At 49.4% G+C, this 573,720-nt stretch overlaps 9 protein-coding genes and 1 non-coding gene across 22 annotated transcripts in view; 5 read left to right on the top strand and 5 right to left on the bottom strand.

The window, feature by feature from the left end:
- Positions 1-13,138, bottom strand: part of Agpat3 (1-acylglycerol-3-phosphate O-acyltransferase 3) — a 23,994-nt gene extending 10,856 nt beyond the window's left edge. Inside the window, exons 1-5 of the mRNA XM_027394352.2 lie at positions 12,897-13,138; positions 4,800-5,026; positions 1,891-2,060; positions 1,030-1,191; positions 1-12 (exon numbers count right to left, since the gene is read on the bottom strand). The exon at positions 1-12 is cut by the window's left edge and continues 142 nt beyond it. Coding sequence (XP_027250153.1) covers positions 1-12; positions 1,030-1,191; positions 1,891-2,060; positions 4,800-4,977 — 522 coding nt within the window. The 5' untranslated portion in view covers positions 4,978-5,026; positions 12,897-13,138. The remainder of the gene's footprint in view (positions 13-1,029; positions 1,192-1,890; positions 2,061-4,799; positions 5,027-12,896) is intronic.
- Positions 13,139-130,646: 117,508 nt separating this feature from the next.
- Positions 130,647-143,624, bottom strand: Rrp1 (ribosomal RNA processing 1). 2 transcript variants are annotated; one of them, XM_027394354.1, is made up of 13 exons: positions 143,432-143,624; positions 142,535-142,617; positions 141,330-141,387; positions 139,660-139,745; positions 139,210-139,271; positions 135,828-135,957; positions 135,678-135,742; positions 135,338-135,531; positions 134,019-134,095; positions 133,116-133,213; positions 132,868-132,887; positions 131,954-132,073; positions 130,647-131,243 (listed from the first exon to the last, which is right to left on the bottom strand). In XM_027394354.1, the coding sequence occupies exons 1-13, from the start codon at positions 143,562-143,564 to the stop codon at positions 131,050-131,052; spliced, it is 1,320 nt and encodes a 439-aa protein (XP_027250155.1). In that variant the 5' UTR covers positions 143,565-143,624; the 3' UTR covers positions 130,647-131,049. The 2 variants fall into 2 exon arrangements, with proteins under 2 accessions (XP_027250155.1, XP_027250156.1); XM_027394355.2 differs by having other exon boundaries at positions 135,828-135,953; positions 143,432-143,569.
- Positions 143,625-152,211: 8,587 nt separating this feature from the next.
- On the top strand, positions 152,212-154,491 carry Cstb (cystatin B). The gene is made up of 3 exons (XM_027394356.2): positions 152,212-152,382; positions 153,608-153,709; positions 154,157-154,491. The coding sequence occupies exons 1-3, from the start codon at positions 152,317-152,319 to the stop codon at positions 154,283-154,285; spliced, it is 297 nt and encodes a 98-aa protein (XP_027250157.1). The 5' UTR covers positions 152,212-152,316; the 3' UTR covers positions 154,286-154,491.
- Positions 154,492-161,502: 7,011 nt separating this feature from the next.
- On the bottom strand, positions 161,503-186,952 carry Pdxk (pyridoxal kinase). The gene is made up of 11 exons (XM_027394357.2): positions 186,720-186,952; positions 177,803-177,857; positions 176,999-177,103; positions 175,731-175,814; positions 174,320-174,366; positions 171,837-171,922; positions 170,859-170,904; positions 168,763-168,874; positions 167,679-167,815; positions 166,721-166,787; positions 161,503-166,502 (listed from the first exon to the last, which is right to left on the bottom strand). Exons 1-11 carry the CDS (start codon positions 186,804-186,806, stop codon positions 166,390-166,392), a joined length of 939 nt encoding a protein of 312 aa, XP_027250158.1. The 5' UTR covers positions 186,807-186,952; the 3' UTR covers positions 161,503-166,389.
- Positions 186,953-196,469: 9,517 nt separating this feature from the next.
- LOC103164565 lies at positions 196,470-217,653 on the bottom strand. Of its 2 annotated transcripts, XM_035451812.1 has the most exons (5): positions 216,254-217,653; positions 215,987-216,095; positions 213,408-213,463; positions 199,108-199,483; positions 196,470-197,779 (listed from the first exon to the last, which is right to left on the bottom strand). In XM_035451812.1, the coding sequence occupies exons 4-5, from the start codon at positions 199,208-199,210 to the stop codon at positions 197,016-197,018; spliced, it is 867 nt and encodes a 288-aa protein (XP_035307703.1). In that variant the 5' UTR covers positions 199,211-199,483; positions 213,408-213,463; positions 215,987-216,095; positions 216,254-217,653; the 3' UTR covers positions 196,470-197,015. The 2 variants fall into 2 exon arrangements, with proteins under 2 accessions (XP_035307703.1, XP_035307704.1); XM_035451813.1 differs by lacking the exons at positions 215,987-216,095; positions 216,254-217,653 and having other exon boundaries at positions 213,408-214,148.
- LOC100751202 (pyridoxal kinase) lies at positions 207,162-214,292 on the top strand. Its single transcript, XM_035451472.1, has 7 exons — positions 207,162-207,194; positions 209,429-209,514; positions 210,332-210,377; positions 211,629-211,740; positions 212,828-212,964; positions 213,857-213,923; positions 214,144-214,292. Exons 1-7 carry the CDS (start codon positions 207,162-207,164, stop codon positions 214,254-214,256), a joined length of 594 nt encoding a protein of 197 aa, XP_035307363.1. The 3' UTR covers positions 214,257-214,292.
- A 10,756-nt stretch (positions 217,654-228,409) lies between the features above and the next one.
- On the bottom strand, positions 228,410-257,719 carry Rrp1b (ribosomal RNA processing 1B). 5 transcript variants are annotated; one of them, XR_004772080.1, is made up of 18 exons: positions 257,526-257,719; positions 247,322-247,404; positions 245,795-245,852; positions 244,603-244,688; positions 243,844-243,905; positions 243,273-243,402; positions 241,974-242,038; positions 241,372-241,553; positions 240,412-240,500; positions 239,264-239,361; positions 238,297-238,316; positions 237,293-237,421; positions 234,675-235,381; positions 233,149-233,289; positions 232,125-232,188; positions 230,423-230,811; positions 229,029-229,146; positions 228,410-228,689 (listed from the first exon to the last, which is right to left on the bottom strand). XR_004772080.1 is itself a non-coding variant. In XM_035451809.1 (17 exons), exons 2-17 carry the CDS (start codon positions 254,936-254,938, stop codon positions 230,618-230,620), a joined length of 2,130 nt encoding a protein of 709 aa, XP_035307700.1. In that variant the 5' UTR covers positions 254,939-255,062; positions 255,853-255,985; the 3' UTR covers positions 228,410-230,617. The 5 variants fall into 5 exon arrangements, 2 of the variants coding, with proteins under 2 accessions (XP_035307700.1, XP_027250159.1); XR_003481005.2 differs by having other exon boundaries at positions 229,029-230,811; XR_003481004.2 differs by having other exon boundaries at positions 228,410-229,146.
- An 11-nt stretch (positions 257,720-257,730) lies between these two features.
- Positions 257,731-403,540, top strand: Hsf2bp (heat shock transcription factor 2 binding protein). Of its 6 annotated transcripts, XR_003481006.2 has the most exons (10): positions 257,731-257,841; positions 259,774-260,050; positions 261,071-261,221; positions 270,952-271,055; positions 281,733-281,882; positions 283,730-283,862; positions 285,856-285,973; positions 299,742-299,845; positions 313,234-313,376; positions 328,561-328,692. XR_003481006.2 is itself a non-coding variant. In XM_035451811.1 (9 exons), the coding sequence occupies exons 2-9, from the start codon at positions 259,985-259,987 to the stop codon at positions 402,280-402,282; spliced, it is 831 nt and encodes a 276-aa protein (XP_035307702.1). In that variant the 5' UTR covers positions 257,731-257,841; positions 259,774-259,984; the 3' UTR covers positions 402,283-403,540. The 6 variants fall into 6 exon arrangements, 5 of the variants coding, with proteins under 5 accessions (XP_035307702.1, XP_027250162.1, XP_027250164.1 ...); XM_035451811.1 differs by lacking the exons at positions 313,234-313,376; positions 328,561-328,692 and adding an exon at positions 402,278-403,540; XM_027394361.2 differs by lacking the exon at positions 313,234-313,376 and having other exon boundaries at positions 328,561-329,488.
- On the top strand, positions 374,983-375,055 carry Trnak-cuu. Its single transcript has one exon. It is a non-coding gene; the product is annotated as a tRNA-Lys (tRNA).
- Positions 403,541-414,827: 11,287 nt separating the features above from the next.
- Sik1 (salt inducible kinase 1) lies at positions 414,828-426,207 on the top strand. Of its 2 annotated transcripts, none has more exons than XM_027394366.2 (14): positions 414,828-414,963; positions 415,603-415,773; positions 416,322-416,438; positions 419,032-419,095; positions 419,241-419,402; positions 419,505-419,629; positions 419,718-419,841; positions 420,450-420,673; positions 420,926-421,081; positions 421,493-421,615; positions 421,714-421,930; positions 422,374-422,628; positions 423,261-423,489; positions 423,922-426,207. In XM_027394366.2, the coding sequence occupies exons 1-14, from the start codon at positions 414,832-414,834 to the stop codon at positions 424,271-424,273; spliced, it is 2,451 nt and encodes an 816-aa protein (XP_027250167.2). In that variant the 5' UTR covers positions 414,828-414,831; the 3' UTR covers positions 424,274-426,207. The 2 variants fall into 2 exon arrangements, with proteins under 2 accessions (XP_027250167.2, XP_027250165.2); XM_027394364.2 differs by having other exon boundaries at positions 422,347-422,628.
- The last annotated feature ends 147,513 nt before the right edge of the window (positions 426,208-573,720 follow it).

The following is a 573,720-nucleotide window of genomic DNA, read 5'->3' as shown; positions in this document are numbered from 1 at the left end:
GTACAGGAGAAACTATGTGCAGGAGGAGCGCAGGGTAGGGAGAGGCAAGGGGGTTATTCCTGGGCAGCTGGGATGGAACCAGAGCCCCTAACTCAAGCCCCTAACAATCTAGGTCTTACACGCCACACCAGCACCCGCGCGCGCGTGCGCAAGCGCGTGCGCGCGCGCAGCTGGATGCACAGAGAGGCAGACGTGCAGAATCATCCAGCAACAACCACGTGGTGTCATCAAAATGGCGTTTTATTTTAGGGCTGCAATCTGCACTCCAGTCACATAAATGAATGCATACAGAATGGTTTTCCTGAAAGAACTCTCCAGAAGAAGAGAAACCTCAAAGGTGTCTCTGGGCAGCAGCCTTTGATCAGAAAAGGGAGCATCTGTTGTCCCCAAGCACAGTGTGAGAAATGTGAACTAAGAAGCCAGGCTTCCAAGAGTAGACAAGAAAGATGAGATATGCTATGCTATGCTATGCAGTGCAGGGGTGGCTCTCCCACCTCCCTGAGCCCTAGGAGGTGGAGCCCTGTGCCAAAGCAGGGCTTGCCGCAGAGGGAACAGCGGAAGCTGTGTCCAATGGAAGAGGACAAGTCTCAAAGATTAAGTGGGATGGTCTCATGGGCGTGTGTGTGTGTGTGTGTGTGTGTGTGTGTGTGTGTGTGTGCGCGCACAGGCTAGAGGTCAACCTTGGAGTGTGGCTCCTCAGGCACTGTCACCTTGGTTTTTGAGACAGGGTGTCTCAATGGCCTGGAGCTTGCCAAGTATGTTAGGCTGGCTGGCCAGTGAACCTCAGAGACCCACTCATCTCCACCTCCCCAGTGCTGGGATTAATTGTATGTTCACCACAGCCTGGCTTTTCTATTTGGGTTCTGGGGCTCAAACTCGGGTTCTTACACTTTTGTGGCAAGTATTTTACCGAATGAGCCATTTCCCCAGGCAGAGATTTTACAATGTATAACTTGGGCCATGGCACACAGGAGGACTGCGTTGCATCCACAAGCCACTGCCATCTCTCGGTATATGCAGCAAACTCACCCACATGTATTCTGGGTAGTCTGACAAGCACTGCAGCCCCTCCTTGACAATGTCCCGGTCTTCTTCCCACTTCCTTTTGCAGAAGACGATCTCTAGGAAGTACCACGTCCAGCCGATGAGAGGCACGCACAGCAGCTCCCTCTTAGCCAGCACCTTGGAGCTCTGCAGGGAGCAGGGAGGCCAGTGGCACCTGTCAGAGGTGGAAAGGGCCTGGCCAGAAGCCCCACAGCCACCCCAGGGTCTCGGGTCTTGATTTCCCTGGGTCAAAGCATTTGCTATAAATGAGACCCTGGCTTATGAGTGTATGATCCTTGGACCAGCACCCCTCAAGCACACATGGGGAGGGGCAACCCCAGGAACTATTCAAGAACCAAATCTTGTGGGGAGGGCATGGTAGATAGCACCTCAGTTCCAGGGCCCTTCCTGACTTCCAATTTCCTGCCATGGCTTAGGGGCTTTGGCTACACTGAAACCCCTGGCTCCTTTAGTATGGTTTAAATTCATCTGAGGCCACTCAGCTAACTGTAATTATTCAGTTGGTCTTGAGTGGGATCCTCTGGAAGGTGAAAGGTAGTGACAAGAAATGAAGTCACAGGTAATCCCAAGGATAGGAAGGAAATTACAGAGGGTACCACACAGGGAAAACATTCCCCCTCCCATCTACCAGATTGCTCACTTTTAAGGGGGCAAGCCAAGAAACCTCCAATGGACAAGCCTCTAGAGCCTTGGGGACCTCAGATCCCAGAGGTCTCCTCCTGGGGCCCCATTCCACAATTACTCACCCAGCCCCTCCCTGAACTCCCTGTGAGTCATCACCAGACCCCATCACTCACCCAGCCCCTCCCTGACCCCATCGCTCACCCCCAGCACGCCAAACCGCTCACACATGGTCCACCCACAAAGGAAGTCGATCTCAAAGTTGTGGTTAAGGATGATAACTGCGTGCTCCTTCCCAAAGTGGTCCACGGTGGCCTGGTCGGTGAAGAGAGTGCACTCCGTGCAGGACCACCACTCCAGGAGCATGACCAGCTCTGCGGGAGGGTGGGGTCAGCACTGCAAGATGCTTGCCCGTGCCCACCCCTCAGTTCTCACAGGCTCTGGGAGTGCAGGCTTAGACCCACTTCCATCTTCATCTACAGTTCCCATGTTTGCAAGCTTTTCCAAATCACAGCTACGTTGTCTAATGGGAGCTGGGTGGTGACAAATGGGAGAAGCAGGGCCCTGTAGACCTCAGTGGATCCCACTGCCCCAGTGCACAGCCACCATGCCACTTTGATGGGCACAATGCACCATCACACGTCACGTGACCACTAGCTTGCTTGTGTGGAGGATGGGAGAACCCTGCAGGCCATTGAATTAACAGCTGGAAAGTGACGATATGGTGGACATGGCGACGCTTTTGCCTACAACTTTCTCTGGTGTAAGCTGTGGTCCATATTCAGTCTTGTCCACCCCAGACTGATGGAAGAGCTCATATGAGATCCATTGCTGCCCATGAGGCTGTAGGATGCCAAAAGGCACTAAGAGGTGCCGTGGCCAGGAGCTGGGAGTACACTCAGCAGCTGACCCCAACATCTCCACAAGAATGAGGAAGGCCACCAGAACTCAGAACTCAGCCTCCCCCGCCTACAACTGCCAGTGGCAGATTCACGATGGACCAGGACAGTGGCATCACTTGTCTCCTTTGGAAGGTTTAAGGAAAACATATGTTCACCTTCATAAGAAGGTCAGGGTCAGAAGGATCCATGGAAAGAGCTTTGCATGTGTTTGTTCAGCAAAGAATCTGAACATAAATGTGTTCTGGTGGGAAGCCCAAGAAGACAGGCATCCCATATTCACCCATGGTCTCTAGTGAGCCACACCCATCATGGCCAGGTCAAGGAGGGTGGACCAAGATGTAATTGCCACATGTAGGATGGACATAGGAAGCTCCAGTCTTCTGGCTCTGGCCACTGCTCTATGAGAGAAATCCAGAGTCCCCTGCAAAGAACAGTCTCCTGGGGATGGAGCTAGGGAACACTGCCTGACTCAAATGTGGAGCCCACAAGCAGGGTGAGGACTTGGGGGCACAGGAGCTCTCACGTAGTCCCAGAGGAGTGTCAAATGGTGTAGCTGCTTTAGAACATGGCAGAGGTGGGGTCCTTAATGTTTTCCTAACACATTAGCACAGGGCCAGGGGCATCCCATGCTTGTGCCTGAGAGCCACACATGTGTCCACACAAGAGCACACACAGGGGTGGCTCTGCTGCTAGAGGGTGGTGACAGTCATCGCCCTCCAGTCCAGCACAGGCTATCACCCAGTCACAACACAGAATGAAGCTCTGAGGCATGAGCATCTCGAGAGCCCCAAGGACATGCTCTCTGGTCACCATGCACCCTCCATCTCTACTTGAGGCCAGGACCCTGCTAACTGGCTTCTCTGCCCTTCCCAGGGATTGCAGTCAGGGAGTCTCATGGGGACATATCTGACTTTCTAGCTTGCTTCCCATGTTTTTCTGAGAGATCATTTGTTTTCTTTTCTTGAAGGGTTTGGTGGGTGTGCTGTTCTGGCTTCAGAGTACTGGTAGAATTGGGAGGCTATAATTTAGTGTTTCTTTGTAAACATTTGTGTGGTCTCGTCACCAAGTCATAAGCATAACTCAGTATTATGCTGTAGACATAGGATTTCCAATTTGCCCTCTGCACAACAGCTGTCACATTGTGAGTCAAACTGAGGAGGGGAATCAGGCAGACTGTTGCCACAGCTTCTGAGCAGAGATGCAGATAAAGACACACTTCCCTGTGAGATGGAACATGAACTTTCCTGTAGCTATGGCACACACTATACACCATCCTACGGTCATTCCCTGGGGCACTGCTATCCCCTTCCACCTCTGTCCCTGTTGTCCATGTCCCTGCTGTGACAGCCAGACATAAACAGTGGTATACTGCATACTTTTTTGTGTATCTGCTTTTTTTAAACATAGAAATGCATTTGGAAAAGGGTTCTCTGTACAGAAAGCTTGGTGTCTGTGTGGAGAGATATGGCCAGGACTGGCCTCTACAGACTGCCTGGTTAGCTTTGGGCCCATATAAACAAGATGGGGATGCCTGTGGGGAATGGCCATCTACAGAGCTCACAAAGCTGCATTCTTACTCTGTGGAGCAACTGGGTCAGACTGGCATCAAGTAAACTGCAGGCAGCCACACTCCGCATCCAGGTCAGCGCCACTCCAGCGCCATGGTGCACAGGGTGGGAGTTAGTGGCTGTCTGTCCAGCCACTAATAAATGTACTCAATAATGTTCTCAAATAAATGTACTCTCATACACCAGTACATTCTGACAGACAGGCAGCACCCACACACTTGTGACTAAGGGGCACCCTTGTTTTTCTCTGTGCACTGTGATGTGAACAGGCAGGGGCATTGCGATACTGTGTGCTGGAGGCTGGGCTCAGGGCACTGACCAATTTCTTCCTTGCCTTTTGTTGGTTTGAAAGCACACACAGTGCTGTTAAACCCTCTAAAGTCTCCTTGTCTGTGAGTTGCACAGCCTGCTATGGAAACATCACATGGTTTTAGACTAGGAAAGTTACTCTGGACACCTGTTTTCAGGGCCCCTGGGAGTGTATGACCTCCGGGAGGCTTGAGCTTCACCTAGCTCTATTCTGGGATGGTGTGTAGGGTGTGGCCCCGTCCTTATTGCCCCTTGAGAACCCTGACAGGAGAAGCTTCCCCTTCCCCCTGGAGAGGAACCCTTACACAATGCCCGTATGGGCAGAGACACTTACGGCTCCAGAGCGAGTAGGCCAGGCGGCAGTTGATGCGACGGTAGAGCTGCTTGCTGATGGGCCAGAGGGCCAGTGTGCACAGCTGGGTGAAGTTGATAACCAACCCGCTCACCACAAAGACAAAGCCAATGAGCAGGTGCACCACGAACTGGGTCTTCAGGTAGGCAAGCAGGCCCATGGTCGCTGCTCAGGGGCGGGCACACGGTCCTTCACTGAGAACAGCCGTCCTGCAAGTACAGGGTACAGTGGTCAGAATGTGCAGGGACTCAGAATAGGCTGTGGCCTGGACAGAACTGTCCTCATTCAGGGCCCTGAGAAAGAGATGCCCGGCTCCTAGCTCAGAGATAGGCTCCCTCTGGAAAGCTGAGGAACAAACATGATGCCTATGTGCGTCTCACACAAACTTCACACACACACACACACACACACACACACACACACACACACACACACACACAGAGGCTTTCTGATGCTGGACTATTAGGACAGCCAGCTACCATGCTACATACACATAGCAGGTCTCACTCTCGTCTCTCATGATAGAAACTAGACCTCATGCTGCCTAGAGGGCCAGATCTCCAGGTGACCAAAGCCTGTGGCAGCTTAACTGTGACTGCAAGAGCATGCCAAACCACTTGGCTAGGTCACTGAGTTCTGGAGTAATTTGTTAAACCAGAAGTAGATGAGTGTACTATCAGAAAGAACAAAAACAAAACAAAGACAACAGGAACAAATCTCAGGCACAATGTTTCCTCAACTGCTTTTTTGTCTTCAGTGCTAAATACAAGAACACCACTCAGCCTTCACGCCAGATCCTGCTCTGCTCTGCTTGTGGCTGCAAACTCTCTGCCCATCAGAGCAAGTATGGGGAGGGGCCTGACTCTGTGACTAGGGTGTTGGCCCAAGTGCCTTCAAAACAAGTTTGTTTTTTTGTTTGTTTGTTTTTAAGGCAGAGTCTCACTATGTAGCCCTAGCTAACCTAGAACACAGAGATCTGCCTGCCTTTGCCTCCAGTGTTGGGGCTTAAGGCGTGCACCACCACGCCCAGCACAAAGCAAGTTTCTGAAAGTTATGTGTCCTCAGACCATTTCAAGCTGACACCTACATTTCAAACCCACTTTTAAATATGCAGAGTGTACAGAATCTGCCTTGCTATAAAATATGGCCTTTCAAAGTAACTTTTAATCTTCTGAATGAAACCATAGACACTGACAGCCTGGAGATCTGGCGTCCCTGTGGCTGCTTCATGGCCTCCCTAGGCAGACACTGCCCTGCTTGCTCTCTGCTATGTATTTCCACCTTTTTTTTGCTGCAGGACCTTATCACCACATGGCATACCAAGAGTCTCTTTGGCTTGAAATTCTGCTTGAGATCTTTTTATTGATTACTGTGACCTACTGTCCCATGTCCCAGCCAAACTGAACCTCTTCAGTCTCATTTGACACTTCTGGCACACGGGCTCAGAGGTGAGGCATCTCAGAACTCCACACTGGTACTGTCATGTGAGCTGGGATCACCTACTTGCGAAGCCATGATTCCAACCCAAGCTTGAACCCTCTGTCAGCAGCACAGGCTAGCCCTCTGCACCTGGGGTCACCTCACAGCACTTCTCACCAGCAGCAGCACAGGCTAGCCCTCTGCGCCCTGAGGACACCTCACAGCACTTCTCACCAGCAGCAGCACAGGCTAGCCCTCTGCGCCCTGGGGACACCTCTCAGCACTTCTCAGGTTATACCTTCACTTTTCACCATGATCTTGATCTTGAGAGCTCTGAGGTTTATGCAGCCATCTGAAGGGACTACCTCTTCTTGGTCACGTTAGGTTCAACATTTTTGGTCAAGAAACACCACAGGGCTGATAGGCAGCTCACTCACAGGGGACACCTAACACTCTGCCACCAGGGAAGGGATGTCACTAGAGATCCCTGGCATAAGAGCATGGTATCAGCTAACTACCACAATCCCTACAGGGACTGCCTGAGAGTGGACTAACCCTGGCCATGAGATGGGTCGTCCTGCGGTGGACGGCACTGCCAGACTCACAACCTCTTTCTCCCACACCCCTCTCCATTTCATGATTCCTGCCCTGGTGTCTGGCACCTGTTGTGACCTCTGGGCACTGATGTGACTTGGGATGTCCATGTGACTGGATGTCACTAAGACTTAGACATGGTTTCCAAAGCCAAAAGCTGGGAGACAGAGTGGTCCCTACAGCTCACAGGGTGGTTTCCTGGGCTTTTCCATAACCCTCGTTAAATAATGGGTCTAGTGTGCTCCCGAAGCCAGCCTAGCAATAGAGCATCTTGTCCCTGAAGGAGACCGTCACTTTCAAGGTTTCATCATGGCACTTGAACAGGCTGCTGGAACTCTGGCCTTCCTGGATCACAGGATGATGGCAAGTCAGGGACAAGCCAGCCTTGGTTTCCAAGGAACAGGTGGACTGCTTGCCAGTTGGGGAGGAGGGAGCAAACCTGTGCTGATTACAGGGTTAGTCACACGGAACCCTCTATGTGGCATCAGCATCACTCTATGTGTGCCCTTGTAGGGATCTGACTCAAACCTTCAAATGCCACCACAGCTGGAAATCAGAAGCTACAGAGAGGCTGCCCCCAAAAGATGTGCCTGGGAGGAGAATGGGGGCCCTCTCTTTCCATATATACCAGTCACCGAGAAATAGGACCCTTTCTTGGTTAACTGTGACCTAAAGGAGCCCTTGGTCTTTGCCTGAGATATGTGGGCCTCAGGGAATCAGCAGGACACTGAACCAGCCCACCACACACAAGGAAGGCCTTCCCTAATCCTCTCCCTTAGGACCTCAGGATATGATGGTACTTAGAGACGAGGGCTCACAAAGTGATGAAGGCTGTTGTTTCTGAACTGATCGACAGCATATGTGCTCAGTGGAGAAGAATGAAGGCACAAGTCAGAGGCACCAGCTCTGCCAGCAACTGAACCAAACTACAGGGATTATCTCCAGAGTTCTGAGCCCCGAAATCCCACAACACAGCCTGAAACCTGTGTGCTTACACATCTCTCACAGATATACAGGCTTTTTGGCTCTCTGACCCGATATCTGAGAAACCTTCAGATCCCTTCCCACAGCCAACTTCCTGGTCACAGTTAGTCTCCACCCTCCCATTCCCTGGAGCCTCTCCGTCATCCTTGGTCCCTTTACCCTGATTCCCTAGGGACCACCTCCCAGAATGCCCTCTTATCTGTCAGAGCACTGTCTCTCCAGGGATCCCACACACACTGCCTGGCTGAGGGGTAAGAGTCTTTCAGAGAGGGAAGCTGCAGGGAACCTCTCTGACATGCTCCGAGTCAGTCCAAACTGCTGCTTCTCAGATGTGGGCTGACCCCTGGCCCATGACCTGGGCTGGCTGCCTGGGTAGCAATGGCATTTATAACTTCCAGGATTGCCTTCAGAGACCTTGCAGCCTGCTGTAATCTTTGGTCATTAGTGAGGATGCTCTGGTCAGTCTACTGGACAATGAGCTCAACCCAGCCCAGGTTACCAGAACACAACCTTAGGGTAAACAGGAACGATTCCAGGGGAACCAGAAGTACCTAGATAATCCCAGATGAAACCGCTGACCCACATAACCACGGTGAAGTGTGTGTGGTCATAGACTGCTTAGGTACACCATAAGCCATTTCAATACATAAGCTGTTTATAAATACTACTGAAAGCTAATTACAATAGCCAAAGCTCCCCTACCACCTTGGAACAAACTGAATCCACAGCTCATAGGAAACACAACTAGGAAAGAGAACCAAACAACTGAAGAGGAGTGGGAACAACCGTCCAAGTGCCACAGCTACAAAGCCTGTCACCACCAGCTGGACCACAGCATACACACACCAAGAGCATAGACCCTCCCTCCAGTTGAGGCTTCAGGAACAAGGAGCAATCTTACTCCCTTGTACTGAGTGGGCAACCCACAGCCATGGTCTGCAGCCTTGGGTGTCCACGCTGCAGCATAGTCATAGGCCATGAGGGTCAGGTCTCTCACACAGCATCTCACATGGTCCTTCTGGGCTCCAGTGGACTTGTGTTTCTACTTGTGTTTCTACAAGTTTAAAAAGTAGCAAAAATTACCTTTAAACCATGGCTGACTTCATGGGGATTGTGTAGCATTACATTTCCTTGACTAATGAATTAAAAGGTATAATTAGATGTCACGCCCCAGCCCCTCTGATCCCTGACAGAATTCTGCTCTGTGACACCAAGATGACCCAAGGTTAGCTGACGGCCCCTGGAGCTGGGGACAGCACAGCCATTATAGCAGCATATACATCTGGATTCCGAGAATGGAACCCCAGCCCAATACCAAACTACAAGGCTGCACCCCTCTCCTCCTAGAACAGGTGCCCGGGAGGACATGTGACCCACTTCTAGCTAGTAAAGGGGGGTGGGGTGGGGGAGTAGGGCCTCTAGATGAGGTTTTTGCTGTCCCAGAGAAGGTGATAAACACTTCTCTTAAAACCTCTTCCCCTCTGATCTAGGAAGGGACATGCAAGGCATAGCAGTCATTTGGGATAGTGAAATGACGTGTATAGATACAAGGCCAATGATGATGTTTCTGAGGGGGGATAAGCCAAGGTCTGCTCGCACGCACGGCTGTACACCCTGAGGTCACACCAGCAGCTGCCCACTCAGGAGGCAAGGGCACATATGAGACTCCAGCTCTGTAACCTTGCACCATCATTACTCTGAATCTACCATTCACATAGGTAAAGCACACAACACACAGGATGGTGCCATGGCTACTAAGCGTGTGACTCCAGTCTGCTGTAAGCATACAAACAGCACCAACACTTCCCTGTCTTACATGCCTCACTGATCTGGTTCCCTGTTGTGGAACATTGTTGTAAGATGTGTTATATTTGTTATACTGTGGAACATTTTGTCTAATGATACAAAGATGTGTTGCATTTTTTAGGTTACATTTGTTTAACTCTGTGAAGCTGTGTCACTTTGCCTGCCTAAAACACCTGCTTGATCTAATAAAGAGCTGAATGGCTAATAGCAAGGCAGGACAAAGGATAGGTGGGGCTGGTAGGCTGAGAAAATAAATAGAAAGAAAAATCCAGGGAGAGAAGATCAAGAAGCAAGAAAAGGAGGAGAGGACGACTCCTGGGGCCACCCAGCCACCCAGCCATCCAGGTACACAGCCAGCCATGGAGTAAGAGGTAAATAAATATATACAGAAACAGAAAAAGGTAAAAGCCCAGAGGCAAAAGGTACATGGGATAATTTAAGAAAAGCTGGCTAGAAACAAGCCAGACTAAGGCTAGACGCTCGTAAGAAAGAATAAGACTCTGTGTGTATTTATTTGGGAGCTAGATGGCGGGTCCCCCAAAGAGTCAAAAAAGTAAAAAACAACTACTACTACAATTTCCTGAAAGAACTACTTGGCAGAGGACTCCTCAGAGCAGAAGCCTGAAGTCTCAGAGACTCAAAGCCCACCCCACACCCACTCCTTTGCCAGGGATGCCAGCTGGGATAGCTTTGAACCAGAGAAAAAGAACGCATCACCACTGGAGCTGCAGGCATGTCATCCCAGAATGCAAGCAGAAGCCAAGCAAATTGTGTCTGGCCTCTTTGGCCATTGCACAGGGGCTATGAAGCCATTCATGAGAGCCCAGCATGGCCTAGAACCTCTCTCAACACCTTTGGAGGAATCAGAGGACAAGAGGGAAGTGACAATGTCCCTTGAGTGCTTTTAGTGTTGGACGAGTGACTGAGGCTGAGTGCTAATGGCTCCTGGGCTGTTTCTATAGAATGAGGCAGGGAAGTGGACAGTAGGGGCAGTAGACACAATTCTAATGACAGATCAGGCCCCAGTGCCACCAAGCAAAAAAGCAAGTGAAGAACCCCAGGTCCCTCACTTACCCCAAGTCCCCAGCTCCAGAATCTTTGAGGCCTCCAGGGTGTTTCTGATGGCTGCCCTGGCCCGAGCAGTGGTGATGGTGGTTAGGGAAGCAGAGGGAGGTACAAAGCTCCCAGGCCTGATGACTACACAATGGGCCTGTGACAGGCCTCTGGGCTCACAGGCGTGGCTGTGTTTCTTACACCAGGACACCACTCTAGGCCACGGCAGAATACCACGCTCCAAAGTAGGCATGTACATAGTATAGGTGCACTTACACACACAAGCACACACTCACAAATGGCATACAAGTGAGCAGTAGTCATACATGCATAATACATGCAGGTGCACCACACATGCACATACGTATGTACACTCACATAGGTGAACATGTGAACAGAGTGAACAGCCACATTCGTGAATAGCTACACAATGCATAATGCCCACATGTACACCCCACACATACGACAAGTCAGTCATCTTACACGCGCTGCACGGTATCATGACAGATTGCTCTTAGAGAAGTGGGTGGGTTACTTCCTGCACAATAACCATTACATTACGGTGGTCATTCTTAGTCACACACTTTACTACACACGCTGCAGCTCGCAATGTAAAAAAACTGGTGGAGGTGAATTCTAGCTTTTCCCAGGCATGGAGAGAGCTTGTGTTCCTTCCCTCAGGCCAAGCCCAGCCCCTGTAAATGTGCAGCCTTTCTTCATCCTGTCTGAAGTCTGAGGTCCCAGGACTGCCAACCGGAAGAATCAGATGAGAGGTAACATCTGCCCAGGGGAGAGGTGGGGGCCACAGGAGGTTTGGGAAGAGAAGCTCAGTTGCGGAGTGGGGCATGACGGCACCCCCAGTGCCTGCATGCACTCTGTCTACTACTTTTCTTCTGGATGTCCCACGATGTCCCTGCCCTGCTCCACACTCTCCAGGTGTCACAGGAACACTGAGGAGTCTCCCTGAGAGCGCCTCTCGGGGCAAACCCAGAGGTGCAGGCTGTCTGCAGGCCTTTCATAGGCCTTGGTTCAGCACAAGGGCATTGTCACATTCACATTAGATAGGCACCATACTCTACACATCTAAGCTAGATTTTCAGGAAGGTGGAGATTCAAACAGAACAAACTAAGTTGGTCTCAGAACAACCACCTTAGCCTCCACAGGGTACATGGCAGTGGACTGTTACCACTTGGGACCTGTAGCTACCAAGAAGATTGGCCTGAAAGGTGACCATGGAAGGCTAGAAGAAAGTCCCACTTCCTCTCATGAACTAGGATCATCTTCTACTCCACAGTCAAGTATTTGAGCTCCACATCTGATTATAAACTCAGAAAACCTCAGTAGATGTGTTTTGAGTAAGAAAGCTTCTGAAGTGCTAACCCAGCCAGTGGTAAATAAGAATGATACATGCAGAGAAATACACGAAGAATAGCAAAGGCCACGACGGCTCTCTGTGCTGAGACTGCAGTTGCTAGAAGCATATGCAGTAGCCTGTGGCCGTCCCGATACTCACTGAACCCCAGCATGACTGTGGGCTGCATTCATTCCCACTTCACCCCACAAAGAGACCTGTACTGAGGCAGTGGTCACTCCCAATGGCCACCTTGACACCCCTCCTCAGTTATCCTTAAGGCACCAAACACTACCACAGGAGTTGGGCTACCAGGGCTAAATGTGATAAGGAAACCTGGCCTTCTGCCCCTGAGGCCCCCTGGGAGGGGCCTGACTCAGATCTTGTTAAAGAGGCAGACCCTTCAGGAGGATGGCCTGGTCTGAGAGCTCACCAATGAGAAAAATATGTAAATCCATACCTAAATTCTTCTAACTCGATGTCCTACAACAATTATCTTCTTATGTGTGTCTTTCTCTCTGTGGTCCCCAAACTTTATGCCAAATTCAAGTTTTGTTCTATAATTTATCCTAGTAACTCCACCCTACAGTGGCCAAGGCCACAGTCCCCAAGGTCGAGGTGTCCTGACTGCTGCTGGGAACCGGCATGACCTTCTTGTTGGAAGGATGAGCCTGGCTTTCTATGTTTGGGGATACAACACTCTTTCTGCTCAGAGAGTGACCAGGGAATCTAGGTCAGTAGGGTCAGTACCCTCAAAGCCACTCTGAGGCTGTCCCTGCTCTTCACTTCCTGACAGGAAGCAGGACCTCCATCAGGGCTGCCTTCTGTTCTTCCCACCCAGGCAGGGACTTGGGACACCCTGGCTCCTTACCTGCCCTTCCACTTCCCTCTCCCTGGGCTCTGGATTTCCGATGGCTGGGGAAGTCTGCAGCCTCTTCCCACAGCAGGGCAACAGGATTCAGCTGGCAGGAGTTGGGATAGCACAGTGACCACTCAGCTATGTCCCAGAGCATAAAAATAGCCATTCTGCCAAGTGGGTGAAACGTCAGGGCTGGCTGTGTGGCCAGCTCATGTTCACACTTGGCACATGAGATGGGCAGGGCTTGTGGAGCAGGGCAGAAAAACAGTGTGCAAGAAAGCAAGCCTGCAGGAGCAGAGATGCCCAACCCAGACTGCCCACTCAGCAGCCTTACCACCTCATTGCTCCTCAGGGCCAGCCTCATGTGGTGCTCTACTCCCCAGCCACAGGAAACTGGTGGGTGGAACAGTGGCACACACATGGTCTCACACAGGAAGGCTGTGCTCTCATGGCCTCCTTACTCTAAACACAACTCAGTGTTCTGATCTGTGCACTTTCTGCCTGACTTCATCAACCACAGGAAGCAGCTGCATCTGGGCCATACCATCTCTTGCCAGGCCAGCGGTGTAGGGTCTTTCCCACAGTCACTTCCCCCCAGCCCTCATCTATACTGGGCGGGGACAACAGTCCCTTCCTCTGTGGAGTAAGGGCCACAGGCTAGAGACTCAGTCTAGGATTTAACTAGCGATAACCAAATGTCCCAGGGTCAGCTGACAGAGTGGCGAGGAGAGAGACCACTGAATACAGCAAGGCAAAGCAACAGGTAGAAAGAAAGGATGACCCTCGGCTCTGTCTGATGAGGGGGAGAGAGATGAAAATTGAGCAAAAACTACAATCCAGAAGAGAATGAAATGGACCTCCATGCTGGCCACCCATCGGCAAGGCTAGGGACAGGGGCATGCCGAGCTGAGGTGAGGACTGGCTCCTTCCCTCAGGGGGAAACTATTTTCTTTCTAATGCACCCAAGCTTACTTGGTGCTAGTCATACAGGTGTGATCAACGGCAGCTTGTGGGAATGGGGAGACAATTCTGGTTGACACATGGAGTAGCAAGGAACACCTAGAGTTAGGGCCTCCTGGTGTCACATGGTCTGGCTTGAGAGCTGCCAGGAAGGCAGTGTGGCAGACCAGCTTGAAGAAAGTGTCTTAACACTTAAACCCACAATCCACTGCTCCTCTGACATTCATGCAGCAGACAGGTCCACACATGTACCCATAGCCTTCTCTATGGGGGAACCAGCCAAGGCCAGCCTGGAGCTAAGGGGCTGACAGACTCAGGCTCTTCTCAACTCTGGGTCCAGCATGCAACTCAGGCTCAGCTTCTATGCCACCAAGTGGGCACATCTTGGTCTATGCAACCAAGCCACCAACGCGGCCCTCCAGGTCAAAATGGAACAATAACGACCCACAGGTCCACAGCCTCCAGAAGCTACCAGGATGTTTACAGTCCTAATTCTGAAGACACCTCATGTAGGAAGCTGGTTCCTGCATTATCCATTACAATAATAGGTGCCTGAAGACACCAAGATGTAAATTACTTCACAGGCGCTGGGTAATTTCCATTCCTTTGATCTCTGCCTATCCCGTGGCTCATTTTGGCCTGAGGAGCTGAAGCCATTCATAGGGTAACACGTCCCAGGCGGCTGGTCAGCCTTTATAAGGGATGGTTTTCTTGGTTTAGTGTCTCCGCTCAGTCTCCGCTCTGGAAAGCTTATGCTCTCCCCTCACAAGATGCATTAAAGCTTGTCTGCAGAAGGATCCGAGTGTCCCGTGTATGATTTCTTGCTGGCGAGAAATACAGAGCGCGCGGGACATATGGTGCCGAAACCCGGGAACATATGAACATCTCCGGCACCGCGGAGACCCCTTGGCTACAAGGCGGATTCAGAACTGCAGGGTGGTAAATTCGGAGAGGTATGTTTTTTCTGGACTTTGGCTTGGGAATGTTGCTATTGTGGGAGGTTAATATAGAGGCTTCTATGCTTTTACTAGGAGCTATTTTGACTTTTCTCACTGTTGTAGCAATCTTAAAGAAGTCCAGAATTACATATCAGAAACCGAATGTGGTGAGAGATGGGGCGCGCCTAACAATAAAATATAAGAAAAAAGGACCTCCCGGGATGTCTAGTGACAAGGGAGTGAATAAGAAAAAAGGACCTCCTGGGATGGCTACTGACAAGGGAGTGAATAATTTGTTAGATGATTCTGTAAATAAGTTTAAAGCTTTAAATCTTGATAGCTCTGATGACTCTAAAAGCTCAAGAGATAAAGTTTTAGAGGAAACAGCTCAGCTAGGTGAAAAAGAAACAAAAATGGAGGGAAAGAAAATAGGAGATAACCGGTCACACCCCGGTAAATTTAGGAGAGATGAGGACTCAAAACCTAGCCTCTGCCCTGCAACGAAACTGGAGGCCTTGGAGCTGAACAGCTCAGACTCTGAGATTTTAGACTCTAACAAGGAAGCAGAGCTAGAGGAGGAGCTGCCAAAAGTAAAAACAAATATGAGGCCATCGCCTATTAATCCAGCGGGTGTGCTTCCATCAGCACCCCCATTATATGAGTTACAACAAAAATTTGGTACCGACTCCTTCTTACCATCAGAGGAGCAGAGAAAATTACAGATGGCTTTCCCAGTCTTTGATAGGGGAAAAGGCCATGCCTACTATTCAACACTTCTTAAAGGCCTGGAATGCCTGGGGCTTTAAAGCCTCATAAACATTGACGCTCGGGCCAAGCGTCTCACCTCAAAACCTAAAAGGCCAAAAGGAAATGGTAAAATGGAAAGATATCTTAACTGATCTTTGGAAAGGCCCGGATCCTATTCTCATAAGATCCAGGGGAGCGATATTGTGTTTTCCCACAGGATGAAGAGAATCCCCTGTGGATCCCAGAAAGACTCAACCTGAAGAGCCTCTTCGGACCTTCAAAAGTCGGAACTCCACCCTCTCCCCCGGGAGTTGAGAGCCGCTATTGTTATCCAGATTAACTCCTGTCCTTGGCGGAGAGATTGTCACTGCTTAAGGGGTGGGGGTGGGATTGTTTGATACAGCCGTTTGCGGATTGCTGTTATTTTTGGCTGGTCTGTGAGAAAAGGGGTGGGGGTGAAATTGTTTGATGCAGCCGCTTGAGGATTGCTGTTACTTTTGGCTGGCATGTAAGCTCCAGGGCTCAAACCAAGAGACCGCCCAAGCGCTTATATTTTGGCTAACTATGCTTAAGCAATAGGCCGCCGGCCAGACAGCTCTTGCACACCCGGAGCCTAGGCTCATTGCACAGGGTAGAGTGTCTGGTCTGGGCAGCCCAATGAGGGATGCTGAGCAAAGGCATCGCACAGAGTTGCCTATTATGCAGGCTTCTCTGGGAGGTACGTTGACCTGCATAAGGGTTACCTGCCCCGAGTCTCCCTTTCCCAGAAAAACGGCAGAGGACAGGTCGAGAGTGCTTCGGGTCAAGCTAACAGCCTGATGGCGACTCTTGTACACAGTCTTAATGTTTGATTTTGGGAAGGTTCAACCTCTGCCTCTATCCCTCAACATATGGGTGACCTATTTGCTTGTAATAATATAAAGCCTTTTCATTAATTAATAAAAAAGGGGGATATGTAGGAAGCCGGTTCCTGCATTATCCATTACAATAATAGGTGCCTGAAGACACCAAGATGTAAATTACTTCACAGGCGCTGGGTAATTTCCATTCCTTTGATCTCTGCCTATCCCGTGGCTCATTTTGGCCTGAGGAGCTGAAGCCATTCATAGGGTAACACGTCCCAGGTGGCTGGCCAGCCTTTATAAGGGATGGTTTTCTTGGTTCAATGTCTCCGCTCTGGAAAGCTTATGCTCTCCCCTCTCAAGATGCATTAAAAGCTTGTCTGCAGAAGGATCCGAGTGTCCTGCGTGTATTTCTTGCCGGCCGAGAAATACAGAGCACGCGGGACAACCTCATATAACCCTAAAGTCTAAAATAATTTCCTTTTTGAAGATTTGATTTTAAAAGGGGGAAAACTCACTCTTGCCGTCACCCAAAGGATGCAGTGACGTGACTACAGAGACAGTACCACTGCAGGCTCTTGGACCCCGGAGGAGGGTGCTGAGTGCTTAAGGTACAGTCACTGTATCCCACATCAGGTCAGCCCTGTAGCCACAGCACACCATGTCCTGGGACGAGCAGCAGCCAAACCCTCTCTGCTGACTCCTTAGTGGTTGGTCTGAGACACTGAGGGCACTACATGATGAAACACAGATGATCCTCCCCTGAGACACGTTAGCTGCATGTCCTGAAGGTAATCTCCAGCTTATGGAGCAATGGGGTTTAGGACACTTTCCTGTTCTTCATATTTTTTGGCACAAAGTAGTTAACTTACACAATTATGAAATATTGAGAACTGAAAGACAGCCAGGTGTGGTAGCACACACCTTTAATCCCAGGACTCTGAAAACAAAAGCAGATGGATCTCTTTGAGTTCAAGGCCAGCTGGGCCTACATAGTGAGTTCTAGAACAGCCAGGGCTATGTAGAGAGACCCTGTCTCAAAAACATAAATAAAAAAGAAAACTGAAAGCTAGTATTGAAGCTGGTAGCTCAACGAGCCATTTTGGCAGAGGAGGGTGGGGCTGTGTCATTGACCACATTTTTGTTTTTTCTTTGTAATGCTGAGGAAGGAATCCAGGACCTTGCACACATTTGGCAAAGGTGCTGCCTCTGACCTCTGACCTCTGCCCCCAGCCTGACTCTCTTCAAGATAACCAGCTGAGTAGAACTTCCCAGGGAAGCTCTGAATCTCGTAGTGGGCACAAACACCTGATGTGGTCATTCAGGAATAGTGACTGACACCAACTTCTGTTACTCCTGGCGTTTGTCTCTTGCTACAGCAGCCAGCACTTCCCCAGCACAGCTCAGTGTGCATGGCAGTGACACCCATTCCCATGCCCGAAGAGCCATTTCTGTGAACCAGCATTCCCCAGAAAAAGAGTACAGGCCATGCTAGTGATTCCAGACGTAACCTCTCACACACAACAGCTTCTGGGGTTTCCTTGTTTCTTGCATTTCCATGATTATGGTGAGGTGGGATGTAACAAGGCCAGAGCCAAATTACTCTGTGCTATCTTCAGCCCCCTTAAGAGCCATTCACAGCCCACTTCTGTTTGATGTAATGTTTTTATGATTGAAGCAAATCCCTTCAGAACCTACTGAGTCCCCCAGCTGCCACTAATCAAGGGCTAAGAATGTCATCAGATGTCATCAGAGACCTACATCAGAGACTTCCCACTCGGCAGTAACAACCTACCAGATGCCTCTGCCAGTGTTTTGCTGTTTGTTCTTTGAGGCAGGGTTTCTCTGTGTAGCCCTGCCTGTCCTAGAACTCGCTCTGTTCAGACAAGACTGACCTAGAACTCACAGAGATCCACCTGCCTCTGCCTCCCAAATGCTGGGATTAAAGGTGAGCACCAACACTGCCTGGCTTTAGGATGACTTTTGACATCCATTAGCCCTCATAAAACAGTGTTTTCAAGGCTCTTGAACAAACCTTGATAAGATATAAAACTAAGGGGAAAACAGTCATTTTAAAACTTGCTGAGCTCAAAAGCTTCCTGAGGCATTTTATTGTTGTTTTGTTTTTTTTCAAGACAGGGTTTCTCTGTGTAACCCTGCTGTCCTGGAACTCACTCTGTAGATCAGGCTATCCTGGAACTCACTTTATACACCACGCTGTCAGAAATCCTCCTGGGGAGTACCCGGGATCAAAGGTGTGCCTCCACTGCCTGTCTCCCAGAGGCATCTCTAGGTTTACAGATGATGCTGATGTGTTTCATCTCATCACACACAGAATTTAGACTCAGTTCCTCTTTTGCAATGGATTTAGAAGTACTCTATCCACTGTGCCATCTTGCCATCCTAGGCTTCCTCAAATGTTGACCTGCTCTCCGTAACATTTACAGAAAGTCTGGTTTCTGGAACAAGGATTTTTTTTTTTTTTTGCTCTTTTACTAATACAGTCATTTACAACTTTGTGACAAATTTTATCCAAATGTCCATATGTTTACCCATTGGGCAAGGGCTTCACTTGCTGGATGGCCACTACCTTAGCAGTGGGAAGATCTACTGTAAGGAATGTTTGGTGCTGGGAGATGGTTCAGGGGGTCAAAGTACCTGCCATGCAAACCTAAGCACCTCAGTTTGAGCCCTGGAACCCACGAAGAAAGCGTATGTGTGAGCTCAGTACTCTGACTGTGAGATGGGAGACAGAGATGAGAGAACCACCCAGAAGCTCATGGACTTGGTAGCCTGGCATACACTGCACAGTGACAGCCAGGAGTGACCCTGTCTCAACAACATGAAAGGTGAGAACCAGCTTCCAGTTGTTCCCTGACTTCCACACACATGCACCACGGCACCAAATAACAGCTCCCACATGCAAAATAAATAGTCTACTACTTGGAGGCTGTGCTAGCTAGATTTATGTCAGCTTGACACAAGCTATAGTCATCAGAGAAGGAAGAAGCCTTGATTGAGAAAACACCTTCCTAAGATTGGGCTTCAGGCAAGCCTGTAGAGGATTTTCTTAATTACTAGTTGAAGGGGAAGCATCCAGGTTGAACAAGCCATGAGGAGCAGGCCAGTAAGCAGCACCCTCCATGGCCTCTGCATCAGCTCCAGCCTGCAGGCTCCTGCCCTGTTTGAGTTCCTGTCCTGACTTCCTTCAATGATGATGCACTTAGATGTGGAAGTGTAAGCCAAATAAGCCCTTTCCTAACTAACTTGCTTTTGGCCATGGCGTTTCATTGCAGTAATAGAAACCCTAACTAGGACAGGGGTATTCCTGCTAATTTACATAGTTGTGAAACTTACTTAAGTGGGGAAATATTTAAACCTATTTGTAAGATTTGACCTATTACACAAAGCTGTCATTGTACTTATGATCTGGGGATTGACGGTTAAATAAAAACAGTACTAATTGTCAAAACTGACTGATGCCTTAGCCCACGCCATGCCGTTAGCTCCTCTGACTCTGAGGTCGACCCTGCTTCTGAAATAAGCATTGGGAGTCCTGTAAAAACAGTGAGGGTTGGACGAGCCATCTCTACCAATGAAGATATTGGACACTACAGGGTCCTTTTGAACCTAATCACTAACATTTCAGAGCTGGTCACAAAATCTTCCCACAGTCAGCTCTGGGGAGAGGAGGAACTGAAGAGAATCAGAAAACACTGTGGCTGTTCCCGTCAGCTGGGGAAGACAGACTCCTTCAGCTGGGAGGGAGGGGTTGTGCTGAGGCCACTAACAGCACCTGTGCAGCAAAACCAGGACATGAACTCCCAAGATTCATATCTCACCTCAGCCTGTGCCTGCTTCTCAGTCCACGGACACAGACACCATGTGCTGAGAGCGTCTCACCTTCCTACACCAACCACGGAGGCTCCCGAGTCTGAGCATGTCCATTAGCTCTCACCAGGTATAGTCCATAAGCCATTTCATATTTAGATAGTTTTTAAAGTTTCCAGGTGGTGAGACGGAAAAGGCACACTTATCATGCAAGACTGATGACCTGAATTCAGTCCTTGAAGACCACATAAAGGTGAGAAAGAGCCTCGGACCTCTGCATGCATTCCATGGCAGGTGCCCACACAGGCGCACACACACACACACACACACACACACATTTATACATACACATACCCCCCACAGGCACATATATAGATACTCATACACATGCACACACTAAGATATTGCCAGATGGTAGTGGCAACACACGCCTTTAGTCCCAGCACTCGGGAAGCAGAGGCAGGCAGATCTCCACGAGATCGAGCCTCTCTACAGAGAGAGTTCCAGAGCAGCCAGGCTACACAGAGAAACCCTGTCTTGAAACTCCCCCCGAACAAAAAGATATTTTACTTGGTATATTCATAAACTATAGAAACAACACAAATCCTGGTTTTGGTAAAAACACAATGAGGATGCTGTTACATCCTCACGGCCATTATGCACTCCTGCCTTCTTATCCAGACCTCCCACCTCACCTGGACCAAGTCATCATGTTTAAGAAAATTCAGGGACTTTCATTATTTATAAAAGAATCCTCTCGTCGTTCAGTATAATTTAGATTTTTTTAAAGTCTGGCTTTTAAGTCTCATCAGAGGAATTTCATTCTGGGATACTTCCACTTTAAATCCAAAATCTTAGAGCCCAAGACAAACAAACTACTAAGGGAAAGAATGGTAATCAGGTCCAACCAACTGGATTACTACGTTTCTACCAATACTGAAAACTTTAAGATACAACAAATTAAAGGGTCTAAAAAACCCTATGACACACTCAGACTTCTGCCTACCCTAACAAACTTTAGCTCCAAAGATCTGAGCTGATTCTTATCCAAATTTAAAATATAAACACCTGTCTCTCGCTGCTATCAGGACCACGGGTGGCTCTGAGGACAAACGGGGTGAGTGTGAGGAAGGAGCCCAGCCCATCTCCAACACACTGGAGTCTCGAAAATCCCCTAAGCCCGAGCAGCAAACAACAGTGCCATTTTCCAAAATCACAAATGACCACTTTAGTCATTTAAGCCCATGTGATCAACCCACTAATCTCAAGAGAGGGGTCAGAACAGGGGCTTGCTGAAGCTTGAGGTCAGGAAGCTTGTGTCCCGCCCCATTCTGAAGACAACCAATCGCCTGCCTACAAGGTTCTGACCAGCTGCTTCATCAAATCACTCAAGGAATTTATATCTCCTGCTATGTGAGTGTCACCAAGCCAAGCTCCTTTATGACATCTTACCCGAAAGTGCTTATGGAGAGAGGATGCTCCAGCATCTCCAAGGACTCTGAAAGCCCCTCTCCCTGCAAGTGTTCTACAAGAAAGCCTAGCCAGGGTCTCCTCTTGGTGCAGAAGGATGGAGACCCTAATCACCAGGGAACTCAGTGTCCATCGCAGAGGGCCAGGGTGTGGTTGGGAGCAAGAGTGCTGAAAAGTTCAGACTGTCTGCAGCAGTAGCAGAAGAGCCATCTGCAGAAGCAGAGAATGGAATCGTGTATTTTCTCTCCTGGGGCTGAGCTCTAGGGAGAAGGAGGGGATTGGGGGTGTGGTCATAGTGGCCCTCCTTTGGGCAAATCCTAGCAAGTTTCAAGATTTTTTTTTTTTAAGGCAGGGTTTCTCTATATAACCATGGCTGTCCTGGAACTCAGCAGGCTAGCCCTAAACTCACAGAGATCCACCTGCCTCTGCCTCGTGAGATCTGGGATTAAAAATGTGCACCACCAGTCCTAGCTAGAATGTATTCTTAGGGGATGGACAGATCACTCAGCAGCTAAGACCTGGGTGTGGCTCCAGTTCTATATTCTTAACTCCAGTTCAAGAGGATCTGATGCCCTCCTCTGACCCCCACAGGCACGAGGCACTCACACAGTGCACATACACACATGCAGGCAAAATACACACATAAATATTTTTTAAAAAAGAATTTGGGGAGGCGGGGTGGGGGGGCTGGAGATGTAGCTTAATGGTTGGTAGAGCACTTGCCCACATTCCCTGGGTTCAACACAGAGTGTCCTTTTAGCCAGTTCTATCCATTAGTTTAGTCAGCTGCAACACATGTCCAAAGTAGAGAGGTCAGAGGTCATGCAGAAAAGGAACCAGTATACCTCTGCCAAAGTAGGGCAAGGGCCCAGCTCTGGCCCTGCAGAACAACTGCCATGCTCTACACTTCCTCAGCTGACTCCTCTAGAGCTGCAGGTGGTATGGCCCGCCCATGTCACTCAGTGCCCTGTGAGATGCTGCTGTGTCCTCATCACCTGCTGCCTAACCAAGGCCCAAGGCAGCACCCCAAGCCCTGAGACAATGATGACACGCATGGTCGCTTCCTGGGTCTGGGAATTCCTCACCAACAACTGTCCCTGCTTCAAACAGTGCCCTAAATTCCTTAGTAAGAAACAAAAGCATGGGTGGGGGGGTGTACGCCTTTAATCCCAGCACTTGGGAGGCAGAGGCAGGCCGATCCCAGTGAGTTCAGGGCCAGCCTGGTCTACAGAGAGAGTTCTACAACAGCCAGGACTGTTACACAGAAAGAAATGAAAGAGGGAGGGAGGGAGGGAAGGAAGCATCTTCCTTCACCAGGGCTTGTATTCCTCCCTGAGTGTCCACATTGTTTTTCTCCATAGGGTCCATGTGGGCCTCTGTAAATAGCATCAGCTGTCTTTACTATAAGCCAAAGGTCCTAGGTCAGGTTTGATAGCCTCTGTGCACTGCTCCATCTATGCATCCTGTTGTCATTAGAAAGAGGCACAGTGTCATCAGATCCACAGGAGAGTACTTCAGAACAGGGTGACTTGTGCCCAACCAAGCATTACTAAGGCATAGGACCTTTGGAGGGCTGATGCCAACTCACAGGAAACTACACTGTTCTCTCACTCCCAAAATGGGGACACTGGCACTGCCAGATGGCTGCCCCATCACCCCGTCTCCTTTGATCTTCTACAGAGCACAGTAGTATCATATCCCTACCTTACTGAGGAATACTGAAGACCTGAGGCTCAAACCTTCGTGTGGCCTGAGGCAGTCAGATCTGTGGTGTCCCATGCACGGTCTGGCATAGTCCAGCTCCTGGGCTGAGAGTCCCTGTGATGGGAACTATTCACTCTCTGCTGCCTTCAAAAGTCCCATAAACACTTGGTCCCTCACAGGAGAACAGTGAAGTACAGAGTGTGGAGATGGCGGGAGAGTGTGAAGAAAACACCTGATTGGCTTGGTCAAGCATCCCAGCCTGAAGGAACCCAGCACCTATGCCCCCATAGGACACAGGTGAACAATTTTCAAAAATGATTTAGGACCTGGCAGGTCAGATGACCTCCAGTCCCATGGCCCCTTTCCAGCTCTTAAGGTGGAAGCCAAGTGGTAGAGCAGACCCTTAGGAGAGCAGAGGCAGAAATAGCCCCCCAGAGCCCCAACCCTGCTCCATCTGCACCCACAATGCTCAGACCTGCACTGTGCATTCTATACCATCGGTACCCACAGTGTCAATACCCATACTGCCCAACATCCCCTGCACTCACACAGCCCATACCTGCACCCTCCCAGCTTACAGCCCCATCACGCCCGCAGCACTCACACCACAATGCCCAAACTCACACTGCCAACCCCAGACCTCCCTCACCAGTAGAAGTAATAGGCCAGGGCCACAGCCAGCAGCGCCACGCAGACCCCGGAGAAGAGGCAGGTTGAGGAGCTGGTCAGCATCGCTACCCTTTCTCGTAAACTTCTCAGAGGTGGTGAGGAGGAGCCTGGCCGTGAGCACAGGGCTCCAGCAGACGAGGGCGCAGGGCAAGGAAAGAGGTTATGACTGGGGTCTGAACTGCCAGAGTCAGGTAGACACAGTGATTACTAGAAAGAGGGAAGTAGACTGTCCCAAGGGCTGCCTCCTGCAGCACACTCACAGCCAGAGAGGACACAGGGAAGTCTGTTCTCTGGGCTACTGCTGCAGGCTCTGCTGTTGGGCACACACTAATCCAATAAGCAGCTTTGACCAGGAGCCACTGAAAGCATGACGTAGGTCACTGGGCCCTGACCAGTGCTGGTCCCATGGCTGGGCCCTAAGAGTACTATAGGTTCCTTACCCACCGGTTAGAGGCTCCAGGTCCAAATAGGAGGCTGGCCGAGTCCCAGAGTCCCCAATTCTGTGCCCCAGACACTGTCCTTGCGTTCCTGTGCCTGATGCACTGTAAGAAGAACCATCCCACAGCCCATACACAGTGCATGGAATCTGCAATTGCTCAGTGCTCTGTGCTCTGTGCCTTCCAGACCAAGACTTTACCCATGCAACTGCAGAGACCAGCCCCACCCCACTAAGAGTCCCTGTGTCCCTTACCCTTAAGGGACACTAGGTAACAGACATTTGTCACTTTGACTGCAGAGTGATCTATAAGGACAAGCGCCATCAGCCACCTGGAAGATCAATACTGGGTGCCCCCTTACCCACATCCCTCATGACTATTTATAGAACTGGAGCTGATATGTGGAGCAAAACAGCATTTAAAAACTCAGGGGTCCCGTCGAGCTGCCTGGGGAGTTTCTTTCCCAAGAGGCATGACAAGGAGCCCCTCCCTGGTGAGACAGGCACACTGTGGAATGAAGGAACGGTTCACTGAATCATGTGAGGGGCCTGGACACCAGGCAGGGGGCGGAGCCAAGCTTTCCCACCTGGCAGTAGCGAAGCTGCCACCAGTGTAGCTCCCACTGGGAGGACCCTACACCTTCTCCAGACTGGCGTGTTTACACAACCTCAGGAGGGCCACTTTTGCATCAACTCAGGGCAGAAGTGACTGGCTGCTTGTACAACACTGACCTCACACTTCCTTTCAGCAAGGCCCGGCTAAGCATGGCATCACCCATAGAGCAAGGAGGTCCAGCTCTGGGAACCCGGGACTGCTCTACGCTGGCTACTAGGTAGTTCATAAGATGCCCAGTGCTTCTGCCCCAGTGGCAGGGTGCAGAAAGATACTCCCATGTCTGCATCACGGTGGGATTGCCAACGCAGGGGATGTGTCAGCAACAAGGGGCCAGGCCTGCAGTGAGAAACACGAGTGAGCTCAGATGGACCCACAGCATCCAGCAGAAGGGCAGATTCTACTTTTCCAGCAGAAACTGCACCATCCTATCCAGTGGACCTCTTGACTCAAAGGATGGGAGTCACCTACAGACTACATCGGGAGAAACACAAGTCAACAGGGCCCACACCTGTCCTTGGGTTTGGGCGGGGGGTGGGGGGTTGGGGGGGCTCTTAAAGCAAGCACAGTATGTAAACAAAACATTTACTCTAAATAAGCCCAAAGACTGCCCTTGGAGGAAGCACTTGGGGACAGGCAACCCACGGCCTGCTGTGGTCCACCCATTTTCCTTAAGGTAGAAGACACCACTCCCATCAGGACCGACAAGGTTTTGATGAAGCCCCTGACTCCACTGCAGGCGCTTCCTAGCAATGGTGTTTCTTCCTTATGCCCTCAGAACCTGAAGAAATGGATCCCCTTAAACATAGTCTTGGCTGTCCTGGAACTCACTACGTAGGCTATGCTGGCCTCAAACTGCTCACAGAGATCTGCCTTCCTCTTTGCTGGGATTAAAATGTATACACCACCAACACCAGGCTAAGACTAGAACTTTTTAAATTGGGCCAGGACCAGGAAGATGGTTCAGCAGGTTAAGGCACTTGCCACCAAGCCTGACAACCTGAGTTCAATTCCCAGAACCCACATGAGAGAACCAGCTCCTGAAAGTTACCCTCCGACTTCCACATTTTTATCATGGCTACAGTAAGTAAATACAGGTTATAAATAAACAAATAAATGTAGGGAGTGGGCTAGTCTCCTGTCCACAGTGTCCCCTTTGCTGCCGCCTGCACAAATGCGACTTTCTAAGCTGGTCTTAGGAGTATATGCCACTCAGGGGACCTGCAGGAATTCCATGATGCTGTCACCTCATCCCTTTGTCCTCTGTCATACCCTTTCCAGTGCATCTGGCCTGGCCTTTGGCTGCCCCTCAGGGTGGAGAAAGAACTGTGTGTGACCAAAGCGTGGCCCAGGTATCCCACTTGTTCATTTCTTCTGGTGGAGTGTCAGCACACGGCCTCTTATCAGGGTTTGGCTCTATTCTAAGCTCCCTGACCTGTGCTCCATGGTATAACTTGTCTGAACACTCCTGGGAGATGTGCCCCCCACAGCCAATGCCAGCTCCATCCAGCAGGTACAGGTGCCCTCTCCACTGCAGGACAATGATGCTCCCAGGTCCTCCCCATGCAGAGTGCTCCATCTGTGGGCTCTCCAGCTCACTTCTTGGTGCTGTGCTTATCTGTTAGCCTGGGGCTCTGGGGACCTGGCCTTTCCCTTCTCTCTACTCAGGGCTAGGTTGTAAAGACACTGGGAAGAATGGGGAAAAAAGCAAACCAACACCTAGCATTTGCTGGACATGACAAATGCCACAATGGCTAGCTGTTGTGAGGATTCCATCACTGGCTAAACCTTCTCTGTGGAGGAAAAGGCCGAGACTCAAAAGAATACATGGAAAAAGCAAAAGCAGACAAAAAGGACTGTATCAAACTAAGAGGCTTCTGCAGAGCAAAGGATGCAGAAACAGCATAAGGAGGAGACGGTAGACTTGGTGAAGCCTGCCAGTCAAATAGCTGTTCATGCCTGTGATGGTTAATACTGTCAGTTTGACAGGATCTGCAATCACCGAAAAGACCAGTCTCTCTAGGCTTGCCTGGGAGAGTGGGGCTGGGGTGGCTCAGTGGGCAAAGCACTTGCTTTATGAGGACCTGAGTTAAAATCCCAAGAACCACATAAGGCTAGATATGGTGGCTGGCAGCTGTAGTCACAGTGTTCCTTCTGGGAGATGGGTAGGTGTGTGTGTGTGTGTGTGTGTGTGTGTGTGTGTGTGTGTGTGTGTGTGTGTGTGTGTGTGTGTGTAGACAGGAGCCTCTCAGAAGTGTGTCAGTTAGCCTGGAATACACAGCAATGTGTATATATACCCTGCCTCAAACAAGGTGGAAGGTGAAAACTGATAGCCGAGGTTGCCGAGGTTGCCTCGAACACACCTACTTTCTCTTACACACACACACACACACACACACACACACACACACACACACACACACACCACAGACAGACAGACAGACAGACAGGGATGGGGAGGAGGAGGATTTAAAAAGATTAGGTTAGCCTCTGGACTTGCCCCTTAGGGATTACATAAATTAGGTTAATCAAGATAGAAAGCCTGATCCTAAATGTGGGCTGGGATCCCATCCTAAGTGAGCAGGGAAGGGAGACCTGAGCACCAGCATTCAACTGTCTGCTCCTGACCTGGGACACACTGAGACCGGCTGCCTCCTCACTCCTGCACCATGGCTTCACCGCTGAGGTGGGCGATGCCTACAACTGTGAACCCAAGCAAAGTCCTCTGCTGTTCTCAAGTATTCTGTCACAGCAACAGGACAAATGTCTAACACAGAGACCAGTGTCCAACAAGAGGCTTAGTTCACCATCAAGCCACAGATAACAGAATTTTCTCTAAAGACAATGTGCCAAGAGGTGCTGTCAGGAGCATTCAGTGGCATGGTGCAAATCAAAACCTATAGGACAAGTGTTGGCGAGGGCGTGGAGAGCCAGAGGGGGCCATTGCACATCAGTACAGCCGTTATGGTACAAAACTTTGGAAGTTAAGAAACTAGAGATAGCCGGGCATTGGTGGCACACGCCTGTAATCCCAGCACTCGGGAGGCAGAGGCAGGCGGATCTCTGTGAGTTCCAGGCCAGCCTGGTCTCCAGAGCGAGTGCCAGGATAGGCTCCAAAGCTACACAGAGAAACCCTGTCTCGAAAAACCAAAATGAAAGAAAAAAGAAAAAAAAAGAAAGAAACTAGAGATATCTTATCACCTAAGTGTCCATCAGTGGATGAATGGGCAGCGAAATTTGCTCATGCACACAGTGGGATGTTATCCAGCCATAAAAATAAATAAAAGTCTTGACATCTACATCAGTGTGAATGAAACAGCACTACATTAAGGAAAGTCAGGCAGAGAGGACATCCTTATAGATGGGATCTAAGAGTCCATCTCATAGACACAGTTTAGAACTGCTGGGGGCAGTGGCCATGCAGTTCAAAGATTCAGACAGACTGGAGAAGTGGTGGGGTTGAGTGGCACTGTGTGACAACCACAGTGACCGACAGCACTGCCCTGGTGCCTCTGTCCCAGATGCTGTTACTAACATTCTATCTCCTCTCCGTCCCAGAAGTGTCCTCAGCACAGGACACCCCAGGGCTGGCCCTAGCACCCTCATGGCTCAGACGCCTGTAAAAAGATGATTTGTTTTGGCCTCCTTGGACATCCTGCCCTCTCTCCATGCTAGGCTCTGAGCACTGGGGAAACACATTTTCCAGGCACCTCTGCCTGCCACCTGGCTATGCTTACTAGGTTAATGAGCTCAGGTCACCATTTCACCAGCTTACCAACCAGTGAGGCATCAGGACCACTCAAAGAGGAAGCTGCCTGGTGCTTACCAGACTGGCTCATGTTTCCCTGGCTCTCACCACACCCATCTCTCCAGCTCTGCCTCTGGACTGACAGCTGTTTCCTGCAGTTCCAGGAAGGAGCCAGAGTTGCTACTGGTGCTGAATGGAGTCCCCTCCTGACCCTCACATGCCCAAAGGGTGGAGGGCTCTGTGTCGCACTCTCAGCCTGGCTCTATGGGGACCCATTCATTGGACAGACCTGTAGGAAGTGACTACTGTCCAGCTCTCAACCCAGTCTACCCTCCCATCTTTACATAAGCAAGCACATGCAGAATAAAAGCAGAGTCCCACCCGTGGTCAGGCTCCGTGCTGCACCGATGGTAGAGAATCCAGGAGCAAAGCAGCTGGGGATCTCAGGGATCTGGCTGGTAAAACACCCTTCCAACAACATGGGGACACGTGGGGAATGGAGTTACTATGTAGACCAAACAAAGAGTAAACAGGCCGTGGCGTGAGCCCAGGAGTCTGGGGCCCTGTCTCCAGGGTGCTGAACGTATTTGGAAATGTTCTCTCCAGGTGCCGTCTGGGCAGCACGTAATCACCCCAAGACATTTTTAAAGGCAAGCACAAAGGAGAAAAGAGACACCCTGGATTGTATCTGTGAGTCAAGAGCATGGACCAGCCTGGCTCCTGCACCTGGATACTGGATGGTGGACACTGGATGATGGGGATGCACTCACAGTCACAGAACAGTGGGGCCAGCAGGGAGATGGATGCAGAGCCTCAGGGAGCTTGCGGAGCCACCTCAGGTATAAGGAAGACACCAGCAGGCAGAACAAGGGCTGAAGTGTGGCTCAGTGGCAGAGGATGACCCTGATATGTGCAGAATCCCAGTTCCATCTCCACCTTCCCTTCCCTGTCATGTGTCCACTGTGGCATGGAGACATGGGGACACATGTGTGTGGCTGACAGACAGAAACTTGCCCCTCCTGGAACATCTGACACCAAGACTGTGCTACCAGCTTGAACTGACCGTAGAGTGGAACTCAAGGAAAAGCAGTTCTTTCGGACAAAACAGTCTGCCTTCGACAACCCACGGGAAGCAGCCTGCTTCACTCCAGCCTACACTACAACTGAATTTCTGTCACCTCCAAGGTGTGTGTCTCGCCACGGGAATGTCATAACCTATGGAACAGGAAGGAAGCTTCTGTTCCAGGAGGTGCCCTCCACAATCAGTCCAGAGGACTGTCCATCCTGTTTCTAGAGAACCTCAAAGGGAGTCTCCCTAACTCAGAACAACATAGTTAGAGCTGTGTGATATGGCTCCTGGCCACAAGCATGCATGTAGCTAGGCTTGGGTCTAAACCCAAGCTCTCAGCTCTAAACCCTGCTGGTGGCTCTGGTTGAGGAGTGATGCCCATACAGGCACCAACTACTGCCTCCACCCACACCCACGGCCAAGGTTCCTGTGCTAAGACTCCAGTGCTAACCATCTCTCTGTAAATGACATACCCATTTTCAGCTTGCCCCTGCAGATAGGCTCATGGCAAGCATCCCTGAGAATCACTGCCTGAACTACCCACATGTCCTGGCAGAGTGGGTACCTCTGCCTTCCACAGTTAAAACTGCATGCAGATGTCTTCCTGCTGGCACAGATGTAATGATAGAGCAATTGGCCAAGGCAAGAGCACCATGGTGCACGTCTCCGAAGGGCAGTGTGGTGTGAGCAGGAAGGATCATTTGGCTACCTCTAAGGTCACTGCCTTGCCCAATACATAAGAACTCTGCCCTCCTTTCCCTTTCTGAGTCTATCTAATCTTCATACTCTGGACTCTCTTGCCTAGACTCCTGCATGCTGAGATTACAGGTAAGTACTATAATACCTACCTGGAAAGTCAAACCTTCATTACGCCACCTTGGCAGAGCCACACAGGGACAGTCCAGGGAAAGTGATACTGAAGCCAGAACCATGCCTGTCTGCCTCTCCACCTGCCAGTGCTTACCTTCAAAGGTACCACAGTACCCCCACTGCCACTAACCTTCTCACCAGCAGGACAAAAAGACCTGACGGAGAAGATGTGTCCCCAGCTAGCCAGCACCATAGCTCAACCTAGATTCACCTGCTAATTCTGGCTTCTTGGTGAAGCCAGAGCAGGAAGGCCCTCCTTGGTCAAGGAGGGACTATTTTTAAAATATATTTACAAAAGTGTAATTTCTAAAGGGACCCATCTCCTCACAGGATGGGCCATTCAAAGGTGCCAGGCCAGGCCCTGTCAGACTGCCAGCTTCACCTCTGGAGGCTGGTTGATAACTGGTATTTCTAGAAAGATTTCTTAGACTTCAAAATAAAAAGTTCCAAAGGCAAGATGAGGGAGACATATGCTGATTTCCTCCTAAGCTATGAGCCAACAAGCAAGGAGATGGGGCCCCATGTCTCAACATGGCACAGAGCCTCAGGACAAACCTGTGCCCTATCTAGCATCACTCCACCCTGGACAGACCAGTAGTTTACATGGTGTTAGCCAGCAGGGCTGAAAGGGCACTGCCTGGGATGCCTGGTCACCTATAACACAGGAGGGAAGCAAAAGAGCCCCCAACAAGTACTCCGGGGACAGGAAAGTCTGGAGCTCAGAGCGCTGACATTCTGTGTTCGGAGCCAGTGCAGAGAAAGGCTAATGTATTCATTGCTATAATCTTTAGATCAGAGAACAAGACAGAAAGTCTCCAGGACCTTCACAGCGGCTGCTCTGTGGTGCTCACCATTCCAGCTCTACAGCTGTGGAAACCTGCCCAAGGAGGAGCAAGGAGGAAAAGAGCTCAGTGGCCTCGAGCTACAGCCCTGTTCCTGATCACCAGGTGCACTCTGGACCTGTCCCAGTAGCTGTCTGACCTTGGGCACCACACTGAGGGGTCTTGGGCCCTTCTCAGTTTAGACATCCTGTGGCTCAAAACTTCAAAATACTGCTTAGGAAGCCTAGAAAGGAAGCTTGAAACCAGTATCTCCCCCCCCTCTCTCTCTCCCCTCTCTCTCTCTCTCTCTCTCTCTCTCTGTGTGTGTGTGTGTATGTGTGTGTGCACGTGTGTGTGTGTGTGTGTGTGTGTGTGTGTGTGTGTGTGTGTGTGTGTGTTAAGTGAGAAGTGTTCAATGGGCATAGAAACAATTTCCGTTAAAGGCTGCTGAGGGCTGGCAAGATGGCTCAGCAGGGTAAAGGAGCTTGGCATGTGGGCTTGGGGACCTGAGTTCTATTCCTGGAATCCACATGGCAGGAGAGAACTGGCTCTCAAAAGTTGTCCTCTGACCTCCTCACACATACCCTGGCACATGGGTGCCCATACTCTCATATACACACACATCATACATACAATAATTTTAAAAAAGAAAAGAAAAAGTCGAAGAGCTGGAAGGAAGGGTGAGGAAGTAAGTCACCCTGCTTGAGGAATGCCACCCTCTCTACTAAAGCCAGTGTGTGCATCAGGGTCCCCGAAGAGTCACAGCCACGATCAATGGCACCACCTGAGAACGCCTCCCTTCAGCAATGGACTCTCAACATGGAGCTGGGAGTAGATGAGGGAAGAATCTAGAAGGGACACTGGAAACCAAGTGCTGAAATAAACACACCACCCTCTGGAAAAGTACACTGAGCTTTAAAGAATCTGGACAGACAGACGGCACTGCCACAGAAGGGAGCAGACTGGGCACGAAGGGTGACCTTGGCAGAGGCCACCGCCTCTCGTCACCACCCCCTCCTGTCCAGTTAGACCAACAGTCTTAATGCGCTTGGTGCCTCCCTGAAGGTGCCGGGTCACCTACTTCCACAAAGTCACCTACTAAAAATACAGAGCTTATGGGGAAGGGAGGGCCAGCAAGGTGGCACTGTCCCAGCACAGCTACTGGCCAGAGGCCACCGTTCACAGGGCCTCTCACCCAGGGCCTGGGTGAACAGATGGCTTTGGGTTCTTCAAATTCAGGCCCAGTTGCTCTGTAGAGGAAAAGTGCAAGGCTGCCATGCTCTGATGAAGAGATCCACAGAGGGGAGGGAACAGCTCCCTGTGTCCCCAAGTCAGCCTGGTCACAGATGAGCCACAAAACAGATTGGCCCCCAGCTGCTGTGGGCCCCTTGAGGTTGGTCACACTTATCTACAGAGCATGCAGCAGCCACAGGCCCCCAACTCTAGGCCACTGGCACCTCTCATATTTCTGAGTAGGCAGTGTGGAACCAGGGCTAGAGCCTGGGCCTTCTGCTCCTTGCAAAAACATTTTCATCTACTCTCCTGCACATAGTCCCCAGGCCGAGCACATGGAAAAGGAGATCCACTAGCCTGGCTGTTGGCTGTTGGCTGTTAACTTTTGGCACTGCTCTTCCCACTTGGCAGAGGGAGGAAAGCTTCCCCCTACTGCCCCATCTTATCAATAAAAAGGTACAGCACAACTATCTTAGGTAGAGGCAGCCACCGCCTGGGTACAACACCCAGTTCCTAGCCACAGGGGTTCTGATGATGCCTGCTGGGCATCTAGAAAATCCATTTGGCCATTCTGCCTGTTGCCTGTGTCCCTGTTCTGTCCAGCCTGGTCCAGCCCTGGGATCTACTGGCCTCCAAACAGCCCCACAGCTATGTCCCTGCTCATGCCACATACTTGAACACAAACTATCCATCCCCCACAAGTCCCTCAAGATGAACTGCATCCTGAGTAGATCAAATACAGGTAAGAAAGGGTCCTGAGAGTCACGTGCCACTCAGAGCAGCCACAGGCCTGTCCCCAATCCCAGAAGTAGCATGCGTCATTAGTCGGCATTAAACACTCTCTCCAGAGCCACAGGCTCTGACGCCTCTTCCACTTTCCCAGGACAGTAGGCAACAGGAAGCCCTCTTGGGGCTGACCCATCTGACCCATCTGTTTCAAACCAAGTCTGAACAGCCCCATGCAGACTGCGGTCCAGCTCCAGAGTCACCACCCCTCCCAGCAGCCGTGTGTGTACTCCCAAGATGCCTCTGCCTATCTTTGGATGCTTACTAGTCTACAGCAGGGTTGCAACAGCTCCCCGCAACTGGGTACATTGATTTTCTGATGATCACATTTCAAGCTGCACACTGGTCCTTCATCAGTCCCTGTGGGCCCCTGCGCACCTTCACTGTCCCCTCAGCATACAGCAAGCAGGCAGACCAGGGACACAGGGGAGGTGCTGTCCTGAAGAGCATAGCCTCTAATCCTCCTGCCTGAGCACCCCATGGGTCAGCCCACCCTGTAAGGCAGCATCCTCCCGGTACAGGCTTTAGCCGGGAAGCCATCTTGCTGGACACAAGCCGTATTCTTCCCCAGTCAAGGGCAAACACTGATGCTCTTAAGCTGAGCCAGCCTGGCACTGTGCTCACCCCACTCCTCACTCAAAACCAGGAGAGAAAGGAGGCATCTAAGGAGGTCGACAGCCACTTCTACCTCACAGGCTCCTGCTTCAGCAGAGATCAAACCATTCATTCATTACCTTGCTCTCTAGCACCTGAGCCTGCACGCCCATGGGCTGTATGAACTTCAGGAAATCACCCTTCCCGGACGGAACGACTCCAGTGGTGGGTTCTAGTCACCTTATCCAGCACTGAATCCTAACAATGACCCTGCAAGCATAGCTTGGGCGTGGCCCCTGTGAAAGTCCACAGCTGCTTCCTCTGTTTCCCTCAGCATCCGAGGCCCTGCCTCCATCAGCCCCAGGCCAGAGGTAGCCTAGAACTCACAGAACCACGCTCTTTGGTCCCCTCTGTTCCTAACTAACTTCCTGTAGCCCAGAGGCCACAGCCACTTGCTTTCCTCCTAACATGGTTCTCCTTGCTAACAGAGCTCACTTTGGCCAGCCAGTGTGTCCTTGTCTGTGGCTGAACAGTGGGCCCCCACCCTGAGGCACCATGATTCTGCACTGGCCCATGGGTACATTTACTGTTCTGCAACACCTTCTGTTGCTTTGTGGTAGCTCTGCCACTGCTCCTGCCTGGCTGACAATAATAACAGGCCTTATACGTCATCTCCATACTGTGTATACTCCTATGACTTGCCCAGCCAGAAACACCACATTGCAATCAATGAGTTAATCAAGGAGGCAAAGCTACTGCGGCAGGGTCCAACAGATGCCAGCAAAGGTACTCAATAGAAACATTTGACAACACTTGGCAGAGTGAGCAGAGGGTGGGAGGGAGAAAAGCAAGTTATGCTGAGAAACAAAATAAAACATTACCACCAAATCAGGAGGATGCTACACCCAGCTCCAGGAACTATGAACTCAAGCTGCTCTTTAAAACACACCTTTAATCCCGGTACTCCTGAGGTAGGGACCAGCAGATCTGTGAGTTTGAGGCCAGCCCTGGTCTTCAGAGAGGAGTTCCAGGACAGCCAGGGCTATACAGAGAAACACCCCCCCCCAAAAAAAAAGAACCAAAGTCATAGCCAATTGTAATGGTGCACTCTTTTAATTCCAGCATTCAGGAAGCAGAGGCAGGAAGATCTCTCAGTGAGTTTGAGGGTAGCCAGAGATATGTAGAGAGACCCTGCCTCAAACACACACACACACACACACACACACACACACACACACACACACACACACACACACACACAACCAAAATCATGGCTCTGGGCCAACCTCAGCATGACAGATGGAGACTGTTTTTCTACAGAGTTATGTAGAAGATGGCAGTGAGGTTTCCCAACCTGCACACTGGCCACTGGATGTATGCTCCAGTCTGCTGAGATGGCTGTGTAGCTTTAAGAACCTAGGAACACTCTGTTCTTGTTCCCTTCTGCCACGGCTTTACTGACTCCTTCCAGCACCCTGTGCTCTCAGGAGCTGAGGTACAGCTCTGCCTTCTGAACCCAAGCCAGGCCTCGTCACTCCTGCTCCACGGGGGACAGGACATGTCTGTCACACCCATTCCCACCATTACTTCTGGCATGACAATCATCATCACCTAGTACCTGATTGTGAAATGATTGGGTCATGGATGACTCTGGGAAAGACTGCCTAGTGGAATTTCTAACACACACACACACACACACACACACACACACACACACACACACACACGAGCATCTCATTCCCATAGTTTGGCTTCCACATTTCAAAACAGCAATGCAAAGCCCCAGGTATAAACAATGTATGTTTTAAATTATTTTTAATATAGCATGCTGTTGTCCCTGTCCTAATTTCTTAGTGATTGTGTTAGCTACTGTTTGTCTGTCTCTTTGTACACATAATCTTTGAATTCGAGTGCACCATGGACATGCTAGTACCATGTCCATAGGGTTGGCGGCATCTGTGGCTTGGGTATCCATTGGGATGGATCCCTGAGGATAAGGGAGCTGAGCCTGTGCAGAAGAGAATCTTAACTTTCCCTTCACACCAATCTGCAGCTAGCTTGCTGGCTGACTGCCTGTGGCCTTCTAAGTGGAGCTAGCACCTGACTAGCTAAGGGACCTGCATTCACACTCCACTCCTAGGACAAGCCTGCACATGAGAGAGCTATGGTCAGGTGTAAAACAACTCACCTGCAGTCCTGACAACCCCTTAGCACCCAGGGTCCCCGTCCCCCGTCCCCCCCCCCCCCCCCCGCAACTCCCAACCTGGCCATGCAAGGACAGACAGAATCCAAGGGCTTCTCCACTCCATGCAGTAGGAGCTTGTCTTGTTAGGACTACACCACCCCACATCATAGCTCAAAGTTCTTTCTCTCCTAAAGATCTGTGTAATTCTGCAGTATAAAAACATAACCTAGCCGTGTGGTAGTGGCACACGCCTTTAATCCCAGCACTCGGGAGGTAGAGGCAGGCACATCTCTTCAAGTTTGAGGCCAGCCTGGTCTACAAAGCTAAATAGAGAAACCCTGTCTCGAAAAAAATCAACAACAGCAGCAAACAAACAACAATTAAAAAGAAACCCATACCCTACTGGGGACTGGAGAGATGGCTCAGCAGTTAAGAGCACTGGCTGTTCTTCCAGAGGACCCGGGTTCAATTCCCAGCACCCACATGGCAGCTCACAACTGTCTGTAACTCCAGTTCCACGGGATCTGACACTTTTACACTGATGCACAAAAAATAAATTAAAAAAAAATATCCTACGGAATGACCAAGTTTATTCCAACTCATGGGCCCTGTGCAGGCGTCTAAGGAGGAAGTGGGTACCAGGTCTAAGATCATAGCCCTGATCAGCCACAGTGAATGGACACCCTTCCCTCAAGCCCACGCCAGCTGATGGTGGTCCAAGAGAAACACTGGCTTACCACAAGACAGCAAGTGACACCCCTACCAGTGTGCTTCTGCAAGCCTGAGACTGGTTACCCAAGAGGTCATTTCATAGCTGTGGTAACCCAGCTGAGAGAGAGTGGTACAAGCAGGCATCAGCTCCTCAGGATTAATAATATCAGCAACACACAGCACCAGTCCAAACCACGGCAGCAACACTGTAAGCTTAAGCATCATTCTCTGTAAGCAGGGCAAAGACACAGGAGGAGGACACTAATCTAAAGGCGTTTCATCCACCCAATACACTCAGAACACCAGTTCAGCTATGGGAGTATTAGAAAGACGCAGGGAGCTGCCATGCTGCTTCCCACCCACCCTGTGCAGTCCAGGGACAGTCAAACTCAGAGCCTTAGTTAGCCTTGCTGCCTTCCACGGTGCCGCAGCTATGCAATGCTGGAAGCCGCCATGCTGAGAGCCAGGCTCTGTTGCCTTCTTTACTCAATGACATCTGTCTGCACAGAAGAGATGGGACACTCAGGGACATCCTGCTGCCATGGGAGCAGTGGTAGTGGCTTCAGCGGCAGCAGTAGGCATCCTAAACGATGCACCTGAAGGAAGCTTCCACCTGAAGGAAGCTTAGTAGGTCATCAGAGACAAGGCTACTCACCCAAGTTTTCAAGGGAACTTGGTCCCCTTGGGACTGCTTTGGGACTTGGTCCAGGAGGAAACACAAGCCTAGAAACCAGAGAGGAGGAAGACACTCATCTAGTAGGCAGGATGGAGGAAGGGGATTTGGGGAGGGCCACCCACCAAGGACTCCCCTTCATACCATGTGGGTACACCAACCTCAACAAGGTGGAGGTGGAGCACAGTCACTCTTACTTGTACGGGCAGGCAGATCCCCAGCACAGCTGTAGGTGGCTCCAGAGGTATCAGGAGGCAGACTGGGCTGGCTTTTATCCCCGTTCAGCTCTCCCACACTGGGAGGAGCAGGACCCAGGTCCTGACACCTGATCACTCCAGACCAGTCTCTGGATCAGAGACAGAGCAGGGGTGTGGCCTGGAATAAGGGCCCAGCCAGCCTTCTGCCCACACCCACCAATTACCCACATGTGTCCCTACTCCAGGGCCCAACATGGGCCCCATGGAAAAGGTCCTTATCTAACTGCCCAGATTAAAACCTGGGCTGGGCCTGGCTCTCCACTCAATCAGAAGCATAGAAACAGCTAGAGAAGCCCAAAGATGGGGCCCCAGAGGGAAGGTAGAGGAGTCTCTTTCTCCACAAACTAGTGAAGGACAGGGGCTCCTCACAGGCCTTCTCTCTGCTCCCTGGCCATTAGCCTGGGAGCCATGTCTAGAAAAGCCATTGCTCAACAGCACTGAACAGCCTGGCCTCTGGAGGCTGGGCAGCCACTAAAAGGCTTTGCAGTGAACATGGCAAAAGGCCAAAGCCAAGTGCCCCTGGACCACAGGTGAACGAACCAGCAGGGGGACGGGTGTAGCTATCCTGGGGCTTGAAGACCACAGGGAGAGACAGAAATGGAAGCAAGCAGTCCTCAGGACGGAGTCCCTTCAGTACAGAGAACAGCTGCCCACTCCCCCTATCCCCACCTACTCTGCCACATGGAGCACTCCTGGGAGGGAATCCTGCTCTTCAAGGCACAGACACTGGGCTGTGAGATGAGAAACAAGCACTTTTTGGTCGTGGTCCCCAGTTTTTCATGACGCTTGACAGTACAGCACCTTATAGCACTTGATTCCTGGTTTAGAAAGAAGTTCCTAACTGGTTCCTTCAGTCATGCTATGACATGATAATGAGTGCTCTAGTGAGCCATCACTATAGCCTTGGGCTTGGGCTGGTGACCAGAGAGACCATGTGATCAGAGGGCTGATAAATTACACTGAACATGATAGAAGAGAAAGTGGGGAATACCCATGAAGGCATTGGCACAGGAGACAACTTCCTGAACAGAGTACCAATAGCATAGACACTGAGATCAACAACTAATAAATGGAACCTCATGAAATTGAAAAGCTTCTGTAAGGCAAAGCATACCATCAATAGGACAACATGGCAGCCCACAGAATGGGAAAAGATTTTTACCAACTCCACAGATGATAGATGGCTAATATCCAAAATATATAAAGAACTCAAGGAAATAGATATCAACAAACCAAATAATCCAATTGAAGAACGAAGTACAGAACTAAACAGAGAATTCTCAACAGAGGAATCACAAATGGCTGGGAAACACTTAAATGTTCAACACCCTTAACCGATCAGGGAAATATAGATCAAAACTACTTTGAGATTCTATCTTACACCTGTCAGAATGGCTAAGATCAATAACACCAGTAACAGCTCAAGTTGGAGAGGATGTAGAGTAAGGGGAACACTCCTCCATGGCTGGTGGGGGTGCAAACTTGTGGAAATCAATATGGCGGTTCCTCAGGAAATTGGGGATTGATCTACCTCAAGATCCAGCTATGCCACTCTTGGTCATCTACCCAAAGGATGCTCTGTCCTTCCACAGGACACTTGTTCAACTGTGTTCATAGTGGCTTTATTCCTAATAGACAGAAACTTAAAACAGCCTAGATGTCCCTCAACCAAAGAATGGATAAAGAAAATGTGATACATTTACACAATGGGATATTACTTGGCTGTTAAAAAAAAAAAAATGACATCATGAAATTCCCAGGCAAATGGATGGAACTAGAAAAAAAATCATCCCAAGTGAAGTAACCCAGACCCAGAAAGACAAACATGGTGTGTACTCACTCATAAGTGGATATCGATATTAGCTGCTAAGTAAAGGATAATCACACTACAATCCATAGACCCAGAGAGGCTATGTAACAAAAAGGGCTCTAGGGGTGATGCATGGATCTCCCCAAGAAGGGGAAACAGAGTAGATTTTGTGAATGGACTGGTGGCGAGTAATAGGAAGGATCAGGTAGGGGGAGCAGAGGGAGAGTACAAGAGGAGATGAGTGGAATTGGAGGGCATTTGGGGGGGGGGGTGATGCAGAAACCTAGTGCAGTGGAAACTCCCTGGAACCTACAAGAGTCATCCTAGAGAGGTCGCCTAGTAATGGAGGGTACAGCGCCTGAACCATCCACTTTCTGTAACCAGGCAAGGCTTCCAGTAGTGGGACAGGGTCACCAACCCAGCCACAAAATCTTCCACCCATGTTCTGTCCTCCCTGCAAGATAAGCTGAGGCAAAGGTGATACAGATGTTGAGTGATCTAATTTGAGGCCCATGCCACAAGAGGGAGCCCATGCCCAACACTGCCTGGATGACCAGGACCTGGAGGCTGAATAGCCTAGAGACCTATAGTAGAACCAGACACATCCGGGGGGGAAAAAAAACAATGAAATGATTTCTAATGATGCTCTGCTATACTCATAGGTGAGTGCCTAAACCAGTCATCATCAGAGAGGCAGCCTCTGGCAGCTGATGGGAATAGATTCGGAGACCCCATAGCCCAACATTAGGCAAAGAATTGTGGGGATCAGAGGGGTCGAGGACACTGGGAGAGCATGGCCCGTGGAATCAATTAAGCAGGCCTCATGGGAGCTCACAGAGCTGAAGCGGCAACCATGGAGCCTGCACGGGTCTACCCTAGAGCCTCTACATATGTGCTGTGGTTGTTGGCTTGGTGTTTGGGGTTCTCCTGACAGGGTGAATGGGGTGTCTCTGACTCTTTTGCCTGCTCCTGGGGCCCTTTTCTGGGGAGGAGATTCGTGGGGTAGGGGAGAGAGGAGGAGTGCAGGGACTGGGAGGGGGGAAGCTGCAGTTGGGATGCACTGTATAGAGAAGAATAAAAATCTTAAAGGGTTTATTAACTTTTATTTTATGTGTGTTTCCATGTGTCTATATGTGCTCACCATGTGCGTGCAGTGCCCACAGAGGCCAGAAGAGAGTGTCAGGTCCCCTGGTACTGGAGTTACTGTGAGCCACGTGGGGGCTGGGAACTGAACCCAGGTCCTCTGCAAGAGCAGCAAGGGCTCTTAACCACTGAGCCATCCCTCCAGCTCCCTAGACTTCTTTTACTAGAACAAAAATGTCTGCAAGAGGTCCCAATAGCAGAGATTACGAGACAGGTGATTTCCCATAAGTCCACCAGTATATCCAAACACCATTTCCTAGAGGCAGAAAAAGACATTCCCCAGAGCCTCTAGGTACATGGGACCTGAATGGGAGCACACCACTGTTCTGGGGCAGTGGCAGGGTTCAGTAGGCCCTGCCCTGCCCCCCCCTCCCCGGCTGAGAGGCCTATCTCAAGTCCACAGTTGTGGGGGCCTACCTTCCTCATTCATTGAATTACATCAGCAGCAGAGCAATGGTCAGGGCAAAGGCAGAGACAGTAGCAGTGTCATTAGCACAAACATTGAAGGGACAGCTCAGAAAACAGTTTCTCTTTAAAAACATATAGTTGGCACCTTCTCTCCTTTTCCTGTCTGCTCTGGTGGAACTGTCCTGGGCCCCAGGGGGCCAAGCGCTCAGCTCCAACCCTAGCCCCAGCCCTGTTACTAGACTTTGAAATGAATGCTTGAATCCATGTCTGTAAGAGTCCTCTGCTAGCTCCCATGAGACAGCTTCAGTAACAGGGTTCCCAGCATAGCACTCCAACCTTCTGGAGGGGTCAGCCCCCATGGCAAGCTTGGTTGTACGTGTGTTATATAGGAGGTTAGCTGCATCCTTGCATCCTTGGCTCCACCCATAGGGTGCCAGTGTCCTGGTACCGCCCTCCTACAGTGCCAAATAAAACCACCTCCTAACACTGCCAAATGGACTTAGCCTGGCTGAGAAGAACGATAGATCTAACCCGCCCCCCCCCCCCCAACTAAAGCTCTTCCGTCAAGAGACAAGGGCCTGAGCACTCAGGAATATGAAAGCCAAGTCCCTTTCAGGAGTTTGGCCAGCAGAGCCATCGGCACCCCAAGGCAACAGCCCATAATGCTTAGCTATGAGGCAATCTAATGGACTGTCAGCATGTCTTCAGTGTGAACACCAGACTGCTGCCTAACAAAGTTCAAACCTACTTCCTGATTAGACAGTAAGCAGGATCAATTTACAATATTTCATACACGCACTATGATAAGTCACCTGAGCTGACACTCTGCTCTGCCATCTGCCAGGGGCATCTGTGCTGCAGTCAGCAAGTTACTAAGAGATGGAGAAGCAGGAGGTGCCAGGAACAAGAGAGGCTCTTTGAGAAGCCCCACCTCACCCACGAGTAGGTAAGACAGTCTACAGATTAGCCTCAGCCTTAGGCGACAAACCAAATGCCATCAAAGCTGCTCTGTCCAGGACACGGGAAGGTGAATCTCAGGAAGTCAATCAATGTGACCCCTGACAATTCGAGATAAAGGGGAGGGAACAACATCCGAAGTCCAAACCCCAAGAGTGTTGAAGGCCACCTGTCACCATGGCTTAAGTTCTGGAGCCCATCCACAGCCATTGTGTGAGGAAGGATGGGTGATTAGAACAGGTCAGGCTACACATGCCTGTAGCCTCAGCACCCAGGACGCTGAGGCAGGGGGATTGCTAGAGCTCACCTTAAACAGAGATCAGAGGAAGAAAATGAAGGGAGGAGTTTTTAGTGACAGACAGGACTGTCTCAGAAAATCTGAGACGTTCTCAAGGCCAGTGTAAGAAACAATGCATTCCATGAGGCACAGGTGTGGAGTGCTATGCTCTCCATGTACACAACCTGTCTCCTCTGGGCTCCACACAGCACCCAAACCTCTCCTGGGGTCTACACAGCAGCTAGCATTCCTCAGAAGGGAAAATTATCTTCCCACCAGACAGACAAGGAAGACAATGAGGGCAGAAATGCAGTGTGGACTCACAAGCTAGCCTCTGCCCTCTGTGGCCGTGTGCCCAGTCTCACTTCTCCATGCCCAGTGTTCCTGTGAACTCTCCTGATTCCAGCCCACACTGCATGATCAGGGGAAAGGCAAGGCCCACGCCAGGAAGGATGACCAGGATACATGGCAGCTGTCACTTCCCATAGTTTACCCAGAGCCCCCACTGTAGTGATATATTTGCCTGTGTACCTGTAACAGAGACCACGACTTTTGGGTATGGTTACAGGTGCAGATGTGACTGGTTAAAGGAAGAGGATGGGAAATTGGGGTCCCCTTTGGGTCACAAAAAGCATCAAGGAGGCAGGGCCTGCATCCTTGAAGCAGGAATGCCCGGACAGTCACTTATTGTTTTCTGTGTATCCCCAATAAAACTCCACTTATCATTTATACTGGGTCTGGTGAATACATAATTTCCACACCTTCACCCCACTCCATACAAAGCTGGCCCAGCCCAGCTTGATGTGTAGCACTGTAGAGCCCAGGTTCAGATGTGGCATCTTCTTACTGACTCACTCACTCTATTACGTGACTGGGCAGAGCCTAGCAGATGGTGGCCATGAGACAAGATCCAGGATACTCAATCAGAGCAACCATGTGGCCAAACATGGCAGATGGAGGCTGGATACATCTGGCCTGGCCTGCAGGAGGAGATTTTGCTGACAGACACCATCCACACAGGTCATAAATGCCAGAAAGGTGTATACATGCAGTTCTTTACCTGTATTCCACCCTCGGGAGCGCAGTACAGGTAACAGAAGTCCTCAATGGGAAGCAGTCCACAGCCAGACCACTCTCCTCCTGGAGTCACTTGTCATCCTAAAACTTACAAACAGTACCAGCTGGCAGCACAGATGCAGAGAGACAGAGCTACACTATGGGGAAGGCAAAGTTCACATCCACGGAGACAGCCTCCTGGGGCAGCCCGCAGGGCTGTGAGGCCAGGTCTGCCACGTTATCTGGACAGGTGGCTTCTGGCCCCAGCTGGCCTTCATGGGACGATAAGTACACCAGCTGTACACGGCTTTCTAAACACAGGCATGGTCAAGAGCCCATTCCAGTTAACTACCCCAAGTCATCACAGAGGCATGCCTGTAGCACACAGGTGTGGGCATGAGTGTGCTCACAGGAACATGTGTGAGGGAAGGCATGCACTTTAAGACATTAGTGAAACAAGAGGGGCTTTTTTAAAGGAGGCAGGTCTGTGCAAACTGAAAGTTACAATTCAGTTGTGGTAGCACTCCCACATACCTTCAGTGGGAAGCTTTCCTGGTTTGTTTGAATTTTGTTTGCTTGTTTGAAACAAAGTACAACCTAGTCCAAGTCCAGGCTGCTCTCAAACTTGATATGTAACAGAGGAAGACCTTGTACGCCTGACCCCTGCCTCTGCTGTGATCACAGGCTTTATGCCGTGTTGGGGATCAAACCCAGGGCTTCGTACATGCTGGGTGAGTGCTCCATCAGCATAGTCCTAGCCCGTTTGAATTTCTTAGAGCTTTTTATGAGTTCTGGAATATTAATTACAAACCACTCTGGGTTTGTGGATCATCCCAAAAGAGTGAGACTCTAGATGGAGTAAGGAACATAGCTTTATTTATTATATTTGGTTCTGGTTCAAGTTTTACAAGCATATGCTACTTCTATAATTAAAATGCACACGTTGAGAAGGAAGTTAACTCGCTTACACAGGGCTCCTACCTTTGTGTCTGCATGGCGTCAGTCTACCCACCCACCCAGCCCTGAGAAGACTCTTCTCTTCTTTCAGGAAAAGTGCTTCCCTTTGCAGGATGTCTGCCATTACTAGACAGCCTGGCAGGGCATCTGTGCCCTTTGCTCTCCCCTCACACAACACTCTGGAACCCAAAGATAATCTCTGCCTAGCACAGCAAGACGCAGGCACTGCACAGCAGGTGGGTGTCTCAACCTCCACTGAATTCCCCTTTTCTGCCTCTGGAGGGAACACTAGGCTCCAGCATCACCCAGCACCTGCTAGCTTCCTGCAACCTTTGTCACCAGGGCAACACACCTGGACTACAGCACTTAAATGTGCTGAATGAGGATTGTCCTCTATTGCACCAAGTGACACAATGAAGAGCCCCTCTGGAAAGCTCCACTCCTCTGGAGATTTCTGCTCCCTTCCCAACCTGGCCAGAAACGTTTAACCTGAGCTTGTTATTTAGGACTTGCTGGGAAGTAGCCCTTCCTGGTATAGACTCAGATGGGCTCTGCTCAGGACAGGCTGCATTCCTGGAGTGCTCCACGTCCCTGGGTGACCAAACACATACCACCTCCTGGCCCCCACCCCCTCCCTACTGCTAATTCCCCTGGCAGCAAATCCCCTCTGGCAATTGCTTAGTGCTGTTAGGTAAGGGCTTCTGCAGTCCCTGTCGAGTCCCACTGATGCCCAGACCCTCTTCACACAACTTCTTCCCGCCCCAAGGCTCTCCAAATGTTGGGTTGGAAGCACGTGCCTTTTTGGGTGCTTACTAGCTGTTTGAACAGCTTTATCTATTCATTTATTTATCTTACATTTATTTATTTGGGGATGTTGCATGCCACATCAGGCATGTGGAGGTCAAAGGACAATGTTCAGGGGACAGTTCTTTCCTGCCACTGTGTAGTTTCCAGTGATCAAACCTGGGTAGTCAGGGCTTCACAGGAAGTGCCCTGACTCACTGACCAGATGTCCCTGGCCCTGAACAGCTTTCAAGATGCCAGTTGTTGTAGGAAACAAATGTTGCCACACATTCAGTATTTGGGATGGATAATGGGGACAGACTATTCCAGGGCCCTCTGTGAGCTGTTCCTGTCCTGTTTCTTACTGAGAGTTGGGGGTCAGTGCAATGTGGTCACCAAGTTCCCAGATACTGTGTTATAGATCCAACTTGGAAGCACTCCTACCTTTCCCAGAGCCAGCAACGTTCCAGCCTGAGGCTCTTCTCCCAACTCATTTCCCAGTCCTCAGATGTGACAACCAGAGTGCCTGTCCCTATAGTGAGGTGCACTTGGTGCCTTTCACAACTTACTTTCTACACCACTCTGCCACACAATGCCCCTGCCCCTAGACTCAGAAGGGTCACAGCTCCAGCACTGTCCCATCTGGGCAGTGTACGATCCCACACACAACTGGCCTGGGTTGGACCTGACTAGGGTGTCTATATGTTTTTGTTGAGAAAAACTGGTACACAACAATGAAGCTCTGCATAAGTGTTTACTTTGCAGAAATAGCAAGAGAGAGAGAGAGAGAGAAAGAGAGAGAGAGAGAGAGAGAGAGAGAGAGAGAGAGAGAGAGAGTGTGTGTGTGTGTGTGTGTGTGTGTGTGTGTGTGTGTGTGTGTGTGTGAACCTGGAGGGGGTCTGCCCAGAGCACCAGTCAGTCAAAGCTACCATGGGCACCTATCTGACCAGCCATTCAATTTTGAGACAAAGGAGAGGTTAGAGATAATTTTCAGGAAATCATAGCTATAAACAGAAAAGGCATGAGACTAGAATTTGGTTGCAATAATCCTAATTATATTTTGGGGGAAGGGAGCTTAAGCTAGGGTCTCACTCTATAGCCCACACAGGCCATGAATGCATGATGTTCCTGCCAGTCTCCCAAGTACTGGGATAACAGGTATGCATTATCACAAAGACCCAGCTCCTACTTAATCAAATGTGTTTGTTGTTGTTGCAAATAAAAAAGTGAGTTTCAGTATACTCTTGGCCACAATCTGGCCTAGAAAGTTAAACTACGTGCCCAATGCCTGTAAAGAGCTGGGACTCTGACCTAAACCATGAACTTGCAGTCTGAACCAAGGGATCCGCTGCAGACAGCACCCACTCTGCAGGGATCCACTGCAGACAGCACCCACTCTGCAGAGATCTTCTGGGTCATGGAGGAAAAGCAGGAGGCCACCTGATCCAGGTTGACCATTGAGGATGAGTCTATGGTTCAAGCTCCTTCATTAAGAGGCCCTGGGGATGACATGAAGTTCCAAAGGAAGAAGGAGAAGGGAGAGATGTTCCCCAGTCACACAGAGTGCTGGGCTCTGTTCTCAGGCCTGGTGACACAGAACCCACTGGCAGACTGACACAGCTAATGAGTTCAGTTTTCCACCAACACAAGCCCCTGTGGCCTCCGGGAAGAGATGCACCTGTCCTGTTTCTGCCAGAAAGCAACTCTGACCCTAGGGCCATATGCTTTCAGGTCCTGGCTAGGTAGCTGCCAGTGGGTCTCGGGAGCCATTTTGCAGAGGGGAATGCCATGCAAGAGCTGAGTCTTGGCAGCTACCTCAGCCCAGCATCCTCGCTCTGCTTCATCCTCAGACAAGTGATACACAGATGTAGACAGCCTTCTGACCATAGAGAGCATTAAAGTGCGTGCCCTTGAAGAAAACCAGCAGGCATATTAAGTAAGACCTGGCCATGCCCAGGGCTCTGGTGGTCCTACTAGCCCTCTCTAAACTGGGTGGACACTGTGAGGTCAAAGACTGATAGTCTTCTGCTAACTGGAGCGGGCCATGTCACCCAAAGGACCCACACCCAGGCTGTACCCAGGACACAGAGATAGACAGACATGCAGGCACAAACCCACCACACTCTCTTCACTTACCAAGGCACAGGGTAGCAGGGCCAGGTGATGGCTGTCCTCAAGGGTGTCCAACCTGCAGGGCCTAGAAGAGAAAGACATGGTCATGCATGTGGCATACAAGGCTTAGGAGATGCAATTTCCCTCGAAACAGGAAAACTGAGAGCTATGCAGAAACTTCCCCCAGGAATTCAAGCCAATTCCAGGACCATGGCCCCTGGAAAGGGGGAAGTTGAGTCACTAATTCCCATTGCACAGCAGGAGGCTAGCAGATACTCACACATGAACAAACCCAGAGACAGCCAGCAGGTACATTCCAGAACACTAAGGACCACTGCAGAGACCTGCAGACCCCTAAGCAGTAGAGGTGGGCTGCATCTGCCCCAAACAACAGAACGGCCTCTCTCTGCCCCGAAGGCTGTCCTACCTGGAGCCACTGGCCACCTCTTATGCATGATGACCCTTCCCACCCACTGCACTAAAGGAGGGTTCAAATGAGTCCACCAGATCCAGATAAATGATTAACAGGTGTTTATTAGGGAAGCACTTACACAATCAATGGTAAATAACCGCCTTGGGTCTTCCTGCCCCCCAAGATGCAGTCTTTGCCCTTCCAGGTCTCCAACTACCACCCTAAAGCACGAGCCAGCCCCTCCTCTTCCTTATAAGGGGTCACATCTGCACACCTGAAGCCACGCCCCTAGGATGCAGCCACCACTGCAAGTCCATTGGTGAAACAAGATCCATTCCACAGCATCAGGGTCCTCCAGCTCCCAGCAGCCCTGCAGTACCATACACCAGCCTTCAGGGACCAGCACTCCAAAACCTTCCTTTTAAACTGTGACAAAATCTGGGTAACGCAAGGCTGACCATCTTGATCATGTTTGGGGCATGTTAAGCACACGTGCACGGCTGTGCAGCTACTGGCATTGTCCACCACAGAGACTTCTCATCTTCCCGAAAGGATATTCTGAGCCCACCTCAAACTAGCATCCCAGCCCTCGGCACCCATGCTGTTTTCTGTCTTTGCAAATTGGAAACTCTGGCAACTTCGTGTAAGCGGCATCACGTAATGTCTGTCCTTTTGTGATAGGTTCTTCTCCTGTCACTCATTGCAACCTCATTAACTTTGAAGGCTGAAGGCCATTCTGCTGGGCGGGTGCTGCAGAGTGGATGTCAAAGTCAGTGCCTCCCACATGACAGTGTAGACAGCAGTGCAAAGCTTTGAGAGTGATAGGGGCTCAAGTCAAACTCATGATCCCCCAGCCTCAGCCTCTCCGGTGCTGGGATTCGAGGTGAGTGTCGCCCTGCCTGGCTGTCTTCCAGTATTTCAAGCTGCCTCTGTAATGTCTTTGATCCACATACTCCTGAGAAGAAGTCCATTCCACTACAAGCTCTTCACCTTTGCAGTCTGACCTCTGGCTGCTGCACAGCTCCAGCGGCTCACTGGAGAAGTGGCACGGGATATCCGCACTTCTTCGGAGTAGGGTTTGCTGTGCTTCTTGGATTTAAATTTTCATCAAATTTGGAAAGATTCAAGGCCTTACTTTTTCTTTCCCAACACAAGAGACCTTCCCATGCAAATCAATTCCACGCTCTTTTCCACTTGATACCGTCCCACTGGTGTTCTGCTCTTCGCCTGTTTAACTTTTATGAAGCATCGTGTCTTTGAATGCACACACACTGACCTCTTCTGCACAGTTCAATCCAAACATCCACACGGCAGCTCACACTCATATGTAAACTCCACTTCTGAGGGGTCTAGCACCCTCTTTCAGCCCCTGTAGGCACTAGGCATGTGATATACAAACATGCATGCAGGCAGAACACTCAACACACACACACAGCCCAAAATAAACTTGAAACAGCTGATGGTAATGGGTGCCTTTAATATCACTACTTGGGAGGCAGAGGTAGGTGAATCTATTTGTTCAAGACCAGTCTGGTCTACAGAGCAAGGTTCAGGCCAGCCAAGGCTACATAGTGACACCCTGTCTCAGAAAACAAACAGAAAAAAAGAAAAAAAAAAGAAATGCCACCCACCTCCTTTGAGACACGGTGTCTCCCTGATTTGGAAACTCACTGGTCAAGCCAGTCTGACTGCCAGAGAGTGTCAGGATCTTCTTACTTCTGCCCCGAGCTTTCCTTCTAGCTATGTCACCATGCCCAGCCATCCTATGTGGGTTCCAGGGACGCAAGTTCTGGTCCTTACATACAAGCCCAGGCAAATGCAGTTCACTCCCCAGCTCCATAAAACAAACCAAAAACTAAACTAAAATACAGAGTGCATAAAAAGAAAAGGGGAAAGCTGAGCACAGGGCCAGCCAGAGCAACACAGCGGAGAGCTGGTCTCCTGACAAAATTCGAATGACAAAAGAATGACCGTAATAAAAATAAAGAAGCATGAGCTGCACGGCAACGTGTGAATTAGAAGAGGGAACTGACTATGGGAAGGGGCTCTCAGACCCCTGCATCATCCCAAACAATGAAGCCATGGCCATATTTTGCCTCTTTGACAAGTAAGACTGCCATCATTGCAGAGGAAAGAGTATAAACTACAAACAGGAAAAGAAACTGACAGTCACTCAAAAACTATGTAAAAGGGCTAGTGTGTAGCTCAGGGGAGAGCTCTGTAGGACATGGGGCCTGGGTTTGTGTCCCTGGTACCACAAGAAGAAGGGAGAGGGAAGGGAAGCGAAAAATTAGCACACACATACCCCATCTACCTGTAGCTCTGGTTAAATTATTTTTGTCAAGTCATGCATTGTAGCACATACCTTGAATCCCAGCAGAGGCAGAGGCAGGTGGTTCTCTGTGAGGTCAGCCTGGTCTACATAGTGAATTCCAGGATAGTCAGGGTTACTGACTATCAAAGAAAGAAAGAAAGAAAGAAAGAAAGAAAGAAAGAAAGAAAGAAAGAAAGAAAGAAAGAAAGAAAGAAAGGAAGGAAGGAAGATAGATTTCAACTGGAAAACCTCTCTCCCCATGTGCTGTGTGACTCCACACTGGTCCCCAAGCTGTCCCTGGTCTAGGAGATGTCATTTCACAGGTAGCTTTGATTCCACTTTGAGGGAGGATGACACCGAAGCCCCTGGGTGGACACAGAAACTGCACCCAGGTACCATGCATCCAGTAGACTGAAAAATCACTTATTTCTAAGAATAGAAAGAGTGTCACCCTGTAAGTTACTGAGGTGAACAGAAACTGTAGGAGCACAAGGATATATTACAATCATATCAGGAAACCAGGCCCAAGAACTTATTACTAGACATATCAGACTAAGGAGAGGGTGTCACTCCCTTACCTGGACTCCATAAAATGACTGACACCTAACCTAATGGACCCTCACCAAGTTGTCATCTGGTACCTTATATGTGCACCAAGGACCAAGGACTGGTATATCTGGATATGATGGAACATAGGCCAGCCTGAGTTATATAGGGAGTTCTAGGCCAGCCTAAGCTACTTAGAAATACTCTACTCCACCTTCTTCCACACCCCCCACACCCACCAAAAAAACAAAAACAAAAAGCAAAAAAAAACCTCATAAAAGAAGTTGGCTGGCAGGGCATTGGTGGTGCACGCCTTTAATCCCAGCACTCAGGAGGCAGAGGCAGGCAGATTTCTGTGAGTTTGAGACCAGCCTGGTCTACAAGAGCTAGTTCCAGAACAGCCTCCAAAGCCACAGAGAAACCCTGTCTCGAAAACAACAACAAAAAAAAAAAAAAAAAAAAAAAAAAAAAAAGTGGGCTGGAGAGATGGCTCAATGGTTAAGAGCACTTCTGTTCTTGCAGAGGACCCATACTCAGTTCCCAGCACCAACTTGGTGGCTCACAACCATCTACAGGCACCCACAAGGTGCACATACATACATGCAAGCAAAACACTCACACACCTAAAATAAATAAAATACATCTAATGAAAAAATTTAAGGCTCAAAATGAAATCATAGTAGCAGATAATAATCTACTTAAGAACTAGAAAACCAAGTAAGTGGAAGTCAAATACCCAACACGCAAAGGAGAAAGTCACCTAAGCTCAGAGAGCCTCCAAGGAGACCCTGCAAAGATCCAGAGCACAATTCCAGCTCTCTCAAGACATGAAGAGAAAAAAAATAACTCAAGTAGGAGACAACTGCTCCCCGCATCTGAGGCTAGTTTAATCTTCTCATTATTTAAAAAGAAAAAAAGGGACAGAGAGTCACTACTGGACAACCTCTCATATGTCACGTGTGCTCATACACAGAGCCCCAGGAAGAATCAGTGAGTGACTCATCAGAGAGCATGACTCAGCTGGGTCTCCACGGGAAAGCTGAGAGCCTAACATTAATCAATAAGTCAAAGGGAAGCAGCCTGATTGGTTAAGTTGGTAACATCTGTTTACAAGCATGGTTTAAAAACCAAAACGAGTGCCGACTTTAGCACATCTCTGCACTAAAGTTAGAAATGCATGAAGACTAGCAAGGCCACTGTGCAAGGACAGTATGCAAGTTTGTGGTGTCCCATCCTGAAAGTCATCACCACCATCACTATCCTCACCACCACCACCACCACCACCACCACCACCACCATCACCACAAGTTAAAACCTTTTAGACAAAGGAGGGATAGAAGATAACTTCCTGAACTTAGTAAAGAACTATACACAACACAAACTGACCCAGGTGTGATGGTGCACACCTGTATGTACCCCAAGCACTCAGGAGAGTGAGACGGGGGATTGAAATAGCATACAAATGGATCTGCAAGTCAGTAAGATGCTAGATGAATAGCAAGCAGCAGGCATGCTGCAGTTCACAGAGCTGAGTCAGCTCAACAAAGACAGAGCATGCTCAAGAAAACACACCCTACAGAAAAGCCTCCTCAGGAAGGTTAAAGTGTTGCATACTTTCTTCTCCAAGTGTGTGTGTGTGTGTGTGTAAATGTGCCATCCGCCTCCTTTGAGACAGTCTCTCGCTGACAGGAAGCTCACTGCTAAGTTAGATGGGCTGGTCAGTGGGCCCAGGGATCCTCCTGTCTCTGCCACCCTATCCCCCCAGTACTGGGGTCACAGGCATACACCTCCACATCTGTTTTTCTAAGTGGGTGCTGGAGATAAAATCAGGTCTTCATGCTTGCAAGGCTGAGTCATCCTGGCAGCCCCTGGTCTCCTGAGAGAGTCTCTTTCAGGTATCCTAGGATGACCTCTCATAATGTTGGCATCATCATCTTCCTGGTTCAGCCTCCTAAATCCTGGGATTACAGGTGTAAGCCAGCTTACCTGGCTCTCCAACTTTGTTAACAAAAACTCTGAAGAGAGTTGAAGCTATAGTACTAGACATCTGGATAGGAATGTCTAGATTAAATTTGGCATTTTGCCAAATGTCCTGTGTGTGTCCGTGCGTGCGTGTCCGTGTGTGTGTGTGTGCGCGCACGCGCGCGCGCATGCGCGCGCGCACACACACACACACACACACACACACACACACACACACACACACACAAGTGCTCTTTCCTGAGCCCTCTGAGGGCTCCTTTCAGACCCTGTGCTACTTGTCACCCATACTTGGCTCTCCTAACAGCACACTGCTCACAACCACAGCACAGTGAGCACGAGGAGGATGAAACGGCTCACCCCACAACCCACCAAGCAGCCAATCCACATTTAATCTTCTCCAAATGTCACAGGAACACTCTCAGGACTGTTTTTTTAGTGTCTCTATCAAGGATCAATCTTGTCACCTGGCTGTTTTGCCAGGTCCCTTCTGTCTGGAGCTAAGACTGGCAGCTATACAGGAAAGACAGTCGGAACCTCCAGCTCCCGAGACATAGTGTGCTATAATTCCTCCAGAGCCATGGGCAGTAAGAATCAAGCAAGCAGGCTGTGCTAGCAAAACTTACCTGAGCATTTTCTGGGAAAGGAGGGCTCTGTTTTGGAGGGAAAGATAACACATGACTATTAATTCTGAAATATCTATAGTGATGGAGGGCAAGGAGAGCTGGGAAAAAACAAATTACAAATTATCCAGATCCCCGACTCAAGGACAAACATAGTCCTCTGAGACCAGCACAAGGCCTCCCTGCACCACTGGGAAAATAGGCTGTGCCAAGAAAAAGTCCCCAAGCAATAAGCCAGGAAAGCTAGGCCCCGGCAGGCCAGAAGCTAATGGCCACAGCTTGCTGCAATTAGAAGGACATGCTCCACTGAGCAGAAAGTGACGTTTAGTGTCCTTTCTAATACCCTGATACAGGGTTGGTCACCAGAAGCCTTTTCAGTGACAAGCAGTAACCAGTGCCTCACCACCAGATCTCTTTAGGACATGGGAAGTAGGGAGGGGTTACACTGAGGGAGCCAGGCCAGAGGAGCCAAGGGAAAGTGCAAGAAGCCTGGGATGGACATGTGACTTGGCCCCAGCTCTGTGGTTGTTTGGGACTGCCAAACTCAACTGGGTTGAAAACAAGAACAAGCCCATGCCTGCTGGCACAGATCCTGCCACGGGGTCTAGTCACTAAAGTTACACAGGGTACCCACTTTTCAGCAGCACAGGCAGGAGGACCCCCTACCCAGGGCTCAGCCACATGATGCCTGGCTGCCAGGGATCCCAGGGCTGTGGAAGAAGCTGGGGCTCTGGGCTGAGGCTGCTTACTGTATGCCTCAGAGGACCTAGACCACAACTGCCCTTGAGAGTTCAGAGCACAGCTCCGAGGTGGACATCACAGCTAGGAGGGAACAAGGAACACACCACTGATGTCACAGCCACACAGTCCAGGCTTATTTCCTGCCTTCATGTGTCTGTGTTATGACAGGGATGTCCCAGTTCAGGGCCTCACACAGAAGACACGCAGCACCCTCTCGGCTGTGGGCAGACATGGACTGGAGAAACTGGGCAGGGTGATGGCTGCCTGGCATTCATCCTGATCTGCATGCCAGGAACCTGGGCATCGCATGAGGACATTGCTAGTCAGCCACTTTAGGGTCCCAAGAGCAGTGCAGAGCTGGCAGATGGAGCTGGGCAGCTGCCTCCTGTAATCCATCCAGATGTGCAGACCACCAAATGTAACCTAGGGATCATGTCCCACTGCTGGCTCCTGATACATTAGTGATGTTCACAGAAGGGACACCTGTTGTCACAGTGGAGTGACACACTGCTCCTCTTGAGTGGGCTTCACCAGACACCAATTCTTGGAGCTCAGAACCTCACTCCCACATGGGTAGAGATGTCCAATGCCTGGCTTCTCAGGCACTGCATCTCCAGGAATGCCTGCCACCCACTACTCAGAAGGCAGGAGATAAATTCTGCCCTGACCGCCTAGCCAGGGATGCAACCACGCTGTCCTCTACCCTCCCTGAGCATCGAGCTGGAAGGGACCACTCTGTAGCCAGCACAGATGTGCCCACGGATTCTCACATGGAGGTAGGGGCCATTTTTAAGTCCTCAGTACAGCCTACAAAATCCATTTCCGTACACATGAGGGACAGCACACACAAAAAAACTTATTGTAACAATAGTCACCAAGTGTCTGTTGACACCATGCTAGTGACCAGAGGCAGCAGCTAAACCTTCTACTTGGGTAGATGTATGTGGAGGAAGACAGCAACTGATGGAATCACTACTAATAAACATGTTCTGTTTGAGTGCAATTGTATGCATCCGTTTTACTTCACAAGGCAACAGGTGTGTATGTGGCCCACCTCCACCCATCGACTGACCTGGGAATTTCTCATCTCAGGCCATTAGTCCTTCCCCTGATAAGAACCTGGACACTGAGCTTGAGCACTGGACTTGTACCCAAGGTCCTACCTCACAGCACTCCTGGGTCAGCACTCACGCACCATCCTGGGTCAACAAGTGAAGAGCAGAAAGGGACAGGACAGACACACAGGGACCCCCACCTGAGCCCTTGAGCAGACAGCCACAGAGTCAACCATGGCTGCTGGCCCCACAGGCCCCAGGGTGCTACTCTCAGACTCGCTGAGCCATGTGTGACACAGCAACAAGGAAAAGGACTGGTGCTCCACTGGTGTGCTGGGGCAAACACCCAAGGAGGCAAAGGGCAACGCTGCCACGGCAGAACTATGTCCACATGCCGAGTTCCTGCAGTGGGGTAAGTACCCTGAACCGGTGTTGCATGCCCTGCTGCTAGGAGGACAGAAACAGGGAACCACCGGTGGAAGGAGCAGTAAGGAACAGGCCAGAGGGGGAAGGTTCTGGGACCCCCTGGAAAGCATGGCCAGTTAAGACAGACTCAGTCCTGAGCTACTGCTGCTCGGCCTTCTCAGCATGGCAGCCATTGCCAAGATCACTGCTTCCACAGGGTGCTAGGCTGGGAAGCAAGCGAGAACTCATACAGCATATACAACATGCACATGGTTCCCTGTGTGTGTGTGTGTGTGTGTGTGTGTGTGTGTGTGTGTGTGTGTGTACATACACCACCTTCATACACGTGATGAATACACATTTATTGACAATACAGGGGGTCAGGACGGAGGTCGTGTCCTGGGGCACACTACCCATGACCCAGCTTCAAGTCTGGGTTCATGCCAACATGGCCCCAAGGGGAGGCCTGGGATAAACATCCTGCATAGCCAGCCAGTCACCTGCCACCATCCTCACTGCAGAGTTTAACAAACGGGGCTTGCACAATGCTGTTGAGGTATTTCACCATGAGATAGAGCCACACAAAACCTTACAGTGCCAGTTCTCACAGCTAGAAAATGAGTGAAGGTGGAAAACCACAGCTGCACACATGACAGTGTGGTTCCTTTACATGCCAGTGTGATGGACAGCAGCTGCGGTGGTCTGTGTGGTCTGTGCAGAAAGTGTGGAGTCTTCACTTGTAGTGTGTTTGGGTCTTCACTCCCAAACAGAACTGAGTGACCGTCACACTAACAGGGAGAGTGCAGACAGCATCTGTGCTCGCCCACTGATCATGCCACAGGGTCTAATGCAGGCCTCGTGGTCTAACATGAGAGAGTGAACGGTGGGAAGAAGGCTGCAGAGACAGCGCTCAGCTGTGATGGCATGCTTGCTTGGTGTGTGCATGTGTGCACACCAGAGCATCCTAAAACAGATAGAGATAAAGGAGGTATGGCAGGGACAGCCAGAGGAGAAGACAGAGGATGTCACAAGTGAGGCAAAGGGGGACAGCAGGACCCAGCAAATCCTACATGGAAAATAAGAGGCAAGGCACAGTGGCAAAGGAAGCAACATCTCAGGAGCTGTCATGGGGGAATCCAGCCACTAAACTGTGATTTCCAACTCACCAGAATGGACTTGGTGAGCACTGCCCTGGAGTATGACAGGCTAGGGACTTCAGGGGATGGTGAGCCCCATCCAAACATGGGATGTCAAGTCGGCAAGGCTCACAGATCAGGAGAAAGATGAAAAGGGGGATCTAGAGCCCTGGTAGAAGCAATAAGGATGGCAGGAACAGGCTTATGTGCCCTGAAGAATGGAAGGAATTGCCTCCAAAGAGCAGTCCTCCATCAGGGCCAGGAAGTACAGCATGTTAGGCACCCAAGAGTTTTCTTTCACTTAAATTCTACTTCCCAAGGAAACCCCTTCTTCTTTAGCTTGTGCCCATGTGGAGGTCAGAGGACACTGTCAGATGTTCTTCCGGAACAATTCGTGTGTGTGTGTGTGTGTGTGTGTGTGTGTGTGTGTGTGTGTGTGTGTGTGTGTGTGTGTGTGTTTATGCGCACCTGACTGTCATATCTGTGCATCACATTCATGGAGGAACCCACAGAGTTCAAAAAGAGGGGTCAGATCCCCTGGAATTAAAGCTATAGATGGTTAAGCAGTCATATGGGTGCTGGGAACTGAACCCTAGTCTTCTGCAGAAGCAACAAATGTTCGTAACCACTGAGTATCCCTCTAGCCCTGCCCTCTTTTCCCCCACTAACCCAGAGCTTGTAAAGTAGGTAGACCAGCTGTCCAGTGATCCCAGGGATCCCCCTGTTTCTGCTTCCCCAGTGCTGGGAGTACAAGTACGTGTCACTGTGCCTGGCTTCCTTCCATGGGTTCTAGAATTATCAACTGAGCCAACCCCTCATACTCATCTTTTTAGAACTGTATTTGATTCACTATTTGTCACCTTACAGAGCCATGGTCACAGACGGACATGGTGGCACACACTTTAAATCTCAGCATTCGGGAGGCAGGTGGATCTGTGAGTTCAAGGCCAGTCTTGTCTATAGAGCAAATTCCAGGACAGCCAGAGCTGCACAGGGAAACCTTGTCTCAAAAAATAAAATAAAATAAAATAAAATAAAATAAAATAAAATAAAATAAAATCCATGATCACAAGGCTGATTAAGAATACCTGAATTCAGTTCCCAGCATCCACATCAGGTAGCTCACAGCCAGGTAATGGCAGCTCCCGGGGAGGGGATCCAATACCTTCTTCTGGCCCCTTTGGACACACACACACACACACACACTCTCTCTCTCTCTCTCTCTCCCTCTCTCTCTCTCTCTCTCTCTCTCTCTCTCTTTTTAATGCTAACAGCAAAAAACAAAAAACAAAAAAACAAAAAAACTAATACCTGTAATCCCAGCTCTTAGATGCCTGAGGCAGGAGGAAATCACAACATCAAGATCAACCTTGACCTCATCTAAAATAAAACAAACAACAATAGTATTTAACTATCACTGGTGTGTGCTGATTGTGGTTTGTGTGTCGTTCTTCAGCTGCCAAAAACTCAGTTGAAAACACACACACACACACACACACACACACACACAACTGAAACGGTAACCTTGCTCGCTGAAAATCAAGGCGTAAGACAAATCAGAGGTGCTCTGTAGCTGCATCCCCTGCAGGGTTAGAAGAGCTTGATAATGACAAGGGAAGGCTTTTCTTCCTAACCCAAACTCCCTAGATGTGTGCTGTGACTTCCACGGGCAGTTTGACACTAGGATGGAACTCCTCCAAGACAGATGACTCATTTGGCACACCTTCAGGGGCTCCTCGCTGTTCAGTTGCTCTGGCTTATATAGGTTCACCCTCCACCATTAGTAGTTTCTTTACTCTCCGTGTTCCTCCTTGCTAATCTCATGTCCACTGCCAGCCTTTGTGGAACGGCTGTGGCTCGGTTCCACCCCTAGCTCTAGTCAGGAGCATGGGGAGATCATTATACACAAACCATGCAGGGATCTGCAGACATACTCACTCAAAATGTGTGCACAGCAGCCTGAGAGGCAGATCAATGGAAAAGCGCTTGCCTTTCAAGAGTGAGGGCCTGAGTTCAGACCTCCAGGACCCACAGAAGAAAGTGGGTGAAGGAAACATGTCTATAATCCTAGAGATAGTGGGATGAAAGGTGGGGACAGGCAGTCCCCTCAAGGGCCAGCTAGCACTTGTGACCTGAGAGTCACAAGTGCATAAAGAGGCCCTGTCTAAAAAGAAGAACGGATGGATGGATAGATAGATAGATAGATAGATAGATAGATAGATAGATAGATAGATAGATAGATAAGGAAAGGAAGAAATCTTACAATGCTTAGGAAGTAAGAAAAACCCCACAACCCAAAATATACAAGGTAGAGCAGAGCAGATAAGGAGAGTACAGCTTCTGTGGGAAGAAGCCAGGGCATCGAGAGACTGCTCAGAAAACACTCAACGTTACCTTGGGGACTTGGTCAGTAAAGTGCTTGTCATGAAAACATGGGGACCTGAGTTTGGTCCCCAGAAACCACATAAAAAATAAAAAATTAACTGTGGTAGCATGCACTTGAAATCCCAACACCGTGAAGGTAGAATCAGGAGGATCCTGTCTTGGGGGCTTGGTGTGCTCCAGGTTCAGTGAGAGACCCTGCCTCAAAAACAGGTGGGTGGCTCCTGAGGAATATTACTCAGGGTTCATAGTTTTTTCCTCTGTCTCTCTGTCTCTCTGTCTCTGTCTCTCTGTCTCTGTCTCTGTCTCTCTCTCTCTCTGTCTGTCTCTGTCTCTCTCTCACACAAGACTGTTTGTTTCATTTTTTGTTTTAGAGACAGGGTTTCTCTGTGTAGCTCTAGCTGTCCTAGAACTCACTGTGTAGACCAGGCTGGCCCTGAACCCAGATATCTGCTTGCCTCTGCCTCCCAGGTGCTGGGAATAAGGGTGTGTCACCATTCCTGTCTGAAGCTCCGCATTATAAAGTAAGGAGATGGAACAGCTTGAACTAAGAACCTGATGACGAGAGAGAAAGAGGGAGGTGGCACTGCCAGACCCTGGCACAGGGACACACTCGATCCTGCATCCCCCTCCTCTACAGAGCACAAGGCTGGTGCTCTTCTCCCTCATGCACAATGTAGCATCCTCACAGGGAGAAGATGAAGGACCACTCGGTCTGGGTTGTTGTTAAGTACCAGGATGTAATAACCCCAAGATGACATCATGGCGACTTCTGTCTTCTAAGTACTGGCTGATCCCCCTTCTTTCCTACACCCATCTCTCTCTGCCTTCTTCCCCCTCTTCCTCAGACCCTTGTCCCCCTCATGTGCTGGCTGAAATGAGCAAGGTACCCCGGTTGGCACAAACTGGAAAGGCCCTGACTCCTGGTGATATACAGGGATCCGGAGCTGGTTCCTCCCTGGAGGGCTTTGAGAGAAGACTGCACACCTGGTGCCACACTGCTCACAGTGAGAAGAAATGAGTCTGAGTAACCCCAAGTGACACCCCAACCTCTGGTCCACAGGAAAGGTGACACACTACAGAGCCCAACAGGTAAGGTGCCCGGTTCTGTAGGCTGAGATAATGGACACACAGGAAAATGATGCCTTCTTCAATCGGGCAAAGCGGTGGGGACAGCACAGTGCTTACACAGATATGGAACTGGTCCTTTAAAATGTATCTTCCAAAAAGAAAAATCCAAGGGCAGGGAGGATGGCTCAGCTGGTAAAGTATTTGCCTTGCAAATAAAAAGGCCTGGATTTGATCCACGGAGCCCATGTAAGAAGCCAGGATTAGGGACCTTAGCTGCAACCCTAGCACTGGGAGGCAAAGCACTTAGGAGAGGCCTAAGTCTTGATGGACAACCAGCCTAGCAAATTAGTGAGCTGAGTTCAGTGAAAGACCTTGTCTGAAAAATGTAAGGTGGAGAGTAAAAGAGTAAGTCAGCTGACATCAACATCTGGCTTCCACACACATGCACACCTGTGTGCACACACATAAAATGTACACCCACGCAAAATTTAAAACCAGGCCCAGACTAAGAGCCTCCTTAAGAAACACATTCTTCCAACATCACCCCAACTCTCTGTCTTAGCCACTTTTCTATTACTATGATAAAACACCATGACAACTTGTAGACAGGAGGGTTGATTTGGGGTTTACAGTTCCAGAATCCATCACCATCATGGCGGGGAGCACAGCAGCAGCCAAGAGCCACATCCAATCCACAAACAGGAAGCAAAGAGCACACTGGGGATGTCACAAGGCCTTTGAACCCTAAAGCCCATTGCTGGCTATAGACCTTCTATAAGGCCACCACCTAGTCCTTCCCAAATAGCCACCAACTGGGGACCAAGTTTTCAAATACTGAAGACTTATGGGGAATGTTGCCTTCAAGCTACCACTTTTCTATACATAGAGAGAGGCTGTCACCTGCTTCAGGCCTGTAATTAGCACAACCCCGATTCTGGAGCCCAAGGAAGATATGGGCAATGGTGGGCAAGCCAGACCCGCTTCCAAACAGACACAAGGAGTCCCAAACAAATCTTAACAAATCTAGAGGGAACTGCTCAACATATCATAGCTATCATGCCTCCTGGCCAACTAGAAAAGTTAGATAGGACCAGTAAAGAAAAAAAAAAAAATCCAGCATGCAGTTTACCCAGAGAACAAGGTGAAGGAGGTCCTGTGTCCAGTTCAACACATGTAGAGAAGGCCTCTGCCAAATCAGTAAGGTAGTCTCAGAACAAGAGGAAAAGGGGGAAAAAATTGAGATAGGGTCATGCTATGTACCTCAGGCTGACCTAGAACTCACCATTCTGTAGGGGAAATCCTGGCCACACCACACCCACTTGGGGCTAGAGACAGGTGTCGCTGACTACACCACTTGGGCATGGTCAGAGTGACATGGGAAAGGTTTAAGAGTTGGGGTGCACACCGGGGCCCCTTCTTCCCTTGCCCCCTGCTGCTTGGCCAGGTGGATCTGCAAGTATTTTCTTAATAAAATATCTTTTATCTGCCTGATCTGACTCCACGTTTTATCCCCCAAGAACATCCTCCTGCCTGGACCTCCCAAATGCTACCAGGCATGTACCACCAGGCCAGCTTGACAAGAAAACTGTCCTTTGCATGAAGCGGGCCTTCTCTTTCTCATGGTGCTGTGGTTAAACAGGCACCACAGTGCTACCTATGGTAAGCGGGCACCACAGTCCAGGGAGCCACCTCCTTATGGAAATGTGTTCTTCCTTCCCATCCCATCCCAACCTCATCCTGACCGTCCCAGCTGGACCTGGGAGCTCCTCTTCGGCAACCATTTGTTCCTCAGCGAAACAGTGGCCCCCATGGACAGGCCGAAGAGTCACCATGTGGCCATCCACTCCTCCCCATGGCCTCCTCAGTTGAAGGTGTCCAGTTTAGGGATGTGAAATCTGTCCTAAGGTGGTTTCCAATCCATGTGACTTTAGTCACTGCATCTGACATGTCACAGTTCCCATGCTATCCGTATCCAGAGAGGGCTTCCATGGCTTCATCTGCACGGCCCTACACAGTCTACCATTTTCCCAGCACAGGAAGTCCCAGGGATTTGAATGAGTACCACTGAGCTGTACCCAAGCCAATCTGTCACCGTGACACATACCTGGCCACACAGCCAGGGAACAGGCTCCTATCCATTGTCAGTGCAGTGTCCCACCTCTGTACACAGCTGTCCCAGTAACGAGCCAGTTCCCCTCTGCCTATCCTGACTGTGTCTTAGACCCACAGTAAACTGTGACAATGTCAGCTCCAGCACTCTGACACAATGTGACCTCATGTAAAGCCTCAGCCATAAACCACCTTCCCAAGGAAAGTGTGTGACAGCATCCTAAGCTCCTGGTGTAAGCCTTTTCTCTTAAAGGATGGCCTGCCCCACACACGTTCTCTTTCCAAGCCCAGGCCTGGGGAGTAATGGCATGCAGCCTGCTTTCTGTCCCTCCTGGTCAAGTATCTCTCCACTGCCGTCTTTGAGCTTCCATCCCTAGGGAGCCCAGGGAGGCCCCTCAATGCAGCCCACTCCCACTCCAGCAGAGTGTACTGACCGAGTCAAGAGAGCATGGCTAGACAGGTCTGGCTTTCTGACTATATGTTTTATGGCCTCTGTCTTCTACAATGAATGCTAACTTCTTTAACTCTTCTGCCACTCCATAGGTGACATATCTTAAGTGTGCAACTCACAAACTAAACCCATGGTGCAGCTGGCACTGAGGTCATGAGCTAAGGCTGCTTGTCTACCTGAGGCTCCTTCCTGAGGCTCCTTGAGCATCCTGCTGGGCTTTGAGTGGAATCAAGCAGCATATACATGTCTCCTGTTCCCTTTTCCACGTGTGTGTGTGTGTGTGTGTGTGTGTGTGTGTGTGAGAGAGAGAGAGAGAGAGAGAGAGAGAGAGAGAGAGAGAGAGAGAGACCCATGTGCCACAGCACACACATGGGAGATCAGAGGGCAACTTGTAAGAATCAGATCTCTCCTTCCACATGTGGGCCCTGAGGATCAAACTCAGGTCATCGGGCTTGGCAGCCTGGATCTGTGGGCAGTGTGGTATCCTGTGCAGTTTTTTTCTTGCAGGCTCTGAAACACTGCAGTGAGCATCAGTCTGTCCCTCTCCTCTGTTTCACACCCTACCGCCCTCCCCCCTTAGAGTCATTATTAAGCAAAGTAAGGTACTTAACACAAATCACCCTTACATTATTTCTTTGTCTGCAACAATGAAACCACTGAGAGGAAGACAGACATTTTGGCTCAGGGTTTCAGGGACTCCATGGCTTGGCCATATGTCCTTCGGCAGAGTGTCATGGCGATAGACACACAGGAAGGAAAGCTGTTCCTCACTTCTTGAGATACAGGAAGCAAAGAAAGAGGAGTACAAGAGGACCTGGGGAAGACACAACTCCAGGGACCTGTTTCCTCTAGCCAGGTACTACTCCCAACAATGCCATTGTATTATAAATCCACAAGGGGCTGATCTTCACAGATGAAATTCACAGACACACCCAGAGCTGGGCTTTTCTAATAGTGTGTGTGATTATTGGTTCAATCAAGTTGACAGTCAGAGTTAACTGTCACTACTACGATACCATGACAGTGACCTGACCTCAGAAAGGGTTTCTCCACAATTAAGGAGGAGGTAGAACACACAGTGTGGCTACAGTGAGGTGGATCAAAATGGTGCAATTTCAGAACAGTACAGGACTTCAAACTAATAAATTGTTTATTTACGGGGGTTTCCATTTAATACCTTGGACAACAACAACTGACTACAGATAGCCAAAACCACAAAAGCACGCTACATTATTTGTGTGTGTGTGTATATATATATATACATATCACAAGCGACTCTCTCTCTCGCTTTCATTGGAAACAGGAATTTAGAGAGAACTAGACAGTTGACCTTAATAAACAGGTTTTGAACACTTCAGCCTGTGTCTCCTAAAGGGAACACAGTAGGTGCACACCTAGCTAAAATAGCCTCCCCACGGTGTCTGCAAGTCCCAAGGGAGCTGTGCCAGACACAATGACTGCACACTAGCATTCCCTTTGTCCCATGGCAGGGCCAACACTCACCCCAGGTGGCCTTGCTATGGGTTAGCCATCATGGCAGGGTCAGCAGCCTGGTCCCTGGATTCACTTCTGCATCTCACAAAGGTAGACTCCCTTCTGATCTCCTTAGTGACATTCCACTATCACCTCCTCTGTTCTGAGGAGCAGCAATAGGAAAATTGGAGTTTAAGCAGCCATGTTTGAATCAACAGCACAGAGGGAAATTAGGATTACTTCCTAAACTCAGGCACTAGACAAGGATGGCCCTTACTGTCCATTCAGCACCACTCCAAGGCCCTGAGCCAGGCAGGAAGGCAGGGAGGGGACTATTAATGGCACGAGGAAGAAACAAAGCCAGTGTCATCCCAGATGTCATGGATGAGTGTGCAGAACACTACAACTCAACAAACAAACTATGAGGAACAGCTAGGTGACCAGCCATGACATCAATACCCAGTGGTCGACTGCACCTCAGTATAATGCCAGCAAGGGGCTAGTAATATAAAGAGTGCATTTTTAAAGTGCTGTTTTCCAAAACAACAAAGATAATAAGGGCACCTGGGAATAATGGAACATGGCATGGACCATTATAGCATTCATCAGAAGGATCCTCGGCAGAGACTAAGAACAGAAGAAGGAAACTGGACTTTAAAACCTCTACAAGAACATGAAGAGTGAGTGCACTGTGCCTCGGCTTATACATTGTGCAGTTCTCAAAAGGCACTGCCTAGAAAAGAAAATCGCATTCTACTAAATTTAAAATACTTGGGAGGCTGAGGCAGGCACATCTCTGTCAGTTTGAGCCAGCCTGCTCTACAGAGTGAGTTTCAGAACAGCCAGGGCTACACAGAGAAACCCTGTCTCAAGAAACCAAAAATAAATAAATAAATCTGCTCCTTAAAATAAAATGAAGTAAAAAGATAAACCCAAGCAGGAAAGGGACAGTGAGCCAGGAAAGGCATCCTAAGGACCCAAGAAAGTTCACTCCATAGAGCCAGGTAAGGTCACACCCGCAGACGGCAAAGCAGGAACAGCAAAGCCATAGAGGAGAAAGCATGACCAGCCAAGGAGCACACAGGGAGAGCACATGGGGCAGGGAGCACTGAGTGAGCACACGGAGATTGGAACAGCACACAGGGAGTGGGGTGGGGAGCACGTGGGCGAGAACACATGGACAAACACAGAACACACAGGAGAGACACAGGGCAACCACACAGACATGTAGGAGAAGACATGGGGTAACATATAGGGGTTATACACAGGGCCTCTAGACAGAGAATCCATATCACCAGCGAAGCATCCCATAACATTCTATTTGCAAAGGTCAACAGGGAAAAGCGTGTGCCCAAGAGCATACAGTCAGCCTCGAGCTCACTGACTCCTCAGAGGCATATACTTACACTGGTTGTTGAGGACCACCATATAACTATGCACAGGACTCGTGGATACAGCTGGCTTAGGGGAGGAGACCTAGCCGAGGGCCCTTATGCAAACTGGGGGTCCTGTCAGGAAAACCTTATATTTACATGGACCACAGGCAGGGGAGTCACTGACGCTCACCTGGCACTCATGCTCGCTCTCTTCCTCTGCCTGGAACCCTCACAGGGAACCCTGTGCTGTTCTCAGAGGAGGGACACTCCTTTGGCTTGTGTCTACATAGAAACTCTCAGGGTCACTGGCTGCTTCCCTTGTGTGTGGATTCTAGAAGGATCACTCAGTGCATTTCACTGATTCAGTTACTTGATCTCAAGAAATGAAGAAGGGAAGTTGAAGGCTCATGGGTGGCAGGTGCTGAGTATGGGCAACAGCAGCACTGATACGGCACAGCCCACGCTGAAATAGAAACTTGCAAAAAGTCCAGACTTCAGGCTTTTTCTTGGAGGAACAAAGACTAGTAACTTGGGTCTCCCCGGCAATGCTTCAATGTGTCCAGCAGCTGGAAGTGAGGTGAGCCAGGCCATCATCAACACAGCCTACCCCTCTCACATCTCACACCCACACCCTGCTTCCTCCCCTTGCTGCCTGACCCTTGCTGGAATCTGTCCTTAAAATCTCCATCCATGACCTTACTCATAAAAAAGGAAAACTCAAGCCAGCAGTTCACCAACACAGACTATGATGCAGTTGGGGATCCAGGAGAACAAGTGCCAGGCTGGATTAGAATTAAAATGGTGGCTACAATGCTATTTCCTAACAAGCACCTAGAAGCCAGGTTGTAGTCCCCCAAGCATGGATGGAGAGCGGCCAACACCCTCTAGGGGTCTGCAGCTCTGACCCTCAGCTTCTCCAGTGTGCATGCTCCTGACTCCACGTCAGAACACAACTGTGGAGTCTTTCTCTGGATGAGCACTTTCTCCTCTGATGCCAGCTTCCTGCCAGACCACACAGAACTACAGAGGCCTGTGGGGTCACAGAGCATCCCCTAAAACCCCAAAGCTGCCTGCATCACTGCATCACACACTGGGGATGGCTTCGGCTGTGCCCTGATTTACTTTCTGTTTTTCTTTAGTTTTTCTTTTTCTGAGTATCTAAAGTTACCAGCATTCAGGAGGGAGAGGCAAGCAGATCTCTGTGATTTCAAAACCAGCCTGGTCAACATAGTAAACTCCAAGACACCCAGCATTGTGTTAAGAGACCCTCTCTCTCTCTCTCTCTCTCTCTATATATATATATATATATATAGAGAGAGAGAGAGAGAGTTTAATAAATATATTTTAAACTTAACATTGGAGAGATGGCTCATCACTGGCTGCTCTTCCACAGAACCTGGGTTCAGTTCCCAGCATCCACACGGCAGCTCACAACTGTCCTGACTCCAGTTCCAGCGGATCCTATGTCCTCTTCTGACTTTTTTGGGCACCAGACACTCATATGGTGCACAGACATGTATGCAGGCAAACACTCAAAACACATCAGGTTACTAGACTTTTGTGCTGGTAGAATGCTTGCCTAGCATGCATGCACAAGACAAGAGACCCACCTGCCCCAGCATTTCCTCCAAGAAATGCCCAAACTGGAAAAACAAAGTGGCCTCTTTGTCATCTGCAGTAACAGATGAGGCTACATGACCAGGGAGCTTTCAGGTGAGGTAGGAGCCTGCTGCACCCACAGGCAGCTACAAGGGACACACACTAGGAGCCTGTGGGGCACAGGCCCTGGTACATCATCCTGATTTGAGGCTCTCTGCACAGAGCCCACTGAGTCTTTCACTGAACCTTCCTCAGGGCTGAGATTCTTCCTCCACAGGCCTGCCTCCTTCCATTTCCTCCCACAGACCTGTCTGAGCACTCACCCCAATGCTGCCACCCACAGCATTTGTCCCAGGAGACCTCTTGTACTTTGAACTTCATCACGGCACCCATTTCCCACGTAACTCTAGCTGATGTGGTCTTCATTTAATGACCTGACTTCTGCCTTGCTCCAGCAAAAAGCCCAGCTATCCTAGCACATTTTTCTAGGTACCACAACTGCTTCTTGCCTGGGTCTCTAATAAAAAGCACACTGGTTCACTCAGCCAATCACTCCAATTACATGGGACAATGACCTAAATCAGAAATCAATCAATAGGAAGCCTGGCTGGATCATCAGCAGACGCTGGGTGTTAACGGTCAACACACAGCCTTTCACACCCAGACAGAAGAAAAACCCAGTGAGCATACTTTCTCCCCAATCCAACGCCACTCCTAGCACACAGCTGTGGCTCCGATTTCACATGAGGATTTTGAGCCCTATATAGCAAGAACAGGCTCTACCGGTGACCTGAGTCTTAACACAAATGTGCATGTAAAGCTAGTCACTTAATTTGTCTTAGAAATGTGAATTTTCATGTATCAGATGTTCTGAGCATCATGTGGTCTGGTGGACAGAACAACATCTGCAGATTCAGTGGTACCTGCATTTGAAATCCAGACCTGCCAAGCCAAGCTGCTCATCTCATTCTCCTCATCCATGTTCTGGAGAGACATTCCTCTATTCAGTGTTGCTCTGAGATTTAAACTAGATGTTTAAATCTTAGTGTTAGGTGAGAACACTAAGAAACAGTAGCCACCTTAGAAACAGGCATGGTGGCTACATTATCAACTGTAAAGGGATAAGCAATGTATATATCATGAAGTAGAGGCAGGGACTGGGGGCTGTCACACAGAATGAGGACCACAAATCCCCACACCTATGTTAACAGCTCAGTGCAGCAGCTCAGACTGTAATCCTGACTCTGGGGGCGGGGATGAAGGGGGGGACGGGAGAATACCTGATGCTGGTTGGCCAGATAGCCAAGTCTGGCCAAATCAGTGAGTTTCAGGTACAGTGAGAGACCCTATCTTAAAATAAGGTAGATGAGCCCAGAGAGGAGCTCCGAAGTTAAGAGTGCTGACTGTGGGTCCAAGACCTAACACTAATGCACAAACTGACTCAGCGGAGCCCATTCTGTATGGTATGATGGGGGGGGTGGGGGGTGGAGAGATACCACGCCCAGCCTAGACACAGGGTGGGGGTGGTGGAGAGGTGCCTTGGGACACACTTAGTAGACTTCTTAGGGGAGGCCTTGCCCTCTCTGTGGAGCAGATGGGAGGAGGGGGGTGAGAGGAGTGGGAAGAAAAGAGGGAGGGGGAACTCGGATTGGAATGTAAAAAATAAATTAATAAAAAAAAAAAGTGCTGGCTGCTCCTACAGAGGGGAGGGCCCAAATTCAGTTCCCAGCAGCCACGGGTGACTAACAACCACCTGTAACTCCAGCTCCCAGGGAGAGGCCATCACACACACACACACACACACACACACACACACACACACACACACTGGGGGGGGTGTTAAGCAGGAGATGGAGGAAGGAAGGACGGAAGGAAGGGCAGAGGAAGAAATAAAAATAAATCTTTAAAAAAGTAAGTTGGAGGCTGGAGGGGTAATTGGGTGGTTAAGAAGGAGCACTGGCTGCTCTTCTAGAGGTCCCTGGTTTGATTCCCAGCACCCACATGGTGGCTCCCAACCATCTTGCAACTCCAGTTTCAGGGGATCCAGCGCCCTCTGCTGACCTCCTCTTACATCAGGACAAGCATGCAGTGTCATTACACACATGCAGGTAAAACACTCATCCACATAAAATAAAACAACTTTTCCTAACTAAAAAATAAATAAATAAATAAATAAATAAATCAAGTGGAGAGCAATTGAGGAAGATAACCAATGCTGACCTCTGAACTCCACATGCACCCACCCACACGGCATGACCACACATACACACTAAATAAATAAATAAATAAATAAATTTGTTTTTGAAGTAGGGGCAAATGTAATATCAGCATATACCTATTGAATGTTCCCGTCAGCAAATTACCAAAGGAACAGCACCCCTGGCCAGCCAGCAGTGACGGTGAGACAGAGCCAAAGCCCTGGCAAGCTCCAGGTTGAGGAGAGGCTGTGCCCTGCAGCAGCTTTCTGACACTACTCTATACTCACTGCCATTTATTATGGATCTCACCCCCCCACACACACCTTCCCAAAAGGAATGGAGACACTGCCCATTAATGATGCATGGCTCCTGGGTCATTGAGGGACAGGCCTTTGGGCCGCTGGCACCTTGTTCCCATCAAAAGGACCTAGCTTCAGCTTTTAGTTCTAAGTGGCATGAAGCACTCCATCCAGGAGGGAAGCTTCTGTCTGTCACATCCTGAATGGCACGCCTGTGCTGCCCTCCACTCACACCGATATCTCAAACATAGGCTGCCTATGTTCCTTCCATCCACATGTGAGAGAGAAGTGGCCACTGGGCACAACAACCACCTACTCCAGCAAGAACCACGGGCCCGTCAGCCTGCCGCTCCATCCCTTACAACTAAACACAGCTGTGCCCCAGTGACAAGCGTGCACCCCTGGACTTTGCCTGACAAACAAGATCAGGACATGTTGGACTCTAAACAAAGCAGTAAAACTGTTCAAAGAGGACCCACTATTGCATTGCCCCCAGACAAAGCACTTTGAGGTTAGTAAGCCCAAATTAACCCTGCAGTTACTAAGTGCATCTACAAATGATGCACTCACTGTTCAGTTGCTCACATTTCGACTTGGGAAAATTCATTTAAGATCCCAAAGTTCTTCAATTGACTGAAGAAAAACCCCCATGAAGTCCCTGAGCAACTGTTTTACAAAATTCAGTTTCTCCAGCAGCAGAAACTTCTCAGTGAGAAGACTGAGCAGCTACAGGGCTCGTGTCAGACAAGTCAGCAAGATGCCAATGGCTCAATGTGGCCAGTCACGCCCAGAGACAAGCTGTTCAAACCTCACCACCAAGCATGTGGCGGGAAAAATCACGGAGGTGCACACAAGGCCAGGATGGGGAGAAGCATGTGAGAGAAGGGAGAAATGTGTAGTAGGGGGAGAGGAGTGGAGAAGTGCTGGTTGCTTTGGCAAGAGAGGGAGTGGGGGATATCAAGAGTCCACTGCTGGATCTGAAAAGCTGTGACACTGGGTCACACTGCAGGACCTAAGTAAAGCCACAAGTCAAAGAAGGGGACAGACACCAGCTCCATCTTGGGAGGGGTAAATGGAACTGGGCCAGTTAACCAGTGTCAACTTGTCAGGAGTGAGATTGGATCAATGATGCCATCTGACCCCTGAAACACAGTAAATTTCCATCTTTGCTTTTCCCCAATTATAAAAGGACCTTAGCACACCCTGCCTACCTCCAACTGGGCCAGAGACGAAGTTTACAGACTTACTCCCCTGCCAGGTCTGAGAAGATGGGAATCCCTTTGTTCTTAATTTCAATTCTGGCTGTGGCAATTTGTGACATAATCCAGGGCAAGCAGCTAGCCCTGCTCCTCACACCCGAGTATGGCTCAGAGTGTGTCAGTACAGGGTGGAACCCACAAGCCCCAGAGTGAAGCAAACAAGGACTGCTGCGACAGATGCTCTTTTCTAGCTTCCAAAGATCTGTTACTTTCTGTTCAAGTTTCCCCAGCCCTATGTGGCACACAGATACTGTCCTTCCCAGGTGCTGGGCCTTTATCTGGGAGCAGTCTAGCGTGGGACAGAGACCTCCCTTCAACTCCAGCATCCCTTCCCTGTTCCTACCGTAGGAACCACGGTTTAACCCTCTTCCCAACTGTCCTGGAGGCACCTTCCAAAACCTAGACCTTCTGCCGTGGTGCTGTACAGATAAGCCTAGGTGGGGTCACACAAGGCCTCCAGCAGGTCCACGCTGAGCTAAGTCAGCCACCCAGATGACATCCACCTGCTGATCATAGCCACTCCAAGGAGCACACACCACCAAGACCAGAGAGAGGCTGGGAACCCCATCACTTGTAACTGCTTTTGGAAACAAAGTAACCCCAGAGTACAGGGAGAGATACTAGCAATCAGCTTTATAGGCTAACTCCCAAAGTGGGCAGGGGTCCTGCTCATCTAATAAGGGAACAGTAAGGAAGTGATCAAATGAGACAAAGTGCACACAGCCCACCGAGACCCCTTCAAAGGGGTACAGTCCGTTTCCATATGTCATCGCAGCAGAAAGGGCTGCTTCCACTCAGTTCCAACAGACACAAACCCAGCCCCCCCAACCGGCACTATATGGCCAATCCCAGAATCCAGATCTTGGCTCTGGACAAGTCATTCCAGTCTGTCTCAAATCCAAGTAGCCTCCTAGTTTCCCAGGGAAAAGAGCCCAGCCTCTTAAGTATTCTCTTAGACACGACTTTCCACACTGCTTTAAAAGTTAGGTCTGGAAGGCCATTTCTAAAACCATTTCCCTGTGCCACCAAACTTCTCTCAAAGTTAAAAAGGAAACCTGCATATATTGCACGTAAGTACTACAATCCTCCTGTCATGGGTACCTGGGGTCAACTGCTCCAGGGCTCCTGGTGGCCCACCGTGGACAAGTGTTTTCCTCCAGAAGCTCTGGTTACTGAATGACCCCAGCGCCTGAGTGAAACGTGGAAATTCACTGTCGGCCTTTGGTCTCAACGCCAAAGTCAAAGCAAGCCCTCGCACCTTCCTGCAGGGCGTCCCACCTGCAGCCAGCCCTCCCTCTGTTGAGCAAGCAAAAAGTGAAACTAGCCCACAGGGCCCCGAAATCAGGCTTGGGGCTCCCCAATCCGAGGAGCCAGGAGCAGAGCAAGGTCCCCCAGAGAGGGGCCAGAGGCCGCCCAGGCCCTCTCTCTCCCCGGCCCCGCACCCCCATCTCTCCCGATCGCCCCTCCGCAGGCCGCCGAGCACCCCGCACGGCACCGGCGAGCCCGGCAGGCCGCATAGGGGCCGGGCGGACCCGGAGCCTCCAGCGCCGCGTTCCCAGGCGCGCGCCAGCGGAGCGCAGCCGGCCACTGCGGCGGGCCCGGCGACCGCGGCGGGGGCGACCTCGGGCGGGCTCGCGGCGCGCGCGCGGCTCACCTGCACTCCACCTGCTGGTCGCGATCCTCGCGTCGGCGCGTGCGGCCGCTGCGCTCGGCCTGGGCCCGGCCCGGCCCTGCGTCGGGCCTCAGCGAGTGCGGCGCCCGCCGCCCCGGGCCCCCATCGCCGCCCTCCGCCTCGGCGCCGCCGCCACTTCCTGTGCGCGGCGATCCCACAGTTCCGCCGGCGCGGGACGGCGGGCGCGGGGACGCGGGACACGCGCGGACGGACGCGCGGGGAGGAGTCGGGCCCGCGGCGCAGCGGCGGGCGCCGTGGCCAACGGACAGCGGGCGGGGGAGGGGACGGGAGGGGCGCCCCGCGGGACCAGCCTCGACCCTCCCTGTCCCTCCCGTGGCACTGGCGTGTTCCTAGACCCAGCCTGGACCCCCTTCAGCCCCCTGGAGTCCTACCGGGGACCCACCGGGGTGTGTTCCTGGACCCAGCTTAGACCCCGTTTCAGCCCCCCTGGAGCCCTTTTGGGGTGCGCGGTGTTGCTGGGCTCAACGTGGACCCCCTCATCCCCCTGAAGTTCTTCGGGGTGTTCCTGGGCCAAAGCTGGACCCCGGTTGGTTCCCTGGAGTCTCCTGGGGTACCCCGCCCCCCCCAACGGGGTGTTTCTGGGCCCAGCCTGGAATTCAGTCTCCTAGAATCCTCCTGACCCCCAGCCTAGGCCCCCTTCCCAGCTCTCGAGGTCCCTTTGAGCCCCAGGATGTTTTGATGACTCAGGTTAGACCACCTTCCCTCTGGGTTCTCTTGGGAGGCCCGGATATTTCTGGATCTCTGGCCAATTCCTTGGACCCCACTCCCAACCCTCCCTGCACCCCACCCCTGGATCAGGATCTCATCCAGGAATTCTGGGGACTGTCCTCAGTGTCTATTGCGGCACCCGGATCGCTTGTCACTTCCACGTGCTCTGGCCTTTGACTTATTTATAGTTGGCAACTGGCTGGCAACATTGTATCCACATCCGACCCCGGAGGAAGCCTCTATCAATCTCGTCTAGGGTCGGCTTTGCGTTCCCTTTAGCCCCAAACAGCCTGTTGATGACCACGGATCCCCTCCTGACCACAGTGAGTCATTTGAGCTGAGGACCAACAGCCACCTGAGCCTCCCTCCCCCCACCAAGCAGGTGGCTGGCTGATCCTAAAACAGGCCAGGAAGGACTGCGCAGGCTCAGGTTCTGCATCAGGACAGGGCCATCTGCACACCACTTGAAACCTGTGTGGCCTCTTGCCTACTCAGTCCCTTGGATCCAAGCCTTACTTTTTGAGCTCACTTGAAAACTACTTAGGTCCTAGGACAAATTCTACAGGCACCACTACCTGCGTTTAAAAGCCTCTGGGGCAGGATCGCCAGTAGATGGGCGAAATCAATCGTGCCTTCTCATAACGTCAGAACGGGTTGAGTAACAAATACACAAGTCTCTTCAACTGTGATATCTCTGCTGTGACCACAGACAAACATGTTTTTCACCCCAACCCAATCTTCATCACTCACTGTAATAACTCATCACACCACACCACTGAACCGCTTTAACAGGTTACAGAACAGCTTCCAAAGGGTTGAGTGTTCATGACTCATCTGGGCTGTCTGGAAGGCAGGGGCTGAGCTGACAGAGATAGGAGAGAAATAGGGAAAGTTTAAGGATGGGAGGGAGGAGAGCAACTAGCCCAGAGTGAGGTTGAAATCTCCCAGCTGGGAAGCTGCATTTCAACACTTTGCTGTGTAGATGGCTGGGGGCTCCTTTTTCACATTTCAAATGAGGATGTTAAAATAACACTTAAGGCAGAAGTTTGTTTGACCTTTGAGTTTAATCAGACTCCTTCCCCAATGTAATAATTTAGTGAATTTCACAACTGAGATTATGGATTTTGTTTACATTCAACACACATGCCTTCACTCCCCTTTGTTCTGGCTCAGTAAGGAGTTATTTAGCCTTTTGGCCTAGTTTTTGATCTGGCTCTCCTCGGGAACTGCCCCCATGGTCTCATTAAGAGGGGAAAATAGGCCGGGTGGTGGTGGCACACGCCTTTAATCCCAGCACTCGGGAGGCAGAGGCAGGCGGATCTCTTGAGTTCGAGGCCAGCCTGGTCTCCAGAGCGAGTGCCAGGATAGGCTCCAAAAAAAAGAGGGGGCGGGGAAGGGATAAAGTTTCCCTGGAACCCCTTTAAATAAGTCGAGCACCAAGGTGGCTCAGGCCTTTAAGCCCAGCAGCCTAAAGTATGAAGCAGGAGGCTTGCTGCAAGTTTGAGATATCTGAACTACAGAGTGAGAACCAATAGAAAGGAAGAGGGAAGGGAGGGACAAAAAGAGAAAAAAGAGAGAGAAGGAAAAGAAGAAAGGGAGAAAGGCACTTTCAAATAATGTGAGGTGGGAAGACAGCTCAGGTGAGGTCACATCCAGATAACCTCATGTGCCTGGCATTTCTGGAAAGTTGATGTAGTCACAGACATCATTTATTGGTACAAATCAATTACTTTTCAGTTTGTGTCTCCTGGTGTGTTGGCAAATGGTTACTTATACGAACAGACATAGAGACATTCTGTCTTGGTTACTGGTCTCAAAATGGAGAAACTCAGATCAGCACTATTGCTGTAGAAGATGGAGAAACTCTGGTCACCTCAGAGCCAGGCATGACAAAGTTTCTTGAGCCGAGAACCATTGACTCCCTCCCCTTCAACTATCACTTTCAAATTTACTGTTTTTTTTTTTTTTAATGGGGTTTATCAGGAGTATGGACCCTGACACTAATTTCCAAAGACACAGAAACCAAAGGGATGGGTCACAGAGAAATCTGGCAGGCCTAGAATGTGCAGGAATCTCACAAACCCAATTCCTTTCTCTTTCAAAACAGGGGCTCTGTTCAGACACCCGTTTCTCTATTCCTGGACTTGAAAACTGAAAACAGTCTTGGGCAGGCAGCCTTCCCCTAGGAAAAGACAATTATCCCTCCTCACGTTAGGTTTACATGTGGTCTGGTGAGCTTCTTAGAAACTGTAAGATGGAGGCTGGCAATGGCTCCACAGGTAAAACTGAGGACCTGAGTTCAAATCCTGAAATCCAAGTAAAGGTGGAAGGGGAGTAGTGGAAGGCACCCTCTGGCCTCCACATACTCACCACTCACCATGACAACATGAGCCCCCCACATACTAAAAATAATAAAAATTTGTAAAAGGGTTAAATTGTAAGATGGCCACAGACAAAACAGGGGGAACTTGGTTATGTGTCCTCCTACTCCAGTGTTTCAAAGTACAAACAAATCCATTTTCTTTTTTATCGGTGTCTTTTTTTTTTCATTTCTGTGTGTGTGTGTGTGGTATGTTGCGTGTTGTGCTTTTGTGTGGGGCTTGCCTGTGGATGGGTACATTTGTGTGCATTGGCATAGAGGAGTCCCAAGGCTGACGTCAGAGATCAGCTTTTCCACCTTGTTAACTGAGGCTGGATCTCACAGTCAAACCCAGAGCTCATAAATAGGGCTATGACTAGCCAGCTCCATCTGCGGCTCCAAGGCTGGAATCACAGGTGAGTTGCCATGGCTACCAGGCATTTACGTGGGATCTGAACACGGGTCCTCTTTTATAGCAAATACTTCACCCACTGAGCCATCTCCCTGGCCCATTTCTTTTCATTTTGTATCTATTTTGTGTGTATGTGTGCACATGTCAGGGACAATTGGAGGAGTTAGTACCACCATGTGGGCCTGGGGATCAAACTCACATCCCCAGGCTTGGCCACAGATACTGTAAGGCCTCCCCGAAAGGGAAGATCCTCAAGTCTCAGGATGACGCGACCCCCCCTCCCAAGAACTCACGAGAGACTGTCCTTGCTGCAATCGCACGAGGTTTATTGACTGGAGCCAGCGAGCTAGGGCTGAGACTCATATCCCACGCAGGGGTAGAGGAGTCTCGACCCCGAATGGCTGGGAATAGGGGTTTTTAAAGGAAGAAACCCCAACCCAAAATACCAAGAATACCAGTGAAGGGAAGAAACCCCAACCCCAAATACCAAGAATACCAGTGAAGGGTCCCGAAGGAAATCACAAAGGGAAACTCCCTATTCCTTAAGATTGTAAGATTCTAATCTAACTTTTTATGGCTAGCCTTTTCCTGGAACAGAGTTGCTGAACCAGCTAGCCACCCTATATCCTAGGCCTTATTTTGTCTGCTGAGGGGGTTTTCTTTATCCTGGCCTTTCAATACCTTACCCACTGAACCATCTCAAGCTGTCCCCTAATGGGGGAAGTCCTTCTTTGTATATGTTTCTCTTATTGGTAAATGAATAAAACACTAATTGGCTGATTGGCCAGGCAGGAAGTAACATAGATGGCAGAATCAGAATATAAGCAGGGACAAACAGAAAGTTGCTTTCTTTTCTGCGGACACGCTGTGTCAGCCACCATGTAGGATGTGAGGTCGGGACCCTTTCTCCGATAAGACCACGTGGAAATATTTACATTACTAGTTATGGGTTAATAAGAAGCCCAAGTCACCAGTCAACAGCTTTATACTAATATAGTGTCCGTGTGTTTTCTTTAGGGCTGAGAAGGGTGGCAGGACCCAGTCAGGACTAGAAAGTTCACGTTACAAAATGGCACCCAACATGAGGCATGAACCCACTACCCTAAGATTAAGAGTCTCATGCTCTATGAACTGAGCTAGCTGAGCTGGCTCCCCATCAGGGAATCGAATCCCTGTCTCCCGTGTGACAGGTGGGGATACCACTACGGGGAGGCGGGTCCTAGCCAGGCCAAGAAAACTCACATTACAAAACAGGGCTAGAGCGATAGTTCTGCGGTTAAGAACATCTTAAAGAGCTTGCAGAGGATGGAAGTTCAGTTCCCACCACCCACATCAGGTGGCTCACAACCCCCTGCCACTCCAATTCCAGGAGAGGACACCCTCTAACCTCTTCAGGCATCTTGCATGAGTGCTGACACACATACACATACATAAATCTTAATAATGTAAGTAGATGTAATGAATCCAAGTACTTAATAACTTTTGTGAGTCAGCCCGGAGGCAAGCCTGTGGCTGATTAATTTCCAGAGCTGTTGGGATATTCCTTTGTTCCTGACCCTTAGGTGCCACACGATAATGAAATTGCAATGGAAAGGGAGGGGAGATTGTCAGTTTTGTTTTAATTTACTTTTATTTATTTTAATAATTTAATAATTTACTTTTATTTCATTTATATTGGTATTTCGCTGCATGTGAGGGTGTCAGATCTTGGAGTTAGACAGGTATGAGCTGCTATGTGGGTGCTGGGAATTGAACACAGTTTCTAAGGAAGAACAGCCAGTGCTCTTAATCCCTGAGCCATTTCTTTTTTTTAAATTTTATTTATTATGTATACAGTCTTCTGTCCACATGCCAGCAGAGGCACCAGATCTCATTCAAGGTGGTTGTGAGCCACCATGTGGTTACCGGGAATTGAACTCAGGACCTCTGGAAGAACAGTCAGTGCTCTTAACCGCTGAGCCATCTCTCCAGCCCATCCCTGAGCCATTTCTACAGCCCCAGATGGTCAGTTTTATTTATGTGCAGCTCTATTGTTTAGGGTTTTGTTTTGATTTTTTGGTTGGTTTCAAGACAGGTTTTCTCTGTATAGCCCCAGGTGTCCTGCAACTTGCTCTGTAGATCAGGCTGGCCTCTAACTCAGAGATCTGCTGCTTGCCTCCCCATCCCAAGTGCTGGGATTAAAGGCATGGGCCACCACTGCCCAGATCACTAATTATTTAGTTTTAAGATCTGGAAAGTTCCTTGTAACCTTGCCATGTGGACCTTTTTTTCATTTGTGGTCTTGGTGACAATTTGTAAAGAGGACATGTTTGAAATACATGTCACTTTGAAAGCTCAGTACAGCTACTTCCTGCATGGTTGTTTGGTTAGTGTCCTGGCTGGTTTTATGTCAACTTGATACAAGCTAGAGTCATCTAAAACGACAGAACCATAACTGAGGAAATGCTTCCAAAAGATCCAGCTCTTTGGCATTTTCTTAATTAGTGTTTGATGTGGGAGGGCCCAGTGCATGTTGGGTGGGGCCATCCCTGGGTTGCTGGGCCTAGGTTCTATAAGAAAGCAGGCTGAGCAAGCCAGTAATAAGGATTCTTCCATGGCCTCTGCATCAGTTCTTGCATCCAGGTTCCTGCCCTGTTTGAGTTCCTGTCCTGGCGTCCTTCAATGATGGACTATGATGTGTAACTGTGAGCAAAATAAACCCTCTCCTCCCCAACTTGTGTTTCTGGTCAAGGTGTTTCATCACAGCAATAGACCTCAACTAAGGCAATTAAGGAACACTCTGATTTTGCTTCCTTTGGTGGCAGAGTGCTTCTCTGGTGTCCTGACTTGGCTTCCTCTTCAGATTTTGGTGTACAGTTCATCTCCACACGCATGGCAGGAAGGCCATTAGAGTCATCTTCAGTCACTCAGCAGCATTAGCCACTATGGAATGGATTATCCACACCACCCAGTGGAATTTCCCTGGAACCCCACAAACCACAGTGGAGTTCACTCAAAAAATATCACCCAGATTCAAATTTCCCAAAGACTGGAGATGTAGCTCAGTTGGTGGAGTATTTACGTAAAATGCCTGGAACCCTGACTTCAATCCCCAGACCTGCATAAACCAGTCATGGCAATCTTGGGTCTGAGCATTCCTCCATCTCAAAGGAGTTGGGGTGTAGTTTTGTAGTTCTCTAGGAATAAACTAGTATACCAGAAGAGCACAATTTGTTTTAAGGTGGGAAAGTAGGTGACTATAAAACAGAAACCCAGAAGCCGAAGTCAGGAGACTCGGTTAGGTTACCCCCACCCCCACCCCCAAGTCTTCCTGCCAAGCAGCTCTGTGAGGAGCAGCTACCACGAAGAAATCTAGTGAAAGGGCAGGAGTGTCAGACAACCATGTCTAAGAACCACTTGTTCTCGGCTCTGATTACTTCAAGAAAGGTCACGTGGGTTTAAAAAGTCCTATGCTGGGTCGCCCAGTTGTCAATTCATGTTTTAACTGTAACCAAGTTTATAAAGTTGTTTGTAAGGATAATCAGATGTTACAGGTTTACAGCTGGGAACCCAGCAAAGTTAGGCTCAAAGGTCACTACGACCTATTTTTAGACTTTTCATTTGAAATCTCTCTCTCTCTAATTGTTTTGTTTTGTTTTGTTTTGTTTTTGAGACAGTTTCTCTGTGTAGCCTTAGCTTTCCTGGTACTTGCTCTGTAGACCAGCCTGACTGAAACTCCCAGAGATCCACCTGCTTTTGCCTCCCAAGTGCTGGGAATAAACGTGTGCACCACCACTGCCCAGCTTAAATAACTCTCTAGAAAAAAATTAAAAAATTAAGGTCAGGAAGTAGTGGCATAACCCTTTAACCCCAGCACTCAGGAGGCAGAGACAGGCAAATCTCTGAGGTCTACAAAGTGAGTTCTAGAACAGCCAGGTCTATACAGAGAAACTCTGTCTTGAAAAAAACAAACAAAAACCAAAAAAAATAAAATATATACACACACACTAATAATCCAAAGGAAAAAAGAAAGAGTTTTTTGTTGATTTTTTTTTTTCTTTTCTAGACAGGTCTCATGTAGCCCAGGCTGACTGAAATCTGAACTTCCCAGTCCTCCTGCCTCCTCTGTCTCCTGAGTGCTGGGACTGCAGCATGGATGATGAAGCTACTTTTGCTGAGAAGTATGGACTCCACACTTGAGCCCCTCCCTCAATGGCCAGATCATTGCCCACTTTTGTTTTATTTCTATTGGGGCAGGGCCTCCTGTTGAGCAGGCTGGCCTTGAACTCAAGGCTCAAGAATAACCTTGAGCTAGGCGTTGGTGGCACACGCCTTTAGTCCCAGCACTCGGGAGGCAGAGGCAGGCGGATCTCTGAGTTCGAGGCCAGCCTGGTCTCTAGAGCGAGTGCCAGGATAGGCTCCAAAGCTACACAGAGAAAATCTGTCTCAAAAAAAAAAAAACCAAAAAGAATAATCTTGAATCTCCAATGCTCCTGCTCCTACCTCCACAATGCTGGGATTGCAGGCTAGTGTCACCCCAACAGGTCGGATAGTTGAAAGTCAGGGATCCTGACCTCCCTTAAGTCCAGATCCTGAGGCTGATGACAATAACAAGCTTACCCGAATACTCACTTACCAAAAGAACAAAGTTACAGACTCCGCAGGATTGGTTTGGGTGGGAATCCCACTTTCCACAAACTCAATTCTTTTTTTTTTTTTTTAAATAGGGGCTCATTCAAACCCCATTTTCTACTTGAACTTACATTAAAAACTACGGGGAGATAAACTGAGTCCCAAGTTTCCTCCCCACACCCCCCACTTCCAGGAAAGGACTGTTTGCCTCTTGTCTCAGTTAGGGCTTCTATTGCTGTGAAGAGATACCATGACCACAGCCACGTTTATAAAGGAAAACATTTAGAGCTGGCTTACAGTTTTAGAGGTTTAGTCCATTATCTTCATGGCAGGTAGCAAGACAACATGCAGGCAGACATGTTGCTGAAGAGGTAGCCCAGAGTTCTACATCTTGACCCACAGGAGGAGACACAAGTCCCATACTGGGTGTGGCTTGAACATCTGAGACCTCAAAGCCACATCCACAGTGACACACCACCTAAGAGTGCCACCCTCTATAGGCCAAGCACTCAAACACATGAGTTTATGGGAGCCATACCTATTCAAACCACCACACCTACCTTTTGTGGGGGAGGGATTAGACTGGCCCCTCCACCACCTCCTCAATTTGGCCAAACTGATAATAAATCCATTGTCCGTTACCAATGGTGGGTGGGGATGAGACAGGCTTTCTCTGTACAGCCCTAGCTGTTTTGGCACTTCCTTTGTAAACCAGGCTGGCCTTGAACTTAGAGATCTGCCTGCCTCTGCCTCCAAGTGCTGGAATTAAAGGCATGCACCACCGCCACCCTGGCCTGAGCCCAGCCATTACCAATTTTTGTTTCCTAGTTTCTTTTAAAATGTAAGAGAAAACCATGTGGCAATTTTGATGACTCTTCAAACCAGTAACAACATTGTTGCTTTCCACAATGGAGATGCTAGGGCCACAAAAGCCCAGGGGGTAGCCCAGACCTGGAGGGTTACAGTAGCCTCACATTATATGAAAATACACACCCTGGCCCTATAGGCTTGGCACCCCTCACACCTGACAAACAAGAAGATTTGCACTCTTACTGGAAACTCAGCGTTTCTAAAGCTTTAGCCTATGTGGCCGTTCTTCATAATCCAAACTCAAAAGATAAATTCCCACAGGTACCTGCCTGCAGGTGTGTTGGCTTAGAGCCTCACCTGTAAATTTAGAAACCAAACACCCTCTGAAGGCCCAAGGCCACCTGATTAAACTGCAAAATATTTGTTTAAAATATTCCGAACTTAAATCACTTTTCAGTTTTAATGCACTGGTTCTGCGTGCATCAATCAGTACAGCATAAGGATGTAGACGGATTTTCTTTGGCCCCCAGTTCACAAATAATGACATGGAGACTTATTAACTACGGCTGCTTGGCTTTAGGTTAGGCTTGTCTCACTAGCTCTTACAGCTTAAATTAACCCATTTGTATTAACCTACATTTTGCCTCATGGCTCTTTACCTTTCTTTCATTATTTATGTCTGAACTCCCTCGGTGTCTCCTTGGCGTTTCTCTGTACCTCAATTATCTCCTCCTCTTCCTCTCTCTGTCCCTGGAAGTCATGCATATCTCACAACATAAAGTTGATTAATTTAAAATAAAAACTCGACAGTCAATTATAGAGCGGCCAGGTAGTGGCAAGGTAGCTGCCCACTTTTCTGAGTCTCTCAGAAAAACACAGCTTTCCTGTCCTTCATTGTCTCTCTTCAGCAAATTCCCCTGACGCTTTGGGCCTCCTTGTCTCTGTGGCTCACTCATTCACAGGCTCCACTATGTGGCTACTTACTTACCAGTCAGCCTGGCTGGGAACCCAGCTTGGCCATAACACAGTGGCTTCCTTTGGCATAAATCAGTACTGTACATCTGTTGCTTTCCTATTAGAGAAACCAAGGTTCCCACCTCTACTGCCAAGTGGGAAAAGAAGAATTTTGTTCAGAGTGGAGTTCAATGACATGTAAAGTCTTCAGGAAGTAGGAGTTGGCTCTGAGGCACCTACAGGGCTAACCCCAGGAAGCTCCCTCCTCTTCTGAGTAGCTCCAATTATCAGAGGGAATTCCTGGTAACCTATTCCACAGATTCAGAAACTGAGTGTGAGAGTGGACCCCAAGACCAAAGTGGCAGAGGGCTGCCTGCCTCTAACCCAGGTGGTTTCACCACAAAAATGACATGTAGGCTGCCTGCCTCTAACCCAGGTGGCTTCACCACAAAAATGACATGTCTCAATCTCCTTAACTCAGGACCTGGACAGGCATTGGCCAGCCACAGGCCATATTCCTGGAGCTGCTTGGCTGGGACATCAGCTCATCTGGCTGCCAGGAGATTACAGGCCAAGGCTCAGTGCCAGCCTGGCCCCTGGACAAGGACAGTTCAACGTGGGTCCTAGTTTCCTTTACTATAAAACAAGGCAGTTTGTGCTCCAAGAGTAACGAGACAGTCCGGGGCTCTGGGTAGATCGGCTTCCTTAAAAGTTTGTTTTTATCATGTGTATATGTGTGAGCCCTCAGAGGCCAGAGGTTTTGCATTGCCTGCAGCTGGAGTTGCAGGCAGTTGTGAGTCACCCCACGTGAGTGCTGGCAACCAAACTTGAATCCTCTTTGAGAGCAATATGCACGGTTAACCACTGCACCATCTTCTCAGCCCCCAGATGAGGTATTTTAAAGCTGGAAACTGTACACAGATGTCAACATTTACCCAGACTGACGGTAACTGCTGGAAATGCATAGACGCTCACCAAAAAGGTGGAGGTGTTAGATGGCTTCTGCTGGCTCGTAATATTCAATAGGAAAGTGGGATGACAAATACAACTTTTTCAGGAAACTAATTATGGTAAAAACAACCTTCTGCGGAGGCAAAAATTGTAACAGAAGGTCTTCTCAGTAGAGATCGGAACCCCAGGACGTGCTGAGACATGGCTTATAGGAGTGATAGGATGGCAGATATCCTTGGCAAGGAACGCCACATTGGGCAAGACTGACATTGCTCTTCATGCTTTCCCACAGCTGGCTGAAAGCGTGAAAGTGACTTACAAAATGTGGGGCAGCCTTGCCCAACCAGCATAGAGGTCAGGTCACAAGATCTAGAAGCCTGATCTTGATGGCAGCAGACACTGTTGTAGTGCCCAAGCCCTGGTGAAGCTGTTTTTGCAGTCACAAAGGCCCTAGGTTTGAGGCTAGGCTCCTCTTCTCAGTGTGAGTCCCAGGGTCCTGTGGAGACAGTGGCTTGGGCACCCCCTACACAGAGCCCGAATGGGTGATACCCAGAGCTGTCATCAGACAAGATCGGGCACATTCAGGGTGGTATGGCCGTAGACCAGAGCTGTCATCAACATGACCTCAGTGACCAGCTACAGGAGGAGAGACAGGGAGGCCAGAGCGAGCCTCCCGGAGCCTAGAGCAAGAGAGAGAGAGAGAGAGAGACAGACAGACAGACAGACAGACAGACACACACACACACACACACACACACACACACACACACACACCTTGCAGAAGCCCAACCAGCTGGGTACCTGACTTGACAGCATGGCAGAATGCTCTTGGAGAATTCTCTCTAACCCTGGGTCTGAGGTGCCACCTGTCCAGTCCTTATCTTCTACAGGCCTAGCACGGCCTTCTATTCCCTGGCAAGCCTTGAGTGCCTTAAACCCACTCTGAGTATGGAGCATGGACATCCTACCCAATGCAGGGTCTCTGTTCTAGTTTACTTAATATTGCTGTGATAAAATACCCTGGCAAAAAGCAACTTAGGGGAGAAAGGGCTTAGTTTAGATCACAGTTCTATGCTACAGTTGTTTACTGTAGGGAAGTCTCAGGAACAGGAGCTTGAGAAAGCTGGTCACATCACATCCACAATCAAGAACATAGAGAATGAATGCATGCGTGCTTACTGGGACCTCTTGCCTAGGGAATGGTGCCACCCACGGTGGCTTGAGTCTTCCTACATGAATTAAGTTAAGGTAATCTCCCACAGATATGCCCGAAGGCCAACTCAAGGTAGACAGTCCCTCATTGAGACTCTCTTCCCAGGTGATTCTAGATTGTGTCAAATTGACAATTAAAGCTAACCACCACAACTCCTTTAGCTTAGTTAGTGTAGCTGAGAAGCTAGGCAGTGTACACCTCTGATCCCAGTATTGGGGAGGCAGAGACAAGTGGATTTCTGTCAGTTCAAAGACAGCCTGGTCTACATAGCAAGTTCCAGGCCAGCTAGGGCTACATAGTGAGACAAGGAGGAGGAGGAAGAGGAGGAGGGAGAGAGGAGCAAAGAAAGCAATGGTTAGCACAGAACATCAGCCTAGCATGCTCAGGCCCTAAATTCAATCCTGGGAACTGGGGCAAACAAATGTAGCTGGAAGGTGGGGTGGGGTCTGTACAATTTCAAGTTCTACAGGCTCCTGAAGTCAGTGAAGGAGACGGAAGCTCCTCCCAGGATTTCCTGGGAAGCAAATCTGTCCCTCCTCCCTCCCAGCCTCATCCCCTCCGGGACAAGGACATACCCTCAAGCAAAAAGCTTCATAATAGTATTTTGCACATTTTTTTCTCAACCTGATATCTGGAATTGAAAAGTTCACATAAAGCTGGGCATGTAGTACCACCTGGAGACCAGCAGCTCAGCTGTGTAGAGCCAGGAGTTCCAAGCAAGCCTGGAGAACATAGACAAACTCTGGTCAAAACAACAAGCATCTGGCCCGGAGTGGTGGTGTGTGCAGGAGGCAAGAGGCAGCTGAGGCTCTGTGAGTTCGAGGCCAACCTGAACTACACAGCAAGTTTCAGGCCAGCCAGGGAGAGCCTGTCTTAAGATAAATAAATAAATAAATAAATAAATAAATAAGCAGCTGCTTTCAAGGCTGGGGATGCAGCTCAGCAGTAGAGAATCTGCCTGACATGTGTGAAACCCTGCACACCTTCTCAGGCACACACGTCCCAGCTAAGGAGATATACTAGGCCTTTCTTTCCTTTTGTCCACATCTGGTTACTTCCTCCTGTTATCCCTCTAGAGCTCAACTCTAAGTGCAGAGGTATCACTGGAAAGCTGCACAATTAATCTGTTTATGCTCCCTTTTTTTTCTGGCTCACGCTGCTGAAGTCAGAACTGGTAGGAGGGAGGTTATGATATGAGGAAGCCCTCTCTCTTGGTCACTCAGGGGGCTCTGCTGGTGACAGGGCTCACACCACCAGCTAGAAGTCTGGAGCAGCCTACATCTCAGCTTCTGGTTTGGTCATGAAAGGGGAAAATTAATAAAAGTCTAAACCCCAGACTCCAAAGCCCAAAAAGAAAACTCCGAGTTCCCAAAAGGCAACCTTGCAGACAAGGTTAAACAAAGGACCACAGGACTCAAGCCCTTAGACCAGATATCACACCCTAGAATGGTATCCACATTCCTCTGGTCCAAAGAGGATCAGATAGTTATCAATTGTAGAAGTCCCCAGCCCAGGAGATAATTAACAAACTCATTTCCTCTGCAGCATCTTGCTTAATTGTACCTTGCCTGAAGCATACAACCATTGCCCTGTCCTTGTAACCACGGAAGTTCTGTAATCTTGGGGCTTCCAGCCCTACAATTTTCCCATATAAAATCACCTCTCAGTCGAAAGTGGATATTCCATTTGTTCCTGAACCAATGGGGTCCTTGCTGCAGCTCGTATCCTCGAGTCAATAAAGAAACCTTTGTCCTTGCATTCGGTGAGTCATCTCCTTGTAGGTGGGTTCTTTTGGGATTCCAAATTCTGGGCACAACAGTCAAAAGGGGGACCTGTAGCCACTGACTTAGTATTTCAAAGGCTTCTAAGATGAACAATCATGTTCATACTGTCTTCAGAGCTTTCTCTGAAACTCTGTTCCCCATCTGTCATCTACAAACCACCTCTCAGTGTAGACTGTATCCTACCCTTCTCCTAAGGCTGCCCCCTAGTCCTCTTGTCCCTCCTTCCACAGTAAAGTGGTGGGTCCTGTAACCCACTGCAATCCCAGCTCAGAGCTCTCCCTGGCCTGAAACTACAGCACGCCACCCCCTAGGTAGCCCCAGAAGGTTCCATTCACTCTGCACTGTCTGCAGATGGTTACTTTGTGGACATCTCTGGACAACGCAACCCTGGGACCATATACCTTTTCTTGTTTATGTTCTTCTTGTAGGGCTGCTGCAGCCATGTGTATGTGGGCAGACAAACCAAGTCACAGGCCCTGAGACTGAAGACCAAGATGAACAGGGCTGGTACCTTCCAGTCTCTCCTCAGCTTGAGCACATTCCCAATGTCCCCAAAGCCATTCTCCTCCTTCCCTCCTTCCTTCCTTCCTTCCTTCCTTCCTTCCTTCCTTCCTTTCTTTCTTCCTTCCTATTTATTTTGTATAGTATTCTGCCTGCATGCATGCCTGCTGGCCAAAAGAGGGTACCAGATCTCATTACAGATGGTTGTGAGCCTCCACGTGGTTGCTAGGAATTGAACTCAGGACCTCTGGAAGAGCAGCCAGCGCTCTTAACCACTGAGCCATTTCTCCAGCCCTCTTTTTTTCTTTCTTCCTTTCTTTCTTCCTTTTTAAAAAATCCAATCATTTGTGGATTTTAAAAATCCACATATGTGAGACATAAGTGGTTGATTTCTGAGAACAGTCATTGAAAAGCAAGTTCTTTTAAATAAAGGAATAGTTTTTTAAAAAAAAAAACAAACAAGTTTTTTAGTTAGTAACAGCAGCATAATAGCTTGGGTTTGTTTTTACAATGAAACCTGTTTTGTGAGTTTATCTTTTTCAATATGAAGCCTTCTGCAATGTAAACTTGCCAATGAGTCTGCCTTTCTCACCAGGAAACCTAGTAGCTCTAGAAAATGTGTATTTACATATGAAATGAACTGACCACCAAGCTGCAGCTTTGGAGGAGGAGCTGGCTAAGGTCTGCTTGCTGCTGCTAAACTGATAAAGCTTTCATCCCCACAACTCACCATCAGCACCATCACAGAGATATAAGAAGGATAAATCTGAGCCAGAGGTATAGTCCAAATAGCCTCTCTACCAATGAAAATGACAGAGATTTACCCACTACCTGAACAGCCAACCTGGGACCCTCCATGATGATCTCAATGGCTTTGTTGGGGGTAGAGGCCATTAGTCTTCAGTTGTCCTCACAGGACAGCATCAGCCTTCAGCTGTCAGACATAGAAGGTTTGAGAGATTTTCCTGTGGAGGAGGAACTTGAGAAAACTGACCTATCTAGGTGAGGCAGAGTAGGGCAGTCAACCCAACAGTGTCCTTAGTTTGCACAGGCTCCTGGTGGCGGGTAAGGCATGGTGCAGTTCTTTGCCCAGCAGTCAGCATTACTACACTTGAAGCAAGCTCCCGGTGGAGTCTGTTGCTGCCCATCTTCTTTGGTGACAGCCTCAGCTGCTGCTACCAGAGCTGGTGTTTTTGTCTATCTCGGGAGGCCTTTTTCATTAAACACCTTGAACGCCACATTCAGCAGATTTCTCTGAGGCTTGGTTATGTTAGATAGGGCTGAGCCCCTGGGAGAGGGTTCCATGGTATAAGAGTGAGATATGAGGAAGAGAGAGAGAGAGAGAGAGAGAGAGATAGAGAGAGAGAGAGAAAGCCAGAGACATCTGGAAGATTCCAGAGCAGAGAGAAAGAGGTAGACTGAATGTGGCCAGCAGACTGGGCATGGCCAGGGCTGTCGGTGAGAGAGGGGAGGATGGCAGAGGGTAGAGAACAAAGTGAAAGAAGCAGAAACAGAGTACAGCAAGAACAGCAGGGTTATAAGGAGAATGGGGGAGGGGAGCTTGTGATCTGGAGGGAGTTTAGGGTAGGGGAGGAGGTGAGAGGGGCTAGGATGCTAGCATGGATTTTGAGATTTGTAACGGGTTATTGTGATACCAGCATGACCTCTGATATGCTGATAGGCATTACAGGTAGCCAAATGTCCCTTCTGCCAAAGGTAAGGGGAATGACTCCTGCAGATGGGAACAGTTTCACAAATTCCCAGAACGCTGGCTTTTATCTAACCACCAGAAATCCTCCTCTAGTCCAGGCTGAGCTCATTCCAGGGTATTTGGATTGCCTTTTGGGGTGTAGGGAATTGGAGTTTCCTTTGGACATAATAAGGACAACCAGCCAGTTGGATCAGGGCCACCCTGGTGACCTCATTTTCACTTAATTACTTTTGAAAAGACTCTTTCTCCAAAGACAGACCCACTTTGAGGTCTTGGGGGGGTCCACATGAGCATGGAGAGAGGCATGGCATCCAAAGCAACAGCCTAGAGCATTCCTGTCTCAAACGTGACATGTTGCTGTGATTCTAAGAGGTATCTGCACATAATTGGCATCTTAAATGGAAAAGTGCTTAAGAGGGGGCTGGCTGTGAGCAGAAGCACACAGGAGCCAGCAACTGCCCTGGTCAGCTGGAGCCCCCGTGGTGCCCTTCTTCCTTGCCACTGCCAATTCCGTGAGACTCGGAATTGGGGACCTGGAAGCAAAGAGAAAACAGGAATACTAACAGCAACAATGGCAGACAAAGGAGTGTCCCACCACCCCACCCCACTCCACTCCACCCCACCCCCACCCCCATCCCCACCCAGGGAGAGCCCGGCCCCTCCAGCCCAGGGAGTCAGGATGGGGTAGACACTAGTGATAACATGACAACATTTAATGGAGGCTCTCAATGCAGCCCTGAGAGAGGGTCTGTGAGTGTCCCAGATAAGGGTTCTCAGGTTTCACAGCGGGAGACTGTCTTATAGAGCTTGTTTGCTCAGCTGTCCCATCGTCCATAAACAATTGGAATAAAAGTTAAGAGTAAGAAGAAGGGTCTCCCACCTGCTACCTCCTTACCTCCAGTATTTTGTCTAGAGAGGCTACTAGTTGAATGGGATGTTCTGGGGCAGAAGCCCCCACAGGGCAAGGTTGGCCTGGACCACCCCCAAACACTGGACCTAGTGGGTGAGCAGACAGCCAGTGTGGGCATAGTGCCCTTTCCTGTCTCTTCCATCCCAGGGTCTGTATGTGCTCTCTTGACTTTGAGTGCAAAATGGCCAGATTCCTACACAGCCTCCCTCCCTACTTCCTGGCCTTTAACTGTGGCCTGCTGTTTGAACTCTGCAGAGACCAAGATCTGAATTCCTACCCTGCAGCCCTTCAGAATTGGGAGACCACGTGAGAAGGGGAAAGAGGGCCCCCCCAACTCTGCCCCTGCCAAGAGAACTGAGTACACAGCGTGCTTCCTCATTCCAGCTTTCTTAGCACACTGTGGCAGGAAGGTGGCAGAGGAAGGCCCTCCCTGGGGCCCAGCAGGATGAAGTGAGCATGCTGGGAGCCCCACAAAGTCAGGTGCTATAATTAAGGTCTCATTAATAACACAGCAGGCGACCTGTAGAGAGCCGTGCTTGCTCGAAGTGACGGGCAAGCGTTTATTTTTGAACCCAAGAAACCAAGAGGTCATGGTCCCAGTGAAATCTCTAAATGCTTGCCACGGCAGAGTTTGGATTCAAAGGTTCCTGAAGACCAATGGCTTGCACAGCTACTGGCATGCCTTTGCCTCTCCAGATACCAAACACCTGGGCTTGTCTGGCTTCCACTGCTTCCGTCGATGGAGCTCAGGCAAGCTCAGGCTTGTGTGCCCCGCTGAAGATCAAGTCTCCCAAGTACCTGGATTTGTGCCTCAGCCCATGCTTGTAGTCACTGAGCTGGCCCTGGAGCCAGAGCACTCCCAGCATGGCTCAATTACCTTAGGGGACCCCCACACCTCTGACAGTCTGACAAGCAGAGAGACAGGTCATGGCCTGCACATTCCCATTGTCCTGGGGTTGGTAAATGTCACCCTGAGCAAATGGTTAGTTCTGGAGTGCTCTACACCCACGTGCATCCTTCCCTCTACGCACGGTCACAGTTAGCCATCACTGGGATGTTAAATGTCTCCAGGCACCAATGCCAGGCTATAATTTATGTACACGTTTAAAAACATTTTTGGATGGTGTTACAATTTACTACAAATTAGTTGGAAATTAAACTTATTCAGGGTATGTTCAAAACACTTGGAGACTATTTTGAAGCAATTTAAAAACAATCTCCTGGCACTGTGATGCTAATTATCAATAATTATCCACCAAGAGACTCCACACTGTTCTGCTGGTTTGAATTTCTGTGGGTGCCCACAATTAGAAGTTGTCATCTCCAGATGTTTGCTAACAGGGTGCCAGCCAGCCTCAGTCTCCCCACTGGTCCCCAAGGTGATAAAAACTTACAACTCCATCCTTCTTGTTGCCTCAGCAAATTCCTTGCCATCTCCACCTCTGCCACCCCCATTCCCACCCCTGAATTGTCTGTTTCCTTTGTCTATCTAAAAAACAGTGGACACTGTCCTTAGATCTGTAGATCTAAGGACACCAAACTAGACTATAATTTACATCCGGATCCCCCAGCTGACAGCTAATTGTGTGTCTACTGGCAGGTTTTTTTTTTTTTCCCCCTCTCTGGCCCTCAGTTTGCTCACTTCCGATGGAGAAAATCATAGTGTCTACATCTTAGCTGTGTACTAAAGTGGGGTTTGAGCACATGACAGGCTCATGCCGGAAGCATGGTGTGTTGGAATCTCTTGGGATAACTACCAATGATAGCCAAGCCTGGGCTGGGCTGGCCTTGGGCTCCACCTGTGTAGTCAGCGGTTTCTCTGTGATTTAAATGACTTTTTACTCACTCAGCTCTGAAGGGGAGGTCCTAAAGAGTGGTGTCCAACAGCTAGACGACAGAGAAGCCATGCGCAACTGACCAGTATGAGGAGGGACAGTGTCCTCTGTGTAGTGCAGGTATTCGAGCCACTATGACAAAGGATTCACTTTAAAGAACAAATGAAAATAACTGGGCATTGGTGGTACTCACTTTTAATCCCACCACTTGGGAGGCAGAGGCAGGTAAATCTCAGGGAGTTCAAGGCCAGCTTGGTCTACAAAGGGAGTTCCAGGACAGCCACAGCAGTTACACAGAGAAAACCTGTCTCATAAAACTAAAATAAATAAATAAATAAACAAACAAACAAACTGAGGGACCCTGTTACGGTGAAATGAGAAAAACATTTTTGCTGACCCTACCTTAGGCTAAACTTGAGGTCAACCTAACCCTCAGACATGCCTAGTACAGTTACAGGAACCATACATAACTCATTTACCATTGTCCTCTGCAACCACCAGGTTGTCCGTTCCCCTCCCTGATCAAACAGTGAAAGCCAAGGCATCTTTGTCAGCGCAAAGTGCCCAGCTTGAAGTTTTTGCCTTTATAAGCCCCTTGCTCACTTGTTGTAGGAGTGCATGCCCCCAGTCAAGTCTGTGTGGTCAATAAAAACTTCAAACTCATAAAGAGCTCACTCTGGTGTCCTCTTGAGTAAGAACACCTGTCATGAGCCAGCCCTGGTCAGATATAAGTCTCCTTTACCAGAGGCTTGGCCACCTCCATGTTAAACCGCCAATTTAGTCAAGCACCCCACCCCTTAGGTTAGTGTTCCGAGATAAACCACAAGAAAGTTCCCAGACACCTGCCCAGGCCTGAGGGCATTTAACACCCACTCCTCCCCCTCCCTTACTTACTCTTTCTTTACTTCCTCCTTTCTCTTTAAAAACTCCTTGCTTAAGTTCAATAAACAGACCTTGACAACCATTGCTTGGTCTCGCTCTTTCTTTCTTGCCCATTTATTTTCAGGCTTAGTCCCCCTTGCGACCCACGAATTACCAGAACCCCGAGGGCCGGGGCAAACACCCAGGTTATAACACTGGGTTGTGTAAGAAGAAAAGCAAACTGAAGAGTCTGCCTGTCTCCTCCAAATCGATCAGGAGGGTGCAAAGCCTCTTCACGGTCTACAATTTTTTTGTTGTTTTGTTTTGCTGTTGCCATGATTTGGGGTGGCATCTCGTGTATCCCAGGCTGACCTGGAATTATGTAGCCAAGGCTGGATTTGAGCTCTGCATCCCCTCACCTTTGCCTCCCATGTGCTAGGATTACAGGCATGTACCACTATACCGGCTTTATTCCATGCTGATGGTAGAACCCAGGTTCACTCTAAAACCCAGCCCTATCACCAGCCCCCTGCTGCAGCTGCTGCTGCTTCAGGTCACTTGGTTTTAGCTTACCAGAAAATCAGCACAGCTTCCTACAAGAAGCTCAACACTGTAATCATAATATCAGGACTCAGAGAATGTCTCCAGTCAGAATGAAAATCATGACAAAAACAGGCTGGGTGGTGGTAGCACACTACTTTAATCCCAGCACTTGGGAGGCAGAGGCAGGTGGATCTCTGTGAGTTCCAGGCCAGGCTTGTCTCCAGATCGAGTGCCAGGATAGGCTCCAAAGCTACACAGAGAAACCCTGTCTCAAAAAACCAAAAAAGAAAAAAAAAATTGCAGTATTGGGGGGACTAGACAGATAACTCAGTGGTTAAGAGCACTTATTTTTCTTGCAGAGGACAAGAGTTTGATTCCCAGCACCCACATGGAAGCTCACAAATGTCTATAACTCTAGTTCCAGGGTACCAGATACCCTCATATAGACATATATGCAGGCAAAGCAATATACATAAATGAAAAATAAATTAATTGGTTAATTAGTTTAAAAAAATTGGAGATTATGAGACCTCATGCATGCCAGGCAATGCTCTACCATGGATCTACATCCATCCCCATCCCCAAATTTTTTCATTTTGGGACAGTCCCAGTAAGCTACCTAGGCTGGCCTTGAATACAATCTGTAGGCCAGGGAGGCTCTATGAGATCCAAACAGGAACAATCTAATATGAGACCAAAACAGGAAAAATAGACCTTGCAGGTTAAGGGTTGTTTGCAGTTAAGACAGTTAAGAGTAAGTTCCTGAGCTAGTAAACAAGGAGGACCCTAAGAGAGACATCCCTGGAGAAGGGGAAAGGGTCAAGATCCCCTGAGGAAATTGAGAGCACTGGAAGAGGGAGGAGGGAGCTATGAGAATGAGAAGGGAGGAAGAGGAAGGATGCAGAGGTCATGAGGGAGCAGAAAGGTTGAGTCAGGTGTAGATTAGAAGAAAGGATATGTGATAGATAGGGTTTTAGTTGAGGGGGGCGGTAGGGGAGGAAGGAAGGGAGAAGGGAACTGGGATTGGCATGTAAGACAATCTTGTTTCTAATTCAAATAGAAAAATGATTTAAAAGTATAAGAGTAAGTTCCTGTTTGTCTGGCAAGTTAAGGTTTCTATTTGTAATTAAAAGTTCCTGTTTCTCAGATCTGCTGCAAACTACCGGCAGCTCCATTCACATGAGGTGTACCCTCGCCCCTGCTCCCACCCTTTCATTGTATCTTTCTAACAATGAACAACAGCCAACTCTCTCCACCCTGTGAGCATCTTCTCTCTCCTATAAAAGGGCCAAGAGGCCAGCAGGAGCTGCTCTCTCAAATCCCAACCTAGGGTGAGACAGCCGGCAGGCCAGTTCCAGGCACACCCCAAAACACGGCAGCTTGCTTTAATTGGACAAGAGTGATTGCTTTGGTCTTTTCTCCTCCAGTTCTCAGCTCCAGAGTAGGGATTCCAGGCCTGACCACTAGGCCTGGGAAACCTGGATTGTTTGGGATGGGATGGGATTGAACTGAGGGCTCTGCCACGAACCAGGTACTGGAGTCACTGTGAATAGAGATGCCGCTCCCCGGCCATGGTGGCTCTGCTGGTGCCAGTGGAGGAAAAGGTTCTAATGTCCCTGCCTGCGTTTTTTGCCAGTGCCTGTGAGGAGGTCAGCTGTGTCTGGGGTTGGCCAGCAGGCAGAAGCACATCCCAACACCTCCCTAAAAGGCTCCGTATCAGTGGGGACCTGGTTTCAGACTGCGGAGCCCCTCCTCCTTGCTTCAAGTTGAGCCCCCGCCCTAGTTCCAAGGCCTATTTGCAGATCCAGCCACACAGGCAGGTACTGAGGGGAGTCCCGCCATGCATTCCACAGCAGCTGACACACAGGATTGGGCCTTCCTGGGGCTGGGCCTGCCTTCACTAGGCACAAGCAACATCGGTGCTCTGTGGAAAGGCAAACACATGAGGGTCAAAAATCCCAAGGATGGGCTAAGAGTAAAGGGGACTAGTTGGTTTTTTATTCTTTGCTCTTACTCTTTTGGTCTTTGGTCTTTGGGGTGGGGTGGGGGGGCAGTCACCCACTCAGAGTCTTATTCTTTCTTATAAATGCCCAGCTTTGGTTGGCTTTTTTCTAGCCAGCTTTTCTTAACTTAAATTACCCCGACTACCTTTTGCCTCTGGGCTTTTTCCTTCTCTTCTTCGTATCTTGCTTTCACTCTTACTCCATGGCTGGCTGGGTAGCTGGATGACACCTCTCCTTATTCTCTAATTTTTTGTTCCTCCTCCTCCTTGTTTCTCCTCCTATTTATTCTCTCTGCCTGACAGCCCCTCCTGTCCTTTCTCCTGCCTCGCTATTGGCCGTTCAGCTCTTTATTAGACTATCAGGTGTATTAGACAGGTAAAGAACCACAGCTTCACAGAGTTAAACAATGTCGAGGGCCAAAAGGGGCCTCATACTGAGTCAAGAGTTAATCATTGTTAGATGACCAGAATCGCTGCGACTACAAGATGTTTTTTCCGGATAAGCTGCACAATACATGTTGCAAAATGTTCTCCCTTTTCTCAGAAATAGCTGCGGTTCGCTAACAATGGGACCATGGGCTAAGATTTACCTTGCCTCTATTTCCTCTTGAAAATTTTCCATTCCTCCTGCTCCCTTACCCCGCCCTCCTGCTCCCTTACCCCGCCCTGAGTAAAAATCCCCTGCATATAAGCAAGCTTTACCTTTCAATAAACGAGACCTTGACATTGCACAGACGGACTCTTGTCCTTTCTTGCGCCGCAAGGTCTCCCTCCTCTCTCGCCCTCATGACCCCTTTAGGTGACAACCCCCTCGAGACCCGCGAATAACCTGGCCTGCTGGACGGGTCAAAACAAAGGCAGCACACACACAAAAAACAACACATCTGGAGCAATGGTGGTGCACGCCTTTAGTCCCAGCACTCAGGAGGCAGAGACGGATGGATCTCTGTGAGTTCGAAGCCAGTCTGGTCTACAGAGTGAGTGTCAGGACAGGCTCCAAAGCTATACAGAGAAACCCTGTCTTGGGGAAAAAAAAAAAAAAAAAAAGCAACACATATTTACATCGTTAAACAAATGTTGCAGGGCATAAACATATGTAACACACCTGAAAATAATATTCTACAACAGGGACTGACTCTCGCCCTCTGCTCTTGGCTATTAGCCAAGCATCTTTGTGCTAGTTCCATGATTCTCTGAGTGCCTGAGGATCTTCACTCATGGTTCTAGGCAGACAGCCCAAGAACATCGCCCCACCAACAGCACAAGCCACCAGCCACCAGCAGCTGCTCAGCACAGACCCTCCTCATGGCTTCCAGGCTCTTCTTCCACCTCTCTGCCTTACCCTACCAGGACCTGTCTTACCACGCCCATGCGGAGGGGGCTTCCTGCCTCCACCACATCTTGGCTCCCCTGTCTCCTTGCTACCTACTTGTGGCCTCATCAGTCTGATCTCTTGCCCTCTGCCTTTTGGCTCTCTCTTGGTAGGTGCTCTCTGGGCCCCGCCCACCTGTGTTTGGGTCTCTGTCAGTGTAAAACCCCATGACAGGACACACAGCACTCATGTCTGCAATGAAGAATTCCAAGACCCTGGTAGGGCCATTCTCTGGGAGTAGGCCAGGAGGCTACACCTTGGGAACCCAGACAGGCCCTGGGAGAGCAGTGTATGTTGGCACCCAAAATCTGGCTACAACCAACGGTGATGGGGGGAAGTCCTTCTGTATGTATGTTTCTCTTATTGGTTGATGAATAAAACACTGTTGGCCAATAAGGCAAGAAGATAGGTGGGACTAGGAGAAGAGGAGAATTCTGGGAAAGGTAGGCAGACACAGTCGTCATGTAGCCGGCAAAGGCAGGTCCAGACCCTTCTCTGGTAAGATAAGACTATGTGGAAATACTTAGATTAATAGAAATGGGTTAATAATTAAGACAGAGCTAGCCAGTAAGAAACCCTAGTCATCAGCCAACAGTTTTATAACTAATATAACATCTGTGTGTTTATTTGTGGCTGAAGGGCAGCGGGACCTGGCAGGACAAAGAACCTCTCATTACACAAGGGCTTCTTGCAGAGTCAAGGATGCCTGTGAGACTTGGGTACCACTTGTAGTCCTTGGAGGAACTGACCTCAAAGTAAAGCATGGAGTAACTGACCCAGCAGGTACTTGAAGCCAGGGCCTCACACTTCTAGGTTCCATCCATTCCCAACAACAACAGTGTGGAGGTGTAGAGATGGCCATCAGATGATGGGGCGGGAACTTCAGACAGATGAACACTCCTCTCAGTGCTCTCGGGATAGGACCAGTCACTGTCTGGCAGCATCTCACAAAGTCTGGTACTTCCCCTCCCTCTATAGAGAGCAGATAAGGCCCTGAGTGAGTGAAGTCTTGAGTGAATGTATATTTAGGCATGGACACAGTCATGCCAAGTACTCCAAGACCTTGGACTCATGGAACAATTGTCAAAGTTATTACCCAAATGGCCCAGGCTCAAGAGAAATGGCAAGGCTATTTTCAAGAGTCTGTCTTGAGTCTGCATGTTTATGGGCAATTGGTCAATGTATGCAAAGACTATCAACTGGCTTCTACCTTTGCAGCCTGAGACTGCTGGCCTACAGAGATCTCCAACAGAGACCAGCTAATGCCTTCTGTGCTGTACCTAATAAACACATTGAGGCTCTGGTTGTGGCAGTAGTGTTAGTATTAGTGAACCCGACCTGATGCCAGCTTCACTGTACTTGTGTCTATGTGTCTGTCCTTTCTTCATTCCATCACTGCCCCTAGTCAGGGTTCCAGGACCCAAGCTTCACAGAACATGGATACTGCTCACCACAGTCATCCTCCCACCATTGATGGCGATGGTCATCTTACGATGCAGCCAGAGAACCCATGTTAGGCACTGGTCATTCTGCATGGACTTTGCAACAGCCAAAGTCATGAGCCAAATAAACCTCTTTTCTTTATGAATGACCCAGATAATGACGGCTAATATTGATTTATCTATCTAGTAGGACCCAGAATCACTTGGGAGACAGGCTTCTAGATGTGCCAATGTGGGAGAATCAAGACTAAGTTAATTGAGGTGCTAGCCATGGGTGACACTATCCCATGGGCTGACTTCCAGGACTAAATAAAAACAGAGAAAGCAAGCTGAGCACCAACATTCATCTCTCTCCCTCCCCCTCTCCCTCTCTTCTCCCTCTACCTCTCCCCCTCCCCTTCCCTTCCCCCTCTCTCTGCTTCCCGACTGTTCCCACCACCATGCCTTCCCCACCATGACGGACTAGAGCCTCAAGTTGTGAGCCAAAAATAAACCTTTCTTCCTTCAATTTCTTTTGTAAGGGTTCTTTGTCACAGCAACAGAAAAGTAACTACTACACCCTGGTGCTGGGTATTTTCTTAAAGGACATACCACAGACCGAGACTTGCAATGTCACGCTTCCGATGGTGGACCGTGAGGCACCTCCCACCTTGAGCAGTTGTGCAGACCCAGCAGGAACATGGGTGTGTGCATGCCCACTGTTCAGTGCTCTGAGCTGTCCCTTCCGCTGTAGATGCCTGCGTGGGATTGCTCTGGAGAGTCTAAGTGGCTGTTTTGAGAAACTGCCACACTTTTCCCACAGTGGCTGCGATTCAGTTTTGATAACATTTGCAAAAGATCTTTAAAAAGGAAAAGCAGTGGGGAAAGCAGGGACATTCGTTTAGCCGGAAGAGTGTGGACGGGCTTGTCCTTTCTGACCCCATGGCTAGCTATGGTCACTAGCTTCACCATTATTCCAGCACTCTCAGCCTTGGCACTGACATGAGGGTTCAACCATGCAAAGCCCGGCCATGGGAAGGAGCCTGTTCCTAGCCCCCCACCCAACCTGGCTCCTTCTGCTCTAAATTCTTTCTAAGGGTGGTGACTGAATCATTAATGGGCTCCAGCAGCAATGCTTGGAAAAAGCCAGTCACTATTATTGTAAGTACCAGTAACACTGACCAGTGAGGGGCCAGAGTCCCCCTGGGAGTTTCCATACAACTCATAATGAGGGCTGGGGTGACCATCCATGAAGGCAACAATGGGATCTATACTCAGAAACATCATGAAGACCTCAGTCCTCCGGGCTTTGCCTCTCCAAGGCTCACTCAGGCATGGCTCTGCCAACCACCCAGCTATGTTCCATGAGTTACAATACTGCCCGTTGGTCCATCTTTGTCTCAGCCTGCACCCTTGGCCACGGGGTCAGGCTCCCAGCATGGACTCACTTCTCTGTCCCAAAAGACACTGACCTCTCCTACACTTAAGACAGACTGGAAACGAACAGAAGCCTCTATGGCTGCTGTAAGCCAGAATTTCCAGTTTTATTCCACCCCTTAGTATAGGGTAGGTAGGCTTTGGACATCAGGTTTCAGGGACACGGGTGTGCTTCTGACCTATTCCCCAAATTCCAGGGTGGTTGAAGAACCCTGACTAGATTAGCAAGCTTCCCTGGATCCTCGGAGGGAACTGGGTCTATTTAAATCCAAGGTTGAGTTTTTGTCCTTAACTGGAGAGAGGAGATGGGAGAGCGCCTGCTTCCAGGGAGTCTGAACCCTGGCCAGGCCCACAGGCTGAGGCAGAGATGGGATGCTTTCCAAGCATGAGGAGCCTTGGTTTTATGGACAGCTTAGATCATTAAAATGTGCCCCTGTGGAGCCCCTTTTGAGAGCCTTACCCTGCCTGGGGAGTGGAGGGGGGATGGCTAGGGGCAGGTGGGATGCTGTGGGGGAGGGGAGGGAGAGGGAGAAGGGATTGATATCTGAAGCAAGTTTGTTCCTAATTTGAACTAACAAAATAAAATAAAATAAAATAAAAAAATGTGCCCCTGCTTTAAAACTAGCTTCATTTTGAGATGTAATTGTTTAAGTTCCCTGTGGCGCACGTGATGTGGTGCCAGTGCTGGACTGTTGTCAGAAACCTAGAAATGAGATTCCCTCACCAAAAGCTCTATGTGCTCATCCCCTGGGTGTGTTGTGTTGCTGAGCCAATCCTAGGCAGACTTGGCACCCCTAGCCAGCCACTACAGCTAGTGGTGCTGTTTAGGAAGGTTGGGGACACTTTAGGAGATGGAGTCTCACTGAAGGAAGTGGGTCACTGGAGGCAGGCCATCAGACCTTATAGCCCAACCCACTTCCTGTTCACTTCCTGCTTCCTGAGTGAAATAGGAGGAGGCAAGTCAAGGATGGCCCAAGAAGGTACCACGCCCTCAGCAGAGCTGGCTGTTTGAACTGCATTTTCACCTTGAACCAGAGACCCCCCCCCCAACACACACACACACACTGGCACAGAGGACTCTGAAGACATCGAGCTCTGGGGCTGCCTCAATCTTCTAGAAGGCCTCAGGAGCCATGATGGAACTGGCCTGTCCCCAGAGCTCTGTGAATGGGTTTCCATGCTCTGTGGCTCAGGAAGCCATCTACAGCAGGTCTGTGGAGAATGTTCTAAGACCCACACTCTAGCTCATGACACTAACTACTTCTTGACTTGACTTGTTTGGGCTCTTTCTCCCACTTTGTCTTCTCAACTTGGGGTGTACTGGGTGCATTGCTCCTGAGTGGGGGTGTTTTTCCTATTGGCTCCTTCCTTGGGACACTTTACATTTTCTATTTGTATTTTTGTCCATAATAAATTTTTCAAATATCCCTATTGCTGCCATGAAACACTGGGACCAAAGGAAGCTAGGAGGAAAGGGTTTATTCAGCTTACACTTTCACGGTACTGTTCATCACTGAAGGAAGTCAAAACAGGAAATCAAGCAGGGCAGGAACCTGAAGGCAGAAGTTGATACAGAGGCCATGGAGAGGTGCTGCTTACTGGTTTGTTCCCCATGGCTTGCTCAGCCTGCTTTTTTTTTTTTTTTTTTTATAGAATCCAGAACCACCAGCCCAGGGATGTACCCACCCACAGTGGGCTGGGCCCTCCCCCACTGATCACTAATTGAGAAAATGCCTTACAGCCGGATCTCATGGAGGCATTTCCTCAACCAAAGATCCTCCTCCTTCTCTGCTGACTCTAGCGGGGTCAGGTTGACATAAAACCAGCCAGTACAGTCTGTGTCTAGACCTCAAAATGCTCAGTATGACCCAGGGAGCCTATCTGTGGCTCCCCAAAGGTGAGAACTCTACACACCCCAGAATTTGGTACACAAAGAGTACGTGTGGAAAGCGGCTGTGCACAGACTGGAGTGGACAGGAATATAATAAACTGGATGAACTCCGACACAGCCATCAAAATTACCAGCACTACATCTCCTTGACACAAAATCTTCCCTGATAAGACGGTGTTAAAATGTAGGCTCTAATGCTCAACCCTAGACAAAGAACTAAGGAATGCTGAGAGAAGGAGACACAGTCTTCCCCAGAAAAGAGAACACCAAATGGTTATCCAATATCAAATGGGCAGTCTTGAAAACATACTCATATAACATTATACACACTACACAGATTAAATTTATGAGTTTAGGAATACGTGTGTGCGCACATGTGTACATGCATGTATAACCACAATTAAAGCAAAAGAAGCCATGAATTTGAAAGAGAGAAAGGGGAGGGCTTGAAGGGAGGAGAGGCAATGTGGAAATAAATAATTATTTTAAAATAAATAAAGAGGTGAAGAGGCCACGCTCAGTGGTTGACTTAAACTCCTCTGCATCTGTAAGTGCATGACATGATGCTTGAGACCAAATCACCACAGGAGCTCATTTCTCAGAGTGCATTCTGGGTGTTAAGTGCCTGTTGTTTCTGCCCATTCTGAACATACAATCTAGTCACAATTCTAGAGATTTTATTTTATATTTATTTACTTTTTTAAATTTTATTTTTGGGTTTTATGAAACAGGGTTTCTCTGTGTAATTGTCCTGGCTATCCTGTCTGTCCGGGAACTTACTCTAGACCAGGCCGGCTTCGAACTCACTGAGATCTGCCTGCCTCTGCCTCTAGGGCGCTGGGATAGAAAGTGTGCGCCACCACTGCCTGGCCCAACTTTAGAGATTTTAAAAAAGGAATGCAGGAATGAGGAAGATGATCAGTCAGTCAAGCGCTTGCTGCACCAACATGAGGACCTGAGTTTGAGCCCTAGAACCCACATAGAAGCTGGGTGTGGCAGGCCACAGCGTATGCTTGCAATCCGAGACTAGGGAGGCAGAAACAGGAGCTCACTGGCCAGCTGGTGAGCTCCAGGTACTATGGGAGATCTGTCTCAAAAGGTAAGGAGGAGGGCCTGGAGAGATGGCTTGGTGTTTAAGAGCACAGGCCGCTCTTCCAGAGGACCCAGGCTCAATTCCCAGCACCCACATGGCAGCTCACAACTGTCTGTAACTCTAATTTCAGGGGATCTGACACCCTCTTCTGGTCTCTACTGGCAACAGGTACATGTGGGGTACACAGACATACATGTAATCAAAACCCCCATACATACAACATAAAAGTAAATTAAAATTTAAAAAGGTGGAGGGCCGGCAACATGGCTCAATAGGTAAAGAAAGGTGTCTGGTGTCAAGCCTGACAACCAGAGTTCAACCCCTGGAAGCCACATGATGGAAGACGGAACCTACCTTAGCATGCTGTCCTCTGACTGCCACTGGCACATTGTGTCCCTTTACCCCACCCCCAAATAAATAAGTATACTAGAATTTTTTTTAAAAAAAATAAGGTGGAAAGCAACCGAGGAAGACACCTCATGTCAACCTCAGGCTTCCACATGCATGCATGCTAAAATTTGTAATCATTTGTTACATCAATATAAAAATATCACAAGTATTGGGTGGAAAGCACAGGGGATATCAGTCAAAACTATCAGTTGTATTCATGTAGTAAGACTAGTATAGGCTTCCTTATAAGGTAGTTTTCTGAATTCTTCTAATTTTATTTAATTTAAAAAACGGCTTCCCCAAAGCTGGCATCCCAGTTATCTTGTGAGAGTCAGCTCCTGACATGCAGCCTTTGTACCCTGCACAGCTATGCCACATGTACAGGATGACTCTGCTCCCCAGTGACAGGGTGGTAATTAGCACCCAGAAGGTAATAAATGGCAGTTACTAATCCTGGCCCCAGCATTCAGCTCCCACCCACCTTGCAGTCAAGTTGAGCATCAGGCAGGAGATGAGAAGGCTTGTGGGGACTGGAGGCCAGATTAAAAACCAGGACTCACAGAGAACAGCCCAGCTTCAGAGAGCCAATTTTAAACTCTGAACACCAGTACAGGTTCTTAACACACATCCACATGAGTTTGGATCTATGGCAAAGCTTTCTCTGAAGAATGAGATGGGGGCTGGAGAGACAGCTGGGCAGTTAAGAGCACTCCCTTCTCTTGCAGAGGACCTAGGTTCCCAGCATCCTCATCAGGCAGCTCACAACTTCCTGTAACTCCAGCTCCATGGGAGCTGATGCCCTCTTCTGGACTCTATGGGCACTGCACTTATATGGTGCACATACTCAAACACAGACACACACAAACTATTAAAATCTTGTTTAGGGGCTGGGCGTTGGTGGCATACGCCTTTAATCCCAGCACTTGGGAGGCAGAGGCAGGCAGATCTCTGTGTCAAGGCCAGCCTCGTCTCCAGAGCGAGTGCCAGGATAGGCTCCAAAGCTACACAGAGAAACCCTGTCTCGAAAAAACCAAAAAAAAAAAAAAAAAAAAAAAAAAAAAAAAAAAAAAATCTCGTTTAGGGGACTGGAGAGATGGCTCAGTGGTTAAGAGCCCTGGCTGCTCTTCGAAAGGATCTGGGTTCAATTCCCAGCACCCACATGGCAGTCCACAACTGTTTGTAACTCCAGTTCCAGGGAATCTGACACACTCATACAGACACATATGCAGGCAAAACCCCAATGTACATTAAATAAATCAATAAATATTTTAAAAACTAAAAATAAAATCTTGTTTTGAAATAATAAAATTAACTCCTTAAAAAAACACAAAACATCATTCATTTTTTAGAGCTGGGGAGATAGTTTGGTAGTAGAACACTTGCCTAACACATACAAAGCACTGGATTCCACTCCCAATATCACACACAGAGAACTAGCTGGTACCTCATCTGTCTCTAGTCTGCCTGAGAGAGCCTGGGAGTTCAAGGTCACCCTAGGGGTCTTAGTTAAGGTATCTATTGCTGTGACAAACATCATGGCCAAAAAAACTTGGGGAGGGAAGGGTTAATTTCATCTTATACCTTTCAGCTCACAGTCCATTTCAGGATAGCCACCGCAGTAACTGAAACAGGAACCATGGAGGAACACTGCTCCCTGGCTTGCTCCCTATGACTTGTTCAGCCTGCCTTTTATACAACCAATGACCACCTGCCCAGTGGTGATACCACCCACAGTGATCTAGGCTCTCAAGCATCCATCATTAATCTAGAAAATGCTCCCACAGACTAACTATAGGTTAACATGATGGAGACATTTTCTCATTGAGCTTCTCTTTCCGGATAACTCTTAATGTGTCAAGTTGACAAGGCAACCAAAACAAAACATTGCCTTTGTGTTGTTTGGAACAAATATAAAAAGTGTACCAAATGCATAATTGATAAATAGTATTTTAGGGAGTAAAACTAATACTTTCAAGCACTTACTAACATAAATAAAAAAAAATAAGAATATATATAATACGCGGATACAAAAATGATAAAGAAGGCTTGTGGCTGAGCATGGTGGCACATACCTTTGATCTCAGCACTCAGGAGGCAGAGGCTGGTAAATATTGAGGCCACCCTGGTCTACATAGTGAGACTTGTCTCAAAACAATAAAACAAAACCAAACAACCAACCAAAACAAAACAACAACAAAAAATAACCCAGTTTTTATAGGAGAAAGGACAGGGGCTGTCTACACCCCAGGTCTGTCCTTCCTAAGTCTGCCAGTTGTCCTCAGCCATTTATAAGAACACATATAGGTTTGTTGGGTGTGATCCCAACTCATCTCCTCGGAGACATCTGTGTACCTCAGTTGGGGATGCACAGGGAGAAAAGGGAATTCAGCCATCACTTGGCCACCACCCTGTGGGTGCCAGCAGGGTTCTCTCACACCAGGGCCCCTACTCAGGCTAATGCCCTCATAACAGCCTGTTTCCTCCTGCCACCCATGGTGGAAGCCACAGCCAGGTGGGAGCTGTCAGATGCAACTGCCTGACCAGCAACACCTGATCTTTAACAGTGGCTGCAACTGATGGTGGAAAGCCAGGTGAAGGGAGAAGGGTCAGGCTTTGGGAAGGGCAGGCTAGTCTGTGACACCACCCCCCAGGCTGCTGGCAAGGTAACTGTGTTTCCTGGGATTTCCAAGGTATCTGGAATCAGCCCATCTTAGTTTGCTACCTGTGCTGTCTTTTTGTCTCTTCCCTTCCCTCCCTCCCTCCCTTCCTCCCTCCCTTCCTCCCTTCCCTTCCTCCCACATCCATTTCTACTACCTTATTGTGTTCCCTACAAAACAGAAGGTTTACTCTGCAGTCCAGGTTACTCAGCATCTCCATGGCCCCTGCTTGTTCACCCACCAGTGCCCACCCACACATTCATCTTAGGTACAAGGAGGGCTCCCAAACAATTTGTCTTCCAGCAACCATGGTGTTCTGCAAAAGTCTGCATTTATTTATTTATTTATTTAGTTAGTTAGTTAGTTAGTTAGTTCTGGTTTTATTGTGTTTGAGATAGTATCTCACGGTTGCTCTCACTGGCCTGGAACTGACCATGTCGACCAGGTTGGCCTTGAACTCAGAGATCTGCCTGCCTCTGCCTCCCAAGTGCTGGGATTAACAGCGTGCACCACCACCGCTGGGCTTGTCTACACTTCTTAAAGGCCTCTGTACCCCTTTGTCCCCTTTGGGCAGTACTTCAGATTCCCTCTGTGAAGCATTGGATCCAGATCAATATCTCTGGCTCTGGCTCAGGAACTCAGGGCCCCCCACACCAGATCATCCTTGCACCACCAAGCAATACTGATTTCAAAGACCAAACCACTACACCTCATTCAAGTGGAAGGCATGGATGACATCCCCAAATGGCCATGCAATTACCAGCTTATGTTAGCATTTCATTACTCCTTCTCTTTATGTTGATTTTTTTTTTTGAGACAGGTCTCATGTAGCCTGTATCAGCCTCAACTTGCTATGTGAACAAGAGTTATGATAAATCCTCCTGTCTCCACCCCCCAAGTGCATTATGGGTGTGTGCCGCTGTGTGCTCCCATTCTACAGTGCTGGAACTCAAACCCAGGGCTTCAGGCATGCTAAAGAGGCACCCTACCAACTGAGCCCCATCCCCAGGCACCAGTCAGTCATTTCTGCAAACAGAACTGCATTGTGGAAAGCAAGTGTTTCAGGGAATCTTTTTGGAATAAGCACCAATAAGAGTGGAAGGGAGAGTTCTCCATTGGACCCAAGCCCACAGAGCTCCTGAAATGCTTTGGTCCCAGGTCTAGTTTGCTAGTTCTCATTTCATACTCTAAAACCACAAGGTGGGGCAGGCAAGCAAGCGAGACTTTAACAGAAGTGTGTGTAGAACTCAGCCTTTTGTTTCCAAAGACACATGTCATAATTAGTTGACAGGTGTAAGCTTTTGTGGTCAGGTTAAGGACAATTAGCCATTGTTTCATCCATTTCTCTAGGTTCCTGTGCTAGGTATCAAGCGATGTCATGCTTGGAAATGAGCTATCGAAGCAGCACCGCTCTAAGTAAATCAATAAATAAATCAATAAATTGTTACGTCCAGTTCCAGGGGCCCCAAGAAGACCCACCACCTAGGAGGCAACTCGCCCAATGCAAGAGCAAAGGTCTCTTTATTGGCAAGCTTCAGCAAGGATTCTGTCTGCTCAGGAGCAAGCAGAATTTGACTTACAGCTAATGGGGGCTTTTAAAGGGAAGTCCACAAGACTGAAAGTTACAAGATTACAAAGCTTCCAAGGTTACATAGGACAAAACAATAACTGTCTGTTTAGGCAGGATACAATTAAGCAGGATATTTAGGGGAAATAAGTTTGTTAATTATCTCCTGTGCCAGAGATTTTTGCAACTGTGAGTTGATGGCTATCTGGTCTTCTTTAGGTCAGAGAGATATTGACACAGCTGGGGAGTGTTATCTGGTCTCAGGCCTCTAGTCACGAACCCAGTCCTTTGTTTAGCCTTATCTGTCAGGCTGCCTTTAGGAACTCAGAGGAGCTGAAAGTTTTCTTTTTTCTATATGGGCTTTGAAGTCTAAGTTTTTAGATTTTTATTAATTTTTCTTATTTCAAAATAACTAACAATTGGTCTTTTTTACCTTCTTCTGCTACTTCAAGTAGGTAAGGAAATAGAGAGTGGTGTGCAGGGGCCACTGGCCTTGGTGACTTGTTTGTGAGCGGGAAAAGGAGCTGAATGTTGAAGTGAGGTCTTGGTATGCCAAGGAGCTAGGATACTGGGAGCAAGGTGTGTCAGCAGTGAGCTCATGCCCCAAGACAAGCTGTCTTCCAGCCTGGGTTCACAAGGCAAGTGTTGATCTTCAGGTTGCCATCCCAGACAGTGACATTTGCTCTCAGAGGCCTTTCTGGGGGCAGGGAGCAGCATGTGACAATGGTAATATTCCACCAATGGCAGCTGGGAGACTTCCTGAAAAGTCACGTTTTCTCTGAGGTAAGAAATGAGGAGCCCCATGCTCCACTACTAGGCTTCTGGGTATGGGCTGCCACGAAGCAACTTGAGTGTTTGGTGGAACCCCTTGAAGGACACTCAAGGAAGTTGAGACCAGCCAGCCACTCACTGTTTGGCAGTGGCCTGATCCTAATGTCATGCCCAAATATTGAGCTTTTGTCCTCTCAGGCGAAGGCTCTGGGCTCACCAGGAACCTGTGTCCAAAGTAGCCCAAAGCAGTAGACCCTTACCGGAGCAGGGGCCACAGATCCAGGATTCCTCCCCTCCCTCCTGAGCTCCAGGTGTGATGAATGGCTTAGGCTCAACCCAAGCCTTCCCTTGTCTGTGGGCAGGGGAAACAGCTGCAATGGTGTTCTCTGAAAAGGTAATCCAATGGTGCCTATGAGCGTCCCAGGGCTCCCAGAATGTTTCACATGAAAGGAAACCTCTGGAAACTTTTGCAACAAGATGTGGGTTCATGGAGAAGCAAGCTACAACCCCCTCCCCTGACACAAGTGGAGAGGGGGTGCCTCACCTGAAGAACTGCCTCCATCAGGCTGGCCTGTGGGCAAGTCAAGGGTGAATTGTTTTAATTGCTAATTGATGTCAAAGAGCCCAGCCTGCCCATCTCTAGGAAGGTGGCCTGGGCTGTTCGAGAAAGGCAGTTGAATGGAGGCTGAGAGCAAGTAGGCAGCCTTCCTCTGTGGCTCCTGTTTCAGTTCCTGCCCTGATTACCTCACTGATGGACCGTGACCCGGAAGAGCCAGCCAAATAAACCCTTCCCTTCCCCCAATATACTCAAGACAGACAGACAGTCCCTCTACCACCTTCTGCGCCGCCCCCCCCCCCCCCCCCCCCCCCTTGTAAGAACAATACACCTAGATGACCCTGACCCTGCCCCCTAACAACAGGGCACTCACCCACCATGCATTGCAACCTGTGAGATGCAAAACCCCAGTGTGCATATGCAACATTCCCTTTAAAAGGTCCTGCCACCCATCCCTTGCTCTCTTCCTTTTGGCTCCTCTTGGGTTGGCTGACTACCCATCCCCCTCTCCCCCCCTTTTCTGGTAAATAAACTCCACGTGGGTTGTTCATCCGTTGTTCCTTTCTTTTCTTTTTCTTTTTCTTTAAAGAAGATTTTATTTATTTATTATGTATACAACATTCTGCTTCCATGTATATCTGTACACCAGAAGAGGGCACCAGATCTCATAACAGATGGTTGTGAACCACCATGTGGTTGCTGGGAATTGAACTCAAGACCTCTGGAAGAGTAGCCAGTGCTCTTAACCTCTGAGCCATCTCTCCAGCCCCCGTTGTTCCTTTCTTTATATCAGCAGCTGCAGCTTAAACAAAAGAATAACATTTTGGCTCCCGGGACGTGGAAAGACTCTGCCCTTATACCTTCTCCCGAGACCCGCTGGCGGGCGCGTGTTAGATCAAGGGTACCCTTAACACACGGATAGACAATCCACGTTCCATCTCACTGGTTTGCTGGGACTCTGCATACAACACCGGACCCGATTCCATAAGGCTACCCCTTTCAGTCAGCGTAAACGTCTCCCTGAATCCAAGGGACTGACCATCGATCGTCCGGCACCCCCCTGGTGTTCTTGGAGGTGGGGGAGCACCTGGCCACGACTTTCACGGTTACGGTCGACCCCCTTCGCCGACAATCGCTCTTGGCTTACTTCCTACGGGTGGTCCCATCAGTAGCTACTTGCTCCCTCGGTGGTTGGTCGCTGCGGGACTGTTGGGTTCTTCTGTTTTCTTTTTGTTCTTTGGGACAGTTGAGTCCCTATTCAGACCCAGGGTCTATCGGGCTAAGGCCCCTCGGTACCCCCCCCCCCGGCTGACGAGCATTCGGAGAGGGGCTTTTACCGGTTTTTAACTTGTTCACACATGGGAAATAAGCCAACTAAGGAAATAAGCCCATCCATACTGCTGGGATGTCTTTTACAGAACTTAAAACCCTTGCACCTCATGCCGTTCGTTAAGGCATCCAGACTCGCCTATCTCAGTACTAAAAAATGGCCTAGGTATTCCTTAGAGAACCAGTCTCACTGTCCCCCAAACGGGACACTAGACCCCGAGATTTTGCGGAATTAAATCTTATAGACTTGGATCCAGCTGATGATCCTCCACCGGTTCGCCTTCACCCTCCAACTGAGCCTTCTAAAGCTTCTACTAAGATCCTTGAACCTTCTGTCTCTTCTGTCTCAACCGTCCCTGCTCCAGCTTCCTCTGACTCAGCCCCTTCCAAACACCCACCCCTGGCTCCCACCTTCACCCCCCCACTACTCGTTCTCGAACGGGATCTCCATCTACCAAAGCTGATCAGGCCACTACCCTCCCCTTGCGTGAGGTAGCCAGCCGGTGTGGACGGCGTGGTTAGAGTTCACGTTCCCTTCCCACTATCAGAGCTCTCTCAGATTCAACACAGATTAGGATCCTATACCTCTAACCCCACTGCCTTTATAAAGGAATTTCAGTACATTGCACAGTCTTATAGTCTTACTTTCCATGATGTCTTCATGATTTTAAGTAACAACTTACTACATGAGGAGTGCGAGCGAGTTTGGAATTATGCGAGGGCATGTGCAGATGAGATACATCAAACTCAGCCAACTCAGCCTACTGGGAATGATGCTGTCCCGCAGAAGGAACCACATTGGGATTATAACAACCCGGGTGGTATTTTGGCTAGAGATCAGTTTGTAACTTGCCTCATGTCTGGTCTCCGTAAGGCTGCCCTAAAGCCCATAAATTATGATAAGCTCCTAAATATAGTTCAGGACAAATCAGAAAATCCCTCCCAATTCCTACAGCGTCTTAAACAGGCCTTTTTACAGTATACTAACTTAGACCCTGAGATGCTAGAGGGAAGACAACTTCTCATGACATATTTTTTCGCTCAGAGCTGCCCCGACATTAGGGCTAAACTTAAAAATTTGGAGAAAGGACCCCTGACTCCACAGGATGAGGCCCTAAGAGTGGCGTTTAAGGTGTACCATGGGAGAGATAGCCAGACCCTTAAGCACAGATACCAGATGCTAGCTGAAGCCGTCCGACTGGCTTCAGCATCTGCCCGGGATCCCTTGCACTCTGGGGCCAGAGTACTGCAGCATCCATGCTTCAAGTGTGGTCAGAAAGGGCACTGGGCCCAGGGTTGCCCGAACCCCCGCGCACCACGCAAGCCATGTCCTAGATGCCAGGAAGTGGACTGTCAGTGGACTGTCCCCATGTCCCATGTGACAAGAGGACATCAAACACAGACGGCCTTCCACTTGATCTCTTAGCCCTGGCTATGGATGAGGACTATGAATGACGGGGCCCAGGCTCTCTTGACCCGACCACCATCATCTCTGAAAGGGAGCCCTGTCTCCTAAGTGGAAGGGCCCTTTCAAAGTAATTCTTGTCACTCCAACAGCAGCTAAGCTTGAGGGCCTTCCCCACTGGATTCACTTATCCCACTTCAAGCCCTTTACTTCTCCACCTGAGACTCACCCTTCATACACAGTTTCTGCAACAGGACCCAGTTCCCTTAGGTTTCAGAGGACACTGAAATCATCTACTTTGCCTCCTATTTCAGAAGAATAAGGCTCAATTTCTACAAGGCTGATTTAAACTTTCCTGCTTCTAATTACACTCTGCTCATCAATTTCCAAAGTATCCCACAATAACTTACTTAAAACTCTTAATCTAACCAATTAGCTGTTGTTACAGGAATGCCAGCCTAAAAGCCATGGATCTAAAGATACAAGGACCACCAAGTGTTTGTGCCTTCTGGTTAAAGGTAACCAGAGAGATTTCATACCACCTAGATATGATCTAATATGTCTAATCTTTATGTTTTCACAAACTTTAAGGACTCTTATAAGTTCAAGGGAGCCGAATCAGATCCAAACAGGTCAGATTCACTCCAGGTAATATCCAACCTTTCCCCAGTCCCAATTTCCCTTCCCTCATCTTGGGACACCTTGGGAACCCCTCCCTCATCTTACAATCTTCCCCTCAAGTGACAGGACCTAAGAAAAAAATTTTTCTAAATTTAACCTTGTCCTCTGTTCTGCGAACATCTTGCCAGGTCTAAAAGGCACCAGAGAGTACCATATGGCCCGGACTACAATGAAACAACAATCAACCCCAGGACGTGGCAGCACCCCAACCCCCCAAAGACGGTCAATGCCCCAGTCCAGCAGGAAGCAGCCTTGAGATATCTTTGCCCCTACTTCCCTAACCTGCCACGCCCAATTCTCCAACTTTTATAATAAACAACAGCTGGGATTGTAAGAACAATACACCTGGATGACCCTGACCCCGCCCCCTAACAACAGGGCACTCACCCACCATGCATTGCAACCTGTGAGGTACAAAACCCCAGTGCACATATGCAACATTCCCTTTAAAAGGTCCTGCCACCCATCCCTCCCTCTCTTCTTTTGGCTCCTCTTGGGTTGGCTGACTACCCATCCCCTTCTCCCCCCCCTTTCTGGTAAATAAACTCCACGTGGATTGTTCATCGTAGTTCCTTTCTTTATATCAGCAGCTGCAGCTTAAACAAAAGAATAACAGGCCTCACCTGCAGCTGTACTGGACAAGCATCATGAGTCAGACACAGAGGGCTAGGCTACTGCAGGCATGAGGTGAGAGGCAGAGTTTAATGTTGTGTTGGATATTTCAAAGGCCAAGCATCAGAGGCTGGAGAGATGCTCAGAAGTTAAAAACACTGGCTGCTCTTCCAGAGGACGCGGGTTCAATGACCAGCACCCACATGGCAGCTCACAACCATCTGTAACTCCAGTTCCAGGGAAACCAATGCCCTCCTCTTGCCTCAGATGGGCACTGGGTATGCATATAGAGTACAGACAAACACGCAGGCAGAACACTCATACACATGAAACAAAATAATCAGTAAAAAAGTATTTTAAAAAGCCAGTCATGAGGGCTGAGGGGGGCATAGGGCACAGCTGATAGTGTACTCATAGCAGTCACAAAGCCTAGGTTCAACCCTCTACACCACGCACACCAGGCCTAGCAATGCCTGCCTGTAATCAAGGCAGAAGGATAAAGGTTGAGGTCCTCCTTGGCTACGTAGCAAGTTAAGAGAAAGCCTGGGATACATGAAACCTTGATTCAAAAACAAAGCCACCCAGGTGTTGTGGGCCACCTTGATCAGATCAGCAGGGCAGCATCTTCATACATCAGGCCCCATGAAACTGTAAGAGCACTGGAAAAATGATCAAAGTCAGCGTTTTCAGAATTCCGGAAGCTAACCAAAGACTTGCAAACATGAGATGAATGAGTTCAAGAAACACAGCTAACACTGGGTATGGTGGCTCATGCCTTTAATCCCAGCATTTGGGAGGCAGAGGCAGGAGGATCTCTGTGAGTTCAAGGCCAGCCTGAGCTAAATAATGAGGCCTGCTGTCTTAGGTTTCTACAAGCAACCATGGCCATAGCAACCTTTATAAAGGAAAAACATTTAATTTGGGGTGGTGCCTTACAATTTCAGAGGTTTAGTCCATTATCATCATGGTTCTACACGGCAGTGTGCAGGCAGACCTGATGCTGAAGAAGAAGAGTGTACTACATCTTAACTTGCAGGCAACAGGAAGTGGTCTGTCTCACTGGGTGTGACTTGAGCATAGGAGACCTCAAAGCCCACCTCCAGGTGACACACTTCCACCAACAAGGCCACACCCACTCCAACAAAGCCACACCTCTTAATAGTGCTACTTCCTTTGGAGCCATTTTCTTTCAAACCACCACACCTTGTCAAACAAACAAACAAACAAAAAACAGCTAAAGAAAAGAATTCTTAGTGTTGGCAGCATTTTGGCTTACTCTATTCCTATTCCCAATCCAACCTCTTGGACAGTCGAACAAACTCATTGCTACCCAGAGGCCTCATCCTCAATGGGTAAGTGGTCGTCAAAGTGGTCAGCATTGGCAGAGTCCCGCAGCTCCACAGCAGGGCTTCACTTAGACCTTGTTACTGAGAACAGCTTTTCCCTGGGGACCACTGAAGATGTACAGCAGCAGCTGTTTAATGTCACAGATGCCTGAGGCAGTGTTCCTGCTCAAGACTGAGACCTTCAAAGGGAAAGCTGGCAACAGGGTGTCCATAGGGAGTTGGGAAAGGCCCCAACAGAGCCCCAGAATGCATAAGCTCGGAATCACTCTAAGAGGACATTCAGAAACACCCCCAAACAGCCAGGCCCTGAACCAACAGACTGGAGAGTAATGATATCAATTAGAAGATCAATTAAGTTGGCTATAAACAAACACCAAACAGCTAGGCAGTGGTGGCACATGCGTTTACTCCCAGCATTAGAGAGGCAGATGGATCTCTGTGAGTCTGAGGCCAGCCTGGCCTACAAAATGAGTTCCAGGTCAGCCTATTACACAGAGAAACCCTATCTCAAACAACAACAACAACAACAACAACAAAACATCAAAGTTTACAGCATACAAGAAATGGGGATGGGAGGAAAATTCATAGCTCTAGATACCACCATGGAGAAATACGAGAGAAAAGGAAGGAGCCAGGAGAGGACTCCCAGGTAAGGTGCTGACCGTGAGCAATTAGGACCTGGTTCAATCTCTAGAACCCACATGAAAAGACTCCATGTGTTTCTGCAGTTCCAGGGTTGGGGAGGCAGACTCAGGAAGTTCCCTGGGGCCTAGCACACTTGGTGAGTTCCAGGCCAAGCCAGAGGCCCCATCTTGAAGGAAAATCAAAGCTGAGCTAGGGATACACCACCTTTAGTCCCACCAGGAGACAGAGGCAAGCAGATCTCTGTGAAGTCAAGGCCAGCTTGGTCTACATAGACTAGTGTGGTTCTCAACCTCTCTAATGCTGCCACCCTTTAATACAGCTCCTCACACTGTGGCGATCCCCAAGCATAAATTTATTTTTGTTGCTACTACATAGCTGTGATTTTGCTACTCTTGTGAATTGTAATGTAAATGTGTGTTTTTCGATGGTCTTAGGTGACCCCCCGTGATAGGGTTGAGAATCACTGATGTAAAGAGTTCCAGGACAGCTAGGGATTCATAGAAAGATGCCATCGTCTTCATCTTTCCTTTTCTTTGTTTTTTTTTAAATGGTGGAACATGTGTGTGAGGTTGGAGGACAACCTCAGACATCGGCTTTGGTCTTCCCTCTTGTTTTGAGATGAGGTCTTTAGCTGTTTGCGGTGAGCTTTCCGGGGACTCTCCCTTCTCTAGCTCTCATTTCACCACAGGTGTGTGCTATCACACCCAGCTTTATGTAGGTTCTGGGGCTCTAAACTCAGGCCCTCATGTTTGTGACAAGCAGTTAGCCCAGGGAACTCTCCCCAGTGCTTTCTTTTCCGTTGCAAAAAAGGCAATGGGGAGACAGAGGCAGGTGCATCTCTGAATTCCAGATAAGCCTGGTCTACAGAGTCCCAGGACAGCCAGGGCTACATAGTGAAACCCTGTCTCAAAAAAAAAAAACAAAAAAACAAAGATTTAGTCAAGAGACAGCAAAATAACAAATTTACTAACTCCTTAAAAGACTTGAATCTAAATTACACTCATGACACAATGTAACAGTCTGATGTTGTCATCCACTCAGAGTTAAACTATACAGTTTCTGTCTTCCGTGGAACTTACACAGGTTTTACTGCCATCTATTAGAAAAGCTTTCACACTTATTTCTGTTGGCTTCCCATGAGTTACAGAATGTTACATTCCAGCAAGGACTGGATAGCTTTTCAGGGCCTTGAATAGGGAACTTATAGGGCAGATAATACACAGAAAAACAAAAAAAAAAGCCCCATAACTTTGTTAACCCTGTAATTGCCATTTTGGATACAAAGATATTTGGTCTCTTGGGTGGGGGGAGCAAACAAATGATTACTTTTTCCTAAAAGGCCAAAGAGAAAGGAAGAGTCCAAAGGCTGAGTAGGAAGGAGGCTCACTGGTGAACCTGGTGGTGCAGGCTGAACCCAGAACATCTATTTTGTCTGTTTTTGAGACAGAGTCTCACTGTGTAACTCTGGCTAGCCTCAAACTTTGCTACAACTTTGCTCTCAAACTCATAGAAATCCACCTGCCTTTGCCTCCCAAGCACTGGGATTAAAGACTTGTACCACCACATCTGTTTTTTTTTTGGTTTTTCCAGACAGGGTTTCCCTGTGGCTTTGGAGGCTGTCCTGGAACTAGCTCTTGTAGACTAGAACATAGGTTTTTATTTTTTTATTATATGTGTGTGCCTTGCCCACATGCAAGTCTGTGCACCAACAAAGGCCGGAGGAGTTACAGGTGTTGTGAGACATTATGTGGGTGCTGGGATTTGAACCCAGGTGCTCTGGAAGATCAGCCAGTGCTCTTAACTACTGTGCCTCTCCAGGACCCCAGAATATATGTTTTTGTTTGTTTGTTTGGTTGGGTTGTTTTGTTTTGGTTTGGTTTTGGTTTTTTTGAGACAGGGTTTCTCTGTGTCAGAATATGTTTTTAAAACTCACATGAATGCACACACACACACACACACACACACACACACACACACACACACACACACACACACACACACTTTTTTTTTTTTTTTTTTTTTTTTAACCAATGCCTAGCTAAGGACAACTGGGACAATTGTAACATGTGAACTTCCCAGTCTTTCCCTTCTTCCTGGCAGTGGCAGCCCTGGAAATAGACCTTCCCTAGAATTTTAAAAGCCTGGATTACAGCTGCTAGACTTGTCTCTTCAGTTGTATTTTCCCTCTGAGTAACTAGATTCTTCAGCCAGAAGGAAGGAAAGGCTGGGGAGAAGGAGGCCAGGGCTTGAAGGCCACTCTCCAAGGAGCCATAGGGAAGTGAGAGACAGGACTGGGTCTCCTTTGGTCTCTCCAGGAACTTGCTCAGCAGGACTGAGTTTCTGGGAGAGGCAGCAGAGAGAGAGACTTATTATTGCATTTCATTTACTTACTGACTGTATATGTGCACACATGGGTGCGTGCATGCCTCTGTGTGTGTGTGTGTGTGTGTGTGTGTGTGTGTGTAAGGACAACCTGATGAAGTCAGTTTTCTCCTTCCATGTGGGTCCTGGTATCAAACTCAGGTTCCTAGGGTTGGCAGCAAATGCTGCCAAGTTTAACATGATAAAGTATTAGGTATCTGAGTCAATGGAATTGTTTGGTGTCCTTGGCTTGTTGCAGGAACAAGCTGGTATCTTATCTACTCATGTGGCAAACAACACACAATATCAGAAGTTTTTACAAGAGGTGTTAACAAAATAGCCTAACGGTTTGTGAGTTCTCTCCACTCCCAGCCTGCTGAGTAGATACGAATTACAAACAGGGGCAGAGGAGGAGGGGTAGAGAAAGAGCCTGGGCCAGAGAAGAGGAAAATAGGGGTCTCCCAGAGGTCTTTCTGGCAGAGGAAGTAGCCAGAAGGAAATGTACCCCAGGAAGTGTTGAGGGAACAGAAGTGTCAGGCCCAGCATAGGTCCTACCAAGATGTAACGTCAGCCCAAAAGATGCTCCTAGAGGGAGACCTGTCTCTTGCATGTCCACAGAGGACCCAATGCAATGCTCCAAGCTGGGATGTTCCCTGAGAAAAGGGGGGGGGGCACTAGCCATGAAAGTTAAACCCTAGACCTTTCCACGGCCATGAACCCAGAGGGTCAGTTTGGTCAGGCCAGACCAGTATTGGATGGAGACTCAGGCACAAGGGGAAGGGAGTCAGCATCCTGCAGAAGCAAACATTGCTCATCTGTATTAGAAATAGGGCGCCAGGCCATAGAGGTACTCAGGAAGCAGAGGCAGACAAATCTCTGTGAGTTCAAGGCCACCCTGGTCTATAGAGAGAGTTCCAGGACAGCCTCCAAAGCCACAGAGTAACCCTGTCTCAAAAAACAAAGAAACAAAACCCAGTACATTTCAGTTACAGTTTCCAGCAGGGGTGTAAATGATAGACACACATGCTCTATTCCCTTCCTCTCCAGGACACTTAGACAAGGAAGGAAGGAAGGAAGGAAGGAAGGAAGGAAGGAAGGAAGGAAGGAAAAAGAGAAGGAAGGAAGGAGAGGAGAGAAGGAGAGAAGGAAGGAAGGAGAGAAGGAAGGAAGGAGAGGAGAGAAGGAGAGAAGGAAGGAAGGAAGGAAGGAAGGAAGGAAGGAAGGAAGGAAGGAAGAGCAGCGAGTTCCCAGAGAAGGAAGGGTCACAGACAGTCCTCACAAAATGTGTGCATGAACCCTAGACAAACTGCCACTGTCAACCACGCCACAAGAGGAAGGACATAACACTTTATCTTTGCAGAGTGCAGTAGTTGCCCTCTTTCCTACTGCCTTCTGATCCCTGGAAAGCAGCCCTGGCCAGGGCCTAATAGTTTCAACCATGAAGCAAGGCTTTCTGAAAAGGGATCAGTCATGGCCTGGAGGCCTGTGTACAACAGTCACAGGACCTTCAGCTGCCATGGGGTGATCAGCCAACCGCGCAGGCACTGGGGAGAAGAAAGGCCAGAGAGGCAGGGGAAGTCCCGTGTGCGTCTGGGAAAGTGTCAGGCATGGCACTGCTGCAGTAGGTAAAACCCTTTACAGAGAGAGAAGAGAGAGAGAGAGAGAGAGAGAGAGAGAGAGAGAGAGAGAGAGAGAGCAGCGAGTTCCCAGAGAGGGGACTGTGCTGCTGTTGGGGTGGGCGTTCTTTTACTGCAGTAGAAGGGGGAGGTGTTTGATCTTTTCTGGGACTCCTGTGTGGGTTCCTGTCTGAGGGGGCAGGTGAGCCTCTCATTATCTTGCTGAGTAGTAAATTTTACAGTGTGTTTTTCTAGAGACTGGCCATTTGTGTAATGCACCATGGGTCATCAACTGTCAGGTGCCAGGTGTCCACGACACCGCGGGTCCCTGAGGGTCAGACTCTGAATAGCCTGATTCTCAAAGTGTAGGATTTTTGCTTTGCCTTTGGGTCTTTTGTCCCTGCAGGGAGGATCCCTGGCAGTGACCTCAGTCAGTTCCAAGTCTGTTTCAAGTGTCCTTGGGACTTAGCAGTCCCTGGGATATTTAAGGAGGAGAGGAAGCAGCTCTTGAAGCAGTTCTTTCCTCAAAGGGGCAGGGTTTGGTGCAGGCTGCCTGCCATTCATTATCCTTCTTCAAACTTCCTCATTCTGGCATCACTGCAGGGCTGCTGCCCATCCCCCAACCACTGAGGGGCTCAGCCAAGCTGGCTCCTGCTGCTTAGTCTGGCCTGGAGCCAAGGGGGAGCAGGGCTGTACCCTCCCCTGATACCAGTCGCAGCTTCCCTATCTAACAGGCTCTTGCCCTGTGACTCATGATTGCCTTCCCATGGGCCACATGGGAGGACCCCAAGCTGTCCAAATCACCTCCTGCATACACAGCAACTTCATATAGAAATAATTGCCCTCCTTGGGACCAGCTTCATCACCCACGCCCCACACAGCTCCATGGCCATTGACCATTAGCCAATGCCCATCACTCCTGATGCCCCAGAAGACCTCCAGCAACCAAGCGTCTACTAAAGTCTAAACATTCTGCATGTTAGTAGAGGACCAACAAATGTGCAATTCAGCACGGGCCTCACCTGCAGGCAACCTGGTGCACAGTTGGCTGGTGAGCACCCCCCCCATCTAATATCGCTACCCCTACAGCAGTGGGCACACTGGGGTCACTGTACCTCTTCAGTGAACGGTTCAGAAGCAGACAAGCATAACGCCTGGCTTTCTATAAATGTCCCCTGGGACTTCAGCAGAAATCTGCCACATTTGCTTTGACATGACCCGACAGACCCCACTGTCTGCCTCTCCTTTCCCCATTCCCTCATTAGCCTTAGCACGCTACAAAACTGATTTCCACACTGGCCTAAGTCACTCAGATCCTCCAGAGCCTCCCCAAACTCAGAAAGATGAAATCTCACTCACGATGAAGCTCAGATGGAGCTGAAGTGCCATCCCAGTGAACTAACCTTTTTCTTTGTTTGCTTGCTTGCTTGAGACAGGTCTCACTACACAGCCCTGGCTGATCTGGAACTCTGTGTAGACCAAGCTGACCTCGAGGTCACAGATATCCACCTGCCTCTACCTCTGAGTACTGAGATTGAAGGTGTGTACCACAGGGCTGGAGAGACGGCTCAGCAGTTAAGAGTACTGGCTGTCAAGAGATGATGAGACAAACTTAGTAGATTTCCTAGGGGAGGCCTTACCCTCCCCAGAAGCAGATGGAAGGTGGGAAGAATGGGAGGAGAAGAGGAAGGGGGGAACTGGGTTTGGAATGTAAAAATAAATTAATAAAAAATGTTTTAAAAAAATTGTAATGACTGCTCTTTCAGAGGTCCCAAGTTCAATTCCCAGCAACCACATGGTGGCTCACAACTATATGTAATGAGTTCTGGTGCCCTCTTTTGGCCTGCAGGCATACATGCAGGTAGAATACTGTATTTATAGTAAATAAATAAATCTTAAATATAAAGGTGTGTACCACCCTTCCTGACTCTGCTGACCATGTCAGGGACACTCAGGCCAGGAGGACTGGCCCAAGGAGGACTGACTCTGTCTCCTACGCTCTGATGTAATTGCCTGCCCCCCTCCAGGGACAACCATCAGTGTGGCCAGTGGCAGACACATGCCATGCTGAACACTAACCATAGAGACCAAAGAAAGGGAAAACCCTTCCTCACTGAGTTTACAGCCAGTGATCTCTGTTTGAGCACCAGGTTGCTGTCCTATGGTTACAGGGAGCAGAAACAAGAGGCCATGTGACCTTGAGTTACAGAACTGGAGAGGGAAAAGGCTGAAGGAACAGGGCTGGTCTTCAGTTGCCTCACCCTATCCCACCACCCAGCTCCAAGCTCAGTCATCACCTACAGGCACATGGCCCCTATGCAGGGCCAGAGTCTGAGCAGATCCAAGGTAGACACCGAGCCGACTGTCACAGGCCCTGAGTCCTCATGAGCTGGCCATGCTACTGAAAGCCTATGAGGAGGCCTATGCTCCTCAGGTCCTGGAGGCAGAGGAATCTCAACCTGTCCCTCCCAGGGGTATGAATCTTTAATCCCAGCACAGAGGCAACAGGTCTCTGTGAGTTGGAGGCCAGCCTGATCTACACAGCCAGTGTGAGGACAGGCTCCAAAGCTACAGAGAAACCCTGTCTTGAAAAACCAAAACAGAGGCTGGAGAGATGGCTCAGAGGTTAAGAGCACTGGCTGCTCTTCCAGAGGAGCCGGGTTCAATTCCCAGCACCCACATGGTGGCTCACAACTGTCTGTAACTCCAGTTCCAGAGGATCTGACACCTTCACACCAATGCATATAAAATAAGTTAAATAAATTTAAATTAAAAAAGAAAAACAAAGATGAAAACTAAAACAAAGACCTGCCCCTGACAACCATGCTGTGAATGTTGAGGTTGCCCCATGGTTGGGGACATTAGGGTGGTCCACGGTGGCCTCCCATAAAGGGTTGGGGCTCCCTGTAGGGATTAGGGATTCCATGGAGGGTTAGGGCTTCCTGTAGGGATTAGGGATTCCATGGAGGGTTGGGGAACCCTGTGGGAGTTGTGCTGCTAAAGCCCAGGGCCTTGAGGGTCGCTGGGATTCTGGCCTTTGGCAGTCTGCCTGCTCTGGACATGGTTCTGGAAGCAATGTCTGACCACCCACAGCTTCCCTCTTGCATTAACTCCCCATCTGAACTAACCTCTGCAGGTGGAGCCCACCTGAGCTGTCCACAGGCCAGGAGCTGGCTCCTGAGGACATGGATATCTTTTTTGGGGGTGGGGGAGGTCGAGACAGGGTTTCTTTGTGTAACAGCTATGGCTGTCCTGGAACTTGATTTATAGACCAGGCTGGCCTCAAACTCACTGAGATCCACCTGCCTCAGCCTTCCAAGTGCTAAGATTAAAGGCGTGTGCCACCACTCCTGGTGACATGGATATCTTAAAGGAAGGAGGGAGAGAGGCCAGAAGTTGAGTGGAGACTTGCCCTCAGCTTGTGGGGGCTGGTGCTTTTCTGTGCCACCATCTTTGTGCCCTGGCCGTTTGGGGCAGGACTGTCTATGCCAAATGACACAAGGCCACATGGTTACCATTCAGCTCCTTAGGACCAGACAAGACAGGATGATCCAGGGCAAACTTGTACCACTCCACACTGACCCAAGAGTGGGTGCCTGTGTCTGGTAGGTGGAGAGGTTTCTGGGGCACAGCTGCTCCATTTGCCAGCCTGGCTGGGACACTGCAGGCACCACAAGGCTTGAGAGGGCTCCTCCTCTAGGTCCTCTCTGTGCAGCCACTTGGCTCTAACGAACTTGCTTTCCCTGCACCTTCCACGCTCCTTGCAGCTCGCAGCTCTGTTTGCCCCACTATTTATGGTCAACTATTGGAGAGACACAGATTACTATTGCAACACAGCCTTTAGGCTCCAGGAGAACACTGAAGACAGCAATTAGCTGACCTGTTTGCTAATGAACTTCTCTCCTGCGACTTAACAGTAACTCTGCCTCCCTTTCCTACACGATGACTGTACTTTCCTGTTCCAAGAGGCCGTTCCAAAAATATAACCTCCTTTAAATAAACTGTGCGATTGCACTTGCCTCAGGGAAGACACATTCCTCCTCCCCCTGATCTGCTTGTCACCCACGAAAGCAAGGTCGCTTCTCCACCAGTCTTAGAAAGCGAGCTGGGACTTCTGGGATGGCTTTGTGTTTGCTGATGCCATGTTAACCGTCTGATGTCCCCTCAAGGCCTGAGGCTGCTCCATGCTGCATGCATGAGCAGAAAGAGAAAAGGACACACAGAAATCATGGGGAGGGGCGCTTGCTCACAGGGCTCTGTGCCAGGGAGCTTCTGTTCACGTTTGATTCACAAAGTGAGCCACAGAGGAGACAGCCTGTGCAGGGAAACTGAGTGAGGCTCTGGGCTCCACACTGCCCATCTGAGGGTGTCCTACAGTCCAAAACCTCAGAAACCCTGTATTGAAAGAGATGGAGAGGGAGGGAGGGAGAGAGAAGGAGAGGGAAACAGAGAGAGGGAGGGAGAGATTGGGAGGGAGGAGGGTTCTGTCACTTATCTGCCACAGATAAGTGAAGAGTGATTAAGGAAGACACCAGATGTCACCTCTGGCCTCCACACACACACACATGCACTTGCACACATGTGTACCACACATGCCCTGTGCCTAAGAAAAGATGTGTTTATGATATCCCTCCAGGAAGCAGGACCCTGGGGCACCAATAGTTAGAGAGAAAAAAAAAAATAGTTCCTCTGAAATGGCCTCTCTGACCTTTGGCAGAATGACCTAACTCCACCTGCCCTCAGCACGCACCCTACCACAGGGGATGGCATCTCCCAGAGGCAGGAGCATTGTCTTCAGAGTCCCCTCCATACCCCACACTCCTGCCTACCACAGACTCCTAGCCACATAAAAACACACGAGGACCGGCTCAGTGGGTGAAGGTACTTGCCACACGAGCCTGACAACCTACATGTGATGCCCAGAACCCATGGCAAAAGAGAACTGACTTCTGAAAGTTGTTGTCTGACCGCCATAGATAACAGATATAATTAAGACACAGAGACACAGGCAAGTTGTTGTTTCCCAAAGAAGCCAGCAGTCCATTCCGGCACAGACCTGTAGCAATGGACGTCAAGGGTTGAGCAACAGCCTTCACACCCATTCACGCCCGTCCACAGCAACACTATTCAGAACCACAAAGATGAATGGAAAACAATCCATGGTGTTGTAGCAGGCCACTTAACCACGGTTACACCATCTCATAAAGTAATCTTAAGAATACTTTAAGTGTGCCAGGTGGTGGTAGTGCATGCCTTTAATCCCAGCACTCGGGAGGCAGAGGCAGGAGGAGTTTGAGACAAGTCTGGTCTACAGAGTGAGTTCCAGGACAGCCAGAACTACACAGAGAAACCCTGTCTGGAAAAACCAAACCAAACCAAAGCAAACATAAACTTCGAACAAATTGGGGGTTGAGGCTGCTTCTTGCTATTCTGACTAGGATAGCCCCTTGTGTGGTGAATAGACTCCATATGACTTATTTAGGATTCTCAGCAGTTTTTATCTTCAGGTACCCCCTAACAGTAGATTCACCCCAGAGAATATTATACAACATTTAAAAAGGAATGGGGTTTGATGCATGTCAACCTGGGTGAACCTTAAAGAACTTGTATTCAAGCAAAGAAGCAAAGGACCTGAGTTCATTCCCAGAAACCACATGGTGGCTCACAACCATCTGTAATGAGATCTGGTGCCCTCTTCTGACATATAGGCATACATGCAGATAGAACACTAAATCCTTAAAAAAAAAAATTGTCCAGAAGAGGGACCAGCCACAGAGATGGAAAGCAAGTGTGTGGTTTCAGGGGCAGAGGAGAGGGGGAATGAGCATCAGCTGCCGATGGGCGTGGTTCTTTGGTGAGAATGTCATGGCTATGCGACACTGAAACTGTGCTAACTGCCCTGAAACACCATGTGGCTGTCCACTTGGAAAGCTCAGGTGAGAGCGAGTCCTTAGCACTCTTCCAGGCAGTCTCCGTCTACTGCCGAGTTAGTGTGTGCAACTAACTCCCTGCTGCAGCTGCACTGCAGTGTGTGCAACTAACTCCCTCCCTCCTCCTGCCTGTGTCTTGTGAGCTCTTCCACTGCCCTTGCCACAGCCCTGTCACAGCTGTCTTGCAGGGCAGCGACTCCTGGTGAATTCCGCATTTGTGTGTCCCCACAACAAAACCGTTAAAACGTAATAAGTGGACGCTGTTGTTCTTAGACCATGCCTTCCCAGTGAGAAATCACCCATCACACTTGGAGATTAAGAAAGAAAAAAATCAGCTGGCGTTGGTGGTGCACACCTTTAATCCCAGCACTCGGGAGGCAGAGGCAGGTGGATCTCTATGAATTCGAGGCCAACCTGCTCTACAGAGTGAGTTCCAGGACAACCTCCAAAGCAATACAGAAAAACCCTGTCTCGAAAAACCAAAAAAAAAAAAAAAAAAATTGCTCTTTTATAAAATGGTGCATGGCTGACTCTGGCTAACACCCAAAGAGAAGTCGGACTCAAATAAGGTTTTGCTAACTTATATACACCTGAGGTTTACGCATTGTTGTAATTTATTTAAAAATGCCACGAAGAGAAGTCACGACATGCAACAAGGCTCACATAAGTTTATTTGAAGAAGAGAGAGAAGAAGCAGAGAAGGGGGCAGAGACTGGTCCCTGCAGACAAGAATGGTAGAACAGAGAGGAAGGGAGAGAGAGGAGACAGAGGGGGAGAGGGGGAGCGAGGGGGAGAGAGAGAGAGAGAAAGAGAGGAGACAGGAGGTGGGCAAGACCCACCTTTTAAAAGCACAGGCAGTGCTCTCAATGGCTATAGCTGAGGACATATCCTGTCAGGACCCCAAGGGCAGGCCAGTACAGATGCCTGAATACTAACACGCATTCCACAAATACAGTCATCTTTAAATCATTTTCAGGTCATGACCCCAGGTTACACTTTGAACAATTTAAACAGGGACAGGAGATTGCAAGTCTGGCCACTTAGGCAGACGGAAGAATGACACAGCAAAGGTGTTCTTTTCCAACAGTACACGGTGTTCTTTTCCAACAGTTGTCACCAGGAGTCATCTTGCCCCCCCCCCCCATGACGCTTTTCTTGAGAGGAACACAGGGGACTTAAGGGCAGACTAGGGGTTACAGATGGCCCTACACTGTCCCCTTGAGCTGCTTGCATGTTCTTTGATACAGGATGGCGCTGATGGCTGGCTGTAATTCAGTGTTGTCTTTCATTATGAGAATGGGGCTCCAATGGAGGTCAATCTTGATGAATAAACACTGGTAGAAACTTTCTCAGCAACTTCAGTTATGGTACAGAATTTTCTTTCTCAGTGTTTCTAGCAAACCCGGTTAGCTCACTACCTTCTAGTCATATATATGGGAGGCAGCTCTTCTTTACCCGGACTCTACTTGTGTAACTTAGCATCTCCCAAGTAAGTTCCTTAGAAAATTATTTCCCTTTTCTTTCCTTGTCTTGTTTTTCGAGAAAGGGTTTCTCTGTGTAGCCTTGACTGTCCTGGAACTTGCTCTGTAGACCAGGCTGGCCTCAAACTCACAGAGATCCACCTGCCTCTGCTGTGATTAAAGGGTTTTCTCGGTGTTAACAGTCCCAGCTGTCTTGAAACTCACTTGGTAGAACAGGCTTGCCCCAAATCAGAGATCTGCCTGTGTCTGCCTCCTAAGTGCTGGGGTTAAAGGTGTGTGATCCCAGGTGCTGAGACTGATTCAGTCCTAAAGAGAAACAGCTCACACAAAGACGGTATGCACCACTGCCCCCTGGTCATTAGTAAATTCTTTATGGTATCAGTTTTACTACAAGTTTCTCCTGCATCACTGTCATTTGAATGCTGCCTGCTCCCCAGAGACTGGCCCCCAGCTTGGCTGGATTGAGAAATGGTGGGACCTTTTAGAGGAGGGGCCTTGTGGGAACTCCTCAGTTCACAGGAGGGACATCCCTGAAGGGGACTGTGGGGCCTCAGCCATGTCATTCTCTCGGCTTGTTTTTACATTCCGGTCACCAGATAGATGATCAGCCTCGCTGTATCACAGGCTCCTGTTAGACTCAGACTCATCAGAGACCACAGAGTAATGGAGCGAACTGACTACTGGCTAAACTTTCAAAACTGTGATCCAAAACACCCTTTCTTCTTTGTAGGTTTGCTATCTTCCACACATGTTCAAGTGACAAGTGTGGAATCAATGGGCTGGAGTGAACCAGAGTAGGGATAACCCTCTCCAAACACATATGTGTGCACACGTGATCCACACCCAGGCTTTGTGTGAGTGTCCGGACCTGGTTTCGTGTGCCTGAAGTTGCACAGGGCCTGTGTCTGTCCTGTTGTGTATTCTGAACCTGCTCTCTGTCCACATGGAGCGCTTCAGCAGCGCCCCCTTCTGGGCACAGGTGGACTTTCCCACTGCGGCTGCTGTCTCCGGACAATTGCTTCCACCTGGTTTCCAAGCACCAGATGGCTGCTGAAGGTTGAGCTGCAACTGTTTGCAGTGATGCAGAGACACCCATGGGAAGGAAGAGGAAGGACCAAGTCCCCGACTCCCCCCCTCTCCTCTCTGTCCTTTGCTGTGAGCAAAACCTAAGAAGCCAGTGGGTGGGGATGCTGGGCTGTGCACAGCACGTTTGCTGCGACACCTAGGGCAGTACTGGCCTGGAGGAGCAGCTCAGCCAACATCAGGCTTTCTAGAGTGTCCAGCTAGCCCCAGAGCCCACCTTTCACTCATAGCCAGGGATCTAGGCCCTCACCCAGCCACTACACAGGGTTTCTCTATGTTGTTCTGGCTGTCTTGGAACTCATTCTGGAGACCAGGCTGGCCTCGAACTCAGGGATCCGCCTGCCTCTGCCTCTTGAGTGCTGGGATTAAAGGGTTGTGCCACCACCACCAGCAACCCAAGGAGAGCTATTCTAACTTCTCAGAGTAAAGTAACCAGCGCACACCCACCTCCCTCTCCTGTACTTACGTGGCTTTCTGAACACCTCCAGAGACCAAAAAGGCTTCAACAGAATGGAAACTATAAAGATGTAGGAAGGTGGGGGGAGGGGTGTTGCAGACAGGGCAGCAGGCATGCTGGGAAAGTCACAGGTCACCCCTCTGTGCTCACGGGTGGGCACTGTGTGTTCACTTAGATCAGGGCACTGATGTGGTGCAAACCTGGATTTCCCGCCTTGACTGCACCTGGTAGAGCCCCCAGAAACACCTCTCAACCTAGTGGGCTCCCAGAGGCTCCAGGCACCACTGTGACAGGGCAGGGCGATGGCTTCCTGTCACACACTCTTGCTGGGGTCTGGGCTACAGGAACCAGGAACCAATCAGAGTGGTCACCACTTTAGTGCAGGTGTCCAGCTGGCAATTCCCTTTCCTGTTTAAGCCAGGAGAAGCCTGGCTCGGCCCCTGAAGCTGAGTGACACCTCCCCTGTTTTGTACTCAGGCACCCCTTCAGTTCCTGTCAAGTCAGAACCTGGTAAAACAGTGACTGAAAATACTGGTCCAGAGAGCCCATAGTTAGGAGCAGAGGTGGGAAGGATGATAGCTAGAACATGGTAACAGGCAGCACTTCAGCTGTTGAGAGGCACCGAGAGGAAAGTTCCTCCCTGCCAGCCCAGAATCCCGTTTCCTTGGAAACCACACCTGCATTCAAAAAACTAGAGATGCTGGCACTGCCAGGTCCAGAGCATGAACCAGAACCCAGGCTGCCCCTAGAGGCAAATGCTAGAACTCCACCTAGGAACTTCAGAGGTGACACACGGGAGAGACCCAGTGCTCATTGGCTTCCCCTCTACCCTGTCCCTCCCCAAGGGGGCAGGCCAAGGCTCCCTGCCAACAAGGGGTTCATGAGTGATTTCAGCTTTGAGGGAAATGCCATCAAGGGTGAGATGACACCATGTGGAGATGTCACAGTGGGTGTCACCTTTGGAAGAGCTTTATAACCCTGGAAGAATGGTTACTTTGCATGCAAAATCGTGATAATCACTTGTCCTCTTAAGACATAGATGAACAGATGGACCGGACAGCAAACAGAGGGATAAAAAACAGGGGACAGAGGAATTGTAGGAGGGCAGATGAGTGGTGGTGGGTGACAGGAGATACACACTAGATGATAGGAAAGGTAGGTCTCTCAACTTGTATCCCTGTCCTGGGGACACTGCTGACATGGGATGGGGGTGAAGACAGAAGGGAAAGAAAGGTACCCAGGAGGCCCCTGGACCCGGTGCCCCAATTTCTCTGATGGAGCCTCAAGGGACAACTACACTGTGTGGGCCAGGTCTCCACAGCCTAGGCTGGTCAGGAGTCCCCATGTAAGATGGCACTGTGTGGGTGCCCAAGTCTGTCATTTAGCATGAGAGTCAAGACAGGTGTGCTGGCCTCCAACCCATGGTCCTCCAGCTGCTGCCTCTTCAGCATATCCTACTGGCACCCATAGTTGAGAGGCTTTCAACTTTTAAAGAGATTTTGGAGTTTGACAATCTTTGAATCTTTCTTTCTTTCTTTCTTTCTTTCTTTCTTTCTTTCTTTCTTTCTTTCTTTCTTTCTTTCTTTCTTTCCCAAGATAGCGTTTCTCTGAGCAGTAGTCCTGGAACTCACTTGTAGCCCAGGCTGGCCTTGAACTCACAGAGATCCACCTGCTTCTGCTTCCCAAGTGCTGGGATTAAAGGTGTGCACCACCATCCCCTGGCCAGTAGGCTCTAAATAAACAGGCAGTCCACGTGTGTGTGTGTGGTGGATGGTGTCCTTGTCTCCTCTCATCAGCTGAAGACCTTAAGAGAAAAATCAGAGGCCCCAGGACAGCCTTCAGGTACAATCCAAGCCATAATGCCCCCTTCTTCCTGCCCTGCAGCCTTCACACATCAAACTTTGTTATCAAAGAACTTGGGTTGCACTGAACTCGCCTCTCTTCCATGTCCTTCCCCACTTCATCAGGACCGTGTGGCAGTCTGTAGAATTTTGCCTTGTAGCAGGTGTGAGCACACAGAATATAGGAAGGTGTGCACGGGTTCTGTGCAGCTTTTGAAGAGGGTTTGGGGAGGGGCCTGTTTTCTGGCTGAGGTACACACTCAAGAGAGTCTGAGCCAAATCTACTGGTCCCTCACCTCCTGAGATCAACCAGCCCGGCCAGAGAGACAAGGCAGAACAAGTGAGCCCCCACATGAGCCGCCCCTCCCCCACCCACAGGGCATGGCACTGCCCCACGCTGCCAACAGAGGTACTGCTGGGCTACCCAGTCCACTCCCACAGCCCAGGGCTGTGTGGAGGTGGCCAACCGTGGACTGACAGGTGAGCTGACAGCCTTCCTTGAAGCTGCACCCCTATGCTGTGTCACACAGGGCACAGGGGCTACCACCCCCAAGGCCTCAATGGGGCAAGCTGCTACAGAAGAGCCTGTTGGCTCTCCAAACTGCCCTGTCCACTCCACTCCTGGGCGTCTCCCCCGGAGACACATGCGCACAATCAACTGTGTGCACCCCAGCGGCATGACTCCCTCACAGCCCAAGTGTTCATGGGCATAAATGAAACACTCTACACCGGGCTATCTACCTTAGGAAGCTCCAGCACATGCTACAGGCATGAGCTCCGAGAACAGCTGAGTGAAACCTACCAGATGCAGAGACAAGTACCGCACAGTCCCAAGCATACGCCACGTGCACAGCAGGGAAGCTGGCAGCCGTGACACAGACCAGAGGCTGCCAGCCCGGGAGGGCTGCACGCCACAGCACGCCAAGGCATAGCTGAGGCGGGAACTGAGAGCAGTCGCCCAGTCCTGAGAATATCCTAATAACTCATGAATGAGAGAGTGGGTGGATGGTGTGGACGGCGAGTGCTCTCAAAGCCATTCACACAGGCAGAGAATTAAAGATGACCACTTTCACAGATGATGCCATCCTCAGGTGTGCATGACACTGCCTGATCTCCATCAATGAGGAGTCAGAATCAACAGCAGGAGACATGCTGATTCATGTCTGGAGTCAGGCAGTTACTAGAGGGAACCTGCAGGCACAGGAGTGCTTCGCTGGTGGTGCTGGCTGCACGCCTTCCTTAGGACACAGGCCCGGGACCCAGGGCCTTACTCCATAGCAGGAGCTCTACTACTGAGCACTGACTTTAGCACCAAAGAAACCACACTTCCAGAGTGTCACCATACCCAGTGAATGCCCTAAGCATGGCAGCTCCTCTCTTAGAATGGCGAGCCACACTGCTCAGTGCTGACTCCAGTGCAATCTGGAACACATGCTTAAGCCACCACAACTCAAGGAGCAGACAGATAGCTTTGGTATTGTCCTTCCTCCCGTGGCCCCTCACCCTGTAACCCCAGACTAGCCTATAACAGCAGGCCTGAGTCTACTCTAAGTAGAGGTGAGTCGTGTCCAGGCCCCCTGCTGGGGTTTCAATACATGCTGTGGCCACAGATACATTACAGTGTCCCAGAGAGAGGTGTTGGCAGCAACCATGCCTCTCTGCCATGGCCCTGTCACCTCAATCAAAGGAACCCCCCCAAAACCCTCAACAATGCAAGTTCACAAGGTGGGAATGCACAGCCCCAACCCACAGCTGCCTAAGGCTTTTGCAAGGGTTCTCAGATGCACATAAACACAAAAGTAGGCAAAATACACACATCGCCCCCTTCCAACCCCACACCGATGTCCATACAAAGGGCAGACAGAAGCAGCTGTGTGCTGTGAGGACCCATAGTTTATTGTGGGCAAGCCCAGGGCAGAGGTGACGGTACCCACACAGGTGGAGTTATTTGGTTTCATTTTTCTTATTTTGGGGGAGGGAGGACTCTTGGGGCCCAGGCTGGACTCAAACTCTAAATCCTCTGGCCTCTGGCTACAATCAGGCGAGGCCTCCACTGCACACAGTACAGGTGAGATTTTGACTCTCAGGAGTGACTGGTATGCAGGCAGTGGCTCTGAGGCAGAAGCGTTCTTGAAGGCCAGCACTAGACAGAGAGTCTGCTTCTTCATCCTGCTCCTGGCCCTCCCCTATAGGAAGCCGGGAGCCTTGGCATTCAGAGGTTACAGGCGCATGCCCGGTATCCTGTCTACAAGGATGGCTGGCTTGGGCCATGCACCTCACTTCTCAGTCGGCAATGGCCGTTTCCTCTTCCCTGCCAGCTGCTGGACACCAGCCCCCTTTGCTCTAGCACCAGGCTTCCTCCGCTTCCCAAGAGGCCCTCTTTGACCAGCCTTCTCATTCCTCCTCCTGCTCCTCTTCCTCTTTATCCCTGGGCTCGGGTCTGCACTTGAGGCTTCTGTCTCGCTTCCCCCTGAGGACACAGTGAAGTTAGTGAACAAGCGGCTTTGTCAACTCAGTGTGTTTCATTCACCTGACTCTTTAACTGCAATGCCAGCACCAGGGACAGCACCAGCTTTGGCTGCTGACCAGGGAGCACCCATGTTGTGTGGACAGTGAGCTTAATCCTGAGTGTCAGGATACTAAGGAGGGTTGGGCTCAGGAAATAATCCCCAGAAAGACTAGCCAGAGGACAGGATGAAGTCTAGACATGGAGCAGAGTGTGAGGAGGATGCAAAGAGAGAGGTAGAGATGGGCCAGGGTTTGTGCCCCAAGGCCAGCAAACATAACTCAACCCACTGTGTCAGAGCTGACAGTGTCCCGCCTGCATCTGGAGCCAGGCCCAGGGCAGGCTAATGGAAGACACTGCCCAGCTGGGAACAATATGGATGGGCCTCAATGTGGAAATAGCTGGGTGGGAGAGAGGGTGGATCCAGTGACTCTTCACAGGGCAGGTCCGAGGTGAGCACATGACCAGGTTAGCACATGAAAAGACTGTCAGCTCAGGGTAGGGCCACCAAGCAGAAAAGGGAAGAGTGTCATGGTCCCCAGACCAGGCGGACTGCAGGACTTGTGCATGCAAGGAAGCCTTAAGCAAAGGCAGGACCACAGCAGGGGTTACAGAGCGGGTGGGGGAGACAGAGGGGTGAGGCAGTTCATGTTACTCACTGCCCAGGGTCCTACCTTTCTTATTCTGTGGCTGCAATGTGGGCAAACATTTCTTTTTCTTCTTTTTCCGCTCCCGCCTCCCTTCCAGCAGCTTCTTGCAGGCTTTTTCAGGGACATCATCATCAGGGAAAGTGCCTAAGAACCAGGGTGACAGTCAGGGTGCTGAGGGCATGCACCACCTCCACTCAGCAAGGCTTGCTCTCACACCAGACTAGATGTGTTTGGCAACGACCAAGCTCCTGAGACCCAAACTCCAGGTCCACAAGGACCAGCTCAGAAGCAGGGAAATCCAGAAAGGCCATCTGTGGCACATGCACAGAGCCATGGTCTAGTCCTCAAACATGCTTATGGTGTGTAGTGGTGTCTGACGAAACATGCTTATGGTGTGTAGTGGTGACTGCTGTTCGGTACTGCAGGGCCTCCTGGGCACTGGGAAAAACCCATCACACACTATACACACACTCTACAGTGTGAACTTCATCCAGAAATACTGGACACAAGTTCAAGGCCTGCACGAAGCACCAAGGTACATTCTGGTGAATGAAGAGAAGCTGGCACCACAAGCAAGACCGAACAGGACAGTTAAAGGCTGCAAGGCCTCCAGGGGCCAGGAATGGCAATGACATCTGAGCTGCACTCACAAGCACAGAGGAACAACTAAGTGTGGTGGAGCGTGGGAGCCTAACCCTTCTCCCACCAGAACAAACCTCTGCAGAGACCTCTCATGCCTAAGGGATCACTGGAACTACTCCACCCCACAGGCACAAGCCTTTCCTAAGGGGGTGGGGTGGGGTGGGTGGAGTGGTGGCTATGTGTTTGAGACCATCTCAGTGCCCACCAGATCCTCACCTCCAGTGTGTGTGTGTGTGTGTGTGTGTGTGTGTGTGTGTGTGTGTGTCTGTCCATCTCAGTGCCCACCAGATCCTCACCTTCAGCCAGGTCCCGCAACCTGAAAGAGAAGACAATGTCACCATGTAGCCGTAGTTCTGCCAGACCACATCAGTCCTGCCTACAGTCCTCATGGGGGACCATCTCAGTGAGACACCTTCCCACCTGGCTCAGGCCACTTCACAAGACAACACACGGCAAAGGCAGCGGGGATGGGGCCGTGTGGAAAGGAAGAGGCTGACCACCATGACGGACAGCAGCAAGAGTGAGGCCAGGCCTCTTGACTCACTTCTGGATCACTTTGTAGAGGCGCTTCCTGTTCTCAGAAGGGGTGCTCTGTCTACTGGCTAGCTTGAACAGTCTGTTAGCCACCGCCTCATAGTCGAACTGTTCCAAAAAGATGCAAGAGATACAAGCGTTAGTCAGTGTCCAAGCACCTGAACAGACAACCCACCTTCCCAGGCTGAGGAGACACTTGGTCAAAGCAGCATTCTCTGCTCAGCCACCAGAACAGAGCCGACCCACTCGGCACTCTTCCAGCAAGGCCTGCAGACAGACTGCACCACCCCTGCTCCAGAGCTGCACAGTCAAAAGCTGCACCATAGTTCAGAAGGCAGCCTGCTCTCCAACTTTATTTTCTTTTTGAGACAGGGTCTTACTATGTGGCTGGCCTACAGCCCACCTCTGGAGTGCAGAGACAAAAGTCCTCTCTAAGTTCCCTACTAGCCACAGCAGACAGGTAGGAAGAAAACAAGTGAAAATAGCCCAACACATCTTATTTAACCCAAAACACTTCAAACTTTCTCATGTGACGGGCCCAGTATGAAAGCCTTACTGAGAGTTGACCTTTCCAAACCACCTGACTCATTTCCTGAGCTGATTCAGAGCTCCGACCCAAATGGGTACCACTAAGCCTGTGGCACCCTGTTCAAAGTCAGCACCCCAATGATAGGGTCAGACCTGGGGGTGTAGCCCACCTGCTCAAAGCAAAAGGAATGCCACGGGATGCAACAGGGATTGCTTAGCCCTTGCATCAACCTCTCAGCACCTACCAAGAGCTGCCCAATTGCCCATCACCCACCCTTCCCCCAAAGCCTCCATGAAGGCTATTTGATATCTGTTACTGTCTTCTCTGCCAGCAGTGAGGCCTGAGGGTAAAGGTCAACCTTATACCCCAGTCATGGATGCCTACCTGGAGGACAGGGCCAGTGTTTTCTTCATCATCCCACATCTGCTCCTTGTCTGCCTCAGGGTCAGCCCTATGGGAGCCTGAAAACAAAATGGAGCCTGAATTCTAGGTACCAAACCTGGTGTAGGGGTGTCCCAACACCAACACCAAGGCACTGAGGACCCTCTTGGTCATGCCCTGGCACAGGATAGAGAGGGCACAAGCAGCTGGTGTCCAGGAAGTGCAGAGATGAGGAACGACATCCCAGGAGAGGGGGGCAAAGATGAGGAACAGAATCCCAGGAGAGAGGGGTAGATATGAGGAACAGCATCTCAGTAGACACCCTGGGCAGCAATGGCAGACTCAGGTGTCCCAGCAGTAGGGTAGGCCACAGACACTGGAGCCATGCTTAGCCCAGCTCAGGACACCGAGCTGGGTTGTATGCCAAGAAATTTGACTGCACTGCCTTTGGTAGGGAACAAGGTTAAGACAGGGCCTTGTTTAGCTCTGGCTGGCCTGGCACTCCCTTTAAGGTACAACCCTTCAAGGGTTGGCCTTGAACTTGGGCATTCCTCCTGCCTCAGCCTCCCAAGTACTGAGATTATAGGCACACGCTCCCACAGCACATTCAGCAGCGTCTTTAGGTGAAGGACTTCTGGACAGTGGTGCTGAGGGACACTTTGACAAGAAGGACAACAGCTGCAGGATGGTTTGCTGAGTCACAAGCAAGCACCAACGGGAGGCACCAGGAAACTTTTAGGATGACTGGGCTACCAAGAAGGACAGGACAGGCAGTGTTTCTGCTGACCCACAACAAAGGGGCTGCCAGCACTGACACCAAAGCTGAGAGAGGACATCAGCAGTTCAGAGTCCATGACCACAGCATCAAGACAAAGGAAGCTGGGCTCCAGTCATGGCTACAAGCATGGCCCAAACCCAAAGCCCTTCAGGGGCCATTTGCAAACAGAATGTGCAGTGTAGTCAGACACAGACTGACTGGACGTAGAGAATCCCAGGTGAGAACAGGATGACGGCTTGGGCATGACTCAAGGTTAGAACAGCTGCCTAGTGCATGAGGCCCGGAATTCCAGCCCTAACCCCACCCAGACCAGAAACAAAACTAGAGTAGATGCTGCCTGGTGAACAGGGAGGTCAGGGTGCCACACAGGACCCGGGGAGCATTATAGCCTTAGATAGGAGCACTCCAGGAACTGAGCTGGTAGCCGGGAGTCAAGCACTAAGACAGACTTAAGAGATAAACATGTATTTATGCCATGCTCCAAGGGACTCTGGAGAGGACAGCAGGAGACAGAACAATCCAGCAAGATTCCTGGGCTCCTCACCTGCAGGCAGTCTCCTGGGTGGTGTGTCTTGCAGATCCTGCTCATCCTCTGAGGACTCCTCATCACCATCTGACGCTGCTTCCCCCTCCTCACTCTGTGAGTCCAGTTCATTCATGAGGTCTTCAATGGCCAAGGGAGCCTGCTCCACAATCGTCTCAAAGATGCTCCGAGTGATCTTATGCAAAACTAGGGAGCTGAGGGTGAAGTAGAGACCAGAGATGCTATTGGGCTGGGCTCTCACACACCATGCCAACTCTCATGGCATGGAGGGCCAAAGGCCACTGGAGCCTGAGAGGGAGAGAGGGAGAGAGGTCAGACCCCAGGAGTGCCCACTACTCACTCCTTAGTGCGGGCTGCTATCTGGCAGAAGGGGTCGATGAACTGCATATTCTGGTCTGCTGTGAGCTGTGGGAAAATGGAGAGGTGGGAAGTGTATTTGGTGCTGGGCATATGCACCACACCCCACAGCCCTCACCTGAGCCCACCTTACCTCTGCAGCGCCCACTTTGGTCAGCTCCTCTAGGAAGATCTCAAGGAAGTGGCTCTTCACCCCATTGGGGGCCTGACTGTCGGGGTTCAGTATCTCTGTGGTGAGCAGCTCCAGCAGCTGCTCAATCTGTCTGGGGAAGAGAGGAAAAAAGCAGTGGTAGCCACGTGGTCACAGGTCAGCAGTGTCCCTGCTCCCTCCACAAGGATTCTGGAGGAGCCACCACCCACAAGCACACCTGACCACACACCAATGGCAGAGACCAGTCTGGGTCTGAGCAGCACAATGGAGTTCTCCTGGCCCGTGTTTGTGTGGCTACAGTTAGCACCAGAAAACATGACAGGAGTCTGGCTCTTGGCCACACATGGCCTTTCCTATCTTCAAGAAACAAATGGAAATATGGCCCGAGATGCTCTGCAGGCTGTTCCTTGCTACTTGGGAAAATGTGTCAGAGCAGAACAAACCAGAAGCCAAGAGGAAGGTGCACCGACAAGGGCCGGGGGCCACAGGTCATCCACAGGCTTCAAAGGCCCTGTCATATGGTCAGTTGGTTGGCAACATGAGGAATTTGTGTGGCTGTCACTCTCCCTGGCACACAGGTTAGACCAGTGATTCTCAACATGTGGGTCATGACCACCTTGCGGGTTGACCACCCTTTCACGGGTGTCACATAAGACCATTGGAAAACACAGATTCATAACACTAGCAAAATCAAAGTTATGGAGCAGCAATAAAAATAATCTTATGGGGGGCTGGAGAGATGGCTCAGAGGTTGAGAGCACTGACTGCTCTTCCAGAGGTCCTGAGTTCAATTCCCAGCAACCACATGGTGGCTCACAACCATCCATTATGAGGTCTGGTGCCCTCTTCTGGTGTGCAGATATACATAGAAGCAGAATGTTGTATACATAATAAATAAATAAAATCTTTAAAAAAAAATAATCTTATGGTTGGGGGAGGGACATAAGGAAGTGCATTAAAGGGTCGCAGCACTGAGCTAGACTGTCTCAGAGCCCTGGACCTGGTACCAGAGAATGAGCAGTCTTCGGCAGCCTGGGTGCACATGAAACTCCTGGGCTGCTGAAGATGTAGACCCTCCTCCAGCAGCCTAAAAAAGTACTGCATGCTATCTAAGGGCCACCTGGACGGCTTCACACTGACCACAGAAGGAAAAGTGATACTTTACCAGGCTCAGGGGGAAAGAAAGAAAAGATGTGTTACATTTGTTTATGCTGAAGAACATTGCTTTAACAAAGTAGAGATGTGCAGGGAGGTGGTGGTACACGCCTTTAACCCAGCACTTGGGAGGCAGAGGCAGGAGGATCTCTGTGAGTTCAAGTCCAGCCTGGTCTACAGGTCTGGCTCCAAAGCTACAGAAAGAAACCCTGTCTCGACAAACCAAAAAAAAAAAAAAAAAAAAAAAGTAAAAAAAAAAAAAAATAAAACGATGTAAAGATGTGTTACATTTGTTTCTGCTGCACTTGTTTAATTATGTAAAGATGTGTTGTTTCACCTTGCCTGCCTAAGGCACCTGATTGATCTAATAAAAAGCTGAACCACCAATAGCTAGGCAGGAGAGGGATAGGCAGGGCTGGCAGACAGAGAAAATAAGTAGGAGGAGAAATCTAGGCTCAAGAGAAGAGAAGAACAAAGAGAACAAGAGAGAAAGAGAGGACACAGCCGCCAGTCAGCCAGCCATGAAGACGGCAGGAAAGTAAGATACAGAAAAAGGGAAAGGGAAAGGGAAAGGGAAGGTAAAAAGCCCAAGGGAAAACAGACAAACAGAGGTTAAGCTTTAAGAGCTAGCAAGAAATGAGCCTAAGCTAAGGCTGAGCACTCATAACTAATAAGTGTCTGTGTTGTGATTTGGGAGCTGGTTGGTGGCCTAAAAGAAAGCCTGATACAGCCAATGGCAAGATGAATCACAAAACCAAGTGAAAGACCAGAGACAGGCAAGCTCCATGAGACACTATCCCATGTGGCAAACACCAGAGACACCTAAGCCAGGCTGTGCCACACCAAACACACAGCAGGGGCTCCTGCCAGGCCAGGGAGGCAGCAGGGCCCTTCAGGGTGCTCTCCAAAAACGGCAGTGTTATCATGAGGAAATTGCAACAGCAAATCAAAGAACATCAACTAAAACAAAATGCTGTAATGAGCACTGTGTAAGTCACTAGTAACCCACAACTGAGCCCTAGAATGACTAAGAGCCACAGGTCTTGAAGGACTCGATAAGGATTAAAAAAGAAACAAGAGCCCTGTGGGCTGGGGAGAGTGGCTCTAGCCCTCACAGCAGATGTCCAGTCTCGCATGGTGCTCCACTCCAAGCCCAGCTCCCTGCTTGCAGCTGCTGACAACGGGTGTTACTTTGGGTACTGGAGCATTCGAAGTCAACTTCTCTAATGTAGACTTTTACAATCCACGTAAGTTTTTGCTCTAGGCCTTTCTCCTCTTGCTGCCCTCACCACAACAAAACAGAAGAAAAAGGAAGAACCAGGTGCAGCACCATGTAGACACACCTGCAGTGTTCTGCAGAGCCAAAGCAACTACATGCTGGAGTTAAAATTTCTCTTCAGGTCAATAGGCATGGTGACACACCTTTAATCCCAGCATTCAGGAGACCAGGCAGATCTCTGTGAGCTCAAGACCAGCCTGGTCTACATAGTAAGTTACAAGCCAACCACAGCTATATAGAGACACTGTCTAAAAAAAAAAAAAAAAAAACAAAGCAACAACAAAAAACTGGAGTTTTTGATGATGGGTAAGAGTTAGGAAAAAGAGTAGAAACATTTATTTCTTTAGAAAATGTTAAATGGTTGGACAGTGGTGTCACATGCCTTTAATCCCAGCACTTGGAGGGCAGAGGCCAGCCTGGTCTACAGAGTAAGTTCCAGGACAGCCAAGGCTACACAGAGAAACCCTGTCTCGAAAAACAAAAAAATAAAAATAAAAATATAAATAATGTTAAGTAAAGCCAGGCAATGGTGGCACACACCTTTAATCCTAGCCCTCAGGAGGCAGAGGCAGGCAGATCTCTGAGGACAGCCAGGGCTATACAGAAAAATCCTATCTCTAAAAAAAAAACCCAAAAAACAAAACAAGAAGAGAGGCCTTTAGCTGTATGCCTGTTATGACCAGTGCACACAATTCTGCCTGACTACAGACATACACGACTGGGATAGCACAGTTCAGAGAAGACAGAATCATCTGAACCATTTTACTTTATAAAATGGCTCAATTCAGCACCATTGTGGCACAGTGCCACAAAGGCCACCTCCCTAAAACAAAGAATCACAAGAGAAACTCAGGATTCCTGAGATGAGCCAGAGGCTACAGGTGCCCTCCCTAACCGGCCCGTGAGATCCGACTCTCAATGTGGACCCACCTTTCTTCCCATCCGTGGGTTTTCACGACCTTCAGTGACTCTCGCAGCACCAACCTCATGAGCTTGGACACAAAAGAAATTCATGTTAGTGAGAGGTCAGTCAACAGGTCACCCAGCTTCCCCATGTCCTAGAAGCCTCCTGTCCCAAGCTGCTTGCCTGGGTGGAGTGCCTTGGACAGGATGGATATTGGTGGACATGACACTGCACCCTCAGGACCCCGAGCCAGAAAAGGATCTTCACAGACAGGGGGACTCGGTTCCCTTCCTGCCATGTGCTAGGACCAGGGTTTACTGGCAGTCACAATGGCTGACTCCTTTAGGAGGACTGAAGCAAATCCTTCTTTGAACTCCTATTGACCCTCAAGATGGGGACTTCAAGCTATAGCAGCACTGCAGCCCTTGCTGACCCCTTCACCCCTGAGCTTTGGGGTCGCCGGCTTTGTGTCTCACCATATAGAACTTGTCCAGGCGCAGTCGGTCGATGCCCACCCACTCTCGGATCATGGTCTGCCAGAATGCCCGATGGAACAGGTGCTCTAGAGGGAAGAGAGCACACACATGAACACCAGAGCCGTGGGGGAGGGGCAGCACACCTGCAGAAGCCCCTTGTGGGCAGCCCTGCAACTCCCTGCCTGTGTATTCATTCACAGGGCTCAGAACGAAGAGTTTCAGGCTCCACAGAGTTCAGACCAAGCTGTCACTGTTACCTGAACAAATGCACAAAGAGGAAGCAAGGTACAGGCAAAAGCAGTGTCTACTGGGAACATATCCTCCGGGGCCTCTTTGTCTCTGCCTTGACTTGGACTGAGGACCTCCTGACACCCAAGCTAGACTTCAGCAAGAAGTCACCAAAGCAAAACTGTAGGCAGAGGCCTGGCACTGCCCAACTAGATCCATTAGCCCTGCAGGTAACAGATGAGCCAAGTACAAGGCGCAAAGACTGAACTGTGCCCCCAAAATCCCAGGGTAAGCTCTAAACCCTAGGTACTTCAAAACGTAACCAGAGTAAACAGAGGGGCTGTGCTGGAGCACTAACACAGGTCCTGAGGGTGGGCGCTGCCTAATCTCACTCAACCAAAGAAAGGCACCATCTGTAGAATGAAGAGGAAATAGCCTTGGGAAGCTTTGGTACTAGAATACAAGGAAGGCAACTCCTCTTTACAAAATTCTATGCCAACATAGAGATTCTCCCAACTGAGACAATGTATAACACACATCCCCATAATTTGCCAACGTTGGTCTAATACAACCAAAGCCCAGCTCACTGAGGACATGAGCACAAGCCTCCAGCTTCTCTGTCAGGACTGCCCTCAGGCAGCACCAAAGCCAGGGCCAGGCTATGCCCCAGGGCTGGGCTGGCCTGGGCCAGGTTCTAGATCTCAGGATTTTCAAAAGCTGCCTAGGTGATTTGGTAGGCAGGATATGGGACATGCATGAAAACGGAAGAGCTAGAAAATACACTAAGACAGTGGTTCTCAACTCTGGGGTTGAATTACCCTTTCACAGGGGTCACCTGGGACCATCAGAAAACACAGGTATTTACATTATGATTCATTAACAGTAGCAAAACTACAGTTAGGAAGTAGCAATGCAAATAATTTATGGTTGGGGTCACATGACAGAGGAACTGTACTGAAGAGCTACAGCATTAGCAAGGTTGAGAACCACTGCACTAAGAAAATGAGTTGGCTCAGTGGTTTAAGAGCACTGGCTGCTCTTCCAGAGGACCCATGTTCAATTCCCAGCACCCACATAGCAGCTCACAACTGTCTGTAACTCCAAGATCTGATACCCTCACATAGCCATACACACAGGCAAAATACCAACACACATAAAGTATAAATAAAGAAATAAACGATTATTGGATGAATAAGTGAATGAATTAAATGAATGGAGTGGGCGTGGTAGCTATCAGGTGGAATCCAGCCTTTCACTCCTGAGCCGTGTCTGGTTGGTAACCTGGGTGAGTACAGACTGAGTACTGGACCATGTTCCCCAGCACAAGCTTCCACACAGCCAGCCACCTCTCTGTAGCTTGAGGTCTGAGAACACATTGGTAGCTCTGCATCTCAGCGACTCTGGTGTGACAGGAACAGGCCTGGCTTCTGTGATGTACTCACGTGTCTCTGTAGTCTGAAAAGCATGGATGAGCTGGGAAATGGTCCTTCCTAGATCTTCCTGTGAGGGAAACAGGAGGCACACCCTCAGGCCCTGAAGCACCACCGTACAAACACTACCAATGACCACTCACACCACACAAAGAACAAGCTGCCAGCTGGCTTCCATCCAGCGGCCTCCAAATTCTGTATGTCTCCTTGCTGCGAAAGGCCTACTCTGTGGAAGTCATCAGACTCTCCCTATAAACCACAAGAATCCGTGCTGGCCTCACTAAGGGTAGTGGCCCTGCACAAGAGGACGACAGCCCCAGACATCATGGCAAGACAGAAAGGAGCCTTGAGACACAGCTGTCTCTCTAGCAGGAAATGAGGCCAAGCAGACACATGAATCACTTGCTATCTTTCTGTCCCTTGCTGTTGAGCATTACCCAGTACACTGGCTAAGATTCCAGAACCTCCCCCTGAAGAGATGGTTGTTTTAGCAGGTACAAGAATCTGAGTCAGGAAAGTGCATGTAAGATCCCTCCAGCCGGGCATTGGTGGCACACGCCTTTAATCCCAGCACTCGGGAGGCAGAGGCAGACAGATCTCTGTGAGTTCGAGGCTAGTCTGGTCTCCAGAGCGAGTGCCAGGATAGGCTCCAAAGCTACACAGAGAAACCCTGTCTCGAAAAACCAAAAAAAAATTTAGTTGGGGGAGGGTGGTAGGGGAGGACGGGTGGGTGAAGGGAACTGGGATTGTCATATAAAACAATCCTGTTTCTAATTCAAATAAAAAAAGTTTGAAAAAAAATTTAAAAAGAAAGAAAAACAAAAAAAAAAAAAAAGAAGACCCCCTCCAACTGTGTAAACAATTCACAAACTTCGAACAGCTGTTCTAAAAGGCCTGCAGGCGAAATGCCCTCCCTGGAGACCTGGATTCTGCCCTTACTTTCCACCGTATCAGCACTGGGTTTCCAACAATTTCAGCCCACCCTGGCTTACGCTGTTTGCCACCATGTCACTAAGATGCTCTGGTCAGCCAACCATTCCCATCCTTCCCAAGTGCTGGGACTGTCCTACCACAGGCCCCAGCCCTGCCAGCCACACATAACAAGGGATAGAAGCTGGGTGACTCTACCCAAGTCCCTGGCCATGTTAAAGAAGGACAAACGTGTGTCCGTCCATCCATTCCTGTCCAGTTTCTTCTGCTATCTGCCATTCACTCACCTGCTGTAGGGGCTTGTCCTGCATCCACATGCAGTAAAACAGCCCTTTCCATATCTTCAGCAGCTCATCCGGAGTAAAACCACCTAGATCACAAGAGCAGCAGTCAGTGGACTCACTGATACACTCAGTGGACCCTGGAGTCTGCCTTGCAGAGCCAGAAGGAAGCATGACTGACTGCCCGAATTACTCCAGAATCTTAAAATGTGCAGGAATTGGGCAGCCAGCCCCTCCCCAAAACATCCTCCAACAGAACTGCTATACCTGTGATTACAGGAGCTCCCCCAGTAGCTTCACGCACCAGCTACGTGACAAGTATTAGTCCCACAGGTTAAAGCTCAACATATACCGGCCTGGATGGTGCGCATAGTTAATGCAGTGATAATTAAGCCACTGTTAGACCAAGGAGTTGTAGCTTTTCTGTTACATCTCAGAGACTAAACGGTGAAAATTACTCCTTCAGGCTGGCAAAGGACACAACCATCATTCAGGGAGGCTCATCTCCCAAGTTGCGGTTCTCTGGTCGCAGCATGGGAAACTGCCCTGTGTCGCTTCCTAAAGCATAGGGACGCGACCTCAGCCAAAGCACTGGTCAGGTACTCTAGAGTTTGCATCCGTGAAGGGATTGCCAAGAAAAAGCCGAGGCTGCAGGCAGGGGGTCGCTGTTCGATGACCAGAGCATAGAGACGACCTAGCAATTCATGTTATGGGAAGGCCGAGGCCACTCCGTTAAGTACACAGAACGCTGGTAAGGGCCAAAGACCACGAGCAAAAAACTACGGAGGAAGAAAAGCGTGCATCAGCCAGGGACGGCCTGAGCCAGGAGAACCACCGGCGAGCCGGGCCCGTGGGACCCACGCGACGGAGGTTCCGAGCCCGCCCACGCGCCCGCCCGCGTACCTGCGGCCCGCTGCGTCCTGGCCATGATGTACTTCCGCAGCTTGCGCACCGCGCGGTCCCGCGTCACCTGCTCATTGCCCGCCAGGCGCTGCGCCAGCTGGATCTCCGGCGGGAGCGGCACCCCAGGAGCCATGATGAGAACCCCGGGACCACGCACTCGGCGCTTCCCGCTAGGGCGCTCCAGTGACGACAAGCGTTGCGTCACATCTGCGCGACAGCGCTATGTCGTCCGTCACTGTACGGCGACACAACACTGCTAAACGTCAAACGTCCTGGACGACGCCGACGCACGCTGCTGCCCCTCAGTGTCCGGAAGGCGCAATAGCAGCCTGCAGGGTGGATGGAAGCCTGGTGTCTTGGTGGCTGGAGCAGCTCTGATTCTTGGAAAACCCGCATAGTGCTCAGCAGGAGCGGCTCCATTACAAGAAGGCCTTGATTTGGCCCTGCCTGCCCTTAACTGCAACGCCCATCCCTGGAGGGCTGCGTGGAGCCGCCCCTTGCTCAGCATCCTGTCCCTGCACCACTGAGAACTGTGGGCCTTACCCAGAGCCCAGATATGTCCGGATCCCCAGGGAAGTCCACCCCGCCAAGCCTCTTAAAGAGCATACTCTTCCCAACAACCGAGAGGAAAGCAAGAAAGCTATCATGGCACAGGTTTTGGAACAAGGTGCAGAAGAACAACTATCTTAAAGGTGGGCAGGTGAATACATACACTAGAGAGGGCAAAACCTGAGTGTGCCCTGGTTCAGGAAGTGCGTGATGACAGCCATTTGGGACACAATTGCAAAAGCTTCCATATAGCCCAACGCCTGAAATGCCAGATTAGAATACAGAACAATTGCGGATTTCTTTAGTGTGACCATGGTGTTTTCCCAAGAACAGCACAAGTCTGAGGACTTGTTGGGAAGATTCATGAGACCAGCATTCCTAGTTGGTTGCCATACCACAGACCAGCTAAGCCTGGGATCAGAGTGACAAGCAAGGAAGGTGGCTTTATTTGTAAAAAGTTAGATGTTGGAGAAGAAGGAAGAACTCTTGTCCAAGTCTAATGTCATCTGAAGAGGAATTGGAGCAACAGGAGGGGGAGAGGGCATATCTAAACACTATGATGGGAACATAGACTCTGTACTTTCCACAGCATCAGAATTTATGGAATTGTTAAACCACATCAGTGTCAATGGGACAATTGTCCCTAGTCTCCCCAGTTTTCTTACTAGCAGCTTCAGGCAAGCAATCTTAAATTCCTAATATTAACGGTCAGATCATGCATTATATATCACACAGTAAATATATCTTCCTATACATATACACATATGCCAAGTCCTGATTGGTTTGGGTCCTGAAACCTAACTAGGGGTGTTGCAACCTGAAACCTTAGCTTGTTTATTGTATACAACACAGCGAGAGGAGGTAGCTAGTCTCCATAGGAGGTCTCTGTAAATAAGCAGTCTCAGACTGCAAATATCTGAGAGAGGGAAGCTGGAGTTGCTAGTTTTTGTACACACCAGTCAATCATTCGCACATGGACCCCCAACGAAAGTTTTGCCTTCTAGAAGAAACTCCCCTGGGAAAGGGTTGCCACTCCCAACAGGGCCACAGCTCCTAATAGTGCCACTCCCTATGGGCCAAGCATTCAAACACATCTCTATGGGAGCCGTACCTATTCAAACCACCACCACAAACATGGTCCTGTTAAGTTGCAAGATGCTTGTTAAGTTTACAAATCTCAAGAACAAAGATGGTTGTTAGTCATTGTTTTCCAACAGAGCAAATCTCAAGAACAAAGGTCAGTATTTACCCAGGCCAGACTTGTCCAGAATCAGCTACCCAAATACAATGCTTGAATGTTCAACAATGGATAGGTAGGAGGGGGCAACTGCTCCCAAGGTCTTGCTATCCTCCAAACTCCAGGTAATAGAAGAAACTGTATTTGTCCGATTCTTGCAGATGCCAGGGTTGGGTGATGTCAAACAGGGAGTCAGCCAAGATCCTGGCTGGCTGCTCAGTTTCTGTGCGGTCTACTACAGGGGAGGATCTTATTTGTTGTTGTTGTTTTGTTTTGTTTTTCAAGACAGGGTTTCTCTGTGGCTTTGGAGGCTGTCCTGGAACTAGCTCTTGTAGACCAGGCTGGTCTCTCGAAATCACAGAGATCCACCTGCCTCTGCCTCCCGAGTGCTGGGATTAAAGGCATGCGCCACCACTGCCCGGCTTTAGGGGGGAGTCTCAGAAGCAGAGGACACCATCTGGACTCATGCATGAGGACAGAGTAAGGAGTGAATTGGGTTAACATGTAGACTGGAGGAGTGCCTACAGATCAAACAGTCCCACCCAGTGGAGGCAGATGGATCCCTGTGAATTCCAGGCCAGCCTGGTCTGCATAGTGAGTTCCAGGCCAACCAGAGTTATGAAGTGAGATCTTGTCTCAACAAGCCAACAAACCCTCACTTATTGAAGTAATAATCACAGGTATACGTCAGGAGGTGTAGGAAAGTGTAACCGGACTTTTCTCTCCCGCCCACCAGTTCCCAAATAACCACTTAGCATCTTCATATCAATCATAATTGCTTGGCCAATGGCTCAGGTGTATTACTGACTAGCTCTCACAATTAAATTAACTCATTTCTACTAATCTGTGTATCACCACATGGCCACGGCTTGTCGGTAGTGTTCTGACATCTTACTCCTCTGGCAGCTACATGGCATTTCCCTGACTCTGCCTTCTTTCTCTCTACCTGGCTCTATTCTGCCTGGCCTTTGGCCAAATCAGCTTCTGTATTAACCAGTGGCAATAAAACATATTCACAGCATACAGAGGGGCACCCCACATCAGGAAGGCTCCCCAGAATTTCTGGTAAGCAAATTTTGAATGAAATGTGTTAAGAAGAGGGTTGAGGACAATAGGAGGCACTCTGAAAGATCTTGGGGTTTTATTATTATTATTATTTAAGGTAGGTTAGGGGAGGTTGTGAGGGCATCAGAGAAAAGAGAGGTTAGTGGAGTTGGATTTGTATAAATGTCCTGATAGTTACCTTTGTTTTTTCCGATGTATACCAGAAGAGGACACCCGATCTCATTACAGATGGTTGTGAGCCACTATGTAGTTGCTGGGAATTAACTCAGGACTTCTAGAAGAGCAGCCAGTGCTCTTAACCTGTGAGCCATCTCTCCAGCCTGGTTCTGCCTTCTTTAGGGCTGTATCTGACAGTTCCTCTGCAGCCACATGTCACGTTCTGTGTGTGGAAATACCACCTCATGTCCCATGTGGCTAGGTGCTCTCTCCTAAGTCTGATGAAAATAAGGCTGAATAGTCAGGGCCACCGGTCTTCAGGAGAGATGGAAGCCATTATGAAAGACACTAAAGAAGTTCCTGGATCCTGACACACACACCCACCACCCTGACCCACCTGCCATCTCCCACCTCCCATCTCCATGGACTCAATCCTCTGTTTGTTTATTATGCAAATGAAAGGCTCAAAAAGTTAGAGGCCAATTCTAGCTGCCTCCTTCTCCCCTAAGAAATCAGGTCTCACCTCTCCTGCACCCTACTCTTTACCTCCTACGGAGGCCACGGGGACTTGTAGATAAGTGTCCTTCCTTACCTCTGCCACTCTGAGCAACAACTCTACTGCCTAGCCCAAAGCTGGCTTTGAGTTCTGGCTGGGCTCCTCACCTGCTGGGGAAGTTATGAGAGATTTCTCTGAGGTGTTCTCTCTCTCTCTCTCTCTCTCTCTCTCTCTCTCTCTCTCTCTCTCTCTGTCTCTCCCTCAGACCTCCTCCTCACACTGTCTAATGCAGGTGCCTCTTATTCCTCTCTCTCCCTCTTCCCTTCTCTTCCCTCTCCTCCCTTCCCCTCCCTTCTCTTCTCCTTTCTCACTCCCCCATAGTTTCATTACGTAACCCTGGCTGGCCCGGAGATCCACTTGCCTCTGCTTCCCCAGGGCTAGTGGTGTGTGCCCACCACATGGCCTACTCTCAATGTAAGCAAGAGGAGGTCCCTACCTAAAGGGGCTTCACATTTTGGTGGCAGGGCCAGCAATAAAATGGCAAACCCGTGTGCCAGAGCAGGCATTGTCACAACAGTGAGAAACAAGACAGCCTAGGCAAGAATTTTAGAAGGACTCTCTGACATGAAAGTTCGTCAATACAGCAATGCAATACATAGAAATAGACCTCAGAATACACGTTACAGGACTGAGGTGGAAGCTCCATTGGCAGTGTGCTTGCTTTGCAAGCATGAGAACCTAAGTTAGATCCCCAGTGCCATGAAAGAAGCCAGGCGTGAGGACAGGAGCTTCTAACTCCAGCAATGTGGAGGTGAAGAGAGGAGGATTCCTAGGGTGCAGGCTAGCCAGTCAAGTTTGATCTGTAGGAATTTGGGTCATAAAACTATTTCCCCAACAATATAGACACCATGCACTCCCAAAGCAGGGATTCATTATTTTTAGATAGTCCAGGCTAGCCCAAATTTCCTCATCTTGCTTTAACCATGTAAGTGCTGGGATGACAGGCCTGTGCTTCCATGCTGGTTTCTGAAGGGTTTGGGAGGGGTCTTTCCTGTTTTGTTGTCAAACAGCATTGAGGACACAACCTTTGGGGCTGTAGGAGGCTCACTAGGGCCAAGTCAGCCACAGAGAGGCTTTTCTACACCACCAACCTCTTCTGCCCATGATCTCATGCTGACACACTTCCTATCTTGCAGAATTGAGCAATTGGGCTTGTTTGTCCCGAGTTTAGGAAGCTTTGGTCTTTCAACTCTAGGCTCAACTCTCAGAAAACAGATGGGGCCAAAGGGATAACTGTTAAGTTATCCCTGGGGCAGGACCATAATTACAACTACTCAGAAAGTTGAGTCCGGAGAATCTAAAATCCAAGGATGACATGGGTAACTATGTTCAATTTCACTCAGTCCACATGGGTGAATGGGTTCAAGGCCAGCCTGGGCAACTTAGACCCTATGTCAAAATGAAAAAAAATTAAAGAGCCTGGGGCACAGCGCACTAGTAGAGTTTTTGCCTAGTGAAATAAGCAAGGAATCCAACTTTTTAGGGCCAGTTCTAGTCATGACACCTTCCCCTCTCCTGCCTGCCTCCATCTCTGCCCACACGAATGATGCACTGACCGAGCCCTGGATAAACAGCCTTGCTTGTTTTCACTGGGGCTGGCCTGCCTGTTTCCACAGGTGTTCACCTCCTACTGGGAAAGTGTGGGCACCTGCAAGGCGGTGCCAACAAAGAGCTGTCTGTCTGCTAGGGAACTCCCAAAGGCACAGGACACCAGGTCACTCTATGGCCTAAGTCTGTCAGTATCGGCCAGCAGCTGTAGGCAGGAAGGCAACTCACCCACTGTATTCCATATCTCCTCTCCTGGCTCCTTCCACTCCTTCCATGTTTCTAGGCTTAAAAAAAAAAAAAAACCAAAACTTGAATATCTGCTTATCTCAAACTCATAGCTGTAATCAATCTCTCTCTCTCTCTCTCTCTCTCTTCTCTCTCTCTCTCTCTCTCTGTGTGTGTGTGTGTGTGTGTCTATCTCTCTCTCAAATTTTTCAAGACCGGGTCTCTGTGTAACAACCTTGGCTGTCCTGGAACTTGCTATGTAGACCAGACTAGCCTCTAACTCACAGAGATTGGTCTGCCTCTGCCTCCCAAGTGTTGGGATTAAAAGCATGTACTACCACCACCTGGCAACTGTGGTCTCTTAAAACTTCTCGATGGTCCACACCTGGAGTCCTGGGATTCAGGCTGCTAAGGCAGAAGCAGCTTGAGTTCAAGGCCAGCCTGGGCTACACAGTGAGATCAGGCATCAAATGTATTTAAAAATCCAAAGTTCAAAGTCTCTTCTGAGATTGACACAATCTCATTACTATAATCCCCTGTAAAATCAAAATCAAAAAGCAGATCACATACTTCCAACATATAATGGAACAGTATATAGATTATTGTTCCAAAACATTGAAGGGAGCATAGTGAGGAAATACTGGACCAAAACAAGACCAAAAACCAGCTGGGCAAACTCTAAACTCTGCATCTCCATGTCAGATGTCAAAGCCCTCTTCAGATCTCCAACTCCTTTCAGCTTTGCTGACTACAACACACCTCTTTCTTTTGGGCTGGTTCCACTCCCTGTTAGCAGCTCTCCTCAACAGGTATTCCATGACTCTGGAATCTCTAACATCTCAGAGTCTCCAAGGTAACCCAGGCTTCACCTTCACAGCTTCACACAATGGCCTCTCTAGGTCTCCATTCAGGGCCACCCCTGACACATGGCTGACCTCAGTGGCTTTTCTTAGTCTCAAAGGGAGACTCCATAAGCCCTTCTATCCTTGACTCTAAAGCCAGAACCATGTGACTAAAGCTGCCAAGTTCTGTTTCTTGCTGGGGCTCGAACATGGCCCCCTTGTTCAATCACATCTTCACAGCTTTCTGTTTTTGATGGTGTCCTTCACTGCCTACATTTAGCTGTCCTGAAACTCCATCTGTAGACCAGGCTGGGCTCAGACTAGTGCTGGGATTAAAGGCGTGCACCACCATACCTGGCCCTAAACTTTTCATTCCTTTTCACACACTGGAAGCTTAGCTAGGTAGGATCTTGCCCTGAGGTCACCACTCCCTTTATTCCATTTAACATCAGGAGTCTGTTTAAACTGTTTATTTTCTTGAACACAGGATTTGGCCCCATTCTACTTCCTGGCACCCCTTTTCTTATTGAACATTTTCTATTTGTATAATACATTTGTAATATAAATAACATTTGTATTTCTCCTTGTACATTTTGTTTTTTCCTTCTTCGGCTTGCTTCTTTTCATTATAGATCTTCATAAGAGATAACCACAGGACAGAGTCAATACTAGGCTATTTTGAAATTTCCTCTGCCAATGCAATTAATCCGAAACTCTTCACTTTAGCCTTAGGTAGCCTTTTCTGACAAGGGCAAAAGGCAGCCACATTCTTAGCCAAAATATTACAAGAATGGTCTCTAGGCTACACACAAATACTCTTCTCTGAAACCTCTAGAGCCAGGCCCCCATGGTTCAAATCATGCTCAGCATGGTCTTCCTTGCTCCTACTAGTATGGCCATTAAGTCCCACTTAAAGTGTTCAATTGCTTTTCTTTTCTTTCTTTCTTTCTCTCCCCCCCCCCTTTTTTTTTGAGACAGGGTTTCTCTGTATTGCTTTGGAGCCTGTCTGTCCTGGAACTTGCTCTGTAGACCAGGCTGGCCTTGAACTCACAGAGATCCACCTTCCTCTGCTTTCTGAGTGCTGGGATTAAAGGTATGTGCCACTAACACCCAGCCTCAATTGCTTTTCTAATCCAAAGTCCACATTCCTTCAAACAAAATCATAATCAGGCCTATCGAAACAATACCCTAGTCTCTGGTACCAACTTCTCTCTTAGTTTGGGTTTTATTACCACCACCACAGCCTGCATGTATGTTTGGGCATCATTTGCATGCCTGGTGCCCACAGAGGCCAGAGGTGGGCATTGGATCCCCTGGAAAGAGTTACAGATGGTTGTGAGCTACTATGTGGGTTCTGGGAACTGAACGACACCTAGAAGAGCAGCCAGTGTTCCTTACTCCAGTCTCCCATTCAACTCTTTAACTGGGTTCTGAGGATCAAATTCAGGTTGTGACACTTGCATGGCAGGCACTTTACAATGAGCTATCAATGCAGCCCCAAATTCTTAATTTTTTAAGACAAGGGCTCACTAGGCCAGCTTGCTTAGCCTCTCAAGAGCTGGGATAGAAAGTGTGCACTGTCACATCCAGCTATCAAATTCTGGTATTTTGGTCGATGGAAAAACAAACACTAGAGGGATTGGGACTGAAGGTCATGTTAGACCCTAAGTTAACCTGTAAACCCCACCTGCCCAAGAACCAGTTAACTTCCCGGAATGCTTCCTGGAATAACTTCCTGGAGTTGTAGTTCTTGAAAACAAAGTCTCATGGCAAAGTACCGTGGCCTTTGAGTTTTGTCTTTATAAGCTCTGTCAATGTCAACATGTGTCTTCAGGTGGTGGTCCCGAACAAATTCCATCTTGGTCAGTATTAACCCTTTAATAAAAGCTTGCTTTAGTTCGGTCAAAATGGTGTAACTGTTTTTTCTCTGGTGTGAATCTCAGGATTAACAGTCACTCAAACAAGACCACTGACAGAGGGCATGCATATCGGGGGTCCTCACGGTTCCCAGCCTGTACTGGGTATGAGAGAGTGGGGTCCGGACCTCCCCATTATGTGCCCGATGGTGGGACTGGGATACCCAAGCCCTTACAGCCCAACAAACCTAAGTATGTCCACACCCATTTCATTCAGGAAGAATGGATTTCCCAGATCAGATCATGGGGGATCCCCATAGGCTCTTATTTTATGGGGTTACCAGGACCCACAAACTCAGGACACCAGGGGAGAACTGGGACTTTAAGTCATCGTTCATCTCTATTTTTGTGCCCACCCCATGGAAGGGGGGCTAGGGACCCACCCAGCCCCCTCTTTATGTCCACAGGGCAAGGGGGAATTGAGATGGCCATGGAAAGAATGAGGGTTCGGATGCTCCAGTCACTCCGCACTACTGAGGGGCGATCACCACTCCCAGCCTTCTACCCCCACTTAGTGCCCATCCGGGGAAGGGGCCTGAGGTATCCACTGGGCTGCACTCTCCGCCCACGCCCAGCCTGGATCTCAAGACTGCCTAAGATGTAGGAGTGAGGACATTGGAGAGAGGGAGGGAGGGTGCGGCGCCCCGCCCCGCCCCGTCCCGTCGCTTTGTCACGTGCCACGCGCCCGGGGGCGGAGCCGAGTCAGGTTCTTCTAGGGTCCCGGCACAGAAGCCTCCCCGCTGTTTCCGTCCTTATCTCCTGTCCGTGCCCCCAGGTCCACCGCAGCCAAGATGATGTGTGGAGCGCCGTCCGCCACGCAGCCGGCCACGGCCGAGACGCAGGAGATCTCCGACACGGTGAGCTAGGCCCAGGACAAGAGCCAGCAAGAGCCAGGCCCTCGGGGACCCGGCGGCCTAAGGGTCCGGCATGCCCAAACCCGCCCGGGTCCTGTAGCAGGATGCGGGCGCGGTCCCATTTGCGCCTGGGAGCTGGGACTCTGGGCCTGGTTGGAGGATTCAGAAACCGGGACTGGGTCGTGTCTGCGAGAGGACCGCCCACCTCCTAGGAAACTAGGAAATCGAGGTCGGCGGAGGGGTGAGACGTCCCATAAGAGTTCAGGAAGGAGGCTCACACTGCTAGAGCCCAGGGGTAAAATCAGGCTAGCCCGAAGGTGAGGCACCCTCTGACTTCAACCCAGGCCTAAACAAGAGACTCGATGAAGGCCAGCCTGGGCTACAGTGGGAGTCTCTTTCTCAAAATAAAGACTTAGGAATGTATAGCTCAGTGGCAGGACACACCTTACCCCACTCCCTCCGGGAGAAAGAAAAGTTGAAACCAAAAGTTGCAGAACTTGCTAGTTAGTGCCTAGATTTCCTAGTCTGCAGCCAGAGGATGGACCTGGGTGGGAGTTCCTGGTGCATGATTTCTGAGTCCCGCAGCCCGTCCTGTGGCTGTCTGCAGAGCAGACATGTGCAGGCCAGAGAGGTTCAGGGTGTTAACAAGAGAGGAAAAGTTAAACATGTCCACCCTTCAGCATTCCAGCCACCTCCCAAGTCCAGGGTCCTGTCCACCAAGCTGAGCTGTCCTTGGAATGTTTGTGATCTGACCAAAGTGGCCAGGAAGGAGTGAGTCAGCTCCATGAGACCCTGAAAATGAGGAATTGGTACAGACACAGTTGCCCAGCCCTCCCCTGACAGGCCCAAGCAACCCTTGCCTGTCATCATTCTTACTCAGCCTGGGCAGATTTACACCCCTGACACCGAGCTATGTACACTTAAAGGGAACCCTGGCCAGGTGTAGTGTCTTACACCAGCACTCCAGAGGCAGAGATACGCAAATCTCTCAGAGTTTGAAGCCAGCCTGGTCTACATAATTCCAGGCCAGCCATAGCTGCACAGTGAGACCGTGTCTCAAAAGAGGAGCTGTGATCCCCTTTGTCAGTGCACCCAACAGCTTACCATGTCCCCCACTGTGAGGAACACTAGTGTTGATGGCTGGCGGGGGGTGGGGGGGGGATCCTAAGAGAGGCAGGAAAGCACTTGCCATTGAATCTGAGTCATTCTCTTATCACCCACCATCCAGGTGAAATCCCAGCTTGAAGAGAAAGAGAATCAGAAGTTCACCGTCTTTAAAGCCGTATCCTTCAGGCAACAGGTGGTGGCTGGCATCAACTTCTTTATCAAGGTAGGTATGAGTGTGACCTGGGAAAAACTGAGGAAGGACAGTCTCAGAGGATAGCCAAGTGTTCTGCAACTTCTTCCTTTAGAGGGAACACCCTTTAAGAAGACACATATAGCCGGGCGTTGGTGGCGCATGCCTTTAATCCCAGCACTCGGGAGGCAGAGGCAGGCAGATATCTGTGAGTTTGAGGCCAGCCTGGTTTCCAGAGCGAGGGCCAGGAGAGGCTCCAAAGCTACACAGAGAAACCCTGTGTAGCAAAAAAAAAAAAAAAAAAAGACACATATAGGTTCTGAGACGATGAATTTTGGGTCCTGGAGTTCCTGGTCTTGAAGGAAGAGACAAGCATTTTACTGGCCCAGTTGCTGGTACCCTGAGCTTCTCTAAGGCCAGGCTGAGTCTGGAGCTGGGCACTCACCTTTTGCTACTGGGCCCCTCTTTCTCTCCCTCCAGGTTGATGTTGGTGACGAAAAATTTGTGCACTTGAGGGTGTTCAAGCCCCTTCCCCATGAAAACAAGCCCTTGACCCTGTCTTCCTACCAGATCAACAAAAATCGACATGACGATCTGACCTTCTTCTGATTCTGCAGCCCCTTTGCCAAAAACTTCATCTCTTTATTGTCCTTGGGACCAGGAAGTGAATACCCCTCTGTGATGGAGGGGACAGAATCAGGCACCTTCATTTGTGATTCCCAAACTGCATTGTGTTTGCTTTCTTCCAAATAATTATTTTCAGAAAGCTACATCTGATCTCTCTCTAAATATATATATTTTAAAGTCTATACAAACTGTCTCCTTTGTTTAGAATTTTTCCCTTTATTTAAAAATCATAGTCACCACCAGGCAGTGGTGGCACCTGCCTTTAGTCCCTATACTCAGGAGGCAGAGGCAGGTGGATCTCTGTGAGTTTGAGACCAGCCTGGTCTCCAGAGCAAGTTTCAGGACAGCCAAGGCTACACAGAGAAACCCCGTCTTGAAAAACAAAAACAAAAATTAGAGTCACAACATAGATATTCCAATAAAAGGTAATTGTTTACTTGCTATTTAAATTTTTCTACATTTACTTACCATATATGAATATTTACATACATGCCATGGTGTGCATATGGAGGTCAGAGGACAGTTTGGTGAGTATTGTTTCTACCATATGAATCCCTGGGATTGAACTCAGCTCATCAGGGATGGCAGCCAGTGTCTTTAGCCACTGAACCATTCATAAACTTTTACCAGGCTCTGATTTAATTCCCAACATTGTAAAAACAGTTATTTACAGCTGAAATGACCCAGCTGGTAGAGTCCCTTCTGTGACAGGCATGACCTGACCTAGCCTAGGACAATTTTTCTGGCCTAGGGCACTGGAGTGACCAGGTTCACTAAATCACAGCACCTAGGTGGGAGAGCCAGGTCTCACATATGGCATCCAACCTTCTACGTAGCTGAGTGACAGCTCACCCATGTCTCAGTCTCCTATGAAAAAAGGCCGAGTCCACCAGTGCTAAAGTGTCAGCACCAGGCAGGTAAGACTCAGTCACATGCTGCATTACTCACCACGCCTCAGCTCAGAGCACAACCTGGGCCTGTGTGTGTTCCAAGCGGAGGCACCCTGGCCAGTCTGGCTTTCAGACTGCCTCCACTTAGAAGGCCAGTGGTCTCCCCAGGGGGTCAGTGTCATCCGTTAGAAAAATGAAGATGGGTGGCAATTCTTGAGTTCAGAGTCATGCTATAAACACATTACTGAGGACGGCTGAGCTTCGGCCACCTCCAAGGTGCGTCAAGACTGTGGAGAGTGCAGACAGACTTATAAACCCTGGTGATAGGGCCGGGGAGGGACCAGTGAGTGCACAGCTGGGGAGGAGGTGGTGAAGATGAATAATGCCACATATGACCTCAAAAATAACCCTGTAACTCAGAGGCAGGATGCCCCTGGTTAGATCCCCAGTGGCACAAAAGACAGTAGACAGAACATGAAATCCAAAACCCGCTTTGCACCAGAGACCTGACGTGTTCCTGGTCAGGAGGCTCAGTGCAAGGCAGGTAGGGCAGATGCCACTGAGTGTAAGAAGGGGCCGGTGTGTCATCCAGCAGGGAGGGAGGGAAGCAGCAGCTGTGAATGGAAACCCTCTCCACCCCACAGTGAGCAACCAGTGCAGGCAGAAGCTGGGTTTAGGACAGACAGAGGTCACTGTAGAACATGCACACAGGCTTTAACTGGCACAGGGCCTGGTGTGAACCCTGGTGGCTAAAGTGATTTCTACAAGGTGCTCGGTTTCATCAAATGCTTCCCTCAAAGATCATGGAGGGAGAAGCAGAGTAGAGGCTTCTGGGGTTCTCTGCTGCCAGGATGGGAGTCACGGGGCTTGCACGCTGCCGCTCTAACACCTGGAGGCCTGGTGGACTCCTGGAGGAAGTTCGCAGAGGAACAGTGTCACCTCAGGCCGCCCTAGTGCTCCCAGCATGCTGGAAGCTGTTACATAGAAAAGGGGGGGCTCTGAGTTCTGTGATCTCTCACCCCATAACTTGGAGCATATGATTGGGCAGGGTGGCTCACCTACCTCATGGTGACTATTAAAGCAGATGGAGCCAGGAAGGGACCAAGGAGGTCAAGTTATATACTTCAAAGGCCATTCAGCTATGAACTCATCACTGGATTAAGCCATTGATGACGTCACCCTCACATGCCGGTCACCTCAGAACATGCTGTGGGACCAAGCCTCCCGTGCAAGAGCCTGTGGGGAAAACCACAACAAACAAGTCTGGGTGGGGGGTGTAAATGAGAGGTGGGGGCCTGATGGGTGTGTGAAGGGAACCGAGGGTCTCCCACTGCCCAGGCGGTAGTAGAGTGAGAGAGCACTCAAGGAGAGAGCCTGAATGTGGCTGGAGGACCCCGAAGATCCCTTTAGAGCAATGCTGAGATATTCTACTTAGATGATATGTGTGCCCAGCACAGCCACAGCTGAGGACTTGGGGGCCTAGTAACCCCTAGTAAGGAGGCCTGAGCTTCTCACCCAATCAGGATGCTGGGTCCCTAGCCTCACCACATCTTCATTCTGGATTAGTGGGGCAGGCAACAAAGTCACTTGCAATGGGCTACATACCTTTTAGAGCCTGGAATCTGACCTTACTCCGGATTCTGATGGACCTGCCTTCTCCCAGATTGTCCTGCCTGGGCAATGTGAACAAATGACTCAAGAGATCAGCAAAGGGCTGGAGAGATGGCTCAGTGGTTAAGAGCACTGACTGTTCTTCCAAGAGGTCCTGAGTTCAATTCCCAGCAACCACCTGCTGGCATGCAGGCAGAAGACATAATAAATAAATAATATCCTTAAAAAAAAAAGAGATCAGCAAAGCCATTGCTTGTGGCTGGGCTACCTTAGCTTGGGCTTCTCCCTGTGCCTCAGGGTCGAGCCCTGCTCCAGAGTCTGTGTGATGTCTCACCATCTCTGCCCCTTGGAAAGAGGATCACTGGCATGCTTGGGTGCTGGGCAATCTGGCAGCTTCACCATGTGCTGGCACTAGACATCTCTAGCACCTGTGCCACGCTCAAGTCCAGATGGGAAAGACGGGTGAAGGGTGGTGTGAGCTACCCAGCATCTGCAAGATGGGCTCTTCTGAGGGGGTGCCTGTGTGGTGAGACCAGTTTGAGAATGCTTTCTGTCTCCACACACCAAGCCAGCCCCTTTACAGTGTTCCTCACACTGCCCTGGAGGAGAGGCAATTGAGAAGGTGCTAATTAGAGCATACTCCATCCCAAGAGCCTCGGGTCTTTACATCTGGAGTTCTCGGTTACTGTTTTGAAGTCTGAGACCTTTGCACCCCATGCCTCTCCTCTAGGCGACCAGAGTAGCCATGTACTGGGCTGGTTGAAGTCTGCGAGAGCCCTAGCAGGACAGCTTGGAATGTTGGGAGAGAAGTCAGGTGGTGCCACCACACCCTGCACTGTCAGCCTGCAGTGGGGAAAGGTACTGTTAGGTGCACTGAAGGGACGAGATTAGATCCTTATTAAGGCAGTGATAACAATGCATGTAATCATAATTGGACACATGTTGTGCAAGGGGAAGAATTGCAGACCTGAGGGGTGGAATCGCTCCACTCCCAGCATGTCCAGAATTTTAATGGACTGCTTGGAGGCAGTATAAATGTTTTTGCCTGGATGTCATCAGAGTCACTGGAGAAGAGGAAGAGACTGTGGGTTCTGGGGGACTGAGGCTGGGAGCTTCCATGCATAGAGCTCAGTGGTGTTCCTACTGTGAGGGTTACGGGGAGCCTTGAGAGCTGTGGGAGGCCTCAGAGCAGGGAGGGAGCTCTGCCTCCTGGAGAGACACGTCCAGCAGCCCACATGGGTGCCAGAAGCTGGAGCCAGGAGAAGCTGTTTGCACTGGGCCTCAGTTAAGTCCACACTTTAAGAATAGCTGAGTTGTGCTGGAGAGATGGCTCAGGGGTTAAGAGCACTGACTGTTCTTCCAGAGGTCCTGAGTTCAATTCCCAGTAGCCACATGGTGGCTCACAACCATCTGTAATGGGATCTGGTGCCCTCTTCTGGCATGCACATAAATAAATAAATAAATCTTACCCCCCCCCCAAAAAAACCCACCGGGCGTTGGTGGCACACGCCTTTAGTCCCAGCACTCAGGAGGCAGAGGCAGGCGGATCTCTGTGATTTCGAGAGACCAGCCTGGTCTACAAGAGCTAGTTCCAGGAGAGCCTCCAAAGCTACAGAGAAACTCTGTCTCAAAAAACCAAAAATAAATAAATAAATAAATAAATAAATAAATAAATAAATAAATAAAAAATAGCTGGGTTGTGACCTCGTGGTGCAGTGGTAACATGTCCAACTCCAAGAATTGCTGGGTCCAGGGCTGGAGAAATGACTCAGAGGTTAAGAGGACTGGCTGTTTTTCCAGAGGACCCTAGTTCAACTCCTAGCATCCACATGTTCCAGAGCATAAACAAATGTAACACACTTTTTTTGTTTGTTTGTTTGGTGTTTTTTTTGAGACAGGGTTTCTCTGTATTGCTTTGGAGGTTGTCCTGAAACTCGCTCTGTAGACCAAAGGAGCAAAATGAATTCTAGAAAGCTGTTTTCCATCCCACAATGGTGTTTCTGAATGTCGGGTTGTCAGTGTTTTTTGTTTGTTTGTATTCATGTCTTTCCAAGCATCACAGTTAAGTAAGATGAGGACAGGCAGGGTTAGGACTCTGCTTCATGTCTGGTGTCCTAATAAGAAGGACTATGGGCTTTCTAGAATTCATTTTGCTCCTCTGGTTCCATCTGTAGCCAGATCTGGACTGCACATTTGGAATGGATGAACAGTGTGATGTCATATTGCAATGAGACAGATGTGGTGCCAGCCACGTCTGCCTCTCCTGCTTCCCTGACTGGAGTCTGGACATGGCAGGGAGACATCTGGGGTGTGGATAAGGCTATGCCATAGGAATACAGGGGGCCACTGGAGAGGATCACTGTCAGTGACCAGCTTAGCCTGCACCTATTGGTTCCCTGCTGTAGAACATTATTTAAAAGTGTGTTACATAGGGCTGGAGAGATGGCTCAGCGGTTAAGAGCACTGACTTCTTCCAGAGGTCTTGAGTTCAATTCCCAGCAACCACATGGTGGTGGCTCATAACCATCTGTAATGAGATCTGGTGCCCTCTTCTGGCCTGTAGGCATACATACAGGAAGAACACTGTATACATAATAAATAAAGAAAATCTTTTAAAAAAATGTGTTACATAAACCAGGCGTTGGTGGCTCACACCTTTAATCCCAGCACTCAGGAGGCAGAACAGGTGGATCTCTGTGAGTTTGAGGCCAACCTGCTCTACAAAGCTAGTTTCAGGACAATCTCCAAAGCAATACAGTGAAACCCTGTCTCAAAAAAAACCAAACCAAACCAAACCAAGGTGTGTTGCATTTGTTTATGCTCTGGAACATTTGTTTTATGCTGCATTTGTTTAACTTTGTGAAGCTGTGATTCTTTTCCTGTCTAAAACACCTGGTGGTCTAATAGAGCTGAACGACCAAATGGAGGCAGGAGGAAGGATAGGCAGGGCTGGCAGGCAGAGAGAAAAAATAGGAGGAGAAATCTAGAAGGAAAGGGAGAAAGAGCAAGAAAAGGAGAAGAGAGTTCTAGGGGCCAGCCACCCAGTCAGCCACAGAGTAAGAGTGAAAGTAAGATATACAGAAATGAGAAAAGGAAGAGGGATAATTTAAGACAAGCTGGCAAAAAATAAGCCAAGATATGGCTGGGCATTATAAGAAAGTATAAGGCTCTATGTGACTTATTTAGAAGCTTGGTGGTAGGGTCCCCAAAAACAAAAGAACAAAGAGCAAAGAACCCCAAAGAGAAAAATAAAAGTAACAAACAAACAACTACAGTTCCCTAAAGCAATGTAGGTGGGAATCCAGGAAGGGCTAGACCCTGGAGGTTTCTGGAAAGTCTAACTTAGCAGATACTGGCTAGTCTTTAGGCTCCCTGACTTCATCCAGAGCAGACGAGAACTGTCTCGGACAAGACACCAGCAGAGGCACTGGCAAGGGCACACTGAGAAGTCAGGATTGGGCTCAGCAAGGGCCACAAGTGCTCAGAGAGACAAAATGCACAAAGGGCCCAGTATACAGCCAGACCTTGCTGGCAGTCTCACGATACCTAGCAATCCACAAGTCTGGCTGGCTTATTACAAAGCCTGGGGACCTCTTCTCCAACCTCCCTTCCCGTTCTGTCTTTGCTCTAGCAGCTTGGACAGCATCTCCCTCATTACAGGCAGGACTACATGTACTGGCCCAGAACTCCCTAAAGGTAGAGAGCTTGAAGCCAGCCTCCCTTCCTCACTAGGGGAGACAGTGTATGGGGTGAGATTGACTTTGAGCCTATGTCTGAGGAGGGGAGAGATGACCAAGTCAAGAATCCACCGTGTCCCACCTTGTAGCCCACTGAGGAATGGCCTCCAAAGATGCCCATATCCTGAACCTGCAGAGATAGAACCTGGCATGGCCAACAGGCTCTAATGATGAGATCAAACTGAACATCTCAAGAGCTAGGTGATCCTGGGTTGCTGAGTGGTCCAGTGTCATACATTAGGAGGAGGCAGGAAGGTCAGGGTCATGAGAGGTGGAAGATGCCGTTTCTGTCCTCAAACATGGAGGAAGACCCCCAAGCCAAGGATGCCTCAGCCTTACACATGGAAAAGGTAGCACTCTCTTGTGCCTTCAGAAGCCAGCGCTGACATCCCATTTGTATACACCTGGCCTCCACGGCTTTACATAAACAGAGGTGGCCTTTCATGGGAAGCAGGGCAGTGGTCACAGGACACTTGTCACCAGTTTATGTCACTGCTCTGTCCCTGTCAGCTTCCTGCATGGGCCCGTGTTCTCTCTGACAGTGATTGACCAAATGGGAACTCAGGGACCTAAACCCAGCCCCCCACCCCTTGCCTTCAGGGCAACTGCTGAACTGCTCCACAATTTACACCTAAGTGCACAGGTGAGCTATGGTCATGGTCCCAAGCTTCAGCACTCAGTGTCACTGTCAAGTGTCAAGGTGCCAGGTGGCACCAGAGCTCACTAACAACTGAGATGTTGGATACTGACCAATGAGCGATCTTCAGAATCCTGCTGGAAGCCTCAGGACTGGCACTAAAACACCAGACAGTCCCCCAAGACAGGAGAGAGTGAAGGGTGAGCTGGGCGTCACCATAGGTGGGAGCAAGAACACACTTTCCTTTGATGGGTGTTTTAGTTGCCACCTATTTAATCAGGAACCCCAAGGGGCAGGCTAGGAAGAAATAATCACAAACACATCTGCAATGAAAATATTTATTTGTGGATAATCATAGAGGTTGACAGACCAGCACAAAACAGACACAGCTACACCGTGCTGACAGGTGCTCCTGTCTATAGACGCACTGACAAGGGACAGTACACAGGGCTGGAGGACTTGGACCAGAGACCACCTAAGCCCAGAGCCTCCGCCTCCTGTACAGCAGGGGCTGGGGGCCAGCTGTGCTTTACTCTAACAGTTAGGACCTCCAAAGAGTTGAGGTCTCTGGGAAGGAATAGTAGGGTCAGGCTGGCCCCAGAGGTGCAGTCTGTTTTCAGATTGGTCCAGGTTTGCAACACATAGGTGAAATTCTGACAAGGTCTATATCAGGAATTAGGCAGCTATGAAGCTAAGAGCACTCAAGAGGTCACCCATGTCTCATCCTTCAAGAGCTGTGTTGAATTCAACTCCATTTACAAAAATATTGACATCCATGCCTACCAAAATCCAAGGGGTCTTAGGTGTTTTATGGTAATTGGCCCGGTCTGAGCTTTGAGGGGATTTGGCTTCTGCCTTTCTGCTCTGTGGGACACTACAAGGATGTACTAAATAAGCCTCTGGGTCTTCTATTTGTCCAGTCACCCCCAGAGCATACCCTCCTCATGTCAGGCATGAACCAGGTCCTCATGAGCATATAGCTTGGAGACTTCCATGGCACCAAACCAGGTTACACTAAGGATGATGGCTCCTCCTTAGTGTGGGGACCGCCAGACCCTGCAAGGCAGGCAGTGAAGTGTGGCCATGGCTTACCCAACATCTCAGCCTGCCTTGGTGGGTCTGCAAACTCTATTGGATAGGCATTGAGGCATGGCAATGGTTACACCCCAAGGCCTTCTGGGAGCTTCCAAGATGGAGGGCTGAGTGGCAGACTCTGCCCTGTTTCCACCTACATAGGTGTAGGGCGGGAGCAGCCCTAACTGTCTATTTAGAGAGCTGATGGAGCACGGAGAGGTCCCCATGGCTTAGGGAGACCTTTACACCTGGAATGTGTATCCTGTCACAGAAAGACCAGAAAGTGCCCACAGGGAGCCGTTGGCATGGGTGAGCTAAGTTCACCTGAAGTGGGTGTTTTCCAGGGCTCAGCCTAAGGTACAGTGGGTAAGCGACAAGAGATGGGAGACTCCTCCTGGGGATATGCTCCTGCCTGACTCACATAGCAAGGAACCCTTTAAATAGGAAAAAAGAAAATCCAGGAATAACCCTGTGAGTTTAAAGATACTGTCTTACTACATCCTGCCTCAGCCTCTAGGGCTCCAGATCACAGCTCTGCACCTCCATGCCAGGCAAGAATTGTCCCTTAATACGATCCAAAATTAAATACTGAAAGTGTGCAAAAGGAGTTAGAAATCTCCTGACTCTGGTTCCACAGGACTGGAACCTGCAAATGCTCATCCAGCCACACCTGAAGCTGTCACAGGACGTGTAGGAAATGAACAGATTGGCACATGCATGTCCAGCTGTGCCTCCTCTCTGGGGCGCTCCTCTGTCATTCAAGCCATCAGAGAGCAGCATCCACTCAGACTGCTGGGACCAGGTTCAAGCCATCCCTACAGAGCCCACAGTTCTATGAAGAAACTTAAAGTGAACCACAACTGACCCTCAGGGGACACATTTTCTAGGCATCCACATGTGGGCTAAGGTCAGCCAGTGGTCACTGGGTATCTCAGAACTGCATAAGTATAGACCAGATACATAACCAAGTCAGTGATCACTCAGAGGGCAGGAAGGAAGCAAAGAGTTCCAAAATACATTCACTTCTTTCATCTATACTTTTCAGCTAGACAATATAAGGTTTGAATCAATGGGAGCTGGACACTGGACAATGGGGTCAGGAGGTGGCCAGGGGCACAGCAAGGACTCAGTGCTGCACCGGCCAACCTGCCTCCCTCCTTCAGGAGGACTCTGTATTCCTCAACAGGGACAGCAGAGGTTCTGACCTAACACCCAGTGATATTCTCTCACCCCAGATGGTGGTGACGACATCATATTGGGGACACAGCTAGCCTATGTGGCACACAGTCCCCTCCTTTCAGTACCCCTCTTAGGCACAGTGAAGCTGTCCCTGGCCACTCCCAATGAATAATCAAGCAGCCTTTAAAAACTGGGTTCTACCAACAGGAAGAAAAGCACAGTGTTATTTTTTACAATCACTAAAATATTGCAAAAGTAAGATAGAGTCACATGGTTGTCTAACAGGGCCAGGCAACGATTTCAAAAGAATGAGATGTCAGAATTTCCTCTTAGTCACCCAGGAGGTTGAAGGAGATGGACTAAGACAGTATCAAAGGGCGTCCCCGGGAGGAAGCAGGCAACACTGAGCTAACACAGCTTCATTTCCAAGTACATCATTTCATAACCAAACTGAGGAGAGTGAGAGTAAGGCAATTCTGATTTGGATACACAGGCAGCAGACCCTGTGCTTGCCGGCAGGCAGGCTGCAGACGTTTCTGTGGTGAGCATTGCTTCAGCCCAGGCCCCAAGATCAAAGCACTAATTGTTCCTTAGTCACATGCCTGACCCACAGCCTGTGCCCTCTGTCCCCTGGGCTCCAAGGCTGTGACACAGGAGGACAATTCAGAACACACCAAGTTCAGGACTTTAGGGGAAGTCCTCATGAGAGGAGAGCACTCACATGCTGTGTAAGCAAGAAAGGGTTTTCCCCAGCCCACTAGCTCTGGGCTACAGTGAAGGGCTAAGGCTCTCCTGGTGTGTTTGCAGAGTGTGGTCGTGAAGACCCAGCACACAGAAAACCTCCACACGCAGTACTGCTCTGCTAGGGAGGTCTTCACATCTCATCCCCCACACACAGGCTTTCCTCAGCCCTAGGCCAGAACTTATCCTTCATTGTGAGCATAACTGTGTGAAGCCAGAGGTCAGCATCTGGGGCCTTCCTTTACTACTCTCTGCTTGTTCTTTTTAGACAGGGTCTCTCCTACTGAACCTGGAGATTACCAGGGGAACACTGTCAGCAGAGCCCCAGGCATCTTCCTGTTTCTGCTTCCCTGCTTCTGAGGTTATGGATGCACACTGCAGGACCACACTGAGGCGCTGGGGACTGAACTCGGGTCCTCATGTTTGCATGGTGAGTACTTCACCAACAGTACCAGCTCCAGTGCAGTCTCAACACTCCAAGTGGGAAAGGAAGTTTTCCTCATTGCTGGCAATGTGGTGTTCCTGCTCTCTGGGGGACAGTGATGGGCTTTTCCATTGACTTAGGGAATGTTGTTCCTCCCTTCCAGGCTGCTGGCCATGGCTTTCCCTCTTCTGGTCAGCAATCAGGAGACACATGCCAGAGAGCTAGCTATCCTGGCCTGGGGTAATGATGGACAAGGTAATTTTTAAAAATTACTTCTGTTTTTTGGGCTTCTCAAGTTGCCAGGCTTAACAACAGAAAGGTGAGAATCTCAGGATACGGGCTGCTGAGAAAGTGGAGCTGGACTGGGGGAGTCCATGTGACCAGTGTCTCCTTCATCTAGGGCACTTTAACTGGGAAAGGGGAACACTGGGCCATGTTAAGGTAGGCTGTGGCTATCAAAGGCCTGCCTGCAGGGGGCAGCCAGGCAACCTTGGAGAACCTGTGCCCCTATGAGGCCACAATGTGGTCCCCACTTCTTCAGTCTCAGGAAACTGGCTTCTCAGAAGAGGTGAATCTCAGGAACGAAGGTTCAAGGAAACTGACATGCATACTGAGATTCGGGAAAATCATATGAAGACAGCCCCTTACAGCTATGACTTAGGATCTAAAGTGTAGGATGTACAGCCAGGAAAGCCACACTTGACCATGGAAATGAACATGTCCCAGTCTCCTGCAGGGGTCTAATGGATGCCCTGGCACACACAGTGCCAACATACTCTCTATAGGACCAGGACTGCCAAGGGAGCAGAGAGCTAGCCAGCTTCACATAAGGGTCTCTTGATCCTCCGCATGTGGTGCGCACAGAACAGAATTGGGGAGAGGACCCAGGATTAAGTATGCCACCAGGGAGCAGGAGCCACCTCTGCCTCTCCTTCCCTGTCTGTCCAAACATGTCTGCAGCAATGTACTGTCCCCAGCAGTACTTCAAAAGTACAGTACCACCTCACAGTACAGAGTGTGTCCCCAGCAAGAGCCCAGTGTGAACTTCCCAAGCCACCTTAGCCTCAGCAGCTGACCCCTATGTTGGTCAGTTTCTCAGAAGTTGGTCCCAAGTTATAGGAGATCCTGCTGATACCCAAGAGGCTTGAAGATCCTCTGCAATGTTGAGGGCCTTTACAAGGTCCCTGTCACAGTGACAACATGCTTGTGTGCCTACCGAAGCATGAGGATATATACCTTCTTCCCATACAGTACAACAGTTGCATAAGTCCAACGTCCTGGGAGACACTAAGAGCAGCAGAGACACACAGAAACTAATGCAGGGACAAGGATAAGACCAGAATGGCAACGAAGACATTTGGCATAATTATTCCAGATGCCAATGATTAGGACCTAACCCAATTTTAAAGACAGTGTGCCTGCAGGCCCGGTCCCAGCACAGTCAGGGAACTGGAGGCAATGGCAGCCAACAGAAGCGTCCACAGGCCACAGGCTTGCCTCCTCCACCTACCTTCCACATACCTGTGAGTCTACATGAGGCAGTCAGGAGGCCCACGGCCTTCGGGGGGAAGGGGTCATGTTTCTGAGTCACATATTTCTGTGACAGCTTTGTTATTATTTTAAAAAGCCATGATGGCACATTGTCAGGATTGAGACAGGCTGAGGCACGACCCTCAGGAGGGAACACAATGTTGAGTTTCAGTCATGGCTCTAAGGCAGACTTCACAGCTCTCACAGGGATGGAAAAGGAGACCCCAGCCAGCACGCTGCTGTGTCAGGCGAGTCCACGGCCCTCACAGCACGGTGGCCTGCACGATGATCTCAGGGTCCTCGATGTCCTTTTTGCTCTGGACCATCCTCAGCTCCAGCTGAGCCGGGCTGGGCTTCTGTCCCTCTCCTGCCTGAGCTGAGGGACACAGGCAAGATTAGAGAAGGTGGGATGCAGCCTGAGGCCCCCCCTCCTGCCCACAGGGGAGCCCCTGCTTCAGAAGGGGCTCCACACTGACACCTGCACCCTCATTCTAACAGACAGCAGGATGCAGAGCTGAAGGGAGAGCTCCCCCCCTCCTGCCCAGCCCCACACAGGGAAGACCTCCAATGAAGGCAGAGCAGGAGGGTAGGTACCTTTTGCACACCGGATGGTCCTGTCCAGCACGTGTTGCATGGCAGACACAGTTTTCTCACAGGCCACCTGTGGAGAGGACAGAGACATTGCTTGCCTTGGTCTACGTGGGTGAGCATCACTGTCCAGAGGATACCCCACAGGCACCAGCTGCCTTAGTCACCAGGAAGCTGGCTCCACTGTCACTTTCCCCACTACTACTGTGAATGTCCCCATTCACAGTGGACACAGATGGGCCCATGGGGCTGACTGCACAACTGTCCCCAAAGAGAGGTCTCTGCATTAGCCTGTATCTGGAATGTCCCCCAAAGCCCACTCCAGAGGCTCAGCCTTCTGCCTGGGTGCTACTGAGGGGATGACAGCTTCTGGGAGTGAGGCCTGGTGCAAGGTCTGGAGGTTTGGGAGTGGATGGTGTAATGTTATCTCCTTCCTCTTTGATTGCTGGATCCCACCATGATGCAGAGCAACAGGTCTTAAAGCAATGAGGCCGTCTCACATGGACAGACACCCCTGAAACCGTGAGTAGAAAGAATCCTTTCTTCTTAATTCTCTCAGGTATTTGTTATAGTAGTGGGGAAAGGGTCAAGCAGACACCACCTATTAAATTAATCCCCAGTGTGGATGGAGATGTCTCATGGTAGGGACAGCAGCTTTGGGCTTGTCTATATTGTGCATTTTCGGCACACAGCAAGTGTGTAACAAGACTTCCTGGGAGCAATGAGTTTTATAGACTCCATAAGGGAAAGCACTGCTGCTCACCTCTCTCAAGACCAGAGGCCTGGGGGACTCAGCAAGTACCCAGACCCTCAATTCCCTACATGGGATGGTTGAACCGGGTTTGCCCAGATAACCAAGCTAGGCCTTTCTCTTTCTTCCCTTCTTCCCTCCCTCCCATTTTAACCTATATTCCCACTGAAAGTACAGAGGTAGTTATGGAGAGGAGCAACTCGTACAACTGACCTTCAGATTGTCTGGGTGCTTGTGTGTCCACGCCAGAAGCATGGCAGCAAACAAGTCCCCAGTGCCCACGAAGACGGCATCCACCTTGCGCATCTCCATCCGGATGCGTTGGGTCACCGTGGAGCCATCAGGCTTCCCTAGGGAGGACATAAGCCAGGTCACTGGGTCTGAGACTTCTCAGCTAGACAAGGGCCGCCCCTGCAGTGGGAACCTGTCAGCCTGACTCATCCCTACTTCTCCTGAAGTGATAGAAAGGTTAGCACTGTCCAGCCTTAGGAGTGGCCACACAGATGTGTGTGCATCCTTCAGGAGCTCTGGGTCTCCATGTGGGCTGTCATAACTGTCCCCCATTGCCACCAATGTCCCAAAGGGGAATGAAACACTGGACCCTTAGAAGCTGAAACTAGCATGGCCTTACACAGTCAGAGTGCCAGGAACAGCCTGGGTGCACTGCTTGTGTGTGAGTGTGAGTGTGTGTGTGTGTGTGTGTGTGTGTGTGTGTGTGTACAAGTGTGTCTGTGTGCCACAGGAGGATTCAGATGCCTTCCCTATATCCTTGTGCATCCAGAACACTCAGTAGAGACAGTGCGTGTGAACTTGGGGTTCCTGTCAGCCTGTGGACCAGCTCTGTGCTGGGACATTATTCAAGCATAATTAACTCATGTGCTGTTTGTATAACCAGTCACTGAATTCAGCAGAAACCTACTCCCTGGAAACTCCTGAGCCACAGAAGCCAGACTCAGCTGGCCTCTGGCATAAGTCACTGATGTACAGTAGTTCACCAGAAAGGAGAGCCTGGTGGTCCCAGCACAGCACGGATAGTTGAGCATCTGGCCAGTTGGAGTGGGTGAGCCTTGCATGCCCCCAGTACCTCATCTAGCCTCCACCCCCTGGCTCCACACAGCCCTCTCCTGAACCTTCCTTCTGTCTGACTCTACTGAAAGGCAAGAGGTACCTTCCACTTGCTAACTGAGTCACAGTCTCCCTCCTTGAGCCCCACATACTCTCTGGGGCCTGAAAGCCATGGGCGAAGGAAGCAGATGGACCCGAGGGGCATGCAAGGGCAGGTAGAGCAGGCACTTACGCATCCTCTGGCTGCCCAGTGCGATCAGGTAGTCAGTGCCCTGTGGGGAGGGCAGGTCAGAGCTGGTGATGACCACGGTGTCAGGACCCATGCAATGCAGCATGTCCATCACCTGCCAGCAGCAAAGGAGAGTGTCAGCACATCCAGCCACGGTGGTTCTTCCTGACAGACAAGCATCTCAAGGGGACAAATCCTGGTGGGACACTGTCCTCTGCCACCAGAGCTCAAGCAGCCAGGAGTGACTAGCATGCTACAGGCTTCTAGAAAACCTGGGACATTGTACACACACATGGCCAAGCCTGTGTCTGCCACCTGTCAGGGCCATTGAGAGTTCAAGGACTGGAAATAAGTGGATGCCTGGAAGTCCCAGCCTGACTCCTTAGGGACTGGGAAGCTAGTCATGATAGCAAGCTTCTCTCCAAGATGGCTTGTCTTTATTTTTGCTGTTTGTTTATTTATTTCAGGCAGCATCATACTATATAGCCTTGGCTGATCTGAAATTGTTATGTAGACCAGACTGTTCTTGAACTTAGAGATTCACTTGTCTCTGTCTCTCAAACGCAGTGAGCACTGACACCTGGCTCAAGATGGCAAAATTCCTGTAAACCTGATGGCTGCTCTGGAGAGTCTGCACTGCAGTGCTCACAGAGCACTTTCATTGGTGCCTAATGCAAGGGGCTCAAGAGGTGAACCTAGTCACCACTCCGCGCTCACAGTGGGAGACAACATGCATGGAGTTACAGTCTATATACATTCTGAGGTCTCTAAGGCCACTTAAGGTGGATAGGATGGTGACCCTGGTGTCTGGGACTGCTTGAGTGGGGCACAGAAGACGTATTTCATGGGGCTGGAGAGATGCCCAGCGGTTAAGAGCACTCAGGGTTGGATACCAGCACTAACATGCCGCTTCTCAACTGTCCTTAACTCCAGTTCCAAGGGATGTGACGCCCTCTTTTGGCTCTGAGGACTCCAGGGATAGACATGGTAGACACATGTGCATACAGGAAAACACTCACATAAGATACAAAGAAATAAATCTCTTAGGATAAAAGATGCCTACCAACACAGGGCCAGGGAGGAGCTGCCACACTACTACTGTGAATGTCCCCATTCACAGTGGACACAGATGGGCCCATGGGGCTGACTGCACAACTGTCCCCAAAGAGAGGTCTCTGCATTAGCCTGTATCTGGAATGTCCCCCAAAGCCCACTCCAGAGGCTCAGCCTTCTGCCTGGGTGCTACTGAGGGGATGACAGCTTCTGGGAGTGAGGCCTGGTGCAAGGTCTGGAGGTTTGGGAGTGGATGGTGTAATGGAGGATGACACATGAGGCTGGCACACTGTGGGCTATGGGGCTCAATAGGTAAGATTGTGCCCAGTGCTTACACAGGGCCTGGCACACACTACGTGTGGTGACTGTTCTGGGCTAAAATGTGAAAAGATATATTGATGTCCTTACCCCCAATTTCTCAGAATGGGATTCTACTTGGCAATAATCTGAGGTCACAGTTGAGTGAATGGTACCACATTGTCATAAAAAGATATGATTGTGGGCTGGAGAGATGGCTCAGCTGTTAAGAGCACTGCCCATTGTTACAAAGGTCCTGAGTTCAATTCTCAGCAACCACAGGGTGGCTCACAACCATCTATAGTGAGATCTGGTGCCCTCTTCTGGCCTTCAGACATACATACAGGAGAACACAGTAGACATAATAAATAAATCTTAAAAAAAAAAAAAAATATATGACTGCAGTTCTATAAAGGATGGTGACAGAGAACCCAGCTGTGTCATGGAACAGCTAGGCCATGAGCTAATATTTTACACCCACAGTAAAAGGAGCTGGAGGTGGCAGGAAGGACTCCCAGGGGCCTCAGAGGGAGTGCGCCCTATTCCGCAACTGAATTTGGGGCTTTCAGACTCCAGCGCTGTGAGAGGATGCTTTGGTATGGCAGCTCCTGGTCACAGAGAAGGACACATGGTGGACTGAGTATAGAAGGGACAAAGGTACCCATCAATGACAAAGACTGGGTACTTGCCATATCTGAGGTCAATGCTCAGTGTCTTTTGAACAGGGCTATGTGTGAAGGTCTCCTTACCTCCAGGGCTTCTTCCTCGCTGTGGATTTTTCTGCCACTCAGCAACCTGGAAGACAGATGGGAGTGGTGAGCCAGTGTCTACAGTACAGCCATCCTGGCAACTGACCTACATCCCAAAAGAGACCATTGCTGCTTCTACTGGCCACAGGAACTGGGGAGGGAAGCGATACTCACGGAAGAGTGGGGAAGGGCAAGAGTGAAATGTGCTATCAGGGAACTCACATACACGGTGAGGTTCCAAACTGTAGTGAATACCTTTAGTGACAACAGTGAGAAACCACCACCTACAACCCCAGTGTCTCTCACCACAGGCAGGTAACCAGTGTTCATGAACTCTGATGGCCACATGACCAGCACAACCCAAACACCTGCTTCAGCCTGCTGACAGCACAGGCCCTCAAAGAAATGACATCCCTTACTTGGGAAATACTCAGGGCTGGGGCCCTCAGTCTAAAATCGCCCACCAGTGGGTGCATCCAAGGCTTGCAGGTTCCCTGCTCATAGGACAGAGAGGCCTATGCCTGCAAGTCTGGGTAACTGGAAGGTTTCTTAGAAGCTGCCTTGAGCTAATCAGGGGCCATGTGCTCTGAGCTCTGACAGACATCTGTGCCCTGCAGTTCCACCCAGGGGTGTTCCCAGCCACATGAGCCCTCAGATGGACAGGTATCACCTCCTCTTTCTCTTCTTGGAGCATCTTCCCAGCAGAGAGAGACTGTGAACCAACATGATCATGACAAATGACCAGCGAGAAAGAGCACTTGTCATTGCCTTAGAGGTGATGGGAACAACTGCAGGGGTTAGGGACACATGTTTATAGGGACAAGGGTGACATGACCAGTCTAGTGCAGGCCAGGCTTTCTAAGGGCCACCTAGGGACCCCAGCCAGCAGATGTGGGGCTGCTAGGGCACAGTGAAGATGGTGCAAGGCTCTGCAGGGCTCACAGGGCAGCAGGCCCTTCCGGCTATGCAGTTACTTACTCAGCTTCAAACTGGTTAGGAGTGATGATGTCTGCCACAGGCACCACTTTGTCCCTGTACACAGGAAGGAGGTCCTGAGGAACGTACTGCAGAGCACAGGAGACAAAGGAGGAGACTCACTCACAGAGAAACAGAGCCCAGTGGAGGAACCCTCCCAAAGCCTAAATCCTGCAGGGAGATCTGGCATTGCCACCACAGCTGAGGCCCCAAAGGGACAGGGACAGAGAAGGGTGTCACCAAGGAAGAGAAGGGCCTGGAGCAGGAGGTGAAGGCCTCATTTCACCAGAACCAGAAGGGAGGACGGAAGTAGGGAGCTAAGACATAGAATCCCATGGGATGTCTGTCTAAAGACAGCCTGGGGTCCTCAGGTCCTGCCAGATGGGGCTGGGCCCTCCTGGTTCTGGTAACCTGAGTCCAGAGGAACCTCATCTCCTAAGACATACTTGGGAGCCAGTATGCTCTGATCATCTCAATTTTGTATAACTCAACAGAACAGTGCTCGCCCCACCCCCGTTTTTTCCTGAGATGGGTTCCCAGAGCAACCTATCTTCCTTTTCCTTCCAAGGAACTTCCCATTTCCTTCCAAGTCCTGAGATTACCGGTGTTGAGTATCCAAGGCTAGCTTAGAACAATCTTTAGCATTTTTTAAAAAAATTATTTCCTGTTGGGGATGGACTCAGGGCCTGAGCAAGAATAATCTACACTTTCAATCTCCTTTTTTTTTTTTTAAAAAAAAATAAATGAATCTATATTGGTGTTTTGCTTGCGTGCATGTCTGTGTGACAATGTCAGATCCCCTGGAACTGGCAGTTGTAAGCTGCCACGTGGGTGCTGGGAATCGAACCTGGGTCCTCTGGAAGAGTAGCCAATGCTCTTAACCACTGAGCCATTTCTCCAGCTCCCCAAGCTCCTTTTTAAAAACTTTTGATTGAGGCTAGCCTCAAAATCACAATCATCCACCTCAGCTGCCCACATAACTAGGATTACAGACACCCACTACCATGTCTGGTTCCTGACATGTGCAAGTCTCACATGAGGCTCTGTAGTAACTGTCTCTTCCCATGATGCTTTGTGGCACTGGAGAGAGGTTCAGGGTTCCAATCTCTCCCCATCCAGTGGCTGAGGAATTTCCCTCAAGGTCTAAGGTGCTACAAAGATGGACTCCCAAACGGATGGGACCGCTTGCACAGCCCAACCCATAGATTCAGATCTGACCATGCCATAAAAAAAGACCCTTATACAACTGAGTTTGATGAATGGCACCCATATCAGTCAGTGGTAGTGCCTGTGGCTTGCACGTGAGAGGCCCTGGGTTTGAACCTAACTTACTGTCTTGAATGTAGGCAGTGGTTCTCAACCTTAACACTGCAACCCTTTACAATAGTTCCTCATGTTGCGGTGACCCCAGCCATAAAAATATTTTTGTTGCTACTTCATAACTGTAATTTTGCTACTAAGTACCTGACATGTGGGATATATGATCTAGGTCCTCCAGGGAAGTCATTTAATCAAAACCAGTATACAGTACAGTGACACTGAGCCTGGAGGAGAGCTCTTTAGGACCCAAACACCAGCATCTCCTAGATTGGCTGGGGACACTGAGCAAGCAGCATCAGGAGGAAAGGGGGAAACCTGGCCCAGACACTGCCCTGGCCTCCACTGACACAGCAGGGCAGTAAGACACTGGTCCAGGTGAGTCCTGCGCTGGTGTAGACTGTGTGTGGCAGGATTTCACAAAGAGTAATGGATGAATCAGAAGCCAACAAAGAAGGCAAATGTCAGGGTGGTCTGTAAGTTAAACGCTGACTTTGAAGCCTTGGGCCTCAGAGTTGCAGCCTCCCATCTCCAATCTGAGGTTTATGTGACAGCCAAGGGTTACTCTGACCTACCCACTGCATGGATTTGAACAGCTAAAGAGCTCAGAGTGACTTCCTCGTTGTTAAATAGAAGGGGAAAATGGCAGAAGAAAAGACATTTGCATGAGAAGGTGCTCTGGCTCTGACATCCATCACCACATTGATCTCCAGTGTGGACAGGCTGAAGTAGCCTGCTAGATGTCCCTTTGTCGCCTTCCTCCCTGACTGCTTCATATGTACCCCTCCTGAAACTGCACAGAGAGGACGCCTCCCCTGGATGGAGGACTGCTGTCATGCAGTCAAGGGTAAATGGCCAGCCTTCTCTAGGGCAAGCTTTCAAGAAGAAACAAACAAACAAAAAACCAAAAAAACATTTGCAACAAGAGAAACTCATAGTAAATTCTTCCTTGGTGCCACACCTGGACCTTTATTAGACAGCTAGCTCACTGCTGACAGACTGTCTATGGAACACACCCCAATGCCTGTCCTCTATTTGACCAACTTCCTAACAGGCACGCGTCTCAGCCTTGTATGGTGGCCATACCAGTTTACCCGAGAAGGGGACCTTCTCTTGGCTCAAAGCACAGGCACAGACCAGTTGTTTAATAGCAGAGTGAGTGTACTCACCATGGAGCCTTCGCCATTCCACTTGTCGCCCATCACGGGATCACACACTGTGGAGACACAGCATCTGGTCAGCAACTGCTATAGCCTCCTATGACAGACCTCCACTGTGTTTGCTTTTCCTTCTGTTTTGCTTTTTGAGATGGGGGAGCTGCGGGGGTCACTGTGTAGCCCAGGCTAGCCCTGGACTCACAATCTTCCTGCCTCAGCCTCCCATGTAGCTGAGAATGCAGGCATGCACACCACAACTGCCTCCATATATAACCCTTGCTCTGACAGTGGGTGTGCCTGCATGTACACACATGTGCCATGTGTGCAGGTGTCCAGTTCAGAAAAGGGCATGGGATCCCCTGTTATGGAATTTACGGGCGGCTAGGAGCCATCAGAGTGGGTGCTTGGAACTGAACTCGGGGCTTCTGCAAGAGGACAGCTGATGACAGCTGCTCAACTTTGCCCTGCCTGACTTTGAACTCATCACTTTGTAGCTGGGATGACCCTGAGCTTCTGAGCCTCTGAGTACTGGGATCACAGGTGTATATAAACCCTCACATTCTGTCTATGTGGTGCGGGGGATCAGGCCTGGGGTTTCATGTATGCTAGACAAGCACTCTACCACCTGGGACACACCCCTAGTCTCTCATATTTTAACAGCACATCTATAACAATCGTGTGCCCCAGCACCTTGCACTTCTCTGTTTGAAGACAACTAGGTCCTCCTTGGGATAATTTCACATGTAACTTACCATCATTCCTGCCTTTTTCTCAAGAACACATTACCTCAGGTCACCTGGACTGGCACAGTGCCCTCCCCTGGCCTGGCTGAGAGAATGCTAAACCAGGTTTCACAAATCTTCCCAGGTTCAAGCACATTCCCTTGGACACAGTTCACTGCATCGACAAAGCAATGTGCTATTGGCCTTCAGGGCAGGGCACACTGTGCATACCTGGGAAACTGGTAATTAGGATCCAACCTCAGTCTCCATAGTTGGTTAACACTGTCAATACTCTTGGTGGCCCATGGACATAGTGTTGTTGCCTGGAAACTAGTGCCACTCTCCATGCAGACAAACTAGATACGGTGTGTCCTCCCCATCACCCATCCCCTAGTTTGGCCCTGCCTGGGATACCAACCCAAGGTACATCTTTAGGGTCAGATCGCACACATTGGGCACCCCAGGCCTTCACACATTTTTAACCCTTCCTTTATATGAACCCATGTGAAAAACTTCCCAATCCTCCTGCTGAGCCAGCCCACAAGCCTTCTCCTTAGAGGCCCCATGGATTAAATAACTGACCAATAAAGACCAAGCAGGAAGTGAGTTACTAGAAGACAGTAGGCTGAGCTGTCCCTTCCCTGAGGGTAAGAGCAGCAAGGGACACAGAGTGGGAAGAGGCACCATGGCCCAGCTCTCACCGTACACGAGCTGGGAGTTCTGCTGCTTCAGCTCCTGCACGATGTCCACCACCATGGCCAGGAAGGACTTGTCTCTCGTGTAACCTTGGGAGGGAAAACCCAGATTTATTCTCTCATAACAGGGCACACTGACCACCAGGGCATCTGCCCGTAACAAGAGCCATCAAATCAAGCATGCATGAGAGTGGGGGCAGGCCAGGGAATACGCAAGGTCTCCAAAAGTCTGTGCTCATAGAGGGGGACCCAGGAAGATCCCAGGTACATGAGTTTTGAGTGACTACAGATAATCTGCAAATCTTCCACTTTCAACAAAACACATGACTTTAAAAAATATATTTTTATGTGTGTGCCTGAGTGTATGTCTGTGTACCACAAGTGTGCATGAGAGCTTAGAGTTCAGAAGACAGTGTCAGATCTCCTGAAGCTAGAGTTACAGGCAGTTGTGAGCTACCATGTGTGAACTGGGAAATGACCCTGGAACCTCTGCAAAAGTGCTAAGTGCTCTTAACCAATGAGCCATCTTTGCAGCTCCTGTGTCTCTTTAATTTGTTTTTAACTCAGGGGCTAGAGAGGTGGCTCAGCAATTAAGAGCGCTGGCCATTAGTCCAGAGGTCCTGGGTTCAATTCCCAGGACCCACATGGTAGCTCACAATTGTCTCTAACTGTAGTCTAGGGGATCCAGTGCCCCTTTTGGGGGTGCAGATGCACATGCAGACAAAACACCTATATACATAAAAACACATAAATACATTTTCATTTATTTGTGGAGGCAGGGCCTCACTATGAAGCCTTGGCCAATACTATGTAGACTAGGTTTGGCCTACAAAGCAAGTTCCAGAATAGCCAGGGTTGTTACACAGAGAAACCTGTCTCAAAAACAAAACAAAACAAACAGAAAACTAAATTGGGGCCCTGTGATGGCTGACTGAATAGGGATGCTTGCTGTTATATATGAAAACCTAAGTTCACTCTCTGGGACCCACATGGTGGCAAGTCCTCTGTACCCATGCTGTGACACCATATATGTAGTAAGTAGGCTCAATACGTAGAAAATACAACCAGAAACACAACAGATGAACTCATGTGGCATTTCACCTTCAACCGGGGTGGCAGAACTCTAAGGGTCTCCAGAAAGTGTTGGTGCCTAGTGCACAACATGACCTTCGAGGAAGGAGGCAGAGACCAGGCCTGAGCCTGGGGAGAGGATCTGTGCTTGACCTGTCACCATCAGGCTGGGGACCTTGCACCAGGACCCTGGGGACCCTCACCAGTGAGTACGTAGTCATATTTATTCACGCTGTTCATCTTGAGACCTTCATACAGTTCATGCAGCTCCTGTGAATTCAGCACTTGGCCCTTCCAATGGGCATAGCCTGCAGGAAGAAAACAGGCTAAACTGTGGGTGTGGGAGCCCCAGGTTTCCCTGGTGACCATCTCAGCCGATGACAACAACTACCCTCCTTGAGGAGACCCAGTGAGCAGTTCTTCTGAGGGCTGGCCTTAGGCCCAGACTGGATGCTCTGGGCCCAGTGCCTCAGTGGCAGCCGATACCCTGGAAGCACCCAGTTCCTACACCTTGGGAGCGAAACAGTGGTCTCCACCCTATCGAATCGATCCAGGGCAGCAGACACTCAGTGCCCTAGGTAGCCCTGTGGAACTGTGTCCCAGAAGATGTGGACAGGGACAGGAGGGCACACAGCTGTTTACTTCTGCATTCAACAGAAGAATATTAAAGCAGACCACCCAACCCCTCTTGTTAGGTGTTGCCAGAGTGGAAAAGCACAGACTTGCAGGTCACCAGTTGTCTGCAGGAGGACACAGCAGCACTCCTACAACAGTAGATGCTATATGACTGTTGGCTTAACAGAGAAGGAAACTGAAGCATGGAGGTTTTCCCACCAGTCAGCTCCAGAACAGTGGTCACACACATTAGCCATGGTGTGGGGTAGGCCCTACACAGAGTGGCCCTTCTGGGTTCCATCCCCTGGACACAAGAGGTGGCACCTACTTCCCTCAGGGCCAGGTCACATGCCATGCTCACATTCACCATGACTACAACCTTGTACTCCTACCTGTGTGATTGGAAAACTGCACAGAGTTCACCGCATCAACCTCAAATCCCAAAACCTGCAGGACAAAGAGAAGAGGTGGGTGAGTGCCTGTCTGTGACCCTAAGAACCTAGGGCAGGGGTCCCAACCATGGCTAGAGTCTTGACTTGAGGAGGCTGACAGATGAGACCCCACTGTGTCCACCTCCGACCCCTAATTCAGGTCCCAGGCTGACTATGTCTGCACTCCTGCTCTGTCTCCTCCTCCTGTGTGCTAGCCCACCATTTTCCAGCATCTTTCAGAAGGTTGGCATCTCAATAGCAGCATCCATGCAGCGCCCCTTTCCTTTCAGGGTGGTCTGCCTGGCAGAAGGATCGATCTCCTTTGTTTGCTCAACTCCCCAGGTATGTCATTCCCCATTTAGCAGATGGCTATCCCTAGAAACAGAGTTCCCCTTAGCTAAGCCTTCCACCCTCCCAGCCAAGTCTCACCTCATGCCCACTTCTATAGCAATACCAGGCAAGGGCCACTGAACAAAACCCTGTGTAAACACATTCCACAATGCAGAAGCCACCAGTATAAGGGCCAGAAAGAGGGCCTGCCAGGATATGAAAGTCAAGGGTCCAGGACTTAGGAGGAATTGGCCTAATGGCCATGACTTTGTCTACCACTGATATACACAGGTCATGACCCACTGGAGACTTAAGCAGTGGTTCTCATCCTGAGGGTCCAGACCCCCAAATGGGTTTCATATCCAAGACCCAGACAGGGGTCTTATATTAGATACCCTGTGTATAAGTCAGATAGTTACACCATGAATCAGTAGAAAAATTACAGTTCTGAAGTAGCAACAAAATAATTTTATGGTTGGGGGTCCCCACAATATGAGGAACTGTATTAAAGGGTCGCAGTATTAGGAAGGTTGAGAACCACTCTAGACTCTGGTGTGACAGAGATCAGGTGTATGAATGCTTCATAACACCTTTGCCAGAGCCTCAAGGTAAAACAGAGTGCTGAGGACTCCCTCCACTAGAACTTCTGAACAAAAGGAGCCCTGGGAATCTGACCCACGCACAACAGAGGGCAGAGACGACAGTGACCAGTGTGGAGTGGCAGAAAATGGACCTTTTACAGCATCGCTCCTTTAAAACCTTAGGTGCTTCTGATGGGGCAGACAAGTGGGCTGCCTCACCTACAGAACCTCCTGGGTGATGCGAGGCAGCCTTCAAGGCAGCAAAACAGGGTGAGAGCAGGGAGAGAAACAGATGCTAGAGACAAGCCTCGGGTAGCATCAGGAGAGTGACTGCCCTGGGGGAAAGGGATAGAGGCTCTGGGTGTTGGCCACATGCCACACAGTTTGTGTGACGGTGTTTGCTTTGTGATAAGCCATTGAGCTCAAGTGCTTATGGTTTGCATTCATTGGCTCATCCCCCAAAATTTAAGCCAGTATTATCGCTGAAGCAATGCAACAAAAATTAGCAGTCGTATTAATCCAGAAAAGTAAGAGCAGCACTTTGCAGATTTGCTCACCTATTCCAGACTTCTGTGCACCAATATAGCTTCCAGCATCTCAAATCCCTTAAAATTCTGATCAACCGTGATGAGCCAGGCTGGAAGCGATGATGACACACGTCCTGGAAACCCTGCCAAGCTGTCCTACCCCCGCTGCCTCTGCGTGCGCAGATAATTAATCCTTCGGAGCTGGCGCACACATCTGAGAAAGGAATCGCTATTTTCTGCTTCTAAATGATGGCGCTGAGCCCCTGGACTAGCATTTCCATTTCAAACATTACTGTCAAAAGTGCTGTATTAATCAGTGTCACATGTGAGTGTCAGCATTTCCAGAATCCACATATACAAAGCTCAGCCATCCTCAGCTGGGAAGGCAAGGAGTCTGCAGTCACTTAACACCTCTTCTCAGCTCAAATCCATCCTTCTGGAAGGCTATGACTGTGACTCTGGAGATCACATCCCTGTAAAGTAGTGCTTCCTGGTCAGGTACTTCCAACATGGATAGAGTGAGACTGGACAGTGGAAGACAATGTGCCCACTCCCACTGGTTGACTCTACCCATCAGCACTCTTAGTCCCCTGGATGGACAAGCCCCATTCCCCACAGCTGCCTGCACTCCTTGCTAAGGCAGCCTTTAAAGGCCTATATGAGGTCAGTCCATTCTCACCCCTTCAATGGTCTAAACTGACTACTGTGTCTCCACTGTGCATTCTACCTCAACTCCAGATGGACCCCACTATGCCTCTCTTTAAGTTGTAGAGTTTAGGGGTTTCTGTAGTTCTTGGTTGAAGTCAAGACCCTTGACCACATGCAAAGAGCAGAGCCCAGCACCCCAGGCAGTAGGCTCATCCCCTGCAGTCCTGTGAATGCACACCAAGCTCATAGAGCCACTGGTCACTTTCTGCACTCCAAAAAGTTCTGAACACTCCACGCCATTGTCAACTCTCCTTCCTTTTGCTGTCTTGGAACTCGCTCTGTAGACCAAGCTGAACCTGCACTCAGAGATCTACCTGCTGCTGCCTCCCCAGGTGCTAGGATTAAAGGTAAGCACAACCGCCTCCACCAAACAAGCTTGTTTCTTAACCTGGAGGGCAGCAGCTCCCTATGATCCACACCGCGGCATCCATGGTTTCATTTATCCACGGCCAATGAGGTCCCCAAATATTGAACTCTGTTTGTGGAACCGGGAAGATGGCTCAGAGACAAAACACTCACCACACAAACAGGAGTCAATGTGAGGATTAGGTTTTGGATCCCCAGAACCCTGTAACTGTGGATGTGAGAGCCCTCAGGCCTCCACATGCACATACCAACACATGCATGTCCACACATGTACCACATATTTGTCAACATGCATCTCACACCACACACATGCCAAAGAATAATCTGTCTTGATGTGAGGTAGATAGGTGAGAGTGAGCACATATTCACTAACAGATTTTTTTAAAAGAGTATATTTTGTCTGCATGTATGCATGTGCCCGCAGTGCCTATGCAGGCCAGGAGATGGCATCAAATCCCTAGAAATGAAGTTACAGACCTTTGTGAGCCACTTTGGGTGCTGGAGTGGAACCTGGTCTTCTGCAAAGTGCTCCTAACCACTGAGCCATGTCTCCAGCCCTGCACTCACTAACGTATTTCAGCAGATAGGTAATGGCTACTACTACTACTCTCCTTTGCTACTGTTGTTAAGCCCAATCATAGATCTGTGAGCACAGGACAAAACACTTGGAGGGATTTCTTTTACCATTTATTATTATAAAACCTGGGGACAAATAAGATAAGAATCGGAAACAGCGACCACACACATGCCACCAGTTCACCTTCCAGCTCCAAAAAGGCCAAGCAATCTTCTTATGTCCTGACTCCACTAAGGACTCTGATCCATCTTGGCCAGCTGAATGTGAACTCTTTCTCCAACCAAATGCTCTATTCAACTGAACAACAGACCACAACATAAACAAAATTCCTGTAACACACACTCTATATACAGTGCTATCTTCATTTTCAGGTGTCTACCACGGACCTTTATTTGTTTGTTTTTCAAGACAGGGTTTCTCTGTGTAAAAATCCTAGCAGGGCGGTGGTAGCCCACACCTTTAATCCCAGCACTCAGGGAGGCAGAGGCAGGTGGATGAATAGTTCCAGGACAGTCTCCAAAGCCACAGAGAAACCCTGTCTCGAAAAACCAAAATAAATAAAAAAGAATTCTAGCTGTCCTGAAACTTACTTTCTAGACCAGGCTGGCCTTGAATTCACTGAGATCCACCTGCTTCTGCCTCCCCAATGCTAGGATTAAGGCTGGGATTAAAGGTGTGGGCCACCACCACCCGGCTAACCTTGGATTTTAGAACAAATTCCCTACAGATAAAGGGGACACTGCATCCTTTTAGCCCCAAGCCCTGCTTGTAATCTCAGTACTCAGGAGGCTGAAAAGGCAGAAGAATCCAGAGTTCAGAGTTCAGGGGAAGCCTGGGTTACACAGTAAAATGAAAGGAGGGAGGAGGGTAAAAAAAAAAAAAAAAAAAAAAAAAAAAAAAAAAAAAAAAAAAAAAAAAAAAGCCTTGCCTTCTGGCCTCTGCTACTCCAAACCTGCATGGGATTCTTAATCCCTATATTCCCATGGGTTCTGAATGAATGCTGAGCCAGCCAGATCACATGCTTGAGCTTACGGTGGTAAACTCACATCCACTACAGAAGTCACCAAATCTCAGCTGAGATGCATGCTAGAAAAGGCTTTTAGGCCAGGCGGTGGTGGCACATGGCTTTAATCCCAGCACTCGGGAGGCAGAGGCTGGTGGATCTCTGTGAGTAAGACCCGCCTGGTCTACAAGAGTTAGTTCCAGGACAGCCTCCAAAGCCAGAGAAACCCTGTCTCGAAAATCAAAAAAAAAGAAAAAGAAAGAAAGAAAGAAAAAGCTTTTAGTACAAAAGTCAGTGGAGACCCAGCTCTAGCAGATGTAGGAGATCTGGCTAACTGACTAGATGACTGTGTGAGCTGGGAACTAATGCTGGAGACCCAGTTGCACTGAGAGACAACAGTGTTGAGAACCACAGCTGGCAAAGGCACAGTTAGGGTTTGTCTCTCAGCACTAGACAGGGCTGCCTGACCTGCTCATGTGTGAGACTGGGGGCTGAGCAAAAGGGACAGCACCATCCTGTGGGGAAGCCTCTGGCTGTCCCCTGGGGTAGATAAAACATCCCAGACATAGCCTGTTATACTTCCTCCCTCCCACTGTTGGGCACAACAACACCTCCAGATGAGTGCAAGTGGCACCCAGGAAAAGGAAAGCCAAACAGGAGCAAGAAGCTTGCCTTTCCTGCTTCCTGCTGCCATGGCTGCCAGACACAGGCTCCTCTTCCTGCCCCTCATGCAACCTCAGAACACCCCCATCCCCAGCAGTGATGGGTACTATGCTGGGGTGGTTGTGTGGGCAGGTGCTGTACATCCCAGGGACCCCATACCCGCCTCCCCTGCTGCATCATCAAGCCTCCAGCAAAGAGGCACACACAGCCTGAAGCCACACAGCCAGAAGAGGCCTGTTTAGAACAATAGCAGAGCAACTCAGCACAGCAGGAGTGAGGTGAGCTCTGGAATATTCCAGTGTGGTTCTTCCACAGGCATCTAGAGACAGACAGGAGGGACAGGCCCAGAATCACTGGTGTTTCCAGCCCTGGAGAACCAGTCCCTGGCTGATGCTTGAGTCTCTTTCACAGATGGCAATCAGCAACCAGGCTGGACAAGCATCTTGTGACCATTGTCACCCCGAGCCACCTGACAGCCAAAGGCCCCACATCCCTCCCACCACTGGTCACTGCTCAGCCTTACAATCCAGCCAAACCACACCCTTTGATCTCCATGGTGAAATGCTACTAGACAGCCTGCTTCCCAAAAAGCATCTCTCTCCCTACCCTGTGGCCACCCCAGCCTGGCTCACAGCACTCCCTCCAGGATTACAGTGCTAGGCAGGCATAGCCAGGGGCCATGTCTAGCTGTTGGGGTCTGCCTTGTTGGGCACAGGAAGCCCTAAGGAGAGGGGCCTGTGCTGAGCCTACTGTGGCAGTCATTGGCTGACCTTGACAGCACTTATTGCTGCCAGGTCACTCTGAGACTCAGTGACCCAGATACAGGTTCACCTAGGTTCCAGGTGGTCACTGAGATGCAAGCTGGTCAAGAACTGTTCCATGACTCCCTTGTCTATCAGCTGGCCAGCTGCTCACATCTCACTCAGACAGCTGGGAGTGGCTGAGCTTCCAGGGGTTGCCAAAACAGCATTCCTGACCCCAAATAAGTTTCACAATGTGGCCTTAGTTCACCCCTACAGGCCACTATACCAGAGCTGCTCTTACTTACTCTGTGCTGTGGTCTCTCCCTCTACCAGAGGGCCTCTTGCATACTGCTCCAGGATGAACTCCCCTTCGTGCCCCAGAGGGGGTGGGGGTGACAGGCTGTCACCCACAGGACTTTACAACGACTCACAGCAACTGTCCCCTGGGTGGGCCATGCCTTGTCTACCTCAAGAAGAGTCCTCAGTTTAGCTACTCAAGGGACTGCTTTTCCAGCAGACAGTGACAGGTAAAGGGGCAAGCAGACAATGACAGGTAAGGGGACAGGGCAGGAGGTGTCTCTCCCTTCCACACATTGGCTCCTCCATCACAGCCAGGTGGCTGCCACCCTCAGAAGACCCAGCTTGAAGCCACAACTGTATGCAGAGCTTGGAGACCCCAGTCCCTGCTGCTCTGTTCCCTTTCCTAAGAGACAACTTGATATTACCAACCTTGCTCCCTTTCACTAGACCCTAAACTTGGACATTTTCAGATTCCTCTGAAAACAAGTGGGATAGGGACGTTATAACCCCTGACACACACAAAGAACATACATGTACACATACCCACACAGGGATGGATTCGCACTCACACACCCTTAAGATATTGATTCTTCCTTCCCCCAGCCTTTTTTTTTTTTTTGAGGCTGTCTTGGAACTAGCTCTTGTAGACCAAGCTGGTCTCGAACTCAGAGATCCGCCTGCCTCTTCCTCCCGAATGCTGGCATTAAAGGACTGTATCACCACTGCCTAGCCCCTCCTGCCTCTTGTGGGAGGATGTGGGCTGGAGGTGTAGCTGGCTCAAGTATTTTACTCAGCACGTGTGTGAAAGACCCTAGGCTCTGTCCCCAGCAGCATTTAACAAGGGGATTGGGAAGCCAAGCATGGTGGCATACCTCTTTAATTCCCATACTGGAGATGATCAGTGAGTTTGAGGCCAGCCAGGCCTACATAGTGCCTGGGCCACAGCTCAGTGGAGGAGCACTTGTTAAATATGCACAAGGCCCTGGGTTGGGTCCTTAGCACCACAGAAAACAAGAAGGGAAGACATGGTGCTGTCTAGTAGATGAGAAAGAGGCAACAAGGCACACTGGCCTTCACCCTGTTCTTCCCTGCAAAACAGCAGGAAACCCCCAGCTTCCTAGAGGCCCCCCACCCACACTCTCCCTTTACCCTCTTTCTGCTCTGCAAACCTTAAAAGTATTTTACTTGGTACCCCACTTCCTAATGGCTCAGCTCACGTGAAACCTTTGGCTACTACACCTTGGCCTGGGGCCAGCAGCAAAATCTGAAAACAGTAAGGGCTCTGCTGCCTCTTTCTATGATCTCCCAGGTGCCTGTGGGAGACTGGGGAGGCAGGAGCTCAGAAGACATTGCAGAGAAGACTGGGGAGGCAGAGCTGATGGTCCAGGTGTGTGGGTTTGTGCCAGGCCAAGCACAAGTTACCATCTCATCAACAGCTTGGTGTCAGGTCTACAGGGGAGGCCCAGATACTTCCCCAGCCAGCTGGGTGGTGGTGGCGCACGCCTTTAATCCCAGCACTTGGGAGGTAGAGACAAGCGGATCTCTCTGGGTTTGAGGTCAGCCTGGCCTACAAGAGCTAGTTCCAGGACAGCCTCCAAAGCCACAGAGAAACCCTGCCTCGAAAAACAGAAAGAAGCCGGGCGTTGGTGGTGCACGCCTTTAATCCCAGCACTCTGGAGGCAGAGGCAAGCGGATCTCTGTGAGTTCGAGGCCAGCCTGGTCTCCAGAGTGAGTGCCAGGATAGGCTCCAAAGCTACACAGAGAAACCCTGTCTTGAAAAAACAAAACAAAACAAAAACCCGAAAGAAAAAGAAAGCTAAATTTAGATGTTAAATCCAGACAGTGGCATGCCTTTCCATTTCTTTCCAGGACAGCCTCCAAAACAATACAGAGAAACCCAGACCAGTGCAACTGGGGTAGAATAAGAATAGGTGTGGGGGTGGGTGAAGAATTGCTTATCAACCAATAGGAGTTCAAGTCTCAGCAACCACCCTGTGCCTATGGACTTGAACCCCTGTACTGTACACCCATAATCATTTGCCCTATTTTGTCTGCCAAGCATGACAGCCTCAGGACAGCCCTAAGATTGTTCCTAGAGCTCTGGGCCAACTGTCTTCCTTCCAGGTCCTCCCTGCAGGTCCGCGGTAGCCAGGTGCTCCTTCCTAATGTCCCCCAGGGGTCAGTACAGCGGTTGAGCATGAGCAGAAGGGGTACAGGAACCTATCGCCTGGCTCAGTGACCAGCCAAAGAGGTACAGTGAAGAAGGCAAGGCCACCACCTGGCTGGCCAGGTCAGGCCAATCTTCCTGCTGGACCAGCTAGGCAAGGAAGTGCCAATCACCCTGACATTGCTTCTAGTCTCCGTTCTAATACCCACTGCACCCTGGTTCCCTCCTAGGGCCACCAGGTCACAAGCAGGAAGCACCGCGGATCAGAAACGATCACAGACAGCTTCTAGGGAAAGAGGCTCTGGGAAGACGATAAGGCTACAAGTCCTTCTAACAGGTTGCTTCCAAATCGAAACTCAACAAAATAAGCTGTCTCAAGATATAGGCAGGCCTCCAGATGGTGCAGGGCGGTTCCAGCCCTCTCCCGGCGGCTGAAAGACCACCCCAGGAGTAGTCAAACCCAAAGTGTGGTCCAGCCTCCTCCTGGTCTAAGCTCACAGAGTAGGCAGAGACAGAACCTGGATTTCAGCAGGAAAAGAGCAATCACCCGCCCATGAGTCTACCAAAAAGCTGTCTGCGCTTTCGCAGGGCAGGATCCTCCCAGCTCCGCATTTCATCGCCTCGGGGATCCCCCGCCCACCGCTGGCCAGTCAGCCGGAAGCAGCAGGGACCCAGGGCGCCACAGTCGGGCAGGGGACTTCGTGCCACCTGCACCACCCTACTTGTAGGCTCCCCAGGATACTCCACGCCCCCGCCTGCGTGCGCCAGGCTCTGTCCGCAGCGCGCCCAGTTCGCAACGGGGACCCGAGGGTGGCCGCAGTAGGGAGCAAGGTCATCTGTCCGGGGAGGCTACGCTGCGATCCAGCAGAACCTCCAGCAGCAGCACGATTTACATAAGCGGTGGAGCGCTTACCTGCAGCGGGAACATGGCCGCCCGGTTGCCCACGTAGCCCCGGACGACATGGCTCTGGATGGAGAGCACCCGGCACTCGCCCTCCATGCCGGGCAGATCGTGGTTGCGCGTTGCTCAAGCGGTGTCACGGAATCCGGCTACCCAGGCCGCACGTTCGGTCTCTTCTCCCGGTTGCCTTCAGCTCGCGCAGGCGCTGGTCTTGGACGCGCAGCCCGCCTCCTCTGACCTCAACAGGCCGGCTGCTAACTCGCGAGTCCCGCGCGGCGAGGGGCGGGCTGGAGGCGGTGCCACACGCAGGCCACGCCCCTCCGGGAAAAGGGACTTGTGGAATTGAGCTGGATGGGCTCCTCTGTGCTGCGGCACGTGAGCTTTCGTCTCTTCTGCAGACCTGAGTCTGCACCAGCCGGCACACCTGGGACACTCTCAGTATGGTACATCCATTCCTCACCATTGCGCCTCATTAGCCTGTGGCGCTGATCACCCTATGGGAACTGATGTCCAAAGGGCTCCCACGGAGCTCTAGGGCCATAAGACTTACAGATCCGAAGGATCCCTCCTGTCACGTGGCCTGTGTGGACTCCCAGACCCAATAAGGCTGTCTGATTTAAGTCGTCCTGGAGTTAAGCCACGTGTCCCTTCTCAATATCCCAGCTAGCCTCAGACTCAAGTCTACCTTCTCAGAGTCACTCATGGGGATAGACTTGTTCTGCTGAACTGGCTCTCCTCTTTTCAGCCCCTACACACTCAGTCCTGGGGAAAATGAATCTCTCTCTCTCTCTCTCTCTCTCTCTCTCTCTCTCTCTCTCTCTCTCTCTCTCTCTCTCTCTCTCTCTCTTCTCTGTGTGTGTGTGTGTGTGTGTGTGTATGCGCGCGCGCGTGCGCGTGTGTTTGTGTGTGTCTCATGTCCCATCTCTAGATCCAGCACTTTGGAGCTCCAGTGGTCATGGATTCCAGGTTCACAGATTGGAGGCAGAGGCCAGCATGTCAAGTTTGCAGTATCTTGGTGAGAGTCCTGGGTTGGGGGCGGCAGGTCAGCTCTTAAGAGAAGAAGGATCATGGGCTGGAGAGATGACTCAGAGGTTAAGAGCACTGCCTGCTCTTCCAAAGGTCCTGAGTTCAATTCCCGGCAACCACATGGTGGTTTACAACCATCTGTAATGAGATTTGGTGCCGAACACTGTACACATAATAAATAAATCTTTAAAAGAGAGAGAGAGAGAGAGAGAGAGAGAGAGAGAGAGAGAGAGAGAGAAGGATCCGCATTCCTTAAGGTACAGATCAGAAAGAGGAAGTGGGGATTGAGGCTCAGTTGGTGGAGTGCATGCCAAGACCTTAGCTTTAATGCCAGCACCAGAAAAAAGTGAACAGAAAGAGGAAACACATTGTAAAGAATGCTTGACTGGGCTGGAATAATGGAGTACATTGTAGGAATAATCAATTGCTTGCTGATAAAAGCAATTTTTTTGGGGGGGGGTTGAGGCAGGGTTTCTCCTTGGCGTTGGAGGCTGTCCTAGAACTCTTGTAGACCAGGCTGGTCTCGAACTCACAGAGAGATCTGTCTGCCTCTGCCTCCCGAGTGCTGGGATTAAAGGTGTGGGCCACCACCGCCCAACTGATAATATCATTTTGTGCACATTTGGTGTGCACTAAACATACTTCATGCAACACACTGAATCTTGCCAGGAGCAATGGGTGCACCACTAATCTTAGCATTTGTGTGTGTGTGTCTGTTTGCTTTTTTGAGACAGGGTTTCATCATGTCTCCTGCCTGGCTCAGAACTCACAGAGATCCAGCTGCCTTTGAGTGCTGGGATTAAAGGTGTGCACCACCACACCTGGATCTGCCTTAGTTTACATATGCATGCATGAATGTTGTTATTCTACTGGACCTGGAAATTAGGCAATCTGGCTATGCATCCCCAGGGACCTGCCTGTTTCTACTTCCTCGGTGCTATGATTACAAATTCTAATTTCTTTTCTTTTCTTTTTTGTTTTTTGTTTTTCATTTTTTTTGAGACAGGGTTTCTCTGTGTAGCTTTGGAGCCTATCCTGGCACTTGCTCTGGAGACCAGGCTGGCCTTGAACTCACAGAGATCCGCCTGCCTCTGCCTCCCCTGGGATTAAGTGCTGGGATTAAGGACGTGTGCCACCACACCTGGCTGATTATAAGATTTTAAACCTTGAATCAACCACATGTCCCAGATTTTTAACCCTTAACATCTGAACAATTTGGGTTTGTCTTTTTGTTTACAATGCTGGGCTAAAGGATGGTTAGCAAAAGAAACTCAAGGACAGCTTTTAAATGGTGGCTATTGTCACTGTTAACTTAGAGCTCATATGTCTTTGTGTCCCCAGCCTAGGGAACTGGGGGATCGTATCTATGTAGCTGAGACTCTGGTCTGCAGGACACCTTCAGAAAGTCAAGTGTGGAGTTCAGAGCTGAGCCTTACTCAGTTTACCTGCACAAGCTGTCTCCTCTGCGGATCACTTGAGGATTTGGAAACCAACTGTGAACAGAAGCTCTCTGGCACAGAGCCCTTCGAGCAAGCACCCCTACCCATGGTTTCTGTCTGTCCTTTTCTCTTTCTGCTCATGCAGCAAGGAACAGCCTCAGGCTTTTACCACACTGTGTTGACCTTTCTCTAGAGTGACAGGAACTTGAGTGTGCCCAGACTAAAGTATGACTCTTGGAGACCACAGACCAAATAGTGTATCCCTCTTAGTTCCAAAGCAAGTTCTCTTTAGCCAGGAAGTAGTACCTGGCTCAACCACTGCTTTGCCTTAGGACATCCCTGGTGGGTTGGGTTGGTTTTGGCAGAACTCCCATCTAATCCAGGCAGGCTTCAAACTCAGATCCTTGCCTCAGCCTCCAAAGTTTGGCAATTATAGTCATGGATCAAGACACCTAGATGTAACCTTTTGATGAGTCTAACTGACTTTATAGCCCACTGGGTGGACTCTGGCCGCCCTGGGAAGGGTCCAGCAGGGTCCATGACCTTTCTGTGGCAAATTCCTTGCCAATGGGCTGGTTATCATGATGCCTCCAGTCTTGGCCTTCCAGCTTTCTCGGGAAGCTAGTCTAGAAAAGGCCTTTACTTTCAACCTTGGGGAAGGGAAGCTCCCTGCCCCCCAGCACACACACACACACACACACACACACGCACGCACGCACGCACGCACGCACGCACGCACGCACACACGCACGCACGCACAGCACATCCCAACAAGGCATCATTCCCACCCAGGTCCTGCAGCTTGTCAAGCACAGTCTGGCCAGCTAGCTGACTTCTCTCTCTCTGAAGCTGTGGATCCAGCTAGGACCTCAGAGGACAGGATAGCTTGAGATTGCAGCCTTGAGACTAGTTTGCACAGCTGATGGACAGAACCTTAAAAGGAATTTTCTCATTTTACCAACTCCCCAACTAAATACTGTGTCTCCATAAACGGACCCCAAGCCAAGCCAAAGTTTTTTTTAAAAGCACAATACAGCTGAGTCTGTGGTCCCAGCACTAGGGAGGCTAAAACTGTAGTATCTCAAGTTCAGGCCAGTCCAGGCTGCCTCACTTGTTTCCATAAACAAAACAGAGAAAAACAAACTTAAAGCCCTGGGAAGAAAAGTAACCAGTTATTTGAATTGACTATTCTGAGCCTGCAAAAGTTGCCAGAACCACGGGGCAGGCATTGGTGGTGCACGCCTTTAATCCCAGCACCCGGGAGGCAGAGACAAGCTGAGAGTTCGAGACCAGCCTGGCCTCCAGAGCGAGTGCCAGGATAGGCTTCAAAGCTACACAGAGAAACACTGTCTCGAAAAACCAAAACAAACAAACAAAAAAACAAAACAAAAAAGTTGCCAGAACCTATGCCTGTAAGAGCAAGGTAAACCAAAGAGGATGGTGTTAACTCCATCCTTAGAAAAAGCCATCTTGAGAAATTGCCTGTGTGGCACAAGGCTGATTCAGCTCCAACCAAGGAGCCATAAACAGTTCCAAGGAGCACCTAAACTGTGCCTACCCCAGTCAAAATGACCCCATCTGGGCAGTTAGGCAATGGCTAATTTTGATAAATAACATCTTCACCTCACAACTGTCCTTGTGGGCTACTGTTAGTAACAATTTTGAAATCTCCCTAGCCCCCACGTCAGTGAATCCAAAGGTTACCTACTCTTACTCAATCCTAAACAGCTAAGGCAATACCACCCTGCTTGTGATTCTTTCCTTTAAAAACCCCTTTCAACTGAGGCCAGGCACTCTTTTCCTGAGCTGCTGTGCCAATTTCCTGGACCGGGTCCTTGCCGAAGCTTGTAACTTAACATTAAACCTTAATGCGTTTGCATCAGTGAGTTGGCTCCTTGGTGGTATTTTTGGGGTCTCATGAACTTGGCATAATAATGCCACAATCTCCTGTGTCTATTAGACATCCTTGGGGCTGGGCAGAACCTATGCCATGATCTCATGTATCTACTAGACATCCTTGGGACTGGGCAAAACCTATGCTATGATCTCCTGTATCTACTAGACATCTTGGGACAGGACAGAACCCATGCCATGATCTCCTGTATCTACTAGACATCCTTGGAACAGGGAAGGGCACCTCTGAGGCAGGACAACACCCAATCCAACCAAGCTTTTGGCTAGCAGGCATGGTGACATGTCACAGCTGCATTCCTTCCTGAAGGTAAGTTCGGACAGGCCCCATGGGGCTCTCCTGTGGCAAACACCCAGTGTTAGGTACCAACCAAGAAACAGGAAAGACTTTGACTTTCAGGGTCTGAGGGGCAGAGGCACACCAGGATGAAGGAAGTACCCCCAGGGCCACATGAGTCACAGACTCCAGTCTTTGCCACTGCTGGCCCTCCCAGCTTCCTGATAGGTCCTTGCCTTTTTCCTCCCCCCCTTTCCCCACTTTTTTTGTTTTGTTTTGTTTTTTGTTTTTTTGAGACAGGGTTTCTCTATGTAGCATTGGAGCCTGCTCTGGAACTTGCTCCATAGAGCAGGCTGGCCTCAAACTCACAAAGATCCGCCTGCCTCTGCCTCCCAAGTGTGGGATTAAAGGAGTGTACCACCTCCTCACAGCTCTGTCTTTCATTTTTTAAGCAGAATCTGACCATGTAGTTTGGCTTTCTTGGAAAAGGCTATATAGACCAAGCCTTCCCAGAACTCACAGTGATCTGCCTCCTGAGTGCTGGGATTAAAGGTGTGTCCCACCACAGGTTTTTTCTTTTAATGACAGGATCTCACTATATAGCTCTGGTTAGCTAGATACTTGCTGTGTAGCCTAAGCTGATTGAAACTTGTGGCAATCCTCCTGCCTTATCTTCCCAAGTCCTGGGATTACAGGCATGAACCACTTGACTTGTGGACACATTTTATAAATGAACAACCCGGTACAGTGACATCGACTGATAGATTGATCAGGCATAGATCGATACAATCTGGGCAGCCAATTGGGATGCCAGTGGCAGTGGGAAGGGTGGCCAAGGTCCTGGAGCCAGACTGAGGTAAGAAAGTTGGCCTCAGTCTGTGTCTGGTGGCAGGAGTGGGGAGACTGTCCCAGAAGTCAGCTGTACCCACCTCTCTACAGTGACAAGTTTCCCTTGAGGAAGCCAATCATGCTGGGTCCCTGACTTCTGCAGGAGGGAGAATGAAGCAGGTGCTGGTCCACCTGCTTTTTGATGGACATAGCGCTGGCGTTCCTCCCAGGCTCAGAACACACCTTTTATTCTTAGGCCTCCCTGCCTTTCTGAACCCAGGCTAAAAATTGCTTCAGTTCTTCCTGGAGTTACTCATCGCCTGGTGACTAATGGTTCAGTCCATCCATCTTTAAATCCTTTTGTTGATTCTCAGCCTAGGGTCTTAGGAACAAAAGTTGAAGAGATATTCAACCGGAAGTAACCAGATGGCCTTCCTGCTTAAGCTGTACTTTCTAGAGGGTGGGCAGTATGGATTGCACCACAGTCAAGTGGCCATGGTAACTTAGGAAACACAGTGGTCTATCACTTACCTGTCTCCCAGCATGTAATTTACTCTGTAAGGCACTTACACATGACGGCTTTATCTCAAATTATTATGTGCTGAAATCTGCTGAGAAACAGGCTGCAAAGTGGGGCCTGAAATGGGGCAGGATTCAGGTGTGTTTTGAAAGGTTGTTTTCTCTCAACAAGCTGTCAAGGCCAAATTCTTTGCCTCAGTGCTGCCCTTACCCTCTCCAGTCTTGACACCTCTCACACCTGTTCAAATACATGTCTCCCCCAGCTCTCCAGACACCCTACTCACTCTGTAAACATAGCTGGCTTTGAACTCACAGGGATCTTCCTGCCTCTGCTTCCCAAGTGCTGGGATTAAAGGTGTGTGCCACCACCACCTGGTGAGAAACCCTTTCTTGAATAACTTGTACAGGCTGGTTTTGTGTGTCAACTTACACAATCAGTCATCAGAGAAGAAGGAGCCTCAGTTGAGGAAATACCTCCTTGAGATTAATTAATTAGTGATCAATGGGGGGGGGCCCAGCGGTGGTGCCATCACTGGTTTGGTAGTCCTGGGTTCTATAAGTGAAAGACCCCTGAAGAGGTACTTTCGTAGGAGGAGACCCGTACCCAGGAATCAGCGAGACCACGAACTTGGATGCAAACTGCAAGAGGCTTTATTAGCGGCACGGGTACCCGGGGAGGCTTAGCTTCTGTTGGGCCAAGCGCGCCGAGCCAAGGGAGAGGGGTCCTTATATAGCAGAAAGTGCAATACAGAAGCAAGAAGCAGAGATTCTATTGGATAATTCAAATGAGGCGCAGTACAGTGTTATTCCTATTGGTCAATTTAAATGAGGCGCTATATAGGGTTATTCAAATGAGGTGAAGTATAGAGTTATTCAAATGAGGCAAAGTACAGAGTCATTTCTATTGGATGGTTCAAATGAGGCACAGAGCCATTCCAGACCAGCATATTCTCAAGGTCTGGTGTCTGGTACAACAGACTCAATTCCCCCCTCCGCGTCCAGATGGCTGACCTTGGGGGCGGAGACCTTGGGACGGAGTGTTCCCCATCGGGCGGGGGCGCGGGGGCAGGGCCCCGGGCCGGCCCACCTGGTGCTCGCCCTCGGGCCGGGCGTGCGGCGCGGGGGGAAGTGGAGGCCGGCGGGGGTGGGGATCGGGGAAGCCGCCGACCGGAGGAGGAGGCAAACTTGAGAAAGAAAGGGCTAAGGGGCAGGGGTCTTTCACAAGAAAGCAGGTTGAGCAAGCCATGGGAAGCAAGTCAGTAAGCAGCTCCCCTCCATGGCCTTTGCCTCCAGTTTCCTGCCCTGTGTGAGTTCCTACCCTGACTTCCTTCAGTGATGAAATATGATGTGGAAATATAAGCCAAATAAACCCTTTCCTGCCCAACTTGCTTTTTTTGTCATGGTATTTCATCATAGCAATAGAACTCCTAATTAAGCCTTAACCTAAACGGGGAAGCGGGGGGATGACTCGAACCTTTAATCCTAATCCCAGCACTCGGGAGGCAGAGGCAGGTGGATCTCTGTGAGTTTGAGACCAGCCTGGTCTATGAGAGCTAGTTCCAGGACAACTTCCAAAGCCACAGAGAAACCCTGCCTCAATACCCCCTTTCCCCCCAAAAAAGACTTAACCTAAAAATAAAAATAATAAAAAAAAATAACAATAACTGTGAACTGGGTGGTTTGTAACAGCTTTCATTCTCACCATACTTGAAGGCTGGAGATCCAAGATCAAGGTGCCCAGAGATCCAGCATGTGAAGAGGAACTGCTATTTGGCTAAGAGCTGGTGACTTACATATGGTTAAAAGCCCATTATTAAAAATTGTGTATTTGTAGCCGGGCGTTGGTGGTGCATGCCTTTAATCCCTGAACTCGGGAGGCAGAGGCAGGCAGATCTCTGTGAGTTCCAGGCCAGCCTGGTCTCCAGAGCGAGTGCCAGGATAGGCTCCAAAGCTACACAGAGAAACCCTGTCTTGAAAAACCAAAAAAATAAAAATAAAAATAAAAAATCATGTATTTGCCAGGTATACACACCTGTAATCCCAGTACTTAGGAGGTAAAGGCAGGAAGGCAGATCTCTGTGACTTTGAGAGCAGCCTGGTCTACCTACGAAGTTCCAAGCCAGTCAGGGATTCATAGTGAATCTATGTCTCAAAATCACAATAATCAAAATAATAATATTAATGTCTTTGTTGATCATGCTAGCACATGCCTACAATCCCAGCACTCATGAAGCTCAGGCAGGAGAATCATTCATTGGAGACCAGCATTGGCTACATAAGGAGATCCCAACTCACAAAACAAGGCCAGGAGGGTGGCTCAGTGGGTCAAGGCACTTGCAACTAAGCCTGATGACCTGAGTTCAATCCCCAGAACCCACCTGGGGGAAGGAGAGAATCAGTTCCCACAAACTGTCCTCTGACCTCCATGATGTTCACAGTTTTAGCTCTGATATGTAAGCCCTCCTTGACTGAGAACCCCCTCATCCCACCCCTGGAATCTGTCCATCCAGGGAACAGCCATGTAAGTGATACCCAGGACACACTTCTGCCTTCATTGTGCCAAGATATGGTTATGGTATCTCTTCACAGCAATAAAACCCTAACTAAGACATCATCCCAAGGTAGAAGGCAGAGAAACACTAGACACCTCAAAGCCCACCCTCAGTGACACACCTCCTCCAACAAGGCCACACCTCCTGGTCCTTGCAAACAGTCCACCAACAGGGAGCCACACATTTGAATATACACAGCTATGGGAACTGTGCTCATTCAAACCATCCCAGACTCCTTAGGTGTGGCTCAGCTGAGATCCCTGGACTCTTGGGGTCTATCCTAGATCAAGAAATAGGGATCCGATCCCTTAGGAGCCAAGAAACTGAGAGCAAAGTGGCCCCCGACTCCCAGTCTAGCTGTGTTTACAGCAGGGTTTGTGCTTCTGGGAACCTGAGTCCTCTGTTGAGGAGTGTCCTGGAGTGTACAGGCCTGGTGGTTGGATCCCTCTAGTCCTCACCACTTTTTTCTCTTTATGCTTTTGGTTTGCCTGGACTAAAGGGGCGAAGGCAGTTGGAGGAAGAGGCTGCTTCTGAAGTTTGCCCAGGAAAAAGAAAAGGCACAAGTGACAGATTGAGGTACCGAGGGAATGAGGTCATTTGCAGTGAGGATTCCTTAGACCCGAAAGAGCCAAGGGGACAACCTCAAAGGCAGTGGTTGGTGCTCCGGGCACTGTGGATGCTTTTCACCCAGTAATCCTTGTCAATGATTTGTAAGCTCTGGCCTCTTTTCTTGGTCATTAGTGGCCACAGACACAAGGTCATGAAACGACTTTACTGGGTTTTGCAAAGATTTGGTGCCCTCCCACCTTTCCAAGTCTATTTTGTTTTATTTTGTTTTTCAAGACAGGTTTTTCTGGTGGCTTTGTGGAGGCTGTCCTGGAACTAGCTCTTGTAAACCAGGCTGGTCTCGAACTCACAGAGATCTGCCTGCCTCTGCCTCCCGAGTGCTGGGATTAAAGGCATTCACCACCAACGCCCAACTCCTTTCCAGGTCTTATGTCTCTTGTAGCCCAGATTGTCCCCTGGTTTGCTATGTAGCCGAGGATGACCTTAAACTCCTAATCCTCCGGCCTCTTCCTCCCAAATGCTGGGATTATAGGTGTGCACCATCACTCTAGGCAAGTTTCAGAGAGTTACATGAAATATGCTAGGGCATACCAAGTGTGCAGTAAAAGCTATTATCATCAAGCAATTAATTATTCCTAAAATGTACTCCACAATGTACTCCATTTAATTAATCCAATCAAGTATTCCTTACAATGTGATTCCTCTTTCTGTTCACTTTTTCTGGTGCTGGGATTAAAGCTAGGGCCTTCGCACCTACTTCAACTGAGCATCAATCCCTACTTCCCTAAGCAATTCGGATCCTTCTCCTCTCTTTAGAGCTGACCTGGTCCCCAGGACTCTCTCCAAGATACTGCAAACTTGACATGCTGGCCTCTGCCACCAATCTGTGAACCTGGAATCTATGACCACTGGAGTTCCAAATTGCTGATCTGGAGATGGGAAGCGGAAGAAGTTCACTTTCCCCAGGACTGTGAGAGGGGGCTGGGTGGGGGCTGAAAAGAGGAGAGCCAGTGCAGCAGAATCAAGCCAGTCCCCATGAGTGGCTCTGAGAAGGTGGACTTGAGCCTGGAGATAACTGGGACATTGAGAAGGGACGTGTGGCTCAGACAGATCAGACAGCCGGGCTCCCAGCTGCCTGTGTTCCAGCTTCTGTGCACAGGCCTTGTGGCTGGAGGGGTCCTTTTAATCTCTAAGGGCTATAAAGCCCTGGAGTTCGGTGGGAGCTCCTTGGACAGCGGCTCCTAGGAGTGTCACCCTGGAGGGTGCCAAGGCCAAGAACCCGTGAGGAATGAATGAATGAACCACAATGGGGAGTGTATCCCAGATGAGATGGCCTAGTGCTGACCCGGGTATGCAGAGAAGCTGGGCGCCCTTGTGCTGCCGAAAACACAGAGGATCTGTCCGGGTCATTTCTGTCGGCCCCTTTCCCGGAGGGGCGTGGCCTGCGCTTGACACGTTTTTCAGCCCGCCCCTCGACGCAGCAGAGGGACTGGCTGAGCCCTAGCCAGCGGCCTGGGCAGCTAGGGCCCCCCAACACCACGCTCTGCCCGGCATGGAGGGCGAGTGCCGGGTGCTCTCCATCCAGAGCCATGTAGTCCGCGGCTACGTGGGCAATCGGGCGGCCATGTTCCCGCTGCAGGTACATGCTCTGCCGCTTACATAACTCGGTGGAGCAGCTCGGGTGTGGGGCTGCGGGTTCGCAGCGTGGCTTCCTCCTGTCCCTCACCCCACTCGGGACCGATGACCTTGGTCCCTTGCAGCCACCTTCGGGTCTCCGTCTGGAGCTGGACACGCTGCGGTCACAGAGCCTGGCGCACGCAGGCCGGGGGCGTGGAGCATACAGTAGGGTCGTGAAGGTGACACGAAGCCCCGTGCCAGGCTGTGCCCACTCAGTAGTCCGGTGGGTCAGTGCTGCTGCTTCCTGTTGCTTGGCCAGCCGTGGATAGGAGGCTCCTGCAAACGATGAAATGCTGAGCTGCAAAGACCCTGCCCGGCGGCCAGAGCTTTGGCAGCCTCTTGGTAGTAGACACATTGGAGGGTGATTGCTCATTCCCTGTTGAAATCCAGGGTCTGTTTCTGCCCACCATGTGATCCTGGACCAAGGAAGCTGAGTAAGGTCAAAGAAAGGTCCGTGCCCTGGACGCTGAGCCCCACTTTGGGTCTGATCACTCCTGGGGTGATCTGTCATCCACTGGGATGGGACTGGAAAAGCCCTGCACCTCGCACAGGTCTGTTTCTATCTTAAGAGACAGCACAATTTGCTGAGTTTGGCTTTGGAAGCAACCTGTTAGAAAGGCTGTAGCCTTGTCATCTTCCCAGAGCCATTTCTGACCCGTGGTGCTTCCTGCTTGTGATCTGGTGGCCCTAGGAGGGAACCAGGGTGCAGTGGGTATTAGAACGGAGACTAGAGGCAATGTCAGAGTGATTGACACTTCCTTGCCTGGCTGGTCCAGCAGGAAGATTGGCCTGACCTGGCCAGCCAAGAGGTGGCCTTGCCTTCTTCACTGTACCTCTTTGGCTGGTCACTGAGCAAAGCGATAGGCTCCTGTACCCCTTCTGCTCATGCCCAGCCGCTGTACTGACGCCTGGTGGGGGGGCATTAGGAAGGAGCACCTGGCTATCACGGCCCTGCAGGGAGGACCTGGAAGGAAGACAGCTGGCCCAGAGCACTAAGAAAAGTCCTGAGGCTGTCATGCTTGGCAGACAAAATAGGGCAAATGATTATGGGTGTACAGTACAGGGGTTCAAGTCCATAGGCACAGGGTGGTTGCTGAGACTTGAGCGCCTATTGGTTGATAAACAATTCTTTACCCACTCCATCACCTACTCTTAGTTTACTCTAGATGCACTGGTCTGGTGCTTCATGCTCTTAACCATTGCTCTCTAGCTTTTGTGGCCAGGGGTGGGTAGCAAGGTGACTGAGATGAGACTGTACTTAGGAGCAAGGGGGGTAGCGTCTCTGAAGCAGGGACAGCCAGGGAGGGTGGGGTCAGGCTGAGCTCCAAGCAGTCACCTCACCTTGGGCAGAGGTGTGCAGGGCTCCTGAGGTCCTGTGTCCTGCATCCCTCGCCTCTTCCCCTTGCTGCTGCTCTCCCTTCACCGAGTCCTCTGTCCCTGGCTCTCCTGGCCTTCTGTCCTCTAGACTGCACCAAGGGCTCAGTTTCCTCACTTAGTGTTCCACCTGCTCAAGGGAGGAGGGTCCTCTTAGCGTCTTTCCTCCAGAGAGGCACCTAAGGACCTGGGGGCTCCTTCAAGGTCCTTGCTGGCATTTTGCTACTCACCATAGCTCTGTGGAGTCCTGGATAGGGAGCAGCAATGGCCTGGGTAGAGAAGGACATCTCCACCATGGAGAGCCTTAGTGAGCACACGTGGGGCTGTCACCATCAGAGTTTGTGGTGGCCTGGGGCCAGCACTATAGTCTTTGAGCAGTTGTTCCAAGAGGAACAGGCCTGAGGTCTAGAGCTGTTCTCAGTAGAGGTGGGGCTGGGCGTGTGTGTTCTCACTGTACAGTCTGGAGTACAAAGTCTCATTCCCATTGCTGAATATGGGAAGAAAAGCTAGCAAGGGGGAGAATGGAGTCTTGGGCTGGGTCCCAAGATTTGTCCCAGAGCTGCTCCAAGATGGCCACAGCCAGCCACATCTCCAACCCACTTCTTCCTGCAAGAGGAAAGAGTCAATATCTCAAGGGTGTGTGTCTGCATACACACCTGTCCATGTGAGCACCTACTGGCACACAATAAGTGTTTTCTGTGGACTTCCCGAACCTTGTGTGTCTGCAGAGGACTCAGTGAGCTTTTCGTTAGATACAGGAAAAGGAAGGGTTGAAGAAGGGTCCAATTATGACTTCTGGTGGCTGAGGAGGTGACACTTCCCAGAGAAGCTACCCAGCTCCTATCAGTGTCCAGGGCTCCTTGTGGGGTCACTAGTTTAGGCATAAGTCAGTCAGCTCTCCTGGGGCCTTTAAGACCCCTTTATGCCCTCCTGCCCTGTTACCTTACACATGGTTGTCTCCTGGAAAAGCAGCCCCTTAAATAGCTAAACTGAGGACTCTTCTTGAGGTGGACAAGGCATGGTCCACCCAGGGGACAGTTGCTGTGAGTGGTTGTGAGGTTCTGTGGGTGACAGCCTGCCACCCCACCCCCTCTGGAGCATGAAGGGGAGTTCATCCTGGGGCAGTATGCAAGAGGCCCTCTGGTAGAGAGATCATAGCACAGAATAAGTAAGAACAGCTCTGGTGGCCTGTAGGGGTGAAGTAAGGCCACATTGTGCAACTCATTTGGGGTCAGGAACCCCCTGGAAGCTCAGCTACTCCAAGCTGTCTGAACCAGATGTGAGCATCTGGCCAGCTGATAGACAGGGGGGTCATGGAACAGTTCCTGACCAGCTTGCATCTCAGTGACCACCTGGAACCTAGGTGAACCTGTATCTGGGTCACTTAGTCTCAGAGTGACCTGGCAGCAATAAGTGCTGTCAAGGTCAGCCAATGACTGCCACAGTAGGCTCAGCACAGGCCCCTCTCCTTAGGGCTTCCTGTGCCCAACAAGGCAGACCCCAACAGCTAGACATGGCCCCTGGCTATGCCTGCCTAGCACTGTAATCCTGGAGGGAGTGCTGTGAGCCAGGCTGGGGTGGCCACAGGACCTGGAGCTACAGGATAGGGAGAGAGATACTTTTTGGGAACCAGGCTGTCTAATAGCATTTCACCATGGAGATCAAAGGGTGTGGTTTGGCTGGATTGTAAGTGGTGGGAGGGATGTGGGGCCTTTGGCTGTCAGGTGGCTTGGGGTGACAATGGTCACAAGATGCTTGTCCAGCCTGGTTGCTGATTGCCATCTGTGAAAGAGGCTCAAGCATCAGCCAGGGACTGGTTCTCCAGGGCTGGAAACACCAGTGATTCTGGGCCTGTCCCTCCTGTCTGTCCCTAGATGCCTGTGGAAGAACCACACTGGAATATTCCAGAGCTCACCTCACTCCTGCTGTGCTGAGTTGCTCTGCTATTGTTCTAAACAGGCCTCTTCTGGCTGTGTGGCTTCAGGCTGTGTGTGCCTCTTTGCTGGAGGCTTGATGATGCAGCAGGGGAGGCGGGTATGGGGTCCCTGGGATGTACAGCACCTGCCCACACAACCACCCCAGCATAGTACCCATCACTGCTGGGGATGGGGGTGTTCTGAGGTTGCATGAGGGGCAGGAAGAGGAGCCTGTGTCTGGCAGCCATGGCAGCAGGAAGCAGGAAAGGCAAGCTTCTTGCTCCTGTTTGGCTTTCCTTTTCCTGGGTGCCACTTGCACTCATCTGGAGGTGTTGTTGTGCCCAACAGTGGGAGGGAGGAAGTATAACAGGCTATGTCTGGGATGTTTTATCTACCCCAGGGGACAGCCAGAGGCTTCCCCACAGGATGGTGCTGTCCCTTTTGCTCAGCCCCCAGTCTCACACATGAGCAGGTCAGGCAGCCCTGTCTAGTGCTGGACACTCAGCTGAGAGGCAAGCCTAATACCACCAGGTCTCTAACTGGCCTGAAATTCACCAATTATGCTAGGCTGGCTGGCCCATGAAGCTCCAGAATCATGAGCAGCACTGGAATTGCAGGCAAACAATGCCACACTAGGCGTTTTTATGTCGGACAGAACTCAAGTCTGCCCTCAAACTTGCAAGATAAGCACTTTACCAACTGCATAACCTTCAGAGCTTAGAGTCTCTTACTTTAAAATAAAAGGCCTTTATACTCAGTAATAGCTTTAAGTTGGCTCCGAGACCCATAGCTTTAATTTGGCTTAGTGAGCTTCTTTGTGTGCTGAGATGAACAGCTCCCCACACGGAGGCTCAGTCTCTGTCCAGTGAATCTCAGGAGGCCCATTTGTCCTATCTGGATGACTCCCAGGGCTATGAGAGGCCATTCAGAGGGGCAAGCTGCTCAATGGATGGATGCGGTTGTTCAGGGGACCTCAGCCCTGGTGTGGGACCATCTTTCTTTCTCTCCTTGACATGGGGAAGGGGTGGAGAGCTTCCTAGCTGGCATGGTAGAGGCTGGCTGAGGTGAGCTGCCCAGCTGGTTTTGGGTCTCTCTTCCTCAGGGATGGGTTAGGAGGCCTATGGGGCTGTGCTCCCTATCTATCTGCATGGACAGCTGTTTGCAGCGCTTTCTTTGACAACTTTCACCACCCCTCTGGGGTGCTTAATGAACCATTCAGTGCGTGCCAGCAAGGGAGAGGGGTGTTGCCACCCTGGCCCTTGGGCAATTTTCCTGAGTGAAGGAACAAAGGAATCCCACAATCAGGCTTGTGTGGCCCTGAAATGCAAACCTCTGGCTGGCTTGCACAGGTCCTTCTGTTCTCTTTGACAGTCCTGCCCAAGGTTCTATACCAACTGGATGGTCTCATCTATCACCCTCCTCAAGTCAAGACTCTAGCCATGGCTGGTACCCCTGCCCTAGGTTCTTGGGGTCACAAAACAGGCACTCACCCACCTCTTCTCTTTGTCCTGCAGGTTTTGGGATTTGAGGTTGATGCGGTGAACTCTGTGCAGTTTTCCAACCATGCAGGTAGGAGTACCAGGTTGTAGTCATGGTGGATGTGAGCATGGCATGTGACCTGGCCCTGAGGGAAGTAGGTGCCACCTCTTGTGTCCAGGGGATGGAACCCAGAAGGGCCACTCTGTGTAGGGCCTACCCCCCACCATGGCTAATGTGTATGACCACTGTTCTGGAGCTGACTGGTGGGAAAACCTCCGTGCCTCAGTTTCCTTCTCTGTTAAGCTAACAGTCATAGCATCTATGTTGTAGAGAGCTGAACAGTGCTGCTGTGTCCTCCTGCCGACAACTGTTGACCTGCAAGTCTGTGTGCTTTTCCACGCTGGTAATCCCTTGGGCTAAGGAGAGCTCCATGTGGTTCAAGGCTCAGCACTGTGCCATGGGGAAGGGCATGTGTATATCTGCCTTGTCCTGGAGACGCCAAAGACATCACTGCTTATTGCTGAAAGGAACTGTCCTTGGAAGTCCCTTGAATTGTTTGGGACAAATGTGTATTCCCCCTAGACCTGACCTGTGGCCTCTGTAGTCCATGGTGAGTGGATTCCTTCCTATTTTCTGTACTGGCAAGAGAACAAAGCCATTCGGGTGTTTGAAATGCCTCCAAGTGCCTGTCCGGATATTGTTCTGAACACAAAGGGGACTCCAGGAGCTCAAAGTGTTCCAGAGTAGCCCAGCTGGTCACCAGCAGGATTTAAGGCCTCAGAGGATTTGAAACACTTCTTAAGTGTAATGGATTTTAAACCAGGAGGGTAGAATTATTAGCAGCCTCAGATAGGCACTGACGGTGGATCACTGTCATTGATGGCTGCTCAGGAGCAGTGCCCTGGCATTTGAAGTTCCGGGTGGTCCAGGGCCTCCAGTGAACTGCATGGACCCTGTTGACTCTTACTGATGCCTAGATACCATTTCTTATTTGTTTTTAAAGGAGATGGCTTGGATGTTGCTCAGTGGGATTGAGTTTAGTTCTGAGGACCACGTTGTGCAGGGTCACCATCATTCTGTGTTTCACCTGCTGCTTGATTGATAGGCATTGAAAACACCTGGGTAACTTAGAGGGGCTGTGCGTGTATACCTGGAAGGCCCAAGTTGCTAAACTGAGAAAGTTTTCATTGGTGAAATTCAGGATATCAGTGATTGGCCCCACTTAGTGTTAGTGGGTGCCCAGGTGTCCTGCATGTCAGATGGTATCCCAAAGGCCCGGGGCCCTGGCCATAGCAGGCAAAGGGGGCAGGTTGTATATCTGAGCTAGACCTGTTTCTCATTCATGCTTGTTTCTTGCTAGGATCTGACCCGTGACTTGTGTTGGCAGAGTTTTAATTTGCTTGTGGGCGAGAGAGTGGGTGGGGACAGCATGAGCTCAGAGTGTCAGGTGGCAGTGACCAACCAAGCAACTTGGCTTTGATGGCTAGGAACACATAGAGGAGATTGGAAACCAGGCTGAAAAAGGGTTGGATGGACTGCCCTGAGCTGGAGTGTGGTGGACTTCCCTGAACTGCTTCCTTTGAATGCAGAAGTAAACAGCTGGGTGCCCTGCTGTCCCTGTCCACATCTTCTGGGACACAGTTCCACAGGGCTACCTAGGGCACTGAGTGTCTGCTGCCCTGGATCGATTCGATAGGGTGGAGACCACTGTTTCGCTCCCAAGGTGTAGGAACTGGGTGCTTCCAGGGTATCGGCTGCCACTGAGGCACTGGGCCCAGAGCATCCAGTCTGGGCCTAAGGCCAGCCCTCAGAAGAACTGCTCACTGGGTCTCCTCAAGGAGGGTAGTTGTTGTCATCGGCTGAGATGGTCACCAGGGAAACCTGGGGCTCCCACACCCACAGTTTAGCCTGTTTTCTTCCTGCAGGCTATGCCCATTGGAAGGGCCAAGTGCTGAATTCACAGGAGCTGCATGAACTGTATGAAGGTCTCAAGATGAACAGCATGAATAATTATGACTACGTACTCACTGGTGAGGGTCCCCAGGGTCCTGGTGCAAGGTCCCCAGCCTGATGGTGACAGGTCAAGCACAGATCCTCTCCCCAGGCTCAGGCTTGGTCCCTGCCTCCTTCCCCTAAGGTCATGTTGTGCACTAGGCACCAACACTTTCTGGAGACCCTTAGAGTTCTGCCACCCCGGTTGAAAGTGAAATGCCACATGAGTTCATCTGTTGTGTTTCTGGTTGTATTTTCTACGTATTGAGCCTACTTACTACATATATGGTGTCATGGCATGTGTACAGAGGACTTGCCACCATGTGGGTCCCAGAGAGTGAACTTAGGTTTTCATATATAACAGCAAGCATCCCTATTCAGTCAGCCATCACACAGGCCCCAATTTAGTTTTCTGTTTGTTTTGTTTTGTTTTTGAGACAGGTTTCTCTGTGTAACAACCCTGGCTATTCTGGAACTTGCTTTGTAGGCCAAGCCTAGTCTACATAGTGTTGACCAAGGCTTCATAGTGAGGCCCTGCCTCCACAAATGAATGAAAATGTATTTATGTATTTTTATGTATATAGGTGTTTTGTCTGCATGTGCATCTGCACCCCCAAAAGGGGCACTGGATCCCCTGGACTACAGTTAGAGACAATTGTGAGCTACCATGTAGGTCCCCATTGAACCCAGGACCTCTGGACTAATGGCCAGCGCTCTTAATTGCTGAGCCACCTCTCTAGCCCCTGAGTTAAAAACAAATTAAAGAGACACAGGAGCTGCAAAGATGGCTCATTGGTTAAGAGCACTTAGCACTTTTGCAGAGGCTCCAGGGTCATTTCCCAGTTCACACATGGTAGCTCACAACTGCCTGTAACTCTAGCTTCAGGAAATCTGACACTGTCTTCTGAACTCTAAGCTCTCATGCACACTTGTGGTACACAGACATACACTCAGGCACACACATAAAAATATATTTTTTAAAGTCATGTGTTTTGTTGAAAGTGGAAGATTTGCAGATTATCTGTAGTCACTCAAAACTCATGTACCTGGGATCTTCCTGGGTCCCCCTCTATGAGCACAGACTTTTGGAGACCTTGCGTATTCCCTGGCCTGCCCCCACTCTCATGCATGCTTGATTTGATGGCTCTTGTTACGGGCAGATGCCCTGGTGGTCAGTGTGACCTGTTATGAGAGGATAAATCTGGATTTTCCCTCCCAAGGTTACACGAGAGACAAGTCCTTCCTGGCCATGGTGGTGGACATCGTGCAGGAGCTGAAGCAGCAGAACTCCCAGCTTGTGTACGGTGAGAGCTGGGCCATGGTGCCTCTTCCTACTCTTCCCTTGCTGCTCTTACCCTCAGGGAAGGGACAGCTCAGCCAACTGTCTTGTGGTTCCTTGCTTCCTGTTTAGCCTTTAATAGTTAGTTATTGGATGCCTGGGACCTCCAAGGAGTAGTGAGTGGTGAGGGCTGGCTCAGCAGGGGAACTGAGAAGTTTTTCAGGGTAACCATGGGGTTTCTTATGGGATACATAAGAAGGGAGGGCTAAATATGTGTGAAGGCCTGGGGTGCCCAAGATGTGTGAGGTCTGACCCTAAAGAAGATGTGGGTTGGATAGAAGATGTGGGTTGGGTTGATATCCCAGGCAGGTCCAAACTAGGGGGATGGTTGATGGACACACACACACACACACACAGACACACAGACACACAGACACACACACAGACACACACACAGACACACACACAGACACACACACAGACACACACACAGACACACACACAGACACACACACACAGACACACACACACAGACACACACACACACACACACACACACACACACACACACACACACACACACACACACACACACACACACACACACACACACACACACACACACACACCCCTACATGGAAAGTGGCACTGTACCTCCCAGCCAGCCTTGGGTCCATGTGCCATTTGGAACATTCTAATTACCAGTTTCCCAGGAATGCACAGTGTGCTCTGCCCTGAAGGCCAATAGCACATTGCTTTGTCCATGCAGTGAACTGTGTCCAAGGGAATGTGCTTGAACCTGGGAAGATTTGTGAAACCTGGTTTAGCATTCTCTCAGCCAGGCCAGGGGAGGGCACTGTGCCAGTCCAGGTGACTTGAGGTAATGTGTTCTTGAGAAAAAGGCAGGAATGATGGTAAGTTATGTGTGAAATTATCCCAAGGAGGACCTAGTTGTCTCAGACAGAGAAGTGCAAGGTGCTGGGGCACACGATTGTTATAGATGTGCTGTTAAAATATGAGAGACTAGGGGTGTGTCCCAGGTGGTAGAGTGCTTGTCTAGCATACATGAAACCCCAGGCCTGATCCCCCGCACCACATAGACAGAATGTGAGGGTTTATATACACCTGTGATCCCAGTACTCAGAGGCTCAGAAGCTCAGGGTCATCCCAGCTACAAAGTGATGAGTTCAAAGTCAGGCAGGGCAAAGTTGAGCAGCTGTCATCAGCTGTCCTCTTGCAGAAGCCCCGAGTTCAGTTCCAAGCACCCACTCTGATGGCTCCCAGCAGCCCGAAAATTCCATTACAGGGGATCCCATGCCCTTTTCTGAACTGGACACCTGCACACATGGCACATGTACGTACATGCAGGCACACACACTGTCAGAGCAAGAGTTAGATATGGAGGCAGTTGTGGTGTGCATGCCTGCATTCTCAGCTACATGGGAGGCTGAGGCAGGAAGATTGTGAGTCCAGGGCTAGCCTGGGCTACACAGTGACCCCCGTGGCCCCCATCTCAAAAAGCAAAACAGAAGGAAAAGCAAACACAGTGGAGGTCTGTCATAGGAGGCTATAGCAGTTGCTGACCAGATGCTGTGTCTCCACAGTGTGTGATCCCGTGATGGGTGACAAGTGGGATGGCAAAGGCTCCATGGTGAGTACACTCACTCTGCTGTACTGGTCTGTGCCTGTGCTTTCAGCCAAGAGAAGGTCACCTTCTTGGGTAAACTGGTATGGCCACCATAAAGGCTGAGACGTGTGCCTGTTAGGAAGTTGGTCAAATAGAGGACAGGCATTGGGGTGTGTTCCACTGTCAGCAGTGGGCTAGCTGTCTAATAAAGGTCCAGTAGTAGGCACTGAAAGTGAAGTCCTATGAATATCTCCCATTGCAAATGGTTTTCTCCAAAGTTTGTTTGGAGGCTCTTGCCAGGGAGAAGGCTGGCCATTTACCCTTGACTGCATGACAGCAGTCCTCCATCCTAGGGAGGCATCCTCTCTGTGTGGTTTCAGGAGGGTTGAAGCAGTCAGGGAGGGAGGAAGGGGACACCTCACCATCCATGTCACCCTGTCATTACCGCAGATCAATGGGGTGACAAACGTCATAGCCAGATCACTTTCTCATGCAAATATTTGTTCTGCTAGTTTCCCTTATCTACTTTCTCTCAGTCAACTCCCTAATTATTGGGCAGTTGAAGAATTCTTTTTGTTGTCTGATCTTTAGAGGTAGCCTTCTAAAACTAAACTACTAAGGACAGTAAAGAAATAAGGAAATTATGTGCTATATCCTTCTAAGTATATAAACATTTTTTATTTTTATTTTTTTGGTTTTTTCGAGACAGTGTTTCTCTGTGTAGCTTTGGAGCCTATCCTGTCACTCGCTCAGGAGACCAGGCTGGCCTCGAACTCACAGAGATCCGCCTCCCTCTGCCTCCCGAGTGCTGGGATTAAAAGCATGTGCCACCAACGCCTGGCTGTACATAAACATTTTAAACTAACATTTTGTGATTAGCGGTTGTAAAAGCTGGCCGATGTGTTGGCACAGCTCTGAGCACCCCTCCCCCCCCAAGAGCTTAAGCAGTAGGGCAGGTGAACCAGTACAGATAAGCTTACTTGGCACTGTCCAAGTCACAGTGACATTAAAAGCATTTTAAATCTTAAAATATATTTTTCTGTCCTGGGTGTAACCCTTGACCATAAAAAGGGAAACATGTAACTTTCTCTTGGGGCTGTGAAGTCAATTTAGATTTTGTAGCCCTGGCCAGTTAGAGAAATTTTTTTTTGGGGGGGGCTGTACCTGAACAAAGGCCATAAATCTAAGGTTATGAATTGTGCAAAGAGTTAATCATTGTCCTCGATTATCAGTCAGACCTGGCACAGCAATTAAGTTGCTTGGAACTTTTTACCTTGGTTCAACAGATCAGACTGTTTGTTATATGTCCTTCTAAATAGTATTGTTTTCTTCTGGGAATAGTTTACCTTGGAAACCATTAGCAAGGCACCTGAACTAATCCAAAGCTAAGTTGAAGTTTTGTATCAGTTGATAGGATTGGAATATCTCGGAAGCTGGAGAAAATACAGCTGTTTTCTAAAGCTGTGTTCCAAGACAGCTCTCAGGGGGAGCTTATAACCCCTGACTTGAGTAGCATCTCTTTGTATTCATCAAAACTCTGTATAGGTTAACATTCTTAATATCAGTTGGATAATACAGCTAAAGAGGAGTCACTTTCTTGACAATCCACAGATAGAAATGCCCAGTAAATGGGATTGTATTCAGGAGATAAACACCTACTAGATACAGGCAGTGGGGGATTCCCTATAGCCACTAGGTAAAGATTGCAATAGCATATGTGAAGTTACATTCAGAAGCAGATATTCCCGATTCTGTATTCTTATAGCCTTGCTTAAAGGAGATTTCTCCATTAGAGAGTTTGTTTCTGGTGGGTTGGCACCTTGAGTATTAATTGCCATCTACTGTATTAAATGATAATGGCCTGCAGCAACTGATAACTTAACAATGAGATGATCAGAGCGTACTGGCTCCCAAGTATGTCTTAGGTGAAGATGAGGTTCCCCAGGACTCAAATTACCAGAACCAGGACGGCCCAGCCCCATCTGGCAGGACCTGAGGATCCCAGGCTGTCTTTAGACATCCCATGGGGTTCTGTATCTTGGCTCCCTACTTCCGTCCTCCCTTCTGGTTCTGGTGAAATGAGGCCTTCACCTCCTGCTCCAGGCCCTTCTCTTCCTTGGTGACACCCTTCTCTGTCCCTGTCCCTTTGGGGCCTCAGCTGTGGTGGCAATACCAGGATATAGGCTTTGGGAGGGTTCCTCCACTGGGCTCTGTTTCTCTGTGAGTGAGTCTCCTCCTTTGTCTCCTGTGCTCTGCAGTATGTTCCTCAGGACCTCCTTCCTGTGTACAGGGACAAAGTGGTGCCCGTGGCAGACATCATCACTCCCAACCAGTTTGAGGCTGAGTAAGTAACTGCATAACCAGAAGGGCCAGCTGCCCTGTGAGCCCTGCAGAACCTTGCACCATCTTCACTGTGCCCTAGCAGCCCCACATCTGCTTGCTGGGGTCCCTAGGTGGCCCTTAGAAAGCCTGGCCTGCACTAGACTGGTCATGTCACCCTTGTCCCTATAAACATGTGTCCCTTACCCCTGCAGTGATTCCCATCACCTCTAAGGCAATGACAAGTGCTCTTTAGCTCTGGTCATTTGTCATGATCATGTCGGCTCACAGTCTCTCTCTGCTGGGAAGATGCTCCAAGAAGAGAAAGAGGAGGTGATACCTGTCCATCTGAGGGCTCATGTGGCTGGGAACACCCCTGGGTGGAACTGCAGGGCACAGATGTCTGTCAGAGCTCAGAGCACATGGCCCCTGATTAGCTCAAGAGTCAGCTTCTAAGAAACCTTCCAGTTACCAGACTTACAGGGCATAGGCCTCTCTGTCCTATGAGCAGGGAACCTGCAAGCCTTGGATGCACCCACTGGTGGGCGTTTTTAGACTCAATAGCTGAGGGCCCTGTACCAGGCTTTCTCTTTTGGGCTACAAACCAGCTCCCAAATCATGACACGTAGGCATTCACCACAGTTTGGAACCTCACCATGTATGTGAGTTTCCTTATTTTCCTTACATTTCACTCTTGCCCTTTCCCACTGTTCCGTGAGTGTCACTGCCTCCCCTGGTTCCTTTGGCCAGTAGAAGCGGCAATGGCCTCTTTTGGGATGTAGGTCAGTTGCCAGGATGGCTGTACTGTAGGGACTGGCTCACCACTCCCATCTGTGTTACAGGTTGCTGAGTGGTAGAAAAATCGACAGTGAGGAAGAAGCCCTGGAGGTAAGGAGACCTTCACACACAGCCCTGTTCACAGGGAGGGAGACCTTCACACACAGCCTTGTTCATGGGGAAGGAAACCTTCACACAGCCCTGTTCACAGGGAAGGAGACCTTCACACACAGCCCTGTTCATGGCAAAGGAGACCTTCACACACGGTCCTGTTCATGGGGAGGGAGACCTTCACACACGGTCCTGTTCATGGCGAAGGAGACCTTCACACATGTCATAGCTTGTCTATGTATAAGGCTGTCTTTGTGACTGGGAATCTTGCGTCCAACTTCCTGGCCATCCACAGCTCCATCCATATGTGCCCAGCAAGTATAAAATTCCACCAAAGGGCTATGGAAGGAGCCCCACAGCTGCTTTTTTTAGGCAGGCACATTAGTGGTACCCGAGAAAGTTACAGGAACAATAAGCATCCAGTAAATAACCCCAAGATTTTTCCATGTAAGGCTCCCCAATAACACCTGGTGAGTCAGCTTTGCCATGTTGGACTCTCCAACAATGTCTAGTGGGTCGACTTGTTAAATACTAGTTGTTACTGCTGTACAGTGCCACAGCCCTTTGCACTTTGTCCCTTCTATACTCAGTCCACCCTGTGTCCTTCTCTGTGACCTGTAACTGCCATACCAAAGCATCCTGTCAGAGCGCTGGAGTCTGAAAGCCCCAGATTCAGGTGTGAAATAGGGTGCAGTCTCTCCAAGTCCCCCAGGAGTCCTTCCTGCCATCTCTAGCTCCTTTTGCTGTGGGTGTAAGGAATTGACTCATGACCTGACTGCCTCATGACACAGTCATGCTCCTCTGTTACTGTTCTTATAGGACAGGAGTCATCTTTTTAAGACAGTGAGGTACAGTCCTCTCATCTGTGACCTCTGCTTATTATTATTAAAAAAACAAACAAACAGCAAAAAGAAAGACAAGCCAGTTTGGTGAGAAGCCTGCTTCTCACAGGTGGATATGATAAGCTTCCCATTCCCTAAGAAGTTGGAGCGGGTCCCCCAGGCAACCCCAAATTTCCAGACTCTGAACTCACAATGGCCCTAACAGGTGGCAGAGCACAAGCTTGGCCATGTGTGTGTGCAATGTCCCAGGTTCTCTAGAAGCCTGTCAAGCATGCTAGTCACTCCTGACTGCTTCAGCTCTGGAGGCAGAGGACAGTGTCCCACCAGGATCTGTCCCCATGAGATGCTTGTCTGTCAGGAAGAACCACCGTGGCTGGATGTGCTGACACTCTCCCCTTGCTGCTGGCAGGTGATGGACATGCTGCATTGCATGGGTCCTGACACCGTGGTCATCACCAGCTCTGACCTGCCCTCCCCACAGGGCACTGACTACCTGATCGCACTGGGCAGCCAGAGGATGCGTAAGTGCCTGCTCTACCTGCCCTTGCATGCCCCTTGGCTCCATCTGCTTCCGTCGCCCATGGCTTTCAGGCCCCAGAGAGTAGGTGGGGCTCAAGGAGGGAGACTGTTACTTGGTCAGCAAGTGGAAGGTACCTCTTGCCCTTCAGTAGAGTCAGACAGAAGGAAGGTTCAGGGGAGGGCTGTGTGGAACTAGGGGGTGGAGGCTAGATGAGGTACTGGGGACATGCACAGGCTCACGCACTCCAACTGGCCAGATGCTCAGCTATCCATGCTGTGCTGGGACCACCAGGCTCTCCTTTCTGGTGAACTACTGTACAATCAGTGACTTATGCCAGAGGCCAGCTGAGTCTGGCTTCTGTGGCTCAGGAGTTTCCAGGGAGTAGGTAACTGCTGAATTCAGTGACTGGTTATATAAACAGCACATGAGTTAATTATGCTTGAATAATGTCCCAGTACAGAGCTGGTCACGGGCTGACAGGAACCCCAAGTTCACATGCACTGTCTCTACTGAGTGTTCTGGATACACAAGGATAAAGGGAAGGCATCTGACTGAATCCACCTGTGGGGCACACACACACACACACACACACACACACACACACACACACACACACACACACAGGTGTACACACACGTACACACACGTACACACATACACCCACATGTACACACTCACACATTTACACACACGTATGTACACACACACACACACACACACACACACACACACACACACACACACACATATACACACACACACACACACAAGCAGTGCACCCAGGATGTTCCTGGCACTCTGACTGTGTAAGGCCATGCTAGTTTCAGCTTCTAAGGGTCCAGTGTTTCATTCCCGTTTGGGACATTGGTGGCAATGGGGGACAGTTATGACAGCCCACATGGAGACCCAGAGCTCCTGAAGGATGCACACCACATATGTGTGGCCACTCCTAAGGCTGGACAGTGCTAACCTTTCTATCACTTCAGGAGAAGTAGGGACGAGTTAGGCTGACAGGTTCCCACTGCAGGGGCGGCCCTTGTCTAGCTGAGAAGTCTCAGACCCAGTGACCTGGCTTATGTCCTCCCTAGGGAAGCCTGATGGCTCCACGGTGACCCAACGCATCCGGATGGAGATGCGCAAGGTGAATGCCGTCTTCGTGGGCACTGGGGACTTGTTTGCTGCCATGCTTCTGGCGTGGACACACAAGCACCCAGACAATCTGAAGGTCAGTTGTACGAGTTGCTCCTCTCCATAACTACCTCTGTACTTTCAGTGGGAATATAGGTTAAAATGGGAAGGAGGGAAGAAGGGAAGAAAGAGAAAGGCCTAGCTTGGTTATCTGGGCAAACCCTGGTTCAACCATCCCATGTAGGGAATTGAGGGTCTGAGTACCTGCTGAGTCCCCCAGGCCTCTGGTCTTGAGAGAGGTGAGCAACAGTACTTTCCCTTATGGAGTCTATAAAACTAATTGCTCCCAGGAAGTCTTGTTACACACTTGCTGTGTGCCGAAAATGCACAATATAGACAAGCCCAAAGCTGCTGTCCCTACCATGAGGCATCTCCATCCACACCGGGGATTAATTTAATAGGTGGTGTCTGCTTGACCCTTTCCCCACTACTATAACAAATACCTGAGAGAATTAAGAAGAAAGGATTCTTTCTACTCACAGTTTCAGGGGTGTCTGTCCATGTGAGACGACCTCGTTGCTTTAAGACCTGTTGCTCTGCATCATGGTGGGATCCAGCAATCAAAGAGGAAGGAGATAACATTACACCATCCACTCCCAAACCTCCAGACCTTGCACCAGGCCTCACTCCCAGAAGCTGTCATCCCCTCAGTAGCACCCAGGCAGAAGGCTGAGCCTCTGGAGTGGGCTTTGGGGGACATTCCAGATACAGGCTAATGCAGAGACCTCTCTTTGGGGACAGTTGTGCAATCAGCCCCATGGGCCCATCTGTGTCCACTGTGAATGGGGACATTCAGAGTAGTAGTGGGGAAAGTGACAGTGGAGCCAGCTTCCTGGTGACTAAGGCAGCTGGTGCCTGTGGGGTGTCCTCTGGACAGTGATGCTTACCCACGTAGACCAAGGCAAGCAATGTCTCTGTCCTCTCCACAGGTGGCCTGTGAGAAAACTGTGTCTGCCATGCAACACGTGTTGGACAGGACCATCCGGTGTGCAAAAGGTACCTACTCTCCTGCTCTGCCTTCATTGGAGGTTGTCCCTGTGTGGGGCTGGGCAGGAGGGAGGGGGAGCTCTCCCTTCAGCTCTGCATCCTGCTGTCTGTTAGAGTGAGGGTGCAGGTGTCAGTGTGGAGCCCCTTCTGAAGCAGGGGCTCCCCTGTGGGCAGGAGGGGGGGCCTCAGGCTGCATCCCACCTTCTCTAATCTTGCCTGTGTCCCTTAGCTCAGGCAGGAGAGGGACAGAAGCCCAGCCCGGCTCAGCTGGAGCTGAGGATGGTCCAGAGCAAAAAGGACATCGAGGACCCTGAGATCATCGTGCAGGCCACCGTGCTGTGAGGGCCGTGGACTCCGCCCTGACACAGCAGCGTGCTGGCTGGGGTCTCCTTTTCCATCCCTGTGAGAGCTGTGAAGTCTGCCTTAGAGCCATGACTGAAACTTAACATTGTGTTCCCTCCTGAGGGTCGTGCCTCAGCCTGTCTCAATCCTGACAATGTGCCATCATTGCCTTTTAATATAATAACAAAGCTGTCACAGAAAGATGTGACTCAGAAACATGGCCCCTTCCCCCTCTCCCAAGGCCGTGGGCCTCCTGACTGCCTCATGTAGACTCACAGGTATGTGGAAGGTAGGTGGAGGAGGCAAGCCTGCGGCCGTGGACGCTTCTGTTGGCTGCCATTGCCCCTAGTTCCCTGACTGTGCTGGGACCGGGCCTGCAGGCACACTGTCTTTAAAATTGGGTTAGGTCTTAACCATTGGCATCTGGAAGAATTATGCCAAATGTCTTCATTGCCATTCTGGTCTTACCCTTGTCCCTGCATTAGTTTCTGTGTGTCTCTGCTGCTCTTAGTGTCTCCCAGGACGTTGGACTTATGCGACTGTTGTACTGTGTGGGAAGAAGGTATATATCCTCATGCTTCGGTAGGCACACAAGCATGTTGTCACTGTGACAGGGACCTTGTAAAGGCCCTCAACATTGCAGAGGATCTTCAAGCCTCTTGGGTATCAGCAGGATCTCCTATAACTTGGGACCAACTTCTGAGAAACTGACCAACATAGGGGTCAGCTGCTGAGGCTAAGGTGGCTTGGGAAGTTCAGGAAAGTTGCCACACTGGGCTCTTGCTGGAGACACACCCTGTACTGTGAGGTGGTACTGCACTTGAGAAGTACTGCTGGGGACAGTACATTGCTGCAGACATGTTTGGACAGACAGGGAAGGAGAGGCAGAGGTGGCTCCTGCTCCCTGGTGGCATACTTAATCCTGGGTCCTCTCCCCAATTCTGTATTCTGTGCGCACCACATGCCGAGGAGCAAGAGGCCCTTATGTGAAGCTGGCTAGCTCTCTGCTCCCTTGGCAGTCCTGGTCCTATAGAGAGTATGTTGGCACTGCGGGTGCAGGGGCAGCCCTTAGACCCCTGCAGAAGACTGGGACATTTTTCTTTCCATTGCTCAAGTGTGGCTTTCCTGGCTGTACATCCTAGAGTTTAGATCCTAAGTCATAGCTGTGAGGGGCTGTCCTCATATGATTTTCCCGAATCTCAGTATGCATGTCTGTTTCCCTGAGAATTGCCTCTTCTGAGAAGCCACAGCCTAAGGAGAAATGGAGAGTGAAGAGGTGGGGACCCCTTTGTGTCCTCATAGGGGCACCGATTCCCGTGGGTGCCTGGTTGCAGCCTGCAGGCAGGCCTCTGAGAGCCACACCCTACCTTAACATGGTCCAGTGTTCCCCTTTCCCAGTTTAAGTACCCTAGATGGAGGAGACACTGGTCAAATGGACTCCCCCACTCCAGCTCCACTTCCTCAGCAGCCTGTATCCTGAGCTTCTCACCTTTCTGGTTACAGGCTGCAGGATGGCTCAGCAGGTACAGCTGCCAAGTCTGACAACCTAAGGGCCCCACATGGTGAGAACAGAAAACTGATTGCTGTACATTGTTCTCTCTCTCTCTCTCTCTCTCTCTCTCTCTCTCTCTCTCTCTCTCTCTCTCTCTCTCTCTCTTGTGTGTGTGTCACACACACACACACACACACACACACACACACACTAAAATAAATGTAATTTTAAAAATTACCTTGTCCTTCATTACCCCAGGCCAGGATAGCTAGCTCTCTGGTATGTGTCTTCTGGTTTCTGAGCCCCAATTATTGCTGACCAGAAGAAGGAAAGCCATGGCCAGCAGCCTGGAAGAGAGGAACAACATTCCCTAAGTCAATGGAAAAGCCCATCACTGTCCCCCAGAGAGCAGGAACACCACAATGCCAGCAATGAGGAAAACTTCCTTTTCCCACTTGGAGTGTTGAGACTGCACTGGAGCTGGTACTGTTGGTGAAGTACTCACCATGCAAACACGAGGACCCGAGTTCAGTCCCCAGCGCCTCAGTGTGGTCCTGCAGTGTGCATCCATAAACTCAGAAGCAGGGAAGCAGAAACAGGAAGATGCCTGGGGCTCTGCTGACAGTGTTCCCCTGGTAATCTCCAGGTTCAGTAGGAGAGACCCTGTCTAAAAAGAACAAGCAGAGAGCAGTAAAGGAAGACCCCAGATGCTGACCTCTGGCTTCACACAGTTATGCTCACAATGAAGGATAAGTTCTGGCCTAGGGCTGAGGAAAGCCTGTGTGTGGGGGATGAGATGTGAAGACCTCCCTAGCAGAGCAGTACTGCATGTGGAGGTTTTCTGTGTGCTGGGTCTTCACGACCACACTCTGCAAACACACCAGGAGAGCCTTAGCCCTTCACTGTAGCCCAGAGCTAGTGGGCTGGGGAAAACCCTTTCTTGCTTACACAGCATGTGAGTGCTCTCCTCTCATGAGGACTTCCCCTAAAGTCCTGAACTTGGTGTGTTCTGAATTGTCCTCCTGTGTCACAGCCTTGGAGCCCAGGGGACAGGGGGCACAGGCTGTGGGTCAGGCATGTGACTAAGGAACAATTAGTGCTTTGATCTTGGGGCCTGGGCTGAAGCAATGCTCACCACAGAAACGTCTGCAGCCTGCCTGCCGGCAAGCACAGGGTCTGGTGCCTGAGTATCCAAATCAGAATTGCCTTACTCTCACTCTCCTCAGTTTGGTTATGAAATGATGTACTTGGAAATGAAGCTGTGTTAGCTCAGTGTTGCCTGCTTCCTCCCGGGGACGCCCTTTGATACTGTCTTAGTCCATCTCCTTCAACCTCCTGGGTGACTAAGAGGAAATTCTGACATCTCATTCTTTTGAAATCGTTGCCTGGCCCTGTTAGACAACCATGTGCCTCTATCTTACTTTTGCATTATTTTAGTGATTGTAAAAATGACACCGTGCTTTTCTTCCAGTTGGGAGAACCCAGTTTTTAAAGGCTGCTTGATTGTTCATTGGGAGTGGCCAGGGACAGCTTCACTGTGCTGAAGAGAGGTATTGAAAGGAGGGGACTGTGTGCCACATAGGTGTGTCCCCAATATGATGTCGTCACCACCATCTGGGGTAAAAGAATAGCACTGGGTGTTAGAGTTAAGGTCCTCTGCTATCCCTGTTGAGTAATTTAGGGTCCTCCTGAAGGAGGGAGGCAGGTTGGCCGGTGCAGCACTGAGTCCTTGCTGTGCCCCTGGCCACCTCCTGACCCCATTGTCCAGTGTCCAGCTCCCATTGATTCAAACCTTACATTGTCTAGCTGAAAAGTATAGACAAAAGAAGTGAATGTATTTTGGAACTCTTTGCTTCCTTCCTGCCCTCTGAGTGATCACTTGACTTGGTCATGCATCTGGTCTATACTCACTCAGTTCTCAGAAGCCCAGTGACCCAGAGAGGGGACAGGCAGGGCCACAGGCTTTGGTGGTTGCATTAAGATTCCATGTGTCCTCTAGAGGGTGCTGCAGTCCAGAGACAGCTTTTATTGCTGTCCCTCTGCCAGTTGGGGTGCTTCTCTTCCAGTCATCCATGTGGCTGCTTGTAGTGAGAGGTTCTTGAAAGCCAGGTCTGTGCAAGTGACAGATGGATGATGACCTCAGGGCCCTAGTGGATGCCTAGAAAAGTAGTGGTGGGTTCACTTTAAGTTTCTTCATAGAACTGTGGGTTCTGTAGGGTAGGCTTGAACCTGGTCCCAGCAGTCTGAGTGGATGCTGCTCTCTGATGGCTTGAATGACAAAGGAGCGCCCTGGAGAGGAGGCACAGCTGGACATGCATGTGCCAGTCTGTTCATTTCCTACACTTCCTGTGACAGCTTCAGGTGGTGCCTGGCCAGGCATTTGCAGGTTCCAGTCCTGTGGAATCAAGAAGGGGAGATTTCTGCCTTCTGTTGCACTTTCAGCCTCCACCAGTAGGGGGTGCAGTGGGGACATCGCCGTGTCACCTGTGCAGCAGATGCTGGTACCAGCAGGTCAAACAGCAGTCCCCAAGCTGGGAGAGTTGGTAAGAGTGTGTGTGTGTGTGTGTGTGTGTGTGTGTGTGTGTGTGTGTTTAGATCTTTGTGTTAGGATCCAGACTTTGGTGCTGTTTGACACCCTACAGTTAAGTAGAGGCTCAGTGTGTCCCCAATCCTTGCAGGACATCCCAGGAAGCCATGGCTCAGTCAGCAAGGTCAGACTGACAGTTCCTGAATTTGGGTGCATTCTGTAAAATGTGAGTCTCCTTGTTGACTTTTATTTATTCTTGTTGCAGTGGTTTACCATGCAAAAATTAATTTAAAATAATGTCTTATATGCCATATTCTCCCTTCATGGTACCCTAGGGTGTTTATTTGCTTAAAACCAGATTTTTTTTTTTAAGATTTATTTATTCATTATGTATACAGTATTTGGTCTGCATGTATGCCTCCAGGCCAGAAGAGGGCACCAGATCTCATTACGGATGGTTGTGAGCCATCATGTGGACGCTGGGAATTGAACTCAGGACCTCTGGAAGAGCAGTTCAGTACTCTTAACCTCTGAGCCATCTCTCCAGCCCCCTTAAAACCAGAATTTAACGAGTAACTTTAACACTATGGAATATTTTTATAATAATGGAAAATTTTTGCCTGGCATGGTGTTGCACACCTATAATCTTGAACCCTAGGGGCTGAGACAGGAGGATAGCTATGAAGGAATATTGTGTCTTTAAACACACACACACACACACACACACACACACACACACACACACACACACACAGTTTTTTTCCTGGTAAACACAATTTAAAGCTTCCACAGTATTTGAGTCAGGCAGGTGCATGTGCTCAAATCAGGAGGTCCCCCCCCTTTTTTTTTGACAGTGTTTCTCTGGTTAGCTTTAACTTTCATAAAATTCACTCTGCACTGTAGACCAGGCTGACCTTGAACTCATAGAGATCCACCTGTTCTGTCTCCTGAGTGCTGGCATTAAAGGTGTGTGCCATGACCACCAGGCTCATTTCCTATGTCTTAGCCACCCCACCTGGGGCTGAGCCCTGGGAAACGCCCACTTCAGGGTGGTGATGGTGAGCTGGTCTTCCTTGTGCCAGCATCTGCTCTTTTTTCTTCCTAGCTCACTGTAGGCACTTTCTGGTGTTTCTGTGACAAGATACACATTCCAGGTGTAAAGGTCTCCCTAAGACATGCTCCCTCAGCTCTCAAATAGAGAGCTAGGGCTGCTTTCTCCCTTTGGCTATATGGGTGGAAACAGGGGAGAGCCTGCCACTCAGCCCTCCAAGATTGGAAGCTCCCAGAAGGCCTTGGGGTGTAGCCATGGCCATGCCTCACCCATTCTATAGAGCCAGCAGAGCCCAAGAAAGGCAGGCTGAGATGTTGGGAAAACCATGGCCGCACCTCACTGCCTGCCTTGCAGGGTCTGGCGGTCCCCCATGAAGGCAAGTGGAGGAGCCATCATCTTTAGTGTGACCTGGTTTGTTGCCATGGAAGTCTCCGAGCTATATGCTCATGAGGACCTGGTTCATGCCTGACATGAGGAGGGTATGCTCTGGGGGTGACTGGACAAATAGAAGACCCAGAGGCTTAGCACATCCTTGTAGTGTCCCACAGAGCAGAAAGGCAGAAGCCAAATCCCCTCAAAGCTCAGACCGGGCCGATTACCACAAAACACCTAAGACCCCTTGGATTTTGGTAGGCATGGGTGTCAATATTTTTGTAAATGGAGTTGAATTCAACACAGCTCTTGAAGGATAAGACATGGGTGACCTCTTGAGTGCTCTTAGCTTCATAGCTGCCTAATTCCTGATATAGACCTTGTCAGAATTTCACCTATGTGTTGCAAACCTGGACCAATCTGAAAACAGACTGCACCTCTGGGGCCAGCCTGACACTACTATTCCTTCCCAGAGACCTCAACTCTTTGGAGGTCCTAACTGTTAGAGTAAAGCACAGCTGGCCCCCAAGCCCCTGCTGTACAGGAGGCGGAGGCTCTGGGCTTAGGTGGTCTCTGGTCCAAGTCCTCCAGCCCTGTGTACTGTCCCTTGTCAGTGCGTCTGTAGACAGGAGCACCTGTCAGCATGGTGTAGCTGTGTCTGTTTTGTGCTGGTCTGTCGACCTCTATGATTATCCACAAATAAATATTTTCATTGCAGATGTGTTTGTGATTATTTCTTCCTAGCCTGCCCCCTGGGGTTCCTGATTAAATAGGTGGCAACTAAAACACCCATCAAAGGAAAGTGTGTTCTTGTTCCCACCTATGGTGGCGCCCAGCTCACCCTTCACTCTCTCCTGTCTGGTGTTTTAGGGCCAGTCCTGAGTCTTCCAGCAGGATTCTGGGGTGGGAGCTTAGAGACAGAAGACCCGTCCTGTTGCTCCTTGCAAGATTCTGAAGATCGGTCATTGGCTAAATGTCCAACATCCCAGTTGTTAGTGAGCTCTGGTGCCACCTGGCACCTTGACACTTGACAGTGACACTGAGTGCTGAAGCTTGGGAACATGACCATAGCTCACCTGTGCACTTAGGTGTAAATTGTGGAGCAGTTCAGCAGTTGCCCTGAAGGCAAGGGGTGGGGGGCTGGGTTTAGATCCCTGAGTCCCATTTGGTCAATCACTGTCAGAGAGAACACGGGCCCATGCAGGAAGCTGACAGGGACAGAGCAGTGACATAAACTGGTGACAAGTGTCCTGTGACCACTGCCCTGCTTCCCATGAAAGGCCACCTCTGTTTATGTAAAGCCGTGGAGGCCAGGTGTATACAAATGGGATGTCAGCGCTGGCTTCTTCTGAAGGCACAAGAGAGTGCCACCTTTTCTATGTATAAGGCTGAAGCATCCTTGGCTTGGGGCCCTTCCTCCATGTTTGAGGACAGAAACGGCATCTTCCATCTCTCATGACTCTGACCTTCCTGTCTCCTCCTAATGTATGACACTGGACCACTCAGCAACCCAGGATCACCTAGCTCTTGAGATCTTCAGTTTGATCTCATCATTAGAGCCTGTTGGCCATGCCAGGTACCCTCTCTGCAGGTTCAGGATATGGGGCATCTTTGGAGGACATTCCTCAGTGGGCTACAATCTGAGACAAGGTGGGACACGGTGGAGTCTTGACTTGGTCATCTCTCCTCTCCTGGGTCCTGAATCATACATCCCACAGAGGCTCAAAGGCAATCTCACCCAACTCAAGGTCTCCCCTAGTTAGGAAGAGAGGCTGGCTTCAAGCTTCAGGGAGTTCAAGTTGGTGCCTGGACCTGTACATGTAGTCCAAAGTGTCCAATCAGTAATGAGGGAGATGCTGTCCCTGGATGCTGTGCCCAGGGGCAGTATATGGCTAGACCTTATAGGCTAGGCTTGATAGTCTCATGATACCTAGTAATTCACAAGTCTGGCTGGCTTATTATAAAGTCTGGGGACCTCTTTTCCCACCTTTCTTCCCCTTCTGTCCTGTGCCATTATATGTTAGATGAATGTGATCTGCTTTTTGATTTTGATTTTCAGGGGATTACAGTTAAGAGATTGTATGAATCTCAGAACAGACTTTGAAATTTAGATTTTTAAATGAGTTTGAGACTTACCGACTATGGGGCCTTTTAAGCTGGACTGAATTGATTTTTTCATTATGATATGGCTACAAGCCTATGGGGTCAGAGAGATGGTCAATGCTCTCAAGGAAGACATCCAAAGCTGTCCTCTGGCTTTTATATGCATGTACACAGGTGCACAAATACCCTCTGCACACACTTAGGTTGTGAATAAAAGAGGCAGGCTGGGTGTGGTGGCACATGCCTTTGATCCAAGCACTCAGGAGGCAGAGGCAGGTTAATCTCTGTGAGTTTGAGACTAGCCTGGTCTACCTAATGCGTTCTAGGATAGCCAGAGCTGTGTAGAGACCCCATCTCAAAAAAAAAAGAACAAACAAACAAACAAACAACAAACAGATAAATGAATAAGTGAGGCATACAATTGTTTACGGAGTCTCTACCATGTGGTCTGTCAACTTTTACAAGTTAGAACTTTCCCCTTTTCTCTTTAGTTTGGATTCCTGTTGTTGTGCAAAGACACAATGACCAAAAGTAGCTCGGGGAGGGAAGGGTTTAATTTAGCTTACAGCTCCACATCAAAGTTCATCATTGAGGGAGGTCAGGGCAGGGTCCTGGAGGGAGGGGCTGATGTTGAGGCACTGGAGGGATGCTGCTTACTGGTTTGCTCCCCATGGCTTGCTCAGCCTGCTTTCTTAGAGCATCCAGGACCACCTGTCCAGGGATGGCTATACCCACAATGGGCTTGCCCACATCAATCACTAATTAAGAAAATGCATTACAGACTTGCTTATAGATCAATCTTTTTGTTTGTGTTTTTCAAACTATAATAAAATTGTCCCTGAGCTTCAAAAAGAAAAGGAAAAAGGGAAATAGTTTATTGTGAACCAAATATGAACGCTCATGGCCCAGGATCATGATTCAAGTTACTCTTAATGACATGTTTGCCCTCCGTGGACAAAGATCCATGAACCTTGATAGTCACAGATAAGGAAGTCATGAACCTGCTAGTGGTGGCACATTTGAGAGGCAGAGGCAGAAGGATCACTACAAGTTCCAACCTGGGCTAAATAGCAAAATCCTGTTTAAAAACAATTAAAAACCTGGTCTAGGGGGCTGGAGAGACGGCTCAGAGGTTAAGAGCACCGACTGCTCTTTCAGAGGTCCTGAGTTCAATTCCCAGCAACCACATGGTGGCTCACAACCATCCATTATGAGATCTGGTACCCTCTTCTGGTGTGCAGATATACATGGAAGCAGAATGTTGTATACATAATAAATAAATAAAATCTAAAAAAAAAAAAAAAAAAAAAAAAAAAAAAAAAAAAACCTGGTCTATGGAGAGATTTCCAGGACAAGCCTCCAAAGCAATACAGACAGCAATACCCTGTCTTGAAAAACAAAAAAAAAAAACCAACAAAAAAACCAACCAACCAAACCCCAAAACAAAACAAAAAAAATTAAAAGCAGGACAGGATGGATGGCATATGTGAGCCCTAGAGTCAATCCCACCACCACCAAAACCGAAAACAAACTTTTAGTCAGGCATTATGGGGCAAGCCTGTATTACTAATTGTGAGATAGACACGGGAGGGGTCACCTCAAGATGGAGACTAGCCTGGTCTGCCCCTGAAGCTGCCAGCCAGCACCCAAATAAATCACATACAGAGTCTTATTATTAGTTATGAACATCCTGTCTTAGCTTGGCTTGTTTCTAGCCAACTTTACCTGTTTTAGATTATCCCGACTACCTTTCCTTCTGGGCTTTTTTTGTCTGTCTCTTCTGTAGATTTTTACTTTCCTTCTTACTTCATGGCTAGATGGGTGGCTAACCCCGGAAGTCCTCTCCTTGTTCTCTTGCTGCGCCTGCTTCCTTGTTTCTTCTGCCTGCTTGCCAGCCTCACCAATCCTTGCTCCTGCCTTGTTACCGGCCGTTCAGCTCTTTATTAGGACCACCAGGTGTTTTGGACAGGCGAAGAATCACAGCTTCACAGAGTTAAAGTTAAAAGTCACACACCTGAAAATAATATTCCCCAACACTGACGCTTTCTTCCTTTTCCCTCACCTTCTCTGTTCAGCACTTCCTTCCTTTCTCTTATGCTTGAATTAGACCACCCCCCAAACTTCTCATGAGGTCTGGTTCTGCAAGCCACTGGGCACAGGACACTGGCACGATGAAGGCAGAAGTGTGTCCTGGGCAGGGCATCCACACTGACAGGGGACAGAATGAATGAGACAAGAGGAAAGCTCTGTGTCACTTACATGGCTGTTCCCTGGATGGACAGATTCCAGGGGTGGGATGAGGGGGTTCTCAGTCAAGGAGGGCTTGCATATCAGAGCTAAAATGAACGTCATGGAGGTCGGAGGACAGTGTGTGGGAACTGATTCTCTCCTCCCCCCAAGTGGGTTCTGGGGATGGACTCAGGTCATCAGGCTTAGTTGCAAGTGCCTTGACTCACTGAGCCACCCTCCTGGCCCTGTTTTGTGAGTTGGGATCTCCTTATGTAGCCAATGCTGGTCTCCAATGAATGATTCTCAGCTTGGCAGTGGTGATGCATGCCTTTGATCCCAGCATTTGGAAGGCAGAAGCAGGGAGATCTCTGAGTTCCAGGCCAGCCTGATCTACAGAGTGATTTCCAGGACAGCCAAGGCTACACAGAGAAACCCAGTCTTGAAAAACAACAACAACAACAACAACAACAACAACAACAACAACAACAACAAAAGATCCTCCTGCCTCAGCATCATGAGTGCTGGGAATTATAGGTGTGTGCTTGCATGACCAGAAAATACATATTATTATTAGTTATTATTATTTTGAAAAAAGGTCTTAAAGTATATCCCTGGCTGGCTTGGAACTTACTTGTTAGACAAGGCTGGCCTCAAACCCAGAGATCTGCCTACCTTTGTCTCCTAGGTACTGGGATTAAAGATGTGCATACCTGGCAAATAGGTAACTTTTCAATAACGGGCTTTGAATTACATACAAGGTGCGAACTATCAACCAGAAAGCAGTTCCTCCTCAGACTCTTCTTGTGCAACTACCTTAGAGAGTAATTGCTTTCTGGGAAGACAGAAGAATGACAATCACTTCTTTCTTAAGTTTCATGGCCCATTGGCTTCGGTGCAATCCATACTGCCCACCCTCTGGAAGGTACAGCTTAAGCAGGAAGGCCATCTGGTTACTTCCGGTTGAATACCTCTTCAACTTTTGTTCCTAAGACCCTAGGCTGAGAATCAACAAAAGGATTTAAAGATGGATGGACTGAACCATTAGTCACCGGGCGATGAGTAACTCCAGGAAGAACTGAAGCAATTTTTAGCCTGGGTTCAGAAAGGCAGGGAGGCCTAAGAATAAAAGGCGTGTTCTGAGCCTGGGAGGAACGCCAGCGCTATGTCCATCAAAAAGCAGGTGGACCAGCACCTGCTTCATTCTCCCTCCTGCAGAAGTCAGGGACCCAGCACGATTGGCTTCCTCAAGGGAAACTTGTCACTGTGGAGAGGTGGGTACAGCTGACTTCTGGGACAGTCCCCCCACTCCTGCCACCAGACACAGACTGAGGCCAACTTTCTTACCTCAGTCTGGTTCCAGGACCTTGGCTACCCTTCCCACTGCCACTGGCATCCCAATTGGCTGCCCAGATTGTATCGATCTATGCCTGATCAATCTATCAGTCGATGTCACTGTACCGGGTTGTTCATTTATAAAATGTGTCCACAAGTCAAGTGGTTCATGCCTGTAATCCCAGGACTTGGGAAGATAAGGCAGGAGGATTGCCACAAGTTTCAATCAGCTTTAGGCTACATAGCCAAGTATCTAGCTAACCAGAGCTATATAGTGAGATCCTGTCATTAAAAGAAAAAACCTGTGGTGGGACACACCTTTAATCCCAGCACTCAGGAGGCAGAGGCAGGCAGATCACTGTGAGTTCTGGGCAGGCTTGGTCTACAGGGTTAGTTTCAGGACAGGCAGGGTTACATAGACCCTGTTAAAAGAAAGGAAGAAAGGAAAAGGAGAAGAAATGGAAAGGAAAAGGGAAGGGAAAAGGAAAAAGGCAAGGACCTATCAGGAAGCTGGGAGGGCCAGCAGTGGCAAAGACTGGAGTCTGTGACTCATGTGGCCCTGGGGGGTGCTTCCTTCATCCTGGTCTGCCCCTCAGACCCTGAAAGTCAAAGTCTTTCCTGTGTTTCTTGGTTGGTACCTGACACTGGGTGTTTGCCACAGGAGAGTCCCATGGGGCCTGTCTGTACTCACATTCAGGAAGGAATGCAGCTGTGACATGTCACCATGCCTGCTGGCCTAAAGCTTGGTGGAACTGGGTGTTGTCCTGCCTCAGAGGTGCCCTTCCCTGTTCCAAGGATGTCTAATAGATACAGTTGACCAGGGTGTAGGTGCCCTGCCCCAAGGATGTCTAGTAGATACAGGAGATCATGGCATGGGTTCTGCCCAGTCCCAAGGATGTCTAGTAGATACAGGAGATCATAGCATAGGTTCTGCCAACTTTTGGAGGCTCAGAATAGTCAAGCCCAGTTACTTTTCTTCCTCCAGCTTTGAGACTGTTTTTCATTTTGTTTATGGATACAAGTTCTCCTGAGTGAGGCAGTCTGGGTTGGCCTGAACTTGAGCTCCTCCAGCTTTAGCCTCCCTAGTGCTAGGACCAATCTTCAGTTGCATTGTACTTTTAAACAAAACTTTGGCTTGGCTCAGAGCTCATTTATGGAAACACAATATTTAGTTGGGGAGTCGGTAAAATAATAAAATTCCCTCCAAGGCTCTGTCCATCAGCGGTGCAAACCAGTCTGATGGCTGTAACCCTATCTGATGTCCTAGCTGCATCCACAGCTTCAGAGAGAGAGAGAAGTCAGCCTGCCAGACTGTGCTTAACAAGCTGCAGGACCTGGGTGGGAATGATGCCTTGTTGGGTTGGGTTGTGTTGTATCTCCATAGCACCTGACTTGGTGAGGATAGGCTCCTTGGTGTATTCTTGGAGAACTTGCTGGCCTGTGTTACTGAGAGCTGCTGTGAACTGTCTGGGCTGCCTCTCCAGCTCTCTGGAGTAACATCCTGATTGTGTGTGTGTGTGTGTGTGGGGGGGGGACAGGGAGATTTCCTTACCCAGTGAAGGTCTTTTCTAGGCTAGCTTCCTGAGAAAACTTGTAGGCCAAGACTGGAGACACCATGGTAACCAGCCCATTGGCAAGGCATTTGCCACAGAAAGGTCATGACCCTGCTGGACCCTCCCCAGGGCTGCCAGAGTCAACCCAGTGGGCTATATAAAGTCAGTTAGACTCAGCAAAAGGTTACATCTAGGTGTCTTGATCCATGACTATCATTGCCAAACTTTGGAGGCTGAGGCAGGGATCTGAATTTAAAGCCTGCCTGGATTTTAAGAGGAATTCTGCCAAAACCAACCCAACCTAACAGGGATGTCCTAAGACAAAGCAGTGGTTGAGCCAGGTACTACTACTTCCTGCCTGGCTAAAGAGACCCTGCTTTGGGACTGGGAGGGATACACTATTTGGTCTGTGGTTTCCAGGAGTCACACTGCAGTCTGGGCACACTCAAGTCCCTGTCACTCTAGAGGAGGGTCAACACAGAGCATGGCAAAATGTGTGCCCTATCTTATTCCCCTGAGGGTCCTTCTTAACTGATCCTCCCTGAATACAGATAAGGCTGAGTCTGACTAAGGGAGCGTCTCACGCTCCCACCTCAAGGTACACAATCACAAAACCCTGAGGAATCTGTGTGTTTGTGGGCAGGGGTGTCTGGGAATTGAACTCATGCCTACAGCCTAGTCCTCCATCACTGAGCTACAACCTAGCCAAGAACTTAGGATTTTTTTTTTTAATTAATGTTTTTGGTTTTTCAAGACAGGGAGGATTTCTCTGTGTAACAGTTCTGGCACTTGCTTTGTAGATCAGCTTTGTAGACCTCTAACTCAGGTCTGCATTTGTCTCCTAAGCTCTGGGAACAAAGTCAGGTACTACCATGCCAAGTCTAAATGGCTGTTGTCATACGAATGGTTCCTGGTTTTCTGAGTACTTTGTCTTATGGAGGAGTCTTCCAATCTCCATTTCCCCCCAGTCCTTCCGGAGGTTGGCTGATAATATTTCTGGACCCCTGCCCCCCAAGACAGGGGTTCTCTGTGTAGCTTTGGAGCCTGTCCTGGAACTTCTCTGTAGACCAGGCTGGCCTCGACTTCATATACACCTGCCTCTGCCTCCTGAGTGCTGGGATTAAAGGCGTGTGCCACCAACGCCCGGCCAAATGTCACTTTTGTCTGGCTGATTTTTAGTTGAGTTTCGATATTACTACATTCACTACATCTAGACTGTGGCTGGGTATATGAATTTTCTTCCTGTGGTGGAGTTGTACTCGGGCCACAGGTCCTCTGGCTTAGCCACAGTGAATGGCAGTCAGCTGTCACAGGACTGCAGCAACCCTTGGTGTACCTGAGCAAGCCCACCAGCTCTGGGGGAGAAGGGACAGGTACCTGACATGTTCTCTTTTCCAACTCGAAGGGAGCCTGGAATTTCCAGACCCTGGCATCGCTGTGGTTTCCAGAGAGGTCTATTTTTACAGACACCATGTCAAACATCAAAGACAAATCTGAGGATAAAAACATATTTCTTTTAATTGGTCTTGGCTTTGATTTTTTGTACCAACAAGCCCCAGGGACACCAATAATACAATTTGATTATAAACAAACAACACTTTGGGCAGTTGCGAAATCCAGAGAAAACATAGACCCACTTCTCAGGGAGGCAACTGCTCCCCAACCCGCTCATGCTCCTTCTTGTGCTTCAGTTTAGAAAGGAGATTGTGTCCCAGCACTTAGGGAGGCTGAGGATGACCACCAGTGTGGGGCCTTATTGGATACGTAATGAGACCTTGGGGGGCGGGGGAGAGAGAAAAGTTAAGTTTGAAACTAACCTGCAAGAATGAGCACATCCACGTTACTAAGACTAGCATCTTTGCAAGTGCCACTTAGGCTCGCAGCTCTAAGATTGGCTTCTCTGGACTTCCAAGTCTACCAGCAATTTCTCTTGAGAAAACAACATGCATCAAGGACAGAGATGCTTTCTGTATGTATTCCTCCACATGGTAGAGCCTTCCTATGCTGTGTACATAAAGCCAAACATCTTGGCCTAGCATGGCAGTGCTCGCTGGTAAACCCAGCACTCAGAAGTTGCCCTCCGCCCTGTGAAGTGTGCTTCCAGGATACTCACTGGTCTCTGAGGATGGGTAAGCTGGCATGAAAACACCGTGAGGGAGTTTCTACCGCTGCTACCTGGGGTCTTGTCCCACACCACTGCACCATATGACCCACTTGGCCGTATAACCTATCTTTAAAACAGAAAAGAAAACTGTTGGACATGTTGGAATTCTTAAATGGAAAGCTAACAGCATTTGCTGCCTTAACCTTTTCTGCAAAGGTTTCAGTTTTGAATATGACTGTCAAACCCAGCACACTGTAACCATGCAACCACAAGTTACACTGCACATGACCTATTGTGAAAATAGCAAAATATCTCCCACTTTATCATTGAGCAGGCAAAAGACAAAGTCACTCCATTCCTATCAGGAATGTCATCCATGAGTCAGTTGGTCAAATGGTAGGAAGTGGACCTCTTGGCTGTGAAGATGGAGGCAGATGTACCAACTCTACAGTCCCCATGGTAGCTAGTGCCCTGCAGTCCTCTACTGGGAAGCAGCAGTGCGAAAACTGGGGTTTCTGCACCAGGGTGCATGGAGGAGGAGGTCCCTGGGGATACCCTGAGCACAGGAGGCAAACTGACATGGCTTTGAGTGCCTGAGAGCCAAGGCCTAAGCCCAGCCAGTCAAGCCTGCAAAACCAGGAGGATCTGGGCCTCCTGTTGTGCTCCTTCCTGAGGTCACTCCACCCCTCAGACCCAAGGCAGTTTCCTTAAATAAGGCCAGTTGCCGAGCAGGCTTTGCTCTGAAAAAGAAGTCAGATTTGTTTCACTGAAGTCTGAGTGTCTCCCTGGGTTTTGCACTACAGCCAGCTTGGACAGCTGTAGAAAACCTGTGTGGACGCTCGTGTTCTAGGTGACAATGGCTGTCAGTGCACGCACTCTTGGGAGGCCAACTCCCTGTTCTGCCAAGAGCCTGGAGTCCAGGTAATGCTGGTGCAAGCCCTGATGGGAAAAAGCAGGTGCAGTCAAGAGAGGCCCTGGGCTCACTCACTGAGCTTAAGATCTATCCCAGAGGCCTGGGAAACTGTGCTAATGTGGGCAGCAGCCGGGGGGCACTGGCCCTCCTGAAAAGACACTTTGGGCTTGCTATAGAGGTAGAAAGACAGGGACAGGAACAGGCCAGGCAGAGGAGAGAAAGCCTCAAGGACAGAGTGGCTTTTCTCCACCCCTCACCTGTCCACCCCCCTGCTGGTCACACGTAGAAAAGCTACACTATTGCTCATTCGGTTTCAAGAGTCATCGCTAGGAGAAACAGCCACGTGCCCACAGAATGGGCCTGAGCTGACATGCTTTCACACGGAGCAGACTGAGACCACAAATAGCCAAGAAAGGCAACCGACTGTGGCAGGTGCAGCAACAGGCACCAAGGAGAGGCGCTCCACACACCAACAGCACCCAGTACTTACGGTGAGCGTGTGCATGGACTCAGACAGGAACCATGGCCTGCACCCCCAGCAAGGAGGGGTGCGGGCAGCAGCTCAGGTTCAGGACATTTGCCCCGCCTATGGGGATTTATAAAATAATTAAAAAGCCCACATTCAAAAGTTATAATTTATAGAATATCCAGTATAAAAGCAGTCTTTAAAAAGGGACTCTGGCTCTCAGAAGAAGTCTGCAGCCCTTGGCCTTCTCTTTGGCGTGGTGGCTGGTAGCTTCATAGCTGATACAGGAGTGCTGGCGGGGGAGCTGGTTGGGGTCTTCAGCACGCCGTGGAGTGGCCTCTGCTCAGGGTTAAAGGCCACTCTGGAGAGGCCTGTGGGGCTGACCAGGATACTCTTGTCTGTCTTCCTAAATTCTGTTCCAAAGGAAAGTGAAGGCTATTAGTTAGATGTCACGTCCATTCCTTCCAGCTGAGCAGGGCTCATGGCTCACATTCCCCATGCCCCAGAAATGCAGAAGACACCTAGGTACAGTGAGGGGACCAAGTTTCACCTGAGTGTGCTGTAGGATAAAGGGGATGTGGGGACAGGAGTGACAGCCAGCTGCCTGGGATAGTGTTCCTCGGCAGGACCTGTCTTCACCTCCAGCTCTATAGATCAGGGGGTTTAGCTTAAGGCATGTGGTCCTCACTCCTTCCTGTATTCCCTGCTCACCAAACATGTGCCTGCTCACTTGTGTAAACAAAGGTGTGCACATACACATTTGCTTACTGTCCACACGAATAAGGTCTTAAACTCATTAAACTTAAAACTAGTGGGACATGCTTTTAATCTCAGCACTTGGAGGCAGAGGTGGTGGATCTCTGTGAGTTCCAGGCCAGCTAGAGCCACACAAGACCCTGTCTCAAAAACCAAACCAAACCAAACCAAACCAACCACCACCTCCTTACAAGAGTCCTTTGGTTTCTTTGAATTAAGAGTAGTACTGGATGGTGGTGATGCATGCCTTTAATCCCAGCACTTGGGAGGCAGAGGCAGGCAGATCTCTGTGAGTTTGAGACCAGCCTGGTCTACAAGAGCTAGTTCCAGGACAGCCTCAAAAGCCACAGAGAAACCCTGTCTCGAAAAACAAACAAAACAAAACAAAACAAAGGTAACAATGGACACACTACTTAGTGGGTAGTAAGTACCTCTACTCACTAAGTCAGCAGAGGGCTTCCTTCCTCTCCCTTCTGGTACACCGATGGCCCTGAAGCACAAGCTAGGCAGCTAGAGCTAGGAACCAGGGTTTTTTTTCTTTCTTTTCTTTTTTTTTGGTGTTTTCAAGACAGGGTTTCTCTGTGTAGCTTTGGAGCCTATCCTGGCACTCGCTCTGGAGACCAGGCTGGCCTTGAACTCACAGAGATCTGCCTGCCTCTGCCTCCCGAGTGCTGTGATTAAAGGCGTGCGCCACCAATGCCCGGCCGGAACCAGGGTTTCTTAAGCCTCTGGGACAGAACTAGAGAACACCTGGACAAACAACCTCTCACCTCACCCTTTTCCTGGGGGGGGGGTCTTCTGAGACCCCAAGAAATCTCTATCTTTAATCCCAACACTCGAGAGGCAGAGTCAGAGGGATCTCTGTGAGTTTGAGGCCAGCATAGTCTACATAATGAGCTCCAGGACAGCTAAAACTACCTGCTTCAGCTAGTTGGTCCCAAGGAGGTTTCCCAGAAGCCCACCCACTTACCTGCAGTCATGTTTTTGTTTAATCCAAAGGTGACTTTCTTGGAGCTGGAGGGTGTTATATTCATCTGCAGAACAACAAAGGAGTAAACATGGTAACACAGGTCCTTGTCTGGGATTTTTCTGAAGAACTTACCCAGGGAAAGCCCTTGCAGTCTGTTTCCTGACCTGCACATATACAAAGGCTAATGGGGTGGCATGCTGTGGCCTAAATAGACTCCACTACCAGACTTCTGCCCATGACCTTCACAAACCACTTTTACATAAGCATAGATGTCCCAAACTGGACACTACAGTCCCTAGTCCTGGGGGGTTGGGGGGAGAGAACCATAAGGATGTTTGGAATCCCAAATTTATCACCCAAAATTATAAGGACATGTTAATGATCACTGTTAATTTTGTTGTCCTAGAATTAAAAAAAAAAAAAAAGTTATGTTATATATGTAAGGTGTGTGTGTCTGTCTGTCTGAGGACAATTTTTGGAAGTCAGTCCTCCCCTTGGGTTCTGGGGATTAAACTCAGAGATTAAACTTGGGTGGCAATCCAGCCAAGCCATCCAGCAGGCCGAGAATTTCTAAGCTGTAACTTGTAGTTCACATACAATTGATAGATTAGGTTTAAAATGGGGTCTAATTTCAATGGGTAATGGATATGCATTTAAAATCTTTGCTGGAGATAACACCCAAGGCTGTGACAAGTGCTGAGCTCTACCACTGGGACCCCACCAAAGACCAAAATGTTTTGTACAAAGGACTTTAAATAATCTAGATATCCCAACAATCTACCAGAATTAATGATGAGCCTTTCTGCTTGAGATGTTCCTAGAAGCCAATCCATTTTGTACTGTGAGCTCTGGCTGAGCCCTTCCTAGAACCCCTCTTTCTTGAGTTTGTTGCTACTTTATTCCACCTGTACATCCACGTGCAGGTGGCCAGATGAAACATCTTAACAGGTAGAATTCATCACCTGCACCAGAGCTCAGAATCCCTGTCTGCTGTCCCAGTAGAAGGGTGCTGTGGAGAGCTCACCTGGACAGCAGAACCTTGGGGACTGATGGCAGAGCTGCTCTTTGCTTTTCTGAAGAACAGGGGCTTTGGTAAGAAGTGGGTGTCAAACTTCACAAAGTCATCCTCTGTTGTCAGTGGTTTTTTCAAAGTCCTGTTGCTTCCCTGTGAGGATGAGAAGCCGGGAGGAGAATTGTATCAGAGGCACCTTGCCAGGCTCACACCCACAGGGAGAGAAACCAGGACAGCATAGCAAGGAAATGCTGGAGGCTGACCCACCCTAAGCCCCTTAGCCCACAGTTCCTTATGTCAGCTCTGCCTTCTGCTCAGTGGAGCACAGACTTCACTTCTTGGCACCATGCCAGCAGGGATCACAGTGTCTTCTCAGCACTAAAGCCCACTTTTTTGGTAACTATATTCTAACTCAGGTCCTACATACAGACAGTTTGAATCACTTTCCTTTCAAGGCCCACCTGCTAAGTGAGAACTCATTTTTCTATTTGTGATCAGACACTGTGTGGGCTGCAAGTATGGTGTGGGACAAGGCTGCTACAAGGCTTTGAGGGTCCCCACATCTGGCAAGCTGCGTGTGGAGCCACCATGTCTGTCTGGAGCTCCATGCCTTCCTTGCTAAAGCATAATACTTTTTGGTGTGCCCCAAAGCAACCCTAGCCCAGGAGCAGACAGCAGCGACCTCCCTTGGCCCCAACTAGTTAGCAACATCCCAATTCCCAGGGCATGAGAAACAAGCTATGAAGTAGAGGTGCCTCTGCCAGAGCAAGGTTGGAGGCTGAGATGATGTCCCAAGGCCAGTCCAGTGCTCTGCTCTCCTTCAGTAATTCTTTACTGTCCATGAAAACACCTGGTCACAGATGGACTTCAATGTCATAGGCACTGCAAAGCAGTGGTGCTGAACAAGGGCCACATTTTTCCCTGTAAAGCCAGGGAGTCACTATTTTGGTGGCTTGGTGGCCACAGCAACGAGCACTCGGTGCGGTGTGTTTGCCACACGGGCTGACCCGGGCACAGAGGTAGTGTGCTTCCTTAGACATGATAAAAATGAACAGCTTGGGTCTTCCTTTACAGCTTTAGAAGGAGAGAGGAGAGAGGAGAGGGAAGAGGAAGAGAGGGAGGGGAAAGAGGGAGAGAAAGAGAAAGGGAGGGAAGGAGGGAGGGGGGAGAGTGAGAGAGAGAGAGAGGGAGAGGGAGGGAGGGAGGGAGGGAGAGGGAAGGAAGGAGAGAGGGAGAGGGAGAGAGAGAGAAAGAGAGACCCTGGAAGTGTAAGAGCTCCAAGCTTCCTCTTTGCCACAGGGGCTGGATGAGTAGTGGCAGTGGACAGAGAGAGCAGCTTTGTACAGAGGCCTGACTCCGACATTTTCTTAGCTACGTGCTTACCCTTGCCTTTGTGAGAGCTGTTATAAAGCAGCGTATCCTAAGTGTTCTTCCCCGAGGTCTGGCTGTCCCCATGCCCTAGCCCTAGCAGACAGTCGAGTCCTCTGAGCACGCCTATTCAAGCCCAGCACCCAAGCTCTGGGCTCTTCCCACCTTACCAGAGCTTGGATCTGCCTGGTGCTGGACTCCAAAACTCCGTTGTGTTCTACTAAGTCTGACATCTGCTTCATTTTTTTCCTCTTTTTTAAGATTGCTGTTTTTTGACTAGACAGATCATAGAGGCCAAGACTGCTGGACGCTGTCTTCTTTTGTGGCCTCTTGCACTGGGGCAGGGTGGTCTGGTCATCTTTCTCTTCCTCTGGGCTGGTTGAGGTGCCTGCCTTTTGCACAGTCAAGCCACCACTGTTGACAGGCAGAGCCCCGAGTTTCCGTTTCCTTTTCTGGGCTCGGACACCTTCTGAGGAAGACACTTGGGCATCAGCGCTCTGAGGATGCCCATGGGTAGGGTCATTCTCTGACATATCCTCCTGAGGTAAAGGGGTAGATTTCCAGATCTCTCTGTGGACCTTTAGGTTCTTCTTTCTCAGCCGTTTCCTTTTATTGCATGTGGGTGTGATGGGTGCTGGCTCAGAGCTATTTTCCCTGATGCCAGACACAGCCTCTGTTTCAGGCCCAGTCACACATGCCTGTGGGGTCTGCCTCTGGGCAGCTTCAGGCTTGCCATCAGCACCTTGTGCTGGGGGCATGGTAACAGCGTCTGGGTCCTGAGTCTCAGCCTGGAAGTGGTTCCTCTTCTTCTTTCTCCTTTTTCTCTTGTGAACGTTGCCCCCGCTGTCCTCCTCACCATCAATAGAGACTGCGTTTCCTACAAAGATGCAGACCGATGGTGACTTTCGGGGAAAACCAGCAGCCGGAGTGGTTTTTGCTTTGTTTTTTGAGATAAGGTCTCATGTAGCTCAGACTTGCCTCAAACTTGCTGTATAGCCAAGGTTGCTCTAGGAAACCCTGGTGGTCATGACTACCTCTCATGGAATACAGGCATACTGCATCACAGCAGACTCCTTTATAGACAGGGTCTCACCACTGAGTCTTTAAGGGCTGGAAGTAAAATCCCACTGGCGGGTTAGACAGATGACTCACAGGTAAAGTACTCGCTGTCAAGGTAAGAGGACTTGAGTTTGGACCCACAGCACCCACATAAAAAACTAAGTGTGGTGGCATGCGCCTGTAATCCAAGTGCTAGGGATGGTGTGTGTGTGTCCAGGGCAGGACAGATGGATCCCAGAAACTTGATGGCCAGTCAGCCTAGCCAGGTCTCAGAGTGCCAGGGCATTGAGAGCTTCTGTCACAGTGGAGGAAGACACGTAGTGTCAATCCCTGGCCTGCTCATACATACAAGGCACATGTATTTGGACACTTGGCCCCCTATTTAAGGAGGCTGTAGAAGCTTTGGGAGATAGGCCCAGTTGGAGGAAGTCCTTGAGGTTTACAGCCTGACCCTGTAGTTTCCTGTGTCCCCCCTTTGCTGTTTTATGTGCCTGCTGCCACGCCTTCCCCGCCATGACCATCCGTAGCCTGAACTATGAGCCCACAGAAGCTTTCTCCTTTAGGTTATTTCCTGTCCAGCTGTAGTCACAGCAGCCCGAGCTGGCCTGTCAAATGTGCAGCAGGCCTTAGGTTCCCGAGTGCTGAGATTACACAGCCCAACTGAGACTGACTACTTTCTTATGATGTTGGGGGTGGTACTTAGGGCCTGACACATGCTAAGAAAGGGTTCTGCCACCGAACCCACTTCCAGTCCCTGGATCTTGCAACCTTCACCACCAGACAGTTTTCAACTGGTCCCACTTCTCTCTATGACCAGAGACCTTCCTCAAGTGTATCTCACTACAAATGGATACATGGTGAGAGGTTTTCAGTCATTATTTGTTTTTCTGTATTTCTTAAACTTATTTTTACTTCGCTTCATATGCATGTGTGCTGCATGCAGAGGCCAGGAGAAGGTGTTGGATCCTCTGGAACTAGAGTGACTGATAGTTCTAAGCTGACACGTGGGTGCTGGGAAATCGAATCTGTTTTCTGCAAGAGCTGACAGTGCTTTTAAACCACTGAGTTATCTCCCCAACCCCTAATTATTAAAATAAAAATTATGTTTACTTTGTGTTGTGCATGTGTAGGCACATGTGGAGGTGAGAGTCAGTCATCACCTCCTTCTGCCACGTAGCGCCTGGGGATTGAGCCTAGGGTGGGCAGTGAGTGCCTTCATCTGCTGAGCCTCCTTGCTAGCCCAGGTTTTCAATAATTTTAAAGTCAGAAAATACACACACACACACACACACACACACACACACACACACACACACACACACACACACAATATTTGGAACCCTATTCTTTCTCCATGCTACCTAAAGGCCATCCAATAGCAGAGGCCTCTGCACACACGAGATCAGAACAGTGGCTGCACAAAAATAACAGGACCTAGGAAATCTGAGGGCACAATGCTGCTTGCATAGCACCCCAGCGCTCTGGAGGCAGAGGAAGGAGGAGATCATGAGTTTGAGGCAAACCTGGGCTACATAAGATGGCTCTATTTCAAAGAACAAACCTCCCCTCTCCCATCCACACCAAATTAAATCAAATCCCAAAACACACACTGAAACTTTTTGCTATGCCAATGATTCATGAGAGCACCGGTCCCCAGACCTCAAGGGCCCAGAGCTACTCGGATGTGAGCCTTTCTTTCAGCCCCGAGGCTTATGGCTTCACAGCTTACCTTTCTCCCTGTCCAAGGCAGCTCTTTCTAAAAGCTTCTTTCTTTTTTTCTTGTGCCTTTTTTGACCGATGGCTTGAGCATTTTCATCAACAGTAATGTCCTCACCAAAACTGAGTTGAGCACTATGGCCTGGTAGGTACCAAAGGGACACTGGTCAGCTCCCAAGGCCTGTCTGCATCTGTTGCAGCAGCCCAGGTCCTGGGCTCCTTCCTAATCCTCTAGCTAAGGGCCCCAGAGTTCTGCTTTACCACCTGCACTACCAACTGCTTTTCCAAGTGAACTCACAGGCTCTGGGCCAGAACACACACTGATAATGACTGCCAGACTTCTCAACCGGACTGACTAACTTCAGGTTAGTGGGCTTTCTATTCCCTCTGGCTCTGTGAGCTCACCCAGTGCATGAGACACAGGACAGCTGGCTCACTGGCCAGCCCAGATTTACCAAGCTTACAGCAGCTCACCCTGGGGACATGCGTCCTAAAAGAAATGAAAGTTCCTGAGATACTAGGAGTTTCTTCTTGACAAAGGATTGTAATTTTCCTAGCCCAGTTCAATAAAACAAAACCAACAAAACTAAACCAAAACCCTTGAGTGTTCTGCCTGCATCCCACAGAAGCCAGAAGAGGGCACTGATGGGTTCAGGAATTGAACGTGGGTCCTCGAACAGGTCGGTCAGTGCTCTTAACCACTGAACCACCTCTTCTGCCTTCCCTCTTCCCATTAAAAACTTAACTGTAGAAAATACCAATAAAAACTCAAATAAACACCATACTACCCACACATAGGAGGAACCAGATGGATGAAAAGTGGGTGCAAAGGGTCTTGCACCTGTGGCACATCCCAGGGTGTTCCCTTAGGTATGCCAGGTGAACCTAGCTGAGGGCAGCCACCCCATACGTCACTTTCCCAGGAAGGCTATCCCACTTCCCAGAATCTGGGAGGGATGCTGTTGGTGGGTGTACATTGGGTGTGAACACCCTGACTCACAGTCCAACTCTTCTCACCTTCAGAGAGGTCCTGGAATCTGAAAAGAAAGGAATACACGGAGTTAGGAGCATTAAAGACATAGGTCCTGAACATAAGCAGGAATCTGGATGTGCATTCCTTGTTCTCTCCTCCACGGGGTGGGGTGGGTGGGGGTGGGTGGTGGGGGGTGGGGGGGATGTCAGCGCTGCACTTTATACATGGGAGCTGGGTCTCTCACACCTGAATCTAGAGCTTACCAACTTGGATAGTCTAGCTAGTTTAACTAGCTAGACTCTGCCTCCCAAGCAAACGGGCCACTTTACTGCCTGGAACTTCATTGGTGCTGGGATTTGATGCAGGCCTCCACACCTGCCAAAAACTTCCATGGGTGCTGAGGATCCAAACTCTAGCCCTCATGTTTCCTCACACGTGGCAAGTACGTTACTCACTGAAGGATTTCCCTAGCTCCCTTCTAAAGGCATTCATGACATAAAGGATCAAGTTCAGGCCAGTGATGGTTAACCCAGTCAGAACACACCAACTGGCTTATTGGCCAATCATCTATTACATCACCCTGGTCCTATTGACAGAGATGTTGACTACCAGATTACCTGACCCTTTTGGTACAATCCTACTGGGAGGTGAGGCTGAAGGTGGCTAACTGAACCCCTTGGTATGCCAGCAGGTGACACTGGAGGAGTACACTGACACTACTACCCTACAGTTGTATGAGATGAGCAGGGTTCCCTCTTTCCCTGACTTTAGTTCACGTTTGCTATGCTGCTAATGAGTAAAATTACAAAGGATAATGAGTCTGGTTCCTGTGCCTCACAACTGCCTGCAACTCCAGGCTTCTGCAGGCATCCGAGCACCCATGTAACACACACATGCAAGTGCACACAAAATAAGGAACGAATACATTTTAAAGAAAGAAGGAAAAAAGAGCAGCACAAGGGAGCATGCAGGTCCACGTGCTATGGCCACGAGCTTTCACTCACTGCTTACTTTCTGATCAGTCTGCAGAGCCGCTTCCGGTTGAAGGGAGGGGTGCTCTTCAAGTTGGCTATTTCCAAGAGTCGATCAGCAACAGCCTTATAGTCGAACTGCCAAGAAGAGAGAAGAAATATGAGTGGTGGCGAAACACTCTGGCCCATCTTAGAGTCGCCTTCTAGGCGCTTGTGGGAGCAGTCCTCCTCTCCAGACTGTGGTCTCAGACAGAGCAAAATTTGCCCGATGAGCTTCTTGTGTTCCTCCTGAGTTCCCAATCTTAGCACCTATAATACTCTGACTTTTTGAAAGTACAACTGGGAGCAGGTGTGGTGGCCCATGCCTTTAATCCTAGCATTTCGGAGGCACAGGTAGGTGGCTCTGTGAGTTTGAGGCTACCCAGAAGTTCTAGGACAGCCAGAGTAATGCAATAGAGGGACTCTAACAAACCACCAATCAAGTAACCAAAAACCAAAACTGGAAGCCTGGTATGGTGGTGCATATTCCAGCACTTGGAGGCGGGGAGGCAGAAGGATTGCTATGAACTTCAGCCTAGACTATATAGCAAGACCCTGCTTCAAAAAAAAAAAAAAAAAAAAAAAAAAAAAAAAAAAAAATCAAAAACCCCTGAACAGTATCAGAGGGCTGGTGCTGCCACACAAAACAGACAACTATGATTACAAAATAAGGAGCAGTGCCTTTCAAAATCCCACCTCATGTACTTGTTACTGTCTGTTTTTTGAGATGGGGTCTCTCTACGTAGCTTGGGCTGGCCTGCAACTTGCTTGTTGTATAGATCAGGCTAGCCTTCAAATCAAAGAGATCTGTCTACCTCTGCCTCGTGAGTACTACGATTAAAGGTGTGTACCACCATGCTTGGCTCCTTTTTGTATTTTTGAAACAGGAAGTTAGTGCCAGGCTAGTCTTGAACTTGAGATCCCCCTATGTGCTGAGATTCCATGTGTGCGATACCATGCCAGCCTAAAACCTCATTCTTTTAAATTTGTTCCCAACAAGCTCATTCTAAGAATGGTGATGTTAATTACAGAAGGGATTATAAAGGACTTTACAGTTCAGGCCCTATGGCTTAATGAGCTCTGACCCTAATTCTCCAGCCTAGCACCCCAGTCAACCCACATTCTATAAAAAGCAAAAGCTGCCCCCACCTGGAGAGGTGACCCTGAATCCTTGAAGGCTGCACAGCCGTCTCTTTCTCTGCCGCCAACAACTCCATCTTTGAGGCATTCCCCCAGTCCTGCCAACACACACACAAAGACAAAGACAAAATCTTGACATTCAAGAATAACTGTGGCTCAGTCTCTCCAGGCTCTGGGTTCAATCCCCATTACCCGGGAGAAAAATCTGCCTAGGGAGATACATGGAATTAGTGTCTTCAAAATGCCTGTCTTCTAATATTCTATGTAAAGCTCCAGATTTTATCCCCAGTACTAGCCCTATACTGAACAACTCTACCCCCCCCCCCAAACAAAACTAAAGACTCCTGGAAGGAAGCCGTGTGCCAGAGGGGAGCCACAGGAACAAGTGTGTGACCTTGACTGCAGGGCAGCTCTCACAGGCCTGCACAGACCAAACACCTCAGGAAGAAGGTGAGTTCCTTGGAGGGACAGAATCAGTTGGGCCTAGTGTGAGTGGTGTTGTCCCCACCCCCCCATTACGCACACTTCTCTTTATGTATCCTGCTTCATATTTTGGGAGGGCTATATTCAGTGCGATGCCAATGAAGGCTTAGTCAGGCAAGTGCACATACCACACAAGCACAAGGGTGTGGGTTCAATCATCAGAACCCACATAAAAAAATGCTGGGCATGGTAGCACAGTCTTGTAAGCTCAGCATGGGAAGACAGAAACAGGCGGGTCCCCGGGACTCACTGGCCAGCCACTCTAGCCTAATTAGGCATCTTCCAGGTCGATCGGAACCCCATCTCAAAGTAAGAGGTCACGGAACCTGAGGAATGACTTCCAGTGTTGACATCTGGCCTTCACATGAAAGTGTTCACACATGTACACACCCACAGACAAAACTAATATCCACAAACAAGCAGAACCCAGCCAACCAACTAACCAAGTTCCCAGAAAGGAAAGAACATAAAAGGAGATGCTCTCACCAGGCTTCTTCTCACCGACTGCTTTTCTACAGGCCAGCTTGTTTGCAGAGATCTCTGGGGCAGAGAGACCACCATCACCCACTTTGGTTTTCTGCTCTTCCACAGTCTCTTCAGGCACAAAAGCAGACTGATCTACAATGACTTCAAAAACACCCCTAGCTATAGTCTGTACCAGTGTGTGGCTGAGGATAGAAGCACAGCAGAGAGAAGGTGATTAAAACACTCGGTCTGGAGCCTGTGCAGAAAGAGGTGAAGTGGAGACAGCTCTGGGAAGTGCCTGGGCCTGTGCCTGCCTGGGGCTCTGTGTGCCCACCACTGGTCATCAGAGACTCAGGGACACCCTTGAAGCAGGTCCACTGCAAGTTCAAGGAACCACCACATGCCACATGACAGACAGGAGTTCTTGACTGGCCAGCCAAGCGCTGTAGCAGGGACCAGAACCTCTGCTTGCTTGCTCCCTTCCTTTAGAGCAGGATCTTGTTGTGGAGCCTGGTCTGACCTGGTCTCAGGCACTCCTTACTCTATTGCCTGGCACTGTGCTGCACAACAGAATCCCACCCTTGGGCACCAGCAAAAGCAGTGAGAACATGGGAGCCACTTACTCCTTAGTCTTGGCAGCAATTCTGCAGAATGGATCAATTAACTTGAGGTTCTGATCCGCCAAGAGCTGTAATTTAGACATAAAATTGAGGAAAAATGAGGGAAAGATAGCCTTTTCTCTTTTTGGCCATGTTCTAGAAGAGCAAGTACCTGCCTCTCACAAGTCAGATAAGCTGCATGCATGCCTGTCACAGGCAGTCCCAGACATGCTGCAGGGACTGCCTAGCACCCACGCCAGCCCCTCTCTGGTCTTATGGGTGTCTCAGTGCAGTGACCCAAAGAATCACCAACTGGTCAGGGCTACACTGCAGCACTCACGTCCCCTAAGACAGCTGTGTGTGGCATCTGCCCAGCAGTAGGCCCTGGCTATCTCCAGAACTGCAAGGAAAATATGAATTCTATGTGGATGTCATCTCAGAGCATGAGACAAAGGCATTCTTTAGTTTTAAATTTCATTCATCAATTCAGTGTGTGTGTACATGTGTTGCCCCTCTCCTAAAAATGCATCATTTATAGATAGGCGGTGGTGGCACATGCCTTTAATCCCAGCACTCCGGAGGCGGAGGCAGGTAGATCTCTCTGTGAGTTTGATTCCAGCCTGGTTTACAGAGCAAGTTCTAGAACAGGTTCCAAAGCTACACAGAAAAACCCTGTCTCAAAAAACAAACAACCCCCCCAATATATATTTTCTTTTACTTAATATACATATAAAAGGTTCACTCACTATGGAACATCAAAGAGGATAGCAGAAATTGTTTATATTCCCAAACCATCTTTATTTAAAAGTATACCTTTTCTTTCCAGCTTTTTGTGTATTTACACTGGGTATAATCTGTGTAGTGTTGTCTATTGCCTTTCCCTCACAGCTTCTGAAATACACAATATACCCTGATTTTTTCATACTGGCTCCTATAACGTTTCCGATTCTTTCTGCAGGGGGAGGAGGCAGGGTCTCGCTATGTGGCACAGGTTGCTCTGGAACACGAGATGGACCTGCTTGAATGCTGAAATTACAGATGTACACCACCGTGCCTGAACATGGGGCCTCGTACTCCTGGCTCAAATATTTCTCTTCCTCCAGCTTCTCCAGCAGCCATGTATGGCTCAATCCTACTTTGTAGGTTAAGACTGCCATACATGTACAGCATGCAATTCTGTCTCCAAGTCAACTTTTAGGTGTCTGGGCCAGTCAATGCCAGGAGGGGAGAAGTTACAGAGAGGTTACTCCTTCTGACCGTACCCACGTCAACCCCAGCATGGTGGACCCATCACACTGCTGGCTGGGCAGTGCGGCTTCTCACCTCCCTGCCTCCCACAGCGGAAAGCTCATCCAAATAAATATCTATCAAGTGGGACTTCACTCCATCGGGAGACTGGCTCTCGGGACTCAGGATCTCCTTCATCAGGATGTCCAGAAAAAGCTTGACTTGGCTAAAGAACAACAAAAAACAAACCAACCATACAGTTGCTTTTCTAAGACATTATCACCAATACCCCCCTCTTCTCAAAGAGCAGACAAAAATAATTAATTTTCTGCTCACACTGCATAACAGTCAGTATGAAGCCTAAAGGGAAGACAGGTTACTCTGGTCATATTAACTGATTCTACAGCTCTACTGGGCTTTAAGCTACCTTGGCTCAGGACCTATTTTGCCTCTCATAGCACTACATAGCGGTAGACATAGATCAGCCAATTCATGTTTTTATTACCTGAAATCTTAGAGGACCCTATTACTCTATAAGGACTTTTTGGGGTTGCTAAGGATCAAAACTAGGGCCTCATACCCACTAAGCAAGCGCTCTACCATTGAGTCACCTAGCAACTTTGACATGCTTTTAATGTCACCATGTTAATGTAAACAGTTTACCAACCTGTCTTCCCAGGCATTCCGCTTGAGAACTTCAAAGGACTGCCTCAGGACCAGGCGGATCAGCTAAAGGTTGACATTTTTATAATAAAAGCAAAAAATAGTCATCATCTTGGCAGAATAAGGGGGTCAATGCTGGATCCCCAAAATGAGACAATATCCTTAAGTCTATTTAACCCCTGGATCAAAATCATGAAGTCAGACAGAGGTATGTGCCTATACCCAAGAGCCAGAAACCAGCCCATACAGCATACAGAGGCTCCGCCACACAACCCCCAGAAAACAATAATCAAGGTGCGACCACAGCATCCTGCCACATAGGGCCTGGCTTTCTACTGTTTTCTTGCTGAGGATGGAAGCTAGGTTTCAAGAATGCTGGCAAAGCAGCTCTTGCCTGAGAACCCTACACCCATGTCCTGGGGTGCCTTTTACTTTCTTCCCAACAGCCTCTTTCTCTTAACTCTAACACTTATAAGCTATATTAAAATCATTAGTGGGCCAGGCGGTGAAATGGCGCACGTCATTAATTCCAGAATTCAGGAGGCAGAGGCAGGCGGATCTCTGAGTTCAAGGCCGGCTTGGTCTATATACAGTGAATTCACGACAGCCAGGGTTACACAAATTCTTTGAAGAACAAAAACTGACTAACCAACCCAAAACTACCCCCCAAGCACAAATGCTGCTGAGCTGCACAACCCCCAACCCCAGCTCCCTGCTGGTCTTCCGACAGAACCGTCTGTGTATAGAGGGAGGCACCCCTTACCATGTAGTACTTGTCCAGCCGTAACTTGTCTATCCCTTGCCACTCTCGATTCATGGTTTGCCAGAAGGTCTGAATGAATAGGTGTTCTGCAGCAAAAAGAGGTTCTCAGTGCTCAGCTGCCACATGAACACACAGCAAGAAGGAAGTGACTGAAAACACATTCAGTTCTCTTTAGGTATCTATCTCAAGAATCCTTGGACAGGTAGGGTTTGGCCAATAACTAAATATGCTCCATAATTTCCTTTGTGGCTATACAAAGACATTCTAACATGATACCATCAGCATCTGTTAATCAGAGTGTTCCCGGAAGCACTGTTCTTTATCTGCCTCAAATCAAATCCACCTTTCTATCAGGGACCCCTGAAGGCACCCGCTGGCCTGCTCTACCAATCCATTTGTCTCGATGAGCATTCTTAAAATTCATGGACAGTTTTTTCTTCTTCTGATGTTAGGTGTTGTCTGGGTGAGATACAGCACAAGATACTAGAGCCACAGAACCACCACCTTTACAATCGGAAATTTTTCTTATTTACTGACTTTTGAACATCTCTACTCCCTTCTACATAGGATTTGGCTGTTACCCAGGCTGGCCTGGAGCTTGAAAACCTCCTGGCTCAGCCTTCTGAACGTGCCACCATGCCCAGCACAATTTATTAGGAGATGAAATCTTTACTATACAACAGATGTAGAGTTTACATGTTGCAAGCCAGCTAAAACTGAGAAAAGCAGCCATGGTCATTCAGTGGGGAATGCCAAACACAATGAACTGCTGTCCAACTTCAGAACGCTCATCTTTTCCTTTAGGTAGAGAAGGGTCACTCTATACTTTATTACAGTGATTTATCACCGCGACGGCGCTAAACTTGGTCAGGATGCACCTGCCAGGTTACTGTATGTACTGGCATACGCGTCACAGCTTCTAAGAGTGACAGTAAGTTGAATTTGGAGGCTTTGGAGGAGTGTTGCTCAGTCCTAAGTGATCTCTGTTCACTTAGCAGCTAACATTAAGCGCAGCAGCCTTTAAAACAATAACAGCTTGTGACATCCCTGCAATGGTGTCAGGAAGCTCCCATGTCACCAACACCCAGAAAACTGGAACATCACAGGAGGGAAGCACTGTCTAGGTTCCCCAGGCAAGCTACCAAATGTGCTAATGAGGAAGTCTGAAAGCCAGGAAAAAGGCAGGACTTACGAGCCTCTGAGCTGTTAACAACATGGATGAGTTGGGAAATGATGTTCGCTAGTTCTTCCTGCAAAGGCGGGTCGGGGAGAAACATCAGTTATTAGGTGGTCACGCTGTGATGGCAGTGCTGTGAGCAGTACCCTCCTCCCTCTGTGGCGGGAAAACTGATGCCTCTTGTCCTGGGTCTGTAGCTGACACCCTGGGTTCTAATGTGGAACTCCAAACTTTAGTGAACTATTGAGCTAATGTGATGTTTCTGGAAAAAAAATGCTAAAACTCTGTGTTTAAGAAAGCATCTCTGGTTAAGAGGTTGGATGATTCCAGAAGAAGTAATCTCACTGCCAATTCCTGCCTCCCACCCTCCCCCCTCTTTTGGAGACAGGCTCTCTACATAGCTCTGGCTGGCCGTGAACTCACAGATCTGTTGGTCTCTGCCTGAGTACTGGGATAAAAGGTGTGCAATACCACACCCATCCCTGGCTTTAATATATAAGCTAAACAGAATCTATCATGAATACCAAATGTTGCAAAGCCAGAGGTATAGCAAGTATAGCGCCTTGCTAATGCTTGGAATCCACTCCAGTCTTCTCTAGACCTGGTCAGAGAAGGCCGGAATGTCAACAGGCTCCTCTAGGTTGTGCTCTGGGCAAAGCTGAAGAGCATATGGAGGCAGAGTAGATTCCATTTGGTAGAAGTAAGGGGCTAGGTGTAGGAAGAAGCCTTCCATCTTCCAGAAGATAAGTGTCTTTAATGGCCCTGCTCATATATCCTGTGCCCAGAGTTCCTTACTTGCCTTGAATGAACTCCAAGACTTGAAAGCGATGTTCCTTTTGGTTGGTTCCCTTCCTCCACTAAAGCTGCTTGTTGCTACTTCTGAATATAATCTTACAATATTTTGCTCTGCTATCCCACTCAAAATATGTTCAGTAGAATCAACACAGTGAATCGAGACAAGTCACTGTATGTCCTGAGAAAAGTAGCAAGGCTTCATAAACAAGGTAAGTTTATGGGTAGAGGACTCTACACTGGGGCTTGTGTGTCGTGACCCGTACTCTCCTGCTATTGAGGTGGGTGTAGTTTCAGACATCAGAACAAAACTCTTCTATGTTGTACTGGTGGCAGGCTCAGTGGGCAGGGATAAAAGCTTGACCGTGTATTCTGGTCACCAGCGCAGCCAATGGCACTTTAGCCACGGGGCCTGGCTGATTGCAACTTCACCAGGCCCCTGCTGTGCTTCTGACCCCGCATCAATAGAAGAGAAAGTGGAAACATTAAAAACATTATGTAAAACCTACCACGGAAGCTATGAAATGATGAGAGCAAAAGGGAATCTATGACTTAGTGTGTCCGATATGTCTGAAAGCACAGCCTAAGTGCCTGCTGCCCCCTCCTGAGGGGACAAGCGCTGAGACAATGGCTCCTTGAAGCATTTACTTCCATCTGTTTGGGGATGGCAGCAGACTGGCGGAGCGTAAACGGTCAAGTCTCCTATGCACCGTGGCGAAGTCCCAGGAACAGGATGAGGGACCGTGTTACCTGTAGCAGGGGCTCGTCCTGTACCCACATGCAGTAGAAGAGTCCTTTCCATATTTTTAGGAGTTCTTCCTGACTGAAACCTCCTGCGGAAGAAAATGGCACAACCACCTTAGAGTCTATATCCTTTCCTTAATGTTTACCAATGTTACACCAGCGGCAATACCACATACACCCCCGTCTTCTGCACACCCTTCCCTAAACCTGCAGCACGCCTCATGCTAATGGCTAATAGTATGACAATAAACTAACCCCTATGCCTGGTAGACCAGTTGCCAAGCACATACCAGGCCTTGAACTCACCCCTTCCTAACAAGGAAGAAAGGAAGTTTCCCTGATCTTAATGACGGAAATTACAAGTCCCATAAAAGATGCAAGTCGCTAAATGCCCCTATCAAATGGCAGACCCACTCCCGATCCGCTCCCAAGAACAGAAGAGGCCAGTGAGGATGGTTCTGCCAAGCGAGGGGTACTTTTAAAAGGGTCCACAAAAGGCAAAAGTCAGCCATGTTCCATCTTCTCACTGTGCCAGCCATCATTTCTCGCAGTTCTTAAAACAGCACCGGTCTGTTTTAAGTGGCATGCCCTGGAGCCTACCACTTGTTGCCCTGCTGCCAGGCTCATGGCCAGCAGCTCTTGGGCCTATTCCAGGTGTCAGGAAGCAAAGGTGGCCGTGAATGCTGAGGCAGAGAAGCAGCAGCATTCTGTATTTTTGTGATCGGGAAGCAACATGAAGTCTTTTCAGCAGCACACCGAGATAAACAAGTTCTCTTTCCAGACAGGGTTTCTCTGTGTAACACCTCTGGCTGTCCTGGAACTCACTGTTAGGCCAGGCTGGTCTTGAGCTCACAGTATTCTGCTTGCCTCTGCCTCCCAAGTGCTGGCTGTAAAGGTGTGCGCCACCAGCTGTTTGCTTAGCTTTTTGAGGTCTTGTTACTTAGCTCAGACTGGCCTTGACACCTCTGATCTTCTTGCCTCTGTGTTCCACCTTACACATGTTGTGGAATATCAGTTTAAGATATGTTACATTTGTTTATACTGTGTAATATTTGTTTAATGATGCAAAGACGTGCTGCATTCTCTTACTTTGTACTTGTTTAACTCTGTAAAGCTGTGTTAGTGTGCCTGCCTGAAACACTTGATTGGTCTAATAAGGAGCTCAACAGGCAATAGCTAGGCAGGAGAGAGAAACAGGCAGGGCTGCCAGGCAGAAAGAATAAACAGGAGCAGAAATCTAGGCTGGAGAGAAGAGGATGAAGGAAAAAAGGAGAAGGAAAAGAGGATGCCAGGGGCTAGCCAACCAGCCATCCACAGAATAAGAAGGGAAGAAAGACTATATATAAAGAAAAGTAAAAAGCTCAGAGGCAAAACGTAGAGAAATGGGTCAACTTAAGTTAATTTAGAAAAGCTGGCTAGAAACAAGACAAGCTAAGTAAGGCCAGTCATTCTCATAAGTAAGAATGTTCAAGTCTCCATGCATTTATTTGGAAGCTGGGTGGCAGGCTCCCAAAGAGTAAGAAAAAAACTAACTACACACACAATTCAAGTACGTATTTGAATCCCGTGTGCTATTAACTTTGAGACATTTTAAAAATGGCAAAGAAGCCTTGTAATGGACTAGTGGTTCTATAGTGTACTCAGTAAGCCAACTTGATTCTATGACTGATTTCCAACTTACTGAAGAGACGTCTCTGGGCTGGGGAGATGGTGCAGCAGGTGAGACCCCAGTAGGTGAGACCCCCTGTGAGGCAGGCATGAGAAGCCCAGCCTTCAGCTCCACATAAAGGCTTTGTGCGCCTGTGACTTCCAATGGTCAACCCAGCCTAGCACCAACACCAAGTTCCGGGTTCAGAGAGACCCTGCCTTAAGGGAATTGGGCAGATAGACGGTGGCAGCCAACCAACACCCTCCAACGGCCTTCACAAATGCATGCACGTATGTACACATCCCCAAACTTTTTTTTTTAAAGGCCTGCCTCCTTTCAGTGCCTTTATAATGTTGCATTTTGACTCTTTTGTGATAGTTTTCCACTTAAAACCAAGATGGCAAGTGCGGTAGCACATGCTTTTAGTCCCCGTACAGATGCAGGCAGAGTTGCAGCCAAGGCTATGTAGATAGACTGTCTCACACAAATCAACAATACACAAATTCCAAACACCAGGCTAACAGAAACCATAGTAAAGTTAGCTAATCAAAGCACATTTCCTTAAGGAGCCACACAGGTGATATGCCAGCCAACCTCTCTCTGCTAATGTAAACATGGCACACACCCCCAGCACCTGCCCAACTGCAGTTACAATGGCCAGCTTTTCTTGTTGTGGTAGCCTGCACCTTTGTTTGATCATGCTCTAAGACTGCACATGTTCCTGGAGAACTGGTGGATCTGGGTAAGGACTGATGACTGCAGAAACCACTTTAGACCATTTGGGTCAGATCACACCCAAACCATCAGTTGGAACTTATCACAGGAAAATCACAAACACAGATTTGTCTAAGTAGACTTATAAAATCTGACTTGTACCTCTGATCATTAGTTTATAAAAACCTAGGGGCAGAGATACATGAGACAAAGGTATGGTATTCTAGAAGACAAACGACCCACATTCCATAACAAATAAACAGTTTTGGGGGGAGAGAAGAACTGCTGTTAATTAAGTCTGCAGATAGACCAGTCTTGTTTGAATTGACATAAAAGATGGTGAGAAAAATTCAGCAGAATGAATATTTCATGACATCAAGAGTGTGTGTGTGTGTGTGTGTGTGTGTGTGTGTGTGTGTGTGTGTGTGTGTGTGTGTTTGAAGAGTCTTGCTATGTAGCCCAGGCTGGCCTCAAATGATGACAGGAGCATGGCACTTAGTCTGGCTGAGGCCTTTGTTATGGTGTAAAGGTGATGCTGTGGTTGTCAGAGGGACTGCATGCTGGGTGAAAGGAAGTGGGTTGGAGGCCTAAGATCCCGATGGGGCACATCAAATGAGCAGGTCAAGTGCTGGGAACTACCACAGCAGTGAAACAAGGATACTTTTCAGATATTTGAAATGATCCTCAATACAAGACGGGGGGGGGGGGGGGGGGGGGGGGAGGAGGTGTTACATGAAAGTCCCACACAGGCTATGTGTTTTGATTGGACGTCTGAAGAACCTCCATAAACCCAGCGGAAAGCTATAGGAAGGTTAAAGCTGTGGTTCCACAGAAGAACATGGCCAGGCACTCAGGGTCTGTCTGCCAGCTGCCTGTGGGTCCCTTCAGGACTAACTATAGGATTTCAGGGCAAGGGCTGCAGAGGGAGGCAGTGAGATGAGGACTGTAGCAGTTGACAGTGTAAGCCAAGTCAGAGAAAGGGCAATTAACCTCCTCACAGTTCCTCTGTCCAGCCTCTAGAGATGTCTCTCTGCGGTCAGCCTTGGCACACAAGTGGGGAGTGAAAGAATGGAGACTACACAGCAGTGCAAGCGTCTTCAGAGAAATGAGCTCTGATGTCACTGGCTTCCTGTCTCTCAGGGGCATCTCTCTACCCTTAAAATGTGTGGCATGGAGGCTGAGCAGCCTTACCATCCTAGTGTGTAGTGAACACCCAACCCCACCTGAGGTCAAATACTCGTACAATGAAAATGCATTTTTGCAAAAAAAAAAAAAATTAAATTCACAAAATTCCCAGAGTCATAGTCAAACACATGTCTAATTCACTGGTTCCTCTCCAGAGGACTGGGACCCACCTGATACGTATGTATGTACCCTCGAAGACTTTTCCTATGTGCACAACCACATGTATGTCAGAACAGCATGGCTACGTGTGTTGGATGTGCATTACCATAATCAGTACTTTGGGTATTCACACTTAAAACATCATCGTATGCACTATCTCCAGGGCCTCACACATGCTCAGTAAGTGCTCCACACCGAACTGTGCCCATAAACCTCCAGATGGTTCTTTAAAGAGCACCAATAGGGAAAGCCAGTGGTTAGTGATACTTGAGTGCACTCAGTATCCCTGGACAGCTCACGGCCATCACAGGCAAAGCTTCCACAGGATGTACTAGAGCTTCTAAAATGAAATACAGTCAATTTCAACAGACCTGATGGTGGGCCCGGGGGCAGCAGGCAGAGAAGGAAGTTTGGGTACAGGACATCTTGTCTCATCTGTACTGGAGGGAAGCACACTGTTGGCAAGGGCCCAGTTCCCTCATTATAAAATATGTGCAATATACAGTTTATACAAAATCAAGAGCACACGCAAGCATGAGAAGCACTGTTAGAGCTGAATGCTTTCCCATTGGTGAATGTTATTGGGATTCACTGTCTTTTCTTAACCACTCCCATTTTGAAAATGATTTATTCCCCTAGAACTGGAGTTACAGACATTTGTGAACTGCTAAATGGGTGCTGGGAATCGAACCCGGATCCTCTGGAAGAGCAGCAAATGCTTTTAAGGCCTGAGTGATCTCTCCAGCTCCAGTCCACCCTCATTTATCCCGGTTTCTTTTGTGCGTGCGTGTACACACATGCTGGAGGCCAGAACAACAGCACTGGGTATTCCTCAGGCACCATCCACCTTGCTTTTCTGACAGTCTCTCACTGGCCTGCAGAATTCATTCAGTAGACTAGGCTGACTGGCTAGTGAGCCCCATGGATCTGTCTTGTTTTTGCCACCCCAGAGATGGGATTACAAATGTGTGCCACCATATCTGGCTTTTTTTTTCCTGTGAGTTCTGGAGATCAAACTCAGGTCTGTGTGCTTGCAACTGAACTATCCCCCTAGCCTTCATCTTGCAACTTTTAAGCCATGGGCACTGACCTTACACAGGCTCAAACAAGTGAATGTGGGGGCCATGAAAAAAATTGCCAACAGTAAAAACTTTCTGAACACACACAAAAATTAATTCAAATTAAACACATAACGAATACGAATCCAAGGTACTGTCTGGCCTTGGATGTATGAGGCCTCAGTTATGAACACACATGTCCATTTGCACTCTGCATGCCACCATGACACATAATGCCAGTGAACACTTCCTGTAACCCCGAGCACAGACTTTTGACTACTGTAGGTGACAAACTGCAGCTCTGTACTCTGTCTAAGGCTTTCTGCTCTTAGACAAATGCATTGGTTTAATTACTGAAAACAAAGATTTCACTATTGCTGCATTGTTACTCTGAAGCATGTGTCAAATTAGTGCAATGTTGGATTGGAGTGTTGTCGGAATAGTTCAGTTAAAAATTTAAATTTGTGCAGGCAGTGGTGGTCCATGCCTTTAATCCTAGCACTTTAGAGGAAAAGGCAGACGGATCTCTGTGAGTTTGAGGCCAGTCTGGTCTACAGAGCTAGTTTCAGGACACAGGACAGCCAGGGCTACACAAACCCTGTCTTGGAAAAAAAAAACAAAAACCAAGTAAGTAAATAAGTAAACAAAAAAATGTGTTGCTGTGGTGTGTGTGTGCTATGGTGCGTGTATGTAGGTTAGAGGGTAACTTTGTGCAGTTGGTTCTCTCCATCCAACTTAGGTCCCCAAGCTCATGTGTGTCAAGTATCTTTACCCGCTGAGCCACCTGACAAACATACTACTTGATTTTCAAGACAGTTGTGTGTGACAGCTCATGCTCACATCTTAGCACTTGGGAGGATGAGGCAGGAGAACTGTATGGGGTTCAGGCTGGGCTACACAGTGAATTCAAATTTCATTTGTATACTTAGTTTATATACACCTGGGGTCCTTGAAAGACTTTTCAGGTAAAAGAGGTTGTGAACAGAAAAAGTTTAAGAAGCCCTGGGATGTTCAAGTCCTCCACGCTAAATATCTACTTTCAAAATATGTACAAAACTCCTATTTCTACCTAGGAGTTTAGTTGGTGAAAACAGGTACTTAAAGAGGTATGGAAAAAACAGTGTTTGATTCCTTTTAAAACCCAAAAGATGCAGTAAGTATCTAGGGACTGAAACCAAGGCCCTGGACAGCCACCCAAGCACTCTATTGCTAAAGTAACCATCCTAGGGTCCCTCCTCCTCTGACCCTTTATTTTTGAGACAGGGTCTTTCTATGAGGCCAGGCTGGCCTGGAACTTAACAATCCTGCCTCAGTCTCCCAAATTCTGGAATCACAGGCATCATTACCATACCCGACCATGGAATACATTTTTCTTTTCTTTCTTTTTTTGAGACAGGGTCTCATCATGCATCTCTGGCTGGCCTGAAACTCACTATATAGACCAGGCTGACTTTGAAATCACTGCCTGCCTCTGCTTCCTGAGTTTAGGGATTAAAGGTGAGTGCCAACACCCTTGGCTGGGGACAAACTTTAAATCTTTATATAACATGGTTTCTGACAAGAGTTTAGATTTAGCTATTTTAAAAAGAATGGCATGAATATAAAAAGATGCAAGGACACAGGAACTTCTGCTGTGTTTTGAAATGAGAATGTCAAACAGCAGCTCTCTCCGTGAAATGAATACAGTAGCCATTCTGGATGGGACAGCATCATATTCCAGACCACCCCATAGTCAAAACATATACACCTCCCCTCTCTTATAACTGTCCAGTGGAGAACCCTAACTCCATCAGTAGGAAAGGCACTCACTTCCACAATAGCTACAGTAATTCTAGCCACCACCACCCATAAATCCAGTCATTTTCTATGCCATCAAAAAGGAAGCTGGGGCTGGGGAAATAAATGGCCCTGGCAGGTAAAGGTTCTTCTACACAAACCTCACACCTAGGGTTCCAGCTTTTGAACCTACATAAAAATGGGAGGAGAGAACCGACCCTATATAGTTGTTTTCTGACCTCCAAATGTGTGCAGTAACACATCTATCTCCCTTTTGCGTGTGCCCACGCACACACACCCACACCCCTAATACTAATAAAAAAGAGGAGGCAAAGACACAAATGAAACTGCCACAGGGTTGACTTTAAGATACACCATGGCTTTAGTAAGCATGAAATGTCTAAGGCTGAGAACTGTTAAGACAGACAGGGACTGCCTGCTTGGTTCTCTGCCATAATCCCTATGCCAAGAATAGTTAACCACAGTAACACATGGTGCTTCACAAATGTTTGCGGCATTTATGAGCGACTGCACCAGGACTCATGAACCACCATGAACTACAACACAGTGACCGCTTCATGACAGTAAAGACCACAGAGCTATCTATTTATGCTGCTGATAGAAGGCTATCTGTTTCAGTAAGACTAAAACATCAGATTTCCCAACAAGATGCAAGGCTGCAAAACAAATTGAGTTTGTCAACGAGATGCAAATGTGAGGCAACCCGTGCTTCTATTATGATGGGGCATAGCAGTGCCAGACACTTTGGTTTTCCGGTCCCATGATTATTAAGACACCCATTCTGCCAATTTTTATTTATTTGCAAGCACATATGTATAGGTCAGAAGTCAATCTCGGGTATTTTCCTCAACAGCTCTCTAGCTAATTTTCTGAGACAGGTTATCTCATTGAACCTTGAACTCACCAATTTGGCTAGACTGTCTAGTCATCAAGGCTACACAAGGATTTTACCTGGCTTTTATATGGATGCTCAACACCCGAACTCAAGTGCTCCTAGGCATGTGGCAAGCACATTACTGATGGAGCCATGCTACCATTACCTGCAGTTACTTTTACATGCATCTATGTACACCATGTACATCTGTAGTGACTGCAGAGGTCAGAAGAGGGTGTCGGAAGCCCTGGAACTAAAGCTATGGATGGTTAGGAGTCACCACGTAGATGCTGGGAATAGAACCCTGGTTCTCTGCAAGAAAAAACAAGTATTCAAATTTGCTAAGCCATCTTTCCAGTCCTCCCCCCCCCCCATTTTTTTTTTTCTTGAAGATCTTCTATATTCTACAAACTGGCCATGATGACGATTAGGGTAATAAGATAAGCAAATCTGGTGGGGTGGTGCTAAGCAGGAAGGATCTTGGGGTACTGGTGTGAGCCATCTGGCTTCAGGCCCTTGTGACATCTTAGTATTACTGGGCCTGTCCCCAAAGGGGTCTGAGAAGCATGCTCTTTGGCTGTCTGAGGTCCAGATGGTAGTGTTTGCTTGTCTCCTGAAGGTCCTCCTAAGGCTCCATACCAAAGCTTAAAGTGCTGGGGGAAAACATGATAGAAGCCATCAAATTCAGAAACAAAGTATCCTGTACACAGCTGAGGCAGGACCATGGAGGAGTTCAAGGTCATTCTCAGTTACATAGCTAATAGAGACCAATCCTGGCTACAGGAAATCCTGTCTCAAAACAAATAAATAGCACCCCCACCATGTACCTACTACAAAAGGGACACATATTTCATAACTCTAGAGATAACCAGGAGGCCAGGGAGATACTATTGAAAATTTCTTGGAAATGATACTGCTAGGGGAGAAGGGGTAGAATTCTTTGCTAAACAAGCAAGGGATGCAAAAGCATGGAGGTGAGAGAGAATGCTTGGTATCCTCAGCCTACAGGGTTTTATTGACTGCTAATGACTTAGAAAAGCAGGCAAGGACACCATGACTGACAGACTGTGACCTTCAGGGAGATTTGCTTTAGGAAAATGACCTGGGCTGGTTTGTGGAGAGCAGATTAAAGAAGCACAATGGAAGTCCGGCTTGGTGTCACATGCCCTTAATCCCAGAACTCAAGAGGAAGAGGCCCGCAGATCTCTGGGAGTTCGAAGCCAGCCTGGTTTCCAGGACAGCCAGGGCAGATACACAGAGAAACCCTGTGTTGAAAAACAAACAAAAGGCATAATGGAGTAAAGGAGTCAGCTTAGGGAACAGACAGTACAGAAATCTAGGTAAAGAAACCTCTGGTTAAGGCAGAGTAATCCAGGTTGTTGAGAAGGCAGGACAAACAGACAAAGTGTGTGGGTGGGTGTGGAGGATGAAGAAAAGAGTCCATGGCAATGTGGTGTGTCTGTGTGGTGAAAAAAGTAAGTATGAGCCCTAGGGGAGGATTAGCAGGAAAGAGTAGGTATTTTGGGGGAGCAGGAGTGGATCCCATTTTTGACACTGGGACAGCCAGGTTAGTACCAGGCTAGGAGCACTAATCTGAGGGGAGGGTAGCAAAAGTCCACCTGGGCTACCATGTTAGGTTTAGGAACTACCAGCACAAGTATTAAGGAAACTTGTAAACCTGAGAGTAAACCGAATTTCCTGGGGCAATCCTTAACAGAAACATTATGGGGGTGGGGAGGGATTGCAGCTGCCAAGTCGGCTCAGTAGATAATAGCATTTGGTTCATAAGCCTGTCTACCTGAATCTGACCTCTGGATTCCAGGGTGGAACGGCACACATGTAATAATTAAAAAAAAAATTATTTTAGTTTTTATTCCTCTATCAGACTTCCCACAAAAGGTTCTCTCTTCCTTTTTTAGAGATAAGATCTTACTTGTCCTGTGGCCATGTCTGCCTTCAGCCTCCCAAGTGCAGGAATTAATGGTGTGAGCTACCACATGGGGCAGATTTCAATTAAAGAAAACTTTCTTAGATTTGTTTTAGGTGTATGTGCACCACGTGCATGCCTGGTGTCAGCAGAGGTCAGAAGGGGGCGACTCCTCTCCACTGGTTGTGAGCTGCCATGTGGGTACTGGGACTCAAACCGCTGAGCCATTTTTCCAGTTCCCCATATTTCAATTTTAAGCAGATGTCTGGCTGCAACCTGAAACCTCCACAGCACGCTGCAGTCCAGACTCTGGATCGCTTAAGTAAAAATCTTGCAAAGCACTCCACGGCAGTTTAAAATCCAAAGGAGAAAGCCAGTGATCTGGTCACATTGCCTCCAGGCTCAACTTCATCTCAACACGCCCCGCGCGCCAACTTTTGGGTTTCTCTGGCCTAGGGCACCCTTAGCTCTTTCCTGCGTCTGCCTGGCTGGCTTCCTCCTTTCAAAGCCTCACAGTGCACAAGAGGCTTCCTTTGGAGAGACTTTCTCCTGCACTTTTCCACACTACTGGCATAACACACATCCTCCACCGCCACAGGTCCTGCCACCACACTGCCAGAGTTCCTCCGGGGCTGGAACACAGCCTCAACTCTCTCCCGCACACCAGCGCCTGCAGGCGCTGTGCAAGGGAAGCAAACGAGAAACGCAACCGGGCCTCGGCGAGCTGGGCTAGTGCTGAGCTTGGACCCGGAGCTCCCGCCGCAGCAGCCGCACAGCCCGCGGCAGCCGCACCCGCACCCACAGGCGCGACCCTCGCCGAGCGCAGCGACGCGGACCCCGGCCCGCACCTGTGTCGCTCTGCGTCCTCGCGCTGAGATACTGCCGCAGCTTCCTCACTGCGCGGTCGCGGACACCCTTCTCGCTGGAGGCCAGCCGCTGGGCGAACTGGAGCTCGGCCGACTGCATGGCGGGAGCCATCGCGCCCGCTCCAGCATCCCCGGGGGCCGCGCGCGTGCGGCTCGCCCGCCGAGCAGGCTGTATACTGCGCCTGCGCACGGGCCGCGGCGCGCGGGGTGATGGCGTCAGAGGCGCGCCCGCTGTGCCGCGCCCGGCGAGCCCGCGTGGCCGTGGCGCGAGTAGACGCTGCCGCCGCGTCCTGCCTAAGTACGTCCTGGGGGGGCGGTGGGTGGTCCGAGTTCAGTGCGGTTGGCGTCGGGGTTAGCTGGGGTCGGATTTCCTCCAGGAAGACGCCTACGGCTGGATTGACGCGGTCTCGAGTCTAAGCGCAGCTGACAAGGCTGGGTCCGGGGGGGAAACGGCGCTGCAACGGCCCCCGCTCACCCGGTGTCTGCAGAACTCGGCGGGCTCTCCTGGGTGGAAGTGAGACCCAGAGGAAAGGGCGTCATCCAGGCTGCCCGGGTCTGATGACTACCCGGGGCCGCGCTCCCCCGCCTCCACTTCCCCTCAGCGTAATGCCTGGATGCAGGCGCAGCGTTGGTTAGAGCGAATGGTCGCCTCCCGTCGGTGCCCGCGACAGACAGGGGCAGGGGTGGCGAGGAGACCTTGCCGTGTTCTGGGACAGGTGCGGGGCTTGGCGAGGAAGAACAGCCCATCCCTGCAGCATCAAGGGCACATACAGGGGTGTGGCGTGGAGACAGCGATCCATTCCTGGGACAGTTCAGGGGGTATGGAGTGGCAAGAGAGCAAAGCGTCTTGGGGCAATTGCAGGCTTGTTAAATGGGGAGTTGCCAAAATCCAAAGCCAGAGCGTCTGGGTTAGGTGCAGGGATGTCCCCCCTCGCCCCCCCACACACAATAGAGGGGAATGACCTGTCCTGGCAGCAAGCAGGGGGAAGATTTGGGAATCTAACGGGCCCGGAGGGAACTTGACTCTGTCCTTAAGTCATGCAAAACACACAGTTCTGAGCCGTGGTGTCTTGGGGTCTCTATTGCTACAGTGAAACACCATGACTAAAATGCAAGTTGCAGAGGAAAGGGTTTATTTGGCTTACACTTCCATATTATTGTTCATCGAAGGAAGTCAGGACAAGAACTCAAACAAGGCAGGAAACTGGAGGTAGGAGCTGATGTAGAGGGCATGGAAGGGGTGCTGCGTACTGGATTGCTCACCATGGTTTGGCTAGCCTGCAGGACCACCAGTCCAGGGATAGGACCACCCACAATAGGCTGGGTCCTCCCCCATCAATCACTAATTAAGAAAATGCCTTATAGCCCGCTGGTGATGGCAGATGCAGGAGGATCTCTGTGAGTCCGAGGCCAGCCTGCTCTACAGAGTGAGTTCAAGGAGAGCCAGGGCTACACAGAGAAATCCTGTTTTGAAAACAACAACAACAAAATCCCTTACAGGTCTGCCTACAGCCTGATTTTATGGAGACATTTTCTTAATTTCTTATTATTTTTTTAATTTGTTTTTTCAAGACAGGATCTATCTGTGTAGCCCTGGATGTCCTGGAACTTTCTCTGTAGACCAGGCTGGCCTCGAACCTGGAGACCCACCTGCCTCTGCCTCCCAAGTGCTGGGAGACATATTCTTAATTGAGGGTCCCTCCTCTCAGATGACGTTAGCTTGTGTCAAGTGGACATAAAACCACTCAGCACAAGTGGGAACATACTAATCCCACAAGAAACAAGTCTTAACAATTGTGCTAACTTTAGGGACACCAAAGCCCTAGGTTATCAAACATACTCTGTGGATTCATTAGCACGTTGGGGGAATTATTAGATTAGGATATCCTTCCAAACTTTGGTTATTTAATTTGGATTTCCCTCCATGTAGCCCAGGCTAGACTCTCCCTTGCTATGTAGCAAGGCTGGTCTTGAACTCCTTCCACACCCAAGTGCTGGAATTACAGGCGTGTTCCACTACACCCAGATTCAAACTTTGGTTATTGCATACTTCATTTACCTGGCCTTATGGATACGAAAACGTATCCCTCAACACAGAAGCGCTCTGGGCCAAGGGAGGATGTTCTGCGTCGTTTCTCATAAAGAGGGTGTGGATTTGGCTGTAGCATGCTCCCTTTAAACAGGAAAGGACAGATTCTGCTTATTTTGACACCCTGGCCCCATTTTGCAGGTGACGAAATTAAAACAACTGAAGCAGAAGAGCTGCAGCAGAGTCGGGTCAATCTTATGTTTGGACCCAGAGCTCCGGAGAGTACAGCGCAAGCTTGGCGATATTTGAACCTCGCGGCTTCCCGTCTGGTCCCAGCATCTTCCAGTTCCCGCGCTTTCTGACCACTCAGTGAGCTCCACGCAGGCGCACGAAGCAGCGGCCGGCCGCAACCATGGCCACAACCCGGGGCGAGGCGGCTGCACTAGGCGAGGGATCCGGTACTGAGGAGGCCTTCCGGGTCAGTGAGATGGTCCGGTGTCTTGCACATGGGAGCTGCTGACTCTCGCTCCCCTCAGCGCGGGTCCAGAGCCTGAGGAGACGCCCCCGTGGCTGTGAGGTGGCCCAGGGCGGGAGACTCGAGGCCCCGCGGAGCCTGAGCCCTCTGAAGGCCCTCGGTCAAGTTGAAAAGTGGTGGCCTAGGTCTCAGACAGTGAGGGTTTTGGGGGAACCAGAGCCGTGAGTGAGCTCAGTCATCCGGGTTCTGCCCTTGGGCCTCCTCGAGGCCTACTTCCGGTGTGACGCCATTGGTGAATGTTAGGGGTTGCCCGGAGCCCCCCACAGGGTCTCTTCCTGGAGCCCTTCAGCCTTGGGCACATTAAATTGCAGGCGTTTTCTTTGGCTTTTAGGCTCAGCTGTGCGGCTTTTATTGCCCCTTAAGTATTTACACTCCCTCTAACGCTGGCTGTGTTCCTACCGAGTCAGAGCCTTGGCACGCTGCTCACGGCTGGCTTCCAACTCCTGGGGAAAGTCATCTTTCAGCCTCAGTTTCTTGAAAAGCTAGGAATATAGGTGTGCATTACCACTGGTCTCTCTCTGTATATGTGCTCACACTCACAGACACACACACACACACCCATATACATGCAACAGAAGGTGTCAGGTACCGGGGGTAATGCAATAGGCCTATAACCCCATTACTAGGGAGGCAGGGGCAGGGGCAGACACACAGTTTAAAGTTAAGTCCAGCATAGTCTACATAGTTACAAAATAGCCTGGGCTACATAGACTCTCCCTCTCAAAAACAAAACAAAACACAACAAAAACAAAAAACCAATCCCCCCAAACCCCAAAACCCCAAAACAAAACAAAAATTGAACACACATGCATGCACTCAAAGGTACATATGAAGAAGATATGCTTGTGAGGTAATTATGAATCTAAGAGTCTTGACATAAAAGAAAGCAAGTTGATTTGGGGGTGCTAGTTTTGGCCATCTGAAGAGAAATACTGTAATGTTGAGATCCACTTGCCCTTTTAGCACATAGAATCTAAAGAAGAATTTGTTAAAGTCAGAAAGAAGGACCTGGAACGTCTGACGACTGAAGTAATGCAGTTACGGGACTTCTTACCCAGACTACTAAATGCCGACTTAATGGAAAGTTTCCAGAAATTAAAGACTGTAGAAAAAAGTGAGTCTTAACTCATGTATGTTGCTTTTATTTATTTATTTGTTTATTTATATAAGTAAGTCTCTGAGTCAGTGTCATGATTTGGGGGCCTTTTTTTTTTTTTTAGATTTATTTATTATATACAGTGTTTTACCCACAGGCCAGAAGGGGGCACCAGATCACATTATGGATGGTCAGGAGCCACCATGTGGTTGCTGGGAATTGAACTTAGGTCCTCTGGTAGAGCAGTCAGTGCTCTTAACCACTGAGCCATCTCTCCAGCCCATTGCTTGTCTTTATGTGGGCAGGGGAGTCAGTTTTAAGTGTTGAGCTGAGTCCAGGATTGCCAGGACTTATCCATTCAGATGTTAGACATTCGAACAGTATATCAGTTACTAGTCCAGGACCCTGTTAAATTTTTTGGAGGTATCTGGAAATTGAGTCAGCACTTGTCCAACTGGGACTGAATTGCAACTAAATCTGTCTTTAGGGGTTAAAGCTAATGAGTCACATCACTGCCAGCCCTCATAGTGTGGCTTCACAGTGTATACTCCAAAGGCCTGAGTAATGTTTCTAGCAGTGAGTCCAGATAGAAACTATTTTGACTCAAGAATGCAGGTTTCTGAGCCAGACATGGCAGTGCATACCTGTAATCCAGTACTTGTGTGGTGGAGGCATGAGGTTCAGGAGTTCAAAGTCATTCTCATCTACATATTGAGCTCAACCCTGTAATACATGAAACCAGCAATATGATGACTTCCTTGGAAGTGGGAGACCATCAGATTGCCTAAATTGAGGAGTAATCCAGTAGGGATCAAAATATGGGTTTCTAGTTTGTGCATATGTACCTGGCCAGGGAGCCAGCCTTATCCAGTTAGAAGGGTAAAACGGTCATGAATATGTGGTACCATGCCCTATTCTCTCAGCAGTCTTCACATCAATTAACTTTTCTGCCCTGCACTGTTTTGTGGGAGGTGGGCTCCCTGCTGACTGGAATTGGCAGGGCTGGGCAAAGAAGGCTTCTCTGAGCAAAGAGAGGGGGAGTGGATGGGAGGGAACGCTGAACTACCTGCTCTCTCTGCCTCTGCTTCTTACTCAGGTGATTGCATTCCTCCACAGCAAGTGTTCCCTCCTGGTAGCCTTCTCCACAGTCTACCTCTTAGTGGACTTCAGTAACACCATTCTCCCTCAGAGCTACAGGGCTGTTGCCTTTCCTTGGGTATGTCACCATTCTCTGTGAGGGTCTTACTCCTCCTGTCCCAGGTTATTGACTTCTTAACTGCTGCCTTCTGATCTCATGCTCAGTGGGCAAGTTTTGAGAGTAATTGGTCTTTTTTATGCATTTATTTTTAGGAAAGGAAAGTGCTGCCTGTCAGCACTGTGCGTTATCCTGTTATCCTATTGGTTGATTGTTTCTCTGTAAAGTCATGAACCAGTATTCTGCAAAATTCACTAGGGTCTCATGAAGCTGTTTTGAGGTCAGTCTCCTTCCCAAGTCAGTTTGAGGGCACATAGAATCTGTGGTATCTTGATCAAAGCCAGACTACAGGAGATGTTTGCTTACCTGACCTTCCTGGTCTGTTTGCCACGTTTCCATCTATCTCTGGTGATGTCCTCTTGGTCTCCTCTGCCCATTTACCATTCTCAGGAGTCTTTAGACAGTGCAGGCACTTGAGGCTCACCTTAGTATGCTTTCACGGAACTTCCAAGGCAGTCTCATGCTCACACATAGCTTTAGTTGCTATTGGATGCTGGTGGCTGCTGGATGCATCTGTGTCTCCAGCATCTGCCTTGCCCCTACTCTTACTTGTCCTCTTTTCCTACTCGTTCTGTTCCCATTCAGACTCTAAATGTCTGTCCTGACCTAGTCAGGAACAGATCCATATTTGACAAAGTCAGGTCTATGTCTCATGGAGATATGCATGACCATACACTAGAAGAATTGGGAGGCACCTCATCAGGCCTGGGGGGCACAGTTGGAATTTGGTGGTTTGGAAATGAAACAGTGTTTTCTGTTAGAGATGGCTTCACTACATATCCTGGGCTAACCTTTCATTCTCTGTGGAGCCCAGGGTGGCCTCAAACTGTAGATACTCTGTCTCTGACTCCTAAGTGCTCAAGCCATGTTTTGACAGCTCATGTCAAGGTGGAGCTGTGTGTAAAGAGGCAAGTAGAGTCTGAATGTGAAGCGGACCCAGGTCTTGTTTGCCTGTAAACAGTGAAGTTCAGATAAATGTAGAACCCTGTTTAGACCTTACCCACACCTGAGGCTAGTGGGGAGTCAGGCTGTTTCTCTACATCACTGTAACTCTTCAGGGCAGGTCATGTTTTTTTTTTTCTCCTTCTGAAGTGGGGGATTTTTCAACATAAATTTGATGAATAAGAAGTGAGCAGTTACTCCAAGAAAGGGGCGATGTGACACTTTACAGTTAATGGGAGACATACCGTTTTCGGTTTACTTGGCAGTTGGCTCTGTCTGTGCCCACTGTTCTAGCCTGACAAATGGCAGGGCATATTTTCACTTAGCAAGATCATTTATCCTTTCTTCTGTTTGATTTTGATTCCCTTGTGCTTTTTCTCTCTAAGCTGCCTTGGTCTCCTCAGAAAACAACCCAGATTAGACACCTTGGATTCTCCCTTTCTCCAGTGAGTTGTGTAATTCTTCCTTGGAGATGCATTGTGATGGCAGCAGCCTGTCTTCGTCTCTGCTGCTTTGGTGGAATCCTTATGCTTGCCTCCCTAGGCAGTGCCTACTATTCCCAGCCTGGGCCATTTTTGTCTGATTCTATCATCCCGCTCCTCAGGTTAAACTGTTAAAGTAACTGCTCCTTGCCCTTGCGATAAAGACCAACTGGCAAACTGCTGCTATGCCAGGACCTAAACAGACCTTATGGCTGTGTAGCCTTTGTATCGATGGGTGAGCCTCATTCAGAGTGGCTGTCTGTTCTGACTGCCCAGACATGAGCTTTATGTTAGGCATGGCCCCTGTGCTTTTCCTCCTTGGAGGTCACTGTCAAATTTCAAGGTAGGCTTACCCTGACTGCCTTTGCTTTTCTGACTGAGGCATGTTGAAGAGATGGTCTTCTAGACTTTTTACTTTCTTCTGTTTGACTTTGATTCCCTTGTGCTTTTTTTCTCTGAGCTGCCTTGGTCTCCTCAGGAAACAACCCAGATTAGACACCTTGGATTCTCCCTTTCTCCAGTGAGTTGTGTAATTCTTCCTTGGAGATGCAACCCTTTACCTAGTTTTTGCTCTTGAATTCTCTTCCTTCCTTACATCCTCCCTCCCTCCCTTCCATTTTTTTTTTCTTTTGAGACAGGGTCTTGGGGTAGCCCTGGCTGGCCTGGGATTTTCTGTGTAGATCAGGTTGGCCTTTCACACACAGAGATCCACTTGGCTTCTGAGTGCCTGAGTTGATGAGATGGGTATCAGATAGCATGGGGAACCTGGTCCTGAGCTATCAGTAGTTCCTTTGAGAAGCTGGGTCGTTAAGTAGTGGTTTGGAATAACACTGATCAGTGCCCTGTCTAAGCATCTTTGAGAGTCAACATTGAAGAAAAGGTAGTTTCTTTTTTCAAAAATTATGGTTTTATGTGTATGAGTGTTTTGCCTGCATGCATGTGTGTATATCACATGTGCCATGCCTGAGGAACTTGGAAGAGGGTTTTAGATCCTCTGTTACTAGAGTTACAGACAGTTGTTAATTGCCATAAGGGTGCTGGGAATTGAACCCAGATCCCCCAGGTCCTTCCCTCAAAGCACAGTGTTTGTTTTTTTTTATTTTTTATTTTTTTCTAAGAAGGAAAATAAAAGATGTGTGAAAGTCACAAATGAGAGTAAGGATCAGTTTTTTGATTTATCAGTTGGTTTTCCTGCCTTAAAAGAATAGGGAGCTTGTTTGGCAGTTCTAATGGGGGAGCACAGCTATTTATATGTCCTTAGCTGAAGAATGGTCCTCCTTAATCAGGGAAGGAAGGTTGTCCTCTTCAACTGGATATTCAGTTTAGGAAGGGATGCCCATGGCATGGCAGGGAAGGAGATTCCTGCCTCAACAGCCAGATAACCCTTATGAGAAGGGGGGTGAAATGCCAAAGCCACATTGCCCTTACATCCAAGAGTCTTGCGATTTGAAATGGGACAGTTGATTGGGATTTTTAAATACTACCAGAACAGCTTGTGAGCTTGAGGACCTCAGTTTGTGAGGGCCCCCTACTGGTTATTTGAAAAAATCCACAAGTGCACGATATGGTTGTAATTTTAGGGAACAATAGGGGAAATGAAAAGAAACACAAACAATGACAGTATAAAGGGAAGTATGTCACAGGTGCCATATAACCATAAAGGCCACCAGAGCCCCCGGGGATGGGGTGGGGGATGAAGGAGTGGACTTAGAAGACAGTTAAAGGCATCCTAGAAGGAACTTATTCAAGAGAGATTGGCTGGCATTTGGCATGGTAGGCAAATGGGTTTCAGTTTAGCATGTTGGAAAATGCAGGTCATGCATGTGCAGTCTGCCCACTCTAGCAGTGGATTGGCTAGACTAAAGCAGTGTTCAGCAGGTGAGTTTATATGGTGGACCTTCTGTGGGCCACTGTATTAGTCTTTGAACCTGAGATGTTTAGCAGCTCCTTTTGAATAGGAACCTTTGGTTGGTAGTGGCCCAGATCTGGGTCTTTAGTTTAGGAGCCCTTGAGCCACTGCAACCACTTATTTCTGGGAACCTTGTAGGGTGAAGAATCATTCTGGGGATGGCTGTTTGCTTTGGAAAACCATGTGAGTAAGAGTGCCTCAAAAAGGGCCGGCAGTCTGAAGAAACCCTGGCAAGTTGCAGAAGCATCTGTCAGTATTCCCTGAATTATTTCCCTGAAAAGAGACCTTCAAATCTAGCTCCGAGTTCCTCAGATTGAGACTTTGGTATAAAGGTTTTTCACAGAGGTAAAATGAGGCCTGTTGGGCCCTAATCCAATATGACATTCTTGTCAGGAGAATTTTGAACACAGTGTGGAGTGAGGTCTGTGTGAAATAGAGGGAGGCCAGAAAGGGAAGACAGTGTGAAGAATAGGCCACGTGGAGGTGGAGGTCAGGTCTGCAGAAGTGCTTCAACAATCCAGGGACACAAGGAACAGTCAGTCCTCCCTGTCAAGGGTTCAGAGTGAGCTTGCCCCTGCCAACACCTGGGCTTTAGTTTGGAAGTCCTCAAACTTGTGAGACATATACATTTTGGCTGTTCTAAGCTACCCAGCTCATACTTTGTTCCATGTGCTGGGAAGCGAACACACTACCTTGGAGAGGTGGCTCAATGGTCAAGAGCACTAACTGTTCTCTCAGAGGACCCAGGTTCAATTCCCAGCACCCACATGGCAACTAACAACTGTCTATAACTCCAAGATCAGACAAACATGCAGGCAAAACACCAATGCACATAAAATACAAGTAAATAAATTATAAAAAATGAGAAAAGAGGGCCGGTGATATAGCTTAGCGATAGAGGATTTACCAAGCATTCACAAGACTTTAGGTTCAGTCCACAGCGATACTGTTGCAATTTATTTAAAAACACTGTGAAGAAAATTCATGCCACACAACAAGTCCCACATAGGAGGTATATTTGAAGAGAGAGAAGGGGCAGAGAAGGGGGCAGAGACTGGTCACTGGGGAAAAAAGTGGTGGGGGAGGGAGGGGGAGGGAGAGACAGGAGGTGGTTTTAAAAGGGAACATAGCAAATGTGCACAGGTGGTGCTCTTAGTGGCTGCAGCTGAGGGAGTATCCTGTCAGGACCCTAAGGGCAGGCCAGTACAGATGCCTGAATACTAACAGATACCAAGCAGCTGACTGCCACCATCACCAACAAAAACAAATCCCAAACTCAAACCTATCAGGCTAGGTGTGGTGGTGCATACCTGTCACCCCGGCCCTGGGGAGGCTGAGGCAGCTGGGTAGTTGTTCCAGAAGATGAGGTGCTGCTGAGACAGTATGTGGCACAGATGGCTTTGTGCACTACTAGTTGGTCTAGTGTGCTGCTCTTCATCCAGTTTATGTAGCCAGAGATTCTCCTCTGCTTTCAATGCCAAAAGCAGTGCAAACAGCTGGGTTGGGTGACAGACTCTTCCCTGTTTTCAGTTTGGGTAATACGTCTCTGTTCTGTGTATCAATCATTGTGTATATTATTTCTGTTCCTGGGTTTAGCAGTGTATTTTTTGTTTGTTTTTATGGCTGTTTTAGAGCTGTTCTGTAGGCCAGGCTGCCTCCTGAGTGCTGGGATTAAAAGTGTGTGCTACTACTCCTGACCAAGAATAGTATTATCCCCCCCCCACCAGGGTTTCTCTGTGTATTTCTGGCTGTCCTGGAACTCACTCTGTAGACCAGGCTGGCCTTGAGCTAAGAGATCCACCTGCCTCTACCTCCATAGTACTGTGATTAAAGTTGTGGGCCACCATTATGTGACTTAAAGGCAGTATTATTCTTGTTTGTTTGTTTGCTTTTTGTTTTTTGAGACAAGGTTTCTCTGTGAAGCTTTGGCTATCCTGGAACTTGCTCTGTAGATCAGGCTGGCCTTGAACTCACAGAAATCTTCCTGTTTCTCCCTCTGAGTGTCCTGGGAATAAAGGCATGGACCACCACCACCCAGCTTAAAAGCAGTGTATTCTTAAGGAAGATCTGTCATAACCAAAGCTATTTTTCTATCCAAGGATAAAGGCGAAGAATGTATAAAGAAATGATATTCGTTGTCTGAAAAAATTTAGATAATACCTACAACGGTCCCTACACTTTCCTAGGCACTTGGGGTGCTGCATAAAACAAAAAAGACAATTAAATGTCCTGGTGATGGTAGTAGGTTTCGAGTAATGCTCCCATTTGGCCACAAGGCGGTGATCTGACACAGCTGATACACCTGATACACTAGCTATAGTCTTGTGAACAGTGGCTTGGAATTTTCTGGGGTTCCATATTGTAACAAGGGCCTTGTTAAGCCTGTCGATTTGATATGAAAGCCTGTAGAAATTGCACATAAAACTGCACAGAGAGGACTTAACCATAACAAAAGCATTGGGTAGTTAAAATTAATTCCTATATATTTCTACATGACAAGATTTGTAGAGATTTAATTACTCCATTCCTTTTGACTGTGTTCGAGTAGCATAGTTCAATAATAGAAGCAGACTTTAAGAGTTAGCTGCAAAGAGAAAAATCTAAGCTACTGATAATTTTGGTATTTGGTTTTTGTCTGGTTATGTGGCATGTATTTTATAGTCATATAATGTACATGTGTGCATGTGTAAGTAACATTCAACATGGTTACATATTAAACAGTATTTTTGTTTATTTGTGTTTTTTTCTTGTTTTTCAAGACATGGTTTCTCTGTGTAACAGCCCTGGATGTCCTGGAACTCACTTTGTAGACCAGGCTGGCCTGGAACTCACAGAGACCCAACTGGTTCTACCTCCCGAGGGCTGGGATTAAATGTGTGCACAACCAAGGCCCAGCTCAGCAATATTATTTTTAAGGCATAAAGTTCCACTGCTCATTGGTTTCTTGGGTGGTCATGATCATTGGGACTGAGTAGCGTTCATATAGCACGGCACACTGAAAAGTCAGAGAGGAGAGCTCTGACGAGGGAGAATAAATAGCCCGGCATAGCTTGCATGCTTCTAGGAAATGGGAGTGGGAGCTTGCCAGCCAGTTTCACAATCTCCAACTTGTCTGTTGACCTTTGGGTTCTAATCTTCCTTCTTGGACAGGGTCTCAAGGAAATGTAGACACTCTCCTCGTTTCTTTCTCCAAAACACTCGGGATGCCAAGCAGCTCTAGGCAGTCCCTGGGGTTTTTGTGTAAGTGTCCCCTTGCCTTCTCAGACCTCAGGCATACAAAGCCCTGCCCTTTCGTTGGGCTACACTTCACTGAGCATCAGCCCGTAACTCTTTTCTCCTTGAGGGTGGAGAGTGTATGGTCTTCCATATGTTCTTAGACCACTCTCTCTCACCTGGTCCCACTACCCTCTGTCTGTACTCTCACATTGCTGTAGCTGAGCTCTCTGGTCCCCCGTGTTCCTTTGCTGTTGCTGGTGATGAGAGCTGAGGCTGTTGACTTGAAGCAATTTTTGTTTGTTTGGTTGTTTTTTTTTTAAAGATTTATTTACCTTTTATGTGGATGTGTGAGTACCTGCATGTATGTATGTGTACCATACTCATGCTTGGTACTGAGGAGGCCAGAAGTAGAAGTCAGGGTTACAGGCAGTTGTAAGCTGCCACGTGGGTGCTGGGAACAAAACTGCAAAAGCAGCCAGTGTTCTTAACCACTGAGCCATCTTTCCACTCCCCACATGTAAGTCTTTTTTTAAAAAATTATTTATTTATTATGTATAAATAATAGTGTTCTACCTGCATGTATACCTGCGGGCCAGAAGAGGTCACCAGATCTCATTACAGATGGTTGTGAGCCACCATGTGGTTTCTGGGAGTTGAACTCAGGCCCTCTGGAAGAGCAGCCAGCACTCTTAACCTCTGAACAATTCTCCCCATATATAAATCTTAAAAAAAAAGAAAAGAAAAAGAAAAAAATGTAAATTCTCTTTACCTTTCCCTGAGGAGCTTTTGGCAGTGACTGGTTGCAGGGGGAAGAGGAGTAATTTTCCTCAGTGGTGTTGTCACTGGTAAGTTGCCCATGCTCCATGTTCATGCAACATTAATTAAACGCGAACACACACACACACACACACACACACACACACACACACACACACACACACACACACCAGCAACAAAGAGCATGAGAGCAGGCGGAGACTTCTTGGCAATCAGGTGGTCATCAGGCATTGGATGGGCATGAGGAGGGTAATGGGAGTGGAAATGAGCAAAATATAACCATCTGTTCATACAGTCATTAATAGAGGAGAAATTAACAGAAGAGAAATGCAGTTCCCGAGCCCACCCACGCCACGGAGCCACATGCTCTAAGCACTAGGTCCATGTCTCCTGGGGTCTTGATGCACACTACACTTTAGTCAGCCATCTTGGTGCATGTTGGCCAAGTTCAATTTCTCAGCCTTGAAACAAAACTCTTAAAAATTTGAATTAAGTGTCCAAATTTTTTGAACATCAGTATTTCTGCAGTATTACTGTATTTAAAGTTGATAATGTTTTTCATTGAGTTATTGATGTGGGTGTCTTTTGGTTTTTTTGTTGGCCATTTGACTCATAAGCTAAATAATTATGGTGGAGAGGAAGTGTTACGTAGTTACTACCCCCTCACTGTAACATTTTCTTGTCTTGTTCTCTGTTGCTTCCCGCCTCCATTGACTACTACTGCAGTTGTTCCCATTGAGTCAGTCTGCCAGTTGGTGGGACTTGCTTTGTGAGTCAGCTCCTGCTGGCACCAGCCACTCATGAGATGCCTTCTGCTTTTTATGGCACAGATACACGTTTGTGCCATGAGATAGTCGGGCTTCTCAGCTCTGCCTTCAGTCCTTTAAATAACTCATTTTCTTGAAGCCTTAAGTACTTGTCTGGCAGTAAATGAGGTCTTAAAATCACAAAGTAAGATAACAGCACAACCTTGTTGAGGACTGGAGGCAGTTTAGTGTCATAGTGTGCATGGGCTCCGTGTTCACTCCCCAGCATCTTCCCACCCCACCTCTGCAATTAAAAAACATTTCTGGTATGGCTTGAAAACTGGAAGAGAGCTTAGAAACAGGGCTGTAAGAGTGTTGAATGTGATTTGACATGTCTCGAGTATTTTTCTGTCTCTTCTAGACCTGGAAAGGAAAGAACAAGAATTAGAGCAGCTGAGATTGGACTGTGAACACTTCAAAGCCCGGCTAGAAACTGTACAGGCAGACAGCGGGAGGGAGAAGAAGGTAGGCACTTACACGAGGCTCCTGCAGGTGGCTGGGTCCAGAAGGTACTGTTGGTTTGCTGCCTTTTGCTCATAATGAATAGCTAGTCTCACATTTTCTCTGTTAACCCTCAGGAGATTGTCGTCTCAAATATGTGTATTTTAAGCAGATTGGAAGGTAGGTGAACTATTAACAGAGTTTATAACTATTTAACATGTAGACTATTTGCTTCCTTTTAATTAAATATTTTTTGTACATTTAGAGTGAGTGTATGCGTGAGAGAGAGAGAGAGAGAGAGAGAGAGAGAGAGAGAGAGAGAGAGTATATTCAGGCTTGTGTATGTTTCACTTTGGAGGTCAGAGGACAACTTGTGGGAGTTGGTTCTCTTCTTCCCATGTGGGTTCTGGCATTTATTTATCCATTGAACATCTCACTGGCTTCCTTTTAATTTTTGTATTTAAAAGTCTTCTTCAGCTGGACATGATGGCACATGCCTTTAATCTCAGCACTCAGGAGGCAGAGGGCAGGTGGATCTCTGAGTTTGGGGTCAGTTTGGCCTACATAGTGAGTTCTAGGGCAGCTAGGACTACATAGGAAGACTCTGTCTCAAAAACAAAACAAAACAAAACAAAAAGATCTGCTTTAATGTACATGCTTATAACATAGAATGTGGGAGAAAATATTGCATATATGATGACTTATATATAGATAGATATATTAAGTTAGAAGTATTTCTAATTAATTTAGGTATGATTGATATTTAGGAAAAAACTATTTTATTTTACATTTGGAGAAGACTATTTTTTAAAATTATTTTATGTGTACAAGTGTTTTTGCCTGCATGTATGTCTCTGTAGCATGTGTGGGACTGGTTTTCTGGAGGCTAGAAGAGGGTGCTATATCCTCTGGAACTGGAGTTATTGTAAGCTGTCATGTGGGCGCTGAAACTGAACCCAGGTCCTCTGTGAGAGCAGCAAGTGCTTTTAACTGCCAAGCCACCTCTCTAGCACCTGTAATATTTTTTGAGATATTTTTACAATTGGATGGCATATGTTATTTCATCTCCTATAAAACTAGTTCTATGTTGCCACTTGTAAAATTTTGGGCTTGCATATCTTTGTACTATAAAATAATAAAGCAATGATAGTGCTGCACAATGCCAGCAGTATGTTTTGGATATTTGCTGTCTTCTAGCAGGCACACAGCCATGTGTCCTGTGTGCTTCTCCCATCTCAGGCTCATCAGCAGGTATTACTATTGTGCAAGAGCCTGAATAGCTGGTCCAAGGTCTATAGCCTGTGTGCTAAGGAGTGTTAAGGAATTCAGAATGTAGTAGAGGTTTTTGAAAACTGGGAGAGTTGGCTTGTATTTTAATACTGAGCAACCAGAATGCAGTAGGAAAGAGTTTATTTGTAAGCCTGCATTAGATCCAGCAACACAAAGTTGAAGTTTTAGTTTTGCCAGTCTTTTAAGATCAGGTGATAAATTAATTGCAAGGCAGTCTGGCTAGTGTCAGACTAAACATTTTATGGCCTAGAAGTTGACCAGTAGGCAAGGAGGAGTTGATAGATATTTAAAACACTTTAATCCCAGCACTTGGAAGGCAGGAGCAGGCAGATCTCTTGTGAGTTTGAGGCCAGCCTGGTCCACATAGTGAGTTCCAGGACAGCCATAGTGAGCCAGGTGACCATGTACTGAAGTCTGTAAAATTGTGAGTCAAAATGAATTTTTCCTCCTTTTGATTTTTTTCCTCTCAGGCATTTGTCATAGCAATAGAAATACTGTGCTTTACACAGAATATTGGTGCTGGGAGCAAGGCCAGTGCTGTGATTAGACCTGGGCATGTGGTTTGTAGGCCTTTGGAACTAGTTTGTAGAAGGTATTTGGAAAACTGGACGTACAAGCTAGAAATTCCTTTAAAAAAATACTATGAGTAGAACTTGGTGAGGATTGTGGTGTGAGCTCAGAAGACTAGAAATGAAGAGTAGAGACTGTGCTCATGAGATTTCAGATGGGATCAAGGATTCTACTGGGAATCTAGAGACCTGTTCCATTCATGTTCCATTATGGCAAGAATTTGTCTGCTTGTGTCTGTGCCCTAAGACTTTGTGGGGGCTGAGTTCAATGGTGACTGGCTGAGTAATCTGAAAGAACATTTTATTTTTAATTAAAATATTGCATAATCTCCTTCTCCTTCCTCCTCTTTTTTACTCTTCTCATGTCCCCCACCCCTTCTTCCTCTCAAATTCATGACCCACTTTTAAAATTATCATTGTTATACACACATACACAAACAAATGAATACATATATAAATGCAACTTGCTTAGTCTGTTGAGTGTTACTTATATTATATAATTCTGGGGCTGACTACTTGGTATTGGATAGTGAATTACGGGCCTCTTCCCTCTCTTAGAATCAAAAGTTTTCTTCATCTAGGGCTGGGCCCTGTGAGCTTTTCTCACTCACATTAGTATGCCAAATGGTGTTGGAATTGTTCAGGTCTTGTTCAGACAGCCATATTGTAGACAATTCAATGGTATAGCTTCTCTGTCATATTTAGAAGACAGTTTCACAGTGGACTTTGTGGCCCTGTGGTTCTTACCATCTTTTCAATCCCCTGGAAAAGGAAATTTTAAGGTAGTCCAGAATTTGGGCTATCACAGGGCTTTTTGCTGTGCAAAAAAACCCTTTTAGCCAGACTTACAGTGAATATTTAGAGGGAAAAAAAGGGTAGAAAGAGTTAAAATAAAACTGGTTAAAGTTGGGACTAATAAATAGAATGGATAATCATTAGAGATTAGCACCATTGTATGTACCAGGTCAATAGATAAGATGCCTTGAGGGCAGCTCAGTGATCAGGGAGAGCCTACTCACTCTATAGTCAAGAGTATAACCTGGTGTTAATCCCAGCCCTGGGGAGGCAGAGGCAGGCCAACTCTGTGAATTTGGGGCTGGTCTACATAGTGAGTTCCAGGACAGTTGGAGCTATATAGAGAGACCCTGTCTCAAAAAAAAAAAAAAAAAAAAGAAGTATAAAAGTTTTAAGTTCGCTGAAAAGATAAATTAAAAGATCTACCTGCAGAGGTACCCTTTTGCAAGAGGACCCAGGGAATTGTCCCCCAAGTTTGTTTTGGGCTTGAGATTAGAGATCAAACCTTGGTCTTTGTGCATGTTAGGTAAGAACTGACCTATCAAGATGTAATATAGTCATACCCTTACCTGGATTCCTCCAACTGTGCTCAGTTACCCAGACACTTATAGGCCAGCACAGCTTAACATACTATGAACAGAACTATGGGGTGATTCTGGTGGAGGAGCTAAGAAGACCAGAATGGCTATAGATACACAAAAAGTAAAGACTATGCTCAGGAGTGTTGAAAACTGGACTAGAGAACATTAAGTGAATTTGTCTACACTGGGAACTGGCTATAGCTTAAGCTAGTGGCAGACCTTGCTGTCTTCAATCTGATGTTTTTGCAAGGCAGGTCATAGAGGCTTCTACTCAGATTTCAAAGGAATGTTAGGGAGGCCAGATGATATATGACAGTGGTACGAGTAATTGGATGTTGTAGCCCTTGGGAGAGCAATAGATGAAGTTGTGATGGAATAGAGACCTCAAGAAGCTGAAGATGCTAGGAATGTAGACTGTCTGCCAAGGAAAGCTCTAGACAGTGAGCAGGGTCAGTCTGGAAGAGCCATGCGGCTGCAGCGACATACTGTAGGGGCTGGGCTGCCCCAGCCTTTTGGCATTCAGATCACGGCACTACTTGTCTGGGATGCCAGCCGTTGAGCTACAGGAGCTTATAATTGCCATGTTGATTCCCTTCTTGCTTTGGTATCTGCCCACCTTTCCCTGTGCCCCTTTTGGAATAGAAGTTTTTACTCTGCCTTGTACTTGGGAAATGCAAAACTTCCTTTTTGGTCATACAGGGACTCACAGGTGAGAGCTTGCCTTGAGTCTTAGGAAAGTTTGTACTTGTCAGTTGAGAAATGCTAGAGCTATTGAGACTTTGGGGAAACTAAATAAAGTATTTTGGGGTACATGCAGGATGGTTCTGTCATGTTTTATGAATTATGGATGGCCTTTGGAAATTAGGTATGGTTTTAGGAGATGTGGTTAAGGAGGTGTGTTTGGGTGTCAAGTTGACAGAAGGTGGACTTGTGACAGTTAATCTTGGTTGTCAACTTGGACTGAGAAATATTGAGGACATACATTTGTAAGGTACATTTCTGCTGTGCTTGTGAAAGTATTTCTAGAGATGATTAAGTGGGGAGCAACTACTCTGAATGCTACTTATGTCATACAATAGTCTGAGAACCCAGACGGAATAAAAAGGCAAGGAGAACACACAGATCTGTTCTTTCTCTCTGCTTACTGGTGTCCATGAGGTGAATGGCTTTGCTCTGCTCCCCTGTCCTGTCTGCAGGACTAAGTCATGAAATGGATTGCCTATGGACTGAAACCCTGAAACCCTAATGGAAAGGAAATCTTTATCCTGTCACCTTGTCCTGTCAGGCATTTTTCAGTGATGAAAGGCTAACAAAATACCAGGTCAGCACTGAAGAGGACCTTGGAGCAGACACATTGTGAACAGGCATCAGGAACACTAAACTAACGTGGACTGGGATCTAGGCCTTGATGGTGGAGGACCTAGCATGAGCGAGGCCTTGGGTTTGATCTCTAGTACTGCATAGACTGGGCATGGTGGTATCAGAAGTTCAAGATCATCCTCTGTTACATAGGGAGTGTGAGATCTGCCTGGGCTACAAAAGACATGTTTTAAAAACAAACCTCCAAACAAATACAGCAGCTAGCTAAGTCCTTTTCAGGTGTTCTGTATACCCAACAACTGCCTGTACCAAAAGGCTGAGGCCTTTTGCCATTGCCAAGACTCTTTCTCCTATGCAGCCTCTGTACCCCAAGAGCAGCCATCCAGTCCCAACTCTCTTCTTCCCATGATCCAGCTAAGTTGCTGCATTGAAGAGGAACCTGCTTCAATATAGCTTTAGCAAAGCCCTTATATAGGGACTCCCCCAATTGCTGCTTGCACAACACACTCATGTTTTTGATTCCATAGTTTTATTTTTCTCCTTTTCTTTTCTTTTCTTTTCTTTTCTTTTCTTTTCTTTTCTTTTTTCTTTCTTTCTTTCTGTTTGTCTTTTGAGCCAGGGTTTTTTTGGTGTAGCTTTGTAGACCAAGCTAGCCTCGAACTCACAGAGGTTTGCCTGCCTCTGCCTCCCGAGTTCTGGGATTAAAGGTGTGTGCCACCACCATCCGGCTGATTTCATACTTTTCTTACATGCTTACATGATTCAGTCATTTCTGTCATTTTGTAATGATCTCTACCCTTACCAAAGTACTTACTGGCAGTAATCTAATTCAGTCTTGTAGTGGCTGGATTCTTTCCTGGTTTCTCAGCTCTAAAATAAGCTTCCAGTCCTGCCTCATGATCTGTGCAGGCCTGGGCATGGACCACAGACAGTGCTACAGAAAAGACAGCTGCCAGAGACAAGTGACCTTATTATAGCCAACTTACTTATCCCTGTTCAACCAGTGGACTGTTCAACATGAAACTTGACTGGAAATAGAAAAATAGTCAAAGCTAAAATATTCCCTTATTTCCATGAAGGTCAGAGTCCTAGGACGATGACAATAGTTGAAGTGTTTGAAACCCTGATCATTCTATCATTCAATACAGGCATTTGCTGAAAGGCAGCTGCAGCTGCTGCTCCTCCTCTTTTTTTTTTTTTTTTTCTTTTTTCCTGAGATGGGGTCTTGATAATGAAGCCTGAGCTGCCTTCAACTCTGTGTAGCTTAGGCTGGCATCGCTCTTCCTGTCTCAGCCTTCTGAGTGCTGGAATGAAAGGCATTCACCAGCGTGTTTGGCTCCATGCACTTTTATCCAATAGCATGTGTTGTCATTTAAGAAAAGCAGTGCTCCAGAGAAGGATGCCATTTGACAAGGTTCAAGCAGAGTTTTTTTTTTTTTTTTTTTAAATTAGGGAAAGGGATCATAAAAAGGGGAAAGGGAAGTAGGGAGACCAGCCTCTGGAGCCAGGAGCAGCAGGAGAGAGGAAAGGGGTGGGGAGAGAGAAAGACAGACAGACAGAGGAAGAAAGAGAGGAGGATGGGAGGTGGGCGGGGCCCTTTTAAAAGGGAACATAGTGAATGTGCACAGGTGGTGCTCTTAGTGACTGCAGCTGATGTTGTGTCCTGTCAGAACCTCAAGGACAGGCCAGTACAGATGCCTGAATAATGACAGCATGTACCTTTCTCTATTACCAAACTAGCCAGGACAGAGACGGTCAGTTTTCTGTTAATATTTTGTTTTTTATATTTTTAATTCGTTAAGAAAGAGTTGCTATTTTTAAGATACTAAAAAGGAAAGTTGTTGTAGACATTAACATAGTTTGTTTAATTTTAAATCTATGTGTGTGTGTGCCCGTGTGAGACCATGTGCACCATGTGTGTGCTGCAGGGGCCTGTGGAGGCCAGGAGAGGTTGTCAGATTTCCTGGGACTTGGGTTACAGATGGTTATTGACTACCTGATGTGTATGCTCTTAACTGATGAGCCACCTCTCCAGCCCTTCAAGAAACCTCTTAAAGAAAAATTAGCTGGTAGTGTAATCCTGATAGCTGGTAACTATATAAAGATCTCAGAAGGGTTCTTTATTTGATAATTGCTTTAAAAGTCTAAATACTATTTTATGTAATACTCACCCATGCATATAATGTGTGTGGCTCAAATCCACCACTGTCCCTTCCCTGCAGTTCTCCTATGTGCACCGCTGCCACTCCATTTGCACTTTCAAGCTTGCACATGCTCTTGTGCTCTCACACTGTCCCCACCTCTTATTCAGTGCTGTCCGTGTGCGCTTGGCTGTGAGTCTGTCTACAGGAGCATGAGTAGTCTCTCAGGGGCCGTATCCCTGGGGAGAAGTCATTCTCCTTCCTCCAGCAGCCATCAGTTGCTAAAAGCTCTTCACATAGGGGTAGGATTTTATGAGTTCCTCCCCACCCATGCTTGGATCTTGGCTGACTTGTCCTTGTACATGTAGCCTCAGCTACCATGAGTTTGTGTGTGCAGCTGCACTGTCCTGCCCAGCAGATACAGTTTTTCTACAAACTCTACTCCTTCAGGTTCTTGAAATCTTTCTGCTCCCTCTTCCACGGTGGTCCCTGAGCTAGCTCTCTCTCTCTCTCTCTCTCTCTCTCTCTCTCTCTCTCTCTCTCTCTCTCTCTCTGTGTGTGTGTGTAATATAGATGTTTTATTTAGAGCTGAGCATTCTGCGGTATTCTCCATGTTCACCATTTACAGGTCTCTGTATTAGTTGCCATCTTCTCCAAAAAGAAGTTTGATGAGTGTTGAGAATGAACAAATGTTTAGGTATAAAGGTAAGAACTTAGGGCCATTTAACAGAATAGTAGTACTGTTCTTCCTTAGGGTGGAGGACTTAGCCAGATATGGGTTTTGGGGTCCATTAAACACTACCATGAGAAAAAAACCCCAAAAACAACAACAAAAAACAATACCAAAAACAAACAAACAAACAAAACATAGTACCATGAAATAAATTTCATCTTGTGGCGTGAGATTTAAATCCAGTCAGAAAGTGGTTGGTCACCTCCATGGCATCTGTGCTACTATTGCAGCAGTGTATCTAGCTTGTAGGGTCACAGTTGAGTAAGATCAGTAATGCCCCCTCCCCCTGTAGTGTACATAGAACCTAAATTCCATGATTGATTGGATTATTTGTCTTCTTTCAGATACAGTCATCTCTCAGTATCTGAGGGGAATCAGTCCCAGGACCCCTCGTGGATAGTCTTAGGGTGTTCAGCACCCTACAAGAGCAACTGCAGTATTTCCATATAGCCTACACTTACAGGACTTAATTTATTTATCAGATTACTTATGCTATCTAATTCAATGTACAGGGTATTTAAATTATTACTATACTTGTGCTGGCAAGATGGCTTATTTGGTAACGTGCTTGCTGGGTGACCATAAGGTACTGAGTTTGACTGATAGCACCTACAAAAAAAAAGTCAGATTTGGTAGCTTCAGCCCTCTGTTGGCTGAATCAGTGGATCTGGAACCTGATATATATTAGTTTTTCTCAGCCTGTGGCTTCCCTCCCCCAAATCCTCTTGACAGAATATTTCTTTGTAGTTCATTCTGGCTTTGAACCCCTCAACTCCTGAGTGCTGGGATTACATGTGTTTACTACTATGCCTGGTTGAAATTTGAAATTTACCTTACTGCTTTTTAAAAAATGGATCAGTGTTTTGTTGTGACATATTTTAGAAGTTCTGTACTTGTAGTTTCAAATAAATGAGTTTATTAAGTATGCAGTCAGCAAAAGTAAATGAACTAACATAAAATAACAGGTAACTCCATCAACTGTGGCTGGTGTAGCCTGACTGAGAGCAAACGAAGGTACTGTCTCCCAGTGGAGGTCTGCACCACCTAACAGAGATAGACTGGGGAAGCAGCAGGCCACTGGGGCTCCTGGTTGGAAGGCTCCCCACTTAGTTCCCTCTGCAGGCACATTACACCACAGCTTCAACATGAATAAGCTCTGTATTTTCAGGGACACAGTGTTGTTAATCTCCTGAGGTGCTTGCTGTTTTCCTTCTCCCTGTTACAGAGCTTGGGAGAAAGGGCTGATCCAGCGAGGACACTTGACACAGACATGTTGGAGACTGAGACAAGGGAGGGCCTCCCCTTTCTCAGTATTCTCTTATTAAGTTACAATTATGCTGTTGTAATGTTGTGATACAACCTAGAGTCACCTGGGAAGAGGGTGGCAGCTGTCAAGATCAGTTCATGTCTGTGGAGAGTTGTCTTGGTGGGATGGAAGACTCACCCTTAACATAGATGGTATCGTTCCATGGTCTGGATCCTGAACTCTGTAAGAGCGCAGAAAGCTAGCTGAAAAGAAGCAAGCATGAGTGTGTTTGTGTCCCTCTGCTATTGACAGTGGATGTGATGAGGGGAGAAATGAGAACAAGTGTAGTGATGCCTATAACACACCCTTGACTTTGTCAGTTCAGTTACATATGCGTGAAGGGCAGTCTAGGAATCCAGACTGCAGTATCCTTAAGTCAGACATGAAAAACACATAGTTTACATTTTCATTTTTAGACTTTTATTTATTTTTACTATATATGTGTGGGTGTTTTGTATACATGTATTTATGTGTACCATATGTGAGCCTGGTACTCATGGAGGTCAGAAGAGGGTGTTGGGAATTGGAGTACAGGCATTGTTAGCCACAGTGTGGGTGCTGGGCATTGAACCTTCTTCCTCTGCAAGAGGAATCAGTGCTCTTAACCACTGAGCCATCTATCCATTCCCCTACTCCCCATTCTCTTGAAACCTCAGGCAAAAAGCCCCTTTCTCTTTGTTATTAAATATTGACTTCTTTGGAAGAAAAAAAAACTTCAACTATGTAGTATAATTTAAATTGTAGTTGAGCTAATTGTGTTGGATAGAAATGAATTTACCTAGGTTTTCATATTTTTCAGTTTATTGCTTCCTTCTTGGTGGTGCTGGGGATGGAACCCAGGGCCTCATGTATGGGTAGGCACGTGCTCTGCAACTGAGGGATACCCCTGTCCCAGTTCATCCCTCAGGAAATGCTGTCTCCTTAAAGGGGATTTTAGCACCAGGGAAGCATGGCCACCTGAAGTCAGCTCCTCTGGATGCACTGCAGTGAGGGCCATCGGGAGGATGGTTCTCTACCTCCCTTAATGACCCTGTCAGAGAGTAGCTAGCTTCAGGTGTTCTTAGAAGCTGCTGAAGGGAGGGCAGGAAACCTTCCCTGGCCTCCACGGCCTTGGTATCCATGCACTGGACCTGAGCATGCCTGGGCACCCACCTTTGAAGCTTTCCTGTCTGGTGTTAGGTCTGTTCTTTGATTCTGGTGTCATTTCACAGCTGCAAGTCCTTTTCATGTTTTTCAGCCCTTGGATGACACTCTTCCCGAGGACTTCGTCATAGTTTGTCTACACCAGTGGTTCTCAACCTTCCTAATGCTGCAGCTCTTAAATGCAGTCCTTCATGTCATGGTGACCCCAACCATAAAATTATTTTTATTGCTACTTCATAACTATAATTTTGCTACTGTTATGATCATAATGTGAATATATGTGTTTTCTTATGGTCTTGGGTGCCCCTGTGAAAGGGTGATTTGACCCCAAAGGGGTCCTGACCTATAGGTTGAGAACCACTGGTCTAGATGGAAACTTTCTACAGTTTTTTCCCTAAACTCAGTGTGATATCTGCAGTAGAATGAATGTTTGGCCGTGACAGGCTCCCTGAGTAGAAGTGCTGTGCTGTGTGGGCTGCATGTTAAGTTGATATTTTGCTTCTTAGTCTGGGGGTGCTGCTCTGGCTTTGGTCATGTGGTACACAAGCTGCCTCTAGTTTTCTCTTTACTTGAATGGATGGATATAGCTCTTTGCAGTTATCCCTAAGCTATAAAGCCGCTGTGTATTCTTCTCTAAGCTTGGAGCTTTTCTGTTTAGATGTGGATTGTGGCTCAGTAAGGGCTAGATTCTACTTGCCCTAGTTTTCAGGAGTTCCGAATGCTTGCTCTAATAAGTATCATTGTGAAAGAGAACATGTAATAGAGGTTTTTGAGATTGAATGCTAGTTATCTGTTTTCTTGTTCTATTTTATCGTGAATTTAGGAGAAGTTGGCTCTGCGACAACAACTGAATGAGGCGAAACAGCAGCTCCTCCAACAGGCAGAGTACTGTACACAAATGGGAGCAGTTACCTGTACCCTCCTCTGGGGAGTCTCCCGCAGCGAGGAAGTCGTCAAAGCCATTCTGGGAGGAGTAAGTTGTCTGGCACTGTTGAATGTGCCTTGTGACCCGGAAGAGACAGCATGTCTGCCATGACATTGACTGCTGAGCCCTGCCATGATGTAAATTTGCTTTAGTTCATTCATCAGATGGTTGCCAGATGCCTGCTCTGTTCATTGTGTCACCTGGTGCTCTGGGGATGTGTAAAATGAAGTACCATCCTTCTGTCCTAGCACCCAAGGGGAGTTTTTGATATATTAACCACTTTAACATTTATGCATATAAGAAATTTAACAGCATTCAAAGTGCTCATATGTATTTTACCTCATGGGTAATATATAATAAAAATCTTGACATATATGTGTCTAATACACACTACACACACACACACACACACACACACACACACACACACACACACACACACACACACACACACACACACCTTTGTAAGGAAACTTCCCATAAGGAGAGGAATTTAAAATGGGCCTTGATGAGTAGGTAGAAATGGCAGAGAATATCTGTTAAGGACAGTTGAGGAAGATCGAATCAGTCAAATGGCAGGTACAGGGTGACAGTCTGGCCTGTGTCAGGAGGGGAGGTCACTTGACCGAGTGGAGGGTTCATGCACTGCAGCATGGGAGACAAGGCTTATTGGAATGCCATTTTGTGATTGGAGGTAAGCAGATGCTGGTACTGTGGGTAGAAGGGCTGTAGAGTCTTCCAGTGTTTTTGTGTGAAGTGTGCAGCTCTCTGCAGGGCAGATGGGGACGAAGGAGGCAGGTGAGAGCTGTGTGGTTGAGATAGATGTGTGTCAGGGTGCAGCTGACGGCTGAGGGAGGAAAGCGTCACAGCAGGCTGGGTTTGACTCTGGGAGAGGGGAGACAAGTGGAGAGGTGGATGTTTGGCAGGAAGCCAGAGCTGCAGTGGTTACTGCATAGAGGATGCAATGTTTGGCTTGAGGGAGGACTTAGTGTCCTTAAAAGTTTGTTGAACTTTATTAAAGTGTAATTTCCTGGACTGCATAAGATTTTGTCTTAAAAATAAAGATGATTTCCATGTTGTAATTTACTCACTGGACTTACACAGTTCATTGGTTTCTTTGAAAATTTCTAGAGTTGGGAAACCATCCCCACAGTCTAGTCTTAGAACATTCTGTCACCCAGGAAGTTCCCTTATGCCATCCTCTCAGATTTTGTTTTTTGTCTTCAAATTCTAAAATATGCCTTGGTTTTAAATGGTTCTTGACAATTTTATATACACATACACACACATGCACAGTGTATCTCAGAAGTAGATAACTCAAATCCCCTTCCTGTTTCCTCCTTTGCTTCCCTTTCAATAATTTTAGTTAGTGCTGCTGTTTATGCACGGGTGTGGCCATCCACTAGAACACGGACCTACCAGCGCCCACAGTCCTGAAGAACAGTGGCTCCCCCAGCAGCCATCATTCGTTAGTAGCTCCTCAGTGAGACAAAGTGAGGCTTAGTGCCTCATAAGCCCATCTCCCATCTGTGTGAGGATGTGGACTGGCCTGATTGTACAGCTCTTGTGCAGAGAGCCACAGCTGCTGTGAGTTGACCAGTGTCCAGAAGACAGCATTTCACAGTGCTCTGCTTTATCCTCCAACTCTGACATTCTTTCCACACAGTCTCTGCCATGTTTCCCGAGCCTTGGTGGTGGCTGATAGATGTCCCAGTTGGGGCACTCAAAAGTCACTTATTCTTTCCACTGCTTCCCTTCTGGGAACTCTGGTGGCACAGGTTTTTATGACTGTTTCTGTTTTGCAGCCAGTCTGTCTTCTGTGTGGTTTGCACATTTGTGATGATGTCACAGTGGCTTCTGTGGAACGATGTATTCTTTTATTTTTAAACTTTCAGGACAAAGCATTGAAGTTTTTTAATATCACTGGTCAGACGATGGAGAGCTATGTGAAGTCATTGGATGGGGATGTCAAGGAGGTTGATTCTGATGAAAACCAGTTTGTATTTGCACTGGCTGGAATTGTAACAAGTAGGTAACTTTTCAGACATAGTGTTATGTATCAAGGTTGGTAATTACAGTTAGGGATTTGTGTGTGTGGTGGCAGTGTCTGGAGAACCATGTTCATCCTGGAGTCTACCTCAGTAAGCTGGGAGAGGTGTCAGGTGTTTCCAGTATGGGAAAGAACCTCAAGGGCTTGTGGTCACCATCACTTATTAGAAATAAGCAACCTAAAAGGAACACAGTTTCATTTGATTGCTATTTATCTTTATTTATTTATTTTTGGTTTTTCAAGACAGTTTCTCTGTGTAGCCCTGGCTGCCCTGGAACTCACTCTGTAGACCAGGTTGACTTTGATCTCAGAGATCTGCCTGACTCTGCCTGCTGAGTGCTGGAATTAAAGGCTTCCACCACGACACCCAACTGCTATTTATTTTTTCACATAATAGAAGTAAAAGAATAAAAGCCTCGGAATGTACATTTAACTACTTGTCATTTGGAATCATTGCTGTTTAACTCATGTCTGGCTAAAGCAAAAGCTGTGAGCTAAGCTTAAATTAAACTCCACTTAAAAGATTCTAAAAACTTTTTTTTTTCCAGTAACTTTTCCCTGGAGGCTAATAAATAGAACCTATCATTGAGGAAATGTTATAAAAGATAACTGATACCTAGTGACTTAATATTACTTGTCCAGTCATTTGTTCCTGTCTTAGTCAGTGTTATAGTGCTGTGAAAAGACACCATGACCTTTGCAACTCCTTTTTTTTTTTTTTTTTTTTTTTTTTTTTTGGAGCATGGCAACATGTATGCCACTGGAGCAGTAGCTGGGAGTCACATCCTGATCCACACAGGTGCAGAGAGAGAGAGGGAGAGGGAGAGGGAGAGAGGAGGGAGAGAGGAGAGAGAGGGAGAGAAAGGGAGGGCGGGCGCTCGAGCAAGTGCATTGTATATGGGATTACTCATAAATATTTATAGTTATATGTGGATACTGGTAGGGCTAGTACTGGCTTTACCAGCCCTAGGGCCACTATAATGACTTGGTCTCTGTGCTCATTTGCAGAGCTTGATATATGAAAAAATGCATTTGCTGATCACAATAGGGCAGAGCATTTAAGAAAGATTCAGTTTTTATGCTCTACCTTTGACATCATATGATTCCCATTGCATGTTATAGTTAAAAGTCATTAGTCAATTCTTGAAGGATTTCTCAATGCTTGATCTCAGGTAAGACTAGTCATCGGTTCCACTATTGGTCTGGTGTTCTAGGGCATACGCTGCAGACATGCAGGTCCCAGCCTTCTGTTCCATAGTTTATGACATCACTTCCTGATTTGTAGTAGTTTTTACAATTGTAGAACCTCATCCAGCACCATGCCGGCTCCGTTTTTAAATGCTCATTGATCAGCTGCTTTCCTTGGGTCTGTAAGGACAAAGTCCGAGAATATACTGTCTGCTAAGCAGGGTTCCAGATTGTGGAGCACCTGTGGTCTTTTAGAAAAAAAAAACACCATGTTGTTGTTATGAATTATTGTACTGGCCAGTTTTGTGAGTCACCTTTACACAAACTAGGGTCATCAGAGAGGAAGGAGCTGAGGAAATGCCTCCATGAGATCCAGCTGTAAGGCATTTTCTTAATTAGTGATTGATGTGGGAGGGCCCAGCCTGTGGTGGGTGGTACCATCTCTGAGCTGGTGGTCCTGGGTTCTATAAGAAAACAGGCTGAGAAAGCCAGGGTAACAAGCCAGTAAGCAGCACTCCTCCATGGCCTCTTTATCAGCTCCTGCCTCCAGGTTCCAGCCCTGCCAGAGTTCCTGTTTTGATTTCCTTCAGTGACCTGGAAATTTAAGCCAAATAAACCCTTCTGTCCCCAACTTGCTTTTTGGTCACAGTGTTTTGCTTCAGCAATAGAAACCCTAAGACTATTATTATTATTGAAAACTTTTGTGGAGTTGCTTCTCTCCGTCCACTGCTGTGAGCTCTGTGGGAAAGCTGTGGTCTTGACGCTTTGTTCTGTCTTTTGCAGATGTTGCTGCCATTGCATGTGGCCGTGAATTCTTGGTGAATTCCAGTCGGGTGCTCTTGGACACCATGTTGCAGCTGCTGGGGGACTTAAAGCCTGGCCAGTGCACCAAACTCAAAGTGTATGTAGATAGCAGCTCACAGTTTTTCAAATTGTGCAGTGCCTAGAATATGCCGATGGAACCTTTCTTTAAGTAAACATAGTTGATCTAACAGTATGCTAAAAACTGGAAACAAATAGCTTGAGGATATAAAGGATGTGTTCTATCTTAGGTCATATTTTGTCTAATTTAGTTTGAGATAGGGTTGATGGCCTAAGATAGAACATTTACCCCTTAGAATGGTCAATGGACCCTAAATATTTCAGGGTTGTGTTTCTAGGGGCCTCGGAATGCGCTTCATTAGGTGTTTGCTCTGGCAGTTTCCTACCCAGGTACTGACATTTATAGCTATTTTTTAAATCATTGTAATAAATCATGACAAACTTGCATTTAGTGTCTCACAGTGTTATAGGTCAGGGTCTGAGTTGGCTTGGGTGGGTCCTGTGCTGAGTATCTTGTGAGGTCAACATCAGGGTATTGCTCAGCTGGGCCCCCAGAGGAGGCTCTGGAAGAATCTGCTTCCTTGTATATTCTTTCAGGTACTAGGTAAATCCTGTCCAGGGATAACTGCGTCTTTCCCACATGGCCCCACTGTCATGCCACAGGGTTTTTATACTTGGCATCTGTACTAGTTACCTTTCTGGTTACTGTGACAGCCTCAGTTTGAAGAATGAAGAAATGTCTGTGTTGACAGTTTGAGGGTGCAGTCCCTCATGGCAGGGAAGGAAGACACTGTGGCAAGAATGTGAGGCAACTGGTCACATGGCATCCATAGTCAGGAAGCAGAGGAAGATTCTGGTACTCAGCTCAATTCCTCCTTTTGAAAAGTGTTTTTAACTATTTACTTATTTACATTAGTGCACACGTGTGCTCCTCATTAATTTGTGCACATGGTATAGCATGCATGTGGAGCTTAGAGAACAACTGTTGGGCGTCACTTCTCTCTACTATGTGGGCGCCAAGAATTGAACACAGGCCAGCCAGGCATAGTGGGAAATACCCAGTGAACCACCTCACCAGCCTACTCTATCCTACTTCACCCCCAGACCAGAGGATGGTACCATTTATACTCAGGGTGGGTCTTTCCACTCAATTAAACCTTTCTGGAAACATCCTCAGTGTTGTTTTTCCATGGTGATTATAAATCCAGTTGAGTTGATGATCATCCATCACGGTGTGTATCAGACTTTTTCTGTTGCTCCTAACCAGAGTGTATCTCTGCTTTTTGAGGGCTCATGTGTTTACATTCGGCATATTCGGGGTTGAGGCAGGGCTTCTCTGTAGCTTTGGAGGCTGTCCTGGAACTAGCTCTTGTAGACCCGGCTGGTCTTGAACTCACAGAGATCTGCCTGTCTCTGCCTCCCATGTGTGCCACCACTACCTAGCTAGATAAATCTTTTTAATCACTCAGAGCATCTGCAGAACCTTCTTTGCCAGGTAATTTAACTTTATTAGAATATGATGTATATACAGTCTTGGGGATTAGGCCAGGAAATATTTTTTCTTTTTTGAGGGGAAGGTGCTGAGAATAGAACCTAGTGCTTTCACAAGGCAAGCATTCTTGTGCTGACCTATAGCTTGATGGCAGGGAAATTTGGGGGGCATTAGTATTCTTCCTGTGACACAGTCTTCCAAGTATGTGCCTTATGTATTGCAGGTTTATCTTGTTTAGTTCAATAGCCCCTTTGAAGTCTGTGACAAACACTTCTAGCACCTGCGCCATCTTGGCCTTGGTGTCTCTTATCTTTTCCCAGGTAGCTGAGATTTCTTTTTTCTCTTTGTATGCTGAATACTTTTGGATGCATCCTGGGCATTGGGAACATTATGTTAGAAGCCTCATGTTTAAAGCCTTTGAAAAATGCAACGGTCCACTTGGATTTGAGTTACAAGTGGCAGTGTTATTTATCAGCCCTGTGTCTAGAATGCCTTTACCTGGTGTTTTCCATGCTAGTGGAGCTGCCCTCTGTGTTTCCTAGTGCCACCCAGGCACCCATGGGAGGCCCAGGGAATAATGCTGTCTATGATGAGATATACTCATGCCCCGCTTGAGATGAGGCTGGACTTACAGATAGCTCTATGGGGTTACTTTCCTGAAAAGCTGACTGACTCTCCATGATGCCTATGATGCTCTATTGTTTCCCAGAGCTCCCCTTTCCAGTCCCCATCTAGAATGCTGAGGCCTAAAGTATGACTGTGGCTGCTGCTTAACTCTGCCTGCAGCTGTCAAGATGTTTAAGAGGAGGAAGCATCCCCTTCTACAGCATATGACTTGCCTGGGGCTCCTATATCAATGTGGATGCCAGTAGACCTTTCTTCTCCTTAAGGCTGGGATAGAGCCTTCTGCAGTCTGAGTCCAGGCCAGTGGGAGCTATGGTTTGGTGGTAGGTACTTCATGCTCTGCTCTCATTTCCTCATCTCGTACACTGGTTACCGTCATAGATCTCACATAGCTGCTGCACGCACTCTGTTCATAATTTATAGTTGTATTCCATGGAGGTAAAAGGTACATGTACTGTGACATCCTGTGTGGACCACACTGTACTCTGTCTGCACTAGTGTTTTATGTTGACATGTCTATGATCATGAGCAATGTGTGTTGACATGTAGTTTTCTTTATAATAGTGTTAAAACGACTGTGGATCTGATTTGTTTCTTTGGGGGTCTCAAAAATTTCAGAAGTCCTAATGTTTGGATCACCATTCTCAGCTTAAGGGGACATTTAGGATATTTTTAGTTTCTCTACATATATGCTGCTACAGGGAACACTTGGTAAATATCTTCTTGTGGACCTGTATGTGAGTTCCTCTGAGTTTCCGCAGAAGTGGGACTTTTGAGAAGTGGCGCCCATATGGCTTTGTAAGATGATACCAGTAGACTGTTTCCTGCGTCCTTGTCAGCATTTTGTTATTTGTTTCTATAGAGACTATGTGTATCATCAGTCAATTGGCCAGTCAGTCATCCACCTGCTTCCCTCCCTGGATTTGGAATACCAGCGAGGTGGGCATTTTTTCTGCATGCTTGTGCCATCTCTGTGAATCATCTGTCTACCCATTATCCATTTCCTGCTAAGCCATTTCCACAGTGATGTGCTGATGTCTGTGTGGGTTCTGGCTGCCGATCCATTGCCTCCTTTCCTTTTGTGCCCTCTGTAAGGTCAGCGTTTGGTTGTCTGGCAGCCTCCCTGCCTCCCTTCCTTGGCGTCTGTGCTTGTGGGTCTTGGTAAGCACATGTTGATGGCCGTAATGGTGACGGAACTGTCTACAAAACCATCACATTGGCTTCCCTTCCCAGCGGCCTTCTAGGTCTGTGTACAGTCAGCTTCTAATCCCATGTGAGATACTGGCATGTTCCAGCCTCAGGTGGCTTCCTCACGTGGCTGGCTATCTTCCAGGCAGGCTGCGTGCTGCCGACTCTCTAGGGTTTTTAGGCTCCTCTGCCGAAGTCCCTTTGCTTTTGACAGAAGCCTAAGTCCTTTTGGATAGGGCCTGCACTGTACTGTGCTGAGCTTTTTTTTTTTTTTTTTTTTTTTTTTTTCAATGTCTGACTCACTTCTCCCCTGGGGCTTTTCCTCTTATCACTTTACCATCAAAAGTTACTTACTTTCACAGTTGGTGCCTTGGGCCCAGAGATGGGTTCAGTTTTCTCGAAACTGCTGTTTTTACTCTTAAAACCTAAAAAAAAAAAAAAAAAAAACCTTCTATAAAAGTTTTGGGCTGCAGAGATAGCTCAGTGGTTGTGGTTTTGAATGAAATTGGCCCCATATGGTTGAATATGTGACCCCAGCTAGTGGAACTGTTTGGCCAGGATTAGGAGGTGTGGCCTTACTGGCTGAGATGTGTCCCTAAGGGTGGACTTTGAGGTTTCAAAAGCCTACGGTATTCCCAGGTAGCTTTCTCTTTGCCTCATGTTTGTGGAGATGGTATTTTTCTGTTCTGCTTGCCACTCTAACTGTAGACCTATATAAGAGCTGGGTCAGAAATCGTGTTACAACCTGAATGCATTTGCCTTCACATTCCCTCCACTAAACAATCCCATTGCTTTTGAATCCAGCCTCTCTAAGTTCTCATAATAGGGGCAGAATGCAGCTAGATTCTTTGCCAAAATGTAGCATGGGCCAGGCGTTGGTGGTGCACACCTTTAATCCCAGCACTCAGGAGGCAGAGGCAGGTGGGTCTCTGTGAGTTCGAGGCCAGCCTGGTCTCCAGAGCGAGTGCCAGGATAGGTTCCAAAGCTACACAGAGAAACCCTGTCTCGAAAAACCAAAAAAGAAAAAAAAAAATGTAGCATGGATGGCTTTGTTGTGTTACTTTTTTTTTTTTTGGAGGGGAGGTAGAGGTGAACAAATGCCTACTTACCCCAGATAGGGCACTAACAATAGACAAAATTAATGATTGTATTATTATAGTGAACCAGAGTTTATTGGGATTCTTACTGAAACATGGATGACTCAAAGGCAATTCTATCACTGAAATTCCAACTCCAGCATGAGTAATGACTCATAAATGCTGTGTTCTTCAGTTCCTTGCACAACTTGCGGGCAGCTTGGCTCATCTTCCAGCAGTTGTTATATAACCAGGGGGAGAGGCTTTCCTAAGTTTCAGGAACTTCCCAAGGAGTGTAAGTTTGTTTACTTCCTGAATTTTTCTCCCCCGCTCTCATGTGACACTGTTATTTCCATGTGACTTTTGATGAAAGCAGGCAACCAAAACTCTTGCTTCATATTAGATATGTGAGATTCTTCAGCCTTCTAAAGATGTTATTCAGTTTACAAGCATGGGAAAGAAGTAACACAGTAAGATATGGGCTTTGTCATTTTATCTTTATGCTTGGTTTTCAGATACTGCTCTTTTCTTAAAATACGTTGTGGAAATATTTCTAGAAGCATTTTATTTTATTTTTTTGTCTTTATACAATGTCAAAATTTATTAGCAATAAATTCATGAGGCACAGTGGTTTCACTGTCAGTAATTTGCCAGATAGTCCCACTTCCTTGATAGTCCTGGACAAAGCAAACATGGATTCTTTTATCCTAATCTTTTTTTCTTTTTTTTTTATTAGAAAGAAAATTATTTTACATGTCAATCTAAGGTCCCTCTCCCTCCCATGCCCCCTCCCCCAACTAACGCCCTACCTATCCCATACCCCTTTCTGCTCCCCAGGGAGGGTGAGGCCTTCCATAGAGGGGGGGGTCTTAAAAGTCTGTCATAGCCTTTGGGATAGGGCCTAAAAGCATTTTAAAGTACAGTCCTATGGCTGAGGCAGAGGTTGAGGCTGAGGCTGAGGCTATGCCTAGTTGTTAGAGGACCTTCCTAGTACACAGGAGGCCTACCCCATCACCGTATAAATCAGGCACAGTGATAGTTCACACCCTAGAAATAGAGGCGGGAGAATCAGAACACAAGTTCAAGTTCACAACTATATAGAGAGTTCAAGGCCAGCCAGCATAGGCTACACAAGACCCTGTCTCAAAGCAAGCAGATAACAAAAATAGCAGTCCTCACTCTGACTGTCCCAGAGTTGTTGGCTTTGGCACATAGGAGCTTCAGTGAGAAACAGGTCTTAGAGCAGTCCACATGTGGCTGAGAGACATGTACTGCAGAAAGCAAGACAGATATGATCCAATGGGTTTGCTCACAGAGGTGGGCTGGCTTTCCTGCGTGACACGTAGCTGCCATGAAGGTGGCTGTGAAGGCCCTGAGACTTCACTGACTTCCATCCAGGTGGTAACACTGAGGACACCGTCAGGTGGGGGCAGAGACTAGGTGGAGTGCAGTCCACCATCCCTTGACTAGAAATGGCCTTGGAGAGCCCTGCCCTTCCTCCTGCCTTTACCTGACCTACATGCATGTGTGTTCTGGAACCCTCTCAGCCAAACGTTGTAGCTGCTACTTAGGCTCCATACAGGGCAACTGGGCTTGCAAACCAGCCAGTACCTGGGGTAGAGCCTTCAGCTGAGAACCAAGTTGTCACTTAGGAACAGGTCCTTTCCTGGAGCCCTATTCCATGTCACCTGTCAGGCATCTCTCTGCAGAAGGTGGGGAGCACTTTAAACTCAGCTGTCAGCCACTCCTTTCCTTGACATCCCTATTGATCTCTCCTTTAGGCCGGACCATCCTCTGGAAGTTCCACTACCTCCCAGTACTGCCACAGACTAGCATCCAGGCTTTTTACCACATGGCCTTTGGGCAACACTGGAGGTCCAAACCATAACAACTGCCTTTTGCAAAACCTGATCCTCAAAGCACTGTGTGTGGACTGGTAACCAGCAAGGGCTGTTGTTGGTCTGCTCTCTTTGTGTTACATAGTGGATGAGCCATAGCATACAGATAGTATGTTAGGACCCCATCAGTAGTAAATCATAGTTTTAGGTTCTTTCTTGGCAGGGGTGGGACACCGACTCTAAATAAGTCTGTTAAATAGTTAATTACCAGGGCTGAGGCTGGCTCAGTGGTAGCGCATCTGGCTGCTAAGTATGCACAAGGTCCTGGGACTGGTCCTGTGCAGTAGTAAAATGTGCTCCTTTGTCGTGCTCCTTCTTAAAAATGGTAGAACTCCAACTGTAGGTTTCTGTCACAGATCGTCTGACCAGGCCTAGGTGTGTAGGGTACTGGTAGAACATTGCCTAGCATGTAAGTGCCAGGTCCTATCTCAAGCACCCAGCTAGATTAAACAGTTTGGCCAGTTCTCTCTCACAGTACATGCAGTCATGGAGGAGAAACTTGTTTCTATGCCTTAGATTGTCTGTTGGGTTCAGCTGGCTGATGGTGAGTGAGTCTGTGTCTGTTTCTGTATCCCACTAGTTCCCTTTCTTCTTTCTGTCTTTGGCTGACCTGTTTTCTGGTACTGGGTGGCCACTGTTGCTCCTTGCTCATGGAGCAAGTCTTGCTTTAGGGTGAGAAAGGTGGTTTTGTTGCATCACTTTCTCTTCAGGTGACTCACCTGCAGGTCAGGCTGGAGAAGGGCAAGGGAGTGCTTTCTGTCCTGTTCCAGGCCTCATCCCCTGAAAGGAGACAGCCTTCATTTCAGTAAGCAGAACTGCTTGGGTGGTTTCCCAAGTTCACCCCTCCCATTTGAAACATTTCTTCATCTTTTAGGTTAAGGTGTATCTCAGAACACTTCTGTTACAAAAGATTTGCTCTACTCAGAAATCCAAGCTGATAGCTAAGCACTTTAAGGCCACAGAGTTAACAATAGACAGGTCTTGCAACATGTTTGTTTTCTGTTTTGCCTTCATTCCTTTTGTTCTTAATGTCAGCTGTGTTTATAATAGGGTTGGGAGCAGATACTGGGCCACTTGACAACTGGAAACTTGATACGTCATTCATAAGTAGTTTTTGTTGGAAAGGACATGTCATATGGAGAAAGCACTCGCAGAAGAAACAAGAGTCTTCTAGGTTGGTGTGTTAACTCCTTCATGACCTAGAGGTCTCTGGCTTCTGAGACCTGTACCCTGTACACAGGGCTCAGATGACACCATGTCTGTCATAAGTGCATTGGTTCCATTTTAACTTTTTAGGGACAACTAATCTGAGAACAAGTGTGAAAATTCAAAGACAGTTGCTGATACAAGTAATTTTTGACACTTTAATCTATATGACACATAATCTATATGACAGTGACAAATCAGCAGGACGCATTTGCCCAGGTTTTCCTGAATCATAGTCAGGGAAACCAACCATCACATGGTAGCTTTGCTTTTGAGGTCTAGAGAAGATTGTCTGATTTGTTTTCATGCTATAAGAAAGAAGTTGGCAACTTTCTGTACAAGTGTTTGAGAGATATTTTGAACTTGGTGGGTCACGGTGTGGTTTTTGCTGTTTCTCAGTCCTGCTCTTGTGACCTTTATAAAAGCAGCTGTTGGTAACATAGTTTAAGGTGACTGTGTTTGGATGTGAAATAGAGGCTTTCCTCTTGTTGAGATACTTAGTAGAGATGGTGGGAAAGCTGGTCTCAGGGCTGACTTCTCCAGGAGCATTGCATTTGAGCAGTCCAAAGGCCTACCACATAGTTATTAGGGGGCAACTTTGTAATCATCCTGCTAATGAAACTCAGATGGCCTGCAGCCTGTTGAAAGGTGGGAGGACTCAGAAGCCCTGCTGTGCTTTTAGTCATCTGGGAAGACAGAACCTCAATTGAAAAAATGTTCCCACCAGGTTGGGCAAGCCTATGGTGCATAATTGTGATTGACTGATTGATGGGAGAACCCATCTCTCTGTGGGCAGTGCTCCCACACCCCCAGATCCTGGATACTATAAGAAGGCAAGCTGATCAAGCCAGGAGGAGAAAGTCAGTAAGTAGAATGCTCAGTGGCCTCTACATCAGCTCTTGCCTGTGGGTTCCTGCCTTGTTTGAGTTCCTGTCCTGACTTCCAACACAATGTCATCTGAGAGTTTTAAGCCATTTATCCCCCAAATTACTTTTGGCTATGATATTTTATGACAGCATTGGAAAACCTACCTAAGACACTGCTTTGGAAAGTGCTGGTGTCTTTTGTCTCTCTGACTCCTGTTATTGCTATTGCTTTGAAAATTGTCCAGGGAAATATGGGAAGAAGGGAGACCTTATCTGTGAGCAGTGTGCCCTGTTGAAGTTCTCATTTATTGGTGTGACTCTCTTTTTGTATCCATGTGCTAGTCTGTACTATGGTAAAGACAAGATAAAGAGTCTGCCTTTCTCAGACTGAAGTTCTGGGAATGGGATGAGCCTGACATCCCATCAGAAAAGGGTAGTAGGTGTTGTCTGTGGTGTGTGTGCATGTGCCATCATTTTCTTAATTAGTACCTTTAAATAGACTGCATCAGTGTTCCTGACTTCTTCTTGCTATAGGCTGCAGTACATCCTGGCATGGTGCTGTCTCCCATTCCACCTTAATTTATAAACTCGTAGTCCTTACAGAATTTCTGTATTAATTATTATATGAAAAAATAATGGCTATGGAGCATTTTGGCAGTTCTTTAAATTTGTACCCACAGGAAGTACTTAGCTCTCCACATATTCTCTGTCCCTGTTAGTTAAACATCTGATGGTCTGTCTACTGGTCATTGCAGAGGACTTTCCTGAAGAGAGCTGATGTTTGTCTTAGCAGGCCAGTGTCTGCCTCAGACTGTCATGTGATTCTGGCCAGCGGAGCCCTCAGGACTTGTTATGTGCCCTTGGTGACTATGCCTTGGAGCGTCCTCCTGTGCTTTCTCCTCCTTTGCCTGCTGCACTCAGGGAAACTCTCTCCTTGGAAGGGGGGTGTTGCTCACAGATCCTCTTAAGAGAGGGTTCTTTTATTGTGTCCAGAATTCATAATTACTACAAATGAGAGGGCTGTTGCCATGCACTCAGACTACTGTTACTGTGCTCATAAACTTTGAACTTTCCTCCCCTAAAGCTCTATGTATGTTTTACTAGCTTTATTTTAAAATTTGTATGCTATATATTGTTCAATTCTATTGTCTGATTTTACTCCTAGTAAATTATTTAGCTTATTTTTACAGAGACATTCTTTATAGCTGGGAGGGGAAGATTATTTTTAAACTGTGTGTGTGTGTGGGATGTATACTTGAGTGAGAGTGGTGTCAGATTCCCTGGGGTTCCACATGGTTGTGACTGGCCCAAAGTGGTGCTGCAGACTGAACCCTTCCTCTGGAAGAACAGCAGATGCTCTTAACTGCAGAGTGATCTCTCCAGCCCAGAGATATTATTTTTATTTTCCAAGTATTGTTTGGAGTTTTAAAACTTACTTTAAAAATATTTTTTAAGTCGGTCCAAAAACAGCAGGATGGTAACCCTGACTGTGTAGTCAGATTCTGTCTCAAAGAAATTAAAACAATTTTTAAACTTAATTGCATGGCAAGTCAGAGAATCAGTGTAATGTACTAGGTACTGTGAGAGCCTGCTGCTGTGCACCGGCTGCTTTGTAGTTCTGTTGATATGTTCTTTAATATGGTACATATTTAAAAATTGTAGTTACGTTTAATGTATGTGTACACATGAAGGTCAGAGGACAATTTGTGGGGTCCATTCTCTCCTTCCATAGTATGGGTTCCTGGGATTAAACCCAGGTCATTAGATTTGGCAGCGAGTGCCTTTCCCTGTTAAGCCTTTGCACATTTTTGAGGAGCAAGTCTAGATGCATCCAGGTTAGAATGCCTGCTTCCTGAGGAACTGGGTGTTTGGCATTGTAGTCACCCTCCTTGTCTGGAAAGTGCTCTGTATTGAGCTTATTAATTTTGCTGCCTCAGTCTTTGCTTTCTCTTGGTATATCTTCTGCTATTCCCTTACTTTCACCCTTCGTGTGAACTTTTGTTTTAGATGTGTTATATGGCTATGTGGTGATGTAATCCAGCCTAACAATCTGCCTTTTGGCAAGCTAATCCTGCCTGCTAACATTTCCAACTATTGAAATCCTTGGCTTTATTCCTTCCATCTTGTCTTGTTTTTATTAGGATTATTTGAGTTTTTTCCCTCAATATCTCCATCCCCTCCCTTTTTTCTTTTCTTGTTCCTTCACTGCTTCTCTGATACCTCCCTTTTCTGAGTTTATTTTTCTCTCCAGGGCATTAAAAGTTGACCTCTCCTTGTCTCCCTCAGTGATTAGCGTCCCTTTAAAGCATGCTTGGATGTATTTGATGTGTCCTTGAAAGTAATGAATGCCTTTCTGGTCTGAACTGCAGAAGGACCTCAGAATGATTTAGTTCTTACATCCTGGGCCATGTGTGTTTGTCGACTGAGTCCCTGCTTTGTGGGAAAAAGTTTAGTCACAGCGTTAGACATTGTTACTCCTGCCTTCACCAGCAGCCTTTCCTTCCGTTTGTGTCCCTGTACCATGGCGCCCTTTCCCACTTCTCCTTGTAGCTCAGGACATTTTCTGAGGTTGTTTTCTCTTTTTCTGAAGTTCATCCTTCAAAGTTTTGTAGTTCAGATTTGTTTGAGGGGAAAATCTCTTGAGATTTCTTTTATATTATTTGCTGAAAATATTTTTGGTGAGCTTTTAATTCTGAGGTTACAGTGGTTCCTCTGTTCCCTTGGAAAAGCACACATTGCCTGCCCTCTGGCATCCTGTTTAAAAAAAAAAAACAAACTGTGTACAGCATGCGCGCGCGTGTGTGAGTGTGTGTGTGTGTGTGTGTGTGTGTGTGTGTGTGTGTGTGTGTGTTTTCTTTCTAATGTGTGTGAGGCTGGCCCACTGTTACAGAGATTCTCTGTTCTCTGCCTCCCATCCCTGTACCAATGCTGGGATCACAGGTGTACTGTTGCATGATGGATCTCTCTTGGGAAATAGAATACACACATCTACTCACTCCAGATAGGGAGTCCACAGTGAACCGAACTGCAGATGCCATCAAAGAGCAGCTTGATGAAGCAGTGAGCTTTTTTGAGCTCACTTACAGGAGTATAGGTCACTTACAGGAGTATAGGTCACTTACAGGAATATAGGTGACTTACAGGAGTATAGGTCACTTACAGGAGCAGAAATGCCTCAAAGACATGTGTGTCATCAAAGCCCGCCCCAGCATGGTTTTCATTTTTGTAAGTTTTGTTAAAAAGTGTATGTACCTGTTTGTGTATGTGTATGTTCAGGTGTGTGTACAGGCCAGAAGTTGCTGTGGGTGTCTTGCTCAATTGTTCTTTATGGTCATGTTTTATTTTTATGTGAGTGCTTGGCACTGAGCTCAGACCCTCCAACATATATAACAAGCACTTTACAGACATCTTTCCAACCCAGATTCTATTTTTTTTTTTTTTTTGGTTTTGCCTGGTAGTTCATACCATTAGCCCTAGCTTCTTGGTCATGTTTTAGCTTCTTTTACTTTTTACTGTTGGGCATAGTGGTGCACACCTTTAATCCTAGCACTTGGGGGCAGAGGCAGCTTGGTCTCTGTGAATTCAAGGCCAGCCTGATTTGAGTTTCTAGTTCCAAGCCACCCAGGACTACATAGTGAGACACTGTTTTATAAAACAGAATAAAAGGAACAAAAAACCCAACAATAACAGCAGTTTTTTACTCTGCATATCTGTTTTCTATTCTGACATTGAAACCTCTAATGCTTGAAAACTCTTTGGTTCTGGCACTGCCACTGCCCTTATGCTGGCTCTTATTGATGTTTTCATGCACTACACAGTGCTCTGTGATATGAACCTACATTTGTTAGGACTGTGTCTGTGCTTCTTGGAAGACCAGGTAGATTTTTAGTGTCCAGAAAGACTGGGGAATCTCCCATTCTGGGCCTACTGTATATTTTTTTAGGTTGTTGGTTTGTGAGTGTTTCAGGCTTGCTGACAGCATGAGTTCATGCCAGGCTTGAAAGTTTGTTCTTTTCTGGTTCTCAGCAGGTTGTGTGACTGCATATGTGTCTGCCTGGGGCTTTTCTTTCTGTCTCTCCACACGAATGCCCTGTAATGGAAGCTATCAGCTTCTGGAACCTGTCATGGTTTGTACTCACCTCCCACATTGGACTTGATCAAAGAGACATTCCTTTCATTTCTTGCAAGCTTATTGACAATTTTAAAGTAAAGTCTTGTCATTAAAATTTTTGGGCAAAAGGAAATAGAAGAGGCACTGTAGCTTTTGAGTTCAAATGGATGTGTGTGCTTGTGTCAAATTGTTGTACATACAATTTGTCTAGCCTTTCCCCCCATGCTGGGATGAGACCCAAGGTCTTGGCATGCTGGGTAGTGCTCTGCCACTGAGTTACACCTCCAGCTGTTATCCAGCCTTTCTTCTTTGTGTGTGTATATATAATGTATCTGTGTGAAATGAAGGCATGTGCATGTCACACATGTATGTGAATGTGAGCATGTATGTGCCATGACACACATGTGGAGGTCATGGGATATTTTGAGTTGCTAATAGTGTTCTCCTATGAAACCTCTTGGACTGGTCCTCCATAGTCCTTGTTGCAGTCAGCACCGTCTTCCAAGCTCCTACTAGGACGGCCCATTAAGGTCTGTTTTATGGCATTCAATCATTTTTCTAGCCCAAAGTTTCCAAGCCTCCCCATCCTCCAAACCCAGATGGTCAAATCTGTCACTGCAAATAGTCTACTTCCTGGTATCGACTTTTGTCTTAGTCACTTTTCTGTTGCTGTGATAAAGCACCATGAACAAGGCAGCTTATAAAAGGAATTTGGGTCTTATGGTCCAGGAGGTTTAAGAGTCCATTTACCATCAAGGTGGGGAGCATGGCAGCAGGCAGGTATGACAAAAGAGCACCGCTGAGAGTTCACATCTCAGCCCACAATCGGGAAGTAGAGAGCACACTGGCAATGGCACAAGTCTTTTGAAACCTCAGGGTCTGCTCCCAATTACACATTTCCTCCAACAAGGCCATCCCTCCTAATTCTTTCCAGGTAGTTCTACCAACTAGGGACCAGGTATTCAAATATATGAGCCTATAAACTGTTCCACTTAGATTACCATGCATTAGACTTTAGAGAGCTTCATTGAACCTCGAGAACACAGAACCCTTATAAACTAAGAGTTGCCTGAATATAAATACAGGCTTGGTACTACAAGGGGTAAGACATTGGTAAATAGGAGCATGAGGTTTCTCATGAGACTCTCTGCCTGTGGCTCTATACACAGAAGGTTGTGTCACACTGTCATTGCTAAAGCTTCCCATTATGTTATGGCCGCCTGCAGCTGAAAACCATTAAACATGTCTTCCACTTTGTAATTATTCTACTCAAATGTTATAGTTTGACATCTGAGATGTAAATATGTTTAGAGTAGCCTATGAATTCAAGGTGAAATACAATATGAATAGCCCAGCATGTCAACACTGTATTCTTTTGCATTTCAGTCTAATGCTGATGTCGCTGTACAATGTGAGCATCAATTCAAAAGGCTTGAAGTATATCAGTGAGAGTCCTGGATTTATCCCTTTGCTGTGGTGGCTTTTGAGTGGTAAGGAGTGTTCTGCTATGTTCTTGTATAGTCATATGCTCTATCTCCACAGCTGGAGGAGGTTTTGGTATATTGGAAATCAGGAGCCATTATCTTACAATGTTTACTCTTTAACAATGACTTTCCTCTTTTGTTGGAGTGGCTTCTTTCTTGGTGGCAACTTTCAAATCTTGCTACCCTCAGACACTGGGTTCTCAAAACCTGTCCTTGCTCCTCCTCTGAATGGCTTCCTACTCTAGAAAGCCAACTGGTATGTTAATGGTTTCTGGTTATGTTTCTTAACTATTGATTTTGTTTTAGTTGTGACCTTTGGCACAAAGATCATTTTATGAAACAGCACCAAAGTGCTCCTTCTCAGAAAACAGAATAGTAGGTATGTGATGAAAGGAAAAGTCCGGAAGTCTGGGCAAAATGAAATAGGAGACACCTGAAGTTCATATGGATGTAACTTCAGAGTTGTAAATAACTCTTTCTTGTTTACCTTTACCATTAGTTTAGCCGAGTCTTTTTCCTAATTTCATCATAATTATAAAGTGACAAAAATAGAATTTTCACTTCTTTTACAATTCAGATTAATCTGTTTTTGAACTTTAGTTTCTCTTGATATGAATACTTTTTTCTAACAGTTTTATTGATACTATAATTGCATATATCTCAAATGAAAAACTGATCATTTGAGTATAGATATCTACCTATAAAATCATTACCATAGTCAAATTAAGTAAAGCATCATCCCACAAGGCACTTTCCCTCCCTCCCACCTGCCCCTCACTTTGCAGAGAGCCACTCACCCTTTTTCTACTTTGTAGTTTAATTTCTGTTTTCTGTAGTGATATTGTGTCTTAATAGTTCCCTGCTTCCTGTTACACACTGCTCAGCCATTGAGATGAACCTTTTGGGTTGTTTATACAGCTTTGACAGTTACAGACACAGATGCTGGAGTCTTCGTTGTGCATGGAGGTGGCTGGGTCAGATGGAAGAGGCATACTTATGTTTTTTAAACTGTCAACTGCTCTGCCATTCACACCCTCACCAAAAGATACAGTATCAGCTGTTTGTCCTCACAGCTCTTGGCCTGCTTGTACCATTAGGTTTAGATATGCCAAATAGGGATGTCTTGGTACCACATTGTTTCATTATTACTAATAGTGTTTGAATGAATGAAAGAAATAAAAAAGGACATGACTGCTCCTAGGTATGGTAGAGGTGAAGGTTTATTGTGGATGTGCGGGAGAGCATAGCCAGAGGCAGAGACATCTGAGAGAGCCCAGAATGAACATGAACCTGAGCTGGGCCATGAGGAGAAGCTGAAGGAGAGGGCCAGGAGACCAAGGGGCCAAAGGGCAAAAGGGTGAAAGAAGGAGGAGGAGGAGGAGGAGGAAGAAGAGGAGGAGGAGGAAGAGGAGGAGGAAAGAGAGAAAAGAAAGAAGACTGGCATAACCCAAATTGCTGATTGTATAGGGAAGAGCAGCTAGGGGAAGGGCAGCCCAGCCCAGTCCTTGGACAAGAGAAGATTAGGGTAAGATGCAGCCAGAACCCTGTAGCAGGTAGGGACTAAGGGATGCTGGGAAAACTGATGGCCAGGACCCACTTTGACATGTTAAATAGACACCTTAGCCATTTGTCCCGGGTTTGAGACCTAACAGTGTTGAACATCTTTTCATGTTTTTTGAGTCAATCTTGAAGGTGTTGTCATCTTAAACCAGCACAAGCATGGGTATGCTGGCTGTAGCTATGACTAAGAAGTTCTGTCTCAGAGAGCAGTGTATCTTCTGTCAGCATCCTTGTAGCATACAGCTTATCAACCTACAAGCAGAGTGAGTCACTAGACCTCTACAGCTTAAAAGCTGGCTAAGTGGGCTTTATATCCACACGCCCCAGGCCAGTATACTCAAACAGTTTTTTTTTTTCTCTTGAGAATGTATCATGGAACCAGGTGATTCCTGGACTTAGTGTCTGTGTGCAGGTCCACAGTGCTAGCCTAAAGGACTAGGGGAGATGGTTAGGGGAGAAGATAATTGAAGAGGAAGTCCCAGCTGAGTGACAGCTGCTGCTGCTCTACATGGACCGCATATGTACTTTGAGTTATTGTTGTCAGTCTCCTGTAAGGCAAGACACTACTGCCTGCTTCTCTGATGAAGAGGCCAAGTGGCTTGCTGGAGGTTGGCAGCTGAGTGACAATGGAGCTGGGTTTGAATCCTGATTGCCTGTTGCATGGCCCTGTCCCTTACCCTAGCTGCTCTGCAGGCACTGGCCAGGGCCATAAACCTCTGTTCTGGAGATGTCCTTCTTTAGCAGCCATTGGAACTGACTTTGCTTGATTTTGTAGAGACTTCTGCTCTCAAACAGTATGCCTGGTTCTGTTTAATACAGCTTGCACCCCTGACCCTCCAGCAGCCTTTGTGAGTTGTTTGCTTGTTTATGAAGGAAGAGCTGAGGCTAAGTGTTCTCTGATGCCCTGGCTGTGCTAGTCCAGAGGTGTTTGTGGGGTGAGTGAGAATCTCAGTACTCAGCTGAGTTTATCCTTCTCTCTTGGGTGCTCTTGGATGTCCATAGACTTCCTGCCTTGACTGGGTCACAACACAATGGGGTGTTTCCTAAGGTATCTTAATGTATCACTTTGCTTCTGGGGCTGTTTGACTTTCCAGGATCTCTTGTCTGTGGAGACAGTCCCTGGTTCTTTGACAGAGCAAGCACACGAAAACCCTGGGATCCACAGGAAGCTCATCTCACTTGATGACTCTAGACTCCTTCCTTGTAAAGTCAAACAAAGCCTGCTGGACTCAGGTCCCAGATGCTTGGTCACGGAGTTATGTATGCTCTATTTTATGTTGTGTTATTTTAAATGTTTGAGAATTTAATGTGTGTTTTAAGTTTGTTTTTGTTGCTTCCAGTACTGCAAGCTGGGGCTTCGGGTGTGCTCAGTAAATCTGCTCCCGAGCTGCTTCCCCAGCTTTGCCCTGAAAGCTGAGAATGTGTTTTATCATGAAGCAGGGAAACAGGAGCACACTGGCTGCCTGGGAAACTGCTGCTTGTTCTTGGCAATGGCGCTGTTGCTCTCAGGATCTGACCCTGTGACCCCGAGCCAGGAGAGAATTTGAAGGCTTTTTTGCCATCAGGTAGACCCAATTTGTGAAAATGTGCTCTACTTTGCTTACAATCTAACAACTTTGAAAGTTCTGAGGCAAAGGGCTTGCTAACACTCAGAAATCAGTTTCTGTGTTATCATACAATTCCATTACGGAGCTTGATGTGTTTAACGAGAACAGCTTTAGATTGGCTACACAGAGATGTGAATTGAAGCTTTCATCCTGGTAAACTGATCTAATCTGTTAGAACTTCACTACTCTGATCTGGACAGTGGGAGTCCACCTCAGGGTCTTAACCCCAATACAGCAGGTGTTGGCTCTCTCTTTTATTCCTGATCTAAGTATCCTGTGGACACTTGTTTCCCTTTGCTTTGCTTGCCTGAAGCAAGTTACTTCTGAGCTCTCAGACCCTCTGCTTCAGAGGACAGAGCCAGTTGCTGCCGTGCTTCTGTCTCTGGGAAGCTCATCTCACTCCCTCTAACCTTTGCCGGATTTCATTTTCCTTCATTTGTTCATCTACGTGGCTGCCTTTTTCCCAGGCTGGGTCCAGATTCTTCACATTCCTCTTAAGCCACAGAACTGGCACAGAACTCTAGCAAATAGCTGATGAGGACAATGTGTATTTGGGTGGTGACCACATGTTATGTAACTGCTAATGCAGACTAGTGTTAGAATCCCACTTGAAGCTGTGATGCTGATTCCCTCCCCGCCCAAGGATACAGTGCTGGGCACATGGCATTCACACTCCATCTCACACCTACTTCCTTCCCTGAGTTATCTGAAGCACGACAAGCTTTACAGACTGTGTCTTGAGCTCAGACCTTCTTCCAGAGCTCCAGTTTCAGAGCCAGCTCTGTTTGATGAATCCACAAGTCTTTTCCACACCAGCCCTACCCACAGTCTTCCCTGTCTCAGTGAATTGCACCGTCCCTTCCCAACTTATCAGGCTGCTTAAAACCTCCCAGCAACTCTTGATTTCTTTTTCTCTGTCACACCAAGATCTATTTTGCTTGGAGTCCTGATGACAGTGCTTTCAAATCATACCTGGGATTAGAGTAGCAGCTACCATTTCCTCCCAGTTCCTGAGCCACCATCATCTCATGTGAGAACCTTCTGCAGGTCTCCTTGTGGTCCATCTTCCAGTGCATGAGTTGGGAGCCAGGAATAGGAGGGAACATTGAACCAAGGCCTGAGAGAGAGAGAAAAATACTGTTAAAAGTGCTCCTTTGAACTAGAACAGTGAATTATACCTAAAGAACAAAAACTCAAGCAGGACAGATAATTAACTGAGCACTACTTGTTTTGTAGCCTAGTTTAGCTTCCAACTTGTGATCCTCCTGCCTCAGTTTATATGTGCTGGGATTAGAGGCGTGTCAGTATAATTAAACTTCTTACTCAAACTTGACCTTCAGATTTTGTGGCTCAAGGCTTGGAGGACAGGAGATAAAGCCAAAGTTCAACTCTAGGTGACAGCCTAGTAGAGAACTCCCAAAGGAACTTACTAGAGATGCTCCCTCAACCCTGGTCTTCTAGAAAATACGTTTCTTTGTCCTATGAGTGCAGTAGGTGGAAATCTCTTTCAAGAGTGAATGGCCAGGCTGATTTTCATGCTGGGTTGAAGGCTTGCTTCTAACCACCTGGCTGGATCCTCTGGTGGTTAATATGTCTGTCAACTTGACTAGGCCACTGTATCCATACATTTAGTTAGACATTCTCACATACTTGCCAGAACTTGAGATCAGCAGAGGCCCCTGACTGGTGAGCTTTGCCCAGTCCAATGGAGGCTTGAGTAGGACACAAAGGCTTGCAGTTTGAACTGGAAAAATGGCCCCTTCCCTGCCTCAGCAGAAATGATAGTGCGAGGCTGTGAGTCTGACGGCTTCTGGACTGGAACTGTATGTTGTTGTTTCTGCCAGGTCTTCTCCATTTCCTGCCTGTGGTTTCAGTACTTGCAATCTTCATTACTGTGTGCCAGTCTTTAGAGTTAATTGTGTTATCTCGCTGTCCATCAGCCAGTCTGTCCATTCATCCATCCTCACATCTTTTTGGCTGCATTTCCCAGGAGAACCATTTAGAAAAAAGTTTCTGGAGGAACTTTTGATTTCAGCTAAGTCCTTAATGAATTCTTACAAATAGCATTCCAGGGTTAAACAAATATTTCTTTGATTTTTTGAGAATATAATTTCATCATTTTCCTCTATCTAATCCATCACATTTATCCCTCTTTGCTCTTTTTCAAATTCATGGCCTCTTTTTCATTAATTGTTGTATACATGTATGTATATGCATCAGAATATTCTGAAATACACAAGTATAACCCGCTCAATCTGTAAAATGTTAGCTTGTTTTCTGGACTGACCATTTGGTGCTAGATAAGCAATTGGTGTGCTCTTCCTGGGGAAGACTGTTTTTTCCACTCCCAGCATTCCTTGGTTGGCCTGTAGTTCTTTGTGTAGTGTTGGATCCTCTTTGGCTTTCCCTTATCGACTTTGGTATGTCTATCATGTTTGCTGTTGTTCTTGTTCAGCTCAGTTTTAGGCAGTCATGTTGGTGAGACTTTATGGGTATAGCTCCTGACATTCATAACAGAGACAAACTCACAGCAAACTCCCTAGTCTTCTGGCTCTTAGAATGTTCAACACCCTCTTCTGACATCTGCAGGCAGTGCACATGTGTGATGCACACACATGTATGCAGACATGCATACTTAAATATAATTCTTTAAAAAATTAAACTACCACTAAATATATTAACCTTTGAAGCAGGTGGATAAAAGGTAAAAACCTTAAAAGAAATATGATGGACTGATAGTTGTCTCCCAGAGCAATAATGTGATCTCTTACTTGGAGAAAAAGTAATTGCCAACCATGATCTGTATAGTGTCTCTCTCTTTCGTGTTAATTACCCTTCTCATTGTCACAGAATGCCTGATGTAAACAACTCAAAGTAAAGGAAGGTTTATCTAGCTCATGGTTTCAGAGTTTTTCGTTCTTGACAGGAAAGGGTGGCAGAGTAGCTCCCATAATGACAGACAGGAAATGGGGAGAGGAAGGGACCAGAGTTCGGGCATGACTGCCCACAGTGATCCACTTGCTCCAGCTAGGCCCCAACTCTTAAAATTCTTGCCACACCCCTGTCCTACAAAAAAAAAAAAAACACCAGCTGGGAACACATAAGCCTATAGGGGATTCAGATCTTAACATCCACCAAATATCTTTCAAGAACATTCTAGACAAAAGAAAACAACCTCCAGCCTATTAGTAGCAAGCCATTGGTAGCAGCAGACAGTTCTAAGGGGGTGTGCTTTAGGATGTATGTGGTCTTGGATGAGTGGTATGAGATACACAGGACAGTGATCAGAGACAGATGGAAATGAGAAGCTTGAATGATAATAGTACATAGTCTTAAGAAAAACTATAAAGTGTCAGAAATGACTCCAGTGATGAAGGAGATTTTAGTACTCCATGAGCATCACCAAAAACTCAACAGGGATGTAAAGAATTTGCCTGCTGAAAACATAGAACACTGTGTCCAGCTGGAGAATGTCTGTGTGTTTCCTGCACACATGGTCACCACCAGAATTGGCCAGTTTATGGGCTGCACATCAGGAACATTTCCCAGATGTTAGACATCCAGAATCATATGGAGTGTCTTCTTAGGATAGGGCAGAATGAAGCTGAAAGTCCATAAAATGCCTTAACCAGACACAAAGTAAGAGGGGCAAATCATAATAGAAGCCAGATAGTTTAGGACTAAATGATAAAATAATTACATCAAAATGGATAAGTTGTATTTAATCTCTCTCTCTCTCTTACATATATATATATATGTATATATATATGTATATATGTATATGGTATGTATGTGTGCGTGCATACACACATGGGTGTATACAGTGGTGCATTCATACTACAACATGTCATAGAACAGCTCTCAGGAATCAGTTTTTTCCTTTCACTGTGGGATCTGGGGATGGGACTCAGGTTTTCAGCTCTGAGCTGCAGGCACCTTTACCTTACTATCCAGTGAGATGCATTTAAATCATTACTTAGTGGAAGGTTTAAGTGCTTTAATCAGAAAGGAAGAATGTGGAAATTTAGTGAACTAAACTTTTACTATATGAACTTAAGAAATTGGGTGATGGTAATATGGTTCATTGGACAAAGGTGCTTGCCACCAAGCTTGAGGACCCACGTGGTGAAAGAAAGCCATCCTTTGCAGGTTGTTCTATGATGTCCACATGCATGTTGTGGCATGTACCTTTCCAGTGAATAAATGAATGTAATAGTTTTGAAAAAGAACCTAAAGCCAAAAGAAGCACAAGGAAAAAAGTAAAAGCAGAAGGGAGCAGATGTTTTCAGGTAGGCCCAACAGCAGATCTGAGAGTAGAGAGAATTAGTACATTTACATTTAAAGTTAGTGTTAGACAACAGCAAGAAAAGTTAGGAATTTAGAACCTCACAGCAATCTCTTTTTTCTCTTACTAGAATTGTGTGTATGTGTGATGTTTATATGTATGTGTGATGGGGGGGTGGCAAGGTGAGTGCCCCAGTGCATGTGGAGGCCAGGAGACAGCTGCAGGAATCCGTTCTCCTCTTCTACCTTTCTCTGGGCTACAAGGATCAAACTCAGGTCTCCATGCTAGCCTACTGAGCCATTGCATTGCCCCTTCCCTATCTGTCTTAATGAGCTCATTGATGAGAGGCTGCCTGGAGTCCTTTCACTGCCAGAAATGGTTTGTGGAGCCAGGAGCTAAATACCAGCTTGGCCTTTGAGATGATCAAGGCTGCTAGCTACTGGGCTGCTACTTCCTCTGGAACATGTTAGTCCTGAGGAAATCAGACCACCCATCATTTCATAGTCGCTCTGAGAGGAGAGCATGTGTAGTCAGAGGCAGAGGAGCCCCAAAGTATGGGTTGTCATCCTCAGCACATGCTATCACATGGCCCCTGATACCCTTCCAGCAGTCTTCCCCTAACACAGCTCCTCCTTCTAGTCTGTCTTTCTGTGCTCCCTGCTCCCTACACAGCTGTGTCCCCATTGCCAGGGTTCCATCACTGTTATCAAGCAAATGAACTTCTCAGTCTTTGGAGGTTATACCAAGGCCACTTTGATTAGAGGTTGATGTAGCCTAGCTCTACTTTGTGAGGCCCCTTGAATGTACCTTGTCCAGGATTCACCCTGTTAAGGCAGCATGCTCATAGATTCTTGGAGTGGCGGGGGAGGCTTCTGCTCCTGTGGGACACTCCAGTCCCCAGGAGCCAAAGCTCCACTATGCACTCTACCTCATCAGCCACGGGGTAGAGCGTGGAAGAGAGCACTCAAAGCATGTTTGAGTACACGAGGCCTGTGGCCTGTGAGAGTTTGTGGTCTTCTTAGGTAACCATTTGCATCTGGACAGTCCCTGGAGGAGCCTTGATCTGCAATGAGGCTGACACTGTGAATAATTTATTATACCTGACTAATCAGCATATGTGAATGCATTTATCATAATATGCTCTCTTAGCATACCACAGCAGATATTAGAAATATGTGTATTTCTTAACTATAGCAGAATTAGGACACCATTTATTTGTCTTTGGCTTTTTTTGGCATATATTTTTAATTTAAACTGGCGTCTTTACTTTCCAAATGTTTGGAGGTTTTCATGCTAGCTTCCTGTTACTGATTTCTGATATAAGGCCATAGAGTTTCTGTGCCAAAGAATATGGTTCTAGTCCTTCTAAATCTGTCAAGACTTGTTTTATAGTTCAGAGTATGGTCCATTCTGCAACTGTCCTGAGTACACTTGATGGAGCGGGTATGCTCTGGTGCTGTTGGGTGGGGTTTTTATAAATGTTAATGCTCGTTAGTTGATGATGCTTGTAAATTTTTTTTTTTTTGGTATGTCTTGGCTGGTTTTCTCTCCACTTGCTCTACTGGTGATTGAGAAAGGAGTGTTGAAGTCATTTGACCATTATTTCTGTCCTGCTTTGCCCTGTTCCTCTGAAGCTTGGCTGCTAAAACCCCCTCCTCTCTATCGTGTGCCTTCTTGATGAGCTGACCTGCTATCATTTCTGAATGCCCTTCCTTGCCCCTGATGGTAAGTAAGTCTTGCTCTGAAGACTGATTTGATATCAGGCTTATTGCTAGATATCATACCTGCTTTCCATCTCTTTACTTCCAGCATACCATGTATTTTACTTTTCTGTTGCCATGACAAAACCCCATGACAAAGGCATCTTATATAAGAAGCATTTAATTTGGGGGCTCACAGTTCTGGATGCTTAGAGCCCATGATATCATGACAGGGAACGTGGAAACAGGCAGGGAGGCAGGGAGTAGAGCAGTGGCTATGAGCTTACATCCTGATCTGCAATTCTTCACAAACAGTTCCACCAACTGATGACTCTTCAAATACATGAGCCTATGGGAACCATGATCATTCAAACCACCACACTATGTTTGTTTAAAGTGTCCCCCATTTTTGTAGTTGGGACTTGAATATTTATTTATTTGGTATGGGGGGATTGAACCAGGGCCTTATAGGCAAGCATTGTGCCACTCACTGTACATCCTCAAACCTGTGTGTGTGTGTGTGTGTGTGTGTGTGTGTGTGTGTGTGTGTGTGAAGAGAGAGAGAGAGAGAGAGAGAGAGAGAGAGAGAGAGAGAGAGAGAGGGTTCTTTGTGTAGCCTTGCTCACAGAGATCCACCTGCCTCTGCTTCCCGAGCTATAGACAGACTTTTCAACTTTTCTTTTCCAGTTGCCAGTTCCCAAATAAACTACACGGAGACGCAATATTAATTGTAAATGGCCGATAGCTCAGGCTTATTAATAACTATCTCTTACAACTTAAATTGACTCATTTATATTCTACATCCTGCCATGTTGTCTTACCTCCCTTTCATCTTGCACCTTCTGTTTTCCTCTCATGTCTCCATGACAACTCTTTTGACTCCAATCTTCTTCTTCCCAGTGTTCGTAGTCTGTTTTTCCTGCCTAACCTTATCCGGTCCAGCTATTGGCCAGTCAGCTTCTTTATTAAACCAACCACAGAATAATTTACACAGTGTGCAGAAGGATTATTTCACAACATTTCCCCCTTTTTGTCTAAATAAAAGGGAAGGTTTTAACTTTAATATAGTAAAATTATATACAACAAAACAGTTATCAAGTAAGAATTACAGTTAAAATATCTAGTCCATTTGTATTTGGCAAAATCATAGAAAATATTCTATTATCTATCTTATCTTGGTGAGTCTAAAGTTTCATATTTAATTTACTTTTTTTGTCATAACTAAGGTAAACTTTAACTTTAGGTAAATTTAGCCTTTAACTCCATCCAAGACCCCAGAAGGGTGAAATGTTACCTAACGACAAGGACATCTAGCTGCCTGGACAGTCACCCTATTGTAACACTGGGGAATCCAGCTTTGGCCTACAGGCTTGGTATATCTAAGGAAGGACATTTGAAGGACTGTCCTACCTTGTCTTGACAAAGTTTGGTAGTTGCTTTCTTTTGCATTCTTCTGGTCCAGTTTGGACAGTATACTGTCAACAATTGAGGCACAGACAGTTTTTTTTTTTTTTTTTTTTTTTTTTTTTTTTTGCCCACGTGGCTAGCTTTTGCCACAAAGAAAGCAACCTCCATACAGAGATTCTTCAATGCCCATCATCTTCTTTAGAAGTAAATGGGTGCTATCAGGAGCAGACGTGTCTCACTGTCATGAAAAGCCTAGGGTTATTAAACATATTAAATGCCATATTCTGTAGGTTTTTGAAGTGTTTGAACATCTCTATCTATCTATCTATCTATCTATCTATCTATCTATCTATCTATCTAATCTATCTATATCTGTGTATGACATTGAAAACATACCTAACATGACTATGTTTGACTATTATAGATGACTATTAATCTGTATTTTTAGTTACACATTATGTTTTTAAATAAGCTGGGAATTGTACTCAGGACCACTGGAAAAGCAGCCAGTGCTTTTAGCCACTGAGCCATCTCTCCAGCCTTTGTTTAGCTTTTTTCCCCTATGACCAATAACAACTTGTAACCACCCCTCCTTTAAATGATAAGAAACATCCATAACCCATCTTTTGGGAATGTGGACGTTGTTTTCTCTAGACTACTTCCTGTCGTCTGGGGGCATTGGCATCTTTGGGGGAACCTTGAGAAAATTCAGGATAATGGCTGAGCCTTGGCTGGAGTAGTCTGTGAGGCTGATTCATTTCAGTCAGCAGCCTTGAAGCTGTTCTGGATGTAGAACTCACATGTAACAGAGGCATTCTGGGATGTTGGATCACCTGGACAATCCGCTTTCATTGGTATCTGGTTCCCTTGTTCTGAAAGTACATAAACTTTTAAAGGTAACATACATGTCTGTATTAATACAAGCACAGACTATATGTTGCACACAAGTTAGCCAAAGATGATTTTTTTATTTTATATTTGAGCAAGTAGAATATACATGACCTATTCTATGGTTTTTCTAGGTTTATTTCTTTTTGTTTGTAGTCAGGATTTTCAGGGGGTCTTCCCCAATACAACCTGATCCATAACAACCTGGAATGAATCCACAGCCTCTCATTTCCTGTGGAAATAAAAGCATAACCTTTTCTTCCAACGTAACATATCTTTGATTTCCACTTTGAAGTTAGGATATTTTTTAAAACATGTGGGTTGGTTTAATCTAACATAATCAAATGTCTCTTAGCAGCCAAAAATTTAAAGACAACACAATAACATACAGGATCCATCTCATCTTTATGTAGCTTTTTTCTTTCATATTACTTTACTCCCTTTTAAGGATTTTATTATTTTCAATGAGAGCAATACATATTTGCAGTGTACAAAGATTGTTTCACAGCAGAGTGCTGAGATTTAAGGTGTGAGTCACCACTGCCCAGCTTCTCAAGTATTTAAAACAGTTAATAATTCGAATCAGGATCTCACTAAGTTGTATAGTTGGCCTTGAATTTGTGATCTTCCTGCCTCTCCCTTCTAAATATCCGGGATATAGGCCTGTGTCAGTAGGCTTGGCTTATTTTCTGCTTGTCCTGTTTTTTGTTCCTTATTCCATTAAGTTCCTGTTCTCTTCTGGATTAATTTAGTAGGTAGTGGTTAGTGGTAGCAATTCTTTGTCTCTCCATCATTGGCTTATCAACTTTATTTTTTTTTTCTCTTTGAGTGGTTTAGGAAATAAAGTCTGTCTGTTTAATGTATTCTAGCCACATTCTGATGCTGCTATACCCACAGGAATAGCAAAGTCCTTACAGATGTGGACTTCTGTCCTGCTGCTGCTTCCATCATCCTGTCTTAGCTCTTCCCCTTTTGCTGTGACAAAATGCTCTGACAAAAGCAACTTAAGGGTGAAGGGTTTATTCTGTCTACAGTTGAAGTAGTCTGCTATGGAAGGAAGTCAAAAAGAGCTTCAGGAGCTTGAAGCATCGCCTCTCATTACATCACTGTCAAGAAGCAGGCAGCAATGAAAGCTTGCCCGGTCGCACTCAAATGTCTCCTCCATTTTATAAGGTCCAGGGCCAGGAGCACAGTGGCCAGGAAGTGTGCCAAAGGCCTCTCCCTGCAGAATCCCTGCTGGTGCCTGACACCCTCTCCCCAGCATGACCCATCAGGCTTCTCCTTTTTCCTACTAGGAAGCCGCCTCAGAGAACAGGAACGCTGCTTTCCCTGCTCTGCCCACCCAGGAGGTACTATTCTTGTCCTGGTCTCTCTGCCTGAGCACAAGCATTTGTGTATTTGTGCCAGGCTGAAGCCATTAGTGAACCCTACATCTATTGTGAAACGTGACAATTACGTGCTGCTTTAATAGATGGCACGCCATTCTGAGAGCTCTGTTCCCATGCGTTTCTGCCCACTTCAATGTGCCTTGCATGTATTGGAGTGAGGTGAGGCTCAGGATCAACATGTGCATCAGAGAAGAGCCACCTGCCACGCCAGTGTGTCTGGAAGAGCAGCCTTGTCTCTCTGCCTGGTCCGCTAAGCAGCTCCTCTTCCACCGCCTCCCATGTGATCTGCCAACTGCAGTGTCGCTTGAAAAGTAGGGATTTGCAAGAGGGAAATGAGGAATCTGTTGCTAGAGTGTGATTTAGAAGCAGGCAGCACTGCTTGTAGAGTAAGTCAGGAGGCTACATTCCATCATAAGATGGTTTTAATTTACTCTAAAGTGTGAAGAATAGTGTTGTTTTGGATTTGGGGAAAAACATTAAAAATATAAAGTAGCTGGTGGTGTCGTTTTCCCAGCACAAATCCTGAGTGTCTGAGTGTTTCCCTTTATTATCTTCCCAGAGCTTCACAGTCCTTCTTGAAACCACTCACGAGGAAGCTTTTCCACATTTTATTATTCTGTATGTCGTTGGGAATGGTACTGTTGTGTGGCTGATCTGTCATTTGTGGATTCCTGTGCTGCTACCCTGGAAGTTGCTGGCTTGGTGAGTGAGCTGGCATTCTGAGTCATGTTTCCATGGTCTCCCACAGAATACAGTGACAGAGTCTCCGTTGCTTTACCAGCACGGTGGTGAGTCTTCTGTGGGTGGCTCTTGGCAAGGTGGTACTCGGGCCAGCTCCACCTATGACTGCAGTGTTCTAAGTGAGCAAAACTAAGCTTTTCCCTCCAGAACTCATGTCCAGGTGGGAGTTTGGCAGTAGACAAGCAGAAAACGTTTATGATACTGTGGCAAGTTGAAATGGAAGTGGGCTAGAGAATGGCATGTGAGACTGCTCCTCTTGCTGTTTCAGTGGGGCAAAGAACAAGCCGTGCAGAGAGCTATGAGCTGAGAAATAGGGTGATGCGTGGATATTGGAGTGGGCCTGAGCAGTGGGCATTTTAGGAGTCACTGAAGACCAGTGTAGCTACAGAGGGTAGTGTCAGGAGGGGTGCCCAGAGGGATTGATGGGCCAAGTTGCCTGTGAAGACTCAAGTAATACCCTGAACAGAGGAGGCTGTGGCCAGAGCTGGTTCTGACTCATGTGAGGGAGCTAAGAGGAGTCACAGGGACCTTGTAAGGTGAGAGGGACAGGGTAGTGGTAGTGGTCCCGAAGAACAAAGGATAGTGGGATGCTACCTAGGTTTTCAGTCTGCACACTCGGGCCAGGGAAGACCCAGGAGTTCAGATTGGTTCATTTAAGTTCAAGACATCTGGTAGCTGTTCCCAGGAGGCTTTATGTACTGAAAGGCAGGAAAGCACTGTGCTGCAGAAGATGTAACCTTGGGAATCACTATTATACAGGAAGGACTTATAGCTAGGCAGCTGATCACATGGCAGAGGGGCTAGGAGAGGGCTGGAGACAGAGCCTGGGGCCTCCTGGCATCCTCAGAATGGTTTCTTCTCTCATCAGCTCTCAGCTGAGACAGGGCAAGTTGTTTTGTGACTTGAATATAGACTGTTTCCCACAAGCATTTTCCTGCAAATTTCATTTTTCTTTTTGGACAAATGCAATTTCATTGTATATGTATACCACATTTTTTCTTAATTTTTAAAAAGTTTTTATTGCATTTGTTTATTAATCCACATGTTTGCATGTATACACACGGACATGGTGCATATGAGAAGGCCAGAGGACAATTTATGTGAGTTGTTTCTCTCCTTTTATTACGTGGGTCCCAGGGATCAAATTCAGGTCTTCAGGCTTCAAGGGAAAGTGCCTTTACTCACTGAGCCATATTGCTGGCCTCATATATACCATGTTTCCATCATCTATTCATCAGTTGTTAGACATGTAGCTGGTTCCATTTCTCCATTATGGACAGAGTAGCAACAAACACGTATATGTAAGCATTCCATATATGTAGAAGGCTGTAGAGTCATTTGGATATATGCTAGGTTATATGGACCCCCCTCTTTTTAATATTTTTTATATGCATTGGTAAGTTTGACCCGAATGTCTTCGTGAGGGAGTCAGCTCCACTGGAACTGGAGTTACAGACAGTTGTGAGCTGCCGTGTGGGTGCTGGGAATTGAATTGGGTCCTCTGGAAGAGCAACCAGTGCTCTTAACTGCTGAGCCATCTCTCCAGCCCCACCCCTTCTTTTTAGGAACTTTCACACTGATTTCTATATCAGTTTACACTCCCACCTGTAGATTATTGTGTGCTGCGTGCTCTCAAAGATGATCCGTGGTCTGTAAGGCTAAGATTTCTTTATTTAGATAAACACCAGCCCAAATGCAAGTCAGAGCATGCCAGGGGCAGCAAGGCAGCCAGGCCAGAGAGAAGGGGCTATCCACTTGTGTGAGGTCCCTTAAGAATCGTTCCTAAGCACATGGGGAAGGGCCTAGGCCTGGTCCAGGATGATGTGGTAGATTTTGGGGAGCCCCTTTTGAGGGCCTTACCCTGCCTGGGGAGTGGAGGGGAGATGGCTAGGGGCAGGTGGGATGTTGGGGGGGAGGGGAGGGAGAGGGAGAAGGGATTGACATCTGAAGCAAGCTTGTTCCTAATTTGAACTAATAAAATAAAATAAAATAAAAAAAGAATCATTCCTAAGAATCATCTTAGACCTCCCCTGACCACACCCTCACAGGCGTGTCCTGGCACACCTGTTGGGGCTACTAGGAGGCGGGGCTACAGTGTCTCCCTATACCCACCAACAATGAAAAGGGATTCCTGTTTCCCCCACATTCTCCAGCATTTGTTGTTAATATGTTTGATTAATGATCACTAAAATGATTAGTTTTGGTTGATTTGTGAACATGGGTTTTCTTTTAACAAAGTGGCTCCCATTCAGAGCTGAAGTTTCCAGCTCTTCTGAGCTGCCTGACATGGTGCTGGGAACTGAACTCAGGTCCTCTACAAGAGCATCAAGAGCTCTTAACCACTGAGCCATCTCTCCAGCCAGGGTATAGTCCTTTGTGTTGCTTCTCTCTAGGGTAGCACGTTCCCATTGGCAGCACTTGAGGGCCATCTGAGAGAAATGGAAGATTTGTTTTCCATGGCTTCATGTGCTTGGGCAGAGCAGCACAGAAGTAAGGACATAGCAGTTGAGCTTCTTCACCAGAGTGAGCAGGGAGGCAGAAAGAGGGATGTGAGAATGCGCCAGGACAAGATAAAATCCTTTGTCTTCTAACTGACTTGGCCTTCACTGCTGCTGGTGACAGTAGTGACTGAGACAGCACCATCCTCACCAGAGGTATGTGTGTGTCCTTGTTAGGCACCAGCGTCATTGCTGTGGGCACTTCTGTGTAAGGTGCTGCCTGGTAACCATGCTAAAACCGTTCCACAGTTGTCAGTGCCCCCCTATCGTACATGCCCCAGATTGCTGGCTTGTGTTCTCTGTCCCATACTCTGCCCTCACACCCCCACATGATTTAGTCCCATGTGGGGGGACTCTTGAAAGGACTGTGTGGAGAAAATAGCCCCTCAGATACAGGGGATGGGGTGGGAGGTGATACACATTGAGGAACCAGAGGAAAAACACACAAGCAGAACTTACTTCATACTTTGATTGTTTGAGCTTTTGTAATAAAGCAGCTTGTTTCGTTTTGTGTTCTTTGGGTGTTACCATAGGGACATAAAGTATTTCCCCCTAAGGCTTTTATGTATTAAAGGCTTGGTTCCCAGCTGGTCACACTATTTTGGGAGGTTCTGGAAACTTTAGGAGGTGGGGCACAAATGGAGGAAGTATCTCTAGGGCTGGGTTTCTAGGGACTATATCTTGTTCTGTATCGCACAACCCCCCACATCCAGGGAACTAGGATCCATATGCTCATACTGCCTCACCACAGGCACAGAATCAACCGTGAGCTATGAACTAGAATTGTGAGCAAAAGTCCCTCCTTTAAGTTGTTCTTTCAAGCATTTTAATCACAATGACAGAAAAGTGAAAGTTGGTGCTGGGAGTGGGACCTTTGCTCTGATAAATCTTGTCTATGCTTCTTAGCCTTTGGAGCTGGTACGCAGGAGGGATGAAGGATTTTTGCAGATGAGGCTAGAGAGACACTAGAATGCTGTGAGCAGATCTCAGAGGACCAGCATGTCCACAGGAATGCTGAGCTGCAGAGCCTTGTGTCCCGAGGCTTCCAACAGGAATGAAGACCAGAGGCCATTCATGTTCATTGTGGTATGGAACTTGTCTATGCTTTGTCCATGTGCTAAGACTTAGGGTAAGGTAATTTTACAGGTGACAGACTATAATTAATTTGGTGGATGAGGTTTCAAAGCAGTCAGGTTGTAGCAGAGCTTGGCTGGTTGCTCTTGGGCAGATAGACAGTGAGAATGAGGAGTAAAAGAGAGAGCAGAATGATCTGGAAAGAATTTGGCACATATAAAGTTGGGGCCAAGGTGAGTAAGAGCATTAAAGAGATTATTGCCTTTAGAAAGTCCCTTTTCACAGGGACAATAGGAAAGACGTTGCTCAGAAATTGGCTTAGTCTTAGCTGTGGCAGGCTCAAGGGCATGAAAAAGTGAATTCACTTGAGAGTTTCCTTCCAGGAGACAATGCCTCTGAGACACCTTCTGGAGTACTGTCACTTAGAAAAGGGTTTTCCCTCAGCTCCCCCTCCTCCCAGCTCTCAGAGCCTGCTGCAGCAGCTGTCCTTCAAAGGGGGCATGGTTGCTACTTGAGCCAGTGGCAGACCTTGTTGTTACCCTGATGCTGACTTTGCAGGCATGCAGGATACAAGAGTTATGGGCTCATGGAGGTATCCATCAGATTTCAAAGGAGAACCTGGGAGTCCAGGCAGTGTATGTAGCACAATTGGAATCCTCATGAGAAGCTTATGAGAGGATGGGAGTGAAGCTGACCATGAAAATGGAGACCTTACAAGTTAGGGGTGCCAGGGAAGGAAAACTTTAGGTAATGAGGTGACTCAGCCCTCAGGAGAAGCTGTGTAGGCTGTGAATGGCAAGGCCATAGGGGTGTGGCTCCCCAGGATTTTGGGGGTCTGCATTCCATCATTGTGCTCTAGACATAGATGCTATGATAGACGTAGATGCTACAGGAGTTAACATTTCCTTCCTGATTTCAGTCTTTGGTCAGTCCCTCCTTTCCATACACTCTTCCTCCTCATCTGGAATAGGGTGTTCACTTGGTGCTGTTGCACCTTGGGAGTGTCTTGAGTCTCAGGAGACACTGACCTTAGCCTTCTGAGCAGTATTAGAACTGTTAAGACCATGGTGCTATTTTATGTTGTGATGGCTGGGCATGAGCCTTTAGGGTGCCAAGGGCAGAATCATAACATGTGAAATGCCTTTATGAAGAGCTTAGATGTTGAAAGAACTGTCTCTAGTTGGCAGCACTGTTTTGGGGGCTTCTAGAAGCTTCAGGAGTTAGGGACAGGCTGGAGGAAGTGGAACACTGAGAGTATGTTTTGGGGTGGCATTTTTCATCATTTGCTTTCTGTCTGCTGTGAGTGAGTAATGGCTGCCACATGCTCCTAACACCATGATGCTCTGCCTCAATCAACAGTGCTGAGGATTATGGACTGAAACCTTTGAATCCATCAGCAAACTCAATGATTCTTATCGTTAAATTATTTTCTCAGCCATTCTGTTCATAACTATAGAAACCAATTAACACAGTATGGCTCCATTCACACAATTTTGAAGGGCAGATGAGAACTTCAGTTGCTTACTGGTTGACTGACAGAAGGAAAGAGGGTGAGGGAACTTGATGGCGATGGAAGTGAGGGTCAGAACTTGGTCATCAACTGTAAGTTCTAATCTTGCTTCAGTGAGACCACACAAGAAAACTATTCTTAGTTGCTGAAGTCCACACTGTACACCCACTAATACCTGTCCCTGGGCAGCGACTCTCACCAGCCCCAATAAAGTTTTGCTGGCCTTTCCCTCCTTATTACAGCACAGCTTCTCTTTCTCTTGTCCCAGATTCCTTCTTCTACCCACCACTTCATTCCTGTTTCACTGCTTAGATTTATAGGAAACGTGCAAGACTAGTTTTATTAGTCAGGGCTTGCTAGAGGGGCAGAGCCTATAGAATAAATGTGAGTCTCTGTGTGCCTGTGTGTGTGAAAGAGGGGAGAGAGAGAGAGAGAGAGAGAGAGAGAGAGAGAGAGAGAGAGAGAGAGAGAGAGAGAGAGAGAGAGAGGAGAGGGAGGAGAGGGAGGAGAGAGGAGAGGGAGGAGAGGGAGGAGAGGGAGGAGAGGAGAGACTAAACTGGCTTATAAACTGTGGTCTGAATAGTGCAGCAATGGCTGTTTTATGATGGAGAGAAAGGCCAAGAATCTGGAAGTTGTTCAGTCCAAGAGACTGAATGTCTCTGCAGTCTCAATCTGGTGCTGCTCATTTTCAGTCTAGAGTGGGTTTCTAAAGAAGTTGGAGGTTAGCTCTGGTGGAATTTACTGCCCGCTTAGTTAACCCTCATCAGAATATTTTACCGTTTCCCAGATGTTCTTCCACTGGCACTTCAAAGTTTATCCCTGTTATAATATGGGTCAGTGCTTTATTTTTTATGGCTACATAACATCTAAGGTATGGGTGTCCAGCATTTATCCATTCATTGTTCGATGGGCACTTGGGTCATTGGCTGTGACCCATGCTCTTGGAGCATGCCTACACAAGTTTTTGTGTTATCTAGTCATTCTTTTAGAGTGGGCCTTCAGGTGATGAACCCAATTTTCCCTCACCTGAGCATGACTAGAGCTTCCCTTCATGTTCAAAGACTGTTCCCCTGGAAACAGTTTTCTAGAACTGACAGTTCTCTTTTGTTCAATGTGTGGGAGGTGTGGCATCACTTCCTCTGAGCAGCTCAGTGTCGCTACATAGGGGAGGGGTCATTTCCTTGTTATGTTCCCCATAGACTCCCAAGGTTTGGATATGTATGTATGATGCTGTGTTTCATTGGGTTTTCTGGCAGCTTGTCTTTCACCTGATCACGTTCCCATTCTATTAGTGTTTCTCAGCTGTTTTCAGCCCTCTTAATTTTTCTCTCCTAGCCTACAGTGACGTCAACATTTTGTCTCATCAGTTCCCTTCATGTTTTAATATCATCTTTCTCTTGCTAACTCACATTGGCTCATTTCCATTTTCCTGTCATCGCCCCCCTCCCCACCAATCCTTTTCATTTGTTTTTTTCCTGTGTGTGTGTGCCCCCATGTGCCACCCTGAAGATGTGAGCTACCTGGAAATCAAACTTAGATTGTCAGGCCTGCTTGGCTAGCTAGCTCTCTTCCCCCTGAGTCATACCTGGCCCTTTCATTCTCTCTCCACCAACACCTTTGTTTCAGGAACTATATTTTCACTTCCAGCTTTTCCTTTTGTTACTCTGTCTACCTTCTGGCTTTTTTTGTTTTGTTTTGTTTTGTTTTGAGATTAAAACCTTACACCTTTATACACTGAGGAATTTTTATGGTAGCTGCTTTAGAACATTGTATTGTCTGTCACTATACTTAAATATCTGAGGCAGGCTAATTTGTAAAGAAAAAAGTGCTTATTTTGGTTCATGGGTTTGAAGTTTAATGTCTTAATAGCTCTTAATAGCTTAATAGTACGGTTCTAGTGAGGGACCTCTGAGCTAAATCATGCTGTGGTGGAGACACATTCAGGTCTATGTGTGTCTTTATACCTTCATTTGAAGCTATCAGGGTTCGGTCACTGGACTCCATCCTAATGATTGAATCACTTCCCAAAGGCCTCACCTCTAAAAGCCAACAATAGATTATCTACATTTTAATGCTTTAAACATCTGACTGGTGTTTAGACTCTCACATGAGTTCTGGGAGAGGAGGGGGCAAGGCTTGATTAGACCCTTGTGAAATATTCTTGTCTTCAGTGTCCTCTCTGTGTAAATGACAGGTGGTGATCCTTTATCATTTACATGCCTCACCTGTCTCTAAGCTCCGGGTTTTCATGATTGGTACTGAGTTTTTTTTTATCACTCCCCTAACTACATTCTTTATGATGTTTTCCCTCCATGACCTGTCTCCCCTAAAATATTGTCACAGTGACTGAACTCTTATGGTGCTATCATGAGATCATTATTCCTGTTGGCTGCACCCTTGGCTGCATTTGTCACATTACTTAAGTGGTCTGTTTTACCTTTTTCGGGGTCCACACACACTGTCTCTTTAGCATGCCTAGTGTAAGTGAGGGTGCAGTAAAGCCAACAGCTAGACCATACCATAGGTAGGAAGACAGGCTTACTGGGGAATCCAGCCATCAGGACTATCACAGGGTCAGGGAAGAACAGCAAAAGAGTGGGAGGTGTGTAAACCAGAGCAGCCTGGGAGTTAGAGTAAAGGGAGGTGTGGCATGGGCCAGAACAGCCTGGGGACTGGCTTGGGGACTCTAATCTGTTGCAGGCTTGTTTGAATTAATCAGGAACTAGATGCCCCTGCCAGAGGCAGTTGGCTGGAAGGGTGGATGAGGGAAGTGATGGCTTTTCCTGACAAACAGAAACCCACTTTACAAGGTTTCTGAGGAATGCTGAGTTAGGCTTTTGTTTACCTGATAAGAATCCTTCTGTTTACCTGGTCAGAGTCCAGCCTTAGTTGAGCCCAGACATCACTGAAGACACTGTCAGCAGCACTGCCATTTGGGGTTCTGCTGTGGACCCAACACCTAGTTATTTTGTTCATCCTGTAATTTCTTTAATTTCTGTTATGGTAGCCTTATCCAAGATACACGAGTCTCCCTACTTACAGGGTAAATGAGCCATACTCTGACTATTGCACATACCAAGTACTGGCAAGATGGCTGAAGTCCTGTTTTCAGGAAGCTTCAGTCTGGTGGGAAAAGATAGAAGGTCCTTTGCAGAAGTGGTGTGTACTGAGTATGAATACACCATGGCCAGGTGTGCACTGAGTATGAATGCCCCATGGCCAAGTGTGCATTGAGTATGAATGCCCCATGGCCAGGTGTGCATTGAGTATAAATGCCCCCATGGCCAGGTGTGCTCTGAGCATGAAGGCCCCATGGCCATGTGTTCACTGAGTATGAATGCCTCATGGCCACGTGTACACTGAGTATGAATGCCCCCATGACCCCTGGCTGCTTGTGCTGTTTTAAGAGGGTCTGAGGATTTTGGTAGAGAGGCCTAGCTGGCAGAAGTAGGTCACAAAGAGTCTTTGAGAGTATCTCCTCCCTGGCCCCTTCCCCTCCCTCTGCTCCCTATTCACCATGAGGTAAAAAAACCCTTCCACCATATGCTCTCTTCAACGTGATGCTCTGCCCAAGCACACCATGCAGTGCAACTAGGGGCTAGACTTTCCAAAGCTACAAGTCCAAAGGAGTCTTCCTTCAGTTTGTTTCTGCTAGATATCTTGTCATGGAGATGAGAAAAGTCATATAAATTTTAGGGAATGAAGACTGGTTGGTGAGCAAGTAAGGAGGCAATGTGATATTTGATCCATTCTTGGAGTTTCCATCTCTGTTTAAATCCATTATTTTCAGCTTTTGTTTTGTTTCTCAAGACACAGTTTCTCTGGTGTAACATCCGTGGCTGTCCTGAAACTCACTCCATAGGCCTGCCTGGCCTTGAACTCACAGAGATCCACCTGCCTCTGCCACCTAAATGCTGGTATTAAAGGTGTGCCATCACACCTGGCTCTCAAGTTTTTCTATTAGAATCTGCCATGGTCTGAATTGTGTCCTAGAAGTTTACAAGCTGAAGCCCTGATTGGAAAGGTCACTGTACTTGGAGACAGGGTCTTTCAGAAGTAATTAAGTTAATTCGTTCACTGTGTTAGTCCACTGTCTAGTTTGACTGATGTCCCTATAAGAGAACAGACACAGATACACAGAGGGACAGCTTTATGAGGACACAGGGAAAAAGTGCCGGCTGAACACTAAGGAGAGGCCTAAGGAGGAGCCAGCTGCTGGCACCTGATTGTCTGACTTCCGCCTCCAGGACCGTGATGAACAACTTTCTTTTGTTTACAGTCTTCTCTTTGGTGTTGCTGTGGCAGTGGAACTGCCCTGAGAGTATTAGTCAGCTGTATAAGCTCCCTGTGTTGTGTCTGCATCTGTATCTGATGCTCAGTCTCTCCTCACACCGCCTCAGGGTCTCTTTAAAGACTGATTTGTTAGTATCTTTTTATTCTATTTCAGGAGTGTTTCCTGTATGCATGCCTGTGCACCTCCTGCTCAAAGAAAAGGGCACCTGAGTCTCTGCACCTGGAACTACATGTGGCTGTGAGCTGCCATGTGGGTGCTGGGAACTGAACCCAGGTCCTCTGCAAGAGCAATGAGTACTCTTAATGGCTTAGCCCTATCTCCAGCTCCTCCTTTTTCTTCTTAATAGGCCATGTAAAGTTTTAGTTAAAAACTGGTTAATATGTAACAGAGCAGTGCTCCTGAATAATGACATTTATTTGAGACTAGCAGAGGATTGCAATGGGAACAGGTGTGCCCTATTAAACTATGGCATGCTAAAGAGCTGAGGTGAGGGGAAGTTTTCAAAAGCAAAGTGAAGGTTACATAAGATCTTGTGAAACAATACTCCTTGGCTACAAGGATCAATACAGTGACGACAATCCAAGGTTCAACATACTGCTGGCAGGCTATCCTCCTAAAAGTACTTTCTGGGCAAGGCTACAGTGACCTCAGTGCAAAACTTGTCCCAGCAGTGTGTTGTGAATGGCTCTTGTCATTAGGCACACCATTGTGAGACCCCCCTCCCCTTCATACCACTGAAGCTTTATTGACTACTTTAGTTGGGATTGACAGATCAACACAGTTCTCTGTTTTGATTCTGACAGCTTTTGTATGGGGAATATTTTATTGGTTAACAGGAACTGAGGGAAATAGACCTTTACCACTTGAGATTTTTTGTTAATCTAGCTGGGATTTAAATTGTGGGCTGTGCTGGGAAGAAAAAGAGGCGGGACTTCTAATGGGTGAGATTGTCAGAACCCACATCTCTGTCTGTGGGTCTCTGGGAAGGAGCCCAGGGAACTGTGAGCTGGAATTTGATGTTGTGCGAGCGGATATGGTATCAGGCGCCCAAGGTGAGCTTTCCAGAAGGTTTGTCACTAGGAAATCCAGAATTCAGAGAGAAGAAGGTTAGAGAAACGAAGTTGAGCATCACTGGTGAGCATGTGGGAGTGCCATAGGTGTGGTCACCTAAGGAGAAAAGGGGAGAGGACACCAGGACAGAAGCAAGTGCATGGAAGAGGACCAGTGAGGAAGACTTGCTGCAGAAGCCAGGGCACAGGTCTTCCCAGTCGTCTTCCAGGGATTTGGGGGTTGGGGGTTATGTGTGTCAAAGCACTAAATAAGAACTGAACAGTAACAATGTGGAGATCAGTGGTGATCTTGCAAGGCACCAGCTCAGGGAGTGAAGAGATGGCAGTGTGACTGGAAAGTAAAGGGCAGTGAGAGGCAGAGCAGGAATGATGTAACAGCAGCCAGTCCTAGAATCTTCTGGAAGGAAGCAAAAGGCAGGTGGGATCTGGACATGAACTGCAGCTCTGGAGGATGGGTCTTCACCTTTCCCCATGTTCTCTGAAGTTTGGGAGCACAAGGCTCAGGCTGCTGCTGGACCTAACTGTGTTCTTAGGTGTCCATGGTGATCCCAAGGAGGATGACTGTGCAGGTGTGCCCTGAACATTTGGTCACTGTCTAGAAGTCCTGGTGGGAACAAATATGGTTGCAGTTGAAACACATGGCCTGTCTCAGACAAGGGGAAAGCCTGCTGGATTCCTTCAGGATAGTTTTAATCTTTAAACATGTTGGATGGTTGAAAAGAATAGTAAATATTACTAATATGTGGACAGAAATGATTTTTTTGGTGATTTGAAGAATATATATATAATATATATATATATATATATATATATATTTATTTTAAATTAGAAACAAGCTTGCTTCACATGTCAATCTGTCAATCCCAGCTCTCCCTGCCCTCCTCCCCCCAGCACCCCCTACCCCCCACTCCATCCCCCTCCACTCCCCAGGGAGGGCGAGGCCCTCCATGGGGGATCTCAAAAAACTGTCATCATCCGGGGCAGGGCCAGGCTGATATGTATGTGTCCAGGCTGAGAGAGCGTCCCTCCATGTGGAATGGGCTCCCAAAGTTCATTCTTATGCCAGGGATAAAGACTGATCTACTATCCAAGGCCCCATAGATTGCTGAGGCCTCCTTACTGACATCCACATTCAGGGGGTTTAGATCAGTCCCCTGTTGGCCTCTCAACCATCAGTCTGGGGTCTATGAGCTCCCCCTTGTTCAGGTCAGCTATGATTTGAAGAATTTTTATTATACATTCATTGCATATTCTCAAGTTAATTTGCATGTGATTTGCAATATGAAATCTAATATACAGAATATGTGCATAGAAATAGGATTCTCATTAAATTAATTCATATTGTATTTAAAAGCTTTGTGCAACTTCATTTATTATTTCCATATTAGAGCCCTGCTATCCCCTCTCATATGCCCTGTGGACACTGATGCTTGCTTTTTTACTGGGTACTGGGGCTAGGCTTTTCAGGGTTCCCCCATGACAGCCTTCCTGAGAGACTTTGTATTTCTCACCGTTGCTTGATGATGCCTGGTAACAAAGGAAGAGAGTCTTCCGTCATCCCACCATCCCAGAGTAGTCACAGCCTGAATCAGGTCAACATTCATTGCATTGGCTGGCCACTTCCATGACTTCTGTCCCACCTAATTTACCCCAGCACATCTTGTAGGTACGACAAATTGTAGGTCAAAGGTTATGTGGCTGGGTTGGTGCCCCAGTCCCTCCCCTGGAAATCTTACCTGGTTACAGGAGATGGCCAGTTCAAGCTATGTATCCCCTATTGCTGAGAGTCTCAGCTGGGGTCATCTTTGTAGATTCCTGGAAGTGTCCATTGTACTAGGTTTCTACCTCACCTCAAAATGGTCCCCTTTTCCAGTTGTCTCTTGCAGTATTCTCTCCTTCCATGCCCCAATCCCTCTTGTTCCCACCCCCACCTACCCCCAGTCTACCTTTGAAATCTATTCTGTTTCCTCTTCAAAGAAGAGCTAATACCAGTACTCCTCAAATCATTCTAAAAGATAGAAACAGAAGGAACATTGCCAAATTAATTTTATGAGGTTACAGTTACCCTAATATCCAAATCACACAAAGACTCAACAAAGAGAACTACAGATCAATATTCCTCATGAACATTGATACAGAAATACTCAATAAAATTCTTGAAAACTGAATCCAAGAACACATCAGAAAGATCATCAACCTTTCCAGGCTTCATTCCAGAGCTGTAGGGATAGTTCAGCATATGAAAATTTGTCAGTGTTATCCATTATATAAACAAACTGAAAGAAAAGAACCACTTATCTCATTAGATACTGAAAAAGCCTTTGACAAAACCCATCACCCCTTCATGATCACTTATACACATGATTAAAATTAAATCTTTAAAAATATTGAAACTATCATACTACACAGCAGGCTATGGAACAGGCTGTGGAGTGCCCTTGGTTTTGAACCTGGGCACTCCCTCTGAAGGAGTATGAGAGCAAGATAGAGACCTGGCACTTACACCTGGGGATGCTATGCTTCCTGTTCCCCTGGGGGGCAATTAGGAGTGGTCCTTTGGATTTGTTATCATGTTTGCTATTTATCTTGCTAGCTGGAGTCAAATTCCTCGAGTCCAGTCTTCAGCCCTGAGGGAGGGCTGAGTTGCTAGTCTCCACCTTTAGCTGGGCTTAGGATGGCTCCCTGTCAGGTTTTATTTTAGCCTTCCCTAACTACAGTTCCCCCTTTTGTTCTACAAAAGAAGTCTCTGGTCCAGGCCGAGGAAGTAGTATTCAGTCCCACTGACATCTTGAAGGTCCTTTGGAGAGCGTGTACTGTTAAGAAAGAGGTACTGGTTGTAAGCTTGACTCCTGATACAGTCCTCATCCTACAGGGTATCCACCAGAGAGAAACTGTCTGTAGCTGGAGGCTTTGTGTCCTTTCCGGTCCCACAGTTGCTTATAAACTAATCACAGAGGCTTAATATTAATTATCATTATTTGGCCAATGGCTCAGGCTTATTACTAACTAGCTCTTATATGTTAAATTAACCCATTTCTATTAATCTCTGTATTGCCACATGGTGGAGTATCTCCTCTGACTCCACATTCTTTCTCCTTGTATCCCTGCTTGGATTTTCTGCCTGGCTATATTCTGCCCTGTCATAGGCCAAAGCAGCTTTATTTATCAACCAATAAAAGCAACACATATTCTCAGCATACAAAAGGACATCCCACATCAAAAGTCAGAATCATGGTTTAATATTATAGCTTTGACTTAGGCTATTAATTTGGTTTGTTTTTCAGTGGTTGTTGCAACATAAGCAGGGCTACCAGGTTAACTCCTGTGGGGAATTCAGTTGGAAAGTAATGGAATACATTGTGGATTTTGTAGCCTGTGTGCAGTGGTTTGAATGAGAATGGTCCCCATAGGCTCATTTTATTCCCAGATGGTGGGCTGGGTAGGCTTAGGAGGTATGACGTTGTTGGAGGAGGCCTGTCATTGGTGTTTTTTTGAGGTTTCTAGAGCCCATGCCAGGCTCTGCCTCCATCTTGTGAATAAGATGTGAGCTCTCAGCTATTGCTACAGCACTGTGTCTGCCAAGCTTCCTGTCATGATGATCCTGGAATAACCCTCAGAAAATGTAAGCAAGTTCCCAGTTAAATGCTTTTTTTTTTTTTAAAGTGGCCTTTGTCATGGTGTCTCTTCACAGCAATAGAATAGTAACAAAGACACTGTGATATTGTCCATCTTAAAGGCCCTGAGTAGACTCTGTGTTGTTGCTGAGGGCGTTGCCACAGTTGGAGTGAACATGAGAGGTAGTACCTCCAAAGACAGTTGTAGAAGTAGGCAGTCCAGCAAATAACACAGGAAGCCCATGTTAGTCAGTTCTGTGTAATGTGTTTAGTGTTTTAAAAGGAAGAAAGGTTTATTTTGGCTCCTGGTTTGAGATGCTCTAGTCTTTGGCCAGTTGGCCTGGTTGCTTTAGGCTGTGACAGCAGGATATGTCTGTTTACCACATAGCAGCTCAGAAGCAAAGTGACAAAGAGACTAGGGTCCCAGTATCCCCTTTGAAAGCATGTTCCTTGTGACCTGAACTCTTCCCATTAAGTTCTGCTCCCTAAAGTTGTCACTACTTCCCAAGAGCACCCCAGGCTAACAACCAAATCTTTCAGATCGAACCTTAGGGGACACATCAAACCCTTCAGAAGCCCTGGGATTTCTAGTTTAGTGGGTTTTAAAACTTACTTTATGTGTATGTGTATGAGTGTTATGCATGCATGTATGTATGTATGTATGTATGTATGTATGTATGTATGTATGTATGTATTATGTGTACCACATGTGTGCTTAGTACCCATGGAGGTCAGAGGAAGGTATTGGATTCCTTGGAGCTGCAGTTATGGCTGGTTGTGAACCACCATGTGGGTTCTGGGAATTTAACCCGTGTCCTCTGAAAAAGCAAGTGCTCTTCTTAACTGCTGAGCCATCTCTCTACACGTTAGTTTAGTGTTTTAAATTATATAATCATGACATTTGAAGATGGTTGTTTATTAAAGATGGTGATTGTATTCAGTCATAAACATAGCAAGTGAGACTTTCTGTTTCTGGACTGGCCCATAGCTTTCTCAACTGTCAGACTTGTCATTGAGAAAGAGCCCTTCAGGGGTGGTTTCCTGAAGAGGCTTTGATTTTAACCAGGAGCATCTCCTCTCCCCAGATCCAGATGCAGAAGTGTGCCTTCATGCCTTGCGGCTCATCCAGTCTGTGGTTCTAGAACCAGAGGTCTTCTCCAAGGCGGCCCTGGAGTTCCGGAGCACTTTACCCCTGGAGCGCATCCTGGCCATGTCCAAGAGCCGCAACTCCCACCTGCAGACTGCTGCTCAGGAGCTCCTGGAAGACCTCCGTGCCCTGGACTGCAGTGTTTAAGCGTGCTTGACCACCAGGGGCTTGGGGAAAATGCCAGTGCCCCTTCCCCTCCCCAGGCCCTTTGCCTTTGTGTTCACAACTAGATGTCACTGTATGTCACATGTTAGAGATTGTAGGCCTTGACAAACTAGAGATGGACATGATGGATAAGCATCCTGCATTTCCATCCTGGGAGTCCATACTTGTTAGATTATGTTAATCTTGCTATAGCAGTGACCAAAAAAAGGTCGTATTCTTCAGGAAGTTCCCTCTGAACACCTGGAAACTGTTCCAGAGTTTTCTCAGAGTAGCTTCTTGCTGTCCTAGAGGCTGCCCACACCAATAGGATCACTCTAAGGATGGGAGTTTAGATCACCATCTACCACGGGATTAGTCTTTTCCAGAAGCGTTTCTGTGATGACCCATCCTCTTTCTCTAGAAACTATAACCCCACTACACAGGCTTACTTTTGTAACCTTTTGGTGAACTTATTATTTCACATGACATTGGATATTTGATCTCTGTTTTGGTGCTTTTTGTTTTTTAATAAAGTTGAGTCAATATTAATTATCACATTGTGAAATATAATCTTGGAGTTAAGAAGTTAGTGTCCTTTGTACAATGTCATTTGTGTAGCAAAACACTTTCCTTACTTTGTTCTCGCCCTTTGTGAACTTAAAGCAAGTATGGGAAAATGGCCTCAAGATAAGAAATACGAGAGTAAATTCCATTAAGCCATCCATCTGCCTCTGCTCTCCTGTGGTGTGTGTGTGTGTGTGTGTGTGTGTGTGTGTGGTGTGGGTGGGATGTGTGGTGTGTGTGTATAGTGTGTGTGGTGTGGGTAGTGTGTGTGTGTGTGTAGTGTCTGTGTGGGTGGTGTGTGGTAGTGGGGGGGTGGTGTGTGTGTGTGGCGTGCGTGTGAGGTGGTGTGTGGTGGTGTGTATATGTGGTCGGGGGTGTATGTGTGGGAGGTGTTGTGTGTGTGGTGTATGTGGGTGGTGTGTGTGTGTGTGTGGTGGTGGTGGTGTGGTGTGTCTGTGTGGTGTGTGCATGTGTGTGTGTGTGTGGTGTGTCTGTGTGTGGTGTGTGTGTGTGTGTGTGTGTGTGGTGTGTGTGTGTGTGTGTGTGTGTGTGTGTGTGTGTGTGTGGTGTGTGTGTGTGTGTGTGGTGTGTGTGTGTGTGTGTGTGTGTGGTGTGTGTGTGTGTGTGTGTGTGTGTGTGTGTGTGTGTGTGTGTGTGTGTGTGTGTGTGTGTGTGTGTGTGTGTGTATGTGTGTGTGTGTGTGTGTGTGTGTGTGTGTGTGTGTGTGTGTGTGTGGTGTGTGTGTGTGTGTGGTGTGGTGTGTGTGTGTGTGTGTGTGTGTGTGTGTGTGTGGTGTGTGTGGTGTGTGTGTGAGGTGGTGTGTGGTGGTGTGTATATGTGGTGTGTATGTGGTGGGGGGTGTATGTGTGGGAGGTGTTATGTGTGTGGTGTGTGTGTGGTGTATATGGGTGGTGTCTGTATGGGTGATGTGTGTGGGGTGGTGGTGGTGGTGGTGTGGTGTGTCTGTGTGGGTATCTGTGGTGGTGGTGGGGGGGGATGTGGGTGGTATGGTGTGTGTGTGGGTGATGGGTGGTGGTGGTGGGGTGTGTGTGTGTGTGTGTGTGTGTGTGTGTGTGATGTATGTGGATGGTGTCCATGTGGGTGATGTGTGGTGGTGGTGGGAGTGGTGGTATGGTGTGTGTGTGTGTGTGTGTGGTGTGTGTGGTGGTGGGGGTGGTGTGGTGTGTCTGTGTGCCTATGCAGCTATCACACTGGCTTATGTTCTGAGACACTAGCAGAGGACAAGAAAACATGTGGCACCTGTCACAGATAGTGAAGTGTGCGAGAGAATTCCATTTAAGGCAGCATACACCATTCTTTCTTTGAGTTACTCCCCTCAAGGCAGGGCAAGTTACTGCAGGACATTGAGCTTGGCTGTCCTGTAAGAGATGAAGTAAATATCAGTGTCCCCATGCAGTAGCAGCCTCAGCACACAGGCTGAGCTGTTTCTCTGCATGTGGTGGTGTAGAGTGACTTCATTGTCTTTTAAGAGGATATTTACTTTATGTTGAATGAAGAACTAAAAGGCATGGCTGCTTGGCTCTCATAAGGCAGCCTGTTGTGGAGCACTAACTCAGCAGAGCCAGGGAGATGTAAAGCAGCTTAAGATTCATGAGGCAGATGCCTGTCCATCTGTGCTTGGTGGCTCTGTAGGTCCAGTCCTGAATGAGTACACACTTCAGAATGGCATTCCCTTCTTTCTGCTTGCCACTCGTTTAATATCCTAGCAGGGGAAGCTGTTGTGATTGACTTGTGCTGCTTTTAGGAGTGCTGACATTTCTCTACCAAAAAAGGCCTAGCTGTATGTAGATAAGAAGAAACTGCCAGCCCTGTGAATACCATGTGGTTTGGCAGTTATTAGATGGTCATGAGGTTAAGGACTTGATCATTCCTTCTGTTCTGAGGTACATTCTAGGCAAGTGTTCCCAGGCAGATACTCCTAGATTTGCTATGCACAGGTTTCTTTTGTGAGTACCACAGGGAGTACCAAAGGACCCTGGCCAGTGTAAGAAAGCATGGCTTCCTTAATTTTTTCTGTATCTAATAACTTGAAGAAAATCCACTCAACTAAAAGATAAAAATATACATTGAAGCATATACCTTGCAGGGACTGAACCCTTGCGAGTTTAAAAACCAGAGATAGAGCTATAAAGTAATAAATACATGTACTTTTAATTTAACTGTTTTAAAGAAGCTTCTTGTATTTGTAGAGTTAAAGAGCTCTTCTTCCTTGGCACCATCAGCTTCTATGAGAAGGTGGGAAACCTGGCAGAATAAGAGCCAGGCTGTACCAACTCCAACTCCCCTCACCCCCAGTCTCTCTGGCTCTGTTATCAGCACTAGCCTTGGAATCTGCTATGTCAGGTCTGAAAGCTGATCCTGGGTAATACACAGAGCCATGTGAAGTCTCTGGGGATGGCTTTGGAGACCTGCTTCTCCTCATGGGATGCGACTGGGATAGGTCTGGTATGTAAGAGTTCTAGAGGCGGAGATGTGCAGCCTATGTACCAGAGGTTAAAGCATAAAGTAACAAGTCTATGGCCAGAAGAAAATCACATCGAGGCTACATGTCGGTCCATGGCCAAGGAGCAACGTGAAGAAGGTGGTAGAGCGCCTGCTGCGCCTGTTTCTTGTAGATCTGCTGCTGTGTGTTGTGTGGCATTACGCTAAATGGAAAGGGCTGGCAAGTATCTTTGAAGACTTCTAATTTCCTAAGAAGTCATAATGTTGACATTTGCTTTGTATCTTCCCATGGCATAGCTGCTTAGAGTGTCCCAGAAGGACTTGTCTGACCCACGGATGATCCTGAGTGAAGTGAGCAAATCTGCCAAGAACATGTATATACAAAGGTCTGCTTGAGTCTCTGCTCTTGACTTTTGGCATATATTGAATTACTGGACCATGTGGTAACACTGTGTTTAAAGTTTTTGCTTGCATGTGTGTATGTGGTTGCACATGCATGTGCACATGTGTTTAGGTGCATGTGTGCATGTGTGAGTTTGGAGGCCTAAAGTTGATGTCAGATGTTTCCCTTGGTCTCTACTGTATATATTGAGGTGGATATATATATATATATATATATATATATATATATATATATATATATATATATATAATCACCAAACCTGGGGTTTGCCGATTCCAGCTAGTCTAGCTGGCCAGCCTGCCCTGGGGATCCCCTGAGTAGTAAGAATTACAGGTAGCTGCCACCCCCACCTGGCTTTTATATGGGTTCTAAGGATCCAGGTTCTGGTCCTCACATTTTCATGGCTAATTTTTAATCCCCTGAACCATCTTCCCAGTCCTTGTTTACCTTTTGGATGAATTGCCAAACTTCTGTCCACAGAGCAGCCACACACAATCTCTGTTCTCACCAGCAGAAACGCAGGGAGCTCTCATCTGCCCCCTCCTTGTCAGCATTTGCCCTCTCTGTGTTGCTGATAGACCATGGATGACAGCAGCTGTGACGCGGTCGCCCTGTGGTTTTGTCTTCATCCCTGATGGTGAGCGCTGCCTCTAGTGGCCATTGGTGTGGCTGCTGTGGAGAGAGGTCTGTGGAGATTTTTGAGTTGGGCCTCTGCTTTTTGTTTCAGGGCTGCAGAAGTTTTCATGTGTTCAGGATTTCTTACCAGACTCAGGACTGCAAGTGCTCACTGTCACTTCACGTATGTCTTCACTGTTTATGGTGTCCTGTGACATAGATGGGTTGTTCATTTTCATCACACTCAGCTTATGTTTCTTTCCTCATTTTACTTTCAGTGTCCTAACTAAGAAATCACCAAGTCTGCACTCATGAAGTCATGAAGGCAGCCTTCCTTTGCTTTCATTTGAATTTTATCTCTTTGGTTTAGATCTTTTCATCCCTTTGTGGTTTTTTGTTTTTTGTTTTTTAAGATGAGGGTCTCATTGTCATGTCCAGTGTTGCTTGGAGTTCCTGGACCTATGCAGTTCTCCTGTCTCAACCTCTTGAGTAGCTGAGGAACCTGCCACCACCTCAGCATTTTTACGTATAGTATAAGGCAAAAGGTCTGGGTATGTGGATATCCAGTTTTCCCAATACCATTTGTTCGATTTTATGATTGTCATTTTAACATGACATCACAAATGTGATTTTCCAGAACTTAGAAGCTGATGTATATTTTGCTTTCTGTTTTTTAATTTGGCTTCACGAGTAACCCTTGTTATAACAGTTATTCCCAGAGGGGTTCCCTGACTTGCCTCTTGTTCTTCACAAAGGTGAATCTAAAGTTCCTAGAACACGCCTGACACAGTGACTGGCAGTTGGAAAAAGTGATGCTCACTCACATAGTGTAATGTGGCTTTAAATCGAAGGCATTTTTATAGCTCCATCTTTATGTAGAATATTTCTGTGAGGGTCCATGAAGAACATTCCAGACAGCAGGAAGAGGCAAAAGGCCAGAGAATATTCATCCAGGGCCCACAGGTAGGGCGAGCTTGAGTGCTGCAGTGGGAGTCTTTGTGATGTGATTGTACGATCACTGGGTGTTAGAAGGTGGGGTCAGGGACAACCTTGGATTTACATTTAAATATCAAAAGAGGATCATGTTTTTGAGCATCAAATGGGCACAGTATCTGTCTCTGATCATGCTGCCCTTTCCTACCTCCATGCATGGTCAAAGACCATGAAGTCCAGACCAGCAGTGAGCTGTGATGTCTACAGACACCTCCCCAGGATAAAGGCCTCTTCCTCCTTGGTTCCCAGGGAGCCAAGGCCCTGATGAGTGAAGCTGGACTAGGTAGTGAGGGCAGCCCCCAGAAGGGGGTGAGTCACAGCCACAAGACAGGGCTCTCCAAGGAGCAGGCCTCACAAGTAAGGGCCATGTGCTCCAATGCAGCTGAGTGTGTGGGCTCCTCTCAGACAATGTATTGTGTCCCCACTGCTTTGTGCGTTGTGCATTGTGCTCGGGACATTTCTCTTCCTGTCCTCCCTGCAGACTACACCCAAGGCCCACTCTGTGGGTTCCTGCTGGGTACTGCTTTTGCCCAGCTGCTGTACAAACACATGTGCAGTATAGCATGGGCCAACACAGAGGCAGCATGTTCCTGCCACAGCGGGGGCTGTTGCCCCCACCTGCTCACCCCAAAGGAAAACATCTCAGGCCTGCCCCCCTAGTCACGCTGGCCGCCATGTCTCCCTGGTGCACCTCATGACTGCTCTTTTTTTGTATTATAGACTGTGCCCAGTTTCTGGGTGTGTGTGGGATCCCAGGAACACTAGCCCTCTGGCCAGAGCCCTTTGCTGTGAACTTGAGAGCACATTGGTTGACTGTGGAGCACAGTGTAGTGCTGGGCATATCATGAGGCATGTTAACGGCCTCACCATTTCAGTGAGATGGAAGCTTTCCCTGTCCTTGGTAGCCCAGGAGCTCTGTACAGAATGTTGGCTTTCCGTACTTACTTTGCCTCAGCTTACTGCTCAGAGCCACTCTAGGAGATGGAATTGTCAGCCATGTTCTACTCAAGGGAACAGCAGAGCCCCAGTGGCAGCACTTTAGTGTATATCTGCACTTGCCTATGTGGGCTCAAGGTCACAACTGGTGTCATCTGCCCCTTCCTGGGATGGTGTCCACATCTAGACCCCCATAAACTCCAGAAGGCTCTCTGTGGTTCTGGTGGTTAGGAGCTGAGAGCCTCATCTCCAGCCTCTGGCCAGCATGCTTGCTTTGTTGTTCCCACAGGCCATCAGCGTGAGAGAAGGGAAATAAGAACCGGACAGCGAGTTCCGGTTTAGCTTTCTGCTCCGTGCCCAGGCTAGCACTCAGGCATGTGCTGACCTGTACAAGGCTCCTGGGGCTGCCTGATGTGCTGCCAGTTTAGAAAGAATGGCGAGATCTCGACGCAGACTTACTCATACTAAACCCAGATTGTTAGACCTACTCAGTACCTTCAGATCATCTTGTGAAATTAATGTTTATTCTCACTCACCTGCTCGCTCACTGATGACTGCATCCTGTTTTACCCTTCCTTGCCTGGACTAGCCCGATGAATATGCCTCTTTTTCAGTATTTATTCGCAATTCCATATTTTGTTTTAAATCATGGCCTGGATCAGGACAAATCCAGCCCCCTCTCTCCTAACACACACATCCTGACCTAAGCCAGAAAGCTGGCAGCAGGCTTGTCAGGCCTGGAGATAACAGCTTTTTTCCCCTTGGAGTTGAGTTGCGGCTCTGCCTGCTTAGTAAACCCAGCCGGGGTGATAAGGCCTCATCACCTGAGGGGCAGAGGGAGGAGAACTCCACGATTTACTATGCTTCTGAGGTTTCTTTCCTTTTGTTTTACAACCAGATGCCAGAGAAACAGAGAAACCTCTTCACACAATGCATTGTGCTCAGGACATTTGCTCTTGCCTTCTAGCGCTTGAGAGAGGGAATGAGCATCCTTGCACTTAGAGCAGAGACTTTTTTCCTGGCTCTCCCAGAAGCCTTCAGGGTCTACAGAAGGTAACTTCAAAGCTGCTCAGGAACACGTGACCTTTATTTGTGAGGCCTGTTCCTGGGAGAGCCCTGTCTTGCGGCTGTGACTCACCTTGGAAAGAAGAGCCATCCCTGCCCAGGCTGGCTCAAGCCTTCCCACCCCTCCCTGCACCCTCCTTGGGGGCTGCCCTCACTGCCTAGTCCAGCTTCACTCACCAGGGCCCTGGCTCCCTGGGAACCAAGGAAGATGAAAAGAGGTCTTCCTGGGGTCTCTGATTGCTAAGCTGCCCCACCTCTTTTCTGACCCTTGTTAGTTCTCTTTACAGTCTCTCACCCTGACTCCAAACAGGTTGGCTTTTTTGTTTCTTTTTTCTTTTTGCCTGGATCAAATGTGGACACAGTTCAGGACCCTGTGCTATCTTTGACAAATCAGCAAAGCCAGTCACAGATGTTGCATGTGTCTGCATGCCTGTCTTTATGTGTGTGTGTCCGTGTTCTTAAGTATCTGTGTGTGAAGTCACATCATACGTGAAGTTCTTTCCGTATGTGTCTGTCTCTGTGTGAACGTGTGCATGTTTGTGTGCTTATCTGATTTCATGTGTATGGACGCTTCCATGTGCGTGTGTGCACGTTGAGTGAGTGGTGTGTCATACATGTTAAACGTGCTGTATCTAGGCAGGTTACCCTGTTACATCTGTTCAAGCCCACAAAGTTTTCCTCCAGGAATAGAAGAGAAACACATAGAAGAAGGACCATCTATAGCAGAAGGAGAGCCATCCCTTGAGGGGGGGTGTGTGGCCACCAGTAGGATGCCCATACTCTGGTCCCATAGCCATGCATATATGGGCAGCACTGCTAAGGATTCAATGGGTCATTTAAAAAGGGGGGTATGAATCTGTGAGGGTATGCGTTGGAGGAATCCAGGAGGAATTGGAGGGGAATGATAATGGATACATTGTATGATGATACGGATACATTGTATACATGCATGAATTCTCAAAGAATACATTTTAAAAAGAGTAACAGTTTAGAAGAATCAGTATCCTCAGAGCTTTTCCCTGAGAGAGAAGCCCAGAGTTAAGCATATGGCATGGTCTCGTGGTCCTGGGTGAGAACCGGGCCGTTGGGCATTCATTTGGTCCATAAGGTCTGCCCTCCATACTTGAGTTGTGAGTGGCACGGTCATGAAGGATCCTTCCACGGTGATGTTACTTACAGTTCAACCATCATTTACTGTGGCACTAGGGAACCCCAGGCTAAGCTTTGGGGGTGTGGGGTACTGCCTTGCCCAGAGGCTAGATAGGGTTCAGGAATACTTTACATGTCTCCTCTCATCTCCCTTTACTTACGCCTCCTGCATCTGGTGGGGCCAAAGGGCATCGTGGCTGAACAGTCTGTGGGCCTGATAGTTTTTTTAAAATTATTTATTTTTATTTTGTATACATTGGTGCTTCACCTGCATATCTGTCTGTGTGAGGGTGTTGAATCCCCTGGAACTGGAGTTTCAGATAGTTGTGAGCGGCTATGTGGGTGTTGGGAAATGAACCCAGGTCCTCTAGAAGAGCAGCCAGTGCTTTTAACCACTGAGCCATCTCTCCAGCCTCCAGACAGGTTTTAAAACCCTGTGTATTCTGCAGACAAGGCTTTTACTATCAATGTAACTATTTTTTGGCTGTAGACCATGTATATCTACTCAGACAATTGGTTAGGTCTGCTGAGGTGGTGGCAAGTTATCATTGTCCTGCAGGACTTACCTAAAACCCCTGACTCATAGGAGTCCAGCCAAGTGCCACTCAGATTACCAGTGATTCACTGACCAGGGCCCTGAGCAGAAGGCTGGGCTAAAGCAGAGCGTCACATCCTACTGCTGTCTCCATTTCTGGCTTTCTTGCCACCCAAAGCCTCCCTTTGTATCTTGTTTTCTCTGGTGTTCTAGAAAGAATCCCATTTCTGGGAGTTTCCAAGAGAAAAGCTTTATTCAGGTTATATTAGAATCTCAAAGAAAGCAAATAAACCCTGGGCTTTGGGGCTGAGTAGTGTCTGAGGTCCATGCACCTGCCAACCAGCTAGCTCCAGGGGCCTTGTCTATCCTGTTGACGTCATTAGCACAGGAGACTCCCAGCAAGGAACAAAGCTGCCTGTACTCTTGGGCTCTTGATGCTATCGTCTTGTCTCAGGAAACCCTGACTGAGGTCCAGGCAGGTGAAAAGCCTTCCTGTTTGTCACACTTGACTCTGGGCAAAGCAGTCCACTTTGGCATTAATCCCTGCCCTGGGAGGCATACTGTATAGCCACTATGGCTTGCATAACTCATGCTACAGATTGCGGTGTCTTCTCTTTCCTGTAATTTGTAACCCCTACCCTCACTTAGCACGAAATCTCATGATTTCCCTAATTCTTCTAGAACATTCTGATCTAGGTCATGCCTTCCTTGGACTATAGAGATATAGCCTTCACTTCAGAAAAGGCAAGAACTTTTGTGCTGGGACATCTCAGTGTCCTTCACAGGGACCACTATGCAGGCTTGGAGACCTCCATCTCCCTTCTAAGTATTTGTGGCTGGGAGTGAACTCTGGCCTTGTACGGAACAGGAAACACTGGGTCATATATGCCCAGCTCCTGCTGTGTGAAGTGGCCACATCACCAGTGGAAACAATAAAGGTGGGCAATGTGTACTTCGGGGTGTCCAGGGGCTAAGGAATACGGGCACCAAGAACAACAAACAGAAGTTGAGGTTACCTCGACTCCTTACAAATCTGCCCATGATTGTTTCAGGGCTTCAGTGAGCTACCCATCATCCCAGCCTGAAAACAGTATGCCTTGCAGAAAAGCAGGCCATCTCCTGAGGCTCCTAGACCTGGCCTCTTGTCTATAGCCACTGGCTTCCTAACACTCCATCGACCTGCCTTCTGCCCACAGCCACTGGCTTCTGTACCACAGCTGTCCGAGTGCCCGCCTCCCCCCCCCCAAAAAAAAAAACAGTTTAGAAGAATCAGTATCCTGAGTGATCCTCCAAGAGGGACCTCTAGTGTCGAGAATACAGCATGCTGTCACATTCTCAATTGAGCATCCATCTGGTACACGTGCTCTACCCTTATTACCTGAGTCATGGGTAGCAGAGGAGGTGTGGCCTTCTTGGGGGTAACACTCAACAACCTCACACCATGCTGGTGATGTCTGGAAGCTTTATCTGAAGCAGTCTCTGAAAATGGGGGAATAGGTATGTGCCCGTCATACAAGAGGGAACCTTGTCCCTGGCCAACCAGTGCCTTCAGTTGGCTCAGGCCAACTTGGAGAATACAAAACACTCGGTGTTTTGTACTAAGAGAAGCCAGCAGCTCTCAGAGCAGTAGAATTGAAAAGGCAGTGCAGTGTTCACACTGCCCCACCACCCAGTCACCTTGGAAATCATGTTCTTGTCCATCCATTTTTCCTAGTCGAACTGTTTGGGTGCCTGTTAAACTCTATCCGCATGTCCTTGGCATCGCAAGCACAAGAGAGGTAGGAGCAGGATTCCAGCCAGGGCCAGCACAGTGAAGGAATGTGGTCCAGCTCCCTGCCCAGCCGTGGATCAGGGCGCTGCCCTTTCCTTGGCATATGGACACACCTGAGAGTTCACCTGGCTCCCAGCGTTCTGCAGCCTCTCCCAGGCTGTCGCAGAGGTGGCTCTGTCATCGACCCTCAGTCCCCCAGAGAGTACAACTGGGAGAGTGTCTGGCAAAGTTCTGAAGACTCTGCTTAAGCTCTTCAAAGACTCTATCTACTGAAGAGCTTTTCTCCACAGGCCTCTTGTTCACATCTCCAGCCCCTTCCGTGCCCAGGAGGGCTTGTAACTCTCTTGATCCTCTCCCAGGTATCTCCAATGAGGCAGGGTAGAGGGAGGACCCCTTCCCCACCCCCAGACAGCAGCTTCACAAAGGAGGCTGATATTCGGTGCAGACACAGGAGATTCCCTGAAGCAAGAGCCTCTGCTGTCCACGGCCATGGACAGCTGAAGAACTGACCTTTGAGGCTGGCCTCCCCTTCTCTCTGGTTTCCTGGTCCACTCCTTCCCTGCGATTTCCTAGGTGCAGCCGAGCAGCCTGTGCAGGAGCTCTGCCTCTGGCTCTGCTCTGGGGGAAGCCAGGCCGCCCGAGAGAAAGTTCAATTACATTCCTGCCTGGTGCAGGTCAGGGTGTGTGTTCCTGGCCATCAAGCCCTTGCTACGTAATTTCTACCCGAGGCTGGATAAAGCACCAGTGAGTCAGTGAGTGAGAGTGAGGGAATGAACACAGTCCAGTGAGCAGGTGTGTCCCTGACCCGGCACTCCACTAGGCCAGACGGAAAAGTGAGTGACTCAGAAACCTGAGGGTCAGAGTGTCTCCTAAGAGCCCAGCCTGTGGGCTGGCCAAGCTGCTGTAGTGCCTGACTGGTCTCAGGCAAGTCTCCCCAAACACCTGGGGAATATAAGGATTGATTATAACTGGGGAGGAAGCTGAGGGTTCGAGATCAAGTTTGCAAAGAGTGGGCTGGGATTTGCACCATACCAATACAATCCTTGTCATCAGAGGATACTTTAAGGGTTTGCAAGGTACAGAGACGGGGGTCACAGGAAAGGGGCCTAGAAGCTAGGTCATGCTGTGTGGTGTGATTTGTATGCTGAGGGACACATAGTGTCCTGTCAGGAACTGGGAGAATGGGGTTGGTGGGGAAGGGTATCCTGGGAAGTAATGGGATATGTACCCTCATGGTGTCATAGAGTAGGCCTGGTGGTTCCTGGCTCTTCTGACTGTTGGCTTTGCTGCCCAGCAGGGTCTGGATGCACTAAGTACTATGCCTCTCAGATGTTCCTGAAGTCCAGGGGAGGCATCTGGGTGGAGGTCAGAAGACAGCGTTGGGTATCAGTTCTCTCTTTCCACATTGCTTGTGACTTGGGGCTACTGGATTTCTGCCACTGTGCTGTGCACACCAGGCTACCTAGGATGTAGGGTTCTGGGGACTCTCTTGTTCCCATCTCCCATCCCTCCACTGGAGTCTAGGGCTGTTAGAGGTGAGCTACTATGGGGATTGAACTCAAGTCCTTACGCTTGCACGATAAGTGCTTTACCCTCTGAGCTGTCTCCCCAGCCCATCTATAGTGTAGGGTACGTTTTGTGATCAGTGGGAAGACAGAAGGCTCTGCTGAGGTGGTAGTTTTGGACTCCATTATATACGGAGTCCATCCCTACACCCGCTGCCGAGGACTAACCCTGTGAAAGGATTGTGGATTCTTGGGTCATCAGGTCAGAACAGGGAAAGGAGCAAGGTTACAGAATTACCACAAGTTCAAGGTTTCCTGGGCCCACTTCCCAACTCCTCCTTCTGGGAAGCTTCGGCCAGGACACTTTGACAGGGCTTGCATGGTAGGAGGATACAAGTAAGCCACAGTTGCCTCCTCTCTTGGCAAAAATTACATTAGTGTAAATACCTTTTCTATCAGCAAAGCTGAGTGTAGTGGGGTGTCTGACCCTGACCCCAGGTGAGGATCAGTTGACTGGTGGTTAGGGGTCTTTATTTCAGGAAAAGTGGGTAGAGATAACTAGCTTAATGCCACCAATTCTATCAGCAGCCACGTGGGAGGGGCAGCACCTTGTCTCAGGGAGCATCAGAAAACTCTAACATTGCACCAGGGGTCTTTCTCACTGTCCTTGGACAGTGTCCTTCCTAGAGATTGACCCTCTACATCTGGGGTCCAATTCCCACTCTTCCTAGAAAACTTGCCATTGGAATTTTCTGCAAGTCTAGATCTCTTCTCTGTAAGCAAGAGGGCTGAGTGCCTCTGTCTTGGGTTTAAAGCACCTTGTCTCCAGCTCCAGGATCACAGGCTGATCCAGGTTGGGGATATCCTAAGACACTTGTTTCTCATCCCCCTGTATCCCGATACCCCCTTTTTCTCACACCCACTGGCTCAATGGGCCTTGAGTTGCTGGAAGCTGGGAGAGCCTGATGGAGACCTCCCTGAGGGCCTAGAGTCACACTCAGACATCCTGGGGAGAGGTTGGGGGGACATAGTGTAGAGCTGGAGCCACCTCCAGGAGCCTCTGAAATGTGTGCATGTGTATGTTGTCACACACACACACACACACACACACACCCTTGTACATATAGGAAGGTGTGCACGTGCGCACATGAGAATGTGTATGTCCATGTGCGTTGGCATGTGTAGACAGGGAGTTCACAGGGAGGCTGTCTTTTGACTGGAAAGAGCCCCTTGCCCAGGAGCCAGCTCTTTGCACACACTGAGGTGTGGTCTGAAGCAAGGGCTATGAAGGCACATAATTGAGGCACAGTGATCCTAGGTTACTCGCCCCGTGGCCCTGTACTATCATTTGAATGAAAGTGGCTCAGAGGAAATGCCCACTGCTCTTCCTGTGGCCTCTCTGTGGCTTCAGCTATTGGGTGGTAGTGTCTGGGAGCCCCAGACTGCTGGTAGCCCTTCCACTTAAGCCAGCTCCTGGGCCTGTTGTACCTTTGGAAGCCCTCCTGAGGAGCACATTGCCTGCCATTCCCTGTCTTCTGCTCACTGGCTTTAGCGCCCTCTGGAGCAAGCCGGATGTCAGCTTTGTCTAGCAATATGCCAGGTCCTGGTGTAATATAGCCCGTGACTCTGGTCCGCTCCAAGCAGTGGACTGCAGCTGGGGACTGCTGCTGGAATACGGAAAACGGCCAGCCCCCCAGCACATGCACCCTGTCATCCCCACTCTTTCCCACGTACCGTCATCTCTCCACCTCTCCCGAAACCTCCACCTCATCCTGATGTAGGCACAGACATGATGAAAGTCTCCTCCCGGAGTCCTGGCTCCTGCTCCCTCTCCCCTGACATTCTCTCTGCTCTTTCTACCACACTAACCTGCCGTCTCTCCCTGTGTTTTGAGGACCTACTTCATCCCTGGTTGTCTCAGAATAGACACTGTTCCTGGGCTGGGTCTGTCCTCAGATTTCCCAAATGCATCTCTATGTAAAAAGCCCCCTTTTGCTGAGACTTTTTTTCCAGCATCCTGCGATGCTGAGTGGGGCTGATGCATACCCCATAGGCACTGGCCTCTGCCAGTGTGAGGCTGGCTAGGGAAGGATCTCAGTCTGTAGTAGATAGGATAGCTGGGGGCTGGGGAGCACAGCAGATGCAGAAGCCGAGTGTAAGGGGCTGCCTCCTTCCTCAGGAAAGGCTGGGGGTGCTCAGAGCCTCTGCAGATTTTTGAGGACTTTTCATTTGAAGCTGGGTGATGCCCACATGAACCACTTGCCTTGGAAGGTGAAGACTGAGTAACCAGTTTCTCTAGCCACCATAAATACATCATAACAGCCAGAGAGCCATGTGACTTCCTCCCGTGGAGCCTCTCTTCCCACACTGGCCCCTCCATGCCATCGCTCTCTACTGTGAGGTCAGCTGGTTCTTCAAGGGTGGAAATCAGATTACGTCACATTTCATTGCTTAAGATTCCCTGGGATCTTCCTACGGGCACAGGAGTACAAAGCCTGCTTCTCAAGTCCTAGACCCCTCCCTCTCCTAGGCTCCCACCGGCACTGCTAGCCAGCACAGTCCTTTCTGATTATCTGGGTTTGACCTTTGCCTCTGTTGCAGCCCCTACAGTGGTGCTTGGCATAGGTCAATGGGCAGTGTTGCCAAACCATTGGAGGAACACAAATGCTGCACACTTAACCATGGTTCCTTGATCATCCAAGACCCATAACCCCCAACAACACATTCTCGACCCCCAGCCTGAACCCACCTGGGTCCTGGATGGCAATTGTGTTGGCAGTTGGAGGAGAATTTTCAGTTCTGTTGACCCAGATGTGTGTGGCTGCCAGGCCACAGCCCTTTGGATCTGCACCTCACTTTGATGCCACGGTTTTTACCTGTGTGTTTTTTACTTGCTCTGTGGACCTTTTAGAACTTTTTATACCTGGTAGAGTGTCTCTCTGCCTTTGGACAGCCCTATCCCAGACTCCTCTTCTGAGTTGTTTTCTTGACTGGAACCCAGCAGAGAGGCCAAGGGAGCCTGGAGACTTTCTGTGGTAGCGTCCCTTCCTGTCAGTGTGATCTCATTTTGTTGTCTGATTCTCAGGTGAAGTCAGCCTCTGAGGCTGGCCTGTACCTGGTGAAAACCCTGCCCAGGCATCACGAGCTCAGGGGCTTCCCTCTTGTTTTGTGTCTGATACCAAGGATCGAACCTATGGCCTTATGGATACTAGGTCACTGCTCTGCCAGTGTACCGTATCTTCAGCCCATTTTATAGTTTTCTATTAGGACAGTGCCTTGCTATGTTTCCCAGGCTGGCTTTGAACTAGCTCTGTGGTTTTAGCTATCCTTGAACTTGTGATCCTCCAGCTTCAGCTTCCCCAAGTCAAGCTCTTTTTTCTTGTGGTACAAGTACACTGGGCAGGATGGGGTGGAGTAGAGACCCAGAATTCAGGGCATTTTTTCTGGGGTGAGAAGGAACAGAAGGGAGGCTGAGGAGAGACCTCCCTCCCTCCCCCTCCTTTACTTACATGGGCCTTGATGTTTTCCTAAGATGGGCAAGCCATTTGAAGAGTAAGTGCTTCGATGCTGCAGAGAGAGCCAGGGCATTGATCACTCAGCCTCTCAGGCTGTGAAGGAGGAAGTGAGTCAGTCTGAACAGTTGCCCCAGCAGTCACTCAGCAGGATGGAAAGGAACCATGTCCTCCTTCCTGCTCCTAGCCTGCGTCGGCTCCCTCCCCAGCAGTGGGATGCTGTTGGAGGCTCTGAGCTGTTGGCTGGATTCCAAATGTGGCTAGGAGCAGAAGGCAGTGCCCAGGTGCAGGTGTATCCTGGAAGTCCCTTCTGCTTCTCAGGACCACGAGGACCAGGGCTGAGAATCCCGAGTGTGGGCAGGGCTTCCCCACCAGAGGTTCTAGGCACAGCCCAAGGCCCTGCCCAGGGACTCTGCACTGTAAAAGAGTGACATTTACTCTTCATTAAGGAAATTGCATGGCTCAGCTAGCGGGAGGAGGAGGGCAGGCAGCAAGCCCTTGTGCTCTGGATGGCACAGGGATGTAGAAGGACAATAGGGGTTACCCAACTTTGGGTCCCAGAGATGTGGGTAGACCATGGAATGTCTATTAGAGGAGAGCATGTGTTGTGAATGAACAGCACTACCAGAATGACCTAACTCAGCATTCAGGGTGCAGCTGACATGGGAGAGGCTATCTGGTCTGCCCAGAGGCGCTGGGACGGAGCCCTGGCCACACAAGAACACAGTTCACTGATCTTCCCCAGATGTGTGCTCTGTGAATTCAGGCCCCACTGTCCTTTGCCCCAGCACAGAGTGATGAAGGGTTCCAGCTGGATGAACACAGCCTTCCAGGCCACAGGTGAGGCAGGGCTGCCTTGAGTCACACTGCAGCTCCAGGGTTGTCTCTGTGCCCATCTAGTGTCTGGGCTTCAGTGGGAAGCAGCAGCCCCAGGGAGCCTGGACCTGTGCTCTCGGCTGCTGTGTTCTGATGGCTACCTGTTGTCCACACATTATCTTCCTGCAATGCTGCAGCATGGAGTTGCTCTGAAGGGTGGGTGGGAGCCTGGCCAGGCCACAGCTGCCACAGTGGCTGTCAGTTACCCCGGGAGCTGCTGCAGCTGCTGCCTGGGGCTTCCATGGGAGCTCTTGTGGGAAGTCTGGTGCCTCCCAAGTCTCCAGGCCTGCTGGCCACATGTCTGAGGATAGGCTGGATCTTCCTACCCTGAGGTAACTCCAATCTCTTGGGGCCATCTCAGGCCTGTGTCCTCAGGGCCATACATCTTGCTGGCCCAGCCAGCCAGCCCTGTCCCAGAACTCTCTGTCCTTCCAACCATACCCTGGCCTCCTAGTCTGAGTATTCCTAGATAGTGAGGCCCAGCTCACATGTTTCATTTGCAGGGAATACCTTGAGACCCCTCTACCCTTCAAGAGGTCAGTGTCCTTTCGGATTCTAAACATCATGGGGCAAGAGGGGCCCTCAGAGTTTTTACTTGAAGCCACTAATGATACATTCTATAAGTACACTCTGCTAGTAAAGGGGTGGGGGTAGCCTTTGTGTCCAGTGAGGAGGGGGGCTGCCCACCTACAGTGCCTCACAGAGCCTAGAAGAGCTGCAGGGGAAAGGGTTACTGGAGCACAGCATTTGTTGATGCAGACAGCCGGTTTATCAAAATCACTGCAAGAAGCTGGGCATCGTGGGGGCTGAAGTAAGAGGATCACTATGAGCCAGCCTGCCCTTCCTAGTGATTCCAAAGCCAGTCTAAGCTATAGAATGAGACCCTGTCTCAAAAAGTTGCCACCTCCCTTACCTAAGTTTCAGGGACCATTGTGGAACAGGGGGCAGAAAGATTATAAGAACAAAAGGAATGGAGTTTGCTTCAAGATTGTGTCTCCTAGGAATGCCAGAAACTGCACCCGCCAAGTCTCACCAATATGACTGCTTAAACATGAGCCGAACAAGAACAGCAACAAGACATGCTAATGTGTATGGGGAAAAGCCCATGAGACTTCAACCCTACACAGGACCACAGGCAACTAAGGGATGCTGAGGCTGGGAGAAGCAGTCTTCCCTGAGGAAGAGCACACCAAATGATTATCCAATACCAATGGCCAGCCCTGAAAACATACATATGAGAACATTACTGAGGCTGAGCAGGTGGTACCTATGTATTAGGAACACACACACACACACACACACACACACACACACACACACACACACACACACACACACACACACACACTCACACACAATAACGATATATAAAAGGCATTGAATTTGGAAGTGAGCAAGGAAAGGTATATGGGACAGTTTGGAGGGAGGGAAGGGAAGTGGGAAATGATGTAGTTATAATTTCACCGGCCAGATCTGCAGGAACAAGTGCTCTGTTGGAGCAGAGGGAGGTGACTCCCCTCCCCCTATGCTGGGGAGCAGCAGATTACACGTGAGAAAACAGTGTGCCTTCATGGGACCCCCAAGCGTGCAAATTCACATTATTGGGCAGCTGTCACCCGTATGGCTCCAAAAGCATTTTGCTGTGTAAAATTGAAACTGTGTCCCCGTTGAGCAATAGTGCCCCCCTCCTCAGGTTTGCTTGGAAAGCAGGGCCAAATAAGACAAGCACACAGCCCTTGTCTTAGTTGGGGTTTCTATTGCTGTGATAAAACACCATGACCAAAAGAGGGGGAATGGGTTTATTTTTACAACTTTCGGGTCACACTCCATCATTGGAGGGAGTCAAGGCAGGAACTGAAGCAGAGACCATGGATGGGTGCTGTTTATTGGCTTGTTCTAGGTGGCTTGCTCAGCCTACTCCCTTCTTCCTTCCCTTCCTCCCTCCCTCCCTCCTCCCCTTTCTTCCTTCCCTTCCTCCCTCCGTCCCTCCTCTCCCTCCCTCCCTCCCTCTTTTTCTATCTTTCCTTCTTTTCTTTTTCTTTTTTTGGAGACAGGGTTTCTCTGTGTAGCCTGGCTGTCCTGGAACTCACTCTGTAGACCAGGCTGGTCCCATACTCAGAAATCCCCCTGTCTCTTCGTCCTGAGTGCTGGGATTAAAGGTGTGAGCTACCCTCACTCTGTTTCAGCATGCAGAGAGCAAGATCCAGGAAGACAAGACTTGTCCCTGCCTGTGGTTGGGAAAAGTGAAGTGTATGTAGCAGGGCAAGCTTTAGCTCTGCCCTGAGGCTCGGGCCACTTTCAAGGTCCTTTTTTCTCATCTCCAGTCTGTGTTCCTGTGGCTTGGGAACAATGACGGGAGGCCCTTCTCTAGGGAGGTTTTGCCAGGAATCCTGTGTTCAGGAAACACAGATCCATGCCAGAAGTAAACCCGGAGCAGCTTGGACTGCTCTCCTGGGCTGTGTGTGACCTTGTGGAACAGGAGCAGGCAGCAGGCAAAGGAGCAGAGTGGCCAGCTGAGTCCTGTGCCTCCCTCAGCCCAGGGAGCCACTGCCTGGAGCAGCTTCCCTCAGCACTCAGGACAGTGACTGGGCTTCCTGGATTAGCCCAGGGAGAGACATCCACCCCAGGCCTGGGGCTAGGCCCAGGTTGTGGGTGGAGGGGCCCTGTTGGTCCCTAGGAGAGATACTGAGCCTTCCAGAAAATCTCAGCCACCAGTATTTGCTGAAACCCTGACCTCAAAGGGAAAGATGGAATTCAGGCTCTGGCCGGACAGGGGATGAGTTATTCCCACGTAGGCTTGCTAGCCAGAATCAGCTACACAGATCGATTGGTTCACAGGAAGAACATGTGTGGGGTAGGTGGGGTATGCAGATAGATAGATTCCTGTCCCCATCTAGGCATTGATCCCAGTCTGTGAGATGAGACCATCCCTGGGTCTTTCCCCATGAGTGATGGGAAGCTGAGTCCCCACCCAAGAGTGTGCCCCATCTGGGTTCTGGTGGCCACCTCTGTGCCAGGCAGGAGAGCCTCTAAATGGGTAACCTGGAGCTCTGTCCTCACGGTGCTGCTGGCTCCACTGTCCCCTAGTGGATGCCACTCTGTGGTTAGTGTTGGAGAGGGAAGGCAGGCGAGGCCTGGCCAAGGGACATCTGCCTGCTACAGGTTCTGAGACTGGACCAGGAGGGAGAGCCATGCAGACATCTTCGTGCAAAGCACAGATCACCTAGGAAGGAGAGCGAGCGGAGCTGAGGGATCCCAGAAACAAGCCCCACCCAACCAGACCTTGAAGTGCTTGCACTTCAAGGGCAACTTCCATATGGCCACTGTGCCATTTCTCTGCCTTCTATCCAACATCCAGGATCTGCCTTCCCCCGTCACCTCTCATTCTTAATTGTGCCAGGCACCCATGTAGCCATGGGACAGAGAAAGACAGGCCGAGTCCAGCTGGGATGGAGATGGCAAATGAATCACTCAGCAATACCCTGCTGCCAGGTGAGAGCTATGACAAAAACAGGGACAGGCTAGGAATGGCTGCAAAGGCTCTGGGGCCCTGGAAAGCCAGGTGCCTTGGAGGACTCTGTCAAAGTGGCAGGGAGGGTTCAGGCTGCCTTGTGGGATTTGGAGCCCACTTCTGTCCTCATTGCTTAGCTGACTGACAAGTGGTCAGCAGCAGGCTGGGCCAATGACCTCCCACTCTAGCCTGGTGTGGACTGACCCAGCCCCTCAGCAAGGCATGTGATTGGCAGGTGACTGATGGCCCTAGTCAGTGACCAATGGTAGGTAGAGGTGGCCTCTAAGGAAATTGTTCCAGGAACAAAGACACCGCCCCTCTGCAGTTCCAGGCATAGGAAGCGGTAGGGCAGGGCTCTCTGCTTGCTGTCCAGGGTCTCATGGGAAGGGTTGGAGCAGGGCTATCTGCTTGCTGTCCAGGGTCTCAGAGATCTGAGAGTTATAAAAGGGCCAGAGCAGCTGCTGCCACAGCATCCAGAGTGACAAAGCCAAAAGCCCCAGTGGCCCCACCTGCCCTCCTGGGAGCTAGAGGCTGACTGGCCCTTGCCCTTTTAAGGACATCTCTGGCCAGCCCCTCCATTTCTGTGGCTCCAGCTGCAATGAGATCCTGGCAGGAACCAAAACTCTCCTATTCTGGAAGGAAGCTCTTCCTGGCTGCATTGCACTCCCTGCTAGTTAGCATGAAACTCCAATTTGGGAGTAGGAGACAAAGAGCTCAGAGGACACTGCTCCAGACCTGTTTCTTAAGCATCTGGAGAGTTGGCAGATGCTGTGTGGGCCACAGTGACACTGGTGTTAGAGGCACTGAGCTCTGAGCCCTGGAGAGGGTAGGTGTCTGTCTGGAGCCCTAGGTTGGGGTCCAACACACGCCCCATGTCTCTGTGTGTACTTCTTGCCAGATCAGGGCACCCCATAGCTGCAAATCCATGAGCGCTTACTAATCCTTGCTGGAGGGGAGGCCCGGTAGGAGGCTGTAGCAAAGGCTGCCCTGCCAGAACATGGGTATCTCATGGCACTGCACCAGGTTAGTGTTGACGGAGTTACAGTGAGGATGGAGTTAGTGGGGAAAGATAAGGCTTTAGGAGGCCCAGGAAGAGCACTGTCCACCTACCCCAGCCAAACTTCACTGGGTGCCAGACTCTACCAGAGCTAGGGTAAGAGTGAGGACTTGTGGACATGGCTACGCCACGCAGGCATTGCCCACATCTCAGTTGTCTGCCTGACACAAGAGGAGTTGTTGGAAGGGCTGACTGTGTATCAGGGCCTTCGGCTGTCCTGTTGTCTGCCCCAGCTGGCATGGAGGTGGACCGCATTCTAGTCTAGGACCTTCTCCTTGCATCTCTTGGCCAAGGAGACATGGCAAAAGTGAGCAAACTGCCCAAGACAAGGAGCTCAGAGGGAAGGGTGGCCTCTTCCACTGTGCCTACCATTAAGCTAGGGTAGGGAAGAGCAGTAGCCAATGCAGTGGCCAAGCTCACCTGGCCAGGGTCTGGGGGACTGAGTGCTGTTTCTGTTTTATTGTTTGCAAGCATAAGGATCTCAGCATGTTTAGGGTGACCGAGAGGCACCCACCGCTGATGCCCATGCTGTGTTGATTAAGCTTCCCAGTAAACTTGAACGGATTAACAAAGGCCTAGGACATCAATGGGACATACTTTGGGTGTGTCCGTGAGCACAGTTTCTGGGCAGGATTAGCTGAAGAAGACCTGCCCTGATTTGGGACTGTGCCATCTCATGGGCTGGTGAGTTAGAGAAGCAAAGGGGAAAAAAGAAAGTGAACCGAGCACCCATATCCCATCTCTCTGTGCTTCCTGACTGTGGCCTTAGCCCCCTGTCACCGTGTCTTCCCCTCCACAGTAGACTGCACCTTCAAACCCTGAGCCTCAAGAACCCCTTCCCTCCTTGTTGCTTATGAGATACTTGTGGCAGTGACAAGTTGAAGGGTGGATTCTCGTTCCTCTCTTCATTTGCCCAGCAGTGATCAGACTGGGTCCATTAAACCACAGGAACTTTTCACAGTTCTGGAGCTGTCGGAAATCAAGGCAGGCTGATTCTCTCAGTATGAGGGAGACTGTTGCTGGTGGTCTTTGACATTCTTTAGCTTGCACAAGCGCTGCACCGACGTCTGCCTCCGTTTTCACATGTGATCCATGGGTGTCTGAATCCAAACATCTTCCCATAAAGACTATGTTATCATCAGACCAGGGCCTGATTTGCTCAATATGGCTCCACCTTTGCTAATTACATTTGCAATGGCTTCATCTCCAAATGGGATCCCTCTCACATGTCCTGGGGGTAGATCTACAACAGAAAATTATAGGGGTCAAAGGTCAACCCATAACTCCCGTTAGGAGAAGGAATCACACCTGGTCCTCCACTTTGACCTCCACTCTGGATCCTGCTCTGAGTCACTAGGCAGGAAAGTGGGAGAGGAGGCATTCAGCTGGAAGGGTGGAAGCCAGCTGCGATGCTCAGGTGACATCACCGGTTGCAGATGTACAAAGAAACCCTACTTGGCTCAGTAAACTGTTTAGTTAAGCTGATACAAGATTAATGTGTAGAAATTAATCATATTCTGTTCACTAGTAGCAAATAAGTCAAAATGAAAGCAAAGCTAGCAAATGTGAAATACCTAGGGATGAATCTTACAGAAATTGTGCGGATTGACTGAAAAGTACAAAACATTGTGAGGGAAATAAAGAATGAAATGGAGATGCAGGCCAGTGAAATGGCTCCGCGGGTAAAGGCTCTAGCTGCCAAGTCTTGTGGCCTGAGCTCAAGTCCCAAAACCCACAGGGTGGAAAGAAAGAACTGAGTCCTGCAGGTTGTCCTCTGACCTCTACACATATACTGTGACACACTCAGCCACTCCGTATAGATAAACAGACAGTCTCAGCCACTCCATATAGATAGACAGACCCAGCCACTCCAGATAGATAGATAGATAGATAGATAGATAGATAGATAGATGATAGACTCAGCCACTCCACATAAGTATAGATAGATAGATAGATAGATAGATAGATAGATAGATAGATAGATAGACAGACAGACTCAGCCACTCCAGATAGATGGACAGACAGACAGACAGACTGGTCAATCCAGATAGATAGATAGATAGATAGATAGATAGACAGACAGACAGACAGACAGACAGATAGATAGATAGATAGACTCAGCCATTCCAGATAGGTAGGTAGGTAGATAGATACCACTCCATATATATATATATATATATATATATATTATATATATGATAGATAGACTTAGCCTCTCCAGATAGGCAGATAAGTAGATAGGTGGATAGGTAGATGATAGAACAATCGAGAGAGACAAAGAGTCTGTGGATTTGGAATTACAGTGTTAAAGTAACTATTTTCTGGGTTAATCTGCCCATCTGAAGCAGTCCAGCCAGGATCCTAAGAGTCTTTTGTGGATGAGAGCAACGGTTCTCAACTCCATGGGGAAATACAAGGGGAGTAGAATGATCACACAAACCCTGGTAAATGCCAAGTAGCCAGGCCTGGTGGTGCAGGCCTGTGGCCACAGCTACGCTGAAGGCTCAAGCTGGAAGCCTGGAAGTCCAGGCCTGTGCAACTTAGTGAGAATATGTCTCAAAAAGTCTAAGAACAAAAGGTAGTGGGAGGTGGGAGGAGCCTGCCTAGATGGTTCGAGGTCGTGGGTTCAATCCCCCCTGCTGAAAGGGGAAAAACAGATAAAATTCAATTTTGAGGACACATATGATCTGACTTTGAAACTTAGTATGTAAGGTGAAGGCCTGATATTGGCATGAGGGCAGGCAATCTACTAGTGGAGTAGAATAGACACACAGATGTGTGGGCAGTTTCTGACCAAGGTGCAAAGGCCATTCAGTGGAGAAGGGCTTTAAAATTGATATTGGGCCAGGTGTGGTGGTGCACAACTTTAATCCCAGCTCAGGCATATCCATGAGTTCAAGGCCAACCAAAGGTTTATAATGAGGCCTTATCTCAAAAAAATAAACAAAAACCAAAAGAAAAAGAAGAAGAGGAAGAAGAACTGGAAAGACAACCCCAGATAGGGAGATTTTTGCAAAGAAAAAAATAGGACTTACATCTAGAATTCTGAGTAAACTCCTCAATCCCACAGCACCATAACTGTCCAACATCAAAATGGGTACTGTGAGTGACATTTACTGAGCTGTGGCAAGAGTGGGACCAGTGGTGGGGTGGAGCCTGAGGAGAAGCAGGAGGCTTCCCAGGATCCTCAGATGTGATGGGGAAGCTCACCTTCTTCTTGTTGCTGAGAGTTTCCCCATAGGTTTGTATCAGCATACATCAACCAGTGCATCAGCAACATCAATCAACAGGGATTTGCAGATGAGAGCCACGCCCAGAAGCGTAATTCACAGGAGTGTTCAAAGCTCTGTGCCAGGTGTGTAGCTATGGTGAAGCTGAGAGTCATACCATGCTAGCACAGCTGAAACTTAGTAAAGCCACTCCAGAAATCAGTCTCAGGGTAAGGAGGGAGGCGCTGGGGAAATGACTCTGTCAGCAAAGCACTTGCTGCATAAGCTTGAGGCCCTGGCTTTTGGTCCCTAGCACCCTCATAAGAAGCCAGGTATAGTGACTTGCACTTACAATCCATCACCGAGGAGGTGGAGACAAGAGGATCCCTGGGGCTTGCTGGCTACCCAGCCCAGCTGAATCAGTGAGCTCCAGGCTCAGTGAGAGACGTGGTTGTGGAGGACACTAGACACTGACTGGTCACATCAGTATGCACAGGCACACATACCTACCCCTGACACACACACACACACACACACACACACACACACACACACACACACACACGGTCTGGAAGTTTCTTTGAAAGCTAAGTGTGCGCTGTTAGAGTTTGGATAGGGAGTGGATCCTGGAAGGCTCCTGTTGGCTTGGTTCTGCTACATTGGTGTTCAGAGATGGAACTTTGGCGAAGAGAGTGGATCCAGAGAGCTTGACTTCTTCAGTAGGTTAGTCCATCGGTGTGTTTGTGAAAGGATTGCATTATATAGGAAGGTGGTGGCATCTCGGAAGTGGTACCCAGTTGGAGGAGACCAGTCACTGGGAACATGCCCTAGAAAGACACACTGAGCCCCCAGCTACTTCCTGTCTGAATGCTTGTTTGCTGTAGTGAGGTACACTGCTAACTTCCACACTTCCAGCCACCATGCTCTTTGCCTCATTGATAGCCGAGTAAGAGCACAACCAGCCAGTCTCAGATGGGAGACTCTGAAACCTCCAATACTGTGAGCCAAAACAGTTCTTCACTCATTTAACTTGTTTCTCTCAGGTGTTTGTCACAGCAGGGGGAAATATACATAGCCAGTCTAGTTCTAGAGAAATGAACATATCAGATTATTTAAAGACGTGTCTATGTGATCACAGCATCCTTGTTGAGAATAGCCAGAAGCTGGAAGCACACCCACAAGATAGAAAGTGTGTGGATAAGATGCCATCCTGAGAAAATCGCAGACTCTGAGGTCAGCATCCAGCATAGCTGCTTGGACAGCTGCTAAGCAAGAGGAGCCAGGAAAGTGCCACGGTACACTGGTCTTCAAAAAGAAAAGTGCCGCTGGGAATGTAGCTCGGTTTATAGAGTGCCCAGCTAGTATGCATGAGGCCCTGGGTTCCGTCCCAGCATTACTTGAACTGGGTGTGGTGCACATCTATGAACCTGATATTTGAGAGGAGGTAAGAGCTCAAGATCGCCTTCAACTAACGAGTTTGAGACCAGCCTAGTCTGTAGGTAGTCTCTGTCTGTCTGTCTGTCTGTCTGTCTGTCTGTCTGTGTCTCTCTTTCCTCCTTCCCTTCTACTTCTTCCAATCCCACCACACACAAAAGAGATGGCCATGTCTCCCAGAGAAGACTCCATGCCGGCAGTTGCTAGAAATGAATCATAGAAAGAGCTAGGGTACAGATGGGATGACCGAAGTCCTAGTCCCCGAGAAGAGGCTCAGGGCTCCCAGCAACAGGCCTCCCTCAGCCCAGGACCCTGCAGGCTTGGGGGCCAGACCTGTGATCAAGGGACATCTAGGCAGAAGGGAAGTGGGCAGAGATTCCCCCCCTTCTTTGTACCACAAACCTCAAACTTCTGAATAATTTGAGTGCAGACAAAATGCACTGGACTCTCCCAAATGGCATGTGACTAGGCTAGAAGTGACCAGGAAAAGGCAGCTTTTGTCATCTGTGCTGTTTTCTATGTCTGAATGATCCAGCCTGGCTGCCAAGGTGAATAACAAGCCCCAGCTGCACCCACTGAGTCACTCCGGGCAGGTGGAAGGAGGCAATAGCATTGAGGATGATGGTTGCTGGGGAGGTGGGACTTCTGCCGTCTGGCTTGCTGGGACTGTGTTCCCTAGCAGTCCCTGCAAGACCCAGAAGCAGGACAGATGGCCCCTGCAGCTATGCGTCGGCCACAAGGAATGACATGACATGTCATGTCCCAACAAGATATGCCAAGGGACAGAAGCTAGCCTGGGTGGGGCAGAGAGCAGTCTTCTGGAAATAGCACACACTTCTAATATTTGCAACTTAATCAGGCTGCTGTGGTGAACCTCCAGCCTTTCTCCAAAGCACCTGTTAAGATGCAAAGTTATATATTCACTTGGGAATTTGTCATGGGTTGAATCATATCCCCTCATCAGAGATGCTAGATGTGAACCCCTAGGACTTCAGAAGGACCTTATTCAGAAAGAGACTTTTGACAGATGTGGTCAAGTCAAGACGAAGCTCAGCTACAGTGCATGGGCCAGTAGTGTTCTTTTAAAGAGGGAAACTCAGGGCGGGGGGGGGTTGAGGAGGTGACTCTGTGGGTAAAGTACTTGTTGCCTGATTAGTGTGTATCCCCCAAACCCATGTAACCTGAGATACAGTGTAACAGTATCTATAATCCCAGTGTACCTGCCGGGAATGGGAGGAGGAGGAGAGAGGAGGTTCCAGAAGCTTGGGGCCAGCGAGCCTGGTCAACACAGCACAGATACCCTGTCCCAAGTAAGATGGAAAGGAATACCCAGCATCCAAAGGTCTCCTCTGGCTTCCACACATGCTGTGGCACACACATGCCCTCACTTACATACATGAGCAACACACTCACACACACACACACACACACACACACAGTGTAAGGGTTGGAGAAGATTTGGACACAGGCTTATGCACATGGAGACCATGGTCACATGAAGACAACGGCGGAGAACTGAGGAATCCCTCTAACAGCCACTGATTGCATGAGCTCAGCATTTGGGCAAGGCCCCGGGGAAGACTCCATGAGCCTCAGGAGGAGCCAGCCAGACAGCACTTGGCCCAGACTTTAGCCTCCAGCTCTGGGAGGCAGCTTGTTCTTTATTATGCAGCTAGCTGTGCTCCCAGATGGGGGCTCCACTCAGGCCGCAAGCAGCATGCCACTTTGTCATCTTCATCCCTTCATCCCCTGCCCAGATGGGCCTAAGTGTGCAGACTGAGTATGCTAAAGACCCTCTTCTTGGTCTCAGCACCCTTCATCACTCATGGTCTTGGTGAGGTAGACTTCTGTCTCTGGAGCAGTTGGGAGCCAGCTGTGTCTGGGGTCCCCATCGCTGCATCTGCTGAGTTGGATCTGTTGCTAGTGTTGTTGAGCCAAATGCAGGATCTCCCAGTCAGGCAGACGTCACCAGTCAAGGGTAGAGAACTCCCATCTACTCCTACCTTCAGGTCTGGACCATGGGCCAGCAAGTGGCATCCCCAAAGACTTCTTGGACCTTGTCCTTATGTGTGCACACAAGTAATTGAGTGCTGGGGCGCAGGAGTGCCAGCAGTTTTCAAGAGGGGTGGTCACCTTCTGGAATCTCTGGCAAGTCTCAGGAGAGCATAGACATTTGACCCAATAGCCCACACTGGACGATGGAGCAGCAAGGCCCCTTTAGCTGAGGATCTATGGGTGGGGCTTCTGCTCCTGAGGGGTTCACAGGGAAGAAGAGAGCCTCCCTCCTCCACCAGTATTCAGAGGCCCTGGGTCACTGTGTTTGGAAATAGTACATGTATATGAAAACCTGCTCCAACGAAAGCACAGCCCAACATTTCATAAAGACATGTGGATAGTCACTCTCCACAGCTTCTCTTCTCTCCTCTCCTCCTCTCATCATTCCTTCATCCTCTGGACCAAGGAGGCATTAAGGGAGTGAGTCCATCTCAGCCTGTTGTGAGAGTTGTATGGCAGGGTGGAGGTGTCATTGTCTGTGCAGTCATGAGTGGGGGCTGGGATTGGCTGCCACTTGGCTGTGGTATGTCTAAGGACTTTGATCCTTTCTGAGGCTCTGCCCTTCAGAAAGAGGGCCTGCTGTGAGGTGATGTGAGTTCAGTTCTGTGGCAAGGGCATCTCTGAGGACACCTTCTGTGTGGCACAAAAGTCCAGAGGCTTTGCCTGGTGGAAATGTCAGACAGACAGTCTGCCATCTGCTAAAGGCAGGTGTGAAGTCTCAGGGCTAGCAAGGCAGACAGATCAGCTGGGTACACGTCCTGGAGGCTACAGGTAGACAGTCCTGGGACCAGGTGCCACCCAGAGGCCTTTACAGATCTGTGCCTGGCATCCTCTGAGTTGTCCTCTGTATCCACCATTACTTGACATCCACACAGGCCCCAGGTCAGGAGCAGCCATCTGGCTGCTTCAGCAGAATGCTCACTTCTATCTGGCTGTGTGCAGACCATCGGAATGAGCCGGCTATGCCTTTCTCAGTGATCCAAATGTCAGGCTGGCCATCAGGCTTTGGAAACAGCAGGGAAGCCCCACCTTAGGCTAAGAATTTCCTGCTCTTTGAAAGAAACTTGGTCCCAAGTTCCATGCCTGGAAGGTCTGGGACACCGAGGGAAGGGTGAAGAATGCAAGTTAATGAGCTGGGGTGGGTGAACCGGCTAGAGCACTCTTGAGCACTCTGATCCAGTGCCAGGGACGGCCACACTGTTCCCCACTGAATAAAGAGGAAGCACAGGAGGCCTCCCCACTATGGGTAGCAGGTAATGGAGCTGGCTGAGACTGATGTTGGACTACTCCAAACTGGGTTTGGTTAGTAGGAAAATGGGCAACTGTATGTCAAAGAGCTTAGATTTGTTTACTCTGGTGTTCTAGGCCAGACAGAGCTTTCTAAGTGCCGGGCACTGTGCATATGTGCTCAGAGAGCTACAGGTTTCCAGTATTCTGTTGCTCCCTTTGGAGAGCCTTGTGTGTCTCACTTTCCTTGATAGCACATGGAAATGCTGGCATGCCCTTGCAGGTTCCTAGTAAGCTCATACTCTACTGAACCCTTCACAGCAGCTCCACACCGTCACAACAGCCACCCCAGCTCACTCCAACACCGTCACCATCACAGCACCCACCCCAGCTCGCTCCAACACCGTCACCATCACAACACCCACCCCAGCTCGCTCCAACACCGTCACCATCAGAGCACCCACCCCAGCTCACTCCAACACCGTCAACATCACAACAGCCACCCCAGCTCACTCCAACACCGTCAACATCACAACACCCACCCCAGCTCACTCCAACACCGTCAACATCACAACACCCACCCCAGCTCACTCCAACACCATCACCATCAGAACACCCACCCCAGCTCACTCCAACACCGTCAACATCACAACACCCACCCCAGCTCACTCCAACACCGTCACCATCACAGCACCCACCCCAGCTCACTCCAACACCGTCACCATCACAACACCCACCCCAGCTCACTCCAACACCATCACCATCAGAACACCCACCCCAGCTCACTCCAACACCGTCAACATCAGAACACCCACCCCAGCTCACTCCAACACCGTCAACATCACAACACCCACCCCAGCTCACTCCAACATCGTCACCATCACAACACCCACCCCAGCTCACTCCAACATCGTCACCATCACAACAGCCACCCCAGCTCACTCCAACACCGTCACCATCACAACACCCACCCCAGCTCACTCCAACACCGTCACCATCAGAGCACCCACCCCAGCTCACTCCAACACCGTCACCATCACAACACCCACCCCAGTTCACTCCAACACCGTCACCATCACAACACCCACCCCAGCTCACCCCAACACCATCACCATCAGAGCACCCACCCCAGCTCACCCCAACACCGTCACCATCACAACACCCACCCCAGCTCACTCCAACACCGTCAACATCACAACAGCCACCCCAGCTCACTCCCAACACCGTCACCATCACAACACCCACCCCAGCTCACTCCAACACCGTCAACATCACAACACCCACCCCAGCTCACTCCAACACCATCACCATCAGAACACCCACCCCAGCTCACTCCAACACCGTCAACATCACAACACCCACCCCAGCTCACTCCAACACCATCACCATCACAACACCCACCCCAGCTCACTCCAACACCGTCACCATCAGAGCACCCACCCCAGCTCACTCCAACACCGTCAACATCACAACACCCACCCCAGCTCAGTCCAACACTGTCACCATCAGAACACCCACCCCAGCTCACTCCAACACCGTCACCATCACAACACCCACCCCAGCTCACTCCAACACCGTCACCATCACAACACCCACCCCAGCTCACTCCAACACCGTCACCATCACAACACCCACCCCAGCTCACTCCAACACCGTCACCATCACAACACCCACCCCAGCTCACTCCAACACCGTCACCATCACAACACCCACCCCAGCTCACTCCCATTGTCTTCCAGGGTTCCCAGAAGCGTTTCTTATTCCTAACTTGCCTTTCTCCTATTTTTACTTTATTTTGAGAAGTTTGGAAAGCTATTGCTGAGGAGCTGATGCATCAGACAGCTTTCCAGTCCCACTCAGCCTTCCATCTTGACAGCTGCCCATTTGGGGAAAGAACTAATTTTGGGTGAGACTGCAGGTTGCTTCACAGACTCTAGGGTCCTCAGAAAGTGAGCAGGGCAGGGAGGTAGTATGAGACACTTCCTCCTGATTTTGGACTAGACCTGCCACAGGGAGGATGGTAATTCTGCCAGTGCCTTGGATCACCAGAACATTCCTGTGGTTCAGAGGTACAGCTGCCTGTCCCACAGACTGTCCCGTGTCAGCAGGTCTGTGGCATTCTGTCACAGCTCCTGTGTGCACACCTCACTTCCTTTGCCCCACCTGGTTGTGTCCAGCACTGTCCTCGAGCTCTGCAATCATTAGGAGCAAGTGGCTGCCAAGAACAGATTTCTGAACTCAACACCACCTTTTCAGATCCTCAACGGTGGTTTGGACACTTGTCCCAAGTATTTTTCTGGCTCTTGGGAAGGGCCTTAGTCCTTCTTGTCAGCTGCAGGTTTGAATACTAAGCTTGTTCCGTAGCACCCACCCTGACCCAGAAGACTTTATCTCACAGTACAGAGGCCTGTCCATCTTGGTAGAAAATGTTTGCATTCCCAGAAGGCTATTCATATGTCAAATAAAGGTTTCAGGAAGGCAGGGTTTGTTCTAGCCTCCTGCACAGGGCTTTAGAAGACCAGGCTAAAACTGAAAATTCAAGTTCTACCTCACCAAGCTAAAGCTGGGCTCCTATCTTACCTGAGTAACCAGGATAAGGAGGTGATGGCCACATTTCCCCAGCAGGCCAGCATCACTGGCTTGCCCAGGAAGTTTCCTCTGGCCCAGTCCTGGCCAGGAAAAGCAACATAAGGTACCCAGTACCTCAAATGCCACCTTTTCCCAGTTTCAGTCCTGTGGAGCCTGTAGAGCACTCCTCTGTCACAGCCATGTATGTCCTTAAACGGCATCAATTTTAAAATCGCTGTCGTTTTACTTGTGGTAATTTTGCCCTCTGGCATCTATATGCACCAGCTGGGATATCATTGGCTAATGCCTCAGTGCCCAGTGCACCTAAGAGTGGGGAGCCTGTGGTAGCAGAGGATGTTAATCCTGCACAGTGGTGAACTCACTAACTCCATGGTGACTCCCAGCAGTGGTCTCGCAGACCCCAGTGCTCTGATGGTGGGAATCCCAGCTGCTCCTGGGAGGGCTACAAAAGTCCTTGCCCAGGGGGTTTTGAGCTGTGCTTCCACTGACTCCTGTTCCAATGTCTGAGGAGCTAGTGGTGTGTAGAGGAGGGAGCCTGAGCCGGAGCTGTCCACACCATGTTCCAGAAGGTTCCACCGTTCCTGGCCTGGGTGACTTTTCACAATTCTTTGATGCCAGGGCCTGAGTCCTCAGAGGTCCCAGAAGCACCTGAGTCAGGACCTCAGGAAGTGTCTCCACTGCTGGAGGAGGTGTCTCCAGGGCGTGTGCCCCGATGGTCTGTGTCCCAGAGAGGTGACTATCCCCTGGTGCTCACACTTCTCTCCACTGTATACACCACATCCCTTCTCTGGTCTCTGGGCTGAGCCCCACCTCTGCCAGCAACCAAAGTCCTTTAGTTTGAACCTCTGTGCGATGTCCTTTTAAAATGCTGGTAAAATGGCATGACAGAAAACACGCCACCATCCTTATGAGTTTGCACAGCTCAGTTATGCTGTCTACACCATACAGTCTCTCACACACACACCTCTTGCATCTTCCCAAGCTGGAAGCCTTGTCCTACAATAACTGGCTCGTTCCACTTTGCACAGTGCCTTCAGGGTCCGTCTTTATTGCCGAGTGTGGCGGCACTTCGCACCTTTCTAAGGCTGATTAATACTCTGTTCTATGGAGCTTCCACACCACGGCTTCTCGTTCATGTAACTCTGGCCCCTTAGGTTGCCTCCACCTTTTGACTGTTGTGAACAATGCCTGCTGAGTGTGGAAGTATGGATGGATTTAGGGTGCAGACCCAGAAGTAGAATTGCCAGGCTCCGTGTGATCTGTGTTTTCCCGGCATCCTCACCACTGCTTCTTGCCTTCCATGTCTTTGATCGTAGCCATCCTGTGGGTGTGAGGTGGTTTCTCATGGCTGTGATTTTCACTTCAGTGCAGCTGAACATGTCTTCCCGTGCCTATTGGTTAGTCATATGTCTTTTGTGTTTTTTTGTTTGTTTGTTTGTTTTTTTGGTAGGGGTATTATTCAAGTTGATAGCCCATTTTGTAAAATTCCGTATGAATTTTAGGACTGTTTTTTCCTTTCTTTCAACAGTGCTGTTGAACTTTCAGTAAGTATTCCATTGAAGCCGTATATTGCTTTGGGTAGCATTAACACCTGGACAGGGTTAAGTCTTCCAATGAATGCCTATAATTCTAGTGTTTGGAGGCTGAGGCAGGGGGGTTACAGGTTTGAGGCCAGTCTGGGCTACATAGCAAGATGTTGTCTTGAAAATTTTCCAAGGCACGAATGTAGGGTGTCTTTCCACATCCTGAATTTCTTTAGTCAACATTTTGTAGTTTTTGGTGTAAATCCTCCACCTCCTCTTGAATTCCTAAGTATTTTACTCATTTTGATACAATCACATATGTAATTATTTCTTAGCTTCCCTTTCAGCTTGCTCACTGTGGATGTACAGCAATGCAGCTGGTGTTTGTATGCTGTGTCCTTTCAGCCGCAGCTTCTAATCAGGTGTTTTGGGTCCTGCAGTTTCCTGTATGTAGCTGAGCTGCTTTGCTTTGCAACCGATGTGTTTGTGGGGAGTGTATGTCAGTGACATGGTGTGTGGTAAGGTACAGGAATGCTGATGTGCTGGGTGTGGTGCGCATGCATGGTTATGTGTGACCTGTGAGTGACTACAGGAGATGCATGTATGTGTGTGACACATGTGTGCAGTGGGTACACATTCAGGCACGTGCATGTGTCTGATGGCTGCCTTAGGGCTTTCTGTGGGTTAAGGCAGGGTCCTGGCTGCCCACTGGGCAACACAGCCATTGGAAGTTCCTGCTATACACAAGACAGGGGCATTAGTTGGACTTGGAACCACTAGCCTCATGGCAAGGGTGTTTGTAGATGTGTTTCTTGTGTTCAGCAGCCAACAAGACCAGGGGCATATTTAAGCTGCTGGGCAATTTCTCGGCTTCTCAGCATCTCATCTCCTTTACCCATTAGAGAAACCAGCCTCATCTGCCCCTTCTCCCAGGTGGCAGGTGGGACTATCTGGCCGGACTCTAGCCCAGCTGCTGGTACAGGCACCATTCCGAAGTGAAGCACTGTCCCTTCCTATGCCGTGGAAACCTGAAGCCCATAGAGGGGAGATGGCCTGGAGAGCCAGAGGCTACCAACCCTGTTCTCTGCCTTCTCTGTCACCTTTGGGTGGGAGGAATGCACTATACTCCACAGAGGACCGTCCTGGGCATTTGCAAGTGATGGAGGCCCATAGGGACCTGTTGGTACATGGACCTGTCTCCTGCCTTGTGATAACCCTGTATACCCAGGGGTCAGGTTGTGGGTGGCAAGGGTAACTGCTCAAGCCTCTGGATACAAAGTGTGTCCATAACATACTCACTTCACAGAGCTGTTTCAAGAACACGGATTATTTGCTGCCTAAGGGCTCAGCCCAATGAGACCATGTGTTGCCCGCATGCCCCCTTTCTGGTTCTCATTTTGGAGTCTGGAATGTGTTAAAGGATTCCAGAGTCAAGTCCCTCCCCCCAGAATTCGCACCATCCCCTGTCCTCCCTGCCCCTCCCCGTGAACCCTAGTGGCCTGTGCCCTTCACCCCTCCCCCCACTTTCTAAGAAGTCTGATCTCTGAGAAGCGCTCCACACCCACATGTTTCCACTACAGGCACCTGTCAGGGCAACTCAGGGCACAGTGTTGACATCTGGGTGGAGTCGCCCACGCCGGACATCCCTCAAATAGCTGGGCAGTCATGCCTTTATCCTCTGCGCCAACCTTACCAAACAGCTTAGCACTAACTTAACCAGCCGCTCAGTGGCCATGGGCAGCTGAGTCACAGAGGTGAAACACATACATACCTGTCCTTCCACATGCTCAGGGACTAGGAGTCAAACCATTTTCTCACAGTTTTGCAGAGAGAGAGAGACAGCTCTGCCATAGCAAACCAGCCAGCGTCACCCTTTGCTTGAGGGTCCAGCTTCGCTCATGGCTGCTCCTCACAGCCTGTTTTCAAAATCCTTCTCTGTATGGGCAGTCCACCAGACAGACCTCCACCGTCCAGCCTCTGGCCTCAGTATTTGTGAAATGAGGCGAACAGTGGACCAGGATCCCAGAGGATGGCAGGAGGCTCTCGACAATTGCTGTTGTTGGTTTCAGGATCAATTCAAGGATGATCCATTTAAATGCAAAAGTTGTGTTTAAATTCTGGCTTACCAAAGGGGCTAGAGGAAGCCACCATGGATCACCCTAGGGAGACAGGCTGACAGCCTTGGGAAGCAGCTCTACCACTTTGGGACCATAAAACTAAAGCCTGCTGCCACCATGCTTTATCAGCTTCCCAGGCCCTTAGCTGTCCTGTTGTGTGTGGTGTTGACCCTGTCAGGGCCTCCCCTGTGATCCTCCACCCTAAGCCACAATTGCCCCTTCCCTCCCTGAAGCCCTCTCCCTTGACCCTGTCACTGTCTGTAGCCACTGCCAGCTCTCTGAGTCTTCCCTTCCTATACCTGGTTTAGGGTGCTTGGCCCATTCCAGTTCAGTTCACTGACCCTCAGGTTTTCCTCACACTCCTTCCTTTGTACCTGCCAGGAGACCCCAATGCCAGCCCTCTCAAGACCCCTGAAGAGACATTGGGGCCCAGTATATCCTCTCAGCTACCTTTACCAATCAGTGGATGTGGGCTCCTACTGATGTCCACTCCTGGTCCTCCTCCTTCCCCAGGGCCATCAGTTCCATGCTTCCCCAGTTCTGACCTGCTCTCTGTACTTGGCCAAGCAGTCTGCATTGCAGCCTCCTGCACTCATCCTCCACTCACTTTAACCCCTTCTGGTCCAGGGAGCCCAAGTCTGTCAAGAATGGGTCAGTCCGTAGGAGTGCTAGCTTGAGTGCTAGCTGCAGGGCCAGTCTCCTCCCAGGACACCCACACACCCCTTATTGGCTGTCCCAGCACACCTTCCTACCCAGCTCCATGTGTGAATGGACACTGTGTACCCAGAACTGGCCTCTAATGATCATCTTTCTGCTTTTACCTCTGGGCATCTGTGGTAGTTTGAATGTAATCGGCCCCCATAAGCTCAGAGGGAGTAGAGCACAATTAGGAGGTGTGGCTTTCTTGGGGTAGGTGTGGCCTTGTTGGAGGAAGTGTGTCACTGTGGGTGCGGGCTTTGAGGTCTCCTTTGCTCAAGATTCTGCCCAGGATCACAGTTCACTTCCTTGTGCTTTCTGATCAAGATGTAGCCAGCACCATGTCTGCCTGCGCACCACCATGCTCCCTGCCATGCTGACAATGGCCTGAACCTCTGAAACTGTAAGCTGCCACCTCAGTTAAATGTTTTCCTTTATAAGAGTTGCTGTGGTCATGGCATCTCTTCACAGCAATAGGAACCCTAACTACCATAGCATCAGATGCATGGCTTTCAAGTTCACAGTCTGACCACCAGACCTCCCACCTGTCTGGGGAGTCCAGGGGTTCTCTCCCTTTCCAGCTCTTGCCCCATTCCAAGCCCTACACAGAGTCTCTTGAGCCCCTGCTGCCACCCTGGCTCCAACTTAGCTCTCCATAGCCACCTCAGCCATGCTGTGTTTTGTGTTGATGTGTCAGTGCTGAAAAGCAAGCCTGGCCTCCTGTATCTACACAGCCTTTGCCTCAGAGCTACACCGCCAGTGACCTTTGCTTCAGATACGCTTTTGCGGGGGTGGGGGGGAGTGGGAATGAGACAGGGTTTCTCTGTATAGCCCTGGCTATTCCAGATGCCTTTAAACACTTTTGTTTTGACAAGTTTCAGATTTACAAAATTACTGTGAGGACACTGAGAATTTCCTTATACTCCCACCAGTGTCCCTGTTTTTATACCTGTGTCTACACTGGTGATAATGAAAAGACCAGACCCATAACGCATTGCTATTCTCTGAAGTCTATGCCTTAGTCTAATCCCCTCAGTTGTCCTCCCAGGTCCTCCCCCCACCCAGGATCCCTTTCATGAAGGAAACTGACATTTAGTTCTTCTGTCTCCTCAAACTGAGTCAAACTTTTTTCCCTTTGTTCTTCAGCCAGAGTGTACCTTATGTTTTCTCAGGGGTTGGAGGGGGGGAGCCTAGTTTGCCAGGAAGAAGTTCACACAGCCATCTTCATGACATCATCCAGTCACATACCACATGTCCAACTCATCATTGTAACCCTCTCTTGGACCACCTGGTTGGTTCTTGCAGCATCCAGGACCTCCTCCCCTGTGCCTCTGTGGAGGAAGGGACCCTGCTGCACTACATCAAGGGTGGGGATCCATTCGCCCTCTTCAGGACACGGTCTCTGCAGACTCTGGGGTTCTTTTGGAAAGGGAGCTTTCCCACATTATTTAACAACTACTGATTTATAGCCGTATAGCCTTGTAGGTGTCTGCTTTATGCTTTGGGCCATTGCCCCATATTCCTGTATTTTATTGCTGAAATGGCAGCAGCAGTGGCCACCAGCAGCTCCTCCGGTTTCTCCTGAGCTCCTGGCCCGTCTACCTGCATGGCAGTGAACTTGGCCTTGCGTCACACCAGGCTCAGTCCTAAGGGTGTATACCCTAGTTTGAGTCACTCTAATTTCAGCAAAAGCCACTTGCTATAGGACATGTCTCTCAGCTTGTATACTGGCTCCTCTCTCCGCTGCAGCCAACCCCTCTCCTGCCAGTCTCCTTTCTCTCCCTTTCTAACCACAATTCTTCTGTCTCTGAGCTTGGGACACACCAGGTTTGCTCCTGCCTCAGACCTTTGCTCAGGGTATCTCCTGCTGTGAAGGTTTTCCCACCAGGTTTCTGCAGGGTTCCCATGCAGCAGGTTCCCATCCTGGCTCCCCTGCTCAGGCAGCTCAGCCTGCAGATTCCTTTCCCTTGGCTCATGCCTTTCTGCTTCACAGCTTGTTTCACTCTGAATTTCTCCACTTTTACCAAGTTCCTGACAGATACAGTTTAAAGAAGGGAGGGTTTTGCTTGCCCATACTACAAAGGATTCAGTTCATCATGACCAGAAAGGTATGGCAGATCAAGGCAACTCAAATCAGGGAGGCTAAGGAGGAAGAGGTTAGAAAGCAGGGCTGGGAAGATGGCCCAGTAGGTGAAGTATCTACTGTGTGAGCATAAGGGGCCTGGGTTTAGATACCCGGAGCCCATGTAAAAAGCTGAGCATGGTGGCAGGAGCCTGTAACCCCAGTGCTGGGGGTAGAGGTAGAGACAGGCAGATTCCTGCAGTTCGTTGGCCAGTGAGCCTAGCCAAATAGATGAATTCCAGGTTCAATGAGAACCTGTCTCAAAAAATAGGGTGGGGAACAATCAAGGAAGACATCCAGTAGCTACCTGTAGCCTCCACACACATATACACGTGTATACACCTATATTAAGTACATAACACACACACACACACACACACACACACACACACACACACACACACACACACACCATTATGGCGCAGAGGGATCATGGACAAGAGACAGACCCCAAGGATGTGCCCCAATCAGCTCCTTCCTCCAGCTAGGCCCTACAGTTTGTTGGTACAAAACTGAAGTTTGTACCATCTACCAACTGGGGTCCAAGCAGTCATCATATAGGTATCAGGGCATGGACACACATCTCTTACTCCTCATCATAGTTTAGCTTTGTAACTTTAGTTAGTTAATGCTTTGTCTTTGGAGACAGCTAAGGAACAAACACACCATTCTGTAAACTGATGAAGGGGCAGATTCAGGATTTACCATTTGTGCTGGTGAACCACCATAGAAAGTCAGGTTAGGGGCTGGACAGTGGTGGGGCACGCCTTTAATTCCAGCACTTGGGAGCAAAGGCAGGAGGATCTCTGGGAGTTCAAGACCTCCCTGGTCCACATGACCCCCAAAGAGACACTGTACACCAGCCACTGGTTTTCAGGGGATGGAGTGCCATGCTAAACAGTACTGCAAGCCATGGGCAGACCTGTGAATGAGGATAGTGCTCCAACTTCCTCAACAAACACATGAAAAAAAAAAAAAACAAACAGATGTAGGAGACCTGGTGGTCATGAGCAGCCCTGGGCACAGCCTGGACCCCAAGCTTCTAGTGAAGCCAGACTGCCAATGGGCAAAAGCCGCAGTGGTGACAGCCTGTGTGTGTATGTGTCAAGCTCTAGGGTGGTAAAGAATTATCAGCTCTTCTTCTGGAAGTGATCATGGTATTGGGATTATTCCAGAAGGAATTTACATCAAGAGATGCTTCATCCCAGTGATCATTGAAATGAAGGAACTGTGGGTGTAGAGGGGGCAGTACTATGGGTTATAGAGAAGAGACTGGCCAGTGTTGGAGGCTGCAGGTGAGGCGGGTACAGTGTTGTTGCTATAGACTTGTCTATGTTAATGTGAGACAATTTCCTAATAAAAAGTAAAAAAATCAGGACTGGAGAGATGACTCAGCCAGTAGAACACTTCACTGTGCAAACATGGGGACTTAGACCCTAGCATCCATGTTAAAAGCCATGCACCCCTAGAGCCCCAGTGCTGGGGAGTAGGAGATGGGGATTGCTGAGTTGTTGCCTGGCCTAGTTCCAGGTTCTGAGAGAGCCTGTCTCAAAGGAATAAGGCAGAGAATTACAGCGCAGGATGCCCAAGGGCTCCCTCTGGCCTCTTGCACTTGAACACATATGTGTGCACACACCACACACATGTACGAAAAGGAAAGTTAAGAATCAGTTCCTAAAGACAAAATGAGAACAGGTGGGGTTGGCGTCTCTGATTCTAAGCCCAGGTAGCTCTCAGAATAGAAAGGTTTCCTGCTCTGGCAGGCAACATGCCCTGGAAATACAGCAGGATGGAGGCACAGAGATGGGGCCAGTGCAGGGCAATATGAGATCTGAGGCTGGCTTGAGCCCAGCCTCCACCTGTGATTGATTGGGCCAGCAACCACCAGGTCTGGGCTGGGTGAGCTTTTGTTTCAGAGCTACCTGGCTTAGCTGGGCACATTAGGCTACAAAACCTAACCCAGGTGCCCCTATGGAGGCCTCCTTAGGCCAAATTTAATTTGAGCCAATCCAGTCCATAGGCAGATCACAATCATCTGTCTGTCTGGGAAGATATTTTAAATTTGAGTCATTAAGGACTTCTGTAACTTCAAGAGAGTGCCGGTGCACATCACTTGAGCCCCAGAGGCACCTCAAGAAAGGCAGCCAGGCAGGAAGGCTTAAAAATAAGCGTGGGAATGAACAAGGCACAGCAAACACTGGAGCTTCAAAACCCATGTGAGGGTGACGCAGCTCCGCAGCTTCCTGAGCTAATTACATTTGTGGGTGTTTCTGCCGGTCCAGGCTGTTCCAGACGCTGGAAAGGTTCAGAAGAGCCGCTCACCCGGCAGTGATCATGGTTGATCAGATTTAGTGATAATCAAGCCAATAACCAGCCCAGGCAGCTGTGTGTCTACACCCCCTTTATTCCTACACAAAGCTCAGTAAACCAAGCACTGGAAAGACAAAGGGATGCACCCAGCATCCCCACTCATGTTTCTCCCTAACTTTTCCCAGTGTCATCAATCTATTAATCTTCCTGTTTAAGTCTCCCCTGGGCCCTGTGGCTTGAGGTAGGGTCTTTGTCTCTTTCTACTAAAGGGAGAGCAGGCAGCAGTCAAGAGGAGGAATCCTTGTGGATAGGATGTTGGGCGTTGGGGGGGGGGCAGAGCTTCTCACAGGTGCTTTCTACTCTGGGGGGGGGGACAGTGGCTTGGGTGAAGGGTGTAGCTTAGCACAGTACTGACCATCTGTCAGCTTACCAGCACAATGCCCACAGATGTGCCCCTGAGGTTACAGCCCCCAGAGGGAGGGTTGGACCATAGTGCTAAGACTCCAGGACAGAGATGCCAGCTATGGGCAATGGCGTCAGACAGCTCTCCCTGCACAAACAGAGACCCACAGGGGCTCCAGAAACGGAATGTTCCCACCACAGCCAGGACACTGGGTGCGGCTGCCCTGCTTGGCTGCCTTTTTTGTTTATTTATTTGTTTAAGTTTTTCTTCTTTGGGTACAGAAATGACATTGAGGAAGGAGTGTTCTGTGGCTGCCAGCCACAGCCTAGGTAAATGCTTTGGAGCCTGTTTGCCCTTCCATCTGAAGTCCATTTGGAGTACCATCCGTGTGAGTGTGTGTGTGTGTGTGTGTATGAGAGAGAGAGAGAAAGAGAGAGAGAAAGAGAGAGAGAGAGAGCATGTGTGTGTGTATGATCTTGTGTGTGTGTGAGTGAGCATGTGTGAGAGCATGTGTGTATGCATGTGTGTGTGTATGAGAGAGAGAGCATGTGTGTGTGCATGTGTGTGGGTATGAGAGAGAGAGCATGTGTGTGTGTGTGGTGGTGGTGGGGTGTTTAACCTGTGTGGGTGCATGTGGAGGCCAGAGGCTGATGCCAAGAATGTCTTCCTTGATAGCTTCTCCACACTGGTTTTTTTCAGAGTCTGCACATAGGCCTGCAGCTTGTGGCTTTGGCTGCCACACCAGGCTTTTATGTTGGGTTAGGGATCTGAACTCAGGTCCTCATGCAAGCACTTTACCCACCAAGCCACCTCCTCAGCCCTTGGTTTTGTTTTTAAGTGACTTTACTGAGGTAGAATTTATATGCCATAAAAGTCACCTGTTTTTGGTGTATTGCTTGGTGAATTTTGTAAACAGACTGAGTCACGAAGCCCCACCTAACCTACTTTAGAACAGTCACCCTCCAGAGTGATCCTCTGACTGTCTACAGTTAATCCCCATTCCTGCCCTGCCCCTGGCAACCATCAGTGCTGCTTCCGGCTCCTAAAACTTGCCTGCTCTGAATATTCATGGACAGTGACCTCCATGCCTGCGTTCTTCCATGGAGTGGTACATCCTGGGGGCTTGTCTACCCTGTGCAGGGATCACTGCTTCATTCCCGTGTGGCTAGTATCACCATTGTGTGGGAGAGCCAATGGTGTTTTTCCATTGAGCAGTCAATGGCCACTCAGGTACTCATTCTTTCTGGCCATTGTAAATGAGGCTACTGCACCTTTCTGGGGCATTTTTGAGCTAGTCTTTAAGTGGGCATGCTTTCCTTTCTCTTAGGTAGATATTGGGACCTAATGACTTTAGTTGAAAGGATGTTTTGGTGGTAGATCATGATGACCTTTGCAAGAACATGCTGTAGTTAGTCTGGTCTCTCCTATTAGTGGACATCATTGTTCTGTCTATCTCTTAGTAAGGCTACAGTCATTTACTTTGGAATGTATCAAGTTAGATGGTTGGATGAGTAGAGGGATGGATGGATGGATGGGTGGGTGGATGGATGGATAAGGGTTGCATAGATGGATGGGTATGATGGGTGGGTAGAGGGATGTGTGGATGGAAGCATAGATGGATGGAAGCATAGATGGCTGGAGTTGTGGGTAGACATGTGATGAGTTAGCTGAGTGGTGTGTCTTGGGAGTGGGTATATATTGAGCGATTGTTTAATCAGTGCTCTACACATGAAGAATTTTAAAAGTAAAGTGTGGGTAAAATGCTGCCCTGAATGTCTGTGTGCTAGTGCAGAGTGTCTCATAGGAGATTCTCTGGTCTTGTTCTGCATGTCCTACAGAGGGAGTGCTGAGCCCCGTCACCTGCCACCAGCAGTAAGGAACACAAGGGGGAAGTCTTAATGTGAAAACTGTAAGCCAGGACACAGTGGGGTGTGGTGTCTGCCCGCTCCACCCTCGACAGGTGGGGGTGGGGAGGCTCTAAGTCCCTCTTGGGAGTCCACCTGAGAGGAATCCAGTGGCAAAGGCCTTACAGAGTTGTACAGGGTTCAGGATTGACTGTGCTTGAGAAGACTGGAGTCTTCTTCCAGAAGAAGAAGAAGAAGAGGAAAAGGATGAAGAGGAAGGGGAGGGGGAGGAGAAGGTGGAAGAGGAGGAGGAGCAGCCTTTGGGCCAATGGGTGCCTCAGGGTCCCTGAGCCCATGTGACATCTAGTTCTGAAGCTTGAACCCTGGGTCCTTCCCAGAAGCCATGCCTGCTCTCCCTCTCTGTGCTGCTGCTAGGTGTAAGCGCCTAAATTTAGTGTATGTCAAGGTGCCCTCAACAACGAAACTCATCCGCTCTCCCAACTATGTGGGTTCCATGCACAGGAGTCCTGTGAGCACCCCTGTATACAGGGGAGGGTCTGAAGCCCACGGAGGCTGGAAGATAGGCAGAGAACAGACCTGCCCTCAGATCTACCGTGTACCACACTTGAGTGTGGCCTCCCTTGTGGCTTTGGTGTGCAGCTCTGGAGATGCTCTCCCGGGCTGATGAGCCAGTGGGCTCGTCCAGGTGCACAGGGTTTTGAGGACTGGTAGGAGAGGAGCAGATAGGAAGAGAATAGGATCAGAGGGAAGAAGTGAAGGAATGCACCTAGTGTAGCCATTGGTGTTGCCTGTGGAATGATGGCTTCAGTGGCCCAGGGACAGAAGGGTCCATCTGGCAGAAGCTGCAGTAGCCAGGGCCAGCCTGGCAGGACCTAGCCTGGATAAGGGCAGGGCTCCCTGAAAAACCATGTTGGTCTCGCCAATTCCAAGTTCCATGACCAGGTCTGCTGGGCGTATCCAGGAAGAAGCTGCCTGGAGGTGAGTAGGGCAGCCACCCCAAAGGATAAGACTAGAAGGGGCTCTGCATGTACCAGGGGCAGGTGCAGAGATGAATTCAGCCACGGGCACGGAATGCCAGACAGCCACCGAGTTATGTCGTGTTTCAGGTTTATGGGGACACCTGTTGCTGCTGGCTGTTTTAGTGAAGGACACCTGCTCCCAGCTGGCCCAGGGGATTTGAAGAGCTAAGCTGGACTTGTGAACTGAGCTTCCTTCCAGGGTCTAAATCCTTTTCTGTCCCTGTGAGTAATCAGGCTGGGGACACGTGGTTTGCTGCGACATCATCAGTAGGAACAAATCTGCAATTCTGAATGCCTGTGTACCCCAAATTCATGTTTTGAAATAAACCTTCACCCCAAGTTGAGGGTGGTGGGAGGTGGAGCATGACAAGGTCTTGAGGATGGAGCCCACATAGAAGAGGCCTCGGAGCACCCACAGCTCAGCACCATGTGAGAACATGGAAGATACCATCTGCCACCCAGGGCAGGTCCTCCTGAGTGCCCGAGCCTGCTCTGATGGGGAGAGGTCATTTGGTCAGCTGCCACTTTGAGCTCTTTGGTCCTAGCCTCATTTCTGCTCCTTCTGTCCCTCGGTTTACCTCCCTTAACAACTCTTCTGTGAACATCTGACCCGAACAAGGGTTTGTTCGTGGACCCCAGACTAATAGCTAGGAAACCAGCGTAGGACTGTTCCAGACCCCCTGAATGAGGATGTTAGTTTGGAGGTCTGGTTAATCTATGGGGCCTCTGGTAGTGGATCAGTATTTATCCCTAGTAGATGAATGGACTTTGGGAGCCCACTCCACGTAGAGGGATACTCTCCCAGCCTAGACACATGGGAGTGGGTCTAGGCCCTGCTCCAAATGCTATGACAGACTTTGAAGATCCCCCATGGAAGGCCTCGTCCTCCCTAGGGAGCAGAAAGGGGATGGAATGGGGGTCGGTGGGGGCCAGGGGAAGAGGGGAGGGTGAGGGAACTGGGATTGACATGTAAATGAAGCTTGTTTCTAATTTAAATAAAAAGAAAACAAAAACACAACAATAAACAACTCTTCTGTGAAGTCTTGAAGCTGAGGCAAGAGGGCTTACCTCAGCTGCTACTTCTCCTATCAGCGCAAATGTCACCTATGTCTCCACCATGCTGGCCTGTCCATGCCCCTCTGTGGATCCTCATGCTATGCCTGGTTTGGGCCTGACTGATACCAACCTGCTGGCCCTCCCTTGTTCTTGTGGCATCCTTCATGCAATGAAGACTACTCTGGAAGGAAAGGCTTTGTGAACATTCTCTGCAGGGGGATGGCCACTGGGGCTGATTTGGGGATTGTGGCACTGGCCTTCCTTCTGGCTTGGTAGGGGGCCTTCAATAGGGATCTTCACTTAGGCATGGGTGCTCTGGGGCTAGGCCCAAGATGGCTCTCCTGGGTCCCAAGCAAAGTCTTTGTCAACATGAGGGAGGGACAGGACCACGAGCTTGTCTTGCCAAAGAGTCAGTTAGTTATCCATCATCACAAAGAAACCCCAGCCCCAGGCGCACCCATTCTTTCTGCTCTCTGTGTGCTCTTCTTTGTGAATCACGGGGTTCTCTCTGTGTGCCAGTGCCCTCTCCTCTGTCCTTTCAGAGGGTAGCCCCATCCCAGGTAATGCTACCTCATGTGCATCCAGAGAGGACAGCTCAGGCCTCGCCTCCTCCAGACTGGTTGGCCCCGAAGAAGCACACACCTCCTCCCAAGGGCTGGTGACTCTGGCCTGTGCAGTGCTCCTTACCTAGTCACAGCTGCCCTCACCCGGTTGCCCCCAGCCATGCTCTCCTTTACACAGGCATAGTGAATCAGCGCCTAGAGGCCCATGCTCGGCTGGTACAGAGGGACCAATGTCCTTGCTACAGACTCCCGGTTGCTATAATAGTGTTTGCTTCCCCCAGTTCTTCCAGAAATGAGGGGCCAAGGAGAAGACCCCCCCCCCCCGCCCCGCCGCATGCTTCCACATCCATGTGGGACTGGCCTATCAATCAGCTAGAGAAGCCTCTGTCTCCCAGGTCCCCATGATGACCGTGTTTATTTCTAGAGTTGCTTCTGGCTTCACAGTTTATGTCTCTTGACTCTGCTTCGAGGGCTGTGATACCACACGTGCTGAAAGGGTCTGCAATGAGGTCACTGACCCAGGGCTCCCTGGTGAACAGACACTGGCTTCAGGAGTGCACGGCCAAGAGGCAGGGGCTGCCTCGAAGGTGATTTTCAACAGCAAGCCTGTGTCCCCGGCTTTGTGTAGATAACCTTGCCGGGTTCTCTGTGAGCGTAAGGGCCCTAGGCCCTGGCAGGGACACTATAGACCATTCCTGAGCACAGGATAGCCTCATTGTAGATGGATGCAAAGCTGTGGCCGCTTGTCTTCTCTCCCCTGCAGGGTCGGACATCTAGAATACCTCCAGATACTGGTGGCAAATTAATGTCCCCTTTGATGCCACAATAGTGCTGTGAAAGCCAGCTTTTTAGGTAAACCGTGAAATTTTTAGCTAAGAGCTTCGGGGGAACATGTATATGTGGTGTTGTGTGTATGTTTGAGCATATGGGCACATGTATGTGGGGATGTGTAGGGGGAAATACTGACCACGCCCACTTGGGGCTGGCACAAGCACCGCTTGGGCGTGGTCAGAGTGACGTAGCAAGGGTTTAAATATCAGAGACAGGCACTCGGGCCCCTTTTTCCCTCTCCCACCTGGCTAGCTCAGTCGGTAGAGCATGAGACTCTTAATCTCAAGGTCGTGGGTTCATGCCCCATGTTGGGCATGGTCAGCATTTCCCCCTACAGGGATGGATGTCAGCAGGTATCTAACTCAATCATTCCGCTCTATATACTCATTTGAACCTAGAGCTCAAGTCAGCTGTCCTAGCTAGCTGTCTTGCTCTGGGTACCGCTCCCCCTTCTCTGTCTCCTTAGAGCTAGGAATTACAGGTGGCCACCACACATGTCTAGCTTTTACACGGGTTCTGGAACTATGAACTCTGGTCCTCATACTTCCACAACTTGCACTTTATCCATTAAGCCAGTTCCCTACTCTGACCCCGCCGTCTTCTTGTTAGAACTGTCCCCACTGTGGACATGATGGTGAGCTGCTTGGAGTCCCCTTTCAGAAGGCGAATATGGGCAGTGTATGTGGCTCAGCCCATGTAGGTAAGGGTGCCTGCCACTGTTCCTCCACCTCCCTTAACTCTACATGGCTCCACTGTAGCCTCAGTGACTGCCGTCCTGAGCCCAGTGACACCCCACAGGACATTTGTCCACAGGATGCCTGCGGCTTTCCCACTTTGTGTTCTGGCCTATGTCCCTTCCTCCTGGTCCTTCTGCTTGCTGGTGAGTTCATGTCCACCAGCTCCTAGTATCCTTGACACCAATGTCATTATTGTTGGGATTCTGTCCAACCTGGGAGCAAAGGCCACGTGTCAGGGCCTCGGGGATCACACCAAGAGACTACATAAGTGTGTATTTGTGGGGGGAGGGGAGGGATACTTGTTCTGATCTCTGACCCTTGTAAATTCACAAGCGCGCTCAGGAGCCCGAGGAGGCCAAAAAAGGGACTTCTAAGGGACTGAGGGCTGGGAAGATGCCAGGTCAGGTGGGCTGGTGCTGGGCAGAGGCTGGCTGGCCTCCCTGATGGAGAGGGTGACGTGGCTGTGCTTCCTGCGGGGCCTGTGGGGCCTGTGGGGCCCGTGGAGGCTTCCTCCAGCCTCTTATCTGCTCCTGGGCTCTTAGGTAAGGACGTTTCCCGTGCACTCATCTCAGGCCGTGAAGTCAGCATTTGGCATATCTGGCCAGAGAACAGGGAAGGCTTCCTCTGTGGGGAGTGAAAAGGAACGTGGCCTCCCCAGCTTCAGGAAGGAAAGCCCTGGCTTCCTGGTGAGAGGGAACAAACACGGGCCTTGACTCCAAACCCAGAGGAGCACGTCAGAGCCTGGCCGCCTGGGACACGGACAATTGGCTGGCTGGCCTGGTCCTGCGGCAGTACTCGCCGATGTCCCGACCTTCAAAGACAGGCCAGTGAACCCATGGGGATATGAAAAGCTAAGGTTGAGGGTCACTTGGAAGGCTTGCCCAAGCTGAGGTCCAACCCTCCAGCCCAGATGCCTAGGCTGCTATGCCCAGTAGAGCCTGCTGGAGGCCTGGGCTTCTCCTGCTGATGCCCGGAGACTCATGTGTGAGGACTGTGAGCCATGGGCATCCTCTCCTTGCCTTTCTGGTGTGGCTCTGCAGCTGCCTAGGCCCACTCTGCTATGTCTATCACTGGGCAGAGTCCCAAGAAGCCTCCTGCCACGTTTCCCCGTCTTCAGCAGCTGATTGGCCTTGGGCATGAGCAGCCAGCCTTAGCCTCTGTCCTCTAGCTGTCCTCTTTAGGTCCCTTGGTTTTCACCATTGGGGACATACATGAGAACCTCTTGAATAAGTCAGACACACTGCTTGTTAACGTCCCTTGAAGCTTCTGACAGATGGCAATTGGAGAAGTGGCCCGACTTCTCCTCTGTCCCCACATGGATCGAACCTGAAGTGTGTCTATTTAGTGTCCCTGAGGCTCTGATGGGGGACCTGGTCCCTTCCTGGGGGGCAGGGGCATGGACAGGTGTCTTCTCTATATAATCTTGAACCCCAACCCAGGTCTGTCCCAGGGATTGAGGTCCACTCTAGTAATCATGTGTTGATTGCGCTCCAGCTGTCTGTCAGCTGTCCCTTTGCCCACGAGTCTATGGGCACCTGAGGCCGTTGTCATTCAGAGAGGATGGGGAGGACCTGCTTCTTGCACTGGCCACTGTGTGTCTTTGGCTCCTAGGACTGTGGCCACAGGGCAGGGGAGGTGGAGCGTGGTAGGGGGTCTGTGCTCATGGCACCAAGCCAGGCAAGCACTGGAGACTTTAGGCAATACCTGGCTTCTCCTACCATACCCTCCCCAGCTCTGCTAGTCTGGCGGTTACATAAAACTCCTTATATAACCAGGGCAAAGGCGGAAAGCCCCATGCAAGTCAAAACAACCCTGCATGGGGCAGGAAGCCTAGATGGACAAACACATTCCGGAAAGTGGTAACCCACTGCTAAGGATCGCACGGTCACTGCCAAGAAAGGGACAGGGCAAGCACTGGGAGAGAAAGTGGTTAGACAGGTACACCCATGGAGAGATGGATGCCAGAGACTGGCGGTCGGTGCCGCCTGTAGGGGACAAGTTTGGCATGGTGTGTCCTGGGGCTGAGGGGCTGAGCTGCTAGGATTTGCTGTTCCCTCTGCTTCTATGTTGTTGTCCCACCTCACACCAGGCCCAGTGGCTGAGAAAATCTTGTCCTGCAGCCCTCTGAGAAGACAAGCTGCCCCCTTCCCTTTCTGGCCTTCCTACTGACTTGGTGGCCTTAAAGGAACATCGGGCTGCACAGTAACCTGGCTCCAGGTTCCAGATCCTTTGTCCCAGCCTTCCCACCCCCCAGTCTTTGCCTCTCTTTGCCTTTTTCTTCTAAGAACTTGTCCTTCAATTTTGAATCCAGGGTGTCCCAATATAAAAAGCCTTGGCAGAATCTCACCCATCCACAAAGGTCCCTTTTCCAAATAAGCTCACATTTATGGGTTTTGGAAGACATCAGGAAATGGATAAGGGCTGCTCAGGCCCAGGACATGGCCTGAGCAGAGTCTTAGGCTGCCATCCCTGCCGGGTGGGGATTGGATCCGGGGACATGTGGTCCTCGGAGACAGTAATGATGGGAGTGTGTGGGGACCAAACGGATAAGAAGAGGACTTATGATTTATGAAAACCAAGAGATTTAGTATATCTGTTCCTAGCCTTCTGGTACCTTCAGATACCCTCGCCCCATGCCACAAGGCTCCATTCCCATGGATTCCCCTGAGTAGTTTATAGGACCCCAGACATCAACCTGTCTAGCTACTATCCTGAAGAGGGAGAAACTGGGATCCCGAGGAGGGGTGTGTTGTTTGCCTGTGTTCTGGTAGGCACTGCCCTCAGCCTTAGAGGGTGTCTAAAAGCAGCTATCTCTCTAAACTCATCTCCTAGACACAGGCTTGTCCATCCATCTGGCCCCACCCTGTCATCAGATGCTGTGTGTCCCGCCCCTTCTCTGGGGCCCCAGTGAAGGTGAGGTACATGTCCTCTCAGGGTAGAATTTTAGCTGGAGTGGTGCCCAAAGGTGACTTGGACACTTTCAACTCATCTAGCACACTCACCAAAAGGCCTTGGAGTAACTGCTTCTGGGGAGGGGCTCAGGCTCACAGAAACAGGACCCCAGCAGGGGACTCTCACTCTCCCCCTTCTGTGGCTGGCTGGCTGGGAGCCTGGAAATGGTTATCTCCCACAGGTGGTTATCTGAGGAATGCTCCCAGAAGTCCTGGAAATAACTCAAAAAGCAGGAGTACTCACAGGATCTCCAGGGCCAGCTGAACAGACTCCAAAAGGCACCCCTTATCTCTACCACCATGGAGGGATGTGGGACTCTAGGGTACCAGTCTTGACCAAGGAAATGAGAGGGAGCCTTTGTGTTACAAATGTCCCTGTGGTGCTGGGCCTGCTACTTGCTCTGTCTCCTCCTGCCAGACCCTGCCTGCCTGGGATCTTGTGCATCTTATTCTCTCTGTGTTGATACACAACCATTGGTCAGTGCTTGGGTGTTTTGGCAATAACTTCTGCCAACATTCTGAACTTCTTGTCACTGGGTTTTGACCAATCAGCCCTTATGTAATCGCTGCCCAATGGACTCGGGTCCACTACTTGACCGTTAGCTTTTTTTCCTGTTCCCTTGTTTAAACATTTCCTCATGTTCCCTAATGGCCTTTGCCTAAGTCTCCTTTGTCTTTCGTCTTTTTAGTGGTTTCTCAGAGATTGCAATGCACCAACCTTGACCTTTGTGGTCATCTCAGTGTCTCCTTAAATAAGTAAATAAAACAAGAAAACAAACAAAACAAAACAAAACAAAAAAAGCAACTCACTCAGACCTGTGAGAGTTGGTGCGTGTGTAACTATTGTAGTCTAGATATGGTACATCGTATCTCCACCCACTCCGTCAAAGGCTTGTGTCGAAGGCTTGACTTCTAGCTGACGGGCCGTAGGGAAGCAATTGGATCGTGAGTCCAAGGGGGCCCAAGCTATTGCTCATGTTCATGGCAGAACTTGGTGTTATCCACTGGTGCTGGCTTTGCAAACACCCAGAATGCAAGGAGTTGTGGAGTCACGGAAACTTCCACTTAAACTTCTAAGGAAGGCCTTGGAGGACCTGTGTGTGGCACAGAGTCCCTGTGAGGGTTGGGGTCTCTGAGAGAGTTCTACACTTGGAGCTGTAAGCATGGTTCTGTGCTGAAATGGAAAGTCCAGGGAATTATGGATGCCAGGAGCATGGTTTATCTACTGAGGAAAGTCACGGACGGTAAGCAGAACTGGCCCAGGAGAGAGAACTCATCAGGCAAGGCTGAGGCGATAGACCCAATGCAGTCTTCACTGTAAGATGAGTGTGTGAGCCTTTGGGAGGCAGGGAGGATGTGTCCCTTGAATGTGAAGTGTCCTCAGAAATCACTCCTGTGGTAAGGGCTGCTTGGCAGTGATGGACTTCTAAATGGTAAATGGATCGTGAGAGCTTCAACTGACCAGTGGGTGGATCTACCCATGGATTTATAGTTTATGGCAACACTGGGAGGGGGCCAGACAGTAGATCATTAGGGGTGTCCCCTGGAAGATTCTACCTTGTCTCACTCTCTTTCCTGTCTGCCTTGAGGCGGTTCTCTCTCTCTCCACCATTTGCTCTTTATTGGGATGTCCTGCCACCCCACACACAGGCTTAGAAGTAACAGAGCAGCTGCCCATGGGTAGAAATCTCTGAGACCTTGGGCCCAAACAAACCATTCCTCCATTAGATTATTTCCCAGATACCCCATCATTTCATCAGAAAGTGACAACCATGTCTGCAAACACTGGAAGTCTCACCAGCTTGGTGTGCTTTTTCACCAGTTACGCACATTTTTTAAAAAGAGGTGCACACCTTTAATCCCAGCACTCGGCAGCAGATGTCTGTGAGACCAGCCTGGTCTACAATAGTTCCGGGACAGCCTCCAAAGCCACAGAGAAACCCTGTCTCAAAAAACCAGAGAGAGAGAGAGAGGGGGGGGGGAGAGGAGAGAGAGGGGGAGGGAGGGAGAGAGAGGGGAGGGTGGGAGGGAGAGAGAGAGAGAGAGAGAAAGAGAGAGAGAGAGAGAGAGAGAGATTTTACATCTAGTGTCAGAGAATCCCCAGAGCCATGGGCATATACAGACTCCTCTTTCTCTTCCTCCATCCCTAAAGGTCTCAGATACTCGGGGGTAGTTTTCATCTGTCCTTTGAAAAGTCTCTGGTAGTGAAGTCTCTTTGGGTTCTTTCCTATGAGACTCTCTTCACTTGATATCCCTGGCCACAGACATCTAAAATAACAGTCTTTAAGATTTTGTTCATTAAAGGTGATCACTATTTTCTGACCTCTACATTTGTCTTTAATGCTTTTTTAAAATAATTTATTTAACTTTATTTTATATGTTTTGGTGTGAAGGTGTCAGATCCTCTGGGACTGGAGTTACAGACAGCTATGAGCTGCCATGTGGGTGCTGGGAATTGAACCCGGGTCTTCTGGAACAGCAGCCAGTGCTCTTAACTCCCGAGCCATCTCTCCAGCCCCTAATGCTTTTATTTAATTTTTTTCCGTGTACATTGACTTTGTTCCTGACTTCTCTTTAAGTCAGCAGAGCTGTAAGAATATATTTAGTTTTATAGAAAGATTTAAAAAAAAGGCAAGAGAATTTTCATGTGCCCTGCTCATAGGCCTGTTGGGCTTTGTTTTATGTGGGGCATTTATTTCACTCATGAACCATGATTAACAATGGTTAGGAGCTGCGTCCAGTAGCTTTGGGCCCATTCTTGGTGTTTTACATCCTGTGGGTCTGGACAAAGGTGTAGTGACACCACTGTAGCATCTGACTGTCCTCCATGCCTTGCCCACCCCTCCCTCCTTCCTTAACCCTGACAACCACCATGCCATGTTTCTTTTCCTGTTATATAATAAGAAATACTCTGAGAAAAAGAAAACTTGAGGGAGAAAGGATTTATTTTGGCTCACAGTTTCAGGGTACACAGTCCATCAAGGCAGGGAAGCAGATGGTCATGTGGCATCCACAATGAGTAAACAGTGATGAGAACTGCTGCCACCCAGCTGCCTTTCTCTGTTTATCCAGGCCAGGATCCCAGCCAGGAAGTAGTGTCACCCAGTCTTCCCAACTCCAATAGCATAATCAAGACGGTCCCCCATAGGCAGGCCCAGAGCCCATCTCCTGGGTGGTTCTAGATTCTGTCGAGGTGACAACACTCACTACCATGTGCTGACCTCTCGCTGTCTCTGTTTATCTGTTTCCAGGATGTCATGTAGTGAGAATCATACGGTTGGTGCCATTTGAGCCCAGCTTCTCTTACATACTGACGTGGGTTAGAGTTTCTCCCCTCCCCCCCTTATTTTTCTTTTCTTGTGGTGCCAAGAATTGAATCCAGGGCCTTGGACATGTGAGTCACAACCCCAGCTTTGCTTCATGTCTTTTTGTGGTTCCATGGCTTTTGATGAAAAGCAGGATCCAGAGCAAGAGAGGAAGGACCACATCTAGAAAGCACATATGCCCACAGCATGTGTAGAGTTCATGGAAAGCACAGTGTCTTGTGACAGGCTCATGTGGACCCCTTACAACTACTAAGGTGCCTATGTAACAGCACTGGTGAGGGGGTCTCTAACTGTCTCCTGCTCAGTGATGTTACTCCTAGGTGACTGCCTGGTGCAGGCATCAGCTCTGAGTAGAGCAGTGTTAGTAGGTTCCTATGCAGTTTGTTCCAGGACAGCTGGATGAGGACTTGGGATTGTTGAAGATGTTCTTGTCACCATGGAAACTAAGCAGATGTTGGCAGGTGGTGATGGTTTCTGAAGATGATTATCAGACTGTGGTAGGAATCAACATGGGGTTTATTCAGAACCACATAAACTCACAGAGATGTTCAAAGCCCACCATCCAGAAGGAGGGCATGTACAGCAGCATGCTGTGGGAAAGGCAGTGGCCCCTCAGAAGAACCTGAACATAAATTTGCAAGGAGGTGGGAGGGAGGATGCAGCCATGGCAACAAGGTGAGGAGAACCTGTACTTGCAGCAGGGTAGGGAAGGTTGCATAGGAGTTTGTCTCTGTCTGTGGCCCAGTGGGGGTATGGTCAGATTGTGTGGTGTTGGGCTGAGCCACATGGAAGCCTCCTGATGGAAGGGCTCAGCAGCAGGGCTCACAGGAAGACAGTGTCCCACACCCTCAAGTGCCATGTGTGTTCTGGACCCACTATGCTTTCTGGTCATACCTGGTGACTTTTCTGCCCCCTTTCTAGTGTCAAGTGTAGGCAAGGGGATTCCCAGAGGCAGAGGCACCTGGAGCTGGGCCCTGGAATATGCATTTTGAGAATGAAGAAAAAGTACATTGGGACACCTCAAAGTCTTTAGTTGTGAAGGATTTGGCTAATAAATTCGACCAAGTGCCTTCAAAGAGCCATGCTGAGGTCAGGATGCGGTCAGTGTGTGTTCTGGCCTTGAGCAATCAGGCCTGCTATGCCCAGTACTCTGGAATGTTCTGAGGCCCTGAAGTATGTGTTGGCTGCCTAGTTTCCTCCTGAGCCATGGGAGCAACCTGGCAGCTGCAAGAAAATTTAAGCCAGGGTGGAAACCGAGGGGTGTTCCCAGCTCTGTCTGAGCTAAAGTTTGCTTCTCAGGATCAACAGCCCAGGAGTTGGGGGTCCCTTCACTGGGTGGCCACGACCTTGCCAAGCCACCCAATCTTCCTCAAAACGGAGTCCCTGCAGCTATTGCTCTGATGTCAGCACCAATGCAGTCAGGAGCCCTTTCTCCCAGACTATGTGTGTTCTTGCCTGAGATCAACTAAACCAAACAAGATTAAAACCCTGTAATGCTCAACCAGTGTGGGGGAGACTTTACACATCGGCCCACAATTAATAAAATGCAACCCCACTCTCCCTCTTGGTTCCCCCACATTCAACTCTGTGTCAGGGCTGAACTCATGCTAGAAGAAGCAGCCACACACCTGCCAGGCAGGTAGGAGCAGCCTAGGAATGCTCTCCTGTGTGTCTAGACATTCCAGGCCAACCACAACCTGCCTCTGTGGCTGACAAGCCCACCAGAGCAAGGGTGTGCCTCGTGAGAGCTGCAATGGGGAATGCCGCTAGTGGGTATCGGCTGGGGCAGGACCTTGCTGTGGATAACTGGTGTGTTGGGAGCACTGCAGGAAGAGACTAAAACCTTACTGGCTTTGCTTGGCCAGATGGTTAAAGGGCATTCAGGCCTAATCCCATTGGCTGATGGCACTTACAAGGCGATTCAACTCACAGTATAACCCTGGTGTTTCTGCTTTGTCAGAGGAGCCATGCTCGACTCCAAGGCCCCAGGAAGATGCCACTTTTGTGAGGACATCAGATGATGATGAAGTGTGACAATTGTTCAGCTATCTGCCTACTTTGTGGCCCAGGCACTGTGACTTCAGGCTGGCAAGGGCAGAACTTGGAGTGATATCTGTTGTGGGAGTTCAGTTCTTGAGAAAGGTGGTCCCAGGTGTGTGTGTGTGTGTGTGTGTGTGTGTGTGTGTGTGTGTGTGTGTGTGTGTGTGTGTAAGCAAAAGGACAAGCCTAGGTGTTGTTCCCTAGGCATTAGTCATCTTTTTTTGGGATGGGTCAATGTCTCTCACTGGCCTGAAACACACCAAGTAGGATAGACTAGCTGTTCAGAGAGCCCCAGGGCCCTTTCGTCTCTGCTTTCCCTATGCCCAGCTGTTTTTATACAGGTTCTCTAGAGACTGAATTCAGTTCTTTGAGCTCGTAAGGCAAGTGCTTTACAGACTGAGCCAATTTCTCGGCCTCTGTCCCATCCTTCAGCAACACAGTGTGAAGAACACAGTCCTAATGCGTATGTATGTACCTATTTTTAATGCATGCCACATGAACAAACTCACCAGAATAACACATTCCCTGCCACCCCAACACATTCCTTAAGTAGAGGCTCCTCACCTCCCTGCCGAACCCTCAGCTCTACTTTGGTGATAATAGAGTTGATCTGTGTCACACCGTTCAGGTTCCCTCCTCATAGTTTACATTTCTGGCCATGTATCTGAAGCTTTTCATGATACTTTTTTTTTTTTCAGACATGGAGAACATTAGAGACAGCAGTATCGAAGCCTGTCTCAGTGTGTCTATTTGTGGTGCCTCTATATCCCTCTCCCCAAATCCTTCCTGAGTTCTTTAAAAACAACCTCTGACCCCATTTCATCAGGAAAATGCTCTGTAGAGTAAGAGCTGGTTTTAAAAACATAATCACAGTGCTCTTATCACACCTAATACACTAACGAATTCTCTGATATGGTCTGGTAGTCACTGTTGAAAGTCCTTGGATTGTCTACTGTCTTTTTCAAGTTGCTTTGTTTGCATACAAAGTCCAGAGCTGTAACTCCACAGTTTCCTTTGAGCTCCTCCACTCACCCCCCTCTCAGCCCTTCCATCCCCACTCACCCCTCCCCCAACTCTCCCACCCCTGCCTCTCCTCTCCTCATCCTCCATCTATCAGGCACCATTGAAAAAGCCTGGTCATTGTCCTTTAGAGTCTCCTGTCACGGTGCATTGTCTACCGTGTCCCTCTGTTCCCAATTTGGATTAACCCAGAAGCTTAATTATATTTCAATATGACCATGATATTGATGATGAGAATGATGGTGGTGATGATAGAGACAGTAATGGTGGTGATGGTGATGGTAGTCATGGAGATAGAGATGATGGCAGTGGGGACCATAGAGACAGTAATGGTGGTGATGGTGATGGTAGTCATGGAGATAGAGATGATGGTGGTGATGATAGAGACAGTAATGGTGGTGATGGTGATGGTAGTCATGGAGATAGAGATGATGGCGGTGGGGACCATAGAGACAGTAATGGTGGTGATGGTGATGGTAGTCATGGAGCAGTAATGGTGGTGATGGTGATGGTAGTCATGGAGATAGAGATGATGGTAGTGGCAATTATAGTGATAGTAATAGTGGTAATAGTGATGATGGCCATGGAGATAGAGATGATGGTGGGGATGATAGTGAGATGCCTTCATAGGTGCTGTGCCTTTCATTAGGAACAAATCATATCTGGCCGCTTTGGATAGATAGCTCCCTGTGAGGGTCCAGGATCACCACTGTGGAAGCTGCCATTTCCTTCCTGCTGGCCAGTATAGTTGCTCTTGGGGACAATTGTCTGATTCAGTATTTTATTAATTGTTTATTTGTTTTTGTTTTGTTTTTGAGACAGGGTCTCCCTGTGTAACTCTGGTTGTCCTGGAACTCATTCTGTAGACCAGGCTGGCCTCGAACTCACAGAGATCCGCCTGCCTCTGCCTCCCACTGTGCTTGAATTAAAAGTGTGCCCCCCTATATCTGGCTAATTATTGACTTGTTTTAAAGACGATCTGTGTGTGTATGCTTCTCTCTCTCTCTCTCTCTCTCTCTCTCTCTCTCTCTCTCTCTTCTCTCTCTCTCTCTCTCTCTCTCTGTGTGTGTGTGTGTGTGTGTGTGTGTGTGTGTGATTGCCAGATTTGGAGCTGGCCTGGCAGCAGGTGTTTGTGAGCTACCCAAAGTGGATGCTGGAATTGGAACTCTAGTCTTCATAGTTGAGCAGCAAATGTGGGGACCACTGAGCAATCCCCCCCCAGCCCCTTTTTTGTTTGCTTGCTTAATGGTCAACATAAGGGTTCAGTTCTGCCTAGGTGGTGCAAGAGGTATCCCTGCTGCTGGAGTGCAGGACTCCCCCGAGAAGCAGACTCATAGAAGGCTGACCTTTTGTGGGGGTGCCTTCTAAGGTTACATGCTGCTTCCTATGTCCTGTGTCACCAGGAGATTTTCAAATGGCTAGTTTCGAGGACATCAAGGTATAACGTGAGACTTTGGCAGGGTCTCAGCTGACCCTACCATCAGCAACAGGACCATGACAGGGCCTTCCTGCCACAGGTCAGGCCTGTCTGTAAGGGCCACAAGCAGGGTCATGTCAGTGAATTCAAGAAGAACAGTAACTTTGTCTGGGAGGAGCATGGCTATGACACCTTCCCACCAGTGATCCAGGAAGAAGTGGGTGGGCCTGATGTCCTGAGAAGCCCCTGAGTTTCCTTCTCTTGATTCCTAGAAATGCACCAAATTCCCACTAACTTGGCACATGGAGGACCTGGCTTCTTGAGCATGTCCTGTAAAGTTCATTCTCTTCAAGGCTGGCTGAGAAAAGCTGGTGAAACAAATCATGGGAAATGGGTTTAGGAGTGTGTCTGTCATGAAATGGAGTGATTTTGTTGTTGCCCCAATTACTGCTCTAGAGGGAGCAGCTCATCACTGTTCACTCACTCTGTAGGTATCACAGGCTCTGATTACTGACGTGGTTGCAGAACACAGTGTTGCCCCCATCAACAGGATGTGGGTTTTGCCACCTAGGGCTGGCTGCTGGGCAGGAGCTCTAGTGGGCAGATGGAGTGGATACTGCACCTCAGCCATAGATCTTACAGCCTTAGCCAGCTGGCAATACCCTGCTGCGGCATCCACAGAGAATTCCAGAGCCACAGCATGATGGGAGGGCTGGCCAGGGAGCCTTAGTCATCAGTGCTCCAGTGAATCATGTCCTGGCACCTCCAGGCTAAGTGGTGATTTGTCAAGGCAACTGGAGACAGGCCCCAGCTGGCTGGCTGCCCCAGGCACAGCCTGGAGTCAGGGAGGCGAAGAGGCCCCAGGGGTGTCTCCAGATGAGGCCAGGAGCTAGTCAGGTTACAGGGTCCTCCTGAGAGCCCAGAGCATGGCTGACCACTCACCGAGTCTGTGCTGAAAGGGACACTGCTCACATCTGCAGGGGACATGGGACAGATTCTCCAAAGCTGCCCATGCTCCTGGGAGAGAGGGGGGAAGAGGGGAGAGGAAGAGAAGAGAGAAAGAGAGAGAGAGATAGAGAGAGAGAGAGAGAGAGAGAGAGAGAGAGAGAGAGAGAGAGAGAGAATGGACAGACCCTTGGACTGATGATCCTCCTATTTACTTCATTTACTTTTGTTGGAAATTGAAAGACTTTATTTTCATAGAGCACTTTCAGTTTTACAGAAAAATTGATGAGTGAGTGTACAAAGAGACTCACATAGCCCCTCCCTGTCCTCATATGGGCTCCCTATGACTGGCATCTTGTTTTAGGGAGGGACAGCAACACACTGATGGGTTGGATATTCTAGCATTTAGAGAAATGTATAGCAGCATGTATCCCAAATGACAGTGTTTTGCTGAGTAGCTTCCTTGCTCTTCTCGCTCCACCCAACCCCTCCCCATCTTCCTCCCCTGCCCTGCGTCCCAGACAACCGCCAGCAGTTAACTGTCTGAGTGTTCTGCCTTTTCCAGAGCAGCCTGTGGTTACAGTCTCACAGTGCGCAGCCTGCCTGGTTCTTTTCAAATGGCAGTGTGTGGAATTCTAAAGACATTCAGAGGTGTGGCAGTGTTTTAGCCCCTCTGGAGTTTTATTCTCTAGCATTTGAATATGGACAGCCAGTCTTGTTTTCTCTTTGGCTTCCTTGACTCCATCTGAGAGCATACGGCTGGGCCGCTGTGACTCCTGGGATTGCAAGGAGCCAAAGGAGGTGTCTCAGCAAGCTATTTAGACAGGCCAGGAAAGGGAACAGGGCCTCAGCTCCTCCAGCCCTCAGCTCCTCCTGGGTCTCAGCTCCTCCAGGGCCTCAGCTTCCTAGGCCATGCAGCAGAGGGAACCCCTCCCTTGGACATTTGTGCCAGCCTTGTCTGATCCTGCTTTACCTGAGGCATCACCAGAATATCCAAAGAAAATAAGCTCCCTCCACCGTCATAGAAAGCAGCATAAGCCCAGCTGTGCATGTGTGTGCTGCAGGCGTGTGTACTGGGTGCTGAGCACTTGTGTGCTGTGTAAGTGTGCTCATGAGTGTGTGCAATGCATGTGTGCCAATTGAATGTGTGTTCAGGGTGCTTTAAAGATGAGTGAGGCTATGTCTTAGATGTGTGTTATGAGTGTGTATGTGCTCACAGGTGTGTTATGAATGTGAGTGTGTGTGTGTGTGTGTGTGTGTGTGTGTGTGTGTGTGTGTGTGTACACGCGCTATTGTCTGTGGTGCGGTGGGGATTTCCCAGGTGCTGGGAGGGAAGATCCACTTCCTTGATGGCAAGTGATTGCAAAGTGAAAGGACTCCTTTTCCAGAAGAGTTCCATGGGTGGGAGCATAGATGCAAGTGATAGTAGGGGTTGTTCCCCAGTTTGGGGTCCTAGCTGATGGAAAGAGTGAACCCCTTACCCTCCTTGCCCTCCTTGCCAAGATGTGGTTATTTGGCTTGGGCTGTGGTTTCCTGGATACTGGGGGAGCAGAGGCCATGCTCACCCTGGGTTGGGGTGGTAATGATCCCCACAGTAGAATCACTAAATGCTAACAAGGGTTCTGTTATGGACAGGGGCTGACCCAGGGCATTCTGGAGGCAAAGCCCTCATCCGATACCTGAAGGCAGGGCTGCTAATGCCACCATGGAATGTGGAAGGGTTGGGACCTTCTCCTGTCCCCAGCACCTGTCCTGGCCTCTAGTCCTTAGCATCACTTGCTCACACCCCCATGATGGCATTGGGGCTCTCAGAGCTTCTTCTCAATCTGCTAGTGCACACCAGGACCCCAAGGGCCTGCGAGCTTGGCCGTCATTTCAGGCACAGGCCAATGGACTGCCCTGCTGTGCAGACACACCTTGATTGTGGGAGGGAAAAGCCAGACCTCTGCTGCAGGGCCCCGGGGGCCAGGGAGGTGGTTCATCCCATGGACCTCAGGAACACAAACATCAATAATTCAGTGTTTCAAAACTTCAGAAATCTTTACCGTTCTTTTTTCTTCTTCTTTTGATTCAGGGTCTTAATGAAAGCCCAAGCATTCCAAGGATAGTTTAATATTTAAACAGTTGTCTTCACTCTGAAGGTCAGCCCAGCATGTAGGGTGTGAGACAGGGCCAGGGTTGGAGGAGGTGGGGGCAGGGGGGGGGGGAGACTGGTGGGAGAGGGGTTGGGGCTTAGGCCTCGAGGCTGGAGGAGGGATGGGGGAGGAGTGAGAGAAGGGTGATGAGGGATGTAGGTCTATACTCTGCCCTGACTGGCCCAGGGCCAGAGCCTTTTCTGCCCCAGGTTTCTAGATGTGTCAGGTAGGTGTTTTTGTGAACACTGGGTCCCAGACTCCCACAAGGGAACTGCTTCTACTCCTTAAGCATAGCGCATCCGTGTGTCCTGGCCACACATGGGGCCTGCCTGCTGGGTACAGATTCCTGACTGCTAGGAGTGGTTCCCTGAGGCAGGTTTCTCCCAGTTCAGAGGGTGCTGCCTGCTCGCTCAAGCCTGCAGCTTTGTGATCTGTCCCTCAATGCGGAACCCTTTAAGACAGGTGGGGATCTGTGACAGCCACACCAGGGCAGTCCTGACAGGCCTGGGTGAGTAGGAACAAGGGGCCACCTGCTGCATCTATGGCCCTTGAGTTAAACTGTTCCTTGTCTTTTCCAATTGGGCTTTTCCTCGCCTAAGCAAGGCCTTGCCAGGAACAATGAGCTGATTTTTAAGTGCAAGGGGCTTCTTTTATGTGGCGAAGGGATGCACTCTCGGCCTGGACACATGGGGGAGGGCCTAGGCCTGGCCCAGGATGATGTGGTGGACTTTGGGGAGCCCCAGTCGAGGGCCCTACCCTGCCTGGGGAGTGGAGGGTGGATGGGGTGGGGGTTAGGTCAGGGGTAGGGGGTAGGGGTAGGGGAGGGGAGGGAGAGGGAGAAGGGATTGACATATGAAACAAGCTTGTTCCTAATTTGAACTAATAAAAAAAATTACAAAAAAAAAAGCCACATTTGGCTATAGGCTAAAGCAGAGTGTACTAGGAGGAGAAAGGAACTCCGAAGTACAGCCCAGGCTAGATGGGAAGGAGGGTGTCCACCTTCAGGGTCTCTGGGGACAATGGAATGTGGCAGGCAATGGGACACAGCTGATACTGAGGAGGCTGTGTGATCAGACTGTGTTTGACCATTTATGGTATCCACACTCCAGAGTCCTCAAATAGAAAAGCATCCAGACCCCAAACCACGCTTGCGTGATTAGCCTGGTGCCCTGACCATGAGCCTGTTAGTGTGCCCAGGCCAGAGCACACAGTGCTGTCTCGGTAGGTAGCTAATGTATAAAAAAAGGCTCAGTGGCTTTTCACAGCAGGGTTCACAACCGGCCAGTGTCAGCTGCTGTGTCTCTGGGGCACCTCTGTGGAGATACATACTTCTGAGCACTTGTGTGCCTGCTGGCTCAGAGGAATGTCTGGGAATGGACTCTTCACCCCTGACCCCGGCACCTTCTCATGAATCCTGGAGCTGCCCTGATGCTCCCACCTCATATCACTTGGGAGTGCCCTGTCCCCAGCCCTCCAGATGACTCCTTGCAAGGAGGACCTTTTCCTCCCTCAAGCCCAAGTGTCCACAGGGTCTCAGAGTGCTCTCTGGGCCCGCCACTCCCTCTCTAGCCTGCCTACCTCCTCCTCAGCACCTGAACTGTGCCCCACTGTCCATGAGACCCAGCACTGTAAGACCTCAGGATGCGCTATGCATCCAGACAACACCACTGAGAGGTGGGGTTTTAGTGAGGCAGCTAGTTGCCTCCAGGTTGCAGCATGAGGCATGAAGCCTTCTGTAACTAGCACTTCTCACTCAGCATTGCGTTCCCTAGATGACAGCTGCATCACCCATGTGGCTCTCTTTCTCACTGCCGTACGATTAGCCACAGGGAAGCTTTTACACCGAGCCTGAGATGGTGAGGAAATGGTTGTGTGTACACCCTAGTGTGTGAGTGACTCTGACTGATGCTCACACAGGGCCACACCTACTTCTTCCTCAGTCAGAATAACATTGCTTAGTCAAAATCATTGGTGAGTTCTTTGGGTCATTTCCATGTCTCTTGGGTATCCTAGTTGTGTCCTAAAAACAGCAGACATATGAGGTAGAGTGCACCTATGTTCCACAGCCTTTCCCACAGCAGGGTGGGGCATAGGCGAGCGTGTGTGTGTGTGTGTGTGTGTGTGTGTGTGTGTGTGTGTGCGCGCGCGCGCGCGCGCGCTGTGGGTACTCTTTCTCCAGCATTTGTAAGGTCAATACTGATGCTAGTGAAGCTATAGGCCACCCCACTGATTGGGGAAAAGACCCACCCCATATCTGAAAGGACAACTGGAAAGATAAAAAGTGAGCAAAGAGTGTGCTGATAACTTGTTTGTGCTCTTAACAAATAAAGCTTGCCTGAAGGTGAGAGGGTGGAGCTAGCCACTAGCTAACCATAGAGGTCTGGAGGTCTGAAAAGATATATGGGAAGAGATATGGTTGGGTGGAGAGAAGGATATAAGGTGGGAGGAGATAGGAGCTCACCGTCCCCCCCCCCCGCCGCAAAAGTTCGAAAGGCAAGGTGTGGCTATGGCTTGCTCCTTTGTTTCTCTGATCTTTCGACATTTTCCCTTATTTTTGACTCTGATTTTTTTATTATTATTAAGACCAATTAGAACTCGTGCAACAAAAGACAGAGACCCAAGTCTGGCATCCCCACTGTTCTCTTCATGGCTCATCTCATCCCATGGCTGGCTGGTCTCGCTGCAGAGCAATGGCATTGGTTTGTCCCAGGTGCGGAGTTCCTCGCCACACGTAGCTTTGCTACACAAGACCATACCATGGATATCTGACCCTGTTTTATCTGTAAGGCCTGCCTTGGATTGGGGAGTAGATCGGTGCCATGTACCTCGGCATGCGTCTCTGAGGTTCCAGGCTCCCAGGGGAAGCAGTGCTAGGGGGTGCTGGCTCACCCAGTGTGGCTGTGAATGGACCTCAAGGACTCGATTCCAGGGCTGGGTACATATCCAGGGCTTTGGGTGCATCACTCTGAGAATTTGGTTTTCTTTTTTAAAGATTTTATTTATTTATTATGTATACAATACTCTGCTTCCATGTATATCTGCACACCAGCAGAGGGCACCAGATCTCATTACAGATGGTTGTGAGCCACCATGTGGTTGCTGGGAATTGAACTCAGGACCTCTGGAAGAGCAGTCAGCACTCTCAACCTCTGAGCCATCTCTCCAGCCCGAGAATTTGGTTTTCTTAAAGTACATATTGTCGGGGGCATGATGACCCACAATCCCAACACTTGGGATGGGAAGGCAGGAGTATTCTAAGGTTGACATTATGGACTATATAAGGAGACCCTGTCTTAATAAATAAACAAACCCACACACTGTATAAAGTAACATTTCCTAAAAATTCAGGTCAGATCAGAACCTCATTTTTATTGGGAAATGGGGTCTTTTGGGAAGTGTTGCTTCAGATGAGGTCACACTAGAGTGGGGTGGCCCTCATCCAATGACCATGCTTTTATAAGAAGAGGGACCTTACATTGACAGTCACACATGAAGAAGGAAGGCAGCGTGTGACAAGAGACAGAGGCGGGAGAGACAGGAGGGGCCCTCCCTGGAGCTGTCAGAGGGAGCGTGGTCTTGCTCCTTAACCTCCAGGAGAACAGAGAACGCACTCCTGATGCTAGAGTCCCCCTGATGGTGGCAATTTGGACACTTAGCCATACAAGATATCCTGAAGACTGCTTTTCTACCTGTGCAGGACATCTGAAGTCCTCTTTCCACAGGGTGATGCTAATAGTGGCAGTCACACTCTCAGGGACCTCTATTCTCAAAGGCCCTGCCAATTCCTGTTCTGGCCACTCAGGTGTTCATCCACCCACTTGGTGCAGGGCCAGGGCTCATCGGCCCACACATGTCCCCAGGGACAGGGTTACTATGAGGGCCCAACCCCTGTGAGGGTGGTAGGGAGGAGAGCAGCCTCCATTGGGACTGTACACTTTGTTGCTGTGGTAGTAATTCTACTCCCCAGACCAGCTGTCCAACAGCCATGGAAAGTTCCAGAAAAAAATTGCTTGGCAAATTCTTCCTGTGCCAATGGAGCTGGAGACGACAGTCTCTGACTTCACAGCACTCCCAACAGTGAAATCAAGGAAACGGATGGTACTAGTGGAGTCACAGGATTTGACATCCTGGTGGCATGGGGTGGATCTGGGGGCAGGGTATCTGACACTGTCCTTTAGGAAAAGGCCTGGAATGGTCAGAACCTCTGGGTACAGCCCCTAAGCCCCAGCACCCGACAGCCAGATATACTGCCAACAGCAGCCAGGTGACATCTGCAGAGCAGTCCCAGCCACAGGCACTGGACCCTGAGTCCACCCAAGGACCCTCAAAGAGAATAGGCCACACTAGAGCATGTACTCACTCAGCCTTGATGGTACTCACTCAGTCTTGATGGGCAGCCCCATGCTTTCTGTAGAAAGAACCTTCCCTCTGGGTCCTATAGGGACCAGGTTGGTGCAATCATCTGTCACCCAGGGGCAGGAGTCTCAAACCTCCTCAGACCTGCTCTTTCTCTCCACCTTCTGCAAAGTGACCCCTGAGATCCAACTAGGGGATACACGGGGAGAAGACAAGATTATCCTTTTAGAGGGAGAAAGTGCCAGGGGACTCGTGGAACCAGCGTTTGCCTCTGGCCAAGCTCAGGACCAGGAGGCTGAAGAAGGGGACTGACCTGTCTAAGGGTTAGAACAGCTTAAACAACAAGGCCATGGAAGGTGCAGGCGGGAAGGTGTGGACTGCGGAGACTCAGGGAGAGGACCGGCTGTGAAGATTAATACAGCTGAGACAGTGTGGGCTGCGGGCAGAGTGGGTGGGCAGGATGACAGGTGAGGATGCCTCTGGCCAGCCAGGCTCCATCCTAGGGCCAGCTGAGCAGAGAATGTAGCGAGATTAGCGGCCCCTCGTGAATGCTACCCAGCAGCGAGGGAAGTGCAGTCTTGTGAAGGTCAGTAGCATGGCTACGGGCCTGGTAGAACACTGATGACTACTGGGTTACATTGAGAGCCTGTCTCACCAAGTCCGCAGCCAGTCCTCGGCCCTTTGGCCCTTGTGGCCCCAAATGGGGTCTAGATAGTGACTCAGGACTGTGAGTAGCTCAAATTATACTGGGAAAAGCTCTGAACCATAACCAGAGCCCCTCTGTGCCCCCTCCCCCCACTGCAGTGGATTTCTTGAGCGATGTGGGGGTTTTGCACAGCTGCTCAGCTTGAATGTGGTGAGAAGGTGGGGGACAAGGTGTAGAATCCCTGTGGGGTAATGCTTGCTCGAGCCACAAGCACCCCTGTGTCTACCTGGGCCAGAGATCACAAGATTTTGCTCCTAAACATGGCCATTGGGTTGCTTCTGGGGCAGAAGTTTCTAGACCCTATTTTCTTGGCTTTTATTTTCTCTCTCTCTCTCTCTCTCTCTCTCTCTCTCTCTCTCTCTCTCTCTCTCTCTCTCTCTCTCTCTCTCATGACATAGCTCAGGCTGACCTGAAACAGTCCTTCTGCTGCCTCAGTCTCTCGTGAGCACCACAGGTCAGGTAAAGCATAGCTTTGTCATCATGGACACCAGGAACATGACTGTTTCCAGTGAAGAAACATGCAAGACTCTATGAGGAGCCATCCCCAAGGGAAGCCACACAGGAGAGCCAGGAGTCAGCCAGGAAGCAGAGGGAGCCAGGGAAAGGTGGGCAGGGGCCCAATGTGGTTTCTATGGGAGGGAACTGGTGAGGCCAGACAAGCAAGCACCTGAGGACAGGCCGGTCCAGTGTGGGAGTGAGAACTGTCACAGGTTGTGACGAGTGCAAGGTGATCTGGGTGACTTTGGGGCCAAGGACTGAGGTTGGGTTAGGTAGCAATTGATTGTTTGCTTGTTTGAGACAGGGTTTCCCTGTGTAACAGCCCTGGTGGTGCTGGAACTCACTCTGTAGACCAGGCTGGCCTCGAACTAGTGAGATCTGCCTGCCTCTGCCTCTCAAGTGCAGGGATTAAAGGCGTGCGCACCACCTCCCGACAAGGGTAGGTAGTATTTGAAAGGCATCCTGTAGGAAACTCTTGGATATCTCTAGGAATTGACTTAACTTGCGTCTGACTGTCTCGCCAGGGACAGCAAGGCCATGTCAGGGATTAAGATAAAACGCAGTGGTTCCTCTCCGGGACTGGGAGACTAGAGTGATTGGAAGGGAGGCAACAGTCAGGTGACTGACATAGCCATAATGGGCGTGGCCAGTAGTCAGTGCTATACAATCTTTCACCTGTGTAATCATCCCTTATCCCATTGCTGGCATCCCACCTGGCCTGATCCTCACAGGGACCTGTTGCCCCATGTGGCCCTTGAGCCTGTGTGACTGATTCTCACCCCCAAAATATCTTCTGAGAATCTTGAATGGGGAGAAAAAGTGAGTCTCAGGACTGACCCACTGAGGGCTTGGAGGGCATGGCGGAGACCATCCACAAAGGGTGTTGTAGGGCGGTCGCTGGTGCTTACTGGCACTCCCAGAATAGCATCTTGGTTGCTGAGGTGTCTCCCTGGTTAAACTGGCCTCCTCCTGAAAGATGGCCCAGTCACCACCCTCCCTCTTCTTTTTCCCCAGGCCTGGAGCTAGGCATGATTGGAGTCAAAGGGAACTGTATTACCACAGGTGTGAGGATGCAGCCACCCACCATCAGCCAATGCACAGCCCAGCCTGGAGTCCCCGAAGGCTTCCCCAGGGACAGAACCGAGGATCTCCCTCAGGTTCCTCTCTCTGGGGCACCAGCAGTATTTTGGCTTCCACATAGGTCTATGAGGAACAACCCAAGGCATCTGCCGGATGTGCTGTCAGAGGGTTTCTGGAAGACAGATGGCCAAACGGAAGTTTGGGACGAGGTGCAATGGCGTGGGTGCAGATCCTAACGACGCCTCCTTCAGCTGAGAAGCATTCTTGGTCCTCTCTGAACCTCCATTTCCTCCCCCTGCGAAGTAGAAAGGACAGCAGGCGTTCGTCAGAGAGAGCCGCGGAGATTGAGAGCTGGGGCCAGGCAGGAGGCGCGAGTAAACACCAGCTGCCATGGGTGCAGCAGCACCAGAGGCTCCGGGGGAGCAGGGAGCCGGGAGGGAGATGAGAGAGCTCTGGAGCGTCTCCTCCACCAGGCAGGAACAGGGTACATATCAGAAAGAACACAGGGAACCAGCCTGACCCCAGCTTTACTGGGAAGGCTGGAATCCCAGCACAGCAAAGGCAACAACCAGAATGCAGGATTCAGCAGGCCTAGCTGACAGGGCCCCAACCTCAGATTTTAATAGAGGAAACCAAACAAGCTAGAGAAACCCCCAGGTTCACACATTACCCCTGTATCCAGAAAGAACCTTCTGGAAATGCAGCCCTCCCTTCTTGCCCCACACCCTTCATGCAGGGCCCCTTACAGAAGGACCAGGCAGAGCAGTTTGGGAAGTCAAGGGCATCCAGCCTCTGGCCCCAGAAGCTGTTTTAGGGGCCAGGTTGACAGACTGCCCCACGGAATGCCCTTTTTGCCTATCTGAACTCTAGCCATGGCTTTCTACCCCTGATCCAATGTGGCTGGTCCTTGCACTGTCCTCTGTGGACATGCTGGCTCATTTAAAGCCATTTTGCAAAGAACAGCTTTCAAAAAAGAGTTCGGTATAACCCAACTTTCTGTGGCAACAACCCAGGGATCTTACATAGCTGTCGGGCCCACGTGCCTCATCTGTCTTTGTTGTTGGGCCTGGGGGCTCTGTGAGCCCACTTGGTACCTGCCCATCTGTGGTGCCACCCACATTGGCCTTAATGGAGTTTGTTCTTTTATGTTCTTTTAGGAAAGCTATCCGATGTGGAGAGGAGGCAGGGATATGAAGTGTCTGTTGGCTGGCGGGAGCCACCAACTGTATTTTATGTTAATTTGATGTGAAGTTGAACACTCACAGTTGGCTCTGCCCTGTTAGAGCCCTGCTGGTGTCGCCAGGTCATCAGAGCTTGTGAGCACAAGGAAAGCTGAGCTCTGCAATCATGTCCAGCTTCTCATATCCACCTTCAGCTTGGCCTGGGACATCCAGATTCAGGATTCATGAGATTAGTGAACCTGGTTGGAGCCCTTAGTCGGTGTGCCTTGTTCTGTAGCCTCAAGACATTTACACAAGACTCCCGTGGTGTTAGTGTTTGAAGTGTTCTTTCCCTCCCTCCCATGCTGGTGGAGTGTGGGTTGAGACAGGTGGGCTCTGTAGTCTGCATTGCAGAGGCCTCTGAAGTCCCACGGGTTTTTTCATGGGTGGGTGGGTGGGCTGGGATTACCGGCCTACCCACCACCTGGCTTTGTGGCCATTTGTGCTGCAGCCCTAGGAATTCATCTGCCATCTCAGTCAGGTAATGGTAAGTGCCCAGAGCTTGGCTCCTGACGATGCTGGGACATCTATCCTCTTACTTTCTGTGGAATTCACATTGCTCTCTGTCTAATGTGATCTGCCCTAGAGTGCCCTGCAAGTTCCTGCCTGTCAGGGATAAGCAACGCCAGCAGGGATCAGGCAACAGCATGGCATGGCTGAAATTGGTGGCTTTGTATGTTGAGACAGGCCATCACTGGTCCCTTGAGGCACCCAGTGGGCAAGCCATCTGAGTGTCCCCTTGGGATGCAGAGCTTCTTAGAAGTAACGACTGCCCCATCTCGAGCCCATATGCCCTGGACCCCAGCTGAAGTGACTTGTGGTATACAGAAGAGCATGTCAGACCATACGGGAAGGACCCTTCTTGGCAACCACTATGTAACTTCTCTGTTACTTGCATGTTGTTTAAATTTAGATCTTAACAGATCAGACTTCCTCAGGTGGGTTCCCCAGGAAACTCCAGTGGTCACACTGGAGGAGATGCAGCTGCTGATGGGATTTTCCCAGTGTGCTCTGCTTGGCTGGGCAACTTGAACTCCTCTCAAGACCTCTAAGAGCAGCAAAGAATTACTTTCAGGATGGCTTCATTACCAATGTGAGGTCTAGTACATTGCACAGCCTTAATAAAACACCTTAATTCTAGTTGACATCATTTCCAACTTCAGGAGGGATCATTGGGCTCAGTTTTGGAAAAGAAACAGGTTTTGACAGTGATGGTGCCAAGTCTTGTGTGGGCCTTGAGTGGGCAAACCGGTGGGCTGTCTCTTTGTTTCCATCGCCTTTGCCCACACCGCCCATCTGGTCTTTGGGCCGGCCCTTCCTGCTGGACTTCTGCTGTCTGGATGATCCAACAGGACAGAGGGGAGGCCATTACTCATCCCAGCTCCCTGCCTTGCCCTTGAGGTTCACACAGGCCAGAAACCAGTAGACCAGGTGTATGGCCTTGAAATCTTCTCTTTGCTCTGAGCTTCTGGCTTTGTCCACACAGAATTTGGCTTAGCATGGGTCCCCAAAGGGCAGGCCTGAGCCCGGACATGAATAAAGGAAGTTGTTTTTGGAGTCCATCCCAGGAATCCAATCGATCCCCAATGGGGCCGTGGAGATGGAAGGACAGAGAAGCTTCGAGAACAGCTGACTATTGTGTGCAACAGGGTCTGCCCTCTGGGGCCCCAGGTAGAACAGAGCTCTGTATTAGAGACCACAGTGACGCGAGGCAGCCATGAGCAACTCCTAGTCCTCTTGGCTGACTTTTGCTCTTGGGGTCTCAGACAGGCTGATTACAGATTTTGATCAAGCAGAGATGTACAGACACAGACCAAATAGAAACCACTTTGCTTCACCTCATTAATAACACCTGGGCCCCTCTGTGCTGCTCAGGATCTGTCTGAGCTGAGTAAATTTGCCCAAGGCTGATGGGACAATAGGGGCAGAAGTCAGGCTGCAAAGCATGAGGCAGGCTGGAAGCAGAGAAGACCTTCCCTGGTCAGTGTAGGGGTCACCCTCCCTCAGCCAAAACAGTAGCTGGAGTGTCATGTGTTGCCATAAGGTCTGGTCATTAAGAAGGAGGGACATTTGGCCTAGTTCTCTGGAGCTCTCCTCATACTAGTGCCCTGGGGGTGGGAATCTCCATCACAGTCACTTTCCTGGATCCTATTTTGATATGGAGTTTAAGTACACAGTGCTGACCCTCGCCCTCATGCAGCTTTGTCTCGTCCAGCACGATGATCTCACTCTTTCCTGTTGGTTTCCAATTAAGCTGACTCACCCTGACCTCTCCACGGGTCACCCCAGCAGTTGGGTGCTCTATCCAGGCTCCAGGGTAAATAGAGCGTGCAAGCACACGGGCCAACTCACTCAGTCCACTGTATGCATAGACGCATGTATGTGGGCATAGGTGCTTGCAAGTATAGGTATACAATGGCAAACACACATTCATGACACTGACCTAGGAGCACGAAGCACACACACATAGCCCTGCGCACACCTGTGCACACATGAGCAAGCACACACGCACATTCGTGAGTGCACACAGAAAAACAAACACACAAGCATGCACAGAGGTTCATCTGTGCAGTTGATCATGTACTAGCTTGCCGTCCATTAGACAGTGCCTCGTAAGCCCATTAAGCTGCACTCCAGATACCAAAGCAAGCATAGCGCCATTGTGGACTGACCTCCTCGCAGACCCCCAGGAAGGGAAGCACATAGCTGGCTTTTTCAAACTGGGTTCCAAGGTTTCCCCATAAAAGGAGTCTCCCAGAGTTGGTGAGCACTTCCGCATCCCATCCAGCACTGACTTCCCTTGAGCAGGCTGCTGGGAACAGGGCCTCCTCTTGTTCTGGTGGAGGTACTTGGGGAAGTCATGACCACGAGTGTACTGTGTTTATCCTACTAGGGACTTGTCTCCCCAGTGTCCCAGCCTCCAGCCCTCACCCCAGCCCATGACATCCACTGAGTCTCTTTCTCTCTCCCATTACTCCATCAAAGCATTTGTGGTTTGGTAGCTTTTGGCCTGGCCTGTCTCATCAGGGTCCCTCCCCCCACAGGACATAGGGTGGCCTTATCTGGGCAGAGAGTAGCAGGGGACGTCAGCCCAGGGGACTGAGAGACTACAAGTAAAATGAAGGAGGGGACACTGAGGCTGCACATTGCCAAAGTGCCCTGAGCAAAATGGCAAACACTTTCTGAGTGTGCTTTGCCACGCCCACCTAGGAGTGTGTAACTCCGCATGGGAAGCCAGGTTGTCCCAGCCTCCCTCAGAGGTGACACTGGAACCCACACCCTGGGAGGGCAGGTTGCTTCTTCCCTTCCCTCTATTATTTGTTCAGCACAGGGGACCCGGGCACTGAGTCCTTCAGGCTGCACTAGTGTCCGCCCCTCTAACTTGTCCATCCCTCTGTTGCTCATATCCTCTGTGCCCCCACCCAGGACTAAGTCACTTCCCGGGGGCTGCTGTCATGACATCTTTCCTTCCTGGGTAGTGTCTGTGGGGTGGATAGGTCAGACCCTATAGCCAGAGCCAGCTAGACCCTCAGGGGTGTCTCCCTGCAGGTTGGGGACATGGTTCCAGCATGAATAGGGCCACTTTCCTTGGGGATACTTCTCTGTTGCTCCCCAGCTATGGGAAGCTACAGAGTGAGGAGCAACTCCTTCATCAACACGGCCATCTGCCATCTCCTTCTCCTCCTCCTCTGCCTCCTCCTCCTCTCCTGTGACTCTTGAATTTAAGTCATAAAAAGGAAAAAGCCAGGTGCCAACAAAGATGCTTCAGAATCTATTCTGGCCAGACCTGCGACTGGAGGGTACACCATGCCATCCAGACTTCTCGTCCCTTCCCTGGCCCCACCTGGTTCCTCCCCCACAGGGCAGTGCCAGCTTCTGGGAGAGGTGCACCACCTATTTGCGTTTAATTCACAGCTCAATCAAAAGGCTCACCAGATCAAAGTTACATTTCTTATCGCTTTTTAAGATTGAGTGAGGACTTGTGTACTGGGTGGAGCAGCCCTTGGTGTCTGCTCTTTCTGCACAGTCTTTTACCACCCCCACCGACCTTCATCAGGGACAGCCACGACTTCTTGGCTCTACGTTCACCTGTGACGTCTGTGTGAATGACAATAAGCTTCTCAATGCCAACCACTTGCTGACCACTAGCTGTGTATTCTCTTCTCTTCAGTGGCATTGTTCGTACCCTGAGAACATGGTCTGGTGACAAGCTTCCAAGAAAGGGTACCATGGTCACACTGAGATGCAAAGACAGCCTCTGGACTCAGAGGGACAAAACCCACCAAGGCAAACTAAGAAAACAAAAAACATATATAAGAAAGATGTAAAGGACCAATACCTTTAATATACAAAAAGCTCTCAGGATAAATGAGAAGAATCATTTATTTATTTTGGGCATCTCTTGATTTGGGTCAACCAAAAAAGTCTGACTCCTTTGTTTGGTAATAGCTTCCCGGAGCCAGCTCTTTTACACTGTTTCTGGGGTTTGGGTGGCTGACCTATACCCAACTCCCAGAGTTTAAGTACAACTTTCCCTGGCTGATAAACGACATCTCTGAGACAAACTGGAGCTACAGGAGTAGACATCTTTCTGAGTCCCATATACCTGGAAATGGTGGCACCTCTCTGAGCCCACTGTACACTGCTGCCAACAGACCCCTTCCCCGGAAGCACAAAGCAGACTGTCTCCAGGGAGCAGACACATCCTCTTACTAGTCAGGAGGCTGGAAAGCCCACAGCAGGGGTACATGGTGAGAGCCTACCTCTGTGTCAGCCCACGGTGGCAGACAGAGAGCAAGACAGGACAGTAAAGGGACCCCCTCCTGCTAATAACCTCGATCCGTCTGTGTGGGAGAGCCCATCTGGGACACTTCCCCACACTCAGCCTTGGGATCAGGTTTCAACACATGTATTGTGGGGAAACCCATGAGAGTATGAACTTTCCTACGAAGGTAAGGAGAATGGGAACAAAGCCCACACCGGGGAGTTGAGCTGAGAAACTGGGGGAAAGGAGGCGAGCAGGACAGCATGGTGTAAGGACCCAGGTGGCTCTGTCTGTCTCGCCCTTTGCACCTGCCTGTGCTAACCACCAGTTCTCACTTTTAGGTTAAACAGGTTGAACTGCATTTCAGCGAGAGGCCTTGGATAAGATCCAGAAAGAGAAACCTGGGTAGAAAAGGAGAACTGATCCTTCAGATTAACACAAAGCCAGTGGTGTGAACCCCAGTCATCAGTGTGAACTCTCAGCCAGTGGTGTGAACCCCCAGTCGCCAGTGTGAACTCTCAGCCAGTGGCATGAACTCCCATCATTGGCCACCAGGAAGTTCAAACGGGTGCCAATCAGGCCAAACTGCACCTCCCCAAAGATGTGGTAAGACCCTGGTGTGAAAACAGAGCTGTTGCAGTGTTCTTGGTGAAGATGGGGTCATCCTGGAACAGTGGGGTGTCCTAAATCCAAACTGACCAGGGTCCTCATAAGAAGAAAGAGACCAGCAGGGCAGGGAAGCTGCTGTGGGACAGAGGTGAGGGAGGGATCTGAGGGACCATGGACAGGTCCTTCTGAGGACTCCAGACCCAGCCTGGATCTGCCCTGGAGTTTAGTTGGGGGGGGGGGTGTGCTGTACGGGTGCAGTGATGTCCCCTACTCACTCGGCATCCTGAGGGAACACAGTCCAGTGCTGGTGATCCTTTATCTCAGCCCCGGGAAGTGAGTGCAGACACCATTCTAACATCTGAAGTTTACAGTGTCTCCTTTGAATCACAATTCTTACATGCTGGCACAGCATACTGTCTTCAGCGTGGCCGGCTGCACGGCAGCCTCATCCAAAGGCAGAAGTCATGCAGGAGTTCAGCATGCCGAAAAAGACGCCCGTGGCATCATCACAGAAGCTGTGCGTGCAACGCGGGTCTAAATGCAGGAGGGTGGTGAATAAATGTGAGGCACAATGATGTATAGGGTACTAAACACATGCTTTCAACGTGCGGCATGAAGAACTGTCTTTCCAAAGACAGAATGACAGATAGAAAACTACTCATGGGTAAAGATGCTTGCTGTCAAGCCTGATGATCTGCGTTCAATCCCCGGGACCCGAATAGTGGCAGGAGAGAACCACCTCTCCCACAAGCTGTCCTCTGACTTCCACAAGCTTGCTGGGGCACACAAGGCCCCTGCTCCCACATGTGTGCTCTCACACTCACACGAATCCATAGAAATAAATCAAGGTGTAATAAAAAAATTTAAATTCTTCACATGAGACATAATCTAAATTTCTTTTGCAAGCTCTAAAATGTGTATTTGTGTAATATAAAATGCATCGTGCCTATCACGCATGGAGATCAACAGAACAGTAAAATGTGGCTTGCCCTTACTGTTCATTATTTCTCGTGTATGCTTCTCCTAAGTATATATTCGACTTCTCTTTCGAGGTGGAGTTTCGCTCTCTTCAGGCTGGCTCTGCATTTGTGGGCTTAAGCAAGCCCCCTGCCTCAGGGTGGTTGGAACTGCAGGTGCTGAATCACCATACCCGGGGTACAGACCCCCTTCCCTCCCTGGGGAAGTTCCCATCCTCCATACTGGAGAACGCACACTGATCTTTGAAACTGATATGGGAGATACTAAGCCGGGCTGACCCTGCCTTCCCCAAGCCTGGCAAACTCCCTGCGCATTTGAAGTCATAAAGCAATTTAAATTTGGTAGCAAAGGTCTCATTATGGGTCTGGTGTTCCTAAGTGACATCTGGGAAGCAAAACAAATAGTGGAGGCTTTCTGACCCCTCTGGGTTGTGGCTGCACCCCAGGCTCTGGTGAGTTGTGCCTTCTCTCTGTGGTCCTCTCTGTGCTGCCACCCCCAGCCTTGCCCATTGAGCTTCACCTCTCCCTTATCATTGCATAATCTGTGAATGCTCCAGAAGGAGCCATTACACAGGACAGCACCTAGACCTGACAAGGGGGAGTGGCTTGTCCCAGGCCACGTAGCAGAGTAGCTCAGATTGGCCACCTTCCCCCAAGTAGTTGTCCCTTTCTGGAGGAGCAGCATCACTGTCCAGGGAAATGTCACCAGCCCTCTGACAGGCCCCATCCTCCCCCATCAGAGTTGAGTGACAGGCTCCCCGAGATCTTCCTAAACCCCTCAATGCAGGCGGCTCTCCTTTTCTGAGGAGAGGCTTTTCTGACTGAGGCTGTGGCAGTTATGACCGGGTCACCTGCCGTTGGAAGGGCCACCCTGCTGACTCACTGTCCCCACCTTCTCTGCCAGCGTGAGTGGGTGGGTGGATAGGGCCTGGCAAAGCCTTGGAACCTGTCTGGAAGGAAGGGGGCAGCTTTGCCTTTGGGCCGACTAGCCCTGCCAGGTGTCTCAGCACCCCAGGACCATCTCTGCCCTGAGGCAATAGATGCTGGCCTCTCACTGCAGGCCACACCCAGAGAAGTAATAGATGTTGTCAGGTCCCCTGTAGTTCTGGTTCTCGGTGACCAGCTGTCTCCACTGGCCTGGCGTGGCTGTCTATGGCCTTGCGCCCCCCCCCCGCATAGAGTTTAGAAGACTGCAGGGGTCCAAAACTCTCACCCTAACACTGTGTGGATTTACTGGGTGCAATGTGACCAACCAGGCTGTCGTAGCTGCCATCAACAAAGACACAGTCATGTGTCTTTGCTTTGCCAGTAGTTGTCCTCATGGTGTGAACTTCACTCTTTAAAGGGGATGAAGGTAAAGCAGCTGTTGGGGGAGGGGACTCTCAGATCCCCCAGAACACCTGTGGCTTCCCTGTCCCTGCTCAGAAATCTTCTGACCACCTCCCCAACACCCCTGCCGCTCCTCACAGTGTGAAGAATATGGCAGAATGAGCAGCTGGGGCCCAGACAGGTTCAGCCCACTATCCTGTCTGGTCCTGTGCTCTTCCAAAGAAAAGCTGGCTGAGGAAGCAGATGTTTTAGCCACACACCTTCCCTCCCTCTGGACCCATGGTCAGCAAGTGAGGAGGGGGCCCAGCCTCCCAGAGGGCCCAGAAGCAAAACTGGCCTGTCCACCCCTTGACATCATAAGAACTGCCAAGTGTCCCCCACCCAACCCTTTGCCAGCCTGTTTCTCATGGGGTCTCACACAGGAGCAAGCCTTTGAGGGGCTAGGAACTTCTCCTTGCTCATCTTGCTCTCCTTGCTTACTTAGTTTTGGGGGCAGGGCCAGGAGAGCATCCAGGCCTAAAGGACTCTTAGTGACCTTGGAGGGCTACTATGGATGAGATTGAGGTCCAAGAGGACGGGGTTATAGAGCAGGCCTGGGACCATAGGAGTCACAGAAAAGGGGTGAGAGATGGAGTGGGTATAACAGACCAGTCTCAAGGCTCCCTACCTCCATGGACACTGCACTGGTCCAGTGCCCAGCTCCTGGGCATTCTCTAAGAGTGGAGGAGCCTGAGCAAGGGGGCATGGAGCCTGACAGGAGTAGGGAATAGACATTCTCAGGGCTGTGCCCCTTCCCAAGCCCCACCCCTTTGGTCTCGCCATGATCCCAGCCTCTCTGTCACCCTCCTGGCTCTGCCCTTGCTTCTGCTTTGAGTTTGCCCGTCCAGCACCTTCTACTTTCTATCCCCACTCAATGTCGTGTCTGGTTGAAGAGTTACCTTTGGGAAGCTGTCCCGGAAACACAAGTATGGATTTCAGATTTTGAGGCTGCAGGGGGTACGTCTGTCATGCTAAGCCCAGGCTATGTCCAGCAACCCTATTACATTTTGGTCCAACTGGTTCCAAGAGGCTCAGGTGATCCCAGACTTCTTGATCTAAGCACTGACAAGGAGCCTTGGACCACGTGTGTTTCCTCCATACCTATCCCTTGCCTGTGTTTTCTGCGGCTTCTCTAGACCACAGAGGCAATGACAGCCTGGCTCTGTCTCACACTGTTACACATCTTCAAATGGCTCCTAGCTGTCCCTGTGCAGGGTCTTCAGAGTGTGTGTGGTATGACGATGGCATAGGCCATTTTGACTAGCTGACCCAACGGTGTCCTTGCCATCTCATGGCACAAGTTGGTGCATTTTTCCTTTAAACAAACAGCAACAATTCCTGACGCCATGGAAACCAGGTCAAAGAAAATGAATACCCTTCTACTGGCCAAGAAAAGAATGCCTGTCAAACCCCATAGCCTTCTTCACAGGCAGGGGCCTGCGCATTGCCTTGGCAACCTAGGGACGGGCCTCCACATGTTCCATGGCCTGGCTGTGGTGACAAAAGGTGACTACTCGGCTTCTAGAGCCAGGTTTCTGTAGGTGGTGCTGCCTTTGGCCTCCAGGGCCTCCTTTCTCCATTTCCAGTGTCCCCCACCCAACTCTCTCTTAAGCAATCTACTAAGAGCAGGGGGAGGTGTCAGAGTAGTCCAGGAGCAATGGGGGGGCTGGCAGTGTTCCCCCAGACCACAGGTCTATGCCACAGTATTTGCTCTGCAGGAGTCCAGGATGAGAAGGGTCAGCCTAGCCCCTGCACAGGGAGCAGTTCACTTTCCCATAGTGCAATTTTAGGAGCCGAGTGGAAACCACGATTTTGATGGTGCTTACTGAGGAGGCAAGGTGCCTTCTCCATGGGCCACTGGGAAAGGCAGGCATTAGCCCCACATGGAAGGGGTGGGTGGCACTGTGGCATGATGGGAAACACCGAACACCAACAGCATCTCCTGTGCCTGATTTCGTCTTTATGCATTTCTGTGTCTCCGTTTTCTGCTGCACATCCCCCTTCCTCCCCACCCCACCCCCACTTCACTTCCACGATGTCTGTCTGTTACCTGTGGTCAGCCTTGGCCTGGAAATACCACATTGAAAAAATCCTGGAAATAAGTCATTGCACGACACCTGAAACCTCAGGCCCCCTCGATCCATCCTGCCCAAGATGTCACGAATCATGTCCAGTGTATACGACACCCACCCACCTAGCTCACTGAGTTTCAAAGAGACTGTCTCAGAATTCCAGTGCTTGTTTGTGTCCAGGGAGCCCATGCCAAATCCCACACAGTCACAACGTCTATGTCACTCACCCCATCTCATCTCATTCCATAGGCCCTGGGTCATTGCATGTCACCCTCGTAGGAAAGGTGAGCACTGCCTAGTCATGTTTGGGAGGGGATAGATGCCATTGCTTGTTCTCTTGTAGTATGAGTTGTTGCTGTTAATCACATACTAACCCTAATGTATAAGTCTTACCATAGGCATGTGTACGCAGAGAAATGGGTCTACGTGCTGTGCTGTTATTAAGGCAAGCCTGTATACCTGTCTGCACACCATGATGGTTAATCTTGGCTTCTGGCTCGCTGAGATTTGGAATCACCTAGGAGACACACCTCTGGAGGTGACTGTGAAGGCATTTCCGGAGAACTTGAACTGAGGGGGTAAGAGCCACTCTGAATATGGCAGCACCATCCCATGGGCTGGTGTCCACAACTGAATCCAAAGGCAAGAGGGAAGAAGCCAGCTGAGTACCAATATGTCTGTCTGTGTGTCTGTCTCTGTGTGTGTCTAAGTGTCTCTGTCTCTCCCTCCCTCCCCTCTTCTCCCTTCCTCTCTCCCTCCCTCTCTTCCTCTCTCACCGATTCCAACTGGATACAAGGTAACCAGCTGTCTCACGCTCCTGTCATTGTAGCTAGAGCCTCCACCATGATGAACTATATAGCCTTAAGCTGAGAGCTATGATCAACCCTTCCTTCCTTGCTTTAGTCGGGGATTTTTGTGACAGCAGCAAGGAGAGTAACCAGTGCACACCTGTGGGGGAAATGGAGACACAGCTGTGTACACAGCAGATCTGCGACCTTGCGCTTGGCTTGGTTTCAGGAAAAAGAAAGTCTTAGAACACCCCTTGTGCGTGAAAAGGGACTGCTGTAATTTCATACGAAAGCCCACGGTGCTTAGGGAGCCATCGTCATTTCCCGACCTCAAGCAGCTGAAACTGGAGGAGACCCATCCAGAAACCAGGGGGAAAGCCAGACTCCTGGCCCTTAAGTTTCTGACTATTCCTTCCTGGACCACTGAGGCGCTTACTTCTAGATCATTGTGGGACCTCCCGTTCCCCAGGGTGAGCTGTGAGAAGATTCAGGGAATTGCTTTTACTTCTTGAACCACTGGGCCTCTAGCCCCAGGATTCCCCCTCCCTCTAATGCTCCCCCCACCACCAGCTTACATGGCAAGGTTAAACCTCAGGTTCTTTGTCATTCTGTCCCCAACATCCTTGTCAGCAATGCCCCAAGGCTGGGTAAACCTGAAGTGCCACACCTGCCTTCAAGCACCTCTGGAGAAGCCACACAAACATTTAGGCAACATATTGCAAACAGACACTTGGCCACACTGAAGGTCACCACTAGATTTTCCACCCGGACCTCAGAGCTTGTCCCAGACACCTTATCTTGCTCAGGGAAGGGGCAAATGACTGCCTCCTGTCTCCATCCTCAGGCCCATGCCAATGCCCACACTTCCACTTCACAGACAGTGCCCATTCAAGGCCCTACCCTGTGCCAAGCCCTCTGTCCTGAATCACTGCCCTCTGTAAGTGGCTTGCTTATGGTTTCCTGTCTCAATTGCCCATCTTTCTAGTAATTAAAAATATATTATTTGTTGTGTATGTACGGGTGTTTTGTCTGTGTGCATGTCTGCACCTCATGTGTGCAGAGGTCAGGAAAAGGTTTCCAATTCCCCAGAACTGCCTCAGAAAGAGCAGCCAGTGCTCTTAACCACTGAGCTAGCTCTCCAACCCCTCAATTGTCTGCCTTAGAACCAATGGTCTGGAGAGAAGGTGTTGGTGGCATCCAACCCCAGTGCTCCCAACCCCCAACAGTGCTGGCACACAGCGGGTGCCTCGTGAGACTCTGGGGACCAACTGATACCAGAGTTCCTGGGGCAACTCATACTTGGGTTAACCTGTCCCTTCTCACCTTGATCTTGGCAGGGTATCTTCCTGTCTGTCACCATTTCATGGCAGTCTGGAGCATGCTCACTTACCTTCATGGTCACAGCACCTGGCACAGTTTACAGATTATAGAAATTTGTATGTATGCTTTCCAGATGACTAAAGAAAAAAACCCAGCAGACTGCTGTGTGCATAGCTGGTAGGCCCTGAGACGATGAGAGCCACTGAACATCTGTCATGGGAGCCTCCCAGGCTCTGCCGTGTGGGAAGAGTCAGAACTTTACACCCTGTGCTGGCTGAATGCATCCCCCCACAAAGTTCACCTGTTGGCAATTTATTCCCCAAATTTATATGTTGATGGTTTGTGAGGCTGGGGCTTCTAAGAGGTAATTGGGATGCATTGAGCTCACAGAGGAAGGGCTCCCCGGACGCACGCCTTAGTGGCTATATAGGAAGAGGAAGATGCAGAGGTCTAAGCTGGCACACCTGCTGCCTTCATCAGGTTACAAAGACATTATGATGCAGGAAGAAAGCCCTGGAGGGAAGCCAGCATCCTGCTCTTGGACACCCCAGCCTTGAGAACCATCAGGCATATACACTGTAAACCAGCCTCAGCGATCAAGGAAGCCTGCAGCGACGCTGCTCCCTAGGCTCGGGCATTTTGTTACAGCAACAGAAAATAGTTGACACTTCCAGTTGCTAGGTACCTCAGATCAAATAGTGGAGAGATGAAATCTATGGACACAGCTCCCTTCTTCCTGGGGACCCAGAGGATTTCCTCCAGACATGCCTCGCCAGGGTAGGTAACCAATCCCAAGCAGGGGTCAATACTCCAATTCTCAAACAAGCCCCCCACTATGTTCTCATGTTCCTCTTTCGGCCCTTGCTGACCCCCAGGGATACTGATCTCATGTTGTGTTCCATCTCTAGCTACCTGTGTAGCATCTGTTAAGGGCAACCAAAGGCCTCACAGTCCTCAAGTTTGGAAGAGATTTGCTTGACCACCAAGCAAGGCCATCAGCTACATGTACCCATGGTTTCTCACCAGGGCTGGCAATGTAGCTCAGTGGTAGAGCACTTGCCTGGACATGTGAGGCTCTGAGTTTCCAAAGATTAAGAATAAAAATATAAACCCACAACCTTTAAATGTTGCTGGGTGGGACTACAAAAAGGTGTATCCACTATGAAATTTAGTATGGAGGTGTTCTCTACTTCTGTCATAAACACCTTGACCAAAAGCATCTTGGGGAGGGAAGGGTTTATTTTAATTTAGTTTACAGTTCACTATGCAGGGAAGTCAGGGCAGAACCCAAGGCAAAGGCCATGGAGACTTCTCTGGCTTCCATATACCACCCAGGATACCTTTGCAGGGATTGTATCACCCACAGTGGGCTGGTTCCTGCCACATCGATCATCAGTCAATCTGATGGAGGGACCTTCTCAGTTAAATGTTCCCTCTTCCCAAATGACTTTAGTTTGTGTCAGGTTGGCAAAGACTAACCAGCACAGGAGATTTCTAAAACAAACAACAAACAACAACAATCCTAAAAACGGAATTACTATATGACCCAGACATACCATTCCAAGCCGACCTAACACAGATATTTTTTTTTTTTTATATACATCTATGTTTCCAGCTGCACTGTTCACAACAGCAAGGAAGTGGAAGCAAGCTGGCTGTCCATCAATGGGTGAATGGATAAGGAAAATGTGGTCTATACACACAAAGGAGTTTCATTCAGCTGTAGAGAAAGATGAATTCATGACATTTGCAGCAAAATGAATAGAAGTGGAAATCATCTTAGGGCTCCATGTCCAGAAAGACAGATACCGTGTGTGCATCTAGATTTTAATTTCTCTATGTGTGTGTATACAGGGGGCACAGGTATTCAAACTGGAGTGGGGAAATGAGGTCTTCTGGGAAGGGTGGAGGGGACAGGCGGTAAGAGAACTCCTGAGACTTTCGAGAGGAAGACAGGTGACGGGAAAGGAGTGGGGTGGTGGAGAGGATGAACAAGAGAGTGTCTGAAAGTCTTACAGTGAACCCTCTTTGTGTGCTAATCTAAAAAAATGTAGTAAAAAATAAAATTTAAAAGACCCACAAGTTGGGAAATGAATTAATTAAATTCCTCACTACAAACAGGAAGCCTAGTGTTCTGCAATTAGGGCCAGGTGGTCATGGAAAACCCATTTCTACAGGCAGATGCGGGGATACTGCTTCGGACTGGGGCCACCTCTTCAGAAGCCCAGATACCTCCGGCTCTTGTCCCAGTGTCCCCAGACCCTTGACCTCTCTTCATTGGGAGCTGAGGGGTCTGGCTTGCTTTGCTGTGTGGTGATCTGTTAAGTGGCCCTGCTTGATGATCTGGGCACTGTCTGGAGAGGCAGGGGTCCCTGCCCAGGCATACCCCAACAACAGTGGCATTCCAAGGCAAGTGCCTCTGTGCAGGTCAAGGCCAGGCAGCATTGAGTGGACCTGTTCACTGAGCTCCTGGCCCATCACTGGGGATTACTGGGTCTTAGGCTTGCTTCTGCTGATCCAACCCTGGGGTGTGCTCCTGCCTCCGAAAACACAACTTGTCAAAGTTTGAAGGGAAGGTCGAGCCAAACAAACCAAGGTAAGTGACCAGGCTGGGATAGCCCACTTTTCTTGATCACTCAGAAACCAAACAAAACAAAAACCGTAAAGTCAAGCCCCCAGCCAGAGGCCCTTTGGTACTCAGAGGGGTGCCCCAAGAGAGAAGGGTGCCTTGCCCAACTCTTGGTGATACAGGAAACCACCCCTCACCTCAGAGGGACACCAAGGTCTTCACAGCTCTGGGTAGCAGGCCTGTTCCCATTTAGTCTCAGAGCTACTGCAGAACTCCAGGCTCTGTGTATGATGATTTCGGTTGAGAAGGTAGGACTGTGCCATGGTCAGCACAGTCATGAACACAGAAGGGCCTAGCAAACAGAGCTTCCAGCCTCATGGTCCAAACAAGAAAGCCAACATCCAGGACCATCACACCTCCAGGACAGATGTGGGAGGGAGAGTAGTTTCCATTTGCCTGTCAGAATGCTATTTCCAGAAGGTGCCTCACTGGCACAGCAAGGCGCAGCCCTGGGCTCCCACCCCTGCTCTAGGTGAGGAATCCCTGAGTCATTTGCTCATTCTCTAGAAGCGCATGCCAGGTGTTCTCTTCCTCCTCAAGTGCCAAAGCATACCACAGAACAGACAGAAAATGGTGCTGGAAGGAGAAGCAGTTTCCAGGGAGCAATGACAGAGCCACCTGGGGCAGATGGCATTTTAGGAGGGTACCAGGTACCAGCCTTGGGGGGGGATCACGAGTGTACCTCCCTACACTCTGCCTTTGTGGACACAGCGAGCTCTTCCTCTAGGATCTGGGAGGGACAGAGATTATGGCCTGTGCTGGCACAGGATAGTTATAGGAAGTGGACACTCAGGAGACGCCAGACATCAAATATGCCTGGACCCAGGTTTGCCTTGGGCAGATCCTCCACTGGTTCTGGGCCCCAAGTTTTTCTTTGGTGCTGACTGAATGAAGATGAGGATGTGATCACTTCTAGATATGGTTGAAGAGAAGGTGTTTACTGTGGATATGAGGGAGAGAACAGCCAGAGGCATCTGGAAGAGTCCAGACTGAACATGGCCAGCAGAATAGGTTAGGCCATGAGAGGAAACAGAGGAGAATGAGAGGGAGAAGAGTGAGAGACGGAGGGGGGAGGGGGAGAGAAAGAGGAGGAGGAGGAAGAAAAGAAGAAGAAGAAGAAGAAGAAGAAGAAGAAGAAGAAGAAGAAGAAGAAGAAGACCAAGAGGGCAGCAAAAAGAAGACCAAGAAAACCAAGAAAGGGGCAGGGTAGAGCCAAGGTAATGAGAACCAAGAGAGTGAAGCTGGGACTGAAGAGGTTTAGGATAGGGAACCAGAGAGAAATGCTGAGAGGAGCCAGGACTCTGTAACAGATACTTGCAAAGCAGAGAGCTTGGTGACCAGCTTTGATATGCTAATAGGCATCTCAGTTAGCCATTTGTCCTGAGTTTCTTTGGGACCTAACACTGATGACATGTTTGCAAATACCTCAGACCTTTTGAAAGTTTCCGGCTAGACTGAGGCCAGAGGGTGGACAAGCTGGGAAGGGATGAGGGCTGATGAGGCAAGAACAAGGTGGTTTCTTACCCTCTGCGTAGCTCTCCTAGGAAGGGGGCAGGAAAATACTAAATATATTTAAATACATCCCCAAATCCTTGACTTATGAACCCCAGACAAACCAAGGGAGGCCTCTGGAAGACTTAAAGGGACTCTGAGATGACTAGTGTCCTTGAATGCCCTTTTAAACCACTCTGGCCCCAGAAAGGCAAGGCTGGGAGTGGTGAAATCCTGGCGAGGCTGAGAGGTGTGGCAAGTGCCACATGGTCCGCCCCCTTGTGCCATGTCTCAGGCCAGCCTGTACCACCCTCATCTGCCCACCAACTCTTCCTCCCTTGAGGAGGTCCTAGTTTTGAATCAATTTTGATTAATTCCCTCTCAGGAGATGGTCTGTGAAGTGCTGGTTTTCTCTCACACAAAAAGCCATCTGGAAGGAGACACAAGTTTAGCCTCAAACTGCTGCCTTCCTAGCCTTGGAGAATGGTCTGTCCCCTGTCATGTCTGCGCTTTAGAACACATCTGACTTTCTGATGAGGTGTGAAGGAACACGGCGCAGCCGACACAGACAAAAGGAGTCACACACATGCCATTTCCCCTCTCTCCACACTCCATCTCCGCTTTAATGGGCCCTGCTTCCGGCAGGCACTCTCAGGGTCAGCCCCAAGGTCCCAGCCGCCCTGTGCCCTATCTGCTGTCTGGAAGCAGCTTGGGGACAGACAGGGTGGGCCAACTGGCAGACAGCATTAGCCGCCAAGGGAGTGGGCAGAGTGCCCAGACTTCCAAGGGCCCCACCTATTAGCTTTGAGTGGGGTGGTGGGTGGCAGGGGCTGGGTCCTTCTGTTGCCTGTGTGTCGAGTACCCCCGGGGACACTGCAGGATCAAGGAGGTGGGCTAGGCTTCTTGGGGACCCTTGAAGCAGGAGACTTCTGGACCATGAGATATATGCTTTCTTGCTTTAACTTTCCAACTTGCTGAATACTTTGAGTTTTGTTTTGTTTTTGTTTTTTTCTGTTACAAAAGTAACTGGCGTTCAACTGAACGACAGTCTTGTAAAGCATTTCTGCAGCTGGCCGGCCCTTCCTGGAATGAGATGAGGGTCAAGGGGCAGTCCCTGCTGGCTACATATCGCGTGCCCCGCAGAGCGGAGTGATCAGTCCCGGGCTACCAGCTCCAGAGCCCCATACCGAAAATCCCGCGGCTCTATTCCACCCTGCTGCACCCGAAGGGGGGGGGCCCTGAGTACCCACAGAGTGTCGTTCCCACCACGAGTCCCCCGGGAGAGCTTGTCCCCCGCCCCAAGCAGGCTCGGCAATCCTGGGCCATGGGCCACAGCAGTGTCACCCGTGCCCGGCAGGGGGCGCCGGCAGTCTCGGGAGGCTGCGGAGCCCGGCCCCTGACGTCACCGCCCGCGGTCGCCATGGCGACGGCCTCACCAGCGCGCGCGTCAGAGCCTCCAGTCTCTTGGCAACCGCCCGATCTCCGCTCCCCCTCTACCGGCACCGGGCCGCGCGTCGCTCTGGCGTCAAAGCGACGTCAATGGGCTGTGCCGGCCGCGGGGGGCGGGGCGGGGCGGGGCCTGCGCGGCGGGGCGGGGCGGGGCGTTGCCGCGTGCGGCCGGCGGCGGCGGCGGGCGCTGACATGCGGCGCGGCCCGGGCGGCGGCGGCAGCGTTGGCGGCGGGCGGCGGCGGCGGCGCAAACGGCGGGCGCCGAAGCCGAGCGAGCAGTCGAGCGGGCGGTGTCCCGGGTCGGGCGCACGGAGGGCGGCGGAGGTAAGCGGTAGCGCAGGTTCAGGTCCCCGTGGCCCGGAGGTGCGCGCGCGGGGTCGCGGGCAGGACTCCAGCCCCGCGGGCTCCCCATTGTTGCTTGCGGGTCGGCGCCCGGAGGCGGGTCCGCGAGCGCCGGGCTTAGAAGCCTGTCCAGGGGAGTCGAGCGCGGGCGCGGGTGGACGGGAGCGCGGGGCAAACCTGGCACCCGAGGGATCCAGGGGCTGGCGCGGGCTCGACCGCGGGTGGACCCGGGGCGCGCGTGCCCGGTCAGGACCGGGGGTCGGGGGGCGCGTGCGTGGGGGTGCGTGCGGAAGAAACCTGGGATCGAGGGGGTGCGCGCTTGGGGGTGCGGACTAGGAGCCCGGGATCCGAGGGCTCGGGCTAGGGAGGGTTTGGGGTAGAGGGGTCTGTTCGTGGGGACTTTGGTCAGGGAACACGGGTCAAGGAATGAGCGAGTGGGGGTGCGAGCTGAGATCCAGGATCGGGGGGCAAACTAGTGGGGCCGAGGACGCACGCGTGGTGGCCTGGCGGACAGTTTCGGTGGCCGCGTCGTGGAGGCTCAGGCTGGGGGGCGGACGGGGGAGGCTTCGGGGTCGGGCCGGCGTCAGTCGGTGCTGAAACGCACTCCCCGCTGACCCGCAGGTGCTGCCCGAAGCCATGGTGATCATGTCGGAGTTCAGCGCGGTCCCCTCGGGCACCGGCCAGGGCCAACAGAAGCCCCTCCGGGTGGGCTTTTACGACGTGGAACGGACCCTGGGCAAAGGCAATTTTGCGGTGGTTAAGCTGGCGCGGCACCGAGTCACCAAAACGCAGGTGCGCGCGCGTGTTGGGGGAGACTAAACCAGGGGGTGGATCCTTCCAGGGGGTGGACCCCTGTGCTGATTCAGTCCTGCTGAGTTGATTGTCACAATTGTAAACGATGACAGTGTTTAGTCTGGTAAAGGGGGGGAGCTTTGTATTATGTTTCTGCATAATTTGTACAATTACTGGGGAACAGCAAAGATAATGACCAACAACCCCCCCTACACACCCCAGCAAAAAAGAAAAAAGAAAAAAAAAACGAAACAGAAAACCAACCAGTAATGAGTGTGTGAGTGTCTCCTGTAAAGCTAGATGGCAAATACAAGGGCTTTTTTATTTAACCTCTACTCCTTTAAATAATGTCAGTGGCTACTTTTATTTTCTCCCAACTTTTTGTGACCATTTGAAGACATCAACTGTTTGAGAAATTCGTTTGTCACACACACACACACACACACACACACACACACACACACACACACACAGTCAAGTGCAGACAAGGTTAGGTTACTTGAAGGTTTATTTCTAAACAAAAATACCCCCTTTTTAAAAATCTGTAGGTTGCAATAAAAATAATTGACAAGACACGGTTAGATTCCAGCAATCTGGAGAAGATCTACCGGGAGGTCCAGCTCATGAAGCTCCTGAACCACCCGCATATCATCAAACTGTACCAGGTGAGCTGGCTAAGCCTCACTGCTCCATGGGCAGGCATGTCCATTGCTTCTCACGTGCCACACCCCGAGCCTATGGTCCCTGAAGGTGGTTGGGGTTCCTGATGCTGTGTGGGAGCCAGGGAGTACAAAGTAAATAGATTGACCTTCAGTTAGGCCGTTCGGCTTTATTGACGGTTAGTCTCTTGCTCTGGGTCATTCTTGATTTGCCTCATTCGAGTTTTATCTAGTATTGTAACTTGTTTCAGTTAGGGATGTGTTGAGGTCTGTTGATGAAGCCCTGTCACTATGAGAATAGCCACATGTACCATCAGGCTTAGTGCAGAAGGACAAACTTGAGGGAAACTCGAAACTTCCGCCTTTGCAGATGATACTAAACGTTAAAAAAGCAGCTGTTCTCGCCACTTTTCCTTACTGTGTCTTTGTGATGGCGGCAGCAAGCCCCTGTCTCCCGTTGTTACTCACAGTGCAGAGTGAAGACAGGGAAACACTTCAGCCCTAGGAGCTTGCCAGTTAGTCCTCGGTGAGAATGTGCCTCACCTATTTGTCTGTTGTTGGTTGTTTCCTGATAATCATCTTCACATCTTGCCTAGTGATAAAGGGCCACTTCTGCTGCGATGAGAAATGGGTCTAGGTCTAGAGGAGCCAAGCCTTGTGAGTGTTATTGTATGCGCTTGTGTTGGTGTGTTAGTCCCCTCAATGACTCCCAGAATCCTGGTGAGCCTGATGTGACTACAGGGGACATGAGTGTGCAGTTGGAAAAGCTGCCTGTACGGTGCTGTGGAGGAGAGAACTGTAATTTAAAATTACCCCTGGCCGCCCTTCTCAGCACAAAGGCAGACAAGTCATTGGAGCTTATGTTTGGCCTGTGGTGACAGCTCCCTCCGTGTCTCTAAGCACAGAGCCCTGGGCTGTGCGCTCAGGGGTCATGCTTTATTTCAATCTTCATCTTCAAGTTGCACTCGAAGTTTCCTCCATGGCCAGTGCTGGGAGAGGGGCTGAGGAGAGGGCCTCCCTGACCTTCGGAGCAGGCTGATTCGTGTGCTTCTTCTGCCTGTAGAGGTGCTCTCAGCACCTTCCTCTCCTCCCTGCCTTCCACTCGCCCACCAGGTCAAAGCCATAGCACCGAGGAAATGTTGCCCAGGCGATGGATGCCAGAGTGGATATTTTAGCTCCTGTCTTCAGTGACTCAGCTTTCAGGATTGGGTGGGCTGGTGAGGCCAGTTGGTCCCCTAGGCTTGATACTGATGTCTGACATTCATTCAGCTGGCCGGAGCATCTCATTCTCTCCCTCGGGTGGGGTGGGAGTGTTTGATTGATTTCATTTGTTGATACAGAGATAGTCTTGCTCTGTAGCTCTAGCTGGCCCAGTGCTCTGTGTCTTGATAGCCTTAGATTTGTGGCCATCCTCCTGCCGTAGTCTCTTGAGTTCTGGGATTACAGATGTCTGCCACCACACTTGGGTTTGTTTAGGGTTTTAAAAGTTTAAAAGATGTGGACTCTGAAGTTCGTTTTCCTTCCCCTTTTCTTCCATCAAGAAAAGGGATTAGCAGGGGTCCTCTGCTGCACTGGGTAGAGGGGAGATGACAGTTACCTTTTTAGCTGAATTGCTATGGTTTTTGATAACAATTTTCTTAGTAAACTCAAAAAGATTCTCTCAAGTATCTTTGGAATAACAGTCGGTCTTGAATCCAAAGAAATCTTCCTTCCTATCAAAGTACATACTCTTTCCCTCCCTCAAATGTTTTATTTATTTGTTTATATTGAGACAGTTAAACTGTGTAGACAGACTGACCTGGAACTTGGTAGTTCAGGCTGGCCTTGAGCTTTGGGCAGTTCCGCCTCTGCCTCCTGAGTGCTGGGAGTACAGGTGTAACCCACCATACCTGGCTCCTCTGAAATATTTAAACTATGCAACATACATAAGTGGTTTTCATAAAATTTTCAGAACAAAAAAATGAATTTTACTTTGTTGCTTAGTTACAATTTAAATTTTTTTTAGATAACGTAAAGTTGTCGGGCCAGTGAACGAACTCTGAAGGTGTATGTTGACATTGACCGTTACTGTTGACGCATGCCAAGCAATGCGCTGTACAAAGAGCAGTCCCCTGTAGCTTATCTGGCAAGGCCATGTTCTTAAGGCTTAATGTCTTGTCAATAAAGCAAGTGGGGTTGGGATATTTGTTTGATCACTCAGTTTGCTTTTTTTTTTTTTTTTTTTTTCCTTGAGTGACCAGTTGTCCATAGGGCTTCTGAAAGGGTGCTCATTGAATTCTGGCATCCACAGCCTCCAGAGCTCCCAGGAGGCCTGCAAAGCAAATGCTTGTCCTGTACAGCCTTGTTCGTGGCTCTCTCCCTTTGAAGGGCAGAGGTGCTAGGACAGACAGGACCCGGAAATGGTGGGGCAGAGGGGCTTATCCCAAGTCATGTAAAGTTGTGTCTCTGGGTTGTGTTTCCTTCCCCCTCCCTCTCTCTTCCCTTAAATGAGGGAGGCAGGTTCTTGGAGAAGTCAAAAGTTGCTTGGTGCGTCCATCAGGGCTTCCATGTGATCCTTCCTCCCCCTGTTTAAGTTTTCCTTTTGTCTTTGTTGTTTCAGGTTATGGAAACAAAGGATATGCTTTACATTGTCACAGAGTTTGCAAAAAATGGAGAAATGTTCGGTGAGCTGCATTCATTTTAGCGTTAGGTGAAGCCTGCCTTCTCATGTAAGCCTGTGTCTCCTGGGGTTCTCAGTGCTGCCTTGCCGGGCCCCAGGCAGGCTCAGTGTAATGTCTTGGGTTGTAACTTTGTTTTGTTGTTCCTCAGATTACCTGACTTCAAATGGGCACCTGAGTGAAAACGAGGCTAGAAAGAAATTCTGGCAGATTCTGTCGGCAGTGGAGTACTGCCACAACCATCACATAGTCCACCGGGACCTCAAGACGGAGAACCTGCTGCTGGACGGCAACATGGACATCAAGCTGGCAGGCAAGAGATGTGTAGCAAGGGAGGCTCTGTGGGGTCTCTGGTTCCAGTGCACCCTGCGGCCAGTCCTGGACTGATGTCATTGCCTGTTCTTCTGCCTTACAGATTTTGGATTTGGGAATTTCTACAAGCCAGGAGAGCCCCTGTCCACGTGGTGTGGGAGCCCCCCATATGCAGCTCCCGAAGTCTTCGAGGGAAAGGAGTACGAAGGCCCCCAGCTGGACATCTGGGTAGGAACCTTTTTGGACCCTGCTGCCTGCCACCACATCGCTGGAGCCGGCAAGCAGGGCACCAACACAGCTGTCTGGTTATTCACAGAGCCTCGGCGTGGTGCTGTATGTCCTCGTCTGTGGCTCCCTTCCTTTTGACGGACCCAACCTGCCGACACTGAGACAGAGGGTGCTGGAGGGCCGGTTCCGCATCCCCTTCTTCATGTCTCAAGGTGGGTGGGCATGGAGTTGGTCTGCCCTGGGAGCCCTGGGTAAGCTGGGTGGTGGCTTTGGTCGGCTCTTGGTGGTGCTTGCCCAGCTGTCTAGCAAGTCTGCTGTCAAGTCAGGACTCAGGTGCAGGTGATCAGGCTGCAAGGGAAACTCAGCCACAGGTGCTTTCCCAGTGCCCTACTTACGGCTGGTGTAGGAACCTCCCCAAGCACACTGTCTCCTGTAAGCCTCATCTCTGTCAGGCCCCCCATCTCTGCTGGCCCCACCCCACCATCAGGCCCCCTATCTCTGCTGGCCCCACCCCACCATCAGGCCCCCCATTTCTGCTGGCCCCACCCCACCATCAGGCCCCAGGATGCTAGCTAGCCTCATGTGTGCCACAACAGGAAGGAGAGTCTAAATGGTTTTCTACAGGGGACATTTAAAAAAGTGTCTTCCCTAGGTCTGGCCCCCAACTTGGTGGCTCTTTAGCAGGGGGAAGCCTATAATGACAACTTCAGGCTTCTTGACTATCACGTGGGTGGCTTTTTCTGGTGTGATGGGCTCTACTATGTAGGAGTGGGAATGAGCCCCTCAAGCCCAGGATCCTATGAGCCCTTTACTTTCCCAGACTGTGAGACGCTGATCCGACGCATGCTGGTGGTGGACCCTGCCAAGCGCATCACCATTGCCCAGATCCGCCAGCACCGATGGATGCAGGCTGACCACACCCTCCTGCAGCAAGATGATCCCACCTACTCCATGCAGGGCTACACCTCCAACCTGGGCGACTACAATGAGCAGGTGCTGGGCATCATGCAGGCCCTTGGCATCGACCGGCAGAGGACAGTGGAGGTGAGCATGCTGCCCAGAGCCCTGCCTGAGCCTCACATCCTGGAGTGGCAGCCGGATCAGCTTTTCTCAGGCAAAGCAGGCCCTTGCCTGTAGAGTTAAAAATGGGGTACAGTCTAATTTAAGGACCAGCTTGTCCCCTCCTCTGGGGACATTCTTGGCTGCCTGAGAATTACCTGGGCATAACCTCACAGGGAAGTCCAGTGGCCGCTGCAGCCAGGGCCTCACTCTGACCCCACTGACCTTGTTCCACAGTCCCTGCAAAACAGCAGCTACAACCACTTTGCGGCCATTTACTACCTCCTGCTGGAGCGCCTCAAGGAGCACCGAAGCACCCAGCCCTCATCCCGGCCCAGCCCTGCGCCTCCCAGACAGCCCCGGCTCCGAAGCTCGGACCTCAGCAGTCTGGAGGTGAGGGTGAGCTCCCTCTCAGAGCCCTGGGTCTGTCCCTTGACTTTGAGTTGTCCCCTCAGAGCTCGGAATCCCTTGCTTGGACATAGCACTGGCTCTCTGGGCCGTCCCTTGAACCTCACTGCAACCTTAGTTGCAGGCTGTGGGGATAGGGGGAACTTTGGGGAAAGGGGAGGCGGAGTTACGGCTGCTTCACTCTGGGCCAGGTTCTGCTCAGTAGATTCTTGTCCCTAGCACCTCCTCCTAGCCACCTGTGTGAGCATGTGGCCTCATAAATGATGGCCCAGAATCCTGAGCCCCAAGCCCAGTCAACTGGCGTCTGGCTTCTGTCAGTTTCGTCTGTAAAACCAGTTTGCTGCCACTAGTCCTTGACCCTGGAATCACCTCCTGAAAATCCCTCCCTCCTCTCAGGTGCCTCAAGAAATTCTCCCATGTGACCCTTTCCGGCCCTCTCTGCTGTGCCCGCAGCCCCAGGCCTTGGCTCAGTCTGTCCTGCAGGCGGAGATGGACTGTGACCTCCACAGCTCACTTCAGGTGTGTGAGTGCCGGCCTGCTCTTTGTTGGTGGCTGTGCTCTACCAGTGCACATCCTTGGAGCCCTAGAAGTCACTGGCTTCTGTCCCTCCCCTGCAGCCCTTATTCTTCCCCGTGGATACCAACTGCAGTGGCGTGTTCCGGCACCGTTCCGTCTCCCCCAACAGCCTGCTGGACACAGCTATCAGCGAGGAGGCCAGGCAGGGTCCTGGCCTGGAGGAGGAACAGGAGGCCCAGGAACCCTTGCCTGGCAGCACAGGCCGGAGGCATACACTGGCTGAAGTTTCCACCCATTTCTCCCCATTCAACCCTCCTTGTAAGTGTCCCCAAAGACTCAGCATGTGGGGTGAGGGTCAAGACCATGCTGAACCCACTTGAAATGAGTCCTTTTGCCTGACACCCTCCTCCAGTTAGCCTTTTATTTCAGTGACCTGCGGTTCATACTTGGACATGCCTGTGCTTATCTCAGTAGTGGGACACCCCTTGGCTGTCCCAGGCACTAGAGAGCAGGTGTTTGGCCTTGGGCCTCTTCCTGTCCTGGGGTCTGAGTGCCACTGTTAGCCTGCCATCTGCCCTTGCACCTGTGAGCCTCTGGCTTCTGGTGGCCTAGATGAGGCTCAGGTTGGAGAGTACCATACCACTGCCTCCCTCACTAGTGGGCCATGTACCCTGTCCCTGGGCAGTGACCTTAGGATGTGTGGTCCCCTTCTCAAGCACTTCATCTCCCTACAGGCATAATTGTCTCCTCCTCTGCCACAGCAAGTCCCTCAGAAGGAACCAGCTCTGACAGCTGCCTCCCATTCTCTGCAAGTGAAGGTCCCTCGGGGCTTGGTGGTGGCCTGGCCACCCCAGGGCTGCTGGGCACCAGCTCTCCAGTCAGATTGGCCTCGCCTTTCCTGGGCTCACAGTCGGCCACCCCTGTGCTACAGGCTCAGGCAGGCCTGGGCACAGCTGTCCTGCTTCCTGTCAGCTTCCAGGAGGGACGGAGGGCATCAGATACCTCACTCACTCAAGGTAAGGTTCCTTGCCATCACATCCCTTATGCCCCAGGAGAGACTACTGTCCTGGCAGGCCATCTCTGTCCTTGATGGAAGCCATGTCCCATTCCCCAGACTGGGCAGGACCATCAGTGCTTCTCAGACAGGCTGGAGGTGCCACCCCAGCTCTGGGCAACCAGCTTACAGGGTGGACTTAGGCCTGACACTGAGTGCAAGGGACAACCATTCTGAGCAACAGCTGCTGCCTGGCAGGAGAGCCAGGGTCAAGGAGGGACACTGACAAAAGCGGTCCCATACATGCTTGGGTTCCTCTATGACACTCAGGGTCAGGGGTACCTGTGAGGTCCTCTATGTCTGTGATGTCCAGGGAGCCCCCAGAGCCCAGTGCACTGCACACCCCGTCCTCTACAGCTTACCCAGACACACCTGTCTCATTGGGAAGGGACTACAGACCTGGAAAGAAGACTAGCCATGGGGGAGGGGTAGATGTTGGGCTCAGGAGCTGGCAGCTGCCAAACCCCACAGGGTCCTGCTGCCCAGTTATTCTTTTCCTTCCCTCCTCCTCAGGGCATGGAAACAATGGCAAGCTGAAGGCCATTGGCCACAATCTAGAGCCAGGCCTGCTAACCCCTGCTCTTGTTTCCACAGGGCTGAAGGCCTTTCGGCAGCAGCTGAGGAAAAATGCAAGGACCAAGGGGTTCCTGGGGCTGAACAAGATCAAAGGGTTGGCACGCCAGGTGTGCCAGTCCTCCATCCGAGCTCCCCGAGGAGGCATGAGTACCTTCCACACCCCAGCCCCAAGCTCAGGCCTGCAAGGCTGCACGGCCAGCAGTCGGGAAGGCAGGAACCTGCTCGAAGAGGTGCTGCACCAGCAGAGGTAGGCCTGCCACACCATTCCTGTGCTCTTTGCCCTTCCCTAGAAGGAGCCCACGAAACAAGCACCCCACTTCCCTGTGTGCCGAGATGTCCCCTGTCATTTGGTTCATTAGTGAGGTCTCTGAAACCTGGCACCTTGTTGTCAGGGAAAGAGCAAGGAGGGGCAGCAGGCAGGTTTAGTAACCCTTTGTGGGTGGAAGGCAGTGGTGGCCAAGACTGTCCTGTCGAGCTGGCATCTGTGTTGCCACAACAGCTAGGACTTAGGCAGGATGGCTCAGGGATGTGTCATGTCACACACAGAGCTCTGTGAAGCTTCGTCTGCCAAAGAGCAGCTCTGAGGTGGGTGGGACCCACCTGGGCTGTGTGGAAACCGGAGTGCCTCTGGGCGGGGCCCACAGGGTGACCTGTTCCTCCCCGTCTCTCTGTTCTTCAGGCTGCTCCAGTTACAGCACCACTCAGTCACCTCCTCTGGCTGCCAGCAGGGCCCCCAATCATCCCCTGTCCCGTACATGCTCACTCCCTGTGATGGCCTCCTCATGTCTGGGATCCCACTGCTGCCAGCACCACTCCTCCATGCTGGCATGTCCCCGGTGGCGTCTGCTGCACGGCTCCTGGATACCCACTTGCACATCAGTGCTGGCCCAGTGGCTCTCCCCACTGCACCCCTGCCACAGTGCCTCACCAGGCTGGCCCCGAGCTGTGACCCTGCTGGGCTGCCACAGGGGGACTGTGAGATGGAGGACCTCACCTCTGGCCAGCGGGGGACATTTGTCCTGGTACAGTGAGGGTGGCCCTGCTGCACCGCCCCGCCCCCCCAATGGCCCATTGACTCTTCCAAGCAATAATTTCAGAGTATGTGAAGATGGTTTCGGACTCAAAGCCAAGAACTTTCTAGAAGTGAAACAAGCAATATGTTTGGTGTATGGGCTTTTTAGGATTTTTTGTTTTTGTTTTTGTTTTTATTTTTTCCTTGCACTGAGTGACCTCAACGATGAGTAGGGACTGAAATTTTCTGAAGAAAAATAATAATTGAGAGTGTGTCATGTGGGTGGGTGGAGGGGAGGGGAAGTGGGGTGAGGGAAGAAGAGAGGGGCCACGCTGCTCGGGAACCTACACTCCTGTCCACAGTTCATCGTCGTAACGTGATGAGCTCGGACGTCCCCAGAGGGAGCAGCGCCAAGTGTGGCACATGCCTGTGTGTTGGTTGGCGTCATTTTGGGTTTGGGTTCACAGCTCTCCACTTCTGAAATGGTTATGCTTTAACAAAAACTGTGAACTTGCTGCTTTCCGTGTGGGTTTTAGAACAGCCAGGATCGGCCTAGGGAAAGACCACGGGCATTGTGGATTTCCCTGCCAGCCAGAGAATGACCTTGTCGTATTTGAGCTTGAGTTTTATAGCTGCTCAAGTCAGTTTGCCAGGCTTATTCAGAGGAAACCACAAAGGACTGGAAGGGGTGAGGACCTACAGGTGGGCACTCTGTCCCACGGTCACTCGGCCCAGAGCCCCTCACACCGCAAGGAAGCCAACAAGTTCCTTCCTGCCGTGTATCTTGACTCCGCTGCTAATTACCAGATTTTTACGCATTTCATTATCAGGGTCCAACAAGAACACCTGACGGGAAAATTGTGCAATACCAAGGGGCTGTGACCAGAGGGGCCCAGGCAGCCAGCGGGCATCTTGGTTAAAACCACCTGCCCTTGGTCTGGGACCTTTCCTGTTAACACCCTGGCACCCAGGCCTGGGCTCTGTCTGGCTTGCTTTCCAGGAAGCTGAGTATAGGTCAGTGTTTGTAAAGTTTCTTTTGTAAGCAAATACTGTATATGTATATAAATAGGAGACAGACACTACTTATTTTTTCTATTTTGTATACACTTTTGTGTTCCTGGCTTAAACCTCCCTTGGTCACATTAAAAAGTGTCCCCATCTGCACCACGTTTGTGTTGAAGGGGCCACAGGCTGCCCACCTCCACACAGGGTAGAGGTGTCAGTGAAGGGGTGGCCCCACTTGACAAGTGCAGGTCTACCTTGGCAGGTAGGCCCAAGCACAGCTCTGTCATCCGAAAGCCTCTGGAAGGAACCAGGGATGTCACCCCTTTCCACTCACTTTCTGTCAGGCATCTGTCCCTCTGCCTCCCAGGTGACTTCCACTATGGCATCTCACCACTGCAGTATTAGCCTGGGGCCATTAAGGGAGAAGAAAGGAGGCACTTTTAAAAGCCAAAGATTGACCGAGTTACCTGAGGCCAGGAAGAGGCTGCACTCAACCTAATGTCACAGCGCGGTCCTCCCTGTCGGCCCTGTGGCCCATCTCGTACCACTTACTCTCAAGACAGGTGAAAGGCCATTCTTCTGGGTCAGAACTGGTGCCCTCCATAGAACAAGCCAAAAAGTGTCCCTCCTGCCAGTCGACTCACCAGATGTGTGGATCGGGGAAGCACCCAGCAGCCTGGGCAGCCAGCCCTTGTCTCCCACAGTTCCTGTCCGGATACCACAGATCAAAGGCCTGGGCACTGCTGTGTGTCAGAAGCGACAAGCACTTTACTTTCTGGCAGTTTCTGTGTCTTCTAGTCACTGTCAACCCTCTCCAGGGGACAGTAACGTCATGGTTTTAAGTTCTTGTTTTTTGGCGTGTGTGGTGTGTTTTTGTAGATCCTCACAGCCCTGTCCTGGACTGTAATGGAATTGCCTATTTAAAGACACTACGTGATCTCAGATGTATATAATGGTTTGTTTTTTTTTTTTTTTTTTTTTTACTATGATGGAATTGTTTCATTTCTCATATTAATGTGAGAAACGTATGCCAGATGATTAGTTGATGTATGTTTTTTTAATTTAATATTTAAATAAAATATTTGGGGGGAAACCTTGACTTTCCCTTGGTTCACCTCTAGAAGCTCATTCCTTTGAGACACCGTTAGGAGGCCCCAGTGATCTGGGGCCTGTTGTGTGCACTGGGCTGAGCTGTGTCCAGGTCTGCCATGGTGGCCTGTCTTAGCCCAAAGTCTGCAACAGGCTTTTCCTTCTCGTGGCTATTGTCCTCTTTGCCTCCCTCGCCCTTCTCCATATGTTCTCTGAATCCCTTTACAAATTCTAGGTTTACAAGTGTTTGAAGAATTTCACATGGAAACTCCCCTGGTCTAAGTCTTCACTGCCTTCCAACATAGGACAGTCTCATAGTGTAGCTCCTTTGGGTAAAGAAAATTCTTCAACCTCTTTACAAGTAGATGACTGGCCCTGGAATGGAGCCCAAGTGCCCTTCAGTGGGTAGGTACCATGATGCAAACTCCATAGAAGATAATGGAACAGTTATCTCCTTCCTTGGGCCTGTACCCCAAAACTGGTCTCAGATGCTTACATACCAGGTTCCCAGGAGTACAGTCAGAGGTCAAAGTTTAGAGTCAAGCCCAGTGTCCATTCATTGATGGATAGATGGGCAGAATGTGGACCCTCCCCATAGTGGAGCATTAGCCGTCTAAGTGAAAAGACCCCTAGGAAGAGTGAATCCCCAGGAGGTAAATCAGTCACAGCAGGCAGAGGCAATATGACTGCATTTCTATGAGGGCTTTAGAGTAGTCAAACTCAGAACGTAACATAGCGGGTTAGGAAAGAGAGTGTCTGTCTGTCCAACAGGGACAGATCTAGCTTGGGACAGTGAAATGTTTCTGGGGGTGACAGATGCACAGACATGCTTTAATGCTACTGAACTGTGCGCCCAGAAGTAGTCTAGCATATTTCATGTTGGGTCTGTTGAGCCATAATAAAAGAGTTCTAGAAAGAAGACAGAGTAGCTGCCACAAAGAGCCAAAAGGACCCATGGAGGAGCACAATGGACTCAAAACAAGGGCATGCCGCCGCAGGTGATGAGAGAACCCAGAATCTATGCCAGGACCCTCGAATGTCTGTGAGGAGCACTGTTCCCAGGGGACAGCCCAGCCCCCTTGGATGGATAGATGGGATGGAAGGCTGTGAGGGCGCCTCCTTGGATCCCAATGAGCCTTGGCGGCTCATGCTGTGTGTTTCAAGTGGTTACCACATCTGGTCTTGCTAAGCCAGTCATCCATGAGGGAAGCCACCCAGACTACACCTCCAAGAAACTTTGGTGCTGAGACCTAGGTCGGGAGGAGTGGCAGGGTCACCTTGGCTCTGTGTGTTCTTGGTGATGTCGTTGCTGAGCCTCAGGACAGTAGTCTCGAGTTAGACATTCAGTTTGACTCCATGGCATATGTGGTGGCCATGTGTTGGAGAACCTGCTTATTGAGTGAAAAACAGAGACCAACTCCAGACAACTCGTGTCTCTGGGTCTCCCTGTGTATTTGGCTTTCACGTGTTCTTGTGAAGTAGTAGACTGAGGTATGTCTCAGTTCTCCACCTAGGAGATACTCTCCAAACTGGTAATGAGGATATATATCTCATGGTGCCCCAGAGAGACTGGGTACAATCCCACATTGCTTTTTCTAGAACCTGTGGAGAACCAGAAGGAGGTTGGAGATCATTTAGATCTCTCAGGATAGAAATCAGAGCCTTGGGAACTTCTAGAAGCTTGTGGGACCCTAGAATCCTGTCCTGGGCTAGTTGATCTCACCACCTTTTCCAATCCCTCTGAGGAGCAGCCTTTGTTGCTGTGGGTGTGTGAGATCCCTTGCCTGTGGAGAGGTCCCTTCCCAACCCTGCCCAGGTCTCTCTGCCAACATTTTTGCTCTGCAAATGGCCCCACCTTCCCAGGGAGTTTCACAAGATGTTTACATCAGGGACATGTTCATTCCTGTCCTGCCACTAGAGAAGCAAAGTGGTGCTTTAACACACCCCTCACCACACAGCTGCACTTCTGAGAGATGGGGCGCACTGGGGTTCTTCAGCTTTCTTCCTCCCGGTCCTTCTGGCTAGGGATCAGGCATACCCTGGAGCAGTGATCATTGTGGAGCAAGCTGCTGCTTATGTCCTTGCTAGCAGAAGATAGAGCAGTGCCCATAGGGTTCAGCACACAGTGTCTTGGTGGCTGAGAATGTGGTCTTTGCTGTCACATGGGCCACAGCTTTCCAGTCCTGTGACACTTAGACAGATGACCTGAATGGGCTGTATATTGGTGCTCTTGTTTGCAACGTGGTACACTCAGCCATGGTGTCACCTCTTAGGGCTGTGTGGGTTCTGACTAGTTTATGACACATAGAGACAGCACAGTGTCTGCCTGGATGCTGTGGGCACTGGGCAAACACAGTGATATCTCTAAGAGTCATACTCAGCGAGGACAGGGAAGAGCTCCCTTCATCCCTCCCCAAGAAGGAGCATTGTCAACTGGCCACAGAGCTCCAGACCCACCTATCTGTCCTAACACTCACACAGAGGGTGCCAGCTCCTACAGGAAGCAGAAGACTTCATCCAGCAGCCCCTAGATGCTCTTTGGCCAACTAGGTGTTTTTATTGCTTGACGGCAGGCTGGCTGTCTCTGCAAAACCACAGGTAGGAAGGACTTCTCTTGTCAATCTTGAGGAATGGGACCTGCTTCTTCCTCTGTATCTCAGCATGCACTAGGATGTGAGGCTGTTCCAGGTGGGGCCTTCAGAACAGGAACTGAATCTGACTAGGAGGAACTGACTCCTGGGGGCAGAGTGTGTGTGTGTGTGGGGGGGAATCCAGTTTCTCTTCTAGAATGAAGTTAGGGGTATGTTAGAGGACACACTGGTGAGGGGTTTGGCAAGCACCACCTCTAGGAAACATGACTTTGGTCTTGCTGTGTGGGTCCTGAAGAAGATCTTGTGAGGTTTCTTTAAGGCCTGGGGATATGGGCATGGCTTGTGGGTAGGGGTTGTTATGTGGGGTTGAAGCACTGCAGTGCCCCTTCCTCAGAGAACAGCTGCCTCTCCATCCACTTTCATTATTGTCATTTTGCCTATTCGAAAGTCAATTATCTAAAACACGGCGAGGACTTTAGAACACTCAGGAGACCCAGGGGCCAGCTCCAACAATGCTGGTGCTTCCCCTTCTCCCTGGGACAGCCCTCCCCCCCAGGAGTGGGAGCTTGACTCAGGCTTCCCTAGCCGGTGCTGGAAGCTTTCTTTAAAGTCCAAGGGAAAGATGCATTTTCTTTGCTTTTTTGAGAGAGGATCTCAACTTGTTAAATAAACCCTTGTAGTCGACAATGACCCTGAACTTCTGATCCTCCTGCCTCTGTGTCCCAAATGCTGGGATAACAGGCATGAGTCACACAGTTGGCTAATAGAGTTCTGGGGATTGAACCGAGACTTCATCCTTGCTAGGCGAACACTCTACCAATTGAGCAGCATCTCCAGGCCCCCAAAGGCACATTTTAAAAACTCTCCAGCCAGCAAGAGGTTGGGTGAAACGCAGAACCCACCCCCACCCCCCACTTGCAGAAGGGAAGAAGATATGCCTGGGGTTCTTCAGAAGAGGCACCCCCAAAGGGCCCCCAGAAAAGAGGTGGGGGTGGGGAGATTTAGGCCAAGCTAAGCTGCAATCCCAAGCCCCTGTCCTGACTTCATGTTCAAAGAGTCTGTACCACAGCTGGTCCAGGGCACGCTGTATGTGGAACATTCTTACTGGGTAGTAACACCTGCTGTCCCCATCCCAGGTACTAGAGGACCTACTTCCTGTCACTGTGGGTTGGTTGACATTTTCTGAAGTTTTCTATAGAAACACACAGTGTGGTATTCTGGATTTGGCTTTCTTCCTTGGTATCACTGGGTGGAGACTCACCGAATGCACCATGGGTCACTTGCTCACTCCTTTAGTTGCTGAGTGGCATCCCTGGAGCACACACATCACACATATCACAGTGTGTTTACCCAGCCACCTGGCGATGGGCACGTGGTTGAGTTCCAGCTTCGGGCTATTAGAAATGACGCTGCAGTGTTTGTGTGCCAGTCTGGGTGGGGATGGTTTCATTTCCCTGGGGTGATATAGGTCAAAGGGCACCAGCTGGACGGTAGGGCATGACAGCTGCCAATCATACATGAAACTGCCACACTGCCCTGCAGAGTAACTGCTCAACCTCACATCCCTGCCTGCAATGTACAAAGTCCTGTTCATATTTGGTATTATCAGGTTTTTTTTGTTGTTGTTGTTTTTCTCTTTAGCCATGCTCTACTGTGTATGGTGACAGCAGCACCTTTTTGCGATTTTATTTTGCTTTTTTGTTATTTTTCCTTCCTCAGCCATTGCTGGTATTGATGGTGTGTTCCACCACACCCAGTACGTGTTCCTTTTCACTGAGGAAGGATCTTAAAAATCATGTCTTGGACCAAGAATCACCATGTTTTTCAGGTTTATTTCAATTTATTTGCTACTTTTCCTCTCTGTGATGCTAAGGTTTGACCCCAACCTCTTGCACACTGTGCACGTCCCTTCTCTGCTGCTGGGCCATGCCCCTTGCTCCTTGCCATTAGCTCATTGGGTTACTTGACCCCTAATTATTGAATTATTGGCATTCTTGATGTATTCATCATGTAAGTCTCTTTGCTATGTGGGTTTGTGTATATAGATACACGAGAGAGAGAGAGAGAGAGAGAGAGAGAGAGAGAGAGCGTAATCTTTCAATGTGAGGCTTGCCTTTCATTTGAAAAGAGTTGAAGTTTTTAGTAAATTTAACTTGTGCATTTTGACAAATTCTAATCCACCATTTTTGTCTTGTGGCTAAGGGCTTTTTGTATCTTGTCTAAGAAATCTGTCCACGCTGATGTTTTTAGAATATATATATATATATATATTCTAAAATATATATATTATTTGTAGATCCTTTGTATCTTCCTATGCATTTTAGGGACATCTTGCCAGTGTCTGACTTGAATTTAAATGTTTGAGAAAGTGGTTTTCTTCCTTTCTTTCTTTTTCTTTCTTTCATGTTTAGCAGAATTTGTCACTGGAGGCATTTCTTTGTAGGAGGCTTTAAACTCCAAATTCAATTTAAGAAATACATCTAGAGCTATTCAGAGTTTCAATTTCATTTTCGAGTAAGCTGTGGGAATTAGAGGGCAAGGGGCTGTGAGTTTCACTGGCTCTTATCATATTTTCTAGAATGACACTCCTAGAAGATTTGCTTTTATGACCACCCCAAGGATAATAGTGAAAAACCTTTAAAACCCACCAGCCGATACTATCAAAAGGCATGGAGTCAGACTCAACAAGTTCTACCCTTCCAGACCCCAGCTGGGCACAAAGGCCAGCCGTTTTTCCATGTGGTTTCTGGATCCTCCAGCTGTAGGTAGAGTGTACATACCACACCACACCACACCACACCACACACACACACACACACACACACACACACACACACACACACACACACCAGGCAGAGCTGCAGAACTCCAGCCAACTCCTGCCAGCCAGGAGGCCATTGCAGCAGGTGCCCAGCTGCCTGAGGACAAGCCGTAGCAGGCCCAGCAGAATGAGGTTTGGAGAATGCCTGGAAAACTCCAGCTGTGTTGTGTGTCATTGTGAAGCTTGCCCCGTGACACACTTGGTTTGGCTCATGCCAAGTACATCAGTTCCTGATGGGGAGGCATAGGGTCAGGAGCTTGGAGTCTGGGCTTAGCATTTCGGCCTCAGCAGCTCATCCCCAGCCCCAGCCCTAGGTGCTACGCTCTTGCCACCTTTGAGAGACTTCAGACACCTGGGGCTCCTAGGCACTCTGCCCACCTTCACCCATGCCCGGAGCTGCAAGCAGGCCGTGCTAGGCGATACTCTTAAGACATTTCATGGGCGAGCTCCCCCTTAGCATGGGTATAATTATTTTCCTGAAACAGCGTGACAGCCCATAGTCCCTGCCGCCTGAGTCAGGGAGAGAGCATCGCCTCTCACAGGCATGACTTGCTATTGGCCACTCAGGAGTCACACTGTCCACAGCTCTCCAGGCCCAGCTGAAATACTCCAGGGCCTGAGGCACGCAGGCATGGCAAAGGAGAGGCTGCCCTGCTCAGAACCTCTGCCTGGAGCCCTAGGGTGAGAGATGGTTTCTAGGATTAAAGTAGTCCCATCATGGGCACACAGAAGTCACAAGCTGGCAAAGAGGGGGACTCAGATACAATTGGCAAAAGGCAGCTGGAACTGCTCTTTGTAAGAATCTAAAGGCCAAAGTCCCGCCAGGGAGAGGGGCCCATCTCAGCAGTGCCACCGCACGAGAAGAAGAAAGAGTCCCGGGCTTCATTGCTGTCAAGGCTGACCACTATTGTGGGTTGGTTAGCCATGATCAGTAGCAGGTAACCAGAATGAGATATAGGGTGACCCAGGGTTCTGGGACAAGTGTCAGCTACTTGACCCCTCACCTGCATGAGGACACAGCCTTAGACAACTACTTGTGCCTTGAGCTGAGTTGTTTGTTACCTCAGACCTTGCCATTCAGCACTGGTTTCCTATGGTGTGAGCTGCACATATGGTGGTCCCCCTTTGTTCCCGGACACCTGAGCTCCCGTTCCCTGCTCTTACCCCACAGAGCGTCTGGTCTCATTTCTTCCCTGAGGGGCCCTCAAGTAGTCCCCTTGTGAGAGCCTTGCCTGCTGCTGCCCACTGCTTCCTGAGGTCAATGGCTAAGTTGTCCCCCACATCTGAAGCTGCCTACTCAGAGGCCTGTCCCCCAAGCCATGGTCTTCTAGAACTCAGCAAAACATATCTTTGTAACAGTAAGCCGCTGGGTTTGTAGTAACTTGATTTGGGAGACTCCTGCAGAGGACCAGACCCTGGCATTCCTGGTGTGAAGAATCTGCAATTACAGCATGGAGACACCAGGACTCTCTTGGTGTGGCTGGCCCTGACCCTGGTCTGGGGACCCAAGTGTGCTAGGCCCTCTCTGAGTTTCGGTGGCTCAGGGAAGTCAGACTTCACAGTCCTCATTTAAAAAGAGGAAATATTTTCCCCGGTGGAGAGACTTCTTCCCCCTTCCTCACTCTGTTGTGTTTCTGCTTTGAAACAGACTTCTGCTGCCAGAAGAGACATCCTTAAACAAACACACCCTCCTGGTTGGACTAGACAAAGGCAGATGGAGCAACAGAGTAGCTACCACCCACCTCCCTCCCCGTGCCCTGCTGCTTCTCCCGGGCCTGGGCCAGAGAGCTCCCATAGCTGTGGCAATGACCGCTCTACTCTTCTCAAGGCTAAACTTAGGAAAAGGATGATCTGCCTCAGGCCGCAACCCTGCTGTAGGCCTCCCTGATCCTCTTCAGTATGAGGCCTCTAGCTCTGCCTTCCTGAGGGCAGGGCAGGATTGTACTGTCCCACTGTCAGAGGGACAGTCTGTCCCTCCTTGTGCATGACCCAGCTGTACCCCAGGAAATAGTTCCTTCTGAGGAGGGTCCCCAGACTTGCTGGGACCTGCACCTTGGAACTGCAGTGATAGAATAGCAGCCTTGAACTTTGACCCTAGGTCAGAGGGCACACAAGTCAGCATAGGCTAGGCTAGGTAGTCCTGGGGTGAGGCCTATTCTGAAGGAGAGATGGGTGGAAGAGAGGTCTCTGGAGTTGCACGGCGATCTGGAATAGTGGGTGGAGAGCCAAGGCAGAGCCCACTCCATCTGGACACAGGAGTAGGTAGTGACATCTGGACCCTGTAAGTCAGGCCAGCTGCAGAGCATAGAGCTGACGGGTCCCAGAAACCAGGGAAACTCTAGCCGTTGTATGCAGAGCCATTGGTCTTTAGCTCAGTGAGTGCCCAGTGCTGCATGGTGGGAAGTGAGTCCCTAGCCACTGTGTATGGGGCCAATGGCAGGATCAAGGAGGCAAGTGGCTCACTTGCACTGTGCTGAGTACTGATCCTGAGTCCTCCCCACTCCTTCTCCCATCAGCTGAAGGCTAGGTTCCAGTGACACTTTTCCTGCTCTTGCTGGATGCTCAGTGCAGTCTCCACAGATTGAGGATCTCCTGAGGCTGTCAAGGGGGGCAGTGTTAGGGAGGCTGTGAGGAGATGCCCATGGGAGAGACACTGTGCCTTCTGAGCCTGTACGGGAGTGGGGCAGGCTGCCTGTCCTCACCCCCACCCCGGGCTCTCTGCCTAGCTACCTGGGCAAGCCATCCAGTGGAAATCCTATCGCAATATTCTCTGTAGCTCTGAGTCTTAGCTGTTTCCATCTTTCCTCCAGTGTGTCCTAGCACAAAGGGCCTGGCTGGCTGGCAGCTATATCCTAGATGGCCTTGGGCCTGAGGGCTGGGGAGGTGCGATTGCGGTGCCCCTCCGCAGCCCCTGCTGAGGGCTGGTGGCACCCAAGCTGTTGTACTCCATTTCCTTCCTGTCTCTGGTCAGGAGCGCCTCTCCTGAACTCGAATTTAGAGAAGACAGACCTCCCCCACAGCCCCTCCCATGCCTCTGGGCAGAGAGGGTACTGGTGCCCTCCTGGGGAAGGGGAAATGGAAACAGAAGAGAGAAGTAGTTTGCCACAAACTGGGGTCAGGTCCGTGGCAGAAGGGCACAAGGCATGATGGCGGCAGATACGTTCCCAGGTTGCAGTTATCTTCCCAAAGTCTCGGAGGCCCCTGTCCACACTTGAGCAGCATCTCTGCCTTCCATTTCCCTGCTGCCCCAGCTGGGCCTCTTAGGTCCTCATAGTATGACATTCACCCTTCAGGCACTCTGCTTTTTGAGGCTAGAAGGCCTATCGCCAGCAATTTGTGGCAGGCAGATGGGGGAAGCCTGGCCCCGGAGTGGTGACAGAGCTATAGTGAGAGGATCTGACCCAGCACAGAGGCCCAGCAGTCATGGCTCAGTGACACCAGTGGGTCCCAAGAGCTCATCAGGAAAGTCCATGGTTGCTGCTGCCTGTAGCTGCCCAGCTTGCTTGCCCTTCTGCAGAGTTCAGAGCTGCCCCACAGCCAGTACCAGCCTGGCTGTCAGCAAGGGGCTCTAAGCCCCTGCAGTGAGGGCCTTCAATGCCAGTGCCCATTCAACAGGTCCCACAGTGCCTTGGGAAAACCAGAGGCTGGCCCCGGGTGGGGTCAGCAGAAAGCAGAAGTGGTACAGTGTGTGGCCACCTGCACGTGCTATGCCTGCCACCACCAGTGGCATGCAGATCCCTAAAGCCCCTACTCTCGGGAGACTCATGGCACCAGGAGGGGGCTGCCTAGAGCATCCTGGGAACCCAGTCACCAGTGGGCATCTTAGAAATGCATGCATTTACACACACACACACACACACACACACACACACACACACACACACACACTCACATGCACACGTAGGAACCTGGGCACACACCACAGGCAGATAGCTCTCTTCTGTCTTGTTCTGACTCGCTCACCACAACAGGGTGGAAAAGCAAATGTTTTTGTCCCTGTGCTGTGGAGGAAGCTGAAGCTCAGGCACAGAGGAGTGACTCAGAGCAGATCATCCAGCCTGCCAGGCAAGGCTGGCCATGTGACCCCAGGTCAGGTGCCTCAGAGCTAGGGAGGGCCAGCATCTGGGGGAACAAAGGCAAGAAGGGCTTCTTTCTTATGGTGGTCAACATGAACCTGGGGTAGAGGTGACCTGGAGGACTGGCCATAGGGAGGGGACCACAAGGGAGAAGGTGACTTTAGGAGGGCAGTGACGGGGGAGGGGGGGCAGGGGGTGAGGAGTGACCATAGGAAGTGGGGTGATTAGAAACACAAAGGTGTCTGTAGATGGCTGTCCCCAGAGCAGGTGACCACAGGGGATGATCTTGGGGTAAGAAAAATAACCACAGGGAGAAGTGGCCACAGAGGTAACCACAGGGGAAGTGATGCCTGTCCCACAGAGCAGGATGGGTACACCCTATGTCCTGCCTACATAAAGGCCCTGTGTGCCAAGCAGTTGAGGCTAGTACTTCTGTAGGCAGCAGACAACCTTCTTCAGCTGTTTGGGGCTACCTGGCTATCATGGCCTAGAACCTTAGAGCCTCCAGTCCCTTGGCCACAGGACCTGGCTTTTACCCTTGGCCCTCCACCATGCCTGGTGGTGGTATGCACCCCATGGTTCAGCCCCTTCACCTCCCACCCCCACACCCCAATGACACGAAATAGCCCAAGTTACAACCATAACCTACCGAGTTGCTGAGGACAGGCTGTGCTGAGGGGTGTGTTTGTGATAATGGATGCTAGCAAGGCTCAACTGCTCTGTGGAAAGCTGGCTGGGGCTTGTGTGGACTGATATGGCTGAAGGAAGCCACTCTCAGTTCAGAGACCAATGTGGACTTTCTCTTGTCACTCAGTAGTATCCTGCGTGTCCAGACAAAAGGAACTTTAAATTAAAACTGGCTCCTGCAGCCTTGGTGTGCTCAGTTCTGTCACAAAGCCTGCTGATGAGAGGCCCCTGTGAGGAACTGGGCAGCACAGGTTCTGGGGAGGGCAGCTTCCTGCTCAGCGCGGGGCTGGGAGGAACTTGCTAGCAAGTTCTAGCTTCTGGGTCTGTCCAGGTATGATTCAGACACAATATCCACCCTTGAAAGTACACAGGTACCCATCTCTCAGCTTTCCTTCCTAGACTCCTGAGCCAGGATTGAGCTGTGGGCCAGATGGGGAGAGTTGGGAAGACAGGCAGCTGACTGCGAGCGCGTGCTATAAGCGACAAGCCAGGCTAGGTCTGTAGGAAGATTCTCGAGCCTCTTCCCACAGCCCTGCTTAGGCTGTGGGATGAGTTTGGGGCTGTGGCCTTTGGTTTTAGGACATCAATAGGCCTGGTGGACCAAGCGTGTAATGAGGGCCACATTCATACTGTACTGAGGGCCAGAGACGCTTTGTTGAGTCACGACATGCTCCCAGGACAGCTTGGTGCCACAGGGAAGGTCTCCTCACCCCTGGGTGTAAACCAGCCCTTGGAAGCTGTTTCTTGTTCTGTGCTTAGGCACCGCCCCCTTGAGAGGTTTCTTGTTTAGAGACTGAGGCGGCAGCCTGAAGACATGGGAAGTACAAAGACTCTCAATGGCCTTCCAGACCTCTGCTCTTCTCCTGGTGATCTTCTCCTCTAGGGATGCAGAGCTCTAGGGATGCAGAGATGGGGGACCCTTGGGCCTGTTGACCTGCTGGTCTTGCCAAATCAGCATATTCCAGGTTTATCTAGAGACTTGTCTCAAAAAATAAATAAATAAAATTAAGGCAAAGGATAATTTAGCCAGATGCCAACCTGTGTCCTCCATACTATGCCCTCCCCCCACACACTATCAATAAGCCATAGCTTACAAAGTCCACCCTTGAAACACTCGGACAGCAAGTTTGAAGCATCTGTGGACACTAACATCCATGATCACCACAGCCAGCCTGGGCAGAAGGGCAGAATCTTGAGACCATTTCTTGGATTCCTGGATCCAGCCATGCCTGAAGCTCTGCTCTGGCAAAGCTGTTAAGCCCATCACTCCTCTTCAGACTTTGCATTGCTGTTCCAATGCCATAGCACAGGAGCCAACACAGGCAGGCCATGCGTGCTAAATGGAGATGTCTTCCCAGCCTGCACCACAGTAGGTGAGCCACACCATTCCCCAGGGTGAGCAGAGAAGACAAATGCATTTGGTTCTTGATAAGAGTGGGTGTCTCCATCCAGGTCCTCCCAGTTATTCACAAGCTGTTGAGCCAGCCTGCTGTCCCAGTGCTGGGCTACAGTGACAGAAATGGCCATGACGTGCCAAGTCCGACTCACTGTTAACTACCGGGAGCAGCAAGAACCCCAAGTGTGCCGTGTGCACAGGTCTTCAGCTCATTTCGTCTCTGTGGTGACCTCCGTACCCCTCTTTCTTCACTCTCTATTTACCCTTAAAGCACAGACAAATGCAGCAGTTTGACCTTCACACAGCTCAAATGAAGACAAGAGCAGACAGCCATGCTGGGGACAGCACAGAGCCACTGTATTTTGTGGGGTATCCTTGATCAGTAGAGCTTCTCTCCCCTTCCTTAACGACTCTTGGGGATGATTCCCCTGGCATCTGGCTAGTGTGTGTGTACATACATGTACATGTTTCTGTGTGTGCAAGAACATATGTAGGTGTAGATGCTTGTACCTATAGAGGCCAGAGATCAACCTTGGCTATATTGGTCCTTAGGAGCAATCCACCTTGGTTTTTTGAGATAGGTCTCTGTCTGGCCTGAAATTTACCAATATGGCTGGACCGTTGAGCAGAAGGTCTAGGGATCCACCTGTCTTTGCCTCCCAGGACTGGGATTACAAGTACACACCACCATATCCTTTTTGTTGTTGTTTGTTTTCCTGTGGGCTCTGGGAATCAAACTAAGGTCCATATGCTTGCATGGCAAGCACTTTCCCAACTGGGTCATCTCACTAGTCCACATCTGATCACTTTTAATTGGCCATATATGGACAGGTCCAGTTTTAAGTCTCTTATCCATTGACTTTTGCTTCCAAGTTAGCCTTTTAATCTCTCCAGACGTAGTGTGGGGAGAGAAACATGATTGCTTTTGCCCTTATTCCACTCCACCCTCTGGGCTAGCCCCTTCATATCTCCACCTCTGTAGACTTTGCCATTGTCTTGCCCACATAAAGGCTGGGCAGAAGTGGGCCTCACTGAGGAATCCTTCAGGGAAGGCTGGCTTGATGGGCTTCTTAGGATATTGGTACATGTACTGGGGACCACTTATGGCCATTTTTAGCTGGGACTTGTGGTCTTGCCTTCTTGGGCTCTATTAGAATTAAAGACTTGTAGCATGTTCTACAATGGCCCCGGGGCTCTTCACCTGTGTGAGTCACAAAACATTGAGTCCTCCAAGAACACAGAGCCAACTGGCTATGTATTTATTTGTCATAAGAAATGGTTGCACATGATTGATTATAGAGAGAACATTATACAGGAGAGCCCATGGGCAGCTCCTATTCAAGTCTGAAGAGAAGCAAGAAAAACACCATAGCTTGAAAGACTCCCAGGCAGAGGGTGAATCCAATGACTCTTGGGTCTCCCCAGGCCCCCAGCAGACTGAAGGAGTCCCTCATATTGAGGAAGCCTATACCTCTCTCAGCCACCAATTCCCAGGCCATCCTGCTCACACCACCACCTGAAGCCATGCCTACGCAAGCAGGTACCTCCGGGCTCAGGCCGATTAACACACAGTATCTCACACATCATTGGACTCTAATAGCAGTGGGACTGCTGGTCTGTGTGATGGATGGCCACCTCCAGGTCACACGTGACACTGGTTTCCACCTTGCTCCACCTTGGATCTCTTTGCTGAGGGTGTTGTTCTGTTTTATGAGGTGACCCAATTGACCATGTGGAGATGTTATACGTCATGTGGCAGGGGTTTAGCCACAACTATCAGCCATGATATGCCGAGTCCTCCAACTACACGAGACACTTCATAGAAATGCATTCCCAACCCAGTCACATGCAGCTTCTCAGTTACAAGTTCATGAAAGTCACTGAACAGGCGGACCCATAGAGCCGAGGATTCCAAACTCAGGGCCCTGAAGCCCATAGGCTTTGGGGTGATTTTCTGTACCATGATAGAACCAGCTCTCACCCCATCTCCCTCTCCCAGATGCCCTGACATTTTGTGGAGGAGGGTCAGTAGTGTTTGCTAAATATCTACTTGTCTTTTTTCACACCCTCTAACCTTCCTTGTGATTAGATTGGGATCACAATGACCAGCCATGGCCAAGAAGCTCTGAGCAGAAGTAATACATGTACCTTCTTGCCAAACTATTCCTGGGCTGTAGGCCACACTGCAATCTTCCACTCCCGCTGTGGGCCTCTGGAAAGTATGTCTGTGGAGGAACCAGGATCCACCAGTACAGGAAAAGCTGACCAATCCATATGGTCCTTTGGAGTGCATTGTAACAGCATGGAGCCATAGGTTTGGGGGCATTGGTTACTGAATAATTGCCCAGACTAACTCATCCACAGCAGATTGCCAGGGTCACCAAAGCCCTGTGTGCTTGGGACCCATGGAAGGGGTCCCATCAGGAATGCAGGCTCAGACATACCCTAGAGTCACCTAAGATGCTATCACAAGGCTCTGGGAAGAAGGCTGGCTGTGCCAGAAAGCTGTCCCATCCCTGCATTGTTATGGGCAGGCTGTGTGCACGAGGCAGGAGCCTGGTTGGAGCGGGTGAGTAAGTCAGGAACAGGCACCTGCACTCCTGACACACACACCTCATACACTCAGGAGGGAAGGCAGCGGCCCCAGCTTTTACAACAGGAGCACAGAGTACTCTCTCCAGCAGGTAACCCTGTACTACGTGGTTCTTACAGACGCAGAATTCCAGGCTAAGCCCGTTGGATACATTATTCCAGATTGGTTCTGCAGTGGGCTCCTGTATACCTGGGAGCTCTGACCTCTTGCATTGACCTCTCTCTCACCAGTCTGTGGAGAAAGATAGTAGTGAGTCCCCACTCTCTGCCTTCCTTTGTGCCCAGTCAACAGGAAACCCAAAAAACCTAGACCAGGAGAGGTAAAGTCGGGATGTGATGATTAATTTAATGGGTCATTTGGACCAGACTGCAGTGCCCAGTGATTAGTCAGATGTTTTGGAAGGTGTTTGCCAGATGTCTCACCTAACGTCAGTCAACTTGGTAAAGAGGATGAGCCTCCAGTGTTTGGCTGGGCGTGGCTCAGTCAGTAGAGACCCTAAGAGCAATCCCCAGGCTTCTCCGAGGAGTCTCCAGCTCTCAGCCTGCCCTCAACCTGTCCTTAAAATAAATAGATCTCACCTTCCATCATTCAGGTGTTCATTCTGTCCCATGTGTCAGAGATTTGGTGTCCTACACCCGGCCAATCAGGGACAGGGACTGCAGTCAAGCTGCTGTGGCCACGCATGAACTTGGTTTCCTCATACTCGTACCGAACCTTGCAAGGAGATGACTGACTTGACACTGTAGGGTGGGACGGCACATGTGGGTCACAAGCAAACACTGCCATTTTGCATTTATGACTTGGGCATCCGGCTGATTGAGTCCAGGTATGTGAACCCACTCACAGATGGAGAGGACCATCCAGGGCCTGTAGTTCATTTCTCTGGTAGTCCCTGCATTTAGTCTACACTCCAGGGAGTGAGGGCTTGCCAGTGTCCTTTCACTAGAAGCCATAGCTGCTGTCAGGCAGCTCCAACTACTGGTCTCTGAGGCTCTCAGGTCAGTACTCACTCCCTGCCCCTTCCCTACTCCATCCACACTGATCTTTGAGGCAGCCCAAGTCCTCCATACACGCTCTTTACGGAGAGCTACTCAGTGACCCTGTGTGAACGGAACAATTCCTTGCCTGTTCCCTCTCCAGTCCTGCTCTCTTCACAGGCCAACTGCCATGAAGTCTGGGAGGGGACTTCCCAGACATTTGAAAGCTGTTGACATCTGGGAACAGCTTCACTCTCTCTCTGTTGTCCCAGCGACTGGTGACGACTTTAAATCAAGAGATCCAACCAAATTCTTGAAACATATCTTGGCTTTCTTCCCATTAAAGTCAGCTCTCCATAGTAGCTGGAAACACCGGAGGAAACAGGAAATTCAGGACCTTCCATGTTCCTCTGAGAGGAGAGCTGGAGCTTCTCCTGGACGTGGCATGGGAGGCAGAAGAACAGGGGTTTCTGTCCTGTGCCCTGGGGACTGTGTCTATATCCAAATTGGGGTGAAGCCAACCCAGGTCTGACCTGGGAAAGTCCCTGGGGGAATTTCCTTTCACATCTTGGCATGTGTTTTCCGGGGGAGGAAGTCCATAGCCTCTTCCTAGAGGGATTCCCCTTCCTGGGGACACCTCATCCACCTCCCCAAACAGTCACTATGGAGACCATCTTTCAGAGGGGAGCAGAGGCGGGGCAGGCTCTGCCTGGCTTCCCTGGGTCCTGCAGCCTGTTTGGAGTAAGGGCTGAGGGCAGGGCATCCTGACATGCTGTGAAGTTTGAGGTTTGTTCTCTCAAATTGTGCCTTTGTTCTGGTTTTGAACTGTATTGTGCTAAAATTTTGGCGGTCTTGATTAGTGAGGATTTAGTGACCTCTTACATTTTGTCCCAAACAAGTGTCTGGTCTCTTCTTCCCTTCTGAGACAAGGTAGGGCAGAGAGTGGGATCTGTGGCATTCACCCTGAATAACTTTGGGGTGTCTCTGACTTCGTGGCCACTAGAAGCAAGGACATGGAGCATCCTGAGGCCCCCAGAGCTTACCGGGACTGCGCTTGAAGGTGTCAAGGTGGGTTCTGAACCCCACTGAAATCGACACTGGGTAGCCTCCCCCATCAGCTCAGTAAGAACCAGTGACTACAGTGTAGCAGGCTGGGACAGCTTGGTAGCTCTCAGGTCTGCATCTGTCACAGCCAGCATTTCTGTGGCAGGGGAAGACTGAAGGCTGGGTTACACCCTCACAGAGGAAGCCTGGACTCATCTTGGCCAGAGGTCCAGACCATCATTTGGAAGGTCCTTAGAGCAGTACCCCAATCTGGTCCGAGGTCCCTTGTTGCAGAGACCCACAGATGAACATTAGGAAGAGCTCAGGGAATCCTGCAGAAGATGGGGAGGAAGGATTGTAGGAGCCATAGAGGTCAAAGACACCACAAGAAACTCACAGAATCAACTATCCTGGGCTCATAGGGGCTCACAGAGACTGAACTGACAACCAGGGAGCCTGCGTGGGACTGATCTAGGCCCTTTACATACATGTTACAGTTGTGGTCTTATGGGACTCCTAACAGTGGGAGCAGAGGCTGTCTCTGACTCTGTTGCCTGCTTTTGGGACCCTTTCCTCCTACTGGGTTGCCTTATCCAGCCTTAATAGAAGAGGAAGAGCCTAGTCTCACTGCAACTTGATATACCTTGGCTGTCTGATAGCCATGGGAGGCCCTCCTGTATCTGAAGAGAAACAGTGGATAGGGGGGTGGGGTGGTAGAGAGAGGTGGGGGAGAGGAATTGGGAAGAAAAGAGGGGAAATTTTGGTTGAGATATAAAAACAAAAATAAACAAAGAGAGAAGAAAGAAAGAAAGAAAGAAAGAAAGAAAGAAGAAGAAAGAAAGCAAGGAAGGAAGGAAGAAAAAAAGAAAGAAGAAGAAGGGAGGAAGGAAGAAAGGAAGGAAGGAAGGAAGGAAGGAAGGAAGGAAGGAAGGAAGGAAGGAAGCTTCGTGTGGTATGGAGACCTCCCCACCAGCTATCTCCATGTGGTAAATGATCTCAAGGTGCCTGGAGAACACTGTCCCATCTTGCCAGGATACAGCCCCCACAGCCTGGCCTAGCTTGCAGAAATCCTCATCCGGGAGGCCCAGCTCTCCTCAGCTTAGCTCCCTCAGACAGGAAAGCCCCTGGCAGGGCCCTAGGAGAACCAGGATCCAGGCCAACAGAGCTCACTGGGCTGGAGGGGGCGGGGCTGTACATGCACACAACATGACACACGATCTCCACAGACAGATAAACATCACTCACACACAACCAGGAGCACACACCATAGACACAGACATATAAACACCACAGACATACAAATTCTACACAGCACCCCCCCACACACACACACACCAGGGAACATACATACCATGACAGTTGCACAAATACACACAGCCACACACACAGCACATTCACACCCTAGTAGACATACTTGTGCACTGAACACATACCAGGTTCACACACGCGCGCGCACACACACACACAAACACACACACACACACACACACACACACACACACACACACACACCCCAAATGCTCATACCCACAAGGTCACAGCTTATGCTCCCCTCACGGCACACCCGGGACAGGCTTTTGACTGCAGCCTGTACACACAGCTGTGTCAAGCCTCTGCTGATCTCATCCTGGGCCCAGGTGGCTCTGCTCTCTTCCTTAGTACTGCAGGGCTCTCTGGGTGGGGGTGGGGTGAGGGGCAGTGCCCAGCTCTCCACAGAAGACCCTGGTATATGTGCCGGACCTTGCTTTCATGTCAGAAGAAGACAATACCCCTGCTGAGCTCAGAGAGGCCAGGCACTCAATCTAAAATGCACAGCTCAGGGAGGCCTTCAGCACACTCTACTGCTGGCCTCAGGCCTTCCTGGACAGGGGCTGGATAGTCACCTGAATTAGGTTAAAGCCAAATTCTCTTGTCCAGTCAGGGTCCTTCCTGCTTCCCAGTGCTATACTGGGAAGGTAGTGGGTTCCCTGTCCATGTTGCAGAGGGTTGCTGTGCAGCCAGCTGGTCCCACTTCCCCATTCCAGACCACTTAGCAGAGACCTGGGGACCATGTCTCACCCTCCCAGAAGCCCCTACCAGTCTCTATAGGCCTCCCACACAGCCTCTGCCATGCTATTCCTCTTTCCTTTCCAAAGACCAAAGAGGCCTCTGGCCTCTTCTGCCTCACCTTTCCCACCTGTTACTTTGCCCCTTGCACTTGCAACTTTCCCTGAGTGCCTGTTCTCTCCCAGTGGACCCAGGTACACCCTCTCTCCTCATGGACTTGTCCCCTTCTCCACCGAAGGAGGTCACACTGATAACTGGGCTAGCACATGTGAAATCCTGCAACGTTTTCCCCTGTGGACCGTGATGGATGGGTTGTACGTGGACATCAAAATCTCATGGATCTGATATGCACCGGGCTGGGCTCAGAGGGAAAAGGGAAGCTGGAGAAGTCGGGTGGGGGCTTCATTAGAGGAGGGACTAGAGGATGCTATGAGGCCAAGGGTGAGCTATGTGTGGGGTTCTTTGCCGTCATCCCTGCCGTGACGGCTCCAAGCCCCCAGTACGCTGTCCTAGTGCCTTCTTTCACCAGTGTCTGCTGGAATATTCATGGCTACAGTGGAACAAGACTCGGAATGAGAAGGGCTCCGGAGAGAGGGCCACAGCTGTTCAGAGAGGGCTCCGGGCCACTTCCCAGGGGCTCTCGCCAATCCTATGCTTTACGCGGTTGATTACAAAGTGGCTGCCATGGCTTTGAGTACCATAGCCACTCACAATGGGAAGAGAAGCTCCTTGAGGCTTGAGGAATGCTGATATGCCCCATGCCTTGGCTAAACGGGAGTCCTGAGCTCCTTCCTCTCCAGGCATCGCTAAAGGTGAGGACATCACTGTGCCAGGTTTGCACATCCCTGGATATACTGCAGGTAGCCTCTTAGCATTCCTATGCCCAACTCACCTCACATTGTCTATGAAACCTTATGGTACCCTGGCTTTGGTCCCACCCCAAGCAGCAGTTTGTGCCAGAACATGAGAATAGAACCTTCGCAGTGACTAACACCAAAGAGATGTTAGATGGAATTTAATCCAGGGCTCCAAATGCCAATGGTTGATCAGCACAGAACAGTCAGCCCCAAGCCCTGGGGGCCACCTATCTATGTCCCTAAACCTACAGAGCCTATGTTGGCCAGAGGAGAGCCCTGATGTCACATTTTACTGTGACACATGTGAATCTGTGGCAGTTTGCCTGAGACAGCTGAGAGACAAGGCAAGCTTGCTCAATGTCTCCATCCCAAGAAACTAGATATGGAGGCCTCCATAACCTGGTAGCAGTAGAAGTTTCTGGACACTCAGTGACCAAAGGCCTACTCAAACACATGAAGGTTCTAAGCGGCAGTGCCCACCTGTATTATATCCTGTGACCTCACTGTAGCTTTGGTCCCAGACACATAGCATGCATACGGCACCGTGCACACTGTGCTATGGAATGGGGTGTTTTTAATGTGCACATAAGCTTTTTGCCTTTCAAGAAACAATTATAGAAAATAAGGACTTTGAACATCTCCCTCTTGAGCACATGTGTATAAAACAGTGCGTGTTTGAGCAAGATTGGGATAGAATGCTTAATTTTACAAACTGCTGTTTGGGTTGCTGGTCTGAGCCTTGTGGAATATTCTTAAGTAAATTCTGACTTGGAATCAGGACAGGATTTCCAGTGGCGCCTGAGACAGCCTTAAACACGCTCCTGCCATTTTGTTCTACACATCTCTATGAGGCAGCGCCCTACGTGCTGATGGTCATCAAATAAAAATATCGACCGACCCCTAGAAACACTGGAGCAGCCCTGAATCCTGCATAACCAACCATTCAGCCACGGTTTCATGCATTCTGTAGCCGCAGATGAGCACTTTTGTCTCTGTGCAAATTTGCCTTTTGTCTCTAACAATTGGTTAATCAGATAAACAGCAAAGAATTACTTGGAAATAAACTTCTTATGACTTATTCTCAGTATGTGTTTGATTCCTGTACCCATTTTCTATGACTACATAACCGAAGGATCATGTAAAAATTCCTCCAATGGGAAAGGCTCTACCCTTTACTGAAGGCCTTCATTTTGGGGGAGGCAGTTTCTCCCACGAGAGCCTGTTCTCTGTCCCTAGCCCAGACAGCACCCCTAGACCTGCCTGTCTGGGGTCAACATTGAGAAAGACTTCCCCACTGCTTTGATTCTACATTTGCAGTCTCTCCCTCCCCTGAGCTTCCTGCCTAGTGGGGACACCGCAGTAGGGCAGATGCAACCCCAACTGGTCAGTTAGACCCCCAGGACAGCCATGGTCTGCCAGCTCTGAGGCAATGCCGCCATGTTCACACTGTGACCCCATAGTTCACACTATGACCTCTGATCAGGGCCAGAGCCAGCTCTTCCCAGGAACTCAATGTCCATCCAAGGAGGCCTTGCTCGCCAAATGCGTACACAGGCTCACTGTTGTCTGGTCATCACTCAATGGCTTTTCCCTCCCTTGTGGCTCTGGTGGCAGTCTGTGATGACAGACATCCATCCATCCATCCATCCATCCATCCATCCATCCATCCATCCATCCATCCTTTGGAGCAGTGGCTGGGACCATAACCCACTGAGAAGTGAGCAGCATGCAGCTTCTGGTAAATTCCCTGCTTTTCTTTACTATTTCTGCCCACTGTGCTCTCTGTGAGTTCAGTGGCTCCCCAGCATCTGTCAGAATAGAGTGTCCTATGAGAAAAATAAATCCAAGTGGTTTTAGGCCTCTGGAGTTTGATGCTATTTGTCATTTTAGCTGGCTTTGCCTATGGTGACAAAAGGATCTACTGTCCTCAACTTGTTCTGGAAAGGGAGGGATTGATGGGTCACCTGTTTTTCCCTCATTCTGCACCTAAAGGATCCCTCCTGCAGGTCCCTCTAGCTGTCCCCATGAAGCTTTCCCCAAACAATGTTTGAGTCAGTCCTGAAAACCACTAGAGCTGGCTGACATTTCATCACCCCAGTGGATCGAGGACAGAGACACCAGGGACCCTCCTAAGCCCTGAATGATTGCTATTCTGCACTCAGTATAGACAAAGCCACCTGAAGGAGCCCTCCTGGTGCTCCTGGCCTGGCACCTCCTTCCTCTATAACCACTCTTGACTATGCAGCCCGAAAGCCCTCCCCTACTGCCTGCTGCTTCCCTCTACCCGCCCCACCCCCCAACAGCTTGGCTCTGTAAAGCTGCTGGGAGGATGTCTGGGGACCCTCCATCCTGCCTGTACTGCCATACCACGCTGTGTGTAATGGGAACGTAGCCCATATCTGTGCTGAGGGATGGAGCTCATCATGTCTGGACCACGGTGATGCAATGCAGTGCGGACACACAGAGCACACTGAGTGCATGAAGGAAGGAAGGAGTGGGAAGGGGGCTCATGTTTATTTTACAGAGCAGCAGAGCTAACATTTCCCCTTCCTGTTTCTGCAGCTGTAACTCACCTTCGGGCGATCACGGAACTGTCCTTCCATGTGCCCTGCACTGCTTGGTCGGGGCAATCTCAGCCTGCAGCCTGCAGCAACCTTACCTATGGGTGCCCAGAGACGGGCAGGAGGGACAGTATCCTCATTGGTGCTGTGGGGCAAAGTGGGTGAAAACAACAGTCCTGTGTCCCCTCAGCAGAACCCACAAAGCCTGGGCACCCTCCACCTCAAGCTTTGCTCTCAGCCCTGTTATCTGTCATCTGTAAGATGCTCAAGGTCACTGCAACCAGCCTTCCCTCCCCCACAGCTAGGCCCTGCCCAGGCGTGCCCTCAGCCCCAGACCCTCTGCTACAGGCAAATGCACAGGCAACAGTGTTGACTGGGGGCCTGGGAGAGGTAACAAGTCATGAGGTCTCTGCCTTCTGGAAAGGACAAGACAGTGCTTGCAAAGCAGGCTCCCCCTCTGTCTCTGTCTCTGTCTCTGTCTTTCTCTCCCCCTTCCTCCCTCTCTCCTCCCTCTCCCTCCCATCCTTCTTCTTTTCCTTCCACCCTCTGATGAAGTGGTGAGAAAGCTCTTACCAGATGCCGGAACCTTGACCATGACCTTCAGTCTCCAGACTGTGAGAAGTTCACTTGTTCCTTATAAATCACAGGTCGGGAGGTATTCTATTACCATAGCTCTCACAGACTGGACCCCTCCCTTTGCCACCTTGGATGATGTCTCAGGCTTGGTGAACCGGATGCAGAGGCCATGCCACCTCACCACCTCCTCCCTCCTTCCCTGGCCTGCTACCCACAGCTCAGCTCATAATGCTGGAATTACTGTTCCTGTTAAGACCTAATGGCATTTGCTGCTTCTGAGATGGAGGGGGGCTGCTTGCTGGGGCAGGTGACATCCCCGTATGAGTAAATGTCATGTGTCATTCAAGAAGCATGCTGGGCCTGGCTACTACACAGGCTGGCAGAGGATTCTCAGGATAGCAAACCTTTGACCTTGGAGCAGGGACCAGTGTGCCTATACCCACTGACTTGGCTCCTCTCCTCCTTGCCTTGCTTCTGGGCAAGCCATCTGCTACCTTTCTTCGGACACTCAGGGAGCCCTGGTCACTAGTGGAGACCTCGGACCACTAGTGGATCCAGGTCTCAGAGACAGGAGCATAGTGGGAGCAGCAGGCAACCCTCCCAGTAGAGTCCCTCCCTGCTACCGTGTGATGGGCCTCAGAGTGGCCGTGGTGTGTGGGGACACAGAGCCGAGCTTCCTGATTTGGATTCAGTGGTGAATTCACATTGATGGCTCGCGCCCACTTTTGTGAGACCTGCTATTGCTGCCATCCAGATCATAGATGGCTTCTGGAAGTTTCTGCTATATACTGTACACCCCAACCCCTACCCCCACTCCCCACTGCCACTGGCAACACCACTCACCTGTGGAGTCAGAGGTGCTACTTGGAAAGTAGAAAGTTCCTGGAATGAAGAGCAGCGGCGAGGGCTGTGGACCCTGCATCCAAATCTGAAGCCTCATGTGGAGGAATCAAAGCACCTCAACAGAGTGTCCTGGGGACTCTGGGAACACCCCTGGATATGAACAGTTCTAGCAACTTTGGCTTGGCTCAGCAGATGGCCTCACTGTATGGGCTGGTGGCAGGGTATAGGGCTTGTCCTGGCTGGTTTATGTCAAGTTGACACAGGCTAGGGCAGTTTTGAAAGATGGAGCCTCAATTGGGAAAATGCCCTCACATATTGGCCTGTGAGCAACTCTGTGGTGCATTTTCTTAATTAGTGATTGATTCGGGAGATCCCAGCCCCCTGGGGACAGTGCCATCCTGGGCAGGTGGTCCTGGGTTATGTAAGAAAGCACAATGAGAAATCCAGGGGTAACAAGCCAGTAAGCAGCATTTGTCTGTGGCTTCTGTCTTAGTTCCTGCCCCCAGGTTCTTGCCTTGACCTCCTAGCTGAGTTTCTCCAGTGATGGCATGTGACCTGAGTGATGTAAGCCGAAGTAAACCCTTTCCTCCCTGAGTTGGTTTTACCATGGTGTGTTATCACAGCAATAGAAACCTTAAGACAGGGCTTCATGAGGGAGTTTACTACGGTGACTAGCAGCCACATTAAGGGACATGCCTGAACATGTGTGTTCATATACAATTACTACATGCACAATTGAATCAAAGGACTGAGCCCTGGACTTGTATCCCTGAGGTGCTGGGCTGTTTGTTCTTCCCCAGCAGTGAGGCTGCTAGCTCTAGAAGGCTGACAAATCCCTTAGCCTTCTAGCAACTTGTTATCACTGTCTGTCTGCCCTTGTACTGCCTGCTGGGATCCCAGATAGCTGGGAGGGTCCTGCCTAGCTCTGAAAACCCTGGGACCATCAATCCTTGCCCTCCGTCCCCCAGTTTTGTCCTTCCAGCTATGAGGGAGGGGATGGAGCATGTACTGTACTATCCTGAACCCGTGTTTTATCTTTAGAGTCTGTGTTCCAGCCCTGCCCCATGCAGCGGGGCTGTGGGCACACTGGTGTTTTGATGAGTGATGACTTGCTTTAGAGACTTCCTGGACAGAGAACTTCCAGCTCCTGCAGATTCCACAGAGCCAAAGCTTCCCCTCCAGACCCCCTCATCCTCCTTGAGCCCCACATTATGACGTGTCTATCATCCTTTATGTGTCCATGTTATAGGCCTGCGCTCTACTCAGCTTAGCAGTGAAGCCACCCCTCCCAGTAGCCTTGCTACTTGCATGTGAAGAAGTTCCAGTTCTCAACAGTCACTGGTCCTGGTCCCTGGTGTCCTGGATGAAGGCCCCATCTCTTCAGGTGGATCTGTGTGCAGGTTATCCCAGATATGCCTGACCTGAGCAGCCAGCAGGCTGACCCTGGCCTTGCCAACAATTCTGTGTTCCTATAAAGGGTTGAGATGACAGCAGAGGAGGACCCTAGGACCTAGTGCTATCAGACAGGCAGGCCACAAGAGGCCAGTGGCTGGGGAAGAAGCATGGCTGCTGTTGATACTATGGAGGAAAGAAGGAAGAGGGTTTTAAAGTTCTGTCAGTGATGACATGGTAGGGCCCAGCTCAGGGAATGTTGTGAAGCCTGGAGACGTTTACCTGCTCTGGTTCCCATTGCAGAGGACCAGCTTTGGGTTCTGCCCAGCAACAGGAAGGGACTGAAGTCCTGTTGCCTGCTAAGGAACCCACTCATGCCACTTTTCAGCCTGGAAAGCCAGTGAGGATGTACTCTGTGTACTCCTTGCAGCCTTACCCTTCCAGGGTGTCTTCACATGACTGTGACAGACACAGCGCCATGCCCTGGAGTGTGTGCAGGTGGGACAACTGCCCCACCTGGTTCTGGGCCCCAGCAGCAAGAAGGTGGTTTTGGAATGTTGTTCCAGTTACACAGTGGCACGTCTAACCCTCACCTGGCACTTTGAGGCTACTGGGAAGTTCAGAGCTAGTCCTGCACATGACTCGTGGTTTCGAGTGCATGGAACTGAGTTAGGGGAAGCTCTGGAACCCTAGGCTTGAAACTGAAGGTGCTGAGAGATCTGTGGAGGACAGAAGCTGGCCATGCTAGCTCCTGTGGAGCTGGGGAGAAACGTACGCCCACCACTATCCTTTTTCAGACAGAAGATAGCCCAGGGAGGTTGGATCTCAGAAACCTGTCCCCCAGGACCATTACCAATTCACTGTTAGCATCCCATGCTTGTCTCAGCACCATGGGTCACCAGCGGAGACCCGGCAGGACCGGTGGGGCTCAGGCTCCTCAGAGAAACTGCATCTCCAAGCCCAACTGACTGGAGACAGAAGCCTGGTGAAAGGGAGCAGGGGGAGGGTAAAGGCCGCCTCTGGAAGCAGAAACACACTGGAAGCCTTGGATGGTGCTGCTGTTGCTATGGCGATGCTGGCTGCAGGGAGTGGAGGGCAGGTGGACCAGTAGCTGCCACTCAGCCTGGTTGTCAAGTCTTCTGAAGGCTCCCAGCCCTATATTTCTCCTTCCCTTACCCCTTTCTTTCCCCAAGGTGTTAACCACATCACCTCCACTGCTTCCCCTATGGAGAGTCTCACTCCTAAAACACCTCAAGTAAGAACACCTGACCAGCAGTCAATCAGAGCCATGTAACCAAGGGCTGACTCCACCTCAGCCTCAGCCCATGCCAGAGGACACAGGGGTCAACATGAGTTCCACACAGCTCCAGAGTGAGCCTGCCCCTCAGAAGAGACACCATTCTTTTCCTTTGGACGTAAAGCATTAAGGCTGCCAGGATGAGATGGCTGGACTACAGTGCAAAGATGTTTTCTGGAAGTTACACCCTCTTGGAGAAAAGCAGAGCCTCTTACCAAGGGAACTGTGATATCCTGGATCCAGCTGTGCCTGCCACAAGTGTCTCTGGACCTCCAATTATGTGAGGGAACGCTTGGCCCTTCCTTGCTAAAATCAGTTTGAGTTCTTTGGGTGAGCATGCTGGGCTCCGGCCTGCCACTTCTGATCCAAGAGGCCTGCAGGATGGGTCTCCCCAAACTTCTGCCTCTCCCAGGCAGCAGAGGAGCCTACTGCATTGTGGAAAGCTGTGTCTTCTGAGGTTGTGGCGTGAAGATTTGGCTTCCTGGTGATTAGGAGAGACAGAATGGTTAGACCTTGCAGTGAGGAAGGGCTAATGGTTCAACCTCAGCTTCTGCTGATGAGGATGCTGCAAAATCTAGAGCTGGCAGTCTTCCAGACTCTCAGAGGGGGGAAAATATCATCAGCCCTGGACCCAGCTTCTCTGGATCTTAGATCCCCTGCCTGAAGCAACCGGGGCATCCGCAGCACCAGTGTCCATGTCTCAACTGCACCCAACTCTTACTCCCAGTACAGGGGGAGCAGATAGCTATGGCCAGGGACGAAGAGACAGTGACCTAGAGCCCCATATTCCAGCTATGCCTCAGAGGGTGTTAAGGGCGCATTCTTAGTAGATAAGGCTCAGAGCCAGCCTAGTCATAAGCAGGTCAAGAATAGAGCCTATGAGGCTATCTACACAGGCCCTGGGCCTCCAATGAGTGGCTTTGGGCTCTAAATAGTCCCACCCATCCCACCAGAGTGACCTCTCCCTGGGAGGTACAAGATGTCCAGCTAGAATGCTGTGCCAGCTATGCTGACACAACAGTCACGTTGCTGTGTGCCAAGCTCTAGGCTGGTGATAACGACAAAGGAAAGGCAGTCTCCATTGCAAACCTGTAGCAGTTCCTCAGGGCTAGTGGCCTCACTCACCCAAGCACACTTCAATAGAGGAGGGATCTAGGGGGCACCTTTGGGTGTCTACATCACACTGCACTGCCTGGATATTGGGACAGTATTAAGGACTGTCAGTGTGGATGAGAGTGTCCTAAGGTGAGCAGCTCCCAGAGGTCCTTCTCCTAGAGTGACCCTGAAACAAAGTGTCTGCTGGAGAAGCTCAGTCATCCCCAGATCAGGACCTCACAATGCACTGTGTGCTGTGTATTCTGGGGAGGTATGCCCTGGGGCCTGCAGGGACAAGAACAACCAAAGAATCCTTGAGCTGCCCTGTAAGCCCTGCCTTATCGCTCTTCACACAGGCTTTGCTGCAGAGACGACGGAGGTCACAGTGTCCCTGAGGTCACTGGAAGCACTCAGCAGGGGTGGGTGGGTAGGTGTTCAAATCAAGGTCCCTTATGCTTTTCTGGTCTGACCTCCAGGCAGCTGCTTTTCCCCGGGCATGGTTACCAACCCAAGCAGGGCCAGCATACAGTCCTTCACTTCTTGCCTTGCTCTTGGGGATGCAGGTTCCAGGCCCAAGACAAAGCAAAGTCTAAGGCTCCTTAAGCATTGGACAGCCCAAACTGTCCTCAGACCACAGGTCAGATGCCTAAGGTAGACAGTGTCTCCAAAGATAGTAACACCTTTACCAAATAGGAGGGTCACTGAGACTTCATGCGTCCCTTGAACAGCCCTTCTCTCTCTCTGACCTCCACCTGTCTGCTCCCTCCAGAGCCTGGCCAGGGCTCCCACACCTCACATCAGAGCAGAGGGAGGATGTTGGTTCCCACAGAAACAGGCAAACATCCAATTTCATCTCTGCTTCTTCTCAAAGCCTACTAAATGACAGGAGCACCCCACAGGACAGAAAAAGGCACCAATGAGGAAGAGGGGAGCTAGGGTGGTTTCACAAAGAGAGCTGGGCATTTAAGCAGTAGTGGATGGAGAGGCCTGGGCAACCATCACAGGTGGGAGCAGAGCCTGAGAACACACTCTCAGGAAGGAACCTCTTCCTTATACCCATTCGGGAGTAGTTGGAGTCATGCATCTTCCTCCTGGTGATAGCAAAGCTGTCACCTGCTCAAGTTCGTGCCAGAGCATTCTTCTGGACTGCACATTGCCTAGCATAGGAAATCCTATACCAATTGGTATAGGAAATCCTATACCAATCCAAAGGTGGTGTCGGAGAGAACGCTTCAGTGTGCACAGGAACCTGGGGTTCCCAGCACATGCCAGCATGTTCATATCTCTGGGAAGTTCTGCTGTTAAAATTCTGCCTGAGCCTGCTTGCTTAAGTCTAACCTGGCATTTCTCAAACCTAACAGAGAACCTGGTTTGTTTAATGTCACATTTATTGACATCCATGGGATAAGCTGCTGTGGAGCTGCACCCAGTACTTCCTTGTGTGGAGAAACAGAACTCCTGAGTCACATGACTAAGGAAAGGACATGGTGCCCTTGAGGACAGGCTGCCCCAAGCCCTGTGGGAGACGCTGCGGTGTGGGGGTCCTGGCTCATGCTAGGTCACTATGGAGGGCCTCCTCTATATGCTAGCTCTCTCTCCACTCCTCCTCCACAGTGAGTCATGCATGATTCATTAATCTTAATGAAAATGCAAATACACCGCCAGCCTCTGCCTTAATTGAAGGCTGTTATGGGACCACGCTCTGGGCTTCTGGGCTGAGATGAACAGACGACCCTTTTAGCTTTCTTTGCCTGGAGTGGTACTATTGGTGGAGGCGGCACAGACAGGCAGTTTGGTCCCGAAAGAGACTGCCTCCTTCTCTGTCTCCAACACACATGCTCACCCTGGGTGCACCATTCCAGCTATGAACTCAACCCAGCTGTCATTTCCTCAGTAGTACCTGGCCCTTGGGTCCCCAACTTGGCAAGGGAGGAAATGCTAATTAAGGCTTAGCTTCCTGCAAGAAAGAGCCTATTTCCTTCTTGCTGTTTTAACACAGCCTCCAAGTGGGTCAGAGAAGTTTCCAGATTCCCAAAGAAGACTTGTAAGGAAAAATTATCCCTATGCAGCTAAGCCAGGTCCATGAGCAGTAGGAAGGGCTGAGAGCCAAGCAAGGGACTGTAGGATAACCTATTTCTTCCCTGGGCTCCATGTCCCCATGTGTGTGATCAACAGTGGGCTCTTGGTCTCTCATATCATCCCTCGGTGCCCTGAGTGTCCCACAGAGGTGCTAGGATGGTGGAACAACTGCAACCCCCCCCAGACTGAGCTGAGAGTCAACTTTGTAATCAAGGGAACTGGAGCTGGTGTGGGGCCTATTCAGGCAGCCCTTTATGTCCGAGGGTTCCCATTGTGGAGTCAACCAGCTGCAGATGGAAAGTATTTGGGGCAAGATTACATCTGCATGAAGCATGTGCAGACTGTGTCCTCCATGCTTATTCCCCCAAGAAATGGAGAACAGCAAACTCTTCCATGATGTGTTCAAGGTGCTTCGTAGAGATGTTGGTGTGTAGGTTAGATGGAGACCTGTGCCATTCTGAACAAGGTCCTGAGCAATCAGAACTCGGCATCCTAGGACACTCCTGGACCCAGACCCTGTAGTCACTGAATGTGAGCCTCCTCCTGCCCCACGTGGCCTGAGACATACCAGTAGTTTTCATTAAAGATATATGACCCAGCCCATAAGTAACATTTAATTTATTATAATTTCACTACATATAATTAAATATTATAAATGACATTTTAAATCTGTCCCCTCATTCTGCAATCAAATGATCCAGTTCTGAGCTGACAACTAGGGAGAGAGACATTGTGTCATTTTGTCACCACCATGCTTACATGGCTGATGCTGGGGCTGCCTGGCCTCGTTGAGGACATCTTTTCACATCAAATGACAAGCAGAGGTGAGTCATTGCCATCCCAGGGTGAGATGTTCTGTCACAGAATGTTCTCCATGGTTTGACAAAGGCAAGTCTGCCAGGAACTGTTTTCCTCATCAACTTGATAGAAGTGGGTCTGACCAGCCAGGCTCCTGAGAGTGTGCCATGAGAGCACCTCAACAGCTACAGATGCTCATCCAGTTACTGCCTAGCCTACTGCCCTCTTTAGCACTCAATAAATGATTCCTTAATATATATGTGTGTGCACGCATGCTCACACATACACACACACACATACACACACTCACATACATCCACACAAGAATACACACACATGCACATACATATATACACACATACACACATCACACACAAACACACAGGAATATATACACACAGGAATATACATACACATGCACAAACATATATACACACATACACACACTCACACACATACACACAAGAATACACACACATGCACATACATATATACACATGTACACACACTCACACACATACACACACACACAAACACACATACACACAGGAATACACACACATGCACACATATATATACACACATACACACACTCACACACATGCACACAGGAATACACACACATGCACAAACATATATACACACATACACACACTCACACACATACACACATACACACACACACACACACACACACACACGGCACCCAGACCCACCACTTCACTATTCCATTATTCTTTGCTCTAGTAGAGTGAAAAAAAAAGTAGGAGGCCACTTGGCAAGTTAGTATGACATCTGTGTTGTATGAAGCGTGGAGTTCCTGAGCCTGGGTTACACGTATGCTTGGACACCTCGTCTGGATGGGAACTAGCTCTATCCCCTTCTCATCCTGTTCAGGTGCCATGGCTAGATTCTACCTTCTTGGTACCTCTTGTCCCCACTTGTCAAGACCAGTTCTCAGGACCTTCAAGTACCTCTTACAGGTCCTGGGGCCACCTTAGCAGGAGCTGCATACAGCTGTGATGTGGAGCTGGACACGCCCATGACTTCTTTTTTCTAGTATATCTCTTTGTTTTTTTTTTTTATCAGCTTCTCACTGGCAACTTTAAAGCTTTGTATTTTATGTCACAAGTTTAGCTTCTTGCTCACTTTGTCAACTGCCATTGTTCCTTCCTGGGGTTGGAATGAAAACGCAGTGCCTACTGGAGGAAAGAAAGCCCACTTCCACACAAGAGGACTGTGTCTCTTGTTGTGCCCCACATTGTCAGCAGGAACTATCTGGCCCAAGGACCACCATCAGGACCAGGCAGTAAGTCTTCTTCCAAGGACAGAAGCAGGAGCCATCACAAGGTAACTATGATGATGAGCCCGAGGCAGAAATTTACATGATGGGAATGAGAAAAGGCAAGGTGCTTAGAAGGCCAGCCTGCAGACTCACCTTCCCCTCAGGGAGTCTGTCTCTATCCCTTGGGATGGAAGTATGGCTGTAAGCTCTCATGCAGAACAGTAGCTGGGACCGCTGTTCCCTCCTTTGGCTTGATTTCTGGACTGTGGTTGAAACCCATGTGGGCTCTCCAAGCCACTGTTCTGGGGACTGTTCATGGAACACTGGTGGGGTCACTTAACTTAGAGGGACTCATGTTTGTTAAGCATATTTTGAACCTCTGTCTACCTGTGTGATGTCCCATTTGGACCAAGACTGCTTGCTGTCCTGGTTTCTTCTTTGCCAGAATCATGGGAGAACCCTGTAGTGAATGGGTGCTGAAGTGATTCCACATGGCTCTCTCTCACCGAGATGTGACAGGAGTGGGGGCTGGGGGCAGGGAAGGGCTGGCAGCTGCCTGATGCATCTTGGTGAGTCTGTACCTGGGTACCCACTCCAGTCCTGCTCTAGAGTCACAGCAAACGCAAGAGTTACTGGATAGTTAGTAGCCTTGAGAGGCCCATCTGCTGCGTGATACTGGGCACACACATTTTATAGTATTCGATGGAAAAATTCAGCTAAGGAAATCCAGGTGACTGGGGTAGGGATGGCTCTGATGTCATGTCAGTCCCTTGTCCCTCATGGCAGCTGAGCTGACATCTTGAACAAGCTGGCATCTGTAAAACAAACCATACAAACCTGAGACTCTGGTTCAAGAACATAGAGAAATGAGCCTAAGAGCCACATCCATGAAGCCCTCAGACCAGAGGGGAAGAGTCTGTGAAATAATGATGGCAGGCCAGCATCAGCTATGCTCAGGTGGCTGCATGAGCCAACAGGCTGGGGCAGGTCCTGCAGCCAGGAACCACTGTTCCCATCATCCTCATGTATTGTCAAGGGCCCAGCTTGAACAAGCATTTTTATAGTTACCTTTGTTCCAGTGTATCACGAAAAAGTCCACAGGGGTGCCCCTCCCTTCGGAAAACAGACCACAAAATGCCCGTCTTCCTACTCAAAAGAATTAAAAGAGACTTCATTTTCCCAGTGGACTTTTTTTTATTGCAATTAAAAAAAAAAAACTGTAATTTGCCAGACAACATTGCTAGCCCCCTCCTCTGGTGTAAGTGTGCTCGACACATGATCCTGCTTCTTTTACAAAATGAGGCTTCATCTCAGGCTCACACCAGGGCTTAGAACAAAGTGCCCTTTAGAGCTCTGAAGCCCAAGTGAGGGATAGTGTCCCGGCTAACGCACAGTCAGGCGGATGGCAGCGTGGTGCAGATGGAGGGTACCCACCCGCTGTCTGTGTCGCCCCTGGGCTTCTGGAAAGTAGCTGGCGGAGGGAACAGCAGATGGGAGGGCTGATGCTCTGTGCTTCAGAAGAGCAATGCTTGCTTCTGGCAGGAGGAGGGTGGGGTGCCACCACCCCAACAGGGGCATGCCACTGTGCAGAGGGTCATTGAGCAGCTGATGTGAGGAGAGCCAGGATGACGCCACCAGTGACGGCTGAAGAGGGACCATTATGAAAAATGACATGAGAGGGAAGAAAAGGTTTGCGAGGGAACACGCAAGGTGAGAGCTGCCCTTCCCTCCCCACCCCAGGATACTTCCCCCCCCCCGTGGAAAACAAACGGAGACCTGGGAGCAGTGATTCACAATGCTAAATGGTGCCTGAATTAAGCAGGGGAGGGCACTTGCCTGTGTGGGGGGGGGAGGTGTCAGTGCTCAAGAGGATCCGCTGCCCTGAAGTCCTTTGTGTCCTTGGCTCACTGGGGTTCATCTTCTGCAAGGAGACAAAATGGGTTATGGGTGAGTTCTGGGGCATTGGAAACAGCAAGCGTTTCATTAGGAAGCAGCCGCCAGCTCCCTACCGTCTTCCTGACTAGGACAGAGCTGGTTAAGTGAGAGTGGTCTTAAAAAACTCTCATGCAATTGTCAAACAAAGCAACCGTAGCTTCTGGTCCTATAATGGCTGCCCTTCCTCCCTGCTCACCAAGGGCCCAACCCCAGGTCCTCACTAAGACCTTGTCTGCTCAGAACATCAGCAGGGCCAGCTCTCTAGAGTTCAAGCAGGCCAGCCCTGCTTTCTTACCCTAAGGGAGAGGTCCACAGCTCCAACCATTGGCACCAGAACCCTATAAAAACCAGGACTTAGAACCTCAGGAAGGATTCTGCTGCTAAGCCGACCTGGAGGACTCTGGCATCCATGGTGCAGTGCTTGCTTTTGACTGGAAGCCTCTGTAAGGAAGCCGCTTCATCTCCTCAGCACCACTGTGGTAGAGCATCACCACCAGCAGGTGTGAGCCCTGGCTGTCAAGCTGCCGCCACCGCCGCTGCCGCCATTGGGTTCCATCTCTTGTTCAGACTTGAAGGAAAATGATGGTGTTTGTTTCCATCCATTGGGCTCAGCAGTGGAAGCCGCTCCTGCGGTACACACACACACACACACACACACACACACACACTTATACACACACATGTATACACACACACATACACACACGTGTCTAGGATCCCTGTCTCATCCTCACTCTGCTGGATATCATCTAAAGGACAAGAATAGCCAGGGCATTCAAGATGGGGTCAGTGTTGGGGTGACAGTTCCCCAGGGAATCTCTCTTGGAAAGAGATCTGAATGGGACAGATAATGGGACCTGGCCCCAGCTCTCTGTGAGGTATGGTCAAGTTGCTATCCATGTTGGATTCTGTCCCCACCTTTGTGAGATGGGGAGGGCTTAACAGGCACGGCACCATCCCAAGACCTAAGGAGATGGCTCACTTTTAATACCCATAATTGGCTAGTTTTGTTTATAAGTACAGTAGAGATGTAGAAGAATGGTACCCAAGCCACATCCTCAAGACCCCCAGTCAGGGCAGGATAGAGATGCTGCAGTCACTCAGAGCCATCTGGGCCTCCTGCAGAGCTGTCTGTGACAGCCCATGTTCCTGGTGACTAAGGTCCTAGAGGACCCTGCACACAAGCAGGTCTGGGGCCCTGGCAGGAAGTAAGAGTCATAGGTAGGATGTTAAGACAGAGGAGAAGGCCACTGACAGCTCTCTGCCTGGGCTTGGTTAGGTCTGCTTTAGACAGTTGTGTGTGCCGTCCACTGTACAGAGGGGAAAGCCAAGACACGTGGGCAACAAAGCTGACTGCATTGGATGCCACTCAGAGATGGAGCCTGGAAAGGAGACCCTGTGGCCACCAAGGCTAACTTCAGCTTCCAGATGACTCATGACTATGCCTTCCCTGAGAGTCCCATGATCCTGGCCTTGTGTTTCAGGAGAGGCCAAAGATAAGCATGTACCTGTTGCATTGAGGCCTAGCCCTTGTACTCACTAGTACATGGACAAAGAGCTGGGCCACGTCACTGATGGGAAAAGATTTTTTTTTCTTCTGTAACTCTAAGCACCTAAGGAAAGCTGTGGTCACACAGGCCAGCTCATTTATTAGGATAAAACCACAAGAAAATGACCTTGTTCAGGGACCTTGGCATGACCTCTGCTGGGAATAGAATGGCAATGAGTTGAGTCCTGGCCCCAGTGAGTGACAGGGATGGCCTGGGGCTCAGGGCACAGCCCAGCATATTGCTCCCTTTTGAGAAGTCCCAAGAGTGAGGACATGAAGGCCCACAACTAGGGCAGCAGTAAGGGGATCCCTGTGTCTGTAAGTTAGGAGCCAGCAAGTCGCCCCCACCCCAAGGCTGGAACTCTTTGGAATTCCTGCTTTCCAAGCCTAGCTTCCTCATTTGCTGCCCACACCTATGCATCTTTTCTGACACTCCAGGCCTTCCTCGATGGTCTGTGCCACCTCCCTGACCCCAGGATGTAACAGAAGTATGGAGACATGTTTCCTATTTTGTACCTCCAAGATGCAATACAGACTCTGTTGCCCACATCCCTGGTGGTTCTGTACCCTGGGCTTCTCTTTCTATGAGGACACTAGGCAGATTGCACCAGACATCTCCATTCCCAGTGACTCCAGGTTAAATGAGTTAGCCCATGGAAGCCCTGTGTCCAGGTGGGTGTGGTGGTGCACACCTTTAATCCTAGGACTCTATGAAGCAGGGGCAGGCAGATCTCTGTGAGTTTGAGGCCAGCCTGGTCTTCAGGGTGAGTTCCAGGACAGCCAGGGGCTGGGGCTATAGCTCAGTTGGTAGAGTGCTTGTCTAAATGTGTGAAGTTCTGAGCTCAGTCCCCAGAGACCCATAAACCAGATATGATTGTTTATGCCTGTAGTTCCAGCACTCAGGGCAGAGGCAGGAGGATCAGAAGTTCAAGGTCATCTTTGGCTACCTGGTGAGTTCATGGCTAGCCTGTGCTATGTAAGACCCCGTCTCAAAGGAAGGAAGAAGGGAAAGGAGGGAGGGAGAGAAGACAGAAGGGAGGGAGGGAGGGAGGGAGGCAGGAAGGAAGGAAGGGAGAAAAATAATATAATTTGTTCTTCAACTTTCTTGACAGAGTCATCTTTGAATTCCTGGTAAATCAGAGGAACAAAGGAATCACAAATTACAGGAATGGAAAGAAAGCCACTCCACAGACTCGCCCCGGGGGCTTCTCCAGCTGGCACGGGAGGGAGCTGCCCGTGAAGCTGAATCCTCCAGCCTTCCCAGACTCAGCCAGGGTCACTGGGGGTCAGGGCTCTCTGCAGCTCATGGCCACAAAGCCAACTCCACATGTGATAGCAAACAGTTTAATTAACCTCTCAGCTTTTTCCATCTGTGTGGCAGGACTCCAAATACTTGCCACTGGGACGCCATGAATGGACGCCTTTCCACCAGGGTGGACCACAGCAAAGCTGCAGTGCCGTGTGCAGCATGAAGGAGATGGCTGGAATCTCCGGGCATAGTCTCCTTGCACATGTGCCTCATCTGCACCTTTAGACAGCCTGTGCATCCTCCTCAATACAGGGTAGATCCCTGGAAGCATTACCCACACAGTGCAATGGTGCCCTTGTCCTGGTGAGTTTTGATTCTCTTTCTGCTGCTGGGTCTCCCTTCTCCAAGGCATCAGGGTGCTCAGTGGGAATCCAGCCTTACTAATTGCCTTTTAATAAATGGGTTATTTTTTAAATAGGTAAGTTATCTGTCTGCACTTAATTAATAGTGGCTAGTTGCTTTTGCAACCCATTTATTTGAGATGCACTCTTATTTCTGTGAGAAATCCAGCACCCTCCGCCTTATTATTTGGGTCAGAAAAGACACACGGAGCACAGGAAAGGCTGGCAGGTGGGTCCTAGTCCTGATCTGCCACATTTGGTCACTGTGCTCAAATTCAACCTCTAAGGTTTTGCTAAGGGTTTGGTTATTTACAGTCAAACACTTCAAGGCAATAGACAGAGAATTCCGGACTCCAAGGATGTCGTAAGTAGCTAGAAGTGGCATTACCCCTGGCTGGCCCTTTCAAGTATGGAGTAAGTGTAGGGGAAAAGGGCCAACCAAAGAAACACACCCTGTCCAGAGCCAAAGAAACACACTTTGGCCCTGTAACCAGTGCTAAAGAAACACACTTTGGCTATAGAATCAGAGCCAGTGAAAGAAATATACCCTGGTTCTGAAATTAGAGCCAAAAGGCAAAAAAGGGCCAGTGAAAGAAACACACTTTGGACATGAAACCCCTAACCAACTACGCAACCAATCCCTGAGCAGAAAGCCAACCAATCTCTGCACATGAGATCTAGCCAATCTGAGCTCAGGGGACTGAAATCTGACCAATCCCCATCGTGGAAATCTTCTCCCTGGAAAAGAGGAGAAGATTTCTTCTGCCCCTAAAAAGCCCTTTATAAACCCTGTGCCTGTTCAATTTGTGGCTGTCTTCTTCCACCCTGGCAGACGCAGCCACACTCCTGGATTCTTCCCTCCTAATAAATCTCTTGAATGAGGTTTGGGTGAAGACTTTCTTTTGCTGGAATGGGGTGGAAGAGAGAAGTAACAACTTTTTGCAGAGCCAGAGCCTAACACTTTCCCCAGGGAAACCTTCTCCTAGTGAAGCAGAGTTGTCACACTCTGGGAGACCAGAGCTGACCTGTAACAACTTCATTGATGAAACCCTCACCTGCTAGAACCAAGTTGTTACACTGGGGAAGCCTTTCCCCAGATCAGGATTGTAAGCTGCAATGTTTACTGTGGCCTGTGGTATTCCTTGGCTCCCGAGTACCAGAACACTTTTCCATCTGAGCTATAACACTTGGTATTCCTTGGCTCCTGACTGCCAGAATCCCTTTTCATCCAAGCCACAATGTTTACAGTAAGGGTTGAGGAGAGTCATATGAGAAGTTGGGAACCTGCAGCCAGAGTGAGCTATGAGGGCTTGTTTATCACCTATGGGGTCTGTGTGTTTTGGTGTCAGGGAGGACCTGAGCAGGAAGGCAAATGGCAGTGAATATCACACTCACAGGGAGGCTCAATGACAAAACATCTGGTTGGGACCCACAGATTCTGCTGCCCCAGGAGCTTTTAAACCAGGCTCTCAGCAAAGCTTCAACCATAAGCCTAACAACAAGGAGTTGAAGCCACACTCCAGCAGGTGACCCACTTGTCAGAGGCACGTTTGTGTGCATGTGTGAGCATGTGTTTAGGTACATGAACAAGGGTGTGTACACACGTGTATGCATGAATGTGGGGACCAAAAGCTAACTTGGATGTTTTCCTCAATGGATTTTTGTCTTTCTTGGTTTTTTGGCAGGGTCTCTCACTGAACCTGGAGCTCACCAATTCAGCTAGTCTGAATTAAACACGTTAGTTTCCTCCCAGACCCAAGGTGTACATATTTTTTGAGACTAATAAGAAATCCTGTTTTTGTAGGAGGCAATGGTCAGTCTACAACCTACTCTGTTCAACCAACACAGAAGGCCTCGACCCTGCATCCCAATCCTTCCTTACAGCAGTCTCCAGATGACCAACATGGTGTGGACATGTCAGCTGCTTTAGAGACTGTCCAAAGTAGGGGCTATGATTTGAGTGGTTTTCTTTACACTCCAGTGAGAGGACCTGTCTAGGCTCTCTGGTTGGCTAGGGGGTACAGTGGCATAAACACAGGAGGTCGAGTTGTACAGGCCCCAATCACCAGTGTCTCTCACTGCCAGTGCATGGTTTTGAAGTCGATCATGGGGTTAGCTCTTCAGGGCATCCCTCCTTGTCTGTTATTAGCCTGGGAACACCCGTTCATTATGGTGAGATAAGCAAACTCAGGCGCCAGCCCAGACAAACTTCTTCCAGGCCTGAGGAGGTGGGGAAAGCCACCCTATCCGAATCCTTCAGAGAAATGAGCCCTGGGCTCCTGGCTTAAGGAGCTGGGGGGTTGTGCTCTGAGTCAAGCAAGAACCTGCTGTAAGTGGGGGTTGTCCTTCTGATATGCAGCATTGGTTGGGCTAGGGAGGCTCAAAGGGCTCAGAGACCCAGGGCCAATTTGGATCCAATGGTCAGGGACTTTGAAAGCCACTGAGTCAGAGGCAATAGGATGGCCCACTTCATGCTGCAGCCTGCCTGCCTCCTGTCCTGCTTTGAGTGCCAGGATCATTTGTAAATAATCGGCTTACCCAAATGAGATTCCCTGAGTAAGTGGCGCATCTCTACATGACTTTGCATAGACGCCAAGGCTCCGAGGTACCAAAGGAGAATGGGGAATATGTTCTGTGAAGCCTCCCTTTTGTCTGGTCCCTTCCCCTGCAGGACGGCCACTGTGGCATGCACAAGTGAGCACAAGGGTATCTATTGTCTAACCCAGCTACATAGAGATGGCTCTTAGTCACTCACTTTTTCCTTCCTACACCGTGTGCCAAAGCTTTGCCCATAGGACAGAGCCCTGGTTCTTCCTGTGGCTGGGTTGTGTCTCATTTGAAGGTGGCTCGTGGTTGCTGATGGATATTCAGGCTGTGGATGAGCTTCCTATTAAAGAGTGCTCTTCAACATTCTCTTTACGTGTAAGTGTCTATAGGGTGAGCCCAGTAGTGGACAGCAGGACAGACAGACTCTTGTGTGCAAATCTGAATCCCTGCTTTTGGGACATGGAGGGAGCATGTGGAAGGTTTGTTTGACCTTGTGCTCTTCCATTCAGTGGCTGCACTGAGAGCAGAAAGCATGGCAACCAGGTCCAGCTAGGAAAACCTGCAGATTCGTGTGTCCCAAAGCGGTACTTGAATACTAGGGAAAGCAGCTCCCAGGGGTCAGGGCTGCCCTGCCTGTCTAAGCCTTGTCTCTGCTGGGCTCCCAGAACCGTGACTGCAGAGGGTCCTTACCTGTTGACAAGGGGGCTACCTCTAGTTGAGGCAGGAGAATAAGGCAGAGAATGAGATCTCAAAAACCTTACACTCAGGCTGGGGCTGTGAATTAGCATATGAAAGAAAGGATCTGTGGAAAGGAACCTCATCTCCAAGAATGACAGGTAACAGGCAGAGCACAGGGTGGGGGCCTGCTCTACGCAAATGCCTGCAGTGTAAAAGCCTGTCCCTTGCATGGCAGTGTTGAACTGATAACCTCTGCACTGCTCCAACCCACTTCCTCCTTTGGGAGTGCTTTCTTCTTTGTTAATAAAATGTCCTTGCTTCTACCACCATTCACAGGTCTCTGTCCAAGCCCTTGCTTCAGAACAAAGAGGCCTTGAAATCCCAGCGGGTGCCTTCTGAACCCCAGCACCTGCAATATCACGGTGATATGGTCTTTCCCTGACCTTAGTAACCATGGTCACCTGAAAGCAAGAAGGTGCCTTGCCCCAGCAGATGCTGAACAAACTAGAAGTGAGTGTGTGGCCTTCAATCCCCCAGAAACAAAGCAAAGGACCAGGAGACAGGCACAGGAGGTGTACAGTGCATCTTTGCAGATCATCCCATTAACTCTGATCTAGCAGGATCAGGGCCCCCTGGGGCAGTGAGTGTGCACTGTGCCTGAATTCCTGAGTCCCTGCCTTCGAGCTTTCTCTGTGCCCAGTTGTATCACTTTGAGTTGTCTGTGCGAGGTAGCCCTCTATACTCAGGCCTCATCCGGGGGACTTGCCTCACTGGGCTTCAAAGGCATCCATGTAAAAAGGTCTTGACATAGCAGCACATGTCTGTAATCTGGTGGAGCCCAGAGCTCGCTGTCCAGATAGTACAGCCAATCAGTAAGTTCCAGATTGAGTGAGAGACTAAAAATCATACGGTGGAAAACTATTGAGGCAGACACATGGCATCAACCTCTGACCTCTATACATATGCATGAGTGCTTACATACATACATACATACACACACACACACACACACACACACACACACACACACAAACACTGTTCTCCAGGATGTGATTTGTAGAGGCGCACTGTCAAGGTAGAGAGGTCAATGCCACTGAGGACTTCCTGATCACAAGAAGGGGCACCCAGCACCCACAGAACCAAAGGAACTTGTCTGGTCAGGCAGAACAGGTACAGGGAGTCCTCTTTGAGTTTCCCAGGGAAGGAAGATGGAAGACAGCTGTCTTGGTTACTTTTCTATTGCCTTGCTAAAACACCATGACTGAGGCAATTTATGGAAGGATGGGTTTATCCAAGCTTACAGTTCCAAAGGAATAAGGAAGAAACGTGGCAGCAGGCAGGCATGGTGACTGAACCAAGCTGAACGCTCACATCTTGAATCCCAAGCACAAAGCAGAGAGAATGAGCCCCGAGGAACTCAAAGCCAAGCCCTAGTGGCATACTTCCTCCAACAAGGCCAACCCTCCTAGACAACCCAAAACAACGCCACCAACTGGGAACCAAGCATTCAAACACATGAGCCTGTGCGGGACATCTCATTCAGACTGCCAGAGTAGGGAATCCATGAAGATATGCTGGCTTGAGGAAGTCTGGTGAGCTTGAAGGTCTTATGGATTTTCCATTGGCCTTGTTTAGGTGTGCAGGTGAGTGAAGGCGAGATGAAAATGGCCAGTGTAGACCCAACCCTTCCTTCACTTGAAGTCTACCAGCCCTGGGGGGATCAGCTGTCCTGGGGTGACTTCCTGGGGTGACAGACGTCAAGCAGATGGGAGCAGAACTGAGGAAGCATGGTTGGAGTCCACACTTCAGCACATGGGACATTAGACTGTGTAAAACACAGAGAAGCATAGGTAGGCTGAGGGAGGTGACTCAGAACACTGACAGTGCCATCCCTGCAGGGACAACATGCTGTCATTCCCTTCTGTCTCCTATGATGTTCTTAATGTGAACTCTGTGTGAAAGGAGAAGAATTGCTTTTATACAGGAAGAAACCATTTGACCCACATCTGTGGTTCCTTGGGTGCTGCGGCCTGGCCCAAGCCCCCGCACCCGGAGCCATGTCTACCGACATCTACCCCATTCCAGGAGGTGATTCAGTTGCTGTCTTACTCTGCATTACTCCAAGAGGAGATGGGGGGGTGGGAATGAGAGGTTCTGGGTAAGATCTGGCCATGAACAAGCCTAGGCTGCCCTGAACACATTGTCCCGAGGACAGGCCCAGCTCCTGGGTCAGGTTCAGCCCAACTGCCTGCTCAGCCTGTGTGAGAGGCTCTAGCCAGGACTCAGCTAGGATTCAGGGCAGACAGACCTGGAGTTGTAGACCCTTCTCAGCACTCCTCACCAGAGAAGCACTTTAGAACCCTCATTGAGTTCCTCCCTGACAGATGGCCAGGGCCTTGCTTCCCCACAACTATCGGAATTTCAGTCCTGAAAGTCCTATGGTCACCTGATCCCAAAGAGGCCCAGTTCTCCCCTCGTGGTCCTGAGTCATGGGGCAGTCTCATACCTCATTCCCTCCTCATCCTGTCCTACCCGTAGGTCTGAACTGACTGGGGTCTGTCCTGTGGCTCCCACAGTCTCTGACAATCACAATTCATTGTGTGCACAGCTGCTACCTCTCAGTGCTCAGAACACTGTGTGTGTGTGTGTGTGTGTGTGTGTGTGTGTGTGTGTGTGTGAGGGGGTGGGGGGTTAGACAGATGGTCCACCCCAGCCACATGACTACCCTTCCCAAGGTTACCGGTTGACCATTCTTCTTGCTAGTTTGTAGGCCGCCTGCAGTGGGGACAGAGGGCCTGGCACACGTGTTCATATGTGTGTGAATATGCATGTTGTGTGCTCCCACTACAGAAGGAAGAAAGAGGAGAGAGAAGGAAGAGGAGAGACGTGAATTTGGGCATGGAGAGACTGAGCTGATGCCCAGACGTGGCCTGGTTACCTTCAGCTTCCAGAGTATTTCTTGATTTAGTCAGCCCTTGAGGGGTCAGTTAAATGGCCAGAGGACTCCTATTTTCTATCCACATTCCCCTGTGTATAAACCATGCACATTACATTGCTTAGAAAGTATAGAAAAATACACATCAGCTAATGAATTTGATTCACTGTCGACAGCGCCCATACATGTTCACAAATTATAATGCCAGACACTTTAGTTAATGGATAATTAAGAAGGCAAGTATTTAAAAATCACTCTTTTTAACCTGTTGTGCCTGCGGTAACACTCAGGATTGGTTATTGAGAAGACAATGGCTTCCTGCCTGAAGAAGTTTCTGGAATATTCTACAAGTCAAGCAGGCATTTGAGAGGAAGGAGCCAGACTTGGCTTCAAGAAATGCATTTTAGTTTCCAACAACTCCTTCAATTCCCCTTCCTTGAGCCAACAGCCAGCTCTGTCCTTTGTCCAGTGTCCGTATTGGTCTGATTGTTCAAGCAGAGGCCACACCCCTGCTTGAACTATAAGTGAACCACCACTCATAACTATACTCCAAAACTTCACCTTCCCACTTCCCCCAGGAGTATAAAATAACACCCCAGAAGTCAGGAGAGCAGACTGTATTTTGTGCAGGGTAGGGGATGAAGCCAAGTTTCAAGCATGCCAGGTGAGAGCCCTGCCATTGAGCTATTACCCAGGCCATGGAGCCAGGCTTGACACCTTAAGACCCAAAGCTTGATAACATTGTCTCAGTTTCCTCTGAAAGATTTAGAGGTATCACTCTCTTATCTCCATCCATTGCTGAAAATGGTGGTCTTTACCAAGGCTCTGGAACCCCTCAGCGTCAGCAGCATAGCCAGATACCAAGATCAGCCAGCCCTCCTCCCCCATGGAGTCCATTATTGGATGCACCATGGCTGATGGCAGAAGGCTTAGCTGCCCTGCAGCCCCACAGCCTCCCATTCCAGGGTCAGAGACTAGGCTGCAGTGTGGGCTCTGTGTGGGAAGCTGTCCAACTCTGGAGGTCTTGGGCTTCCTCCACAAGCTCAGCCCTAGCTCCCCTAAGAATAGCACAGCCTTATGGCAGAGGCTCCAAGGAACTCAGGGCTCTTGCCAGCTACTACTTGCCACAAAGTGTTCATCCCATCAAGAAGTGCGTGGCTTCCAGCAGGCAGTTGCCAAGTTTAGTTTACCTAATGGTCCTGTTGAGTAGTCGTGGGTCAGAAGGGGAAATTAGAGAGAAAATTTCCAATCCTTTGAGTTTTTGTTTTCATAACACATCATAATCACTGGCAGCTTCTGGGTCTCTGGAATATTCTGGCACTACTACACCTTGGTAGCTCATTTGAATGCCAAGGAGACCCAAGGCATGGGCCTTCAGGACTCAGAGAGTTGAAGAAATCAAGAAGTCAACTCAAAGTGGGGTCTTCAGTGAGGTCAGGGCTGCCCACTTCTGCCCTGCCTCCCTCTTCTTCTGATCCTGGGGAAAGGCTCGGTCACAGGATTCTGAGGCATTCAGGAAGAACAGCTCAGAGACCTCAGAGGAGTAAGAACCCTGAGTATTTTTTTTTCCTTGCTATCTACTTCTGGCCCAGTCACCATAGCTGAGAGTCAAGGCCACCTTTGTCTAGCCCGGACAACTACATGTGTTCAGCTACAGTTTCATCAAATGGCTTTTGATATGGGTTGCACACCAGCATTGTAGCTGGCAATACCTGATCCCCAGGAGAAGGGACACTGCACAGCCAATGAGATTTATAATGCCAGGCTGGTGACAATGGCCACCAACATCCCTTGAAATTGGCCTCCAGTGTCCAGACAGGGTTTTAGGTACATAGACTCCCTCCCACCCAGTGCCTGTCTTGTCATATACGGTGGGTGACATTAAGCAGCATCAGGGTCAGCTTTTAGGACCAAGGGTCAAATTGACCAGTTTGAAGTGTTCAAACCATAGGCAAATGATGTATTGTATATTTTTTTTAAATGTCTTGTCTGGGGAGACTTATCTCATAATATGTGAAAGTTACGCAAAATTTCCACGGAAACGCAGTTGAACAAGCCATCCCACTTTCTCCTGGGGCATCATGGGTGCTCTGACACTGTGACCACTCAGACCCTTCAGAAGCTGCTTACTATCGCTAGGACAGATTCTGCTTCCCACACTTCAGTCCTTCTCAGAACACCACGAGCTGCTGACAGATCCAAATTGCATTCCGGGCTTTCTACCCAGGCCACTTGGATCCTGCGTGTCAGCTGTTGGGTTCCCAAGAGGCTGTGCTCCACTTTCCACCTAAAGTAGACAGATAAGGCCTGGGGCTAGGACCACCCAGGCGGCTTCCTGACCCACTTGCTGTGGCCTGGGAGTCATGGAGGACTATCTCGGGAACGTTCCACTTGGACTCCACCAAGGCCCAGCGTCCAGGCGTCGGCACATAAGAACGGTTAGTTTACTCGTTCCTGTCAGGGGCCCATGGCTTAGAGCCAGGAGGAAGCACAGGGCTCGCTCCTGGGCTCCTGCAACGGGCTCCTGCAGTGGGCACTCCCTGTGCATCTCCTGACGTGTCTGAGCAGGGAATTCCCATTTCCAGCTGGCGTGGGAAGAGACGTTAAGTAGACAATCTCCCCCAGCGATGGTTCAGACGAGAATCCCCATGGTGGCGGCTACTTGTTCCTCCAACAAATCAGGCCTGGGTCATTAGGACATCCCCCCTAGAACATTCTCCCGTGTTCACACCATCTCCCGCCCACTCAGAGCACCCTTGATAGAGGAAGAGTTAGAGTAAAGGGAACTGTGCAGTTAGAGACCCATGAGGGCAGCAGAGAGGGCCACGCATTCCGAAGCTAACTGCTTCTCACCAGGTGTCTGCCTCGAGGTCCCTCTGCACTGGGGAAACTTTAGGAAGGTGGGACTTGAGGACATGCACCCCAACCTCAGGATGTGTGGAGAGGGCTCTTTGGGGCTGAAAGGGGCAGGGACAGAAAGTCAGTGAACCCTTGAGAGAGAGAGATCCACAGGGACTTCCGGGGAGGCCAAGGAAGAGTGAGAAATGTGAGTGGGGATGAGGCTGTGCAAGCTTGAGTCCAGGGCTGCTTCACAGGAAGGAGGAAACAAAAATGAGAGAATGAGCTATAGGAAGCTTCTGAGTGTTACTACAGGCCACAGCCATGTGCCCTGTACACATGACCAGACCAAAAGACTTCACTGTACATGTCCTCACACGGTGGGCATGGGACTGACCGTAAGTCACACTCCTTCTGGTCCTATTTGCGTAGCCTAATCCTTCCTTCTGCCCTCCCAGGCCCAAGGGCCTCTCCATCCACCCATGGAGTCCAGAGGCCCTGTGGGAAAACAAGCAACTTCCTCCTCAGCCTCAGCCAGATGCACAGTTCTCATCACCCTCCCACAAGGCAAGAAAGCCAGGGACCAAGGACTTCTTAAGCCACAGCCCCTAAGTGAGTTTTGAGGGCCTAGGCAGCTGACACCCTTCCTCCTCCTCACCCTGCATCGGAATCCAGACCATGTCTAGGGAGGTTCACACTGGTTCCTTCCAAACCCTCCCCTGACACACCAGTGGTGGGGGCAGGCACCTGAGGAGTAGGGAGAGCTCTATCAAAGTGCACCCCAGTCTGGAGAAGCTCCCCCAGCGTCTTGTCAGCATTTAAAGAAAGCAACCAGAGCCCCACAGTCCTGGGCTCATGGCTGGAGTGTCATGTCTCTCAGGAGACACTTTCTTGGGAGATGTTACAAGAAGGAGACTCCACCAGCCCCGTGGCTTGTGATTCTTCAGGAAAGAAACCTGATGGCAGGAGCTGTTCCCCTGCCCAGAAAACTCCCTGTGGCCTCTCTTAGCAGCTGGCAGAGACTGGAGAGGGCAGGCCTTAGTCCCTTTCTTTGTGTTGTGTGCCTGTGGCTTGCTCAGCAATGTCCCCCACTGCCATTTTGGTCTTCAGCATGGCCATGTGAGATCCCGAGGCCTAGAATGGTTCCTGTATTCTCACAAGCATCCTGTCTCCCAGAAGTGTTGGGTTAGCCTGGGTTGGTCTCTCTATGATGTCCCCCCACCCTGCCCCAGGTGCATGCTGAGATTTGGCTGTGTGGTATGGTACCTTGAGGCTGAGAGCTTCTTCATCTACTGCTCAGGGCCTCCTGTAGCCTTCTCTCTCCTCAAAATCTGCTTCCTCCCAGTTCCCTGTGGGGCATGGAGATCATGAAAGTGGCTTCAGGCAGAGTTGAGGAAGGGTGGTCTACACTCAGGAGCTCCCTTGGCAATCTTTCTCTTCATGGCATCTAGAAAGAGCCGTGTTAGCTTCTGAAGGGCAGCGGTGTGTGAACACCACTTAAAGGATAACTTTGGATTATTTTCTTAATGGGAAAGCAAACATTTATGTCTTATACACCAAAGGGCCTGCTGGAGTGTGGGAATATTGACTCTGAGGGCGCTGGTCTCTGTGGCTGCAGGGCTCAGGCAGGGAGAGAGGAACTGCTGTCTGCCTTGCTTGACCACCACAAGCCAAACACTTGCTCCTTTGTCCCTGGACTATCCAGGTTATGGCTGTGGCTGTGGCTGCGGTTGTGGCTGAAGCCGGGGCCATGAGCTACTGGGCCTGTTTTCCTGTGAACAGCAAAAAATGCCAGGTGCATAGTGCCTGCATTGGTTCAGGTTTTTGAGTGGACCCATCCCTACTGACTCTTCCCTGGTTAGAAACAAGACTCGTGAGAGGTATATAAGACAGGAGCAAGGTCTCAGTATCAGGCATTCATTCTCCAGCCCCATTGAGGACAGACATTCAGTCTCAGGATTCTACAGCCACGCTGAGGAGAGGCAGCAGGATCAGCTCATTCCGCCTGAGGTAGTGGTAAGAGCTAGTGGCCGGCTACTTTGCTTTTCTAATCTTCAGCTTGAAGTTTGAACCCCAATATCCATCTCTGGATCTTTTGTTTATTGTGCTACAGCCGAAGTTGCCCTCAGACCGCTCCATGAATATGCACACAAGTGAACTCACACCAGCACACATGTGTACTGAAATACACACACACACACACACACACACACACACACACACCATAAAAGGAGAGAGAAATCTGTGCTTGCCTGTGCCCTGCTCTGCAGGCCCATCCCTATGTATATACGATGTCTACCCTGTGGTCCCTACTGGGACAATGGCCCTTTGGTGGATGCAGCCTGCACCAGCATAGCATCACACACACACACACACACACACACACACACACACACACACACACACGTGCACACGCACACACACACATGCACACACACACATGCACGCACTCACACACAGCAGACTATAGCCTGGAGGTACAGCAGAAGGAGCAAAGGCACATAGTAAGAACAAGACCACTGAGGGGCTGTTGCCCACGGTCATGCTGGCATCAGGAGGATGCTGTCTCATTCTCTATCCTTGAAGTCCTGCACCACATAAGATCCATCTCATACCACAATGCCCTGTCACAGCTGTTTCACCACTGTTCCCTGCCTGCCTGTGGTGAGGCAAGTGGCCAGAATGTGTCCTCTTCTCACAAGGTTGCCCACTGGTCACCTGTTCTGCGCTCGTGTATCCACCTGGTTCGTCATCGTAAAGGCTTCTTGGAGATCATATCAGCGTCCTTAGCTTTGTCATGCCCACCCACCTGGCCCTGCCCCGGCCTAAAGCAGCTATCTCGCCATAGCCATCCTGCCCTGCCGCCTTTCTCAGCTCTTACAGGTGACGATGAGAGGCCTCTGGGCCTGACACGCAGCATATATGCTCATGAGCAAATGCTTACATGAGGAGATAGCGGTGTGTATGTGTGTGTGTGTGTGTGTGTGTGTGTGCGCGCGTGTTCTCATTATGTGCCTGCATGAGTGTGCACACTAAATAGACCATGAACCTCTGTGTGTGCTATGTTCACATGTGCTGTATACCCACGCACATGTGCTCTTCTGTGGATCTCATGTGTGTATATGTGTGTACACATATGAATAAAAATCCCTCAACGTAAGGAAGAATGGCATACTCCTGCAGGCTGGCAGAATTTCTGGGCCGCATGTGGCTCTTCCGAGGGTGACTAGGGCACTCATGCCTGCCTCCACTGAGTGGTGCCTGTAAAGTGCCTGGTGTCCTCGTGATCATTCACCCTCATTCAACGTGTTCCTTCTGGATCGCAGCAGGTGTTCATGTGTTACAGACTCTCAAGTCTTCTGCTGGGACATAGCAGCTCCTCAGAGGCCAAGGAAGGCTGGCCACTGCAGTTCAGCTGAACGCAATGCTGGCCTCCTTTTGGACCGTGGGTCATCGTCCCTCCCTTCTAGGCTTGTACATCCACCTGGCTTTCTTTCCTTCCAAGTACCCAGAGCCCAAGGACCCCAGAGACACTGGGGACAGGGCAAGGGGCAGGAGGAGGCCAGCAGGCAGGACATGTGGCTCGCAGGGCAGCTGTCTCTCCTTGACCTTCGGAACCCCACACGCCACGCTGGCCGCCCTTTAAAGAGCAGCTGATTATCTCAAATGCTGCCCTGCTCTGGAGCCCGCATGCCCTCCCTCCACGGACCGCAGGCTGCCAGCTGAGTGGCGGGTGGCAGCTGCTCTGAGCTGGAAGCTTTTGATTTGCGTCAGTGCCTAGCTGGCCAGGGGGGGCCTGCACGGCGGGTGCTTGGCAGCTGCAGAGAGTCACAATGACATCACGGTTCTCAGGACCCAGGCAGGCATCCCAGGGGGACAGGCTGCATGGTCAATGGAGCTCATGCTGCCGAGCCCTTACCCTCTCCCCACTGAGCTGGGCTTTGAAAGCAGTTTCCATGATGCACAAGCCATGGAGGTCAAGCCCCCAGAGGCGGAACGGAAGTGGATTATCCCTCCCCCATTGAGCTCCCTTCGGCTCCCAGAGCAGCCGGTTTGCCACTCTGTGGCCACCCGGTCATGGAGAACTCCTGCTAATTGAGGGCCTCTGGAGGAGCCCTCACCACTCCAGCAAACCTGCAATTTCACAGAGATAAAAGGATCCTCAAAGGGCCCCAGTGAGAGAGAGAGCATCGTGGCTGTGAGAAGGGATCAGGAAGAGGGGGCATTGTCATCTCTTCACTGGTGTGCTCGGAGGCTGCGCCATAGCCCAGCCTTTTCCTGGTGGAAAGAGTCAGGCAGTAGTGGAGCTGTGTAACCTACATGTGCCCTCTTCTAGCCCTCTCTTTGTTACTGATGCCTCCTGCTCAGGGCAGGAGCAATTGTGAGTCACTTCAAAGACTGGTTTATCCTTACAAAGACTTTCTGGGAAGGCGCCTGCTCTCAAAGAAATGAGACTGGTTGTCACCATGGTCACCCAGCCCATCCCCCTCCTGTCAGCAAGATGCTCTGACTCCTGGCAGTAATTACCCCCGTGGGACTGGCCACATCCCTTCTGCTAGTGTCTACAAGGCACCCTCTGCTCCTAAGCCAAAAGCCTTGTGCACTCAACTTGGACCTCAATTCACCTGCACAAAAGCTTCCTCCTCCAAACAGAACACAGAATACTGTGCTCCCAGAGTTCCCAGCACCCTGCTTTGCTGTTCCTACTAGGTTCTGCACCCTCAGTGAGTCCTGGGATGAGCACAGGTGGGTGACAAGTTGTGACTACAATGAACTTGTGCTTAGACACTAGCTGCCCTGCTGGGTTGGCAGACTGGGCATTGGCTGCAGAGGCGACACAGGCCCTGGGCTCTTTGCATCTTACTGAAGGCACCTTAACGCTCCATGTTAACACTCCAAGCTGATTTTTTTTTTCCTCACTACCAAGGGTAGCTCATTACTCACCCACCCCCTACCCCCCACTCTGGGAATCCAAGAATCCAGGAAATAAACTTTTCCAAAAACCCTATTCCAGCCAGGTAGGGGTTTGGGGCCACAGGGAAGCAGTTAGAGGGCCTCATATCCTCACCGTGAAAGTTCAGACCTTTTGCCCAGGATCCATCAGCCTAGGGGACAGGAAGCTGGCATTAGAGCCTGTGGTGGTGACAGACAGTGTCTGATTTGAATGGAGCTGTGGTTTGGAGAATCACTGGCCACACTGCATTCCCTCCCCACAAAGCAACTGTATGAATCTCATTCTGAGTGTCTGGGACCTTCCCTCACCCACCCCACTGTGCTCCTCTGGGCTGTGTGCTGAGTCACTGGTGTTGTCCCTAACTTGGAGCATCTTAGAGTATTTGTTTCCTGTGGCCAATGTAACAAAGCACAGCAGACTGGGTGGCTTAAGCCACAGACATTTACTGTCTCTGAGATCTGGAGGTCAGAAGTTCAAGGTTGAGGTGTGGGCAGGCAGCTGCCCAAAGGTCTGAGGGCAGCTGGTGACCTGCTTCTCCCAGCCACTGGCACTGCAGAGTTCCTGGGCCCCCAACTCATCATTTGTCTGTACTGGCCCTCCCATTTGTCTATGCTGGAAACTCCCTTGCCATCTCTGGTAATGATTACAATGGTCGCCTTTAAGGCCCAGCCTAATCCAGAGTCACCTCATCTCTAGAGCCTTACCCAGGACACAGCTGCCAGAACCTTCTTCCAAACACAATCCCCATGGACAGACTTGGAGGCTACAAGTCCCTTAGAGATTCACAAGGGAGTGCCTTCCCATCTCAACCATATTTCTCCAACAGACCTAACCAGGTACCACAGTAACCAGGACAAGGAAACAGAGTATCAATTGGGACAGAGCCAGGGCTACAGCCCAGGCCCTGTGCCCTTTATGCCAATGATGTATCGAGCACCATTGGCGTAGAGAGGGGATGTGGGGGAGAGAAGGTCTCCCAGGTAACCAGGGAGCTCTAGCTTCAGGGGACTCTCCTTTTGTGGTCTGATTATCAGCCTGACCCTCTCCCAAACGGCCATCCCTTGCCACCAACAGTGTGACCTCTACACAGGTTCACCTCACAGACATGTGGCTGGCCACCAGCTAGTGGCTGGCTGTCTGACTCCTTCTGGGCTGCATCTGTATGTGGCCACCCACCCTGGCATGAACCTGACCTCCAACCACCAGGGATAGGACCTGGTGACATGCCAGGACTCTGAGGTTGGCAGAGCCAGTATGTGTGGCCAGTCAGCTGCATGTAGGCCACAGGGTTGGGCCACACAGAGTTGGGAGAAATCTCCAGTCTTCCAGCCCAAGTGCAAGACAGACCCCTTCTCCCTTTCCTGTCTCTTCCTACTGGGGTCAGGGTCCTCACTGTAAGAGTGAAAGCCACTGAAGTCTCAACAGGCCAGGCTGCTGTGGTGACTTTTGGCACAGACCTTCTAGGAGCAGAAACGTAACCCAGCAAGGACGAAGTAGGAAGAATCCCTGCCCACAAATAGTCACACATGTGCCAACTGTCTACCAAGATGGGAGAGCCTGGAGCTTGTGTCAGTTCCCAGAGCCTTAGGGCTTCTAAGAGGCCAGTCTTGACTCCAGCCTTCAGAGAAGGGAGCCCACAGTCTGCAGGAGGTCATCAGACAGGCTATCTATCACTCATGGAGATGGATGCCCAAGGGTCTCCTCCTTCCTGGCCTTCCTGCAGCAGGAGTATGGCCCTCACAGTCCCTTCACTGAGATAAAAGAGTGTCCCCGTTCAGGCGTCAAATGACCGATGGACATGTTGCTATCCCTTTGCTCCTGGACACCTGGGAAGTGGTTCTTAGCACTGCAAACCCTAAGACACCCATAGGAGTGACAGCAGGAACCATGGGGCTGATTGGAAAAAAAAAAAAAAGATCAGGGCAATGGGATGGATGGTGCTTCTATCAGTCTGGGACTTGCAGTCCCAGGAAGGAAGGGGATTGCAAGCAGAGGCAGGGCCACCCTTTCTCGGGTCCCCAGGTCCCAAACCTGCCTTCTGTATTTGAGCAGGTGAGCAGGGTAATGAGTGACCAGGGAGTGAGGAGGTTACTCTGGAGGAGGTCCTACTGTTCTACTGCTGTGTACACACAGTACCGACACCCATCTCTGCCCTGGACACAGGGTCATATTGAGACAGAGCACCTGTGTAGTTGCAGCTATAAGGACTTTCAGGCCAGCAAGGTCTACCAGGTCTCTCCCTGTGACTCATGCTATGACTTTGTCTGCAGCTTGCTGAGTTCTAAGACTGTCTCCTCCAGAGAGCTTCCTGACTGGAGTTCATGGCCAGGGCCATGGTCCCCATTGGAATAGTATGATCACGTTTCTTTCCATCCCACCAATATGTAAGCAGGGATGGCAGATCTTCCTGTGTTTAAGCCCTAAGTAGCCTCATCCACTCTGACTTGTCTGAGGCCTACATCAGTGCCTCAAACCGTGGCTATGAATTCATTCTTCCTCAACTTGGCATCTCCAAGAAGAACAGGAGATGCCTGGTGGTCCCATCAGTATTTAGAGTATTATAGAAAGAGCCTGTGGGTCTTAGGTGGCAGACTGCCAAGGGACAAGGCTCCAGCATGACAACATAGAGGGTCTAGGTGTGGAGACCTCACCACACACCTTCCAGGACCATTCTCTCCTATTTAACATCTGTCTTTGGTGGGATTCACTTGGCAGGATGGAGTAAGTGCTCACTTTGTGTGGCTGATAGCTTCCTGGGGAGCCCCAAAGACCTGGCACGATGTTTCAGGTCACAATCCTCCACAGTCAACGGCTGTTCCATTAGATAGTACCTTCAGCCCTGCAGACTGCCTCACAGAGCGTGTGAATACATGGCTCAGAACGTCCTCCAGTACTGCGCCCTGCCCAGGCCTCAAGAGAGAGGTGCTTGAGGCTCTTGGCAGCATGAGAGGCCTAGCCCTTAGAGGACTGTGCACACTGGAGGAGCTAAAGCTGTAGGAATGTCCCTGTTCCCTCCCTGGGAGGTCACTTTTCAGTCCAGAGTCTCCCAGGCTCTGGTGCTGTTGTTGCCTTCTGTAAGGGTTAACTGACCTGAGCAAGACCTTCAATGGGCTCTGAGTTAGTCAGTGTTCTATTGCGGTGAAGAGACACCATGACCACAACAACTCCTATAAAGGAAAACATTTCATTGGGGCTGGTTTACAGTTTCAAGGAGTTAATCTGTTATCTTCATGATAGGAAGCCTGGTGGCACATGCAGACAGGCATGGCAGTTAAGAGGTCTACGTCTGGATCCACAGCCAGCATGAGGAAGGAAGGAAGACACTGGACCTTGCTTAAGCATTTGAAACCCAAAGCCCACCCCCAGTGACACAATTCCTCCAACAAGGCCACACCTCCTGATCCCTGTCAAGTAGTGCCATTCCCTAATGACCAAGCATTCAAATCTATGAGCCTATGGAGGCTGCTCCTATTCAACCACCACAGGCTCCCAACTGTACTTGTGATTCATTCCTCAGAGGTGTGTGTTCCTGTCCATTATCCTGCATCCCAGCAGGAGAGACTCAGGAGACTGTACCTGGTATTCAGTTCACAATCCTGGTCCCACGGGGGCGGGGGTGGGGGGGGCAAGGATCATAGTCCTTCTGTGGAACCAAGGGTCCACAGTCCCTCTGAGTTCCCTGGTCATCCCTCCTGCCCACATTGCTGCTACACCCCAGGGGATGTTGGGGGTTGAACTGTACCCCCTAAATGGATATGTTCACTGGCACTTGTGAATGCAAATGCATAAAGGCCCTAACAGTGTCAAGTTAAGATGAGCTCACTGTATTAGCGTGGCTGACACCACCGAGGAAGATGGGTTTTGACACACACACAGACACAGGGAACCCTTATGTGACAGTTGGGGTAGGAATCAGAGAGGAACTTCTGGAATCTAAGGTGCTCCGGGCACTGTTGGTGAGCATTTAGGCTTGGAGCAGATACACACTCAGGACTCCGGAAAGACCCAGTCCTGCTGCACCCTGACTTTGGAACCCTGGACCCAGGGATGTGAGCAAAGTGTTTTCAATTTATTTAAACTCTGTTCCAGATGGAAATTGAAGCAGACAGGCTCTGAGGAAGCAGCCAGACACCTTCAGCACAGGACCAACCTTCCTTGGTCCCAGGTGGACATGGCAGGGTGAGAGGCTCCTCTCCTCTGCTGGTTGTGCCCAGTCTCTTCTCCCTTGACCTCTCTCAGACATCCTTCCTCACCTCTCACTTGTCCAGAATGGATGAAGGGGGACGTCCTTCTGCATAATATATATATATATATATATATATATATATATATAATATATATATATTATTGGTTGATGAATAAAGCTGTTTCAGCTAATAGGCAGGATATAGCCAGGAAGGAAGTATAGGTGGGGCTACCAGACTAGGAGAATGTTGGGAGGAGAGATGCAGAGAGTCACCAGGGAGACACCATGTAGCCGCTGAAGGAGTAACATGCTAGAGCATTACGGGTAAGCTACAGACCCATGGCAATACGTAGTTTAATAGAAATGGGATAAGATTAAGAAAGAGCTAGCCAATAAGAAGCCTGAACCATTGGCCAAACAGTTTATAATTAATAGAAGCCTCTGTGTGTTTATTTTGGGACTAAAAGGCTGTCAGACCTAGCTGGGAAGAAACTCCATTTTCACATGGGCCTTCAGCTCACTCTACTCTGTACCCTCCTCTCCTCTCTTCCACATCCTGACCCCTAAAGAAAGCAGTCATCTTCCTGCTGTTCGGGGAATTGGCTAGGGTAGAACCAATGGCACCACCCACTTGTAAACCCCTGAGACAAGAGCAAAGCCAGAAAGCCCTAGTTACAGCCACATGCTTATACCTAGGTCATCCTGGGAGAGACCCTGAGCTCCCCTCCTTCTCTAAGGATCCTTCAGCTCCCTCAACCCATACCTGTTCATCCTACAGTCTCTCTTGAAGCCTACTTGAAGTCCACACGAATGGACTGAGCCAGTGTCCCAGAATTTTCAGCTCTCTATCTAGGATGGCTTTCACCAAGGTTCTGTTGTACTGAGCCGTGTGTGTGTGTGTGTGTGTGTGTGTGTGTGTGTGTGTGTGTGTGTGTGTGTGTGTGTGTGTAGGGGGGGGGTGTCTCACATTCCTGATCATCAACTGGACAACTCCAGGTCCAGGTGGCTGATCCCACACCTGGGGAAGACAGAGCAGGAAAGCCATTACACATGCATAGATTTCTTTTCCCTGCTGTGGCAAAAGCCCATAGACCTGAAGACTTAAAGCACAGATTTATCTTCCAGTGGTTCTGGTTAAGGTCAAGGAGTTACAGGACTTCTCTCCCCACCCCACCTCCACCCCGAAGCTCACGGATACTGTCTCCATGCCCTCCAGGAGGCCACATACCCCTCCACTCATCTTCCCTGGATAGAACCAGTCACTGGCAGTCCAACTCTGCAATGCTGTCCCCCCATCAGTCTTCCCACACAGCAGATTTTGTGTGCCCCCCAGGTCTCCACAGACAAGCCTGTTAACCCTCCCATCTCACCTCCAGCAAGACACCAGTCCTGGAAACTTTCCTTCCCTGAGTAGGGTAGGACAAAACAACAACATCAAAAACCACGAGCTCTAGGACCATTCCACCAACCACACACGGCCCTCTGGGGACTCGGTATTTGTCACCTGTGTGTGCCTTGACAGTGACACTGGGTTACTTCACTGACCCTTTCCTCCACTTACTCACCTTGTCCATGGCGCCAGGCGTGGGGCCTAGGAGGATCAGGTGGCCAGAGGCACAAACTGTCCATTGTGTTTGTGCGGGTGGGTCCCACAGGGCCTGGCAGGCCAGCGCCAGCATCCTCCCACTGGTTTAAAAAAAATGGGGGGGGGCCTTTGTGCAGGCAGCCGGTCCCCACCCTGCTCCACATGAGCCAAGACTGGTTCCCAGCTTCCCTGTTCACAGGCAGGGTGACCGTGTGGCTTTTCATTCTGTGTGGTTAGTGTCACCAGTATTGCATGCCAGAGGACTCAAATCCACAGGAGACCAACAGACCCGCCAGCTGAGGGCCAGTTCCTTCGTGGCTACAAGGTTGGTGAAGTTATAGGGAAATAGCACCTGGGAAGACAGTGATGCTGGCCTGCCAGGTCCTGTGGCAATGCCAGGAATCCTTGAGACACCTTCTGAATCCCTTGGGTAAATAACATGGCCCCTGTGGAGAAGGTGTGCTCAGAAGAGGGTGAGCTGCCCCACGGAGCACTGCCAGCCTGCTGGGCAGCAAGTGCTTGAATTGGATGATGCTGTTGTCACTGTGGAAAAGATTAAGGACAGGAGGGAAGGAGGTGGCCAAGAGACAACAGTGAACATTAGAGGCTGCAGCCATGACCAAGGTTGAAGTCTGGAAAGCAGCGGGGTCCCGAGGGACCTGGGAGCCATTAGGACCTCGGAGAAGGAACAGCTGCATTGCACCATCCCTGTCACCACCCCTGGCACCACCCCTGGCACCATCTCTGTCTGTCCTACAGCAAGAGTCAACATTGCATTTCCAGCCAGTCCCAGGGAGTCAACAGGAGTGTTGGCTCGGAACATGCCCCCAGGACCCGGGGCCGGCTGATGCTGTTATTAGTCAAGGCATCTCAAAGCTCCAGAATGGGGACTATGAACTGTAGTGACAACATCCCACTCATGCAGTGTAGGGTACCAGCTCCCACCAACCTTCCGGGGAAGATGCCTCCCTCAGGCTCCAATGTTAGATGGCTGAGTGGCCAGGCCAGAGGCTTGCTGGCTCCTTTCTGTTCCGATTCTTTGGAAGGTCATAGCCACTGACAACAGGAGCTGAGGCTTCTTGGCATCCTAGCAGTGGAGACTCCAGCACTGTCCCCAGGGCCAGGGTGGGAGGGAAGGAGGAAACAAGGGAGCTACTTTTGTGAAAAGAGAGCTGGGAGGGGGCACAGGAAGGGCAGAGAAGGAAGGCAGGAAGAAGGGTGGGGAAGGCGGCACTGATGGAAAGTGCTTGAAGCCCCAAGGACAGGCCCTGCTTTGACCTGAGGCCTCAGACACCAGACTTCTGCAGCCCTTCACGGAGCCAGGCCAGGAAAGGCCTCTATAAACTATACCTCCAGTGGAGGGGGGCCCCCATTCCCACCTCATCTGCTTGAGGCCTCATTCCAAGCCTGTGGGACATTCCACAGGCTGGACACACTAAGCATAAATGCCGCCAGGGGCTGAGGCAGTGACAGTGTGGTACAGGAGCTGCTGCTGGGTCTCCCGACCATGAGCACTGTTCCTGGAGCCACTCCAAGAGTGGATGGGAACATATATTCCATGCTGAGGGGCTTAGAGTGACCAGCTCATGAGAAGAGCTACATGGATTGGAGCCAGGCTGTGGGGAAACCAACTCTCCAAAGACATCCAGGAGATCTGCAGGAGTTAGGACCACACCTAGGGTCAAGAGCCATGGGAGGAGCCCTCGAGTGGGGTCTTCTCCCAGAAGGACAGCAAGGCTGGGGCAGTGAAAGGAGGACAGACTTCTCCCATGACAGACTCCCATCAGTGTTAGTCCTGCCTCCGATGCTCTTCCCTGCTTCCAAACGACTGAAAACGCTACCGGAAGCCCAACTACCTGGCGGACAGTTTTCTAGTGCATGGCGTAGACAACATGAAAAGGGACAGAGAAAGACTACAGACAAAGATCCAGTTGTTACCCCTGTTGCTGTCATGGCGGTTGATAGTTGTGAGGGAGATGGCGATGGTCCTGGCCATGGTTTTGGTGATGGTGATAGCGGTATTTGCAGTGGTGACAGTGATGGCAATGGTCACGGCGGTCATGCCCAATGGTTTAGTGGGCATGATGATGCTCATGTTGGTAATAGCGGTCCTGATGGTGGCAACGATGATGGTGAGGGTGTTCTTAGGTTAGGTTTGGTGGTGATGATGATGATGGTGGTGAGGGCAGTGACATGATACTGATGTTGGAAATCGTGGTGATGCTGGTGGTGACAGCGATGGTGATCATTACGTTAGTTTTGGTGGTGGCCGATGTTGGTGGTGGTGACGGGAGTGAAATGATAGTGATGTTGGTCATGCTCTAAGTTTTGGTGGTCATGGTGTTCACAGATACAGCGTCAATGGTCATAGTGACTACACCTCTGAGGCAGGTAATAACACTGTCATTTTCTGAAGAGCCAGGACTGTCTGATAGCGTTTTACTCTCTGTGTTAGACCACTTATTCATCTTGCAAACACAGACAAACCCTGAGTCCCCTCTGTCCACACTGGGCTGCTGAGTAATGTCACCGGGCACAGGAAATCACCACTGGCCGGGATGAGTCCTGCTGGCCATTAACTCACCACCCAGCTACTGTTTACCCACACGGCCGTACATCTTAGTCCCTCCTTGGATGGCTGGCCACAGGTCACGCATCCCATGGCAGGTTCCAGTGCCCAACACCAACCCTTCCTAGCCCAGGTCTCTTATTTCCCAAAGTCTTTGTGGGATAACCCCATGGGAAGTTTGCATCTTGGAGCTACTGCTGCCCAGGGTTCCTCCTTCTTCTACCCAGGTACCTGCCCACCCAGCGAAGTTTTCTTTCTCCTTCTCAGGCCTCCAGGAAGCTACCTCTCCTCCCTGTCAGTGAGAAACTTGGCTGGCAGTGGGAGGAGAAGACATACTAACATCTCAGGAAGAAAGTTGCTGGCTGCTGGCCACAAACCCACACCTGCCTGGCCTCTAAGCATACACTGTCTGCTCTCTGGCAGAGGACAGCTGGGTGTATTCAGTCCAAGTTTACAAAATAGAGCAGTCTGACCCTACATGGTTTATGCATGAGTTCACCCCATTGCTCTTTTATTTATTTTTCTTTTTTTGCTGGAGATTTGGCCAGGAGCATGCCAGGCAAACACTCTACCAAATGAGCTAGCCCCAGCTCCCTCCCATGCCCCTCTTCAAGCCAGACTTGACTATAAGCACATATGTGCAAATATACTGCACGCATACTGCACCATCGCATAACACACTCACGCAAACACGCACACACATATAACATGCACAAAGTCATATGTCATACATAAGCCACACACATATGAACTCATTTTAATACCACACACACCCATTCATGACACAATATCCCCATATACACGTAACATCCATGGACCTACCCCACTTTTACACATATGCAAGAAAGGCCTTCGCATGCAAGTACACACATGCACATACATTCAGAGAGCACACATAACACACAAATGCCATAGAGCATATACTACACCTACACACACCAATGTCTTCTCATCTTCTGTGATTTTATGTGGCTGTTTCCTCATTGGTATAGGCCAGAAGGAGGCTGACCTCCATTTTTCTTAGTGCCTCCTGGACCTTGACCACAGAAGCCTCCCTACATTTCGGCCTAGTCCCAACAGTGCCTGGATAGGTGTGATGGGCTCCTGGGGCAAAGAAAGGCTGTAGATAGTGAAGATTCTGCTGTGACCACCATGTAGCCAACCTGGGCTGCCCAACCCTTAGGAGGACTCCAAACAGGCCTGGACTCCTGGGGCCCAGCTGTGAGAGAGGCTGTCTAGAAGCATGGGTGTAAAGAGTATACACAGAACTTGACACTGTCATCACAGGGGACTCTGTGACCGTTGGTGCTTTTCAGCCCCATCTTCCCCAAAACTCCAGAATTGCCTACCCAATTGTTTTTCTCTTTTTGCTGGGGACTGGGCCTTGAGCATCCTGGGCAAGGACTCTACCAACTATGCTATCTCCAGCTCCAGCTCCCTGTCACTCTCCTTGTTCTGTTTGGTGCCCAACAGCGTCTCCAAGGAGACACATCTAACTTCCCCCACTGTACATGCTGTGGCTACTGCACGTTGCTCAACCTCAAGCTACATTCCCCTGGTTCAGCATCAAAATGCATCAGAGGCTGCAGTCCCTCCCCGTCCAGCCCTGGACTCCCACAGGTTTCTGCTGCAGTCTCCACGGCAGGAGAACAGACAGCATCTACAGAGGGCTCTGCTCTCAGCCATGCCAGCTGCCTCTCAGGTAGCAGGTGCCCCTCAGCCAGCATAGTAGGACCTTGACCATGGCTCCCAGGAACCTGCACCAGAATCCTTCAGTCCCTTCTGCCATCCCACTCTGCTCCTTTCCTACCTCCTTGGGGACATATACCCCAGAAAGGTGACAACTTCCACTGGATATGCTAATAAAGGGCAAGGAGCTGGAGGAAGACAGGAAGAGAAGGAGGAAGAGGAAGAGAAGGAAAGGAAAGTGGAAGAAGAAGAGGACTTGGTAAATGTTTGCTAAGGGAAAGAATGCCTGCAGCACAGCTCTGCAGCCCCTGCAAGGCCCTGAAAACACAGAAACCAGGAAGGGAAGAAACTGCACAAGGAGAGGGCCGCCCTGCCTCACAGTGAAGAGGACGGCTAAGGCTGGCAAGCCTGTCTCTTCTCCTCAGATCCCTCTGAGGCCCCTGAGCCTCTACTGTGTTCATGAGCAGCTGAGCTGCCAGACAGACATTAGCAAAGGCAGTGCTGAGGGGGGGGGGTGTACGCAGCCTGTCACTGCAGCTGCTTGGACCAAATGCCTGGAATTCTAGAGTCCCTCCCACCCAGCAAGCAGGGCCAGCTGAAGGCTGGCCCCCTCAAGCTGGCTGCCAGAAGGGTCTACCTGCTGCTATGTCTCATCCTTATTCAAAAGCCCAGCATGCAGGCCAGCCAGCAGGAGTACTGTTCTGTAGGAGGCCCCTCCCACCCATGCTTGTAGTGAGGCAACCTGACCCGGCCCTCCTCATCATCACATGCTCCCCCTCCTCCTCCCACCCCCACAAGCCACCCTAGGAGTCACAAGGCAGACTTTCCATTAGCGTCAAATGTACGTGGATGCTGGTCCTAAAACCGGTGGGAACACAAGGGAAGAGGACAGTTTTAGAAAATTCACATGCCTGGGGTCACATGGTGACCAAAGACACAGCATCCCCCAGCGTGGGGCAAATGGTCCTTAGGGTGTGGACTCTGTACTTGTCTGTGTCCCCCGTCACATAGCCACTTCAAGGAGGGGGGGGGGGTGACAGATACTCACCCTCAAATAAGATATTCTACCTATAAAGTGCAGGACCAGAGGGTTCAGTAGACGCAAATGCTCCCAGGACTGTGTGTCACTGGCCAAAGCAACCTGCAAGGAGTTGGGCATGTGCCCCAAGTTCAAACACTCCAAATTGCCCAGGGGTTTCCCTGATGGTCAGTAGGATCACCAGAAACACGACCCCCTCTTCGCCCCTGCCCCAAGGAGGGCCCTATGCCTAGGGTTCCTGGGCCATTTCTGCTAAAAACCAAGCCACCACAGGAAGCAGCAAGCTTAGGGGACAAATGCATTGGCTCTTAGTGAGTGCTCAGGCACTCTCTAAGTTCTGGGAGGCACTCTCACAGTTCTGGGTTCATTGTGGAGCTCAAGCACCTGGAGTGACAAGGTGGAGCTCAAAAAGATTTGAGGAATGGGGAAACTCACAATCCCAGCCAGCTCTCTAGCCTAGCATGGGTGTGGCCAGTCAGTGTGAATAAAGCCACCTCCTCTCCACCTCCAACAGTGGGAAATCAGAGAGCTCACTATTCCAGGGGCGCCCTGTTCCAGCTATTCCCCACTGTTGGCATTCCTACAAAAAAAAAAAAAAAAAACAAAAAACAAAAACAAAACAAAAAAACACTAATGTGCAAATCAAAAACCAGGAAGAGCCATTCCAACCCTGCAGATCTGCTGTACCCACTCCCCCATTCACCCACCCCCGCAACCCTGGTGCATCCAGCCAGCCTCCATACACATTGCTTCCACACAGCAAGGGAGGGGGAGCAGCTCAGACCCATTAGACTCCAACGTCACAGCTTCGGTGGATTTGGATGAGAACGGCCCCCACAGGTGCATATGTTCAAATACTTGGTCCCCAGTTGGTGAAACTTTGGAATGGATTAGGAGACGTGGCATTGTTGGAGGAGGTGTGTCATCATGGGGCAGGTTCTGGGGCTTCAAAAGACTCAAGCAGTTCCCAGTGTGTCTTTCTGTCTCTGACTTGTGGTTTTGGATCAAAATGTAAGCTCTCATCTGGCCCTTCGCTCAACCATCATGGACTCTAACCCTCTGAAACCATAAGCCAAATTAACCGCTTTCTTTTTTAAGTTGCTTTGGTCATCATGTTGTGTTATTTCAGAAACTTCCCCTGGTGCCAAGCAAGTAGGCAGTGTCTAGTTCTCACATCTGTGGCACTCATGCCTTCCTTTAAGGGCACATCCCACCCTGCAGGCGCATTAGAGCCTCTTGACTCCTTAAATCCTGACTGAGCCTGATCCTGGTCCCCTCATCACAGAGGAACAGGGCTGCCTGGAGTCAAAAAACACAACAGGAGTCCTGAAGGAGCCATATCCCTCCCATCTGGGTCCCAAAGTGGGAGCTGGGACAGTTCCCAGCTTTGTGGTCCCTAGGGACTCCCGTCTGAGGTTACTTAGCTAGTGGCACTCCCTAGGGTCCGGGTCACAGGTGGCTGGAGGTGCGTGCAGGGGGAGTTTGCTTCTGGGATTCTGTTATCCCGGGCAATGGGATTGGTAGAACTCAGTGTGCCCGTAGACTCTGCTGGGACTATCAAGGTGGGCACACAACCAACTCTGCTATATCACAATTCCACAGAGAGACCTGATCAATGGCTCAAGTCACCACTGCACTTAGGACATTCATCTGTAACATTACACTTGGAGACAATTCTTATAGAGGAGGACACTCAGAGCTCCTGCCTCACCAGTAAGGAGTGAGGCCACGCACTGAGAGGGTCCCACTTGGTGACTGCAAGCCTCAATGGAAAACCCACCTGGTATTCTGTGCTGTGGCCAGGGGCCCACATGCAGGGTCCCAGACATCAGCCGACGGACAGAAAGAGCCCTGGAGGCTTCATGGTATAGCATGTGCCAGGGAGAGGCTGCTTGAGGCTACCTCTTGTCAACAGGAAGAAAAATAGTGGGAAAAATGGCCTTGGGGCAGATAACTAGGAACAGTTAGCAAAGTTCTGACCCAAACCATTTCTGGTCCCAAAGATCTACCCATTCCTCAACAGTGTAGGGTTCTGATAAGCATTTGGGTACCAAGCAATGGGGAAGCCACTGTCCCGCAGGACGAGATGGACAGAACCAATTCGGCCACAGCTCCTCTTGTGCTAGAGGGGGAAGGGCCAGCACTGTGGTGTCCCAGTGGACGCCAGCTCAAGAGGCATTTTAACCAGGAATCTTCACCCAGAGCCCTGCTCTACAGGCAAACATCAGGCTGTCTCAGTCCTACCTCAGGTTGTCCCTCTTATCCAGCAGTCCTGCCAGGCTTTCAGTCATCCACAAGAGAATAGATACTGAAAGGCATTAAACAGTTCCCATGTGCACATGGGACCCCTCTGTCTATGTATGACACTGCAGAAACACCTGAGATAGCTTAGATAAGGAGGGCTAGGGACCAGTGCAAGGTGACCAGCTTCGGGCCTCCTGAGAGCCTCCAGCCACACTCTGAGTCCATAGTCACTGGCCAGCTGCAACATTTCCTATTAGGTTCCCATCACCCCATGGTCACTATTCCATAAGCCCATGTGGACTCTCCCGACTGCTTGTTTTGTGGATGTGACTGCTTCTCGTGCCGTGATGCCACTAAAGAGTGACATCCATGGCTGCTACCCTGACCCAGCTTTAGCCAGATCTCATGCCCCACAGAGTGTCCCTCTGTAGCATGTTCTCTGAACACCAGGAGGAGAACACACCACCCTGGGGCATTATAGAAGATGGCACTCTCCCAGATGAGCTGGTCCCTCACCTGCACCCGAGGACCGTGAGGCACACTGGGTAACACCTTCTCCTCTTGTTCTGCTGCTCAGAGACCCAGGACAAGATGCTTCTGGCAACTCTAGAGAGACCCCTGTTCCTGCCCCTCCAGCATCTGCTAGAGCTCTCAACAACCCCGGTGTCCTGGTTCATCCCACCTCCTTCTAGTTGCTGCCTCAGTTCTCATTTGACCTCCTCCTCTGAGTTTAGGGTGAGCTCACCTTGACCTGGCCACTCCTTCTAAGTGTGTTCATGCCGCAGAACTCCCATTCACAGTTTCAGGTAGACATGGATTTGGGCCGGTAGACCATGCTACAAAACCTCACAGGGTGGGGCTAGAGAGATGGCTCAGCGGTGAAGAACACTTCTGCTCTTCCAGAGGACTCGGGTTTGGTTCCCAGCACTCACTTGGCAGTTCACAGGCATCTGTAACTCCAGTCTCAGGGGGATCTGATGCCCTCTTCTGATCTCTGAAGAACACACATGTTGCACAAACATATGTGCAGGAAAAAAAAAAACCCATACACATAAAATAAAAATAATAAAAATTTAAAAAACGAAAGGAAACCTCAGAGGTTTCTAAGTCCAGAGCCTCTCAGTTAGTCAGGATCAGAGTTTGACATGCCCTTTCTCAGGAGCAGCAAATGTGTTGAAGTCCAGGTTGTGCCATGCTGCATCCCCACAGCAAATCTATAGGTTCCCTCCTGCGGGATTCCCTCCATGATGCCCTACTACTCTGGAGATGGGAGCGTGTTCTTGATCAGTTGTTAAGAAGCAGAGTGTGGTGCACAGTATGCCATCATTTGTGTGGTAAAGGGCAAAATGTGAATGAATACATGCGAAGCTATTTATAGTCACAAAGATGACCTAGAAAGATAAATAAGAAACTAACAAAAAAAAGTGACTTGGGGCTGGAGGGAGGCTTTAACTCTCCTGAATGTGCTTGGCCATGGTGGTTAAGGCCAGAACTGTGTGGATGTTCTCTGTGTTTAAAAAAAAATAAACTCCGGCTTTAAAACAAAGTATCCTTTAAAAAGAAACCAACAAAACAAAGCTTATACAGAGTTTATACAATGACCAGGCAGAGGAAAAGAAGATTTATTTCAAACGATGTGAGAGCAGTGTTTAGATCGGGTTTTTCTGTGGGATACATCTTAGGGGAGAAGGGAATGACAAAGAAGCCACACATAACACCTAAGCAACCCCCTGTCAGGGTTGACTCTGCCGCTGGGGGTTTCCCCTCCTTGTGTAAAATCAGCAGCTCTGAGAAGGTCCCACAATTAATATTGCCCAAGAAACTAATTAATATTGCCCCTGCAGGATCTAATAGATTATATAGAAAATGGAATTGTAGGTGTGAACAGTGTTATTGTTTTGTTTAAAAAGAAGAAAAGAGAAATTCTGAGACAGACATAAGACTATAAGTTTATTATAAGGCCTGGCAGAATGGGGAGACTAAGAAGAGGAACAGGGTACTGGCTGACCGCCATGGCCGGTCGCCATAGAGAGACAGAGCGGGGAACCAGAGAGACGGGAGAGCACACACAGAGAGAGAGAGAGAGAGAGAGAGAGAGAGAGTCGGTAGAGCATGAGACTCTTAATCTCAGGGTCGTGGGTTCGAGCCCCACGTTGGGCGCCAAAATGTTATTGTTTTGTTTAAAAAGAAGAAAAGAGAAATTGCTGAGACAGAGATATTGACTATAAGTTTATTCTAAGGCCCGACAGAATGGGGAGACTAAGAAGAGGAACAGGGTAATGGCTGACCGCCATGGCCGGTCGCCATAGAGAGAGAGAGAGAGAGAGCACACACAGAGAGAGAGAGAAACAGCGGGAGAGAGAGAGAGTAAAAGGGGCAGGGGCCTATCTTTTAAAGGGGTCCTCTGTACCTGCGTGCAGACTTCTTTCCCATGGAACCTTGGGCTGACCAGGGTATTGCCTGAGTGGATTCCACCAGGTAACAGGGGCAGGCCAGCATAATGCCTGAACCTTTCAAACAGGACATGGAATGTCACCACTGAAAACAGAACTTTCATGTCCTTGTTCCTGGGGAGGCTGGGAGCACTGGCCACTTGGCAGCCATGAGGCTGACCAGGTCTCTAACCACCCGCTTGTGGCGGACTAAGTACAGATCTAAGGTAGAGAAGATGTGTGTGCCCAGGATTGTGGGTTATGTGAAAAGTTAAGGAAGAAGGCAGAGGCTATGTAGAGGACATAGCCAGGGCACTGAAGTTGAAGAGACCTCTGGCAGTCAGCTAGGACTCCCCAGATACTCTGCTGGCAATTGGTTCATATATGTTTATTTCAGAGAATTACTTCCAGGACCAGGTGTGGCTTAGTGAGTGTGCTTGCCTAACAAGTGGTGGTTTCTGGGGTTTCTCAAGTATACTCATAGACACACATGGAGATACACACATACACACACACACACACACACACACACACACACACACACACGAGCACACATGCATATGTGTACCCATTCATTCCAATGATACTGAAAAATAATGAAGAAGATTTAATCTTACTTGTGACCATTGGAGATAATTTCTGTACCAACTCCTCACTCTGACAATTGCTAACGGGGCGGGGAAACAGTGAATTTATCTTATCCTGTGTCTTCTAAGTTTGGAGTGGGTGGCATGAACAGTTCTTGTTTGTGAGTAGTTGGCTAACACATTCAGGGTAGGTATAGGAAGTGGAGATGCCCCCTCTTCAAGCCCCCAGGAAGCTGTTACTCAGGAATCTATCACCAATCACTAGTGGACCTAAGGTCACTAAGGAAAATGTCTCTGGGAAAGTTGGATATCCTGGGACCACCATCCCCATTGGCAGAGCAGAATGCAGCACCAAGTGGCCACCGTGTGTATTAACTGGGCTGCTGTCAGCATTTGGCATTTGTGGAAGGGGGGGGTGTCTCCAAAGCCCCACCATGCCAGTGAAGATTTCCTTCACAACTCAGGGAAGTGGGATGGCGCCCCAGTCAGCAGCACTGTCTGCAAGCACAGACATTCCAAACAGGGGTTCTGCTTAGTTTCTTGGATAGGCCTTAGCATGGGAGAAAAATGAAGGGGAACTGACCTAGGTTTAAAAGAAAATTAATAGACACAAAGAATTGGGACCTTGTGACACTGGTCAGACCAACCACCTGTGAAAAAATACTGGAGGACTGTAGTAGTTTAAATGAGAATGTCCCCCACCGTCTCAAGCATTTGTATACTTGGTCTCCACTTGGGGGCGCTGTTTGGGGAGGTTTAAGTGGTACAGCCTTGCTGGAGAAAATACGCCACTGAGGGCAGGCTCTGTGAGCAGAAACCCTACCCGCTTCAGTTTCTCTTTTGGCTTCATGCTTGAAGTTCAAAATGTGAGCTCTCGGTTCCTACTGCCATGCCTGCCATCTGCAGCCATGCTGTCCCACCATTGTAGACTCTAATGCTCTGGAACCAGATTGACTCTTCTATGACTTGCCTTGATCATTTCAGTTTATCACAGCAGGAGGAAAGTCATCAATACAGAGACCATGGGAAATTCAAGTGTGGGCCATTGTTGAGTGGCATCTTCCTTTCTTTCCCTGGCCCTGTAATAATATTCTCTGACAAAGTTGACTGAAAGGAGAAAGGGTTCATCTTAGCCCACAGTTCAAGGGCACAGGCCGTCATGGTGCAGAAGCCACGGCAGCAGGAGTCTGAGGCAGCTGCTCACACGGCATCCACAGTCAGGATGCAGAAGAGGAGGGATGCTTGTGCTTAGCTCACTTTCTCCTCTTGTGTGCACTCCTACATCCCTGCCCAGGGAATGGACTCTCCCACTAGGAAGATGTGTCTTCCCATTTCGCTTAACCTAATTAGGAGAATCCCCCCCCCACAAGCATGCCCAGAAGCCAGCCTAACCTAGATAATCCCTCACAGGTGTGCTACCAGTTTGTCTCCCATGTGAGTCTAGATCTTATCAAGCTGACAATTCACACTAACCATCACCTGTCAACTTGATGCCCAAACACATCATCTTTAAGCCATAACCTCCCACCCCTTGTCCTCTTGGATTTATGACTCCCTTAATTATGCAAAATGCATCCAGTCAACACCACAAATCCCCCAGTGACACACCTCCTCCAGCAAAGGTCTAGTCTTTCCCCCAATCAATCAACCCCCAATCAGGGACCAAGCATCAAATGCCTGAGATTTACAGGGAGGGGGCATCTCCTTCAAACTACACTTCTAACATGTAACCGTACAGGGCAAACATTCCTATTACAAAGCAGAGGAATGGAGGCACAGCAAAGAATGATCAGCCCAAAGCAAGACTAAAACCCAGCAGAAAAAAACTCCAAACCCTGCAGCTCCATGTTCAGCATCAGGGCTTGTAATGAAATCAGCTGGGCTCCAGAAGGCTTACACAAACCCCACCCCTTCAGCTCTGCTGCCTGTCAGACAGACATGTGGATTCTGTCCTGGAATGGCCCATTGCATGCTCATAGTTCTTCACCCATGGTCCAGACATCTTCAATATCCAACAGTAGCCTCACAACTTCATGCAATGACCTCTCAAAGCCCCCTCCTCTCCATTCTAGGGCAGCACACCCTGACGCCCCCACATACACACACACAAACATACACACAGAGACACACAAACACTCAGACATACACAAACAGGCACACACAGAGACATACACATAGATACATACATGCATACACACACAGACAGACACACATGAATACAGACACAGACACACACACACATAAAGACATACACAGAGACACACAGGCACACATAGACACACACACACACACAAATACACACAGAGACATAAACACTTTAAAAAAAAAAAAACAGTGAAAAGGAGAACACGGTTCTACCATGCCACCATATCCACCTGTTTTGCTGCTTCTTTACTGGGGAGGCCATGGGAAACTTGTGGGGACAGGAACTGGAAGCTTGGTCACTTGATGGGTCACATGAAAACACAGGCAGAATGATGGGCACACTTGTCTGATCACACAGTGAGAAGAGACACCCAGTTTTTATTCTGTTGCCTGTAGCTTAGTGGGCACCTGATGTCCCCACCCCACCCCCCAGCGCGCAAGGGAGGCCCTTGGAAGAGAGCAGGATCTTGTGTTCTATAGGAATTGAGTTCTTGGACTTGGGGGCAGAACTGATTCATTAGAACCCACCCAGCATCAGAACCAGGCTACAAGGAATGCAAGCAACCTCTCCTTGGGGAGGGGCTGTCAACGGTGGAGCCCCAACACGGATCTCAGAGTGCACAGGAGGTGGGTTCCATCCTAGGACCACTGTCCCTTGCAGTGTAGTCCCAAGCCCAGCCCTGGCCTACATGGGAGCTCTGTCTCTAAATTCTCCTCACTCATACAAAGTTGGTGCTAGGGAGGAGCTTAGAGATCACCCTCAGTCTCTTGGCTGTGAGGTTTTCCCTGTGTGGCCCCATCAAGTGTCCCTTCCTCTGAGCAGTCTGTCAGAAGTGACACTAGGCATTGTTTCTGTCTCCCACTCAGGGTTCTCCATGCAGGCAGAGCAGAGCAACGGTTCAGGGCACGTGCTGAGTTTCCATTCTGCCTCCTTGTCTGAGGCGTCACTTACTTCATCTGTGCTCTGCAGAGTGGCTTAGGGTGGAAGGGTGTTGGGGTTCTCATCAGGGCCAGGTCTGCTTTGCATGATAATGTGAACTCAAAGAGAGGAAGGGCCCAGAACTTGGCCCAGAATCTGTTTAGCGGCTTGCACGTTGAGATAGACCTGTGTTCTCCACAAAGACATAGATTTTGACAGCACTGTTCCAAAGCAATGCTCCCCTTTTCCGCTTGCAGAGTAGAAGACAAGGGTTTGCAGGAATTCTGCAAAAGTTTCCTGTGTGACTGCCTCTCCAGGCCACCTGCCAGTGATGCAGAGCTGCTGGCCTCGGTCCAGGTGGGCACAGGGCAAGCACAGGCCTGAGTTTCCTGAGGAGAAGGCTGGTGAGCATCACCATAGTTAGGAGCCACACACACCTTATAGGGACAGGCCATGGATGCATCCTCCTTGTCCTCACAGGGCACACATGGGCTGCTCTTGAGGCCCTTATGGACATGTGAGACTTGGTGAATCACCAAGAAGCCAGCAAGCATGCTCCCATGTAACCAGGCCCCTTCCCAGAAAGAAGGGGGTCTTCCTGGGCGAGCGCCATGATGGAATCTGTCCAGCTCCACGGGCAGCCTGCTGTCTTAATGACCGGCATGTGGCAGCTCAGCAGCCAAGCAGGCTGGCTGTGAGCACAGAGCCAAGAACAAAGCGAGCCATTAAAAGGCAGTGCAGAAGCTCCCACTGCAGGCTGCCGGAGCTGGAGCAGATGGAGGCGGGCTGTGTTTCTAGGCCTCACACGGAACATCAAGGGCCTCGTAGCAGTCTGCCACCCAGGACTAGACGTCTGGGACCTCGGTGGCCAGAGACTGGCCAGTCACAGCAGGCTGCAAAGTCAGTCTGCAGAGAAAACAGATGGTGTGATTTATCTCCAGACCTCCCCCACTGTAAAGGTTCCGAGGACCGTCCCATGCACAGCTCTTCCCTGTCTCTCCATTGCCTCACTCACTCACTCAATCATTCATTCATTCATTCACTCACTCACCCACTCAGCTCACTGACTCACTCATTCTCTTACTCAACTCTGTCATTCACGCATTTCTTTGCTCATTCACTCATTCAATTCACACATCCATTCACTCACTCCTGAAGCTTCTGATCAGCATTAGATATGTACCAGGTGCTGTCTGGGATGCTAGGAGAGCCTTGGAAAACCAGCTATAACCCCATCTTCAAACATTTGCAAGTCCAGAGCAGGCACTGGGAAGCCAGGGAGCCAGGAGTGACAATAACAGTATGTAAGAAAATGACAACTAGAGCAGACAGTGTAAGTGGTCCTTGGCCTAGGGGATAATAAAGGAATGAAGACTATGGCCAGAGCAGCCAGAGGACACAGCTAGGGCTTAAACCTAGTCAAGGATCTGGCCATTTTCCCAGAAATGCAAGAATTATAAATTCTTTGCATTAACTCTCAAAATGTCATTATTGGCATTTAATCTAGCACTTTTTTTAAAAGATGTATTTACTTTTATTTTATGTGCATTGGTGTTTTGCCTGCATGTGTGTCTGTCTGAGGGTGCCAGATCCCCTGGAACTGGAATTACAGACAGTTGTGAACTGCCATATGGGTGCTGGGAATAGAACCCAGGTCCTCTGGAAGAGGAGCCAGTGCTCTTAACCCCTGAGCCATCTCTCCAGCCCCTAATCCACCAATTTTTAAGTACCAAATGTATGTCAAACAAAGCAGGCCTGAAGGTTGCATCCAGGTCCTGGCCTTGGGTCCTGGCCCCAGCCATGCTGTGAACAATATATAGAGAGAGAACACATGGGCACATGTGGATCTTTCTCGAACACACTTGCGTGTGCTATTCCCCGAGGCCAGCTGGCCTAGGCTGTGCTGATAGGACTAGGAGTGTGCATCCCAAGGAACCACCTCCACCCTAGGATGCCAGGGGACCTCAGGCCTCTGTGGCTGCTGAGATCTTGTGCCTCCTGGGATGCCTGGGACTGTGGAGTTAGCCAGCTACGGCTCAAGGTCTCCTGATAGCCTGGCCTCTCCTGAAACATGGCAGTGTGTCCCTCACCACTCAGGGTCAGACTCAAGCTTCTCTCTCATGGCTATCTCTGGGGTGCCCCTCCCTGTCTTACACACGTGAGTCCCTAAATGCAATCCTTCTTGCTAAGCCCATCTGGTGTCTTCAGGAGAATGACCATCGAGTTATGAAGTCATTGGAGTCACTGGGTCCCAACCAGTTCTACTCAGCTTTGTGTCTTGGCCTTATCTATTGTGCCTCTGGCCTTGTCTGATAGGAAAAAAAGCAGGAAAGTGGGCCAGTAATCTATTCCGTGATAACCTACAGCCTGTGTGGAATGCTTACTCTGTTTTTGCGACTTGAGTTGCATGCCGAGCCAAGGCAGGTCCTACGAATGCTGGCCTGCACCACCCACATGTAGTCCTCACTGCATTGCCCAGCCTCATCTCTAGAAGTTTTATGTTGGGTTAGTGTGGCCAGGAAGGAAGCCGTCTGTGTGTGTGCAGCGTGGATGGCCATCCTGCCAGTCTATCATCACCTTGGAAACACTGCCCTGGGGCTCCCATGAGTTGCTAGCAGTGGGGTTGGCTCTGAAATGTGTTTGAATTCTATGGGGAAGTATATCCTGAGTGTTTCTGCTCCAGGGGCAGCCATGGGACAGAGTAGCTGAGAGTCACCATCAATACAGTCTAACTTCCAAGATAGCTGAGGCAGGACAGTGAGGCCATGGGGTCACTAGGACTCTATGGTCACCACTGGCCCAAGTCATAGCACCCTGGGACAAAGGCACAAATGTGGCCAGCATACCACCCCAACTCCTGCAGGAACCTCAGCTAATATGCCTGCAAAGAAAGATAATTTGAGGCGCTGAGGCAGAGATGGCATGTGGCCAGGGAAGGGAGATGACACAGCTTCAGCTTCTTCCGTCTTCTTACATGGGGGCACCATCTTGAAGAGCATTTTCTCTCTAGGCACAGCAATATGGAGTAGACACTCCAATAGCCACATGCTTTGCAAGTGAGTGAGTGGACCCCTAGGCTCTTCCTTCTGTGGGTGCATGGAACCACCAGAAGGGAAGAGATAGTCGATGACCTTGGCTGAAATGGCTGTAGGAGCTCTGGGCCCCCAAAACTCTTCTGTGTATGAGTCTCCAAGGTTGGAAAGGCTTGAGGCCTAGGCCACTGGTAGACAAATCTACCATTGGAGCAGTATGGGGTTGCCAGATAGTAAGAGCAAGAGTGACCCCAAGGAGCTCATAGGAGTGTGACCCAAGGTTGGATGGGGAGAGAGGTCCCCCAGCAGTGATCATCCAAGAACCATGGACACAAGTTGGCACAATGGGAAAGATGTCCAGGGCAGCCACCTAGGATTGATGTTATGGTACTCTGTAAGATGGCTGTGTCAGTCAGTTTGGGCTGTGTAACAAAGAACACTGGCCCCAAGTCATAGAAAGCACTTGTCCCACAGCTCGGAAGACCACAAAGATGGAGGCATTAGCAAGGCAAGAATAAAACTCTGGCTCGGGCTTTCCAGCATCTAGCATCCTCTATCCTCCAAGCATAGTCACTGTCTCCTGCGTCCTTATGCTGGCCTCCCTCATAGATCCAAACTTTCCTGCTGGTAAGGATGCTAGTCCTATAGGGCCCCCTGCTGAGCTCATGGGAACCACGTTTCCACAAAGCCCTATGTCCAGTTCAGTGATTGTGGTCAGCATCATCTGGAGGAGGAGTCAGTCCACCCCCCCACACACACACTCCTCCAGTGCTCCTGGCCTTACCCTACTCCTCCTTGCATCTACAGCAAGCATTAAACCTCAATCTGTGAGCTGTGAGCTGCAAGGGTGGCATCCAGTCTCCTCTGCTGCTCACTTCTCTGCATTAGAGCAGAAAGGACATGTATCTCCTCCTCATCTTCTCATTGACCCGAGTGGACACATTGCCATGGTCAGATGGTACCCAGAGCATCTCCTCTCCGCCATGGGAGTCTGCATAACCTCATGAGCTAGCACATGGCTAGCACAGCTCCCACACATACTGGCAGAGTGTCTCGGAAGCATTGACCTGCCTTCCTCTGGCCATGGGACAAGTAGGGGAAATGCTCCCTAGACTTATGAACATACATAAACCGGATTCTTTGAAATAAGAGCTACAGGTTTCACTGTGTGCCCCTTTATCTGTGTGTGCCCTGACTAGTTGATATTTTGGAAGTGCCTAGAAATTTCAATCTCTAACTTCTGGGGAGATATATATATATATATATATATAATATATATATATATATATATCTTATTATAATGGGAGACCCCCTCCCAGATGCCAGTGATGGGTTTGGGTGATAGGCTGGCCATCCTCCCCAGCCCATACATCTGAAATGTAGGTGTCTTCTAGAGAGGGGATAGAGCTTACACAGGATGGAGCTTCAGCTGTCTCAGATCTGGGGCTGTCATCATCTCATCTTTAGCCAGTCACCACCCAGGCCTGGGGTGGAAGAAAGACAGCCTCCCTCTCACGCTTGCCGTATCTGCAGAGATGATCTGGGAGGTTTGGAGCAGGAAGCCAAGGCACAAGCAGAACCATCAGAGGCCTCTAGCCACAGAGATATAGCCAAGGGTTACACCCTGTTCCTGCTCTTTATCATCGCCTAGATTGAATGTCAGTGCCACACAGAAAGGGACATCTCCCATCTCTGGACTCATCTTGACTATTAACTGACTCTAAAATGTCCCCAAGTTCATCTAGCTGTTAAGGAGGACATTTTGTCCACTTAGAACATATCAGAAAGTGTTCTTCAACCCTTCAGACTAGGGTCCCCAGGAAGGGGATCAGATTCAGACAGCTCAGAACTGAGAGAGATACAGGGATCATCAGAGGATGACCACCCTGAGCTCAGGTGGTAGCCACTGCCCCGATGCCCAAGCCAACCACTCGGCTCAACTCACATAGGTTCAGCAAACAAACCTCAAGTGGATGGCTCATGGTATCGCTGGAGCAGCAGTTCACACACCAAAAGGAATTGGGACAGTTGTGACTTTCAGGGGCTTGTGGTATTAACTTAGCAGAGATGGGATCTAGACAGTGAAGGTCAAAAGAAGAGGGTGCCGTAGTTGGTGTCCATGTCCAACATCCTTGAGATGACCAAAAGTGTGAAAACCCCTGGCACTCCTCCCTGCTAATAATAGGAACCCCAGCCTGTGGATGAACATACTACATTCAGATGAGAGACTGAATTTCTCACCCACGGTCACAACCCAGTGAAGAAGGTTCTATGGGCTAGAACGAAAGAGCCATGACAGCTGCTCAAGTAGTCAGTGTGGGACACAGGCATGATCTATAAATGACAGACCCGTGGGCCACATGTGTCCAAGGATAGCAATGACTAGAGCCCAACACAATATTATAAACTTGCTTAAGACATTATGAGATGTGTATGTTTGTAACTCAAGTGTGTGATTCCTGAGTATGAATTTTATAGATGGTGACATCGGGTCTTCATGTCAAAGGTTGGACACGTCTGAATGCAAGAATTCAAAGTTTTCAGCACTGCAGTAATGGCAGTCTGCGTCCCGACTTTGTATCTGAGTGCATTGTGGTATAGTCTCCTAATTTTAGCTGGGGACATTCCCTAGCTCTTACAGACTAGATGTGACTGTGCATCTCAGTTCTGACCAGGAAATTTTAAGTAGAAGTACTGTGTCTTCTCTCTGGAAGTCGTGCTACAGGACAGGACCGTATGGCCTGCCGTGGACTGATCCGTCTTCTCAATGCTGAGTTTATGCTGACCCTGCCCCTGATGGAAGGGTGTGGGGGAGGGGAGGTTGGAAGATGTCTGCAATAGATGGGGTATGAGGGCAGGTCCCCATGATGGGGTCAGTGTCTGCAAAGCTTTAGCATGGGAAGGGGACTGGCCGTTCACAGGCAGAAGATGCTCACCCTCGTACAGGCCACCCAAACCCCTGACTTTGGACCTCAGCCTCCACAGGTTGCAGAATGACATTTGTCAATCATGGCCTCGGGGGTGATAGAAAAGACTGAACAATCTGTGGCACATCTAATGACAGAATGGACGTCTAACGGCATGGAAAATGCTCACAATATAACATTAGAGGAGAGACACACACACACAAAAGAGGGCAGAGGGCAGAGGCCAGTTGGGCTGCTTTGCACAGGCACAGGGCTGGGCTGTGGGAAACACCTCAAAAAGCACAGACCAAGGCGTCACCTCTGAAACAGGAACACTCTAGAACGAGGAGGAGGAGGGTTCACTTCTCATAATGTTGTCCTCAGAGTCCACACCAGCCAAGCCCGTGGGGACTCTACAGCCATGCTGTACTTTCCAGAATGTTCCAGAGGAAGGGAAGCCCGAATTAAGGTCTAAGCCTTAGGGCCCATCTATAGTCTCCCTGCTTTTAAGAGACATGAGGAGCTAGGCTGCCCCGCCCCCCCAGGATCCTAGGGCCTAGCCTGCCTGTTGAGTCTGCAGCTTTGGTGACCCTGCACTCAGCTGGCCACCAGCCTGGGTTCCCCAATTCACAGTCTTCATAAGTCCTGATGTTTCAGAAGCCTGGGTGGAACATGAAGGTACCCAAGTCCTCTGCCTGCTGGCGTCGGTGGCATTCACCATCATGCAGCCACAGTCCATGTTCATCTTGTCCTTGTATGAGTGGCTCTGAGGCTCCAGCCAGTGAATGTCTCCCTGATCCCAGGGCTAGCCATACCTCAAACAGGCTGGGTGAGTCCCAAGAAGTCAATGGAAGCCTAAGAAACCAGTTCACTGGGTGCATAGCAAGTGAGAAACAGAGGGGTCCCCATGAGTTCAGGGCCTAGGAGAAGTGGATCCCCACACACCAGAAGGTGGCCACTTTTCTGTAGCAGTAAGTAGGCTGCCCAGGCCTACTACTCTGTCCAAGAACAGAGGAACATCTGCCCTAGCTAAGGAGAACTATTGCCATCAGTGCCAAGATGCCTGCAAAGACAATGGGCACACGTCTGTCCTGTGAGGGTCACCGGAGCAGCTTCGGGAGCTGACTGGTTCCTTCCCAGAGCCCCACTCTCCCACAGGCCATCTTTACCATTGGCCCAAGGCTTAGCTGACTTGGTGTAGATTGGCTTTTCTTACACCCACACAGTTAGATGCTGCCTGTCCATTTGGGGTGCTAAGCAGCCTCCTGGCATCCGGAGAGTACCAACACCTCCCATTGTGACAACTAAAGCTATGCCAGTGTCCTGGGGTCCAGGCTGTTCTGGCTGATAACCAATGATGCACAGCCTACTGACTGGGACGGGGTGTGGGGACACTGTACAGAGCCCAAGCTCTTCCAGACCCAAACCTAACCTGAAGCTGGTGTGTTTGAGGTCATGGGTAGAGCCTCAAATGAATCAGGAAGAAGAGTCTGGAGAGAGGGCAAGGCTAGGGAACCCAGCAATGTCTGTCCATGGGGCAAATGAGAAACTGACTGAAGGACACAGGAAAGAGCTGCTGCCAAGAAAATCCCTCAGGTCTGCAGAAGGGCTTGGCATAGGGCTGCTTGCATCTGAATGACCGAGGCCCTGGGCTCGCCACATCTGTGGGGCTCCTGGATAAGGGAAGCTAAGGGTGGAGCAGAGAAGGACCAGAAGAGTCAAACTGTTCTGGAACCACCCTGGAAGCACAGGTCCACCTGCTCAGAGGCGTGTCTCCCAGTCTGACGCAAGATCAGGTGTGATGACGGGCTCAGGGAGGAGCCAACTGCTGCTATCAGAAGTCAAATGGCTCCTCGGGGGCTCTTTGTGTGTCCTTGGCATGGTGGGGGCTGGGCCTGCTCCATTGGGAGGCACAGTCTTGACACACATTTCTGAATCCCATAGGCTATGACCTGATGCACTCTTACCCTGATTTCCCACTGCAGCGGGCTGAATGGTGCATGGCTGTGTTCCCTGTCTGTCCAGGACCTAGACACGGAATTCCACTTGGGTAAAGTGGTGTGTAGACGAGCTGCAGCTGAGGACCTAACGTGAGCATCCTGGGCTGGAGTGGAATCTAAATGCAGTGCTCTGGCCTAATGAGAGGGGAAGATGGCAGAGAAGAGAGAGCTGAGGAAGGGCAGCAGAGGGGACACTAGATGCTGAAGGGAAGGGAACAGAGCCTCCCTCATGCCTACAAAGGAAACATGGTGCTGGCACTGTGACTTTGCACTCTGGCTTCTGTTATTTATTTATTTGTTATTTAATTTTTGTTTGTTTGTTTGTTTGTTTTTCAAGACAGGGCATAGCCTTGGCTGTCCTGGAACTCTCTCTATAGACCAGGTTGACCTCGAACTCAGAGATCTGGCTGCCTCTACCTCCCAAGTGCTGGGGTTAATGGGGTGTGCCACCATGCTGGCTTGGCCTCCAGCTTCTGAGAAAACACATTTCTGATGTTCACAGCACGCTATAGTAGTACTGCATCCCAACTGCCCCAGGACACTCACGCCAACCCTCTCGGGGGCACTGGCACGCCCAGGTGTCACTTCAAGTGCCACTGTCTCTACCGTTCCTAGTGCTTGACAGGAACCTGTGATTTTTGCACAGGAAACCTCATATTTGTCTTTGAATTTTCTTTTGAATATTCTTTTTAAAATAAGCTTTATTACTAGTAAAAAGCTGTAAATAAACACACACACACACACACACACACACACACACACACACACACACACACAAATCACACATCAAATTAACCAGACTCACTCTTTTTCTGATCATGTTTTATTCCTTCTGTTTTGTGGCCATTCTCATATTTGTGTGTGGGCACACATTTGACAATGCACATATGGCGGTCAGGGGACAATTTGAAGGAGTCCATTCTCTCTTTCCACCATGTTAGTTGGGGTGGGGCTTGAGCCCAGGTCAATAAACTTGGGGTAAGCTCCTCTACCCAGTGAGCCATCTTGCAGCTGTGCAACACTAATTCCAGTCCTTGGGGGTCATCGAAGGTTTGACTGAGCTTTTCATGGAACACACTTCCAACTTTGTCCTATGCCAGGCAAGGCTCACTGCGTGAGTATCCACAGGGAACTTCCCAGAGTCAGAGCCCCAGGCTGAGCCCCTTCTGAATTCTCAGACCTGCTGGGAAGTTTCGGGGTTGAAATGCCTTTCTCTTCATCCTGGCTGTGATGCATTTGACTACTTTTTGCTTGCTTGTTTTTTGTTTTTTTTGTTTTCCCTTTTTCAACACAGGGTCTTATGGAGTGCAGCCCAGTTTAGAGCTCACTATGTAACTAGAGAAGTGACTTGGGCTTTGAAGCTCAAAGTCAAGTCTGCTGTGGGTCACCTCAGAAGGATGCACGAGAGGTTGGAATATATTATGTGAATAGCCAATGTCACCTCCCTTAGTTCCAACTATCAGACACCTTTTTGGACCCATCTCTGACCCCTCTGCTCATTTAACTTCTTCTGTTCTTCCTGCCTCTGCCTCTTGAGTTCTAGGATTATTGGCACTCACCATTAAATCCCATATGTGTGTGCTGGGGATTAAACACAGGACTCCCTGTGTGTCAGGCAAGCATTCTTCAACAGAGCGAGGTGGTCTTGGACTACTATGTAGCCAAGGATTGTATCGAACTTCTGATCCTTCTGCCGCCATCTCCCAAGTACAGGAATTAAGGTATGGGCCACCATTGCTGGTTTATTCCATGCAGGGATCAAACCTAGGATTTCATGCATGCTGCGTGAGAACTCTACACACTGAGCTGCGTCCTACTTTTCATTCTGTACTTTTATCACTGTGTTTTAGCATTATTTCTCTGGGCGCTTCAAAAAGAGGGTATCACCCTTCTTGTCAGTCAATGATTCACAGTCACCTACTTAACACCTGCTGGTGTCCCTTGGGATGGGTCGTGGGAAAAATCACTTATAAAGTCAACTGGGCCTGGAGCCATTTGTAACTTTGTAACTATACTAACCTCTTAGACCTCAACACCCCAGCCAGGCTCAGTGCATGGCAGGTGGGCTGTGCAGATATGGTCCACTCACATGCAAACACAAGAGGGTGTGTTCTTTGCGGAGAATTAAAAAAAAACTGTTGTTTTTATTAGGTATTTTTGTCAACGATAATCAACTGGAAACACTATTTTCTTGAGTTCCCTCCTGTACCCCACCACCTTGCCCAGCAAGCCAGCCAACTCAAGTCATACCAATATCCCCCAAGAATGAGAAGACACAGAACAAGGAGTTTTCTTCAAATTTGTTTTTTGACGTTATTTCAAAAAACATTAGGGAACCATCTAGAGAAACCCCAAACCATAAACAAAATTGAAGCATAGCAGTTCCTCATACAATTAAATATAGACTATCTGATTTAGCAATTTCACTTCTGTTCCCAAAAGAACTGAAAGCAGGAACTTGAAGAAGTATCTGTGTAACTTGTGTTTATGGTGGTGATATTCACGGTAGTCACACTTACCAGAAACACTTACCAGTATCCATCCAGGTGACTACAAATGCTACCTGTTACTAAAAAGGAGAGAAATTCTGACAGGACGGGCCAGGACCTTGGGTAAAAGATTCTGGAGCTCATGGGAAGTCTATAGAAGCCAGCATGGTGGTATATGCCTGCCCTCCCAGTACCACGGAAGTGGCAGGGTGATCAGGAGTTCAAGGTCATTCCTCATCTACACAGTAAGTTAGAGGCCAGCCTAGAGTGCATGAGACCTTGTCTCAAAAACAAACAAACACAAGAGTCTTTAGGATCAAATTTGCAGAGAGAGAGAAAGCAGAAAGGTGGGTTCAAGGACCAGAGAGGGCACCTGAGAGACTGTTGTTTAGTTGGACTAAACTTTAGTGTGGACAGATGGGAAGTCAATGGCAGTGACCACTGTCCAGTACTGAGCACGGGCGTTGGTGGCGCATGCCTTTAATCCCAGCACTGGGGAGGCAGAGGCAGGTGGATCTCTGTGAGTTCGAGACCAGCCTGGTCTACAAGAGCTAGTTTCAGGACAGCCTCCAAAGCCACAGAGAAACCCTGTCTGAAAAACCAAAAAAACAAAAACAAAAACAAAGAAATGATTGAAATGATAAATTGTGTTGTGTGCGCATGCATGGAGAGGACAGGGGTCAATCCTGGTGGCTTCCTCAATCACTTGCTACCTTACTTTTAGAGATAGACTCTCTCATTGAACCTAGAGCTTGCAGATTAAGCTAGGCCACCTGGCCTGTGAGCGTGTGTGGCAAGTGCTTTAATGACCAAGCCATCTCACCACCCTTTAAATGGTACTCTATAGAGACAAGAGCTAACCAAGATCAAAGCTGAGGCCTTCTGACTGCAGAGCCATATACTGTGCCTGGGAGCCATCTCTTCTGTTGCCTGCATATACTCTGCTGGAATCCAGCCAGAAAAGGACTAAAAAGTGTTCCAGCCTGACTGCTCTGCTCTAAGTGGCAGCTCCAGTCATGTGCCGCCAAGCTGAACGTTCCTTCTGGACCTTTCCATGACACAGTGTTAACAGACAACTCTTACTGAGTTGTTCTTGATAAGCTCATGAGCTTAACTCCAAGGTCACTGGGATTACTCTATAGCAGGAAGCCCTAAGAATTGGGATGCTTCCTGCTAAGTGTCAGGCAGTCTGCGGGAGAGCTTGGATGCCCTAGGGAACTGCCTTCTAGGTAGAATATCAGTCCCTTCTCCTCTGACAGTCTCCAGAGAGGCCATATGACCAGGCTTCCCTGACTGCCTAGGATGCCACCTGCAAGTAGAGATTTACACAATGGAATATTACTCAGCTGTTAAAAAAATGAAATTTGCAGCATGGTGGAACTAGAAAAATTATGCTGAGTGAGGTACCTCAGACCCAGAGAGACAAATATGCTATGGATTCACTTCCATGTGGATATTAGCCATGAAAAGCTTCCGTTCATTCTCTCCCTGGGCTTTATGTGCTGAGAACTCACAGGCCCTGCAGCTCACATAGGTCCAACCACCTGCTGTGGAGGGCAAAAAAAAAAAAAAAAAAATACTGAGCAAGCACCCGGCTGCCTGCATTGTTACTCCCTGAGGCTGGGCTCTTCAGTGCCCTCCATTGCCCCAGGCTCTCCTCCCAGCCCTACCTAGCGCAGGACCTGAGCTTCTCATATATATATGGCCAGGTGATAGACCAGCTGGCTGGGCACAGTGTAGTTGGTGGCCATGACAGTGCAGTAGCACTCTGGTAGATTTGGGGGTGACAAACTGAGTCCTCGTGGCAGGATGTCACAGTTGGCACAAGTAGATGAGCACAAGATGTCCATGAAGAAGACAGAGCAGCAGGGAACCCCATTAATCATAGCTACTTCCCTGCCCGTTGCCACTCCCCCTAGTAAGGCAGAGTTGACATGAGGCAGAGAAGTTTTGCTCTGCTGTGCCCACAGCCAGCTGCCAGTTTCAGTGGTGACTTGTGCCCTTCCCTTTTCTGGGGATAGGGACATTTGCATTCCTGGGTACAGCCTGTTCAGTTTCTGCTCCCTCCTGGGCCTCCAGCTGCATCAGCTTCCACCCTACATGAGGGAAAACCAGTTCCAGTGGGTGGAGTACTGGTCCCTCCAGGCAGCCTTTGGAGCCCTGGGGAAAGTCCCAGTTGGAAGAGCATTAGATCAGTCAGCTAACCCTGACAGGTGCTAGGGCCAGCCCACATCAGGCCTTATGGTCCTTAGAGAGGAGGCCTTGGATGGGTCCCTAGGATCACATCTGGAACGCACACAGCCCTGCCCTCCCACTGTGCGCTACCAAGAGTTTCATGGGGCAGACACTGCAACTTTCTGCGTGGCTGCCCACCCCCGGCTCACTGGGAAGCAGACACTCTGTAGTGGAGACTCTATTGAACCCACCTACGGATACCTCTAAGGGAGCTTTGATTTCCAGGGATGCATCTTCATAGAGACATACTTTGGGGGATGCTGGGCTCTGGATCACTGCCAAAGAAGAGTGTGTGATATTGGGGGGCCTAGGACAAGGTTTGGGCCCGAAAGCCTTCTGGAAAACCAGGCTATTACAATGGGAAACCAGGCTATCGGCATGGGTGACACTGTATCAGCCTCGTGAATTCACAGCCAGGCTGATGGAAGAAGGAAGGAGTACCTCTGGTCTTAACTGTAAGGTGCCCCTCGGGGTTGGCTCGCTTTTTCTTTTATGCCCGTTCATCCATCATGCTACCCCTGACTCTCAAGATCAATGAGAATGCATTCAGGAGGCCTGGCCAGCCCCCCTTATCAGCAACTCAGCCTTCCATGGGGCAGGAGTTGTTGTCTCAGATGACCATTTCCTCACACCAGCTATGGTCCAGGACTGTCTGGATGGAGGCAGCCAACTCCAGGATACGGCTAGAGGGAGGCCACATCATTTTGTAGATTTTAAAGAAGTTGGACCCTACCCAACCCTGGTGTCAGTGAGGAGATGGCTCCTCTCCTGCAAGCTCAGCTCTTAATCCCAGTTGAGGACAAAACCTGGAGTGATATTATGCAAATCAAGGGGCCCTCGGGTCTCAAGAACTAGCAAGGAGTGGTTCCCACTTGTGGAAGGAGGTGACAGGAGCCAAGAGCCAGGAGTCCCAGAATTACTGCATGGGCATTCCTTCCCTCTCCTGTGAAAGTAGAGAATGACTGTGTATGTATGTGTCTCCTGTGCCACCATGAAGCAGAATGGAGTCCTGACTATCCTGTCACTCCCTTGAGCTTTACTGCCTCCCCACTCCTTCTGCCCCCTTCCATCTCCGGGGTTCACTCCATCTCCAGGGAACAACCCTCAGGGGCCTTCCTGACCATAGCTATAATGCTTCTGGCCCCACCTGTTCTTCAATGTCACCCTCTCCTGGACTCTATGCAACAGCCAACCTGAGCTCTGTGAGGTCCCCACAGGAGCCCGGGGCCAAGTACCTGGAGGCCTCCTGCCACCAATTTGATTGGATAGATGGTGTCCTGTTTTCTGTTGCTGTGGAAAAATAAACAAAAACAAACAAACAAACACCCTGACAAGCCAGGCATGGTGGCACACTTCTTTAATCTCAGCACTCAAGAGGCAGAGGAAGGCATATCTCTTGTGAGTTTGAGACCAGCCTGGTCTACAAAGCGAGTTCCAGGACAGCCAGAGCTGTTACACAGAGAAACCCTGTCTCGAAAAAACAAACAAGCAAAAATACCCTAACAAAAGCAGCTTAGTGGAGAAAGGATTTGTTTTAGTTCACAGTTCCAGGCTAAGGTCCTTCACAGCAGGGAGCCAAGATGGCGGAACCTTGAAGCAGCTGGTCTCATTCACGGTCAAGGGCAGAGAACTCATGTGTATTTGCACTTGGCTCACTGTCTCGTGTTTTATATAGTCTATGACCCAAACCCAGAGAATAGTACCATCCACTCTTAAGCTCAATTAATGTAATCAAGACACTTCCCCATAGGTGTGCCCACAGGTCAACCTGACCCAGGCAATCCTTCATTGAGATGTTCTTCCCAAGTTATTCTATAAGATTGTGTCACTGTTGCAGTTAAAACCAACCACCACAGGTGGATGATTGGATGGATGAGTGTGTGCATCAGCCTCAGCATGAACACTGGCCACCGACCCCACAGCAGCTGCAAGGACACCGGCTCTAAGAGTCACCCTGTCCTCAGGAGTATGTCAGACATTTTAGAAGCAAGCTTCCATGGACCTTCCCCAAGACCCACCTACCACTCAAACTCAGAAAGTGCTACCCTGGGTGAGGGGTCCCAATACCATCCATAAGCCTGGCTCTGAGATCTGTGCCCACAGAGGGTGTGGATCAGGGCCAGCCAACTGGATCTACAAGGTGACCACCATGCAGCAGCCAGTGATAGCCATGGCAATTGATGGCCAACAGTACAAATGGTCCTGAGGATGACAGAGGAAGTAGCTTCAGGCTCAGTCTTGTACAGGGCTATTCTGGAAGGAGGATAGCACGACACCCTAGATGTCCCCCCCCCCAAGAGAACACAGTGGGGCCTGGGATCATATACCTGCTATAGCCTCCTGTTTGCATCTGTCTGAAAAATCTGGGCAACCTAGGGACACAGGCCACCAGACCAAAAGGAGGGAACTAATTTCTTCAACACTGAGGAGACAGTTGCTTCACAAGTGGCTGAAAACCCCTGCTGGGCAAGGCCATGTGACAGCCCCTGCAGCCTCTGCAGGTATGCTGCCTCTCCAGCAAAAAGCACCAAGGCCCTGGGGACCCTGGGATGACTTGATTTGTGGTTTTTCTGGAGCTGGGGCTTCTGATAATTCTAGCTTTCCTCCATATCTGCCTGTACTTAGATGTCATCTCCAGCGGTGCTCATAGATCCCTAACAGACCCAGCGGCAGGATATCATAGTGTCTTCCGAATGCCTAATCCTCTCCTTTTCCATTTCTTATCTTTCTTTATTCTTCCCGGAGACTCCCGCAAAAAAATGTGATCTTATCAAAGCGGGTCTTATTCACTTTCTCTGAATCTGACTCTAAAGACAGCATCCCCTCCCCCTCCCTCATCTCCATAAAGTGCTCTGAGGAGTCTTCCAAGGGGGCTCAGACCCACTCTCCCTGTGCCTTTTTTCCCTTGCTCTGTGGACAAGGCTCTTGAGTCTACACCTTGACCGGCTAGCAGACAGCCATCTCCCCAACCTTGGTCCAAGCCTTTTGCCTCTTCCTCTTCCTGTCTCAGACACCCTGTTACAAAGTGGGAGCACTCCTAAGACTCCTGACTTCCACTTCCTCAGATTTTAAGCCACTGCTCAGTTAAGTCCCCTGCTGGGCTCTGTGGTGGCTCCAGGTCAGATGTATGGCTGAGAACAAATCCCCAGGTTCTGTTTCAAGGCACACACTGTGGTAGCTGAAATCCCACAAAGGGAGTAGCACTGTTAGGAGGTGTGGCCTTGTTGGAGTAGGTGTGGCCTTGTTGGAGGAAGTGTGTCACTATGGGGGTGGGCTTTGAGGTCTCCTATGCTCAAGCTACATCCAGTGACACAGTTCTCTTCCTGTTGCCTGCATATCAAGTTCCTTTTCTAGCACCACGTCTGCCTGCAGGCCGCCATACTCCCTGTCATGATGATAATGGACTAAACCTCTGAAACTGTAAGCCACCACCTCAATTAAATTTTTGACTTTACAAGGGTTGCTGAGGTCATGGTGTCTCTTCACGCCAATAGAAACCCTAACTGAGACACACTATGTGTGTTTGACCTAGCCATGTCTTGAGACAGTTGAGCAGAAACTGTGGACTGTGAAGCATTTAATTATCTGAGCTGCTCCAAGTGTCCCTGGGCTAGTAAGTCTGGGAAAAGCTAATGTTGACCAACCTAAAGGGACTAATACCAAACACTGTGACAACTCTCCTGGAAGACCTCTGCACCCCCAAACAAGAAGACACCCCCTTTAAAGAGCTCCTATCTAAACTCGCCACCCTGGGGCTGCCTGGGGAGCTCAGAGGGACATGATAGCAGGAGTCCTGGGATTTCCCACCCACAGGACAGGATTAGAACCAGAGTAAACACACAGTGTGCAGTGTTGGGGGAAGTAGCAGATCTATGGCCACACATGCCACATGCAAAAATCATACACATCCTCTATATACACCCAAACATATCACATGCAAACCCTGTCAGGGACATAACACAGCCTGTTACCCACAGCACACATACTTAAACAGATGTATTTGTATTCACTTATTCATGCAAATTTACACACACCCCACACATTTATTCACACATGCAGTACACTCAACTTAGCCCCTCTAACGCATGCAAACCCCCCCACACACACACATGCACACACACATGTGCAAATGCAGAGCCAGTCACTGCTTGGAGTAGGCAGTGGGTTGATTCTCAGGGACTATGGCTGGGAGCTCCAGGCTGCTATAAGCACAAGATAGGTTGGGTAGGCCAAGCATAGGATAGGCATGCCAGCCAAGCCCCCCTCCAGTCCCTGTCACAGGTGGGGCTTCTGGTGGCAAGGGAGTGGACCCTCACAGATGGTTTGAAAGGGAAGCAGTGTGATGTCCAAGGCCACTGAGCCAGGGGAGCAGCTATGTAGCCACACAGCATTCTTCCTGATGGACTTGTCTGAAACAGCCTGCTCAGCACCTTCCTTGCCCTCCAGGGCCAGGTGCAGAACTCAATAAAAACAACCAAAGCCCTGGGCAGTAGAGGCTACACATCAGCACATCTGGTCCCTATGAAAGCAAGGAATAAGAGACCTTTTTGAATGAGACCAGCCCAACCACCCCAGGACACTCCAGGAAGCCCAAATCAGAGCCCAGTGTCCTTGCCCAGGCTAGCCCAAGGAAATCCTTGGGAACAACCAGATGGAGAGGCTGTGGTTCATCTGTGTTCATCAGAGGAGAGGTTGCAGCACTGAACAACAGAGAGACAGATCCGAAGCCTTTGCATTGGCCAGTGTCACAGGTGCCCCTTCCTAACTCTGAGACAGCTGAGGCCCTCATCAGCATATGTCCACTTGGCCTGGAGCTCTCTGCACCACACCCCAGCTCAAGGGAAAACTAGAGACCTGTCCCTTGAGTCTCAGAAGGGCCGAGAGGGCTGCTCTCAAGCACCTGGCTTTGGAATTTGCCGTGTCACTAGCTCCATGGGAGCTCAGAGGACATGGAAGAGCAGGACTTGAGGTGTGCTCAGCTTGCTGCAACTGAGTTTGCAGGGCCAGTTCCTGGGTTCAGAGAACAAAGAACATGGGAGGAGCACCAAACTCCAGCCCTAGGGGCCTAGCAGCCCAGTGAGTAGGAAAGACAGTCACAAGCTGATGTTTGTCACACAGTATTGTGATGTAAGAGCTAACTGACAGCCTCATATGGCTTTACTGTGTGTTATCCACATAACCCACCCCCAAACACACACCTTGGACCCATCTTCACCACACACACCATGGACCCATCCTCACCAACCATGCAGACTGGAAGCATCCAGAAGACCTAGCAGCCATCAGCTTGTTTATTCCAGATGGCTGTGTCTCAGGCAAAGAGCATCTGCACTACTCTAAGAAGAAATGCTCTGGGGGTGTGGGGGAAACATCCCCATAAATCCTATGGTTTCTTTGCTCCAAGAAACACCCTGTTCACTTCTTAGGGAGCCAAGCTTCTCTGTGAGCCAGGTGTCTGCTCTGATGCGACTGCCTTGTACATCTCCACAGCATCTGCAAATGTCATTGACACTTCAACTCTTAGATGATGTTAGGGCTAGAAACCAAGGGGCCCGAGGGGCTGGTGATGGGCTCCCTGGAAACAGCTCTCCTCTATCTCCAGCCCCTCCCCCACGCTGTGTCTCAGACTCCAAGGGAGGGTCCATACTCCCTGCAGGGCCCTGCACCTTGCTTGCCTCTCCCAGTGTCTGCCAGGAGATGGTTGCCAGGCTAAAAAAAGCAGCATTGTTCAGCCGGCACGGCTTTGACGTCTCTGCCTGCTGGCTTGTTTCAAATGACAAGTCCACACAGGCATTGCTCCTCACTCAGGCCCCAGGCACACACCCACATTTAGTGGGGCTTGCGCACCCTCGGGCAGTCACGTAGGGAGATGCTGCTGAGCCTGCCTGTGAAGGAGCTGGGCCTGGGAAGTCCAGGGCCAGATCCCAAGGGGCCCACAGGAATGCTCCCTCTGAGGAGCAGTGCTGGGGACAGCTTCCTGTGGGATTCATACTCCCGCCTCCCTTTTGGGGGCAGACAGGCCTCTGAGCCAGACTGTGGAGAACGAGGGTGGTTTCTATGTAGAAATAGTGTGTGGGAGGAGAGGACACAAGTGATGCTGGATACGTGCAAAGACTCAGGAGACCCGGCCAGAAGGTTGTCCTGGGGCTGCTTGCAGAGCTACTTGCTCCTTGGGGCAAAGCCCCCTGGGGAAGGGCTCACACACAGCCTCCCATGCCCTCCAGAAGGCCAACTCTCCCACTCTTGTCCCTGTTGGTTACAGCATCCTGGGGACACTGCAGCCAGAATGGTCTGGTTCCCCTACTTCTGAGAGTCATCAAGAGGGCAGGAAGGACAGTGCACACTAGGCTAGCCACAGGTACACCATCAGTATCCCCAGAGTGCCTGGGCAAATCTGTTTTCTTCCCTCGAAGGAAGGCAGGGGGGGGGGGGCAGTGACATGGTGGAACATGTCACTTGTGCCTGAGGTGGCTTGGGAGCTTCAAAGAGCTGGACCAAATTCAGTGGGTTCCGAGCGATGTCACAACTGAAGGACCAACTGATCAACAGGATGTGGAGAGCAACAAAATCATCAGGAGAACTGTGACAGCCACCCAGGAACATGAGACCAGTGTGGCTACAGAGGACTAAGTTTCATCCAAGAGGCACCTCACTGCAAAGATGCAGCTGAGGTTGGCCCTCATCTTGTATCTCTGAGGTGGGCCTGAGTGACTGCTGGGGGCCAAAGTCTCCTGAGGATCATTGCATGTGAGGTAAAGGAGTGAACGGCTCATGGGTATCAACCTCTGCCCATCCCCAATGCCTGTCACTCAAGCACTTTGGAAGGCCCTTCTCCTTCTGAGACTAGTACACACACACACACACACACACACACACACACACACACACACACACACACACACGCACACACAGCCCTGCCAGGATGAGCTTTATCTGACCCTCTTGGACAAGGGGACCAGATTGTCATATCTGTACTAGCTGGAGCACACCGGGGCATGGGGATTCCCTGCATCAGGAGAAGACAAAATCAGAGTCACCATCATGGAGGAAATATAGCCCTGCTCCCCACATCTTTTTGCTTTTCCTTCACAAGACCTAGCCAGTCAATAGTTCAGCATGTAAAGAAAGGGGCTTACAAACTCCCACTTGTGGCTGAGGAGCTGTTGACCACCACTGAGGGCTGCTGGGGGAGGGAGAGTCACTTTTCTATGAGTGTGGCCCCTGGTAGGTCAACCACTTGCCAGTGGATGGTCTCACGTTTATTCTTACAGGCGCAGCACTGACTAAATTAGGTAGGTGTCTTAGTTAGGGCTTCTATTGCTGTGACGAAACACCATGACCAAAAAGCAAGTTGTGGAGGAAAGGGTTTATTTGGCTTACACTTCCACATCACTGTTCATGACTGAAGGAAGCCAGGACAGGAACTCAAGCAGGACAAGAACCTGGAGGCAGGAGCTGATGCGGGGGCTATGGAGGGGTGCTGCTTACTGGCTTGCTCCTCATGGCTTGCTCAGCCTGCTTTCCTGTAGAACCCAGGACCACCTACCCAGGGATGGCCCCACCCCAAATGGGCTGGGCCCTCCCCCATCAATAACTAATTAAGAAAATGCCCTACAGCTGGATCTTATGGAGGCATTTTTCTCAATTGAGGCTCCCTCCTTTCAGATGATTCTAGTGTGTGTTGACATAAGGCTAGCTACAACAGTGGGTTTGAAAAGAAAAGAGAACAAGAAGAAGAAAGCTGTGGGTGTAGGGGTGAGTCTGGAGGGGTGGAGTTAGGAATGGATAAGATCAGACTATGCGGTGTGCACATGTGAAATTCCCACAGAATTAATTAAAAAAAGTTTTAATTGTTCTTTTTAAAGTTGATTTTTTTAAAAACCAGAGGAAGGGTGGGGAGAGAGACTGCCAGTGAATTCCAGGCGGTGGGCACCCAGATGTCCCAGGGTGTTAGTCATGAAGCAGAAGAAGTACAGTGACACACACCTGTTTAGACTCTGTGTCATTGTTCCACGTCAGGCTGCAACTACCTTCTTCCCTGTTTCAGTTACATGAAAAAAAAAAGCTAAAACTTGTGCTAAATGTGGTTTGTTTAATTTTTTTCTTCCTTTCTTCTACTATTTTTTTCTTCACAGAGCTGGGGTTGGGACTCAAGGCCTCACCCAAACACTGTATCACTGAGCTAAACCCAGCACCATGTATTTTGAGGCGTGTGTGTGTGTGTGTGTGTGTGTGTGTGTGTGTGTGTGTGTGTTGTGTGTTTGTGTGTGTGTGTATGTGTGTGTATGTGTGTATGTGTGTGTTTGTATTTGTGTGTGTGTATGTGTGGGTGTTTGTGTGTGTGTGTGTGTGTGTTTGTGTGTGTGTGTGTATGTGTGGGTGTTTGTGTATGTGTGTGTATGTGTGTGTATGTGTGTGTGTCTGTGTTTGTGTCTGTGTGTATGTGTGTGTGTGTGTGTCTGTGTGTGTAATCTGTGTGTGTGTGTGTGTGTGTTGCATGCATGTAAGTACGCAGAGACCAGTGCACATGCACATAGAGGCCAAGGCAAGACGTCACCTACCTTCCTCTATGGATGCACACCTGTTGTCTTGAGTTAGGGTTTCTCAGCAAACTAGATGCTCCCCACTTTGGCTAAGCTTTCTGGTTAGTGTGCTGTCAGGATCTGCCTGTCTCCCTGAGTGCTGGGGTCACGGGCATATTCAAACAAGCTCAACTTCTTTTTCTTTTCTTTTAATTTTTTTCTGTTGTTTTTTTTGTTTGTTTGTTTTTACATTCCAATTGAAGTTTCCCCTTCTTCTTCTCCTCCCAGTCCCCTCCCCTATCCTTTCTTCCTCCTCTCTTTCTCCTCAGATACTGGCAGGCCTCCCATGGATATCAGCCAGCCATGGGATATCAAGTTGCAGTGAGACTAGGTACTTCCTCTTCTGCTAAGAGCCATCCAGTAGGAGGAATGGGTCCCAAAAGCAGGCAACAGAGTCAGAGACAGCCCCTGCTTTCACTGTTAGGAGTCTCACAAGAAGACCAAGTCACACAATTATAGCATATATACAGAGGGCCTACGTCAGTCCCACATAGGCTCCTTGGCTGTCAGTTCACTCTCTGTGAGCCCATATGAACCCAGGTTAGCTGGTTCTCTGGGTTTTCTTGTAGACACTTGATTTTTGATAAAGAAGTTAAAATTATACAATGGAAAAAATGAAAACATCTTCTACAAATGGTGTTGGTCTAACTGGACGGGGGCATGTAGAAGAATGCAAATAGATCCATATCTATCACCATGCACAAAATTCAAGTCCAAGTGGATCTAAGACCTCAACATGAATCTAGATACACTGAGCCTGATAGAAGAGAAAGTAGGAAGTGGCCTTGAACACATTGGCACAGGAGACCACTTCCTGAACAGAACACCAATGGTGCGGCTTTAAGATCCACAATTAATGAATGGGACCTCATGAAACTGAAAACCTCTGTAAGGCAGGACAACTTCTTACACTGGTGATGGGGATTTGAACTCAGTCCTCGTCTTCTTGAGGCCACCTCTCCAGGCCCCCTTTCCTTTTTCTTTTTTAAAGAACATTTTTCTGGACTGTTAATGCTGTGTTGGTTTGACATGCGTATCTCTTCTCTTGTCCCTAGGAGCCAGCCTCCAGGGACCCTGGCCTCTACTGATAGGCCTTCTTCTACTGGCTGGCCTTGCTAATGGCCTTTGATGGGCCAGAGGCTAACTAGCCTATTGTCCATGTCCTAGTTAGGTTTCTGTTGCTGCGATAAATACCATTACCAAAAGCAACTTGGGGAGGAAATGGTTTATTCCTGCTTGCAACTCTCAGCTCACATTCCATCAGTAAGGGAAGCCTTAGCAGGAACTCAAACAGGAACCTAGGGGCAAGAACTGAAGCAGAGACCATGGAGGGGTGCTGCTTACTGGCTTGCTCGGCATGTTTGTTTTGTTTGTTTGTTTGTTTGTTTGTTTTTTCAGAACTGAGGACTGAACTCAGGGCCTTGTGCTTGCTGGGCAATCACTCTACCATTGAACTAAATCCCCAACTCCAGCACTTTTGCTTATATAACCTAGGACCACCTGCCCAGAGATGGCACCACCCGCAGTGGGCTGGGCCCTTGCCACATCAATCATTAACTAAGACAATACCTCTCAGATTTGCCTACAGGCCAATGTTAATGGAGGCATTTCCTCAGTTAAGATTCTGTCTCCCATATTGACAAAAACAACCAGCACAGTCTAAGGTACATGAGCCAAGACTGTTTTCAGGCCTAGTGTCTACAGGCATAGCTTCACACAAAACCTTCACAACCTGAGCGTGGGCAGACAGAAAATGCCTCTTAAGGGCTTCACTAGCATCTCCCTCCAGAGAGGTGCCCTTGATGAGGACAACATTTTAAAAACAGTAGCAAACAACAGTAAACAGACTGTCCATGGAATCCAGGAGAGCCCATCTTAAAGAGTGGGCATGGCATCTCTGAAGTGGGGAACATCAGCCAGGGCAGCTACATTCTCAGTCCCTGTACGGGGCCAGGTACCTGGGGTAGCAATGGAAAGAGGCTTCATCCACCAGGACACTGGCTTGGCCCAGGGACTCCATGGAACTGTTTCATTTATTTTTAAAGGGTGGTGGGATTCAGTTCATGAATTTATTCAATTCTTCCTGCATCTCCAAACCTGATACCATTATAACAATGCATGCATGCATCCATCCCAACACACACACACACACACACACACACACACGCACGCACATATGCACACATATGCACAGGAATACATACATATATGCACACATACACATGTATGTACATGCATACATACTACACGTATACACACACACATATACACACATGTGCTTGCACATATAAACATACTATACACACACATACACATGTAATACATGCATCCTCACATATGTATACTACATATACATACATACATACATACGTACATACATACACACATGCTTACATGACACACACACACCCACGGGAACAGGCTTGAACAGAGATAATGGCTTCAGGACTTGAGCGTGGTCAACCAGGTTTAGCTTAAAGCTGCGATCAGGGAAGGGTCGAGGTGCTGCCCCCAAACCCATGCTCAGCGTGGAGTCTCACACCACCGTTACAGACTTGATGAAAGCAAGTGGCTGAAAGACAGGACCTGCCTCCTCAGCATCACAGTCTAGTGACCCCAGCTGGTCTGGAGGAGCAAAGCTACTGTCAAGGAGCTGCAGTCAGACAAGTTGGTTTCACTGGCTCTGGCGCTGCCAGTCCGGCCCAGTGGAGGCTGTGCTAGTTTGAGAGTCCTTATGGGACAATGGGATATGCAATGTATGTGCATGGGTGTATGTATGAGTGTGTGTTGGGGAAGATACATGAACCAGAGTGTGTGCATGTGTGCCTCTGTGTGTGTGCACATACGTGTGTTGGGGTAGATGAATGCGTCACAGTGTGTGTGTGGTGGGGGGGGTTAGGGTAGGTGCATACATCACAGTATGTGTTTGCATGTGTGTCTGTGTGCCTGCAAGCCTCCCACAGAAGGAGAACCTCCTGATGGCCACACTGGCTTGTTGTTGCTGGGCTGTGGACTCACATGCTTACCCTGAAGTCTTCCACAGCTCACTGACACAGCAACCTGCTACCCAAAGACAGCCAGCTAGAATTGTAATGGATCAAACACCTGCCGCACGGTCTCTATCTTGGTTATTTCTTCTCCTTTGCCATGTGGAATTTCAGTCCTCAATGTCCTCCACAGGGACAATCTGCAGTCACCCCCAGTCATCACACCAGGCCACAAAAGCTCCTTAAAAGTGACAAGGCCAGTCCCAGCCTCTGACCCCCACCTAACACAGCTCACAATGAGGAGCCAGATGTCCCTTCGGAGAGACCTCCAAGGAAGAATGATGGTGCCCAGAGAAAGAGAGGACCCTTGTAACCCCTGACCAAGCCACTTCTACCACGCCTGGCTCTGGGGCCCACCTGGAGCAGAGACGGAGGCCAGGAATCCAGATTCAGGGCTGCTGGCCTGGAAGCAGGTCCTGGTCTTCTCTTGCTGTGGATCCTTCAACCAGGGTCTACTACCCTTCCCCCAAGCCCATCACTTGAGAATTATGAAGCAGGAGCCATGAGCTAACACAGATCCCAGCCCCTGATGGTACTGGCTTCAAGCTAGCCTAAGTACCAGGCACCCCTCCCAGCTCCCTTCCAGCAATCTGTTTTCAGAAGTCCAGGCTGAGGCAGAGGTCTGAGAGCCCAAAGCCCCAAATGTTTAGGACGGTTACATCGAGTGGATCCACTGGGTATGGATTTCTGGACATGATGTTGGGGTTATCTTGACAGCCTTAACTGAGATAGGAAGACCCACCCACTGTGGGCTGCACCATTTCCTTGCTGGAGTTCATTGTGTAAATGAGGAAAGGGAATTCAGTATTGTATTCATTGCTCTCTGCCTCCTGACTGTAGATACAATGTAACCAACTGCTTCAAGCCCTACCTCCTTGCGTTCCCTGCCACAATGGACTTGACCTGCAACTTGATTAAGCCCTTTCTCCCTTAAATTGCTTTTGTCAGAGTATTTTATCTCAGCGACAGAAAAAAAAAAAAAAAAAGACAGGACTAGAAGACAGGCTAGAGCCCAGCTGCCCAAGGTGACCTAGAGTCTTGGCCATGCAAAACTCTAGTGACTGCCTTGCTAGTTAGTATCTAACACTGTGGAATAGCAGGGTGCGTGTCTAGGACACAGGCAGGCTTGCATCTGCTGGGGATCTGAGCAGATTGACTATTACAGCTTCACCACTGTCCATGAGGAAGAAACATCCTGCCAGGATGGCAACATGGTGGGTGGTACAAGCCTGGAACATGCAGGAGGCTGAGGCAGGGAGATAGCAAGTTCTAGGACAGTCTAGGTCACAGAGTGAGACACTGGAGGGGGACGGGACACAGACAGACAAGACAGACAGACAGACAGACAGACAGACAGACAGACAGACAGACAGAGTACTGTGGCCACATCACTGCATCTTCAGCAGCCTGGCCCTCATTGTAGTTGATCAGCAAGGCAAGTGTAGTTCGTAAGTGATGTGGGTAGAACACAGGCATTTCCCTACAGAAGGTTCTCAGGGTTGCTCTCAGCTTTGGTCATGAACAAAGGCACTCTGAACAGTTGTGTACAAGCTCTGTACGAACATAAGTCTTCATTTCTCTGGGACAAATGTACAGAAGTGAACTCAGTTGGTCATATGGGCAAGTACATGTTTGGTTGTCTAAGAAAACACCAAGCTTCATGCAGGGTGGCTGCGCTATTGGATGGCAGCAGCTAGAATGGCCTGGCTTCCAGTGACTGTCCACACACGGGGCGATTTCCCTGCGGTACTGCTGGCTAATGGTGCTGCTCACTGTATCTCTGGGTCTGCCTGCTTGTGTCTTTTGCCTACGTTCCAGTTGCATTATTTGGTTTGGACCGTTGAGCTTTGAGAGTTCTCTGTGTACCGTAAGCACCAGTCCTTTGCCAGATGTGTGGTTTGCAAACATTTTCTCCGGTCTGTAGCACGTCCGTCCTTTTAGCCCTTGCACAAGATCTTTCTTGGAGCACAGGCTTCTCGTTTTGACGCAGTCTGGTGTGTCTGTCTTTGCTCTTGCAGCTCGTGCCTCTGGTGTTACACCTGAGCCCTCTTTCCCTGACCTTGGAGCTTGCGGAGTTTCGATTCTCCTACGCATTTTGTAGTGTGGGGTTTGCGTTAATCTGTGACCCGTGATGAGTTCATTTCAGTAGCAGCACTGAGGCTCAGGCCAAGGGCCATTTTTCAGCCTCGACTTTGCTCCAGCGACACATTCCCCTCTTCCACTGAATCACTTTTCTCCTTTTGTCAGAAATCAGCAGGTCACAGATCCGGGCCTCTGCTTCTCCAGTAAGACCACACTGTTGTGATGACTATGCCCTTACCATAGACGTAGAGAGTCTCTTGCTCCTGAGCCCTGTGAATGGAAACTTACACCTGTTCCCATGTGGAGAAACTAGGAACATTCTGGTAGCTGGTGCCTCTTGAACAGCTGCCAGATAGCAGACACACTGATGCAGGCAGGGCCTGTGTGCAGGCGATGCCAGTTGAATGGTAAATGTGCTTCTTATTTTTACCCTAGAGAGACAGATTGCTGCAAGGAAGAGAGGAAAGGGGGTGTTTTGCATATAGCAGCCGGTTGAAGCCAGGGCCCTGAGGCTGCTAGACTCCACTGTAGCTTTGTTCGCCTTTGTTTTGGCTCTGTGCCACCTGGCCTGGACCCCAGTCATTATTTGCACACCTTGGACAAGCAACAATGTAATGAGCACCAGAAGCCAAGTTTCCTGAGCTTTGGGGATAGGGTCCACCTCTAAGGATCAAAGGGAGGGAGGGAACCATCTTAAATGTGTTTGGGGTGACAAGGTAGCTCAGCAGCTTTTAGAAAATTCAGAGGGGTTAAATGTAGGTGCTGATGTCTGTGACTCCTGCTGAGTCACACGGCCCTGAAAACATGGATAAGATGACATGGTCACAGCTGTTTCTCTGAGCTAGGAAACCTCCCATCATGGAGTCACCACGCCTACGTAAGTGAGACGGGACTAGCCGGGCGCCAAGGCACCCCAAATTAGAGTCTCCATGTTGTACCTCACATCTGTCCATCTGGCTCTGAGCAGGACCCATCTGATGGTATCTATTGAGAACCATGGGAAGTTTTCCCAGAAAGAGAAAGGTGAATGGGTAAGGTGTAGCCAGGGAGACAGATGGGCGACATGAATTCTAAGTCATGGAGAGGTACAAAGTCTTCAGTCTATAACTCCCGTCAGGCCTCGAGGTGGGTCTTGACACAAAATGGCTAACCCCTCAGGTTCTGAATGCCACAAAGTCAAAGTGATTGCTGGCCACGCTCTTCTGGAGACTCTGGGAGAAAGTCTTCTTGCCTGTTTTGGATTGTAGTAGCCCTGGGTAGCCCTTGGCTGTGGCCACATTGCTTGCTCTCTCCTCCTTCATGTAATGGCTGCCTGCTATGTCTGGCATCTCTTTCTGCCTCTCTCTTATGAGGACACAAGGGATGACCTCTGGGCCCATCTGGCTAACCCAGGGTATGGGCCTCTTCTGAAGAGTCTTCATTTAGTTACATCTGTCACCACAATAAAAGGAAACCCTCTGAGATGCCCTAAATTTAATTTAAAAGCCCGAAGGATGAGGAGGGAGGAGGCGGGAAGGAAACGGGTAGGTTAACAGCTGTAGGCTAACTCAACAAAGACTGTTTATGTTGAAACCGTGACTTAAATCCCATCACTCAGGGCCCTGGTGCCCCAACCCTGTTTACACAGAAACTCCATGATTGTTAACTCCGGCTGGCCCAGAAGCCACAGGCCTAGCTTCCTGTCCCAAAACTCTGTGGGTCCCACCTCTTACCCATGGCTAGCATGGGCTCTGAGGGAATCAGGTGGCATACCTCAGCTGCCACCTCACCCTGCTGCTAGAAGCTTGCAGACACTTGTCTCAGCCCCTCCATCTGCCCATCTGGACCACTTTTTCTTCCCTAGATCCCTGACCCTCAAGAGTCAAGGTGGTGGCCCACTATGCTCCCTCTAAAGTCTTCTAGAGAAAGCCCTTCCTGTTTCTTCCAGGAGTTAAATGCCAGTTTGCTGTTTTGTTCACGTTGGGTCATGGGTAGATCTTATGCAGCCCCCACAGCTCCACTGTAATGCCTAATAGTCTCTGAGGGTGAACACACAATCTGCCAGGCTGGGGCAGAGTGAAGCCTGCTAGACAGGGAGGGAAACACTCACCAGCTCCTGGAGGGGCCTCGATCTTAGCTTGGAAGTCTAGGCGACCTGGGAAGGGGCTGGTAGATAAATGAAGAACCAAGGAGATGGGCAAGGACACACCCTCACCAAGGACGGAGGTCATCACAGCCTCGGGCTCATCACTAGGACCGAAGGGGACACATCTGGTGCCTTTTGACCTGATTCCAATCACCACAGCTACTGTGAAGTGATGTACTTAATGAATTCCATCACACTCTTTTGAATAACACAATTTGGGAAGATGACAGTGAGCCCCCTGCACACCACTACTGTGTATCCTGATGGTGAGAGGCCCAGGAGCCACTCCAGCTCCTAAGCACCAAGTGTCTTTCACCAAAAGAAATATGTGGTGCCAGGACTTGTGAGCTCCAGAACTGAACATTTACCAGGAAAGACAGGGAAAGCCACGCTCTGCTCTCTCATCGATGGACACTTGATCTGGAAGAGGGAACATGGCTCAGGTGTGGGGTCAGGAGGCAAAGCTCCCATCACCATGGCAGTCTCCAAGGCATTGCCCCGTCATAATACCAGGCCAAATCCCCTTCTGCCTTCAGATTGCTTCACTGTTAAGTGACATTAGACCTTGCACTTTGGAAGTGGCTCTGCAAACATGCTCTTGTTTTGCCTGGTGAAGGCATTAGCCAAGCCCTTGGGGCAGACTGGGCAATCCACCCCTCCCCCATCCAGCTCCTGCTCCACCTCCCCATCCCTCCACCCCCCACCCCCAACAGAATACCGTGATGAGGAGTCAAAGCTGGACAGGAAGTAGAGCTGCTTCCGGTTCCTGCTTAACTAAGACAATCTCCAAGTGGCTGAGGAGGGTTTCCAGGATGGAGGACACTGGCAATGGTGGCTGACCAGACACCTCTGCCACTGACTCCCACCCTGACAAGACAGGACAGCATTGCTGAGAGTGTTGGCATGCGTGTGTGTGCGATACTTGATGTCTCAGCTGGCCAGAGTCCCTCTGCTCCTCCATACCACAGATTCAAGCATTCCCCTCCTTTCCCTGGAGTCCAAAATCTTCTTTATTGCTGCTGACCTGAGGGGCCAGAGGACCAGCCTGGTATTGATATTTAGGGACAAGTGGCTCCCCATGGCCCAAGTGAGTGGCTGTTCCTATGTTGTCATGAGGAACAACTTGGGAAAGCGAAGCATGGGACAAGTTCGTGTGCCTAACCCTCATCCCACGGCTCCCTAGAAGGGACAATCTTCACAAGGGGCCTTCTCTTCATCAAGATACAGCTGCTAGTGTGTCCCAGTCCTCACCTCCATGGATTGCCCACTGGATGCTCTTCTCCGGCAGGGTGGGTGGGGCCGACCCCCTAAGCTCACAAGGCTCTGGCTTCCGTACTTGATTGGTCAACCATGGAGAATGAGGATCTAAGACTGACATCACAGAGACCTAAAGTTCTTCATGAACCTCCAAAGCAGCCCCCGCCCCCATAGCAGTCCTTCAAGTGCCCCTTGCTGCTCCCAAGCACTGTACCAGGTAACCCCAGAGACCAGAGAGTCTGTGCCTCAGTCACTAGACAGGCACCCATGGACAGACATTTCCGCTGCACTGACCACAACCGGTCCGAATGGCTTCTACCTGTGTAGTCTGAGGCCTGTGAAACAGCTGCCTGCTCTGAATTCATGAGAGGAAGACACCCCGGGGAGATGAGAGTGTGCCATGGAAACCCTCTGCTTGCCATGCTTTTGGTCCCTTCCTCCCCATTTCCAAAAGGGGATGGGAGGTGGGAGCATGGTGGGGGTGGGGAGAAAGGAGGCAGGATGGGAACTGCTGCTAGCTCCTGCCATTGCCTCACAGGCAGCACCCTTTGTCTCCCGGGAAAGAGGAAATCCACCTGCAGTGATCTGAACTCATTTGGGAGTAGGAGGTGATGGCTGCTGTTGGGTTTTCTTTCAGATTGGAAGCATGGGTAGTACAGAGACAAAGCCGTCACATACACACACACACACACACACACACACACACACACACACACACACACACGAAAGATGAGGCTGTCACACAATGAACTGCCTGCTCTGGCTTGAGCCTTGAAGGGCATCTAAAGTCTGAGTGTTAGAGGCTTGCTCCCAGTCACATGGCACTATCAGGAGTTGACAGGACCTGTAGGAGGTGGGGCCTAGTGGGAGAAAGTTAGGTCCTGAGGGACATGTCACTGGGGAAGACTGTGAGACCCTGGTCTGTCTGTCTGTCTCTCTCCCCTGGTGAGGTAAGCAGCTTCCTTTACCATCCACTCCACACAGGACATGTCACCACGAACCCAAAACAACAGGGGTCACGGACTGACCCCTCCATAATGCAAGCCAATGTAAACCTTCCCCAGTCATAAGTTATCCCAGGAAACTGTTATGGCAACGGAACAATAACAGAAGCCCTTTCTAGCCTCTCTGGGAGCCCATTCATCCACAGACCCAGAGCTTTCTGCCTGTGCCAAGCAGACATTCATTAGCAGTCAGGCAGCCTGCTAAGTGTCTTGTGGATTTTCCACTTTATGTTTCCAGTGACAGATCTCTACTGAGCACCTACTATGTGTCAAACTCTAGCTTATGTGTTAGCGCTGCCTCATAGATCAGATACAGCCATGCTCCTGCAGCGTGCTTTACCTCTTCTGACACAGCCTGCACAAGGCAGGACTAAGGTCCATTTCCAGTGAACTTGATGACCATACCACAAAAAAGATCACAGACCTTGGGTATCTTCACAGCTCTCCAGAGCAGCTGGAAATGTTTGCAACCTGCGTCCAACATTCTTGGGTCACTGGAGGGAGCTGTCTATCATCCACTGAAACTCTCCTGGCAGGGCCTGAGGCTCAAGAGATTGAGCGTAGGAGCCAGTGTGTGTTTCAGAGCCTGTAAAACGGGATGGCAACCAGTCATATCCGTTGCTTTATAGGGGGCACAGGAAGTGTACCCCTTTGCAAGGTGGAGAAAGGTAAGGCCTGAGCTGTCGGAGCTCTGCCTCTCAGCTCCACATTCAGAGGACAAAGCCCAGAAGGGTCAGCCTAAGCTTTCACATCCAGGGACTGAAGCTTCTCCCTGCAGCCCCCACACTGACATCAGTGACATCTCCTGGACCAGAACTAGCGGGGGTGGGAGGTGGGGGGTGGGGGGTGGAGGTGGGGAGGAGCAGAGAGGGCCAGCCCAGGAGTAGAGGTGCAAGTGTAAAATGGCTTCAGGGCTCAGCTAGGTCTCCCTAAACAGGAAGCATCAGTGGGCAAGGTCACGTGCTCAGGGAGGAAGCTCTGAGCTTTGAGTGCCTCCTGTGACAAGCATGGTCTTTGCAGTTGGGTGGGACTGTGGCTCCCATTTCTCCTGAGAAGGTTCTCATCACTCATGAGGCCAGCACTGATTTATAGGATACTGAATTGCTGGTGCTGGAAGACACTGGAACTCACATTTTCACCAACCCATGAGCACACAGCTTGGTTTGATATGTGCTGCAGTCTGAAGACACCTTGCTAACCTGTGTCGGTGGGACATTAGCATGGAGCCTGCTCCAGGAGGCAGCACCAGAATGCTGCCAGAAACCAGCCCCTCTTATAGGTTTCTGAGTCACGTGGTCACGCATGCCCAGGGTACGAGACAGCGACAGCACCCTGATGGTGGCCCCTGGAATGCCAAATCAGCAGCAGAAGGTCCAGAAATGCTAACCACGTGGCCCTAAATAGACTGGGGAAATATTTGCACCATGAGTAAGCAGGAATGCAGAGAGCAGTCTTGTTTGGCCTCAGTGGGAATGAGTGTCAAATGTCATCATTGAACTCAAACTTTTCACCCCTTTGGCACCTGAAACTGTGTGAGCACCAACTTGGAGTTACAGATACACTATAGCAAGTGGCAAAGTCACTAACACCAGTGACGAGGACAGTGCAAGAATGGCATTCTGGTGGCCTGGGTCTGGGTCTCCCTGACCTTGGCCTTGGTAGGAAAGAGGAGGTGCAGAGATCCTGGAGGTTGTACAAGCCACCAGAACACAGAGGTCCCCTTCAACTCACCCCTTCCTTGCTCAAGAAGGGGGTGTCAGGGAGAAGGAACTCCCTCACTGTTGAGACTTGTCACGTCTTACACCTCTGCTTTTCTGGGACATACCCACAGTCAGTGGCCACCCACCCACCCCTGGTCCTGTCCATGTGGCTAAGCTAAGTTTCTCCCACTGTGGCCACTGATTCCCAGGAGGGTAGGAGGTCTAGGGTCAGCCCAGGTCTGTTGCTTATCCCCTTTCAATGGCCACTCAAATCACAAAGACCTTCTGGAAATTGGAGAATATGTTCTTGGCACCCTCACAGATCCATATTTCTTCTCTTCACACCCGGGTCCAGCCTAAGCTGCTTCCTTATGAGAAAGTAAGAGAGTAAGAGGGAAGGTGTGGTAATATCTTTCTTGCACAAATAAAGCCTGTTTGGGGGCCAGAGAATGGAGCTTGCCGCTAGCTAACCATAGAGGTCTGGAGGTCTGTACAGACAGACAGAAAGTGATGTAGCCGGGCAGAAACAGGATATAAGCAGGGAGAAACAGGAAATCATTCTCTCTTAGGAGCTAAGGTGTGCTGTGGCTGCTCCTTCTCTCTGATCTCTCAGCATTTCCCTCTATATCTGACTCCAGCTCTTTATTATATAGAACAATTAAGAACTCCTTTTACAGGAAGACCTCGTTGCTGCCTTGAACTTAACAAAGTATTGAACCACCATAGCCCCGACCTGGCCAGCAGAGGGTCTGCATCACACTGTACTTCTCTGACCACATGTGAAGCGAACCAGAAGGAAGGGCAGACTCTCAGACACCCTAGAGACACATGCGAAGGAAACACAGACAGAGCGAAGGTATTCATTAGGAAGTGGAAGGTGCTCAGCAGGAAGTGGAAGGTGCTCAGCAGGAAGTGGAAGGTGCTCAGCAGGAAGTAGAAGGTGCTCAGCAGGAAGTGGAAGGTGCTCAGCAGGAAGTGGAAGGTGCTCAGCAGGAAGTGGAAGGTGCTCAGCAGGAAGTGGAAGGTATTCATTAGGAAGTGAAAGATGCTCAGTAGGAAGTGGAAGGTGCTCAGCAGGAAGTGGAATGTGCTCAGCAGGAAGTGGAAGGTGCTCAGCAGGAAGTGGAAGGTATTCATTAGGAAGTGAAAGGTGCTCAGCAGGAAGTGGAAGGTGCTCAGCAGGAAGTGGAAGGTACTCAGTAGGAAGTGGAAGGTGCTCAGCAGGAAGTGGAAGGTGCTCAGCAGGAAGTGGAATGTGCTCAGCAGGAAGTGGAAGGTGCTCAGCAGGAAGAATGGGGAGTGCTTAAGCAGCCAATAGCAGCTCAGTTCCATAGCCTCCAGGAAGGTCTGGGTGGGTGAAGTCAGCAAAATGGATGTTCCAAGAAGAATTGTGACAGGTACTGTAAGACACACCCCCCCCCCCAAAGCTCAGGCCTCCGGGATCTCAGCCCAGGACCACGGTCACCCCAATCACCAGGCGGATTTGAAAGCTTGATGCAAACTGCATGAGGCTTTATTAAAGTTGTTTAACGAGCTAACCCCATGGCGGATGGCTAAAAAAAAAACAGCTTGAACCCGCTGCATAGAGATCTTGTAGGGCAGTGTAAGGGGAGTGTCTAGGGGTACACACAGGCTCAGGATTGGTGTGCCTCCAGACTTGGAGGGCTTGCCCTGTGTTGATTGGTTGTTATGGCCCATAGGCCCTCCCAGGGTGGTATGCTCTGAGTGTCATTGCTGTGCACTTGTCCATAAAGCACACCCAGAGCCGTAAAGCATAGCGCCACCAGCTAACTTCTGATTGGTTCCTTGCCACGAGGCAGGCATCTGACCTTAGTGACTAAGACAAGGTCAGACAAGCACGTGTTCGGCTATTATGGCTGCCGAAATGGGGAGCTGGTCCCTTCAGTACAAAACAGGAGTGAAGAGCAAAAATGTCAGATTTGCCCTCAGAGGCGCCACAAAGGCCACCAGGGGATGGACTGTGCTAGGTGGTGTTGGTCTTTAAATAAAGTGGCCAAAGAACGCCTTTTATGGTCACAGTTGGACTCATGGCTTGGGGTAGCTCTTGTTCTTAATCAGGCAACCTCGGACATCCTCGCTGGCCCCGGAGTCCACACCCTCCCAGTAGAGTTAATTATAACACATCCAGTAATCCAGAGGGTCGACATCAAAGTCATGCAGCTGTCAATTGGAACTCACTGTGAACTGGGCCACAAACACCCTCAGATTCTGCTGACACCGCCATCCCCATTCCACAGTCGGGAAGGAGATGCTTCAGGCTGTGGCAGATTCCTGACCAGGGTGTCCAACTGTGTGGGGCTCATTCCAGCAGGGCCCCTTAAGGGGAGCTGGGGTGGCCGGCTCTGCAGGAAGGTCAACGACAAAGCATTAGAAGACGGTTCTGAGAACCTGAGTGCCTGACCGAGACTGGGCGCCCAGGAAAAGCAAAGTGGCTACCAACTTGGTGGCCAGGCAGACAAAAGCAGTTTGCAGGGAAGTGCTGCACCAAGAGGGTAACTCCATCCTGAGAGATCAAGCCCGTGGGCTGCCGGGGCCGCACAAGGGCTTCCTGAAGTATCTAGGTGGCTCTTTTTCAGTCACAGCCCTTAGGCTCACCCAAACCAAACCATGAGCTGTGGTGCTGAGCCTAGAAGCCAAGTCCTGCACCCCTAGTACTGGGCCTCTGAAGTGGAGAGTGGGCCTCAACGGGCCCCAGACAGGTGTCACCAGCACCTGCTTTCTGCCCACTCTCCACAACCCTCTCTCTTGCTGTGCTGATATCCTCAAAGGTGCCAGAGTACAGAACTGAACCTCACTGGCCACTTGAGGCTCATGTCACCTTCATTTCCCCAGATCCACCTTTGGAACATTCTCTCCCTTTCTGGTGCACCTTGAATCCAGAGTGCTTTGGGCTGTGTGGGTCTGAGAGACTGGAGAAGAGGAAGGAGGGTCCAAGCTGTGACGTCTCCAACTTGGACAGTACTTGTCCTCAAAGCTAGCCTCCAATAGCCACCGTGCCAACCTTCCTAACCTGATGACCTTAGGACAGGGAAGTCAAGTGAGACATCATTAGGACTACTGCAGTGATGTGATCTGAAAGTTTGTGTTCTCCCAAAGATGTTCATTGCTGCCTAACCTGCAAGATGGGCTGCAAGGAGACAGTACGGGGAATGGGAGCTATTGTGATCATGAGGGGAGAGCCCTCAGAAGGCAGGGAGGGCCTATGAAGTTAATACTGACTGTCAACTTAGTGGGATTTAGTGTTGCCATGGAGACAGACCTCTGGGTGTGTCTGTGAGGGAGTTTTTAGAGTTGGTTAGCTGAAGTAGAAGGATGCATTTTAAAGGTGGGTGGCACCATCCCATGGGCCGGGTAAAAAAGAGAGAGCAAGAGCGAGGGTGAGCTGAATCTGTCTACCCCTTGACTGGCCAGCTACCTCACAGCTTTGCTGCGGTGACTTCTCTTACCATGACAGACTGTGTCCCCTCAAACTGTGAGGCAAAATAAACCCTTTCCTGCTTAAGTCGCTTCTCATCTAGTGTTTTGTTAGAAGCGGTGAGAAAAATAACAAATGCGAAGCCCTTACAGAAGGGAGCCCCAGAGACCTCCCCTTTCCCTCCTTCATATCCGCACTCAGCAAGGAAGCCTTGTCTATGAAGCAGAAAGGCCCTCACTGGACACAGAACTTCCGGGCACCCTGATGTTGGATGCCAGCCTCCAGAGACTAAGTTTTCATTCGCTGCCGATTTGTGGCATTTTGCTACAGCAGCCCAGATAGACTCCAGCATGCAGTGGCACGGGGAGTCCTTCCATTTTAAGGGACAGTTGCCTCTCTAGCACAATGTCTCTGTCACTACGCAGACCCAGCCAGATCCTGCAAGAGCATCAGGGGCAGAGAGATGCTCTCCCATCTCTATTCCTGGGGCCCAGCTGCTGCTGACTCATTCCTGTACTGCAACCTGTCAATGTGAGATGTGACTCAGCCAGTGCCTCTCGACCCAACTCATGTTACCTGCTTGGAGACCAGCTGGGTGTCCCTTCACCCAGGCCTTACCCACCCTGCTCACTTCGCCTTCTCCCAGATGCTTAGCTCTGCCTCCTCCTCCTTCATCCCCTGCTGCCAGGCATCCTCTGTCTCCCCAGCTGCCCACCCATTACAGCTGAAGTTATCCCAGGAACCCGCAGGCCCAGTGTGGGACCAGGGCCAATGTCCGAGTCACACAGGCATGGCAGGCCCAGACAGGCTTGCTGCACCCTCAGGCGGGCAGTAAAATAGCGACACCGCCACCTAGAGGATAGCCCTCTGGACAGCCCCATCTGGAAAAAGGGAATCTGTATGGTCTCAGGTGCACCCCCACCCAACCTTGGGAGCTCTTGGTGGCTCTTCCTCTGGGCCTCACCTCTTTGTCTTCAGGTAACTGGACCCAGGCATTGCCCATAGTGATGTTTCTTGTGGTGCAAAGTTGAATGTGACCCTAAGCTTAAGCTCTGCCCTCAGACTAGAAGGGCTTGACAGCAATACCTGTTCTGGTACCAGGGATTTTCGTATAATTCACAGAGACCCACCTACTCCTCTACTTGTTCATGTTCCGTCAAGCAAAATGGAATCCATGAGCAAAGCAGCAAAGGTGGGTTCCTAAGTCCACCTTGACCAGGCATGTGTCCTGTGACCTATGCCCAGGAAACTTCAGTAGGCCAGGAGCAAAAGGTAGACAGCAAGAGCCACACAGAGATAGATGTATGATGCTGTGGAGACAGAAGCCTGGAGCTGAGGCAGAGGCCTCCATTGTTCCCTTCCCTTCTGAGGGCCTGGGGACTGTTGTGACACGCTCAGCCTGGAGGCAGTCCCTCCAAGCCTGCCTTGGTTTCCAGTGAGTTTGCCTGCCGCTCTGCTGCTGCCACAGTGCCCTTAGTCCCCAGATGGAGGCGTCTGTGGAGCTGGTGGGAGCCATTTCCTTCCACACTCATCTGACACCTCAGCTCCTGGAGCAATTTGTCATAGGAAACCCAGTGTGGCCAGAAACGTGTCCCCCATTAGCCTGGGTTGGAAGAACACACTCCCATTCTCATGGTGTCTTGCACGGTCGTATGCTTTCTGCTGACCCAGTGCACCCCTGGGTTGTGTGGTGTGTTCTGACAAATGAAGCTTGCTTGGAGTCAGAGGGCAGCACTAGAGATGAATTAAATTAGCGCTTTACCCCTGGGCAGGGAGTCTCCTAGGAACACTTCTCCTGGGGCTCCAGACAGGACAGCAGCTTCCATAGTAGCTGGCAAAGCAACTCCAGGATTTCTTTCGTTTGTTCTCTTCCTACCAGGAAGTCCCACCAGCCACGGCTTTGCACTTCCAGTCAGCCTTTCCAACTGTGGTACCTCCTGGGGATGTGGGACTAAGTGCATTCTTCCTGTGCCCCTTAACTCCTTTGCAGGGATGAATCTCCATGGAAGGACCGAGTGAGGTTATCTTTCCTTCTTACGGATGTATTGAACGGACCCGGAGGAGCTGCCAACCTGCTTGGAGGGACTGCTAACCTTTCAACACCCTCTGGTCACATCCCATCTCCCAGACTAGCAGCATTCCCAAAGGGCCTGTACCACAGCAGGGCTCTCAGGCCCAGGATGGAATTGGTTGTAGAGCCTCCAGGTGCCATGTCCTCCTCACCCATACTCCTCTCCCCTCATGGGCAGAAAGTGCTAACAGAAACACTGGCCCATGGGGGCTGGGGGACTGGCACAGTAGAGACTGAAGAAAAGCTGGCCTGCTTCCGCTGTGGGAAGAGAGGCAGGGGTGCGCTTTGCAGATTGGTGGGCCGGGTCAGCAAGCATTTGCTGAATAGTTCTGGGAGGAGGGAACACTCTGGCAAGGGCAAGGCTAAAGGAAGGCGCTGTCACCAAATGCGTTTTGGCCTTGGCTCCCCAAGAATCGGAGCCCAGTGAATCCAGGGGAGGCCAGGCTAAGCTGGCTGGACTCGGTGTCAGTCCCAGAATCCTTCTGCTCCTTCGTGGGTTCCTCATGTGCCCTTCAGACAAGGTCCTGCACCCAGGGAGAAGGAAACCACGTTTGCAGCAGAGACTCATCAAATAGGCAGACACTAGAAGGTGAGGTCACAGCAAGAACACTCCCTGAGGCCAACACTGATTTTCTTAACAAATGCTGGGTTGCATCAGGAACCTTGTCACACTGACATCTTCCTTACCCCTGATCTCTGAACAGCTTGATTCTGAGGCCAATATCAACATACCTCATGCGTGTCCCATACACTCTGACCTTCCACAAGGGACAAAGATGGGAGAACCAGCGCCCTCTAGCCCTCGGAGAGCTGGGAAACTGAGTCCTGCTAACAGAACCAAAACTCCTAGGAAGAGATCTAAAATCTTAGGAAAATGAAAAGAGGGACTCTACGGGGGATGGGAAACAGACTTGGTTCTCATTGATAGTCTGACAAGTGAAATTTGAAATAAAATCACTATAAGAAAATATTTCCAAAGATTTAAAAATCCCAATTTGGGATTGAGTGGAGATGTCAGGCAAGGCTAATGAGGACACAGGTTGTGTTGCTGTGTACAGAGCCCCCAGGGAAGTCACATAAGCACAACAGAGGTTTCCTTCTTCCTGTAAACATCCTAAGACCCAGACTCCTTCCATCTTGTTGCTCTGCCATCTTCACAGTGCCTTTCTTTTCAACTTGAGACCCAAAACCTCTGCTCCACATGCCTCCCTCACGCCCACTCATTTCTCCTCCAGAGATTTGAATTTGCTCCAGAATTTGAAGTCAGCCCTTCTTTTAACATGAGGTGTGATGGGTGGAGTCCTTAGCCTGCCCTACCACCACCACCACAGAGAAGGTCACCCTGCCAAGCCCCACCCAAATCCTGCCTGTCTAATCTCTCCTGCTCCAGGCTCTGCTTATAGCCACACTCAGGTGCCCTGGCTGGCTCTAGGCCTCTATTTGCTGTTTTCATTGGAGCCAAATGGTTGTGGCATCTCTGACAGGAAGGCCCCTTGGTCTAAGAGAATGAAAGAGCAAAAAGAGCCATTTCCCCAGGGAAGAGTTAACCCACTTTGTGTGTGGCTGGCCCTGTGACCCACTGAGCATGGGATGAGGCTGAGTGACCATGAGCCAAGCTGAGCTAGGCTGCTCACAAAAGCCTAAGCTAACTGTGTTGCCAGCCAGTAATCAGTTTCTTTCCCTTTAGTTGATCGATTGTTGAGGGACAATCCATTTCTGCCCTCTGTGCCAAGATGATTAAATTCTTGCTACCAAGACAATTAAATCCTAACTCAAAGTGCCGAAGCCTGATGTCTTCCCTGCCCCAAAATGCTTCTGGGGCGTGGCAATCTTGTCTAGCACCACCCATCCCCATCCCTATCCCAGACCCAGGCTCTCTGAGTAGGCCGCTACTGAAGGATGCAGTGTTAGCAGCATCTGGCTCTGCTTAACCCTGAGAGCCTCATCCTCAAACCCTTGCTGCTATGGCTCCTAATGACACATGATAACAGGCCACCACCTGCCTGTGGCGCCTGACAGGCAGCCAGTGAAAAGAAATGAGCGGACAAGTCTCTAAAAGGCCTAGTGCAGAGCTCCCACCGGGCACACTCGGAAACTTGTGATTTTTCTCTCACTTATAAGCTGAAGGGTTGATTTGGGAAAGTGCAGCCTGTTAATCTCTCTCACTGGCAGGTCCCTGAAAGGTACCTCCCTCTGAGAAGTGCAGTGCCATCCCCTTCACCCACAGCCTCCCATCAGGAGCCTCTGAAATTGGGTTTTGCAGAGGATCTGCTCATAGAGGGAAGAGAACGGTCCCCATGGGGGGGGGGGCAAATGCTTTTCTTCTGGGTTACAAGGTCTCAGGTTTGCTGTGGGTAGTGGCCTTGGATGCCCACCCACTGCTAATGGATGCTGAAATGAAGTAGCTTGGAGAGTAAAACCTGTTAAAACGAGAAAGGCTGGGAAAGAGCCTCCCCTACGGTGGTCCCGAGACATCCCCTCCCACAGCGGAGCTGAGACATCCTGAGGGCCCTGTAGGGACAGAAGGCCAAGATCCAGCAGGAGCTTCCCAAAGACCAGCCCCTGAACATCACACTCACCCTGGAGAGACCTCAGGGTGACTCTGGAGGACACTAAGGCCAGGAGGGGCAAGTGAAGTTGGAATTGGAGGGGAGTGGACAGCCCTGCTTCCTTCATTCATTCCCGGAACCCTTGAGCCATTCCTAACCCTGAACGACCCTGTGTCGGGACAACGGGACAACGGGATGGAAGTGGGGCTTGCTGGTGCAAGTGCAAGAGGGAGTTTCTTCACTGAGACAGTTCGCACTGTCCTCCTTGCACTGCTGGGGTTGTAGCTGGGGAGAAGCTGCAGACTCAACTGAGGCTGCACCCCTCTTCCTAGCTTTTGCTTTCCTCATCTGTAATGTGGCCATCAGGTAAGTCATGGCAAGGCAGTCAAGAAAGGCCACAGCCCAGAGCACAAGAACGCAAAAGCCACCCAACAGCTGCATCTGAGGTACCCACAGGAAGAAGACTGCTACCTGGTAAATGGTAGGCCCCAAGAGACATGTTCATGTCCTTACCCAGTACCTAAGGGTGGACTTCCCTTGCAGATATAATTGAGACCCCATGGCAAAGTCATCATGCCTACGGCAGACCCTCACCCAGGGGCAATCACCCGAAGCTAGCCACACAGAGGGGAAGCCAGGAGTTGAGAGTCATGTGATCATAACCTAGGAGCCACCAGGAACTGGGGACGGAAAGAGGTCTTGCCCCAATGGTGAGTAGAGTCTTATCTTAGTCACCATTTTTAAGTTTTACGATGTTTCGAACCCTTAATAATCTTGCTGACCAGAGAAAGATTGCAGCCCACCCTCAACACCTGGCTGCCTCACAACCAGTCCTGTTTCTGTTCCCTCCCACTCCTTTAATCGTGACCCAATTCCCCTGCTTCCAATCCTTCCTAAAGACCCCCCAGTTCAGCCCCTGAGTGACTCACCTGGCCTGTCACTCTGCTCTGCTTTCTGAAGTCCCTTGCCTCTGTCTCAGCATGTCTCCTTTCTGGTCTCCCTGCTTCCCCTGTGGCCCTGTGGTGTGACTGCCCCACTCTAGCCCTCAGAACTGAGAGCGAGCCACACCCACTCAGGAGCATGCTGGGCTGGCTCCTCTGGGTCATTCACACATGAAGAATGAATGAGGCCAGCTGAGGCCTCTCAATGGGTGGCCATGTGCTGGGTGAGTATACCTGGTTAGCCAAGAGGACAAGCAACACACTTGAAATGCAACACACCAGGTCTGCCAATGCCGGGAGCTGATTGCCTTTTACAGAGGAGATGGCCCATTCTCCATCAAGGCCCAAACTCGTCCCTGTCCTTGGCTAGGTTCCTAGGAGAGCTCTTTCTGCTCTGCCTCTCCCACCGGGGAACCCTGATGTCTTCCCACAACATGGCCAGTGGGAAGATCGAATGATATTCCAAAGGCCTGAGTGGGAAAGTGGGGGTACTCCGGATGTTGGAGCTCAAAAGTAGCATCAACAAAACACTTTTATTTTTATTATGAAAATAAGCAAACTATGAGGCCGACAGTTAGCGTAAGCAAATACAAGTCCAGTGAGGGAATACATCTGGTGTTGCGTTTTAACATCTCTGGTCATGTGAAAAGAACCAAGAATATCTCTCCTAGGCCTTTGTCTTTTCTACAGAGGTAATGTGGACATGTTAGAGCATTTTTAAAATGTTTTTGTTTTTAATTATTGAAGATGGAGGTTTCTGTTCCTCCAGGTCCCGCGCCCTTCAGCCCCAAATAAGCACACAGAGACATATTAATTATTAAACTGTCGGTCAATGGCTAGGGCTTCTTACTGGCTAGATCTCTCTCTTTTTTTTAAAGATTTATTTATTATGAATACAGTGTTCTCCTGCAGGTCAGAGAGGGCACAGATCCCATTGCAGATGGTTGTGAGCCACCATGTGGTTGCTGGGAATTGAACTCAGGACCTCTGGAAGAGCAGGCCGTGCTCTTATCCTCTGAGCCATCTCTCCAGCCCAGCTAGCTCTCTCTTAACTATTAACCCATAACTACTAATCTATGTATTTCTACATGGACTTATCTTACCAGAGAATGTCCGGCATGCCCTATCTTCCTGGTCTCTACATGGTGTCATTTCCTCTGGGCTGTTCCTGCCTTCCTCTCCCCAGTCTTCTCCTAGTCTGGTAGCTCCTCCTATGCTTCCTTCCTGGCCATCGGCTCATCAGTGTTTTATTCATCAACCATTAAGAGAAACATATAGAGAAGGACATCCCCCGTCATCTCCTCTTTTCTGTCTAAATACAAAGAAAGGCTTTAACTTTAACATAGCAAAATTATATATAACAAGACAGTTATCAAGTAAGAACTATAGTTAACAATATTTAGTCCATTAACACTTGGCAAAATTTAAAGAAAATATTCTCCTATCTATCCTATATTTATGAGTAGAAGCTTTTTTATATCATAACTAATGAAACCATAACCATAAAAATGTAATGTATAATTAAATACAGATTGTAGTTACCTATAATAATCAAAACTTAGTTATGTTAATTAGATTTTCTAAATATACAGAGATATATTTCAAATGGATAGATATTCTTCAAACCTTTCAAAGACCCACAGAATATGGTGTTTAAAATGGTTTAGGGTTTTTGTTGACAATGAGACACAACTGCTCCTGGCAACACCAATTATGTCAGAGAGGAAGATGGGAAGATGGGTATTGAAGAAACTCGTTATGGAATTTGCCTTTGACATGGCAAGACTAGCCATTTGGGCAAAAAACTGCTCTTGCCTCGACTGTTTGACTGTTGCTGTATAAACTAGACATGCAGGACCCACAGGAAAGTGACTGCTGAACTTGAAAAAACAAGATGGGACAGTCCTTCAGGGTTCCTGCTTAATGGAAGAGTGTGGCAGACATTCTGCAGGACACAGAGAAAAATGGCTATAAAACTGCCAATGGAGGAGGACCGTTTAAAATTTCCTGTTTCACTGAGAAGTCTTGCAGACACACTGTGGCCTATGGGCCAAAGATGGATGCCCCAACGTTGCAGAGTTATATTGAGTTACTGTCCAGTTAGTCAGCTGTTTCTGTCATTTATCACATTTTTTGAAAGTCACTTGCTCACATTTCCTGTTTACTCAGTTAATATTATTTCCTTTTTAAGTCTCTGAGGGAGTTGAAGACTAAATAGTATAGTTATACTTTTCCCTGTTTACCAGAATCAGTAAAGAAACTCACTATAGATGTACTAAGTGTAATAGGTATAAAAAACATTAAAAGATAATTTGATACCCAAATTAGAATAGAAAGTAAATTAGGTACAAGACTTTGGACTCATCAAGAAAGAATAGATAATGGAACATTTTCTTGGAATTTGTCATATGCTTATGAACTGGACATTGTTAATGTACTTATTACCATGTATATATTGCATATAGTTATTGTGCATAGTTTTTCTCATATTATATAAAAGGTTATATTATATAAAAGGTTATAACCTTTTTAATTTTAGGCAAAAAGAGGAATATGTGGTGATATCTTTCTTGCACAAATGAAGCCTGTCTGGGGGCCAGAGAATGGAGTTTGCCACTAGCTAACCATAGAGGTCTGGAGGTCTATACAGACAGACAGGAAGTGACGTAGCTGGGCAGAAACAGGATATAAGCAGGGAGAAACAGGATATCATTCTCTCTCTCTACTAAGACGTTTAGGAGCTAAGGTGTGCTGTGGCTGCTCCTTCTCTCTGATCTCTCAGCATTTCCCTCTGTATCTGACTCCAGCTTTTTATTATCTAAGCCAATAAAGAACTCTTTTTTTTTTTCCTCTGAGACAGGGTTTCACTGTATTGCTTTGGAGTTTGTCCTGGCACTCACTCTGTAGACCAGGCTGGCCTCGAACTCACAGAGATCTGCCTGCTTCTGCCTTCCAAGTACTGGGATTAAAGGCATGTTGCCACCAATACCCAGCCAAGAACTCCTTTTTACAAAGTATATTTACTTATCATAGTTTATGTAACTTTTTTAGAAGAACATTTTGTACTTTGTCCTATTTATAGTTTATAGTAAGTTTACAGACCCCTCTCCCCCCCAGATTCTCACACACTGATACATGGTGGACGGACTTGAAGAGATCATACATTCCCATCCTGCCCCTTAGAGAACCTCTGGGATTCCATCTTACTTCCCCACCCCTGCCTGTCAGAGGTAGCCTGAGCTAGTTCATCAGAGCCAGGGTAGCCTGAGCTAGCTCACTAGAGCCTTAGGGCCATCAGCCTATGACGTTTCCATGCTTTCAAAATACAGTATCGGGGGCTGGAGAGATGGCTCGGTGGCTAAAGGCACCAACTGCTCTTCCAAAGGACCCGGGTTCAATTCCTGGCACCTACATGGTGGCTTAAAACTGTCTGTAACTTCAGTTCTAGAGGACCTGACACCCTCTCACAGATATGCATGCAGTCAAAACACCAAGGCACAATAAAGAAAAATTTTAAATTATTTTTAAAGAAGAAAATACAGTATCTTACAGAGGTGATGATAATGCGCCAGCTGTGATGGTAATAGAGTCACACACCTGGGAACCTCCTGCACCCTTCCTTCACTGCTGACACAGGAGTATCAGGGCATCTTTGAGAAGGACAAAACCTGTCTCTGCCTGTGCTGAGAGCAAGATGCTAGAGTCCTGGAAACTCAATGGACACTAAGCTACTCCAAGCCGGTGGCTTTCGGGTTCTTGTCTCTCACATTCAAAGAATGAAATTCACAAACCACAGAGGGTGAGTTTTAAAGAGAAATTTATTACAGATTTATAGATAGAAGCTAAGAAGGAGGGAGGGAGAGAGAGAAGAAGGGAGGAGGAGTCAGGGAGGGAGGGAGGGAGGGAGGGAGGAAGGGCTGAGAGCTCCTATACAGCAGTGGGGGGTCCCAGGAAACAGGTACCCTAAGTCGTTAGCCTGGCAACTTTTTAAATACTTGAGGCTAGAAGCCAGGGCATGGTGGTGTTAGACCCCCAGAAAACTCAGGTATCCGGGGTCCCAGGCCACGACCACGGTTACCCCAATCACCAGGCAGATTCAAGAGCTTGCTGCAAACTGCATGAGGCTTTATTGTAATGTAACCCCATGTTAGCTCGGGTCTTTCATCCACCGGCCATGGCGGATGGCTAGCAAAAGACAACTCCTAGGGCCTCCCAAGAGATCTTGTAGGGCAGTGTAAGGAAAATGTCTAGGGGTACACACAGCCTCACTATTGGTGTGCCTCCAGGCTTGGAGGGCTTGCCCTGTGTTGATTGGTCAACTGGTTGTTATGGCCCATAGGCCCTCCCAGGGTGGTTGCTATGCTCTGCGTCATTGCTGTGTGTACACCCAGGGTCGTAAAGCATAGTGCCACCAGCTAACTTCTGATTGGTTCCTTGTCACGAGGCAGGCATCTGACTTTCTAGTGTCTAGGACAAGGTCAGACAAGCATGTGTTCGGCCGTTATGACTGTCGAAAGGGGAGCTGGTCCCTTCAGTGGCACATACCTTAAATCCCAACACTCAGAAGGCAGAGGCAGGTGGATCTCTGTGAGATCAAGGCCAGCCTGGTCTGCAGGGTGAGTTCCAAGACAGCCAGGGCTACACAGAGAAACTCTTGTCTCAGAAAAAAAATAATAATAATAATAGTTGATACCAGAACCAGAGTTAGTTGGTGGTGTCACAAGGCCTCCAGGCAGAGGTGCCCATTTAGGAGATTACAGGGAACAGGAATCAGAATATCTTCCTGACATCCCTAGCCTCCAGCAAGGACATTCCCAAAACTGCTGCTCGGGGGCCCTGCTCTACCAGAACAGCTTGTTTTCTGGTCTCATCACTTCCATGGCGGTTACCTTCTGGTCTTCTAACCCTCAACTAGAGACTATTCCCATACCATCTTCATGGGAGGAAGCCAAGGTGCCTGTGACAATGTCAGTCTCAGTGACTTGGGGCCAGGGCTCCGATGGGGCAAGAGTGAAGAGCTGGATGCCTTGATCTGGAGGACCTCTTGAGTGTTACCGAACTAAACCATGCATCCTGGGATACTGTGTAGGAGACCCAGGGGACAACCAGGGAACAATTGCAACAGCCTGAAAAGACCCAGGTGTCTCTGGCTGAGGCACTGGACACGAGACTTTGATTTGGGTTTGCCTAATCAGGGAAGGATGTTGCTGATTTACCCACCAGTGCCTGGTCCCTTGGGTCTTCCGGAGTGCTGTCCATGCTCACTGTGAGTCCAGGGCACAGTGCAGCTCCTCACTGGTACCACAGAGACCTATGTGGCATTAAGTGCAGTGAGCTTTGCTCATGTCTGTCCTGGGAGGTGACAGGCATGTGGAACCAGACACAGAATCCAGGAGGACCTGAAATCTAGCCTTTGCAACCAAGCTCTCTCCAACCCTTTCCAGCAACAATGCAGTTAAGAAAAGCAGTCTGTTGGAAGCGAGTGATGGATAGCTAGACAGAACAGTCCATGTAGGCAGCAAGGGGAACTGCATGCTTGATAGGGCTGCAGCCCAGCCTCAGTCATGTGACAACTCCAGCAACAGGCTGCAGCTTCCAGAATAATGACAAGCAGATCCTGGAGGAGGGGTCTTGGAACTCCACCCACCCACAGGACTCACAAAGCAGGCTGTTAAGCCAGGTCAGCAGGTTCCTGCTTTCACTCCTCCCCTCACCCCCACCCCTGCCCCTCACTCCCACCCCACCCCCACCACCCCCACTACCACTTGCTTTCTTAGCCAGAAGGTCTACACTCCTTCAAACAGTCTAGTCCACACAGCAAGGCAACCCTTTTTCCCTTTACACAGTGGGGCTCTGTGTGCCAATTTCCCTGCAGTCCTTGTGGCCAGGCCCCTGCCCCTGCTAGCAATAAAGATAGATGCAGTAAACACTTGATTTCCCCCAGAGAGCTTTGCTAGAAGGGGAAATAGCAAAAACACCTGCTTGCACAAGCCCACCAATAAGGGCGAAAGAGGCACTCAGAAAATAGAGCTGGCAAGACGCAGCTAATGACAACAGTCAACTTGACGTGATCTACGATCACCTAGGAGCCAAACCTCGGAGCACGTCTGTGAGGGTGTTTTCATATTAAGTTAGCCGAGGTGGGATGACACCCTAAACATCAGAGGCACCTCCCATGGCTTGGGGTCCCAGGATGGCATCCTGACAGTGGATGAGATGTGACAGGGTGCCTCAGTACCTCATATCCCTTTCACCAGACCTTCACAGCCATGATGGCCGACATCATCAAGCTATGAGCCAAAATAAGCCCTTTCTGCCTTAAGTTGCTTTTACCAGGTGTAAGAAATAAGAAAAGTAACTAGTAAACAGGATGGGTGTCTATGCCTTCTAGAGCCTGTCCAAGACAGAGGTCTCCCCAGCTCTGGGTCTCAGCCTTGGCTTTAATCCCAGTACTCCAGAGGCAGAGGCAGGCTGATCTCTGTGAGCTCGAGGCCAGCCTGGTCTACAAAGCTACACAGAGAAACCGTGTCTCAAAAAAAAAAAAAAAAAAAAAAAGATCCAGAAAGTACCCATGGTAAGTAGTTAGAAGGGGACCTTTTTAAAGAAAACCCAAGCAGGTTTAACCAAATCCATGGGACTGTCCCCCATACAGGAAACCAGGAGAGCATAGGTAACCTTATTAGGTATGCTCTTATGTGTGTGCTAGAAGTGACTGGCTATTTACACATGAACCAAGAGAAAAGCTCAACTCTTCAGAGACAGAAATCCAGTCACCTTCCAGAGCTCAGGGGAACAGCAGGGTCTCCACCCACAGATAAAGTGCCACTGTCCTAAGATTAAGGTTTTAAGAAATTAAGATTAAACATTTACTTTTCCATCACATATAAAAGAACACCCCAGACTCTGTATACCCTGCCCTGCCCTTGGCTGGCCCCTTGCTTGGTCTATGGAGGACTGGGTAGGAGACACTGAGAGGGAGAGACCCCACAGCAGCCTTGCTCCTCTGGCTGTTGGTCCTCTCCCACAAGGTTTGATCAAATACCTTCTGTGCCTGGGCAAGGATGCAATTTTCTCTACGCAAGAAACGTTTCCCATTGTGTGTTCTCCTGAGCACAACTGGCTTCACCCTGTGGTATAATAGCCCTCTTTTTCTCGCTCTCTTTTTATTTTCTTTTTATAGTGAAAATTGTTTTTCTTGCCGTGCAGGGACACCAGGAACACGCTGAATGAATAGCAGATTTCCCTCCCTCCAATGAACAACGGGGACAGCATTGTACCTAGACAAACAGAGCTGAGAACTTGGGTCCTGGGGAGGAAACCCTCGCCTGGGAGAAATCTTAACAACAAAGAGGTTAGCATTGATCAGAAGTCGTCAGGGGCCTCTCTGTGTGACTTTGTCTGTAAATGAAAGTCTGTATTGACTTTCATTCCGTTCTTATGACAACCATCGCTGCTGAGCTTCCAGCTTCCCCTTCTCGCTGAGCTGTCCCTTTCCAATAATTTGCATTGATCTCTTTCCTGGTTGGACCAGAGATGTCCTCTCCACCCCTAGCCAAGAGACAAGTATAGAGAGCTGGCTTGTTTCTGCCCCTGTGAACTTGAAGCCAGTAAGCTTCTTCAGGACTGCCAAGACACCCCCTAAAAAGGCAGGACTAGCCAAGAGCAATGCCTTACATTTCCCAGACATAACTAGCAGAGCTTCCCTGTTTGGGCCAAGCTCCTGAGACACCCGTGAACACACAACAGTCTCTGTGCTAGCTTTGGGAATGGGACAGTAAAATGCCATGAGCAGTTTCAGCAAAGGACAGGGTATCCTGCAGTGCGGCCTACTAAGGAGACCTGCAATGGGAAAAACACAAAAACAGACCACCTGCACCGATGATTCTGGGGCCAGGGAGGCTGGGGTAGCTGTGGGAAACAAGCCGACAGAGAAAGCCCTGGCAGTGATGAGAGGCTGAGGTTCTAGAGGACAGAACAGGAGCGACGAAGGCTTGTCAAGGTCAAAGCTTTGTCCTAAGGATGTCCAGAGCCTTCTCATGCTCCTTCACTGGTGTTCACCCTCTTCTCAAGGTCAGAGACGTACTTTTAAGGACCAGGCTAGAGGCTGGCACTGGACAACACCGCTCGTCACTATCAGAGCCACAGAAAGCCATGTTAGAGCATCAAGTTGCAACAGACAAAAGGGACCAAGGGTAGGAACATGGTCCAGGACAGTCAGAGAAAAAAATTATTCCTGGGGAAGCCAGGGACACTTGTTCTGGAGTCATCCAAGCCAACAGCTCTTGGCATTGGTCAATGAAGAATTGACCAATAAAATAATAGACCTGTCAAGGGGTGGGAAATACCAAAGGGATTTATTGTCATTGTCATTGGGGGGGATTTATGTTGGGGGCACACATGTCACAGCATGAGTGTAGGGTCAGTGTAAGGACAAGACTATGGAGTCGGTTCTCTCCTTCCAACTTTCTAATGTTCATGAGGTAAGCTGAGTTTCCCGGAGAGCCTGGGATAAGACAGCACTGCAACAGGAGATTCAGCAGAAGCCATAGGCCAGGGGGAGGTGGGCATGCCCATTCTCCCTACAGAAGTGACTTGCTTCAGTACAGGTGCAGCTCAATCTGGCCACATGGACCAGGGGTTTGTGGTGGCAAGAACTGGGCTGTTGTAAGGCTTCTCTGTCTGTGAGCTGGGGACAAAGGAACCTGTTATCTTTTGGGGACAGAGATATCCATGCAGCCAATATGGGCACCAAGTTAGCCTACAGCTCCAGTATCCTGGGACATAAGCTCCTAACTGCAGAGTTAACTTCTCAGGTTCTAAGAGGTGATACCTACAAATCCCACACGTCAAAGAACACCAGGGGCAGAGGACAGAAAACAAAACAAAACAAAACAAAAAACCCACTGGTTTGAAAAGATGCTGATGCCCAATTCCCCAAGACACAAATTAAAACCAATGTTGTGAAACCATGCCCATGCATTTAACCAGTGGGAGACTGAAGCACATAGGCCATAAAGAGAGATGTTCTCTCACTATATAAGCTTATAGTTCCCAGAGATTAAACAAAACAAAGATGATAAGTCAACAACAGAAAAACAGAGGGAAGGTCTAATTTTAAGATGCTAGAAACAACCCAGAAAGACAAATATAATATGTACTCACTCATAAGTGGATATTAGACATGAAGCAAAGGACAACCAAGCATATGGGCCACAACCCCAGAGAACCTAGGTAACAAAAGGGACCCTAAGAGAGATATAAATGGATCCACCTAGGAAGGGGAAAAGACAAGATCTCCTGAGTAAATTGGGAGCATGGGGGACAGGGAGGAGGGTCGAGGGGGAGAGGGAAGGAGAAAAGGGGAATGGGGGGAAAATGTATATAGTTCAACAAAAAAAAAAGGAAAAAAAAAACAAAATAGCAATTACCACAAAAAAAAATTCTAGAAATGAAAAACAGTTGTCAAAATTTTAAGAGCCCAAATAGATAGGAGAAATACTGCACAAAGGGAGAAGGGAGGTAGGGAGGCAGCATTGGATCAGAGCAGACGTGTGGACGGAAATATTGCTCTGAATCTCATTAACACATACAATCAATATGTGTTGGTAAAAAAGGGAAAATTTAATACATTGGAAGTTGGTAATGAAAAAATTGACCAATAAAGTAATAGACCTGCCAAGAGGTGGGGATATGAAAGTGATTTATTATCATGTTTTGGGGGGTGGGTATGACAGAAAAGAATTTATTGTTGTTGGAGGGGGTGCATATGGCCCAGCATGAGTACACAGGTCAGAAAACAACTTTGTGGAGTCGGTTGTCTCCTTCCAACCTCACAAGGGTTCTAGAAACCAAACTCGGGTCCTCGGGGCTGCCTGAAGCATCTTCACTGGCCTAACATCTCATCAGCTCAAGAGAAAGAAGGCTTTTGAGGATGGAGGCCAGGTAGAAAAGATGGCGTGTACATCCCCTGGAGACCCCAACTGTGCAAAATAGAGATGATACAAGGCGGGGGGAGAGGGAACGTGGCTGGATGCCCAGATACCTACAAGCCAGGAAAGAGACCTCAGAAGAAATCCACTCTGTGATACCTGACCTTGGACCTCAGCTTTCAGAACTCTGAGAGAACGGATGCTTTGTTTTAGCCCCATGGGGCCTGTGGTGCTGGCAGCTGTAGAAACCTGCCCCGTCTAACCACCTTCCCCTGGTACTTCCCACTTATGCCCCTTGGGCTACAATGCCCTGGGCTTACTGCTTCTCAAGCTGAGCTCACTCCCTCCCTGACCTCTGCAGCTCCAAGATCTGGTCCTGAGGACCCTGGAGGTAAAGTGTGAGCAGGATTATGTTCCTATGACAACATACCCAGCGATATAGAGGGGCAAATGACGACATACCCAGCAGTGTAGAGGGGCGAGTGACGTCCCAGCTGTGTAGAAGGATGCACTGCCCTGCTTGGGGATGAGCATCAGTTTTAGGATTTGCTTCAGATTTCTCCATCTCAGAGAAAAGACTGGTAAACCTACCAAATTCTTCATGTTTCTTGAATCTGAGGTGGAATGGAGTCACAGGTAGAGTGAACTAATCTTTAGTTTTTAAGGTATGTCTACAAATTCCGTAGGATATTAACTTTGGCCCTAATTATCCCTATTCCTAAATGTAGGTAGACAGTTGAACAACGTTGTGGCTCAGGCTGGCCTCGAACTTACTGGGTAGCTTAGGAGGACTTGAAACTTCCGGTCCTCATACCGCCACCCCTTGAATGCTGGGATGACAGGTGTGCACCACCACTTCTAGTTTATTACACACTGGGGGTTAAATCCAAGGCCCCCTCATGCTGGGCAAGCACTGGATCATCTGAGCTCCACCCCCAGCTCCTGAGCACTGCCGTTCTTAAAACCCGACATATGTGATGAGCTCTGTCTCTCCTTGGAGTCAGTGGACCCTCGGTACCAGCTCTGATTTTTTAAACTAGAGAATTATTTGATGTTCAGAATGCGGCCCGCTTGGGTTAACAGCCCGTACACACCTGCAGTGGGTGTGCGTTTCATTTTCTGTGTAGAATGTAAAAGTCAGCCAGAGCAGTGGCTGACGTTTTCAATTCTGTTCTTTCTGACCCTTCCTGTAATTAGGAAAGGACTATTAAATGCAACACCAGTAGTGAAGATGTGGTTGTCCCTCCATTCTGTGACTGTCCTCTTCCTGAATTTCAGAGGACTATGTTAGTGGGTATGGGCCAAGTCAGGGCTGTCACTTCTTGCTGTTTTAGGCTCTGGTCAGCATGCATGGTCCCTTTAGATCTCCAGTAGCTGGTTCCCATTCCCTCTGCACCCTCGGCCCTCCCTGTTCCCTGTCTGTGCCTGCTATGTCATTTTCCATCCTTCACTTCTAATCTCTGTCTTTGTATTTCAAGTTCATTTCCTACGGTTAGCTTATAATTGAGTCTTGCTTTTTAATTAGAGCGCTGAAACCACTTACATTCGATGTCATTATTGACAGCAATGGGTTAGAGCCTCCGGTTTGCTCTTGGCTTGCCGTCTGCCTGCCTGGATTTCTTTGTTCTTAGGTCTCTCTTCTCCTAGGTTGTTTCAGGTGGGGGTTTTAGGGAATCCATTTTATCTCAACTATTAGCTTATTGTTCATCTGTGCTTGTTTCCCAGTTTATTTTTAAAGATTTATTTTTTTAATTGCGTGTCTCTGAGTGGGATACATCCCTGTGTGCTGGTACCTGCAGACTCCAGAGGCATCCCATCCCCTGGAGCTGGAATTATGGGCAGTTGTGAACTGCCTGATGTGGGTGCTGGGAACCCCGCAGTTCCCCCACTTAGCCACTGGGCTGTCTCTGTAGCTCTGATACAGTCTGTGTTTGTGGCTATCATCGTCTACTACCACACAGTATTTCCCACCTGCCAGACTGAGTCACACTTCTGTCTCACTCTCCTTCTGCATACATCATGGGCCCACAGTTGCTTTAAGCTATGGTCCTTTATTAAGAATTATTTTTAAGAAAAAGGAACAATTTAGCATCCACCATTGCTTTCAGAAGTGATTTCTGGAATTGTTCTAGGATCGTCCACTTTCAGCATGAAGGAGTTCTTTAAATATTTACCGAAATGCAGGTGCACTCATGAAAATTCTTTCCATTTTGGGGGGGGGGGTGGTCTAGTGTCTAAAAGTATCTTACCTCTGCTTCTGAGAGCTTAGGTTTTGCTAAATATAACATTTTAGGTTGTGGGTTCTCTTCCAACATTTTAGTGACACCCCAACCCCAGCTCCCAGCTAGCACTGGCTGGTTGTGTCTACAGGGACCCTTCTTCACCTCCCTGGGGTATAGGGGTTTCTCCCCTGGGATCTCTGCAGCCCAGTATAAAGTAGTAGAGACACTGGCATGAGGCCCTACTAATTTTTTATACCTGACCCCGCACACACAAAGAACTAGCAAACTAGACCAAGTATGAAATGAACATATACGGAAGCTGTGATAAAGAAGTAGGTCAGACAGTCCATTTTATCCTCATCACAGACTTCAGCACCTGAGGCTGGTGTGCCCTGGTTTTACCACCACCTTCCTTCTGCTTCTCTCTTGAGTTGCAGGTGCATATGTGTGATCCAGCAGCCCCAAGGTTCTGTCCTTTATCCCACCTACATCCATTTGACACAGTCACTGCTGGCTTCAGGTTGAACTTGCTGATCAGTGCAACAGAGAATTTTTCATCCTCGGCATTGCCATCATATCCCTGTGGTGGGTATATTGACAGTAAATCTGACCGGGTCTGGAATTACCTAGGCCATTAACCTCTGAGCATGTCTGTGAGGGTGTTTCTACATTAGGCTATTTGAGGTGGGAAGACCCAGTGTAGGCGGAGGTTTTTGTTGGACTGCCAGCTCTTCAATAAACACACGGAGACTTAATCATAAATGATTGGCCGGTGGCTTAGGCTCGTTACTAACTAGCTCTTACAACTTACAACCTATTTCTTATCGATGTTCTACCACGTGGCAGTACCTTCCTTCAGCACTGCATGTTCCTCTTGCTTCTCTCGGCATCTCTGGTGATTCCGGGACTCCACCCTTCTTCATCCTGGAACTCTCTTTTTGCCCACAAGTACCACCTAACATTTTCCTGCCTTGCTATTGGCCAGTCAGATCTTTATTAACCAAAGAAAGTAGTACATAGTCACAACATACAAAAAGATTGTTCCGCAGCATTTCCCCTTTTTGTCTAATTAAATGTGGATGATTGCATTCCCTGGGCTGGGGCCCTGGACCCAGGGAAAAGAAGAAAGGGAGTTGAGCACCCGCACACATTTCTCACTGCTTCCTGACTGTGGACACAACGTGGCCAACTTCATTTATTCTTCTATCATCACAACTTCACTGCCACGGTGGACTGTACTCTCAAACTGAGGGCCAAAAGGAGTCTCATCATAGCAGTGAGGAAAGCCACAACTGCAGTTTCTCCTCTTCTCCTGTGACCATGCTTCTTTAAGCTGGTTTACTGAATTTTTTATCTCCATTTTAAATGCAGGGTCTCATTCCCCTACTCCTGACACTTCCGGATCTGTCTTCATGACTGACAGACTCATGGGTACAGGTTGCCACTTCTGCTTCTTCTTCTGTCCTGGGATTTTGTTTTTTAATTAGGTGTCAGGCATTCTCAGTGTGACGATGGCTCCTGGGTAAACGTCCCCTTCTGCCTTAGAGAGGGCTGACATTTGTTCCTATGGACCAGGTCAATCCTTTTGCGATTTCTCTCTAGGGATTCTTGGGATGGGTCTAGAGTCGTTTTCACTACACATCTGGCTTCCTTGCCACACAAGCATGGTCCTTTATGTTCTGTCCCTTTACCCCAGCTGTTCCGTGTATATCTCCTGCTGCGTAGATGGAACCTGACCGCCAGCCTGGCATAAGTCCTGGGAATCGTTTAGTTCAGACCTCACCTCCCAAGGGCAGGGTGTCTACCTACCCTGAGGTGCGGAGAAGCCCAACGTAGCTCCTCAGAGGTACCTGGCACCAGACATAAAGTTCCAAACCCAAAATGTCCCAATCTCCCTCCCACTCTGCCCACCTCCGCCTCTCACAGCCAGATCTCTCTCCTGGATGGAAGACCAACCCACCCTGCTCCACGATCCTGCCCGGCTGGGAGTGTGAAAACTGCCACCAGGAGAGTGAAGTCGACCACACACCCACTTTTGCTGCTGCCTTCCTCTGTGGACTGAAGCCTTCACAGCCGGCTGTCCTCGTGCCCAGCCCCACCTGCTCCACACACTTTGTCCAGTTTGTTAGCTCTCTGGGAAGAATAAAAAGAACCAGGAGGGGCCGGGGAGAGTGAGGACCTGCGTTTGATCGCCAGCCAGAACCTACGTCAAAAGCCATGTCCAGCAGTATGATTCTGTAACCAGGCACTGGGTACATGTTCCTTGGGCTCACTAGCCAACCCAGCCAAAGTGGTGAACTACAGAATCAATGACAGACCTTGTCTCAAAAAGTAAGATGGAGGAGAGTTGAGGAAGTCACCAGACACCAAGCCTAAACACACACACACACACACACACACACACACACCCCTAGGTGAGTTCCATACCAGTTACTACTGGTCATGGATTACTGTAGAAATTCTTTAGTGTCACTTCCTTCACGGTGTAACTTGAGCAGGTTCAAATTCCCACTCATTTGACTACATTGTGGTGCTGAGGGTGAACCAACAAACAGAATTAACTGCTGATGCTTTTAACAAAGTAAAGGCCAGGCAGGCTTTGGCAGATGACTCAAAGTGGTGGTCAAAGTGTGTCTGATGCACAGATGGGTTCTGGTGACCTCTCAGTGTCTAACAGAGACTGGTAACTCCCTGCCCTGCCCTGCTTCCCTGGGGAAATCAGATGTTGTAATCGCGTCAGGCTGTGTTCCCCCAGACAGCAGCCATCTGGGACTCAGGGCAACCCTTGCCCGGCTTCCTACAGTGAAGGCCTGTGTGATCACACCTATTATGATCCACAGGGATCCCTGTGTGGCCTGAGCTGTCACCCTGGGAAAGATCCAGCCTGAGGGCTCCCCAGTGCCATAGAGCCTGTGCCTTTGTGAGATAAGGAAGATTCCTTCTCCTCCCCTACAAAAATGATACAGCAAAAAGTCATTTGGCCACATTGGAGAGAGGCCATCACCAGGAATAGATGGCACCTTGGTCACCAGCACCTTCATCTTGGATACCCAGCCTCCAGAACAATGAGAATCAAATACGGTTATTTGTTACGGGCCCAAGAAGACTGAGGCTGGTGTGAGGGCCAGGTAAGAGTCCTCTCTTACCGGCAAGGTAAGGTTGTGCTAGGCTCCAGAGGAACCTGTGTGGACAGAGGGGGACCCTGAGAGACAACTGAGGGGGCCCTCTTGAGCACTGGGTGCTAGCTGCCTTTGACTCATTTGCATAGATCTGGTTGGGTAGCGATTTAGTCTGTGCAAATGTACGCTTCTGACATTAGCAGTGCTAATTGCTGCTGCATGAGAATTTGCAGCTAATGACTCTGTTGGTGTCAAAGAAAACATTTGGGATTCCTAACACTTACAAAGGCACAGCTCACCCCCCTACCTCAGATCACACAAGCTGAACTGCTATATATGCAGCAGAGGTGACCAGAAGGCCCGCCCTCTACATCATAGCAAATTCGGTCAGAGGTCATACCAAACTCGGTGGGAGGTCAGAGAGGAGAGTCCAGGGATGGCCCTGGGCTAACACCACGCCTTAGATGTTAGGGGAGGGGCTAGGCACCAGGTCTCAAGAGACCATGTCAGCATGTGAGAGTTCACAGAAGCCTGTCCACCAGAGTGCCTGGCCAAAATGTCCCACATAGGCAGACCATTGCTGCCCAGTACCATCTGTGTAAAGAATACCTGAAGCCAAGACAAAGGCCAACTTTGGCCGGGAGTCATAGGCCAAAGACTTCATAAGAAGAAAAGTCACTAAACCTGTGAAGATACTGGGCCTGAATAATAACCAGGAAAAGTAATAATAAAATAATTAAACAAATTAATAGGACAGATGGCATTTCACATTTTAGGCCACTTAGGCCTCAGAGTCAGAGTCACCATGGGCAAGAGCATTTACAGATGAGTATGGCCATGCTCCAGGACACGAGACTGAGAGAGACAGGACGTCAATGTTCACACAGCATTTCTGTAATAGCCCCAAACTGCAAACAGCCCAGACACTCACAGCAGTGGGGTGGGCGGATGGAAGAAGGCATAAGGTCACACAGGAAAACTGTGCAAGTGTGAAAACAGTGACCACAGCCACTCATCAGGAAAACCCTCACAAACAAGGCCAAATTACAGCACAACCTGGAGTATCGGCTTCCTTCTATCTCCAAACTGCAGAACAAGACAGAATAGTGTTGAAGGACACAGGCAAACGTGGGCATCATAAGAAGTCAAACATGGCGGTATCAGCCACGCAGTCAGGGGTTTTATATGTATTGTTAAATCCTCAGAATGCCACCTATCACATAGCAAGGACTCCAGAAGGATCTGCTGAGTGAGTGAGTGTGTGAGTGAGTGTGTGAATGAGTGAGTGTGTGAGTGAGTGTGTGAGTGGGTGTGTGAATGAGTGAGTGAGTGTATGAGTGTGTGAGTGGGTATGTGAATGAGTGAGTGAGTGAGGGTGTGAGTGTGTGTATGTGAGTAAGTGTGTGAGTGAGTGAGTGTGTGAATGAGTGAGTGAGTGAGGGTGTGAGTGAGGGTGTGTGTGTGTGAGTGTGTGTATGTGAGTGAGTGTGTGAGTGAGTGTGTGTGAGAGTGAGTGAGTGTGTGTGTGAGTGAGTGAGTGTGTGAGTGAGTGAGTGAGTGAGTGTGTGTGTGTGTGTGTGTGTGAGTGAGTGTGTGAGTGAGTGTGTGTGTGAGTGAGTGAGTGAGTGAGTGAGTGAGTGAGTGAGTGAGTGGCTCCTAGGTTCTGGATGGGACTCTGTCTCCTAACTAGGAGAGGCTATGTGTTCCTTAAAATGGACACACTTCTCTCCTCTACCCATCACATATTTCACATTAAGGTAAAATGTCTAAATCTTGCTGGGCGTTGGTGGCGCACACCTTTAGTCCCAGCACTGGGGAGGCAGAGGCAGGCGGATCTCTGTGAGTTCGAGGCCAGCCTGGTCTCAAAGCTACACAGAGAAACCCTGACTCGAAAAACAAAAAAAACAAAACAAACAAACAAAAAAAAAAGCCTTATTCTCAAAATGACTAAGAAAACAGTCGTGAGGGGAGAAGCTGCAAGAACACATCACAGACATAAACTCTCCAAAACCCAGGGAAGCAAGGAGACAATAGCAAGTACAGGATGACCAGGGAAGAGACGGAGCCATCCATTTTCTTTGCTGACTTGCCAAAGAAGCCAAGGAGCCGAGCTGGACAGTGCTCCACTCCTTGGCAGTGTGAAGAGCCCCACGGCTGCCAAAGGAGCTTGGCGACATCACCCCATGTGCACTGCCAGGTCCCACCAGGCCCTGTGATGGCCAGGAGGAGCTCCGCCAGGCCATGCCGAAATTCTCCTCCAGAGCCAAGCCTCCCACAGGGATGTAGAGTTCCCTAATTCCAGTGATTACCAAAGAAGGGGAGGGTGCCTGCAGCATGCAGAAGGTGGGAAGACATTAGGAAGATCTGATATTGATGGGCGGTCCCATGACCTGTCCATCGATCTCACACACACCCATACACACACGCACAAACATACCCATGACATGTGCCGGACCATAGCCTGGGGTGTACTTGTACTGTGATTCATGACCACTGGGCTTTGAATTCATGACAAGGCCATGTCCAGGGTCCTCTGAACCCTCAAGGTTCCATGTGGACACCAACACAGGCGTGTTCTCAGAGAGAGGCGGCGAGCAACTGAAGGCTCCAGGCTGGCGACCAAATGGGTGTCAAAGCTACATTCTTAAGGCCTGTCTAATGCTGGTGGGGCTGCAGTTAATTTCACGAGCCACCAAGAGGGTGTGCCAACAGCTTGAAAGCATGTGTCTGCTTTTGTTTTTCCTTGACACAGAGTCGTGCTGTGTGGCTCAGGCCCAGCTCAGATGTGTGATTCTCCTGCCTCTGCCTCCCGAGTGATGATTATAGATGTCTACCACTATATCTACCAAAAAAGCCAACCTTATAAGAAATTGCATCCATTTATGTTGGCGCTTTCTCATGCATGTGTGCCATGGTGTGCACGTGGCTCTCTGAGCACAGCTTGCAGGAGTCAGTTCTCTCCTGGGGTTGCTCCCACGTGCTTCCTGGGGTTGAGCTCGAGTAGTCAGGCCTGGCAGCCAGCACCTTTACCCCCTGATCCTTGTCACTGCCCATCCCCTAAAAAACTAAAAACATTTGCTTTTATTTTCCTCTTTGAGACAGGTTGTCTCTATGTAGTCCTGGATGGCCTGGACTTCTCTATGTAGATCCGGCTGGCCTCAAACTCACAGAGATACACCTGGCTCTGCCTCTCGAGTGCTGGGATTAAAGGCATGCGCCAGCATACTCCACCAAAAAAGCCAAGCTAAATCTAAAATCTTTGAGGTTTTTGATCCCAGGATCCATGGATGAGCCTTTCTGAACACAAGCTGTGTGTGTGTGTGTGTGTGTGTGTGTGTGTGTCTGTGTGTCTGTGTGTTTGTGTGTGTTGTACAACTGTGGTATGTGTTTGTGTGGTATGTGTGTGTAGTGTATGTGTTTGTGTGGTGTGTGTGAGTATGATATGATATATGTGTGAGTGTAGTGGTGTACGTGTGTGTGTGTGTGTGTGTGTGTGTGTGTGTGGTGTATGTGTTTGTGGGGTATATGTGTGTGTGTGTGTGGTGTGGTGTGGTGTGGTGTGTGTGTGTATGTGGTGTGGGTATATGTGTTTGTGTGGTGTATGTAAGTGTAGTATGGTGTGTGTGAGTGTATTATGTGTGTGTGTGGTATGTGTAATTTGCACATTTGTGTATGTACATGTAAACAGGCATGTTCTGTGTATGTACACATGCCTGTGTACATACGCCTGCTTTCCTAGAAACAAGCCTGCGTCTTCATGTCTTCAGAGGCTTCCCTGACCTTCTGAACCCCCACCTGACCACTGTGTCACAGAGCAGGAAACTCAGGTTCATTGAGTGTGGATCTCCACCCTCTAGCCCGACCCTGTGGCTCAGGAAGGCAGCCGGGTCCTTTCATAGGTGCTCAGGAGCCCCAAGGAGGCCTCAGCTCAGACAGAAAGCTGTCTGGAAACTTGAACTTGAGCTACACGCTGTCCTGCAATAGAGTCCCCTTGCACTCAGCACATGTGCACTGCCAGAGCTCCCAGGCAGCAGCCCCGAGGAGCAGTCCAATCCCACACACATGGTGGTAATTCTTAGCCAGCAACCGTGAGCTTTGCATAACACCAGAAACAGAAGGGTATTCCATGCCCCTCCAGGGCAAGGTGGGGTGGGGAGATGAGGAAGCACAGGGTTGAGGATTAACCCAGTGGACATAACATGAGAGGCCCTTGTAGAGCCAGCCCCACTGCACTGTACACCAGGGTTTGCAAGGGCCCAACCAGGCAAAGGCCCCACACACATGAATATTGTAACATGTCACCTGACCCCTGCTATTGAGTGGCTGCCGTCTGTTTACTGCCCAGCAGGGTACAGAGCACAGGTGTGACCTAGTCGAAACTGTTCTGGCTCCCGGTGTTTGAAACTAGAGCTCGTTTGCTAAATGTGGATGGTGCTGACACCTGCCTTGGGCTGCAATGCGTATTGTCCCTGACACTCAGGGTCAGTACTAGGCGTGCCTGTCCTCGGCCTCACCTCCTCCACTCATGGCAGCTATGAGAGGTACAGTTAGACCCCAGAGTGTTCCAGGATCCAGCCAGTCAAGCGAGAGGCTGACCTGCCACGGGCTGGTAAGCTTGTTTATTTCTGTCAGTGTGGCGGGTCTGCATGGGGATTGGCTATCTATAATACCTCAGGTGTCGTGAGCCCCGTGTCACAGCTGAGTAACAAAGTCAGTCACTTCCACAGCTAGCTCCTTGGTCTTCCCATCGGATACGTACCACTCTTCTGCACATGGGAGCTGAAGCCTCTCCCGACCCCAAGAGGCCATCTCCTGTCCCTTGCTAGCATGTCACTTTAGACTCCAAGCCTGAACTGCCACTGTAGAAGACATGAGCCCTGCCCCCCAATGTAAGCAAAGCTTCCTCCAAAATCCTCACTCCTTCTTCAGAATGTACATCAAGTGGTAAGTGGCTGGGCATACTCGCCACAACCCCGGTCACCCTGGGAAGGATTCTTCTCACAGCTCCTGTAAAAACACAAAACCAGAAAGCCCCCTGCCACACGTCTTCCCAAGTCTGACTAATGTTTAGTGCATCTTTATTTATTTCACATTAAAGTTTTGCAAAGTTTTCTTATTCTATTTGGGAAGTCCTTGTTTGTTTTTTTAATATATACTTACTTTAAAGTCTCAAGTATCTCTCCTGCTCCTGAATAATAAAAAAAAAATGAAGAACATTTTGGAATTTTAAAAAATCATGTAGAAGTCACTAGATGGGTATCTTGGCTTGGAAATATCTGTTTGGCTAGCATTCCAATTGATAGTTTAGCTGGGTATAGAGGGAGAGGCTAATTTGCTCTATCTCTCCACTTGCATAAGTACAAATGTAATTAATTGTATTGGTTACTTGCCTCATTACTTTGACAAAATACCTGGCAGATGCAATTGAAGGGAGGACGGGTTTATTTGGCTCACAGTTTCAGGAATATTAGACCATCATGGCATGGGAAGGCATGGTGGTCCATGGTGGTGGGGGTTTGTGGTGTGTCTTGTTCATATCTTAGAAGATCAAGAAGCAAAGAGCTCAGTTCTAAAATGAGGCCAGGATACAGTCCTCAGCCCCACCCCCAATGACCCAGACACACTTCCTACCACAAAGGTTTCACTATCTCCCCAAAACAGTGTCACCTGATGGGGAACACCTGAGCCTGTTGGGGACATCACAATTTGTTTGTCGTTTGGTTTTTCAAGATAGGGTTTTTCCGGGTAGCCCTGACTGTCCTTGAATTCACTTTGCAGACCAGGCTGGCCTTGAACTCACAGAGATCTGCCTGCCTCTGCCTCCCCAGTGCTGGTATTCAGGCATGTGCCACCAGGACTCAGATGGACATTTCACTTTCAGTCCATATAATACAGTTTGTGCCTGTCTGTGTTTGAAGAGCTGACCAATGGTGGTGGTACTTCAGCAGAAATTCCCTTCCACTGCCGAGATGCTATGTATATGGCATGTGTATATGTGCTTGTATGTATGCTTGCATATGTGTGGGCACACATGAGTGTGGATTTACATGTTGATGCTAGGTGTCTTCTTCAATTCCTCTCTACCTTATTGTTTGAGAGAGGGTCTCTCACTAAACCTGAGGCTCATTAATTTGTCTAGGCTGGCCAATCAGTGAGCTTCAGGGAGCCGTCTGTCTCTACCACTGCCCTACACGCCGGGGTTGCAGATATGTGCCACCAAGCCTGGATTTTTATATGATTCCTGGGATCTGAACTCAGGTCCCGGGATTTACCAGCAGAGCCATCTACTTGGCCCTAGTGTCATGATTTGTATATGAATTATTTTTTATTTCAAATTCCATCCTAAGAAAAATGAGACTATTGAATTCAATCTAAGCCTTCATTGGTGAGAGAGTTAGCATTATCACCCGCCCTGACCCCACTTTGACAGGTACACACAGATGCACACAGGCATGGAAAGATCACCATTTGATGGTCAGGGCCTCCCCGCAGGTGTGTGCAACCAGGAGGGGCTGTGGTTGCAATTGGCTGGCGTCTCTGTGTGTGATCATGGAAGTCAGCTTAGTTCTAAAGTCAGAGGGCAGGCAGATAATAACATGGCCACACGGAGGCTGGCTGTAGTCCTCCAAAGCCTCCAGGCATGATTCAAATGTTCCGAGATGGCAGCCCACACCAGCCCCATTAACTCACCATGCACACCCTCCAGATACTGCCATGTTCATACCGCAGCCTTGAGAGAAAGCAGGGGTAGGAAAGCCAGGACAAGGAAAGCGTGGAACAAACCCTTCTGAGGAGGTAGTTACAAAAGCTGCACCAAAATAATAAATGAAATGTCCTGGGCATGCAGAAGAAGGTGGGGGGGGGGAGTCACTCCCTGTTCCCAACCACAACTGTGTGTCCTTTATTCCTCCTGGGCCATTGGCCTTGATCCCCATTACAGTTATTATACAAAGGCGAGGGATCAGAGACCAACTGCCTGTGGCCTTATGTTTCCATTGGTTTGGGCTGGTTCATCCGTATTCACTTTCCAGCTTCAAGATTTCATGGAACCAGTGCTACACACAAACAGCCCAACGATTGTGTTTTACCACCCAGCGCTGCAGATTCCTGGATTCCCCTACTCCACCACTAGCAAGTCCAACAAAGCGACCCACTCTACTTTCAAGGTTGTGTTCAATCCTAGGTCAGTCTGGGGCCTTGCAGGGACACCCCCTAAGGCTCTCAGGATGAACAAACCAAGCAACTTGGTACCCATCAGTGGGCGGCAAGCCAGCAGGGAGCTGTCAATCTTGGCTTGGCTTTTTTAGGCAGCCTCAGAAAGCTAGAGAAGGTAGCTGAAATAATTTCCCCTTAGAAGCCGCACTGTGGAGGGCCTTGTCTTCACTCAGCAATCAGCCAGGCAAAGTGCCCCTTGCCAAGGAACCTCGCCCCCAACGCTCGATTGCTAATTTGCCAGAAAGCTCCAACTGTACTTGCATGCTTTCCCTCTAATTTAGTCTGATCACAATTTGGAGCAGGTGCAACCCCAGCAGGCAGCTCAAGCAATCAGCCAGGCTGGCGGCTGCACTCACAGGTCCCCTGCCTTCTGGGGACAGTGTGAGCCAGTGTACATACTGTGACTGCCCCATCACTACCTCCACCCAGCAGGCACACACCCCAAGAGCCACAGAGTGCCATCTCCCCTGCCCGCCCAAGCTCAGACCTAGGGAACTTGAATGCTACCATTGCATGCTGAGACACACTGAGCTCTGTGAGGGCTGTGGCTGCTGCCTAGGCCCTACTCTGGCACAGGAAAGCCATGAGCCCACTGGGTACCACTGGGCATCCCACACCCACTGCAGTCACAGGCCAAGCTGGAAATGTAGTGATGACCTGGAACCAGATGGGGCCAGAGGCAAATGCAACAGTGGCTTGCTTCTCTTAGCCTCTGCTGTGTCTTACCTGCCCTGCATTTAACCTTATGACATTACCCAAACTTCAGGGACCACCCCATCAGAACCAGCTGCAAAGAGAGCCTTCTGTGCTGCCTCATCCCCTTGGGGCCTTTCCACTTGCTCCTCATCTTCCCCAAGATAGAGGTGTCTGCCCCACCTCTTCCCCAAGACTATTCTAGACAGGATCCACATTCCTCACAAGTCTGAGCAACAAAATGGCTTGGGGGTGGGCAGGACACACACCTGCCAATGATCTCCTGGTCCAGTAAACTTACTGCCCCAGGACACCAGAAAAAAGAAAACCCTTAGATATATCTTCCCAGGGGTAACCCCCAAACAAAAGATGTCCCTACTAGCTCCTGTACAACTTGCCTAGGTTTATACTGGGGCACCCAACACCCAAAAGCCCCCAAGTAGGTCACTTCCCCTCAAGACTGAGTGCCTAGGGATCAGGGCTTGTCCATAGAGATACATGCAATAAGCGTACACACAGAACATGCATATAAGCACACAGCTTAAACACATTCACAGCACATACTTAAGATACACACTAATTAAACACAGCACACACATAGGGATGTATACACCATCCACATGCATGAAACATAAGATACACACAGGATAAACAGTCACGCAGCCCATACATGCAGATGCACACACCACTGGAATCCACTTCCCAAGCTATGTCCCCTCCTCTTTCTCCTTCATCTCTACCCCCACCCAGATTGTATAGGTCACTTGTCACCTCTTACAGTCTCGTGTGTGTGTGTGTGTGTGTGTGTGTGTGTGTGTGTGTGTGTGTGTGTGTGTGTGCTTGTGTGTGTGTGTGTGTGTGTGTGTGTGTGTGTGTGTGTGTGTGTGCGCACGAGTATGCACATACAAGCATTTGGGCTGTCTGTCAGTGGCGGTGACGGTGATGTGGAAAACAAACGATGACCGCAATTATGGTTGATGATGGAGCTGACAATGATAGCTATGATGGGTAAGGAGATGATGGCGGGAATAGTGTGAACTAGAGAAATGGAATGGGCGGGATGATGGTGACAACTGCAGTATTGGAGATTTTACTGAGAGTGACAATAGGGACGATGGTGATGCTGATGTGGGACACTGATGGTGATGGTAACCATTGTGATGGTTGTGACGATGATGCCAATTCAAAGACAATGATGGCAATAGTGATGACAGTGAGGATGGTGATGAAAATGTCCCTGTAAGGGTGATGGCAGCGGTGGTTGATAATGATGATGGCCCGGGGTAGGTGGTGATGGCCCGGGGTAGGTGGTGATGCTGGCATGAGGAGGAGGATGGTGATGGCATTGGTAATGGAAACAGAGATAGTAATGACAGAGTAGATTACGACAGTGACCATGATGGTGATGATGTCAGAGTTTATGATGACTTGCTCTGAGCCGGAGCCTAAATGTGCTGGATGTTTTGCATCTTTGCTGTTCATGGCAACAGTCTTCTGTGCTATGGAGATGGAGACAAGAGATCTCTTGATTCCAATCAGGCTCACACACAGGAACTAACCCATGAACCAGTGCAGGAAATGTTTTTGTGGGAGGAGATGAAGGGCAGGGATAGAAAGGGGTAACCCATAGCTGAAGCTACTGGGGCCTGCCTGCTTCAAAAACACACTCTATGTACCGAGAGGCATGTGGGCCTCCTCTGGACCCAGTGGGTACTGAGGAGGCTCTGCCAGAGGCAGAAATGAGCTTGGCTAAAGGTTAGCAAGATGATCACAGGCCTCTTTCTGAGCAGCAACTGGCCCAGGCAAGGCTGACAGGGCCACTCATTGACTTTGGGCCATCACAGTCCCAAAGGGCACACAGGAAAAAGCTGAGCAGAGCTTGGTGGAACAAGTAGGGTCTTCTACACCATCAGGGGATAGGTTCCAAAATCCCTACAGAGAGGGGGCAGGAATTGGTCAAGAACAGGGTACAGAAGCAGGTGTGCTAGCGCACGCCTTTAATCCCAGCTCTTGAGAGTCAGTGTCAGGTGATCTCTGTGAGCTAAACCCCAACCTGGTCTACATAGTGAGTTCCAGGACAGCTAGAGCTGTATAGCAGAGAGACGTTGTCTTGATACAAAAATAAATAAATAAATAAATAAATAAATAAATAAACACAGAAGAGCAGAGGACAGGAAGGTTCCAGGAAAAAAAAAAAAAACAACCACAGTCTTATAGGCATGAAGGGGCACCCCAAAATCCTGGCAACTCCTACAGCAAGCTCCTCAAAGCAACCCTCTGCTGAATGCCCTCTCTGAAGTACAGTAGCACACCCCCCCACCGGGGTTGTGCTTAACATTAAGTGTGGTGACGCATTTCCATAACCAGTACAGGCTGAGATGGGTTCAATCATGGCCACCTTCCCTCTTGTCTCCACTCAAGGAACCCTGGAGCTGTGGATGCACCCTATGAATTCAACCCAGGCTACAAACCCTCTCTTCCCACAGCTGTGAATGCCAGTGCCACTGTGGCAAAAAACAAATGCACTTCTGCCCACAGGGAACACACATACACACCAGCAGGGCACACACACAGGCGAGCATGCTCTCCATACATGCCTTGCCACAATGCACATACACCCCTGCATCCATGCATATGTGTGTGGGCCATGTTCATGTTTGCTTACACATTGTATGCAAGTGCTTCAGATATCGGCATATGAATTCACGTGGGCACGTGCATGCACGTGCACACACACACACACACACACACACACACACACACACACACACACACACACACACAGGACCCCAGTCATAGGTAGACACAAAGGTCTGTTCTCATCTCCTGCTTTGAGATCTGTGACAACCCTGCTGAGCAGCAGTGCAGATCTTGACAAGCTGAGCTCAGGTCACCATATCAGATAACTTCCATTTCTCTGTGCAGAGTCTCCCCCACCCCCGACTTTCATCCACAGCCTGCAGCATGTGCGGTGTTTGTGTGTGTGTGTGTGTGTGTGTGTGTGTGTGTGTGTGTGTGTGTATGTGTGTGTCTGCCTGTGTCTACTGTACCAACTCAATCCTGCTCCTGTCTGCCTTCTACTAACAAAAAGCAGAGGCAGGACACAGTAGGTGACCCGTGGAGATGGGGTCCCAACCACAGTCCAAGGTCATGGGCCTTGGACTGAGGGCATCGACACTTACAGGGACATGGGCTCTAAGAGCATGTGTAAGTCCACAAACCCAAAGACAGAGGTTATGTAAGACTCTCATAGTGGGTACCTGGAACTTCCCACTGCCGGTCTGCGCCCCCCTTCAGCCTAGGCCTACTGATCATTGTTAGCCAGCTCAGTTCCATCTGTCCCTTCAACAGTCCTGTTACTGAGAAGTGAAGTCCCAGTAAAAAGATGGAGAAACTGAAGCCCAGAGCAGTGGGCAAGTTGGCCTTGTGCCAGCAGGAGGGAGGTGGGGAATGAATGAGGTCACTGCTCCTCAAACCCGAGTTATTCTTGTCTTGTTGGTGTCACTGTGACATTCAATGCACGCGTTTGAGTCACAGCGTGGGCACCAAAGAGCTTTTGCTGTGGTGGGGAGGGCCCCTTTCCCCGGTGGGGTTGTGACCTTACCTAGGAGGGGTGACCAAGGAGAACGAAGCTGCTTTGCTCCTTGTCCCACCTATCCTACTTTGTCATCCTCCCTCCCCTGCCCCGTGTCCTCCCCCACATCCTCCCTCCCCTGCCCCGTGTCCTCCCCCACATCCTCCCTCCCCTGCCCCGTGTCCTCCCCCACATCCTCCCTCGCCTCCCTCCCAGCGGGCCAGTGGCCCACCTTTGTGCGTCAACCTTAACACTGCTGAGGCAGTTTGGGCGATGAGTCCTCCGGGAGGAGGGGAGCAAGCAGCCGCTCTGGGCCCGGAACTGGGTAGAAGGTGCCCCCTGTCGGCCATGTGAAATCCAGCAGCAGCCTTGGTGGTACCGGGAGCCAGTTCTCAGGACTGCAGGACGACAGGGACCTTCCCAATCTCCTGGATGGTGCTGTTTAGGGGTGTGGGGTGGAAGTTTGTTCCTCCCACACCCTATTCCTGGGCCTGGTTATCCTGGTTGATGCCTAAGCTTCACGTCTTGGGCTGTCTGAGAGCAAGATGCTCATCTGTCAGCCCTGCTTGTCAAAGGGTAGTTCTACTGCTAGGAGCCAACAGCCTCATGAGCCAACATCCCTGTTCGCTCCTCATACCACTCTTCCTGTTGTGGACACTGCACCTTTTTTAAGGTAGCCAACTGGTCATCCAGAACCCACAGTCTAACCCTAACCCCAACCCCTGGAACTCCACCCATAGCATAGCAACCTGGTTGAGCTAACTGCTGGGAATCTGAGCCCCAGCTAGATGCTCTGCCCAGGAGATTCACCCCTGCTCATCCTGGCCAAGCCATACCAGACTCATCCATGGCCTGGACACCGAGGCCTTTCCTAAGCCCTCTAGCTTACCTCCTGGCAGCTCGGTCACCTGCTCCAGAGACAGGACAGAGAGCCCTATGACCTGGAAGTCATGTGGCCTCTGCAAGACTAATAACACCAAGATGAGAAGATTTGTGTTGAGTTTTTTAAATGCTGGAATCCAGTCTTCCTGGTGTTTCTGTCACTTTAATTTTTTCAGATGTATTTATTCATGTATTTTATATATACATGAGTGCTCTATCTTTATGCACACACCAGAAGTACAGATGGTTGTGAGCCACCATACGGTTGCTGGGAATTGAACTCAGGACCTCTGGAAGAGCAGTCAAGTGCTCTTAACCTCTGAGCCATCTCTTCAGCCCCTCTGTCACTTTTCAATGCAAAGTAAATGCTGTCCCTTTGAACTAAAATGAAGATTCCGCTCATGCCAAGCTTCTTCTTGCACCCGAGTCTTCCTACTGATAGTGACCTTGTGACCTGCTCAAGGTCACCACCTCTAAAGGTGTGACCCCAACTTGCTGACTGCTGGGGGCAGGGGTCCTGGAAACCTGATGACATCAGGAGAAAACAGCTCCTCTTAGACCACAGCCACCCAGTGTAGTTGACTTTGACCCCAGGTGCCATGGTGCCAGCTCCTCTTATGACCCTTGCTTCCCTCGTCTACAAAGTGGAGCAACGATTCCCATGTCCAAGTCAGAGTTCCATACCCAGTGAGTTTCAGAGCCACCCACAGACTTTGTGCCAACCCAGGGCGCCATCCTGCTGATGGCACTAGTGCTAGGCTGGCTTCAAGGGCAACAGTGACAGGTTACTGAGATGGCCGGCCATGGGTGAGATCCCTTTGGGAATCCTGGCTTAAAGTGAGCCTGTAAACTCCTGTCACTGACCCTAACGTCACCAGGTTTTTATATACCTTATTCCTGAGTCAGACAGGAGGTTGGGTACCCAGCTGTCCCCTAAGTCAGGCCTTTCTGTGAGATTGGCCAAGGAGCAAACCCTTCCTACCTTCTACACGATACTACTTCTCACACTCAAATCACCCTCCCTCCACCCCGACGCATCCCCAGGACTATTTTCTCTAGGTTACCCAGACCTCCCCACAATATAAGCGTGTACTTCCACTAATTCACACTCAAGTGAGGAGCTGATGAGATCTGCCAAGTAAGACAAAGTCCCCTCTGATTGATGCCAATAGTCTGGGTTTATGAGACACCTTGGACGCAACCCAGGGCCATGAATACTAGACAAGCACTCTACCAAATAAGCCCATGCCTAGCCCTGGTGCCAACTAAGGTAAACCCCTCCCACTTCCTCTTACCTTCATCTCCCTCTTAATATCTTCCTGTGAAGATACTGTACCCAGAAGCCTTGTACATTATGGTGACTCCCAAATGGCCCCCTCAAGCCCAGCCCTTCAGCCCTGACTCCCCTTCCAGTGTTCAGAGCCAGCCAAAAACACCTTTTTACTTGGCCTTATGACGGGGAATGTGGGGGAGTGGCAGGGGCCCTGAATACTATTTGAGGTCATGCTTTCTTCCTGGAAAGATAGGAGGCCCCTGACAGTGGAGTCCCTGTCCCCCAGGGGAAGCTCTGTCACATTTCCTGGTTCCTGGAACAAGAGTCAGGGCCAGAAGGTGGCAGTATCCTTTGGTGGGCCGTTGCCCTGAGCTTGTTAATATGTGACTCACCTTTGGACACTAAACAGGGGTCATCTGTGGGTGTGATCTGTGGATTGCCATAGAAACATCTAGAAGAGAAACACAAGCTTTCGCACATCTCAGCCTGCAGCTCAGCCCTTGGGAATCAGAAGCTGGTGGCCCCTTGCTAACCTCGAGGGGTCAGCTCTGCAGAAGAGGAGGAGGGCCGGGAAACAGGCTGAGCTACTTTCCTGGTTATGTGCATCACCAGCCATTCATTTCAATTTACTGACTAAATCATGAAGTTATCTCACAAAGATGAAGAAACGGGGCCTGGAAAGGCACCTCCGTGGTTAAGAGCACTCTCGCTGCTCTTCCAGAAGACCTGGGTTTGATTTCCAGCACCCACACAACAGCTTACAGCCACCTGAAACTCCAGTTCCAGAGGATCCAACACCCTCTTCTGGCCTCTGCCAGACCCACGCCCATGTGTGGTGCAGGAAAAACACCCAAACACACAAAATACTTTTTAAAAATTTATTTTTCAAGAATAAAGGTGGTGGTGGTGGCACACACCTTTAATCCCAACACTTAGGAGGCAGAGGCAGGGGGATCTCAGTGAGTTCGAGGCCAGCCTGGTCTACAGAGTGAGTTCCAGAACATTCAGGACTGTTACACAGAGAAACCCTGTCAAAAAAAAAAAAGGGGGGGTTAAAATAAAATAGAAACTTAAGAGTCTTTCACTTTATGGGCTACTGTGAATGCTCCTGGTTTGGCCAGCTGGAGGCTGGACCATGGCCCAAGCCTGCTGCTCTCCACCCTATACATTCCTAGGTCTCAGTCACCATTGGGTGTGGATATCTATGCTCTGGCAGCTTGGGCTTCCTCAGGAGGACAGACACAATAGTGTATGTGAAGCAGCCCCAAAGGCCATGACAGGGGAACTCAGGGACATTATCTATACTTGTGATTGGTCTCCTAGTCTCAGAAAAAAATGTATATTTATTTCTGAAGTCCACACACCCGTCTTCTCACCTGGCCCTACAGGTCTCATGTGCCCTTCTTCAACTGTGTCCCTGTCCCCTCAGCTCTGTACATCAGCAGTCTGCAATGCTGGAGAGCCTGGCTTGTGAGGTTGGGTTCTGAGCCAGTCTTTTAACTGGAGTTCTTGCTCATGCTGGGGGCATAGGCATGGGGCTCACAGATTAAGTCAGAATAAAAGTGTCACCTCTCCTAACTCCACACAGCCCCTCCTTCCCAGTGGCCTTCAGATGCCCTTGAACATAAGGAAGAGGTATTTTCCTCAGAAGAAAAACAGAAACAAAATCCGAGTGATTGTATGTTTCTAGTTCAAGTACAAATCAGGCACAGAAGGAATCTAACACAATTAGGCAGATAGCAGAGGCCAAAGTGTGGCTGTGGCTGTGGCTGTGACTTCAGTGTGGAGTGTGTGTGTGTATGTGTGTAGTATGTGTTTACCCATGTGTGTCTATGCGTGACTTTGTGTGCCTGCATGTGTGTTCTCCTTTCTGTTCTACTCTAATGATGACAGCCTGAACACACAGGTTTGTGGTCTGCCTGCCTCTCCAGTAAACGCAATCCTCTGCCAGGAATCTTGGAAGAAATCACACGTCCTTGGGGCTCCCCAGCCTCTCCACTAACAGCAGCAGCCTGGCGGGGGTGGGGGCGGAGGAGGTGGGAAGGTGAGAAGGGGGAAGGGCGCAGAGGCTGAGGGACCTCCTGACAGCTACAGTCTAGGGCTGAGCCACCACCTTGCTGGGCCTCCAGCCTGAATGGGGCTCCCTCTCACTCATCCTGAAGTGAGAGAATGCAGGGGTGCAGAGAGGGTGGGAGTTACGGGGTGGGGTGGGGAGCTGTACCCCGCAGAAAAGGAGGCTATCCTGAATCTAGTCTCCAACACTCCCTTCATGCCTTTCCTTCTAAGCTGGGACTGTCCCGCTTGGAAGCAGGGTTCCCTGGGCCCATTGTTCTTGCCAGCAACAGCCAGCAGAGCCAGGCTGACAGAACATGTGATCTCAACACCTGTGTCAGCTGCGGTCTCCAGTTAGGCCCCTCTCTTCCAGCCTCCCAGCCCCCACACGAGTCTCTGCAGCCGTGGCCGGAAGGAAGCTGTTCTGACTGTCTCTGCCAGAGGCTTCCCAGGGAGACGCTGTAACCCTGGGGCCCAGCCGGCTCACACACAGCCCGCGTCACTGTGCGCAGGAGCCGCAGCAGAGCTGCACGGCGCTGGCCTGGGTTAGGTGACCTCTCCTTCTAATGGTTGTTGCAACAGACTCTACACGGAAACACGACGGGCCCCCACGGGGCTTCTGTGTGCCTCCAGCTCAGGCTCCCTGATTGATGGACAAGACTCCTGGGGCCAGGGGCATCTCCTACATTTCCTTGTCACACAGGCAGAGGCCCCCAGAGCCTGACCCTGCGGGACCAGTGAAGGAGACCCTGAAGGTTGGTGCGAGCCAAGGTCTGTCTTTGAGGCAAGGCCTCTTCTGCCACCTGGTGGTGAGCCTGCGACACACCAGTGGCTAGTAGACAAGGAACATCTGTGAGGACGAGGCCAGTTGATATTAATATGGAAATGTGGTATTTCAGAGGGGCGGAAAAACCAGCCTGCAGGCACAAAGCAAGCCCTGAACGGAGCAGGACCAGCATCTACCTGCTGTCCCCAGAGACCACAGCCTGCAGATTCCCTGTGACACTCTAAATATTTTCCACCTGGGGATCCAGAGTGCTGGCTTTGAGGTCAGAGGTGACTCCCATCCCAACCTTCACCAACAGGCAACACAAGGCAAGTGATTCCGTTGCTAAGCCAGGATTATCACACCTAATTTATGTGACCAAGTCACAGGCTCCCGGGTAGGTTGCATGAGGACTGCCAGTTGCCTGTGTCACCAGCACCCTGCAGGGCACCCAGTAGGTCCTCTGTTAAGAAGTTTCCCACTACTGCTGTAATTCTGGACTACGATGACACCACCATGCTGCTGGTGGTAATGGCGGTGAAAATGACGTCACTATGAAGGTGACTGTCCTAGTTAGCATAATTTATCAATTTGGCAGCGCCTAGGATTACCTGGAGTGGGGAATGGGGAGAAGAGTCTCATTCGAGTGGTAATGTCCTTATCAGATTGGCCTGTGGAGATGGTTTTAGTTGTTAATTAATGGGGGGGGTTGACCAGCATTCCCTGGGTGGGTGGTCCTGGGCTGTACAAGAAACGTGAGCCTCGGGACGAGTCAGCCAGCAACATCTTCCACGGTTTTTGCTTCATGTTCCTGCTTGAGTTCCTACTCTGACTTCCTCCAATGATGAACTCTGACCTGGAAGTGTGTAATCCAAGTAAACCCTTCCCCCTCCTAAGTTGCTTTTAACTAGAGAGTTTTACTAAAGCCACCGAAAGGGAACTAGAAGAGTGATGGTGGCCGTGGTGGTGATGTCATGACGGCCTTGGTGGTAGTGGTGATGGCAATGATGTCATCATGTTAAGCCTCAATCCTGGGACAAATGGCCAATTGAGGTGCCTATTACTATATCAAAGCTAGGCTCTCTGGCCCAGTGGCTGGGCTGCCCTTCTCCCAGATGATCTTATATAAACTCAGCCATTTTGGCAATTGGTCCTGTTTTGGCCTTAGGGTCTTCTGGCTTTCCCCCCTCTCCCCTTCCCCATCTCCTCACATGGCCTGGTTCGGGCTAGACTTTCCCAGGTATCTCCGCCCCTGCCTGTACTCTCCCTTATATCTATAATTAAAAACCTCGACCTCTTAGGAGTAGTCATACCCTTCTTTTGTTTTGTTTTGTTTTTTTATTATTATTTACAAGTGATGAGAGTGTCACAGCAGTGATGATAATATCATCATGGCGGTGATGATGTTATTATAATCGTGGTGGGGTGATGACATCATTAGAGTGGTGATGATGGTGGTGTTGTCATTGATGATGTTGTCGTGGTAACGATGCTAACATTATGGTGGTGATGATGGTGGTGATAGTAGTTATTGTTACATCCCCAATTTTATATCAAAGAATCTGTTAGAGGCAGCAGTGTTGCAAAAGTTAAAAAAAAAAAAAGAAAGAAAGAAAAAATCACAACACCAGGCTTACTCACACCCCCCTGGACTAGGAGAAGAGAGCAGCCTTGATATTGAGACAATAGACAATATATAAGGACTACAGAGATGTTGGGTTCAACCATAGGTCAACCAATCAGGACAGACAACATGATCACAAAAATCACAAAAGCAGAACTGCACGTTCACAAAAGAGTTTAACTAAGGGTCAGCCAATCAGAGCCGGCAGCACAATGTTAGGATCAGGACACATTTGGTGTCCTGAGTTAACCACCACCGGTGTGACAGGTTTTACTACTTCCTGCCTTACCATCTCTAAGGTTATCACCCCACTGTGACAGGCTTTACATTTCCATCTTCTACAGTCTCTAAGCAAATGTTTTACCTCCTGCTTTACTTAGGGACATTCACTTTATCCTTTAGCAAACATGGGTGTCAGGCCAGATCCCGGTGAGGAATTTAACTCTTTCAGTTATGATGACGGTGACAATAAAGATGTGATGGCGATTATGTCATCGTGGTGGTGATAATGATGGTGACGGTAATGGAAGCTGTGGTGATATTGTCATCGTGGTGATGATGGCAGTGACAATGGTGACCGTCGTAATGATATCACGATGACGCTGACAACAAAGGATGTGATGATGATGGCGACGATGATTATAATGATGGTAATGATGTCATCGTTATAGTGTGGTGATAATGATGATGATGGAGATGGTGACAGTGTGGCCACAATGGTGATGATTGTAGCAATGACGGTGAAACTGAAGTTCCAGGAAGGGCTCACAAATGATTCTTGTTCTGGAACCACAGGGCCACATTCAGATATCCTGACTGTAGAGAAGCAGGGGCCGCTATAGAGAACTAGAATCTGAGGCACTAGGACCAGCAAGGCAGCTTCCAGGGAGATTTCTCCCTCGAGCTCCCCCACTAGAGAATCCCCCGCTGGTATTCCAGAATCTCCTCTACTTGCCTGACCTCAGGCAAGGACTATAGAGCAGGCAAACCCCTGGGTTATGCCCTCCAGACTCTCATGAGGAGGGTAGGGGTAGGCTGGGAATGTATTTACAAAGTGCTGTATGTAGTTCTGAGATTTCTGTCTGGGGGGCACTGACCAGCTCATCCTTCTATGGATCCCAGAGTGGACAGTGCAAGCTCTGTCTTCCTGAGCCTGTCTGGGAAACCATATTGACCTGAACATACTCTGGAAACCAAGGAGTAAAGTCAGGAAACCAAGTGCAGTCAGGGCACAGGGACCCTGAAAGTCAGGCTGAGAGACAGACCACAGGCACAAACCATTGAGGAAGACAAGTCGGGGATGGGAACTGAGCATGCCCAGAGTGCTAGGCAGTGTCTAAGGAAGGGGCTGGCAAGCATGCATAGTACATGATCAGGACTGGTCCCATATGAGTGGAAGGGAGTTGAGCAGAAGAGAGGGGAGCAGGCAGCCCTGTGGTTCAGGAGTTCTGTGGGACTAGTAAAGATAGAAGCCCCAAGACCAGGAAACCTCTAACAACTAATCAGACCCCAAGAGAGCAGCGTGCAGCCATAGACACAACTGTACCCAATGTGTTAGAACTGGGTCATTATAACCTCCTGCTGGGATAGCATCCAGAAGACTTCACCATGACTCCAAAGAGGTCAGGGTCACTGCCACAACTCCTAAGCACATAGGGTCTATGAAATGAGCCCAGGTGGGTCCTAAAGAGTTCCAGACCTTGCTGCTTGTTCCCGGGGGCCTCGCTGTGTGGATGGCTAAACCTGAGCTCCTCCTGGGCAAGGATGACAGTGCTGTTCCCCAGAGCTGCCTGAGGATGACCATCTGCTCTGAGCCTGCGGGGGCCTTGTGACCTTCATCCCATAGTAGCTGTGGTGACATGAAGTCACCTGGAATCCTGGGCAGGGAGGGCAGGTGAGAAGAAATAGGCTACAGGCAGCCCCAGAAGGGTAACCACGCCCTGGGACTGGTTTTTCCTATTCTAAGGAGAGTTTTTTGGGATGCCCACCCCAAGATCCCAGAGCATCCCATAGGGGCAAAGCAACCCTAACTACGGCCTTTAAGGCTCCCCAAGTTTAAGAGACAGATTGCAGAGAGTGAGAGGGTGGTATGAGGAAGGGAGGGGGGATAAGGGAGAGAGGGAAAGAGGGAAAGAAAGAGGGACAGAGAGAGGGAGGGAGGGAGGGAAGTTCTGATCTCTTCTTGCAATGATACAATCATTTCACCCTTATCACCTCCAAAAAGATCCTATCCCCAAAGACATCTTTATTCTGAGGGACCAGGTCAGGTAATCTTGGATGGTCACAGTACAGCCCACACAGCCAAATAACTGCTATGAGAGATGTACGGCCTTGGACATCCAAGGACAGTTCAGCCCCTGCCTGTAGCCATACCATACAAGACTCCACCCTCAGGACCTTAAGGGATATCCTAGATAGTCAAACTGAAGGCTGGCCCAGGATCGAGGGGCTTGGGGTAAGATTTCTCAGCATCAACACCAAACTGGGAGAATCATTTCTGCCACAGGGGACTCTTCAACTCTGTGCAAGTGGATGAAATGGTGGGGCAGCCTGCAGGTGCCCTGTGATAAGGTATGGAGTGGGCATGGCTGGCAGTCCTTCCCACAAGAAAGCCATTATGTACAAGTTCAACTTGGTGGAAGTGATCTGTGATGTGTGCTGTGGTACATGTGTGTACATATGTGTACAGTGTGCCGTATGTGGATTATGTGGTGAGTTTGGTGGGTTCTATATGTGTGATAGGTACCATGAGTACACTGTATGTGTGCTGCACAGTATGTGTAGTGTGCTGTATGTTTGGGATGAGTGATGTGTGTATTTGTGTATGGGTGTGATATGTGGTATCCGCTATGGTATGTGTCATGCAATGTATGTGTTGTGCCTCCCAAGTACTGGGTCATCTGCAGTTCTGAGCTGCACTGGCCGGGCCTGTGTTTCCATAGTGCCACTCCTAAGAACCTGCTGCCCACTGCCTCAGCCCTAGTGGAAGCCTATGATCTGCTAGACAAGGCCTCCCCACCACTGGGATCTGAACAGGTAGCTAGCAATAGGCTGATCTGGGTAGACATGAAC

Source organism: Cricetulus griseus (genome assembly GCF_003668045.3).
Source record: "Cricetulus griseus strain 17A/GY chromosome 1 unlocalized genomic scaffold, alternate assembly CriGri-PICRH-1.0 chr1_0, whole genome shotgun sequence".
NCBI classification, from domain to species: domain Eukaryota; kingdom Metazoa; phylum Chordata; class Mammalia; order Rodentia; family Cricetidae; genus Cricetulus; species Cricetulus griseus.
This window is presented reverse-complemented; position numbering and strand designations above follow the sequence as displayed.

Bases quoted from the DNA above. Each gene is read 5' to 3' on its own strand.
- Rrp1 (XM_027394354.1), bottom strand. From the start codon at position 143,564: ATGGCTCCTGGGGTGCCGCTCCCGCCGGAGATCCAGCTGGCGCAGCGC. The intron at 139,746-141,329 runs GTGAGTACATCA...TCTTCCCTCTAG, and splicing joins TTTTCAGACTACAGAGACAC to AGCACCTGTTCCATCGGGCA. The intron at 134,096-135,337 runs GTGAGGAGCCCA...TTTTGTTTTCAG, and splicing joins ACCCAGGAGACTGCCTGCAG to GCTCCCATAGGGCTGACCCT.
- Cstb (XM_027394356.2), top strand. From the start codon at position 152,317: ATGATGTGTGGAGCGCCGTCCGCCACGCAGCCGGCCACGGCCGAGACG. The intron at 152,383-153,607 runs GTGAGCTAGGCC...CCCACCATCCAG, and splicing joins CGCAGGAGATCTCCGACACG to GTGAAATCCCAGCTTGAAGA. The intron at 153,710-154,156 runs GTAGGTATGAGT...CTCTCCCTCCAG, and splicing joins GCATCAACTTCTTTATCAAG to GTTGATGTTGGTGACGAAAA.
- Pdxk (XM_027394357.2), bottom strand. From the start codon at position 186,806: ATGGAGGGCGAGTGCCGGGTGCTCTCCATCCAGAGCCATGTCGTCCGG. The intron at 170,905-171,836 runs GTAAGTAACTGC...TCTGTCTTCCAG, and splicing joins CCTAACCAGTTTGAAGCTGA to GTTGCTGAGTGGCAGAAAAA. The intron at 167,816-168,762 runs GTAAGTGCCTGC...TGTCCTCCCTAG, and splicing joins ACTGGGCAGCCAGAGGATGC to GGAAGCCTGATGGCTCCACG.
- LOC103164565 (XM_035451812.1), bottom strand. From the start codon at position 199,210: ATGGTGACAGCCCCACGTGTGCTCACTAAGGCTCTCCATGGTGGAGAT. The intron at 197,780-199,107 runs GTGAGTAGCAAA...CATCGTTTGCAG, and splicing joins CAGGACTCCACAGAGCTATG to GAGCCTCCTATCCACGGCTG.
- LOC100751202 (XM_035451472.1), top strand. From the start codon at position 207,162: ATGGGTGACAAGTGGGATGGCAAAGGCTCCATG. The intron at 210,378-211,628 runs GTAAGGAGACCT...TGCTGCTGGCAG, and splicing joins GTGAGGAAGAAGCCCTGGAG to GTGATGGACATGCTGCATTG. The intron at 213,924-214,143 runs GTACCTACTCTC...TGTGTCCCTTAG, and splicing joins GACCATCCGGTGTGCAAAAG to CTCAGGCAGGAGAGGGACAG.
- Rrp1b (XM_027394358.2), bottom strand. From the start codon at position 257,655: ATGGCTCCCGCCATGCAGTCGGCCGAGCTCCAGTTCGCCCAGCGGCTG. The intron at 243,403-243,843 runs GTTGGTAAACTG...GTTGTTCTTTAG, and splicing joins CGGAATGCCTGGGAAGACAG to CCAAGTCAAGCTTTTTCTGG. The intron at 241,554-241,973 runs GTAAGTGGCTCC...TTCTATCCTCAG, and splicing joins ATTGCTGCCAAGACTAAGGA to CCACACACTGGTACAGACTA.
- Hsf2bp (XM_027394361.2), top strand. From the start codon at position 259,985: ATGGCCACAACCCGGGGCGAGGCGGCTGCACTAGGCGAGGGATCCGGT. The intron at 260,051-261,070 runs GTCAGTGAGATG...TTGCCCTTTTAG, and splicing joins GTACTGAGGAGGCCTTCCGG to CACATAGAATCTAAAGAAGA. The intron at 283,863-285,855 runs GTAGGTAACTTT...TGTCTTTTGCAG, and splicing joins ACTGGCTGGAATTGTAACAA to ATGTTGCTGCCATTGCATGT.
- Sik1 (XM_027394364.2), top strand. From the start codon at position 414,832: ATGCGGCGCGGCCCGGGCGGCGGCGGCAGCGTTGGCGGCGGGCGGCGG. The intron at 415,774-416,321 runs GTGCGCGCGCGT...AAAAATCTGTAG, and splicing joins ACCGAGTCACCAAAACGCAG to GTTGCAATAAAAATAATTGA. The intron at 419,842-420,449 runs GTGGGTGGGCAT...TTACTTTCCCAG, and splicing joins CCCCTTCTTCATGTCTCAAG to ACTGTGAGACGCTGATCCGA.